General features: G+C 40.6%; 9 protein-coding genes and 1 long non-coding RNA gene across 33 annotated transcripts in view; 7 read left to right on the top strand and 3 right to left on the bottom strand.

Annotated features, from left to right (window-relative positions):
* NUP50 (nucleoporin 50) overlaps window positions 1-3696 on the top strand; it is a 15937-nt gene extending 12241 nt beyond the window's left edge. For both annotated transcript variants that reach the window (XM_014880309.2, XM_088164873.1), the window contains exon 8: window positions 1-3696. This exon is cut by the window's left edge and continues 197 nt beyond it. In XM_014880309.2, coding sequence (XP_014735795.1) covers window positions 1-6 — 6 coding nt within the window. In that variant the 3' untranslated portion in view covers window positions 7-3696.
* A 5153-nt stretch (window positions 3697-8849) lies between these two features.
* Window positions 8850-61366, bottom strand: KIAA0930 (KIAA0930 ortholog). 2 transcript variants are annotated; one of them, XM_088164874.1, is made up of 10 exons: window positions 61057-61366; window positions 39706-39854; window positions 27806-27910; window positions 26539-26616; window positions 22424-22525; window positions 21852-21992; window positions 19653-19847; window positions 17360-17522; window positions 15256-15411; window positions 8850-13587 (listed from the first exon to the last, which is right to left on the bottom strand). In XM_088164874.1, exons 1-10 carry the CDS (start codon window positions 61178-61180, stop codon window positions 13547-13549), a joined length of 1254 nt encoding a protein of 417 aa, XP_088021000.1. In that variant the 5' UTR covers window positions 61181-61366; the 3' UTR covers window positions 8850-13546. The 2 variants fall into 2 exon arrangements, with proteins under 2 accessions (XP_088021000.1, XP_014735809.1); XM_014880323.2 differs by having other exon boundaries at window positions 27806-27913; window positions 61057-61365.
* A 50305-nt stretch (window positions 61367-111671) lies between these two features.
* On the top strand, window positions 111672-123327 carry SIRAL2 (SIR2 antiphage like 2). 9 transcript variants are annotated; one of them, XM_014880343.2, is made up of 8 exons: window positions 111672-111697; window positions 114716-114771; window positions 115987-116239; window positions 117199-117420; window positions 118034-118162; window positions 118944-119229; window positions 121651-121683; window positions 123091-123327. In XM_014880343.2, the coding sequence occupies exons 2-8, from the start codon at window positions 114725-114727 to the stop codon at window positions 123192-123194; spliced, it is 1074 nt and encodes a 357-aa protein (XP_014735829.2). In that variant the 5' UTR covers window positions 111672-111697; window positions 114716-114724; the 3' UTR covers window positions 123195-123327. The 9 variants fall into 9 exon arrangements, with proteins under 9 accessions (XP_014735829.2, XP_088020998.1, XP_088020994.1 ...); XM_088164872.1 differs by lacking the exon at window positions 123091-123327 and adding an exon at window positions 122718-123047; XM_088164868.1 differs by lacking the exon at window positions 123091-123327 and adding an exon at window positions 122690-123047.
* A 1657-nt stretch (window positions 123328-124984) lies between these two features.
* SMC1B (structural maintenance of chromosomes 1B) lies at window positions 124985-154688 on the bottom strand. 3 transcript variants are annotated; one of them, XM_014880365.2, is made up of 25 exons: window positions 154444-154688; window positions 153235-153423; window positions 152593-152705; window positions 151652-151855; window positions 151029-151267; window positions 150286-150544; window positions 149183-149323; window positions 147330-147412; window positions 146636-146843; window positions 144248-144433; window positions 141696-141875; window positions 140798-140944; window positions 140081-140218; window positions 139483-139599; window positions 137230-137336; window positions 136345-136486; window positions 135421-135566; window positions 134343-134496; window positions 132871-132969; window positions 131824-131980; window positions 130978-131132; window positions 129518-129669; window positions 129069-129138; window positions 126422-126532; window positions 124985-126182 (listed from the first exon to the last, which is right to left on the bottom strand). In XM_014880365.2, the coding sequence occupies exons 1-25, from the start codon at window positions 154550-154552 to the stop codon at window positions 126072-126074; spliced, it is 3717 nt and encodes a 1238-aa protein (XP_014735851.2). In that variant the 5' UTR covers window positions 154553-154688; the 3' UTR covers window positions 124985-126071. The 3 variants fall into 3 exon arrangements, with proteins under 3 accessions (XP_014735851.2, XP_088020990.1, XP_088020991.1); XM_088164864.1 differs by lacking the exons at window positions 149183-149323; window positions 154444-154688 and having other exon boundaries at window positions 153235-153555; XM_088164865.1 differs by lacking the exons at window positions 124985-126182; window positions 126422-126532; window positions 129069-129138; window positions 130978-131132; window positions 154444-154688 and having other exon boundaries at window positions 129512-129669; window positions 153235-153556.
* An 80-nt stretch (window positions 154689-154768) lies between these two features.
* RIBC2 (RIB43A domain with coiled-coils 2) lies at window positions 154769-170859 on the top strand. Its single transcript, XM_088164863.1, has 7 exons — window positions 154769-155232; window positions 158664-158745; window positions 160078-160422; window positions 160996-161114; window positions 165693-165920; window positions 167285-167451; window positions 168567-170859. The coding sequence occupies exons 1-7, from the start codon at window positions 155116-155118 to the stop codon at window positions 168646-168648; spliced, it is 1140 nt and encodes a 379-aa protein (XP_088020989.1). The 5' UTR covers window positions 154769-155115; the 3' UTR covers window positions 168649-170859.
* Window positions 170860-203496: 32637 nt separating this feature from the next.
* On the top strand, window positions 203497-279229 carry FBLN1 (fibulin 1). 5 transcript variants are annotated; one of them, XM_014880379.2, is made up of 17 exons: window positions 203704-204177; window positions 217506-217605; window positions 224338-224473; window positions 231511-231682; window positions 233838-233897; window positions 235626-235727; window positions 236545-236682; window positions 238845-238982; window positions 240437-240580; window positions 241391-241519; window positions 242021-242146; window positions 242979-243098; window positions 243917-244048; window positions 244592-244715; window positions 257555-257697; window positions 259545-259676; window positions 278052-279229. In XM_014880379.2, the coding sequence occupies exons 1-17, from the start codon at window positions 204102-204104 to the stop codon at window positions 278189-278191; spliced, it is 2112 nt and encodes a 703-aa protein (XP_014735865.1). In that variant the 5' UTR covers window positions 203704-204101; the 3' UTR covers window positions 278192-279229. The 5 variants fall into 5 exon arrangements, with proteins under 5 accessions (XP_014735893.1, XP_014735865.1, XP_014735884.1 ...); XM_014880398.2 differs by lacking the exon at window positions 203704-204177 and adding an exon at window positions 204876-205005 and having other exon boundaries at window positions 278052-278334; XM_088164861.1 differs by lacking the exon at window positions 203704-204177 and adding an exon at window positions 206019-206043 and having other exon boundaries at window positions 278052-278334.
* A 28685-nt stretch (window positions 279230-307914) lies between these two features.
* On the top strand, window positions 307915-400222 carry ATXN10 (ataxin 10). 2 transcript variants are annotated; one of them, XM_088164860.1, is made up of 11 exons: window positions 307915-308026; window positions 314104-314295; window positions 315725-315807; window positions 335298-335394; window positions 336280-336444; window positions 346733-346813; window positions 352714-352879; window positions 356546-356654; window positions 357763-357932; window positions 383557-383620; window positions 399420-400222. In XM_088164860.1, the coding sequence occupies exons 1-11, from the start codon at window positions 307944-307946 to the stop codon at window positions 399605-399607; spliced, it is 1398 nt and encodes a 465-aa protein (XP_088020986.1). In that variant the 5' UTR covers window positions 307915-307943; the 3' UTR covers window positions 399608-400222. The 2 variants fall into 2 exon arrangements, with proteins under 2 accessions (XP_088020986.1, XP_088020985.1); XM_088164859.1 differs by lacking the exon at window positions 307915-308026 and adding an exon at window positions 310814-310951.
* A 10969-nt stretch (window positions 400223-411191) lies between these two features.
* On the top strand, window positions 411192-471612 carry LOC148223562 (uncharacterized). Of its 6 annotated transcripts, none has more exons than XR_015803767.1 (8): window positions 411192-417734; window positions 418192-418345; window positions 419406-419521; window positions 420830-421059; window positions 421567-421724; window positions 460023-460136; window positions 466288-466414; window positions 467948-471612. XR_015803767.1 is itself a non-coding variant. In XM_088164857.1 (8 exons), the coding sequence occupies exons 1-4, from the start codon at window positions 415825-415827 to the stop codon at window positions 419488-419490; spliced, it is 441 nt and encodes a 146-aa protein (XP_088020983.1). In that variant the 5' UTR covers window positions 411196-415824; the 3' UTR covers window positions 419491-419521; window positions 420830-421059; window positions 421567-421724; window positions 460023-460136; window positions 466288-471612. The 6 variants fall into 6 exon arrangements, 2 of the variants coding, with proteins under 2 accessions (XP_088020983.1, XP_088020984.1); XM_088164857.1 differs by having other exon boundaries at window positions 411196-415932; window positions 417641-417734; window positions 466288-471612; XR_015803768.1 differs by lacking the exon at window positions 466288-466414 and having other exon boundaries at window positions 411193-417734.
* A 9088-nt stretch (window positions 471613-480700) lies between these two features.
* On the bottom strand, window positions 480701-568514 carry WNT7B (Wnt family member 7B). 2 transcript variants are annotated; one of them, XM_014880428.2, is made up of 4 exons: window positions 568093-568514; window positions 522860-523086; window positions 496071-496342; window positions 480701-484058 (listed from the first exon to the last, which is right to left on the bottom strand). In XM_014880428.2, exons 1-4 carry the CDS (start codon window positions 568173-568175, stop codon window positions 483579-483581), a joined length of 1062 nt encoding a protein of 353 aa, XP_014735914.1. In that variant the 5' UTR covers window positions 568176-568514; the 3' UTR covers window positions 480701-483578. The 2 variants fall into 2 exon arrangements, with proteins under 2 accessions (XP_014735914.1, XP_088020982.1); XM_088164856.1 differs by lacking the exon at window positions 568093-568514 and adding an exon at window positions 567849-567916.
* On the top strand, window positions 567890-570763 carry LOC148223561 (uncharacterized). The gene is made up of 2 exons (XR_015803766.1): window positions 567890-568094; window positions 568699-570763. It is a non-coding gene; the product is annotated as an uncharacterized LOC148223561 (long non-coding RNA).
* The last annotated feature ends 5953 nt before the right edge of the window (window positions 570764-576716 follow it).

Below are 576716 nucleotides of genomic sequence, written 5' to 3'. Positions count from 1 at the left end.
GCTTAAATAAGTTGCAGTCCATAATTTGTGGAATTATTGCCAAACTGCTGCTGCTCTTTTTTTCTTCCCTAACTTCACTTGAACATTTCTTTACTCTGATATTAAGAACTGTTATAGGAATTTTGGAAAAATGATGTGAGGAAAAGCTAAACTAGCTAATAAAAGCTTTAATAGAACACAAGTGTTGGACTGTGCTCCCTCATTTTCAGTACCTAAATGCAGGACCTCTTCTGGATAAAGCACATGGATGTAAATCCAAGCATATGTTTTTAGCACCGGTCAACCAAATGGACAGAAATCTGAGTACAAAATCATGGTACCAGAGCTTCCTCACAGACTGTAATACAATGCAACCGCCTCCTGTTTTGGGAAGGGAGTCTGTTCAAGTTTACCTGTTGCAACTGTTTCAAGACCACAGATTTTTAATTGGTCTGTTGTATTCTGGTGAGACTTGACTTTTTAGACTCGGTGACATGACTGCACCCCACCAGTGATGAACTCCATTGTGCTGGGTCTGTACCCTTGCAGACTCAATGTGCTTTCAGGACTCAGAGACTGCAGATATTTAAAAGAGAATTTGCTTGCGTAGTCTTCTTGACAGTAGTGGTTCCTTCAGAGGAACTATCAGTTCTGTTCTTACTGTAGCAACAAGCAAATAATGTGCAATATAGTACAAGCAGACAACTGGAAGACAGTTTTATCTTGGACATGCTGGCATCCCCTGGCTTCTGGCAGGTCAGAGGCAAAGGGTTGCACTTCCACAAGGTCCTTCCGAGGTGTTTGTCCCTAGTTCCGAAACCCAGTCGAGGCAGAGCTGGACGTGCTGCATTGGTCCTGCTTCTGGTACTCTGCTGAAGAGAGCTCTTCCCACCAACAAACTTCAGGACTTGTAAAGACCTTTCTGTTGCCTGTGGCCCTTGCCAGGAGACACATGCACAAGGGTGCGTGTCAGTATGTATTTTTCCATGTGATAAAAATGCTATGCTGCACTGCATTAAGTAAAAGCAGCAGAGTGCAGCTTTGGCAGAAGCTTTCTGTTGCATGTGGGGAGCATGGGGTAATTTGTAAACATAGTTTTCAGCTGTAATAACATTAACCTGGTGGCAATAACTTGGGGATCAGAACATTCATTCTGGTCTTGGTTTCGCTCTCAACTTTGTCAGACTGTGTTTGGTGGTTTAATCCTTTTCTTTTCTTCAAATGTTCGTTGGAAAATCCTTCCCTAGTAACTTTTTCTACTTTGCTTCCAACTCTGGGACTTCTCCAAGAGCTTGATGTTAATATGAAACTTGAACTGCTCTCAGATGTGTCACACTGACCAGCTCTGGCAAGATGGAACAAACATGCTGTTTTGCCTCTGGCTAATGTGACACAGAGGAAAAACCCCTTTCCTAATGAAAGTCAGTGTGACACAATTCATATAGGGGACCTGTAAATCCAGCACAGTGGCATCCTATGGGCAGGGAACAAGGAATAACACCATTTGATGAGGTGCAGCACATCTCACCTGCACCCCTGCTCTAGGGGGGAGCAAATGGCTGTCTCTAGGCCTAATTCACTGCACAATTCAGGTTATGGCCTTTCTTTCCCCTCTTCATTAAAAGGAGGAAAATCTTGATTTTATCTAAAGCCCTGTTGACCAAAGTTCCAAAACAAAGGCCTTTGCTCACATTTCAGCCATGCTTAATGTACAAGAATTGCATTTTTAACACTGGAGGTGTGAAGGGAGCTTAGATGCCATTTGAGGTATTTGAAAAATAAACTGGTGCCTTTTGGGGTTTGTTTTTGCATCTGGCTAAGTACTTAAAACATTAAAAGTCAGTGACATTTCTTTCCTCAAAATAAGATGTTTTTTTAAAAAAAAATCTTGCTGCTACCTAAATTGGAGGCCCAAAGCTGACAGATGTGTCTAAATGTGTATGAATGAAAAGCAGAATGCTGCCTAACAGTTTAGTCCAGGCTGTGGTCTAAGGGCTCAGTTAATTTTGCATTGTCTTTTTGACTGTAGTGTCTTAACCCTGTCTCTGTACAGAAAGGTTTATAGACCGAGCTCTGCTTGTACATCCCATAAAGAACAGCTCTGTCTATAAAAGCTTGGCCTTGTCTTTGCTTACTTCCAAAAGCTCATGGATTTGGAACTGTTCCTTCATCCTTAGAAACGTGGACCAACAAAATGAACTTAATGCTTTTTTCCTTATGCTTTGCCTCTGAAGAGGGGCAGTTGTGGGGTTTTGCACATATGGATGTGGCCCAATTCTGACAGTACATCTCTGGCTTGTTTCCAAGCAGAGGGCACAGAGTGAATGGAAAAATAAGTAGAAGAATAATAAATTGTGCTGGAAAGAATTAAACCTTACCCTAGCCATTGTAGCAAGTAACACCTGAATTCTTCTGTGCGTGTACTTAATCAGTAGAGCCAGGGGAAGATAATAAAATGGGATGTCACCTTCATTAGAATGTCAAATATATGCATAAACATGCGATTTTGAACATTTTCCATGGAGAAAATTGTCTCTAGAAGAACAGGGAAGAACTTCCCTGCACAGCACATTTTAATCAGTATCAATTCATGGTGACCATACCATTATGTGGACTATGAAGCAGGAAAAGTTAGTCACACAGACAAACTTGGTGCTCAGGTATAAAGCACAGCCCTTTTCCAGCACTGTTAGAAATTTTTGATGATGCTTCAGTTTCTATTTAAGAAATACTAAAGTACAGAAATGCTGTAAAAGGCCAGAGATTGTTAAATAGAAATAAAGGCCTTAAATGAAAAAGCAAATTTAATGGAGGGCACAGACATCAGTGTACTGCTGCCTTCAAACAAACTGGCACATGCTATCCAAGGAAAGAATTTTGACCAGAATTCCAACTCAAGGAGGTATTCCTGTGTCTTGGTGATGTATTTAACAGCTGAATATCAGACACCTGATCTTGATCTGAAAGATGCAGGTTTCTGCCCCAATTTGCATTAATGCCTTCGTTGTTCCAGCTGTATGTAGATGTTGGAGTGTCTTATCCATTCCTTCTCCTCTAATTTTGAAGTTTCAGCTGGAAAATAAACATCTCTACTTCTTTTAATTCTCAGAATAATTTCTAAGGGAGATTATTTCAGTTGGCTTGAATTTTATTTTAAAATACTAAATTGCAGTATGCAAGGTTTAGTTTTTTGGGAGGTTCCTTTGGTTTTGGTTTTTTTTTTTTGGTAATGTATTCAAAGTTATCTATTTGGGAGGGCAGCACTGTGTTCCTCTTAAGGCCTTTTGGTTGATGGATGTGAAAATTTATATTAAATTTATAGTTCAAATGAACATACTGTAGAAAATAAACCAATCAGGAGGTTTGCTTTGCCATTAAAACTGAAGTTCAGCTCCCTTTGCAGCACTGTAACATTTAAACTGTCGTTAAAGACTTCCTTTCTGATGCCTTAACTTATTTGCATTTGATAAAATTTTGTAGCTGGTGCCTGTGTGCAGAAATTGACTGACATTAAACAATTTAAAGTGGCATGAGCTAGTCTAAATCCAATGAAGATGCTGAATGTGATGAATTGTTAGTAGATTTCAAAATGCTCTGAATTTTCAGTGGATACTTAAGTTTTACATAATGTGTATGTTAATGTTTTCATTAGTTCTGATACACTGCGGACATGTACAAAAATCCATGGAAAATGTGAATAAATGAATGGAAGATTCATTTGTCTTGTGTGAATCACTTTCATTTTGAGTGTATAGCATCACATTAATAAAATGAATTGTACAACCAGTTGCTTGCAGGTGAACTCCTGCCTGGAAAATTCTGCTAGTAAAAGAGGGAATGTCCTGCCCTGCCCATTCCTGACTTGGAAATCTGGGGCTAGTTCAGCAAAATGCTTCCTCCTTGTAAGGTCAGTGAGCTGAGCCAGCTTAGAGCAAGGAGCTGGTGGAGGACACCTTGGAGGACAGAGGGAACAGCTCTGGTCACATGCTGGTAGAAAGACTGGTAGAGAGACTGACCTCTAAATGCTCCACATGAATATTAAAGGATGTAGAAGCCACAAATCTAGGTTTACCTGATGACCCTTGCTGAACTTACTTTAGATCTTGCCCAGAGGCACTAACCTAAAGTCAGGCCAAAGTGATTCTTCATTGTTTCTGACAGTTTGCAAACACAAGAAAAAAACCCCAAAACCCGCACTGAGTAAAATTGCCACAGACTTGTCATGCCAAGTATAATTCAACTTCATGCACTTGGGATGCGTGTTGACATTATTCCAGGTTTTGGACACTTCTTTCTTCCGTCTACTTAAAAAGAGTGTCATCACTGTTTAGAGTGTCCCAAGCTTTTGGCAGCCATAAAGAAAAAGCAAAGTAACAGCTCTCAAGGGCAGAATTAGCTTTCTTTTCAGCTGGGGTAATCTAGAACATCTGATGCCTGATGCTTTGCTAATCACCAAAGATTTTATCACTTGGATAAGAGGAAGGGGCAAAAACAACCATGCAGAAGACATCAAGTCTAAGACTAAGAAAATGCAACACTCCAAGAATGGAATGTTAATCAAAATCGGACTCTTTCCTGATCCAGCAGGCAAATGCTCTTGCAGGTCAGAGCAACCACAGCATGCAGCATTTGGAGCCATTCATGTGAAGAGTACAGCAAGAGTTTAAGGTGTGCTGGTTTGGGCGGGGATTACTTAATTATTCAGGAGATGATGGCTGCAAGGCATGCCTCTGCACAAACTACAGTATATTACTGTGAGCATATGAAGCTGAATGAGTTGCATGAAATACAGCAGTTGCACCAAGGAACCAAAGGCTGTACAAGAAGAATAAGAAGCAGCAGCAGAATTTACACTGTTTGAAGTAGTCAATATACTTATTCCAGTTTCTGTTAGGTTTGTGTAGTGCTCATTTTATCAGGCAGCACACTTGTTTAGAAATTCTTACTTGCATATGTGCATCCTGCATGTGGATATTTATTTTGATTGCAATCAAAATGGATTATAATCATAATAAATACCCATAATAATCAGTTTAGTGGGTATTACTGTTAGGGACATCATAACCTTTTTTGAGAGAGAAAGCAATTCATAATCTCTGGAAGTCTGCAGAGGTTTCAAAGATACAAACAATTTTCTTGTTCAGGTAGTACCACTGAGGAAAAAGTGTGACTTTAGTTTACTACCTTATAGCATGGATGACATAATACACTACAAACTTCTTTGTCTGAACTATGGTTGAGCCCTACCCGGACTGGTGGGCACTTGGGGGCATTCTTCTCACCTGCAAATAGCAATTTTGTTGATGCCAATTCAATGAAAGCTTGCAGATGGTTCATTGTAAAAAGAAATTTCCAACACTAGTGGTTTACATACCAAACCTTCTTTCTTTGGCATTTCATTAAATCTGTGTTTCCTTTACAGTGAAGTCAGAAATGACACCTATGCTGATCTCCTGTGCTGGGCAGGGTAACCACAGACACCCATAGCAGGAAGCATGGCACTCCCACCTCCTTCTGAGAAGCAAACTTGAACAATAATAACTTTTCTTGCTCCTTGATGATCCATCTAGCACTCTATTTCTCTAAAGGAAAACTTAGTCTGACACTTGCAGTGATGAAAGAGTAGGTTCTGGCAACTCTCTTGGCCTTCAAGGAGCAAAAGAAAGCATCTAGACTCAGTGAAGGCTTAAGGCATTCACTATTTCCAGCAGGGTTTAAATGAACACAATGATTGCGTCAGAATTAAAGGCTGAGTGTGGGACTTCAGAAAGTCTGTAGACTTGTAAACTTGCTGAATCTCCATAGCAATATTGCTCCAGCAGGAAAAGCAGAACTGCAATCATAACCACACTTTAACGTCTGGGGGAGATGGGAGGTAGATGAGCACATGAGCACATGTGAGTCAGCACACATTGTGAAATACTCATGAATCAACAGAATCACCTGTAATGCTGGCATAAACAGGTAACAGGGTGTTGAGAAGGACAAGAATTTAACAGAGGAGTTTTGCAGATATACAGAAGGTTCTATAGGAATGATAGCAAGATTTGATATAGAAGAATTGCTGAGCCAGTCTTACTGGGTAACTAGAAGGCAAAGAGTGAGTGAGTTGGAAGGCGCTTTTATGGCTTAGAGCAAAGGATAAATCCACCTCAAACCAAAGATGTTTTTACCAAACAAAAGGATTTTCACAGGCAAACAAGAAAGCCAATACTGCAAGTAGAGAAAAGATCCCAGAAATTTCCACTGCAGAACAAGTCCTGAAGTTTAACATGTAACTACTGACTCTAATGACTGGCTAGTCACTAACATAACATGGTAATTTGAGCAGTTTGGATAGGTTATATGTAAAAGTATTGTGTATGATGTTGATTGGTAGCATGTATTACGATGCTCTGTAATGAAAAGTATATAATGCATTGTAACCAGAACTAGAGGGGCTTCAGGACACACAGCTTGCCTATAGCCAGCAGCTCTGGGCTCACCACGACCCTCAACTGCTGTAACCTCATCTATGCAATAAACTGCATTTTAAGGGCTGGCTGAAGCCTGTCTCTCTGTCAGGCTCTTACAACAGGGAAAACATTAGTGCTGCTGTAACTAACGTTTTAAGACAAAGCTTTTTTTGCAGTGTAGGTGCTCTCCACTGAGCTGTGCAGAAGACTTGGTATTTCAGAAAATTAATCAGCCAGCTCCATTCATTTCAACAAGGGTTTAAAACTGTTTATTCTCATTTTCCTTTAAACAGTTTCTTTGAAGTGAATTCAGGAACATGCAGTTTAACTATCTGCACAGCTATTATTCAAACATTTATGTAATTACCTCAAGTTCATCCATGGAGCAGCTCCAGCAGAATGCTCACACTGCCCAGGAGCAGCAGCAGCCCCATCTGCTTTGCTGAACAGGCACGTCCTTGCTCTCTCTCACCCCTCACACTCGTATGTTCCAACCAGGAGGTTTTGCCTAGAGATCCTTCCTTCTGTGCAGGTGCCATGAGGTACACACTGTGTGAAGGTCCAAGGACAGCTGTGTGGCAGGTCAGCTTTATCTTCTGCAGTGGAAGAGCACGTGCCTCACATACGTAAATCCTGTTTGTGCACACAAACCCTTCTGTCTTGTCTGAACAAGAGTGGATCATCTATCTTGGTTTTCATGCCATCACCTCAACCAACATTAACCCTGCTAGAAAAAGCCAACTAGCTTGTCTTGGACAAGAGTTTCCTGGCATAACCAAGCATAAATTACTTATTTCCAACAATGAAATCCCTAGATCTCATACTTACCTCTGTGAGGAACCAAGCTGGGGACAGTATGAATTAACTCATATTTTCCTTGATGTATTTTAATGTTTCCTTAATTGAGGAGCATCAGCTTCTCCCAGATTCTCACTGACACTGTTAATGGAAAATCAAACCCATATTCTTCCTTCATTTTACTCATTTGCTTCCTGCAAAGTTTCATTACAAGTTTCAGGAACAACACACTTCTGAAAATAGTACACAAGTAACTGTTTGCTAACATAGATACCTAGTTTTTTTTTAATCTCCAAAGTGTGATTTTACTATGAATAATCAGACCTTGATTATAAACTTGTGTGCCAAGTAATATTAGGGTAATTCTTGGGAAGATCTCTCCAGGTGGGCCCAGGCAGGACACAACACTCCAGGACAAAAGAACAGGAGTTAACTTGGCCGCCCAAAGCCTTTTTCCTGTCCAAACTCTTGAATGACTAACCAAGCAGGGGAGGTTTATTACCACCACTCAGTGAGGTTTATTACCACCTCACCACAGTGAGGTTCTACTGCTCTTTACCTTTTGTACTGATTTAAATAATGCTTGTCCATTATGGCTGCTTCTGAAACCTTTCAATTTAAAAGCATTCAAGGGAAAAAAAAAATCACAGTCTGTTTCAAAGCCATATTTCAGTATTTCCAGCCAGCTAAGATTCCTGCTCAGTTGCATGAGCAGTCACAAAACAACACTGCCAATAATCTGCTCAAATATCCATGTAAAGAACTGAAACATCCTGTTCTTCTTAAGCTCTCTGTTTTAATTCTCCCTAATATCCCACGTCTCCAAGTTATCGCACATGGCTTAGGATAGATGTTGCTACCTACCACATGGATTCAAAAAATATCCTGGGATTCTTTGAAATGAAATCATCAGCACATCAACTCGTGGACACAGTTGGTAACATTTGTTCAAGGAGTGTTTAACTAATTTAGACAGAAAAATCCCCTTCAGGTTTCTTCTATTGTGAAATGTTAGTCACAAAAATCAAGTGGAGAGGGAGGATTCAGAGCCTTGCATGTTTCTAAATCAAGGCAGATCTCTGCCAGTGCACACAATTCAAGGCAGTGTAAGCAGTGCAGATCTAAACACAATCTCATTTTTGTGACAATGCACAAACCTGCATTGAAGTTCTTCCTGAATTAATCAGGAAGAAACCATTACAGCCATCAGTCCTCACTATTATACACTGCACAAACATAAATATTCATGACTATATAATCAAGTTTACAGCAAACCACAGATCAGTTTAGAAGGGCTGTTCTAAAGGCAAGAACAAAATCCTTTTGTACACAAATTCAGGACTACAATGACTTTTACCTTCTTCCCCCTTATCCAATGTCAAGTTGTGAGGGACTGATCACTCAGAGGTTCTGTAGCAGAAGCAGAAGTTGGGCTTTGCTCCAAGTGCAATCAGAATGAAGAGCAACGAGGCCACTCTGCCACGTGAGCATCCATCTGGCAATGCCTACATGAGTGCCATGGATCACTATTCCACCACTGGTGCCTGCTACCAGAAAGGAATACATCCACACTCCACCACCACCAGGCACAGCAGAGATAAAACACCACTAACAGAGTTCATGGTCATTAAAGAGGTCTGTTTATTTGCTGCAGGGTCCAACACTTTCTTCACTGCTGCCATAAGCACAGTCGACTTTTTGGTGCACAACATTCTCCTTGCTCTTTGTTCAAATGGCTCAGTACAGTGCCAGCACAATTTTCAACCCATCACCTTTTAAGCAACACCAATGATCGATGAGACAAATAAAACCCAAACCATGCAACATGTGTTAGGCTGATAAAATTAGGCTGAGAATATTTATATATTTACACAGAGAACGTTCAACATTGCAACCTGCTTGCAGACTTGTATTATCTTGACCAAGTATCCAAACATCTACATTCTGTTGTAAAATAGTCTTGTTTAAGGTTTTGTGTAAAAGCTACTTACATCACAATGCCTTTAACTGGATTCTACTGTACCTATTTTTGACACTGAATTTCTACACACCAGCACCACACACTTGCAGTCATACCTTGCAGAATGTGTAAGGCATTTGCAGACATCTGATTGCTGTGATCACAGGAAATCCACTTTCCAGAGCTTTCAGCCATGACCTTTGGAAACCATGAGAGTTTTTCAAATACAAAGGGTGAATTTATATGAGAGACACTGTTCATCCAAGAACTATAAACTTGTCATTTCTTGACACTGCTACATACAACATAGATAGAATTTAGGACTAATAAATTATTTTCCTAAATAAAAATTTGTTCTTAAACCCCACTGGGTAACAACAGGGCTTAGGCACTTCTGAAGATTTTATCTTACATCTGTCTTTAATATGGAAGCTTCAGACTACAAAATACAGGACAAGCAATCATCTTGAAGAGGAAAAATTAATGACTGGCAAGAAGCAGGTCAATAGTCTAAGAGTGTAGTCTATTTCCCTGGTTTCCACATCCATACAGAACTTCAGTGACCAGATGGGATTCTGTACATGAGGGTCTGCTGGAAGAAATCAAGGACTTCACTGTCTAAATAATACTTTGGGAAAAATATATTACTGTGAAAAGCCACCTGTGCAAACCATTCTCTTTCCTGGAAAGCACAGCATGCCCAGAAATAGAAAACTATTAAAATATTAACAGCAATCCAGACCCCAACATGCCCAAGCCTTGTAAACAATGAAGACCAGGAGAATAAAAAGAGAAAAAACAGGGACCAACACAAACAGGATTAGCCAAGACTGCTGAAAGAGTCAAAGAGTTTCTAAAAGCATCTTGTTTTAAAAGGAGATGTAGAATCTGCCTTGTCCTGGCAATAAGAGAACATAATTTCACATACATGGTGGTCTCTAAGGCAGATCAACAATCAGCTAGCACAAAATAATTGATTTAAGAGCTTTCTTTAAAAAAACCCCAAAACCACCAACAACAGAACTTTTTATACTGGTTAAACCAATAGCAGTGAAAAACTTGTTTTGGGTGAAAAGATTCACATCCTTGTATTTGACATCTATCAATATACAACATCTAATGAAGAGTTTGAGTGGTAAGCCTTGATGTCCAGAGGGAGTGAATGGGCAGAAGGATGGAAGGAATTAACTGAGCAATGAGGTATGGCAGAATTCCAAAAAGAAAGAAAGCTGTTCTGCAGTTTCCCAAATTTGTTAACTGAGCTGCATCTTCAAACATCAGCATAATTAATGAAACCCACTGTGCTCCAACCATTAAGACAATGACAGCTGAAAAGCCTTCATGGCACTGCAGGACACACCAGCTCCATTTGCAGCAATTGCTTCCATAGCCAACAGGGGCTGAATCCAGTTTACTGCTTAGGAGCTACAGAATTAAACCTCCTCCAAATTAACAGGGTGGGTGAGAGGTTCTTACTAACATTCACTTTTCTTTTTAGATGTAGTGCAATAGAATGCTAAGGGTCCAGCTGTGCCATCCTGACCCAAACAAAACTTTTTGATTAAAAGTAGAACAAAATGTGGAATTTGATAAAAAAGAGTGGGAACCACTGGCTATACATAAGAAGTCCAAGATAGTTGTTTAAAGAAGGAATAACTGAGAATCTGGCACATTTTTGCTTCCAAAAAAGCACTATTGACATTCAGTAGACTTTTTGACCTCTATTTTCCATGGATGTCCATGAGGGCATACTTGTAGTCCTTTTCTACTAGAAAAGGTGAGTCTTCAATGTACCTATAGTATATCCCACTAGCAAGATACACGAAATAAATTTACTTTTTTTTCAGGACATTACAGCCCTTCAAACACTAGACATCAAAATCCAACCACACACATGTAACAAAGCAGATGATACCTCCTGAAACACAGATGTAGGATCTAAACTGTACCTTCCATAGCACGGCTTTTAAACTAATGCACTCGCTTAGAATCATTCCTCATTTGCTTTGAAATCTTACACAGCAAGATTTTCTCAGTCTTTCAAATCACACAAAGTTAAGTCACCTAAACATAATACACAACACCAAGGGAGCATTACAAATTCCTGTCCACTGAGAAGTGTTCAGGCACCTACCACTGAGGGTCCTATCTGGATACGCTTCATTTTTACATTGTTCCTCTGGCTGTCTGACTGAAAAGTATCAATTGTCACGATTAGTACAAATGTGAACCCTCTCTCCCTTCCCTCTGCAATGAACATTTGAAGGAAATCCAAGCACTGATTTGCCCAGTCCAGCAGTATGAAAGTGCAGAGTAAGGAGCACATTGAGAGGCTTGTTTTCTAGCTGAGGAGTGGTTTAACTCTCAGCAAAGAGAGAATATTTGTACCGACTGATGCCAGGCACACTACCTGTGGGATCTCAGGTACCCACTCAGGCTGCCTGGCAAGTTCCTTGAGAGGGCACTTCAGCTGCTGAGTGAGGACTCTACCTGTCCCCAGGCTCAGGGAGAAAGCCTGGGGCAACCAGGTTAGATGATGGAAACATCTTCACATCCACACAGAGCACAGGCAACATTCCAAGGTTGCAGCATGAAAAGTGGCTGTGCTGGTAATGACAAAGGGAACATTTTTCTAACACCTTGCAACACATTTAAAGCCAAGTAAAAACTGGTCAGCTGTTCCTGTCATACACTCATGCTGCCAATATAAGAAAGGCTGCCATGCTGTGATAAGATGACAGCTTCCAGGCCTGGCCTCAAATACAGACAGACCTCCTTACCATGCTGGAGTCATCAGGTTGCCCTGAAGGGCAAATTTGGTCTGCCTTTATGCTGAAGTGGAGCTATTTCCATGGAATCTAGCCTGAGGAAAAAAAAGCAGAAAGTCCTATTTGAGAGGTTAAGTCATTAGATGCTACTGTGAAAGTAACAACAAAGCACTTGGGAAAGACCAGGTATGAGGGAGACAAAGGGCCAGGCTCAGAGCACATGCCACAGCATCAGGTTTAGGTGCTCAGAGTCTGAAAAGTGACAAAAATGGCATCTTCGCTCTCCCTTTGTGCATGCACTGGAGTCTCATGTGCCCCAAGGGACACGCCACCCCTCCCACTAAATAGACCCAAGCATGTACTGGCTCTCATCAAAATAGTCAGCCAGAGCACAGTAACTTCAGCATTCAATCATTTTGTTTCCAAATGTCAAGGACAGCAGTTTTGCTGTTTAGAGAGAGCTGAACTTCATGTGTAAACATAAGGCTGTTTTCCTGAGAGCTCCTGACACACCATTTTCAGACCTAGCACTATGCAATTTTTAGTCACTTTTCAGAACAGAATTACGTTTCCATCTTTTGTATTTCAAGAAAGCTCTCTGTGCTTCAGCATGTAACAACCAATGATAGTTTGGCTGCAAGCTGCCTGATCATAAAGCAGTTCCCATGCCCTCCTTAGCTACAAAGGGTACCACAATGACGACTACAAACTCTCAAGTCCAGTGCATGCAGGAGGATGAGTTACTGGTAAGGTTTTAGGCCTTTGGAGACTGATTACAATCTCCTGTTTTTTCACTTTAGACTCAAACTAGTATTGACTCAGCTGAGAGAAAGATAAGCAGCATTAGTACTGGAGATGAACCTCAGCTTTACTATAGCAGCACATTTTAGCCTTCTTTTCACTGGCTCATTTTCTCAGCCAGTTCTTGAGGATGAAAATGTTGCTGTTCTTTGGTAGATACGGAAATCTGTCAGCAGAGTTCACCTGTCCTAACACTGACACATGAAAAATGGGAACATTTTCAGCCTCTTTTAAGCTCTGACCTGACCTGCTGCACATACCTAAACAGCAATGTATATTTTTCCTTTTCTTCCCTTATCAGGCAGCTGCTCTCTCCCACACACACACACACACACACACACTCTCTCACACGGCCGATCAGACGAGGAGAGGGTATGGCCAGAGTCTATGGAGTGATGTCCAATAGCACATCATTATGAAATTCTTAGAATGTTTCTCCCAAAGAATATAAAGTTTAGCACATTCTGTACATATTGTTGGCTTCTTAGTTAGAAAGTAAACACAGTAGCAAACTGTCCATAAAGTGTTGACTCAGTTTAAATGCAGCCCCTTCTCATTTTATCTTGCTGAAAGTCCTCTTCCAGTCAAAACACTCCAGTGATGTGGGCATTCGGCATGTGACAGCAGAGGAAGGAAGAAAGAGGCACTTTGATCGGCTGGTATTCCTGGACTTCCCTTTTTCCTGCGGAGGTCTATGTTCCTGACACTAGATGGTAGTGTTAGCACGGAAAACCGCTGTGGATAGGCACTTGGCAACAAGGCTCCAAGGCAGTGCCCGCTCTCTGCTATGTCATCAGGATTGGTTTCTGCCGCACTTCCAGGATATCTAGGCATGGGAGAGAAACAAAGAGACACAGCCAACTTTAGAGGCTCCTGAAAGCAAGCACAGCACCAGAAAACATGAAGAACTGGAGACATAAGCATGGATTGTGGCATAGCCCACCAGGAATCTAAAACATGATGAGTACATGGCTTCACCTGTTAAAATGTGAGTTAATCAGGATGCACCTGGGAGGAACTGAAAGATGACAAACTGCAAATATATCCCATCATAGGGAGAGGCCAGCTGATCTACTATCATTTGTACTAGGATGAAGCAACATATGTTAGACAGGGAAGCACAGTATTTTCCAGGGAAACAAGTGTAAGTGCCATTAACAAGAGGTGCCAAGGGGTTTCCCATTCTTGAAGGGACAAATGCAACATCATCCCCAAGTCCCTTAAGGAGACTTCTGTGGGTACAAATGATTCAACTCTTTCATTCATTCTAGAGCCCAAATCCTACATTTCTGCACTCAAAAAGCTGACATAAAAGAATATTCATCTTTTTGGCTCCTCAATTCCATATTGTCCAAGTGGGACAGAATATGAACCTTAAAACTTATGTTGTAATCATGGACACCTTTCTAAATATAGGCAGTGAAACCAACATGGCAGGGCACTAGACAGAAATATCTGCAAACTGGGCTGTGATGTCCTTTTCAAGGCTACACAAAGAACAAGGAACATGGGAAAATGAGCACACAATAAAAAGGCTGATCAAACACAACTGCACAAAGAGGATGACATGAGCAAAAATTGATGCCCAGCTCCAGAGGGCTCAAGCCACACCTGTAAAGAATTAAACATAGTGGAGGGAGTCCAGTGAAGGGCCATAGAGATGACTAAGGACTGGATCATCTGACATATATGGAGAAGGTGAGAGAAGTGTGATTATCCAACATGGACAGAAGGGTCAGAGTGAAGTCTTATCAATAAACTCAAGGTATTTAAAAAAGTACTTTGATCACTATCACTGGGATTTTAATATCTTAGTACATGCTTCTTGAACTACCCAGAGAAATGAGCACCTTTCCCACTTCACTCTGTCCCACATGTAATGCTCCTGCTACTTGGAAAGCTGCCATTGGCACAAATACATTGATTACAACGAGGCCTTGGAAACAGGGCCTACACAACATGTCAAGCTAAAACAAATGTGGGTAGGGAAAAACTGCAGATGAAAATTCTGTCTTACAGCCCAGACATTTCATGCCCTCTTTCTGTGTATCTCAATATATACCCCAATTCCTGCAACCGTATGTTCAACAAATTAAGTCTCAGAAAAGATGTTCAAGCTCAAAGCCAGTAATTGAGCATGGAGGCTTTTGTGCCACCCTCTTGAGCAGATATTAAATGCCAGCAGAAACAATACATCTTCTGTGAATTCCAAAATGCCTGTGGTGAGAGAGAGTAAGCTTGTTAACTCCAGCTAACTTGTTGTAAGACTACCAACACAATGATCATAAGGAATAATTACGTGTTTTGCTGAAACATTGTTCAAAATCCATCCTTAATTACAAATGACTGATTTTTTTTATCAGAATCTATAATTTCTTCTAAATTGAAATAAATTCCTATTTACAACAGCATTTCACAGAAATACTTGTCTCTCTGTCTTAACAGCAGAATCCCTCAGCATAGTCGGCTATGCACAACACATGTCAAAATTCACCTGTTAAAATTCGATGCAATGGCAAAGTGATGTATGTTAAGTGTGCATAGAGTAGAAAGTTTTCATCTGTTCTGTTCAGCTTCAGCCACGAGCCCACCAGGGAGCGTCCTGTTCCAGACAGGGACCGCGACCGGAGATTTGTCGCGTTGTGCAGATCTGTAAAGGCAGGGAGAGACAGCAAGCCTCAAGGAATTGTACTTTACTGGAACATCTCTGAAACTCAAAAAAAAAGAGGAGAGCCTCCTATTCATTGTTTAGAGACAAATCACATGCAGGACACTATCATAACTGGTTTTAAAAACCAGACAGATCTTGCTTAGCACAGAGTTCACCATTTACACTGAAGCTAATAAATGGTAGCAGGAGCAGCTGAAAGCAACAGACAAACAGGGCTTGGGTTACCACACTGCACCTGCAGAACACCAACTCAGCCTTCCCTCATACATGAAATCATAGAATAGCCCTGAAATTAAGTACTTACTCATGCAGAAATTCACCAGAGTAACAAAACAGAAATTGTTTATTTTGAAGAAAATTGCCATCTAGTAGATATAGGGAGATTCAACATTAATACCTCAGTTTCCTGCACACCTCCACGCACACTCTGAGCCACACCTAGGACTCTTCAGCTGAGACACTGTTCTCAGAATTAGTTTAGATGTCCCCAAGTAACTTTTAAAACAAAAAGATAGTGAGTCCCCTATAGGCCAGAGGAGTTTTTCATAGGTGAAGGTCTCTCCCACAACCACGTGCTGCATTTTTGGAGTGCTTTAAAATCCTTCCTCTATTGTCCTGTAAAATTCAGCCCTGTCCCACAGTGCTAAAATCAGATGTTGAAGTCAACATATCGATTCTGAGCCAGAGTGATCCAAGCTCTGGAACTGAAAGCAGATCCTGATCCAAAGAGGAAAATACGTGGTGGCAGCTACTCTAGAAAGATGCATAACACTGTGGGAGGAAAAAAAAAACCCGTGAAAATCTTTCCCTTCCTCCCTACACAAGTGTATAGCCTAGCTGTCTATTACCTCTTCCCATGCAGGACCACTATGCCAGGAACAGTGTGGTGATCAGGGCAGAAGGAGCAGACTCTGGAAGCTGCAATAAGCACAACTCTACTGGTGTACCATGCTTGCACACAGCAAAGCCACTGAATTGGGCCTTGATGGGCTGCTCCTATTCATCACAGGTCTGCCTGCACTGGGGCAACTCTGCAGCAGCACTGGCTGTACCAAGGACAGTGCTGATCTTTAAACAATCCACATCTTTTCCTCTGCCCACAAAGCCAAAATGCAGCCAAATCCCTGCTCCTATCTCTGCATCATCTCTGCATCTGGCTTTTTCATGCCAAAATAAGAGAGTTTCACCACTGCAGCTCCTGAGGAGCACTGGTAAGATACTCAGGTTTCTGAAATTTGTAAAAAAAAGAATAGCAATTACTGTTCCTTGTAGAAAACTCATCTTTGAATAAATTAAGTTTCCTAGCGTAAGCTGTTAAAGTTTTTCAGATGAGGAACAATACGGGCAAACCACATACAAACCATTTCTTGGTATTTTATATGAATGCTACAAAATATCTGAAAACCCTAGAATTTATTTATTTCCATAAATATATTAGAAGGAAAAGGATATGAAAATGAAAAGAATGTCCATCATTACCATTAAATACTCTAGGATCAGACCCCCCAAGAGCAGGCAGAGAAATACCTTGAACTCTGTTCTATCCTGGGCAACCTCTAGGTAGCCTCTCTAGGCATCAGTATCAAATCAGAATTCAAAGAATTTGTTGCTGAGTTGCCCTACCCACTATACCTGGAGAAGTGTCCCCAGAGATTGTGACATCTGGGAAAGGGGGAGGATCGCAGCTGCTCCAGTTTCTCTCAAATGGGTCCATATAAAAAAATAAGTTTTAACATATTCAGGATCTGTGGGCTCCAGCCTTCCAAGAGATGCCTGTGAAAAATCTCATTTTCAGAGAGGCACTGGCTGTATGTGGAGCTCGTTTTTTCCACCCTGCAAACCTTCTTAAAAACCCACACTGGGATCCCTTTCCACAGCTCTGTGCCCTCTCCAGACAAGTCTGTTTAGCTGTCAATACTCCTCTCACCTCCACCATCATCATCTCTGAAGAACTCCTCACTGTCGTTCGCTGAATGGGATTTTTTCATCTCAGCAATTCGATTTCGGGGCACTTTTCTCTTGAGGGATGGGGAGAAGAAGGATGGGCGGTTGTTACGTTCTGGGGTTGGTGGTGTGCTGAAAGAAGTAACCTGAAAGGGAAATAAAAGAAATGCTGGAGAAACTCTTGGTTTTCCCTCCATGTGCCACAAGGCAATCACATGTGTAAAAATCAGAATGATGACTGGTATCTAGCTCTGTTTTATCAAAGTGGCTAGAGATTTTAAACTGAACAATCACCTCAAGATGCTCAAGGGGAAAATATTTTGATATTTTACAACCCTCAACTGTTACATGAATAACGAAAAACTTCTCAGATGATCACTTTTAACAAGGATTTACAGTCATAACAGCACAAAATTAGTAATTTAGGCACCAAGAATGTCAATCTTATTTTTGCATGTTGAAATGCAAGAGACTTAATATGCTAAGAATGTACTGCATTGAACACACTCAAAATGTGCACCTTCATTTCTTTGATATGTGCAAGGCAGCAGCTTCCCTGTTGGGAAGGCTGTCCCATGAGAGCCCTGTGTAAGGTCAATGTCCCTGGGGAGGAGGGTCACAAATTCCTGAGCCCAGCACACCGAGGCAGAAGTGAAGTCAATGTTATCTTTTATGTGTGTTATGTTTCAATACTGGAAGGAGAAAATGAAGCTGTGGTGCCTCAGAAGATTTGGTTAGTCCAAGTGATGACAAATACAGGGATGGAATTATCTGTGGTAAAATTCAGGTTAGGGACAAAACTATGGAGACATCCTTCCTTCAGAGTAACAGTTGCCATTGAGTAAACTACAATTAAATCCAAGTACACCTGTTTTGGAGAGAACTGAAACACAGTGCTGATGTACTGGCTTTGATGGCAGTATTTTAATAGCTTCATTTCAAAGGGAAGAAAACAGGGATAACTACTTTGCTAATGGATGCGATCTGGTCCTTGTCTCTTCACACAGTCAATTTAACAACCCCACAACTCTCCCTGAGCTGGCACATGACACTGCTTGTATCTGTCCAAAGAAATGCAGAGGGAGGTGACATGGAGTGATGATGGCAGCCAAGCCAGGTTGAGTGCAGAAACACTCCATGTTGTCCCTCTATCACTAAAAAATAAATAAAGGCATTGTAACACCCAACTGATACTTTTCCCAGCACACTTCATTTCTAATTTGTGCTTGTCTCCGTTTTTAATTTGGGAGTAATTTCATGTCACACTGTGGGGAGAGGAACCAGAAACAGGCATATCAGCGTTAAAACCATTAGCAAAAAGCAGTGGTAACACATTATCAAATCTAATTTGACATTTTCCAGGTGACACTGGAAACCCTGGAGACAAAATATCATGTTGTCCCTCCACACATGATTTCTTCAGGCTATGTTTCTGTAGTAGAGAGCAAGAACATCCAGTTAATGAGCTCTGTGCTGGTAGCTCATGTTGCCTTTTACCAAGTAAGAAACAAAAACTACACTGTTTGCATGGAGACCTCCAGAAGCCGTTCTGCAGGTCTTTAAATGATACAGGTTAGCTGCCCTACACAGAAAATCATGCTAGACTCCATCAGGTACTGACCCAGCCCAGGTCTGTTGCAGGTATTTTGAAGACATGTTGCCTAATCCCCATTAACCAGGTAAAATGTCTTCATGGAAAATAAGGCTCAGGATTGAATAAAGGCCAAATCAGCATCTGTGGTCTGATTCTATTGGCATTTTACTGCACTTGCATTAAAATTAAGCATATGTATGAATACCATACTGCATCTGGTTCCATGATCTTTGCTTTAGCATTACACAGGCTTCGTGCTGGCAGTATTCCTCAGTGGCAAAACCTAAAAGCACCACTTACTGTGAGGTTTAGCAAGCAACCTATGCAATACAGAAATTCCACATTTCTAGGTAAATCCCATTTTGCACAGAAGTGGAATCTACTTTTTTTTTTACAGAAAACAGGCAGAATCATTGGTTTCCCTAGCATCAAGATTGCTGTTGTTTCAACAAAATACTCCTCCAGAAGTATGAATCATCCGTCATCTCCATATCCAGCATTTGCTCGGGGGAAACTGACTTTAAGAATCCATCTCACATACTGAGTACAACCAAATTACACATAGGCAAACCTAAGTACAGAACCTAGATGGGAGTTAACCCCAGCTTCAGGCTGCCTCCTAGCTTTGGAACAAAACATGTTCATGCTTCACCTTAAGAGAGTATTTCTGTCTGCTACTTACTCTTTCATGCACTGGGGAGTCTGGATTTGAATCTTCTTCTGTCCCATATGGTGAAGTGTCACCAGTGGAAACTCTGCTCACTGCCATCTCTGCATGTCCTTTTCCCTGTGGTCCTTTCATTCGGACAAATTCCATGTTGTTGTATTTATAAAAGCCAAAAGACATTCTCTGAGCCATCTTAGCTGCAACACTCACCTACAATGCATCAAGATAGGAGAGAAAAACATGTAACAACAGCTCTACAACTTGAAAATAACATTCTCTGAAAGCATTAAAGTCAGAACCATAGTGGATAATGATTCCTAAGAAACATTTTAAGCCACAATCTGTAGTAATCTCACAGAGACAAAAAAACAGGTTCTGAGAAGAACCAACTCCTTCAGCCATCCAAAAAGCAGTTAGCAGGGGCACACTGAGAGGAACTGAAGGTTTTTATCCAGGCCCACACACTGTGGCACATGAGAGCACAGGCAGGCACGCACACAACTCAATGTGCTCGGGCACTCATTTGAGTCCAAAAAGCAATAGACATACACACACAAGATGCCTCAAGCCAGCAAAGCACACCCCACAATGTCACTACTTTGTGCCAAGTCATTTCTGACATTTTTATGTCCACATTGTCAAGGCCAAAATATAAGGAACCAGCCCCTTGCATAACTAACCTGCACTGCATGGCTCACCAAGACACCCTGACACCTTTAAATCCCCTCAACAGACACAGGAGCTCAATTTCCACTCAGCACAACTGAACTGAAAATTGAACTGAGAACTGAAAAAAGGAACAGACCAATATGAAAACAGTCAAGGTTTTGCTAAGTGAAAATAATGTCTTGAGTTTTCAGCTTGTATCCGTAAGTTTAAGTGATTTATTGCAATTTTCATCAGTTTATGAAAAGGCCAAGATGCTCATCAACTTCTATTGTACTAAGAATTACAGGATGCTAGAATAATTTAGGTTAGAAACAACCTTTATGATCATTAAGTCCAATCATTAACCAAAGACTGTCAAGCCCACCACTAAATCATGTCCTTAAGTGTCACATCTAAGCATCTGTTAAATATCTCAAGGTCTGAGGATTCCACCACTTCCCTGGGCAGCCTGTTCCAGTGCTTGACAACTCTTCCAGTAAAGGAATTTTTCCCAGTATTCAATCTAAACCTTTCCTGAAATCAAGTAATCTTCAAAAAACATAGAGATTACTCCTGTTCTGTAAAAAGAATGGTAAAATTTCGAGTTTTGCCTCTGGCCATAATGAAATATTTGAAGAATTAACAATTTTACTTCATCTAAAATAATGTCAAGTAGCTGTGTGGTCAATCATGACATTCCCAGGCTCTGAGGTGACTCTACCACATCAAATCTTATCTTTCCACTGCAGGGCTTTCTTTTTATGTTGTCTTCAGTGATTCTGCATTCCACTTATTTTAATAACCCAGCTTCTGATGGTGTAAGGCCACAAGATGATGGTGGGAAACAACTTTTGCATCATGTTCTCTCAGAAACCTGCTGGAAGAGTGGAATGGCTGGCATTTAAAACAGGGAGAAGGGAAATTATTCAGGACCTCCCCTGACAAGGGTAGAAATTTAGAGACACAGTAGATATTGTAATAATTTCTTCTGTTTGTTTCTAAAAATCTCTCAGGATTGTCTTCATAAAAAATCATTTGAGAAGTTTATTGAGTCTTGATTTCAGCACTAAGTACTGAATTTGAACGTGCTGGTATTTCATGTTTCTGTAGAAAGCAAAGAAAGCTACTCTCAGTGACAGTGAGACTAAAAGGGTCTTTTAAAAACAGCCATGAGTGCAAAATACAATGAAGAAAAATACACTTTATCACAAGGTAGTTATCAGGCGTTTAAAATCTCCCATGAAATCATACCTTCTCTGAATAAAGTAATCTCTATGACTTTTAAAGAAAACAAGGGGCTCCAAGAACTGTTGTTCCTGTGTCACGCTCTTGACTACGTATCCCTACCTTCCCTCCTTCTGGCAAACAGCAGAGGAATATAATATAGCCCGGTCTGAATACCCTCAGTTATCTGAGCCAGAAACAGTAGCTTTCAGCTAACTTTCAAAGCCAAAATAGACAGACTATGATGCAGCTGATCTAACAGGACAAAAAGCCTCAGCTGCAAAGGAAATCGAGTCAGAGCACCATTTCTTCAAAGGACATTGTCTTTCAGAAGCTCCTTACCCTGTTGTCATAGACCTTCTTGAGTGCTTCATAGCGGATGGACCCCTGGAAAATCACCCCTTGGAAGGTGTTGCTTTTATCACTGGCCACTAGCTCCACACACACCATTTCTCCTTCCCCCACAGTCATGTCACTGAAAACCTGCCAAAGATGCAAGATGAAACACTTTGATGCAAAGTTGTTCAAATCAAAATACATTCAGGTTCCCATGGCTGTTTTTATACCCCAAGGAAGTTTCAATATAAACTGAAAGGGAGCAGAATGTTCCACCCCAGCCTTTCAAAAAAACAGACTACAGGCAGTGCACACTGCAAATCACTTGTTGAGATGAGCAGCTCTCACATCAGCCTGTCATGCTCTAGCCAGTCATTGACACTGATACCAAAATCCAGCTTTAAGGTCAGATTTCAAACATTAAAGAGAGAAGAAGTTTAAATAAAAATAAAATAAGATCTAGCAGAAGATAACCCTCAACTGGCCAAGAACATCTGCTCAAAAGGTACAAGAAAACAGCTAATCAGAACATAAGACTAGAATAGGACAAAACTTTGCTGATGCAACAAGGAACTCACCTCCTCAAAACTGTCAATCATGAAGAATATATTGGGGTAGCTGATCTTTGACTCTTCTCCTTTACTGTCCATCGGGTGTTTGCTTGGAGACGCAAACACTTGCTGAGAAAAATGCAGAAACAGATACTTCTCAGTTAAATGTGCTTGGGAACAGACACACCAAACACAAGGCAAGTAATTACAGAACACCTCAGGCTGGCACTGCTCACTTACACCACAGATGCTGGACATCCTGCAAGCACAGCTGAGCTGGTTTCTGACTAAAGCCAGATTTGCAATAGTGGCACTTGAGAAATACTTGGTTTTCACATTCAAGTACATGCAAATAATCAAAAACTCATTGCTTCACAGTAAATGTCCCTGTCTGTACCTGACCTCTCACCATACTACAGTACACCATCGTACTTCTTCATCACCACTTTCAGGTGCCTTTAAGTTGCTTCAATGCACCACAAAGTAAAATGCCACAGTGCAAGTTACCATGAAGCATCTGACCCAACAACTTTACTTTTATTTGTTGTTGTTTATTCAGTACCACACTAAAATCAACCTCCCTCAGTAAGGGTAGCGTTGCTGTCCTGGGGTGATTCATAATGTTAATTAATTCCATATCTATCTGCACCCAAAAACTGCTACTGTATCTTTACAACCCTACAGCCACAGACCTTGTGTGTGTGGGGTGCTGTTGTGGGCATGTTTGACATCAGTGCAGAGGCAGTTTCCAGGCTCTTGGCTGTGTAATATTCACTCCATAGGCTACTTGGTCTTTGTTCAGGCCAAGACTTTCCTTCCTGTTTTTCATTCTCTCTTCATTTTGTTTCTTTTTATCCTTGGCAAGGGAGACTGCAGTTAGCGATATTGGGCTGTCTGGGGGCAAATTCCAAATTTCACAGATGCCCACCTGCAGCAGTCCAAGCCCATCCAGGAGAGAAGACTATGGAGAGTCTCTCTCTTTTGCAGCAGCTCTGGGTTTGCAACTGTAGCTACTTGCAGAAATTGCATGTTGCAATTAGAAACTGTTTCAAAGTGAACTTTGCAAGCTCTGCCAATGGCCAGAAAAAACACCAGTGAAGTGAGTTCCTGTGTCCGGCAGTGCCCAGAGCCCGCTCCTTTCCCCCAGCCCACAAAGGGCAGGAGGCAGCGGCTGCAGCAGCGCAGACCCCACACAGGCCGGCGAGTTTCCATCTGCCTCTGGAAGCGCTCTCTGGGCTCCTGCCTTCCTGCTAGGGGTTGCCACACTCTTGTCACTTTGTTCCTGGGGACACACGGTCACCTGGCAGGTGCCATTTGGAAAGGAAAGTGTGACGCCATCCTCCCTTTGCCCTTGGCCACAGGGCTGCCTCCTGCAGGCGCCATTTTGGGAACGGGTGCTTCTGGCAGCCAGGGTTTCTCTTTGCTCCCATGGGGTTTTGAGTTGTAACAGGTTGGTATCTAGTAGTTATTTACTTTTTTCCCCTGACTGTTGGTGTCTGTTTGATAACAAAATGTTGGGGTTTTTTTCACGTAAATCTACTCGTATTTCATGCCTTATTGGGAGAAAGGGATTGGTTGGAACCAAGGGGGAGGTTACTCACTTGAGAGTGCCCACCTCTTTAGACTGTCTCAAACTGTTGGAAATGATACCGAGTTAAAAATTTTTTTATATAACTTTAATCAGGGGTTTTGTTCGCCTTTGCCCCAGGGGGAAGGGAATTGAAGTTTCTTTTCAGGGTACTGTTTTGTCACTCGAGGCCTGATGAGCTTGACATCTCAACGATGGAACGATTTTCTCTGCACAACCCAGGCAATGTGTGGGTGAAATTATTTCTGTTACACATCCTGGCCAGAATAAAGTAATGCTTTGATTCTCTAACACTAAAAACATTTTTGAAGAGTTTTTGCTTTTCCCACAGTTTCAGTGACAAAACCAAGACAATGGCTCACAGGAAGACAAGCACTTGGTTTCTCATCCTCATCTTATGCTTCTGTTTCTTTTCCTATCACTTCCTCTTGTACATTTCTCCCTCCCAAGCAGTTCCTGAACTCCTTCAGTGACTTTGTTTAAATAGCTAAAGGCTTTAAACTTTATCATTCCAAAAAGATTAATGAGCACGTAAGGAGGGAGAAGTAATTTATACCAAGCAGCTTTCTTTGCTTCCACATTTGTTTACAAACAAAGCCTTGAATTAAAGAAACCTGTCAAATCTTAGCCCACTGTGAACATGCTGAAAGCTATGGATCTGATCAGGCTGTCAAGCTCGTGACATTCTTGCTACAAATCATTCAACATAAAACATAATTAAGAATAGGATATTAGATATTCATGAGAGGGTTGCTTTTCCTTACTTGTACTTATGCAGCCTTTATGCACATTGAATAGAATTAAAAAGAAACGTTGCTGCAAGACCAGGAACATCATTAGAAAGCAGACTCCTCAAAAATACTACTTGCACTAATGCCTGAAACAAGGACCTTTTCCAGGCATCTTCACTCTCACACCAGCCAATGAATGACAAAACACCCTCCCAAATTCATCTCCAGTTGGGCACACCTGAGGAAAATACAGTTTGTGGAGATCTAATTGACAAGCCAGCAGTTTGCAAAATAAAGTCAGCCTTTTTCATACTGGCTTCATGCAGTAGGCACCCACTTGTGTGAACAGAGCAGATTTGTCATAGGTCTTGACTAGGACAGCAAATCTTAGGCCATCAACATCTGGCTGCACATGGGCAGGAGAAGATACATTTTCTAAAGCAAGAACCATTGGAGCAGAAATGCAGATCCAAACCAGCTGGACTTTCCTAATTTAAAACCAACAGCCTCAATAGTGGATGTGACAATGAAATGCCCAACTGCAAACATGCTTTCAGAGAATATGGAGTTGCCTTTGCTCTCTCTATAGATCAATGTGATGATGCTGAAATGTTACTGGGATGTACTGCTAAGTTTAATGTGGGAAAGGGAAGACAACAATTTATAAGCAGTCCCACAGTAGGAGCCTCTAGAAAGGAGGAACAAGAACTTCCTCTTCATTCTAAATACTGCTCACATGCAGTAAGGGCATATCCCTCATCTTCTCCTTCCTAACTTTCAAATCTGCAAATAGTATTCAGATTTTTCTCAAAAACGTTTGCAGAAGTTAACTTGCGATGAAATTTGGACTAGCCAGAGAAAAAAGTGATGAGAAATAACATGCTTAAATCAACAGTGCAATGTGGCATCTCAACAGCACCTAAAGAAAAAATTATGTGCTTAATCAATGTAAATCACAGACACAAAAATCAGCACTGCTAGTTCTGTTTGTAGGCAAAGCAAAAGTTCTTTCAAAGTGGTTAAGCATGATTAAAAACTAAAGAGCACTGGTTTATTTAAGTGAAGCCACCCAAGCAGCTGCATGAACTAAAGGAATGGAAACACCTGGGAGAAACAATCATTTAAATGCAACAGGAGCCTTTTAAAAGAAGAATTTCTGCTAACTAGCAGAAGTTGTTCTAAGATCTACATTACAAATTGAAATTGAGTGGAGAACCCTCAGGTTTCTTGTTCCTATCCACTTTATGCTTGTTATTCAGTCTCTTCCACTATGCTAAACCCTGGATTAACTACACAAAAAAGATAAAAGCCTATGGTGTGGAGATTAAATGAATGAGCAGTTTAAGAGACTAAGAGTCTTGTAAAATAATATAAATTGTTAATCAAATATAAATTGTTAATCAGTAAATTGTCTGCCACTTAGTAGCTCTACACTAGAAACTTACCCTGAAGGCTCCTCATAATCCTGATCTCATACAATTCCAGGTTTAGTCTCAGACGGGGGAACAGTTGGGCATCATATTCCTTCCTCCCCCTGGCACCCTCCCTCTCTCCCCTGCCTGAATATCCAGCAGGCAAAGATATACACCCTGAAGCATGCAGGGGTCTTCACAATTCTTTGAGAGGGGATATAAAGGACATTTAGATCTCACATCTAGATAACTGGCAAGAAATGTCACTATACAAAGACATGAGATGCTTCAAGAGGATGAATCCATCAGACAACAGCCTAAGAACCACTGCCCCAGTTTTGGAGCAGCTTTTAGGATTAGGTAATACTGGATACCAGCCTGTGATCCAAAGGAATAAAAGAGGAAGCTCACCTGAGATTTCTTTTTGTGAATATGAATATCTCCTCCATCAGAGCGTGTGCACACAGCACAGGTCACCACATAATCGAGCTGCAACAGGGCACCAGACAGAGAAATTAATATTTAGAGTTGGGAAAATAAAACATTCATGTGCATGAGGCAGAACACATTCTGTCTCTTTTTTTTTTTTTTTTTTTCTGTCTGTCTAAAAAGTAAGATATTTTGGTGTTGCCATTTTCTTTACTCTCTTTACTATACTGAACTGCCTACAATTTTTAAGCCCGTGTTTGTTCATTAACTCAGTGACACCAAAACCTCTTGCACAGCTGCTTGTTGAGGTGCACAACCAATAGGTAAGGAAAGTCCTGCCAATATTGTTTAACGCGAGCCTAATTGCAGTTAGGGGAATAAGCAGCATACACACATCTACACCCACCCCTAAGCACACTTTAGGATAGAAATGGAAAAGATTTCCTCCCGTTGAACAGGGAAAAAGAGACACTAATGAACACCAGGGACATGTCAGAAAACACTAGCACAGCCTTCCAAACAACCTGAAAAAACTTAAAAGGAGCAAGTGCAATAGCTCTGGACAGCAATACCCAGCTGTAATAGTATCTCTCAATTCTAACTGTGGCAAATGTATCCTGGTTTTATTAAGCATCAAATAGAGGCAAAAACTGCTCTCTGCAGAGAAGTTCTGCAAAGAGACTTCTGGGAGGAAGGAGAGAGAATGAAAACAATTTATTTTCCAGGATGTGTGCCTGAGCCAACAGTTTCCCATTCTGAGATCATAACGAGCAAATCTTTTAAGGGATCTCAAATGATTACAGTAATATTCAGCTATCCTAAGCCATAATGTAACACACACAATAACCAAACAACCTATAAGTCAATTAAAGAAATAATTAGTTCTGGCTTCATGCTCCTACCACCAAATGTTTTATTAGAGTTCTGTTGTGAAGAGCAGTAAACCCTCAGTATAATTTATGACACTGCATTTACACTCTTCTCTCTTAGCTGCACCAGTGAAATCTAATGGAAATACTGCCTGTCTCATTCATTCTCAAAAACCATTAAACTAGATGAAGACTTCTTTTTGCAAAACCTTGTTAGAGAGCACAAAATTCAGCCTAGCTTCTCTGCATACAGTTAAAGTTTTTTGTAGAAAGCTATTAGGACTCTACTGAAAAATAATAAAAATCTCAGTTTACGTTCATTTAGATTCTGAAAGGTGAAACTGCATAAATAGTGAAAATTAGATAAGCATCACTGTTACCTTCTGCAGGATGAGGTTCAAGTAGACACTCTCTTCCCAGTCAATGTCGGGGTCTCCCAGGCCAGGAAGCTTCTTCGAATCTCTCCGGTAAACTTCAACTTCAACCTGCTAAGGAAAATACCACATCTCTTTGAAAATTATTACTTAGAGGTACCCATTTCCAAACATAAAACTGGTATCCGAAGCTGCACATCATGTAGCTTCCTAGTTTTCTGTCAGGACCAGATTTTGCTGACGATGCAAGGCTTTGTGTGGAAATTAACTGGAGAAACATGGGATGTGTAGGAAAACAAGCAAGAAAGGCAGGAGAATCTCTCTGTGCAGAAGAATCTCAGTTTTGGACAGGAGCTTCATTTATTTCTTGTAACAGGTACGTTTCAGCAAAAATGAAATTAATAAAATCAGGGATGCACACACACATGTATTTCTCTTAACACAATCCCTCAGAATCAAGGATGTCACTACACTAATGCTCAGCCCATACTGTCCAGCCCACAGCTATTGCTTCTTTTCCATTGGCATGGGAGTCTCTGGGAAGACAAAATCCTATAATCAAATAACAGAATATGCCAACTTGGAAGAGAGGCACAAAGATCATCCAGTCCAACTCTTGGCCCTGTACAGGACCATACCCAAGAGTCACATCATGTGTCCCTTAGGGATGGTCCTGTGCCCTCCACAGAGGATATTTTGGAAACTCCTTTGTACTAGACTTGCATGGCCAGGTTTTGGTAGCAAGGGAGCTACAGAGGTGGCTCCTGTGAGCAGCTGCCAGAAGCTTCCCTTATGCGCAGCAGAGCCAATGCCAGGCAGCTCCAGGATGGAAGCACTTCTGGCCAAAGCTGAGCCTGTCTGGTGAGAGTGGCAGCACCTCAGCAATAACAGGTTTTAAGAAGGGGCAGGTAGATGCCTGAGAGAGGCTGTGACCCTGTGGAGAATCCACAGTGGAGCAGGTTCCTGGCAGTATCTGAGAGAGAAGAGCCCAGAGTGGAGCAGGATTGCTGGCAGGACTTGTGACCCTCTGGGGGACCCAGACTGGAACCACCTGTGTCTGAAGAACTGAGCCTGTGGAAGGGATCCACACTGAAGGACTCTCCCATGGGAGGGTCCCCACTCTAGATCAGTGAAAGAGTGGGATGAGCCCTCACACTTAAAAAACTTCTTTTCATACTAAGTACTTTAAATAGTGTAACATGAGAGGACATTAACAGAGCAAACTGGTATTACCACTGCAGAGAATAATCTCCATTTCCAGACAACACCTCCCTTGGGTAGCCAATACTTTGTAGCTCCACAGACACTTACGCAAGCACCTCATCACATAGCTGGGATTTCTGTGTGCCATCCTATTCCCTCACTCCAGCAACTCAACTCACAGCAGCAGGAAACCAGATCCCTTTGGTACCAGTACCTATGGACTGACACAACATAAGCCTGGCACAAGACAGCAGCTGGAGCTGTTTGGCTTTCCTGTTCCATCTAAGCAGTTTCCCATAAAGCAGCTATGAAGTTGTTTCAGAGTTTGCAGGCACAGACACACATCCCCATCTATCCCCTCTCTGAGCAGCAATATTGGTTCTCCAGGAAAGCATCGGAAGAGCCTCCCTGGGCAGCTGGATACTCAGTTGTTTCCGTACCAGTCTCCTATGTAACTAATACAGATCATGCTTCACACAGCACAAGCTATTTAGTTATAAATTTGAGCTTCTAAGATTACATTTTTATCAGCATAAACACTCTGGAAATTTTTTTTCTTAGGGGAAAGAAAAATGTCTTAAAAGAAAAATATTGCAAAAAATATGCAAGATACAACAAAGAAGTGGTGCTAAATGTTAAACATCAGCCACCAAGCCACAGCAGGACAAAAAAAAAAAAGCATTTACATTAACATTGCAGTTACAGTTAACTTCTAATTACACATTTCTAAGCTGGGCAGAACATTAAACTCCCTTTTCTATCTGTATCCTTTCAGCACACACATTTCAAGTAACTTGAACCACTTTATACAGCACCAAAGGTACTACTATAGTAGAGTAACCACTCTATGGATGTGAAGGACAGAGAATTTGTGACTAAAGCAGCTTTTTATTCAAATCACCTGGTTAGACAGCAAGAACAAACTTTGGGGCATAAGTAGTCATCTTTGGCTCCTTCTGCAACAAAACTTAATCTGTTTTTCCCCAATGTACATAAAGACATCCATTGTCACCCCAAACCTCAGCTATCCAATACCCTTATAATGCAGTATCTCCAATGGATTCTCAAAACATGTGATGGCTAACAGCTGGCCTGAAAGCCTCACAAGCACAGGTAACCCTGACCTTAATTTGACCAGCCTATACCTGTAATGGAAAGGAAACATCTTTGGGAAGAGGGTACTGAGAGGAGGAGGGACTTGGCTGCAGAGGACAGATACCAGTCAATCTCTGACAAGGCAGCTATTGGTCAGTGAGCACCAAGATTCCAGCCAATTTTTAACCATATAAAAGCAAGTGGTGAACAATAAGGTTTTGCTATGGCCACATGAATGTTGGAGTGTCGTGTCCATCTCAACTGCGACACACATGGATTTCTGCAGCATCTCCACAGCTAATGTCACCAAGGCTGTCACTGATAGAATGTGCTTCAGAGGTGCTTCAAGCTATAATAAGTTACTGGAATGCTTAGAAGTGTCCTAAAAAAGGGTCTGATAACCTCAGATAGCAGTGTACCTCCATTAGAACACAAATGATGTTTCTTTACTTTCAAGGTAGCTCCTGAGCACTTCAAATCCAAGTAGGCTTGCTCCTAATGAAGTGAACTAAAATCATGAAATGCATATACACACACAACTTTCAAAATATTATTTTAGATAAAGGTGTGGAGACCCTAAGGTTTGAATCAACCTCACAAATGTTCTAAGCTAATTTTAATACACTAGTAATGGGGAAAGGATCGGCTATATGGATTTCTGCAATGAAAAAAATAGAAAAAAAAATTAGTAAGCCACGTGACCCTGGTTTAATGCAGAGCACTCATCCTAGGTTGAACATTTCATGGTGTTTTTACCAGCAGATGCCTAGTTTACGATTAGCAGAAGGTAGATTCAGTCTGAGCAAAAGCCAGCCAGCTTTGGATGGGTTTGTGTGCAGTGATTCCTGCTCATCTGGCTCTTGAGGAGAAGGTGCAGGTAATTCATTAAAAAAAAGAATACACTGTACGTAAGAGTGCCTGAAACGAGCAGCAATGCAGGTCTGCATGACAAACACTGCAATATTTGCAATGTCCCTCTCTAGTTACAGCACTTCCTTCAGCTTCAGCAAGGTTGGTTATACAGACAGTGACCTGCCAAGTCACCAAAACATGTCAAAATTTTCCCTGCAGCACAAAGCTTTTTTGGCAAAATCCCCCACCTCCAGACATGGAGACACCAGTCACTCCTGGCTTCCCTCTCTATACACATCAACAGCATGATGCAATTCAGGAAAAAAAAGACTATCTCATGAGCTGCCTGCACCCTTTGGCACAGGAAAAGGGGGTTTTCTCAGACCAAGAAACCACCACAAACAGAATGGGGGTTGTTGGTCTAACATCCCAGGACTTGTGCTTCCTGTGTTTTACCAAGCTGGGAAGCCCCAGACGTGCAGAGCCATGTTCAGTACCCAGCACTGCTGGAGAACAGATACTCAACAGGACACAGGCTGAGCTGGCCAGTTGGCCATGGAAACCCATCTGCTCATGCATCTGTTCACCAGTGACATCCCTGTCTCTGCTAAATGGGAAGGAAATCAAAGGAGCCTGCTATTTTCTGGAGCATGCAGAGAAGCGCTGTGGGAAGGATGCACTCCCAGTCCTGTCACACAGAGAAGCTGATGTTACAAGCCTTCACTAGAATATTTATATCCAAGATAATATTTAGAAGGGGACAACTGTATTCAACAATGCAACAATGTCCTAAAATGAAAACAAAAGATTTTTTCAGATGTTATATGGAGAAGCTTTCTTAGGATTATGGCTACTGAAATTTTCACTGGTGGTAACAGCAGAAGACAGTGTAAAGAATGCCCTCCAAGACAAAATTCCTATTCCCCTTTTCTGGATACTATCAATTATTCAGAAGTTGCACCTGATCCTCCCGGAACACGCTCTGGAGCCCACATAAAGGCAGTATAATGCCCAGTAGCTATGGCAACTCAACACCCACCATAGCTATAAAGCTGAAACAAAGCCCACTGCAATAAAGCAACTGCAAACTGTGCAAGAAGCAAAGTTCAGCAACAGACAAACACCCACTTTGAAAAATTCTCTTCTGTGTCAATTACTTGAATTCTGTGCCCACAACCCCTTTGTACAACCAAATGATCACAAACGCTGGGAACTTTTCCTTGTGCTACTGTCTCGGTTTAGGGAAAGGTTTAGGAGAAGACTCTGGAATGAGCACTTCCTCTAACAAAAAGGGGTTCCAACAATCCCTTTCTGCCAATGAGAGACTAACACTAGTGGATGAAGGGGAAAAAACCCATCTGTTTATTGACAAACAGAGTACCAACACAGCACGGGAAAAATGGTGACTAAATGGCAGATACTGAACCTGATGGTACTCAGCCTGGGGCTCTCAGAGGGAGCTGCACCCACACACTGGATCCCTTACTGTCTCCACTCAACAAATGCAGTTGCAGTCTCAGCTTGAAACAACAAAGTCAGCTCACATGTAGCCTTTATTCCTCTTGATAGTCAGTCCTGCAAAGCTGCTCCCAATATTCACATGGGTTTTAGTGCTGCTATAATTCCTCTAGTTCCTTACAACCTAATCTTTCTCCTGTCATTTATGGATCTGTTTGCAGGTAGTGGTGTAATGACCTAAGGCTGCCCTGGAGTTAACAATTTAGTTTACCTTACAAGGAGAAGTGCTCTGATTTGTCAAGTCCAGCCTCTGAAATTTAGGGTTAATTACACTGCTCATTATCCTAACTCTTTCAGAGAAGATGAGGTATCACTGCAAACATCTCCCAACTTTGATTTGTTGGCACCCTCTCCTCCCAGCCAAGTGTCCTTTTGGGGGAAGAACAGACACTGGTCTATAAGTAGCTCTGAACTGAATGGTGAAGTTTAAAAGTCAGATCCCACTTAGCTCTTAATGAGAGCAAGAGTAAAAGGCATGCAGGGCAAAGCAGCAAGAAAAAAGCAGCTTCCTCCATCTTCAAAGACAGAAAACTCTCCTGTAACCTTTGCCCTTCATCACTAGAACAAAAAACTGCTTGCCCTCCTCATCTGAGGGCACACACCAATCAACCTTTATAGATCCTGCAACTGCCTTAAGATTGTGTTTTCTCACTGAATTCTCACTTTCTTCTCATTGTTACATAAGTTTATATCTCAGTATTAAAGAAATCACCTAAAAGGTAATTATAGCTCTTGCAAAAGTACTCCATCACAAGGAATACCTACTGAATGTGTTCTGTTTTCTTCTTTTCAAGAAACACATGACATTCCTTCTGATTGGCAAGTCACAACCACAGAAAACAAACGATTTAACAAGCCTACACATCTGCTTTCAATATCTGCCCGTTGTATATGAAAAAGTTTCTGTAGTGTTAAGAATGAGTAAATTATACAACTGAGAAATGCTAACAGGACTCACAGAATTAAAAGTTGACTTCAACCAACCATAATTTAAATTACTTAGATGAAAGGGACCCCAAAAATCTAGTTCTGCCTTTTTAACTTCAGAAATAGCAGAAGAGATATAAAAGCTGAAAAATTAAAGTGCAAGTTGTTCAAATTACTGGAGCAGTCTGAATGCTTGAAGATGCTCATGAAACAAATGAGGGGAAAGCAAAAAATGTGCAAACCATGTCACATAGGTGTGGAAACTGTTTATCCCTAGCCTGGCTGTGGCACCAGGACAGTGGTTAACAATGGCCAAGTAAGACAGGGCTGGGAGTTCAAATATGCTGAGCAGTATCAGCAAGGCAAGAATGACTTGTTTTTAGGATCCTGACAAAATCATCTTTGCTCCTGCCTCACGCTTTTACTATGTGAATCCCACCAACTTTCATTCTTCAAATGCTCCATGGATCTGCTAAATCAGCTTTGCAAAATAAAACTAAGAGATATATGTGTGACCATTTAAGTGTTATCAAACATGGACCCAGACCACAGAGTAACTTGTATTTTCAGATGCTGAAACAAGTTGCTCACTGTTGCCTTATTCCTGTATTGTTAGTTTCCAGCCTTTCTGAAGCTCCTAGAGAAGCACAAATTCCTAAAGCAACACACAGTGTGTGCCTTCTGCATTATCCAGTCAGCAGGATTCAGGAAGATATGTTACACTCGTAGGCAGCAGACACAGCCATGGGAGAAAGAACATTACAGAATGGTAATAAATCAGTGTATTTCAAACCATCTCTGTTGAATACAGAACTGCATAAACTGTGTTAGTGACCAGAAGACAAGGTGGGTGAAAAATGTCTAATGTCTGCCCCAGGGTTAAGTTCTAGTTACCAATGTTACTATAAACGTGATGATGTTATTCCAGAGCTCCAATTCAATTGCATATTAATTTCAGCATTGAACCCAGATGTTCCCATACCTCTAATAAGCAAGTTGACCAGCCTGCAACCCACAGTTCAAATCCACTAAGTGCTCTGATGAACCAGTGGCTTCATCAGGCTTTTGGGGAGCTCCAAGCAGACACTTTTAGCTTTCCCAGGATGCAAGCCCAGCCTAGCAGTGCTCTTCTGTCCCTCCACTCCCCAGTGACTCAGACAGATATGTATTTCTGATACTGAATTATTCAGCACAATTAATCAGATAGGAAAACTGAGTCTGGGCTTCTTCCCTTCCCAGTGAAGTCACTCTGCAGCAGAGAACAGAGCATCTTCTTGGCTGCCACGTTTCAGTGCCATTCATATTAAAACCACATCTGATTCTGGCTTTCTTGTCACCCTATTTGACTGCTTAAGAAGAGTTCTTCAGAGACTGGAAGCGATATAAAGCGATTCATTAAAGATGCCCCTGCAGCCCACACCCCTTCCTGACTCTGGAATTTTGTGACTGTGATACTATCAAAGTATTTCAGCTGAACACTTGCTTTGTCTCAGACAGGAATTTACTCTGGAAATAGGGCAGAAGATGGGAGCATTACCATCCTGACTGGTGTTAGCCTGCCACGTGTGTCACAAGCATAGCACAGGTCATAGACAGCTTGGATCATTCTGTGTGGAAAAGATGTTCCTGTCACACTCATCATAGTATTTTCTTCCCTCAGCTTTTTTTTCCAAGCAATCTCCCACAGCACACAGAGGAAGTGGCCTTGATGACCTTAAAGGTCTCTTCCAACCTGCATGATTTTATAAATACATCACGAACAGAGGCTCTCAGCAGCTCGTTTATGCTCACACATTTAGACAATCAAAGTAGCATGAGAAAGCACAGGGATTTCCGGCATGGGGAACTGCAAAAGAAAGGTCTTTACACCAAAGATGTTGAGCTCCTTACAAAAAAATCAGAGCATCAATCTGATAACACCAGGGTTCCTCTCTCATGTTTCAAAATGAAAGCATTGTGTGGACGCTGAACTGCAGGACCAATTGTTCCTGCTCACTGCAACACCTCTACAAGCTCAGCAGAATGGAAGAGCTGAGGCACAACAGTCGATTCTGTACCCACTTGGATGTGTTGCAATAATTGTTCCCACATACTACCCATGAACAAGGAGAAAATTTATTCAGCAAAAGAGATGCAATTTTTGGCCATTTGTTTTCTCTTCAGCATTTGGGTGGTCACATGGGACTGTCACAAAGTATAGCATAGAGCTCTTCTGGAGAAGAGCTGTTTGCTTGCAGTGCTGAAAAAAACGCAATGATGGAACAGAGCCAGCAATGAAAGATTCTTAAAACTTGTGTTTTTATTAATGCTGAGTTCAGGTTGTTGAATCTTCCAGGCAGCCAGACGGTGACAGTGAATTACGGATTCAGCTAGGAAAATCCTGTGATTTTCTGTGCAAATCATGTGCCTGAAGTAATTTAGGTTTGGAAACTGACTGGTCACACCACAAGCAGTATTTGTTGAGTCACAGACCCAGATGCACATGAACATGTAAACCACGGCTCTGTTCAGTTCTGTCTCTGAAGCTGCAGTCACAACATCAGTAGCTTAAGCTTTTTGGAGACTTAACAGTCCTAATGACTATCCCGTGCATTTGGCAGCAACTCTACTCCTCCACATTCACAGGATGCTGAGGAAAATAGGAATTACTCCAATATCCAGGCAAGTTCAGAACATATGTTCAGGGTATCTTACCTTTATCTTTTTTATTGCTTTGCCTTATAGATATGGCACCTTTTCAGGTGACAAGGCACAATGAAAGGCAGAATACAACCTGCTGGTCTATTACTGAAGTTTTATCTTTGTTTCCCAGCTATGTTACACTATATACTTGCATCTTCTAGATTCACAGGAGAAAGTAAAGCTGCTCTCTACAGAAAGATCAGAGATACTCAATCTTGACCTAACAGCATTTTAAAATCATAATCCTAAGTCTAACCATGTTAACCTTTCAAACTTGCAATGTCCATGACTCTTTGGAAGTGAGGATCAGGGCTTACATTTTCCAGTAGGTCACATCAGCTGGCATGAGAGACAGCAGCAAAGCAGTTTTTGAGTCTTGACTTAATAAAGACTGACAACTCAAAGGGAGTCCACTTTACAAAACCCTGCTAAATTCCTTTACCTTGGGAAAAGCTACACTCCACAGTGCCTTGGTCTGCAAAGGAGCTGACACAGGGGGTCTGTGGTTTTGCTTAAAGACCAAGAGAAGATGTAGCTTCAAAACTCGGTAAGAAAAACTGCAAGAGTTATTGTGACATGCCAAGGAAAGACAGAATTAAATGTACTACTCTGGGATCCAAGAGTCTGTGTAGTGGATATAGCCTAGAACTCAGTATGGCAGTTCTGCCCTGACATTCACATATTAGAAGCTTAATTGCTGTTTCACCCATCTATGCTCAGTTTAGAAATTGGTGGGAAGGAAAAGAGAAGCAAATGGAAAGTCACTTAAACCAGGCAGAGTGCAAAGCAGATAATTCAAAAGGCCTTTTAAAATAAAATTTATGATGGTAGAGAAGTTTACCACCAGCACCTACTAGACACACCAAATGGTACAGTTTATTACTTCAAGCTGTTGTGACTAAGCTGTATCCAAAGTCCTTCTCATTCACTCTTAAAACTAAGCAAAACCTCTAATCTCGATCTGATCAGGTTTTTTCTGCTCATCCTCTGTTACACTTCAATTTAAAATCAAATGCTATTGCCAACACTCTTCCAGCTCCAGTAAGCACAGAAAAACCCAAACCCACAAGCAGGAACTACTTTTAATCACACAGGACAGACACCAAAGCCTGGGAACCACTGGATTCATTGAGATTTGTTTCCCACTGACACATACCATCACGCCAGGGCATGGAAATGACACAAACAAACACCACCATTGTCAGTATTCACACATACAGTCTCTCCCCACTCAACCCCTTTTGTCATTGTCATCAGTACGATGACTGCTATCCTCAAAGCTGCACAGATCTTATTTTCATGGACATAAACTAATGTTCTGAGCTGACAAGGGACAACGAGTCACCTCTGCCAGCATTCTTCAAACAAAACCTGCAGCAGCCAGAGAAGCACGGAGCACATATACAGTAGTGTTTGTGGAAGAACCACAATGAACTTGCTTCCCTGTACATCCAGACTACAAAGTCATCCTCAATGTGGTCCATGAAGAAATCATCACCAGACCATTTGTCTCAGCCTGGCATAAAGCAGGAGCCAACAGCTCCTGTACAGCTCCAGTTCCAGTCCTAAATGTCCCTAAACAACTCTGAACTCTCCCCTTCTTCTGCCTTTTTTCAGTCTATCCCTGGAAATCTAAATGAGAGCACAGCTTGGTGGGTGGCAGAGAGGCTTGCACTTCTATCCAGCTTCTACAGATACCAGTCTCCATCTCCCTCCCCTTTAAGAGTATGACTTTGGCATTTTGGCATCATTTTTCAAGGAAGAATGTCCAAAACTACGAAGTAAATTAAAAACCCGTGTAGTCATAATTCAAAGTGTAGGAGTAGTTGTTTGGTGTCTCACTGCACTGGACAGACTCAAAAATCAGATAAAAGAGGAGTTGGAACTACAAAGCAGTCAAGTGAAATCAAATAGGAGGACAGCTGAACAAGTACCAATGAATCACTGACCATGAAGTTTCACAAAGCAATTGAAGTACCTCAAAGTCACAGGAAAGGTTCAATTCTCAGAAGCCATGCAAAATACAGCCAGCCACAGGAGAGTTACAAAATACTGCATGTGCTATAAGGCCCACTCCCTATCCCAGCTCTTACTGCACACGATTCATTAAAGCTGATTTTGTAGTAACCACCACTTATGCAACCTCCTCACAAAGAGAAATTATTTATGGTGCTTTTAGAAAGCCTAAACAATGCTCTGAGAGCAAATACAAGGGTTTATGTCACTGTTACCTATCCACAAGTGGTTGAAACACTTTAAACTAATGAATCAGTTAAACAAATTGATCACGGGTCTGTGAATGGATTTAAGCAACTGGATTGTCTCTGAGATTCACTTTCCTTGTTGAGAAGAACAAGAGGTTAAACAACCCATGCTTTTACCAGGCTGAACAAAGCCATAATATCATTTGATGTGAAACAGGGATGCTTTTATTGTCACTTAAACAACAATCAAGATGGAAGTTTCCCCCACAGGTCTGAAAGCTCCAAATACACTAGCTGAAGACTAAACCACTCATCTGATAAAGAAAGAACCATATTTTGCCATCTTCTTCTTAGTGGTTGTCATGATAGAAGTTGGAGGACCAGGGAGAACACAGAAGATAATTCTGTCCATTTTCTGTATCTTCATCAAAAGCATAGGAAAACCTTCTGGAATCTTTTTCTCAAGGGAGCCGACAACTATGGCTCTTAACACCCCCATATTTGAACCCAGAGAACTCTTGTATAGCTGATTAGAAACACTTCCACATCCACCATCCACAAATACCTGAGATTAACAACAGTGTCAATTATTTACATGTGTCAAGAAATCAATCCCTGTCTTTTCCTCCTCCATTTATCTTCTTGCAGCCACCAACCTTAATTCCCAATAAAAACATTCTACCTCTTGCTTCTGTTTCCCCCATCTAAGATGAAAACTGCCAAGGAATGCTAAGAAATTTCTCAGATCTCTAATGGGGAAATACTCGTGCAGCAGCACTAGGATACCTGACTATGTTTGCAAGGAACAATAGTTCCTTATGAGGGGCATATTGTCTTAAATGTAGACTATGAGAATACAGTACTTTCTCCACTGTTTGTCATTGCTGTACCCCAGCTCCAGGAGGCTGCTTGTATTCTGCTACTGAGTACACCCAACAGATGTTCATTCCTGATACTCTGGTTATCTCAGCCAGTTTTCTTCTGGAAATACCAGTGTGACCATCTTCCTTCTCCTTTTTTTCTCCCTTCCTACAGACTTATAAGTTTATAAAGTATCATCACTGAAAAACGAAACAAAAATCAGCTTTCCAAAAAGGCAGGCAAGCTTTCGGATTTTCTCAAGTCTGTGATAGTGCACCTCATTTACACTGCTGCTGATGTTGCAGAATCACAGAATTGTTAGGGTTGGAAGAGACCTCTGGAGATCATCCAGTCCACCCCCCCTGCCAAGGCAAGGTCCCCTGGTGCTCACAACCTTAACCATGGTATTTCCTTATGGATCGATTTTGTATGACATCTTGTGGTGAGCAGAGCTGGAAATTCCTTATCCTTGATTTGCAATTCTTCAGATGTGTCAGGTACTCCCCAACACCAAATCCCACGTTACCTGAAGCTTCCCTGAAGTTAAAATACATCATTACTCACCTTTTTACCCTCTGTACTCTCCCCACTGACATAGGACAGTTTCCGACGGACGTAGAAGAGCATATCATCCTGCCGGGGGGCCCACTTCTCCATGAAATACGTCGAAAACATCCAAGTCCAGAACACAATACGGTCATCTTTGAAACACCCTAAGAGGCATAAAAGAAAGGAGAGATAAGAGCTGTGAATGAGGATGCCACTTTTGCTTGTGTTTAACACAACACCCGAACTGCAGCTCTAAAGTTCTTTTATGGTGCACAGACCAGCTGTCGCTTTGCCTGAGCCCACAGCTTATCTTGGGCCACTGTCAAGCACATCCCAGCAACCAATCTGCCCCTCTGCCCCACAAGCACAGGTCAGGCCTAGGAGCAGACCCTGGCTCTGCCTGTGCTATGGAGAAGTGCAGAGTCAACACACTGGGGGAGAACACATCAAAGCCACACTCGAGCACTTTCAAAGACATGGTGACAGTACGTGCTCCAGTTAATGACCCGAAGCCACAAGGTGCCAACAGGTTTCTTATGGGGTCTTGGGGATTACAGCCAATCCTTCAGGAACTAACAGCTGATGCCTTCCTTAAACCAAGAACAAGAACAAGAATGTACCAGTGTAGGGGTGACTGTAATGCACCCTCTCTCTGATTACACAACAAAATCCAAGGAAATGATGAGTTCACAAGCTTGAATCCCAATTACACAATAAAAAATGGGAGGGGAAAGGCAAAAATGGGAAGAGGAAGATGCCACAAAGTCTCATTCAAGGAGACAAATGACATCAGCATTAGCAATAGCACTGCAGCTGGCCTCTCCCCAAGAAAAGGAGGCACAGTAGAGGTGACATTTTGTGTAACTCTTCAAAGCACTTAGCTGTAATAAAACAGCAAAGGGTGCTGCACCTTATGTATTGCTAAAGATAAGAAGAGAACACAGTACTGTGCCTGGTGATAGGGGAGATGATTACTACTCCATGGAGTGATTGCTTCCCCTCCCCAAAGCCCTACTGAGAGGTAATTGCCTATTACAATCAAACTGTTTTAAACATGTGAGGAGAGAAACACTAAAAAAATACAAATAATTATATTGCTGACAAATAACAAAACCTAAAATAGATAGTGGGGATAATGGATTACTATTATGTACCAGACAGCAAGACAGGTGGAGGTGTATGTACACACATGCAACTGCCAACCTCTCCTCCAGAACATCTACCCTTTACAGGACATCCTCAGCACATTTTCCTACTTCACTCCATGTGCAGCATTTGCCAGACAAATCTTTCTTCCAATCTTGAATTACTCGGGTGGGAAGGAGATGAGATTTTCAAACTTTTAGGAGACAGGTGTGTGACTGAAAGAAAAATAGTAAGTGTCTCCAAACTAAATAAAAAAGTAATATTGAAACCACAATAAAAATCCACTGATGGACCATCCACAGGATGCATTAACCAACATCAAGTAGGACAGTATTTGAAAATATGTGTATAGCTGATTAAAAATAAAAAAAGGAAAGGCTAAGGGAGAACAGAAAAAGGCTGAGGTAGTTAGTTCCTAGGGCAGGTTAATTCCAGGCCACACTGCAATTACTTTATTTGCATGACTGCAGCAAAGTAGTTTCAATTACTTAAAGCAGGATGGAACATAATGTGTAATCCTGAATAAAATCTGCACTAAATACTTGAGTACTTAAGGACTATCCTTTTTTTTTTTCCAGTGGACAAATGGAATCAAGCATTGGAGAGATCAGATATCATTTTCATAATGGATCCTCAGGGCACAGAATAACAGGATTGTGTGCAGCAAACAGTTACACCTGAGAGCATATCATGCAAGAGTGGATTCCAGTGTGTTCAGACTCACAAAACCAGTCTGAAAAAGGACAGGATTGTCATTGGTCTGTATATTCATACAGGAAGAACATAAAGAAAAGAAAAAAAACTATTCAGGTTTAAGGACAAACCTTGCTGATACAAGGACAAATGGCTCTAAACTACCCACTGACACATTTGCAGGCTGGAAATTCAAAGCTGATTCCTAAGCATTCAAGCTACAAAGTTCAGGAGCAGCTCCCTCAGTTGGGATAGCAAAGGCAAAAATCCCTGCAGCTAAGACAGAGCTCAACTTGGTTAAGAAAGTTCCTGTGGTACCCGTGACAGCCGAGGACACCATGACCCAGTCCCACCTCTATATTTAGCAAAGAGCAGAAAATGGCTTACATTCATCGTGATTAACTAATAGTCTCAAAGACACTTATTAAATCTCATGGGGTTAGAGTACCTGAATTCCCAGCCTCAATTAGATAGGGAGAGAAAAGAGGGAAAGAGGATTGCCCTGAGTTCCTCTGAAGTTCTAAGAAAGACAAAGGAAAAACTAAAAAAGAATGTACATTCTGTAAGAACCATCTCTGAAAGTGCTCTAGTGTTCAGAAATACATTGCTTTGGTTTGCTCCATAGATAAGGAAACAAAATAACTCTAGGCAAGGCACTCCTAGATTTATAATGCAAAATCAAATTATCTAAATCCAGCATTATAAAAAAGGGTTTACTAATCACTTCTGGATTCTTCCAGTACACATAGAACTCTGAGAAACTGTCCATGAGCTGCTGACACCATCAGGTGTGTTTTAGTCTATAAACCACAAGAATTACTATGCTCACCTAAGTATTTAGGGGTGATTATAGCATATATATTTAGCATATATACATATATATAGCATATACATTTCTGGGTGGTCATACCTGCAAGAGAACAACAGATCTGGGTAGGATACCAGGACTTTGTGTGTGCTTTTACCCTTGCTGGGGAACACAAGGACAAACTGATTCCATGGATTCAACCTTAGTCTAAACAGAAAACCTGGGAACCAAAGTGCTGCAGCGCTGAACCTACTTCAGCACTGCAGCACAATGCAGGGGAAAAAAAACAACCTGGAAACCCTTAGAGCCCGTTGGATCACTGTCAATTCCAACCCCACCTGCAGCTGATGAGATGTAAAACTCTTCTCCAAGCTTCAGAGATGCTTGCAGATCCCGCTGTAATTAAAACCAGCCTAAGGATGCTGTGACTGTTGTGACTGCAGTGGCTAAAGGACTCAGCTTGAAGCCAAAAAGAGCCAAACCACAGCAAAACAGCTGCTTTTATTCAATCTAGTAGAAGTAGAGAGGATGTGCAACAGCACAAAAGAAGAAATAGCCTTTAAAATCTACTATTAAATTGTACTAACTCGCAAAGGAAACAACAACATTTTTATTTGCAACCAGAACTTCTTAAAACTTTAAAAGGGAGAAAATCTATTACAATTTAAAGCCAGAAACTGTCAGATCCAGTATGTCCACTCAAGAATGCCTTCCACTGTTAGATCCCCGCATTATAGTAATTTTGGTCATTTCACTGGAAGCCTTCTAGCTTTGCCAAGAAGAAAATTTGGAACATCTATAGCTCAGAGCATGTAGCAAGTCAGCTTTCTGAAAACACTCTTCCCCTAGCAAATCCTGCTTCAAAAAGAATAAAATGGAATTAAGAGTTCAGACTATAAATCTTAATAAACCTAAAGTTGGTTATATAATTATGATATCTTTGTCATGAACAAATCCTAACTACAACAATTACTGTAATTATTAATTTACATGTATTTTATCCTCATTAGAAGTAAAATTTATGCCAACTGCTTTATAATAAATGTCTTTCTTCTCATCTATTAGGTTTTTATACTGCATATTCATATCAGGCAACTGACTCCTTATCCACATAGGAAATAATGAATTTTTTTTAATGCTTTCCAAAAAATCATTGGATAAGGGGAAGTGTCAGGTTATTATTTTGCTTCAAAAGAATAGAAGAAAAGACTTCACATTTAGTGAATTATCATTTTTTCAGCATGTACCACTCTGAACTTAGAGGAACAATAATTTCAGCTAGACAAGGTTTCTTCCTATGCTTTTATCCCTTTAGTCTGTCAAGAGACACTCCTCACTGTGAAACATTTTAAGAACTCATTTCATCCAACACTGCCACAGTGATCATCTGTAAAATAACCATCCTTAGATGTTTAGGGGTTAATTAAACACTAATGAAGATCTTTACAACCCCAGCATGGTGACGAAATGAGAGTTCTAAGCAATTCACACTGTACTTAATTTTTGAGTTTAGCCAACCATTTTGCAAGGACAATATAAGAAGTGCTTCAGATATATTAAAGCTACGTTTGATGTTATAAGGTTGTAATTATGCATAAAATCAGAATGGGTGTTCCCTCTCTAGAGATAGCTGCCAGCTAACCAGATCATCAGAAATCTAAAGCTCAAGCTTCTTCCCATGACTACATACAGGGAAACCACTTAATCCCTTCAGCTTGACCTTATAAAAACAGGACTCCAGTGAACTTCCAGAAGCGATAGTTGGAAGGCAGGTGACACAGAAGGAATAACTTCTACTGGCAGAATTTTGGCTAAAAAAGGAAGGCATCATGGTAACAGCAGCAACAGGGGCAAGACAGATGTCAAAGACACAACCCACCTCCTTACCCTAAAGTAGAGTTAACTCAGGATGTGTGGCTTACACATATCTATCAATCTAAGATGATGAAGGCTCAATATTATCCCAGTTAGAAAAACCTGAGATCTCTAGCTTGTATGTTTATTCAGAAAACAGCTGGAGATAAGCCAAGAAATCCATAAAAGGGTGTGGAACCCTTCCTCTCCAGCTTCAGAGACTGAAGAAGCCCAATAAGGTGAGCAGAAAGGAGAGCAGCAGAAAGCACCACTACAGAGAAGCAGTGACGAACCTAAAGGGTTTCTGATGCTGCTCCACCTAGCAGCAGGAAAAAACCCAAACTGACTGAAAAAGAAGAAACACTGTCAACAAGAACAGGTATTGGTTGTCTTTTCTTTAGCTTTAGAAAGTGATTTTCAACATGGACACAACCTCCACTTCCCTCCATTTCCTTCTTCCTGAGATAAGAAGCCCTGGCAGGTCCCTCCAGCCTCCCAAAGCTCCACTGAATAAGCATCTCATTTCAGATCCAAGCCCCCACCTGCCACCACAGATGGGCCAGTGCTCTGCCTCACCACACAGGAATGACACAGTGCCATATGATGCCACTCACAGCTTTTCCAGCTCCATCGCTGGCTCCTCCCAGCACCTGGCAGAGCCTCCGATGGGGGAAACATCCCAGTGCTCTGGAAAAAACTCCACAAGGGCCACAGGAGCCCCCTCAGCTTGCTGGAACAGCCCCTGGCTGCTGCTCTTTGGTGTTCCTTCATTCCTCCTCTAGCAGCCAGTTCTCTACTCCCACTGCCCCCCAGACAGGACCCAGCTACTGAAAGCTGCCCCTTGGCAACACCCTGAACCCCAGGGGATACCCCAGAAAGTGCTGTTCAATGTGACAGGGGCTGAATTGCCACCAGTAGGACCAGATCTTCTCAAGACTCATTTTTACAAGCATCTCCCTTCAAATCCAGGCTGGGCTTGGTCCCACTATTGCTTCTTAGCAGCCCTGCCTGATTATCCCATCTGTCAGGATAAGGCAATATTGTCGACCCATCACAGAGACAGATAACTTTAATAAATAAGTACCTTCAAAATATTTCATTTCTACTTAATGAGAAACATGCTATTCTTTGTCAAAAATGCTCTCAGACACGTAGATTATGATTCTAAAGTAGCATAAGCAGAGATGAGCCTAAGAGCAACCGTGGAAACATAGGAAAGATACCAAGGACCTATTTAGACACTGATTATCAGTGTAAATATCATCAAGAGTCTGGAACTACCTGACAGGACACCACAGAACTGCAGTTTAACCTCTTCCAAACCATCTCCCTGCTAGCACTTTGATCTGCCTCAGTTAATTAAACAGTGACACAAAGAGCTTATTTTTCTTGTCTCTTATGAGCTCCTTGAGATTAACACTGGGGTATTATTCTGCAGCACAATGTCTTACATTGGGTTCAATGATCAAAGTTATATATCCAGTAACTCCACAGAGTTATTAAAAGATCAGCATAGAAATACCACAAAGTAGCTAAATTCAGATACTCAAAAACTGCACAGTACAACATTAAAGAATATTTCAAATTCTCCCTGTATTATACTTCACAGTGAAACACTATCAGGCATTCCTGAGGAGAAAATCCCTTAAAGAACACTTTCCTTTTAATTCCAAGGAATACAAAAACATCATGTAAGAACAGTGAGTCAAGCCCAAAGGTTGTTTTCCCCGGTACTGTGTGCTGAGCAGCGGGCCCTGGAGATGGACAGGGAGGAGCAGAAGATGATGCAGGAGTGCATTACCTTTCTCTTCAGCACCCTACAGCCCCCAGAGTTTCTGTGCCAGAGACCAGTGAACCTGGCAGCTCCTGCTGGATGGCCATTCTAGTCACCTGTTCATTATCTCCTTGGACACACCCAGACTTTCACAAGCTACAATTGTTTGTGACCATGAATCCCACAGCTTTTACCATACAGGAGGTGGTTTTGAATGGTTTGGGAGATTTATAGGGGTTTGGGGGTCTCCTTTCCTACCAATTTCCAACTTTAAGCAGTGGTTTTATTCACAGAATGGCAAGTGAACAATTACTGCCTACACATTGTATTCACACCATCTACTTCACAAGTATCTTGTGGCACACAGGATCTGAAGCATCTCTTTGCCAGGCTGACAAATCCTACCCTACCAGATAAGTATCCCCTGTACAAAAGTCATCCCTATAGCACCTCTATGGCCTTTCTCTGAACCTTTTCAAGTCTACAATATTAAAGATGAGCAAATGCCATGGAAACTTTCTGTGGCAAAACACCGATTTCAATCCCTTCCCTCAGGGCCTCTAACATCTGACATCCTCTTCTGACTGCACTGAACACAGCAACAATTACAGCTCCCAAACTAGGTAATATCAGCTTGCTCTGTGAAGATGATGTTTGCTAATCAGCTTAACCCAGGGACAGAGTTTCTAATGCAACAAGTTTTGGGGAACAAACATGCCTTTCCACAAAACTATTTCTTCTTTTTCCCTGCTCTTCATATCTCATTGCAGAACTGTAGGACAACTAAAAGGAAGAGCCCTTATGCACAGGCAGAACAACAGTGCAGATTTCAAATGTGCTTGTGCACAAGTGGACACATTACCAGGCTTAGAAGAGGGTACATTAGAGCTTCTGCAGGCAACACTTCAAACACAACCAGGTGTGAAACTGCACAGCTTTGCACTAAGAAAATCCATCCCAGAGCTCTTCACTTTCAATGCATCTTTATCAACAATACCTTACACAGGAAAGCTCAATATTTAATATGCTTTAATTTTCCAATATTAAATTTATAAAATCCACCTGCATCAGCAACGGAAAGAATTCCACCCACCTGAGGAACACCCTTGACACTGAAGAGCAATCAACCAATACAGGTTTCTCAGTTGCCTCCCTTGCTCCTAACATCTTGTACAGCCATTTCTGAATCCAAACAATTCTTTTCTGCTATTTCCTGTACTACTGAATTTCCCTCAAGAGAGAAGGAACTCACAGAAGTAAACGTGAGTGTGGCTTTAGGCACATCTGCAAAGCACAATGAAAGGAGAACAATACACAACACAAAGGGGTTCTGTTAAGGACCAAATTGCTTTTTCTATGGTGAATTGTGCACCTCCTTAATATAGAAAACAGCTAAAGGTCAGTAGAACAACTCCCACAGAGAGCTGTTACCTTATGAGAGAAGGTACACCACAGTTCAACTACCAGAGTTAACAAGCATTCTCTTTTAGCTTTGGGGTTTTGTTGTGGTTTTGGGGTTTTTCTCTTCCTATTTTCTCACCAAACTTCTTACCAAAGATTTTCTGCCCAGTACTCATCTCACCATTCTAGATATCAATAACATATCTTATCTACATCCTCAACTGCTTTCTAAAGTACTTGTGGTCGCTCCAGAAAACTTCAGTTTCTGGGACACTTTTAATTCCACCTTCTGAGCTTCACCTATAACCTGTCACTTGGATTACATTTACGATGTTCGTTTTCCCTTTGTTTTCTCTCATGCAGAGGAACACAGAATGACCTTGCAGAAGTCCAGCACAATTTCATGCGTCATTTAAGTTGAAGACACATGAAGAGAACAACTCAGCTGATGCTGCAACTCCTGCTAAGGTTTACACAACAGCCATGCAGTGTCATATACTACAGTACTGGAATGCACTTGATGCTGGCTGCCAAAATGCAAGGGACGCACAGATTGTTGTGTAGTATTTTGAAAGTCCACTAAAAGTGACAGAGAAAGGTATAACTGAACATGACTGAGGTTAAACACTGGCCACAAAGGTTGGCTGGGGTTTCAGAGCTTCCTCAAATTCGGACCCTTTGATTTCTCACATCCTGGAAAAAACCAGTGTTGCTTATTTGTCACTTAATTTCATGCAGGTAGTAAAAATATTGAAGGAAAAAGAAGTGCTCACTTGCACAAAACCATCAAGAAGTCTCAGTGTGTGGACTCTGGGCATTGCAGTTTTCTCCTTTATTCTCCTTGGATGGTTTCTGTGTTACCCAGAAATGGGAGGTAGGAGAGAGATTACTTTCTTTCATCCACATTTGTTTCAATTCTCCATTTCCATTTTTACCTGCACTTCTTTCACAGCAGGAAGGTGCTTCATAGCATCATTGCTGAGAAGACAAACACCATCTCGTTTAGAAAAAAAGTTTGTAAAATGTATTCCTAAAGTTCACACATCTTCCTGCAGGTTTCTTCTTTACTATTATATCACATGCTGAAGAAACCAACACCCAACATTGAATCAAAGCCCACATAGTTTAAAAACATAAACTACTGTGCACCATCTACAGATTTCCACTTTGAAAAAGTAAAATTCAAATGGAACTATAATAACATGGTTATTATGTTCCAGAGAGAGTAACCTTCGAAGAAAAATTCAGAGAAAAATCAGATATGATAGATCCATATGAAACACCAAATAAAGACAGCATTTTACAGGCATCTGTCAGTTTACTTTGAATACTAATCCTAGCAAGGGTCATTACAATTGAAAGGATATGGTTACCTGCTACTGAACTGCAGTGCACAGAAATAATAAATCCATTTTCATCCAACAGTTGTCAGCTACTTTGCTGTACTTCAGCCTCACAAACCACGTGGTAGTGCAGTTCCCTGGAAACAGCACCCAAACTCTCAAACCATGTGCAATTCCCCAAAGGACTGCAGCATCACTTCCACAGATTTTATTTATTCATTAGGGAAGCACCAGAGGAATCACCTTGTTATGCCTTTCATAAGAAACTGCTGCAGAAAAGCTGCTGTGTTTCAGGGTTGGCCTAACTGGGGATTTAGTGCAGATGTAAACATTCTCCTTTAACAGAGGCAGCCCCACTTGTGGTGCAGACACTTTAAATCCAGTGAAAGAGGGACAAATGGTTACACATTTCCTACTGCTGCTTCCAGGACTACCCAGCAACCACCCCAAACTGTCCAAGACCTAGATCCAACCTGGAAAGATCACTTGGCAACTTACAAAGCATGCTGGCACTGCTGGAGTGCAGAAACTTGTCTAGAACAGTATAAATGTGTGTTTTCACTGCTAAAATACATGCTATTTTTGTTCTCTGCCAAAGCAATCCCTCCAGTCAAAGACTGCAACTTCTGTAGATTTACGACATCCAAGGTCCCTATTTTCACACTTAATAAATACCAAACCCCTATCTGAGAGGCTACTGTGGTAGATCAGGTAAAACGAGCAAATTGTATTTTAGAAGTAGTCCAGCCTTACAAAACTACCAAGACTGTGGTTACTACTGATAATTTCATGTATGTACCTCCTTCAGTACCTTATCTTTGCCCAGGCTGCTAATTAGCAACTTGCTGTCAAGGCAGAAGGAAGGTGTAGTTATCACAAGAGCAGTCTGCAGGGAAGCAGAGTTATTTCCTACCCATACTTACTATCACAGGCTGGTATTTTCCAACTTCAGTTTCTTTCCTGGTTAGAAACATCTTTCTGAGTTAGCACTTGGCAACTTGAGAGTGGAAGCCATAATTCTCACTTACCTTCTACACCACAAACCCACTCACTTTTAGAAGCTGACAACCAACACTTTCACCTAATCTTGCAGCCAAGATTTAAAAAAAAAAAAACTTGTTTGACACTGCCATCTCTCAGCTGGGTGCCCAACCTGGCATGCACACATAAGACAACCAGTCTAAAGAAAGATGTATTTCTTAACAACAACAAAAAAAAGCCCTTTAAAAATCCCACTTAGGGTTGTTCAGGGTTGAGTTATCCAACAAACTGAGTGTCTTTGCCAGTGCCTAGATATATTTCAGCCAATTAGGCAGCACTCCTTTTAGCATTGACATTACTGTTAATGCAGGTTTCTAAGACAACAAATGCAGCTATTTAGCTAGAAATAAAAGTGAACTGCCTGCCCACTCACCTACATCCCAGTGAAATCTCCTCTTATGGCAAATACAGGCCATACTCTTTAAACAAATCACAGTCACACATGGAAGAAAAATGTTTCCTCTAAGACCACTTAACTGTGACACCATCAAATTGTGAAAGAAGCACGCCCAGGCAGTCCTGCACACAGTGCAGGGTTGGAGACCATCAATTTCCTCATCAGCACCCCAGGTTTTCCTGCTGCAAGCACCTCATACATGGGAGGAAAGGGATAGTTTCTTGACAGTCCCAAGCAAGGCACAAGAATTTAATGTAGTCCACAAGTGAACAACTGGAAACAAAAAAAACCAAAACTGGCTCTTTGTGGAAATGGTCATTATGGAGAGGATTCTAGTACCAGACATGACAAACTGCCTTCAGTCAGACAGGAACCCAAAAAACTGCCCTAAAGCCAGCACCCTACTCCTTAAGGGAGAACAACTACTAGTAGCAAAGTTGCTGTTCTGTTTCAAAAACAGAGGTTTAGTCTTCCATTAACATTTTAGCTACTGAAAACATGCCATCCCTTTCTATTGGTAACCAGCATCACTGTTCCACTTTCTCCTCTAAAGGAGAGACTTGCACAGCTACAAATCCCTACAGACCTGGAAGGCTTGCACATGGGTGTATTACAGCAACCTGCCAAGGGAACAGAATACTGGTCTAAAGGGTTAAGAGACTTTGAAGCTTTTTGCCTCCAACCTACAACATGACTATTGTTTGGCACTTCAGCTCTGCTTTTTTTGCCCTCCTTCCCTCTCTGAGTCTCTCCCACCTACATCACCCTCAACAGGTACTCTCTCCAGCTTAAAGAGTTACAAAAAATGGTTTACAAACAACCAGAGAAAGTCACAACCTTTATCTACTGAGAAATCACTTCTTCTATCTCATGACAGTTATAAGGTATCAAGTGGGAACATGTGAGCTGAAAAAGAAAGGTCTTCCTTAGAAAATTCCTAAGCACATACACCACAAGGCAATGTCTTTTACTGCCTTTGCCCTCCACTGGGTTTTAAAACATCCTCCCTTGAGATTTTGATCATATAGTTTACTGCCTTTTGATGTTGTAACTACAGTTTAGAAATAACGAATATCAATCTTAATATTCTTCTATTCAATCATTAAAGCACTGAAGCATAGATCCTGTGTTTGAAGAGACACAGTAAGGCTTTAGATACAGCCACAGTAACTCCAACTTCCCCCTATCCTTTTGCTTTTTATAAATTTTAGGAAATGCCCTCAACCTCAGGTTTCATAGACAGTGACAAGCATTACATTTTTACTTGCTGCATTCTTCACAGTATTTTGCTGAAGAAACATTTGTGATTCCTTTCAAAGTTTGTTACCAGAAAAGGAGACAGAGGGAAGACATGTCTACACTTGATTTTTCTCTTTTGCCCCATTCAGGACAATACAGGGTGAAAAATTCGAACCTGGAATTTTCTTCATTTCTGGCAGTTGTTAAAAAAAAATTTGGAAAGGAACTCAGAATTCAAGTTTTACCACAAAAAAATCACAGACAACTCTGTGTTTGTTTTTTGTTAATAAAGCAGAATTTATGTTATTTACAGGCCAGGTAATGCTCCTGGCCATGTCACAGAAAGGAAGAGAAGACAGCACAGCTTCCAGAAACACAACACTAGCCTGTTCTGAGTGCAACTCTGACACTGCTGGCGCCAGCTACAGCAGCCTCAGAGCAAAACACTAGTCAGCTTCAACACAGCAAGTCCAAATTTTTAGTCCCTTTATTTTGGAGATACCTAGAAATGTTAATTTTGAACTAAATTCAAGACAAGGAAATTGTAAAAGTGGCAAACAGCTTACTTGAGATCTTACACTTTGCCTGCCTTTCTACTTTTCCTTTTGAGATTCACAACCACATTTTCCCTACTGGCTTCTAGGAGCAACTAGATGCAGTCAAGCATAGAGCAAGTGCAAAAGGATCATTCTTTCATTCAAAAATACTTCTGTTTTGTCACAGGACTGTATTAAATATCCACACATATGACTACTTAGATATCTATCACCAAATTAGTTAGTCTGAGAGTTGTTGAACAGAAGAAAGTGAAAAATCTCATAAGAATTATTCTGGCTCCTGTAACATTTTTAAAGCACCTAATACATTCCTTTAAATCTTTGTTCATTTGTTAATTGAAAGAAAAGAAAAGCCATAGATGAAGAACAATCCAGAATGAAACTGAAGAGCCACAGCAAAGAACTCAGCATAACGTAATCGATGCTTTTAATTTCAAAGATTGAAGAGGATGAAATCAGTTCCCCTTTAATCATGTAAAACATGGGGTACTAACAATTCAAACAATGCTTTGAGTAGAGTTCAGTCCCCTTCTTATGAAAAACAAGGCTCATCTGTTGAGACCTTCATTATTTAGACAGAATTAAACTACTCATTAGAAACAAACAAAAAAAAGGTATTTCAACATTCCTACAAAGTATATAAAAAACTGGATCATCATTATTCAAAAAGACACATGGGTTTAGAGAGTTTATCCCCAAGTTGTACTGCCATGAACTTGCTGCTTTCCTTCTGAAAGGATGAGATCAGGCAATCACTAAGGAGTGACCCCCATGAGGCAAAAAACTCATCTCCTCAAGGCTGATTATTTCACTCATACTGAACACCCTGTGTATTATTACAGAGTACTGAGTTTTATGGAAATTTATAAAGCAAACCTCTCGGTGTCCTTTAGGGCAGGTAAGTCAACATATTCCTGTCTTAGATTGCAATACAAGATGTGACGAAAAGTATGTATTCTATCACCATCTGTTAAAAACCAGGTGGGGCAGTGTTCTTTATCTTTTCCTCAACCCATCCTTCCTCCAGGGAGATATCTTCTGTTAATAGACCATTGGATCCCACTGAATGACTGATAAAATTACATCATCCCTTTGAGAGATGCTCCAGCCAGGGGGAGGAGCCAAACATTTCCTACCTAGATAAAAACTGAGATTTGGAACACCGAAGCAGCCATTTTTCCACTGGATTCCAGAGGAAAACTGCACCCTTCTACAGGGGCACTGCTTCAACAGAACCACAGCTGCCACTGCAGGAGGACTGTAGCCACCATTTAATGGGACTGCTACCAACACCCTGACTGACAGGGTGTCAGGTTGTATTCTGACTCTGTCAGTGTTTTGGGTTTGTTCTTTGTAATACTGTATTTCTATTTTAATTCTCCTAGTAAAGAACTGTTATTCCTATTCCCATATCTTTGCCTGAGAGCCCCTTAATTTCAAACTTAGAATAATTTGGAGGGAGGACATTTACATTCTCTATTTCAAAGAGAGGCTCCTGCCTTTCTTAGCAGACACCTATCTTTCAAACCAGGACAATCCCTTATTAGAAATGTAACACTGCTAGACATTCAAGATCTCCTGTATCTGCTCTCCAACAACACAGAGGAATAAATTTCCAGTTAAATCCTTTGCAGCCCTTAGCAGAATGTTATAAACCCATTTCAAATCACTTCCCTCATCTTGTTGGTGTTTTGGCATCTCCAGGCAATTAAATCAAGCTCTTCATAGTGCAAAGACAGCTCAAGCTTCACTGGCATTTTAATCCATTTCTCAAGTTCCTGCTGATCACACAAAGCCCTGCAAGGTAGCACCAAGAACTCCCAATACACTTCTGCCTTTTATCCAAGTTTGGCAGTTAAGGCATGCAGAGTTTGGAGCTACAACTACCTATGTTACTTCCAGATACAGATAATCAGAAGTAACCCATCTTCCACCTCCATGTGCTGAAAGGAAACCCCACCTAAGGGCTCACCCATATTCCTACAGAAGACCAGCATGATGCAGTACCAACAGACTGATAAAGTGGGAGCAACACCTAACACAATATTCCTGACACTTGAAATCACTCTGGGTGTGGTGACACGGCAATTCCTGACGTGGGGCCTTTGCACAGCAGCTTATGAATGGCTGGGTCATTATTGAGCCTGAAAGATTTTCAACACAAACAGCAAAACCAGGGGCAGTCTCAGCCTGACTCACTGATCACATCTTGCCTTAAAAAGGAGGGACAAAAAGCCCAATGATGTAATTTTCCAGAGGGAAACATGGCAAAGTTCAAGAGATCAGGTCACCTCAAATGCACTTCTGCACATCCAGTACAGTGTTGTACCTGGAAACAACTCAGAATGATTCAAATGTGAAGGACTGATGATTGCCTGCCATCTGCTCTGCTTTTTGACATAAGAAAGAAAATTATGCAAAAAATATTCTGAACCACCAAAAACAGCCTCAATACCAGCACCAGTAGCTGTTTCCTCACTGCTGTAGCAGGACAGATATGGCTCCAAAATGAACTGCTCTTCACATCACAACACACTACCTGCCTGCAAAATAATATATTCACCTCAAGGGATTAAACTTGTGCCCCCTAAAGAAGTATGTCTAGGGAACCCCAGAGTAGGAAGACAAAGAATATTAATGTTTTCAGGGTTCAATTTCTGCACAGTACTAGTGCACTGTCTATACTAGAGAACAGGCAAACCAAAACGACAAAATCTTCAGTTTTAAAGCCTTGAAATTGCAGGAAACACTATAAATCTTCTCTATAAATCTTCACAAATATAATTTATGCCTTAAACAGTAAGAATTCAGGAGAAAAAAAATTACTTAGGACTGTTGGTGCATCTGATTAGCTTCAGCCAACAGAACTACTGCTGCAGTGTGCCCAGGTGACCACAACTCCACAGCAGCAGCATGATGATGTATCTACTGTTCCTGTATCCTGACTGCATTTTATTTCCTACATAGAGAAAGGTAATCAAAACCCTCTTTACACTCACACACCCAAAAAAAAAACACAAACCAACCTTGATTCCCTGAAATTCATCCTGTTTAACCCAAGGGACTGCAGACAGACCAAAAACAGGTGTTCTCATATACATTTGTTAGAAAGCAGCTTCACTACTCAGTGGGATTCTGACACCATGAATTGATTTTGTGCAGACTTTCTCTTTCTGCCTTATCGTTCCTTCCTGGTAATACTCACAACTTCAGTGAGCTGCTACCTGATCCTACTGAGCCAGTTTACAAGGATAAGTAGATGCAACAATCATTACTAGCTATTTAACTGCAGGGTTTTGGTTTTCCAGAAATGGAGCTGGATATAAGACACTGTGTATTTCAGCTACTGAGAAGTCTGCATCCTCTGAGCTTTTCCTGTTGATCAGCACCCTGAACATCAACAGTTAGAGGGGAGACCAACACACTCCATTCTTCAGGAAATTTCAGTTTTCATTCCTTGGAAAGGCTCCAAACAGATAGAATGTTAGATATTTAAAAGATCCATTCTGAACCTTATAGGTAAGATGTATCTTAATCCCTAAGACATCTTAAATTCCAAAACAGAATTCAGACTTCCAAATGGATTTAGGACTTAGTACCCTACTAAAGATTTAGAGCACACTACTTGAACAAGAAAACTAAACAGCTAAGGTTACTAGAGCTACATATTACATACATAAGAGATGGGTGTTCTCAAATACCCTGACTGTTCCCATTATCAGGTTTATGGATTCATAATTCTGCCCAGAGGGACACTAACTAAAAAAAAAAAAAAAAAAAAAAGGTTGGGGGGAGTATCCAGCAACTTCTGCTAGCATCCAAAAATGAACAGCAGCATACAGGTCATGCCTTAGAAATTGAACTGCTCATTTTGGAAGGGCAGCAATGTTCTGGAAGGTATTCTGTGGGGATTTTTTTTGGGAGGTGATGGTGTTGGTTTTTTCGTAGTTTTTAAAAAAATCTTGCCTCTACTTCAGCATCTCCAGTCTGACTTTGATAATTTCAGCATGCACACTCTCAAGCAGGACATGAAAAATCCCATAAGGTTTCATCTCTATTAAAAGGAAAGAACAAACTAATAACCCAACTGATAAAAAAAAGATGTGAAAGCTGTAATAAAAGAGAGCCTGTTATATTATCGATGTGACATGGAATATCTGCCACTCTCCAGACAGACACAAACCTTCAACAGCCACATGACAAATCCCTGAATACACCAGTGAGTGATGGAAAGCCTGACAGGCCATTAGTGACATCAGCATGAACAAGGTTCTAAGTAACAATCAAAACAGAATTTTAAATGAATCACCTTTAAAAGGCAAAAGAAATCAAACAAACAAACAAAAAAACAACTAAACAAAAGAAGAACCTCACAGAAAAAGGTATTAACCCTGGAGGGCTGCAGCCCTAGAGTTTAGCCCTGATTGCCAGATCCTACTGGGACACTCCCACACTTGACTGTAGAAGTGACAGGATGTGATCCCAGGACACAAAACCCTTGGACAGGCAGAAGCAACTTCCCATTCCCTGGACAAAGCCACTGGATCGAAGAGTTTGCTCCACCTGTGGTTTGTCCCACACCACCCCATCTAGGAGCTCAACTATAGATCAAATGTCTACATGGATTTGATTGCAGAAATGTCTCCTAGACATTTTTCAATGCCAGACCAGGAAAAAAAAAGTTTTAAAATTATCTTTCACACTGGAATTTCTTTGCTATTTGCTCATCTTTATCCAGCTACAAATCTGAGGTTCAGCACCTCAGGGTATTTACCTGAGGGTAAACTGGTTAAATCATTTTGACTTCAAAGTATCTACTTTTACTCTGATTTAAATAATCTGTTTTGATCTTGCATTGTATTTGCACTTTCTAGAACTTTTCCTGAAAAGAAATACAGATTCCTCCAGGTTCGAATGTTGTGGGGGGTATTTTTGTTTTTGCCTGATTATGAAACTACTCTATAAACACTATTTTATCTTACTACTTGAAAGTTTCTTACATTAGTATCTTATTTTTCTCTTCAGTATTTGACTATACATTTTTTAGTGAACATTTCATATTCATTAGCTGCAAAACACTTTATAAACAGGGCAAAAGAAATGGCGTAAATAAGATAAAAATAATTTTTAAAATGTATTTTTAAACTGAAATCAAATTGTTTTACCTTAAACAAACTCATTATAGGCCACATTACCCATAGTTGGTGAATTTGGTTGTATACATCCCTCAAGTTTCTGTTAGGACAGACGTGATTTTCATACGTTCTTGTTATTGACAGATCAAAAGAAGTAGTTTCTCACCTTTGACTCCCCAACTCCCTGAACTAACTCCAAGAAGAACCATGAATGAAGAATGTTTTGTGTCTGCTGGAAAGTGACTCCTGTCAAACCAGTTCTGTGCTGCAGTAAATGCTCTGAGACACTTCCACCTACTCTGTGGATACACTTCCTTCAAAGTTACAGATGCAAATATATCCTTCTTGAATATTATAATTTAATTTAAAGTTACCATACTAGGAAAAAGGTAAGGCCTGAATCTAGTACTTTGAAGTCCAAATTAATTCTCCTTTTACTTTTTCATTTTAACGTCTTCTGTTTTCCAAAAAATTTCTTCTCCCATTCTTCATCCCTTTGCCCACATCATGCTTCCATCACAGAGAACAGCATTTACTGTGTGCCACCTCCCCTTCCCTTCTCTCAGGAAGGCTAAAGAATTCTTTCCAGGTCTTATTCATCAAGGCAATGTGGCCCATGAATCATGCTACAGTCTTTTCTCACATGATGAGCCTCGAGGTTTGTGCACTGCTGCACAAACAAGTCCAGGCAACCCTCTGGCTTTGAGGATGAACATTCCTGCTTCTGTTGCCTCCTCTCCTCAACAGCTGTTCAAGCCCCAGAACACCCCCAGGACCACCAGGAAAGCAAGCACGAGAAACTCTTCATGACAGGTAAGACCACTGGGCCTCTCTGCTGGTACCTGGCACAGGTTCCTGTTACACAACTCAGTTTTCAGCTGCCTGCTAAAGCCCCACGTGCTGCACTCCACAGGGCACTCACCTTCTTTTCAGGATCTCTATGACTTCTCCCTTTTTCACCCACTCCATTCATGTCTCCATTACAGTTCAAGAGATTCTTCAGACCTACCTATTTATTTTTTCTTACTCATTCTAAGTTCCAGCAGGAATAAAGTCACACTCCACCCAAACCCACTCTACTACTCTAAAAGCAGGGCAAATCGTCACTGAAAGACAGAAAGACAAGGAAATTAAGTATCTGAAAATTTTACACAGTACTATCAGGAACCAGCAGAAATAAAACATTCCCCAGTTCAGGGCTTTGGCCAAAAGGTAACTTCAGAGCCTTACGTGCAGCCTGGCTGAGGAGACACACAGCACATCTGCAATTCCCTCAGGAGAAGAAATATTTTGTCACAGAAATGTTGCAACTAACAGCATTTCAGAGTGCTTAGTACACAACACCAGAGCAGTACTGTCCAACTGGGTGACATGAATATCCAGCCAAGAATTCTTGGAGAGACATCACCCTTCCCAGCTAGGTAAATAATGGCATGAGTCATTATTTTGAAGTGCTACATTTTGTACATTACACAAACAGGACATTACAGAAAATCCCACCACACCAGGGGATTTACAGTTTCGAACAGAGCTGTCCAAATGCTTATGTGACATTCCTGAAAAAAGCAATTCCTCTCACCAAAACTCAGCATCAGCAAAAATACCAATTTCCTCTTCCTGGGGATCACTTCTAGGAAGTACACAAAAGGAGAGAAGATGGCCAAGTTATGACCCAGTGAGTCCTATTTTATTGTTGATGGATAAGCAGCACTCAGGGAAAAGCCACTGTTGGGAGTCTTTGCCAGCTGATTTGGAGGGAACTGAAAACAACAGGTTTCACCTGCTGATACAGCTCAAAAGGATATGGCCACTACAAAAAAAGCCACCACAAATATAAAAGCAGCTGTGGGTGTGCAGGTCCTGAAGCCTCACAGGTGATGTGCCACTCAGGCACAAAAGGCAGACAAAATCTCTCTGTTAACCACCTGAACCCAGACAGGACTGTGATTGCTTTCATGACTTCTGAACTTGAGGAAAATCTTTTACATCTGCTGTGCTGCCAGAGCCCAGCATACTCCAGAACAGCCCAGGCCATTCCAACTGTGTTGCATGCCTTGCAACAGCACTCACCAGTACAGAGCAGACACGCATAAGTTTAAGCCACAGAATTACACCTTGGGTTCATCTACAGTTTCTACTGAGCACCACTCCAAAAGCTCAGTGTTTTTCCTAAGGGAGGTACTTAAACAATTTACTGACCCAGCAACAAATCACAGCATAGGGGAAAGAACTCTCCTTAACAGGGAATGGCAATATTATGGATCAGGGAACATGCAGTACACTGCAAAATGTATGTCTCCACACAGGGACAGACATACATGGGCAAGTCTCCACAGCACCAGCAGCTCCTCAGTGCCACTAGCTAAGCAGCTCTCCTCAGGCTTACATTTCAAGTCCTCACCTGGTAGAAAGGAGGTACACTGTCCTATTCCTGGTGTGACTATCCCAAAGCCACTCAGCAGAACTTCCCATGATGGGCTATTGTGGATGTGTGCTCAAACACAAGCAGAGAAGAAGTATCTGCATGGTCTTACCAGCTACCACACTTTTTCCCTTTCCCAATTTCAGCAAAAGAAAGTGATGGTGAGATTTCTCTTCTTGGCAGTCTTTATTGCACATTCAAACATGAGATGGCTAAAAAAGACCTGACAGAAGCTTTCCACTGAATGCAATCTCATAGGCATTTAAATTTTGTGGGCTTTTCCCCTTTTTGTTTACAATTTCTTTGCCACAATATTTTACTTGCTTTATTAGGCCCTGTAACGTTTCAACACTACATTACAGCCCAGAGAGCCAATTTCATTAGAAAAAGGCATAAAGAACCAAAAATCATTTCTCTTTGTTGATACAAGACTTCACTCTGTGGCAAAGCAAAGGAAAGAACAGACAGCCCACTCCTTCCCAAAAGGACCACAGCAAGCACTGGCAGACAAACTGATGCATAAAAGCAGAGAAAAAGAGATTCCCCATTTCAATCCAAACCTCATAGCCTGTAAAACCTGAATAAGAACTTATTCTGGGCTTTTAACAAAGACTCAAAAATGGAGACTTTTGGGGCCTTATAAATGACCTGAGAAAGGAGGAGTCATTAATAAAGGCACCATGGAAGAAACAAGTGTTGTACATCATTTCTCATCATTTGAAGCACTGTCCCTGCAACTTCTGGATATTCACCCCTTTAGAACACGGGTCCAGTCCTGGATATACAAAAGCTTTGAAGAAGGTAGACAGAAATTTTGGATGTGAAAAACAATTTCCACAATCTCTACTGCTGCATGTAAAAACTGAGTAATTTCTATTCATTAGTCCGGCCAGAAGAGTTTCCTGATGTGAACAATTTTGGTTGAGAAGCTGCCATACCTTTCTGTTGCCTAAAGTCGACTGAATTTCAACCTGAAACTTCTGTTTTACAGTGCATAAGCTTTGCCAAAAGCTAAATAAAGACGTGCCATGTGAAATCTACATCAACCGAGATGAAAATAAACAGGACACGAAGCTTAGGAAAACCTCCACGGTTTAAAAAATTAACTGACCTGCAAGAGCCTCAACATCCTGAGCTTACTAGAGCATGGCAAGCGGCGTGAAGTCATTTAAACGGAGAAGGGAGGTGTCAGGCTCAGGATCTCTAGAGAGCGTCTGAGAGCCGCCCAAGAGCGAGCATTGGCAAGAGGCACCAAAAATCGGCTCGGTTTCCATCCCACAGCACACGACACGTAGTTCACACTTCAGAAACGCAGCACGGGCAGGTGTGCGCGGTGCCGTCTGAGCATTTTTCTCCAAGGGCGTTTCAGACAATGGAGCAGGGGACGAGCCCGGGGGGCTGGGGCAGGCAGGAGGGCCCGTCCCCGTGTGGGCGGCACACAACAGGTGTTGTTGTTGTTGTTGTTGTTGTCGAGGGCGAACCGGGCTCGGTGCCGGGCCGGGGCCGCGGCTGCCGGGGCTGACCCGCGCCCTCCCCGCCCGCCCCGCCCGACTCACCGAGGCCGCTGATGTCGTGCCGGAGCCCGGCGCGGCTCCGCTCCTCCGCTATCGCCCGCAGCATGTGCCGCAGGGAGCGGTCGGGCTCGCCGTCCGCCTCCCCGTCCCTCCGGGCACAGGCCATGCTGCCGCCGCCGCCGCCGATGAGCTCATGTCAGGCCGCCGCGGAGGCGGCACCCGGCGCTCCCGACACAGGAATGACCAGGAGCCCTCCTGGTCCCGCTGCCCCCTCGGGACGTTTCCCGGGCGTCGCCGCCGGCCCCTCCCCGGGACACCGCGATCGCCGCCGCCGACGCTGCCCGGCCGCGCTCCGCCGCTTCCTGCTACTGCGGCCGCCGGGCGGGACCGGCAGGGCCGGGACCCGCCCGGACCCGCCCACGGGGCGGATCTGCCGCCCACCGTCATCCCGGGAACCCATCCTGCATCCCAGGAACCCATCCTGCATCCCTGACATCGACCGTCATCCCAGGCAACCTATCCTGCATCCCTGACAATCCATCCTGCATCCTTGCTGTCTAATGACTGTTTCTGGTCAGGCTTTCTGGACACCTTCTTCGCTATCCTTCCTTCTCGCTGTGTCCCACAGATCTGTCTACTGTCACTGCAGGCTGATCTCTCCTGCCCACCCCACTGATGTCATAGACCACCTGCTGTTCCTTCTTGCTCTCCTGTTCCCATGTGTCCCCTAGGGGACAAAACTCAGCCTAAAGCATCTGCTGAAGTCTCTACCAAGATCTGTCACCTCTTCCTTTTCGTTAGCACCTCCTGTTGTGAAAATCGGGAATTGGTGATCTCAGGGAATATTGTTCTACAGAGACTGGATCCCACGTCCTCCTGCTGCTGATGGGGGTTGTCCATAGCAGATTCCAACAATGGCCAAAACTTCCTCAGAAATTTGTGATTTTCTAAGCCACAGTTGGAAAGCAATACCACCACCTGCTCAGTTCTCCTGCAAACAATTCGCTCAACATTTTTTTTAAAAATAATATTTCTTTAGCCTCTCCTTAGTTCCTAAAAATACTGGTTTAGGTTTAGGCAAACTATTCTTCTCTCTGAAGCCCCATTTGAAATTTGGCAGGCCTTGCAAGTGTTGCTGGGGAAAAGCAAAAGGGTCAGAGGACTTCAAACATGAGTTGACAGCATTTGAGAGTTGGGCTTTTTGCTACAGCATAACAAAGATTTTCAAATACTGCATCTCCTTCCTCCACAATGGCAAACATTTACCCCATGTTGCCAATTTCAGATTCCTGTCAGCTTTTGACACCAATAAATTAACAATCAGACACCTACTGAATGCAATTTACAGTCATGCACTCATTTCCCATGACACCAATATAGATAAGCATTTTCTGTGGAAGACCCTTCTGCTGAATTGGACAGAGGAGAGAAATTTGTAGTTGATGTAGTATTTTGCTAGTAAAATATCTAGTTCTTTCATAAAGGAATAGGAGACAGGGACAAACAATCTCAGGACTTAAGCACCTCTTCCCTTGTTAAATCTGACAGTTCTTTTTCTTGGAAAGAATGAAGTTTGCAATCACATGTCGGCCCTGTAAATGTATCCAAGAGTTATTTATCCCATGGGGAAGAGCAGCAGAAGACTGTCCTGTACTGTTACTCTCCAAGTTGTTTCTGACATTGTCAGGAGGAACAACTCTCTCTGCTGCCAGAGGAGCAACAATCTCACTTCCCTCACATCATGCTGTACTCGCTATGGATTGGATGTAAGGATTGGATGTAAGGATTGGATGTAAGGATTGGATGCCTTTCCCCTGCAGATTGCTTCTGGATCCCAACAGCTCTGTCATGCTGGGACACACAGGAACACTTGTGTCACCAGCCAGTAGCCAACCTTGCAGCAGTTTCACCGGGAGTTCAGACTCTCTACTGTGCCCTGAACAATATCCATAGAGTTCCAGCCACTCTGCTTTAAAAATACAGTCAAGGAAACCTGCTGCTGCTCTGTCCAGCTTTTTATAAAGTGAAAAGGTATTCCTGCTCCTTCTTAGCTCCTCACCCTACCTTCTACTTTCTCTGGCTTCTAGCAAAACACACCCATGGACAAAAAATACAGCTGTTTTCCTTCTTGTAGGCTTCTTTAGCCAAACATACCTCCTAGTAGATCACAGCACTTGATCAGTAAACACAGGAATAAAGTTTGTTTTCTTAAAAGTACTATTGATTAAGTACCCTTAAGATCAGTTAGAATCCTAGAATGCTAATTGATTTTGGTTTTTAAAGATCCCATGGTACATTGTAAAACAAGAAACCACTTGTCTAGCCAAAGTCTTTACAGAGAGGGGGCTTTGTATCTAATTTTTATATATTGGTCCTAAAGGTCTTTTTCACTTAACACCATGTTATCACTATAATGGGTACCAAGAGCACTATCTGACCATGCATGCTCTCACTCAACTCAATTACTCACAAAATTCTCTGTCTTACAAAGGAGTAATGGGTGTTATGGCCCTGAAGGCTCTAAAAAGCTTTAATGGCCCTGCTCACCCTCACCTGGGACCTCCTACCCTCCCCTGGCTGGGATTTCTATTTTAGCTCAGCCCTGAAGCCCCCTGGGTTGGAATGGTGTTCTTTGAGTGTGGCTCAGCTCTGGCTGTTGTTCCTCTGGCCCTTGAGCTGCAGGGTGCTGGCTCAGCTCAGCCTCCAGACCCTTCAGGCACCTTTGGACCTGGACTCTGGTTTACCCACTTCCCTCTCTGAGGTTCTGTTATGCTGAGCTGTGGACCACAAAGGCCCTGCCAACCTGGGAGTGTCTTTCCAGGGAGCTTTTAAGCTTCACAGTGCCCTGACAATAGATTCCTGTGCTTTCTTGTATAATAATGCACTTCATATCCTGATGTAAAAATATGCATATTGATCAACAAGATGGATAGGCTTTGGGGCAGGAGCTGAATTCATCTTTGTACCTTAGGATGTGTGTTCTATACAGCAGAAGGGTGAATACAAAGGCCTTAGGCTTATTAAAAATATCTAACTGTTTTAACGTTGTGGAGTGTGCCTTTTGCACCAGTCAATAACAGTCACATTTGCTTCGTGAAAGTCATGCAAGTTATTCGTATGAGGCTATATTTTTCTCACTATATTTATTTTAGTAGTAGCTAATTGTGATAGCCTGCAGTGTGTGCTAATAAGACCACATGGGGAGTGAACATCTAATGGTGAAAATGAGTTTGCAAGCTAGCAAGTACGAAATTATTGAATGCATTTGAGTGTCTGTCTAATGGCTGAGTCCTAGATTAGACATACCTGACAGTCCTGACCCTGGCAAACCTATGTGGCTACTTAACCTGTCAGACACCTCCATTACTTGAGCACTTCAAGCTCTTTATGTGCATAAACTATTGCAAAGGAACAGACTTTGTAACTCTGAAGCTTTGGAAGTTCTATTTAACCCATTATATACAGGCAAAGTACCCCCATTTTTCTCATGTATTCCTTTCCAAATAATAAGAAATTAAGATTAATAACAGCTATATGTAGCAAATAAATGTTATATCTAGCTTGAAGTCACAGGGTGTGAAATGCAGATTTTTTGAGGAAGAGATTAAGCAATTTAAAAATTCGAATCCCCTTTTAGTCTCAAATTGTTATATTGCCATCTTTAGTCTGCTGTTCTGCTGAGGGCTTGCCTATGGGTCAGTGGCCATCCAGGCAGTTTATATGCAAAAAGGAATTCTGCAGTCTTTACTTAATTGCCTCCCTAACTGCACCAAAGCATTCTGGTTTAGGACATGGCAGTTTGGAGCCCCTCAATATAAACTGTGCTAAATTGGCCAGCTTGAAGGATAACTCAAAGTTACTTCTAGAACTCCCTTGCATTCAGCACAGGCTTGATTTTGGACCCAAGATTAAACATACTGAAAGTTTTATGTACAGAATGTTACAAGATCTTTTTTCTGCTAAAATAATTCTATTAATAGTTAGAGCTCTGAATGCACAGCAGAATACTTAATTTGAAGTTAGAAGTGTCATATATGTTTAGTTTTCTTTTGTTCTTTCCCCTTTCTTTGTGCCAGACTTGTTACCCCTGCTCCTACTTTCATCTGTTAATTGCCATGGGTTGTATTGAATGGAAGCCAGAAATGCTCAACTTCGCACAGCAGGAGTAGAAACACATCTGAACTTGTATGTAGAGCTTTCAGCCCTCTCCTCTTTAGCCAAAATCACTGAGCTTCTACATCTGAGCCTTTTATCCCAGGTTGTTCCTGTGCTGTTCCTGAGAGGATAATTATCTCAATAGGAGTGATATATGAACCCTAGCCTTTGTGATAACAGACTTCTGAGATTCATAAGCCACTTACACAGAATCTATGTCTCACTGGTTTTTTTGAGCTATACTTGTATTCATCACTTATGAACCCACCCCAAACTCTTCACCAGCTCAGCAAGTCTGAAATCCATGTAGGACCTATTTTTTCCCATAGCTAAGCTCTTGGATAGGAGGAAATGGGGTAGTCCCTTGACAAAGGCAAGGAAAGAAGCAGGAGAGAAGCCCCTGCGAGGCTGGGTACAGCTTTTCATTCAGGGCATGGGATTCTGCTGAAAAAACTGAACTGGCTGGAATCCACTCAGAGAGCAGAGGTAATCAAAACTTTGCACAGGACAAGTATCTGCTGACAAGTCTGTCCCAGGGAGTGACACAGCATTGCTTTCCATGGGAATCTTATTTGATGCCAGTATATTGCTAAATTCCTTGACATGTTACTTACCTGTGTCTCACCTTTCTGTGCCTGTGCTCCTGAGCCTCTGTGTGTTATGGGCTTTGAGTTCATAGGTAGCAGTTGCTATAATAAAGAGGTGGTGACCTCTTGGACACAGGATTCCAGAACTGAGAACGTGTAAGTCTGCCTAAGTATCACCTGTGTCCATTGAGAGGACAAATCTGGTGTTAGAGAATTGGGTGGAAAGGCTGCAGGGGCTCAGTGATGCAAGCCAGGGCTGGGAGGTGACCTGGTGTCACACCGAGCATGGACAGTGCATGTTTGCCATCCACTTCAGGTGGTGCTCAAGGCTTGTGCAAAACCTGTTTGTAACCACAAAGAACAGGCTTCAGCCTGCCTTAAAGAGAAAACTAAATCCCAGCAGGCAGAAACAGAGTGTATAAAAAAACACTTCTCCAGAGAAATGATCAAATAATGCGAAGTTTATAAAGAATGCAGTGATTAAGTCCTTAATTCTTTTGTGAAAAGATATATGATTACTTTCTAAAAATAAACTGACTTTCCAGAATTAATTTCTGAATAATTATGTTGTAATTTGGAAATGAGGGTTTTTTTAACTCCTGAATTAGTGTGTACACCTCTAGAAGTATAGGGGCAAAATAAATTCTGAGTAAAAGTAACAATTCTATGAATGCAACTAGTAATGATGTAGTCTCTTTTTTTTCTTTTTAGAAATGTCTAAACAATAGAAATATCTAGATATTTTAAAAATATCCAACCAAAAGGGTGTTTGAAAAGTTAACAATTTTGGTAATAGTGTGATTTTATTTTAGTAGTTTTAATTCTATATTAATTAACTATATTGTATAGTTATGCTGGTATTTCAGTATTAGTGAGCATCAGTTAATATTTTTAATAACAGACAAGATACAAAAGATCTGTGAGCAGAGAGCAAAAGAAATTTCACTTTCCAGAAGATCTACTTTTATAAAGTGGTTTGCTCTAATAAATGACTCAGGCAGCAGCTCCAGATAAAGAACTTGGTGTGGCAGGTTTTTTTGGATTCAGATTTACTTAAGCAAACATTCAGTAGGTCAACTATACTCAAGACAATTCAGGTAATCCTTGGAGCTCTGAGCGACCTGGGCTAGTGGAAGGTGTCCCTGCCCATGGCAGGGGATTGGAACTAGATGAGCTTTAAGGTCCTTCCAAATAAAACCAATCTGTGATTCTGTGATCTTCAACAATTTACCCCTAACATTTTTCTCTGCAGATTGCCTGGCTGCACTCAGCTCTGGCATGCTCTCTCATATAATAAAAATACTTTCTCACCTTTGCAAAAGGTTTTGGTGCTCATACCAATATATATAATAAATACATGAATTAGAAATTAGAGAAATCAAGTTTCCAATTAGACAAATGCTTTCTCACATTAAAAAAAAAATTCAGGACAACTTTGAGTGGAATTTGGCCTTATTGACTAAATCATGTAAAAGGAAGTGGTCAATGAGCGTCAGTACAGTCAAAAAATCATCTTGAAGGGTTTTTTGTAATTAACTCAATATTTTTTCTGCTTGTGTAGAATAAAGACAGTAAATGTATCTTACAAAGACATCAACTCATTTGCTTGTGCAAGAAGCTCAATCTCTACTTTTGTAAGAGAAGTTGTGTTCAAGCTGTAAAACAAACAAAAGAAGTTGAAGGCTTAAAGTACTATTTATGTTTAAATAAAAGTATATGAAATGTTGCCTTTTTCTTTCAAGCCAAACCACAATAATCTCATCAGAGGTGGGGAGAAAGAAAACCTGTGAAACAGGAATTTTATGGTTCTCTAAATTTTACAGTGTATTGGTTTGGAGGATCTGAGTTGTGATGACATGCATTTTCCTGCACACTGGCTGAGGTATTGAGCCCAGACAGTTGTCTCCATGAGATCTTCCTTTTTCACCTGTGGTGAACCGAGTAAACACAACTACTAGGGTAGCTTAAATTGTGAAAATTGTCTGAATTATTTTGTGGTTTGTAAAGCATTTATTAGTGCCCAAAGTGATTGTTACACTTTCAACAAATGTGTTTATAAATCATGTGATCTGCTATCCTTGCAAAGAAGATAGAAATTATATCTGCATGTATTAAAGAGGAAATTTATGATCACTTCAAATGATCCCTTTTCATATCCAGTTGAATTACGAACAATTACCTGCTGAGTTTCAGACCATATACCTTGACAGACATACATTGCACATTTTGTGTATTATACAGTATTTTACGTACAGCAATGCCTGGAAAACATGTCTTGTAATTGAATCAACTGTGCCTCTGACAATGAACTGAGCAAGTTCACCCTGAAAAGATAAAACATAAGAAATACATAAATCTGACTTAAATCCTGGTAAGGCCCGGATATTTCCAGAAGTCCTGGAAGGGTATTGTGTGTTTTCCTCTGTTGTGACAGTGTCTCCTGTTAAAGACAATTTATTTGTTTGTAAATCTTAACTGGGTTTGTGGCATCCTTTAACAATGCCTAAAAAATTCCTCGAATGGTACTTTAGAGGGACTAAACCTGTTAGAACTAAAAGTTTCTGTACTGCTTGTAGACAACCTTACTCTGTGCTGTAAGGCATTTGTGTCTCACCAGGAGGAAAAAGTCAGACATTTGAAGGCTTGAGGTGCCCAGTGCTCCCCCTGTTAGTGGCAGGTCGTTCCCTGGCCAGCTGCACACTCCCACATTGTCCTGGGGAATGTTGATCACACTGGTGCAGGCAGAACAGGATGAGATGGAGTCTTAAGGCACTCAGTTTCTGGCTGTCCCCAGAACTTCCTCAGCCAAATATTTTAGACTATAGATTATAGATTATAGACGGTGCTCCCCAGATCAGTGTAAAAGGCAGAGACATCTGTTAGATTTCAGGAGCTTATTTTGTGCTTATTTCAGACAGAAGGCCATGAGATTTCCTTTCCTCAAGCAATTCAATGAAAAAGAACCAGCTAAGGAGCTTCAGGAGGTGGGATCTGTCTTTCCACTGAAGAAAAGCTGTTCTTAGCATATTTAAAATAAATAAGCTGAAGAACATCAATTTGAATTTCACACTTCTAATGGCTTATAGAACACCGAGGATTACTTGATTCCGTGAATTTAGGCAGAAACTTTTCGCTCTTGAAGCATGAATTTGGTTGCTAAGGCCAAAAGAAAGGCTGTATTGCAAACATCTCTTCCTCCTTCACAGCTGTCTCTCAATCCACCCGAAGTGTGGTTGTCAGGAGAATCCTTTCTCTAGTCAGTGTTGCACGTCAGGAGAGCCAAGGAGTGCCGTGCCTGCTCTGAGCTGAAATGCACACACACCTAGTCCTACCTGCTTACAGAGACTGCTGAAGCTTTATGCACATCAGATGCCAAATTCTCAGAATTATTTCCTGCATGTCACCAGTTCTTTGTGGAAACATTAAGGGAGAAAAGCAATCTCCTGTCAGGAAGACCTAAGGTCTCTACGTGCAAGCACCAAGTCCCTGCAGAGCAGGGTTTCACACGCTCTATCTCTGAGCCAGGCACAATCAAGTAAATGGGAAGGCTTGGGAAGTAATTAGTGAGTGCTTCCCTATCTGTCCATGGATGCTTGGCTGTGTGTTAGCCCTGACAAGTGTTTCCATCAGGAGTGTCATGGACAGCTTCCAGAGTTTCTCTTGATGAGCTAGTTTGATGTCATGCTTTGTTCCAAAGGCTTGCTTGTACTGCGTCTTCAGGGGAAATACACCTGTAAGGCTTTACAGAGGGTAGAAAGGGACAATTCCACTTGTGAAGACCACATTATTTTGTTGGGCAGTATGAAAAAAATAAGAGTAATATTTTAAAATCAAACTAAAGGAAAAATGCTATGCATTTAGCTTTGAATCCCACAGTATCCCACACACACAATATCTAGAGGCTCTAAATTATGCTAGGTCTAATTACTGTGCATGGACAAAAGAAGAGAGTCTTTGTCTCAAAGAGATTAAATGCACTAGTTATTGCTTATGAACAAAGCTTTAGAAATTATATGTCAGAAGTCTTTCAAAAATCTCATATGGCAGCAGTCAGATAAAGAAATTGTTATAACAAAAGCACTGTTAACTGTCAGGTCTTTTCTTTAACTTGGATGTCACCCGACATTTCATCATCATAAAAATCTGCTATCTATAAAGCTGGTTGTGAGCCTCATTCCTTATTTTGTATTTTTTTTTTTCATTTTTCCCATCCTCCCACCTTTCTGGCAAACCTAGATGAATCCTGCAATCCACAAGGAAAAGGAACCCTGTTTACTCAGCAGCTCAGGCTGCTGACCTTTGAAATGTTTTTACCATATTTTTGCAAGTAAACCAAGTATACCTGAGACTGGCCTGGAACTGTGGCAATGCCTGGGGTTGTTTTGACCCAAGGGCAGGACCCAACACTTGGCCCTGTTGACCCTCAGTCCATTTGCCTCAGTCCATGGATCCAGCCTGTCCAGGTCTCTCTGCAGAGCCTTCCTGCCCTCCAGCAGATCTACACTCCCACCTAACTTGGTGTCATCCACAAATTTATAAAGGATGCAGTTGATCCAGGCATCCAGATCATCAATAAAATATTAAATTAATCTGGCCCTAATACTGATCCCTGCAGATTTCTATACTTCTAATAATATATCTGTATCTTAATTTAAGAGGACAAATCAGTGACAGAAAATAATCTGGCTTCTCAGCAGTAGAGTAGAACTTGGCTCCTTCCATTGCCAATAAGAATGTGAAATGGAACTGCACTATTTCAAGGATATAAAAAATAGCTTTACCTTGCATTAGGTCCTTATGATCTGATCAAAGTACAAGTGACACTAACAATATTTGGCAACTCCATCCAAATGTTTCACTCCATTTCTAGAGCCAAGAACAGATCACATTAAAGATGCTTCCAAAGCAGTTGATAGAAGTGCTGTGAGCTATTTATCATTCATTAATATCCATGGCTGTAATGAGGAAGACTTCAGAAGTGGAAAAAATGAGCACAGCACTTGTGATGGTAATGGCACTGAAATGTCTTAGGTATTCAGGAGCAATCCATGATACATGACTGGTCAGATTTCCTGGGTTGGCCCACTCCTTAGCACTTAATATTTGAGAGAAGAGAAAGTACTGATAATTCCAGCCTGGTTATATGCAAGTAGCAGTGTGACAATGGAATTAATTTTTTTGTGCCACCTGTAGTATCTACTATAGTTAAGAAATCAAACCAATCATAGAACTACTTTAAAAGGCAACATTAAATAACAGAGAATTTCATGTGGCTCCTGAGCATCTGAAGTTCTGTAGATAGAAATGGTCATCAAATCAACTTGGCCAAAGTAAATGATGGACCTTTAACAGATTTTCCGGTGTCATCAATTACATGCTTCAGTGTTTAAAATGCAAGATTGGACATGACATATCAAAAATCCTGAAAGTTCAAGTGATAGACATTGTTGACTTTACAAATACGGAATCAGAGAATTCAGTTGATTTGAACCTGTTAACAGGGTGAGAGTAATTGGGAAAAAAGTGGCAGAAATCTCTTTGATGAGCAGTGACTTGTTTTCACCTCCTACAGGAAAAAATAGCAGTGATTAGAGTTCACCTTGTTCTAGTCAAAGAAAAGTAAAACAGTCCCTTTTGTGTCACTTGCCACCCAAAGGTGATAGAGCCTGTTATGCACAACCCTTACATGCAAACACACTTTAGAGCTGTTTAAGGACACTGGTTTCTTGATTTCCCCATGAAAAGGGCCAGAGGACATATGCAATAGTACAACATGCCTCCTGAAGGTGAGCAAAAATCCTCCTGTGCTTCTGAATTCAAATGTTTGGTTTGTATCAACAGAAGAAACTTACCATGAAATACTTGTCTTAAACTCTGAAGGTCTGAAGTTTTGACTCTGGTTCCTTGTTTTAATTTCTGATTCTAAGTAGAATCATAAAAGGTTGCCCAAAGCTCTATAAGGAGGAAAGCAAACTTCATTGGTCAAGATGGTTCAACACCCAGGAGAAACATCCAAAATTCTGAATCTGGGCTATGACAGTTTAGAGCTTATTGTCCCCTTAATTTTTCTATATATAAAGACTTATGGGATTTCTGTGCCTGTTCAGCATCTCCTGTGGAAAAATGAAGTGAAGAAGAAGTAAGAATGAGGTAGGACAATCAACTTCCTAAACTTAGATAAAAAATCAAGTCTCTGACTTATTGTGCCTTGCACATGAAGTTCCCTCCACTAGAGAGCCCCGTGGCATTTTTTGGCCAGGTTGTTTTAAATAATTCAATGACCACAGATAGGTCGGGGTTCAAAAATAATGCTTTTCAAACTATTTCTTTTGGAAAAATTATGCAAATTATCGTGTTAGCTGTGGTTGCTGAACTCTGAAAAGTGTTGGTCGTTGCTTAATGGTCTTCAGCATGGTTAAATTTTTGGCTGACTGAGAATTCCATTGATTCATAGACATAAGACCCTTTTTGTACGTAAGTAAATAATCTGTGTTCAAATATATAAAGTGATTATTTTCATTTCCTCAGTGAGATGGTACAGTAAACATATTTTTTCTTAGTCTCTATGCTGTAATATACTCAAGTGTTTCAACAGAATTATGAAATAAATCACAGAATTGCTAATAGCTGCCATTAGGTGATCTTATGTGAAGATTATAGCAAATCTAACCAAATAAAATTGATATTATGGCTACTTGGGAGATAGAAATTTCCTGTATGTTGAGAGACAAATGTATACTAGTTTGTGGTTTCCAAAAAAGTGAAATAAATCACAGTAGAATTTTTCATCTCTGTGCGTGTTTTTTGTTAAGGAAGGCTGTCAGAAAACAGCAACAAACAAAAATGGCTGCAATATTTATACTGCACTGGTCAAGTAACTGCATAAGAACAGTGCTGGATCTGGCTTAATAATTCTAGCTCTAAGAATTCCCTATGTCTACAATGTATCATAGTAAACTGGTTCAGATTAGATGGTACTACAGGAAACTCTATCTGTGCAAATTCAGCTGAACTTATTCTTGACTGGAAGCTGCTCTGCATGTGTTTCACTGGAAAATGTAGCTCAGCCTGAGCAACTGAGAACTGCTCAGACCTGGACAGTATTTATTTTGCTGAAGAGAACGATGGCTCTGCACATTTTGTCATATTAGCTGATTATAAATCCAGAATTTACATCACCAAGAACTGAGATCAGGACTTGGCCAAAGTTATTATATGGGTAAGTACATTTTAAAAGGACAATTTTAATGTTTTTCTATTCTGTAAAAATAAAAGCAAGCTGAAGTTAACGTGCTGTCTTGGTATTTATGCTGAAATGAGAATTCCAGCTCTTCCACTCTCCTCACCATCCAGCTTCCAGATGTGGCTGCCTTCCAGGGATGTCTCAGCATTGGCCTCTCATCTTTGCAGGGTATTCCAAGCCCAGCCTGTGGGCAGCACAGGAAGTGCTTCTTCCTGCTCTGATATTCCAGTTATGATAAGCAGCCAGAGCAGCAGAGTGCAGGCACAGTGCACTCCAAGCATGGCTGGAAAGGAATTACAGCACATGGCTCTGCAGCAGTTCAGCTACCACGGGCCTCCCACAATTAAGGCAGAAAACCAGCCGTGCTGGGCTTTGGGTCTGTGCTGTTCTTTCTGTGTGTGCAACAAAATGAACCTAAACAAAAGAGCCAGAGCTTTTAATTTTAGAGGTGTTGCACTTCTTCCGTGGTGAGACCCTCTTGTTATTGACATTTGTTTTAAGTCAATATCTTAACTGGACAGCAAAAAATGCAACACCACCATGTCTTTGAACTTATTTCTTCAAAGTTTTCATGTATCTGTAGAGTGACTGGCTTTTAGGAAAAGATTGAAAAATTCTTCTAAACATTCAGACATACACATGCACACTCATCCCTTTTTATTATCCAGTTGTTTTAGGACTGTGTAGAGAAAACTAACTTGAAAGAATATCTCTAGTTGAGAAACTAGCAAATATCTGCCAGGAGAAAAACTCAGCTGAAACAAGTCTGGACTTTTTGTGTTTGGACAAATGACAAAAAATATAATAGATGTGAAAAAATATATAGATCTTGCTTTATTATGCATCTATTCCAGATGAGTGTAAATTTTTTGGTGAGATTTTCTGTGCCTAAGCCTTTCAACAATCAAATGAGTAAAGGTTTTGAAGGCTGCATTCCCAGCTGCGATGTATTGGCTATGTACCAATGGAGCTGTGCAAGCCTAAAGTGCTTAGGATATGGCCATGTGTTAGTAAATACCATAAATCTTTAATATAACTACCTTGTATAGATATATTAGATAGCCATACACTATCTGCTTTTCATGGCATGCAGTGTATTTGGATTTTGGCTGTTAATGAAGGTGGAGTGATATTTCACAGCTGAATTTCTAAGAGGCTTATGAAATCTGAAAGCACAGCTATAGAACAACACATCATTTCTGAAATGAAATTCGCATTCTATTGTAATCAAATGTGTCATATGGTGGTTCTCTGATCTATGGCATTCCTAGCAGGACCCACTGCACTGTAATTCTGCTGCAGAGGTTTGTCTGTACAACAGTAAAACTCAGCAAACACATTAATAAATCAAAATAACATCGACTGTGGAGTCCACATCCGTACATACACACAGAGGTTTCAAAAAACAGCTGAGCTCATTTCTCTTAGCCACTTCCTTGCTTTACATTTTCCCTAAAAGATGATGCAGGACTTGTCACTTCCCAGTTAGAGAAGTGTTGTGTCTAATTCTGCTTTCCCACAGGCTGCTGCATTCTGTGTGGGAAGCTGTCTGCTCCATGCTGGCCATGCTGCAGAGAGTCCAGGACAGCCAGGTCTCCAGGGCAGCTTGTCCCACCAGTTATTCATTCACAGGGCACAGCTGAATGGGCACAGGAATGGGGCAGGTAAGCAGGGAGCAGTTTGGGTCTGAAATGTCTGGTGACTAAGGAGATTCCTTCTGGTCTGTGCCAGGTCCCAGCAGCCCAGCACGTATCCTTGTGCTGTGCTTTCCTCTTGTTACAGTCCTGGTTCATTAATGACCAAGCAAAATGCTTCCTTATAGCTGTCACCCTGCGTGGCTCTTTGTGGCTCAGGGAACCTGTGACTGAAAGAGATGGGGTCCAGACCTGACACCTTAACACCACAGCACTGCTGCATCTGCTCACCCCTTCACTCCATGAGTAAAAACTTGCAGATCTTCAACACACCTCACTCCTCACTCTGCTTCAGTCCTGCTTACACCAAGTGTTAAAATCCTCTTTGAACCCTGTCCTTTGAACTGCCATGAGGAGCAAAAGGCTCCAGTGAACAGACTGCTGACCTGAACTCTGGCCAACACTGAAGGAACATGGTCAAATAATTTCACCCTCTGTGAGTTTCTCCTCTGCTAGACAAAGCTACAGTGTATGAAACCAAAGACAAACTTCAAAACATATCCACTCCTTGCATGAAACTACTAAGCCTTTTCTAAACTAGGAAACACAAGAAGAGCTGATAGTAGCATGACTTATGTAAGCAATGCAAGGTACAGAGCAGCCAGAACAAAGTGATGTCACTCAGCTTGCACAATGTGTGGTTAAATGTAGGCACTGCACTGATTTATGGATGTACCTGCTGGACTCTAAATGTAGAGTATGTTCTTGGGGGTTTTTATTGGGGCAAACCATGGCTGCAAACATCTTCTTGTGATCTTCTCATCACTCCTGCAGGAATCTTGGTTCTGGCCTCTGCCTGGCCATGTTCAACCCACTAATGATTCAGACTGCATGTCTGTCTATGTGTGCAGGAGTTGGTGTGTGTGCTTGCATGGGGGCAAGGTCTATTTTATGGACAATATACTCCCTTTGTCTTAAGTGCCTGTATGATACTGCACAGTGTTAGGACAGGATGATTTTTTTATGTGGGATTTATTGCTTTATCCTTATAAATATTAATTGCACTATCACTGCATCAGATTGTTCCTGTCTAGATGAGATTCAAAGTGCTGTAATGATTTCTCATCATATCTAGTGGAAAGTGAAGGATCTGGTTCTCACTTTCACAGCCGTAAAGATGGAGTTAAATGACTGGAGAAATAATAACATAAAACCAGTCAAATCCCTCAGTTCTTGCCAAGAAATAAAAGTAGTGTCTAAGAGTCATATTTCAAGATAAGAGCTGGCTGGGTATGTGCTCTTTTTTTATTTGGAAAGAAATTCCCAGATAGTGCTGTTTTTATGCAGCTTGAGAAATGTGCTCAGCCTGCTGCTGTGCAGCTTTTGGATGATTTCAGTTTCTATAAAAAGGAGGTGATCTCATCCTCACTACTTAAAGATGCATCACCCTGTCTTTTCCCCTTGGCCCAGCACAACGGGGAATTTGAATTTATGAAGCCTAAAGTGACTATTAAAGGATTGACCTGACTGGCAATGGCATTAATGTTAACCCTTTCACTTCCAGCCTGTCCAGACTTGTGTCCTGGCACTGACAGCAGCTGGGAATTGAGATCCATGCAGGGCACGTGTGGTGCAGCAGAGACACTGCATTACCTCTGAGCTCAGCAATCTCTCGTGTGTGGCAATCCCTGGGGCAGGCAGTGTGTGCATGCTCAGCTCTAGGAAAAGAGGTGGGGATAGACCACCTCATGCCTTCCCTGGTTAGACTGTGAGAGAACTGGTAGTCCCACAGAAGGGAGAAATGCTGTATTAGAGGCATTTATCAGCCTATGTATCAATAGCAAAGTAGAGTTGGAACCCTGAAGTTATATTCTGGCATGCCCACTAGGATGTGATTTTCAAAACCACATATTTAAGTCTGCAAGAAATGCTTCAGGTCAAGCTATTCATTTAAAAGTTCTTTGGGCTTCAGAAACTTCTTGGTGCTAAATTTGATTTGAGGAGTTCAGAATTAAACTCAAAGCGTTTGCCCTGACATTCTTTTCTTTTGCACAAGTGTATGCAAGGCAGATTGGTGATGATCTGTTTCACTTTAGTTACGTGCTTGCATTTTCACGACATAACAGTGGTTTTTTGCATGGTCATTTTGTAAACCTCTTCTAATCCCAAAGAAATTTTTTAAAAAGGAGGGACACATATTGTGCTGAGAAAAAAAATTGTGCAGAATGGTGCATTTGATGTATAGACCTTTGTGTATTCTACAAAGGTTTCTCATGAAGCCAAAGCCTAAGAGAAGGTGGACTGCAATGCAGAAAGGGCCAACAGTGCTGTACTTACAGCATTTCATAGCTCAATATTCAGCTTTCTATCTTACCATTGCTTTGTTCCTGCCTACCACTGACAGTACACACCTCAAAATGCAATCCAGCCCTGTATTTATATTTCAATCCCTTCTATTGCATTTCTTCTTAAGAAACTCCTTAACTTCATCCAGTAGTTTTAAAATAAGCTATAACAGATGATAAATTGTCATGAACACAACAGCTGTCCTAAACAACAGAAAGGTTTCAAAATCCTTCCAGTGCTTTATAGAATGGTATTACAGAATTGTTTGGGTAGGAAGGAACCTTAAAGATTATATAGTTTCAAACCCCTGTCATGGCAGGGGGCAGGGACAGTCTTTCTTTCTTTCTTTCTTTCTTTCTTTCTTTCTTTCTTTCTTTCTTTCTTTCTTTCTTTCTTTCTTTCTGCTTTTTTGTTTATTTGGTGTGGCTTTTTGTTTGTTTTTTTTGGGGGGGAATGTTTGTTTTTTAAGCATGAATCTTTGAGACTGATTCTAATCAATGCAGTTTAGGCATCTCAATTTACCTCAGCCAGCACTATGCTTGGAAAGGTCGCTCTATATCAAAAATAATTTTCTCCTGCCTTTAAGCTCAGGCTCAGATCTTGCTGCCAGGTGCAGCACTTCTCATTAGGGAGTATCTCTGCTTATGTATTACATCAGAAGAGAAACCTGACATGGAAGAGTGATTTCAAAAGAAATAATTTTATACCATGATCAGTAGATGCTGATGTTCCAATTTTATTCAGAGAGGGAAGAGAGAAGCTGTGGATCACTTTTGCAGAAGGCCTCTTTCCCCTTAGATTTCTTATTTCTCATTCCTCACAGGGTTCAGAAGCTTTCCAAGACTCCCTAAATGATGGGATTTCACGTAGTAGAGAAATAAACAGAGCAATTAAAGGTACTCAAATAATAATTACAAATAAAAATACTTCACATGTGAAAAATGTCTTTCAACAAAATATTATATAATGTAGCTAAATGTTTCCTTTCACTGCAAATAAAGGTATGTTTATGGCAAACAAACTCATTACTTGACCTTTCTTTTAGGCCTGAAATTTAGATTTTTTTAACTTTTCCTACAAGCACTGAAATCTAAACAAAAAGTGGATTCTAAACAAAAAGTGGACCCTCCACCAATTACCTCACTCCCCACATGTGAGGTAGTTTGTTTTGGTGGATGCTGGCAAAAAAAAATTACAAAGAAACAAACTTTGAAGCAGCAAACTTTGTTCAATTTGGAAAACAGAATATATAAAAAGAAGTGAAAGAACCAACGAATAGTCAAATTTCAATTTCCAAGAGAATGCCCACATAAGAATTCCGTATATTACTGAAATCTCACTTGTTGAATGTTATTTTGTCTAGAGACATTTTGACCTATGAAGAACTGGGACTTCTCCTTTTATGCTAAAGGCAAAACCTCTCTTCAGAGCATTTGGCGTTTATGGATTGTTGAAAACCTGGATGAAGAAATCCTGAGACAGGATGCCTCTTAAAATTGGCATCCCATTTTACTGTGGAAATGAAATGCTGTGCTGCCCAAAATGACAGTAAACCAACAGGTACACAATAGAAGCTCCCCCCACCATTTATCATGTGATTTGTAAAACAGAATAAATAAACAAATAAAAGATTTGTAAAAAAAGAATAAATCTATTGCTCAAAAGACTTATTAAAAGAAAAGATAAATATAAGAGGAATGGGTTTCCTGAGTGGGTTATCCCTCTACCCCTCAAAGCAGTCATTCTCAGGTCAGCTTAAGAGATCTCTGAGATGCCTGAAGCAGGACCTCAGGAGAGATCCTCTGAAAATAAGGGATTTTTGTGGTCAATCTAGAAGCTTCATTGACATTCAAGAAAAATTGGAAATCTGGAATATAAATGGAAATGGGAAGGTAGCCTCGGGCACTACCAAAGCCTAAAGCTATGCATACTCCAAGTCCATGGTTCTTGCTTTTATTTCCATTTTAAATGAAATTGTTACTCTGTTTGACTAAAACAAGTTCTTTGAGGGTTTTTTTGCCTTTTAAAATTAATTCCACAGAGCCTGAAAAGTAAGGATGTTATCAATTTCTTTGGAGGTACATATTCGAAGCCAAAGCAGTGCTGCAGATAAAGCAGATGGGTGTTAGGGAAATGGGGATTTCTCTTCTCCAAAACTGAAATGCCAGTGTGAACCAGGTATTGTCAAGTGCCAGGGGGCAGAAGCCATCCCAATGAATTAGGAGAAAGACAATCAACCACTTCAGAAAATCTCAGCTTATTTGATGCAGCTTGCAATTGACCCTGAATCAGCAATGCTATTAGGTGCAGTATTTGCCATGAGGAAAAGAAAAAAAATAGGTTATTTTCCCCTGTTTTTCACAGCTTTTGCTCCTTTATCACAAAGTAAGAATGACGCTGATGATGCATTTTTGAAAGTTGTTATGAGCTTGTAAGTCAGAATTCCTATCTGAGACTACTGAAGATCAATAAGCTGAAGCAAAAGACTCCAATATAGAGCTATTAAAATGACACTTTAGTGACTGCAGTATTCTCTAATTGCAGAATCTCTAGAATACATTATGTTACATTGCCTGAATAACAATTTTTAAAAATAATTGTGAGTCACATCCTAAAATTATTAATCTATAATAGGTCTGTTCAATTGTCAGTTGAACAGAAAGCATGAAATGACATAAAGGGCACCTGAATTTAAAGAGAAAGAGCTGTTTAGTACCCATGAGAAGCACAGTTTTAAGCTGTTGTGAGCTCTCACTTATATTAATTGAAAATGAAGCTCCCCTACACGTCCAGGAATTAGTTCTTAGCCTTCTAGTGCTTATCTAAAGCAATCCATTATAAAAATGCCATTTTCAAATATTCACTTTGTTTTGATTTTATGAAAGTAGACTATAGTCAGAAATTTGACAAATAAAGTAATACATTAATTACAGCAGTAAGTCCAATGTCTCTCTGTTTAACATCCCATTAATACTCGGGATGGGAGGAAGAGTGAACCCTTGGTAGGTTTGCAGATGACACCAAGCTGATGTCAGGAGTGGCTGATGCACCAGAGTCTCATTCTGCCTTCCAGAGGGACCTCGACAGGCTGGAGAAATGGGCCAACAGGAACCTCAACAAGTTCAACAAAAAATGCAAAGTTCTGCCCCGGGGCAAAAAGCAGCTGAGAGGAAGAAGGAGACCTTGCAGACAAAGACCCCCTGTGAGCACCAGGCTGAACATGTGCCTGCAGGGTGCACTTGCTGCAAAGAAGGCCAAAGAAGGAACTTTCTGGACTGCATTGGAGAGAATAAAGCCAGCAGGTAGAGGGAGGTGATCCTTGATCCTGCCCCTTGCTCTGTGCTGGTGTGTCCACTCCTGGAGTGCTGTTCCAGTCCAGGCTCCTCAGTACAGGAGAGACATGAACGAAATGGACAGAGCTCAATGAAGGGACCAGAGGCCCTCAAGGTGTGGAAAGGCTGAGAGCTGAGACTGTTCACCCTGGAAAAGAGATGGTTTGGGGGGAATTACACCAACGTGTTTAAATCCCTGAAGGGAGAGTGAAAACACGATGGAAGCAGGCTCTTCTCAGCAGTGCCCAGTGCCCAGCAGAGGCCAGGGGCACACACTGAAACACAAGAGGGTCCCTCTGAACATCGAGAAATGTTTTTTGTTGTGTGGGTGACTGAGCAACGGGCACAGTTTGCCCAGAGGAGCTGTGGAGTCTCCATCCTCGGAGACACTAAGAAAACCAATGGGTACAGTCCTGGGTAACCATTCCAGGTGACCTGTCTTGAGCCCAGGGACTGGATAAGATGATTTCCAGAGGACCCGACCACTTCAACCGTTTTCTGAGCCTGGGTTAGTGTTGAACATAAAGCTTTAAAATGTATACTTTTTCATTTCCAGCTGACAGTGATTAATTAGTTCCATGGATCCCACAGAGCTGATTCCCTCTTCATGAACTGGCTGACTTCATCTTGGATAGCAAGCAGGATTAGAGGAAGCCATTCTGAGTTTGTATTCCAGGGAGAAGCAAGGGGTAAATCCTTCTTGAAAGATTAAATCAAGTCTTTTGCTTACTTTCTACCACCACAAAACTGAAGTCTACACTCATCACACAGTGATGTTGACCTAGAAAAAATACTAGTCCACATTCCTTATGTGTTAAAATCAGAAGAAGTGGGGAGTACCATGAGTCTGACACTTAAATGTGAGGCCCAAAGCTGTCCTTAATCGAGCTCTCCTGTTACCCATGCTGATTGCATGGAGGAGCCCAAGTATGTTTAGCTCCTACTGGGGGTTTAATCTCTCCTTCACATGGTCTCAACAGTTGTGTTTGTAAGTTCATGGAAGTATCAAGGAACAGCCAGCATCTTGATTTTAATTATGTTGCACACTTACCTATGGCAGTGTGTATAGAATGCATTATTAATCAAGTAAATAATTATTTGCTCACCAAATTAAAGGACGTTCCTGAGGTAATCAGGTGCAAAATTCCCTTGCTGTCCAGGTCCTCCTCTAGCCTGTTCTCAGTTATATTTAGCTCAGATTACGTAATCAAGGGAAGAATCTTGTGATGGAATGTGTTTCTCAAGCCTGTAAATATATTATTTCACTGTGATGAAATACAAGTTCATCATTCAGGACACAATGTACATATCCTAAGTGTTGCCCAGGGATTAAGAGGATTTATGAGCAGATAGAGCTCTGACTGGATACTGCCTTTATTATGCCTGCAAGTCCAAGCAGTGATAAGCTGCAAGTGTTTAAGCTGGGGAAAGCTCTTGCTCTGTTGCCTAATTAAACCTCTCCTGGTGTCACCTTTATTACTCTTGATGATATCTTGCAGACAATTTGAACTGCAAATTGGTGAGTTCTGCCTAGATTTTGGTAATTGTCAATTATAAGCTTTTTGGTTCATATTGGAGAAGGTGTTTTATAATCCTGTTGGTAGGATGGTCATGGTATCATCAGCAAAATCCAAATCATGCTTGCTGTTGTTAAGCTATCTGGTACTGTATAAGCCAACTAATAAATACTTTCTCATATAATTCTCATTATCCCTTCTCATAATGAAGCAGGCAGTGACATAAAGGTGAAACAAGACTTTTTCATTTGACACTCAGCTCTGTTAAACTGTTCATTGAAGCTATGTTTACTTAAAGTATAAAACTATGCCTTGCTAGAAGAATTTTCATGTATTTTAGTTTTCTTGGATTTCAAAATGACATTGATACTAAAGCCTGTCAAAAGCTTTCTTTAAATATGTGGAGTTTGGTGGCTTTTGCTATTCCATTTTCTCTGATGGCTATTAAAGTAAAAATCTGGTGGGGCCCTGGTTTTCTGGAAAGAACCATATCTTGATGTTTCTTTACTTTCGTTTTAGTTCATTAATTCTTGTCAAGTCAGTCCTGTCTTTGGAGAAGACTGAAGGGACCCCAAAGCCTTCATAGCTTGTGCATATGCTTAGGTCATCCTTGGCATTTTGAATGAAGTGCTGCTTTCAGTTTGATGAGAAAGTTTCCTGTCTCATAAGATTTTCAACATTTTGGTGATTTTACTGATAACCTCATCAATTCCAGCTTTTTGTGACTTTTTTTTAGAGCTTTTTATCTTTGCCTGAAACTACAGTGGTTTTACATTGTATAAAGCTTTTTCACAGCTCTGCTTGTGATGAGAAATTATTTGGGCTTTGGCTACAACTGCTGACTGACAGCATCATTGGTTTTCCATGCTGCTTGCTATTGTTCCATTTCTTAAGCATGATTTATCCATAGGCTTTTTTTTCCTATTTATAATTTTTTTTGTGTTTATTTGTAACAGGTCATCCAGTTGATATAAACTTGTCACCCAGAATTTTGCTTGTCTTAATTAAGTGATTTACATTGTGGCTTTCAGAAGCCTTTTAGGTTTCTATGATAGTGTTGACTCACATATTTGCTTGTTTTTCCCAATTTTCCCCCCAGTATATGTTACACAGGGGTTTTACTGCTTCTTTTCCCAGAAAACATTTTTGAGACTTGAGTATTCAGCTTGCACCTCTTTTTCCATAGAAATTTCTCTGCCTTCACTCATCAAACTTCAGACTTGTTTTTCCAGAAAAAGGTTGCAATTGTTAAGGCTTCCTCAGTATGAACACAACAAAGATACCAGGCTAACAATCTATCAACTGGACTGATCTAACCATCTCCAAAGTTACCCTTTGGTTCAACTTTATACTCCTTTCATTATGCTTCTTTGTTAACATTTTTGCCCTCTGTAAAATGTTTGAGCTTTGAGGATTTATGTTTTTTTTTTAATTTAATCTCAAAATTACCATATATAAATGAGTTCTGCTTTCCCATCAACCCCTGTATATGCTCAAACATTCCTGGAGATCTTCTGTAGTGAAACTTCAGTGAAGTTCTCTGGATTAATTACAGCTGTCTGTTTTCAGGGCGCTGACTTTAATATGAAGCAATTGGCTGTTCACCTTCACAGCTGCTTGTTCAGTCCTGAGAAATGACAAGCACAGGGACAGGAGCATCATGGAGAGTGGGAACACCTCTCCAAGTTCCAGCACTGGCACAGGCCAGCCTGGAATGTTTGTAAGTAAAGAGCAGTATGAGGAGATGAGTGGTAAGGGGAGATGATCCTCTAGGCAGCACTGACAGTCAGGATCTGAAGACAGCTCTAGCCCTGAGCACTGACCTTGCCACTGCACAGTTTTTTTGGTCTGTGCCATGGCCAGTGTTCTATGAAAACCTCATCAGTTGGTAGCTGCCTTCTGCATTGGGAACACTTGGCTCTGAGTACCATAATTAATGCTAGTCCTACTGAGTCTTGCTTGACTTAAAATATACAATTTTATTGTCACCTGCCCATGGCTTTTATGAGCCCCTTAACACTCATGGTAATTTCCTCCAACAGCCTTGGAACAACATTCCTACCATTTCTGCCACCTCATAACTTTGTACAGCTTTTGCACCTCATAACTTTCACCTTGCACTCAGCTTTCTATTGGCCTCACACCTACTTTAGTTTGGTTTTAAACTGAAGGATTCTTAACAATGAATTCCCCAGTAGCTTTTGCAGTCTTTCCAAGCTTGCCAAAGAGAAATCCCATTATTTCAGCAAGATGCTTGCCACAGTGACTATCTTATTGTGCTCCTGATTCTTTGTTCCTACTGGCATAGTCTGTGAGCTCATGACTGAACTGGACACCCAGTGCATTTGAGCTTCCTAGTCTCAGATAATCTGGTTTGTATGACTTTGACCAAGCCAACCTTCCTGCTATTACAGAAAAGGGTAAGCACTCTCACTGGGACTGTGCATACTTCAAAGAAGGAATAGAGTGTGTGGAGAAGCAGGACTCCTCTCCCAGAAGGAAATGAGAAGGGGTTTGGGCTGGGGTAGAGTTAAATTTCCTCCCAGCAGCTGGTAGTGGCAGTGTTTTGGATTTGTGCTGGAACAGTGCTGATAACACAGGGATGTTTTAGTTACTGCTGAGCAGGGCATGCACAGAGCCAGGGACTTTTCTGCTCCTCTCCCACCCCACCAGGGAGGGCCTGGGGGCCACAAGGAACTGGGAGTGGACATGGGTGGGACAGCTTTTCCCAGCTGGCCACAGGGACATCCCCGACCATAAGGTGTCATGGTCAGCATACAGAACTGGGGGGAGATGGAGGGAGATATTTGGAGTGATGATGTTTGTTTTCCCAAGTCACAGCTGTGTATCATGGAGCCCAGCTCAGGATGGCTGAACACCTGCCTGCCCACTGAAAGTGGAGAATAAACCCCCTGATTGGCTTTGCTTGTGTGCAAGGCTTGTGCTTTTCAAACTCTCTTTATCTCAAAGCACCAGATTTCTCACTTTGACCCTTCCAATTCCCTCCTCCATCCCACTAGAGGTGGGTGAGCAAGTGGCAGCACGGGTGAGCTGGTGACTGGGGTTAAACCATGACAGAAGGTTACAGCCCTTTTCTAGTGCTCTGTCCTATCTGCTTAAAGACATGAATATAAATTAAACTTATCATTTCTTTTTTTATTATTTTATTTCTTATTAGCAGAGACAGTTTGGGAAAACTTAAAGATACATGTTAAACTCAAAATGTCAGACCCAGATCGCTGAAAGTTACTGGAAGTATTAAATGCATTTGTCAGGGTTAGCCCACCTCCAGCTATGCCCCATTTTCCCTTCCTAGAGTCAATGATATACTCTACAGCACCAAACTTCCAACAAAATACAAAATTTTCCATATTTCCTCTAGAAAATAGATACATGTAATTCATACAGCAAGTTCATCCAAGTTCCTTATCCAATATGAAAATTAGAGCTGCTCATGAAGATACCTTGGGAAATGTTTTGGAGAAAAATGACTTGCCCATAGCCCTGAACACAGATGATCAAAGCAGCTCTGTAACTTGTCAACAGAAAAGGACTTTAAAAATCCACCATACAAACACTTCTCTACAAACAACAATTATATAGGAAATGTTCAGCAGCCTTTGTGTAGGCCAGATACAATTCCCACCTCATCTGCTGCCTGCTGCTGGAGAGCCCAGGATGTGAGGAGAAGGCATCAGAGGACAAGGGGGTAGCACAGGACTGTCCTTCCTCAGGAAAGGTCTTTTTACATTGACAATTGTATTGCTTCAGAAAGGAAAAAGGAGGCAGCAAGGCTTAGAAGACCATGTAATGCCCTCCTGCTTCTCCTTCTTGGCATCAACAAGGCTGATCTCACAAAGTTCAGGAGCAGTAGTTCAGAAACAAAGTTCAGAAAAAATGTAGAATTACAGTGCACTGAAAAACTACAAGAACAGGCTGTTTATGGGAGCTGTTGAAACATGTGGAATGTGCTCACCTGTTCTAGAAGCTGTTAGAGCTATTTTAATAGGTACTCTGATTCCCACAGTGCATCTTTATGAAGTGCATAAAACAATGAGCTGCTTTATAGCTTTACAAGTGCTTGAGATGAGACTATCCCCAAAAAGTAACATGTTTATGGGCCTATTCTCTCAGGCCTTGTCAGAGAAACTTGCTGGTAAATGGCTGTAGGCAAAGTCAGGAGCAAGATTCTGCTCAGGAAAATGCTTTCCAGGAAAGGGTGTGCAGTGCAAGCAAAGTGAAACCTCCTTACAAGCCAAACTTATCATTGCTCTTGACATTGCAGTGTGAGAATTAAGTGAGGAGGGCAGTGACTGTGGCAGAAACACCTCCCTGCAACGACAGAGCACTTCATCACCCACTTCAGAGAGCAGAGGACAAGAACAGCTTGGCAAGGCACACACACAGAACAACTACCAAATGCTGACTCAGGCATGCAAACAAGGCAAAAAAAACCCTCCCTGAATTATTTCAGAGAAGCTGACAGAAAACGGCTGTTTTGAACAACAGCTCAGCCATCCAGCTGTGCCAGAAATATGTGTCTCCATAACAAGACATGAAAGGGCTGGGATGTTCCATTACTGAGATTCCAATTAGCTAAAATGGGGACAAAATTGGTTAATACTTAAGCTGATTCAATCAACAGTCTCTAAATTTAAAAGCCAGACTAGTAATCATTTCAAGCATGTTCTCAGCCATGCAGTTGTGACAGACTGAGGATGAGCCAATTCAGAAGATGCATCCAGTGAAGCTGATCAAGAGCTGGTTGACATACATAATTTGATTTCTATTTTTGCTTCCCTCTTTTCTGTCAATCACTTGTGTTGAGAATTCATAGTGATTTACCCATCAATGCCAAGACTAACTACAATTAACACACATAAAGATATTTCTTGCATACCGAGAGCAAAATCTTTTTATTTGCATTTTTCTAGAAATCTAGGCATGTGACCTCTCTGCTAGTTTTTGTAGCTACCTCACTGTGGTTATGAACTCACTTAGCTGGAATTGTCCACTCAGTTCACACCATGACTCACCTTAGTTATTTAGTCTGGCTTTACTGGAAGAACAGGCTGAAAGAACTGGGAAAAGCCCATAGAAAAAAATTACAAAAAACCTGTCAACCGTAAGACCTTCTCTCTAAACCAGCTAGTTAATGATTGCTTTGTATCTTTCACCTCTCAGCAGCCACTGCAGTTTCACTGTGCAGCTTGCAGCCATGAGGGGGAGAAAAAAATAAAATTTGTAGCCTGACAAAACAGTCCCTTCATATCTAAAATATTAGAAATCTCCCTTTTCAAAATATCCCTTAGCTGCTTACTGCAGGTTTTTGTACATGAGAATTTGTACACAGGAATATCTCTGAGCTCTTCCTGCGGTTGGCATTTGTTTAACTTTTAAATTGTTTAACTTTTAAACTGACTGATGTTTTATAGAAATGCACTGAATCTTCTGAATACACCATTACCATTGAGAAATATTTCATGTTTATTGGTATCCAGCCCCATTAAGCTTTGAGAAGTCATTAGAGATGTGACGTTTTAGTTTGTTGTTCAATTCCTCAACAATTATTCTTTCCTCACCTGAAATCATGGCATACTGTGACACATGCCTACCTATTCTAGAAGCTATTAGAGCTATTTTAAGAGCCATTAAGAGCTATTTTTGAGACATGCAAAATACCAGCTATTATGTTTTGACCGATATTTTCAATTATGCCCTCATTTACATATTCATTCTGAAGGTTGAAACCCATGAGTAATATCCCTGTCGTATTGCACAATATAATCAAACACAAACCAAGTACCTTTCATTCTTTATTATCTGATTGTTCTCCAGTACATCTTCCTAAATTCTCTTTAAACTACAAAGTGACAAGTACAACCTGGAAGATGAACTTTCTCTCTGTCTGACAGAATACAATTCCCAAGGGCATATCACTTAGCAAAAGCTATTTACTGGGTTTTTTTTCATTAATTATATTTTCCTTCTGTATCAAAATAGGACAAAAGATCCCATTTTTAAGAGCTATCCAGAGCAGTGCAGAGCAGAGGATATTTTGCTGGAGGGCTGCAATTCCAGGATTTGACTCTTCTACTGATTTCATTTTGTCTTAGGTTGCAATACAGGATGTGGCCAAAAGTATGTATTCTATCACCATCTGTTGAAACCAGGTGGGGCAGTGATCCTTATCTCTGTGGGAGATACTCTCTGCTAAAGGGCCATCTGTTAAAAACCACGTGGGGCAGTGTTCTTTGTCTTTTCCACAACCCATCCTTCCTCCAGGAAGATATTGCCTGTTAATGGGCCACCGAGTCCCACTGAATGACTGATAAAATTACATCATCCCTTTGAGAGATGCTCCAGCCACGAGGAGAAGCCAAACATTTCCCATCTAGATAAACTCTGAGATTTGGAACACCAAAGCAGCCATTTTTCCACTGGATTCCAGAGGAAAACTGCACCCTTCTACAGGGGCACTGCTTCAACAGAACCACAGCTGTCACTGCAGGAGAACTGCAGCCACCATTTAATGGGACTGCTACCAACACCCTGACTGACGGGGTGTCAGGTTGTATTCTGACTCTGTCAGTGTTTTGGGTTTGTTCTTTGTAATACTGTATTTCTATTTTAATTTTCCTAGTAAAGAACTGTTATTCCTATTCCCATATCTTTGCCTGAGAGCTCCTTAATTTCAAAATTATAATAATTTGGAGGGAGGGAGTTTACATTCTTCATTAAAAAAAAAAGAGGCTTCTGCCTTTCTTAGCTGGCATCTATCTTTCAAACCAAGACACCTTTGTTTTTCTTTTTAGGTCTTACTGAGACACTTTCTTCTGCCACTTTCTTTCTGCAATCTCAGTTCATTTGTGCATTAAAAGAGTTTCTTAGTCTGGGAAGATATGATAATTAAAGTAGGTTCTTGGAAAGTGAAGGGAAATGACCTTTACATATACAGGATGATAGGAGAGCACAACCAGGACTACACAAAACCACCGTGTAAAATCTGACTGTTCTATTTCTTCTTCAACCTTCCAAGCAATCCTATGGCACTCACAAATAGATGATTTAATTTTATATCAGAAATCTACCAAGCTTGACTTGCATTAATAGATTTTGTTTGTCATGGGGAAAAATCTGAACACTGTATTCACTTCTGTAAGTTTCTTCTGTGCTTTGCTATTAAAAGAATTCTCCATGTCAGAAATGGGACTACAAATTTTCAGAAATAATTGAACAACTTTTTTGCATTTTCCTGAAATATTCTTGATCATTTTATTAGGTGAAATTACAGTAAAAAGTGTATTTTGTCCTAACCCAGATGCTTCACATTATCACGTGACTTCTGGGAGAAACAGCTTGGTAAGTGTCAGGGCTGAGTAAGAATATGTGAAAACAAAGGACTAAAAATAAAGCAGAAGATGAAGAAAACTAGGAGGGGAAAAAATAGAAAACATTCACAAATAAGAAGAAAATACTCAGTCTTTTTCAACACAAAGAAATAAAATGGGAAGTAATACAATAATGATCACGAATTCACCATGATCTGCAAGTCAACCATATTACAAACAAATCTGAGCTGTAAAACTTGATATAGTTGTATCAACTAAAACTACAGCTGCTTAGATTACAGAAGATGAATATATGTGAAATTTTTCTGATATGCAAAGTACTCATGTCCATAATTACACATGCAGGAGCAACCAAGGTGTTCAGGTCTCTTTGCAAAACCAATACAGCCATGATGAATTTCCTCTGACATTGCCTGTTATGGAAACGGCTTGAGCTGCTGCTGGATGCAGGATGGACTGCTCCAGCAAGCTCCAGAGAAAGCATTCAACATTACTGTGAAGCTGAATCTGAATGAACTACTAGTCTTCCTCAAACTATGTTATGTCTAGTCATTCCTATTGGAAATAAATTCCCAATTTAATGAATACCTAATTCAAAATCAAAAGTCTTCCATTGCCATTACTCCTAGTCCATGCTTTACATATTTTCTAGATTAAATCAGTACAGATTCCCTTCCTCAGTATTATTCAACAGTGGGATTCTTTTGATTGACTTTTTTTCTTTTGATGCTTTGACTGCTCAGAGACATGACTGTCACAGCAGGTACTTGGGCTTCACTTTGTATCTCATGTAGTCATCCACCTTCTCCAGATAAAGATGGTGAGTTATATGGCAAGCTCCAACTTGCTAACAACCCATTACATACATTAACAAATGTTCATTTCTAGGCCATCACAGCCCTGGGACACAGTATAACCCTCCCGTCCTCTTCAGCCCTTTACAGGCTCCACAGCCTTCCCTTCCCTTCCCTTCCCTTCCCTTCCCTTCCCTTCCCTTCCAGACCCAGCAGCCCCCATGGTACTCACAGACTCCTCTATCGACCCCTTAATGAAGGGATGGGACCACAGTCGAGATAAAAACGATTTATTACTCAGATAAACATCAGCCTCAAAGGCCATGAGATTCTAGAGGAACAAAAGATGGCCATAGCTCAAAGTAGTCACAAGTTTCTTCATTACAAGGCAATATATAGCATTCTAATCCAATGGAAAGTTGTCACAAAGTTTTTTTTTGTTTTTCTAACCTATCACATTTACTTAATTCTGCCACACCGTGTATACTTTAATCCAATGGGCTACTATTACACATACACACATATGCTTCTATTATAACATATAAACTCTTAGCTTATTCTATACAATTACATTACTACACTATAAAACATTTCACCATCTTACCCAGTACAGTTTCTTACTTAAGGCATATTCTTACTTACAACTATAGAAACAAAAGTTTATAATTTTCCTGCTTAATGTCTGTGTACTTTTATTTTTACATCAATCCAATCTTCTTCCAAGGCTGCAAATTAAACCCTTCAGTGGAAGTTTGTATTTTTCCATTTCCTACACTCCTCCATAGCCCCCACAGCCCATACTGCCCCTATGACCCTTGCATACATTGTCACGGGGGGAGAGGGAGCTCCAAACAAAGCTTATTCAAAAAGCCCTCCTGTTGAGTCACAAGGTGAACAAAAAGACCCCCTTGCTTTATAAACTCCTTCTCAGAAAGAGAAGACCAGGATCCAGTCCTAGCCCCAGAATTTGTAAATGGTTTAAGTTTTAGAATTTTGTTCCACACGTTTTAATGATATCAAGTCAGATGCATTTATATAAAAGTTAATTATTTATTATGCTAAATATTAGACAATAAAAATTAGACAAAAAGAACTCAAGATAAATTACTATACAGTATAAAAGCTAAAACTACTATTATGGTATAATATAAGATAGTGCACTATATCAAAGCAATATTAAAGCAATTAAAGCTAGCAAAAAGAAACAACTATTAGAGATTGATGTAATTCACCCATTCCAATGAGCTGTGGGCAAATCTCTTTCTCTTGACCTCGAGGTATATCCTTGGTGGCTGTCCCCAAAGCCAAAGGCAGTCATCCTCAAAGAAGGAATATATTTGAAGAACCTACCCTATGGAAAGTGGGCAGGGGTTTGAGAGTGCAAAGGGGTTTATATATAAATATATAAATATTTAAATATATAAATATATAAATATATAAATATACATGTACATATATAAATATAAACATATTAGCAATGGCAGCAATATTATAAGAACAGGGTATAACATTAAATTCAGAATTCCTGCTAGGAACCAAGTAAATCAGGATGTTCCCCACCCCATGAATCTGAAAGGCCTTATTACAATGGTGTAGATTTACCCAGGGAAAGGGGAAATGTCAGAGGGTACCATGAGAAAGTGTCATTCAGTAAAAACTGGACTACATAATATTCTGATTATATATAATAATATATATGATTATTTCCTCAGGGGATAGCCTCATATAGCCTCAGGGGGATCAAAGATAGAACAAAATTCCTATATTATTCCTGTCAGGTGTTGGAGACTGAAATGTTATGGGCTGTAGCTTAAACGTTTTTATGAAGGACTTCTGCCTGTTACAGCAAAACTGTATCACAAAAGCTGCACAGAAGAACGAGCCCCTGAATGGGGCTCCTGACTGAGGCCCTGGACTGCAAGTTGATCTGGGATGAAATTCTCAGGTCTGGACTGGGAAAGAAGAATATTTCCACAGCAGGATGAAGCCCAGCACCCTTGGGGTGGAGCCTCAGCCCCAGGTTTATCAGCTGCCAGAGCCTGTCCCAGAGCACTGCAGCATGATGCAAAATGATCCAAAGGACCCAGAGCCCTGCAAGAGTCAAACTTGCCCTCCCCAGGGAGGCACCTGGGCATTCTCACCTGCCCAAATGTATATTTATCCATTGGATTCCAGACTTTTTGGCCGGGGACCCTCACCACCTAGAAGACCAGATGGAGGGAAGCAACAAGACTTTGGGACGCACAGAGTGATGATGTTTTCTACTTAATCTGTCTCTGTCACTCTCCCTTCCCCACTCTCCCCCCGACCCCCACCTTTTCCTATTTCTTTCTTTCATTTTTTATCTTTCTTTCTCTTTGCTTCTTTTAGTGTAAAAAAATATAATCTTTTTCTATCACCATTTACTCTTGTTTGATTTCAATCCTGTTTTGGGGAATATTCTGAACCTCACGATTTGTGATCCACAGACAGCTCACTTGCTCCTCTATGGTTAAAGCGTATTGTAACAGTTGGGACCAAATACTTTATTAAACCCTTTATTTGTTTCCCAAACATGAAATGTTCTCTTCTGTTCTGTCAGTTTAACTTATGCCTTGCCTTCTTTGCCTACAACCAGAGAAAACTCTCCAGCTGCCTCCTCAGCTCCTCTGCCATCCCTTCTTCTGCACAATCATGCTTTACACGTCGTTTGTTATTACCACATCCCCTTCCTTCCCTCGGCACAGTAACAGATCTGATTTCATAATCATATGAAATCCTGTGTGAGCTCCAAAATTAAGCTCAGGGAGGAACCTTTTCCATCTGCTTTAGCAAACATAACGAAAGCACAAACATCCCAAAACCTTGCTTGCATCAGCATAAAATTTATATACATACTGAGAAGACATTAAAATGTAATAATCATTATTAACACAACTTTAAGTTATTTAACATCGTAACAATACCCACGAAGATTCCTAACACCATGTAGACAAACGTAAGTTAGAATACCCAGCCAACCCTCTGAGACCTTTGCAGTTTTGGAAAAATAATTTTTGTTTTAGAAAAAATAACATTTCATTTACATAAATATGAAATAGCATTTCCTTTACAAGAAATGTGGTGGTAGTAAATAAAAGCGTTATTTCTATCAATTTTATTAAAGATGTAATTACTATTACTTAGACTTTTCCACCAAAACAATTTTAAGGCTTATCAAGGATCAGTGGTTAAATAAAATAATATTAGGAACAGCTATTAATTTCTGAAGCAGGGTGTTCTTGCCATAGTCACAGACCTTTGAGATTGTATAAACACAGAAGACTAACATATCTACAAAGCTCACCTCTAACTTAGCAAGAGCCTTACTATGAGTTGCAAAAGAAGTGTAAGTTGGAAGTGTTTCAGGCCAGGTTGGACAGGGTTTGGAGCAACCTGATCCAGCAGTGTCCCTGCCCATGGCAGTAGGTGGGCTGGATGAGATTTACAGTCCTTTCAACCCAAACCATTCTGGGCTTCTATACCACAGAAAATTTTCCATCACCTTCTACTAAATATTACACTAGAAATGTTGTTGGAGCTGTTGGAGCTGTCAGTGTCCTGACCAGAAGCAGAAGATGGTACCAGGAGCTGAAATGGTAAATGTTCTTTGCTACCTTGGTTTAAACTCACAAAAACTGGAATGGTCAGGGCCTGAGGACGTCCTTCTGCTTCCTAGTTTTCCTAGTGGAGACTTCTACCACTTTCTATATTAGGTTCCTGTATACAGTTCCTGTATTGTGGATAAGTTTTAGTGTTCAGGTAGCTTGTGTTTTCCCTACGAATTTAATTCCATCACCAGTATTAACACACTAAGACCAATTTTCAGTATTACAACATAGGTTACCACAGTACTGCATTGGTGAAATTTAAAGAAGTGGGATCTGAAATGACCTATGGTTCTTATGACATAATACAGCAAAGATAAGTACTTAAATTCTCAAACCTCGCTTTAGACCTGCATCAGAGTCACTTTTATAATGCTTTTTTAAAAAAAATCTGTTTTTTAAAAGTTCACAAATTGGTAGATGAACTTATTTTCTCCTTGGGAACTGATCCTATTAGATAGTAGTGGGATGAGATTGTTTTTAATATCTGCTTTCCCCAGTTACACAGCAGTTCTTCCTGCATGACACACTGCTTCAGCATTTGAAACAGAAAACAATAACTGCCTTTATGATTGCTGTTTTCAGATCTAATTTCAGTTTATCATTAAATCTTCTGATTTATCTCCACTTGTTCACATTGCTCTTTCTTTATGTTCTTAAAAACCCACAATAATTAGTTTTGATTCTACCACATATAGTCTCAATTTTCAATTCCTTTTTTATTTTCTTTTTCCATCCAAGAGGGGATAATGTGTAGGCGTGATGGTAAGATTTGACATTCGTGGCCACCCTAAAAATGTTCTTCAGATTACACATTAAAACTGACCCCCCATTTTAGCTTGTATGACTTAGAGAAATAGGTAAAATACCATTGCAAATATCAAATGGTATTATATCACCATTCAATTTTTATATCCCACTTTCCATATAAAACTGCTAAAGAACCAAGGTACCAGAATAGCCATCATTATAAAAAGAGATATATATTTTTTCAAATGTGTTGGTAGTGTTTCAGTTTGATGTTTTAGTTATCAACATGACCTGTAAAACTGATAGAAATGTAAAAATTCTATTTTGAAACCTGTGATATCAGACTGAAATATTTTTCCAGGTGGCTGCAATCATGTATAATGTATAAAAAATTATTATTTCCCACTACCGAGATTCTTTAATGGAAATGTCAGATAGCAAAAAATATAAACTTTAGTACTTGTATGTGCTTGGCCATCATATTAATAATATCTAATTTCCTTTTATAAAATTCCACTGACAAAAGCAGAAGACTGTAATGATGCAACATAATAATTGCAAAAAAGTCCAGTACTCATTAAAGAGCATGTTGAATATCATCCAAGCCCATAGGACACAGATGCAACTATTAGAGCTAGTTATATATGCTTATTTTAAAATAATAAAATGATGACAGCAAAATAGAGCCTTCCACCGTGGAAGGACATGCTCAGTATCTCCACCATAACCCACAAGGTTTAGATTTTCTTTGTGCAAGAAATGCCTAAAGGATCTAAGGGAATGTGAAGTGAACGTGTAAAATTAATGTTCCTCCATGAACGCTTCTCTCCCAACCATTCAATTTGCACAAATAATACTATATAACCCACCCAACATCTGATTCGTTTAAAAACTTTTTGCAGTCCTTTGATGCTGCATATAATGAATTTGCAGAATATCAGTGCAGTTAGTCACATTTGTGTTTTCAGGCTACTTGGAATGCAAAAGATCTGTGTAAATATATCCTCCAGCTGCACCTTATGTGAAAAGAGAAAAACATGAGAAGGAAGATAAGAAACTTTGCTTTGATGATTTCTCATCAGAAGTTTTGCTTACTTAACGGTCCTGTCTCATCACCCTCCTGGTCTTACTGGTGATGTGGGATGCAGAATGCTGACTCAGGTGCATGTGCCCCAGATTCTCATGGTGTTCCTTACCCCCTTTTTGCTCACATGTCATTGCCTGTTTTGCTTCCATCCCAGAGCTTCCAGTGCTGCTCAGCACCTCTCTCGCAGTGTGACAAAAATGCTGAAGCAATACGAAGTACAAGAATTCACAGCATAGCAAGTCTGTGCTAAGCCAGCAGGCTGAGCAAGGCAGAGCCAGCACCACACCTCATCCTTGCTGCTCTGGTGCCCTCTGCTGAAGTAGCCATTTCCTTGGCTTCTGAGTCCACCTGGGCAGGGACAAGCGCCTCTGCCAAGTGCCATATGCTGCCACCTCTTTATCTTGATTTATTTCCATTTCTATTCTGTCTCAACAGAAAAGCAGAGTAGAACCCTTAATTTCCTTTCCTTTCTGTGGTGGTTCTTAGGCTTTGTTCTCTTTGAAATTTGTTCTTTTCCTTTGTAACATTTCTGTATCACATTTTACAGCAGGTTTATATTGAGTTTCAGAAGATTACATGTGATTTGAGATAATAACAATTATGAGAACTAGATTTTGTAAGAACTGCTACGTGTGTGTGTATGCGTGTATAAAAGCATTAATCACTCAAATTAGCAATGTAATTTTTGTTACTTTCTGGAAGATTTCCTCATGTGCTGTAAGAATGGGGGAAAACAAGAGACAGGAAAGGCAATACAATCAGCACAGCTTTTCTACAGTAAGTCAGTACTTTTGTTTAGCTGTACATAAACAGCCTTACCCTCACTTGGCAGGGATACCTAAACTGTAAAGGTTGTAAATACAACTTCTCAGGTTCCCATAACAAGCAAGAACAGGAACTGTCTGGTCTCCTGTTCCAACCATTAGACCTTGTGCATCCTTCACACTCATGCAAGTTACAGTAATTACTTTAGGACTAAACTGCCTTCTAAGTAATTTTTCCAATGGAATTTACCAGGTAAAGCACTATTACTACATGTAAAAGGTGGGATTGTTCTATGTCTCTGTAGTCACAGCACATTTTTCCACTAAAAGATGATGATTTCTTGGAGTTGTCCCATAAGGACACCAAGTTTGATACTGGCTTGGTTTTAGAATGCCTGATGAAAGACTTCTCCAGTGCATCTTCCAACAAACAGAACTGTCAATTCCCACAGGAAAATCAAGGATCAACCTTACCTAGTCTTAACACATGAATAACTGCATAAAACAAGTTTAGGTGTTTTTATATTAGTGTGGATTTCTAGCAGCAGCTGCTTGTTCAGAACTCAATCCTAGCAGTTTTTGAAGTATCTTATTCAGATAATTGTAGAGGCACTTGTTTGATACTTCATCCCTTAGTGGCTTTTCAGAAGAGAGCTGTAAACAAAAGTCAATTTTATAATGTATACATATATATATATACATATGTGGCTGAAACTTATATTACTAAACAGTTCACAAAAGATTATTTTCAGTGACAACTTATCAAATTTCTTTAGGTGGACTGAGACTATTTTTTGGAGATCATAGTTGTATGGTAATTTCCAATAATTTTTTACCAGATTCTACATATGTCTTCATTGACAGGCACATTCTCACACACATAACCCCCTACCTTTTTGACAAGAATTTCCTCTTCTACTTTTAAAATTCTTTTCAGCATAATATTTTCAGTTTCCTCTCTCTCTCATTATTGTACTGCTAAAAAGTTACTACACATCATTCCAGAAGTTCAATTTCAGCAGGAAACACTGAAATTTATGATTTGTAAATGTATATTACAATTTGTTCTTGTTGTGCATGTTCTTCTGGTTTTGGCAAATTTTCATGAAGAGTGACATCATTAATCCTAAAATTTAGGGATCTTTTTTTAAATTTGACATTTCAACTACTAATTATATTTTTTAACTTGCTTAAGAAGAACACAAGTTTTGCAAAAAAAGATGTTATCTTTTATTGTTAATTTTCTCAAGCTTGCTTGAAGGCTTTAATAATCTGAAATGCCATATGATGCTGCCTACCCTTCTTTGAATGCAGCAGGTGATGGAGGCAGTATTTACAGAAAAACAGAAAGGAAAATCCCTAAAAGGAATCAGTAAGTTGAGTGAAAAATAGTAACTGCTGCTGGAATTAGCTCTTATTACCAGGCAGAAAGAGATAGTGTTTGTGGCCGGGCTAGTTAATTTTTTTTTAATGTTATTTTTCTACATAAGCTACTGACATAATTGCTAAATAAACAAAAGTGAAAGGATTAGAACATCCAGTGAGTGCATATGGAACTTACATTGTGTACACATTTTTAAGATATTAAATTAATTTAATTTTAGCAAGAGTGTCATCAGTTTCTCAGAGATGAATAGATATTTTTTACATGCTCATTGAGGCACATGGAAGGCTGTGGCACGGGCACAAATTTTGGCCTTTTAACAAACTTCACTTATGTTGAGAAGCACACTTTCTGTCCTGTTAGGGAAGTTTCTTATTCTAACACATAAGGCCACAGTGTCTCCACTTTGTTTGTCTCCAGGGCTTTTGGTGTTCTGGTGGCTTTGCTGGCCAGATGAAATGAAAAATATGAGCCAGAAAACCAGTTATTAATCTTCCTCGTGTCATCCTCAGTCTTTGTATTTTGAGTACAGTTGGACTTCAGCAATTTGATATCAGAAGGTTGTTTATGTGGCAATTTATCACTGTCTCTCCCAGGCAGCAATTTTTATTCATGTTTCCATTAACACACTTTGCTCTGCAAAAAAAAAAACAAAACAAAAAACCCCAATGACAACAGCAACGACAACAACCACAACCAACCAAACAAAAACCAGTGTTCTCTATTTTCAGACACAACCACCACCACCTTCTATCAGCTTTAGATGTTCTGCAGTTGTTTGGAGTTTACTGCAGTGATAAGACCTTATACGTGATTTCTGAGGGGAATGCAAAGCACCAGTTCTTGTTTCTGTAAGAAATGTACCTCAATGGAGTCAGGCCAATTTATATTAAATAATGATGTGGCCCTGATTTCTTAAGCAGAAAGTAATTTTTCCCCATCCTGATGTTTCCACTGCTTGTCCTTTCAGGTTTGCACAAAATTAATTGTAACCAGATGATAAAGTAGGTTCAAAGTTCTCATTTTTCTGAGCCTTTCTATTTCCATATGGACACATGAAAGATCTCTAAGGTAAGGAGATCAGTGAGTCAGGATACTCCAGCCCATACACAGCTGGGACCTCCACACTCAGCACACAAATGTTCCTGTGCTGAGAGAATGGAGGATGGAGCTTATTTCCATCACACCAGTTCCTTTGGAACAGAGTGGTTTGCAAAGCTCTTCTGCACTGTCATAATGAGTACACACAAAGGGACTTCATTAGGAAAGGAGGAAAAAATACTCTGAAAATAATTCCTGCAGCCTCATGATACAACTACAGTGCAATAGTGTGTGAGAGTTATTCACCACTAAAGAAAAAGTTCTGTTGCTCAGATTGGCAGACACTGCCCTGTGACACCATTACCAATGCCAGCCACCAGGACAAGCCCTTCTGAAGTCTATAGCAGCTGACTGATAACCTCTCTGAATAAACCTGCTGTTTCAGTGCCACTCTCAAATGGTCAAATGTTCTCCCCTCAAGAGCAGCACGAGAACTGCTTCCCTTGCCATTGGCCTCTTCAGGACAGCTGGCACAGGAGACTGAGCAGAGGTGGCTGTAGTTCCCATCAGGGAGCCATGCCTCAGGAATGCTGACTGGACAGAAGAGAAAATTTTTCCACTGTTTGACATAACACCTTGGCCTCATCCACAATATTATAATGCTGCAACTCTGTCCTTCACCACTTTTAGCTGTCCCTGCTTTCCACCACTCTCCCAATCCTTGATTGCCTGTTTTGTGCACTTTTTAAAAATATCTCTGCTTTCCCTTCCATATTAATGGATACTTTTTAGGAAATTAGTTCACAAAGGCATTACTCCTCTTCCACTGAATTCCTCAAGGCACACACCCACCAGGATATCTGCAGGAACTTACAAGCTAATAATATCTTGGAAATGAAAGAATAAAATATAAGGAATATTTCTCCATTGCTCTTCAGAGACTGAGGTTTGAAAGTTCCAGTTTTGAACTGCCCCAACAAAAACTTTAGAAACTGTTGTAGTTTAGAAAATGAGGCACCCTCTTTGAATGTGATTAAAAGAACTTGTGGATGATGCAAAGGTTAGGAGGAATTCTATTATAAGAACTTTCAGTTAAATGAATTAGAACACGGCTATGCAAAAAACTATTGAGGATCTTCCAAATACTTTAAGATGGATTCTGTGCTCACCTCTGGGATTAATTACCTCTTGATTGACAGATGTCATCACCATGCTTTTAAATCTCTATATTAAACATTTTAAGGTGTTTAATATGCACAACCAACATGGAGCTGGGCTTGCAAGGACTGCCCATTTTAGCCCATGCAGTTTACTGGAGAGATGGACTACAGCAGGGTATGGACAGCTCTGTTAATTATGTCTGAACAAGAGAATGCAAAGAAGGGTTGGACTTAGGTCTTGGAAAGTTCCACACATTTCACAGTTTTTTGTGACTTCAGGCCTTATCTTTCTTGGAGCAATAAATCCAAACTGACTCTAGAGGCTTCTATAAATTACCACAGAATTGCCTACAAGGCAACACAGAGCAAGAAAATTGCCCTTGTTGCTTAACTGAAGATACAGGAATTCACATTGATCTCTGCTCTTGCACTTTCTTCAGGAACACTGTAATTACACTGAGGTTACGTTTGTTCACATCCTTTAAATCCAGACCAGATCCCTTGATTTCTGTGGGGTTTATGTGGATTTACACAAATGTAAGTAAGGATGAGATCTGGTCCTAATTTAGGACACGTCTGCCAGCACAGATCATGCTGAGTTTATTGCTACATTAACTTTCTGTCTTTCTTTGTGATTCTTCTGAACATGATGCAAACCAACAATTTTAAAATCTTAAAGGTGATGTTATCCCTCTTTGCTGTGGCTGGTGAATTCAGCCAGAGAACAAGATGGTCTGGTACTCAACTAAAATATGATGGCATCAAAAAATATCCACATAAAAAATAATGGCTAAAATTTTCACTCTGAAAGGTGATTTACTTTCTGTGTGGAGAAGCTCTATTGACATACTCTCAGCTGCTGGAAAATCAATCCCCTAAGTACTAGTTTGCATGACTGTAGCCCATGGAGCAGATTATCACACCCTTCATCTATTCAAGACAGCAAGGTGGTCATGTCGAGTTTTGTCTGAGTGATAAATTCTGAATTTGTTTGATGGCTAAGAATCTAAAAAAAAAAAAAAAAATAAAATTCAGCCTTGAAATAAAAAATTTTGTTGTGACTGTGGGCCTTAAGCTGCTGGTTCTTAAAATGGGTATTTTTTCCCCTGCTCAGCTGCAATTTGCATCCCCTTTTTATGTTTTAATGTTGTTTGCTAGAATAGCCTGATCCTCCCTTTTGAATCAGAGCTTTCAGGGGGAAGAGGAGAAAGTTGGGTTTTTGTTGTTGCTGTTAGGGTTTTTTTATAAATATGTTTTTTGGTAACTTTCTTTTTTAAATCAAAGCCTGAAGCCTCAAACTGCAGCCCCTCAGCTTGCTACAGTTCCACTCTTACTGCAGTTGCTCTAGAAAAACTTTTTTATGTTTGACAACTCACTGCATCCAAATAAATCTTATCATCTACTTGTATGTGGTAAAGGAACCAGGCGAGTGTCTTGCCTCTCTGGAAGGTAACTACGTGATGTGACCTTTGCATGAAAGCCTTCACAAATGCACGGGAGTGGAGTTAAATGGGAAAAAAGAGAAAAATCTTAACTGTAAGATAGACAGAACTGAGCCTCTGGTCTTGGTTTTCTTTAGGGTGTTATTATAAAATATAACACAAATATTTTAATATTGCTGACTATTGATACACTGTGCTAGCAGGTAGGTGTGGAGCAGCACTATCAATGTTTGCCTGACTCTTGCTCATGAAACCAAGTGCTCCACGTTCTACCTTGTCTGTGTCTAAATGTGTAAAAGCCTGAATTCCTCTAAGTAAACCTGCTGAGAGATATTGGGTAGCTGCTGCTGTTTGCTTCATAGAGTAGCCAGCCCTTGCAAGGACTAATTGATTTATTTGTTTTTCCCGATGAAGGCAAGTCAAGCTAGACCTGTGCCTGCTGCATGGCTTCATTCATAAAACGAGTTTCATAACTCTTGGCAGTGACATCACTGGCAAGTGAGTAAGAGCTGCCTTCCCTGTTCCCACATTCTGGCACTGTTCAAATGCCACCTAGAGCTACTCTGTGAGCTGACAGAAATTAAGACCTTTCTTATTTCACACCTTCTCCCCGGAATGTTGTATGCAGCCTCCTTTCTTGGAGGGGCACAGAGACTTTGAGGGGGCAGAGATGATATTGTTCTGTCTGTTGGCCAATCTTAAAATGTTCACTGCTGGTTGTTGCCACTTTGGATCAAGTGGAAAGAGTAAACCCTGGCTGGTTGGAAGCCATAAGCACAGACACCATCCCATACAGCCAACACAGACAGTTGTGAATGTGTGGTACTCTGGGATACATCCTGTGTATCACATCTTTATTTGTCTAAGCCAGGCTGCAACTGTATTAGAATTACATACAAAAGTCTGCTGATAAGTAGTTATAGCTGCAAATATGGTTTGTGCTAGAAATTGCATCAACCACCTCATCTGCAAATCCTGTGGTGAAAACTTCTTATGCAAATGAGTGAATCTACATCAAATGGAATACCTAGATAAATATCTTCTGCTGCTTTTTAAGGAAAGCAGATGCAAACTTGTAACCCGGCAGAATGGGAGAAATTTTGGTTGGATTTGTCTCTGGTCTCTGTCCTTTGTTTGGTCTGCAGAGAAGCACGTTGGCTCACCCTTAGATGCCTCCTGGAGCAGGAGGACGGAAAAAAATGAAGAAAACTAAATTTTCTTAACAACTTATATTCAGCTTAATTGTTAAGAAAATGCAGCAGCACACTAAAAAGATAGGGTATGAGAAAATTCTGGAAAAGTACTGTGACTTTTGGCTCCATCCTTGTTAATGTTACTGTCACACTTGACTTACCTAGTCAAGTTAAAAAAAAAAAGACTAACACTACTCCAAAATCCTCCCTACTGCTGATTTACCAGAGCCAGGCTAAGAGCTCCTGAAGTGGATAGTGAGAGAGCACAAGACCTAGCTGTAAGAAGTATTAAAATTTGGGGAAGTAAGCTTAAAGAAAAAGCATGGTTTGGGTAGTATCTGTGTTTGCATGCCATTGGCTCACATTAAAGACAGGGGTGTCAGAACTTCAGTAACTTGAGCTCTGACCCTGAAGTTATATTTTTAAGCTGTGCCAGAAACTTCTCCCTTTTAAAACAAATTTAATCTTGCATTGGATCAGAGCTAAAAACATCTCACAACCAACCAGTTGCAGGAACTCTCCTCCAGGAGTACAGCAGAATGCTTTCAAACAGAAACTGTTCCCAGTGTACCACAGCTTTGGAAAAACCATTCCTCCACTGCTGACAGCACCGAACAGCTGAAGGAGGCTATCAAGAAAAAAATCCCAAAAATCTCCCAGTTATAGAGCTTGGGACTGGAGCCTTGGCTGTGCAGTGGAGCAGGTTTGAGAGTTGCATCTAACTTTCCAAAGGATGCAGTCATGCCTTGCTAGAAGCTGTGAGTGCCTTCAGATGCCACTGGAAGTGCTGGTGCTCCTGGCTGGCCAGAAATGGAGACCCACATGGGTCACACTGTGATCCTGGGAGCTCCAGGTGCAGAGGCCAAAGGGCTGCTGTGCCAAGAGATTAATTGTGACTGCAGGAGCTCTGCCTTGGCTACAGGATTAAGTTTGAAATGGCAGGACTTGCTGGTTGTTCACTGGAGCCATAGATGGGGGAGGAGGGCAGGAGGAGGAGCAGCCTTTGCCACCATTCCTCCTCCTCTATCAGATTCTCTTTGGGAAAGAGGAATCTGGGGAGGATTGCTGCTAAAAACTATTGCTCTGAGCTACACTGAGATCCTTTACAGTTTCTGAGGGATAATTGTAAAGAGCTTCACCAACACATTTACAGGAAGGGGGAGGATCACTACACAGCCAAACTGGTAGCTGATTTTTGGTTTGTCTTGGGAGAGCTTAGGAGTAAAAGTGAAAGATGCCAATTAAGTACATGGTGAATAGAAAGGCCTAAACTTATTTTAAGAGCCTTATTAAGCAGATCTGTGCTGCAGCAAGTGCAAGAAGCTCCATGGTGACAGACAGCAGCAGCAGAGTGCTTGACAGCACCTTCCAGCAAGCAAGTGGGCCAGCTTGGACTTTACAAGGCTGCTCTGTTCCATGTATGTAATTTGGGCATTGTCTCCCAGACATGCAGATGCAGGAGATGTCAGCAAAATTTCTGATATCCTGAAACAATACCTCTTCAGAGTGGGGAATGATGGGACTTGGTTGCATGACCCAAACTTTCTAGATGTCTGTAACCCACCTCTTGCATCAGATGCAACATTACAGGTATAATTGCTATTTCTTAAAAGTTGATTTCTGCTCTCAAAACAGGAAAGCAGGAAGTAGCAGTGAGTGTGTAATGTTCCTTTGTAAAGGTAAAATGTGAGTTACCTGCCCGTAGCTGAAATGCTCCATTACAGGTGTAGCTATGAAGGTGTCTGGCTTTGGTCTAGCAAGCTGCTTTATGGTGCCCCAGCAGTGCTGAGCTCTCTTAGGTAAAATTCATTGGCCAGTAGGAAAATTCATATGTGAACTGCTAGATCTGTTTCTATGCTGGCACAGGTAATCCAGTGACAGCATCCAAGGCAGGTCCCACTCAGAGGGAGGTGCTGGCACAGCCACTGCCATCCAGGAGAACTGAAAGGGTCTCATTCAGGACTGTTGTTTATAGGGTCCCAAGACTGTTGACTTTGGTCACCAGTAAGGTTTCACCCTGGCTGTAACCCAATAATTGGTAATTACTGTGCTTCTATTCCCAGAGTGCAGGAACAATGGTGCCACTCCACTTGAGTCAGATAAATGGTTTACCAGGGCTACAAAAGGATAATTGCTTATCCTTTGTTTCTCACCTTTCTTGGGCAGCTGATTGTTCCTACCTCTACCATGCCAGAGATGCTGGTATGGGCAGGGAGTGCCTCACTGCTGGACTGGTTTGCTCACAGGAGTCTTCACTCCTCAGATGATTCAGTCAAGGTTTATCAGAAGCCTCTGAGACCCTAGAGCAGGCTCAAGGATGAGAAGGGTGTGTGTGCATGCACCCCCAGACCGTCACAAGTATCTGTGTATTTAGAGCAAATTAACTTCTCTCATATTGCCAGTTCCTTTCTTCACTTAGGTGACAAAGGTTCTTGAATTGCCTCTAAAGTCTTCTGCCCTAAAAACACAGAGTGGAATTTCTTCTGTTTGTCTTGCATAAACCTTACCTTACACTTGCAGCAGTGCTAAAAGAATGCTATGGCTGCCAAGTCAAGTTAATTAAGAGCATAAATCCATATTACAGATATTTTTGCAATATTCGTTTAGCATGTTATAGGTGTTATACTACTGTCTTGAATTACAGTCACAAATTATTTCTTCTTCATGCTTCCCTGTCTGCTGATCAATCCAATCTGTGTGTCAGATAACACTGCTTCCAATAAGGAATGAAAAAAAATTAGTCTTGAAGTTCAGGCTATCCATCCCTCCTTGGGAGGCAGATTTGGTCTCTTCGCTTATCCTGGAGTTCTGGTGCTACTCTGGACAAAAGATTTTTTTTTTTTTTTTTTTTTTTTGGGGATTAGCAGTACTTTGTTCTTTGCTATCTGGATTCAAAGTCTGAGGATTCAGCTCTGATTTGGAGAAACAATTAAGATAGCTACTGCTGTAGTCAGTGAGAAGTACCTTGAGTATTTAGGGTACTATAATATGCAAAGTAGTAGTACAAAACAGACTCTACTAAATAGGAAATCAAATGAAGAAATATTATTTTAATTTCTATATGAATAATTTCCTCATCTCACAGGAAGTTTAAAATAAATGGCTTAATAGATTTCATTGCAAATAAATAAGTAGCTTCATCTCCAATGGTTTAGAGAATATGCACTATGTTAAGCACAAAAATGGTACATTTCACAATAATGAGAAATTTTTTTGAAGCATGCACCATCCATCCTAAAAGACTAAAAGACAAAGCAGTAGGACTGGGGAAAGAAATATGTGTTGCTGTAAAGTCATACCATAGTGCAAATCCATGGTGAAACAAATCAGGGATGAACAGATAATGCTGACTTTTATATTTCCTGTCTTCTTAGTATCTGAGCCGGCACCTCAGAGTACTGTTCTTGTAAAACCTTTTGCAATGGATTTATTTAAATTTGCTTACATTAACATAGAAATCTTGGAGTAGATTTCTCCAAGACAGTCTGTATTCTTCAGCCTCTAGTTAAACCACTTATTCTCACTCGCATTCAGTAACTTATAATAAATTACCTTTTTTATATTAATCTTGAGTATATTTACATAAATTCTCTCATTCAGATGCATTTAAATCAAATAGTATGCTGTATTAAATAGATAATCAAATAGACTGCTGCATTAAACTCAGTTCTTTGTTGTTTAACAATACAGCTAAAATATAGAACTGGACTCGTAAAAAGGGATTCTTTCTAAACCTGCACAAGAATTCTTCTGACTCTGGCTTCCTGTGGTATGCAGTGCTTGCACAGCTAACAGGCGAGGACAAACTGAGTGAAAAGGAACAATTAGCCACAAAGAGACTGAAAATTGGGAAATTCCTGTTAGTCAAACCTTTTTACTTAAATCCTACCTTTGCACAAAAATCAGGACTTACACTTGGGTGAAACCACCTATAGGTATCTGAATCTCCTCCAAAGGAAATTTTTCACCCAGAACACAGTGCGTAGTGGTTTGTTTTTTTACTTGGTTTCATCTCTGCTGCTATGAGTCACTGTAAGGGATGTAGCAGGAGGAGGCAGCAATGTATTAGAAAGCTGACTTTTAAAAAGCCACCCACAAACTAACTGGCATTTTCTATAATCAAGATTGCATTAGTAGAATAAATCTAATTTTACTTTTATTGTTTCTTGTCAGGAATGGAGAATTCTGGAGAGAGCCACATTGCAATATGAGTCAATATCGGAGGTGATAACTTGCTCCATATATCCAGTAAAACTGGAGATTAGAGAGTCTTTTATGCTTTATCTAGTTAAAAAGACTTAGAGGTAGTTAATGAAATAACAGACTAAAAATTTCTTACAGAAATTACTTATTGTCATATATTCCAGAAAAACATTAAAACTCAAAAATATCCTTACAGATATTTTCTTTCTTTTGTAGAATGCAGGACTTTCATATTATAACTTTTCTGAGCTTTTCTGGGTTACACAGTGTTCAAGTATTTAAAGCTGAGGTCTGAAGACATTGCTGTGATAATTTTGCCTGAAATCTTCTTTCAGTGATACAGGATCTAGGTAGCTCTGAATGAAGGCACAGATTTTTAAATGTAAAACAGAAAGCAGGTGTCCAATTATCTCTGGGCAGGAATCTGTAATATTTAATGGAATTACAGCATATGTTATAGCAAACCACTTTGTTACAACATGCATTAAAAGAGATTGTAACTGAGATCTCACACCAAAAATCAGGTACAATACATAATCTGGTTCTCAGCTCGTGGTGGTGTTAATCCAAGCAAGCATGATGTAAATAGGGTACAATGTTTCATTTCTCTTTAGGCATGCTAGGGAGCATAGGGCACAGCAGTTGCTGGATAGAGAACTTTCCTTCTGAAGTAAAATTTCTTTTGGATTACATCCCTGGGCTCCAGGGCTACAATAACAGCTTCCCTTGTAGGCTGGATGCTGATTTCACAGGAATTACAAAGACAGCTACACCCCAGAGCTGGACTTTGCAGAACTATTTAGGCTACAGGAGAGATCATATTACCAACCATGTCAAAGCAAAGGTCTGTTTCCTGGAAAACTGATGAGTCTTGGCCATTCAATATCTTTATTCTGCAGTTGCACAGTGACATCAGCACACTGAGTCAGACAGCCAGACTGACTGACCATCACTCTTTAGGGTCACAGGCTCCTGTCCTCAGGGCTTCCTTGTGCTGCATTTTCAGAGAACTCCAAGATCTTAACCTCTGTCTCAGCACTGCATTCTGCACCCATGTGCTGCTTCCCATCCATATAGGCTCTCAGTTTGCTGATCTGCAGCTCTGCTTTAAGCTTGTTAAATTCATGTCTGGGCAGAAGAAGTAGCCATTGCACCAAAAAAACCACCAAGCAGGGAAAAACACACGTTTTTATTTAATACCATAGCTGATCTGTTCTAACAGAGCAGAGTAACACCTCTACTTTTGCTCCTCATTTATACAGATATTATTTATGAAATTATTTTGGCCAAAATTTTAGATCTCTGATTTTTGACAATCAGAAAAGAGCTTTTTGCCAGTTCACCAACAAGCTCATATGATAATATTCCCAAGGCTTATTTCCCTGACCTAGTTAAGTTCTTTAACAATAGCAACTTTTTTCAAGCAGAATTTGAGTATTTGCAACTTCCTGTCTGGCTTTCACTCTCCTCGTTCTTTACAGTAGTATGTTTGGTTTAAATCCGCTCCTTCCAGGCTTTATTTTACTTCTTTTTACCTTTTCTCTCGCTCTTTTTTTTTTTTTTTTTTTTTTTTTTTTTTTTTTTTTTTTGTGTGTGTGTGTGTGTGTGTGACTGTCTTATTTTTGGTTTGGTTTTGCTCCCTTTTTCCATTGCAGTTCTGCCTCTCCGCAGTGGTTTTCCTCCCTTTCCCACTGCTGCACACATTGCTGCTGTTCAGAACAGATAAGAACCTTGTGACAGAGCTTCTTTGTTGTTTTGTTGTTGGTGGTGGTTTTTTTGGTCAGAAAAATGCACAATACAAACGCTTTAATCTAAGGACATTCCCATTTAGTTGCACTCCTTAGTTCTTCAAAGCAAACTTGTGTATTCAGACTTTCTTAGAAACAAGATCAAACTAAAGTCAAGGTCAGAAAGAGGGCAGTTAACAGAGTTCATTTCCCCTTTTAATTTGTACTTTTTTTTGCATGTGACTGTACTGAAATGATCACATTTTTAATGTTGCTAATAGAAGGCAGGTGTGAGAGAGGCAGGTGCAAAGTAATGCAAAACCTGATGGTAATTACACCCTGTTAGGTAAGAGTTGACTGTAGGGAGACCTTGTTTGGTGCAGATGTGTTAAATGCTTGGCAGCTTTAAAAATATATCTGCAGTTACATCCAGAGTTATTTTACAGATCATGTCACTCTGCAGGGCATACACACAAATAGGGCTGCAAGTCAACGGTTATCTTTGAAAATTAACCTTTACATCCAGTTATGGGTAAGCTCTAAGTAAAACTGACACTGTTTGAAATCATACTTTGAATTTCTGAAAGTATCTTTCTTCTTCACGGTATTTTATAAACTATTCTGTTTACCAAGATGACAAACTAGTAAAATACAGCCAGCTCCAAGTTAGAAAAGAGTAATCCCCTAATGGAGAGGAACTGGCAGTTCCATTGTGCAAGGCATTTTATCTTGATCAACAGGGGCAGATTGGCTTCTTGCTATGGAAAAAAATAAGGCACAGGTTAGTTTAACGATACCTTTTAGCAAGCTCAATAAGCTTTCATTATGAGTTTTGCCTGGTTTCTTTCAAACCAGCAGGTTCTGGCATAATATAGGCTTGGATTTACTTTATCATAACTTCTCAAAGAGCAAGATGTCAAACATGTAATGTTACATCTCAGCTCATAGAACCACAGCTGAATAATCAGATGCATTGCTTCTTGCAGCCAAAACCAACCAGCTGCATTTCTCAGCCTGATTACATCCTTTCAAGTGTTATTTCCAAAGCTGGCAAACCCCCAAATAAGCATCTGACTTAATGTGTTGTTTAGTACACTTGGACAAACAGATTTACTATGAGAGATAAATCTGAGGTTGAATCAAGTGTTGAACTGATGTAGTTATTGCTTTTAAGTGTGTTTTACCTCTCAGCTGTCCTCGATTGCCTTTCTTTGTTGCTTCTTGAAAGAAACTCCTTCATTTTTCAAAGTTTATGGGTTTCAACTCAGTTCAAAATTATTTTTTCACTGTTACTTTTGCTCCTGAACTTCCTGCTAGTTTTCTCATAATGGTGTTGGCCTGTCACTGTCATATTTAATTATTCACATTATAAAATAATAACATGGAAATTTAATGGATAATAACACATTGTTCCTTCTTATTGTACATTTGGAAAAGTATCTAAGCCTCCTTTTGATTTTACTTTATGTAGTTACTTTTGTACTGTGTTTGGTTGGAAAGTATTGGTATTTTTTGTCCTTAGTAACTTCCTAACTCCTTGCAGGGGAATCCAGAGTTTATGAAATGTACTGTTGTTGTAACTACACTTGGGGTTTTAAAATAATAGGGTAGTTTAAGGATATGAAAGGAGCATGGCTTACAGGAAAATATAGTAATACCAGATTAATTGATTCAGACTGAAAAATGGAAATGCTTTCAAAGGCCTTTCTTCACAAAAATTTCCTCTCACATTTCTTTTTAAATAAATGTGAAATAAAGAATATTAGGCTTTGTAAATCTACAGGATGGGCCAGACATTGAGTCACAAGCTCAGACAAATATTTAGCAAGTCTTTGTAATTCCCATCTACAGCTGAAAAAATATTCTAAGATACACAACAAATTCTTTAGTAATACATTCCAGCGTTAGTACAATAGTGTCAAATAACATTCCAAACTGGATTTCATACATAGTTGATGGGTTTAGAGAGAAGAATATCACCTAGTTCTTTTAAAACACAGTGTCTTTGACCTTCAGGTTTACAGAACCCTCAATATCAGCATGTTGAAATTCCTTGCTGCCTTACTGGCAGCAGTGAAGGGTGGAAGCAAAGAGCTGGAAACACTGTAAGAGTTTCTCCAACTCAATCACGTGTCAGTTTTCAGGTGAGGCTACTTGCATTCTTCCTTCTCCTTCCCTGTTCTCATTGATTCTACCTTGTCCTAGGAACACAATTCTCCAAGTATTTGTCAAACCTTTCCAGAGGTTGCAATACAGTACCATAAGAATAATAACAAAACAAGAAGTGGTGTCTAGGGAACATAACAGAGACAGTTCACAAGGACACAGTGTTCTTACACAGGCTGAAAAGTCAGTGATTTCACAGTGGTCAATACAACTGATCTTGCCAAAACACTGGATATGGAGTAAAAGCTGTGCTTATGTGTCATCTTCAAACCTGGGTATAATTACCAAAATTCTTCCTAAAACTATTACATAATATCAATACAACTCTGGCATTTCATGAACATAACAGAATGGTCAAATCTATCACATGCAAAACCTGTGAGTCCTGACTGTACCCAAAACCAATGGAAATGGCTGACTAGAGAAACAAGGGAAAGAGGGAAGCTTATGCCAAGAAGTACTTCAGGTCTTCAAAAGTCTATAAAATGGTATCATGAGTAGAATCACAGACTGGTTTGGATTGGAAGGGACGTTAAAGCTCATCTTGTTCCCCCTCTGCCATGGGCAGGCATACTTTCCACTATCCCAGGTTACTCCAAGCCCTGTCTTTGGACACTGCCAGGGATGGGGCAGCCACAGCTTCTCTGGGCAACCTGTGCCAGGGCCTTATCAGCCTCATAGCAGAGAATTCCTTCTGCATATAGTTTTGAAACTCCAGTTATGGAATTAAAACCGGAGATTTATGCATTTGCAACGCAGTTTTGCAACTGGAATTTGGGGGCGGCAGGTCTGTAACATTAACAGCCTCCTTTGGCACAATTACAGCCCTCACCCACACCCGACTGCCAGGATTAAAGCAAGGTGCTTCAAAAGGAGGTGGGACCTGGAAGTTTTTTACACTCTGGCTTTAAGATATTAAAAAAAAAAAAAAAAAAAAAAAAAAAAAAAAAAAAAAAAGAGGAGAGAAGGATTGGAAGGGGAGGAGGCGCTGTGGGTGTTGGCGATGTGACTCGCTGAGGAGAGCCGGCTGAGAGCAGGCCGGGCTGTCCTGCTCTCCTCGCAGGTGACGTGCCCAGGTGGCCCGTGTGTCACCTGCTGTCATTTGCTGTCACAGCATCCGCCTCACGATGCCTCGGCCACCCCCGCCAGCCCCGCCGTGCCGTCAGTAGAGCCGTCCAAGGTAACGCGGCCGTCTAGTCCTTCTTTTTTTCTTTTGTTTTGTTTTGCATTCTCCTCACCGCAGTGTTTTTCATCTCCAACGCCTCTATCACCAGTAGGTTTTTGGAGTACTAACTGCTTAATGTGCGGGGTACCCAGCGCGCTTTCTCCTGTAACTGAGAGCTGCCTGCTGGATTTCACACAGAGCCGCAGCTGGGTACTCTCGCCTCTCAGGGGTGTTTTTAGGGAGTCGCGGCCGGTCCCACATCCGTTCCCGGACCAGAACCTAGGGGACAGACCCGTTCACCTCCCCGCCGACACCCCTGGAGGGTTTGGGAGTAGATTATAATTGGACTCTGCATTTCGGAGCCGCCCGGAACCTTGGCGGCGGGGCGGCTGTTTCCCGGGGGAGGGAAGGCTGCGCGCGGAGCCTGTCCGGCTCGCTCCCGGAAGCCGGCAGGGAATTGGGGCCGGCAGGAGCAGCGGTGCCGCCCGGCCCCTGCTCCCGGCCTGCTTTTTCTCGGAGAGAATGGGCGGGCTCGGCACGGGCCGTTCCTGTTCCCGCAGCTTCCCTTGCGTTGAACGTTTTAGGCTGTTTTCAGATCTAAAAGTGCCCGGAAACACTCGCTTGATCGAGTCAGCCCGGTGCGCTGGAGTTTCAGTCGGTGAACAGAGCTCGTATTGCACTGATACAAACGGAGTGTGTCGGGCAGGAAAGATGTGAGATTAGAAGTTGTTCCGACTTGGGAGTAAGAAGCCAGCTGCCATCCCCGCTGTCAGGCATCTCTGGATCATAATGGGCTCCTACTTCCAGCCTGCCATGAGGAAACCTTGTGGAAAAGCAGCTGCCATGTCCGGAGCAGCTCCCACTACTCGGACCACCGGGAGATTTGATCTCCATTGCTTTGGTGCCTAGAGAGGCTGACCTGGAACAGAGACTAGACAGAGTTAAGAGGAATAAAATAGGTATTTATTGAAAGGCCTTAAAAGCATACGCCTTGGGCAGTACAAGATCCTGGCCGGGGCTACACCCAGGATGGATCCGAGATGGATCCCGATCCGGAGTTGGTTCATCTACATATTGAGGTTAATTGTCCAAACACAGCCCCAGGTTATGAAGTCTCAGCCCCCTGGCTTGCCCCCTTTCCCTCACCATTGTTTCTGCTTTTTGGTTACTGGGTGTCCTTCACTCTGTAGTTGGGAAGGGATTGTTGTGTATAACTACCCTGGGAAGAGAACTTACCAACACCTGATACGAAGTTTCAGAGTTACATACCAGGCACCGGAGAATTTGAAAAATGTGAAAGCTAAAACCCAAGGCATCAGTTTATGGCAGCTATTTCTCTGTGAGGACTGGGGGAACATTGCTCCCACTTCCTTGCACAGCCAGGCCTTCCAGAAAGCAGCTTCAGGAGCTAAACGGGAACAGCGAGGTCTGAAATGCTGATATTGACAGCAGCCTGTGGTGAAATGCTTTTATGACATTTGGGGAGTTATAATTAATAAAGCTTTCTTGAATGGGGTTATAAAATAAGAACTATCTTTTCCACAAAAGTAAGTTGCCCTTTCTTCCTGTGTTGTTTTTGTGTTGTGCTCTCATAATGTTCTCATGTATGAAGGAGTCTTGTGGCACCTGGGGGCATGTTTTATGGTGATGATGGTGATGCTGGGGTGGTGGCCTTGATGATCTGGAAGGTTTCTGCCTTGATGGTTCTGTGTGATTTTGAAGTGCTTTGCCCTAGAGGATTATTATCCTGATTTTTGGATGTGCTAATGATCACAGTGGGGCACCTCCATAGGATACTGTGGGTCAGGGAAGGGAGTACAGAAAAAATGAATATTGCAACAAGGAAATATTTTTCCACCTTAAAAGATACCCTGAGTGCATTTGCTGAAGACATCTGTGTGGTTTTTTTGTTGTTGTTGTTGTTTGTTGTTTGGGGTTTTTTGTTGTTTTTGATTTTGTTTTGGTTTTTTGGCTTGGATTTATTTGTTTGTTTTGGGGGGTTGTTTTGGCTTTTTTTTGTTGTTGTTGTTGGGTTGGAATTGATTAGTTGAAGGGTTTTTGTGAGTTTTTAAATTTTGGGATTTTTGTGTGGGAGGGTTGGGGTGGTTTGCTTTTTTTGGTTTTGTTTGTTTGTTTTGTTGTTGGGTTTTTTTTGTTGTTGTTTGTTTTTTGGGTTTTTTTTTTGGGGGGGGGTATTTTTTGTTAGTCAAATAATCTCAAATTTGGAACCTCTTGCTTCCATATTAGCTTTCAGCATATGAATGCAAGAGCTGGCAACTACTTTAGGAGCCCTAAGGTCTGGCACAATGTTTATTTGAGGGGTTAGGGACTGCAGTTTGCCATCACCACCACCAAAAACTGTGTCTCAAAGCCAAACAAAAAATACATCCTCATTAAAAAAAGACATGTAATGAAACTTGGGGATTTCTAAGTAATGATCCCATAGCCATTTCTCCTGCCAAGACAGAATCTTTCTTGCACTTCAGATATAAGACATAATAGATGATACAGAAATAAGGGTTTTTTTTTCTCAGCAAGTATTTTAAATAAAACCTGTCATACCCTGCAGTCTGGTCATGTAGCCAGGTGGCTCTCAGAGGACTTCTTGTGAGTAGGATGTCATGTGGAAGTCTGGTTTCCACAAACTGGATTGAATAAACTGGTGAAAAAAATAATGAAGGAACTCATAATTGACTTGAAATGACTTGCAGTCTTAGTGGGTATGATAAATTTTATCTTGAATTTAGACAGAAGTATTTTTTAGCTGCATGAACAGCTACATCTCTGTTTGTTATCTCAGTCCTATGGCATTTGGAAGCTTAACTGGAGCTGTGCTGGGTTTGCACACTTGTCCTTTGGCAGATTTGTTTCCATCAGTGCCTTGCTTCACTGGGATGTGACACGTGGAGCCTTGATATTAAAATAGTTGGTAGGAATAAAGAGAAAAAAGTCAGCAGTGATCCATCTCATTTTGGTTTTGGCTTTTTCTAAGGTAGAAGCATTAAGAATTATTTTGCTTTTTGTTTTATTCAGGTCTCAGAGATGGATTCACCAGAAGGGGCCACAATTAGAAGTGAGCAGAAATTCAGGTAACTTGTATTAGAGTTGATACAAAGCTGTCTCTTAATGCAAATCTGAAACCACAGTGGGAATAAACTATTGAATATTGAATACAAGAACAACATCATGCCTGAAAACTTGAAATTATCCAAGAAGCTAGTTTCTTCTCTGACCAAGTACTTCATGCTCACTCAAGTTGTTTATGAGGAATAAATAATGAGAGGAAGCAATTTGGGCTAAATGTAGCAGGAAGGCGTGGAGTCATCAAACACACTTCATTTGTAGGCACTAGCTAGCAACCATACCTACATGTTTATTGCTTTGCCTGAGGCCATTTCAAGTTGAACATTATAGTTTGACCTAGACAGTTTCAGGTGATTGTGAAATAAGAGGTGTTAATAATCTTTATTACCATGTTACCAGGAACTGAAAATCTGTAAAGGTAGGTTGGAAACTCAGGGGTTTCTGTACTATTGAAATCCTTGTTTGTACAGAAGTGATTTTGCTGTATGGTTTATATGCATTTTCACTTCTTTGCTGAGTAATCATGAAAGACAGGTTTTCCTCACAGTTCCCTGTGCTGGTTTGTGCAGAGACTATGGATGTCACACTAACACACCTCTGAGGGGATCTGTGGGTAGTAATCTCTAAATAGTGAGTTGGATGAACCCTTGATCTGAAGCAGCATGACTGCTATGTTCACATATTCTGCAGTGATCATCAATGAGAATAAAATATTTCACTTTTTCTGAGAAAAAACCCAAAAGTTTGTTTTCTTGGAATATTGTGACTTGCCCCTTTGAAATAGTTCTACTTCCTTTCTATCACAGGTTTTAGTTCAGTCACTGGACGTTCTTTTGCCTACTTCTTTCAGTATTTCATTGGAAATGGTGTTTGGCTTGCCCAGCGGCCTGGAAATTGGCAATTGTCAATTTGGTCCACAGAGATAGTAGTGATTTGAAGTTGTTAGCATTTTTTTGGCTGGCATTGACCATTCACATTTATCTGTCTGAAATGGCAAAAAGGCTTCAAGGTTATTGTTGGTTTATGGGAGGCCGTGAGCTTCTTGAGGCTGCCCATCTCATTCCTTATGTAGGAATGGAGAACTCTGTTCCTGCTGGTTGGTTGGTGTTTTGCAGAAGCTTTAATGGCTCAGGTGAAGTTCTGGAGTCAGTCCCTGAGCTCTTCAGGCAAGCCAGGAAATGCGCCGTGAACAATGAACGCTTTTGTTTTCTGTGTTCAAGAAAATTCTTAAAAAGCCTTGTAAGAAAGCAGCCTCGGGACCTTCTCCTGGTAATTGGGACGGGGGTGAGTGCTGCAGTAGCCCCAGGAATCCCTGCACTCTGTTCCTGGAGAAGCTGCATTGAGGCTGTCCTTGGAGCAGCTGAGCAGCTGGAGGTGCTGCACCCGGGGGATGTCGCTGAATTCCGTAAGAAAGTTAGCAAAGAGAGAGACCTGCTTGTGGTTGCACATGATCTCATCAGGAAGATGTCTCCAGTGAGTATGTTTATAACCTCTGTTAATTTCTACATCTAGTATGTACTTTTGTTCTGTTATAAGGAAGCACTGCTTCCAAAAGTTGAATATTTTCTAGTGAAAATGGAAATTTTGTGAGTAATCATACAGCACATTGTACATTTTGGGGAGGCTAAAAAATCCCTGTGTTTTAGTGTAAGTTACCATTCATCAGAATTAATGCAAGCAGGAGTCCTGACTATTAAATATTTGCTGTAATTTTTTGAGAAGTGAAAGAGAAATTTCTAGATATGTGGCTATAACTGGAGAGACCCTGGAAGTACAGGTAGCCCTTGAGCCTACTGATGACCTTGGGCCACACATTGCGAATAACTGGTGCAGTTCACACTTCCCTGAGGACAGCCCATGCACGCCCAGTCTCAGTCATCTGAGTTTCCAGAGGTTTTCAAACTGTGTTAAGACCTTTTCCAAGTCTTCCTTCTAGCTGAAATAATCTGTGTGACAGACATAATGTAGGCTGGGGTGAGCCTCTCAACAGCCCCAGTGCCCAGTGTGACATGCATGTGTTCATAGCAGATTTAATCATTAATAAAGTTTTCTCAACCAGGAATGAAAAACAACTCTCCCCCCTCCCCCTCCTCCCTTTAATAATATATCCCAGGGATATCCAGGAGATACTGAATAGCTGAATACTGATAAAATACTGGTATGTCTCAATCCAGGGTAAGCTAATTTTAGTGTTGTTATATTGTACTTATATTACAAGCTCTCATGAGAAACCCAGACTGTTGTTTGGAGCTACACTAAGAGAGGCAAGAGCTCTGGAACAAATTGAGATTTGTTTTGGGTGGTTTTGGTTGTTGTGCTGTTCAAGTCCTCTTCTACAGGAATGCTTTGGCATTAAGTAGCCAGATGGTGTGGGTTCCTGTGGGAGGCAGCTGTACAGAGCCTGATGGACTGTTCCTCTCCTCTTTCCTCAGCGTACCGGGGACACAAAGCCCAACTTCTTCCAGGATTGCTTAATGGAGGTGTTCGATAATTTAGAACAACACATTCAGAACCCTGTGGTTCTGCAATCCATCCTGAGGCTCATGGAGAGAGGCACAATGGTTCTGACTACAAACTATGACAATTTGCTTGAAATATTTGGTCAGCAACAGGGTAAACCTATGGAATCTTTAGACCTTAAAGATAAGGATAAGGTACGATGACAGCAGTAAAATTATTAGATTTAATATATGACAAGTCAGCACATAAGCTGCACTGAAAGATGTCTTCCTGTTTAAAGAGTCAAGACTAAAAGTTGTTCATTGTTAAAGCATGTCTATAAGCTACAGCAGATGCCCAGATGTTTCTTTTACATATATCTTTATTCTGAATAGTCTGGTAACAGTTACCAAGGAGAATTTCATGTGACACATTTGTTAAGCAGTTCCCTGCCATTTACTGGGAAAAACCCACAAATTGTTTAACTTAAGTAAAGTCATTGTTAAAATTCCAAATAGAATTTCATCTGGCTGGCAGTTAATTTGCTGTTCATACCTTTTCTGTCAGTGCTCCTGGAACTTGCTTCTTAGTTGACTGGCTGTTTAACCCAAAAAGCCAGAGACAGGTGCAATATCAGCCATCGCATTTTTGTTATGATTAAAGTGAGCTGTGTAATTAGGAATTGCAATCTCTTGCTGTAGGAAAGTGCAAAAGGACTTGTTTCTGCTTTAAGTGGTTTGTAAGTCAGTTCAGCTGTATAGTTTTGCAGATTCATGGTGACTGTGGCATGTTATAACTAAAGAATGTATCTCACATGATGTGCTTTAGGTTCTTCAGTGGGCAAGGGGCCACGTGAAATATGGAGTTCTTCATATTCACGGCTTATATACAGATCCCTGTGGAATGGTGCTTGATCCCTCGGGATATAAAGATGTTACTCAAGATCCTGAAGTCATGGTTTGTGTGATTTTTAAAATTTTCACTATGTTTTGCCAAACAGTTTTCTCGTAATCACTGCAGACAAGATACGAAAGGCTGTGTGGGATCCTATCAATGAAATACTTGGAGACCACAGGAATTATTCAGAAAGGTGGCTCTGTTGCAAGGGCAGTCTGTGCCCTTGGGTACTGTGGCTGTGTAAATCACAACCAAACCCCTCAGCTGGATGTCAGAGTTTGTATCTATCCTTGAAAAGAACAGGAGCCTTAAAATACTGGACACCAGGACAAGGATTCATCATCTTACGATTGCTAGGTTTCTTAGGGGTTTAAACTGGTACCAGCTCTGGATCCTGGACTTAACTTTGTCTTAGCTGTCACAGGACGTGAAACGTTTGGTCAAGAATATTCATTTTCCTTATTTAGAGACTGACCTAACAGGATCACAATATTCTGTCATTCTAATTTCTTTCAATGTAAATTCCCTTGCTGGCAACACTTACATGCCTGTTTAAATTCCATGGAATGGCTTGGGTTGGAAGGGTCCTTAAAGATCATCTTGTTCCAACAAAATTGTATTTGCATGATAATTTTGCCTTTTGTGTGTGTGTATGTATGTGTAGGAACAATGGTTATGAAATGTCAGTTTGGCCTGGTCTTAAAACATTTGCTTTTTTTCAGGTCACTAGTGAGGTTCTGCTCTGCTAATCCTTTTTTGGATGATGTATTTTAAAAGTTCTGACCTTGGCTTTTGTCTGCTGAAGTAAATGTGGCCCTTCTTTGTTTCTGTTCCTTCACAGGAGGTTCTTCAGAACTTGTACCGAACCAAGTCTTTTTTGTTTTTGGGTTGTGGAGAGACTCTGCGTGACCAGATATTCCAAGCTCTTTTTCTTTACACAGTAAAGAACAAAGTGGATCTAGAACATTACATGTTGGTGCTTAAAGAAAACGAAGACCACTTTTTTAAGCTCCAAGCAGATATGCTGCTTCATGGAATAAAAGTGGTGTCCTATGGGGACTGCTTCCAACAATTCCCAGAGTATGTCCAGGATCTGACTGCTCAAATCTGCAAACAGAGAAGTCCAGGTAACGTGGCCTCTTCAACAGCACAATCTGGAGCAAGTCCTGGGCAGTTTGCCCTGCCTGAACACTGCAGCTAATCTGAGGCACTGACCTTGTGTGCAGCTTTGTTGCTTGTGAGGGACATTCAGAGTTGGAACATATGGCCAACTGTAACTAGATTTTTTTTTTTAAAATCTGTGTATTTTGGAGGTCTGTGGATTCTTGCAAATTTCATCCTGAATTCCAGATTTGTCTCTTTGTTAGTATTTGGTAAAATGTTTACTTAACATATATTTATAATGTGAACTACTTCAGCTTATTGAGTATTACATTATCAGAAATCTGACTTGTCAGGAAGAGACTAAGAATTGAAGGGATTAACTGATAGGATAAGCTGGTTGAGCCACAATATCTGACTGAGCATAGAATGGGAAATTAAATCAGTGCATGGCTTATTACACTAAGAGTTATGAAGAGAATGATGAGAAACAGCTGTATGTCTAAGGAAGGAGATTTCTTTAATGTTTTCCAAACAAGGACAGCTCCGTTTTGGTTTATCCAGAGAACAGAGGAAAATAACTAAACGACCTTAGGAAGCACTGCTATTTGACAGCTCTTCTATTTATAATTTCAGTGAAACTGTTTTTTCCAAAATTATTTCCAGGTGGTGCATAGCAGGAACCTTTTCCTGAAAAGTGCATGCCCTAATTAATATCCTGTTTTTTGTGACTTGATGAATATTCCAATTAGACTGCATTAGTTTTTCTTTATATGAAGGCTAGAAAAAAATACTTTCACGCAATTGAGATTTGAGGAAGTTTGTCTGCAGTCTGATTTGCATCAGACTTGCAGGAGGAGGGACTCAGATTTGAAAATCTCATGATCTTATTTACAAGTCAAGATGCCAAGTAAAACCATTTTCAGGTGCGCAGAACTGCTCTGTGTATCAACAATCTGTCAGGGTTTGGTTTTTTGTGCCTATTTACAAACTCTCTTCTAAAATGTAGCAGGGAGAGTTTGTTAAGAGGGTTATATTAAAGAAATGAGAAATGCAAAACCAAAATAAACCTGATGCACACTGGGGACTACAGGCCCCTGGACACTCACTGGAAAAGGAACACAGCAAACTGCAAGCAGTCCAGGAGTCCTGGAATGCCTTGAGGACCTCTTCCTAGGAGAGGTGATGGAGAGCCCAGCAGAGGAGAGGCTCAGCTAGACGTGAGTTCAGGGTTGGTAGTAGCCTGGGCTGGAGTAATCATGTCCTGGTGTAATTTTTAATTTGCTAACCATGATGAAGTTGCTTAGCCATATTAGTTGAAAAATTGTGTCCACTGACTGGAAAAGAGGAAACATAATTTCCATTTTTAAAAAGGGAAAAAAGGAAGACTTGGGGGATGTGAGTAAAAAATGGGCTGGATGGTCACAGTCAGGGCTGTTGTCAGTGTGGATGGAAACTGATGGAAGCTGTGTCCTCCAGGAGTCTGTATTAGGATCAGGACCATGTAATGGCTTTGATGGGTATGTAGACAGTGAGCTCAAGTGTATCCTCAGCAGGTAACAGCAAGATGAGAGCTGTGGTTGTAGGGGAGGGATCACAGAGAGAGACCTGGATAGGCCGGAGAGGTAGGGCTGTGCAGTCACCAAGTTCAGCAAGGCCATGGTTCTGCAGCTGGGCCACGGCAATTACAAACACAAATCCAGGCTGGGGATGAGCAGATGGAGCAAGCCTGGGAAGTGGGGGGACTTGGGGTTGCTGGTGGCTGAGAGCTGGACAGGCCCTATCCCAGAAACTCCCCTGTGCTGGGCCGAGAGTCCAGTGTGGGCAGCTGGGAAGGGGGGATTCTGCTCCTCTGCCCTGCTCAGGTGAGACCTCACCTGCAGAGCTGCACATCAGAAGGACATGGAGCTGCTGGAAGTGGGTCCAGAGGTGGGCAATAAAGATTATCAGGGGCTGGAGTACCTCAGCTTTGGAAACAGGCTGTGAGAACTGTGGGTGTTCAGCCTGGAAAAAAAGAAGGCTCTAGGAAGACCTTAACAGCATTCTTACAGTGCTTAAAGGGGCTCCCGGAGAGCTGGAGAGGGACTTTTGGAAAAGGGCACATAGCTTCAAACTGCGAGGGCATAGATTCAGGTTAGATATAAAGAGGATGTGTTTGTGTGATCAGAATGGTGGGACCCTGGCACAGATTGCCTAGAGAAGCTGTGGCTGCCCCATCCCTGGAAGTGTCCAAGGCCAGGCTGGATGGGGCTTAGAGCAACCCGGGATAGTGGAAGTTGTCCCTGCCCATGGCAGGATGGGTGGAACTGGATGAGCTTTAACATCTCTTCCAACCCAGACTATTCTGAGATTCTAAACACAAGCTTGCTGTTTTGGGATGGTGCATAAAAGTATAAAAACTTCCTGGATACTCATGTGTGTTGCTGATGTCTCTTACACTTCTCTAGATGCTGATCGGGTGGACAGCACAACGCTGTTGGGTAAGTAACATTTTTATTTTCACAGGAAGTTCCATAATCCTACCAACACCAGAAAAATACCCCTCTTATTTCCAAAGTAATGAAGTAATTAGTGTCCAGAACTCTGATTTAGCTCTGGAAGTTTGCTGAAAGCTTTTTTTTACTCTCTGGTTTTCTTTCTGCCTCGTGGCAGGTAACTGATGGCCTTTTCAGGTCTATCAAATGACAAATGACAATATTAACTCAGAGTACTCTGGTGAACGTTAGTAACTTTTCATATACATTTCCTGGAGTTTTTACATGCTAACATTACCAAGATATTTGGCTTAGATTTCCAAATACAGGTTTCTGTTCCAAAAGCCCTACTTAATAAGGGGGTCAGGAAGAGTGAATCTCAAGGGTGTGGTACTGAAGATGATTTTTCAGCTGAGCTGTTCAGGTTGCTTTGTGCTATTTTGCAAATAACCCAAGTAATAATACATTCTGATTGATGGAAAAAATACAGCAAACCAACTTTAAAAGATTCCACTCCTGAGAGATCTGTGCTGCTGCAGCCAACATCAGAATTGTAGAGAAATACCATCTGGTACTGCATGTAAGTGTCTTTGGCAGTGCAGGAGGTAAACCCCCTGCTCTTTCCCAATAAAAAAGTACACAGGCTCCAAGACACTTGTGTGCAGGTGTAAAGTCTGAGATTAGTTTTGTAATTCCAAGGGGATTTTAAATTTACCTTTCTCTCAACTGAGTTCATAAATCCCATTTTCAATAAAGTACAACTGCGTGGAAGAAAAATCAAAACCTTGAATACAATTTATTCCAGTACTTCTTAACATCCCTCTTAACAGTCTTTCTTGTTAGCACCATCTTTAGGTAGTTTTAGCACCTGTTTAGTTGTAGTTCAGAATACAGACAAAGAGGATTACTGTGCTTAATACCTCACAAAATCTAAGTTAATGTTCTGGTTCTGAAGGAATTTTTATTCCATTCATGTTACTCTCTATTTACGCTGTTTATGTACTTCCAACAGCAGCTTACACCAAGGATTTTTGTTGCAGACTTCTGGAATGGTTCAGTTTGGGACCACTGGAGCAATCTATTTCAACCCTCCAGCTCAAGCTGGGCTGTCTGAATAACAGATCCAGACTCACGTGTGAGCCCCACAGCTGTTAAATTAGCTTTGGCAAAAGGCAGCTGAAGCCTGAGCAGAGTCCCTGTTGTTTGTGTCAGTACCAGAGATCAGTTTTGGGGGAGAGCTTGAGTCCAGACCTTTAGCATGGTTAATGGTACATGTACTTCAGAATCCAAATATGAGAACCTCAGGGGACCAGGACTGGGTTTATTTTGCTAGCTGGTGCTTATAATAAAAAATACGCTAAGCACATGGATGTAGTAATATTAATGTGTTTTCTTTCCCCTCTCTCACCCCAGGAACTTCATGTGTGGATTGTGCTAAAAGGAAGTTAGGAGAAAGCAGCACTGATTCTCCTAAGAGAGTCAAGCAGCCAGATAATGATATACCCCCTCTTGAATGAAAAAGCCCCAAGCACTCCAAGCTTTTTAACAGTAGGTGTTTTACATCTGCTGCATGGAAAGTTTTGAGCTGGTATTTCCATGATTTTAAGTGGAATAAAACTGTACATACTAGCTTTCTCTTTTCTAAAGCCATAACTGTGTCACGTGTGTAAACCTTGAGAGTCAAATGAGTCACTCCTCTGGTACTGCCAGAGCACTTGGGCAGGACCTGGAGGGTCAGACAGAAGCAGATGCAACTTCTCTTTGCGGTTATGTGAAGCCACTTGGACCAAATTCTTCCCCAGCTGAAGCCACACAACGTTTGAATCTGTCAAAAGTGCCTCTTGGCACACCTGCCTTTGAAATACAGGAGTTTCAGTTCTCCCATTAGCTGAACTGCAGGTGGGTTTCTGGATTCGCCAGGGGTCTTGCAGGCTTTAGTCTCTGAACCCCAAGTCCTGCAGAACAGTGTTGTTCCACATTTATGGAACCCACAGGATGATGACCCACCTGCTTTCCAATTTTGACAAGAGGATTTGTTTTTTCTTTTGTCTGGTAAGGCACAAGGTCACCTGGGGAGGAAAGGCTGGAAGAGTGCTGCATCTGCAGGAACAGACTACAGGGCAGGCACTCTCTGACCTCTCTGCAGTGGGTTCTTGTGGAAATGTTTTAAATATTGCTACACCACACACTGTGCTGCCTGCTGCCTTGGACAGCAGGTAACAGTCTTGCAGTGGAACAGAACTCAGTCAGTATCAAAGGATCCATCTGCAGGAAATTCCTAGTGTGTAAGTTTGCCTTTGGCTGAACTGCTCCAAGGGTGAAGGTGAGGCCCAGAACTACCTGGTACTTCCTCCACCTGCATTATCTTGGCAGCAAGACAGAATTCCCACTGCAGCTGCCAGCACTGGTACATACCTGTAGTTTTTCCAGCTGGCTCTCACCTCAGTGTCTGCAGGAGAGCACGTCCAGGGCTGTTATTTGTGCTGATGCCAGCACAGGTACCTGGCAAGGCTGAAGGATTTTTCCTGTCAGCTTTCCCTGTGGCTCTTTCCTAAGGACTTTTGTTATACCTTCTGAGAGCAGGTCACATTGTACTGGGGTGTTACAGGGAGGGCAAGGGGTGGGTCTGGCAGGTGACCTTTCTCTCGCAACTGTGGCTTGGCAGGTCTTTACTCCCTTGTCAAACAACCAATTCCTGCAGTTGCCTGGGACAAAAAGCTTCAGTGAGGTGCACTGTTAGGATCCTGCTGTGCTCCCACAGGCCTTCAGGCAGACCCCAGCAACCCTGTTCCTCTTAGAGGGTCTATTTATACCAACATCACTTCTGAAAATTGTCTTTTAGCATCACATATAGCATCATCTATGAGATTACCCTCTAACATAAGCTTTTGCAGGCAGCATAAATGGGCTGCTTGGGAAAGTGATTAGTCAGGCTCTTTGGATCCTGATGATCAGCTCAGAACACTTCACCTGTTGCTTCAAGCTGAAGCAAAATCCATCACTTGCATTGGGGTATTTATGACCCTGGTTACTACCACTCTTTAAACCCTAAAGGCATGCAACTCCTTATTTGTGTGCTTGAAGTCACATGACAATAGGAAATCCCATCCCTCCCCTTGGTAAGGATCTGTTTACATCCACCCAGCATTGGTGATTCTTCCCTTGTAGGTACTGTTGCACTGTAGCTTGTCGACAGCCTCCTCTCTTGAGGGCCGTCTATTGTACCCTCAGAAGGAGAAGAATGAGGGGTTATTTTATCTCCAGACACCTCTGGTACTGGATTCTGAATTAAGGCACTGATGCTGACTCATGCCTCAGAGCAAATTTATTCAGTAAAGTGTAGCAATAACACAAGTATTTGATAAACATCTGTATTCCTGTGAAACATGTTGCACTCCTGCTCAGACACTTCCTCCCTGAGGCAGGATCCCCACAGACCCAGCACAAGCCAGGGCTCACAGCACATGCCAAGGCAGGTATGTGTAAGCAACCCACAGGACAAAAGGAACCTGCTCTGTGAACACAAGATGTAATTGTTATGAACAACCACAAACCAAGGGAAGCTCTTTAGCACACACGGAGCAGAACATAAGCCAGATAAAGTGATTCCAGCTTTCAGTTTTCTTTACCCAACTTCATTAACTTCAGATGAAAAGTTCATTAACTTTCATCTGCTTAGATGAAAAACAGCCAGCGAAGTAACTTCAGTGTACTGGGACAGCTGCATAATGACATTAAATTTTTCTATATTTCAATATATATTTCCTTTGCCTCCATAGCATCTGACTCATTCTTTCCACTTCTGTATGAGGTGAAACAGCTCAGAGGTGAAAATTTTCAAGGTTACATCACAGCTCTAGAGCTGCATTGCAAGTTTTTGTACAGTTAACTAATACTTGTAAGGTTGCGTTGAAGACTGAAGTCTTTCTGGTTGTCACAGAAGTCACTCAAGATAATGAACATATTTCAGTACCTTACTCTTTTAGAAAACAAAAATAATCCTATCTGAAGGCAAACAGATGCAGCTACAACACAAAAACACAAAAGGTCCTGACTGGAGCAGTGAGCCCCTGAACAGCTTGCTGGCACTATGGACTTTTGCTAAGAAAAGCAAGAGGCTTGTTCTTTGGGATACTGTACTTACAGAAATGAACCTGTATCCCTTCTTACAGCCAAAATATCTGGAATGGAAGCTTTGGGTACCAGTGTGCACACCTCAGAAATAGCCTCTGTAACAAAACTGCATCAATATTTGCAATATTTTGCAAAACTGCTTCACTTGAAAAGTGAACATTTCCCTGACAACCTTTAATAGCCACATTCAAACTCAGGTTTGTAACTGTCAGCTGTGAATCCTTTTCCTGTTGTCACCTGGCCCTGACACGATCCATGTGCTATTCAAAGAGAGAACCACGGCTGGGCCTCTCTGCTGAGTCCTGCTCTTCCTCCTCTGGGTACTCAGTAAGATCCAGGGTCAGGATTTGGCTGAACATAATATCGTTGTGCTGAGAAGAAGGAGGATCACACCATGTAACACACTTCTGGTATTTGAAATAAACGTAACTATTAGATGCAATCATGAGCTTGAGTTCCCCAAAGGATGTTCCCTGGAGCCAGTGCCTGCACAGCAGGACACAGCCAGCCACCAACTGTGTGTGCATGATTCACTGGAGCAACACTTCAGGTGTGACCCAGCACTTCCCAACAAACCCATGTGCATTATTTAACCATAATTAATTGTTACCTCAGGACACACTCCCAGCAATGCATCTGCCTTGCAATAAAACTCTTCCTTCAGGGAAATAACTATCATTTGGAACTGTTCATGTGCCTGTTCTCTAATGAAACTCGAGACCTTTGGAAAGAAACCAAGTATTTCAGTTAGTTCTGGCAACCTGAAACAATCCTGTGATTAGGGAATGGTGAGGGAAGAACTGAACTGTGCTAGCTGCAGAATTCCATCACGAAATAAGATTGCTAAAATGAAAAATAAACGAGTTCTAAAAGCCAGGTATTTTGCATGGTTTTAAGACAACCCCTCAGGCGTGCTAATTTTGAAATCATTTAAGAAAATAATGGTTCATTCCGATGAATAAAGCTACAAAAAGACACCAGTGCCAATGAACAACAATTTTATATAACTAGAGAAGAAAGTGGAAATTTGTATATAAGTTTCTTTTAAAAATCTGAAAGGTTTGCTACTGGCTGTATAATAACTTAAATTAGTTCACTGCAGACAGCAGCAAGTTTTTCAATGATAATGCAACTTAAAGGTACAAAATTTAAGTTATTAACTAGTGAGCATTGCAATGTCCCCCAATATAAATTAAATGCTGCATAAAGGAAAACCAGTACATTTTTAATGAGCCCTCTGCCTGCACAGCTCTATCTACATGACATGGAAATTAATTTTTTAATGGAAGATCCCTTAGTAAGTAACAGAAAGAACTGTTGTTACCAAGTTACAAACTTGTATTTGTTCTGTTATTTGTTCTAATAATTTAAGAGTATAGTTCCAATTAATGAGAGATCTGCTTTAATACATCAAAGAATGGAAAGAAACAGATTAATTTATTAGGATAAAAAATGGATACCAGTGAGTACCAGCAACAATCTTTACAGATCACTTTTGCTCACTTGCAGTACTTAATTTTAGCTCTGTTTGAATTGAGAAATCCAGGTGCATAGAGGCAAAATCACCTGTTTCCAGTATTTTGACAAGAATGGTGCTTAGCACATCCTTAGGCCTGAAGGGGACCTCTCTTCTGCCAGGCAGAATGAGCCTCCTCAGAGAGGCAAAGTGCCTAGTGCATGCTACCATCAGCTCTGTTAATGCATCATAGGTAGCCTGTAAGGAAAGCTGAAATCCCAGAAATCCTCACCTTCATGTACACATTCATGTACAGGATTGGGGCATGTCTAACTGCAACAGGAACTTATTTGGAATAGTAAAATCATCCAGGTAACAACCAGGCAAGAGCATGATCTGTGTCCCTGTTCAGCTCCAGATAGAGCCAGGAAACACACCAACCAGCCACCACAACAGCTTCCATGAAAAGCAGAAATGTGAAGTTCAGCACTAAATGGTGTAACAGCAAAGGAAAGCCTGGAGTCAGCCTGCACTGCTCCAAGTCATCAGCCTTAAGACATCTGAGTCCAGAAAGAGTAACACAGAAAACACAACACTGGTATTTAACCAGAATACATCATCTTAGAGTGGTCCCAAGTGAAACTCATCAGCAGAGCAGTATCTGACAGAAGCTCAGCTCACAGAGGTGCTGTGTGATGTGTAATCTTGTTTTTCATCATGTCACTGAGAGCCAAACCCTAAAGCTTCCTTAGGGATCTTCATTATAGCCCCACTACATCCCATCTGATGCTGCTGAAACATACTGCACAAAGTTAAAACGACCTCAGGATCTGGGTAACCCTTGTGAACTTGTATCCCAAGGATTATTTAGGGAATTGAGGCTCAGGAATCTCCAAGAAGGAACTGAATTCTGTCTGGCAGGCACAAGTGGTAGAGCTTCCCAGCTATCTGTTCCAGAGGTACCCTCCAAGCAAGCTCTGGGGTACTTGGCACATCATAGTTAATGCCATCAGGGGAAAAACCAAAATGTTTGGTGTTGAAACACCTACTTTTGTTTGTTAGGCTCTACCAAGACTGACATTAGCAGTAATGCTAGTAGAAATACTGTTCTGAAAAAAAATGCTTCCACAGAAGAAAATCCAGGCATATGTGGAGAGCCTGAGGATTGCTCCCTACAAACAATCCCTCTGTTGTGAGTCTCCCCCTCCCAGAGGCTGCCATGCACAGCTTCAATCTCTGCTGTTTGTGCTCCAGCCTCAGTTCTTGTTACATTGAACAGTTATTGGCAAAAAGGGAAAGATAATGGGAAGGTGTTTTAATCAAGAAAAGTCATGTGACTAAAATGACTAGAGCAACAGCTTAATTGGTGCTAATGCAAAAATAGTTACTAAGCCAATTACATGAAACACTCCAGTGACAGAATGACTTGGCTTCCACATGCAGACACACTTCTTGGAGCCAAGGGAACTCCAAGGCCTTACCAATTCCAAGCAGCACAGTCCCCAGGTGCCCTCCAGGTCAGACTGTGCCACATGGGGTTACACAACACACCTGCACACCTTCACACTCCTCACTATCTCCTCTCACCTTCACAATTCAGAGACCAATCAAACACACTTGAATTAAGGCATTTAAATTTCTCCCATATCTCACAGACTGATTACTTCAGCCCTAATCCAATCTAATCTAAAACAGATTCAGTCAGGCTAATCAATCCATCTCTATATCCCAACACCCTGCAATGGAAGTAGCCACCCTTCTGCAAAAGGTACCAGATATTGTCAGTAAAAGAACAACTTACTTTATCAATGTTTGTGTTGTCCAGTGCAGCATCTATCTCATCCAAAATGAAAAAAGGAGCTGGACGAAAGCTGTAGAAAACAAGATAGTATTTTGCATTGATATACTAAAATGTTAATCCACGCTCTAATTACTTACTCCATAAATGAAGTTGATAGCATTTTGCAATATTAGTCTTATTATAATTAAAGAATTAGGTATCATTTAACATTTAATATTAAATAATATACAAGAAATTAGTTAACAGTTAATATTTTAATTAACATGAAATTCTACATTGAATACATAAAGTAATGACAGATAAAGAACAAGGACTTCAGCAGTGCTTAATTTAGCAGAATTTTTTTTTAACATGTGTAAGTGTAACACCATCTCTTTTCTGCTACCTACTTGGAAAATACCCTAATATTTCTTTTTTCCCCCTGGATCATCCTAGAACAGTTCTTTTACCTCTGTATGGCAAACACAAGAGCCAGGGCTGCCACTGTTTTTTCCCCTCCTGACAAACTGTCCATTGGCATAAAGCGCTTGCCCGGAGCCATGCAGTGAAAGCTAATGCCTTCCAGATAGGGCTCCTCAGGATTTTCAAGACCAAGGAATGCCTGGAAACAAATATATTTAATTGCTAATAGCGAGATTTATCAAATTATTTAGATGGGTATTTTTTAGGTTCAAATACTGCCTGAGCTAGTGAGGAAACCAGTGAGTTTGCTTCACTTTTAGAAAACCTGTTCATCCATTCTGAGAGCAGCAATATCCAGTTCCCAGAGAATATGGTGCCACATATTTGTTATTTCCAAACTTCCAACTACTGAACAAACTTGATTTTATCACCTTTTATGTAACTGCTTTGATTTTTTTAATTATTAAAATGTTAGACTTCAGAAACAGATTTCTTCTTTTTTGGCCTGGAAGACAATGTATTTGCAAAATTGCCTTTTTTTGGTGAAAGGTTAGCTTTACAGAACCTAGCTTTGAGCTGGACAAAGACTGCTTGTATTAAATTCTTTTTCTGTACTTTGTATCCTGGCTCCCACGGACAAAATTTAAAAGCATTATTTTAAAGGAACCACATTTTTTCCAACCACTGAAGTATGATGGGCAAGATCTTTCTTACATGGTTTATTTTCCTCATGAATAGAAGGGAAAATAAAATAATACAGACTCTTTCCCCTCCACACAAGGAAAGGCAGGTAAGAGTAATTTCCTCAGTTCACCCTCATTTCAAATGTCTCCACTCAGATTACAGACATCATGGGAGAAAACCAAACCAACACACAACATGCTGAAGGAAAACACAAAATCTTAAGACAGATGTCTTTAACCATTCCACAGTCTATGGAATTGGACATAATCAAAGCATTTGGGAGTTCCCTCTTGACTTTTGGTATTAATACAGGAACAATAACAAAGATAATTGTGAGACAATTGTTCTACATGTTTCTTAAAAGTTGCAAACCTATTACGTCTGTTTATATTGTGTAAGTATTTAAGTGGGGTAGAAGGTGCTTCAAGACCTTGTACAAAACACTAGCATTTATTTATGATTTTCAGTTGTATTAATGATTACTATTTGTATAACTTGATGTGTAAACCAATGTTATTTTTAAATGAACTACTCAATTACATTTCACACTTGGTTCTGATAATTTACAAATCTGCTAAAACCAAAGAGTAAAACTAAGCCAAGCTGAATAGTTCCCAATTCTGCTCGAAGATTACCTCTGTCTAATGTCAAGCATACTTAGGCTTATTGCCTATTCCTTCCCTGACCCTAAATTTCTGTAGTCTTTACTGTAGTTTTCTTCTTAAAGACTGAGACTGTCATTGGAAACCACAAGTACAACTTTATTCTAGGTTACAAAGCATCCAGTAAGGCCTTTAAGGCAAAGCCCCTGAGCATGACACACCTGAGCACTACTGTTCCTGCAAAGCCTCTTGTAGATCTTGTCAATGGCTATGGAAGCATGCTCAAAGCACCGAATAAACAGCTCATATCTCCTTTTTTTCACCTCTTCAAATTCCTGCTTGCATATTCTGGCCTCCTTTCTGCTGGTCTCAAAAGCTATGCAAAAAAATAAAAAAAATCACAGGAATTGAATTAAGGAGTCTTTGAGCAAATTCACAGAACAAACATATACTGGGTTCCATGAGCAGCGTCCAAGAAAATCTTATTGCAGAAAAAGGAATGTACCAATCAAGTGTGAGTTTCCTTCCAGATTTCAAATGGAGGACTCACAAACCAACAAAGTTGTGATGTTTTCAATCTGCTCTGTGGCACATTTGTCTAGAGCAAGGAACGATATTCATCTCCTAATTCCTTCTAGGAGCCAGGCAGCCCTAAGCTGCACCAGCACTGATCTGGTACAGCTCCAGAACCCCTTAAGTTTCTTACACTGTTATTATCTTCAAAACTCTCTGAAGATACTAATAATTTTGCAGAAATTATGATGTCTGAGTTTTGGACAACATACACAGTTCCTTCAGTTACCTAAGAAAAATTTAAGCAATTTTAACATTAAAGTCAGTACTTCTCAGAAATCAAGTAAAAACTTTTAAGATGCCATGTGGGGAACAAATGTCTTCCCAATCATTCAAGAAACTACTGCACACTCAAGTGTATGTTAATGAATTGCTTACATGTAATTAAAAAGATAACTGAGGATAAACACTTGAGCACAAAACCAACCCCAATAAGAGGAATTTCAATTAGGGTGGAATCACCAAAGTGACTGACATGAAAGGCTCAGTGTTACCATCTATCGATTCTTGAAACTTGTCCCGAGCTATCTGTAACTTCTCTCCTGCTCTCAGGTTTGGAGCAGCTGTCTTCATTAATGTGACCTCTTTAGATTTGATTTCCTGCTGCATTTCCGTCACATGATCCTCTATATCTTTATCAGATTCTAGTTCCTAGAAAAAAACAAAAACCAGAGCAATCTAATTTGCTTTTAGGCCAAGACATTTCAATAAATACAGCAAGTGCTCATGGTTCCTGAAACAATTACGCCACTCATTAATAGCTTTAACTTTAAATACAACTGCAAATTCCACCCAGGTCTTAGTTCTTGCAATGAATCTACCAGGCCCTCATTCTTCTTCCCCAACACTTTTAAAAACAGGGAGCCTATTATTTTCCCTTGATTCCCTTTTTAAAATACAGCATACGAGCAGGATTAGTGCTTCAACTCCTTGATTTTTAAAGAATAAGTTCTCAGTGAATTCTTTGAGATAAGTTCTACTGATGACAGATTCATCCTTTGCTCTGTGCTTAGCCTCTGACATTTAGCCATTTTCCTCAAGATTAAAAAGGAAAAAAATATTACAAAACCTGCTGAGAAAATGTGACTTAATGGGCTGTTAGACAGGGAAGGATGGAAAGTCTCAGTCTCTGCAAATACCACAAACAGAAGGTAAACAACCCCCATAGCCATCCTTGGGTTCTGGAGTTTTCAGCCTTAACATACAAAGCTGGATCTTCAAGGCAGAAAGTATAGGAGGAAGGAAAAAAAATCAAGGTTATATTAAGTCTCTCAATTCCGTTTTTGTGGTTCAGGTAAGCAGAAGCTAAAGCCAGTTATATGGGAAACGGACCTATCTAGAAATCCCACACATCAATACTATGTCACGAGTACAAAACCAGAGCACACATACAGACACACCTCAGCATAGCAGTGGTTTTACCAAGTGTCACTTAAAGACCAGGGTGAAGAACAAAATAAACAACAAATAAAATATAAAGTATTTCACAAAAATAAAAATCAAACACTCCATCTCCAATAATTTCTGACAGAAAACATTACCTTTAGATTGACTTCTAGGGTGCTGTAGTCTATCTGAATTCCCTCTTCCCTTTCATAGATCCCTGATAGAGTCTGGGTGCCTTCTATTTCAGTTCCTAGCTATAAGATGAAGGACATTCCAGTTCAGAAAAATAATAGTTAACTTTGAAACTGTAAAACCAATTCATAAAAAGGTTTTAAAATTAAGAGACAGTGGTAACATGGTACGAGGTTAAGCTTAATCCATGGCCCAAAGGGAGTGAACAGTTAAGGTCTCATGAGCCTAATTAACACACACACACCTGTTAAATGAAGATAAAAACATCTGCAAAACTCAGCTTGAAGCTACATTAAAAGCAGCAGCAATCTGTTTATTACAGATTTACAACACTTTACATACTGTACATGTCCTGAGTGGAAAGATGTACACTCCCTGATACCTCAATCCCTTCCAAGGGAAGGCTGAAGTGTGTAAGCTGAGGCATTTCTTCCACTCTTAACTCAAAAGAATAGAGGAGCCTCAGTTCTGTATGGCATAAGCAGAGCATCTTCTACTCCCTGCAACCTGAATTTCAGTTCACTTTCCCTCAAATGAAACATGGGCTCTCATTATGAGACCTCTTTTCCACCAAAATTTTTTCTCTGAACCAAATCTTGCTGGTCTTTTCAGGGAGGTTAATTAGGAATCCCCATTGTTATGCCTTCTGCTTCCCTCCTTGGTTTTCCCTCTTCCTTACTCAGAAACAGTGAGAGCAGAGTTCCTACATCCTCTGATCATTAGTAGTACTTGTTCTTTCCCTTCACAGACTGCCCACCCCACCTCACTGCCTGCAATTTGTCTGCTGCCCAGTTCTCACCTATCCTCCAGCAAAAATACTTTTCTAAGGAATGGGTTCAACAAGACTCCTTCCAAATTCACACACTTGTTTTAAGTTATTCAAACCCCACAGCTCATTTCTTTTCTAACAGTGCAGAAAGCTTATTTCTTCTCACAAAAGGTATGTTGAAAAAGAGGAAAGATGGAGACAAATACTAAGGGGCAGTCATCAGACAGAAGCAATCTTTCTGTTTTAGCCTATCCCTGATTTCTGTGAATATCTACATCTACTGAACACAAAAGGATGATTCTATATACAGCATTGTGGATAACAGACCAAATACAATCTCAACCCTCGCATGTGCCATATTTATTTAGATTTCTGAACTGTATCCCTCTTACTTATCTTCATATCCATTTTCTTGTACCGTAAGATTTTATATATTTCACAAGAGTATGTTTCAAGCACAAAAATACTTGCAAACAATATTTCTGTCTACAAAAATAAAAATAAATCCTTCTTTTGAATCAAAGAGACCTGATCACACAAATAGAGTGTATTGGTTTGAACATTACTATATAAGAGAAACAGTCCTGTAAGGAAAGAAAAAGGATCTTTAAATTCATGAGTAAGTGTTCCTCCATGATATCTATCTTCTGTAAACACTTTAAGTACCTCTACTTCACTGATGTCATCCAGTGATCCAAACAGTAACTGGATTTTCAGGTCCTGCACCTTGCATTCAAGCAGCAGATTATGTCTCTTTAATCTCTTCTCTTCCAGAGAGGTTTCTAGAGCTGTAGCTTCCCTCTGCAACTTTGTGGCTTCTCTACATGCATAAAACGCACAAAACAACTCAAGAGTGGAAACATCACTGCTAATAACATCCACAGAAATACAACATGATAAATGCAGCATAGAAAACAGATTCCAAGCACCAAGACGGCTGTTTCCTCTGCAAAACACCATCAAACGTAAAGGAAAATGGAACTGTACTTCTGCCATCCCGTCCATTCTCCCGAATTACTCCAGAGGGAGCCTCAGTCTCAGTACATTGCCAAGTTCACTTCAAAGCACGTTCAAATACCCATCTTTCCTATTAACAGCCTATCTCTGTTCTGTTCAACTCTAGTGAACATGTATGGAAATTTGATCTCTTAACATGTAATCAAGTATATTTATCATTACTCTCCTTGAAATAGCTTGATTCTTTGCTAACAATTTCTCTGAGAGCATCAAGTTACCACCAGCATAAACTGTCCACAAAGGAGCTGATTTAATACAACAGTACAACAAAATAATGACTAAAGTTAGTATTAGTTTAAGGTATCCAACGCATGAAAAGTCTGGAAAAATGACAATGAAATCGGAAAATAAAATTGTTCCCATTAATCGGGCCCACTGTACAACTCAAACTAAACTGTGAAACTACGAGGGAACTTCACATGCCCCTAATCAAGCTGTAAGCTACTACATACTCACCAAAAGGGATGAGAGATCTGTGGTCAGAGACCACAGTGAGACCTAAGACTAGGTAGAAAATAAAATATTTCTATAAGGTTTATGGCATGGGTCTCTTGAAATACTCTCCTTCACACTGTCAAACTAAGGCACACTGTAGATGCAAATCACTATGTCTCTAATAAATCTTTCACAAGAAAACAAAACAAGAGAAATCCAAACATGTGATGAGTAAATCCCTTCTAAATATTATCCCTTTAATCATCTTCCCAGGAGTAGAAGTAGGAATTACCTATTAAGAGTTAACATCGTCTTTCTGAACTCTTCAAGTTCATTTTGGCTTTTTGTAAGCTCAGATTTATGAGCACTTAATCTATCCTTAAGGTGTTGCTGCTCCTCCAAAAGTTCATTCACTTTTTTTAGAAGCTTTTCCTCATCCTGCATAGAAATATTTAAATTTTTAACCTCGCACCAAGAATCTAGATCTGGAACATCTACTATACAGAAAGGAGTTAAAAGTTTAAACCTGTTACATTCAAATGTGATACAGCACAAGATCTGAAAGGCACTGGGGAGGGAGGGTTTTCCCCACTTTGTGGCACTTTAATACATTTCATTTCTTAGTTTGAAGCACAGATTTTTTCCTTCCCTTTTCTGTGAACAAGCACAAGTTTGTTTCTTTAACAAGAACCATCAGCACAATACAGGATAAAGAACACAGTGAAGGACGAATCTATACATATTACTTCAACTAAAAATCTAACTTGGTTTCATAGCATTATTTTAAATGTATTAGCAGCTGTAAAGTGGCTTAAAGATGTAAAGCACCAGAGCTGCTTGCTCTTACTCATAAAATCTTCTGCTGAATCTGAGCCACATGCTGCTGGCTTTATCTATAGTTGTATGTTGCCTTTTCATATCAACAGAACACATTAACTGAACAAAATATAAACTAATATTGTACAGATAGTAATCCAAAATTTAATTCTTAGTAAGTTTATTTTTAATAATAAATAAGTATTCAAATACAGCAGTTTATTCCACAGTTAAAACGTAATATGCATCTGCATTTTTCTAAGCAATTACAAAGTCAACACTGAATTGACCCCTTGAAAAATTAATCCACAGCATCATCTACATTCATTCAAAACTGAACTGAGAGGAAAGGAAAGATTGCACTGAATTACAGAGATAGTGAGATTGATCTTATTATTACCTTCTGCAACTTGATAATCTCGGCTTCATCTTTATTAACTGTCTCCCTCAACTTGCTGACTGAGTTAGTTAATTTCTGTAGATGATCCCGATTATACTCCAGCTGAATGTTCAGTCGTGTTCTCTGATTTTCAAACTCTAGTCTAGTCAAAGTACAGGATTTAAAAACAGTTCTTACAAAGCAGGCTATTGACTGTGACTGGACTCTATGTGAACACAAAAATCTGCATTACTTGATTCTACTACATCACATCCTGCAGATATATGGGAATTCACAAAGATATAGCAATTTTGGTTAAACAAATACAATATAGAATATAGCCACATTAATATGAAAAGTGACACTTGAACTTCAACCATCAGTTCATTTTAACATTCTCCTTCTAAGATACAAATCTGTGGTGAAGTGACATGTGCCTGTGAAAGAAACACTAGCTGAGGTTACCTGTGAAAAACTCAAGAACCTGTTTTCCTTGTAAGAGTATGTTCTTATACCAAACACCTGCACCTTACACTCAGTTCTTAAGATTTTTCACACACGAGTGACCCTTTGCTATTCTCAGTCTGGGATAGTGCCATTTTTCAATGTGGATATTAGAAAATTATTCTTTAGTTTTTTACAATTGTGCTACCAAAATAGTAAATGTTACCTTTCAAGTTTGTTGCAAGCTGCCACTGACTCTATCTAACAAATCCAAACTATAGCAGTGATCTAACTAATCCCTGTCTAACTAATAGCAGTGGCCTAACTAATGCTTACAGTGACAAGGAGAACCTTCTACATTTTCCTAGGACTTTGTGTTATTTCCTGTGATGGAGTTTCTCAAGTACTAGTGTGCACAACCTAATACCAACCACTGGTTTACATTTTAGTGACATATACCACCTTCTCTTATCAATCTCCTCTTGTTGTCTCACATGTTCTTGTTCATACACACGAATATTTTCTATACCAATTTCTTCACAGAATTCTCGGAAAACAACATCTTCGACCTTTGAAAACAGAAAAATGGAACAAAAAATGATTACACTATTTTGCAACTCACAGATGTGAAATATTCAATCACTTCATGCTACAGACTAGATTTTTAAGGTACTTCAAGAAAGCAGTTAACAACTATAGAGAAGTAATTTGTACTTAAAATTTTCAAATAATACTTTCAGTCCAAATACCAGACATAAGGCATATGTGCCTGTCATCTACCAAGTGTGACTCCAATCTAAGCTCTTCTTGATAGCACCTGGTCATTCTGGAGACAGAAGTCACCACAGTGTAACCAGCCTCCCTGGTTTTACCTGTTGTTCCCAGACAGCTGAAGAAGAGAAAGCTGGACAGGACACTAATCAGATACACCAGATTTCTTGGGGCTGTAGTTCAGTTCTTTAATTTGAATCCTTTCAAGAGATCCATAAATATTATCTACTGTGTGCTGTTTATAGGAAAGTCATAGCAAAAACTCTGCCGTGGAATATCTCATTTCTTAATTATACAGTAGATATGAACAAAAGCATCAATCAAAACCAATTCTAAAATTTTAAAGAAAAATTTAAGCAGGCAAGGTAGCAAATACTGTATCAAACCAAGTTATACTATCCAAGTTACACTACTCTTGGTTCCAAATGGTAGCCTCTATGTTTTTGTTTTTTCAGAACTAGCAAAAGAAAAGTTCCTGTATCTGGAATTCTGACATAGTTAATCATCAATGACTTTCTTAGTGTTTGCAGATGACAGACATCTGCACTCCCTCATGCCTGCACCCCAAGCAAGACAGAGAACAGGCAGCAATTTTGGCTTGTTCTTACATGTAGAATTCCAGTCATGGATTAATCCCAGACTGACTGATGAGAATTGGGTCAGAAGCCAGGAACTAAATTACAGATGTACAATACAGCCTGAGTTACTGCAGACAGTGGTGAGGAATCTCTCCTTCTCCAACAATACACATTTACACCAGCATCTAAGCCCTGGGCTGTGAATTTTCCAGATAAAACTACAGTACCATTTTACCACAACTTACGCCAGATTTCTTTGTTTGACAAGAGTAGGAACAAAAGCAGCTTCAAGACACAGGTAGAGATGAGGAGCCTATTTTCCCAAAGGTCAGTTACTGCCTACTCTAGCAGAACACAGCAGGAAACCCCTCTTGGCATCACATTAGGCTTTACTAACATTCCCTTCACTGAATACCTTTAGTCTCTTCCTGACAACCCTGCTCTGAAATTTGTCCACTGTCTGTTTGAATTGTTCTGGGGATCACTGGAAGATTAGTAAATGACAGAGAAACTGAGGGATGAGATGGCAGAAGTGTCTGCACAAAAAACAGCTGAGAAACCTAAGTGGTGGATCACGAGTCATGGAAAACTTTTCCTCCTGCTGCTAAGAAGCAGACCAGAGCAGTTTCTAAAGACAAAAGTTGTGTAGTACCATAACAGATAATGAATTTGGACAGGTGGGGATAGAACAAGATCTCCATGTTCTACATCACCTACACCTCAAAAGAGAGGATGAGCAAAGAACACTCAGTTATATCACAGGCTAGCTTCATCTTCCACAAACTGGACTTGAATACAGGTATACAATAATCTTCAAAAAACCACAAAAGACCAACAAAATACCAAAACAAGCCCCAAAATCCGCAATGTGCAAAAAGAACCTTCTTTCCACCCAGCAGAGAAAAAACCAAACAACAAAATCACAAGAAGAAAACCCCTACAGAAAGAAACAAACTCCCCAAAAAAGTGAAATAGGAATTTGCTAACAAACATCATGCACACCTCAGCCACTCTTCCAAGGTAATCTGAGCAAAAAAGAAAGCTGTATATATTAGACAAAGCTTCATCTGTTTGAGACATAGATGGATTTGGTTGGTTGGATTTGTGTTTAGCACTTGACAGTCACAGAACTTTGACTCTAAGGAAACTGATTTGCAAAGCTATGACTCCTATACACTAACATTCACTGTTCACAGCTATCTTGGTAAGAAAGGTAGAGGATGTGGGGAGATTGCTGGAAAAATGTACAAGCCTTGTTGACAATGCAGTTTCAAAGTTAAAAGCTGTCTAGGTCTAAACATCAGGAAAACTTAAGTTTCTGTAGCCTAACAGCATGAGCTTTCAAAGGTCTGACAAAAGGCATTACCTCATTAATTTTTTTCTGAAATGCTTCTATTTTTTGTTTTCTTTGTACTACTCCTTCATTCAGCATATCATGCTGAGCCTCAATATTTACCAGTTCACTTTCCAGTTTTGATTTTTCCTAGACAGAAAGGAAAAAGATAGTAATTTTTCTTAACAGGATGATCAACTTTCCAGAAATTGAGACAACTCTATTCCAGGTTAACTGCTTTTTCTGATTAAAAATACTAAATATTTTCTTGTCAAATGGCACTTAGCCACTTTTATTGTCAATCTGCATATAACAATTACAGTTTTAACAAGTGGAAAAGCAAACTAAAAAAGCACATAAAGTGCACTTTGACTTACAGATTTCTGAAGGTTACTAAATGATAAACCAAGAAACCAGAAAACCAAGTTTTAAAACCACAATAAAAAGAGCCTCATGTAATGTACTCTACAACCTTGTTTTTTATATTTTATCAATTCCTCAGTTTTAACTGCTGTATGTAAAACTTTAACTGAATTATAAACACTATGTAAGGAACTAGCATTATTCGATCAGTAACTGCTAAAACAATACAATAATTAAACATGAAAATGATAAAGAATTAATACTATACCATGAAGAGATTAGCAAGATGTTTCTTTTTAATAATGTCTAATTCACTTTGTGAATATTTAAGTCGCGTCTGAGTTCCTTGGCACTGAGCACGCAATTGCTTCAAGTCAGCCTCCTTCCGCCTGATCTTCATTAAGTCCTGGGAAAGTGTTATGGTGGGAGAAAAAGCTTTTTAAACAAAAGGTGAGCTACTTGAAAATTATTTGTGTTTCAGATTTTAACGCTAGCCTCAGTGACAGGCCTCATACAAGGTAAAGGCTGATAGCACAGGACATATTCCATATTAATATTGTAACAGATTTATTTCTCCCAAGAAAGTAGGTGTTCACAAATTACATTACAACTCCATCCCTCTTAAAAAAAAACCAACACTAAAGGTATGACAAATCATTTTAGACTGCCAGATTTTGGTTCATGCTAACATTCCCGTGTTGGTACAATCATATTGTCATTTTCACTACAAGTCTTCAGGTACTCTTAACTTCTTCCAGAAGAAAGCTTGGACCAAGTGTTGTCCTGTATTTCTACCTGCAAACTGAGAACCACAGCTCAGAACTGAGATGCAGAGTTCATTACTAACTAGAAGAGGATGAACAGCTTTTATGTCCTGTCTGCATCTTCTAGAAGCTTTGCAAATTATATTTTTAGAAAATCACCTTCCTAGAACTAAGTTAGACACAGTATGACTTCTGCAGTTAAGTGCTTTTAAGAGACCTACCTTTAACTCATTAATCAAGCTATCTCTTCTTTCTTTCATTTTACTTATTTCTTTCTCATCCCAACATCTAGCTTTAAATCTTAAATCGCTTGATCCTCCAGAAATCACTCCAGATTTCAAAAATAAAGTTCCATCAAGAGCCACTGTCTGGAAGAAAATAAATTATATCCAAATAAATCTGAAAAAAAACCCAGCCAAAATACCCCATGCACTAGCATCCAAGATATGGTACTTAAACAAGCAACAAGCACATTTGAGTTGGACTCAAATTTTTCTTTTCTCTTCCAAGCCTGCTACTACGAGACATTTGAAGTAAAGAGAAACTGTTGAACTTCAAGTAAAAATGACTTCACATTCACCTTCAACTTAAAACTGTCTTAGTAAAAATTTTAGAAAGTTTATTATTAGTTTATTTTAGAAAGAATAAGTTTTAGAAAGAATAAAATACTGTCTGCAGCAAGAGACCAGAGTAAGAAGGAAGAACTGCAGGAAGTGACACAGAAGCTTCCAGTCCTTAACATAATCTCCTGGCAGATATTTTAAAGAATTTTGAAAGCATTTCTTCAAAGAAATTCTTGCAAGATAAAGTCTTTATTTTTAAATCAGACAGCTTTAGAAGCAGGATTATCCATCCCTCCTACTCATCACAAGGACCATACAGAGAACCATATTTGGACACTTAACTATCCTTTCATTTGCCTTTTCCCAGGACACTGCTTCAACTTACTATCAGAGGAAAACACAGCCATGTGAAATATATAGTCATTTTTTTCTGTGGGATTATACAGCACAGTACCAACTCTGTGTTTATCTGCAATACTCCATATTTACAGAATTGTTTAATGGCAAACACAACTGTTGCAATGAAAACTGTATGCAACAAACTTCAGCTTCTTACTTTCAACCTCACTGGTCCATCAAATGCAATGTGTTTTGCTTCCTTAACTGTTTCACAGATCAAGGCATTCCCACTCACAAACTGAATCACTTTTTTCAGTGGAGCAAATTGCGTTTGTACAACATCCACCATCATTTTAGCTCCTCTTATCTCCCTTAGCTTCTCATTAATTGGTTTAACCTGTAAAGTAAACAAGCAGTGTTTAGAATCCATGTTGTTACAGCAAAGCATGTCCAAATCTATATAGTCTGGGGACAGGATGTACAGATCAACACAACAGGGAGTTCAATCACTGCAAGACTAGAAACAGATCTGGGGTTTATGTTCTCTGTACACCACTGTCCTTCAATCTGTGTAACTTATTGCATTACTATTTATGATGCATTAAGATACTATTATATAACCTGTGCATCCCATCGAAGGACACCAGTGCATGGAGAATAAAAAAGAGAGTTCAAGATATGTGTGCAGTTGCAGGGCTAGCACCTTGCCCAGAGAAGCTGTGGCTTCCCCATACCTTCAAGTGTTCAAGGCCATGGGGTAGGAGCAACCTGGTCTAGTAGAAGGTGTCCCTGCCCATGGCAAGGGTGGAACTAGACGAGCTTTAAGATCCATTCTAAACCAAACCAGTCTGTGATTCTATGATTTTTGGGGTCAAGGAGACATGGTCACATAGTTCCTATAGCTGGAGCAGTGCCATGGAGGGTTACAGGCTTTTTGGGAAGGACAGATGGGGTGAGGACGAGGAGGTGAAGCTGCCCTTTACGTGAGAGAACAGTTGGAATGCATGGAGGATTTCCTGGGGAAAGAAGATGAGCCATTTGGGAGCTCACAGGTAAGGACTGAAAGGCCTGGTAAAGGTGATTGCAATAGGTGCCTGCTACAGGCTGCCTGATCAGGAAGGACAAATGGATGAGGCTTTCAACAGACAACTAAAAGGACAAGAAGAAAGGGCATAAGCAATCCATGTCATTCCTGAGAAGCACTGATGATCAGTTCCTCACCCAAGTGACAGAGATGCCGGAAGGTGACAACATGAGGTGTGCTAGACCTCATACTCCAAAGGGAGAGGCTTGTAGGGGATGGGAAAGTCAAAAGCAGCCCTGGCTACAGTAAGCATGATACAGAAGAGGTCAGCATGGCAAAAGGTAAACTCACAGCCCTGGACTTTGGTCTCTTTATGGAACAAGACTCCCAAATGAAAGCAGGCCCAAGAATCCTGTCCAGTGTTCAAGGATCAGCTCCTCCAGTCTTAAGAAAAAATGCCATGAGGATAAACAATGAGCTCCTGGCAAAACTCAGATGCAAAAGGAAACAAAAGGTGAAAGCAGGAACAGGTAGTCTAAAAGGAATGCAGAAGCACTGTCCAAGCACGCAGGTATGAGGCTAAAAAACCCAAAACTCAGCTGAAACCAAGGCTGATGATGGACATTGAAGAAACAGCATATGTAAATATACTTTTGGCACTGTAAATTTTGATAAAAGCGAAACTAAGGAAGATGTGAGCTTGCTACTGAATGCGGCAGGGGCCTTGGTAACACAGCATATAGAACAGACTGAGGTACTGAATTCTTTTCACCTCAGTCTTTACTTACAAGACTGGCTCTCAGAATCCAGGTAGGAGCCCAAGGGGGAGTCTAGAACAAGGAATACATATTCTTGCAAGGAGAGGATCAGGTCAGGCAAACTTAAGCAAACTGGATGCATATAAATGTGCAGGCCCTGGTGTGATGCAACCAGTAGAGCTGAAGGATGTTATTACAAGGTCACTTTCAATGCACCTTTGAATGATCATGGTAGCTGAAAGAGGTGCCTAAGGATTAGGGGAAAACAAGTGTCACTCCTGTGCTCAAGAAGGGACAAGGAAGAGGACCCAAGGAACTACAGGATCGTCAACCTCATGTTGATCATGGAAAAGGTGACAGAGCAACTTACCCTACAAACCAGCTCCAGGTATATGAACACAAAGTCTTGAAGAAGTAGTCAGCATGGATTCACCAAGTCAGTCGTGCATGATCAACAAGCCTGACACAACAGAAATGACTGGCCTGGCAGACCAAGGGAGAACAGTGAATATTATCTACCTAGACTTCAGAGAGGCTTTTAACACTGCCTCCCCTAAGATCATCATGGAGAAGCTGATGAAATAGGGTTTGGATGAACAGTGAGGTTCACTAAACAATGTCAGAACAGACAAGCCCACTGGGTGGTGACTGGTAGCACAGCTGGAGGCCAGTACGGTAGCCATGTCAATACTGGGATTGATCCTGTTTAACGTCTTCATTATCTGGATGACGGGGAAGAACATACCCTCAGCACTTGCTGATCACAAAAAACTGGGAGGAATGGCTGATATGCCAGATGATCATACTGCCATCCAGAGGGACCTCAGCTGGCTGGCAAAGTGGGCCAACAGGAGCCTCACAAAATTCACTTCCCAAATCCTGGGCCTTAACACTTAAGCTGACTTTAGTTAATACTTAACTGAATCAGTATCAAGACTTGTAAGTGTATTAGCTTCCCGATGACAGGAGAAAGAAAAACATACTTACATCAAGGTAATCCAAAGCAAGGAAAGTTTCAGGTTCAGCTCGTTCTTGTTTTAGAAACTGAATGCAATCTCTTGCTGTTTTTTCAGTGGCAACAACAATAGCAGTCATGTATTTGCTGAATACCTTGGTAACAGCAAGCTGGTATTTTTTATGAATAGGATGACACAGGTCAAGCAGTCTTCCAAACTGAAGATTAAAATACAGAGAGATATTAATATTTTAGATATCAAAATTGTTTTTGCATACAAGATCTATTTTTCCTCTTACTGCTTCAGTATCACCAGCTGCACTCTCACAACAGCTGCACATCAGAAAAACCAGAAATCATAGCAGTCATCAATGCAACTTATAAAGTATGCCTTCAGAATCTGAAAGGATCTCATTTTTTCCTCTAAGGTTACAGGTACAAATAAATGTTTTACTGAGAATCTCTCATACACTTCTAGAAGCATGACAGAGTGACAAAGTGAGCTAAGCATGCTTTCTGAAGAAAGTAACACCAAGTAAGATCTTAAAATGACAGTAAAATCTTAGATAAACAGACCTGTTACCTGAAAAATGGCAGCAAGAGGTACCATTCCAGTTTCAACCGAAAAATGAAGAAGCATGAAATGAATAAAAACTACTTTTCTTGTATTGTATAGTCCAAATAATCAAGCCTCTTTTGCCATGTGTTGAAATAACACCACCACAGAGAAAATTAGTTTTTTGTTCTACATGCTCCCTAAAGATTTTTATTTCTTTTCTTTCTTATAGACAGAGTTGAACTTTTTCTGAATGATCAAACCTATTGATGCACATTTTGAACGTTATTACCTGTGAATTCATGCAAAAACAATTTTCCTGCCTCTTGACATGTAGCTACTCATCTCTTCTTGCACATCTACAGTTTTATTCCTATCAAAATTAGCACTTGCAGTGTTCATCCACTATTATAAGCATGTTTTAACAGAAAAGAAGCAGTCAGATAGATGTAGGAACTTAACATTTAGAAGCTGTCTGCCATTTTTGCCCATGAAATCCAGAAGACTGACACAAAGATTTCCTTCAGTTCTGCCAGCAGACCAGAAGACAAAATGTGTCTTGACCTTTCTATCCTAAAACTGTGATTTAGGTTGTGTTCATTCATCTGGAAGTAGTACATCCAAGCATTAAGAAGCAGTTTAGAAACAAGTTTGTTGCCTCAGTATGCTGGTGTCAGGAAAACTACTGCAGAAACAAGAGTAACTGAAGCAGGCAGCACTAAGCCTTCCTGTAACAGCATAGTTTATGTAATGGATGGGACTTCTCATTTGTGTTAGAAGCCATCCCATCTCTAAGTACTCTCAAATTTGCACTTCCTACAGGAAAACCACAAAATATTCCTCAACACCAACCTTCCCTAAGCCAATAAGGCATCACCATCTGATCCAGTTCCTTTCAAACAGGGATATAAAACAAGAAGTGAGCAAAAGGAGATAAGCCAATCAAGTCTTTGATTTTTTTGCACCATCTTGCTAACTTGGAGGAAAAAAATTCTGAAAAGCAGCTGAAAAGCAAATTTTTTACTCTCTGGAGAAAACAACAGGATCAGATGCTTGCCATATTCCGAGGTTTTTGCAAAAGACCAAGAATTTAAAAAACAACTGAAAACATTTTACTTTTAGTGTTCTAAAGGCAATACTTGAAAGCTGAGTAAACATTAAAAAACATTAAAAAAAGATTTCCACCTTGTACATCTCAAATGACTACGTATATCAAAAGGGACTGATTACCCTGAGTCATACTCAGAGACCAACTACTTAATTGATTATATTTATTTAAAATTTCTTATCTGAAATGGATTTCAGTGTTGGAGTCTATCTTTTTGATGCCACTAAAAAGATATAAAGATGCTTTATAAACCAGTTAATATCTGCTGACAATTCAGAATCAATAGGCAAAACTCTTAATGGCATTACTCAAGTGTAATTTAAGGAAAATATGTAAAATATCCTAACTTATAATCAAAGACAGACTATTTGATAATATAAAAATTGTCTTTCAGAAGCAGTATTCCAGAATAAATGGTCTCATGTCTAACCTTCTCATTAATTTGTTCAAAGTAACAAAATTAAAAAGGAGGACAGAAGAAAACAAAACCAAATAAGGAAAGAAAATTAATTAAGCACCACTAAATCACACAAGAGATCCAAATTACTATTTGATGTGAGCAGCAATCCCTTTATTTTTGGAACCTGTGAAAAAATAATGACAGTATATATTACAATTCTTCAGTAATACTATTTCATCAAGTACACTCAAGCAAGAACAAAATTTAAAAGGCTATTCCAAGATTGTCCAATTTACTCCAGCTGCTTGCTTAGTCTAACTCTAAAATAAAGCATGTAAATGATGCCATTCCATTACCACAGAATCCGGATACAGCCTTTTTAGACTTTCCAGGATCTCTGCTCTCATCTGCTCACGCCTTCCTTCATGGTAATCAATTTTGGCATTCTGCAGTTCATCAACTATTTTGTTCAAGTCTCTGTTCACTTCAGACATTTGAATTGTTGCATTCTCAATTTCCTTAGCCAGCACTTCCTCCTGCTGTTTTTTTTCTGTTAATGATCCCCTTTGAACAGCAGCAAAAATAAAAAGCAACTCACAATTTTATTTATACACACATTCGGTATAAATTAAGGTCATTCTGCAGTCACTTAACTTCACAAGTAGTAAATATCAGACAGAAGACAAGACCCAGGAGGCAAGAACCAAGCTGTGCTAATACACAGTGTAAATATTAATGCTTTCTAGAGCAGCACAAGTCCAAAACTGTCCTATTTCCTTGCTGAGAATTTGTCCAATAATAGCCCCACATCCACAGTAACATAACTTGTGAGAAATTAAAATTATAGAACTGATTCAAACAAGATATGGATTAGTCATCATACTTCTTATTTTATTTTGACAGCTAAAGTGACTGAAATATTAAGTAAAATTAGTAAGAATTCTAGTTCTTAGTAAAATTTCAAAGAAAATAATTAGAAGGAAATAGAAACCTGCTATTAAAATGATTAATACCCAAGAAATACAGTTAGCTTTTAATTTTTACACATACATGCATATTTTAGTATATTCTTCCAACTTCTCTATGCGTTTTTCATGCTCTTCTACCTGCTCCACAGTCTGTTTTATGGATTCCTATGCAGTCACAAATAGAATATGTTAAAAATAAACAACAGTGAAGTGACAGTTTTAAGATATACAGCTCTACATTCAGAACAAGCACTGAGATAGATCTTTTCGTCTTTATTGCTACTTCATGGTGAAGTAACAGCATCTCTTTTGCAACAGTAGGTGCCAAGCTGCACCTGAACAAAGAATACAGGGAAATTATCTAACTAAGGCCATTATTGGATTTTCCATGTTCAGCTACAGTTTAGGGAAAGCCTCTTCAGCTTAGAGAATCAGGACACCAACAAATAAAAACCTTTAAACAAAGAGCCAGGAAATTATAGGTCTTGAAACAGAAGAGATGTTATTCTTGGCCCTACATCAATAGCTTTTTCCAAAGAAGTTGACATAGTTCCCAAAATGACACAAAAAACTGTAGTAAAAAAAACCCCACCAATGGTAAAACAAGCATTTTCAATCACTCAAATTTATTAAAAACACATTAACTGAGGCAAGTGGAGAAGAAAAAATAATACTGCTACCTACACAGTTTATTAAGCCTCAATTTAACTCCTGAACTCCTTGTGACCTTTTAAATAGTTCTAGGGATGGAGAGTTAACCTCTTCTTGCACCCACTAGAATGTCTGCATATTCATATTTCACACACTCTTAAGTATTTCTAATTCCCTTCTCAACAACATAATGGGACTTGCTCAGTTTAAGAAGCACAGGCAACAGAATTTATTTCACTTCTACATACTAACTACATTTTCCTGGTAACTAGTAATTCATAAAGAAATAGTATTTTATGAGGGAAAAAATAGGTAATACTAGCTTAGCTATTACAGTACGGATAATTTCATATCCTCATACATGGAATAAAATAGACTTTTCCATAGAAGCAATTTATATGTTCAAGATTGATGTGTTTGGAACTCTATTGCTCGTAGAATCTCAGATGATGCATTTTTAAGCTTTCTGAACAGCAGCCTCCCTCAACCTTGACTCTGTAACTAAATGCTGAAGAAACACAAGCTACCTCTCTAACTTCTTAGGAGGTGACAAACAAGCAAGTTAGCAGAGTCTGAAAAAAAACCAACAAAAAAAAACAACCAGGAAAACCAACACCTAAGAGGACAAGGTTTCCATCAAAACAGAAATCATCAGCTGAGCTTCTGCCTTTTTTACTTCTAACAGAAGCAAACATCAGGCATGGTAACCAAGCCAGAGTGAAAAATGTATATGTTTTATTGTTACACGTTTGAATCTGCAATGATAAAAGATATCAGAATCAGAATTACTGCAACTGTATTCACACAAAATGCTGCCTCTGAAGTGCAAGAGAAGAGTGGACACTGAGGTTTTTCCAACTACAACACATTCTTACACACAACTGAGCTAAAAACCATCTCAGCAAAAAGGCAGCTGTGATCAAAACACCTCTGCAGGGTGTGAGTGTCATACACACATACAATGGCAGTGGAACACCTCAGAAAGACTACACCTACAAAACCAGAAACTGATGACAGTTAAGCCAATGTTCTGAGTAACTGTAAAATATCAAGAGCCAAAGCTTTCAAAGCCAAATCTTCAGTGTGGGCAAATGATTTCTGAACAAATTTAGACGCCATTTTGCTAAACCTGCTGCAACATGGAAACTGAGTTAACACCGTGCAAAATATTTTGAGGAACTCATTACATCAAAGCACTGAACGCATTTATATTGGCAGTTGTACCGGACAAAATGGCAGAGACATTTTTCTCCTAAAAACCTAATTTTAGTTTGATACAGATACCTCAATTTCGTTTTTCTTCCTGCGATTAAGTTTCAGCCTTTCTTGATCTCCCTTATCCTCCCAACGCAGTTTTTCCAGCTGCTGGGCTAGTGTAGCTACTTTCTTTCTCGCCACTTCCTTTAGCTCTTTGTACCGCTCTAACTGGACAAAAAGAAATTTAAAAAAATTCACTCCCTCCTTGGAAAGTGAGAAGACTCATGTTGTTACAGCCTTAAGTAACTTTACCCACCTACATTTTATGAAAACTACTCAATTCTCCAGAAGACTCTTCTAGTTACTGACTGCATTATAACAAGCTATTTTTTTTTAGAGAAAGATTCAATCAAAAGCTTACACCTAATAGTTCTCACCTACAGTAATTTTTTAGCCTTTTTTATTACTCTCATTGTTCAAGGAAGCTCATAGTACTTCCCATTCAATCTGAAGGTTAACACTAGGTTTTTGCATAGCCCAAAAGTAGTGCAATATTTTCAGCATTCTCATGTTATTAAAAATTTTCATATAGTAAGTGAAATTAAGTATTTTAAACACATCTGCTAAGTGATGACTAACTGACCAAATGCCTCTAAAGTGCAGTGCAGAAAGATCCACAAAGGTAGTAACCCTGCAGGTCCTTCTTAATTGATCAGAAACTATTTTAAGGAGCAGACAGTGGAAAGAGTTATCATGTAGTTTTACAGCCATTCGTGGCAATATGGTTGCAAACCCAGCTTCTTCTGAAGTGAATTTACTATTAAGGGATGTAGCCCTTTCCTTCTCAAAGAAGCTACCCCAGTTTCAGACTCAGACACACAGCAGATGATATTTATACTACCAGATCTGGTTTTCTTTTTTGTCTTCATTGATTTTCCCTTATTGATACCTCAGATGAAAAGCCAATTCTCAAAAATCACTCACCCTGAGACCCTGACAAATGTTTTCTGTCCTACCCTCCCACAATGTACCATGTGTCTAAATAAAACATAGACTTTTGGTTTTGTTTGAATTTAAGGGTAAAAAGATCACTAAGAATCACAGGTCATTGTTGAAATAACGGTTTCCATATAATCAGCAGTATTTTTGGACTTCTCTAGTAAACAGTACTTTGGGGCCTGTTGGTTCACCTGACTGTCTCCCAGCTCAATATCTGCTGCTCTCTGCCTTCTCTCTTCTTCAGTTTTCTCCTCAAATGCTCTCCATGCCTTCTCAATTTCATTCAATTCTATCTCTAGTTCTTTTATGTTCTGCTTTTCCTTATCACACAATTTCTCCTTGTCCCTTAGAGACTTTTTAGACATTTCTACTTTCTTTATTTGGTAGGATGTGTTTTCCTTTGCTTTTATATAGAGGGGTCTCTTCTGAACCAGTGATGCTTCCAGAGTCCTAAAAAACAAAACCAGAAACAAACCCAAAACAACCAACCCCAACAAGAAATAGCCAAAACAACAAAGTCACAAGAAAAAGTGAGAGAGGGAAGATAGAAAAGACATCCCCCTCTCCCCTCCACTGACCACATATGCAAACAATCAGTTTTGAAACGGTAAGGTTGAGACCTACACTGTGGGTATGCCCGCAGAGGATTTTTTTTAGATATCCACTCAAAATAGTAATTTAAGAAGCGAAACTAAAATGTAATAGCAAGCAAGTATTTATACAATGAAGTATGTATCTAGGCACAGTAGAGGAGGTAAAAACCACCTCTGGATTTTAGTTCAGTGAACTGCTAGGAACTGACTTCCATAGCACTGGGCTATCACCCAAATTTTTACCAAGAAATGCCAAGCCTGATGCAAAGCCACCTGCCAAGCAACTCCCAGTGCAGATAACACTTTATTCAACTATCACAGACTCTGATTGGAAAACCTACTTCATTTCTTTTTCCATATGCTGTTGGTCTCTGTTTAGTATCCCAAACATTCTTTTCTTGGCTTTAAAAGATTCTTCTGCTGTAGAAAGAGACTCCTTCTTGATATAAGCCTCCATATTCTTTTCATCCAAACTGTTTTTCAGAAAGTCAATTTGTTTTTCATTGTGATAAAGCTGAAAAAGCTGCAGCTGTATCCTTTCTTCATCCAGTTCCTTGATTAGCATCTGGTAATGCTCTGCCTACCAACATTAAAATTTAATTTATAAAAACTATTTTCCATCATTAGCTATCTAATTTCAAGGCCAAAGTCATGTAGGATGACATACAAGTAGCTGTAATTCCAGTAATGGTCACTAATCATAAAATTCATATATTTAAGTCAATACGTAATTAATTATACTGGCAAGCCTATACTTACTTTCATTTAGATTACACGTATTTATCCACCTTTTCAAACGATACTAAATTATTATATAGTATACTGAAAAAACTACCAGATTAAAACCAATAGAAATTTGTGGGTTTTTGTTGGTTTGTTGTGCTTTTTTAAACACTATTGAAGTTCACAAGAGATGCCAAATCTGGCAACTTAACATGAAAAAAACTGAATAATTTGAAGTTACCTCCTCTTTTTCCATCTTTGCTTGTTTGCGTTCTGCTGCAACACCCTTTTTCTTGTTATAATTAAACTGTGCATTCTCTTCTGCTTGCTGCATTTTCTTCTTTTTTTGTTCATAGTCTTCAGCATATTCCCATGAACTACTAATTTGTTCAAAAAGTTGAGTTCTCTCCTTCGGCTTCTTCATTGCAATTGATTCTACTGTTCCCTAAAGCAATATTGAAAAGAAATAAATTATACAGCACTGTAGCTCATTCTGATGCCTTATGAATTTAAGAGCATGTAGTACAGATTGACCTCTGTATATATTTACAGTGAGCACAGTTGGTGAAAATGCATCTAGATTCAAATCCAAGGAAAAATTTAGTTCCAAAATGAGGATCACTTAGCCACTCAGGTTTCTATAAATGTTTCTGCAAGAGGGAAAAATCCATTCTTCCTTAGGAATTTTTGTGAGCAACTCTAAGGAAAATGATTTTGTGAAATTTGTATCATTCATCAAAAGCTTAAGGCCTATGTCATTAAATTCTTGGAAACTAATACCTGAATAGAATTTTCAACTCCTCAATCTTTACAAAAAAATCCTTTACATTTTCATAGGTCTTTACTAACAGGAGTGTTTTAGGATGAAATTACTTTTTCCTAGCACTCCTACAATTAAATACACTATGCATTTATACAGACCCGTACTTTTTTATATATAGTGAATAACAGAAGCACTCAACTTCTTCCAGATTAACTTCTTTCTTACTAGCATATGAATGTACATACCAACCCCATTAAGTGTATTTTGTAGTCTGATAGTTCGTGGCAAGGTCAGGAAAAAAATCAGTTGCCTTTTAGTTGGCTAAGGGTGCTCTCATTTGTAGACAATACTCAACTGTGTACTCTATGAAATAACCTAAGAACCTTTTGTTTTCTTTTGAAAGTACCTTAAATGCTCACCTGAAAAATAAGGCAATTCCTGGCCTTGACAAGAATGCCTATTTTTTCAAGCTCAGATATGTATGCAGATCGGCTGACAGACCTGTCATTGAAAAGATACTCAGAACAACTACCTAAGAGAGGAAAGGGAAAAAAAATTACTGCTGAAAATGGCTACAACAAAAAAATTGTCAGAAAAGAATTAAACTAGTGGAATAATTTAACTGAGCAATTTTCTCAAAGAAGAACATAGATTACAATTACTCATGTAATACTTTCAGTAACTTATTTTTTTGTGTTTGAAAACTCTAGTTTCTAATTTTAGTACTTTCTAGAGGAACTGACACACTTAAGGTGCTCACGCCTGGAGCAAGGCGTCAGACCTCATTTCCTAGAGAAAATCATCATCTACAGATCCCAAGGAAATACGTAGAGACAGATATTGAGCAAAGAACAAGCAATAACTTGTGTAATTCTAAAACTAATTAACCCAATTTTTTTTTTTCATTTATATCACTACCAAAATGCTATCTGAAAGACTGCACTAATCTGCCCGACTATGAACTAATATGGGCATCTGAAATTCCAAGTTGGGTAGTTTTGGTCTCCATTTCTTTACACATCAGACAATAGATAGTACATGCAACAGAATCTACTTCCTACCACGGATAACTCTTGAAAATGTTTTTTCTTCCCCATCTTCCTCACAATATACTATCTTCACACTAGCTGTAGAAGAAACAGGTTTTCCAACATGTGCTCCATGAATAAGTTCTCGAACACTTTTAACTCGCAAATTTGATGTCTTTTCACACATCACAAAACTAACAGCATCCATTATGTTCGATTTTCCTTAAAAAGTAAAAAAAAAGAAAAAAAACCAAGAAATTTTGACATTACATAAATGGAAGCATTTTATTAAAAATTAAAGAATCTGGAGCATTGGCGAATTCTTTAAAAATCTTATTTCTAATTATGTATTTTTTATTATTTTAGGAAGATGTTCTTCCCTGTAAGGGTGGTGAGATAGTGGCACTTAGAAAAAGTATCATAATTCTGAAACTTTACAATACAGGAGAATGGGGATAGGACAAAAAAGAGTATGGGAACAGTGCTCAATATATTCAACTTACATTCATAGATCTTACTTCAATCAGGTAAGTGAGGAAACTACAGAGTCTAAAAATCCGAATTATAAATTAAATCATTAACAGACTGGGGAAAATAAAGCAAAATATTAAACTCATCCTTGTTGCTCTGTTCAGAACATCCCGCACCTCCTATCACTTTGACAAACAGACATAAAACCCCCTTTGTTGAATGGAGCTTTCTGAAGCAGAGATCAAATTTTAAGGAGCTCCAGCAGCTCGGGATCACGACGAGGGCTGCACCTCCAAAGCCCCGCTGTGCGAGCCCGACGTCCCAGGAGCCGCCATTCCGCACCGCCGCCCTCCCCTTCCCTGAGGCAGCGTAGCAAAACCCAGACTGCCATCAAGAAGCAGGGTTCCACTGGCACAGTCCATAGTATTAAAATAAAACCATCTTTATGTGATCTCTGCAAGCTGGGGTGGCCAAGACAAGGTGTGCTGTTCGCAAACTAGGCTTTCTGCGTAAGCTGGAAAGCACCAAATAAACTCGAAATTAAAATTCCATTAACTCCCTCTCCCCCTCCAGCCTGTTCCTGCCCTTCTATATGGTAAAAACGTACATTTTCAGCTAAGAATTACAGAGCAGGTGCCTCCAAGGCTTCATTGGCGCTGCCACCCCTTCAGATGCACATGGAATTTTCAGCAGGTCCGTGAGGCTAGATCCCACCAAACTGAGCCCTCAATGTCGACACCTCACGGAGCAGTTGCCCCCCGCCCACACTACCTGATCCATTGGGCCCGATGATGCAGTTGAACCTCATGAAGGGGCCGATAACCTGCTGTCCCCTCCATGACTTAAAGTCCTTCATCACCAAGAGCTTCAGGTAACCCATCCCCGCGGAGAGCAGGAGCTCCTGAGCTCCGCGCCTCAACCCCCTCAAAAAGTCGACGACGATACTTCACCAGTACATTCACTGACAGAAAGACAGCCCAAACCGACACCTCCGTCCCACAATTTTATCGCCTCAAAATGACGGGCAACCCCGCCCCGCCCTGCCCTGCCCTCACAGCCTGCGCGCCTCGTGCAGCGGCCCCGCCCCGCCGTGCATCGCGACGGGCCGCGGTGTGTCCCGGCTGGCCACTGCCGCTCCCGTTCCCATCGCCACGGGCCGCGGTCTGTCCCGGCTGGCCACTGCCGCTCCCATCGCCACAGGCCGCGGTCTGTCCCGGCTGGCCACTGCCGCTCCCGTTCCCATCGCCACGGGCCGCGGTGTGTCCCGGCTGGCCCCCCCTAGCTCCTGTTCCCATCGCGACGGGCCGCCTTGTGTCCCGGCTTGCTACTGCCGCTCCCGTTCCCATCGCCACGGGCCGCGGTGTGTTCCGGCTGGACGCTGCCCCTACTCCCGGCCGCTGCTCTCACTCCAGCCCCGCCGTCCCGCTGTTCGCTCCTGGCGCCATGAGCGGGCTGGGGCCGCAGCGGGACCTGGAGGAGGCCGCCGCCCTGGAGCGCCGGCGGCGGCGGGAGCTGCTGCGGCGGGACCGCATCTTCAACGCACGGATCCGCACCATAGGGGTGAGGGCGGGCAGGAAGGGAGGGAAGGCGCCGTGCCCCGCGCCGCTCCCCGGAGTTCTGAGGAGAACGGCTGAACGCGGGGGTAAACCCCAGTTACAGTGGGGCAGGGAAGGAAGGGGCGGCTGAGCCGGCCTGGGCGGGCCGAGAGCGGTACACCAGGGAGCCCTCCTCAGGTGTGTGCGTGAGGGGGAACAAGCAGGAAGGGAGGGTCCAGATGCAACTTTTAGAGTCGCGCTTAAAGTTACTGATGAAAGAAATCACGGAGTATTTAGGGTTGGAAGGGACCTCTGGAGATCATCCACTCCAACCCCGCCCCCCCTCCCCGCCACGGCAGGGTCACCCAGAGCAAGTGACACAGGGACGTGTCCAGGTGGGTTTGGAATATCTTCAGGGGGAAAGACTCCGTGACCTCCCTGGGCAGCTGTTTGGTGCACTGCCACTCTCCATGGAAAGAGGCTCTTCCTCCTGCTGAGGCAAAACTTGCTGTGTTTTACTTTATGGCCATTGCTTCTCGTGTGTACCTATGCCCCGCTGCTTTGGATTCAAGGGCAAGGTGTCATTGTCCCCTAACAGCACAGAGATCAAGCCCTGTGTTGCATCTCTGTGTAGGAGTACTTTGAGGGAAGCCAAGAGCTTCCAGAGTCAGCTCATGTAATGTGGCTGAAACAATTGTTTTTTACCTCTGTGCTCTGTGATACTGTCCTTGTCTGCTTGGACCTCGCTAGAATTGATGCTGTGAGAGATTTACTGCTGTAAGTGTCCTGCAATTAATCTGCATTTTGCATCAGACAAAATAGGACAGATCCATTCTTGTTAACTTATATGTAATTAATTGTTGTGTCTGATTTTTCTTGGTGTGGATGTGTAAATGTGAACACCCTTCAGGGTAGTGGATTTTCTCCAGAGTTTACTATGCAGTTTGCATCCTGAATGTCAGGGAATAATGTGCTCTATACCTATTTGACTTTGGATGCAATAGTATATTGAATCTCCCTGTGATATTTCCAAAGGCCCACATTAGGATTTTATGAGCATGCACAGAGGGAAGAGTGCTGTGAGGTGGTTTTATTGAACTGGTAGAATTGCAAGAGATGTCAATTGGATCCTCTTTTCTTAGGTACAGAAACATAACCCAATGGAAAAATATCTTCACCTTATCTCTAACAGGGCCTTGAATTTTTTCTTGTCACTCTTATGCAAGAATCATTGTGGGTGCAGAGCAATTAGCAGTTCCCACTCACTGAACATGACAAGTGTGTCCACTTGGTACAGCATCCTGACACATAACAATATCCTTAAGTGCCCAACAACATACTTAAGTGGAAGGAGCTAATAACATTTTTTAGCAATTATGGGATGGGTTAAGATACTTGAAATTTCTTAATCAGAAACACGTATTTTCTCTATAAACTTGCTTTTCTAGAGCCTTAAAAATGAAGTGAAAACCATAAATTCTCAGTTAATGAAATATCAGACAACTAATATATCCTGGTGTGTTTTATTGAGCTATACTGTAGTACACCATCCGAAGGTTTTACCCAAATACTTCTGTAGATTTGCCTTGTTTTGTAGAACTGACTCAGGCAGTTTTGATAGATCTGTTATGTTAGACAAACATCTAAAATGAAGGAGAGCTCATCTGGAGAATTTTGATTAACAGTTTATTTTGATTTAACATCATTCAATGTACCTGAACAATTATGCTGACAGAAGGGACTGTCTTATGCTTTGAAGTTAGGCCAGGTCTGAACCGTGAAGAGCCAGGAAATCCATACAGGGATATTCTATATCAGTATTTCCATGTTGTTTTAAGAGTCTTTGCTTCTGTTCTCTGACCAGTTTACCTGAGTGGCAGTCGCTGAGAAAATTTAAAAATCAGGACAGTATTGACTTAGAAAACAGAAATCCTAAAGCAGGATTTGAATGTTTTAAAAACATGGAGGTAATATACTGGAAAGCAGAATGGTAACCCAGATTTTTTTTTTCCTTGATTATTTCTAGTTTTATTATTACTTTGACTTCTGCATCTGTTTTGTCATCTGAGTAATGAAAATGTAGGATAATACCCTCTTCAGTTACAGATTGAAGATTTTATCCTCAGTAAATCATGATTTTTCTAAAGAGTTCAGATGAGTAATCCAAATGAAATATTACTTTCAATTTACATGTAAACTTTATGCATAAATAGAACCAGTTTAGAATTAGCTGCCTCGAACTATTCATAGATTTCTTATTTAAGCACTGCAAAGTGAAACCTGTAGTTTTATGTGACTGGGAATGTCTGGTTTTGGTTTTTGTGTCGAGTGGAAGTGTTTTGAAGAGGACAGAGCCAAGAGTGTAACACAAGTCGATTCACTGACCTACCTCTATTATTGCCACAATACTAAGGACTTGTATTGAATTTCTCTTAGCAGTATTTCCTGTAGTTTTATTGTCGGCTTGGCTTTCCTAATGAGATCTCTGAAAGAGTTGATGTTTAGTGCCCACAACACCATTGTTTTTGGAGGATAGAATTCTTGATGGTTTCACCCTTACTTACAAACTTACCTCCTTGCCTGATTGCTATTGTCAGTTGTCCATTACAGCACTAACCATGTGTATTTTCAGCCACGATCTGTTTCTGTTTTCATCTGAATAGGTTTTAGACAAAGACTATTAAAATTGTTTACCAGATTCTTCAAGATTTGTCATTGCATTTTTTGACAAAATTTTTTAAGACATGAAGTGACTTGATAGTAAAAAAATAGAAAATAGGTAAAATCCACGTTTCTGCCTATTAATTTGCCACCATCTGCCAACAAATATGGGGTCACATTCTTTTGCCTAAAATGGAGGTGTGTGCTCCCACTTGTTGATGTGCCCTATATTGTCCTTTGCTCAAGTCCCACTTGACATGGATGTGGATGTTCTGTACCATATCTGTCAGCTCATCACAGATCATTCACCTTATAGAGGATTTTGGAAACCATGTGAATCTCTCTGCTAAGATGTTTCCATTCCATTCTTATAGTGAACCCTTTGTATTTTTTTCAAATATTGATTATTACAACTTCTTGCCATCTTTACTGTTAAAATACTTAGCTGCCTTATAAATGAAAGCAGAACAATAAAATAAAATTGCCAGCTGTAATGGGGAAAACATAGTATGTGTAACGCAGCTGAAAATATTTATAGCTCTATGTATCATGTAAATGTGGTGTTTTCATCTGATTAGGTGCAAGAGCATACCTATCATTATTAAAACAAAGCAAACAAACAAGAATGTTTCTGGATTTTGTTTCACCTACATTTAGTAATGTGTATGTATTCTGTTGCTAGTGGGGTTATATCAACTGTGTGCAACTGTGAGTCAGTGTAGCCTGACAATAGCTGTTTTAATTGTTCAAACGCAGTATCTCCTAAAGAACTGTTTTTTATTTTCATTTTAATAGATTGATAAAGATGCATTGGATGCACAGGTCAAGGAGAGGAAAATTCAAGAAGCAGCTGAAAAAGCAGAACATGAAAGATTTGGTATATTCCTAGATACTGTGATATTTCTGTGAATAGTTAAATGTTTTAAACCATTTCCTGCTTTCTTTTATCCCTTCATATATTCTCTAAATCCAGTCATCCAGTTTATGTCCTATTTATATTCATATATCTACACTGCACAGTATGTATTCTCCTTGCTATCTTAAGATTTATATTGACATGATTAAACTGGGATACATTGCCTAATAGGCCAGAATTTTCAGTGTTTTCTTTTAAAAGGTATTGATGAATAGCATAATTTAAAAACCTGAATATGCAGCAGAATTTTTAAAAAAAATTACTTACCACTGTCCTTTTCAGTATAGTGGTGGCTAATCTGTTTTAGTTGCTTTCTTGTAGAGTGAGCTCATCTTGTGTCTAGCCATTCTTCCACAGAATGTATAGATTCTGTACAATCCTCTCTAGATTGTTGTTGCTGGAAGAATGAGTCATGTATAGTAAGGCAATAAGAGGAGCCATTGCTGAGTCAGAACTCACAGCCACAAAAATATTTCATGCTGTGCCCTGACCTCAAACCCTTGGTGGTATTCTGTGCTTGGCATGCTTTCCTGTGCTATCAGGTGAAAAGGTCCCACAGCTTGAGCTCTCTGTGTGCCTCAGGAGGAGCTAAAATGGAGCTGCCAGCTTCCATGCTGTGCTGCTTCTACAGCTGCTTGTGACTTTCCTGGCCAGAAAATACACCTGTCAGGGTCTGACTCTTGGGAAACTACCAGCAGCAATGTGGAGTCTGGCAAAAGTTTTGTTGTTTGTTTTTTCTTAAAAATGCTGTAGTTTATTTAGTTTCACTTAAGTGGGCAGGAACTCTTAAGCTGTTCAAAACTTATTGCCAGCCAATGATTTTAGTGCTATGGTTAGAAAAATCATTGGAACTGTGGAAGATCTATCTATATTCCTTTCAGTTGCAGCCCAATTTTGATTTTCTTCCTGACAAGCAACAATATATTTCAGCTGTAGCTGTAAACTAATAGTATATAGGAACAACTGGTTTACTGTACATTTCTTGTCTTCCTGCAGGTTTTCACCAAACTAAACCTCATATTTCTAGTACTTATGATTTGTTTCATATGCATATATTTCATCATAATATTAATAAAAGAATTTACACCTAAAAAGCTGAAAATATCTCATAAGTAAATATTACTAATATTCGAGTGTTTTCTGGGCTGGTACTTATGGATCAAATACTCTCCTAAGGCATAACAGTTTGAAGACTTTTATTCTGTTTATTCATCTTGAAAATTTTATTTTCACCTTATGTGTGCACTCCAATGCTCTAAGAGTTGTGGTTTCGTTCTGTTCGTATTTGTCTAGCTCATTATATGAAGAAAAACGACAAGCTCTTGTGTCTGTTGGAAGAACGACAGAAAAATGAAACCAAAGACTTGAACAGGGCTCTCGTTGAATTTCAGAAGAATTTTCAGAAACCGGAAACAAGACGTGAATTTGACCTGAATGATCCACAAGCCCTAAAGAAAGACAGACCTGCTCGAGTTTCAGACGATGATCCTCGGTGTACTATATCTGGCATGCAGAAGTTTATGGGTGAAGACTTAAACTATGATCAGAGGATGAAGTTTCAAAAGGAGCAGTTAAGGGAGTGGTCTCTTCAGCAACAGAAAGACTGGAAAAATGCATTAGCTGACCAAAAACTGGCAGGTAACAAAAAAGATAATGTAGTTTTAATCTTCTTTTACTGAAGTTGTGATGTATCTGATGAAAATATGGTATACCCTATTGTATATTTAATTTCTAGAAATACTAGAGCAGTTTTTACTTTATAAGCTCTAATGTATTCACTATTTCTCTTAGGAAATCTCTATTTCATAACATGTGATTGTGACACTACCCAGGTTTCATTTCTGGTTTATGCCACCAGTTGGTCATCAGGCCAAACTGTCCAATCCATACTGTCCTAGAGCAGAAAAAATGATACTGATTTTTCTTTCCCAGCTTGTCATGAAACATTATTTTCTGCAGTACTTAACATACTTCTTTCATTTTAACACAAACTGTTTAGACAAAATAGGTATCATATTAAACAGGCAGGTAAGATAGGTAATAGATCCATGAGTCACCTGAAATCCCAAGATGGACAGCTTTGAGGGTAGGATTTGGAAATAAATATTCAGCCTACTGTATCTGTAGCTCCCCCTGCCTCTTCCCCTGATTAATTCATATGGCACATCATGTTCATGAATATTGACTAAATTTCATTTGAATCTAATTTAGATGATCTTTATGACAAGTTCAGGGTCGAACTTGACCGAAAGATTATGGAGGAGCAAAAAAAAGAAGAGGAAAGCAGGCGTGCAGTTTGTACGGCTACTAAAGATTTCAATAGAATCCAGGTAAATTAACATTAAGTTGGTTTGTTGTTTTTAGAAAACGTGGGGACAGAGAAGGAAAATAAGATGCACAAAATCAGAATGAATAGTTATGTTGTCACAGGAGTTTCTTAGCAGCTGACTTCTAAGGCTGTTTCAGCTTGTAACAAGATAAATGTTATGCACTTTGCCAAGTAAACAATGGATCCAAGGATCTAGATGTCCTCTATCTAGTTATCCTATGCCAAAATTGTCCCTCCTGGTTCTCAGCTTGCTGGCTGGTGTGCAGAAACAGCTCCACAGCAATTCGGGGGCTTTGAACTGGTAAACTGGGGTACAGCAAAAGCCTCCCTTGCTTCTTTCTCAGTTTATGTCAGTCCTCCCATACTCTTACTGTCTCTGTCTGCTTTTCTTTGCACTTGTGTGGAAACATTGCTAACAGTTGCTTTTTGTCCATATTGTTTACATTAATTCCCGACAACCACTGTTTTTGGCACTTTGGCTGCTTCATGGGTGTTTGTGTACCACGTCTCTTAGTTGTTTACTGACCTGGCTTTGGAACCTGTCTTAGTACCATTATCTGTTATGCTCTAGTTCTTTGTTTTACTGCAAAGAGTTTTTTTCTTTTCAGCTTCTACATACAACTCAAAGGGCTACATGGATGTGATTAGCTTGGTTAAACTTACTTGTTTATAATATGTAAACTATATTTGTTGTGACTTAGCTTTAAATGTATTTAGTCACATCAAAATAAACCACATAAGAATTACCTACATTAAGTATGGTCCTTTTTGGTTTAGTTGTATGAGCATGCAAGTCTCTAATGTTGCTTGAGCCTTTGTGGGGGACATTTGTCATATAATTTTGTTTATAGACAGCCCGAGTTGTAATGTAAAATGTAAAAGTACAGGAGCAAGCCATCTCCATGTACTGAAAGCAAAGCCAGTGGTGAAGATCAGCCTGGCTGAACAGACAGCTTTGGCTGGAACTCAGGGAGAAAAAGAGGGTTTATTAAATTTGGAAGAAGGAGCAGGCAGCTCAGGAGGACTGCAATAATGTGAGGTTATGCAGGGAGAAGATAAGAAGAGGCCAAAGCCCAGCTAGAACTTTAGAACCTTAGGCTACTGCTGTTAAAGACAATGAAAAATGTTTCTAAAAATACATCAGCAGCAAAAGAAAGGCAAAGAGAATCTCTATCCTATGTTTGGGGGCAATAAAGTGACAGAGTATAACGAAAAGACTGAGGTATGTATCTTCTCTGCTTTGGTCTTCAGCCCCCTGAGCTGGAAGGCAGGGGCAGGGACCTGAATGAAGCTCCCATATTCCAGGAGAGAATGCTCAGAGAACTTCTTTGCAACTTAGACCCACAGAAGTCCATGGGGCTGGATGGGATCCACCCAAGGGTACTGAGGGAGCTGGTGGCAGTGCTCATGGAGCCACTTTCCATCATTTCCCAGCTTGCTGGCTCACCAGGGAGGTCCCAGGTGAAGGGAAGTATGGCACTGCTGTAAGAAGGGCTGGAAGGAAGATCCTGACCTCGATGTCAGGAAAGGTCATGGAGAAGATCCTCTTGAGTGCCACCATGAACACATGCAGGACAACCAGGGCATCAGCCCAGCCAGCCAGGGTTTGTGACAGGCAGATCCTGCTTGACCCACCTGATCTCCTGGGACAGAGTGACCCCCTCAATGGATGTGTCTGACTGGACTTTAGGAAAGCCTTTGACACTTTTCCACAGCATTTTCCTCATTGCTTGGACAGGGACACACACTGTTCAGTGGGTAAAAGACTGGCTGGATGTCTGGGCTCAGAGAGTGGTGGGGAATGGAGCTGGGGCCAGAACCAATGGTGTTCCCAAGGCTCAGAATGGGGTCAGCTTGGGATCAACAATGACCTGGACAAGGGGATCGAAGCACTTTGTAGATGGCACCAAGTCTTCTGGAAGGTAGGAAGGCTCTGCAGAGGGATCTGGACAGGCTGGAATAATGGGCCTGGGCCAGTGGTCTGAGTTTCAACAAGGCCAAGTTCTGGATTTTGCACTTGGGTCACAGCAATCCCCTACAGCTCCAAGATGGGGACGGTGGCTGGGAAGTGCCTGACATGAAAGGCCCTGGGGTGCTGGTGACAGTGGCTGAACATGAGCCAGCTGTGCCCAGGTAGACAAGAGGCCAGTGGCACCTGGCCTGCATCAGAAATAGTAAAGCCAGCAGGACTTTGACTGAACAAGATAAACCTGTTGTGTTTCCAGAGTTTAAAATCTTTCTTGTCATTAATCATGGCATAGTAGTGTGACATGCATGGCTATGCATTGAGCTGGCAGTTTCCTCCTGTAAGATTCTCAGGCAGCTTGGAAATCTTATGTTCTCCCTCTCAAAGAGAAATCTGAGTTACAGTGTCGAAGTGCCTTGATCTGTTGCTAGATTGCAGTGGAGTGACATTAAGAAAGTGATCTAAATAATAATTGCACATTTTAAGCTTCAAGGCCAGCAATTATGTGAGATCCATTCCAAATTATTTTCTGTTAAATGTGATTTACTCTGGAGCTTTTTTGAAAGTACAAATAATTGCTTCATAGTATTAATAAGAGGAAAGTACATAGCCAGATGTTCTGGTTCAGTGTTCCAAAAATATTGGATGATTGAATATCTTTGGGCATTTGGGTCTTAAAAATTGTCATGTCATAGTTCCTTTCAGGTATTTATTTACTCTTTTTTGAGAAAAAAAATTCAGGAAAATACATTTTGAATTTTAAAAATTTCTTTAACCTGGTAAAAGTCATACTCATATCTGAGATGGAAAAGTGGCTTTTAATTGCTGCTGTATTCCATGTTGTGATGACAGTGATTCCTAGATCTGAAGTTGATGTTTGTCACATGAATCTTGATTTGCCTGAGGTTTTCCATTTGTGTAAAAGTAGGCATTTATTTTTTTGCTCTGTAGTTGATGTTCCTGTTGGGTATAGACGTCTCTAAATATGAGGTTTTCAGCATTGTCTAAGTTGAATTATGGCTTAGCTAATGGATAATTTAAAAAAATTAATTAATCTTTTATTACTTTCTTTGTGCATCAGATACTTCTGTTATTTTAATGGAAACCACAAGGCTGTTTCCAGCCAAGGAATTTATTAATCTAGGATATACTACATAGTTGTTGTTTCTTCTGCCCCATCACTGTGGTGGTTTTCCATGTTTCCTTGGAGCAAACACAAGTCACTCACTGGCAGTCTTCTGGCCTGATGTTTGGGACAACCACTGTTATCCAGACTCAAAGTCTGTAACTACAAATGTCGAGATAATTCCAGTTTAGCAGTCTCCTCTGGTAGCATAGATCACCCTGCTTGCTCAATTACGATTCTTTTCCTTAACATGTGCAGAGGAACAAGTTCTCACACGTCTGTAGTCATGTCATTCTCAGTTGTTTTTATCTTCTAGTTATTCTGCCTACTCATGTTCAGCTTTCCTTTATATGGCACAGAAGACTTCACCTGCTTTTTCTTAATGGAAAACCTTTCTGTTTTCATTTGTCCTGATCCGTTTCATCTGTCCTGATTTGCCAATGTGTGTGTGCCAACCATTGAGCTACTGATCAGCAAGGAAAGTATGTGCTGTTCTACATAAGTGAATATGCTCAAGGCAGTGATTATTTTTAACAGCACATCTTGGTCAAAGTGGAGACAGAATCACCTACTGATCTGTAACAGTCAAAATAGGCAGATAAAGAGAGACAGGTCTGGCAGCCTGTGCTCTGTGTGCCCTTGTAAGCAGGAAGTTTCCTGTCCTCTGTTCACTGGAAGTTGGAATCAGGCATTTTTCCAGATAGATTAGTTTATGCATTACAGAAGAATGAGACAGTATTAGAATAGGAAAATGCATAGCATTATCATTCTACTTCAGATTAGTTTACATAGTCTAATTGTTCTTTGAAAGGTAATTATGTTCAGTATAATATCATTATATTTTGTTTCTGGAGTATTGTAAGAGGAAAATTTCCTGTGAATAGGAGACTGTGCCTTGTAGTGAACATTAGGAGCAATGATTTCCATAGAAAATGCATACTGTGATCTCCAGTATTTCAGATACATTCACGTAATATGATTCAAATTAGCATTTTGTATCAGCAAAGAGAATCAAGGCTGCATCTTCAGACTTTAATTGTACATCTCTTGTCTGTCTGTTTTGAGGGTTTACCCATGCTCTTCACCTAGATTCAGCATGTAATATATAAATCAAGGCTCATGATTCCAGATTGTAAATTTTATTGTAAATTTCTTCCATATTATGTCTGTCTGCCAAATATATACTGGTTATTTACTTGGGGATAAATGTGGAATTATTTTTTATTTAATTCTGTGTTTTCTTATAAAACAAAGGTCTTTTTTCCCCAGTTACTTGCTATATGTGAATGACAACATTAAAGAATTGTTTGATATTAGGCTTTTGATCTTGGCCAATAAGACAACTATCACAGTATTTGTATGTGATGTTTTTGACAACTATATGCAGGTTGGAAAGGCATCTGTTATGATGTGTTAACATTTTTTCACCCCTTAGTTCATATTTCTGTTGGAAAAAAACATCACCTCTCTCTTTCCATTGAATTTAGGCTGCTGAACTAGATCGTAAAAATGAATTGGAAAAGGCTCAGAAAATGAAAGATGACATGGATGAAATTACCTGCCTCCTTCGAGGAGACTTCCTTTCTGAAAACCCTAACCAAGCAATCGGTCCCTGGGGTAAACATAATGTGCTCGTGAATAGATGGAAGGGAATGAATCAGGAGCAGCTCATGGCAATTCGTGAATTTCAAAAGGAGCAAGCTGTGGAGAAACTGGTATTTAAGCTCACATGCGTTTCATGTATTTTATGTTTTCTTGCTTGTAATAATACTATAGACAATATTTGTAGAGGAAAAATACTATTCTTTGCCCTGGACATGCCAGTATGAGACTGTTTTCCATTGATCTACACTTTACCCAAACTTTAATCAGTCTAACTGCACACAGTACATCTGAAGCACCTGGGAGATGTCATGGAGTAGGCTGGAGCCCTGCACTTGGACTGGGAGGAAGGTTGCCGAGGACCCCAGGGCCGAGGGGATCTTAGGGCATGGTCCACGATGGTCCAGCTGAGCAGCTAAGTCCTGCCCAGCCCAAGACCCAGGCTTCATGGTGCAGTTCAGGACCTGAGAGTGCACAAGCTGCCTGCAAGGAGTGGGCTGCTCCATAGGGGAAGAAGATCCAGGAGCTGAAGGTGAAAGCAGGGCAGGCTAAAGCAGTATTCTCATGCTTAAGGGTATCCAAGGTAAATTGAGCAAGTCCAGTGACCTTGCTCATACATATTTCAGAGGCCTAAAAGTACATGAATGTAAGAATGTAATGGAGTTTCATTTCTACTGTCCCACACAACTATGAGCCGTGCTGTAAAGTAGAATTTCAATGGTAATCGTTGCTGCTCTAGAGGAATATAGAAGCAGGCAGTCAAAATGAAGACAGACTAGAAGTCTCCTATGAAGTCAAGAGTGTCCAGGCTTAGATATTGTGAAGTAGGAAGTGACTTGCCTCCCTCACTGCAGAGGCTGCATTTATGACAGCTAAAGAATAGTATTAGATTTTGTCTTTTAGTCCTCACAATACTGTAGGTTATACTATATCTCACCTAGTACTGTTATTAAAGCTGAAGGTAGAATTGTCATTTTCCTGCCTCTCTTATTATTCTGAAATGAACTCATTCAAGTCATTAGGCTGGCTGAAAATGAGTACAACCAAGAAAAGTAAGTTTTTTGTAGGCCTGATTCTTTTGATTCTGTTCAATGGGCTGTCAGAGGAAAAAGCCAGTTTCTACTCACATGGTGTTTGTGGCTCCCCTATTATACTGAATTAGCCATCTTATAATCCATACTGATGTCTGTGCACTTCTTGCCTCAACAAGTTTCAACTCTTGCTAACAAGAATAATAAAAAAAAAAATCTGTCTTGCTACTCTGGGTTTTTACAGAGAGAAAAAAATAGCTCTTTCATTGGCCGAATCTTGCTTCTGCCTCGTTTAGAAATCCTTGCTCCATAGTCCCCATTTCAAATGCTACCCCTAGTGTTCAATAAAGGCAAACAAGTTTGCTTGGATGAACTTACCCATGAGACTTTATATACAGTTCCATCTTTGAAAGAGAGAAAATGAAGCCTTTTTCTCACTCCTGTAGAGAGAAAGAGAGCAGGAACGCCAAAGAGATGCTGAATGGGACAGACAGCGTCTACAGGCTGCAAGAGCCCAGCTGCTTTGGGAGCGGCGCCAGCAGCGGCAGAATCAGGAACAGCGCCGAGGTTTAGATGTCATGAACGCAGTGCTCTCTCAGGAGCAAAAAGCAAAGTAAGTACCAAACCAGCGTTGTTCAAATAAAAAAACCTCTTTATCGTTATTAACCCAATAGCTTGGCTTTCAAAGAGCTTTTTTCACTTGTTCTGTTTGTAACTTTTTTAATACACTTGTTACAAGTTCATGCTTTTAAAAAATCAACGATTTGCCTGAAGTGTGTTTTCCAGTATTGTTTAATCAATCTTCAAAGAGTAGGTTTTGAGTGTTACTGACTGACTTGAATGAATTAGGATCTGGAATTCTTAAAATCGTTCCACTGACAACAGACTGTTTATATAGATGGCGAAATAGTGTATAAATATAATTAGCTATGCAGAAAATTTGTCAGGTGAAAACCAGTACATATTTCTTTAATTTATCTTAGTTTTCTGAAGCAAAAAAGGATGAACTACCAGTAGAACTTCCAGTTTATGATAGCTCAGGGTTAGGAACACAAACAGCATTTCCATTATGTATGACAGAACTAGGTGATTCTTTAACTAACCACTGGATATGTCTTGATGGGCAGTTCTTGTGTCTGCTCTTATGGGAAAGGAGGAAGATAATACATGCAGGAAAAGAAAAACAAATGTAATGGTTTGGTGTTCTATTTTTCCAGTTCCTTTTTTTTTTCCTTTTTTTTTAGCAGGAGGGCATAAATACAGAATCACAGAATAGTCAGAGTTGGAAGGGACCTCAAATTAGAAGGGTCATCAAGTCTGGCTCTTAAATGAATGGCCTGTATAGAGATTGAACCTGTGACCTTGGCATTATTAGCACCATGCCCTGACCAACTGAGCCACTCTCAGGTTCATACACACCTCCTGCAAATGAATTTCCAATACATGATGCCTTCTTCTTATGAAAACAATGGAATTGTGTTAATTCAGACTTTTTTACTGTTGAGATTTTTGGAGAGATATTTCAGGAAGAAAAAGCTAAGTTTGTTATATTGAGATGTGGCATTTATTTTGCAGAACAAGTTCTAGTTACATTAAATTCCATTTCTAATAATATATGAACATTTATGGGTGTTAATACATTACATATTTTTTAGGTTTCTCAAGCTACTTCTGAATAATAGCAAGAAAATACTTACTAATGGCTTTAAAAAATGTATTTATTTCTAGGAACATTTACCTTAAAGAGGAAGAATATTCAAATATTCCAACAGACGAGTTTTATGCACAGTTTAATACTACCACCCGGTGATGATCTGGATAAATCAACCTGAATTATACAGAAGTATGTAGACACATTAAAATTTTCAGTTGAGCAATTCCATGTTTTATTGTTTTTATCTGTTCCCTGCCATGTTCAAACACTCAAACTAAAGGACAGTCTTCTAGGCCAGATCTGTTCTAAGAAAAGAAAAACATTTGTAATAGTTTTAAACATGATTGTTGTTCTGAAAGGACTAGTTGATTCAGTAGTAGGTTGTTTGACTCTTGTGTCTCAGGCTTAGCTGTAATATTTACATTATTCATTCCTATACTAATCAATTTCTGGAAAGAAATCCGAATTTTTAACTACAGTGCTGCTTTATGCAGCTTGTCCAGATGGGAATGCTGCCTCCCACAGACCACAAGTGATGCACTTCTCTGGGAGGGAAGAAGGTGACCTAGGCAGAAAATTTTGGGTTGATTTGTTTGTGGTTTATTTTTGTTTTTTTTTTTATTTTGGATTTTCTTAAAGCAAAAAAAACCAAAAACCAAAAAAAAGCCAGCCAGACACAAAGGCAAGAAAAAAGGAAGAAGTAAGTGGTCAAGCTGGTCAGAAACTTTTGCTTTTATTACTTGCTTTTATTTTGTGAACAGTGGGAATAGGGAGATAAGAGTTCAATAGTCATCGAGGTGATTAGTGCACTGAGGCATGGCACTGAAACAGAATGTGTGTTAGTGTGGAAAAGCAGGGGGAAAAGTATTCCTAGATATCCTAGATACACCCTCACACTTTGGAAATAATGGAGGAGGTTTCAGGTGATGTGATGCTGAAGAAGAGTTGGGACAGATGTGATGGAATAGGGGTGAAAAAGCAGGTATGCACCAAACAAAGCTTGTGTAGGGTAATTCAGGGAACCTGTGTACTTCCTGTCTTCATGGTGGCAGTATTGGCTTAGCAATTAAAGAGCCAGTCACTGACATTTGAAACATGGGCAAGCACAACACAGAGGAAGAAAATATGGAGAAGCAATGTAGGAAACTAAGTGCATAAGGGAAATGGATGGTGGAGCTAACAAGGAAATGAAATCCAGAAGAAAAAGAGCTGACATGGAAAGGGCTGCAAAAAGGGTTAGAATACTTACCCTAGGAGTCAGAAGGGCTGAAAGAGGAGAAAAAGTAAATCAGATGAGAGATTCAGCTAAGAATCCAAGAACTCTAATATTGTGAACCTTTAATAAAAATAGAGCCCATTTGTGAGAATAGATCTCAAACTGTAACTTGCCAGCATATGGAACATAAATTTGAGCTTAAAAATATCCTGATGATGTCGGCTTGGAGTCCACTGATTGTTCTTTGTCTCAGCAATAATGGTAATGTTGAATGAACTTTGTGGTGAAATAGGTTGAAGATGCCTCCACCAAACAAAGGAGGAAAGATGCTTAAAAAAACCCAAGGGCGGAGGTAAACTCAAATGGTTATTCTTATCTCTGTGAGAATAATGAAGAATGCATGGCTCTTGAGATATGTAGGAAGATTTTAAAATGTTTGAAGGGAGCATTTCTTGAAAGGGAACTGTTCAAACAGATTTGTTTGCTCAGCTGAAGTAGTGCCCTCTGGGATCACACTGATAAAATCTTGCTGCCTGATTCAAAATGCTGATTAAAGAGGAGTTTGGAAAAGAGCCACCATGATAATGCCTTAAGATAGAGAGGTGAAAGAAAATCAAGAATATTCAAATGATTAAAGAAGTGCCTTTCAACATTATTATCTTGAGCAAAAAGATATGTCCCAATTTTAGTACACTGATACAATTGGAATTAATTGTAGTACAGATAGAGGCTAAGTAGAAAAGCAGTGTGGCTGAAATACAGGAACTGAGAAAAGCTGGAAAATGAAGTTGAGAGGAGATCACACTTGCACTGTTAATAATGAGCTGGTCTACAAAGAAGTAAGAAGGAATGATATTCAAGAGATTCCAATGAGATACCATTTGGAAATCCATTTGTCATCAAATGGCTGGATCTCTTTGGAGTGTTACCTAACACTGTATTAAATTGACAACCTCAGGAGTACAGGTACGTGTCTTAGAACAGACAGGCCATCAAATGGGATGGGTGGATTAATATGCCATCTCTAGTAATTCTCACATCACTGAAGTTGAGTTTGACCTGTGCTGAATATCTCAGACTGACTTTTTCTTTTTTACCTAGAATTGTAGTTATCTGACAGAAAAAATAAATAAAGCATATGCTGAAAAGTTCATGAAGTTGTCTTCATTTTTCCAACTTGTGTGACTAGATCCTTGCAGACTTTACAACAGCTCTACAGTTTAACTAAATGATGCTGGACCTCATGAGGTGATGTTTTGAGTTTCCTTCAGAAAGGACTATGTGTTTAAAGCCTTTTTGCATTACCTATTTATTTGCTTGGAAGCATTTTATATAAAGTCACAGAAGGATAGGTTTCTCAGTGGTACTCTGATTAAGCCTTTAGATGGAAATTCAGGTAAGACTGACGGGTCAGTAATTGGGTAGGATTAGGCATCACTGTATTTCCTACAAAACTTTCAGCATCATCAATCTTATTTGCAAAAACAGCCACATTCTATTCTACCTATTGCTTCAGAATATAAAAACTGAAATTTATTTTGGGTGTTAAAAATGAAGCACAATCAAGTTGTAGATAACATGCTTAATGTAAAGGGGAAAGGTCTGATTCACTGTTATATTTTATATTAACTTTTATCTTGCACTGAAACAAGCCATGTTTTCAGTAGGTATTATAACCTGAGCAGGTGATGATAAAGAATTTAAGTACAGGAGCTCCTCAAGTCTGTATGGCTGTGTAACAAATAAGCTGTGAGTGGTATCTTCACCTTTTGAAACATCACTCTCTTAACTTTCACTGATGAGTTTTGAAATAAGTAGAGCAGATAAATTAAAAAGAGCCTTAGTTGATTGTAGGTGCTGTTTGAAAATGTTGGTTTCCATTGCTGAGGTAATCTATTTTTGTGATATTTGTAGATATTTCACAGCAGTGAAAAAGACAGTGTCTTCTGTGTGATTATATGATCAGCTAGCTGAATGAGTACAAATCACAGCTGCTGTGAAGAGAGATAGGAACCACCTCTTCCTAAAATAACTTACATATATTTTCCACTTCTTAAGAAAGACTTTTTAAAACTGTGAGTATGGCATAAGAAGTTTCTAACATTTATCAATTCTTACAATGGTCCTTCATAATAAGAACAATTAATTAGATTAAATGGTCTTCATGGAGTTTCACTGAAATAATTTGGGTAAGATGCATGTGCTAAGACATTATTTCAGAGAGGAAAATTATGATCAGTACCTATCATCTTTAAATTTGTGGCTTATATTCACAGAGTTTTCCACACTTCTTTGGATCAACAATTTGGGAAAAAGTAGGTATTTAAAGTTTAAAAAAGAAGTTGCAGTAGTTAAGTCCAGTATTCTACTTTCTCTTGGGACTATTTACTCTAATATTTATAATATTTCTCTATTTTTACTCTGGAGCAATAGTCTGACCGAAGGAAATCTTTTGTTAGTGTACAAGATTTTCATGACAATTAGCATTTTTTTATATGCTTGTAGAAATTGGACTGGGATTTTTTTTTGTTCATTGACACATGAACTAGCTAATTATATATGAAAATGAGATGTGTTTTTTTGTGTCTCTCATTGATAGTGATGTAATGCAAAGTGCAGTTAAATCTTGGAAATGGTAGTAATTGGCGTGAGTAAATGAGTTTGAATTCTGGGTATGGTTCTCCTTCTTCCATTTCTTTCCCTAAAGAGGGAGTAAGAAATTTGTCAGAATAAATATCCAGCTAAGCCATCATCTTCTCCAGGATGGGGGAATACTCCTTTCCAGCAAACTGTCTCAGGGACTTCCAGAGCTGTAATGGGTGGTTGCTATTGCAATCATTAACCATGATAAAAACCCTTTGCTTTTTGAACCCAGGTAAATGTACTAGCCAAGATGTATTTCTGCAGACTCACATTCTCTTTGTTTGTTTTTTGAACCTGACATCTTTGAGCTTCACTTGCTTCTTGTTAATCTTTTTATTAAAATGTTTTTTAAAAGTGAATAGCTTATTCCTCATATTTTTAAAGTTGTTTTAGACTGCTGTGACATCACCATTTAATCTTCCGTTTTTGGAGGCTGAAGAATCCTAAGCTAGTTCAGTTTTTCTTCTGTAGAAATTATCACCAAGGTTTCTCAGTCCTTTTTACTGACTTCTGAACTTTTAAAAATTTGACTATATAACCTTTTTGAGATTAGGGGATCAGAAGATTGTGTAATAATGGTATTTTCTGGTTTATTCTGTATTTTCCATATTGCAAAGATACTTATTTCTATGAATCCTGACAGTGGGCATTTTGGCCATTGTTTACCACTGAGAGGCATTTTCATAGAACTCTGTAGTATCTCAAAATATCTCAAATATATATTTTTCTTCAGTTGGATCAACTAGTTCATGTTCTGCAAAATATATACTTAAAATTAGGAATAGGGGGGTCGTTCTTGGTCTGTGTCACTTTTGAGTTTTCCTGTATCAAGCTTCAACTAATTTTATCTCTTCATCATCTTTTTGCTACACAGGTAGTTTAATAGGGTCAGGAAAGCTGATCACAACATTTACTTCCTTCTTTAGGATGTTGAATAGCATTTTACCCAGGCCTCGTGGGACTTAAAAATTCCCTCCAAAGGGAAGTTTCAGAGGGAATTTTCATTCTGTGCAACCTGTTACTATTTTGCTATGCTGTCCTGAAATGTCTAATCAACACAGTGGCTTGAAACACTACCAGTGAGTTCCACATAATACAGTGCTCTGGTTTGGAAACATCCCTACTCTCCACTGTGAATATACAAAAATTCTCTTCAGCTGTTTGTAATGACCTTATTTTTTCTGCTACCTTAAGAAATTTTGTCTCCTACATGCTACTTTTTAAGATCACCTGCTTATGAGGTATTCAGAAATGCATATACATTTGATACCTTTACTTTAGAGATCCTTAAACTTTATTTTTGGGCTATGCTGTTTTACATCCAACTTGCCACAGTTTGATTTCCCCTCTGCTTCTGGCATGGACCTTTGGAGGGGTTGATGGCTTCCTTGAAAAGGTTTATTCTGCTACCTAATGGTACTTGGGGAAGATTTTCCCTCTAAGGTTTGGATGTTTAATTTTGCTTACTTATATTTTTTAGTAGTTTTTTTACTTAGCTAGGAATTTTCACGTTTTCTGGCCAATGAATTTAAAAAATCACTATGTTAAGAATATTTTTCCAAGTTTTACTTTGATTTATGGGTGAGAGAGGCAAACGAAAGAAAGGAAGAAACAGTTCCCTCTTACCCTTGTGCCAGTAGGCAGTTTATTTTCTTCTGAAAAAGTATGAATTCTTCAGTTTTATCACTTAATTAAAAGTTTGAAGGATAATAGGTCTGCTGTTTACTTAGCTGTTTTACAAGAAGAGATGGCTGAGTTTCTAAGGTGTGATAATCTAATGCCGTCTTTCACTTCTAAAGCTCAGAAAGGCCTGCTAAGAGTCTGGCAGACGTTAGTGAGCTTTGAATCAGAAGTGAGCAGGCACAAGTTCAGCTCTTTTCTGCTAAAACCTCAGAAATCACTGCAATTAACTTCACAATAACTAATGAATGTCAGCTTTGTAGTAAAATGTAATATTTCAACTGCAGTTAACATTGTTTGCATGGTACAAGAAAGATGTTTTAAGTGTGTTTTCAACTTAACCAAACGCTGAGAAACAAAGAAAATTTTCAGTTAAAAATAAATAAACCAGTGGAACTTCATAAATCAAAAAGGAGTGATCAGACCTTATAAAATAGTTTCTTAATGTTATTCTGGCTCAGGTTTGACCCTTCACTACTTCTTTTCATCTGTTTCCTTAAGTAAAATAAGTATCTGAATTGGAATAATCAGAATTAAACCTATTATATTACTGAATTTTATATTCGGTTGGGCAGATGACATTCCATTTGTAGTCATTAACTTCTATGCAAATAAAAATACTTGCTGAAAGAGTAAAATGTTTATGTGTAAAGTTTTTATAACTAATGGTTTTGAAGGATTTCACCAAGTAAATTGCTGCTGTTAAGCTGGCAAGTTGCACAAGCAAGTAGTGGAGAGTCAGGTTGAAAATAGCCATTACAAATACTGGAATTGATTACAGACTCAGAAAAAGTGCTAATTTCCTTTTTCTCTTCTGTTTCATATCTCTTTGAGGATCCTGATGTTTCCCTTTTCAAGTCAATTCTTTTTAGAACGTTTTCTCCAAACCAGTTTTTAGTTCCTCATTTTAAACCGAAGATACTGTTTTGTATCAAATGCAATTCAGATGATATTAACCTCAAAACTACTCGATGTAGGCAGATACATTACATAATGTAACATATATAATGTAATTTACAAATGAGCAAGGAAAATTATTCATGGGCAAATGGGCATATAGATTTCAAAATAAGAAAAACAGTTTCTGAATGGATAAACTACGTTTCACTAATTTCCTGGGTTTTCTGCAAGGGCAAAGTTAATTTTTATTTGCAGCTATTACTGAAATGTTACTGGTATTTTCAACTTATCTAGTACAGTAATGCTAAAAAACAAATAAAAGCACATAATGAAGGAAGCTAGTTCAGTCCTAGGTTTCCTACTGTAATTGTTTTTTGTTATTTGCTTCCCATACTCTTCCACATGTATTTCCTGAGGATACTGTGTGTGTTCCCAGCCCTGTAATACCAAATGAATGTATGAATTAGGGAGGAAATTAATGTTAATTCTATTCCAGTGAATTTTATGTGTGATTTCTGTCATACTTCGTTGCAATTATTAATGAGGTTAAATGCTTTTCAGATGACAGCACGTGAAACCAGGGAAAATTGGATATCTAGTAGACATTCTGCTCAATTAAAGGCTGATGATACATTGGGAGTATGAGGAATACTTCAGGTGATCATTTAATCAGGATAGATACTGATTTTTGAAGACAGAGTTTTATCTAAATATGATTTTTAAATAAGTTCGACTTAGCTTACTGGTTTTAGTTAATTTTATTAAATTGATTATCATTACTCTTCTGTTGCCACAGATATGTCTGTATGTATATATAGTCTCCATTTTCACATGAATCTTCAAACACTTCTCTAGGATTTCAGCATACTTTCTATTGGTTTAAATACTTTTCCAAATATACTGTCCTTTTCTAGATGTATTACAAGAGTTATGAAATGAGGACATTACCATTAGAATGTTTCTTGCTATTGATGCTCTAACCCAGGAATGTAGTACTGCTTAGGAGAATTGTAGTGAACTCTCACCCTGAGAAATCTAATGCTTGTGGCTTCTCATTAGCAATCCTGATTCTTCGCAGAAGAAACCACAAAAATCTTGTCCATAGAGGAAACCACAGAAAATAAGCAGCAGCCTCTAGATGTCATAGTAGAAATTGCACAACTGCTGTTCAAACAGCAAAAAGTACTTGCTCTGAGTTTCCTAGAACATAGGGATAAGGGTAATTAAAAAAAAAAAAAAAATACAGGATCTTACTAAACGATGCCATTTTGCAATAATACAACAGAGTGGAAATACTGAGGATCCAGATGCATCACTGTCGTACCAACTTGAAGAGAACAGTGTTCCAGTGTGTGCTATGGCTTTTCTAATAGAATATTTGCTATTGCAGTGGTGGTTAAAATTCACTAAAAAACACAGTGCTGTAAATACTGTGAATATTTGATACAGCATATAAATGAAAATTATTTACCTTTGAGCTTTATTAGGTTTTTCAGTGAACTATCCATCAATATAATTTAGGAGTTAATTCAGGTTTCTTGTTTTAAAATGGTAGGAAGCAAGTGAGGATTGAAAAATCCTCAGAGCATATACAGGAAAAATTAACAAAAAGAAGCAGCCACCTACATAAAGATGTTACTATTTAAAAAACCAAAATATTTCATTGGTAATATTAAGATAATAGTTGCTAGTTTAATGCTGTCACTGGCAATTCAGTAATGAGATATTTAAACACGAATGTCTTGAAACCCAATGGCACTGCTCTGAAATCAGAATGAGTGGAGAAATTAGTGAAAAATAGATGAAAAACAGTACAACTGCTCAACAGTTTAATAGTATGGTATATGAGAAAACTCAGTTAAAAGGACATACAATAATTGGGGTTTGCTGAGTAGCAAAGTGGGTAAAATAGTCAGTCTCAAGCAAACCTTCTAACTGCAAGGTATATGCAGAAGGATCCACAGTCATTCCCTGGGTTCATGCTTCTGCTGGAATAACAGCCAGTGTGAAACAATTACAAGTTTGAGTTGTGAATTCTTGGAAGATGCAGGTCTGCATCTGCCTGTAGTTAGCTAACTCCAGCTCAGAGACCCAAGTACTAAGCCTAGACTCAGAATAACTGAAATTGCAGTGGGTCTATGTGTTTCGCCTCTCACAATAGACATGAGCATGTAATGTGTAAGTATAGATGTATGCACATACATAGAAATGAAAGTGCAATTTTCAAAACAATCTCTTCAGCTCCTGCTGGCTTAAAAAAAAAGAAAGATAAAATAGTAGTTTTTTGGAGGGATGGCCAGGGCCAGATTTCATTCCAACAGAGATCATAAGCTTATTTCTACAAAGAAAATGTTTTTCCCTGGAAGCTTAAAGGACTGAAGAATGAGAAGTTCTGCCAAGGCTACCCAAGTGTTATCCAGCTGGTGTAGAGCTGGGAAATAGCTTATTGCTTTGATGAACTGCATTAAAACATGGTCCACAGGCTCTTTGCTTTTCTATTTTTGAGACCTTAGTAGGATATGTTAACAGTTCTTCCAGAAGTGAGAGCATGAGTCATGTATGGCACAAACAAGTGAGCTCTGGTGGGTGTGTACCTTTGTATGCTTAAAAGGTTCACAACCTGTGTAAATACAACCCCTGAGTGGAACCAAAATGTCATCCCTTATCTCTCCCTGTTGGTTTTTTCTATGGTAAGCTATTGTTAGCATCCCCTAGGGAATAGAGCTATAGTTTTTCTGTAAGGTGATGGGATGGAATTTCACTGATACAAAGGTTAGTGGCAAGTTTTGTTTTAGTCAAGGGAAAGTAAATTTCATGCTGGTTAAGTGAATCATCTGTGTTTTCAGATATCTAATCAAGAAACAGAATGGAAAAACAACAAAAAAAGAAAAATAATTAAATTACATATGAATGAAAAGACAGAAACACCAAAGCATGGCTGTATAAAAATCTGAGTAAATTACGGCTGTAATATTTCGTGCTTCCAATTTTTGCATTTTTGAGCCTCTTAACAGGTAATTTATGAACAAAATAGAGCAGAGGCCACTGAGGTTTTGGTCAGGATTATGGACACTGTTGGCTGCAGCCATGATTTGAAAGTTCAGGTGTGTACAGCTATGTGACCACTCTGCCAGAACATGGGAATCTGCATGTACTGAGCTCAGGAAAATGGAAGATGACAGTTTCTGTAAAGCCTCTTCCAGTGTGAAATAAGTCTGCCCTTCTTATTCTGTAGTTTACAATGTGTGTTGATGCATTAGTATTCTGCAAGGAGGCCGTGGTTTGCCATATACCTGTTACAATATTTTCCTTGCATGTTTCTGATTTAGTTGTTTTATAGTATGACAAGAAATTGCACATTCTGCACAGGCTTCTTTAATGCAAAAGGACACTTGGGAGACTTAGTCCTCTTACAGTCTGGATACCTTTTTGAAACATGGAACAGAAAAGTTTGAGTTTCTTCCTGCATGATTATAATCAAGGTGTAGGTTGCATAGAGATGGAAGAATCTCAGGCTACCAGATGGGTATGTATTTCTAGTTACATTCCATGTTGAAAAAAGTGAAGCACAAAAAGGAAATATTTTAGAAAAAGGGAGACTCACTGCAATGTTCTCCTGGCTTGGGATTTTCTTTCCTCCTTTCCTTATAAAACTCAGATTGTTAATTGTATGCACCGAAGAAGAAAATGATTTTGCATCCTCAATGAAGACGAAAGCCCCTGCTGTATTAAATCTGGAATATAGCATCAGTTTTCAATTTGACCTGTATATAAATAAACCAGAGAACTCTGACATAATACAGTTTCTGAGGAAATGCATCAGGGTGAAGCAGAAAAAAGCCTTCTGTTAGACATAAGTAAGGCTGAAAAGATTTTAAAGAAATAGTACACATTTTTCTCTTCTGGAAATGTGACTTCTGCTAAAGAAAGTACATTCTTACTTTCTGTCAGATAAAACCCATATGCCCTGAAGTTACAAATTGTAGCTCAACATACCAAAGGCTTGGGGAAATGAAAGGCCTCAACCTCCTCCTTCAGGGCCTTCCTAAGTGCTAGAAAACTGTTTTATTGTCATATTTCAGTACAAAAGGTCAACTTATTAGAAAAAGTTAATGAACAATAAATGAGTATAACAAGTTTGACCAGCACAACAAATTGCTTCTATTTATTCTAGTAGTATTTTTTAATAAGATGAACTCTTAAAGATACCTGTGTAACATTGTCCCAGGGCCTACAGACCTGCCTTACTATGAATTTAAATGTTTATTCAGTTCTGCTGTGTGTATTAATTTATGTTTGAGTTTACTGGAAAATTTTGTCGTTTATAACTTGCTGCTGTAGGATTGGATTGTTGATGTTCTAATAAAGGTAAATGTCAAGAGAAAGTACTTGAGTAATGCCAGCATCTCTAATAAAGGAAATCACTTTGTACAGTAGGTCTCTAGCACATGAGACTTACTGTATTCTAATGTTATGATGCATTTGTAGAAAAGCCTTAATTCATAAATGACGTAGTGGTATTTTACCTTTAATTTCTCAATATCCCTCCTGTGTCACCTGACAGAGCACAAACTGTGCTTTGTTCAGACCTGCAGCTGTGCTGCCTGACAAGCTCAAAGCCGCATGGAATGGAAATACTGGACTGCTGTGTCCCTTCCCTTTGTTCTTTCTACCTTCTCCAAGCTCAACTTGTGAAACTAATAGAAATTTCTATTTGAAAACTTTACCTTCTTTTATTTGGGTTGAAACTGGTAAGGGATTCAATGTGTGAAGCAGGAATGCAAGATAGGATGTATGGGTTCTGTCAATGTGCAAGTCCTATAACCGTAGGAAAAAAGCAAGTTACAGGGATCTGTGAACAAAGTGCAAATATCAAACCATCCCTAGCCCAGGTCTCTGAAAATTCAAGACACGTTAGGAAGTGCTTTTTTATAATAGCAGCACGTAGAACACTACCTTAAACTTAGTGGAAGACAATGGCTGCTAAAAATAATAATGACACATGCTAAATAGAAATTGTAGCCACTGAAGAGAAAGAGCTAAGACAAGTGCTGACCGATGGGGTTTATATCCAATTTGTCACAACCCCAAACCCCGAACTGATTAAGGAATGACATAACGTGGTAACATGATCCAATACCTTAGGCTTGGCTGTGATTGTCCTCTGCCAAAGAATTCTGAAGTAAGAAATGAGGCAGCTTGGAGATGAGAAAAAAAAAAAAAAAAAGAGTTTGTATCTCAGAAAGAATCAGTTTGTGCAATAGTTCAGAACACTGGAGACCATGATTGCATATCCTTGGTCTGCCACATGTCATGTCTGACCAGGAGAATTCTAAGCTTTCTCCAGTTTAATTTCTAGTCTGCAAAATGAGAATAATTCAATAAAAAATAGTATAAACAAATATATGGATTAGATCTATTTTCTACACTCACTTTGAATTTGAAGCAACTATTTCACAGCACTAGAGTCAAATGATAAAGTTAAGTAATGGCATTAAATTATAAAGACAGATAAAGCAGAAGAACTGACTAGAACAAAATAAATATACCAAAAATTTGATGTCACTAGGCAGAGACATTAAAATACATAAGACAAACTGATAGGTAAAAGAGACATCAAGTTCTACTGGGCAGCTGGTAGGCCTGAATATCTCAACAAGTACCCACATACATCCAGCCATTACACAGCTCATATTATTTTTACTTACTGGTTTTGTAGTTCTCATGGGCATCGTCAGGTTTTAAGTGACTTTTTTTTAAACTTGCTTCTGTGCCACATGATAACAGCAACTGCTCCTGAAATGCAGCCAACCTCAAGAGTAGAGCAATTGGATTTGTGCAGAGTTGCAATCCAAATTAGGTCTGGTTTGGGTTAGCTCAGGTGTCTCCAGCCACTTGAGCTTTGCACAAATACTACAGCTGAGAACATAGTGGATGGGCTGTCTTATTAAGTCACTGATAAGGGAAGAGAAAACAATGAAAATGGAAGTCAATATGCTTACCATTGTAGAAGGAAATGTTTGAAAGCAACACATAATTAAGGAAATAGAATCTTTGAGAGGATTTAATGAAATGGAACAGTTTCCTTATATGCTTATTGGGAATCTATTGAACCACTTTGGGCATGTTGTGAAAATTAGGGTGTAAACAGTAATGTTCAGGGCTTAAACAAATTATTAAGAACCACTGTGTGATAAATCACTACAGCAGGTTAGGAAAAGGCATGATTTCATTCAAGGCAATGGAACTGTACTCGAAGATAAAGTGTACCTCAGTGCTCCACTGGCTCAGAAGCTCATAGTTCAGTGGTGGAATTCAGCTATGGGCAGGTTCTTTGGAAGGTGTCTATTATGCCTTTCTCTTACTTCCCTCTAATGCATAAGTTCCTATCAAAGGTGGGATATTACGATAGATGGACAACTCGTCTGATGCAATAGGTTGTTCATGTTCTTATATTTTGCTGTGAAGAGCAATTTTTCAACATTTTGTTTTTCTTTCTCTGAAATGTGTTGAGGAAAAAGGAATTTTAAATCCGATCTTCTGTTGGTCTGTTTGACCTCTCTGAAAACAAAGACTTGTTCCCACTGGGAAATGTCAATTACTAGACATGTGTATCCTAGGAACAGACACTTTAAAAAATGTTATATAGTATCCAGGTTTTTTAAGTAGCCAGGAAAATCATTTCATTCTTCAGCAGTGATGTCACTGAGCTTGTAGTCCAAATGGTGTTCTCATTCCTGGCAAGGAACATTAAACAAAGAATGTATGGTTTTCAAATGCTACTCAGATTCAGTAAAAAGCATTTATGCAAACAGAAGATGTTGTTGTGTCTAGAAACTATTGTTTATCTTTAGAATGGAGCCATGTTAATAGTTTTAATATGCTAAAATGTGAGGTCCTAGATGCATAGAATAATCAAATTCTGTTCATCTGCCTAAAAGCACTGTCATCCTGTGACCTGAATTAGGACTGTGCTGAGGCCTCAGGCCCTGGATAATCTATGCACAGACTAAATATCATAGAAGGTTTTTTTCATTCTTACTTTCTTTGGAAAGTATAGTTGTCTTTATCAATATTAGCTGTGGGGTTTTTTTTAATGTCTAGAGAAAATGTATGTATAATACATATAATCATCATCATGCTGCGTGCTGGATCAATATACAAATTTACTGATGTCTTTTTTTTTTCCTGGAATCTTGAAGGAGATTTACATTGAAGAGACATTGTGAGTTTTGGTTCGAAGTGGTTTATGTCCACATGCAAAAGTATTAAAGTCAGCAGTGGGATCTCAGTACTTTTGGTATCCTGTGTTTTCTTATCAAGTGCTTACGATTCAGTCAAAGGATACGATGGTACTGAGTGTGAACATGTAGAGTTATCTTCATGTGACAGAAAATAAACAGACTGAAACTTTGGGTTGAGAGTATTATCCCTAAATAATAGGTAAGAATACACAAATAGATATTAAATGAAATGAGCAATATATTCTTGTGATGATTTACTTGACTGCCAATGCGAATTTTCAGTTTTAGCTTTTCTGAGGTTTTTTCTAAACATTTATATTTCATTATAGGACAGTGGATGGTGCCATTTTTGCATGGGGCTGTGATTTTGTACTTGGAAATCATTCCCAGGAGAATGATAGAGCACTCTAACAGATTGCCCAGAGTAGATGAGTCTTGATTCTCAGAGATACTCAAGATTCATCTGGACACTGTCCTGGGTGACCACCTCTAAGTGGCTCTCTTTGGCTGAGGGAGTTCACATGATTTCCAGAGGTTGCTTCCAAATGTGATCATTCTGTAATTTCGTAATTTCATTTCTTGCCTCTAAAAACATGGAGGGAATATATTTTTTCTTCATTTAAAATATTCCTCTTTGTGTCTAGGTCTTTTATCTTAATATCACCGTGACATTCAGAGGAACAGAGGAGGAACAACTGTCAGCTATGTACCAGACATTTCTAAAGCACAACCTCAGGGCCATTTGGATAACTGTGTAATTTAGCAAGGCAAGTGAGACTTTTTAAGTCACTTCGGAAGTTAAATACAAGTAAAATAGATTGTTAGTTTCCATAGGTTGGTTTCTCCTTGCTTTAATTTTTTTCCCATATTATTAAATTAGTCTCAAAAGGTCTTGGACAGAGAAATGAGAAAGAAAAAACATAAAATAATGAAAAGGAAGAAAAGGAAAAAAAAGAAGTAAAATGAAAGAAATATTAATTTAATACTGTGGTATTAAAAGTAATGCTGTCCATTGAGAACAAAAAACTCTAATGAAGTACAATTCTTCTATGTAAAATCAGGACGTTTTAATCCCTTCTGGGAATAGTTTAAGGGTTCCAAAAATCTTGTGACATTGTCAAAATTTACTCAGTAGTATTATTCTGGACAGAATTAATCAATCTACCTTCATAATGAGTCAACCCATATACAAATACATATATACAAAGTGTAGGTTTTCCAAAAAAATTTTTGGAAATTACACATTCTTAGTTTCAGGGGAGCAGAACCAATATCTTTCTATCTTTTAAACAGGAAAAAGCACTGTGCTGTTTTGAAGGCAAACCAGCAGGAGGAATTAACTCCACATAGATACATTGTGAGAGATTCTAAGTGAGAACTAAAGTTTAATAGGAAAAATTGCAATAAAGGCAACAGTACAGAAACACTGGCTTAAACTGACAATGTCAGAATACAACCTGGCACCCTGTTGGTCAGGGTGGTGGGAGCAGTCCAACTGGAGTGATGGATGTGGTCCTTTTGAGGCAATGATTCTGTAGAAAGGTCTGGTCCTTCTCACCAGTGGTGGTTGTTGAGAGCTCTTGTCTTTTGGGCACACAGTGGTTGTATTTTGATGTCCCAAGTCCCGGATTATACACAGGAACCTTCGGTACCACCCCCACGGCAGGGCATTTCACAGTAGGATAATGTAATTCTGAGAGGCATTCTGGGGATCCTTGATGGCCTGTTAGCAGAGATGGCTCCCCTTTAGGCTGAGTGTGCATTGGGCAGCTGTTGCAACGATTGACCAGTAACAGCTCATCAGAAGGTGATGTAGGTGGTGATAGAATACACACCTTGCATTGTAACCCAAGACAAGCATTCCAAGATGCATAAATAGTACCAACAGACTGCAACTGAAGCAGTCCTATGAGACAGAGAAGGAAAGGGAGACAGGGAAGGTGGTTTTTTTTGTCCTCTCCTGCTGTAAGATATTGTTCTTGTCCAGCTGAATATTCCAAATTATTTTAGAATATGAAGAGCAAATCTATCACCCTGTGGATCCCCACCTTCTTGAGAATATGGAAATTTACAATTTGAGACAGCCATGAAGATGTGTATGCACAACTTTCTGTTTAAAACTGTGAAAAGAAAAAAAAACATTTTCTTCCATCTTTTCAACTTGTGCTTTTGTACTCAGTGACAGACTCCAAGATCTAGTTGCATATTTTCAGTTGTTATAATAGGCCTCTTACACAAAAATGTCAATTTGCCCATGTTGCATTCCAGTCCACAGACTCTTCCCAGTGATTAGGAAATAATAAACTTTCCTAGAGCATGACACATAATCTTTTTATCATCTATAATGCAATCCTTCTCATATAAATCTGAATCTTCTGTTTCTGAGAATCTGAGGCAATTGTGGATGATCATTTTGGGGTTTGCTATGCCAGTTCCTAATTTAGCACTAATATTTTTTGGGAAAAGTGCAAAATAACCAGGAGTGATGCTTGTTTCTTATGTATTTATATCTCAAATTTGGAGTCTTGGTTTTGCCCAAGGTTATTCTTTCTCTCACCAGCTCCCTGTCATGTAATAATTTTCTGTCATCTCATCTGACCTGAGATCAGATAAGGCCATTCAATGTGCCTGTTGTATTTGGCCCAGTCTGTGAAAATAATGTACGAGAGAGAGATGTGTGAAAGCACTAGGAGCAATTTTATTTCATTCTAAAAAGTATTTTAGACAATCTAGCTTCCTTTTTGTCTCTGTTTTTTTTTTTTTTTTTTAGCCTTTAATGTTTGCCCTAGAAGAAGACTTTTGATCTACAAAGATTTATACCAGTTTAACTAGAAATCACTCAGTGGAGTTAAATGTAAAAGAAAGTTGCAGTAATGCAGTTGGAGTAACACAGAGCAGGAATGGGTAATTTTGACATGCCAGAGTAAAAACTGGTGTGCAAATGTGACTGAGCAGTCACCTGAACAGAGCAATGTCTGACACATTCCCTTGACACTGGCTCCCTGGGATGGAACAAAATGCAGGAGCATTACTGTGGGAAGCAATGGCCATTCTTTGCTAAGAGCTAAGAACCCTTTGGTAAAGGTTTTCTATTGTGCAGAGAACCGTCCTTATCTGATGGTGAGGGGAGGCGTTTGTACTTGGAGTTACAGTATTTGGGTAGACAAAGGAGGGATTTCTAATGGGATTCTTCACTTATAGAAGTTTCTTCTTAGGAGGATTGTTGTCTTTTGGAAAATTCTTTCATCCTGCATTGTATGGCGCACTGAAGAGGCGGGTAAACTAAATTTCAAACTTGCACTGGAGGGAAATAACCCTCTGTTGTCAGAGACCACTAAGTGTTCCTAATGCAGTAATTTAGTAGAAGCATAACAGAATTGTGGCTTGGGCTTTTGCTCACAAGGATATTAAAATAAAGGATTCTTTTTCCATACTCGGTTCTCCCATCTGGGTATGAAATGTTATGGGGAACTGAATATCTACTTGCTATACATAGAGCATATAGATTGGGTGGAGAACAGACACTGACGTGGCTATTTGATTTATTTGAATAATATTGAATGGGTGTTAGGGTTTGCTAATATTTTAGACAAAAAGTATTTTTTGATAAAGATGTTTTTTGTTTGAGATACGCTACAAACAAATCAAGTCTTTAACTCACTGCAGTCTCAAATGATTACAGCAAATTTTAAGTTAAAAAAACAAAAACAAAAACCAAACACACCTTATTTCTTCTATGCCATGGTACTCAACTGTATTATTATTTTAACTACTAAAGGCCAAAGAGTTCTTCACTCATGTGCACAGCTTTTACTGACAAAGCCCCAGCAATTGCTCCTAAAATACTCTGATTTTCAGCCTGTTGCTTTTCATCCTGACTTGCATCCGTGCCGACTGGACTTACAGTATGGATGCTGTAATTGGAACATGCTCCTTGCTGTCTTGAGTAGTTTTCAAAGCAGTATTTTCCAAGTGTTTGTGACACTTACCATATGGTTTCCAACTTCAGTGCTGGCCAAAGCCTGGCTGTCAACAACAGACATGAACAGCACAGCTTCAGAAACTCACGTTCTTTATTCCTTGTGTCTTGCATCAGTTCCCTTTTGCAAAAAATACGCACTGAACTACTCTTCATTAAAAGAGAAATTGAAATCAAGTGTTCTATACATGTAAAACTGCTGCTCACACGAAGGACAATGGCCTGCATCTTCTCTACCAGCACTGTTTGTCCTTTTACACCCCTTGAATTTACTTTACAGTTCCATTGATGAATGACTTAGAGTTGATACTGATAAATGAATGAAAAACTGAAGATACTAAGAGAGGGTAAGCGGCACAGCTATTATTGCAAACAAGATAACTTAGTTCTGTGAATACTGCTATCTTTCTGTTAGCCTGTGCTTCATCCGTGTGTTTACCTCTCACTGTAGTTTTCTGTCCTAAATTTTAATCAGGGCTATTTTGGCTCATGTGTACTTTTGGCCTCTAAACGGAATTATTTCCCATTTTGTCCTATATGGTGGAGTTTTAAATATATTTAGGTGCTAATTCATGTTGAATGCAGAAAGAATTAAACACCTTTATAAATATAGCAACTCAATATAAATAATAATTAGAAATTTGTCCAATATATTTGGAATATCATGATCCAGACAGTATTTTTTTACTCATTGATTTTGCACCATAGGGAGCTTTCATGGGTGGGCATAGGAGACTGGATGTCCTTTAGATAGTAGAAAAAGTGTATCCATTTGGGTCCTGCTTTCAGGTGACTATGAGCCAGTGTTGTATGGAGAGGATACAGGGTAATGTAGCTGGCTGTGGAACACTGGCTTTGAGTATCACTTTGAAAAGGTAACTGTAATGAATGCCATTATTTTAAAATCAGATTCTTTCATAGAGAAGGAAAATATTCACAGTTAAATTCTCTGTTTTTCTTTGAAGTTTTTTGCAAGTACTTTTTTTTTATCTGGCTAGAAAGGATTCAAATAATGATACGTGTTTTCTTGCTAGACAACTTTGTTTTCCATGTTTTTAGGTTTTCCTAATGAATTAATTAGTCCTTTTTCTTCTGTGAATTAAAGAAAAAGAATGAATCATTTGACTTTACATTTTTGGTAAAACCTGTGATTTTGGCTTACAGAATGGTACATTCCAGTAAAAGTAAAAGCCAAGCAGTCAAGTTTACCACTGATGTAAATAGAATCATTAAGATTGGAAAAGGTCTCCAAGATCATCAAGTCCAAATCAAGGCAGCTTCATAGAATCATGGAATTGTAGAATGTTAAGGGGTTGAAATGCACCTTAAAGATCATATAGTCCCAACCTTCTCTACCATGTGCAAGGACACTTTACACTAGACCAGGTTCCTAAAGGATTTATCCAGTCTGGCTTTGAATGCTTCCAGGGATGGGGCAGCCACAACTTCCCTGAACAACTACCTTTCTTTCTTTGCAGTATTGCCCCACATTTGTAAAACAGTACCTGTTTGGGTTTGGAAATACTAATTTTTTCCTGTTTATGTGATCTGTTCCATGCAGCATTCAGTTATAAATTCATAATGAACATTAAAATGGGGAAACTTAACTCAATATGATCTCCGTAAGAGAATCAAGAGACTTTTGCCTTATGGACCTCTGGGTGTTCTTTCAGAGGATCAGTACAGTTGTGGACCATGTTGTTATTTCAAGACATAGTCCATGCAGATATGCAGTGCATTTAAAGAGGTCTGTCACTGAGAGCTTTTAAGAAAATTAGCACAGACCGAAAAGGAAGGTCCTTGCTTAGCTAAACAGTCACCTAAAATATTGACTAAGGAGGATAAGTCTAAATATCATTTTTACAATGAACAGTCAATTGCAAATTTCAGGAGTGATCTGTGCTAAGATCTACTCTCCTTAATGTACTCATAAATTGCCTAAAAGCGGCTATGGACATTGAGATTAAAAGTTTGGAGGATACTAAGTAATTCAGGATAGAGAGAAGAAAAGAAGATGAAAGTTTCTATATAAGAACTATGTAAGTTCTATATATATATAATTTAATGACCAGGCAATAAAATGGCAGCTGAAATTCAGAGCAGATAAATGTGAAATCAAACACATGGCAAAAACAACTCTGGAGTCACATAAAACTGAACCAGCTGTTCCCTCTCAAGAGCAAGATTCTGAGGTTATGATCTTTAGTTTCATAAAACATTGATTAATTGCTCAGTGACAGTCATAAAACCAAATCAACTGTTAGGCATTTTCAGGACTGAAAACAAAACAGAGAACACCATTATGCCACCATGTACCTTTATAGTTCAATCATGGTTTTTTGGATATTGAGCGAGTTCTGATCTCTTGATCTCAAAAAGGAATATATTAAAACTTGAAAATATTCAGAGTAGGCAAAAAAGGTAACAAAAGTATGGAGTTTTTCTAGAGGGGATGGATTACTAGGCTAGCCATTTTTAACTCAGAAAAGGGTGATTTAGAGGGCTGATAAGAAATGCACAGGATCCTGGCTTTCACAGGGATAGTTGATGCAGGTCAGCTGTTCAATGTCTCTTTTCATAGAAAAACTAAGGACTATCAAATGAAGCTGACTTTAGAACAAATACAATATGGCAGTTCTTAATGCAGAGGGTAGCAGCCCCATGGAACTGCTCACCAGGAGGCATTGCAGATGCTCATATTTATGTGGATTTTAGGGGGAAGTGGACAAACACTAAGAAGAGGAATCCACTTAAGATTGCTAAACAGAAAAAAATCCACTAAGCTTAGGAAATCATGTGACCTGCATCTAATTGGAAACTGAGTGACTTCTGAAGGAAAGTCTGGTTTTTCTCTGTTGCTCTTCACTGAGCACCCACTTACTGCTACTGCTAGAAAAAAAGATACCAGTCTAAATGGCCCCTTGGCTTGAATTCCTGTTCCTAAGAAGTGCAAACAGTGTTTATTTCTTAGAAACAATGAGGACCGAAATCGCACAGTTTAAGACCAAAATCACCTATTTGGGGCATGTGGTGGCTGTATTATTAGACTATTTAGATATCCAAGCAAGAATTTAGAGCTGATATTTTCATAAAATACCTAGGGACTAAACGACTTCCAAAATTACTTAAAGGAACTTAATGGCTTCCAAATTTGACCAAATTGCAGTCTGATTTAGACACTTCATTGTATTTGTTGTCTTTGAAAACTGGGGCATAAAAAATTATACAGAAAATATCAGAGAGTACTGATCACAGTAAAAATTACATTGACTTTGGCACTTTAATTAGGGATTTATGTCTTCTGTTATTTTTTAAGGTTATTGATCTGCCATACATATTTTCAATATAGCATGAGTAGAAACTCATGTTTCTGTTTTAGAAGCCTGGTATGAGAAAAAGGAGTTCAAAACTAGTTGATGTAAATTGTGATTTTCCAGGAAACATGGTTGCTCTATAAATGTATTATGTTGTTCAATAGTGCTTTCTTCATTTGCTGAGTCATTGAGGCTGCTGTAACACTCCATAGTAGAAAACCCTTTAGAAGGGTTATTTCTGAAAAACCAACTGGGGCTTGGGATTTTTTTGTTTCAGCTAAAGCTCAACAAAAAATTATGTTGTTCCTTAAGGCATATATTTCTTCAAACTACCCAGTTTAAGATCTAGAAGAATATTGCTGTACAAGATTATAATAATGCTTTCAAATATTTCATCTGAGAATTTATGTATGAATGGTCATTCCCAAAGCATATGTGTTAGATTAACATTCAGTCCTCCACAGCCACAATGCAGTTTCCTTTAACGGATTCCAGGGATTTAAGAAAAGCATATTTTACAATATTAACTTCAGCCTAGTTCTATTAACAGCAATTAATCCTCTTTTTTGTTCAACTTCATGAGATTTATGCAAGTTTACGAGTTTGAAAATAATATTGTTATATTAGCATAAAGATACTAATGAAGGGATAAATGGGGAAATCACTCTTCACTGTCTATTCAATGAAAATTCCCTGTCTATTCAGATGCTAGCATTCTGTCCATCGTTAACATACATGCTTGATTCACAATTAAATGAGGCTTATACCTGGCACCCTAGGATGTTGAATTCACTAGACTCCTGCTGACTAGTTATGAAATTAATGTATTTTTATATATGTTCAAGTATATATTATATCTAGCAATATAGTACAGCATTTCTGACTGTTGCACTAAGACTTTCACTTATGTTACTTGTTATTTACAGTATATATTGACCCATAATAATAATAATAACAATAATAATACTCTGTAAGGTTAGCAAAGCACTTTAGTTCTTAATGTCAGATAAACGTGTAATGAAATAATATCACGTTGTATGCAACAGCCTATTTCTTGGTCTGCCTATCTAGTAAATAATAAAGTGCAAGCATTCAAAATTTTTAAATTGGAATAAGAGTACTTTTGAAGCTTGGAGTAAAGGGGAGAACATTCACTAAGAATTTTGTTTCCAACATCAGTGCATCTAAGACTCAAGTCTAAATTACAGGTAGCATAGATCATAATTTTGTTATTTTAGTTTTTTCTCATGCTTTAATTATAATAAACAAGGTTAGTAGCCATTTTGCAGGATGGTGTTCAGATTTTTTTGGTATTCTAGAGTATTAGTTGAATCCACAGACAGACTGCATCACTTCCTGTGTATTGGGCATGCATTCATTCATTCATTCATTTATTCATTCATTCATTCATTCAAACAAGTTTTCTTGTTCAGTTAAGAGCACTATTCAGATGCTTTGGAGCTGCACTTGTGTTTAAATTCCTGCTGCAGAGGAGATTTGTTTCCTGAAGTAACATATGCTGCTTTTGACATAACCTAACCATTTCTGTCGTGCCAACAGATGAGATGTGTTTGGATTCAGGCAAATTGCCAAAGGGTCTCCTATATTACCTTTCTTGTTCTGTTTAAAAGTTGCCCTGAATACATCAGAGGGGCAAGGCAAATCTGTTTAAAATTTAGATTCTAAGGGGGCTATAAAAGGCTGGTTTAGGAGCAATGAAAATTTTAGTCTAGAGAAGAAATTGCATTCCCCTGTTTTCTTTGCCCCACAGGAGAGATTGAAGACCTGTGCCTGTGTGTATGTCTTTTAATATGAGCTGAATGTAGTCTGAGAATTATATTTCTGATCAGCATAGCAGATTTATTTTCCCTGTTGCTCACTGGGAAGCCAGACTGGCTGTTTAGAAGGAGACACAATTGGTACAAACAAAAACATTTATTTTGAGATGTTTTGGTCTGTTTCTTCTTCGCTTTGTAGTTCAGGAAGTTTGCGAGAATAGTAAGAATGTGATGGTGATTTTCATTCGTACTGTAATCTCAGTTTTAATTCCCATAATGAATTTAATGTACAACTCATAACTAATTATAATTACTACTAATGCTTTGAGCACTCTGGATGCTGCAAAGCCAGACTTAGCGCTTCTCCCTAAATATTGAAGAGGAGACTTTCTCCTCTTGAGAGGGTACTTGGGGCACTTCCTTTGAGGCCCTGAAATATCCTCTCAGGAAGCTTGGTAAAAACTTAATGTCCTTACTTGCATGTTCTGCACAATTGTTCCAAGAAGATTGCAGTTTGCTTTTCTCCATTTCACATACATTGTTAAGCCTTCTGAGCACTTCTGTTTGGAGACTTTATATGAATCCAATACAGAAACCAGGAATTAAATGAACAGAAAAATTACAGAATAGTTTTAAAACAACACAAAGATGACTCCATGTTAAAATTCAAGTGCAGCTTCTGATTGCACTAAGTGAAAAATTTACATTGATTTTTTTATAAGCGAAAAACTCAATTTTTTGGTGAAAGTTAATTTTAAGTGCCATCTCCCCTTCTTCTGAGCTGATGCTTCCAAAGGGATATACCTTCTATAAAGACCAGTGGCTGCCTGGCTCCCACAATACAATGCAGCATGCCAAAGACCTCTCTAACAGGAAAGGGAGTCAGAGGCTCTGGTGTTACCTGTCAGAATCATTTTCACAAGCTGTAGATCTAGTGACAAAAAGCCATCTTGAAAGGTAAAATGGGATCTAAAATGGGATTTAAAACCTTTCTTTTCAAAACCAATGTATTTTAACTGCATGATTCAAACCTGGCTCTTAAGACCATGAAATTAGGAGTAAGAAGAACTTGCACGTTAATAAATGACATGTTAAAATAATAATCATATGGTTAGTTAGGATATGCATGCATATTAACTGCCTGCTAGCTTTCATTTTATTTGAAGGGCAGAGTATGTCTAAAGTCATGTCCACAACAGAAAATGTTTCACATAGCTTGGATTGGATCCTATTTCCTATGAGGTAAGGAGAATTTTACAGTAGATTTCAATGGACCCAAATTCTTATATACTCATTTGAGACAATGTAAAGAAAATGAAAGAAAACCCCCACTCTTTTCTGTCTTACTCACAATTAGCATCAGGGCTAATGACATGAAATGCAGGGAAGTGGATAATAAAGCTTACAAAATACAGTCATTTGGAGCATGACAGAATGTATGTGCAATTACATTGTTTCATTGTATTGTAGTGAAAAAGCCTTATAAATTTGAAGTAAACATTTCTAATGCAGCACAAGTGTCAATATCTTAGTTAAATAATTGGCCAGTAGTGAGTTCTGTCTGGCAGTTTCAACCAGTTGCAATGCGTTGAGGGTTGTTAGTTCACTTCAGTGATCTCTGGACTAAGTTTGCATGTCAATGTGCAGAACTGTCTCGAGTATTTGTAATTTGATCATTTTAGTTTTTAAAGACTAGATTTCAAATTAAGTATTTGTATTTTAACACACTGTTTTAACCCTGTGGGTAGGAAGTGTTTCTGTTTATTCATTTAGTGCAACTGTAATGTGGTTAGCTCAGTCTTTCTACCCTTGAAAATAATGGCTACGTTCCTGCTGATTCCAGCAGCAAAGGGAAATCTACATCATAACTAACTGCAATTCCCTTTGCTCCTCCTTCCCTCTCCAAATATTGTGCTTATTAGAGAAAATTAATTTTGAAATGGTCTTTAATTAGTGATCTGCTGAAAGACATTTAACTTCTTAAATTTAGTTCTAAAATGTCAGATGCTAAGAAACAAAAGACATTGATTAATGTACTTCTCTTTTCAATTTGTGCTTATGCTGAATCACTGGCTAGAAGGCAGATATTTACATGGTACTTGGTATGTTACAAACACTAAGAGCTTTTAGAGAGACCTATATTAATGTAATTTCCCTGCTTAAATGTGTCCTCTGTGCTTTGCGTGGAACCCGTTAAAGCTTATTATCATACAATGAAATGAAACAGCCCAGTGAAACAGACTGTTGTCAGATCCCACATGATGAATTGTAACTTCAGGCATCTCTGTGTAAATCTCTCTGCTAACCTGTTCCCAATTAGTGACATCTGGGACCAGATTTTCTTATATTTGAAGCAGAGGCTGTAAGAAGTTTTTAGTCTGAAAAAAACTCCCAGAATAAAAAAAGGAGATGGGAAACGTAATAACAGAAAGAACTTTAAATCCAAGTCCTACATATGATTTTACAAGCAATATCAGATATTTTTAAATATTACATGTTAGTGTAGTGCATTATACCATGAGGTGTTAAAGGTCTGACTTTACAGTGATTGGTGTTATTCCAAGTCTAAATTTCAAACTTTTAAAGGTTTTTTTTTTTTATTTTTAATAAAGAGATTAACTACAATACCTTTGAGGACGCACTGAAAACTTCCTGCCTTACATATAGAAATTCGTAGGATGCTGCACCTCCTTTTTTTTCCCCAGGAGCTGGCAATCCTCTTATGTTGCAAATTGTCACAATTTTGATGAAGAGCAGAGCCATGAGGATTTACATGAGCCATGAGACTGAGAACGTTAACAAATAGATTTTGGTGCTTCCATTGCATTTTTGGTTATGATTTCACTTTTGTGCCATGGATGAGATTTTAGACTCTGTATCTGTTCAGTCTTTCCCTGAAATTATGGTTGGAATGGGGAAGTCTGAAGGCAAAACCATGTAACTTGCTGAAGTGTACAAAAGGTCTTTTAAACAATAATTTTTCATTTTGAGAGACACTGAACATTAACCTCCTGAGCTTTTCAGCTGAAATTTGGGATATGTTGAAACAAGAAGCAGGCCAGCATAGCAATGTATGCATAGAGACATAAATAAACAAAAAAGGAAAGAAACACATGCTCAAACTTGGCACTTTTGTGGTGTTTTGCTAGTAATTATGGGTGCTTTTCATAGGCATTTGGGTCAAAAGAGAAGGTGGTTGTGTTTGTCCCAGAAAGCATTAAGTCTCATTTCCATCCTGGCAGTACTCTTAAGAGCAAACTTGTCCTTCTAGCAGGAAAGATCTCTAGTTAATCTTTCATCTCAAAAGCCATCAATCTGATGCGAAGCTATTAGCAACTCTGACAGCTTAAAGCTCCAGTATTTTTTCTGGTCTCTAAGGTAAATATTAAATATATTGTATGAGGAGGAGCCGTAGGAAGGAGGGAACAGATGAATTCTTTAAGCTTTTATTAATATTTCATAGAGCATTACTACTGCTAGTTGCTGTTTATATAAAGGCAATATCTAGGGGTCTGGTTTTACAAATGTCACTCCACAGTACTAGATCATCTGGGAGTGACCAGCTAATGTCCACATAAGTAAATAAAGGAGTGATTCCCCTATGTAGAACCATGCCTGGAAGAGATGACTTTCAGCTAAAACACAATGAACAACAGTCTGGGGGTTGTGCAATGTGTTAATGTGTTTGTCTGTATTCTCTTGAAAGTCCCTACTCCTGTGTCTTCACTCATGAAGAAAATGAATGTGGGATACACCTGCCTGAGATATAAACACACTCTTTTGTGTGTTCTCCATAAAAGTAAGTTCTGGAAAAAAATTGAATGCCAAGACCTCTCGTTGTTTAAAAAGAACAGTCACTGCCTCCTTCACAGAATAAATAAACTCAGAATATAAGGGCGAAAATTTTCTTTTTCTTTTGAGAATCTGCATATGATTGACGTATGAAAGCAGTGCTGACATTACTTCATTATCTTCCTCAATGCTGAGTTGAAGAGAAATCAGGCAGTTAAAACTCCAGCATGATTTTTTTTACTAGAAACAGAACAGCAAACCAGAAGCGAATTTACAGACATTTCTAGTAAGGATGGCTTTACTAAGAAAGGAAACAGCTCACTGTGACAGGCAGAGAAGTGAAAAGGACCTCAGATTCTGTGAGCTGTCAGAAAATACAGAAGGAGGCATGAACAGCATGTGTGTGAAAAAGATTCTTTTGACCCATGATGGAGTCTGGCAAATGCTGGCTTCAGAAATCATACTGAAAAACTACAGTTCTCGGCATACATTTTGGAAAATGAAAAACATGAGTGGACTTTTTTTTAGGATATTTATATAACCCAGTTCAATAAAGAATTTAAGGGGATATATAAATTAAGGTGTGTGAGTAGTCCCAGTGAAGTTAGTAAGCCTGTTAAATAATGATGAAGTGTTTGGCTGTATTGAAATCAGGCTATATACCATCCCATGGGAACAAGTCCTACAACACTCCAACAGAAATATTACCAGTTTCTTCAGTGGCAGTTCCTTGCAAAGGTAAAGCTATTCTTAGCTTTTCTGCTTCAGAGCAAACAGTCCAATTTCTTCCAGCTATGATCAGAACAGTACTTGAACATCTACTGTGAAACTTTACAGAGTTCAAAAGAAAAGCAGCTAGAAAGACTTTGCAAGGGGACACAGAGAGTTAGTCAATGACCACTAATATGGATCTGCATTTTGTGTTTAGCAGAGGACTCTAAATAGGGACCATCCTCAGTGTAACTTATAGAGAGAACTCTCCACAGTTGGATTTTTAGGGGTTTGTTGCACTATCACAATTTTGCTGAATTTTCTGTTCCACATTAAGTTCAGTTCCTTGTGGGTTTTCCTATTCATAAAGTCATCTTTGTATTTTGATGGGAACAAAAAACCTGAATGATATGGTGTAGTAAATGGTCTGGAATAGACATATATTTGAATCTTAGAATGGTCTGTGTTGGAAGGGAACTTACAGCCCATCCCATTTCATCCCCTGCTATGGGCAGAGACACCTTCCACTATCCCAGGTTGCTCCAAGCTTCGTCCAACTTGGTCTTGAGTACTTTCAGGGATGGGGCAGCCAGAGATTCTCTGGGGACCATGTGCCAGGGCCTCACACCCTCACAGCAGAGAATGTCTTACTAATATCCAATCTAAACCTGCCCTCTGTCAGTTTGAAACCATTTCCCTTTGTCCTGTCACTCCAGGCCCTTGTAAATAGTCTCTCTCCATCTTTCTTCTAGGCTCCAGGTATGGAAGGGGCAATTATGTCACCCCAGAGCCTTCTCCTTTCCAGGCTGAACAATCCCAATTCACTTAGCCTTTCCTCATAGGCTGTAAATCACCCTTAATTCTGATAGTTTCAGAATATATAAAACAATATACTTTTATTTCAACAAATTGTGTATATTTTAGTGCATTTTTAATGAAATGTCAAAATTGGAGGCAGAATGTTCCATAAGAGTTCATTTAATAAGCATTAATTTCTTTTTGGAAATAATAATAATAAATTTTTAAATTTCTGTAAAACTGTCAGTGAAACCAATGGAATATGGAAGTCAACATAGGTGTTTTCATTTATAAAATGAGAAGGTTTGTTTTACTCCAGGGTAAAAGTTTGGGGATAATTTATTATGCTAGTTTTGTCTTGGGGATTTGGCAAATTCTCAAGAATAACAGCTTTCGTAATTGTACAAAGCCAGTTCAACTTGTAAGCGGTCTGGATTGAGGTCTTAGCAGAGGCAGGCCAACTTCCTAGGAAATCTGGATTTTCCTTGTAGGGAAGAGTTAATAGCAGTCAGTATTGGCCCACTGAAGTCAGTGGGAATTTTGCCAATGATTTCATTAGAGCCAAGCTTTCACTTGTCTTTAGCAGAACTGTTAAATACAGTATATTGCATAAACTGAGATGAATAAAGGCATTTCTTTTTCTGGATTCATGTAAGTGATTCTGCAAATGCTTTTCATACAGCCTCTCTGCTGCAGGAGAGGTAAGACACTGTACATCCCCCAAATACACCTATTTGAAAGAGCTCTGTTTTCTGACTTGCAATACCACTCTTACTGACATGCACAAGTTAGATCTTCATGATGCAAGCCTGTATGTTTGGAATATTTCAGAAGTAGAGTACAAATTACAGAATAACTGTCCAGCAAATGTCTATATCTGCTATTCAGCTGGAAATGTGCCTGTCTGTACATTTCTAAGTTTGGAGAAAATATGAGAGCTATTCTGAACGCTAATGTTACTGCAATATAGACTATATAGGATGCTGCTTTGAAACAAGGGAAATAGAAGTTAAAATTGGCCCAAATTACTTCATACCACATTCTTGGGAAGCTAATGGCTTAAAGTTGCTAGTTTCTAATTCTTATACAACTTGTTTCATTTTATGGAGCTCAAAACATTTTACAAATCAGGTTATCCCTACAACAACAACATGAGCTACGAAGAGGTCCAGTATTTGGCCAAAAGATATATCAGAAACCAGAGAGAATGAGCTAGAAACAGAATGTCTGTTAAAGTCTGCTCAAACTTGCTGTTTAGCAGGCCACATTTCTCCTGTATAATTAATCCCTAAATATTTAGAACTTTCAGGGCATGGAGGGTCATTTTTATGAGCAGCTTGGATGGTTTTTCTACCTCCTTTTGGTGTAAGTTGCTGCTGTCTGTCTGTATGCCACATCCTATACGTTCACTTGGGGGCTGTTCTTCCCTCTTGCAGGAATATCTCATTGACCCAATCCCAAACGCTATGACCATATGAGAGAAGAATTGTGAGGTCAAAGTCAAAAGAAATAAAGACTGTGAGGAAAGGGTGGTCTGGAAAAGAAAGGGTTAGTTCTTCCAAATTCTTTTAGTTGGAACCTAAACTTTGTTTCTTCCTCTGCTTCCAGAGCTCACCCAGGAGTTAAGAAAGGAATGACAGAGTAGTCCCTGACAGACAGAAAAGTTCAATGTAATCCAAAACTTAGAGTATACTATAGCTCTCCAAAGACTCTGAGCCAGCCTCCTCATCCACATAGGCTGTGGCTAATGATGGAGTACCTACAAATGAAACTGGCTGCCCTGAGAGCTACAGGGCACATGCAGCATGGAACATGAAGTTCATTCAATATTTGCATTTTGCAGCTGTACATAGATCTTATGATCCATCCACCCTTCCAATTAAAACCCAGTGTGTACAAATTTCACGCATACAAGGTATCAACCAGTTTCTGTGGAATTGTGCCAGAAAATATGGTAAGTTTATAATATTTTTATTCTAAACAGTTTGCTACACTACAATAACCTTTAAATTAATGTTTATTAAGGTACCCTCTCATAGCCACTGCTCAGAATTGTGGCAGCATTTTGTAAACGCAAGCCACACTCCCTGTAAATAGCATTATTAACATGTTTTTGTAGAATCAGGCCACCAAGAATGATCGCAGGTTCCTGGGACAAAGATATTAAGCTCAGGGCTGTGAAGTCTAAGTGTTGTGGTACATGAGTAAATAAAGTTTGAGAATCTCTGATAAGGAAACTGAGACTGAAGAAAAAAACAGACTGTCTGTGAAACTATGGAAGAAGGAGGAAATGAGTATACATGAATTTGTTGCAGAATTATCAGTGTTCATACTCGTTCCACTGACTGCCTGCTTACATTATACTGTTTTAAGTCACGGTTTCTACTGGTAAGATAATAGTTTTCTGGCTGGCTGGGACTGTTTGCAGATGGGCAGGATGGGTTCTGGTTTATTAAAACTATGCAAAAAGACTTGTAAATAATACAGAAAATTCATAAAATAATGAAGAAACAGCACTGAATGATGCAAGTCTTCAGTGACCATGAGGAAACATAGAAAACTACTCCTGGTTTGCAGCTAGTAGGTACAACTGACTCTGGGATTTTATTTATTCGAGACTGAAATGTCTTATATTCACTTGTATATTTTCTGGTGCCCAAAGATCACTGGGTCACATACTTGGGTATTACTTCTGTTTGACAAGGGATGGAGTTCAGATTTACCAGGGTTATCGAGAGGGGAAATGACTTTTACCAGAATAGCTGTTTACTTTTTTGATGGATTTCCCCCACTCTTTATAATGAGATTTTATTTAGACTGCAGCTAAAATAGCAACTGTTCCCTGCTATTGTTGGATTTGTGGAGGCTCCAAGCAGAGTTTAAAGCAAATGCCACTGTCCCCTCCTGCCTGTTTGTGCATGACTCACACTATTCTCCAGCTTATCCAAAGGATCCCAGCCTTCCTAGGGCTCAGGTCATGGAAAACACCTTGCAGATCCATGCATCAGGCTAGTTCAGTGTGTGGGGACATGAGAAACTTTAGAAGGGGAAAGGAAATTTATAGAAAGTGAGAGATCTGAGCGACTAGGAGGATACATCTCTAGAAGGAGAGGCAGGAAATGTCCCATGAATGTCAGATTGAGTTATTCCTGAATTTTACAAATAATGCCACAAGGGAAATGACATGGATCATCAAAGCATTCCTTTATGCCCAAGAAAACTCCCCTCTTGTCTTAGAAGCAGTCCCCATACTTATAAATGAACAGACGGTGTGTTCTGAGCGTCCAAGATAGCTATATCTATTTCCCTAAATCAGACAGGAGAGAGAAGAAAATGTGTAACATTTCATACAGGCAACATATAAAAAACGGATACAAACTCCAAAATAGGGAAAACCTTAACATGCTTAGAAGCAATGTTGTTGAAAACGACTCAGGGTTATTAGTCCCAGTCTGGAATATTTAACTGGAAAGAGGGAAAAGAGGTTTTCTCTTTGACAAGGAAAGCTCTTTAAGATAAGCCACGCCTCTTCTGACAGTCTTTAAGCATTTGAAACATAGAGCCCAGGTAGATTCCCTTGTTTGGATACAAGCATCTGTATTTCTTGTATATATAAATGGCATAGTGGCTTGGACTGGCATCCATGTAATTATGGATAGGCATATATATAGTATGACTTAGTTATGTATTTCTATGTATATGTAATACAATCTATATGAAAACAGTCTAAATTTAGGATTGTTATGAATGACATAGTAATTATTCTAGAAGGAATTCCAGCTCTACCTGTAGCTGTAAGATGCTATAACAGGCCTGGTGGTGGTGTCTGAGTGGTTCTTGGAGGTGCAGTTTTGGACTTGTAGGGCAACAGAGGAAGCTCACAGTCCTTCCGTTTCCTTTTGTTTACTTAGGCTGGGAGCCATTTGGTATGGATGTTCTGTAGTTTGGGATTTGAGGATGGGGATGTGCCTGCATCCTGTTTTATTCCAAATCAATCCCTGACAATGATATGGAAAGTGCATATAAAGTGTCCCCAAGTGATACTACCCTAAGGGGCTTTGGTGATCAGTGGTGATGCACAAAGTGACAACTTCAACATGAATACAAGCCCAGAGAGCTATTAAAAACTAAACTACATTGATTTAGACTCAAAATAAGCAAGCAATTGTTATTTGTAATGGCAGTAGCTGTTTCAAAAAGGATTACTGTGCATCCATCTCTGAAAACTTAGCTAAGTTTCTTTTTCTTTTCCTGCTGCAGGCAGGAAAGAAGCTGAATGTCAGTTGTACCATGATCATACCATAGACCACTCATAAGCTGAGTGGTCATTTCTACTCCAAGAGCCATGGGTTTACCTACTGTAGAGTTTGAGGTCTTATATTGACAGTGGGAGATGGTGAGATCCACATGAATGCTCTTAATCCTTGTGTGTCTGTACCAATCAATGATGTATTCTTCCTATTAAGCAGGAAAAGAGGCCTTTTTATGCATCTTCAATGTAGCACATAACAAGAGCCAATATGTAGCTTAATTTTTTGCCACAGGGCCCAAGGAGTTTCCCTTTACAGTTAGAAATCTACAGTTAGATTCAATTTCTAGGTGAGTCTATTAACTTCCTCACAACATTCTTCCTGAAAACAGGAAAGACAGTGCAATTTGATTGCCCTCTTTTCTGCTCAACTTCTGGGACAGATAGGTGGAGTGGTCAAAAAATTGGGCTTTGGGAGCTGCAGTAAAAGAAATGAGCTGAGAGGCACAACAGCTGGGACTCGGGTCAGCTTTGTTCACTAGAGGTTGATGCCCTTACAGATACTCAGTCAGGCCATCTCAAGAACTCCTAAGTAGCCAAATGGGAGCTGTGAACCTGCTGCCATAGATGGCTGGATTTGATAAAGTAATTCTAAATTCTTTGTCGATCTGCTTGCATGCATCTGCTCTGAACAGGACCCTTAGAAATGACTTGTGCAGTGATTTGTTACGCTGTCATTACTCATTATTCTGAGCTTCTGCAAATTATTTTTATTTTTCTGAAGTAGAAACAAAATCCTCATTAAAGAATTTGTTTGTTTTAGAGCTACACAAAAGATTACGTACTTTTACAAACAGATATAAGAAAAAAATGTGGTTATGCAAAATGTTCCCTCTCATAAGCCCTTGCTTTCCATTGACTCCCAGGACCTCTGGATTGAGCCTGAAGTGCATGGCTCAGCTCATTACAAGGCTTGGGGTCAGTAATTGGAATCACATGTACTCGAGGCCTCTCAATCTGACTGTAGGTGAGAGTGCCAATTTATAGTAGAAATGTGTATTAAGCAAAGAAACCCCCACCCCAAACCAAGGAAAAACCTATTGTCAGATCTGCAGATGACCACAGCCATGATGTTTTCTAGAAATACTTCTTAAGCTTTTATTTAAATTTACCTCATTTCTGGTATAGTTTGTGGTGGCAAATGAAACAGGAAAAAGGAATTCTTACTCTGGAGTAAAAATGTCCACACATGGTGTTAATCAGGGTAGCTCCATGTGTGGACAGGCTGTTGTGTATGACTTTACACTGTTTCAGGCACACTGGATGAAGTTCTTTCTATCCACCTTTAATCAATTAGGGGAGGTTTTAATGTAGAGTGAAATAAGGCAATATTGAAGTGAACCCAGCATTTCTATAGAGGGGATTCCTCTGGTTCAGTAAACTGGTATGGATTTTAGACAAGGTGTGATCTTTGTTAGGTGTTTCTCCCAGCTGTTTGATACATGAAAAATAGTAGCTTGTGGGTTGGAATGAAACACTGGCGAGGTCCCACTGTAACTGATGTAAAATCTTTTAAACCGAGTTAGGGCAATTAAAGAAGAGAGAGAAATATACATGCTCATGTAGAAAATCCCACAATTAAAATCCCCTCCAAATAAAATCAGCCATCCATCCTTTTTCCCCTTCTCCAGTTGCCCCTTCCCAATAATATAGAGAGGAGAAAACCAACCAAAAAAAAAAAAAAAAAAGAAGAAACAACAGTTAAGGGAAGATGATGTGGGTATTTTGAGTGGATGGAGGTCAGTTCTTGGATAACTCTTCTGCAGTATATGTGGGAGGCAGCACCAGAAGGGCATTGGAACCAGGTTCAAAAGGAACAAAAGGAAATGGCCCTTCACACAGTCACTGGTAAATCCATGAAACTGGTTGCCAAAGGGTATTTTGGATGATAAAGTTTTACAAGAACTCATGGGGAGACATGAGAAATACCTGGAACAGAAATTCACTGAGGGCTAGTAAGTACACATAGACCACATTTCACTGAGGAAATGCCCAAACTCAAAGGAGCTGAAGGCTGGGAGAGTAGTTGGGAAAATGATCACGTTTGTTTTTCTTATTCATGCTTTTCCACCACTTTATGACTGTGGCTCAGGACAGGCTGTTGACATAGTTGGACTCTTGGCCTTATGGCTGTATTTATGTTCTTGTGTTAGAAAAGTACAAATAACTTGGTGTGGAAGAAAATACACATTCAACTCCTACTGCCTTAAATACATTTTCCATTTGGACATTTCAAGGAGAGATACTCAAAAGTTGCATTATTGAGTAGTTACAGGAGGAATAGCCCAATCAGAGTCCACGTGGCACAACCTCCAAGTAAACACACAATGACTTCCAGCTCTTTGTTTGTGTAAAACTGAGGGCAAAGTATACAGAGATGTTGAACTCTCTGTGTGTTTCCATCCCCATTTGTCTGCAAATATTATCCCTCTCATTATCTTAAAGATCTCAGCAACAGCATTGCCAACTGGGTCCTTTGACCATTATCAGTGTTTGTGTTCCTGTTTAAATAAGATAAGGAGGTTAAAAAAAAAAAAAAAAAAAGAAGAAGAAGAAAGAAGGGAGGAGAGACAGCAGAGCTGCCTCTTTTGGGTTGCAATTCTCATCCTGACTTCTTAAGAGGAGGGGGAGGGAAGAAGGGATTTTTATTTTCCCCACTGAATTTCATTGAAAGGTTCTAGAATGCCTCTCCTTTTTAAAATCTTATTTTATTGACAAAAACTGTATTGGGGTAAAATCCACTGAAAGACCTAGAAGGGGGGTTGAATATCTCCCCTTTAGAGGTTAAACCTCTGCTAGGTGGTTTCTTTTGTTTTGTTTTGCTTTGCCTTGCTCTTTGTTTGTGGCTTTCTCTTGCTTGGAACCGAGAGAAGTCGCTGCACTTCTCCTTCACAGAATCAGTCACGCCGGCCCGAGGTTCACGCTGAGGATCTGCAGTTTTCCGAGCTCAAGGGAGTCACTTTTAGGGCGTGTGGGGGCGGCGGGGTATCAGAAGCAACAGGGTTCGTGCCTCCGAGCTGCAGTGACGGCTCTGTTCTGCCGAGCACTTGCAGGCTGTATAATTAAGCGGGCAGGCACTGAATTAAATCTTTGTAAAGCCCACCGAGTGGGGGGTTCCTGCAAGCTCTTTTCCAACCGGTCTCAGGCGGCTGGGATAACACCAGCAGCAGCAGCGAGCGAAAAGGGGGAGCCCACTGGACGCCGCAGGAGAGCCGAGACCCGCTCGGAGCGAGCGCTCCCCGCTGATGGACAACCTCGGCGGGGCCCGGCCGCTGCGGCTGCTCCTGCTCCTGGCGCTGCTGCCTCCGCTCCGGGGACAAGGTAAGTGCGGCAGCGGCTCCAGCGCCCCGGGCCGCCCGGCTCTGCCCCGGCGGGACCCGCTGCGGGATGCGGGCTGCGGGCTCCGCACCGTGTCCCCAGCGCTGCCGTGCCGGGGATGGGGCCCCCCGTGGGGCCCCCTTCTTCCCCGTGTCCCTGGACGTTCCGGGCAGGCTTAAAAGCGCCGCTGCCACGTCCAAGTGAGCAGAAAGGCGTGGTGTGCACCGGCCCCGCCGCTGCCCCCGCCGGTGCCGCTGCCCCCCGGGCAGGTTCGGTACGAGGCTCTGCCGCCGAGCTGTGCCGCGGGGAAAGGGGGAGTCGGTTCGTCCGACGGACACCCCCGGCCGGCATCCAGCGCAGCTCGGGGAATATCGCAGGAATCGCGACATGTCGGGGCGGCCACCGCACGGTGCCCCTCGTCCGCAGCCAAGTGATGGGTCCGAAAGCGGCGGGCAGCAGAGGTGTCAGCTCTGACCTGCCGGACACACAACTACACCCGAAAAACACGGGAAACTGCACCAGCAGTTAATTGGAATCCCAGAGGAGCGGGAGGAATAGCGAAGCAAAGGATGCGGGCTTTTTGGAGACAAAATGTGGAGCATTTATGAATGATATCGTGTGATGTGGTTGCTTTGAAAGCAGGGATTTGGATCCAGGCCATGACTCTTTTTCTGCATTGCACACTTTTTTCCTTATCTCTTAGTACTGTCTGAAGAGAGGATGTGAACTTGATTTAATTCATTGTAGCAATCTCATGCAAATCTTAATTTGTAGGAGATGACAATGAAAATATTTGTCCTATGGTGATAATGAATTTATCACAGCTAACAGGTAAGTGACTTTTCCATTAGAGTAACCCCAAGGGGTCCATTGAAGTTTCATTACACTCCAGGCAAGTGCTTGGAAACACATGGTCTCTGGCCTAGGCAGACAAAAGCCAGTGAAGTAAATTGTTACTATCACAGTGTCTCGAGTCTTGGATTTTCATACAGCAGAGCACTTGTCACAGATATCTATCAATATATTTGCTTTTGATAAAGAGACTGTAGTAGTGCTCTCTTTAAAGGGGGATGGAATAAGATGGTCAGAAGAGCAGCATTCACCTCCAGACTCAAAATAACTCCTACTTCGTCTTATACAACAGAGTACATCAGCAAAACTGTGGCTTTGATGTGTCACAGTGAGAACATATAGTAATTTTAAGCATTCAACATTATTGTAGAGCATGAAAAATTTCACTTTGTAATAACCTCTTCACGTTTAATCTTAGTTTGTGGTTTACTCTTTAGAAAACTGGGAAGTCATTAGATCTATTACTTCAGTTTTTTAAAGTTTTTTTAGCACAAAAATTGGTAGTAAAATGTATATCAGGTTTTTATTCCCAGATTAGAATCCATAGTGTAATTTGACTGAGAATTTCTATTTCTTAAAACTTAACAGTACAATGGATAAAATTAGATTTAAATGTCTGAAGGCAGGTGAGGATCCTTACTTAGGAGATCAGCATTTAAAGAGTAGGCTTCACTTGGGTGAAATAATTATTGAATAGTAATCTGTGTTTTGGAGGTAGATGGAGTGATTACGTGGTGAGGTCATGCTGTTGAAGTCTGTGAGCCTGTGCTCCCCTGCAGGTCTGGAACAAGGGGCCTTGGAGCAAAGAGGAGTTCATAGGTGCTTTAGTGATACAATCGCCAAATTACTAGGACAGCATATTTATGAAATTTTTCTTCTAAACTTGTTACCACCAGTTTTCTTAATTGCTTTTCCTTACTAATCAGTCATCAAATCATCAGTAGCTCTTAAAGTCTTCATTCTGAAGAAACTGAAGGGACTGCCTTCAGGACAACTGCCCAGTGCACATGAATATAGGTATGTACATCATTCTTGGCAAGAGCAAGGATCTTAAAACCTTAAAACATTTTATGATGCAACTTCATTTTACTGTAAACATTGCATTATTTAACATGTATCAAATACCATATACTGAGGAAGATGAATTACATCACCATAGCCAGTCAGTGTATTAATAGTTCATCCTGTAGCTCTCTCTTTGGCACATCTTGGTACTACAGGCAGAATTTTAACTCACTAAACATCTGGAAACATGTCTATTCAGGGGAAGCTTACTGTTGTAATAAAAAAAAGTTCCACTGACTTTGTGGAATGAGTTTTATTTTAAGATTATGATTTTTACATGTGCTTTTATAACAGTACATTTATAAGAAGTATATGGGTGGAAGTAGGACACATGAAAGGCTAAATCTGTACTTTCTTGCGTGCTATCATAGATAAAATCTGCCCCCAAAAAATCACATACTACCAGTTCTAAAACATGATGCTACCTCTAAATCAGCTTTTAGTTGAGTTTTATTTTAAGAGGTCATTTTCAGAAATGACATTTTATGGCAATCAGGAGAAGAGCAAGATGTTAAAGCTCTTTGTTTTTCATCTGTGTAATTGAAAGCAGACGTGTTAGTGAAATCCAAGAGAAACCCCCATAAACCAGCTTATCAAGTTTCTGCAATATATTTATATTGTTCTGTTAGGTTTCAGGCATTATCTGAGAATAAGTCAATGCATTTTTGAAAGTTATTTATTTGTCGTCCTACTTTAGCCCATTCTGCAAGTTTCATATCAACCTTACATGTGTTTTCAATAAATAGTTGTGTTAAGACCAACTTGTTTTACAATACTTCTCTTACTATTTTCTGAAATGAAAGATGGGCTTTAGCCCTCTGGGACTTGACTGAAATAGTTAACTGGGACCGTGAAAGATTTTGTGTTTGGTTTTTTATGTTATGGATACTTCTAAAGAAGTAGGTAGTAAAATGAACTCAGTAAGCAGAGAATCTGGGTTTACTTCATGTAGTAAAATATCTGTAGAGAATAAAAAGGGATGAAACAGAGAAGGTCAAGAAAGAGAGAGCTGAAATCCAAATAAAACAACTTCAGGGCACAGGCAAGAATTTTAATAGTAACATAGAGTGGGTTAGTAGGAAAGAGATAAATGAGGAAAAGCTTTTGTGAAAATGTAGGAGAAAGTGATGGTTGACTGTTACAGGAAGCAAAGAAAATAAATAAAGTTAAGAAATAACAAAGTAAGCAGGTAATTTTAGCCAAAATAGGCAGAAGCTTTTGTAAACACTCTGGAAATGTTAGGCACTCATGTTTTTGTATAGATTCGATGGAAGGAGATAGGCCAGGGGTGAGATTTTAATAGTTAAGTCATCACACAATTAAATTGGGAGGTTGGATAGCATTGCTCCAAGATAAGATGTAGAAGTGGAAGCAGAAAGTTGAGAAGATTGCAGGCCATGAAAGAATAGAAAATTTGTCTGCAAAGAAATCCAATGAAAGAGTTGTCAGGAGCAAGAGAGAAAACACAAGAAGAAGCTGTAACAAGCAAAAAGTCTAAAAAGTAAAGGAAAAGTCAGTACAGGTGAGTGAGGAGTTCTAGAAAAATGGTTAGAATTCCTGGCCATAATATTTTATAAATAAAAATTAGCTTAGAAAGGTTCAGAATAATGTCAAGTAAGTGGAGACGGAGTAGACAAGGACCTGGGTGATGTACAGTGACAGATTGTACAGTGGGGGGAAAATTGTGACAGTCACCTGCGTGCTTATCAGACTTGGCAAGGTTACCTGTCCTCTGGTAAGACACAGGACAGTCCAGAATAAGTTGTGTTGAAAGTCTTCTCTGATCAACAGGATGCAGCATGTCTTTAGCATCTCCCATGCTTGTGCTCTTCTCAATATACCAATAAATCTTTGGCTAAGGCAGTTCATGAAGTTTCTTCTGTTCATGTTTTAAAGCAAGCAACATTTGTATTTTCCCCCAGCACTAAGGAGTATTTTGTCTCTGATTTGTAGCTATTAGAACCTATCTCAGACTTGAAAATTTTGAGAAATTGCCTTTTGGATTTGAAGTATGTGCTACTGTATCTTTGGAAGAAAATAAATTTCAAGATTCTCCGGAATTTTCATTCATACTCTTTTCAGTTAATCAAATTACTGTTACATTTCCATTCAAAGAAAGCTGATGTAGTTTTGGGTCCTGAGTACATAGATACAGGAAGTGCATTGTTTTCTGGGTGGTATTTGTGGTAGCACCACAAATGAGCAATGCTGCACCAATAAATGGTTTGGTTTTGACTCTAGTCAAAATCTGGATTGAGACTTTAATTTTAGTAATAAAGAAAGCAATACCAGAAAATATCTCTTTTTTTCCATGCTGAAGCGTGCAGATGTAGAAATATTTTGTATGGTATATTCCAGCTTTTTAGGGTGTTTCCAAGGATTTATGAAGCTTTGGAAGGATATAATGTGCAAATGCTACTCGCAGTAGATCCATTGATACTGCCACCTTCCAGCTTTGCTCTTGTCACTGACTAAATTTCAGGTACTGAGTACTTTTAATATAAATGCTTAGTCAGAGAATCTGGGAGAGCAAGATACTGATTTGTGGCTTGGTATAGATAATTTCAAATTGAGGAAAATCTCATGTAAGAGTTCTAGTAATGTTTTCCCTGAAACGAAACCTTCTCTAAAACATTGCTATATATATGCAAAAAAAGGATCTGTATTTTCTTCCTGCTCTGTAAAGTCTGTGGTTCCTTCCATACTTGAACCTTGACCCATTGTGCTATAAATTTTACCCCATCTGCTTAGTGTTTCCTGACTATTCTTGAATATGACAATACTAAAATATCAGAATCTTTCCTCATTGTCCATCTTTTTTTTGTATTCAGCAATAAACATACTGTCTACAGGGTAGATACATTTTACTGTAGCAGTATATAAAAACATAGTTATTATTGTTAATTTTCTAGACAGATGAAAATACAGAAATCCGAATGTGAAAATATTTTTCCTGTAATCATTTTACAGAAATAGCAATAGAAATAAAAATCATTTTACAGCAATAGAAATGCTTGAGCATACATGTTCAATATTTTGAGATGTGCTGCTCTGTCACATTCTCATATCCTTCTTATTTAAGTAGCTTTATTTTGGATGTATACATGTACTTGGACTCAATTCAAAGCTCTTTAAGGTCTACCTGAAGACTGTCATTTACTGCAATACATTTTGGGTCACGGCCTTTATGCAAATGAACAAGACTAGCAATAGGTTAATTTTAATACCTTAAATAAAACTTTCTAATCATACAGTTTTTCATTATTTAAAATGAGAAATCAAGAAATCAAGAGAAGATTAAAATTTGCTCTTAAACGAGAAAGCCATATGTGGCACTTTTCCTATCAATATCCTGTGAAGTTATTTCATTATTGCATTATTTTCTCACAGGGGGAAGAGCGGAGGGCAAAGTTTAACATGCGTTTGTCAGGCAGAGCAGTTTCAGTTCTTCCAATTATGAGTCTTTTTTTGTATGTCCTTCCATGTCATGGTCAGTCTGGATTCTTTAGTCCACCTATGTCCATCAGAGTTGTGAATGGACCATCTTTTTTCACGTTCTTGTGAGTATGTAAAGCCTGGGACAGAGCCTAAGCTGTTTACACAGTGCTGATTCATGTGACTACAAGTTTCTCTCAATACTTTCATGCCATCCAGGAGTTTTCAGAACAGTCTTTATTCTTCTATTCTTAATGTCTTTTGCCTCCTCATGGAAGCCCAAAAAAATAACCTATCCAGAAAGATGAAAAAATTGATGTTAATTTTTTCCCAGAAAAGGCATCATCAGGGAGCAGCTGTCTTCAGGTACACAGAAGATTGGGTATATAAGAGGTAGCAACAAAAGAATGAATTGAAATGAGATTTTGGAGTGAACAGTGAAGTAACATATTATTAAAAAATTTCTGTTGTTGCTGAATGTATGAGATCTTGGAGCATAAGTGCACGTTGCCTAGAAAGTTTAGGAATCAGCCTCACTTGATATTGATTTTGAGCAACTACGTAGAACTCTGCCCACAACTGACCGAATTTCATCAGGTCTCCCTGAAAGTAGCGAGTAAGGCAAGATAACCTCCAGAGGCCTTCTGTATCTTCACCTTTTCTGAGATATATATATATATATATTTAAGATGCTTCATTCCTACAATAGATGCAGTTGTCTTTTCTAATTTTTAGTAACTAATTGCCTACTTTTAAAAAGATATTCTTTTGAGACCTGAGACATAATAAAAACTCTGCAGTAAAGCATGTGCTTTCCCCACTAAAGACATAATGGATGTTGCAGCATAGCATTGCCTCCATCAGGCCTGTCCTCATTGCCAGCTATTGCCTTGGAAGGTTTTAAGAACTTGTTTTATAAACTACACACAAATATCTTATAAAATGAGGTTTGGCTGCATCTGAAAAATCCCCTAGTTGTGTGATGGCCATTACTGGTGCTACCAGAGTCACATTCCCCATAAATGAGTGTTCTCCAGACCTAAAAAAATTTCCAGTAAAATGTTGGCCGTTTTCAAACCAACCACAAAACACACTAACATACCAGGCATTTCCTTTAGGGTGCTGCTGCTTTAGTTACTGTGCTAACTGGGTTTCTTCAGTGATTTCAGCTGTACTGAAATAATCACCCTCAGATGAGAATCCATCTGAAAGTAAAGGTTCAAACCCTTTAAACATTTTTAGAGAGGATGTTATATTTTTTAGCTGCAAGTGAACTGTGATTGTCTATCAGTCTGTAAAGCTCCAGTATGAGTCCTCACACTTAGAGGAGAGAAACCCAAAATCATAGATCCTCTTTGAGGGACTAGATCAGGACAGGAAAGGGATAGTTGGTGAGGAACATAGCCTTACATCCTACAACATGTCCATTGGGGAATTCCTCCTGGCCCCTGCTGCTGTGGGTGTTAGGAGAAAGGGTGTCCTGGCTCCATGTTTCATGCTTTTATTATGAAGTTCAGACTGTCACAGTCTTTAAGGGAGTCTGTAAGAACAACTGAGTAGAATGACTGAGAATATCTTACTGTCCAAAGATGACTAGTGCCACAGTCTGTTCACTGTACCCCATCAGCGTTATTGGTGTATTTGATGAACAGTCTGGAGGTGATCCAGCACTTATCTGCAGAAAAAGAAAAGCTTCTTTTCACTTTGCTTCTTTCTTTTCATACAAAATGGAAGAGGGGCATCTTCATTCCAACTCCATCTTGAAGAGATCCATCACAGACATTGTCTCAGATGAAGAATGGTAACGCTCTCTTGCATTGCTCCCTTACTTCCAGTTCAAGCTATTTGTTTCAGGGAATCATGGGGCCAGATTTTCTGTTGTACATATTTCCCTTTCATGGTTTCAGGTCTCATTCACCCTTCCCCCTACTCTATGTGCCCAATCTTTAGTTTTACACACAATATGAAGATGCAGCAAAGCTGTATTTGTCACGTTAGTCTATTACCAGTTGGACCTTTGAAGTCAGCTGGCTCCCCTCTTGTTTAAACATGTCTCCAGGTCTATTCAATACCTTAAGTGGCCAGCCAGAGTGTGTTTGCATTGCCAGAGACAGCATTTCCACAGTTTGTTGTAAAAAGAGCTAAAAAATCAAGCGTACAAATCCCAGCTGCCAGCACTTAACTGCTGTCCCCACTACAAAAGCAGCTGACTTTGTCCACCTGGTAGCAGCCAGGTGTCATTGTTCAGGAGGAATTAATTTGGTGTAGCAGATCACTTTGTTTGCCCCGAATGTTGAGCAAAGGGAAGCCTTGGTTAAAGGAATATGCTGTTGCTGAAGTTTTGTGAGAATGCAGATGTAAAGGGAGATTGGAAGACAAAGAATGTGACTCTCAGTATTATGGCTGGCCTGTCTGTTATTCTGAGGATCAAATTCTGTAAGGAGATTTGGATTTTTTTTCCAGCTGGCATTTAGATGGATGAGCATCACTAGTAAGAGAGTTTTCTGGACAGGACAAGAGAGGCTTTATCAGAAAGGTACACAGTGACTGTTGAAAGTTGTTTTCTTACTGGAAACCTAAACCAGCATGTGCCTGTTGTAATCACGAGTTCCAGAAAATATGCTGATATACTGTTACTGAAACATGTTGGATTAGTGCTGACCTCTCACAGTCTATCTGTTGCCTGTATCCTCATATGCTGAAAAGTGATGATCATGTTTTCTTTTCTCACATTCCATACTGCTGAGCCTCTTACAGAGTAAATTGAGGGAAGAGAAAGATCTGCACCACATTTTGTAAGCATAATCAATTAATGTGCTTAAAGGATTATAAACATCTTAATAAGTAGGTGTGATTTTGAGCCCTTGACCTCACTCAAGGGGACTCACTTCCAAATCCATACCCAACTACAGCTGGTTATGTGGACTGGCAAATTGAGGAGTTTGAGTGTCATGTCATTGACTGCCCTGAAGAACAGGCAATCCTAACTGGCACTGGCTTGGTAAGCCCACCTGGGCTCAGGTGTCCCTTCGGTTTGGTTTCACCATCAGGTTAATAACTGTTCCATATACCAGTGGTGAGTAATGAACAGCTATCCAGTCCTGGACTGTAGATAGGCCTTTCCATTAGAGGCAATTGTGCAGAATAACTACTGCTGTAGATTGTTACCTAGAAAACTCTCCCTTTTTGATCTAGCTGGAATGCTACTGCTGTGAAATTTATCCAGTTCTCTTCATTTATGCTTATCGTTTGCACAAGAAGCAATTCAGGGGTTCTCATTCCAGGAATCATGCTTTTGGGTAACATTCTTCAGCTTATCTTTCTTTTGCAGAAAATATTCACTGCAGCAGCTGAATAAACAATTATTACATCATAGAAGTCTAAGGTTATGCAGATATTAACCTCATTTCTTGCTTTGAACTCTCACAAGTTATGGCAATCCTGTTAAAACTAGCAAACTACCTTTTTTTTGAAAACAACCTTTACTTGTACACACCACGTCTGTGTAAACGTAGTTCAGAACTAGCACATGAATGCATCAGGCACACATAATGTTTGAATATTTTGTACCTTAATCGTGCCCTATCTGATAGATTTTCTTCATATTTTGTAAAATTAGAGAATTTAGCTCCAGCTGTGTTTCTGCTGTCTCCTTCCCAAGATTCCTGAGATGTCTCTTAAAATCCAACAAACACCAGGTATCCATTAGCACAGGCATCCTTGCTGTTACCATACTAAGAGAGCTCAAGTTCTTTTGGATCCCCTGCTGCACATACTTTTGTACAGGAGCAAAGTAGTGATAAAGCTGCATTGGATTTTATCCAAAATAAACCTGGGATTTTCTGAACAAATCAGTTAGCATGCAAAATTACTTATCTGATGAAAAGGAAGTTAACATGCTCCCCTATTAACAGAGCTCTGGTTTGTCCTCATATTTTTCTGTCTTGTGATACCAGAAAGCTGAACCAGCGTTCCTCAATTTTACAAAATGGATCTGACACTGTATTCTTGCATGTTACAACTTTCCTGTAGGGTTTCTCCCTCCAAATAAAAGGGCACATTTAATCTGAGCACAGATGATGTCATCAGCATTTCCCATAAGGGCTTTGTCTTTAGGATGCCTGAGATTTCTCTGGCTGATTTGCGTGAAACATTGTGCACTTGGAAAATTGTTGAAGGAGCACCAGGTTCAGTGGAGCAGTACTGTTATTCCTTTTTGGTCCTTGTTGGCACTGCAGCTCTGAGGTGTGCCAGGAGCCCATCAGCTGAAGTAAGAGACGTGGTTACAGTCAAGAAAAAAACCACATTATTTTCAGTGAGATTGCTTGAGATGTCAATAATCAGAGTGGTTTCTACCTTCTGCTTGCCACTGCCTGATTCTTTGCCCACCCTGCAGTACCAGCTCATAGTTAGGAGAGGTTGCAAAGAGGCCACAGCCCCTCTGTGCTGTTGGTCCCCTGAAGAGAGTGTAAGAAGGCACAAATGGCCTCAGTATGAACTTTTTACTCAAGGATTTCCAACTGTGAGCCACATGAATGTGCACATGTGTATAGTTGAATCAGCAACAAAACTGCAGCTGGGAGGTGGTTAAGTCTGTCCTGTATCTAAATACTCATTAGCTACTCCTCATGCCCAAATAGAATCACTTCCAGTGCAATCAGAAGTTGACACCCAATATGTGAGGCACATACTTTGAGATTTTGAAAGAGTAAGGATTTGCCCATGAATTACCGATTTTAAACCAAACTGCAAAGCCAAGAGAAAATGTTTTTCACTGTTTAATTGTTACGTTTTAGAAGAATAGCCTTGAGGGTGGAGTGCTTTTTTTACTGCTTGTTTTTCACTTCCCTCTATTCTCAGGAGATGTTTGGCAGGATCTTTAGAGGATATGAATTGTGATGTCACCAAAACAATGGGCCTGGACCACAGTTCTCCTTCAACAAACTCTCCGTGATCCTTCTTTGTCTGGATCTGGATGCACTCCTTCAGACAAGCTTGCTTAGCTTGGTCTGCTTTGAATTCTTGGGTTATTTGGTTAGAGTAGAGGTGTGTTGCCAGGGCTTGGAGGGAAGAGTTGGTTTCGAGAGCCAGGGATTGTCCTTCTGAGGAGGAACTTGGCTAAAGGCTCATTTATACAAAGCCCTGCAAAAACCTGCAGCCAGCTCTGCATTTCAGTTAAATGTGTATCATTTTTCAACACACTTAAGATTGACTGCAGACAGCAGCACTAAAAATAAGGTTATTTGTAATCCTTTGTATGAAATTTGATGCATATGATGTTTGTCAGCCAGAGGGCCCCAGACAAGGTCTCTATTCCCAAAGAAGAGCTTAGATGCAAATGCATGGATTTCAGGCAGAGTGTTATTTACTAGACTGGTTTAATCTGAAGCATTATAAATCACACTTAGCTTTCAGTCACTAGCATGAATTCTGCACACACTGAGAGATTCAAGAGAAACATTGCCTTGACTTAGTAATGACAGAATTTTTACCATTATTTTGGGTAAGACTAGAAGAATGACCTCGGTCATAGAATACAGAGCACTGTTATAAACTAACACTTAAATGTAATTCTGCTTGTAATTATAATGATTTTCTTACTAAAACATGTTTGGTTTACTAGATCCCATAATTCTGATTGTTGTTTACTGTAATAATACTGTAATACTGCAATATTTTGTTGACAGGAAGCATGTCCTTTCACATGTTTTACTTATCTATGCCTAAAATGGTCTGTTTCCCCCAGTTTCTTCACATTTAGCAGGACTTTGATTCCCCTGGTCATTCTCCTAACCTTTCTTTACACATTTTTCACTTTGATGCAATCTTTCCTAAGCAGGGAAAGTCAGAATTCTGTGCAATACAGAGCTTTGCACTGTAGAATTGATAACTGCCTTAAGAGTACCTACCTCAAAATGACTGATGCATCCTAAAGTCTCACTTAACTCTTTCATTTTTGCTTTGAATCACAATCACTAGTTGGGAATATAGGTTGTTCCCTGCAAAAAACCCCCTGAATTACTGGAATTACTTTCTCAATGTGCTTTCATCTTCTTTTGCCTTCCCCATATGTGAATATCTGCCAGCTGAGCAGATACAAACTCTATCTGATGTATGTCAAAGTAAGAATAATCATGAACAGTTTAAATATTTCAATTTTTTTTAATAATTGCAACTAGTTAGAAGGTGGGTATGTAGACAGATGGAAGGCTCCTACATCAGGAGTGCCTGAGAATGATGGCTTTGTAACTGCTGTAGCCAGAGGAGACAGATGCTTGTCCTTTCAAAACTCTGCAGAAAGTAATTTGGGAAGATGTAGTCTTGTGTATAATGTGGGACCAAAACTAACAATGAGACAATCATGTGTGCTCCCTGTTCTGCCATCAGCTTGATATGTAATTTAGGCAAGTCATTTCATCCTTCTGTACTTCATCTTCTCTACAAAAAACAAGTACATGAGATTTGCCTTCCAGATGTAAGGGTCATACTTATTTTTCATTAAGTAATCAGTCACAGGATCATTTAGGTTGGAAGAGACTTCTTGAAATTCTCCAGAGTTTAGGCACTCTCACAGTAAGGAGATGTTGTCTTGTGTTCAGATGGAACTTCGTGTGGTATAACTTGTGTCAAGTGTCTCTTGCCCTGTCAGTGAACACTATGGAGAGGAGTCTGGCTCCCTCTTCATCCCTTCCTCTCACATATTTATAAAAACCCCATCAGATCCCCCCCTAAACCTTCTTTTCTCTGGACTGAACAGTCCCAGCTCTTCTTGTCTCTCCTCATGTGAAAGATGCTTCAGTGCATGGATCATCTTGGATTCTGTGATTCTGTAAGAGGTTGACCAGCTTGTAGTTTCCCAGATCTTCTCTCTTGTCCTTCTTGAAGTCAGGGAGACACTTATTCTGTTTCTCCTTCAGGAACTCATTCACCATGAGTTCCAAGATCATCATATGTAGCCTGGCAATATCATCACCCAGCTCCCTCAGCACTTGTGGGTGAAACTTGTCAGGGCCATCAGTCAAAAAAACTTAGGAAACAGAGAAATCATTAGAAACCTGTTCCTCTGGATAACCAGATAGGGGTTTTTACATAGTTTACATATTTGTTACACAAGGAGCTGTTCAGTGTTCAGACTACAAGATAATTAATAGAAAAGTGTGACTCATGTTTTATTCCAAGTTCTGATATGCCTGCTGTGCACTGAACTTTTGCACTTGGAATATGAAGCAAACCTGTAGTGCTTTTCAGTTCATTAACTGTATTCAGTTTTATTAAATTAGAAGCTTGCAAAAATATACTCTACACAAATAATTGTCTTCAGCGTGATTTCCCCTTAGTTTCAGTGTTGATATAAGTTGGTAACAGGATTAATTTTTTTTTCGTATGTTAAGTGATCAAAATACCATGTACCTTTTTGTTCCTCCCTACAGTACTTTTGCATTTACAGACATAGTTATGAATAAAAAATTGAAAACAGATTAACTGGATGATAATCTCAGGAAAAAAATTGTTCTGCAAATTTTCTTGTAATGAGATTAATCTATTTTTCATATCAGGTATTTGATTTATCCTGTATGCTTCAGGATTTTATAAGGTTCTTTATTCCTGCTGCTGCATTTGATAATAAAGGAGTGCAATCCCAAAGATCCTGTTATTTGGCAGGACTATCTGAACTGGTTTCTGCCAGTGTATCAGTCCCTAGGCTGTGTCTTTGTCTTTTGGAAGGTTAGGAGAAAATGCAGTTTGCTTCACCAAGGAAAGAAAACCTCCAGCACTCGGCTTTATTGCAAGGTGCTGATAGTTGCTTTGTCTGGCCATGGCTGCTTTTTGTATGGGTGCTGTGTTCTGTGTGTAAGTCAGGGAGGGAAAAACTTATTTGCTTGTGTTTGGTTGGGGTTTTTTTAATTGGCAGATGCAATACCATTTATTAAGGTTGTATTAAATATATTGTGTTTTTCTCTCTTTCCTAATTTCTGCAGATCTGTCAGTGGAAGAATGCTGTGACAAGGGTGTTGAATGGGCAAATGAAAACAGAATATGTGCTTCTCTGCCGTTAATATCCGAGTCTAGAGAATGCAGGTACATAGTTACATATTATATATTAATACACAGTTTATACTCTAATGTGAAACCACAGGAATGGCAGGTATTAAAGCTAACTTACAAGATGAAGCACCCAACTCTTATATCTCAGCTTTCCTGAGCACCTTCTTTTCATCCATCAAGTCCTTTTAATTTTTGCTATCAGACTAATATAATTCACCCAGCCCTAACCCGTGTGGCATATACTGTCTCTTACTCAGAGGTTTTCCCACTGTATTCTGCTCATGAAGCTTGGGCTCTGCCTGCAGTCAGGACATCTCAGTGTGGCTGCACTAATGTCACCAAGCTGGCTGTGAATCTGGCCACATTTCTGGGCAAATGTTTACAAAAACACAGCAGATCCTGCAGCTGACTAATCCATGGTTTGAGTAAGTACACATGTGTGTCTGTGTGTGAGGCAGCCTTCTGTGGTGCTACACAGCTGATTGTCCTGCAGCCCTTAGCTGACTTTAGCTTTCAGTTCCCCCACAGAGTGATTCAAGGAGATTCCTGGTTAGTCCATCTTAGGAAAGGAGCCTGCAAGAAAGATGGAGACAGACTATTCACAAGGGCTTCACACTGACAGAGTAGGTTTAGATTAGATGTTAGAAAGAAATTGCTCCCTGTGAGGGTGGTGGGGCCCTGGCACAGGTTTCCCAGAGAAGCTGTGGCTGCCCCATCCCTGGAAGTGTCCATGGCCAGGTTGGATGGAGCTTGGAGCAGCCTGGGATAGTGAAAAGCGTCCCTGCCCATGGCAGGATGGGTGGATGAGATGAGCTTTAAGGTCCCTTCCAACCCAAACCATTCCACGTTTCTGTGATTCTATGAAATGTATTTGACTGTAGAAAATAGAACCCTTCAGTTAGTATACAGATTTCTTAATTCTACCAAGAATTGATAGGATATTTCTGTTTGGTAATCTACTAAATGAAATTATGAAGGCAGATGTTTAGTTAAGATTTTGACTCTGCTGCATCTCTTACGTTATTGTGGCATTTGTACTTTTTACATCAATGATAGTTTGCATTATTTTTGCTGTTACATGCACTTGTTGCATTTAATTAGTGGAGCTAACAACTGGTAGTTCGAGAGGCAGCTTCATAGAGAAATTTGTATTTAAAACACTTACTTTGCTCCCCTCTAATCAAATGGATTGCAAAGTGATTTAACCTTGGTAATTGTAGAAGTGGTGGGTTGATCTTTATTACAAAAATAATGTATCTTCCAGGGAAGTCTATCTGTGTTTTCTGACTTTTGCATTTTTACTGGCATTGAAAGCAGTCCCTTACACAGAAGAATTGACAGATAGGAAATAAATGCCAATTTAGGAAATACTTGAAGAGTCATAAGAATTACAGACAAAACAGAGGCCGGAAAAACAGGAAACCAGGTTTATTGAATATCTTGATGATTTAATCATCATTTGATTAAATGTGAGTTGAAATTCTGCTGTAAATAATTTATTCTTCAAAAGATTTTCCTTCTAGAGACTCACTAGGACTTTATAGGAACTGGAAAAAAAAGCTCACTAATGATTCATCTAGCTTTTGTACATAACTGAGATGTAGTTAAGAAAATTACACTAATAAAATAAAAGGCATGTATTCTGTGAGAGGTACGAGCACTTCTTGACAAAACCCTTAGTTGAAATACTCAGTTCAGTTGCATTTATTTGTGACTGCAGGCTCTCCCTGAAGCTTGGTTTCACTATAAAAATGACTAAGTAAAATTAGCACCTTGGAGCACTTTTTTAATCATCAATTTTTTTTTATTCCAAATATGATTGCAAACTGGCATATGTCAGAGGTACAGAAAAATCACTTTAGGATGCCATTTCAGACACAAAGGTCAGGGCCAAATTCAACTCCTGATTGCTGTAACTGGAGCCAGAATGTGCACTGAGGGAGCACAATTCTTTTTGCAGGCACATGAGGGTAACGACACTGATGTTCTACATTTTATTCCTGCTACACAAAGACAGGAACAGACCTGAGTTCATTGCCCTTGCTGAGGTCTAGGCAGGTGAGAATAGAGGATTGAGAAATAGGATGCCTTATTGGTCACAGGTTTTCAAAATAACTTGGTTCCTACTTAGATTCCTGCATGAAGTGGGAGCTGCTGGGGGCCACATGTCAGCATTCCTGTGGTTTTTAAACCCCAGCTGGGATCCCCTGACCATGTAGTGCTGTGCAGTGTTGACCTTCTGACTTGAGTGCTCTGGAGAAGTGGTGGGGTAGAAGGCCATGTCCCTTGATGCCAGGGGGAGTTGTTTTCCCTGTGTATTTCAGCTTCAGTTTGCAAGATTAGCAGGTGAATATAAGGGGAAAACACATTATGAAGTGAGCAGGTTTGATAAAGTTCCTGAAATAAAAGGGATTTTTTGCAGTTACTGTACAAAGACTGTGCAACACAGAAGAGAGAGGATGTGAGTGCTTTCTCCAGTATGTTTTACAAGAATTTCCATGCTGCTTTTGAATCATCTGTTTAGAACAGTAATAACTTAGTGGTGTCTCAGATTCAGTCTCTCCCTCAAAGGAAGCCCACCACTAGAGTCTGTTGTTTGTGTGAGGAGCCAGCTGCCTTATTGAGTTAGAATTGCATTCCCCTTAGCCATTTCCCAACCATTTAAAACACATCCATAGTAATCACAGAATCATGGAATGGTTTGGCTTGGAAGGGACCTTAGAGATCATCCAGTTTTCCACCCTCCTGCCATGGGCAGGGACACCTTCCACTATCCCTGGTTGCTCCAAGCCCCATCCAACCTGGCCTTGGACACTTCCAGGGATGGGGCAGCCACAGCTTCTCTGGGCACCTGTGCCAGGGCCCCACCACCCTCACAGAGAACAATTTCTTCCATAGTAAAGAAATAATAGGTTTCCAGTCCTGTCATTCTCATATCTACCATGCATCCCAGAAACAAGGTGACAGTTCTGGGTCACAGCATATTTGTAGTATTCTTCTCCCAAAGTCCCTTGTGGTTCCTGAGGGACTTGCCAGCAGTCTCAGTGTCACTTTCTGAGTGTGGTGTGGTTCAAACTACAGACATACTTACTTTTTTGTCCTGCATAAGGTGAGTCAGACCCTCTGTGAAGTTCACAAGTTCCAAAGGTCCCTCTGGCTGCTCTTAACTGCCTGGTGATTAAGCTGAAACAAGGCTCTGGGCCCAATGTCTGCAATCTCTTACTGTGGTTTCTTGCCCCTCACATGATTTTATCTCATTGCATTATCTCTCTGGACAATGTCAGTGTTTATCTCTGTGTCTTTGTGGCTCAGTAAATACAAGTGTAGGATTTTAATGAGTAATATCTCTGGCTGTCATCGCAGTGGGTCTTTTCCCATTCATTCATTTTCTTGTGGTGTGGTTAAACTCACAACAGCTGGAAAGAGCTGCCATTTAATTTTGGAACTCAACCTGTCCAATAAGTCTTCTTCCTTTCTAAGTGGAGAGTTTCCCCTGCACAGAGCTCTTAGCAAGTGAACTTAATTCCCATGCCAGAAACAGTCTATCTCCATATGGTATTTGCATGCCTTAACAATGTGTAGCCTTTCGGGAATTACATCAGGAATAACATTATTCATTAGTGTTGCAAGAATGCAGACTGAAGAATCTAAGGCTGGAAGACCTAGCTTGTTTTTGCAAAATCATTCTTTTTAATTTTGATATTTTGTTCAAGACCTTCCACTGTACACATGAATAGCACTAGCATAGCTTGAAGGAAGTAGAATGAGAGAGACAAAGGGTAATAAAAGTAGATTGACATGACATTGTTTTCAGCAAAAAGTTAAATTTTAATGCTTTTATGAAAAGAAGTGAAATAAAAAATAGGTGATTATGAAATCTGTGCTGGTTTAGGAGTGCATCCTCTAGACAGGAGAATAATAAATGTGAAAATATTGTGGATGTAAGTGGATGTGCAGATTTTAATTTGGAAATTAACTCAATTCATTCAATTAATGAAAATCAGCCACATTGGTTAATTTTTAACAGAACGTAAAAGTGAGAATATAAACCATGATTTCTTAACTTGATTTATAATCAAATTATCTAGTAGTGAAATAACTTTTAGATCAACATCTGAAACAATGAATAAGGATTTTTTAAATGTCTTGGTGATTTTTATTCACTCGTGAGCCATGAATAACACTCATCCTTCAGAAATGCATTCTTTTACCTGAAACATCCTGAATGAATATCAGTTATGAGGCCTCATGCTCCTAAAGATTCAATATTTAGTGTTATACAATATCTGCCATATTGTGAATACCTGTTTATTTTCAGAAAAATTCTATTGCTCTCTTTTAACTGAAAGTCAGAATAAGGCAGATAAAGAAAAACCAGATTTTAAAAGTATTACTCCTAATTTTAAAAACCCCAGACTTACAGAAAGGTACTATTTTACTTTCTCTATTTTTAGAGACTAATATTGTAATGGTCCACAGACTGTTAATGGTACACCTGGAAGGTTTTACACCAAGAGACAAATCGAAATGTCCTGTTAGCCAGGAAAGACAGCTCCTTCACCTTGCTGGGGAGTGGAGAGTGAGCATGCACTAGCTGTAAGCCTTGTGACTTAGGAAAGACAAGGAGAGACACTGCTCATCTCAACTCCTTGGAGCCTGCCAAGCTGGATGTGGTGAGTGCAGAGGGAGAAGGAAGACCAACACTGTGCAGCACTTTTCTCTGCCATCTTCCAAGGACTTCTGCCTCTGTTATTGCCACACTAGTGTTTAGAGTCTCAAGCAATATTTGCTACCAGTGCAACTTGGCCGTAGGATTTGGGCAATGAAGTGTGATTTTATTGTTGTTGTTGTTCTCAGAATGAACAAATGGTATTTTAATCTAGTATCCAATTGATGTTTAATTCCTTATTACAGTTGGGGTGGACCACATGACTTATGAATACTGCTGTGGGAAACACTTTAAGAAACTTTCTTGTTTTGGTTGAAATTGCTTGTTTTTCAGAGATTTCAAAGAGTTGGCTTATGTTTGAAAAAACAAGGAAACACCAGGAATCAAACAAATCTACTGAAAGACTGCTGTTGTTTGTTTATTTGTTTTCTTGTCTGTGGCTAACGTATCTAGCTCCTCAAGAGAATCTGAAGGGGTAAAGACACTGGAAAGTCTCAGCTCCCACACTCTTGGGCTTGGAGCTCAGTTTTTAGAGGCTTCCAAAGCCCTGAAAGTCAGACCACCCCAGAGCTGGGCAGGGAATGGAAATTCTGCTTCAGAGGGAATTTCAGCAACAAAAAAGCTACATATTCTTCCAAACTGGAACTAAATCAGATATCAAAAACTTCAAATATCCTGCCAAATAAAGTTACTGTCCTGGGCTTAACTTCTTGCTATGATTTTAGAGTCTATTTTTGAATATTTTGTTCATGAATTTATCCTGGATTTTGTTCCTATGCATTGAAATATCATGGGTGTTTTTGTCTGAGTGAGAACTGCACAGTCAGACCATTACTAATCACAGAACTGTAGAATTATAGAGTGGTTTGGGTTGGAAGTGACCCATGTAAAACCTTAAAAATAGTAATTGGAATCTTCAGGAATCTATCTTGACAACCTGGCCTCACCCTCATGCATAGAGATGCAGAGTCTGACCCACATGTCCCCTGCTTTTAGTAGCCTGGCCTTAGAGCTGAGGGAGTCCCTCATGCTGCCTGGCAGCTGAGAGGTCATCCTCTGGTCCTGGAGAGCAGGAAAGCTCCTCCAGAGGGGATACATGCTAAACCACTTAGCTCAGGTGATGGTGGGAAAAGCCTCTAGTTCAGTAGTTCCACTAACTCACTCCTCTTCCTGATATTATCAAAATTTACAGCAGTAGAATAGAGGATTTTTAGGAGTACAGGATATTTTTTTCTCAGTTTCCCAGTGTCTGTGACAGAAGGTAGTGGTGGAAGAGCTTTACCCACAAAACTACCCAGCAAAGCAGAGTTACACATAAAAGCAGAGTGGAGAAAAGTCTTCACTGGGATTTGTATGACAGTAACAATTGGACTAGAGGAGTTTAAAAAAATCGTTCAGATTTTTTTCCCCAAAGGAGCGATTTTCCATTCTTTTCACTGACGTTGAGATAAAATAGAATGATTTAATGAACGGTGTAATGAAATTAAGTTTCCTGCACAATTTAATCCTGTCTTCCCTCCATATCTCCCTGCCCTGTAATACTTTTATTTCCCTTGTCTTTCTTTTCCCCTTGCTTGCAATACATTCTGCTGTTTCTCACTGTGACCTCCCCTGGTATCTTAATTTCTCTCCATTATCTCCAGGTGTCCCACAGAACAATGCTCTGATCTTCCTTCCACATTCCATACCTGTTGATTTAGGGCAGCAGCTATGAGGGTAGACTGGGATTGCAGGCTCTCACAAGATCCAGGGTTTGACTTTTCCCTTCCATCGTCTCCTCAGTCACCAATTGTCACAAAACATGCCAGAATGCAGCCCTGAAAACCCTGAGCCCTGAGGCAGGTGTGGTTGAATTAACCCATTTGCTAAAAAAAGTTGTTAGGGGACAGACTGCGAGGTAAATCAGCAATGAAACTGTGTTAAACATGTCACACAGGCAACCTGCCTCCCGCCACAGAATATCTTTATGTTGTAATAGTGTTCCCACAGAGACCCCTTTCCACATAACTGGTACCAGTACTAATTGTCAAATCGTGCATCATCTGTTCTTGACCCACGAGTGACACTGTTCTCCCTTTGTTCCATGCTGTGGGCAGCATGACCCAGGAGCAGTGCTGCCGCAGCCAGCTGGAGAAGCAATCCTGTTCTGATGGCGTTGAATTTGCCAACGTGCGTGAGGAGTGTGACTCACACATTGCCAAAAATTCCACCTGTGAAGCCGAATACTTCAAGGTGAGACATCAGAGGTACTCCTTTTGTCTCTAAGAAGTGGAACTGAGGTTATTTAGGGTTGACTCTGAAGGTCATTAGACTTGGTTTGTTGCACATGAACAGTTTTTTCCCTGCCGGCACTTCATGTCTCTGTTAAGGTTTTTTGCTTTGTCCTCTCTTTGAGAAATGGAACCCTGTTCAGCAAAGCAAACTGTCACATTGCATTTTAGCTGAGGTAGAGGGGAGAATGCAAAAGGGTGGAAAATCTTTAATGGGTAATTGGCCAAGAAATTACTTTTGTGTGAAGAGAGGCCATCAGTGCTGTAGTGACAGATGGGTGAGAAACTCAGACACATTTCAGACTTCAGCTTTCACTAAAGCATCACGACCTAAGGTCAGACTCACTGGTTTTCAATATTGGTGGTCCAAAGGGGTAGGACTGAAATTAATCCTCTCAGGGTACTTATAATTCCAGCTTGTGTAAGTGTTCTAAGTTAACATGACTTTGATTTACAACTGGATGGAGAGATCTGTAAGCCTGTGATACCAGTATTTGATATTAGAATAAAAATGCCTGTTGTTGGCATCTGCAATTAATCTGTGCCCTGCCCTCCACCTTTATTACTATCTTTGTCTCTCACTGCCTGGAAGGGAGCATAGTCATACCTTACTTCAGGTATTTTTGGAAGAAAGTTCCACCAGCAAGATCATGACCTTGACCATGAACCATGAACAGCTTTGGTTATGGATTTCTTTCCATGGTGATGAAAACAGATGAGAGTGATTTTAGTTCTTCCCACTGCTTCAAGACACTGAATGGTTCATTTAGTTAAAATTTAAAAATCCACTGGGCAGAGGATGACAGACAGTGTCTGACTGACAAGTTTCATATTCTAGAAAATGCTGGCTTGATCTGCCACTGTCAGTGGGATGTCACTGATTCCAGGGCTGGGAAGTAATCCAGGTTCTCACTGGGAGCAGAAGAAAGGTGACACATGCTAATGAGGCTGATATTGTTGGATTCTCCTGAGTCTGTCCACACGTGCAGTATTACCTTGTCCCATGGTGCACTGTGTCTCCCAGAGGGGCCGTGCATCACTTGTTGATGATGTCCAGGGAATGCCCTGGTCTTGGCACAGGAATTCCTGTGGGCAGCCTTTACTGCTGGGAAGCATGTCCCCCTCAATCTGAATGTGGCACAAAATAATATTTCACCCTCTGTGTCAATATTTTGAAGGGCTCTGAGCAGATGAACAAGGACTGATGGTGAGGACTCTGCAGATCCTAGTGCTTGTTACCAAAGACAGGATTTTAGCAGCAGTACTATTTTAACCACATGCCATGGAGCAACTCTGAACCAGATTGAAACTGTTCAAGGAAACCCACTTACCCAACAAGTGCCTGATTTTTCCCTATATAGGCTTGTCAGCATGAGGAAGAAGACTTAATGCTGTTTTTGTAAATGGCCAGACTTCTTTAAAGATGGCAGATTTTGATAGTGACAGTTTTATTATTAAACAAGTCGGACTGGGCCTTGATCTCTGGCCCTGAGAAGAAATGGCTCAGCACAGCTGTCATGTAGCTGCTGTCCTTCCCCTGCAACACAGAGCAGGAGGGCTGTGTTGGCCTCAGAACACACTTTAGCCTTGTCTGATGGAGTGTTAGTTGCCATTAGAGCTTGCTGATATTTCAACATTACAGGTGATTGTGGGGTAATGCCCTGAGCCCACATTCTGTCCCTGTTTAATTTACTGATATAAACATAGTCTGAGTTCATTAATCTTTGTGAGTCACTGTCTTTCCACTCCCTGACAGGAACATCCTACACCTAGCAACTTCACTGAGGTAGGAGTATCTTCGAAGGTGATCTCTTTTCAGTGGTGGACATAGGTGACTTATCAGTGAACAATTCATAATTTTTTTCTGTTGACTACATTTTGAATTTGATCACCTTGAGACATACAATGTCTGAAAGTTGTGCCTTGCTGTGGTAAACAAACTTGAATCTCATTTTGCCTAAGTTGGTCCAATTTTTTTAGCTTAGGTCATGCCTTTTGGATCTTGTCTCCTTCAAGGAAGTAGAAAGAATGATTAGTGGATTAATTACAGCCCTTTGCAGCAAATGAGGCAGCTAATCTTTCCTTTGAATCCAAATCTTGGGATTGGAAAGAAGATAAAAAGACCATATTTTGAAAACATTTGCCTTTGCCTTTACACATAAAGGCAATAGGCATAGGAAATGATGGGCAGAATTTTCTCCTCTGGTTGTTTGAAAGCATTGTTTTTCTAGCCTTGGAAAAAAAATGCAAAATGAATGATTAATCTTTAAAATCTTCATCAAAATAAAGCAATCAATTTCCAGATGTGATGCTGGTACATGAGATGTTGAAATTATTTTTGGAAGTTTGTACCACAACAGCCCTGCAGAAAGGAGTGCAGCTTCTAGAAATTTAACCACGTTTAAGGTGCTTGAACATTTCCCCCAAAATTTGTCGTAGGTACTTTTCAAGGGTTGAGACACATCCTTATCTCAAAAGTTTTGTCATGAGTACTTCGGTTGTGTGCAGTAGGTGAGCACAAAAGTTTTATTGCTTTGGAATGTTGAAAATATTTTAAATTTTTGTTTAGCTTTTTAAAAGTTCTGGAAAATTCTTCTGAGTTATTAGTGGGATTTTGGTGAGCACCTAATGGATTTCAGCAAGGGAGAGACCTCTTGTGGACAGATACCAAAAGCAATGTTACTACAGGATTCACACCAAAACTGGTGACTTAAATCCAAACATAAATAATAAGAAATATTGTAAAACTATTGTAAACTTTACATAGACAAGGGAACCTTATTCATCTAAGGAACTTCAGGTGCTTCCTAGTCACACGAAAAATAAACCTTCAAATTTCTTGCATATAACTTTATTCCTTTCTGTGAGAAGGCAGTCAAGGGAACATGGAACTACAAGTAGGACACAGCTGTCTACCATCTATCCAAACATGAGGAGCAAGGCATGGCTTTGAAGCTGCATGGGATTTTACCAATACCAGAGGGAAAAAAGGTTGATATTATTATTGGGGTGACTTAAGGAGCAGAGTCCTACAGGCAGTGAAAGGGTATAACAATTCATAGTTAGATTGTACCATCCATGAAATCAGTGATGGTTCTAGCAAATAAATAAATGGTCATCACAACTTGCTTCCAGGCAACTGGCCCTTGGAAAATGGCTGCAAACACCTCAAGAATGCAACTAATATGAAGGTTAGACTGCACTCCTGATTAAAGGATCAAAGGCTTCCAGAAAAGGCCAACAGCCAGGAAAATTGGTGTAAAAAAGGAAACATTGCAATTATACCAGGATCATGCTAGTGGTAGTTCCATGCTACTTTGTGTCTTGGAATTCCAGAGTGCACCATGAACATGAGTTAAAGTCTCCTCATCTCTGCTATGCTGCTCCCTTTCTACAGTGGGAGAAACTGAAAGTAAAGGTGACTTTCCAAGTTCACAGGTGAAATATGTGGAACCGTGTCCAGGTCTACAGGGTCCTGTGTGCTCTTCATCAGCTTCTCCATCTTCTTTCGTGAGTCAGTCATGAAATGTTGGCTTTTGAGATTGCCAGTGTAGAAGCTGTGAGGGTCAGTAAGAAAACTCAGTTATGATAAACACCAGTTGTTTTGGTTAGACTCTAGCCAAACCCCAGGCACTCACAAAAGTCGCTCACTCACCCTCCCCTGCCACAGCAGAGCAGAGGAGAGAAAAATTTAATGAAGAGTTCATGAGTTGAGATAAGGACCTGGAGAAAACACTCCGAGGAAAAACAGGCTTGACTTAGAGATACAAAGAGAGTTTATTACTAACAGAATCAGAGGAGGATAATGAGAAGTAAAATAAGCCCTTAAAAACCCCTCTTCTTCCCCAGCCCCTCCCTCCTTCCCACCGACAGCACGGGGACAGGGCGTGGGGGTTTTGGTCAGTTCATCACCGAGATTTTCTTGCACTGCTCAGGGACAGGAGTCCTTCCCCTGTGAGACCATGGGGTCCCTTCCACAGGAGACAATTCTCCATGAACTTCTCCAGCGTGATTCCACTCTCATGAGCAGCAGTGCTCCCAAAACTGCTGCAACGTGAATCCCTCCCATGGGCAAACAATCCTCCCAAAACTGCTGCAGTGTGGGTCTCCCTTCCCACGGGGTGCAGTCCAACAAGGACAGGCTGCTCCAGCCTGGAAGCAGAGCCCTCTCTCCACTGGGTCCCACTGGATCACAGCCTCCTCCAGCATCCACACCTGCTCTGGTGTGGGCACCTCTGCCACGGCTGTGGGGGGATCTCTGCATCCCCCATGGATCCCATGGGCTGTGGGGGGATCTCTGCATCCCCCATGGATCCCCACGGGCTGTGGGGGGATCTCTGCATCCCCCATGGATCCCCACGGGCTGTGGGGGGATCTCTGCATCCCCCGTGGATCCCATGGGCTGTGGGGGGATCTCTGCATCCCCCATGGATCCCATGGGCTGTGGGGGGATCTCTGCATCCCCCGTGGATCCCACGGGCTGTGGGGGGATCTCTGCATCCCCCGTGGATCCCATGGGCTGCAGGGCACAGCTGCTTCCCCATGGTCTCACCACAGCCTGCAGAGCAATCTCAGCTCTGGCCCCTGGAGCACCTCCTGCCCCTCCTCTGCACTGACCTTGGTGTCCCCAGGTTGTTTCCTTCACATGTTCTCACCTCCTTCTCTTCTCTATCTGGAGTTAAAGCTGCCCCATTGATTTTCTTTTAAAATCTGTTACCACAGAGGCATTACCATCATCTCTAACTGGCCCAGCCTTGGCCAGCAGCATGTCCATCCTCAGAGCCATCAGGGATTGGCTTTGCCAGACACGGTGGAAGCTCCCAGCAGCTTCTCACAGAAGCCACCCCTGTGGCCACCCTGCTGCCAAAAGCCAGGCCAAGCCAAACCAACACACCAGTTAAGAAAGCACTTGACATTTTCCTTCTCTGCATCATTTTGGCTGAGGTATAAAAACATAAATATTTCTCTTTATCAATATGTTAAATCAAGATGCATCGTGCACAGTTAGAATAAAGATAGGTTGAAACAAATGGTTCAGGGCACACAATTATGTTAATGGAAGATACAGTGTCTCACAGATATTGCAAGATTTAGCAAGTTCTGTACTGGAAGTTGCACATGAGCTGGAGATAGAGATTTTTCAAGTGGTGGTGCAACCTAAAATAAATAAGAAACATAAGGCTATTCAACACTTTGAAGAGGGGAAAATTAATGATCACTCTTAAAAAAAAGATAATCAAGAGAAACCCTGTAACTCCCAATATGAACATCCTGTGACAAGATGAAGAAGCAGACTGAGTCTTCCAGCAGAAGCCAATGAGGATACCAGAATTACATAATGTCGAAATTTGTCAAGGCATCAGCCTATTCAATAACTTAAATAAGATTTGGTTATCAAAAATATGCAGGTTTAAGTCAAGTAATGAATCTTTAGCTCACTTTCATTATTTATCTTCTAATTTATGCTTGGGAAAATTGAAAGTTAGCAAATTTATTGTCACATTTAAGAATTTTGAGAAGAAAGCCTAAGGGAATTGCTTGATATGTCAGAATAAATATTGAGAAATGTTGCAATCATCAAGGGTTTATTTCTGAAGTAATAAAAAAAGCCAGAAAAGATGGAATTATCCCAGACATAATAGGATGATCAGCATCTACCACTGGATGGAAGCAGTTGGAGAAACTAGTAAAAAAAAGTAGGTAGTAGGAGCCATCTCACCAAGCAAGAGAAAATAAGGGGAAACATGTATCCTAGAGATTGGGAGGGCCTGAAAACAACACCCCAGGAATTAAGGCCAGGAGAGAGGAATTTCAGCCCTACAGCAGTCTGCAGCACAGAAAAGTTTCTGTTGTGTATTTAATGACATCATACAAAATGGAATACTTACATACTTCAGGATGCTGTTATGCATACTTCATGCTGCTCTGGGTTTTAAAAGTGCCTTTCAGTTCAATACAGGGAGAGAAACACGTCATTCCTTACAAGGGAAAAGTTAGAATATAGGCAGGGAAAGACATCTCAAAGTAATGGAAAGCATTTCATAGTTGCCTTCTTTTCAGCAGGTGTGGTGCTTAAAGCACCAAACTATAGAAATTTAGCTGAAAGTGTAGTTATTTCATATTCCATCTGTTCTGTTTAATGGTGCAGGCAATTTTCTTCAAGCAAAATAGAGTCTGGAAGACTAACAAAACTAATTTTAAAAAGCTTAAATCTGCTTTCATGTGACAGTAGCAATTGGCAGACACCAGTTTCAGAGAACCAAACACTTTTGCTGCTTTCTGACAGCAAGGCAGAAAACTGAATAAATCAGCAGCATCTACTCAATTTAAAATACAGGAAGCCTCCACAGGATTAACTTGTCCTGTCCTTGCCTCTGTGGTGTATTTCAGGGCTGCAGTTCAGCAGGTCGTGAAGAGGCAGACCATGTGTTACTCCTGGCAGCCATGTCAGGATGGTGATGCTTTTAAATAATGCCTGAATATGCTTGTCAAAGCAAAATAGCTGCTCTTTATGACCTACTAACACAAACCTTGGATGAGGCATTTGTTCATTCAAGGAGGAAGTTGAGTAAGCAGCTCCAGCCAAACTGAGCCCTGCACTTCATTGAATATATCCCATTCAAATTAAACTGGACACAAATGGGAAGGAAGGGTGTGAAGAATTCTGATTTTGGCTGGTGTTTGAATCCAGGCTGTGCAGGCATGGAGTAATGAAATCCCATATACATGTGGGGAGTGTTGTGGTCCTCCACATCAGCTTGCACACACCTCCACACGTACACAGTTTTTCTGGGAACTGGACCCAGGTTCTATGCTTGGCCAGATGCAGAGCTCGTTGAACTACACAGGTTAAGAAATTTGAGCCCAAGTATACCAATATATATTCTTAAAGGGTTTGCAGAAAATTTTCCATCAGTGCCAAGGTGAGATACTACTGACATCATTGTCAAAGCTCATGTTGCTTTGACTCTGTTAATATTTTCATTTTCTTTTTAACAGACATGCTGTCACTGTTGTTTGCTGGGAAAGACTGCCCAAGTTCAAGGACAGAGTTGTGAACCCAATCCAAAGATAGGATATCAGTGTGGAATTGTCTTCAGAGCTTGCTGTGGGAAAGATCAAGAAGGCATTGATCTGTCCATCCGTGATTATGCTCCTAAAAAAGAGCCAGGTATTTTATTGCATACTTAAAAGAGTGACACAAAATGATACAGGGTGCGAGGAGTGTTTTCACTTTAAATTATTTCTGTTGGAATTCCTCTACTTGGACATCTCATCTAAGTAATTTAATGGTTTGGAGATCACTTTTTTGGCTAGTGATAGCTGAAAGGCTGTTGTTGAAAATAAGAGGTGGAAAGAGGTCGCTTGGTTTCTGGTGTCAGAACTTAAATGTACAAGAGCTTATTTTGGCAACTCATGATCTTATCTTGGAAGCTGAATATAAGCTGTTAGTTTTAATGGCATTTTGCCCACTGATAAATGCTTAATTAAAATGAAAATCAACAAACAATGCTTTGAATTGTGTTGAAAAGCTAGAGGGCCTTTGCCAGTTCAGCAGAATGCAAATGTTCCTATTATGTGAGAGGCAAATGCCCACAAACCAGGGGTATTTGAAATGCCTGGACTGCCTGGGACAACTGAAGATCTCCAGGAAGCATGGAAATAGTTTCCTTTGATATTGCCAAAAGAGAGGGGCACCTAGATGGTAGCAGCTCCTGACCATTATCCATACCTAGTCCACAGAGAAGGATGGATGTGTACAGACTGATCCTTATAGTCCTTCATTTGTTTGGGGTTTTTTTCCCTTTTTTCACTTAGCAGACAGACCTGAAACTGCAGACAAGTTATGCTGTGTGGTGTTGCCCCCCTCACGGGCCGCCAAGTACTGAAAACATATCATCTGTCAGATCACAAGCAACAGATTTTGGGGAACATCATCCTAATCAATCATTTAAACACAAATCCCATTACAAAAGCTTGCATTGGTCTGCTTGAGCCAGAATGTTATCAGGTTTGTTGCAGGTCTTTCAAGCCTGGCTTGTCTCTATGTCTCCCTTATCAGGCAACATCTGGAAATGCCCTCTCAGGCAGTTTCTCTGCGTGTGCTGTTCTCTCAGGAGGGGAATTGCCCCTGTCCATTAGCACTGGCTGAGGTGACTGGACTGGTAGATCCCTCATACTCAGACATCTCTGCTAATAACAGAAATTTGCATACTCAATATACCTGTCTGGTATGAGGAATATGTCACCTATGGGAACTGCGAGCATGGCATAGAGTATTTCCCTGCTTGCCTTTGTGGGCAAGTGACACACACAACAATCATTAGGATGGCTATTGTGGCACACAGAAGAGCCACTATGCATTGCAAAGTATCCACAAGCAGGGACATCAACTCATCATTCCCATCATTCAACTAAGAAACAAGCAGGTGTTTGAATATACATCAAATAACCCTATTGACAATAAAAAATGCCTGTAGAAAGGCAGAGCAAACAACACAAATGGACACTGGTTCGTTGTGAAGGGCAGATGAGGCTCCATTTTGCAATACAGATTTTTGGACTAGAACCTTGTGTTTGTTGTGCCATAGCAGTGCATGAAGGGCATTCTGCTGCAGGGGTAAGGCAAGCTGTCTCTCCAAGTCACATAGAGTGTTGTCCACAGGTTGGACTTGATGGTCTTGGGAATCTTTTCCGACCTAATTAATTTTGTGGTCTCTGGTGTTGTGTCCCCAGAGGGTGGGTTCAGGGTGTGTTTGGCCCCTGTATGTCCTTATGTGGGGAGAACAGACTCCTGGGATACGTACATGTGGCAGGAGCATCACAGATCAAAACTCTCCAATGTATATAAGTACATTTGAAAGAATGCCATAAGTATGTGCCCAAAAACTTAGGTGTGGAGTTCTTTTTGAAATGAAGTCTAAATAAATAACTGAGGTTAATCTGATTTTCATTAAATCTCTGAGTACCCCAAGCTACTATAAAGTCAGTGGAAGCATGCCTCAACAACATGCCTGATGAAAATGAGGTTAAGCTCTGGTTAAAAGTCTGACATTAAGAACCTGTGTTTGAAAATCTCAGTCCATATGCAATCTGTGATCACAGTGTGACTTTCATATTGAATCAGCCAGATGGAAAATGCCCCATGGCCATGAGCACTTGAACATCAAATTTAAGTACGAAATAGCTGTAAAATATGTAAATAATGCTTTTAAATTTTGTTCTGGTTTGTCCAAAACCCTGGTGTGAGTACCATCCCAAGCACAGTATTTTACCTTGAGAAGAAAAGTGCTTTCTCCTCTAATGCTTATCTCTCCTCTTTTTAGTTGAAATTTCAAAGGAGGAACTAGACCAAGAAGATCCTTATCTGCATGATGGCTGCAGAGGTGAGTCAGGTGACTAGTCCTACTAGCCAGCTCTTTTGTGATTGCTTTCAATAAAGTGAAGCCAAACTAGATCTAGAGATTAGCCAAGGCTCTTTGCCTAGGATAGTCATGGGTAAAAAAACATGAGGAAGAGCCTTTCCAAGGAGTAATGGGCCATTATGTGATGCCTAAATTGTTCATAAATACAAGGGAGGCATTGTCTCTCACAGTGGAGTCCATTTTATCCAACTGAAGCTGAGACAATACATTTAATTTCTATTTAAATTCTAGTGGGTAATACCTCAGAAGTGTCACCCTTGAACCTGTGGAGTACTTTGGATTCTTCAGAATATGGTGATCCTATATTTAATATGTGCATCTTTTATTCTTCTCTTGGTGTTTGTATATCAGGGTGTTTGAATATGAAATTAAACTTGTTGCTATTTGAGATGCATCACTTGAAAAAAAGGAAGACAAAAGTGGCTATTGTCCTGTTTACTCATGCTTTTCTGCCTCCTTGGAAATGTGCATTTGGAATATTGCTCTGCTAAGTATTATGATTTATTGCTTGTCACATGTGATTTACATGTCTATAAACCTAAACCAGCAGTGATTCATTGTTTTCTGCCAGCATTTCAGAACTCAGAAATGTATATAGGATTAAATCAATTTAATAGTCTTATTATTATTTCAAATTGAATAATTATTTACTCTGCTCCTAGTTCTACAGCTGTTACACTCTGGAGAGAATGGGAATATCTACCAGGTCATTAGTAATCCAGAGTCAACAGTACCTTTCCTCCTTGTCTCCAGTTGCTAATTGCAGGAGATGACATAGAAATATGTGTTACATATTTTCCTAGCATTATTTCTTCATGTAATCAGTTGTGGTATTTCTCAGTTAATCAACTGCCTTCAGGAGATGGATTAGTATTGCTAATTGCCAATTGGTGGTTCTGTCTACAGTATATTTTCTAATAAACTTGGCATGCCAAAAGTATTTTTAGTTTTCTGAACTTGAACAGGAGAAACTTAAATTTCCTAGGCAATGGAACTTCCAGCAATTTGTTTTGGAGCACCTTCACATTACATGGGGAAATTAATTCTGTTCTTCTAACACTTCCACTACAGGTTTTACTGTGTCAGGGTGGAGCTCACTGTATTAGCAGAGATTCAGAGAGCAGAGGCTGTTCATCTCAGTCACAAAACTGTGGTTCCATCTAATTTTCAGTGAGGCATTAATGGCCCTGTCCTCATTAGAAATTGTTGTACTTAAAAAATTATTTATAACATATTACAGCTGCAATTGCTCACATGGATTGTGCCTGTCTTACACCTTTTGTTTAATGCCTATCTAGCCATTCTAAAAAACAGTTCATGGGCTCTGTTTGTACTAAGGATATCTGCAGCCTTACAACAAATATTTGTTGTTGGAAGTATATAACATTTTTTCTATTTTTAGAATATGCAACTTTTAAAATATTAATTTCTATTTTAACAAGGTCAGAAAGTAGTTTTCTTAATGATGAGCCAAATTTTGTGTAAATTATCTGTAGTATTCTCTTTCTGTTTGTCAGAATAACCCTTCTTGTATTAATTTTAGAGCTTTCAGTGCTTAGCCCTTTCTTTCTTTTGTATGTGTATATTAACTTCTTTTCTAAATAAATCAAATATCCTGTAAATTAAAGGTTTGTTTCAGTTCCTATTAAGAGCCTCTTAATTAATGAGACTTTTTAACATATTCATTAGGTGGTGGTCCCTGCTCTCAGCAGTGCAGAGACACAGGATCCAGTTATGTCTGCTCCTGCTTTGTTGGCTATCAGCTTCAACCAGATGGTATCACCTGTGAAGGTAAAAGAAATAAAGCCATTGTTTCAGTTATAAACATTCTTGTTTTAAATAAATATTCATGATCGGTCAGATTAACACTAACTTAGTGGGGCATATAAAAAGGAAGAGCTTTTACATTTAATACACATGGGTGTTGGATTTTCTTATGCATTCAAATGAAAAATGCATTAAAATGAAAAAAATTCACAAAGGAAACGTCTATCAGTAGCTGTAAAGTAGAAAGTCACAACTTGGCTCAAAGAGCCTCTCAGCCATCTGTTGGTGGGAAGCAGAGCAAAGTGAGGATTTCAGAAAGTATGCCTCATTCATATAGTCACTATAATCCAACCATGAAATCACTGAGGTTAGAAAAATCCCTTAAGATCATCGAGTCTAACATAAACCAAATCCTGCAAACTCCACCAGCAGACCATGTCTACACATCCTAGCTCTAACAGCTTTAGACATGTCCAGCAACATCATCTCCTACTAGACTCGCTCAGATGATGTTTGCTCTTTGCTCTCACTCACTTAACCTTCCTCTTCTTAAGTACAGTGAATCAGCCAGTCCTGGTACCAACAGGGCCCAAATGTCTCTGCTGGCTCACGCCCTGGCAGCAGCTGTATAGTGAGATGTGAGTGTGAGGCCAAATCCACACCTTTGTATTCTGATGCTTAGAGGAATGCCTGGTTGGAAGTGTGCCCACAGCTAACCTTCAACCTCATCTCTTCCCAGCAACATCATACTTCTTATTTACCCTCTCTTACTTATTTTTAAATAATTTTGGTTTTATTTTTTTAATAATTTAATTTTAAATAATTAAATATCTAATTGTAGACATTAATGAATGTATCACTGGGACACACAACTGTGGGATTGGACAAACCTGTGTCAATACATTGGGATCCTTCCGCTGCCAGCGGGACACGAGCTGTGGAACTGGTTATGAACTCACAGATGACAGTCGTTGCAAAGGTATGTCCTGTGCAGAGAAACTAGAATCTTCCAGGCTTAAGTTAAAATCTAAGCACATCACCATGTCATGCTCTTTGGTTTTTGGTAATACACGTGTAACTGAGACACACACACTTCAAGGACAGCAGCTTTCCCACCTGTCACCTTGCAAATAACTAGATCATGCTGGGGGCTGCTGCAAAGACTTCCAGGGGAGATAACTACTTCACACTGGCAGCTTGTGTTGCTTGTTAGGAGCTGCTCTGGGGGCTAAAACAGATGATTGCAAAGGCTCAGAACTCACACTATACACAATACCCTGGAGATTATTTCTGGCTAGCTCCAGCCTGCTCTGTGGAATTGGTTGCTCATTTGTGAGTGGAGTGCCTAAGTCCTGCTCTTGGAGCATTTCTAATGGTTTAGATGAACCTGAATGAATCAAGTTTGCACATTCTGGAGTGTGAAACAAAGTGTGGCAAGTGGAGCAACCAGGTGACTCCGTTTGAAAATGTGAAAGTAGATGCATCTTTAGAAAAAGAAAGTAAGCTTTTACCCTTAGGTGGTTACAAAGGGATTAATTTCTTAATCACAGCATTCCTAGGGATTTAAAAACATAAAGGGGCTAAAACCACTGCTCTTGACTGTCTGTGTTTGAACAGAAAGATAACAGTCTTTCTTACTCAAAAAGTTACTTATTTCAAGTTCCATTTAGCTTAAAGAATGCTGTTATGTGCATCTGTAACTTCACCTGGCGTGCTGCCTTTACAGAGATATAAATTAGCAGCCAACTCCAGCTGGTGTGGAATTGGTTTTCACTATGAAAAGTCTGCTCCCCCTAAGCTTAGAACGGTTTATAAATAAACTAATTTCATTCCACTGAGTAAATTAACTCAACCAAAATTTTAGGTAAGGTTTTACTGTAGAAACAGATCAGTGATGAATAATAGATTGAATAAAATAACTAATGAACAAACTGCAATGCAAAACCTGCAGAACATTAGGCAATGTTTTTGAAAGTATCATGGTGTAACTGTCATCCCTTTGAAGTAACACTTCCATTAGTTTGAATGACATCAGATTTAAGCCCACAAATAGCTTACTAGCAAGTATTAACATATTTCTCTATTGAAAAAAAGGAGTGCAGATAGTAAATTATACCTGTCACTAATGTTAGAAAATTCTTATCTGGGTAAGATATGTTACTAATGTTAATTATTAATGTTATGTTAATAGTGATAAAAATAAATCTAATAATCTTCATGTATGGTTTTTAAATGCCAAGCAATATGACTGAGTTGTGCTACATGTAGAACTCTGCTAAACCCAACTCAGTATTAACCCGACCTAAACTTCAAAAGGTCTCCACACTCATTTTTTAAGTCTCACAAAGCTCTGGGGCTACTGTTGTATCAACTGCATGAATGAGAAAGCTGAGGTATCCTATTGCTGGAGAGTTTCTGTATTTTGATAGCTTTAGGAGATTTTATTCCATTGCCAGGTGGCAAACATTAAATTTCAGTTGCTTTATGTGGACAGGACTACACTCGTGAGTGAAGCCCCATTTGCTGTTGTCTCCTTTAACTGCTTTACATGAACAATAATTTATTCATAAATATTTATTGTCTATTCTGAACTGGAGTAGAATATTAAAGGAAGCAGAAGTCATATTTATGTGCATTTTAAAGCATGATAATGCAGGGATATTGCAACCCTTAATATGGATGGGAATCGAGGCAAGTTAATTCACTTGTGAAAGAAATGAACCATATCTGCATTGGATCTAAAGTTAAAATTAAAATTGCATTTTGGTAATTTAATCTTCCAAACTTCAAAGCTAAGCACGCTGCTGAATCAAGGCTGAGCAGTGCTGAATGTGATGCTTTAGGTACTCTGTAATAGTTTTGAAACATTTGGTTGTGAGAACTAAACTTGTAAAGCATAATATGCACAGACGCACCCCTATATATAATATTAATAATGAAATGGTAAAAAATTCTTAACCTACCTGGTTTTACTGAGATCTTTTTTGAGGTAGTAAATCAGATTGATCCTGGATCACAGAATTCCAGGAAGGTGTGCTGAGGATTAATCTATGTGATGATTTTTAACTATGTTTTATGTTTTAAATGTAATGAAAGAACCTGTCAAATTCCTGCTAACGATTTTTTTTTGTGATGTACCAGATATTGACGAATGTGAGACTGGTACTCATAACTGCCCCCCCGATTTTATCTGTCAGAATACTCCAGGATCTTTCCGTTGCCGACCCAAGCTACAGTGCATGAGTGGGTTTATACAAGATGCACTAGGCAACTGTATTGGTAAGGCATGTTCTTATCTTGGGGAATACTCCAGTGTTGTCTGGCAGAAAAGTTGTAGTTTCACTGGGTGGGTTCTGAGATACCCAAGCTATTCTTCATCTTTGTGTGCATTGCTCTTTCCTTGATCCCACAGGTAAGAGTGACAGATGAAAGCCATTTAAATAAAAGATTTATATGTTAGATCACTATTTTTATTGAGATCATTTCCTAAGGTGGTTAGCTTCTTAAGTCTTTAGGTATTTTATCTGAAACAAAATTTGTAAAAAAATTGTGATATATTTTATCTACCTCTATCAAGAAGATTTTAGCCAAAGCTTTGTATAGAAAGCTGTAACTGTGACATCCTCTGCAACACCCTTTGATATTAGTCTGCTTGGTTTTACAGGCAAGTAGGTCTTTCCAATCCTGTCCCTCGTTACAGCCCATCAAGAATTTACAGTGCATGAGGGAAGTTATAACATACTGTGGAGAGGAGTTTTTCTTTAAAGACTGATTACAAGCTTGTCAGGCCAATTCCTTGTTTCCAAGACTCCCCAAAACCAGAATTATAACCTTCATATAAATGTATTAAAATTACTGGTTTCAAGCAGACTCTATATGGATTTGTCTAAAGTGACCTACAAATCTATCAGTTATTCCCTTGAGCATCATTTTCAAGTCTCAACTCAACTTTTAATTCCCCCATTGGCATAGCAAGTCTTGGACTTGCGGAACTGGCCCAGCAGCAGCAGCTGCCAAGTTGCACTCATTATCAGCCCCTTGTTCTCCTGTAGTGTTGAAATCTGACACTGGAAACAGACAGAAAACAAAACTGCAGCCTTTAAAATGAGGGGGCCAGTCCCTGTGCATAGCAAGCTCTCTGAAGGCACACGCCTGCCACAAGTAATGCCAGGTCCATGGCAGATTCTGATTAACTTGCTGTCATGGACATCAGTAAAGCCACATCAGTTTGCAGCAGCAATATTTATGGCCTGTAAAATGCATTAGCTCGAAATATTTAAGCAGTTTCACAGCCTAACTTTACATGCTGGGAATCTAATGCTGGGAATCAAATGCTGCTCTGTGTGGAGTTAAGGGGATTTTGTCGTTGGATTTGTGACTCTGATCATCCTGTAGAAGCTAAGAGTTCAACCAGAACACACAGACTGAAGCAGAACTGGTTAAGCTGGTGAGCTAAATTGTTGACTGGCTCTTTGTATGTTTAGGAGAGACTTTTAAAAGCTTTGAAACAAATACAAGTTCTACACCAAATTTCCATTGCTTTTCTGTGGTATCTTATACTTTTATACCTCCCCAGTCTTCACTCTGGAAGCACTGTATCAGTGAAGCTAAATGTCATGAATAGTTGTCTCCTCCCACAGGCAGAACTTTTCTCTGAAGGGTTACATAATGAGAGCATCTTACCTTAAATCTCTTGAGACCAGAAGGAGTTACACTGACTTGTGCTCTTGTAGATATCAACGAGTGTCTGAGTACCAGCATGCCGTGCCCAGCTGGACAGATCTGTATTAACACTGATGGCTCCTTTACCTGCCAGAGAATCTCACCCAGCTGTGGCCGAGGTTACCATCTCAATGAAGATGGAACGAGATGCGTAGGTGAGTGACAGCTGGGAAGAAAAAGCAGCTCCAAGAAAAGAACTCACATATGTAATTTATGTTTACCAGTTTCTTGCACTTTGACCAGGTTTTTATCATTCCAACAGTCAGCTCTTGGCCCTGCTCTTTCCCTCATGGCAGTCCCAGCAAGTGAAGAATGACAAGCATCCACCCCTCTGTCCTTCATATGTCCTTCATGAAACCCTATGTTTTGAGGAGTAATGATTATCAGCCCCCATAAATGGCATTGGCTGTGACTGTGTAAATGGAACAATGTTGTGTGGTCCTAAATCTCCTTCATACAGACAGATAACACAAGGTCAACTTAATGTGCCACAGAAGCCATTCAAGTAACATTGAAAGAAATAGTCGCCTTTGGCTGGCTTTTAACTGAGGTGGTTTCTGCAAAATGAGGCATTTTTCTGTTTTCAATGTGTGTGGCTTATCAAAGCACTAGTGATGACTCTGGATCTCAGGCATCTTCTTAGACTCAGTGAAGATCTGATCCACACATACTGAGTATGCATAATAAAACAATTTTGCACCTGAATTCCTCCAAAGACTTCCTGATTACTTCATTGCTTTCCTCCCAAGACCATCAACATTAAGGACACCTTAGAGCTAACCTGCTTTGATACAAATAGTTTGGATTTGTGACTCTGATCTTGTAAAAGCTGAGAGTATGATGACATCTTGTTTTCTGTTTCAAAACACTTTATAACTACCAGGGGACAAAAAAATATATTAACATGTTCCTCTTCTCTCAACTTACATAGTCAGAAACCTACTTAAAATCACTTTTTGTTTTAGATGTGGATGAGTGCTCATCCTCTAGCCAGCCCTGTGGAGAAGGACACATTTGTATCAATGCCCCAGGCAATTACCGCTGTGAGTGCAAAGCTGGCTATACTTTCGATGTCATCAGTAGGACGTGTATTGGTAAGTGGCACCAGCAACCAAAATACATGCAGCCATGGCACTTACAAAATGATCCTGTGTAAAGAATATTACTGCTTTCTGCATACCCTCTGTCATCAGAATGAAAAATTGACTGCTATATTATTTGGCTGACTCTAAATCCGTATTAAAGAACTGTTGATACTTCAAAGGAAGCTGTATTAGTATTGTCAGCATGTTATCTGCTATCCTGTTAAAAGGTAAGGTTGTGAGAGTGTGTGTGATTGTTTTCTGTGATATTTTTATAAGCACCTACAGCAAAAGATTCCTTTGGAAGATCAAAGCAACTTTCTTCTGTATAGATCTAATCCAATTATACTCTGGGGTGGTTCTAAATGAGCATTTTGAGGACTTCTTCTCTCTTTAGTATGGAATTTAAATCTGGAAAATAACAATCAAACTTTTATAGCCACATTCTTGTCCAGACTGGTACGGCAGTGAGGCAGCCAATCCAGAGACCTCTCTGTGTGTTCATCATTGCAGATATCAATGAATGCAGACGCTACCCAGGCCGCCTCTGTGCTCACAAATGTGAGAATACTCCTGGTTCCTACTACTGCACTTGTACCATGGGCTTCAAACTTTCAGCTGATGGTAGATCCTGTGAAGGTACGGCTGTCAGTGCTTTGGTTATGGAGTGTGAGAAACAGCTCATTGCTCTTTCAGCTGTTTTTCATTTTAGCTTGCAAGACTGCCCTGGAATGACATGAGAAATCATCACAGTGCAGTCTCTTTGATTACATGAATGCTGCTGTGCTTAGTCGAGGCCACTATAGCCCACAGCTTGAATATATCCCCTTTAGACTGGACCATTTAACAGGACAAGATGACACAGCCTCAAGCTGCACCAGGTTGGACATCAGGAAGAATTTCTTCACTGTAAGGGTGGTCAGGCATTGGAAAGGGCTTCCCAGGGAGGTGGTGGAGTTCCTTTCCTGGAGGTGTGTCCAAAGAATTTCTGGATGTGGCACTCAGTGCTCTGGTCTAGGTGACAAGGTGGGGCTTGGTCACAGGTTTGACTCAAAGGTCTTGGAGGTATTTTCCAGCCTGAATAGTTCTGTGATTCTGTGATGCAGAGGTGTACGGGTTTGCATTTGCTGCACTTTGAAGGGTGATTCAACTCAATCAGGTTCAAAACCTTCAAAACCAGCCTTGCTGATATGCAGACACAAAAATATAAGTGTTGGCCTAAAGATTCCCTCCCAGTCTCACACCTTGAAGTGCAGTAGGAAATTATAGCACAGTGAAAATTAACCTGTACTGCCAGACCCTGTTAAGGGTAACATACACAAAGCCTCCTCTTTCCAGGTTACTCAGTGATGTGTGCCATCCTTCTTTTTAATTAAAAAAAAAACCTTCCGAACTTTTGTCTTATTACAGTAATAGAAGTGATGAGTATTGCAAGAAATTTGGGGTTCACGTGTATAACTTTGCATTTCAGATTTGAATGAGTGTGAAAGCAACCCCTGTAGCCAAGAGTGTGCCAATGTGTACGGCTCCTACCAGTGCTACTGCCGCCGCGGATTCCAGCTCAGTGACATCGATGGCATTTCGTGTGAAGGTGAGCTCCGTGGTGCTGCAGGGACGGGGTGGGTGGCCATTTCTTATTGTTGCCATAACAAACACGAGAAATTCCATGTAATTTTTTCATATTGAGTCTCTCTGGTATTCCTTGTGAAACTGTATTTAATGAAGGTCGCCCACCCATGTCCTTCTCTTTGCCTATGTGGTGTCATTTTTGCTGTTTACACTGAATTGTAGCTTGGCACAATTTTGTAACTTGACAGAAATTTTTCCTGAGGAGCTACCAGAATTTCTAGTCTTCAAGTGGAGATACAAGCATATTTATATGTTACATATGTAATGTATTATATTACTGGGTAGTATTTTATAGATCCTCTTTTTGGAGCTGGTTCTGAACTAATGTGCTCTCAAATACAAGGAGGGTGTGGGTATGACCTCATGGACAAGATTCTGAGCTTAGACTTAGGTCTACAAGACTTACTAAACAGTGAGACCTTGGCCAGAACACCTACTTTTGACCTCCTTTTTGCAAAAACAGGGATAAAACTATTCCTATCCCTTCCTTTTATAAAGCACTACAATACATGTCACTGTAAAGTGCTTGCTCTCGTCCATTACTTTGTCTCTTGGGCTCTCATATAGCCTTTAATTTTCTTCAGAGTTCCATTTATTCCTGAAAATCTTTGCTATTTAAATGTTGTTGGCTAGAGCCAACACCTATGTGATGATCTTCTTCATTGCCCAGAAATTAGAATCATCAAATTGTGTTTGAAGCTCACAGCAGGAGCACTTTACATGCACACTGGGTTGAATGTCATGAACACATAGTAAATTAGTGGTGTTTTTTTCTTGCAGATATTGATGAATGTGCTTTGCCCACTGGAGGACATATCTGTTCCTTTCGGTGCATTAATACTCCTGGGAGCTTTCAGTGTACTTGTCCCTCTACTGGGTACAGGCTGGCACCCAATGCACGCAACTGCCAAGGTGGGTTCAATAACTGCAGGGAGACCTCACTGCATTGTGGAATTCTGACAATTTCTAGCAGGTTTTGTATTTGAAAAATGCCTTTCCTTCGACATTATAGGTAGCACAGTACACATGAGCTTGACATCTGAAGAAATCAGTCTTTTATAATAAATATACAAGAAGTTTCAGTTACAAAGTAATTCAGTAGAGACTACTTTTTAAAATATTGTTAAATAATTATTTTAAATTCTTACAATGAAGTTTCCAATGGTGAAGTGCTATGAGTTAGTTTAGACATTAAAAGAAAATATACTGCTGTAAACATGTCAGCAAATATTTAAGTCTTGTCCACTTAGTGGCACTGCTGCTCTTCCTTTTCTTCTTGCTGGTTGGTTGGGTTAGTGCTCTTTTTTGTTCTTCTGTCCTCCCCTTGCAATCCTGTAGTAATGCTTAATTGCACCCCATGTTCTGTAGTATCTAATAGCATACTTTCATTGTCTGGCACCTGCAAGAAGTGGAAGAAGCATGTGTTTAATCCACTCCCCTGTTTCCATTTGGCAGATATCGATGAGTGTGTTGCAGAAAGCCACAACTGCTCTTTCAATGAGACCTGCTTTAACATCCAGGGCGGCTTTCGCTGCCTGTCTTTGGAATGTCCTGAGAATTACCGCAAGTCAGGAGACACGTAAGTACCTTCTTTTTCAAGGTCAGACAGTTCGTTTGGTGGCAAGATCTCCTTAATGTCATGCCACTGCTGATTGAACACAGAGCAGTTTCGAGCAAATATGTATTGTGTTGGCAGGCCTACCCTATGTTTTGCACACACAGGTCAGTTTTTTTTCTCCTGCTCCTCTTTCTAAGAAAAAGATACTCCCTTAAAAAAATGCCATGTGTCAGTGGTTTGCACCATAATGATCCCCAGAGCCATAAGCAGATACTCTCTGTCTGGGTCCCTTGCAGGCAGCATGACAAGAGGGCTACATTTGGCTTTGAAATCATTGGCTTTAATTTTGGAATCACACACAGTCTTCCCTTACTTTCACACTTCAGCTAAAGGATTCTTTTTAGCTCCCTCTCTGAATTCTCACCTGTACAGTTGCAAAGCATTGAAAGAATGTCTTATATTTGGTACCATTTAATTGAATCATAGAATATTAAGGGGTCAAAATGGACCCTAAAAATCATCTAGTCCCAACCCGCTCTGCCATGTGCAGGGTCATGTCCCACTAGACCAGTTTGCTCAAGGCCATATCCAACCTGGCCTTGAGCTCTGCCAGGGTTGGGGCACCTGCCCAACAGGTTGTGGCCAACCTGTTGCAATGTCTTACCACCCTCACAATAAAAAATGTCTCCCTTCCTATCTTACATAAATCTCCCTTCTTTTAACTTGTATCCAATTTTCACCTGTGTTAGAAAACCTGGGAATCGTAGCAAGGGTGGTATGTTAGCTGCAGCTCATAATTGTGTCTCTAACCTAGCTCAGAGTTAGCCTCTGCATTCTGGTGTAGAAAATAGGAGACAGCTCTGGGAGGAGGGGCAGCTGGCAGCTCTTCCATACCCATCAAATAGTGCCAGCAGGGAGGAGAAGTTGTTGCAAACTCTCAGTTGTGTAGCTGGAGTTTATGGCTGGTGAAGGTGATGCTTTGCCTCCTGCCCTGTGGCTTTCTGGCCACCCTGTATTCCAGTAATTCTGCCAAAGGCTGCTTCATGGTCCCCCCATGTGCCCTGTACTCAGGTAAGTGTGTGCTCCACCAGCCAGGGAGGAAAGCTGACAAATCACATTTGTTATCAATTTGTTATTGCTTTTCCCAGTCAGTGTTGGTATGGCCACCATCTGTTAGACAGACCTGAGTACTCTGTGCCTCCTCTGTAGAATGAAGCCAACACTGATCTTCATCTCAGGGATTTTGTGGAGATTAGTTAGTTTGCATTAAGACTTAGTCTTTGAAATGTCATATAAGTGGCACAGCAGATGTATTTGATCAGAATGCTGGAGAGGATGTTCATGGTGCAAACCCAACTATTTATAAAATATGCTTGTGTTCTGGGAAGGGTGATAGGAATTAAATTTTAAATTATATTTGTCACATCAGTGACCAAGCAGTGCCTTGTGATGTAGATGTTCTCTTTATTTGTAAGACTGTGGGTTCACTGGTATCTTAATTTAAAAAAAAATGCATTGTGCAATGGGCCACTAGGCAGAATTAGCAGATTTCTACTCTTCTGGACGTTCCTCCATTGCAGAGCTCAATTTATAAAATACACGTTGTACACACATTCCATTTATTTTCTCCCTTATCAGTATTTGACTTCATTGGCCATTTGAGCTTCATGGGATCTTTCAGGAAAGCAGCAGAATGTCTGAATTGTTTTTTCTGTGTCTAGGTTGTTGGGCTCTGTAATGGCTTTCTCTGCCTAACTCTGCCTACTCACAGGGCGAGATCCTTCTGATGTGCTCAGGCTATAATTAGGCTGAGTCAGACACAAATCCTGCAGCTGCTCAGTGAAATTCCAATTATTTTAATTCCTTGAGTTATTATCTAGTTGGATTTATTAGGTTTTCCCCTTTCAACAGCTACAGATAGTTACTAAATGTATTGTTGAGGACATGTTTGCATAAAGCAAAGAGAATGTGAGTTCATTGTGATCACTGACAACGTGCAGTAGGTTCTGCAGGTGCTCTCATACTTAGTCTGGATACAAATGTTATACCAATGTGCTGGAATCAGGGTTTATGGGTGGAATTTCCTGATGCTCACTGGGGAGCAGTTTCATAAGACAGCTCTTTAGCACCCTTTTTACATCCAAACTACTTTACATCTCCTTGACTGAATCAGTTTTGCATATATACCCCAGAAGGGCTGATAGCCAGCATATCTTTGTTATGTTCTGCATGATAATGACATTAAATTGCATTAACCCAGGCTCTAGAATTAAAGTAGTTGGCTTCTTACCACATCAAGTACAGATACCGTTTTTTTCTCTCCTTTTTATTCAAGACACATTCCAGTTTCACCAACTTGGCATATCCTAAGAAAGATAGCATATTTTTCCATTCCCATCAAGCCGGCACCTCAGGAAATTTTTTTATCCTGTTCCCCATTATTTCTTTGGAATTGCTATAATTTAATAGACCTCAGTCCTGTAAATGCAAGTTTCTTTATTCTTATTTTTTCTTAAAATCTTATGTACAGGGAGCAGCACTCAGTGATCCAAAAGCTCCTTTACCCAATACCTGTAAAGCAGAGGTTTTGGCATAGTGGCTGTTGCAGTGGCGATTGCCATCAGGCAAAGAAATTTCAGTATCATCCCAGGCAATGGGCTGAAACCTCAGGATACTATTTAGATACTCTGAGCTCCAGGAAGAAATAGTCTGTGTTATCTTCCCCAAAAACAGCAAAATACCTGCCCTGATCTAAATGGTAACAATTTTATTGAAGGCTTTATCTCTTCTACTTAAATTCTGCTTTTTGTTTTCCATTGATCAGTCTATAGGCTTGGTATTTTTCCAGGATAGATAAGATCTGCTGTTTCTCATAAGAGAACGTAACTTGCTGCACTGCCTTGCCAAACAGTTTTTGTTTTCAAATTGCATAACAATTAACTTCTCTTTATATGGCATTGAAGTCTAACATTTGTAATATTTAAGCCAAGAAAAACAGTAGAAAAGATAAAGAAGCGTTTATGGCAACATGTCAGACGTGTGCTGCATTAAGCCAAATGAGGAACTATCTGTATTTTCTAGACATGTCTGCATGCTATTAAGGTTGCCTGGTGCTTATCATTAGGACATGTTTTTAACTCCTTAAAATTTTGCCAAAATGTAACTGGTGGCTGAAATTTTACATGCCAAGTGTCTGACTCAGGCTCAAGTTTTGGCAAATTTCAGCCAGAGAAGTTCACCCATTTCCAAGAACAAGTGTAGAGAGGAACATGCTGGTTTGTGTATTTTAAAGACATTTTAGTGATTAAAAAAAAAATATTTTAACAGTTTGCTGTCACATTATGGAGCAGAAATCTGAAATTTGCTAGGAAATTGCTTTTGGGATTTTTGCCATCCTTCCCAAAATCCTCTGAAACTTTTGAAATTACAAACTTTGTAAAATTGCATCCAGCCTTCTCTTTTTTTTCAAAAACCTTAGGAAATTAGGGCCTTCATGGGTCCTAAAAACTTAGTCCAGTCCTCTATGCCAAAAGAGGCTCGGATGTACCTGGAATCTTTCTGAGAATTCTTTATTTAACTTTTGCTTCAAGTCCTTGAATGATAAGGATTTCATAACCTCAGCAGCAATCTGTGTTTGGCTATCTGCCTTGCTGCAATTTAATTCTTCCTATCAGTAGAGAGGTCTTTTTCTTCCAGCAACCAAAAATTCGCTTCTGATTTAGTGGTCCTGAGCTTCTTATTGCTCTTCAAAGCAGTCTGAGATATGCAAGTCCAACTCCACAGACTGTCTGAGCCTGCTCCTACATAAATCCACAGGAGAGGAGCCCAGTCTGTCTGTCTGTTGTGGGCCAGGTTCTGCCTGCCTGGACAGCCCCAACTCCATGGATAAGCAAGCTGTTTCTAGCATGGGTGAGAGAGGAGCCAACTCGGTAAGAAGAAAATGCATACTTTGAGATAAGGAAGCTGAATATAGGGAGGGAAGGATCTGAAGGCATGTCAAAGTGAGGAGAATGAGTCTGGGGTAGCAAGTAAAATGGGGTAAAACTAGAAAGGGGGCAACCTCAGGGGTCAGGACCTTATGGTCAGCAGTGATTGATTGCAGGGAACTAGTAACAGGACAAGAGGACATCAGGAAGAATTTCTTCACTGAAAGGATGGTCAGGCATTGGAAGGGGCTGCCCAGGGAAGTGGTGAGGTGCCCATCCCTGGAGGTGTGTCCAAGGCACACCTGGATGTGGCACTCTGTGCTCTGGTCTGAGTGACAAGGTGGGGCTTGGTCACAGGCTGGACTCGATGGTCTTGGAGGTATTTTCCATCCTTAATGATCCTATGATTCTATTCCAGATTTGGATAAGGGCCATCAGAGGAAGTAATAATTTGGGATGGCCACACAAAGATCCTGAGGGAAAGGATCTGTGCTTTGGGCCTAGGGCTGTGAGGTGGAAACTGAGAGAACTAAGTGTCAGCCAGGAGAGAATGGAGCAAAAAGAGGTTTGGCACTGGCTGAGTAGACAGTCCTGATGCCAAATATTTGAGCAAGCAGCAAAGGCCATAGGCTAGGAAAGAGGACAGGAAGAAGAAACTAGATTAGGAAAGACAGAAGAAGAAGGCAAGGATAGGATGTAGAGGCTCAGTGCTGAGGGAAAAGACAATATAGTTCTATCTCCTCTACACCTTGAAATGTCCTAGAGACTTTCCATCTCCAGACAGAGTGCTTGTCCATCCTCACTACTACTCTGCTCTATCTTGTTTTCCTTCCTGAAGTGGGGCTCCAGATTCTCCTCAGGTTAAGACCAGCCATCAGTTGGCTTAATTCCCTGAAAATTCTGGTCTATTTAAGACAAAAACCACCTTCCCTGCACAGCTGATCATTAGCATCAATGTCCATGATGTGGCTGTGGCTCACTTGGACCTTATGGTGTGGTGCAACCTGCTGAAAAGAAGTGCACACCAATGATAGAATGAGCAAGAGCTTTTGTAGTGGAATATGTTCTAGGAGGCCTAGAAGACTATTACAGCTCTGGAAATCTACAGCATAGAATGTATAATGAGGGTATAGTTCACTAATAAAGCTTGGTTAGTTGTTCAGCATGTTGAGTTGGTTTCCCTGTAGGAAGTAAATCATAAAGCCATAAATCTTACTAATAAAAAGTTCATTTTCCTTCAGTCCTCATTCAATGAGGAATTGTTGCATACCACTCAGTTCCTTTGAGCACAATGAAGTGAAAACCTGACTCAGAAATTAATATGAGGAAAGGCACAAAATATTTTTCTCTTGTTTTTCTCTTACAAAATGTTGCATTTATTATCTACAAATGGAATCCCTCTAGTTTTGGCAGTTTTCTTTTATCAGTACATTAAATTCAAACTGTGAGTAATTCTTTGAAACCATTATTTCAGTCGCATAAATAAACATAAAAGAACAGAGTAGAAAGTGAGCTAAAATAACAGGGTTCAAATTGAGGAATAAGCATTTAGCAGCAGTACACACTTACTTTTGTAGCCCATGCATCTGATTTCAGAGTTTTGCAAAGACACATACAACTGCCTCTGGGCTCTGGGCTAGTTTTCTCTGGTAGCACTTTCTGCCTGCTCAGCACTGTCCTCTCCTGCTGGGCCCCTTGGCTCTGCCCCATGGCTCACAGCTTGGGGACAGGACACAGGAGCTCTACAGGCAGCTCACCTGTCCCAAGGAGCCACAGAGCTGGCTGGCACCCTGGCCTTGGGCTGCTCCCTCATTAGCTGCAGCTTGTTGCATTCCCCCACCGTGGGACTTCCTGCTGCCCACTGAAGGTCTGGAGAGTACACTGGGGCTGAAATGCTCTTTGCTTCTTGCCTTTGTGGTGTGTGACCCCAGAATGAACTCTGGTTCTTGAAAGCAATAGTATTTGCTATCTCTCCTTTGTGGTTATTTGATGGAACAATTACTGCACATTAACTGAACCTACAGTGCAGTATGCAGTGTATACCACCAAAACATGAGATAAAAGATGATGAATTTTGAATAATTTTAGCTCCTAGCTGCAGGCACATCTATCTTCACAAATAGCTTTCTGAATCAACAGAACATCCTTTTCCAAGTCTTCGAAAGCTGGAAGCTTTGTTTTTTTGTTCTCTTAAAAAATTCTGGCCATAATTTTAAAATGTATTTCACTCTTAAAAAATAATAAGGGAGAGCATCTTTATGAGAGTGTAAGTGCTCATAAGCATGTACATGCTTCCAAGAAGTTATACTTGAAGAAAATATTTCCAGCTAAGGAATTAACTGTCTCAACTTGCTCCATGATTTCAGCAAAACCAAGTAGCCTCGTGATTTCAACACCACCAAGTCATTCTCCTTAGTGGAGTTATTAATGACGTTTCAGAAAAGAATGCAGAGCTCTCCATACCTGAAAATACTTCAAGAGTATCCACACCTAATTAGCTGGCCATCCTGTGAGGACTTGTGCATGATCTTTAAACACATGAATAAAATTAAAAATGCATTCAAGTCTTCAAAGAATTGCTTCAAAGAACCACTTTTGTTTGCAAGTAGTATTAAAAGAAAACATGCAACACATTAATTGAAGAACTGCGGGTCCTTTTAATTAGTCTTCTTGAAAGTGCTGATTTTGCATATAATGAGAAGTTCTTGGAATTCAGATCACTGTGCATTGGCAACAGAATGGGGCTTGCTTATGAACCACAGTTCTGTTGGTAGCAGATACTGCTGATAGGAGCTCAAACTCATGTTGAAGTAAAGTAATGAAGTGGACACTCAGATTTACTTGAGGTGGGAAGAAACAAACCATGCTTTTATTCTGGAGTATTTCTTGGTAAAGAAAGAAATTGTTTAGGTTCCAAAACTTCAGTCTGTGGACCAAATACTGCTTGGAGTGGAGAGACTCTTGCACATAATTTAATTGATTCACAGTTTCGCACAAGGAAAGTTTGGAGCTAAATGCTCATCCTGATCATGATGAAATTTTACAAAGTCATCATCCAGCTGAGACCGTTGTTTACTTCCACACAGCTGCCTGAAAGGATGTTTGGATACCTATGTGGTGATTTGGGCATATCTTTAATCTGAAATGCAAACTTACCCAGTATGCAATCCTTTACACACTTCTCAAACCCACCAGGTACCATGACATGTCAGATCTTCATTAATGTGCTAGTAAACTATAACACTCTCAAACAGCAGTGACTTGGATGCCCATAGCTGTCTACCGTATTTTCTGGACAAAGTTCACTTCTCTCTGGAACAGAATGCACGAAGATAGCAACTACTAATGTAGAGGTTTGTTGTTCCCTGCCTGCCTGTATGGGTGATCTCTTACTAGTGCTCTGGATTTTTCACTGTGACACAGTGCTAAGGGAATGAAAGAACAGAGGGCAAATTCATCTCTCACCAGAATCATTCCCACAACTTAGGGCTACGTAATAGGGGACTGAATGTGTAAAACACATGCTGGAGACATCATCAGGCCATTGGATCTTGTTTTCAGGGCTTGCCTAGATGGGTGTTAGACTGACTCTGTTTGGTTCTGATAGTACACAGGAATACTGTGCCATATCAGCAGGAAAAGATTTATCTTCAGAGACCAACTCCTTGGACATTCATGGTTTTCAGAATACTTCACTCAGTCTTAAAATACAGCCAGACATCCCAAATAGGACACAGACAAATCCCTAACCACTTAGAATATCTTTCTTTACTGAACATATGTCCAACCAGCAAAAGAATAAAACTTGGAGGGGAAAAAAGTGCCAGTGTTCTCTCTAGGAGAGCTTGGCTGACATAAATGAAAATAAACTCTCACCCCCGCTGAGGTGCCAGACTTGATCCATCTGTGCGTGCAGAGCAAGGGCAACACTTCTGACAATGGCAACGCTTCTCTCAAAGCTCCAACTGCAGGCAAGTTCATCCTTATTGAATTCATACCCCTTTGCAATATGAGTGAGGTGCCAGGCTGAAGAATGGATACAGGATGCAAGTCAGCCTGTCTGTTTCCCACCCCCACCGCCCTTGCTCTCCCTCCCACTCGCTAAATGTGCGCTAATTCCTCTTGTCTTGTGTTCTCACTTTTCTTGCAGTCGCTGTGAGCGCTTGCCTTGTAATGAAAATAAGGAGTGCCAGAGCCTGCCTCTGAGAATAACCTACTATCACCTCTCTTTTCCTACCAACATTCAAGTACCCACCGACATTTTCCGCATGGGTCCTTCCAATGCTGTCCCTGGGGATAAAATTCAGCTGTCCATCATCAGCGGGAACCAGGAGGGGTTTTTCACCACAAAAAAAGTGAACAACCACAGTGGCCTTGTGGTCTTGCAGCGTCAAATCACAGAGCCCAGAGACCTTCTTCTGACAATTCAAATGCGACTTTCCCGCCATGGAACTGTCAACACATTTATTGCCAAAATTTTTATCTTTGTCTCTGCACAGCTTTGATCCCTAACTTACAGTCATCATTGGCTACTCTTTCTCTTCAAAGAGTAGCTTTTTCCCCCCAATTTTAATAAAGTTTTAGTTCATCTGTTGCACGCTGCACTTGCATTTTATTTGCCATCATCATTACAGTTTTCCACTTTCCCCTATATCTGAACATCTTAATTCGTGGAGATTCTTCTGTGTACTCTGCATCATAATACAAAGCAGAAGCTGGTGTCTAAGAGTTCATTACTTAAACGTACTGAGGACTGAAAGCTATTCACTTACTTTACACCAAATGGGAGTCATCTGATCATGCACAGTTTCATATGTTTAAATCTAAATTTTCCAAAGGAAATAGGTACATATTTTGAGATGTCTCAACTGAGACATCTCTAGAAAGATTTCATCACTTATGTAGCAAATAGTGTGCACTTTCTGAAAATCTGTTAAAAGGGCAGAATTTAGACCTTTAGGACCCCTGAGGTGCCCTAGCACATGGGTCAGTATAAATGTGTGCAGCCAGATTCTCAAGCTGTCCTATTCATTGTTGCTCTGTTGTATGCTGTGAGCTAATGCTTATTTCCACCAGGTACAGATCCCAGTTCTAGCTTCTAAGGATGGTACAAAAGCTAACCTCCTTTAAAGTATATTTATTTGAGAGATATTTCATCTTTCTTTCTGTGGAATTTATGCTGAATGGAGCAACTAATGACAGCAGAACAGCAATCAACTTCATAACAGCATTCAGCTAATAGCACAGAGCTCCTTTCTGTTGCACAAGCTATAACCTGAAACATTCCCATCTACAGGAACATTTGAAAAAGATCCTTGATTTGCCTCATAACACTTTTGTCTCTCCAGCTTCCATATTAAAGCTGATACATTTTGACCAGTAAAGACTTTATCCACAACCACCATCACACTAAATCATAAGTGCCCTGAAAAATCAGTCAGATTTCCAATGTCCAAATCTTTCTTCCTTTACTTTGACTTTCAAGAACAATGTAGACAATACAACTAGAATTTCTTTGCAATTCTTTTGTTTTCTGAGCTGGAAGTGGATTTATTTATAACACATAGTCCTTGTGTAGATAAATATTAGAAGTTCAGTTCGAGAGATATGATCCAAAAATTAATGTTCTACATTACCCTGGGCTCAGTTATCTCTGCTTTTCGTTACACAGGCAGAACAGTCATTCCATAGAAGATCAGGGATTAATTCATGAGAATGCACCTATAGAAAAAAAACCTCAGAGTGTAAGTGCTGACAGCACAGCCAGGGTATAAGGGTAGAAACTGGGAACTTTCTCGACCAAGATCATAAGCCTTAATCACCTGAGCCCAAGGAATTACTCCATTAGCTGGAAGCTGCAGGCTCTCAGGCTCATCATCAGCCAACGCCTGGATCAGGGCATGATCACAGCACTCTGCCAGAGTATTACATATTCCCCAAGGCAAAGTTTATCCCAGCTGGCTGACAGGAGTTCAAGTCTCATAAGGAATGCCAGTGTTTAATAAGCCTGTTGACACATCCTTATAAAGCTGCCAGAAGTTGTCAGTGGGGATAGAGTCCCAGGTATAAATACTGAGAGCACAAGCCTGTGCTACTTGAGCTCATGGGGTTGATTACTGCCACAGAAGATGCTTATATGAAAATGCCCTCTGACCACCACTTCCTTATGAGGCTTTGAGGAAGTAGGACACTTATTGAAAAATAAACTTAAGTTTTGCAAACATTAATTTGTATTTATTTGGCAAGAAAAAAAGGGAGTTTGAGAACTTGACCCTCAGTGTTGTAAAATGCCGACACATTCATTGTATTTAGCAAGGAATTCAAGAGCACAAAGCTCATGTTCCCCTGTGTTAGATGCTTGAGTGCTGTAGTGTCACTGGGACTTTCAGGAGCATGTATGTAATTACATAGTGTTATTTATATTTTCCAAATGAAAATGAAACCACAGCTCATGGTCCAAAGAACTTACTGACTGAGTCTAACAGACAATACGAAAAATAATCGCACCAGAACCCTATAAGAAGAAAAAAACTATACTCAGGAAATAATCAGAGCAGCTGAGCTGTTTCTTAACTTTCTTCTCTTTAAATGAAAATGCATAGAGGGAAGACGATCTCCAAAGCTGTAATTTGTGCTAGAGGGAGAAAACTTGAAGGAAACGTAGAAATAAATAAGTTCTCAGCACTGAGGAAGAAACTTTTGCCAGTCACAGTCCCTACTGTAGGAGGGCATGAGCAAAAAGGAAAATATCAGCTAATCAGAAGATGAAATGCAAAGATGATGTGTAAGGATAAAATTATAAAGTATTATGAGAACAGAGCAAATAATTTATAGCAAATATCAGGATTTGAAATAGATGTTAGTTGTCAAGTTACTCCAGTTTGGAGATGTCCAAAAGATGAAGCAATGAGAGATCAAAGTGTTGTCAACTGCCCTTTGGATATGCTGGCATGAGGCAATTAGCAGGGATAGCAAAAGAAAGGAAATCAGAGAGTGAGTATAACGAAAGAATAAATTCCAGTTTAGCAATGTGGAGAGAGCATGCAAAAAATACCCCAAAACAAGTTAGTAGGATTTGTAAGAGGAGAGACAAAAGATACAAAGAAATAGAGTTGACACAGACATTTATCTGTCTCACATGTGGTTATGAGCTGGATGGATCTAGAAACTCAGTTTAGATGAGAACTAATACAAATCGGTTGTGACCATCGAGATCCCCTGATCTGTACCAGTCATGTCAGAAAACTTTATTCTACAGGTGAGAATCATGAGTGCAAGTCTTACTTAGGACTTCATCTTACACTGAATTATGGCTTTATTGGCAAAGTATTTCAGAAATATTTGTATTTGCTTCTGTTCCAGGGAAATACAAATCGAGAGTAAGGCTCCCTTTTATTCCCAGGAAAAAGCAAAAGGAGACCATTAGTGAATGTCTGAGACACTCCCACCACAATGTTTTTTGCATCCGAATTCTGCTATCTAAATACAGCTGTGGTAATTTAGGATGTTCAATGTATTCTAACAGTACTTCATCAGTAATAGTGTCCCAAAACAAGTTATGCAAGCTACTGTTTATAGTGAGGTGTCTGGGCCGTGACAAGACTTCATACACAGATAAAGGTGGGAAGTAAAAGGTCTCTCCTGGCCAGCCTCAAAGCATCAAGTACAGGCTCAGCTGGTGTTTATTAACAGCTCTGTTGCCTCCCTGTGGACTGTGCCAGTTCACAGCTGTTGAAGCAAGAGTTCATTGATGTTGATTTGTATTTTTCACTTATTTAACTTCATACAGTATTGGTGTGTTTGGCTTAATTTTCTTTGGTGAGCAGAGGTGGGAACACGTAATAAGTTACTGATATATTGGTTATAAATAGAGCCATAAAGTCCCTTTGAACAGCTGAAAAAAAGATAGTTTGTAGGTGTGGACTGGGATAACACATTTTGAGAAGAGCAAGAATCATTTGTTTTTAGAGGTATCAAACAAACTAAATCTTCCCCTTTTTTGGTTTCCCTTTAACTCAGTAAATTTTTCTCACTTTTAATCTTTTAATTTCCCCCCTCTGACACTGCAGTATTTTCTTTTTCCACTTAGAAATATATAGAAATGGGCAGGTCAAAGTTGAGATCATTTGTGGGGCTTAGTCACATTTAAAGTCCCAGCACAGCCCTTTCATCTCTTATGAACAGAGTGGGCATTGTGTGAAGTTCTTGAACTGTAAGTGACTTTAAATTCACTCTAGTGGACAAGGGTGAGAAGTCATTTAACTTTTAATAGACTTTCAAGGCCGAATGAGCAGCTGGTTGAGATGGAATATGAAATTACCCTTACCATTTCCCCAAACTCAGAATTCAGCTTTTGAGGTTTTAAATAATGTGGTTAACTTTTTTCCTCCCCTAGCTTCCATTCCTCTCTGTTTTCTCAGTTCTATCAAATGGAAAGGGAGGGTGTGAAAAAAAGACTTAAAAGAGGTTCCTCTGGCCCTTGCACATGGAAAATCATGAAAGTTGGCCCTTTGCAATTTATGCCAGGTTTCTAAAATAGAAATAATTCTGTCTGCTTTATATGACTGAGTAAAAAAGGCTGGTGCAAGTAAAAGCGGATCCACTGAAATGGCTGAGACCAGGCCATTGTTTGGTCCTGTTTGTCCTTGGAAAGGAACATTACATGGCATCTTGGGCACTACAGTTCTTGTTTTCACATGCCTGGCTTGAAGAACTGTGTTTGAGGGGGGTTTGACTGCAACTCTGAGCCAAACCAGTTCTTCAGAGGTCCTGAAGTTCTGATGATCTGCATTTGTCTAAGTTTTTGAGGTTAAGAATCAACACGTATATCAACCACAGTTTCTAGCTCCCTAGATTGCAAAACACAGAGTAATTGCAAAACACAGAGTATTTAATATTCAGTCTATATATGAATCTCTTTTTGGTTTTTCTTAGTGTCAGACTAGAAAAGACAGATACCATCCGTTGCATTAAGTCTTGTCGACCAAATGATGTCAGCTGTCTGCTGGATCCAGTCCACACAATTTCCCACACTGTCATTTCACTGCCCACGTTCAGAGAATTTACAAGACCTGAAGGTAAGTGGTTTGTTCCTTGTTCTGTTTAATAGACTACAGCATATAAAACCTCCACCGGAAATCCTTGCCTAAAGCCAGACTCGCTACCGGTGCAGTAAATGTTTGCACAGCTCCAAATTATAGTTTACTATCCATTTAATTAAAACCTTCAATATCCAGGAGTTTTAATTTTATGGAGGAAAGAAAGCCATTCTGAACTCTAACTCATACTGCTTCAGAGTCTAAGGAAATATTGACTCTGAATTCCCATGTACACATTTACTCACACAATAGCCATATGCCCCATGACATTTTTTCTTCCCTTGTTTGCAGGTTTTGCTTTAGGAACAAGGTACTAAATATATTTCTCTCATCTCTCTATAACCTGTTGTTTGCTACTGACAGGGGACTTGTTCCAATAATAAAAACCTTACATGCAGACAGACATTAATCATAAAATAAATTATATTGAATATATGATGATCAGCTGGTTTTTGACCTATGAACAAAGTGTTGTTTGTTATAGATTAAAGGAAGGGAAATTCCAAGGACTGGGCAGAAAGTTCTTAAGACAAGAATTTCAAAAAGCACCCAAATAAGTGGCTGTCCTCTGCAGTACCTGCAAGTTTTTAAGTCCTGCAGTTTCATACCCACTTTTCACTCACTTTCTTAGTTCACATAAAAACTAAAAACTTACAGATCAAGAGCCAGTTTTTGCTCCTTGCCATTTGCATGGATTTTCTGGCAATGCATCCATCAGTGGGATGACTGCCTGCAGCCCTGCTGCTCTCAGCACTTTACTGAGTGGCACAGACACAGAGAGAAGGGTATGGAGGTAAGAAAGGTTATTTCTGAGGGGTTTCCAAAGGCTCTAAATCCTCATTTCTGATGTACCCAAAGTCTCAGCCTTGCTGTTTCAGAAAGTTGTCCTAAATGAAAGCCAAAGCTGATTCTTTCCCTCTGCACCAGGCAGGAGTGGGGAAAAAGACATCCCAGTCCTTGCCCGGACAGGAACAACTTAACCACGGATGTGGAGCTCCTGTAGGTTCTGTCAGGCCTGTTTCAGGCCTTGGCTGGCCCTGCTTCACAGGGAATGAAGGAATGCCCCATGGCCACTTCTGCTCCCAAACACACCCCTTCAGCTTCACCAGGTGTACTGGCAGCAGAGCTAAGGATTTGGCCCAGGATGCTTCCCAAACCTCATTAGTCCATCCTCGTGTTTTAATAAGAAGAGATGAGACCTAGTGATCTGAGATTACTACTGAAGACCAGAAGACATAAACTGTAATTCAGTGCATGGCCTCAGGTGAATTCTTACAGCTCCAAGTCTAGTTTCATCATCTGTAGAGTGAGGATAATAATGAGAGTAATAATACCTCTATCCCTCACAAGGGACTTGAAAATAGTCTCATTTTATTTTTAAACCTAAACACCTCCTCCAGTACTCCAAAGGACTCTTTAATTTGTAATGGCAATACTTTGTGTAGCTGCCATGGGGAATCAGAGTGGAGAGGTTTATCTGTTTGGTCCCTTCCTCAGCCCAGCCTGTGGATCCTTGGTGCTGTCCTCTTTGGGTACCTGGTGGAAATCTGATTGCCTTCTTAACAGCAATCTTTTTGGATTTTAAAAGTAAAAGTGTTTTGGCTTCAGGGCCTTTGGATGGTGGAAATAGGAGGAGAAAACAAATCTATCCAAATCCTTGCTTTCCTTAGATCTTCTTTTTTACCTTTCCATTTTAAAGGACAAACTGGGAGTGGTAAGGGAGGGGAATGTCTTCCACCAGCTTTGAGGACAAGTCATTTTGGATCAAATTCTGTTGGATCCTTCAAATACTTGTCAGTGCATTCTGTGATACTCTTTATTTGCAGAGATTATTTTTCTTCGTGCCATCACACCTACATATCCGGCCAACCAGGCAGATATCATATTTGACATTACAGAAGGAAATTTAAGAGATTCATTTGATATCATCAAGCGTTACATGGATGGTATGACAGTGGGTGAGTAGTGTTTTCTGCCTACTTTCTTCTTTCAACTATACTGTAGGACAAGGTCAAAGAAATTAATACAAGTAATTAATTCCTATCTTGATTTTCAAGCCACTGTTTATTTCCTATTCTTCAGACCAATATGTGTAATTTGAACTAATATCACAGATAAATTTCTATTCAAAATACCAGAGGTATATTTCAGTATTCTTTAATTTAAGAACTGGCCCTAACTAAAAAATGCAAATGGTTTAGTTTTAAAATGATGAAGGACCTAATGTAAGCAGGAGCAGTTGGCAAATGATGTTAAGGTGGAGGGCAGGAGCAGGTCTCAGCTGATGTGCTGCTCTGCCCAAGGGGACCTGCTCGGGCAGTGGCAGGGGAATCCACTGAAATTCTCATGCCGGGTATTAAAAAGTAGTATTTAATTGCTTTTTATTAATGTTTATTGAAATTGTTTATGAAAATAAAGGACTACTGTTCCCAGTGAACACTTGTGCTTTGGTATGTGAACGTGCAGATTCTGCTCAGGTTCATACATGTGCTTCAGCAGGACTTGTCTGGAGGAAAAGAAAAATCACTGCAGCTTTCATATGGAGGATTGTGAAAAAGCTTTCTTTTACGTGGTCTGAAGGTGGCACTGGTGCATTTCAGAAGCAGGATAGCACAACATCAGCTCTGCAAAGGTTTTATGAACTGTAGATAAAAATCCCAAGTCATTAGGTTTCTATTTCTTTCTTGATCAAACAGAAGTATATATGTGAATGCTGAGAAAAAGGGAGAGTCTGTTAAAAAAGGATGATAAGATTACAGATTTCAGTTATTGGGGCATTTCTTTAGCAGAGTATAAATGTTATCAGATCCCACAGAAGTTACAGTAGTTTGCTTTTCGTGCCATGTGCTTCTTTCTGTCTGAAATAAGAAAGAAGGATGTGTTTGGAAATTCGACTGGCCAAGGTATTTGCCTGAGGGGAGGGTTTCCACTTTGAAGAACAGGACTGTGTGTCCGTGGTATTTTATTTGGTGAACTGGATTATTTGTCTCACATTGTAAAGAGATAAAGGATATTCTTATACACTGAGTTGAGAAGGTATGATACATGCCCAAGTATATTCTCAGCTCTGTGAAAGAATTGGGCAACTCTTTCTTCACCTCAGTTCCCCCTGTGCAACATGGAGATGATAAAACATGCCTACTACTGTCTTAATTAATTCTTGTGTGTAAGAATCTTAATTAATTCCTCTATGTAAAAGTACTTTGAGATTAATGGATGGAAGCTGCAAAGAAAACTGCCTGCAGCAGAATTGGAAAAGGAAAATCAAAACAACCCCCCAGCTGATATTACCTGGAGGGGCAGAGGTTCAGGACAGCACAGTGTCTGTGTGATATTAGGATTGCAAATAATTCTGCCTGCAGCAGTTCTGCTGCTCTCATCATAATATAATTTTTACTATTATTAATAATCAGAATGTTAGGTGTTTCCCTAAAAAGTGCTGGGAAGTTTTCAACACAAATCAGATGGGATCCTAGTCCATGAGAATTCACAAAGTCTCTCTTGGAAAGAAAGGGAAGGGTTTGTATAAAGAAGGAAAACTCCAAAGGGCACAGACAGTATCAGAAAGCTTTAGTGGTTATCCCACTAAGTTACAGGAACCTCAGAACTGTGGAGAATCTAGTAACTCTAGTGAAGCAAATGCCCAACTAAGCCAGTAACAAAAGGGTTTCCAGGAATCTTTCTGCAATTACAATGTTCCAACTTGTTGCAAAAAGCAATTTATGTGCTTCTGGGAGAGCACACCTGGACCATCACGCTGGATGATCACATACGCCACTGGGATCCAGGCAGCACATTTCAAATTTTTTTTATATGTACTTTTAAATGTATTTTTACTGCCTATATGAGAAAGAATAAATTTATTTTGATAATAAATCATAAATGCTCTGGTAAAAGAAAAAAGAAGCATGCTTCATTCTGTTGTACAATTTCAGGACAAATGACCAGAATATCAAATTTATTTTGTCTGCTAATGGAAATTAGATCACCAAATATCTCAAATATATTTTCTTTTTACAAGACTAATTTTCTCTACAGGAGAAAAGATTGAAAATTTTTGACAGTAAGCTTTTTGTTGTTGGTTGGTTTTTCTTAGTTTTTTTTTTTTTTTTTTCCTAAAGAAAAGACACATACTAGCTCAGAGTGTGATGAAATGCATAAGAGCAGGTGGAAAAAAGCAGGAAAATAATTACTAGAATTACTGAAATACCTCAGTGCAATAAATGTTGACTCAATATCAGAGTAGAGGAAGACAGTGAAGGGATTCAGTGAAGGGATTCAGTGAGAAAAGAGGGGGAGAAAGGACAGGCCAATGAAGATGTACTTTCAGGAAGACCCTCATTAGTAACACAGTTTTAGCTAGGCTGTCACTAACAAGGACAGAGATGATGCCTTAAGAAGGACCTGGATGTAACCTGTGCTTCTGTGAATGCAAAAGATGCTCTCAAAAGTGCAACTAGGGGAAAAAAGTGAAAAGGCGCAATTCTTTTGGGAAAGGTTTAAAGAGTGAGAGGAGCTCTTAAAGATGAAGTTACAGAAGAAAACTGGGGGCTTCTACACAGAATTTTGGGCTGAAAGAATTCAGGTTACCACTTTCAGCCATTATCCCTCTAAGCTGACACTGAGACTTAAAGGAGATGTTAAGGAAGCTGAATTATGTGTGAGAGGTGATGGAGAATGGCTGATCAGGCTGGTTTGTGCTTTGTTGATGGAGATATTGCAGCTGAAGTCATTGGAGGAGATGAGTGTGAAGGAGCAGGCCGTGAGGGAGATAAAAGAAGAAAACAGAAGCAGAGGAAAGCACTGCCCCAGGGAATGTTACAAAAAGAAAGAACACAGTCTCCCAAAAGATACGTAGAAGAAACAGGCCCAAAGGTAGGAGAAGAAAGAGGCAAGGACAGTATTGCAAAATCAAAGAAAGAAAACATATCAAACAGGAATCAATGACCAGCGCTGTCAGACATGGAGGAGCCAAAAGAACTAAGAACAAACTCCAAATGTAGCTCTGATGACCTACAGAAAGGATCTTGCAGTGGAAGAGGAGGAATGAAAGCCAGACTCCTGGAGAGGCAGTGTATAGACTTCATGAAATAGGATGAAAAATAATTGTATAAAAAGTTGCTTCCAATATTTTTACTCTATTATATTAAAAGGAGATGCAAATCCCCAATCTTCCCTGGTTCAGGAAGTGATGAAGACTCCTTGTTTCCTGGTGTGGTTACAGGCCAAGGTGGCAATGAGTCTAAATGACACTGTTAACCTAACATCACTTACTAGCATGGGTGGGAGAAAAACAGAAGTGCAGACCTATCCAGGTTTGTGGTTTTTTTAAAGCTTTTATAGACTTTTCACTGCATTCCTCTTTTAACCAGCTGTCAGTGAAAAATGAAGAATGCATTTTCAACCTGTGCAAAAATGTTCTATCAGTGCCTAAGGTATTATCGGTTGCTATAAAACATTCCCCCTTCAGCTATGCATTCATTGTTTGAAACAGTAATCCCACCCTCCCACCTTGTAGTCTGGTAAACTTCAGAAAGGTTTTAAAATTTCCTAATACAGCCAAAAGTAGTTTTGATAGGCTGAAATCATCCATATTGCATTTGGTAATAACCAAAGCCTATATCCTTGCTTATAAAGCAGAATGGTGCTATTCTTCTAGAAAACATCCAGAGACAATACAGCTATAAAAAGTCACTCTAGAATTTCAATGGGGGGTTGTGCTGGTGCTTGAATGCACTTGTATCTACACTGATATGTACTACTGCTCTCCATTGTTATTTGCAAGGCTTACATTGCTGTCTCTGTCTCGAATTTCCAGCCTCTTTTACATTGGTGACAGTTCATGATGTTACCTTTGAACCATTAAAGTGTCTCAACTACAGATAGCACCATGCTGGATGTATCACTAGTCTAATTTCTACTGTGGTATCATGATAGTGTGTTCCAGAGTCTGAGGAGAGACTTGTCAAAAATGATCAAGAAGATGAACAAAACCAGGTACCCTGAGCAAGTGTGTTTGTGAGATCCCATATTAGGTGGGGCAGGAGTAGGACACTGGAGGTTTGTTTGACTTTTGTGACCTCTGTCCTTAGCACAGGGGTAGTAGCTCTGTATCTCAGAAGTAGTTTGGCCATTCACAGTGTGGCAAAGTCTTTTTACAGTCCTCCATGCAAATGTTTGTATGGTCTGACATGAAATTCGGTCATTGGTCTGCAAAAGACTTTGTTCTGAGCTTTGTCCCTGGACCCACTCTCCAGGCAAGTACCTTCACATTTCCCTCTGCTTCTCTCTCCTTCTGTGTTGATCCAGATTCTATCTTTGGGCCGGAGGCTGGCTGGTTCTTACCATGCATTTGTTTTGGTGTTCAGCAAAATGAGTTTCCCAGACTGATGTGGCCTTCAGCAACAGTTCACCTACAGCTGGGTTTCTGTGTGGCAGGGGAGGTGTAGGCAGAGCCAGGGCATCCAGGCAAGTCTGCTGTTTACAGGGGCAAAGAGAGAGAACACTTATTCCCATGTGGATATTCTTTCTAGAAAGTAAGCAGCAATAGAAACATTTTGTTGTGATTATAATGTCACTAGTGTAAAACAACAATGGTGTCTGGCCATACAAAACTGGTGCTGCCCAGTCATTACCAGCAAGCTCATGGAGCAGGACATAATTCAGTAGGTTTTTCAACAGGCTTTTGCAGCTGTACCCTAAAAGAGACAGTTCCTTTCAGTATCTTTGCTCTGGTTTCATCCCTAGGCTTTCCACTATCACAAGAGGACCTCCTCAGAAAAGAATATTTTGTGAGTTTTTCTCTGTGCCAGGTTGCCCTGTTGAAATTAGTAACTGTGCATTTGAGATGAGGGTGCCCAGAAGCCATTTGGTAAATGGGATCCTGGATTTACTGCCTCAACCTGCCCTTTCAGGATGCTGCTGACTGCACTGCTCAGCAGTCAAATAGCTCAACACCCTCCCTTCCCTCCAGAAAAAAAATGAGGATGGAGAGCTCTTCTGGGGGCAAAGGAGAACCTTGAGCAGGAGGCAAATTTTCATTTCATATCTGAGAAATGCTGAAGGTGCTTTTCTGGTGAGAATGATCTCAAGTAGAACAACCTACCTAATGCCAAATTTCACTCTAGCACACTGCAAGTGTCTGATTAATCCAGCTCTCCTTCTTGATCTGTGTCCATATCAACTCTCTGGTGGTACAAGGTACTACAAAATCATTCATACAGACCACCTTTGGTTACAGCTTCCACAAGGCTCAGCAGGCAGATAAATTATACTGCAGGTCTGATGACGCTTTGTGAACTGTGGTATGAAGTATAAAACCTGACAATTTGGGAAAGAAATGGACTGAGTTAGGGACAGCAAAGGGCACCAAAGTCCTTGATTCAAATTGCATAGCATGCATTTTCTAGTGTTCATGTTAAACAGCGGCTGGGATACTGCATAAATAAGCAAATAAAGCCAGATTTGAAATCCAGTACACCAAGAAACATATTACAGCAATTCCTCTGAGATATGTCTGTGTGAATCCAGCTTTCTGAGGTGCTCTGCCCCAGGTCAAAGTAGTCAAAGACATGCTTTTATGATGATCTCCAAGTGTGAAATATATGTGCAATTGATTAATGACTGGACGTCATACTCAGTACTCTGGTTTAGTTGAGATGGTGTTTGGTCAAAGGTTGGACTCAATGGTCTTGAAAATATTGTAAAGTCTTAATAATTCTGTGATTCAGGTGCTTCTGCTGCTGTAGCTGAGTCTGTGTGTTGATAACAATCATCTTATTCCTGCAGCAGCACCTACATACCCTATAAAAATGGAAAAGGAAGATAAGACCCAAGCATATTGTAAATCTTTCACAGTATGATACGCAGATGCCTGGCTCACTTAAAAACAACCTTGCCTTAACTTTTGTTTTTAAAGGGGCCAAATGTGGTGAAGTGAACCCTTATTTCAGCCATTGAGAACTGGTCAGGAATTGACACACATTAAAGCTCAGGAAGCTTTCTTGTCTGAATTCTGCAAACAGGAACAGCAGAGCTGTTGCCTCAATGTGATGACTGAGCACTCTATAGTGGCCTCTGTGTCAAAGCCTCAGAATCTGGTACTCTTTCTTCCATGGTAAATCTAATCACAGAGCCATATCATGCTGTGTACCATAATTGTGGCTCTTTGCCAAGAAATGCTTTTATCACAAGGGTTGCAATAATTCATTGCTCAGGTGTCGTGGACCCAAGTGTGGCTGGATCCGAATAATGCAATTGTGAGACAGGCAGGGTAAACATAGTCACTCTCACATGAAGCCCCCTGTAAATAAGATATTGGGAATAAAGTAGCAAGCAGGAGGCTGATATGCATGATTTTGCTCATTTTGGACATTCATTGCTGAAGTTTGTCCACCTGTTTTTGTAATATGTAAGGCTCTTCTAATGCATAGAGCATCTCACATTCTTAAAAGTGGAACAGGAAAGATTAAAAAATATATTATGGAAAATATTTTTAATGAGGATACTTCAAGTACAGTTATTGCATTTTAGGCATGAGTGATTTCACAGCATTGTCAACATTGAAACCCATTGCAAGGTTTGGCTGGAAGGCAAACCAGACATCTAAAAGCACTTCGAGTTTGCCAAACCAAGATAAGAGCACATCTCTCCGAAGTTATTTAGTATCCTTAATAAAGACCACAGTATTTGTAAACTAGCCAAACCTCAGTAAAATCAAAGATTGTTTTTAATTCTTTCATAATGCCAAGGCTCCATATGATCCAACATTGCAGATAATAGCTTTGAAAATATTCAGCATTTGTTTCTGGCCAAAAAATGTATTAATGCAATGACACCTCTTTATGGCCTCTCTATTTGATGCATTTCAGCAATCAAAGCTTTCTAGAGAAGCCCAAGTGTTCATGAAATTAAACTTCATGGAGTCGTTGAATTTATAATAAATTGAATCCTAAATTTCTGATCTGTTGAATAGTGCAGAAATATCCTTTTTCCATGCTGGAATGTAATTCCTGTACTGTAAGTTAATTTTTTTTTTTTTTTAGTTGAAGCAAAAGGAAAGAGAGAAAAATATTCAGTTTTAGCTAAACTGCCTTGAGCTGCACTGTTGGATAATGGTTGTTGAACTGCTCCAGGGACACACACACACACACACACATATATTATTTTTATATCCCAGGGTAATGTGCCTCTGCAGTCAGCACTGCACCAGCGGGCCTGGGTCATTAGGAGCCCTGTTCATGCCACCAGTGCAGTACTCACTGTGCCAGTACCCAAATCACTGCTGCCTTTCTATCCCCAACAGGAGGAACATGGAGCCTGTGCTCAGTGTTAAGGAGCTTTGTTGGTGCTCCAAAGGGAAATCCCCTTCTCCTGTCCACCTCTGACACCCTGTGCTCAGATGAGTGCTTGTGTGGCAAGCTGTGGTTTTGGTTCTTTCAGGTGTTTAATCAAGGAGGATATAACAGGACCACTACTTTTGATCAGCTTAGACAATCAGTGAAATTACCCTGTCATATAGCTTATAAAAGTGGATTTTATGTGGCCAAACTGACTTCTGAAGTATTTTAAAAGCATTTCATTGCTCAACAGTTGAAAAACAGGCCTTTTTCCTAAATAAAGACCTGGGATGTTCATGTTTGAAAATCTTGTCCCCAGATACTTCAGCAAAGATATGTATAGCCAGCCACATTCCTGTCAAGCAGTTCTCTATCAGCACAGAAACCTTGTTAACATCCAACTCTAACTTCATTCACCAAACTTTTCTTTTGTGAAGTGTTCACCATCAAACTTGAATGAAGGTCTAATTCACAATGTTATGAGGGCAATATACTTCAAAGCAAGAGGAAATCTATTCTGGTACTTGTATTTTGATTAATGAGTTCTCTGAATCCTTTCACTGCAGTTATGTTTGTCAGGTGTGGCATCTTAAGGATTAATGATATCTTCAGAGCTATTTTTCTGTATATGATTTGATGCCTGAAGTGATGATTACCAAGAAATATTTCATTTTACAAAGAGCAGCCACTTATTAATAAAACAGATTATATCAGAAACGATAGAGTTCCACGTAGCAGGAGCCACATTGTTATTGTGACAAATAATTGAGAGAAATATAGATAGCTTTTGCACACACAGGAAAAAAAAAGAAAATTAAAAAGACTATTCAGCTTTTGAGAGATGGAAGAATCTCAAGTATACATTAACTTTCTGAAGTCAGTAGACAGCTATCTGGTGGTCTGGGAAATGCCTGCAGTTTGACAGCTAGATTGTTCCTTTAGGCACAGTCATGAACTGGAGAGGAGGGGAGGAAAATAATGCCTGTGAGGCTGTCTGTGGTGCTAGGAATAGGGCAGGAGAACTGGTGACAAAAGACATGGAGAAAGCCAAAGTATTCAGTGCTTTCTTTCCTCATTCTTTACTGATAAGACTGGCCTTCAGGAGTCTTGGGGGTCTCAGAGCACGAAGAAGATCTGGAGCAGGAAATACTCACCCACAATGGAGGAGGTTCAGGTTTGGGAACATTGGAACTGGACATAACAAAGTCCTCGGGTGCTGGTGGGGTGCTGGGCCACAAGTGCTGGGGGAACTGGCCAATGTCATTGCAAGGCACTCTCAACTATCTTTGAAAGATTGTGGTGATCAAAGGTTCCCATGGAGAAAGGCAAATATCACTGCAATCTTCAGGAAGGCCAGAAAGGATCTAGGAAAGGACAGGCTGGTCAGCCTCACCCAAGTCCCTGGGAAGGTGATGGAGCAAATCCACCTGAAAACCATTTCCAAGCTTCATAAGGACAAGAGGTCACTCAAAGCAGTCAGCAAGGTTTTATGAAAGGGAAATCATGCCTGACCTACCTGTCATCCTTCTACAAAAAGATGGCTGGATTAATGAGGAGAGTGGATATTGCTGATCTTGACTTTAGTAAGGCTTTGTATACCATCTCCCTTAATACCCTGACAGGCCACTCAAGGAAATGTAGGTTGGGTAAGTGGACAGTGAGGTAGATTGGTAAAAGGCTGAACTCCAGGCTTGTAAGGTTGGGATCAGCAGCACAGCTCACTGCCAGTCACCAATGGTGCAGCCAAGGGGTCGATTTTGGGGCCACTTTCTTCATCAAAGGCCTGGCCAATGGGCCAGAGGGCACCTGGACAGGTGTGATGAACCAGAGCTGTGCTGCCAGGCAGAGGGACCCTGACAGGCTGGAGGAACAGGCTGGCAGGAGCCTTGGGAGGCCCAGCAAAGGCAGCTCTCACTCTTCCAGGTGGAATAGGAATTTCTTGATGTGCCACGTTTGAGCATTGCATTTTCAATGGTAGGACACATTAGGGCAATTAGAAGTTGATTCACTTCCCTGGCATAGTGTAGGTCAGTAAGTACTCCAGTAACTATGTTGGCAAAGCAATTTATGCACTGCAAATCATTACTCTGGCACAACCTTTTGTGTAATAAACAAAAGCCTCCAGGAAAATAATTTAATTAAACTTTAATGCAAGGCTTTTTACAGAACAAAAAATTTGCTGAAATAGCCTAAAATACGTATTTTCTGTTTGTGACCAGGATGTGAATTATTATTTTCCATCCCTACTGATGAACTCTGTATATTTGTAATGAATACTGAATAAGAAATTACAAATCTTACCATGACTTCTTTTGAGTTAAAATCTGAAAAGCCAAAAATTTGCTATGTAGTTTTAGCTTCATGCATGTATTTACATGTTCTAGACTGAGAGAGCTTGGTGTTCAAGCCTAACCTCCTATGATTGGATCCAAAGAAGCATTAATTCATTACTGGGTTTATTTTCCTCTTGCTCATTTCTGGAACGATATTATCAAATTTACTTTTTATAATAATCTCTGCCATGATCATTTCCCTAGTCCTTAATTTCCTAATTGCCTGAACATCTCTTCTGAAACTATGACAATACTCTCTAAGTAAACTGATGCAGTAGAGATGTTTATTCTTAATTCTGTAAATCTTGGCCTGCAGTATAAAGCAAAAAGCCTTCAGGAGAAAAGAAAACTTGAAGTTATAGTTCAGGATCTCACATTAACATGAAGAGATTGGCCTAGTATTGCTTAAGTGAAACTCATAAAAAAGCTTTTCCCCTTCAAAAAGTTGTTCACTACACATGACCACCAGTGTGCCAGGGTTTTGGGCTCCTTGTCTTTAACAGCAACACAATGGCTGCAGGTTTCAGGAGGAATAACCTCCTTTGTGATCTCCAAAGATCCATTACTTAGAAAGGGGTAGTTGCTGTTGTGTTGTGGTAGTTAGGACTATTCATTTCTGACAAGGCTGTAAAAAGGACCAGAGTGTTTTATATGGGGAAATAGAGACCCAGGAACAGCCAAATGGAGGACTTCAGAACATAGGTTGAGATTATTGGGAATTTAATATAAAGCCAAATAAATTATTTGAGTTTCAGCTGAGTTTAGGTTCCATCTCCACAGCTCTTGTCACATTTTCTTATACTTGAATTTTTCCCAGTTGATCATTTCATGTTCCAAGTATCCATTTAAAGCATAAGGAAAATAGCTGGAGGAAAAATTGTAAGGGTGGATTTTTTTGTGTCATTGAAATCTCTCATGTAGGTGTCACAAGCAGCTCATCCCAAAAGTTCCATCTGAAAATAGACAGCACTCTCTCACCATGTAATAGCACATTCTCTTGACAATCTTTCCTGTGCTTCTTTTCGAAGGGGGAAATTTTCAATGGGTTCACAATGGTTCAAAAGTGAAAGAGGGGAAATTTAGGCTGGATATACAGAAGAAATTCTTCCCTTTGAGGGTGCTGAGGCCCTGGCACAGGTTTCCCAGAGAAGCTGTGGCTGCCCCGTCCCTGGAAGAGTCCAAGGCTAAGTTGGATGGGGCTTGGAGCAACCTGGGATAGTGGAAGGAATCCCTGCCATGGCAGGGGAAGGAGCTCAGTGGGATTTGAGATCCCTTCCAACCCAACCCAACCCACTCTATGGTTCTGAGATTTGATTTCATGATGGACTTAAGCTTTCACTTACAGTCAGGCCTATCACAGCCCAAGGGTTAGGAAATTTAGGGGGAAAACCAGACATGCTTGATCTCACATAAGATTTTATTTATCTAATGAGGACTAGACATTCATATATTGCCACCAATATTAGTTTCTGAGTTAATTTTAATAGTGCATGGCCACTGCAAACCCCAAAATAGCCTGAAGAGCAGCATGTGCTTATTTTAAAGGAAAAGCAGATGATGAGCTATGGTCAGACTTTGTAGCATCACAGAATCATTAAAGTTGGAAAAGACCTTTAAGCTCATAAAGTCCAACCATCAACCCAGCACCACTGCCACGTTCACCACGAAATTATGGCATTTGTTTGACTGCCTCTGGTATTTCAAATATATATCCCATTCTTAGTATTTTACATAGTTTTTACAGAGTGTTTAATTTAAAATAGATCTTAGAATTAATAAGAATATGTGTCTTATTCTATTTAGGATCTCATGAATAAGTTAACTATAGATTAATGATTCAGAAAAATGGATTTTCTTCTTTTCATCACTTCATCCTTTCTCAGTAGTTCCTTACCACACATGCCACATTTATTCAGTTAACAGTTAGTTTTCAGATGACCACGGATCATACAACTAAACAATGATTTTAAAAAATAGAAAATTATCCTAAATAGTTTGTTTGTTCCCAGATAAAGTTGCTAAATTATTATTTGCCTGTAATGTCAAGGTTGTGGTGTTGCACTGGTGAAAACTAGTGTGACTAGTGTCACAGAAAGGACACTGTGTGCTTGCTGTGAGCACAAAGGGAAAGAAAAAGGTGGTTTTTTACTGTCCTTTGCTATGCAGTGACAGGAAAAAACAATATAGCTAACCCCATGGGGAAAGCAATGGAAGGGGGCAAGAGGAACAAGAGTTCTTGTGCTTGTTACTTAACACAAAGCTTGAAATGTGGTTGAGGGAATTGATTCCAATTTTGATAACTGTGTTTGTTGTATTTCCCTGAGCGTAGCCCACAGGTTATTTGGAAGAACAACTTTTGATTTGGCAGTAGCTGAGACTGTTTATATATACACAAATACATATGCCTGCAAGAGGAGTTTACTGCAGCACATCCCCTCTTCCAGCAGTCACCAGACACAGCCCCACTGATTCCTTGCCTGCTCCACTAACATTTCTCTGCTTCAGTTTTTGGGGGATCCTTTAAAATTTAGGACTTCTGAAGCTCTCTTTTTGGGGAATGGGTGCAATTTATATCTGCTATGTACTCCTAAGGATGATATAGATGTAAATATTTGACTGAACTCAAGAATCAATCTCTGTGGAAAATCCTATGAACTTCACCTCTGAACCATAAAATGCAACACACTGCAACCTCTCTACCAACTCAAACCAGTAGTTTCTTATGGCAGTATGAAAATAAACTGCTTGATTCTGCTTTGCTTTTTACACACTATGGTGATCCCTCTTAGAGAAACTTCCTTTAGAGGAAGTGCAAATGCAGTGTGAGGAACACCACGACCCAGATCCCCTGGGAGTGTAATTGCAGCAGATTTTGTGGCTAGCAGCAAAAAAAGAGGAAGAAAGGTTCTTTTAAACGGGAGCATTTTAAGGAGCTTAGCACAGAAGTCAGAATTAGGAGTCTGGAGGCAAGATGTGAGTGCATGACAAGGCAGGGACTTGTCAGCCAGAATGGGTTAATGTGGTAACAAAACAGCAGCTCTTCTCTTCAGCTGAAAATGGAGCTTCTTAGCAAATCAGCTGCCTAATGCAGAAGTACAAGCAGAAACCAGACACAGAGGTGAATTGCCTGAGGGTCTCACATATTTCAAAGCAGAGAAATGTAATGATATCTTAAAGAGGTATAGACAAGCCAAGGAATACCTGTGGCATCTAGAGAACATCTTATGAGGAGCAGCTGAGGCAGCTGGGGGAGCTGATCCTGGAGAAAAGGAGGTTCAGGGGTGTCCTGGGGTGACTTTATGATGCTGAATTGAACCAGGACAAGGGGGGAAATTCTCACTCTCTACAACTCCCTGACAAGAGGGGGTAGCCAGGCTCTGTTCCCAGGGAGCAAGAGACAGGACCAACAGCCTCAAGTAGTGCAAGAGGAGATTTAGATTGGATGTTAGTGAAAATTCCTTCAATAAAGGGTTGTCAAGCATTTGAACAGGCTGCTCAGGAAAGTGGTTGAGGCACCAACTCTGGAGGGATTTAACCAATATGTGGATGTAGCACTTGGGGACATTGGTTAGTGATGGCCTTGGCAGTACTGAGTTAATGGTTGGACTTGATCTTAGAGGCCTTTTCTAATCAAAACAATTCTATTATTCTTTCTGATTAAAATATTAGAAATGCTGCTGAAAGGCTTAGGAATAGTAACAATATTATCCTTGCTGTCTTATCCCATCTTTTCTGATAAGCAAAGCTTCAGTAGGTCAGTGACAGTTACTGAGATTATTGGTTATTGTCATTGCTCTCACTTAAAAATATGTATTATATATTATTCGGGTTATTGTCCTTACTACACATGGTGGCATGTTTTACCTTATCAAAAATTAAAATACAAAACATGAAATAAGAAACAGAAGGGGACAGGGGCTCAGTGTCTTAATTATAGAGCTTTAGGAGCTGGACCATGGTCAGACTGTTACTGTGACATCCAAAAACTTGCTGCCTCTCACTCCGAGGCTGTTTCCTTTCACAGATCAGCAGGTGGAAAGAATTGCCATAGATTCTGTTTACAATAAGGGTAAAGTGTGCAAGAGAAAGAAATGCTATCACCCTTTTTTAAAAGGACAACAAATCCTGAAGATACCCAAACATATTTGGGACATGTAATGACATCTGTGCTCAGTTAACAAAACAGCAAAACCAAGCACAGGTGAGCTCATGGAAGGCATTCTGCCTGGCCCATGACACATGGCATTTTCTGCAGGCTGAGTCTGTGTTCAGGTCAAAGAGAATGAACAGCACCAGCAACTCATCAGGCTGGAGGGTACCAACACTGGTAGGTGTGCCTGCAGACAAGACAACACAGATGCTTGAGGTTGCCTGATACATTGGATTCAGCAGCAGGGGGAGTCTTCACATTCTTGTCTTTCTCCTTCTCCTTCTCCTTCTCCTTCTCCTTCTCCTTCTCCTTCTCCTTCTCCTTCTCCTTCTCCTTCTCCTTCTCCTTCTCCTTCTCCTTCTCCTTCTCCTTCTCCTTCTCCTCCTTCTAACCTAGCTGACGTCTAATATTGTTGGAAAAGAATTGGTGTGAACTTGCTTAAATGAGCTCAGCTTCTTTGCCAACTGCAGAGCCTGTAGCTCTGGTCCCTGAGAGGAGCACATGGTGGTATGTGAGAGCTCTCTGTTTTGAAGTCATTTCCTGAGCAGCCCCACTGGTGCTCGTGGCATCCTGCAGACAGTGACTCAGAACAGTGGGCACTGCTACAGTGCTCCAGGACCGAGCCCCAGTCTGCAATTATCCCCATGGCAAATCTGAGTGGCTCCATCCAGCTACTTTGGATTTAGACGGGTAAAAAACAGATCAAAAAGCAGCTGCTTAATTTTTACATTTCCTGACTTCTCAGGAAGTTACAGTTAAAAATCGTAACCTTCCTGTTACTATAAGGTATGTTTTTGTACTTAGTGTTCAGCTATAAATGCTGACAGCTGCCAGACCACAAATCTGGACCCATTAGTTTGCCAAAAGGGATAGTGAAACAGCAAGTTTATGCAAATGTTGCAGTGTCTCACAAATCCATGTAACATAAAAACACCCAGAAATATTACATGTGGCTTCTTCAAATGTGTCCTGGGCTAAATGCTTTTGAGATATTGACTGATTTGTTGAGCCACATATGTGAAGTACATGAGCCAGGCCTAGATCTCAAGATTTTTCTTTAGTCTCATTTGTGAGTCAGCCCAAGGCACTGCTGGCCTTGTTTGGGTCTGGCAGAACTATGCTTCCCTTGTAGGTAGGATGTGAAAGGTTAGAGACAGGAGAGAATCAGACATAGGAAGCATCTTTCATGGTTTCCACCTGCATTTGCCCTTGAGTTTGGTGGAGAAAAATACTCAGGTTTTCCATTTTAGCACTTGTCACAAAACAAAAAGGCAAAGCTCTCAAGGAGTGAATCTGCCAAGACCAGCAAACCTCTCAAATAGTTTTGTCCAGAAGAACATTTCAAGGGTGGCTCCTAACTCTTTTTTTTTTTTTTTCATTCTACCCATTCAGAATGAATGCATCCTTACACATATGCTGTAGCACAAAGCCACCTGCCTGTATCATCCTGTATCATCCTCATTAATTTAATGGGAGGGAAGGAAAATAGTCCCTGCAGTGGTGTCATTTCAGGGCCATCTAGAACATTGGCATAACAAACTGTAGAAATAACTATTGTCAGAGTATTGTTTCTTTCTACATTCCCTCAATTTCTTTCTTCAATACAGCTGTCAGCATGCATGACATTCACTTCTCAAGCCATTTTATAGGCTGGATTTTAAAACTGCAGCAAGAGAACTGTGTGAAAAGGCACTGCCACATGGACTGTAGTGTTTGCCCATTGCACCTTTTTTCCTGCCTGTTAGCAGGGGGCATCCCAACAGAAATGAGAACATTACTAATGGCTTTGAATGCTGCATCAGTGATGTGAATGTTTGCCATGCTGTGGCACAGCACAGCAAACACCATTTGCAATCCCATCTCTAGAGTAGAGCAAACTAGTGGAGTAGCCCAGAAAGTGTAGAATGCTATAATAGGATTGCTAAATGAAACCAGCAGCCTTTGCTCTCTAGGGCTTGGTGATGACTGCAGGAGCTGCTCACAGGGTTGGTTAAAGATTGCCAGCACTGAGTGATTTCAATGCTGTGCATTTCCGTGGTTCTCAGTCAGAGCAGTGCCTGCGATAATGTGATGTGTTGTTAGCAAAGTGCTTTAAATGCTACCCTAAAGGGTGGGCAATTTTAGCAAGGCTTTTCTGTTTCAATACATCATCTGCCAAGCCCAGTCATTTTTATAAGATACAGGACAGTAGCCAAGAAAGCTAAAGAAAATAAAATGTAAGTATATATATATATATGCATATAAATTGTAGAGGGCAGGATGCTTTAAAAGTGTATTCATCAAATATGGCAGGCAAAGTGACTGTGGTGAGAAGTTTGCAATTTCACTGCATGCTGAAGATATTAGTTAGTATTTGAACAGGACAGAACTGTAATGTCATCACTGCCTTAGGAAAAGGTGCTGACAGCCTGAATAAGCAAACGCTTATGCCTCCCATCAGATCTCAGGCCAGTGTGTTTGTAGGGAATGGCTGCAGGAGCTCAGCTGGGACTCCATGATGGTACTGGTGTGCTGCCTGCCTGTGAAACATAATCCCCAGCATGCAGGAGGAGTACATCTCAAACCATCCTTCCTTAAACTGTGCATTTCCTTCTGAATCCAACACCCAGTCAGAACAGTCTGTTGTCAGAAGGAGGTGTCTGGGGAGGGGGGTCCCCACCAGACTCCCTCTGCCTGCTGGCTCACCTTGGCTTCACATAATTTTGATATTTGGAGATATCCTTTTCAGATGAGAGCAGTTTGGTAGCCTCCTATAGGTGTAGAATAAGAGATTATCGGTGACCTAGCTTAAAAAAAAAAAAAAAAAATCACAGTTGTACTAATTACTAAAGAAGAGAAATAGCCTTGCCCCTAATGGGTTGCAGCTGTGACTAATAAAGAAAAGTGTGATAAAAGGGGGCTGGGGGGAAGGAAAAGAAAGAAAACTCTTGGTGGAAGAGGACCTGGAGGAGGTAGACTAGTCCTGAGGAAGAAGGAACAATCCAGAGAGACACAAAGTAGAATGAAACAAGGAAGAGAATTGCTGCAGTAAAAGATCTGCTGTGAGGTCAGTCAGGGTCTGATGGAGTCAGAGCCTGCTGTTGGAGCCTGCAGTCACAGCTGAGCTGGGTGAGAGCCTGTGGTCAAAGTCTGCAAACCAATACTTGCAGTCATGGTCCAGCAGGAAATAGCCAGCAGTCACAGTCTGCAGCTGGACCCTGCAATAGGAGCTTGCTGTAGTCAGAGCCAGGATGGCAAAGCTGTAAAGAAGCATAAAGTGGGGCTATTTTCGTGCTGTTGAATGAGAGTCTGTATTTTGGGTCATTTCTAGCCCGAATGAGAGGCCTGCTGCACTGGCTGCCTGCTCTGTAACACCAGGCCTAGAGAATAAACAAGAAGTGAGAATGTGTTTAGGACCTGATCTGGAGCCTTTGGAGTCAATGGCAAAGCTTGAGTTGACTTTGTTCTGTAGGTCTGAAACTGTACCACTCTTCTGTGCAGCCACATTGCATCAAGGCATAGACAACTCCTTGTGACCCAGATGTGCCTCCCTAGGGACCTCTCCCACACCCTGCCTGAGCCCAGGAGCCCAATGTCAGCTTCAGTCCCTGCCAGGCAGTGCTGGAAGAGAGCTGGTCTCTGGCTGTAGCACAGCTGAGGGTTCACTTGTTCTGGACCCTGCCCCATACGTTGTCTCCTCAGTTTGGCTTTGGCCCTGCATCATCCATGAGCCAGGCCAGGATGTGGGGCTCTGGCTGCCCCCTGTCCTGCCCTGCTGCCTGGCTGGGGAGTGGGACAAGCCCTGCCCTTCCACCCTCTGGGGACTCCAGCAGGCTTCATCCTGCTGTGCCTGGCACAGGGGCTCCTCCATGGCAACCCAGCCATGGAGCCCTGGAAGACACAACTTCTCCTTTACTGCTTCCTTTCTTACCCAAACCCCAGTGCTGGAGAAGGAATGCCATTCACATGAGGATGACATAGGAGCAGATGCAGAGATAGCCCCTTTCCTCATTAAACTTTATTCCCGTTGTGTCCAGTGGGGTTGTCCATCCATGACTCAGCACACTAATGATTTACAGATTGGTGCCATCTGATATTCACAGAGGAAGGTAGACAGTTTTTACTGTTGAAATAGGGTTTTCAGCATAATACCAGGAATTACATGGTGTTCCCAGGTGTGCTGATGTACTCCTCTGAGCAATGTGTGTTCTGGGTTACTCAGGGAAATCTCCTTCTGCCCTATGTAAAAGCAGTGCCACAGCATGCTTATTGAATTTGTCTCCAAATAAAAGATTAAAAAAAATTAGTGATTTCAGAATACATAGGGGGGTTTTGCCATTGGCAACATTTGAGTGCTCATTATAGATCTTCAAGATATCTTGACTCAAAAGTTGTATTTTATCCTTCTTTTGCAAGCTATTTACAGACCCAATAGATAAAATACCTTTCCCTGGGCTATACTGAACACCAAGGGTGGTTTAGTTCCCCCAGACTTCCCTTGCTAATCTCAGCAACCTGTTTCTGTCCCAACAGGTGTAGTTCGCCAGGTGAGGCCCATAATTGGACCTTTCCATGCCATCCTGAAGCTGGAGATGAACTATGTCATGGGTGGAGTGGTGTCCCACCGCAACATCGTCAACGTCCACATCTTCGTGTCTGAGTACTGGTTCTGAGGGACACCCAAAGAAAGTGCTCCAGCCTGAAACATTACCACAAGCTATTATGTCATATACTTGTTTTTAAAACCCAATAGTGTTTTTTTGTTTGTTTGTTTGTTTTATTTTTTAAATATTTGGTTTATAGTTTAAGACAAATAACAAGCTATTATGTTGATTAGACATAGGGCGGAGCAAATTAAGTGAGCCTGATGTAGTTGTTTGTATATATACGTAGTGTGTAAAACTGCTCAGCTGCCTGGTGAAATGTAGAACTTTTCTAAATGTTTGGACAGATTTCAATTACTGCTCCTTGGCCAGAAAACCTGAGTGACAGGCTGTAGAACAAACCAGCTGTCAGAGCTCATTGGGATGAGTATATGGTGTCTTTGGATAGAAGTTGGATAAGGATTAATAATTTCACCTCAAATTAACTGCTTAGAAGAGGATTGTCAGAGAGTGATAAATAGTTAGGTTTGGGACCTCTGAATAGGCCCCCAGAATTGCTAATCATTCCTGAAAAATTGAGCCTGGATATTTAAGAAGTGACATTCAGCTGCAGCTACCAGAGGAAGTGCAAAAGGAATTAGAAATACTTAGAGACTAACAAGCTATTGCACATATTAAAAAAATACTCATTTTTTTGGTACTTATTATTCGACTGTAAGATTGTTTAATTCTAATTAAACAAGTACCTCTCATTGAAATTAATCTGATATAGGAACACAGCATATTGTATAAATTCCAATCTCACCAGTACTGAGCAATACATGTGAAACTCAGATTTTATCTCCTGCCTGTTCTAAAACTCCATGCCTTTTTAAAATTGGTAATAAATTAGTATATTAAACTGTACATTTCCTATGCACCAAACCAAGGCATATGTAATAATATAATGAAAATCTCACAAATAAATGAATGTTTAATGTATTTTCTGGACATCAAAATACTGTATCTTTTTTTTATTACAGAACAGAAAAGAAATAACTCCATGTTTCAGTTTACGTTTGTTAAGATATGATGAAATAAACAAGGTCAGATGGGAAATGCTCCAAAGTATGTCATGGTTTCTGATTCCCAGGAAAATTTTATGATACAACTTTTGTAAACAAATTCATCATATACGTATTCCCTACTCAAACTAGACCTCCTTGGTCGTTATTAGCACTAAGCATGGCACAGGCTGCCATGAGAATCTATGGCTGCCCCAACCCTGGCAGTGTCCCAGGCCAGGCTGAATGGGGCTTGGAGCAACTTGGGATAGTGGAAGGTGTCCCTGCCCATGGCAGGGGTTGGAACTGGATGAGCTTTAAGGTCAGTGTGATCCTGCTACCTTTACTTTTTAAATGAGTGTTTGTGCTCTGTGTCTGCTTGGGAGGATGTTATTGCTGCTGAAAATAGCAGGTGCCAGCTGTGGCAGAAAATGAGTGTGGGCTCTGAGGGATGTTTCTGTGAGCACCAGCCCCTAGCAACCCTCTTGCAGAGTTTCAGCAGTTTGCATTTAGTATTTCAGAGGGATGCTGACACACGACTTTTCTATATTCTGTGGTGGTGTTAAGCCACACTGTGTAGGATAATAGTATTGATGTTTGTATTCATGTGCTGGGCAGGTATGAGGATGTTCAGGCCATGCCCTCATTGCCTTTTTCTTACCTGAGCTTGACAGCTCATCTCTCAAGTCTTGCTCTTGACACAAGTGAGATCACTAATGCAGCTGGACAAGGAACCCATCACTGGGGTGTTCTCATCACCTTGGATAGGCTTTCCCAGAGGTTAAACAAAGCACCAGTTCCTTTTGCCATTGGCTGGTGGTGGCTGGCTGTGGTTGATGTGGTTCATTTAACCTTTTTTTTGCTTGTGTATTGTGATACCACTCATAAGAACAGCAGGGAAAATATTAACACAGTGGAAAATCTGCACTCTTATCTGCTTTTTGCACAGTGATCTCAAAATAAGCAAATGATGCTAAGGACAGAGTAACTTCCTTTGGGAGGCTTCAAAATTATTCTGAAGTGATTCTAAGCAGCCATGTGAGACAAGGCTGTTGGAATACAGTAGAACCAAAATAAATAACTGTGCTCCTTAATATAATTAAAAAAAAACCCTGTAAATAACAGTATTCTGCCATTTTTTCTACTGTGGGCAGATCTATCATCTTGATATTGTGTCTTCTCATCTGTTTTCTATAGTAAGGTTTGAGTTTGGGTCCATTGGCTGCCTCTTCACTTTTGAGTTTTAGTATATTCAACATCCAGAGATTAAGGAGCATTTGAAACACTTTCAGGCCCATGAGGTGTCCTGTGTAGGGCCAGGGGCCAGACTTTGATGATCTCTGTGGGTCCCTTCCAGCTCAGGATATTCTATGATTCTATGGTAACTAATTAAATATATTTCTTTTGATTTGTAGAAAAGGCATTCTCTCTGAGAGAAACAACAAAAGAAAATCCTTCTCTTCCCTAAGCTGGCATTTTTGCTGGCTCTTCAAAAGGTATCAGCTTAGATCTCCCAGGGATGCTCACTCCAAGTCAGTCACCTTGAAAAACAGCATTTATTGCTCTCTCTCAGCCAAGGCTGGAGTGAGCACGGTTTTGGTGGAACAGCCAGAGCCTCTCCAGGTTGGCCAGCACGTGCCTAGCCATGAGATAAGGAATGCCGTTTTCCCTGGGGAAAGGGAGAGGGCCCAGAATGTGATTTACATTGCAGGGTCCCGAGTTTGGCTGAAGTTTCCAGCCTGCCTACAGGCAGACCACGCCTCACCTGCCTCTGCACCCTCAGCCCGTGCTGCCAGCCAGGGCTCCCAGGCTCCCCGCAGAGGATGGGCAGGATGCCTTTTCCTCCAGCTCCCCTCTGGTCTCTCCAGAGCAGGGCCCTCTGCTCTGACACAGCAAGGAATGCCAGAGCCCTTCCCACATCACTTCTGCTCTCGAGTGCCTTTGTTCCTGCTGCCTGTGGTGAGAGTGGGAGGTGTGAGGCTGCCTGGAAATTGCTGCTCCAAGACAGAGACATAAAGTACACCCACCAAGTCTCCAAAACATTGGTCTGATGAAAGACCTTTTATTCCTGCTGTGGCTAAGAATGTGCTATCTCTTCTGTAATGAGCTCCGGTTTTTTTTTGCTTTCACCTTATCCTATTTCATTGGGTTTTTTCCCTCTTCCTTTCCTTTATTGAATTCTCCTCTCCCTCTCCATATTTTCATTCTCTGCATCCATCTTCATATTTTTTTCTATCAATGAGTGTTTACATGTAACTGAAGAATTGAACTTAAAAATGATCCAGACTCAGGAGAGAGATCTTGAACAACTGCAGAGAGAAAACCCATCCTGGGGTGACTGCAGACAGACCAAGGCACATTTGTTTTCATACCCAAATATTTCATCATGTTACTCGGAATCACATCCAGATCATGCCAGGAGGGACACTTGCATGGAACAGTTTCTGGCCACTCTCTTTTAAACTTCATTCTTGGAGCACATCTTCTGTGAGGAAAGGCTGAGAGAATTGGAATTGTTCAGCCTGGAAAGAGAAGCTCTGGGGTGACCTAATTGCCCCTTCCAGTACCTGAAGGGAGCCCACAAGAAAGATGGAGAGAGGCTATTTACAAGGGCCTGGAGTGACAGGACAAGGGGGAATGGCTTCACATGAACAGAAAACAGGTTTATATTACCTATTAGGAAAAAAATTCTTCCAGGTGAGGCCCTGGCACAGGTTGTCGAGAGAAACTGTGGCTGCCCTATCCCTGGAAGTGTCCAAGGACAGGTTGGATGGGGCTTGAAGCAACCTGGGATGTGGAAGGGGGTGGGACTGGATGAGGTTTGAGGTCCCTTTCAACCCAAGACATTCTGGGATTCTATGATTCTTACATGGTGTTTGAGAGCCCAGGAGGGCAACGCATAGTTACCCCACAATCACACCTAGCTTAAGTCTGGCTTTGGTATTGCTTGGATGGAAGGGGAGTCACCCCATTTAAATTAATAACCAATAATTAATAACCAATTAATCAAATGGAAGGTGATGCCTTTTTCAACTTAGAAATGAAACTCGAGATAGTTTTAGCATAGGAGGTAATATAAAAGTGCATCTTTATTGGCCCTCCAGGAGCAGCTGTGGAAGAATGTCAACAAAAGTCCACCCTCACAAGGTGGACATTTTTATAGGTTTCAGAAAATTAGCATAATTGATAAAAAATACCAATTAGGAGGACAAATAGTGATGCAATTCCCCCCAAGTCAAGCCCCTTCTCTCCACTCTTCCACTCCCCCCCACTTGGTACTAGCTGTACTTTGTTTATGAAAATGTGTCCCAAAGAGCTGCTTTCAGCCTTGATTCCCAGTAAGAACCAAAATAGGATAGGGGCCTTGTACCCCCGGGGCTTGGAGCTCTGGAATTTGTTTTGTCTTCCTGCCTAGAGAAAGGGCAGGGAAAACTGCTAGGAAAACCAGCTACTAATGCATTATAAGCTACAGAGCTCCAAATATATGTGTAAAGAATACCGAGAACACATTAAAGAAAAGAAGGTAAAAACCAATAGGCATCAAAGGAAAGCAGCTGTGGTGCATCACACATAGGTGATGGCTCTCCTGGCTTGGCCATGCTCACAGAGCAGGCTGATCCCCAATATGCTGGTAAGGTTTTTTGTTTTAGCTGAAGGTTCTCACATGACTGAGATCTGGTGCAGGTCGTACAGTGATGGGGGCAGAGCTGATAAAAGATTTTGGGTTCTTCCACTCAGGCGAAGCCAAAACCAACTTTATGTGAACCTAGCCCACGAGTGACCTTGAACCTGATGAGAACAACCACCCTTGACTCTGGATGTGAGGTAAGTTAAATTACACGTTGCTGGATTGTCCTAATACTGCCAACATTCTGAGCAGGAATTGTAATAACGATAAAAAAGCACTACTGTAATGGATACCATCATAACTCTGTAACTACAGTTTAGGTTTTGAAAATTACAAATATGTGTTTAGCTAAGGTTAGCCAGAAAGTACTAAATGGTGCTTGAACTGTGGCCAGCTGTATAGAAGCTAGAAATTAAAAAAAAAAAAGGGGGGGTTTTCTATTCCAAAGCGGAAAAATTGTATACATTTGTACCTATTCAGCTGGTGACCATTTGTCCAGCTCTACCAGGAAGCACCAGATTTTCTGTGGTATTGAGAGGATGAAGTAGTTTGTAAAACAACTGCCAAAAGCTTGAAGAAAAATGGACTGTCTAGCCTTCAACCTATGCACTTTGCATCTCACAGATTAGGGTTCTCATTTGCAGCCACTAAATCTCATACTTTATTTTTAATCAGACCCCATCAGTTAACAAGTCATAGTAAACTTTGCTTTCTTTTGCATTCATTTTGTCTTGAATTACATGCATTGCTTGATTTTAGTGATGTTTCTTCAACTCATACAAGCAACTTGGTTTTTTCCAACTCATTGTAGAAGAATCTCTGGCTACTGAGCTCTCTAAATGTTTATAATTCTTTTTTTACCTCTCCCCTGAGGAAGATTTACACCTGACCCCTTATTACACTTGCCTCTCCTTAAGTTTCTCAGATGGGGAACAGCTGGGAACATGGAAAGAGTATTTCAGCTGCAGATGCCTGGGTCAGTCAAAGAGAAATGAGATGTTCTGCTCCATAAGCTACTGTGCTGTGCAGCTGCTTTTTCTGTGTCAGAGACCAGAGAAGGTGGTCCTGGGGATGCCATGGGCAGAAAGAGGCAGGAAAGTGTCTGTGTTAGCAAGCTGGGAAGGGAATATTGATGCAGTCTGAGAACACGTGGGCTACCCCAGCTCCTGCCAGGCAAAGGCTACACTGAAATCACCGGGGGCTGAGGCTTGTCTTTGTTTTTGATGACTGGCCAAGCACAGTTATCTGATAGGTGTGGGTGGCTACAAGATTGCTCCCATTGAAGGGCACTGAGAAAATGAGCTCCTTTTTTTTCCCCTAAACCCACAAGATTTCTCAGCTCTGCAGATGCACTGGATGGGGTTACAAAACTGCTAAACTGGAATTCCATGGACATGGGTTTACCTGGGCAGGGGCACAAGGACTCTGACCAAGCACACAGAGTCAGCTGAGGCAGAATCTGGAAATCCCCTCTTCAGTGGTGGTGTATTTGATGCTTGGAATAGAGGCTGCCCCTGTAGGAGCCTTTCTGTTGGGAGAGAATGGGAGAAGGGCAGTTCCATGAGGTCAGCAGAGCTTCTCTGGTGTCTCTGCAGCAAAGCTCAGCCCCCATTCTCTGGACTCTCATCTCTGAAACATGGAGGCAAGGGTTTGGCAAGAGGGACTGGGACCCATCTGGTCCCTCCTCTTTTCCATGGTGGTTGAGTATGACCTGGTGAAATGGAGAGGTCGTGTGTGCTGCTCAGAGCCAGGGATGTCCAGCAGCCTGAGTGCAGCCCTGGGAACCCACGGAGGGGAAGAATGTCCTGGAAAGGCTCCTGAGCCTCTGCTCTCACTCAGCACGGGCTCCTCACTGGGCTCAGCGTGCCCAGCCTGCCTTCCCACCTGCCTGCTGAGGCAGGGCTGGGTGGTTTCTCTGGGGCCAGCCAAGGAGGTCCAGGGGCTGGGGGGATCCAAAATGATCTAAAGCAGAATCATCTGATTACTCTCTGCAGCTGCACTGGGGTCAGGGCATTTTGACTTTCGTTTCATCTTGCAATGCCAATAACATTAACAGCCTAAATTGGTGTCCACTGAAGTTAATGAAGAGTTCCTGATTCATCCATTTCAAAGAGACCTTGGGCAAGTGTTTTACTTCTTCATATTATATCCAGTCCTTCTTTGTATGGAGATTATGTGTATGGTTATCTGAAAAACTCACATTCTGATATTTTGTAAATAGAAGCCAGTCGTACTGTACCATTGGGTGGCAGACACTTTGAGAAAACATGGAAATATTATTAACAGGTTTGTCTTTAATATGTATCTTTAGCTGTATAAAAGTGTTAAGAAAGGTTTTGGAAGTGTTTTAAATTCATAACCCAGAAACTTGACAGAAAGAGTGGAAAGGCTGTCTGGGACCACTGCAAGGTGGCAATAGTTACTGGGGAGGTCAAAAGGGAAAATATCTTCAGCAGAGAGCACAGATCTGCCCCCATGTTACAGGGGGATGCTCACGAGGTGGCTCCTATTGGCTCTTGCTGTGGAATATCCTGAGCTGGGAGGATCCTGAAGGCTTGGTTTGATCCTGCAGAGCCAGTCCAAGGGCTCAGTACCCTGAAGTCCTCCCACCTACACCTCTTGGTCCCGAGGTCCTTCTTTCCTTGAACTGTCAGAAGTGTTTAAAATGACAAATAACTACTCTTGGGGTGGGGGAGGTAGTTTTCTCCCTTGGAGTGGGAGAGAGAAAATGTCATAACAAGAAAAAAAAGATAAAGCATAGCTATAAACAAATTAGCTGTGGCTAATTTACAGTGCTGTGTTGGGGGCTATCAGATACAAAGAAGTTCAACAAATCACCTTCAAACCACAGGGGCCTCACTCAAGGCTGTAAGTCTCACATATGTGAGATTAAAGGAAATCCAAGAATGTAATTAATTACTTGCAGTACGTGAAAGAGTTTACATCAGATTTTTTGAAGGAGTTTGTAGAAGCAGTCTGTTTATCTGCAGCTATGTTCTGCTTATTTAATCTCCTTTGCAATTCTAATGGTATACATGTTTTCCTCCCTGCCCTCTACAGTTGTTTGGCACATGCCAGGCTCTTTGGAGTTTCTTTGGAAAATCTTGTAAGCCACTGGGCTGATGTAAACTGCTCAGTTTTGTAGCTGGTAATTGTTCATGAAACTGAACTCGTGCTCAAATAAGGAGCATTTGGGTAAGTGCAGCCTTGGGTCTGCCTCAGAAATGCAGCACTCTGAAATAACTGAGTAGCATCTGTCTCTGAAGTTACACTGCACGTGTGTCTTGTCCACACAAGTTTTTTTATTCTCTTTGAGTTGTTGTTCATGATCTGAATAGTCTTTCTTGAAGTCCATGGAGCATTGCCATTAGTTTTGATCAGTGAATTTCATTAGTGACTGAATATATTCTGCTAGCTCTCTCCTCACCCTCTGTTTTCTTTTTGATTCTTCTACAATGCTGAATGCATTAGATCCTCTATAACATATCAACCATATTTTTTATTTACCAAAAATGAAACTCTTGAGAGCGGGGAACCCTAGACAGGCCCTATGGATCCAAAGCTGTTTTCCACATGGCCAGATTCCTGAAGATCTGCAGATACCTAGTGACATTGTCATAAGAGTCAAGACAGATTAGCTACCTGTATTTAGATATGTCAATGCTTTTTACTATCTACCCCTTAATCTCCTCAAAATTTGCCTGTATAACAAAAAGAAAGTATGTGCTAAGGTATTTACAGAAAGGCATTTTTAAAATGCCATTCTTCTGTGACTAGAACATGAAAATAAAATATATTGAACTTGCTAGAAAGTACCATTGTGTTTTCTCACTGTCCATCCTTAAATTTAAACCAGAGATTATGGATGTAAAACTTGCAGCAAATTGAGCATGGTATGACCCTTCAGCTGGGACTGAGGAACAGAAATGCCAGTATTTTATAAGAGTCCAAGGCGATATGATTTCAATAAACACAACCAATCTACACAGCAGAGAAAACATTCACTCGTTAAACAGTGGAAGAAAGTCACTGATGAATGAGCTGCATCCTCTTCACCTTGAGCTTGCAGTCAATAAATCTCACTTGAAAAGTGATACTGCCACTTATCCTGTCAGCACCAAGCTGTATCATTCCTAGTGTCACAGGATTTGTCCTGCTGACCTATTATTAGCCATGTGATATCAGCACACATGGCTAGGTTTTATCAGAAGCCAGTGGGTGGAATTGTCCTAGCTGTGGAGCTCATTGATGGAAACAGAAGCACTTTTCTGTGGGAAAGAAAGATGAGAGGGATGGGCCTATGTGATGGCTGGTGTCTGGTCTGACTGCAGCTTGTGGCAGCTCAGACATGCATCCTGATATGGGGCCATAGGTAGTCCCAGATGCATGGCTGCAGAGCGTTATAGGTGTACAGGGAATTGTTACATGTCTCAAGAAGCAGCAGCAGAAGGCTGAGCTTTGTTGTCACACTGCCCTTGATGCTCCCTATGCCCTTGAGCAAGATGTGTAGGCTCTGTCTACACTAGCAAAGCAGTAAAGCATAAAAGAGTCACATCTGGAGACTGAAAAAGTTGAGTATAAGGAGTTGATGTTCACCTGCCACAAACACACAAACTCTCCAGGCTGAGGGGTTTTCCCCAGAAAAGGTCTAGTCTGATCAATAATGCTGAACATTCATGAGGCTGAAGCACAATAGGTGCTCTCTTGATATGCATCTTGCTCTGGTTTCACCCAGGTTGAATCCAGCTGTTACTCTGTGATCCCTCTGCAGTGTCACCCAAGGTACAGTAGCTGAGGACAGCCTGGCAGATGGGCTTCAGGAGTGCACAAGAGTGCAAACTGAAATGCCCACGCAGGTCACCCTGTTACTCCTGATGCCTCAGAAGGAATTCAGAGATTCATTTATGTGTGACCTGCTCAGCAGAGTCCAAACACAGTTATGTTCTTTGTCCAATTCAAAATGAGGACTTCTTATCAAGTGGTGGCTTGAACCTGGGTGGCTTCCCAGGAAATACAGTTTCACCCCTTCTCCATAGACTGGGAAGATCTGGCTCTTTTTTCTTCTTCTGTCTCAAGCTGTAAAACTTGCTGAAGGTGATGACTAGAAGTCCCATCTACAGAAGTGAAGCAAGTAGCACTATTTATTGCACTCTAGGGATTAAGAAGTTATAACAAAACTTTAAAAACAATCATGTCACCTTGTGAGCCTTAGATCATAAAGCCTGGGTAAATTTTTTTAAAAACCTGCCCCGTCCATTTAGAGTTGTTAATTTCTGCAGAAAATGGAGATGAAAGTTAAACCATTTTCTAAATTACCTGAAAGAACACTGTTTTGTTTCGTTATGGTTTTTTATCACAGGTGTATTTGTAAGGATGGAAATTGCTGCACAGATAAAAAGCACTCTGGGCTGCAAAAGAGGAAAAATGTGGTAATTAAAAGCAAAAGGCAAACTCCAAGCTTGTCTTCTCTGCTTTACAGGATGAGCAGAGTGTGAAGCTTCTGCTCAATCTGCCCTGTTACATGAGACTCATTTCAGCACTAGGATTTTGGCAAAAACCTTAAGTGTTTGGACAGAAATTTTCTATATCTCAAGTCAGTTTTTGTTTCTTAGCCTAAACAAGGCTTATGTTCTCAAACTGAAAGTTGTGGCAAATCAGAGTGAGTGTTGACCTGAGCTGATGGGTGCCAGAAGAAGGGAAAGGGTAAACATGCCTCCTGCCATGGAGCAGCAGATGATGTGCTGCCTGTAGCTAAGGAAAAGTCTAAACTTGCACTGTTTCTATATTAAAGTATGCATGGATTTATTTATTTTGGGTCTTTGGTTTTATTTCCTGGCATGCTGAGCAAGTGCTCCCTAGTTCCCAGGTGGAATGACCTTTCTGCCATGCAGGCAACTTCTTCCATCTCCAAGAAAGAGAAGAACAAGAAAGAACTAACAGTCTTGAAAACCAGCAGCCTGAAAATGCTTGGACAAGAGGGATACCTTAGGCCTCAGCAGTTTCTTTTTAAGACTTGAGGTGCACATGTTTTAGGTGAAACCATCAGATCTCACCAAGGCTCTTTGGTATTGAACTATTTTAAGCTTTCATTATCACATGCTTAATTCTCTGCCAAACAGCATGCCCCGAAGTGTCAAACTTACCTTCAAAATATCCACCTCCTGCTATGGGTCCTGAGGGATTCATGGCTCAGGCATCTCTGCAGCCTCTCAGTTCCCTGGGGAACCCAGTTTGCCAGGTGTGCCAGGCCCTTTGCTTCTCAGGCACTAGGCTAGACTCATTATATGCCATCTCTAGAATAAACCAAATATTCTGAAGGGAGCCTGGTCCTAATTGTCATACAACCTTTGAACATAAAGGTGATAAAAAGATAAGAAATTTTAGAATGGAAAATGGAGTTTGAAGGAAAAGTGTCTGCAGATAATGGCATTAAAATGCCGATGAAATTAATTGTGTTCCAAGAAAGAGCATTTATTTGTACAAAATCTCCCAAATCCAAGGTGACTGTGTTCCAAGGTGGCCATGTAAATGTGGCATTCGGGCTGTTCTGCTGCAAGAGTCTGCCTTCAGCTGTATTGCTTGAGAGATCAAAGGTATCCTACTCAGCTGAGCATCACAGAGCTGGGACTGTGCTTACTTTGGGATTATATTTTGAAATGGCAGTAATGAATTTGGAGCAGAGCTGGAGAAGCTGTGTGACTTTACTTGGTTCTAGTTGTGTAACTGGATTTAAATGGCATTGCACAATAGTAGACTTGTACTTGACATCCCAATTTGTCTTCCTTAAAGGGTTTTCCATGCCTTCAGCTGCCTTTTTTTTTTTTACTTGTGGTAAGGGTTAGGATGCCAGTTTGGATGGGTTAGATATGTGTTTTAGCAATATTATGAATACTTTTTCTTTAGCTTTTTTTAATGTTGATACATGAAATATAAATTTTTACAAATTCAACAAAACAAACTGACTTTAAAACCATAATACATGTTCTTTTTTGGCAGCAGATCTGTAAGAAAAGCAGGGTAGTGTGTTTGTTGTTAAGAGCTGCTGGTAAAGGGATGCACATAAAAAGCTGTTTGCTATGCATGGAAGGAAGTTTGATTTGGTCTGGGAGAAATAAGTGCCATCCACTGGGAATTCATCCATCAGCAATTAGCATATCTCCACACATATCTCCCTTCCAAGATATGCCCATTTCTGCTCTTGTGAAATGGAGCTGTGCAGTATGGCAGAACATGGCCAGATGCTCGAAGGAGCCAGCACAAACCAGAGGAATCAATCTGGAGCAGAGCCCTGGGACTGTGGGAGGAATGATGCTGTGGTCCCACTGAGTCTCATTTTGACACTGCAGTGTATTTCCCCATGCATTTATGCAGTGCTTTGTCTTGCCAGCATCTCAGGGCTGACAAATTATGGGCAGAAACAGGAGCCAGACTATCCACCCCAGTCCATTGCAGAGATAATATTCTTGCATTTAAGGAATTTCACCTAATCCCAGGCAGGTAATGGAAACCAGGTCAAGCAGGACAGCAGCTCTGCTCTCCATATTGCAGCAGCTTTCCTTGGTTTCACCCTTGCTGCTCCCAGTCCAAGGAGACATCGAGTCTCTACTTTGTGTGTGTGGCTCCTTGCCTCTGTGTTCCAAGGACAGCCCTTCCCTGGGCTCTGTTTTCCTTTAGCATTTTCCAGGTATCTGCTTGCTCTGCATGCACTGAGACAGAGCACTGGTCTGCCCTACAGGTGCTTGTTGCTGTCCTTGAGCTCCCGAGCTGCCCCTGACAGTGGGATGTGGATGTGAAGAAAAGTGGGGCTTGACAGCAGATGTGAAGCAGGTTCAGGAATCTTAGTCCAATTAAATTCCTCTAATGAAAAATTTAACTTGTATACAAAGCCTAGCTAATGCTACAGTTTTTGCTAAACCAAGATAAGAGAGAATCCTGAAGTCAAAACAATTCAAGGAACGAAGTTTCCCTTTCTCCTCTGAAGAGTTTAACCCACAGGCCAGCAGATTTAGTTGACAGAGGGATTGGAAAATCTGATACATGCAGACAGATGCAGACATGTATAAGATATATAAAGTAGTTACCTGTAGGCATAAGGATTAACATATAAACATACTGAGATTTGTCCTTGCAAATATGGGAATACTAGTACAAACACTGAACTGATGGTTTCTATACATCACATAATGGTTAATTTTTGAACCTTGAAAAAGTGTGGCCCAAACTTACTATTCTGTGGATGAGCACAGAAGCAATCTGTCCCTCTGATGGCACAGGGCTGTCTGGACAGGCTCAGGTGTCTGAAACTGGCTGAGATCTTCTCAAAGCTCTTTTACAGCCTGCCTGGGCTCTGACTGCCCCTCTGGAAAGGTGTGTTTCTTCCACAGCTGCTACATCACCTCTGCCAGGCTGGTGTGGATATCATGGCTAGCCCAAATCACCTACTGCACATCTGTGTTCAGGTGCCTGAACTGCTCCCTTCAGGAACCTTGCTGGAGCCTGTATTTAGAGAGAATTTTGACCATAGTGGATTTTTGCCATTGGGAAGACAAACACACTATGAAAGGAAGAAAAAAATTAGAATGGATTACATAGGGATTGCCTGACTAAAATGCTACCAGCTGTGTGCTGGAGCAGGGAGTTCTGTTACTGCAGGGAGGAAAGGGAGAAAAATGCTCACTTTGTTAGTTGAGAAAACCCAATTTGTAAAGTTCAAATCTGCATTCAGACCAGAGTCTAGGGTTATTTTGATCAAAGGAGTAAATACAGCTTGGTGAGAGACAAAAACAATAGCCAGGCTGGGCTGGCAGGGAGGGAGCCAAAGCTTTCAGCCACCAGCTTCTCATATCTTGGGAGCATTGAGCCTGGATATGGCTGTCTGGGAGTGAATAAGTGCACAAAGCAGCTACATTTGGGGGCACTGAGGCTCTGTTAGGTAGATAAGGCACTAGGAGGAGATTAGATTGCAGTGTGTTGATGGAACATGTGTTTTGGGGAACAGCAGGAGGAACAGAAAGAAAAAGATGATATAATGTGCAGAAGATAAGGTTTTGACAGTATTGTCAATTATTTGAATTTTTGGATTTCCAGAAGAGCTCTTGTCCAACCACTGGTGAACTTCCCTGTTGCTTCCTGCTGGCAAGGAGCTGTGTCCTTGAAGGAGGGGCAAGGAATTTGCATGTGATGGTCACTGCAGCAGAGAAGGGCCAATTCAATGGCCACACTTGATTTAAGGTAGTAAGCCACACCAAAGATAGGGTTTATGATGTTGTAAAAGAAGCATCTGCATTGCTCAGGGTTATTTAAAAACTGTCTTTACTGAACCACTCTTCAATATGAACAACAATATGAACTTAACAGAACAAAGCATTCCTACTCACTTTTAAAATTTATTTTTATATCTCTGCGTGTTCTGCTTTTGTCCTGAAAAAATAAAAATAAGTGGTCCTAACAGCACCAGTCATTTGAAGAAATGAAAATGCTGATAGGATGGAATGGCCCAGCAGCAGAGAGCAATTTGGCACTTAGGGCTGCAAAGGCTACAGAGAACTCCAAGTGCTGCATTCCCAATGAGGATAACACTATTGATTTATTTCATAAATTCACCTGCCCCTCACTGATAGATGGCTGCTTATTTTGGTCCCTGGAAAACAGTTTTGCACAATAACATAGATGCATTGAATGCTCCAAAGGTCAGGCAGCTTGAGCATGGGAAAATATCTGTGAATGAGGCCCAAAAAAACTACTGAAAGAGGTGATTTCTGGCTCAAAGATTAGTCTTCATTTAGAGACTGAGAATTTATTGCTGCCCAAACCAGCATTATCAGCTTTCTGTCAGCAACAATCATCAGGATTTCCTTTCCCAATCAACATGAGCTGTGACCTCATCGTTGCAAAGGTGAAACCCTGACAGGGATTAAAGGCTAATAGAAAGAAATGAGGTAGCAGGGCTGAACAAAGAGGAGCTTGTTACACAGCAATGGCCAACTCAGGCAGAATGTTACAGCTGAAACACGAGCCACCGAACCCAAGGTGAAAAAGAGTATTTTGAAGAGCCTGAGTAATGCTGGGTCTCCCCATCTTTCAGTGGAGAAGGAAGGCAGGCTGCCATCCTTGCCATCAGAAATTTTTGAAGTGGGATTAGAATAGCCTTGTGGTTTGTCAAGTGTTTAATTGCAATTCTGCAGGGACGCAGCCTCAAAGACACTGGAAACCAATTTAACAATCATGCCTATCATTATATACACCAAATTGCTCCTGTGCACATATAATATTCAGTAGTCTGAAACAAGAGGCTGAGTCTAGGGCAAGGTTTAGAACGTGAAAAGTGATGAAAGGCAAATACATGTCTGATATTCATCAAAGCAACTTAATCCATGGTGGAAGAGTGAAAAGAGGTAAAAAGGGGTTTATGTTGTTGATCTGTGAGTTGCTAGTTTTTTCACTCATCCCTCGAGCTCTTGGAACCAACAAGTGAGGCCATTTTTTTGGGGGGGGGTTCTTTTTTCGTAAAGGTGACTCTTGACTGCCACGATATCTTTTCATCTTAAAACCCACCACAGCCTCGGTTCAAGTCCCAGTGCAAGCTATATGTATCATAACTTTCAGTGGACTCTGGATCAGTCACCAACATATATATCCCTGCTTTTTCCAGCACAGGTAGACTCGTACTGTAGTCCAGATCCAAGTCTTTTGGAAGTTTATTGCATCCAGGATGCTTTCTGCATGTTTCAAATGTCTTCAACCCACCAACACAAGATTGCATCTCCTTGTGCTGTGTGCTGGGCTCTTTCAAAAAGGGATGGGATAATTTGACCTCACCTAACAGGGCTGAGGGCACTTGATACCTCATGGCATGAAGTCTCTGGGCTGCATTCTATTCTGAGGCTGCAAGTGGAGGACAAAAAAGCAAATCCATCTCAAACAGACAAGAATACTATTGAATTTGATGTGGACCAGATACTGTCGTATTTGATGTGGTGTACTTTGAGCACCTCTCAATCCAGCACAAAGAATCCAGGTGAATCTTAAGCAGAAAGGGTGAAAGGAAACATTCTTGTAATAAGTACATGCTTACATCAGGTTCCTTGCTGATACTGAGCAGGCTTCAGAAACTATTTGGAATAAAAATATCTCCATCTTAACACATTATAGAGCTTTCTGAGAGGAATCAATGCACCTTTAAAACCTCCAAGGTGCTTCATTCTTTATATTTTAGAGATTAATGTCAGCCACAAATGCAACAAGGTTAAGTCCTTTTCTTGTAAAAAAATCACCATCTCAAGCAGTCTGGCTCATTCCCAGCTCCCAAAAGATGGAGCTGCAGGAACAGCCTTCAGCTGCTTCTGAAATGTTTGTAAGCTTTCTCCAAACCCTGAGGTTGAGCCATGTGGATAATGCCCAGCATTAGGAAGCATTAGGATGCAATGTTCATAGCTGCAGAGGGTAGCCTGGCTGAAATTCAACTAATGATGAAAACCTCTGCAGCAGCTTTTGACACTGACAGCAAAGTCAGTGTCCTTTCTGGGCTGATTTGGGTGGAGTGTGACATGGTTAAAAGTTTTCACTCAACTGCAGTAAGATATTTAATTGTATGAAAGCCTTAGAAATATTAGAATCAGCGATGCTATGGCTTGAGTTCCTTCCATTTAGTACTCTCAGCCTAAAGAAATATGAAGCTGATTGGGGTAGAGGGATAATGAGTCCTGTAGCAAAACCCAAAGCTACTAGCCAGCATTGAAAGGCAAGTGACAGGTTTCAGGTTTGTCAGACAGTTTTCAGAGAGGAGGACACATACATAATGCTGAACTGAAGGGAAAATTTAAGTAGGGACAATGTAATTACCAGGCCAGGAAACTGGGCTAGGATCTTTATTCTTTATGAAAACTGCATGGATTGATGCTTGGCAAACTAATTGCCAATAATAATTTATTAATTTATATGATCTCTTTTGTTTTCATTTTCATTTTTAGTGACTGACCACCTGCAAACAAAGTTAACTTTTCTCTTTTTTTTTCCTCCATCAAGTCTTCAGTGGTGATCAAACAGGATCCATTTCAGTTGCTGCCTTTCTTGCCAAGTTCTTGTTTTGATCAACTTAATTTTGTTCATGTTATTTCTGCTTCATGCAGAAATAGCACTGCCTCTCCAGGCACAAGAAAACTAAAAAGAGTGCAACACTTCAGTCTATTTTAAAGTTGGGTTCAAACATTTTTACCAACACCTGAGAATGGAGGAAGTTTTGCAGATTTTTACAACATGGGAATACTTTAAAGACAAAATCAAAAGTCTCTTATTCTTGTGTCTTTGTAAGGAGCGAACGCTGGAGATTTCACACTGGCCTAAGGCACCTGTATCTCCTTCAGCTCACCAGGCATGCTAACAGTCCTACCAAACCTCTTATCCTACTGAATTAAGATATGTTCCTTTGAGATCTTTTCCTGGTGTGTTTGAACACCTTTTTATTTGTATAATAATCAACTTGAAAGCATGCCAAGGGAAATAGCTGTGCCCTCCACAACAGGACCAATTAAGGGCAGAGATCAGCATTACTCAGCTACAACTATCAGAGCCCTCCTCATTTCCTCCCTTTCTCTGCAAACATACTCTAATCTGGAGTGGGCTAAAACTATTTTTTCCCCCTGCATATATTGAGGACAGACTTGGTGTTTGTATTGGCACAGGGCCTGACATGACATTTGTGAGGATGAACCACGAGCATGTGTACTTCAGCTGGGCTGGGCTAGGGAAATATGTGCTAGAATCAGGAAAAACCTTCTTCCCCTCTCCTTCTGCTTCCAAACCAATAAGGCAAGGGGGAAAACACCCTTCAGGTTTTTCCTTTGCAACCTGCAGCCACAACTTCTTCTCACCTCTCTTGGCATGCACACACGAGATCCCTTCACAGGGCTGGGGACCAGCACGGCTGCACGAGCAATTTTTGTGAGGTGGCTTTTGCACGGATCCAAGGGCAGGAAGATACAAGTGGCCATACATGGATGGCACTTTGGCTTTATTTTCCAATAATTTGTGAGGTAACACTGCTAAACTTTAATGGAAAAATGATAATAGGCCACTAATATTGGCAGTAATTGAGCACATTCCCAGCTAGAACACAGTAGAGAGATCTCTCCAAGGAGTAAGTTATAACTCTGTATCTGAATTTTTGTCTCTGGTGTGCTCCTGGAGTAGCCTTGCTCCTAGCCCCAGCATGTGCTGCAATGAGCAAAACTCCATAGCATTATACAAAGACGTGTTCTGGAGTAAGGTTAATCTGAAATGTACAAAAGAGCCATTTGGTGAGTAGAGCAGGGAATGAATTTTGGGACCCTTTCACTCGATGGTCATCACTTCAGGCCTCACCCAAGCTGGTACCAGCCAAACTCCCCTGAACAGCCTCTCCTGTTCTTGGGTGTCTTTCACAGGGAATTGTGGTTTTCTCACTGCCACTCCAATATCCAGTACAAACAACAACTCCCTGCTTGGTAACTTCCCAGAGACAGACTGTACCAACAGAGCCAGGAATTAATCCCTTTTCAACAAGCACCATCTTATGGCTCTACCCTTGCTGAGGGACATCAGTGCTGGAAACTGAATGTCAGCTGAGCAGGCTATTTCTGTCCCTTTGTATGGGGAAAGCTCCTGGGATACTGCCCTGGTGGCATTTGTGCTGTGCTCATTCTAGGGGCAAACCCAGACATTATTTTCCAGTAAATGCAGATTGATGTAAGAGGAGATGAAATCTGTGTGGGTATATGTGAATCATGTCTGTGGAGTGTAAGGGCTTTTCAAGGACCACTACAGAGCAAACTGTGCCAGGCTGAGTCCCTGTGCAGTGCCAGAGATGCTCGGTGCTGCAGCAATTGGGCTGAGAGGTGGAATGGTCACTGTGCACAGGGGTCATGAAGATGCTTGTCCTTGTTTGAGGCCAATGGCAGCTGCCTGATGCCCTAGTAACTTTTGTTTTCAAAATCATCTACTTTCCACCTGTGCTCAGAAGTGTGTTGTTCATCTCCTGGAGGTAACTCCTACAAAGTATCTTGATTTGCAGTGTGAGTGGAAAAAATACTGTCATTTCAGCTCATTAGAGCCTTTGAGTAATTGATTGTATTATTTCTGCTGCTAAATCAGCAAATTTGGTCTGTATTTTTTAATTACGATATTCCTTGAGACTGTAATGCTGGCACTTAGTATTTTCAGTATTCTGTACTTATATCAGGATTATAAATGTAGTTGTGTGTTGTCATTCCTACCCAGATTACAATACACTCTATTTACTCCTCTTTTATCTAAATGCTGCAAATCTTTTAATGATTATTTTTTCTTTCCTTTTTCAAATTAAAATGCTCATAAACATTTTTATCCTCACTTCAAAACTGGGAAAATTTCAGAGACTAATCTACTCAAGAAGGAAAAAAATTGTTACTGTTTTTGTAAAAAAAATTTGAAAAATGATTTATTTGATCTAAATTCAAAAACGTGCAAAGGTGATATAATCCAAAATTTGGAAAGCTTTCCAAAGAACTGAGTCAGATTTATTAACTTTAACAAACTGCATACAGTGTGATGAGGGGTTTCTGTGATTGAAATGGATAAAACCTCTTTATGTTTAAGGTTAGGAGGAGCTAACTGAGACAGTCACCTCAGCATCTCCTCTAAGTAAATTATTAAGAATGCAAAGGTAGAAAAATCAGGAAACTGCAGTTAATATGTTTCCCTGATAGATTCCTCAGTCATTTATACCTTCTCTTTTTGTTTAATCATTAAATCAGTCAATCTTTTCTGCTTCACATGTATGTAACTTCTATCGCTGTGTAGGGATCTTAGACAACTTTTCTCTCAGAAACCCTGCAGGGATTAACAAGATGTTTTTATAAATCAAAGGGGAAAAATCAAGAAAAGAGATTTTGTTTTTCTATAAGCAGACTGGCTTTACTTCCTTTGGATTTTTTTCCCCTTTATTCTCAATAAGAAAAAATAATCTCCCTACCTGGCTTACTGTAAAATCTTCTTTGCAAGTTTCTTAAATGCAAAAGACAAGTAGGATGGTGGTTTTAAGAGAGATTATTGGACAGAATGTCTAAAGAGGTTGATATACAACTTTAAATAGAAGGTATTTTTAAGAATTTGGTCTTGAGGAAAAATGTTGCTGTCAGCTCAACTCTTTGTTTGCCAGAGGTCAATGAATGATGAGGAAGAGATTACACAGCAAGCAAATAATGTTGAATAACGAGTTTGAAACTCTTCTGAAATTTTAAGCTTGTGTTTGCTCCTTTTGTTTCTTCTGCATTGGTCTGAATAAGTCTTCTTAATAAAAAAATCAACATCTGGAACAAATATCAATTTGTCATGTAGATCATGTGGCTCAACAAATGTTCCTGCTGTTTCTGGCCTTAGCAGAGTGAGTGTGTGGTTGTGCTGTACCTGCTCAAAGGATGTACTCTGTAGGGTTTGGTCCATCCACCCCTTCTTGGGAATGTTTTCCCTTGGATGTAATTCTCCAGAGCTATCCATGACTGGCATCTTTCTGCCCTGTGCTCAGATAGGTGTGGACAGCCCTGTGCTGCCCTGTCCCAGGAGGGACAGAAAGGATGCAGATGCCATTTCTTTGCTTATGAGCTGCCTGTGGTTTCCTTGGGGTCTAGTTTGAGTATGTTCTAGTTCTGAGCTGTCACAGCACAAATTGCAAAATGTATCTTCCTTTCCAGCTCTGACCTGTCTTCCCAAAATCACCTGCCCCAATGCTCTGTGGGAAGGTGGCAATGCCAATTATCACATCCTGCCCTCTCACGCTTCCTGTCCCTTGTTCCTGCAGGTCCCCATCTCCTGCCTTCTGTCAAGGTAAGTGTTGAACCACCCCATGATGGATCAGCATCAGGAACTAATAAAAATAATAGCAAGAATATGATAATGCAAAATCGGAGCAGTTAAATCAAGTCACCAACCTACAAGGATGTGTGGCCACAGAAACACTCAGAGCAGCACAGCATGAGGTGTGGGGCACCAGCAACCAAGAGCAGGCAGGAGGAAGGAGGAGCAGAGAGTCCTGGAGTCAACTTCCAGCTTTCCTTCTGGATCAGCCCTCTCAGTCAGCTTGTTCTTCTACTGGGTCACTGACTGATAGACCTCAAACAATGGAGCAAGGATGGGAAGTGGCCCCCAGGGCAAAGCAGGACTGCTGCTTTCCGAGAGCTGTCAGCTCCAACATCAGTCTGCAGCCATCATGTGCTCCTGGCCCAACTCCCTGAGCCAAATCACCAGCAATCACCACCGGAGCAGGGAGGCCAGACCACTTCAAGGCAGACTGTTGAAGTCATCTTTGTCTTCTGAAAGCACAGTCTCCTACAGGATATTCACTGCTGCTCCCCCCATCCTTGCCTACCTGCCAGGGAATACCACGGGGTAGAAGTAGAGCTGTGAGGTGCATTGGAAACCTCTTCTTGATGTTTGCCATTGCACCAAGAGCTGAAATATATCCCAGTTGATGACACCCCAGTAAAATACCAGAACAGAGCTACATTGCCCTTGTTTAAAGGAATATACAAGAGGACAGCCTGTTGAGAATGAAGGTATCCTCTGAAATAAGGAATTTCTCAGAAAGGCTCTTCCCAGCATAATAACATGTATCGACACTGGAGTAAAGCAACTCAACTTGTTTAAGACTGGGATCTTTGTTAAACAGTGAACACAGGCTGAATGTACTGTTCTGTTTAAATCTCAGCAGTCATTAATGGGATGGGAGAGGGGAGGCAGAAAAGACAAAAACAACCCATTCATGACAAAACCAGTCACTATTTCTTCCTTTACAAACAAAAGGGAAAAAAGGGAGAAGAGCTCTCATGAGAACCTGCATGAATTTCCTTAAGAGAGTGTACTTTAGATGGAGAATAAGTTAAATTCTGTGAGATGTTTGGGTTACCAGGGTAACAACGTTTTGAATGCAAAACCAAATAGATGTATGAGCCCAAAGTAAATAATTAATGTGCATCAGTATATTTGAGATGGGTTGAAGTGACTTATATATTGTAGTCATTCTTTATTTAATATTTCAAAAGTGTTCTTTGATTTAAAAGCAAACACTTAATAGGCCTCTTTTCAGACAATTATGTCCCCTTTTCTACAAAGCACTTTGAAAAGAGACTAGTCATTGATGCCATCTAATAGAATAAACACACAAATTTGATGGAGTCAAACAGAACAAAGGGGCCTTGGTACATCAAGAAACTTAAACATGGGCGTTATTTTAAGGTTGGTAATCATCCCAAGACTACCCTGTTTCTTGAAAACTTGCATTTAGCACCCTGCTCAATTCAAGATTACATGGTCAATCTGCATTTTTTAACTACAAGGAATATTTCTTGGTAACTATTTTTGAACCTAGTCTTTCTATAGTAGATGAAAAGAATGGCTATAGATAGGTTGGGGCTGGATGTTACTGATTTCCAAGCAATTATCTTCTTATTCATACCTATTTTCCTTCTTTAATACAATTAATTCAGTCCAGGAGTCTGGTTCATAGCAGCATGATAAATAACTGCAAAAGTTAGTTAAATTAATTGAAGAGATCTCTTACAGGATCCTAAATTAGCCCTGGCAAGTACTGAACCTCTACTTGTTAACAGTTGCTAGTAACTGTGAATGATTGCTTTCTTCCCCCAAGATCCGACCATTCTTCCCAACATTTCTTCCCATCCTCATTGCTATTCTAGTTTGGGCTTCATAATTAGTAGGAATAAAACACGGTCATTTAACAATGCCACTAAGCTGGAACAAATGGAGTTACTTTGCTTATTGAAGATTGGGGCAAACAACAGAGAATAATATCCTAGAAGAGAAAAAATATGCTGCATGCCTAACGTTATGGAAGGGAATTAAACTCTGACTTGCAGTTAGAAAATTGTTGTAACTACTTTCATTAGTCCAGTAAAGAAACTCAGTTCTTCTTTGAAACAGGAAGTGTAAAATTTGTGTCTATTTATTAAATGCTGGAGCTTTTGCAGTTCACAGCACACTTGAATGATTATAAAAAACAAATTCTTAAGAACTGAAGTAGTGTTTCTTCCAATAATTATTTTTGGAAGCTCCTATTTGCTGGATGTTATTTGTGTCCCGTTTCAAGTGGCGGTGAGTTTAAGCAACTTCTGTTGCAGGGCTGAAGGAGGATATTGGTGAATAAGAACTCGTCTGGCTCCTGCAGCTCTGCTAAAGGTCTGGCCAAGCATACCTTTCTGGGGGAGAGCAGCTGCACGGTTAAAGGTCAGCACAGGAGGAAGGGGAGCTCTGCCGACCTTCCCTGGGAAGCTCCAGCCCGATGATGGTGCCACACCACATCACTGCTGACAGTTCCCTGAGCAGATTCCTTCCATGGGCAATTAGCCTTCACAAAGCATGAATGGACTAGTTTTCTATCAGGAGACTGAATTTTAGCTGACAAATTAGACAGGTTCCCTGAGGCCAGAGTTATGCGGCTTTGCCAGTCTCACTAAAAATGTGATTTATAACAGATTCCTCAGCAGAGGCACTCCTTGCTTCAGGAATGAAGGTGCACACTGTACTCAGACTCTTCATCTAACATGATGATCTTACAAATCTTTGTCTTGTGCAGGAAAAACTGACTGTTACCTGCTGTTGACTTATCAAGTGACTCTTTACCTGTTTATGAATGGATAGTGCTGGAAATACAGTGCATATTTAAAAGTCAGGCAGGCAGAAGTGTGAATAATATTTTAGGAGGTAAGAGTATATTAATTTGGGCAGTTATGTCAGATGAACCTGGATGGAGTTTCTAGCTGTGAAAACAATGCAACAGATTTTGTCTAAGATGTGACTCTGGTTTTGATGGTGCTGGCATAAAACAGAAGCAGAGGAGCAGAGGCTGTGGTGCAAAGAGCTGCACTAATTATATGTAAATATCTCAGCCTGCATGTTCCCAGCACCAGGCAGGTGGCTCCTGATGGCTGGTGGCTGTGACACAGCTAGGGGGCAGGATGAGCCAAGGACAGCTCTTCCATCAGGCAGGGGCAAGCACGGGTAAGAGACAAAAGTAAAGTCTAGCAAACACAAATACCATATTGTGCTTTATCCCCTTTAAACCAGACCACTCTGAAAGGGAGGTTAAAAAAAAAAAAAAAGATATGTTTTCCCAAAGCTAATGGAAGATCCAGAGTTTTGTGCAGTTGCAGAGTCACAAAAATTACGGGCAAGGAGAAAACGAAAGAGAGGAGCTAGATCCCAGATCCAATTCCTGCCAACTGAGGCTCCACCTCTGACTCATCACAAGGTTTTCTCCTTGTTTCCCCCTCTGGTGAAACCAGAATTCGTATTTTGTGAATATTAGCGCTTGTTCAGATCAAAAAGCAGGCTCACCCATCCCTGAGAGTGTCTTGAACATGTCTGTGTTTGCATGGAATTAATAGTTAATATTTTAATTATTAATTTATATTACTTAATACCTGCATGCTGTGTTACTGAGGTGTGAGGCACACTCAGAGACTGGTAAAGCATGACAGGGGGGCTAGCAAAGCCCTGTAGCATAGATCTAGCAAGTGGATGACATGTGGCACACTGATACAGACAAAGGGGGGTGATTTTATTTGGATGAGTTTTGGACTTAAGGAGAACATTGCACAGGTGAACAGATGGACAAATGCCTCCTTCAATATCTCTCCATGTGAAGTGGGAAATTTATAGCTCTGAAGTATTATTACTCCCAGTCATTAAACAATGTGGGAATTTTGAATTTAGAAGCCTGTCATACACATACAAATAACGACTTCTTTAGAGGCCAAATCTTATAATCAGCAGATGCAGAAGGAAACTATCAAACTTAACTTATATTTGTAATAGCTTAAAAAAAAAAGATGTTAGTTTTTAAAAAAATTATCACTTAAGTATACTGACATGACCTCGTGGAAAAAGACATATAAAACAGGAATGGATCAAAGCTTCTGTTCAGATACATAATTAGACAAATGGTTTTGGACAGACTTTACATACTGGTTTAAAAGAAATTTAATTTTCTTTTTTTTTCAGACCTACTGGTATGACAGGAAGGTTTCATCAGATATTTCTTCTGAAATCTTCTGGTGATGTAATTTTAATTGAAATATTTGCTCTTTTTTATAAGGTTTAGATTTCATGTTTCTTTCAATGAATATTAAGCTAGCATAGGAAAATTCTAAGAAAAGAAGTTCTGAGATTTTTGACTAGAACTTCACAAGCTTCATAGTATTATATCAAAATGAATGTTCACAATTTTCAATAGCTTTTTCTTGTAAGTATTGAAGTTTTTCTTATAGCTGCAAAAATTGACAAAGATCTAAAGAAAAAGATTCTGGAGAACTGAAGTTGAGCCCTTTATTTCTCAGTTCTGTCAGTGTAGCAGCTCTCTCTATATAACTGGATATATTTTCTTCTTAGAGACAAATAGATAACATATGTAGTAACTTCTAGTTACCAGTGCACCTTCTCAAATATTATTTCTTACGATGACATTAGACTGGCTTTCATAAATTCTGCAAAACCAAATTTTGTAGGTATTTGTCTCCTAACATGAAGATACCAATCCCAGGCTTACTTCTCTCACCTTGCAAAGCTTATCTGCTGACAAGTGGTGTACATATGAAAAACCTTCTAAAGGCTTAGGTTATTGTGATTCAGAATCCTAAATTATCATGAGTTGGAAGGGACATGTATTCTATGTTTTTAGGGTATGATGAAGATGAGTAGACTAACTCATATTTCACAGATGGAATTTGCAAATTAAATGGACTCTACACCAGTAGTGAATAATACAAACTCTGCATTCAGATGGTTTTAGGCTGAGTTCTGCTGCCCACTTTTTACCTCCACTAGATGTCAGGCTTTTTACAGAGCTGGAGGGGTTTAATCTCCATTCTTAGTATGAAGCTGGTCAGGATCACATCTACAATTCTCCAATTCCAAGCACCAGCAGGAACCCAAAATAGGAGACACTCTGAGTCACTATATGGGTTTTTCTTGTTCTTCATTCTTTTAAACCTTGTTTTTTTCCCTGCAGCAAATTTCTCAGCATTGACAAGGTACACCAATGCTGGTAAATGGGAGCACTGCCAATGCCCTGTGGGCATTTCCCTTTGCTCCTCCATTCATTGGCTTGACACATCTGTTCAGGAAGACTATAGAACTGGTGCATTCCTCGAAAATACTCAAGCACGTGCCTCTTTACTCCCTGACAGCAACCAGGGGGTGGGGAGCTTTTCAGTTATTTCTGCTCCTTAGTAGGGATATTTATTTCTATTTCCTGGGAATGAGATACATTCTGGGAATGAGATACAATTTGAGAGTATTCCCATCTCTCCAACAGCATCTTTGTGAGACATCTGAAGGAGCCAGCTGGCCTTCAAGCTTAGCAGATGAATTAATTTTCCAAGCAACAGAAGGCAGATAGCATTTCCGGGGCTGTACACAGGATTTTATAAGACTTTGCTCAAAGATACTAACCAGTGGCTGCCACCGTCCCCAAAAGGTGAGGTTTCCATGTGGAGCTCTGCATATGTGGAGCAATCCCAGCAGGTTTAATGTGCATGTGGAGAGTGATTCCATATTGTGGAAAAGCAATAAGCCTGCTTGAACTCCCTGTTCTGTGCCACAGAGTGACCCCACGGAAGCACAAAAGCCTGGTGAGCTCAGCACGGAGCACAGAGGAGATTTATGTGCACTGGCTCAATAGCAGTTTTTTGGATGCTCAGCTGTCTGGGCTGCTGAAGTCCAGAAAAGCTGTTGCTGCAATGAAAAGCAGGAAAAGCCAAGATTTTCACATGAGAGATGAAATCTGATGGAATTTGTATGGGAAATCTACATTATATGGCACAACTATTAAATCTAGCTCCCACTCCATGTTCCTTGTGGGAATATTTTCACACTGGCTTCTAGGATTTAAACACTGGATAGTGGAAAAGGTCACAAGAGGAGCCCAGAAACTGCATGCTCTCATCTTCACAGTCCTCCTCAAGAATCCTTCTTTACCACAAAACCTTAAACAAGATTCTTAGAACTTACTTCAGATATGTTGTCTCTATGCAGCATTTCTACAAGCTCATTGCTTACTGCCACATCCCCCACATCCATCATTTTTCCTTCAGCCTTGTGACTGGTGTCAAGGGCAGTCTGCCTTCTGGGGAGAGATGTCCTTCCCTGCTTTGTGTAGGGCCTTGTGCATCCCTGTCTTTTCCTACAGAATTTAAACTGTTGTAAACATTTTTCTCCCCCTGCAGCAGTGTTAAACTCAAAATCACAGAATCATGGTGGTGATTTGAGTGGTTTGAGTTGGAAGGGACCTCAAAGAGCATCTCATTCCACTCCCCTGCCTTGGGCAGAAGCACCTTCCTCTAGAATAGGTTGCTCCAAGCCCTGTCCAACCTGACCTTGAGCACTTCCAGGGATGGGGCATCACCTTGCACTCAAGAAGCAGAAAAATCAGTGACTTTTTAAAGGTTTAGTTTTATCCAAATTTGTATTAACTCTGTAACAGGGACATTCTCTATGCATGAGAATAAATTTCTAAACAGAAGGAGGCCTCTCCCTGGCACCTTGTAGCATGGGAAAAACTGCAGGATGACACAAGTTAACATACACAAAACCTCCTTTAATTCAGCCCCATCCTTTTACAATTCGGCTGCACTTCCTTCTGCACCAGACAAAATTGTGACTCTAAATTCTACATATTATACATCAAAAGGTACATGAATGAGGTGAAATTCATGAACCATGGAATTCCTCAGGCTACCAGGGAACCTTTGGGTACCAGATATCCTAAGTAGCATCTCTTTGATCCAGCTGACCAGAGCAAGGATAGTGTCTTTCCACATGCTTATGCCATTGGCTAATATGATGAGGATAATGCTGATCTCAACAAAAATACTCGATGCAAATGTGGAATAAAACCTTTGTGAAGGGTGGATGACAGTCACAAAATTCCTCATTGCCTCTAGAAACTGGACTGCATCTAACAAATGAGGCAAGAGTCCCTGCAGTGACTTGGAGCCTGACAACTGTGCAGCTGACAGCATTTCATCTCATCTGCTTCTCAGAAGACATCATTTGTTTCCAGGACAAAATGCAAGGGCTTTGAACATCTCCTCTGAGGCCGTGCAGGCTTTTTTTCCAGATGGAGGGATTTCTTTCTTATAAAGAATTAAACTTATTTATGATATTACACAACAAACGAGTGACACGTAAATCTCAACATCAAATAAAACTGGTTTTTTATGGCTTCAGACATATGTGTAACATCTCACCTGAAGCCAAATAAACTCTGTTTAGTAGCTGGCTTCAGATTGCAATAGTTATTCTTGGGGTAGACTGCAGTATCCATTTCATATGGATTCTGTTTTACCTTGGTATTTAAAAAGATGGTGCTACCTCGTCTCAGATCTGCTCTTCCTCATCTTAATATAGGTGTTCAGAATTCCTTGGCAAGACAAAGAATGGCTGTAATTTGCCCAGTGTAAGCAGGAAACTGAGGGCATGATGGCAGGGTGCGCTCCACAGATTTAGCAACAGAGGCTAATGAAAAGCATTTTTCCAAGCGCATTGATCAATTTCACTAGATCCTATTAAATAACAGAACAAAAATAAAAGCTTTTGGTCTACGGCTTCAAAGCTGTGTGGGCTAAGTCATACTTAATATAACACAGCCCAAAAATAAGAGTCAGAAAACTAGTATTTATGCCGGAAATACATAAAATATTTATGCCGCAGGATTTGCTTCTTTACTGTGAAGTAACTTTTTCCAGAGCCCAGGTTTTACCTTCTGATGGAAATTGCCCCCAATAAAAAAGGAGCACAGTCAGTATACACATCGTGGTTAGAACAAATGGCCCTCTCACAACATTTGAGATAGGAGGGATTCAATGCCTTTGACCTGCTTTGCCTCCTGCAGAGCCAGTATTTGCTGGAGTGGGGCAATTGTCTTCCAGAGTCTTAGCTAAGACAGGTCCTTCTGTGTTTCCAGCTTCAAGGACTGTTGCCTCAAGAGTATAGCCTACCTCTTAATTTGATGGAGAATTCTTAAAAGTAAGTTCTACATAATTTTATTTTCTGCTGTAGTTGGCTCTAGGCGGATTGTTTCTCTTCCTGTAGTTCCCTAAAGCTGTGCTAAGACAAATGTTATTTAGATCATAAACTCTCTGGGGGAAAAGCTGCATCTTTAAGGGGTCTGCCTGTTGTTCACAGAATTCAGTAGATCAGATGAGCTTAAGATACAACATCCGTGAGTAATCTGGAAAAAAATACTAAATTTTATAATCTATGTAAGAATTGGCTGGATGTTGAACTCTAAGTGTCTTTCCTCCCTGTGAAGGTGCCCAAAGGAGCTGTGGCTGCTCCTGGATCCCTGGAGGTGCTCCAGGCCAGGCTGGATGGGACTGGGATCAGCCCGGGACAGTGGGAGGTGTCCCTGCCCAAGGCAGAGGCTGGGACTGGATGGGCTTTAAGGTCCCTTCCAACCCAAGCCAGTCTGTGATTTGATGACAATTGTCTAATAAAGTTTTCTATAGTGTTTGGCCACAATTAGTCTTTTTATCCACTGGAAGCTAATTTCCCACCCACCCACATACAGATTAGTTTTCAAACGTGTTTAGAAAATGCTGGGCGGTATTTAAAAAAAATATTAAAAATGTAACGTTTAGTTTAAAAAATATTTTTAAACCCGAAGCAAAGTACTGTTAACTTCACAGTATCACAGGAAGGCTTGGAGAGGGAAGGACCTTAGCAATCCTCTAGTTCGACACCCCTGCCACAGCCTGGGAGATCATTAGGGTATTAAGCATGAAATAATTATTCCCGCAGTTTATGTATTTTTATATTCATTTAACATTTATTTTGTTTAGAGACAAGTATCTCCCAGCGCACACGCGGAGAGTTGCGGGGCACGCAGCAGCAGCGGCGGCGGCGTCACGGGAACCGGCGCCGAGGTGAGCTTCCTACGGGGAAAAGGAGGCGGAGGAAGAGAAAAACAAGGGAGAGGCGAGGGACCGGAGAGGAAAAAGCCACGGAAAGGCAATCCGTCCGTGAGGCAGAGCGGCCATGTCGGGGCGGCGCCGCGCAGCCCGTCCCGCCCGCGGGGCGGCACCGCCGCCATTTCCGCGCGGCGGGGGCGGAGCGGGGCCGGGCCATGGCGGCGGCGGGAGCGCTGCCCGCGGCCCGCCTGGACAGCCTGCGGGCGCTGGCGGCTCTGTTCCGGGAGGCGCAGCCCAGGTAGCGGGGAGCAGGGAGCGGCGGTGCCGGCGGATGTCGGGCAGGACTCGCCTCGGCTCCCGGCGCGGTCCTGCCCCTCGTGGAGTCGGCTGCGGGCCGGAAAAAGGGCGCTCAGTACCCATATAGGGGTGTGGATCAGGTCCCTTCTGGAGAGGTTCTGCACCCCCAGCTTCTCCTGGGGTTGTGCGTGTCGGGGGGGGATCTGTCCCTTCTCCTGTCCTGCCCTGGGGGGTCCGTGAGAAGCTGCAGTGTGCTCAGTCCTTGTGCCTGTAGCACGGAGGAAAGGTGTTTGTCTCTTAGCCGTGGGTGTCATAAAATATCCCGGAGATACAGAGTGGCTTGGGTTGGAGGGACGTTAAAGCTCATCCCATCCCACCCTCGCTATGGGTAAGGGCACCTTCCACTATCCCAGGTTGCTCCAAGCCTCATCATTGGACATGGACATTTCCAGGGATGGAGCAGGCACAGCGTTTCTGGGCAGCCTGTGCCAGGGCCTCCCCAGCCTCACAGGGAAAAATTTCGTCCTAACAGCCGATCTAAACCTACTCCATCAGGATGAAGCCATTTCCCCTTATTCTGTCACTTCAGGCCCATGTAAATAATCTCCATCTTCTTGTAGGCTCCTTTCAGGTACTGGAAAGCATCATTTAGGTCAGCCCAGAGCTGCTCTTCTCCAGGCTGAGCATTCCCAAGTCTCTCAGCCTTGCTTAACAGCAGAGCTGCTCCATCTGTCTAAACAACTCAGTTCCTCCTTTGAATTCTCTCCTAGAGCTGCATGTCCTTCCTGTGCTGGGATCCCAGGGCTGGAGGCAGCTCTGCAGGTGGGGTCTCACCTGAGCAGGGCAGAGGAGCAGAACCCCCTCCCCTGCTGCCCACGCTGGGGGCTCAGCCCAGCACAGGGGGGTTCAGGGTCCCAGTGCACATGGCCAGGGCATGTCCAGTTCTCATCCTCCAGCATCTCCAGGTCCTTCTCCCAGGGCTGCTCCACCTGCTCATCCCAGCCTGGATTGATCTCCGGGGGGTTTTCCTGCCCCAGGTGCTGCATCAGCACTTGGTCTTGTGGAACCTCATGGGATTTCCATGCGCCACTTCTGGGGCTTTGGTGCCTTTCTGGGCAGGCACCTTAGGTGGGATGTAGCTGTGGGAGGAGCAGAAGTGGGTGAGATGTGCCTGTGTGAGGCCCTGCTGGGTGACAGTCTCGTTCCCATGTGGGACCAAAGCTTTGGATGAGGCTGGTGACTGTGGGCCTTAGGGACAGAGGGCGTGCACTGTGTGGAAGCGGGGGCTGCACTGGCTTCATGGGAGGAAGGGTTGGATGCCCTTCGGTAGGTTTAAGATGAGTAAAGACAGAATGGGGCTGCTATGGAACAGTGCCTGTAAGGTCAGGGAGACCTCTGAAATACCACACAGCACTGTTGGCTTTGGCAGAAGCTGGGCTTGCAGAGGTTCAGCTGGGAGACTGGGGTTAGACAAATGGGTTTTGCTCTTCCTGGAAGGAGGGAGAAGGCACAGCACAGTGGGAAGCTGGTGCTCACTCCTATCAGCGGTTGTTTGAAGGTCGTGACAACACCTGAGAACAAAGAAACCAACTTAAGCTTGGTGTAAAATCCTGCTGGTGTTTTGTTTTGATTTTGTTTAAATTCTCAGTATGTTTTTTTTTTTTTCCAAATCCACATTTAAAAGTCAGGGGGTGAGGGGGGTAGATGTGCTCATAAATATTTTTTTGTGATCTGCATGGGTGCAGGAGACCTAGGAGACCTTGTTCTAGTATTCATCTCAGTTTCTCTCGAAAGAAGGGAGGACCTGTATAAATTTTGGGCTTATGGGCTGATGCTTTCTCTGTCTTGCTCCTGAAACCTCTGCCACTGTCTTTGAAATAAGAGTAGATATTCCCCAAAACAGCCAAGCTTTGTGGGTACAGGTGGGCTGAAAGAGAGACACTGTAGTTGCCCTTCCAGAAGGACAAAGATGTAACATTACCTTACTTCCCATAGGATGTGGCAGAATGGATCTAGGAGCAGCTCTGGCAGAAAATTTGCCAGCTCTGGCAAATCCTGTTGTTGGTGCTGTTCAATCACGAGGATACAATCCAATAGATGTTTTGTGTTTGAAGATTTGATATTTAGTGACAACTCTTTTGTTATTACAGGACTGTTCAGTGTTTGTGGAAACAAAATGCATCAAAAATGTGAGTTCTGGTATTCTGTAACTCAGAAGGAAATAAAGGGAGGCAAAAGTGCCCCTACTATGAGACCATGATGTGGAATTTGGGAGACCTGCCTTTGGCTATGTGATTTACTTGAGGCTTCCAGTACTTTTAGGTGATTTCTTTATGCTCTCTTTACTAAGCTACAAAAACAAGAACATGGCTGTATTTTGTTCCTGGGAATATTGTGAGGATAAGTACTTTAAAGGCTTTTTAGGGACTCTGCTTACAGGAATGGAGTTGTGCAAGTACCTAAAACTTAGAGTGGAAATAGAAAATTGTAAATTTGTGGATTTGTTCACGTAGTTCCTAACTAGTTTTGTGGTTTTTTGGACCCTGGGGTTTGGAACACAGTTTCACTACTGTTTTTAACTCTGTGTTCACTGGAGTGGTATCCTGTAGTTTCTGCTTTTAACAATCAAACAGGTCTTACAAGGAGTGACAGTATTCTTCCTTTTGGCATGGGTACAGGAATTCTGACTCTTTGTTTTGACTTAACAAGAAATTGTGCATGTCTTCCTTGTCCAGGAGCTGGGCTGCTGTACCCTTTGCCTCTATTCCCTTTTGTATTTCTTCAGAACTTGATGTGGAGATGAAGGACAGGTAGCAGTAGCAAATTGTGGAGCTGCTATGTTAAGCCGCCAGACCCAGGAAACAGAGTTTGTGGAATATCCACAAAACAGTTCTGGATGGATTTCAAGGCATGTTTACAATGCAAGGTATTATTTTAATCTAAAATCCACTTAGGAAGCTCTTTGGTAGTTCTGTAAATTAAAAATCAGGGAAAAAATATGGAAGGAAAATATTTTCCATTTCAAAAATTCGTTTTTAATATTTATAGCTGCTGCTTTGTATGTGAATATTTGTTTAACTGCTGGAAAATGATTTTTTAAAAAAAACCTGTTAGTAAGCATTGCTGTGGAACAGTTTCCTGAAGTCAGTCTTGGCTGGTTTCTTAATATCAGCTAAATATTTTCTGCTGTTCTTGATAATTTGAGGATTTTTTATTCAGAAGGACAGTTGTCATTAAAATTCCTTTGTAGTACACACTCAAATTGCAGTGCTATTTGAATGCTTAGGTACAAGACTCAATATAAATTTTCTCAGAACAGAATTCTGCTTTATCAAACAACATTTCAGTCAGTCTGTCTTCATTTGGAATACCTTTTGCTTGCTCACTTAGGCTTTGAGATTTGATTTCTGCCTGGAATGGTCTGGCTTGAGCAATCTGGATTTTCTTTCATAGTGTTGAAGAAGTGGATTTGGAGTTCTGTCTCTCCTCTATGATGTAAAAAAATCAACATCTCCTTCCACATTTACAGTGAGGAGAGACACTTCCTTTTGTACCCCACACATGCTCCATTAGGACACACAAGGTTTCCATCTTCGTATTTTACTGAAAATGCCTGCACTCTTAGGTTTGCTTTTTTGTTTTACTTTCAATCTAATTTTAAAAGAAAAATTGTTGCAGCTCAGCATGCTTCTGATCCAGTGTGTGACTAAAAGTTCTGTTCTGCTGCATAGCTCTGCCAGGAGAGTGGAGCTTTTCTAGCACAAGAATAACTGTAAGGTGTCCTTTTACCCATGGAGTCACAAAAATGTGCACAAAAGTTTTCTGGCTTCTTTCATTTCTCTTTTACCGATTTAAATAAATGAATGCTGTACAGTAGTATGTCTTGACTGACCACTGTTTTCTGTATTTTGCAGTTGGGTCAGGAAATGACTGGTTTCATGGAATAATCCAGCAAACAGCATAGGCTGATATGAAGGAAACTACAGTGGGCTGAGTGGTCCCATTTCAGAGTAATGTCAGAGTTTAAGAAATTAGAACTGCTAATAGTTCTACTTAATGTAGAAAACACTCCCTGGCTGGGGGCTACCTTACCAGACCATAGCTCTTCTAACATTTAGAAAAACTTGCCCCTGGTGCATATCCCATGGGGACTGTGGTACATCAGCCACTGAGTCTTCTCTTGGCACATCATGAAGTGGCAGGAGCTGCACTGCTTCTTTTAAGTTGAAGGTTCAAGTTCCATGAATATATTTTCTTCAGTCTTGAAACCAAAACCAAATTCCAAACTTTCTTTCTGGTTATGTAAGCTTCAGTTTGCTTTTATTCTTTGTTTTTTGTGCCACTTTGGTATTTTTCCTTCAGTATTGCACCACTGTAAAATGCAGCTTCTCCCCCATAATTCTCAGTGACGCAGTGGTGGGTTTTTTAATGTTTCACTGTACATGGAGAATGTGTAAATATATTGATCTTGGTCAACTGTGAGGTTGCAGAATAAAAATACATATTTCCTGGAGATCTGAAATGTTGTGGTAATTTAGTGATATTAGTTTATGTTTTTGTATTTCTTACAGCACTGCCCTTTCTTTGTAAGTCTCTTCTACACCTTAACTGACCTCAATATTGGAGGCACTGTACTGTCAGTAAGATGAAGCCTAGCATAAAAGTGTCACAATTGGAGCAACAAATCTGATAAGGGACTTAGAAAATGTGAACTGTGAGTAAAGACTAAGAGAGTTTTGTTTAGTCTAGGAAAGAAAAGGTGGCAGGAGTAGAGGTGGGAAATAATATCTCCAGACGTATCTAAGGGTGTGCTTAGGGACATGGTGGATTGGCAGTGTTTGGTTAATGTTAAACTTGATGATCTTCAAGATCTTTTCCAATCCTGGTGATTCTATGGTTTGATTTATGGACATGGTTACTTACAAAAAACTTTTAATTGTGCAAATGTGTAGGCATTTGAGTGAGAAACAGAATGCAGGTAATACTGTATCACCCAGTAGTTTTTGATCAAGAGGTTTTTTAATTCTCCTTTATGAAGAGTTTTCTATGTGAACATTTTATTTAATGCTACTTTACATTTCCTCTCATCTCACTTTCTTCTGTTTGATCCTGAATATATGACGAGTCTATTTAAAGTTCAAGGAGGCTGCATCTGGATTTCCTTTGCCTGATCCTGGTCAGAAGAATTGGATGAGCAAATTTATTGAATTTCCCTGTAGCAATGCCATAAACACTCTCTGGTGTGGCTTCTTTCCACCAGCATGTGGTATCAGAACTGAGTTAGCAACGTTTGTCATGTGTTGCCCTCATCTCTTTTGTGGACATAAAGTCTGAGCATAGTGTAAATGAATAGCTGCAGTTAGGAAATGTTTATCTCTGTGTGACAGATCATCTGTAGATGTGTGTGTCCATCCTGGGAGCCTGGTGAATCTTCCTGGAGCATCAGCATCAGCTGTCATCCAGTCATATGGATTTCTGCATATGCTTATGGTTTGGTAGTGCTGTTTTCCTTGGTCTGGGCACTCCAGGAAGTGGCCTGGTACCTTCTGTGTTGGGTAGTTGTCTGCTAAGGTGGGACACAGTTGGCTTTTTCCCTTGACTGTGATTCACACACTTCAGAATGGTGCTTGTTCAGCCACCAGCTTTCTCCATGACCTTTGTTCCTCTGAGGAAATCTGATACTTTATTTTTCTGAAACATCTAATGCTAGACATGTAAACTATGTTCATTAACTAAAGCAATTCCTTTTAAATAGCATGCAGTGTCATGTATAAATCTGCCAGCTATATGTATTAGGGAGAATTTTTTTTTCCTTTTTAGTAAAATTCCAAAAAAGCTGTTGAAAAGTCACAAGGAATACTAAAGTAACACAACTCTTCTACAGCCCCTTTACTGTAAAGGCTGATGGGAAGGGTTTTGTTCTTTCTACTTGAAAGACTAAGAGTAGTTAAATATTCTGAATAGCTAAAGATTGCTGCAGAAACATCTTTAGGTTTACAATAAGAAGTGTCAGTGTCATAGGCTTTTTGGTAGGAGTGCATTTATATTTTTTCTTTACCACAAATATATGTGTTTCAGAGAAACAGCAGAAGAAAGTGTATTTCGGGATGTCCTGGAAATCCTGACAAGCACCTCAAGTGCCATTGAGCAGACCTGTAAGGACTCCTGTGGGCTGGCAGATCTGGACACCTGCCTGCTGCTCATAGCAGAATGCTTCAGATGTCTGAGGAATGCCTGTGTTGAGTGTGCCAAGAATCAACATGTCATGAGGTACAGTTATGATCCCTTTTAGCCCATACCCAAGTATGGCCTTCTGATGTTTGTGTGGTTTTATAAAAGAGATTCTTATTTTTCACTGCTGTGTTAGTTGATTTATTAACTGGCATTTCCTGCTTGGTGCAATCACTTGAATTCAAATATGCAAGAGACAAAAATAGCTGACCTATTTGTAAGTCAGTTTGGGGCCCTGCTCAGTAATAGAACAAAGTGTTTGGGTCCATAATACAAGCTGAATTACACAAATGATATAAGCCTGTTGGAAGCCTTACTGTAGAACTATCCTTTTTTTCTCTTTCTTTAATTTTTTTAATGACATAATGAGTAAGTAAATTATCTTAATAATCAGTTACAAGATTAATACGTCTTTTAATGTTCATTTAGATCTGTCCAGCTTTCCTAGCAAAACACAGCATGTAGAACTGTGCATATTAATCTTGATACATATATACAGGCAAGCTGAGCTTAAAGGATATTAAGTCAGTCTGGCTCCTTAAGTTATTTAGCCTCTGTATTATTTGCCTGTGTCTGTTGCAACATTGAGAGATGCTTGTGCTACAACCAGCTGCAGTTACCTGATAGTCTGGATGCTTTTAAAAAACCCAACAAAATAGCAACAAGCACCTTCCAGATGCCCCACAAGAACCCCAAACCAACCAACCAACAAAAGAACCCCCCGAACTTGTTGCAAGTTGGTTATATCAAAGAATTATTGGGGACTAGAGTCTTAAAAATTGGCTTCTTGAGACTTCTCAGATTTGATTTATTGGACTAATTGTAATTTTGACATGGGACCAGGTCTTCGTTTCTGTGCTGGGGCAGAATTCTGTTAATGCCAGAGAAATTGCAATGCAAATCATTCTGAGAGTCTACCTATGATTCCTCCTCACTGGAGAAAGGATAAATGATTACTTGGCCTTCTGTGCTTCTCTCTGAGAGTTGTGTATGTTTCCCTTTGAGCTGGCCCTGTTGTTTTTTGGTAGCTGTCACTAATTGCTTTGTTGGCATTGAAAATCCTCCAAGTTTATTACAGAGTAAGATACCTGACTCTTATTCTGGATGCTTGACCTCCAGACAAAGCGAAGTTTTTACACAAAGTGGTTTAAATTATATGAATAACTTGCTCATGTTTAATATCTGATAGGAAGAATAGCAAAAAGGGAGGAAAAGGTAGTTAGCTCTGAAGGTTCTGTGCCTAAAATTGGTAAAATGCAGGATGATGAAATAAACCTCTTTGATTTGCTTCTGATGGTGGTAATGTGGCTACTGATAGGCAGGCAGTAATGTAGAAGAAACTATTTTTGTTTCAGAGGTCCTGAAGATGCTAAAGATTTCCTGTTAACTTCGGTGAAAAGCCTTTTAATTTTTTGAGTGTATTTCATATCAAGTAAATTATTGTGTTTTTTTCCCAATTTAATAATAGGAACTTGGGTCTCATCTCTACATCTGTCCATTTGATGAAGTTGCTTCATGGAATACAAATCAAAGAAGAATTGTTACTGACTGGTAAGGCTGGGGATTTTGTTCAATGTATAGCCTGCACTATATTTTTTTACACGGGTGGTATGATGTCACTTTACTGATGCATTTGTTGTATAAATAAACTTAATTCTTTCTTGAATTGCAGTTAAGAATTGGCCCTCTCCTAGACTGCTTGAAAAAGATCTCAACCTCAAGTCTAGTTCAGCTGTATTTTCATTGATCTGTTCCTTATAGATTCCTGAAGGAAAGATATGTGGAAACTTCAATATGAAGCAGGATATTTGGTTTTATAAAAGGAAAAGTTCATGTAGTACCTCAATTCAAAATACATTCTGCTGTTTTACTGTCTTTTTATTCGCTGATACTTGAAATAATTTATCTTATTCCAGGAAGCAAGTTTTGGCTATGACTTTTTAAAAATTATTTTTAATTTTCGTTCGAGTACCATGGTTGCTGGCTAGTCAGGATGGTATCTGCCAAGAATTAAGTACTGATTTGAGTAGTGTTCACATTTCCTTAGCAGATGAGTTTTTTCTTTCAATGCAGTAAAGAAAAAATGTGACTTATGTTGTTACCTTTCCTCCCTAGTGGTGGTTATTGCTACTCATTTCACTAGATATTAAGGATTTAATTAATTAATATCCATTTCACTGGATATTAAGGGGTTTCAGTTTTTCTCCTTACAATCTTTTTTCCCGGTGTGTGCAAGTGGAGCTTTATACATTGGACTCCAGTTGTGACTGTCTGTGGTTGCAGACAGTAAAGCATGTTTGTTTTCTTGTGTGTCTGTTATTTCTTTTCACTCCTGTTCCTCAGGTGAGGTTAATTACTGGATTTCTGCTGCTGCTTTTCTGTTGCTCTGTGAAAGCAGGTGAAACAGCTGTCATACAGTAACTTACCCTCAAACAGCTTTATGAAACTGTGAGGAAGCAATGAAGTCCAGACTGGGTTTCCTTTTTCTGCTGTGTTTGGCTCAAAATGAAGCCCTGTGGGCACGTGAGGGTATTGTGCTTAAGCCAGATTAACTCCTAGACTTGTTGCTGGAATCCTGCTGCCAGGGGAGGGTCAGTGATGCCAGCACAGCCCTTCAGCCCCTTCAGTGTGGGAGGAGCTGACCTGTAAGCTCTGTGGGTGGCAAAAAGGGCTTGCTCAGTGGCCCTAAAGAGGAGGAGCTGATGGTGCACAGGAGTGATTTTCAAGCCATGTTACAGGAAGAACTGGGAAAGGTCAAGAGCATCCTGCGCCACAGTTGTGAACTGCTTTGCAGACCGGCAAGATAAAAGGAAAAGTGATGAGAGCCAAAATGTTGCTTCTGTCCAGCCTGTCACTGTCCCTCCTGGGGTCTTGGACAGTAGAGGCCTCAAAAGCCTGTCCTGGGAAAGTGGGTTTCCACCTTCAGCCCATTCAAAGCATCAGGAAGTGTGGTTTAAGAATGCCACTTGCCAGAGGGGCTGCCCAGCACCTGCAGGAGAGGGAGCAGGATGTGCTCATTGTTGGATGCAGGCATGGCCTGAGGTCTTCCCTTTGGCTTCGTGGCTGCTGGCCTGTCCTTGCTGGGCTGTCACATATGTGTGCTGTTCTCTGCTCATGGGTTTGAAGAACGAGAGGGAATGCTATTGAGCAAAAAGCAAAGGGGGATAAAACCCAGTAATTTGATTATCTGCTTCAGACACTTTTTCCTAGCCAGAGGATCGTGTAAAATCTCTGCTTATTTACATTGACTATAAGGGTGGCATTGACAAGACAGTTTTTAACAGGATTTTGGTAGAAGTTGTTTTGTGACTTATTCTACATAGCCATTCAGTAAATGCATCTGAGTTATAACTAATATTTGCTGTATTGACCCAGGATAGGTGGTTCGTTTGATGCTCTAAGTAACACTGATCTCCTTGGGGAACCTCTGCCATGAGCATGGCTCATGTATTTTAGTACAACATCAGAAAAATTGTAGACAAGCAAATGTTGCTATTTCCTTGCTGAGTGATCTGATGAACTATTCTAAGTGGAAGTTAGTGTACTGCCTAGAGCACTGGTTCCTTCTTCGGGGTTTACCTCAGAAGTTGACAGTTACATTTGACTGTGAATTATTAGTTGTACCAAAGCAAATTGCTAAATTGGACGTAGATAGCACTGTTGAAATGAAAGAGACCCATGAAATTAGTAAATGGTACTGTGTTTATTATCTGTAATTCTGTTTCGTGAGTCTCCTCGTGTTTCATATAGGAAATCAGGTCACAGGGCTTGAGTAGGATGTGTATTTTGTTCTTGCTGATAATTAGGTGTTAAGTGGAGCATTTCAGGTTGTTCATTTGGGTGTGTATCATTTCCTGTCTCGAATGGCTGCTTGGATTGGATGATCCCTCTTGGTGCCTGTGTAAATTCTTAAGGTTTTTAAAATACCTGCATGTTGCTTCCCTAGCAATGAAGTACAAGGACGAGGAGGTAAGGCTGTACCGAAGAGTGAACAGCACTAAATGATGTTTCAGATCATGTTCCTATGGAAAATTCCCAGAACAAATCATTGTAGGCTAAATAAACTTGAAGTTCCAACATTACTATATTTACAAAGATGAGATAGAATTTTCTTTCTGCAGACTGAAAAATTCGTTTAACCTGATCTATGACAGGTTTGCACTCTTAATTCACTAGTAGCTGTTAAGACTAGTAAGTGAGTGGTGTGGTAATTTTTGTAACAAAGTTCAGTGTAGTACAATTTCAAATGGATAAAATGAGAAATGAAATAAAAGTTTGTGTTCTTTGGCCACTTCTGTGACCCGTGTGATGGTTAAGGGAGAAGACATGATCAAAGAAAGAAAAAAGGTGATGTTGTACAAAACGGTATGACTAAAAACTGTTGCTAATATTTATTCAAATAAATCCAGACTCCTTTGCATCCTCTCTGCTAGGAGTAATACTTTAAAAATAGTTGCCCAGGGGTTATATACATGGTTAATTGGGTTAACTCCACTGCATGTTTTCACCATACATCTTTTTCTCTTTTTTTGATGCTTTAAAAAACTAGATGAATTCCTCTATGTTTGTAATACTTGTCCCAGCCAGCTATGGAAAAAGTTAATATTTTGAGTACATGATACACCACTAAGGCAATGGGCCAGAATCCTTGAAGGTGAGTTAGGATGTCTGTCCTGAAATAGCTGTTTGAAACTTCAGGTAGGTTGAAAAATAATGAATTCATACATGCAGCATTCAGAGGTTGTCCAGTCCCACGTAAAAGCCAGCTGTCCCTGTAGTAAGAGTCTCCTTTCTTTTTGATGCTTGCATTTAAAAAACATTAACATTTTTTTTCCTTTCTTTCATGGTATTGCTACAGTTAGATGTTTGTCCCCAGTTTTCCTCCTTGCCTACTTCCCATTTACTTTGAGTTGAAGTCCATAGCCTAGTTTTATTTCCCATAATTGCTTACATAGCACATCTGTGGTAATCAAAGACATTCTTAAAATTAATCTTTCTTGCAACTTACCTGTCTTGACCATGTGCAGTTTGTACTACTTGGAGAAGGGAACCTGTTCTGAGGAGTTGCATGAAGAAGCCAACAGTTGGATGACTGCTGTTGGGGTTCACAGGATCACAGATGCTGAGGCTGAAAAGGCCTCCAAAACCATCAGGTCCAGCCTGTGACTGATCCCCACCTTGTCACCCAGACCAGAGCACTGAGTGCCACATCCAGCCATTCCTTGGATAGTTCTCGGGGTGAGGACTCCACCACCTCCCTGGGCTGTCCCTGCCAATGCCTGAGCACCCTTTCAGTGAAGAAATTCCTCCTGATGCCCAGCCTGACACAGTTTGAGGCCATTTCTTCTCATCCTGTCCCTTGTTCCCTGGGAGCAGAGCCCAGTCCTCCCTGGCTGCCCCCTTCTGTCAGGGAGTTGTGGAGAGCCAGAAGGTTCTCCCTGAGCCTCCTTTCCTCCAGGCTGAGCCTCTCCAGCTCTCTCAGCTGTTCCTGGTGTTCCAGACCTTTCCCCAGCTCCCTTCCCTTCTCTGGGTATGCTCCAGTCCTGCAGTGCCCTCCCTGAAGTGACAGGCCCAAAGCTGCCCAGAGGACTCAAAGTGTCTCAGCAGTGCCAGCACAGGGAACAGTCACTGCCCTGGTCCTGCTGCCAAACCGTGGCTGTGACAGCCCAGGTGCCATTGGTGTTCTTTCCCACCTGGGTACACCTGAGCTCATGTTCAGCCACAGCTGACCAGCAACACCAGGTGCTTTCCTGCTGGACACTTTGCAGGGTTGATATTCAATGACGCTAACAAGGGGTTAACAGCTTGTAGTCCTTCTGGGCAGGAGTAAGAATTACCTGTGACAGATAATTCACACCTACTTGTAAATATGCTTCTTGTTCTTACTGCTCCAGCACTCCTTCCTCTTCTGCAAGGGATAGAACTTCTCAGTCAAGGAGAGAAAAATTTGTTTGCTACACTTCTTGGACAGTATCTAAAGACTGGACTTTGCCCCAGTGTTCTTAAAGCTATACATGCTGAAAGTCTGGGAAGCAGATGAATGTGAAAGGAGGTAGTTAATGCTTTAGACTACAGAACTTGAATATTCCTGGTGGGAACACAGACAAGATGATAAATGCTGTCCCCTTTGCCCAGTTCAGAATTAATTTGGATGGAGTTTGAAGATGCAGAAACTGTACCTGCTCCTGCAGAAACACTACATGCAGGAAGGTCTTTTATGTTTCTTGACTGATTTGAGACCACCAGTCTTACAACAAATAGATAATAAGGTACTAAATTTTTTAAATCTGAAGGAAAAAATTCCTTGCAGGATATGGATTTAATGGAATTTCTGAAGTGCCCTCTCCACATCCCTTTTGTTTTAGTTATTTTTTTATTAGACGAGTCTCATCATAGCAACTTTTTTTTTCTGCTGTGGGTACAAAGACGAAGAACACTTGCCAGAGGAGCAGCTGATGAAGCTGCCAGATGAACTTTAACTGAACTTAAAGCAGACCCAGATCTCTTAAGAGCTCAGGAGTAGTTCAGTATGTTTGGGATTGCAGCAGACGTAGGAAATATCCTTGTCAGAAGCCCAAGCAGAAAATCTCCTTCACTTCACATGTGTCTTGGTTTGGTTGTGGAGTTGAGTTAGAGTGGGTTTTTTTGTTTTTGTTTTTTGTGGTTTTTTTGTTTTTTTTTTTAATTTGTTTATTTTTTTTTTTTTCTTCCTTTTTCCTGTGGCAAATCTTAAGCTTTCCAGTGAAATCCAGCAGACCTTTGGGAAAGTACGTTGAGGTTTGTCAAGACGATGGATCTTTAGATTCCAGAATGTGAGAGCTGGATTTAGGATCCCTCTCCAAAATCTGGAAAAAGCCCAAAGGATGGCTTGCTGTCTCCTTGATAAGTTTCAAGCAGGGAACATGCCTGTTTTGCAGCAAGCTCATGTTCTATAGGTGGTGTCCCATCTGATCCTTTCATTGATTCCCACCCCAGCTTGGACAGAAGGAGCTTTAATATTTTTGTTTGTAAACAGATCTTCTCAAACCTTTCACCACTTTAAAATACTGCTGATGCTGAAGAATGCTCTTTGAATTCCAATATAATTGCTTCAATATGATTTATCTGCCAAAATACATTTCTGTCCTCTTGGGTGAAAAGGCATTGAATGCCTTGTAGCTGCCCTGTGTGAGACAACTTGATGTGTGAGTTCTCTGAATGAGCAGAGCTGGGGTCTCAGCTGCAGTGCTTACCTGAGAGGTTCTCCAAGCATCCCACCAGTATTCCTGACATCCAGGCTATTGGTGATACTGACCTTGCTTTAACTGGCACAGGTATTGTTATTGCTGTGCTGTGCTGATGCCAGGCTTCCATAGTTTTTATGGGTTTTAACCACCCAAAAAACTGCATAAAAATGTGTTAATATGAGAATCACATCATGAAATGACTGGGGTTGAAAAAGACCAACAAGAACAACAGGTCCAGCCTGTGACTGATCCCCACCTTGTCACCCAGACCAGAGCACTGAGTTCCATGTCCAGTCATTTCTTGGACACCTCCAGGGATGGGGACTCCACCACCTCCCTGGGCTGTCCTTGCCAGTCCCTGACAGCATTTTCTGTGAGGAAGTTCCTCCTGATGTCTAACCTGGCTCTTCCCTGGCACAGTTTGAGGCCATTTCCTCTCATCCTGTCCCTTGTTCCCTGGGAGCAGAGCCCAACCCTCCCTGGCTGCCTCCCCTGTCGGGGAGTTGTGGAGAGCCAGAAGATCCCCCCATAGCCTCCTTTTCTCCAGCTGTCTAAACTGCTCCTCATTGGACTTGTGCTCCAGACCTTTCCCCAGCTTCATTCCTTTCCCTGAACATGCTCCCAGCACTTCAGTGTTTTAAATTTTTAGGTAAAGACCCAGAACTGGACACAGGATTGGAGGTGCCTCAGCAGTGTACCAGCACAGAGGACAGTCACTGCCCTGGTCCTGCTGCCACACTATTGCTAGTACAGAACTTTTTTGGTACAGAATGTTAGGAGCCTCGGTTCATGTCATAGCACTGCTGAGGATCTCAGCCAAAGCCTGAGTCCAGGTGTGCTGCCTGTTCTCTGCTCATAATTCTACAAAGTCCAGAAACTTCAGTTAAATTGTAGTGGATTGTAGCTTGAATCCATGAACAGGAATTTGACCTTGCTTCCAATTTTGTGCTAAGTGTTCATGTGTAGTTAAATAGCTACAGATACTCTCTTCAGAACAGCATTCCTTTAAAAGCAGTGATGAAAGATGACTCTATGTAAATTTTTTAATACTGTGCTTATTATAGTAACTTGAGCATTTTCTGATAGGACGTTCAGCAGCATGACTATCATATGTCTAACACCTGTTCATGCTTCCTTTTGTAAGGGAGGATGTGTGGGAAAATATGAGATATCTTATTTTAAGATTTTTTCAAGTACTACAAATGCCATGTTCTTACAAGGGAGCTATAAAAAATGTTCCTTTATTTGAGCCTTTTTTCTTCCTCCTCTTTTTCTTTCTCTTTTTCCCTCTCTCTTCCCTCTCTCCCTTTTTCTCTACTTTTTCCTCTTCATTTTTGTCTCTTCTTTTTTCTTTTTCTCTTTTTCCTCTGTCCTCCTTTTTTCTCTCTCCTGTTTTTCTCCTCTCTCCTTTTTCTTTTAGCCTCCTTTTTTCTTTCTACTTTTCTGCCACATTTTTTTTCCTCTCTCCTCTGTTCACCAGGACCATTAATAGTACCATGGGTTCAGCTTCAGTCAGTGTTGTTGAACTACTCCAGCTGTTCTGAACCTGATCAATTCTCATGCATATTTTTCTTTCAGTTAATGAAAATGCAATTGCTCTTGACCTATTGGTGCTTTATGGATTGCTCATGGTCTGGGAAGAAGGTGCCTTGGGAAGTGTTTTTTAATCTATCACTGTGGAAGAGAAGTACTCTGCAGAAGAGATAGCAATGAGTAACCTTTGAATTCAGAACTCTGTATAAATAAATATATCACTCATTCATATACACTTAAATGAAATTTTAAAAAGCATGGGGGGGTGCATATGCTTAAAAAATGAGATGTAAGGGACCTAGACCTATCTATAGCTTCCAGAGATTGTTTCTTGCAAAAGCCAAATGGGAAGGAAGCATTTCATCTTGGATGAAGTAAGAAGACAAATGGTCCCCTGAGATCTACAGGAGAACATCACTTGGGTGATCAAAGAAGAATACTTGATTTCTTTGTAAGCTTTTGAAGGTGAAGACATACTGGGTTTCAAAAGCCACTGAATATAAGCTGTAGATGCTTATGTAGTACTAGAAATCATGTTAACATTTCATTAGGAGAGATCCCCGAAAATAAATGGCAAGAGGAAATAAATTTACAGCAGCTACATTGGATACCTTCACAGTTCTAAAAAGTTGTTAATTCAAAGCACTTTTCAAAGGTTTGCAGAAAAGGAGATATTTAATCAAATGTTTTTGTTTTTTTGAAGAAGAACATGAGTAAAACAAGGTTAAATTGTTAGGTTTGCAAAAGTATTCCTGAAAACAAAAATGGATAAATACCAGTAAAGTGATTTCTACTTTTTCAAGAGGATGTAGGGGAAACAAAACTTTCAGTTCCATCCTCACTCAGTGAAAAAAAACAGGAGATGTTTCTTTGCTCTGACCTTTTCCATTTCTGCAGTCAAGGATTGGCAGTTTGGAATTACAGTGGAAAATCAAGACTGGCTAATTTTGAAGGTACTTAGAAGAGCAGGGGAAGGAAATGCTTTCAGACCTGCCAAAGCACACTGAGTTGGTTTTCCTGTATTCCTTCTTAAATGGGCAGCCATGTCTCCTTAACTGTTGACTGTTTCTTGTCAATATTTATTTATCTCTATATTTATTTTCTTCCCCTAGAAGGCTATGGTCCCCTTAAGAAGACTATTTTGGCAGTAGGAAAATGAGTTAGAAGTAAATACTTGGACTTTTGGGAACATACTGGAGTGGTACCTTTGCAGATCCAGTGAGTAGAAAAATAGAGTAGAAAAATCTGGGCATTAGAGGCTTTATGTACTGGCATCACAGTCTAACTAGTTTTCACTTATTCTTGAAATCATTTGAGATGCCTGGACATTCAGCAGAGTATTTTAAATCAACAGGAAAGAGAAACAGAGTGGTCAGTTATGGAACTTAAATGTTCTTTAATGAATGCCAGTATTGACCAAAGGAGTCACTCTCATCTTTTGTGCTTCCCTTTTGTCTATTGTCCAGTATTTTTCATTCTTCTTATTCTTTTAAAAAACTTCATTTTGCTTTCACTTCTTTTTGTTGTTCTTTAATCATATTGCACTGAATGGTTTAGTTTCCAAATTACTGCTAATGTTTTCTATATAAAAAATAAATACTTTTAAAACATGCTTGGAAAGTGTGATGGAACACCAGTAGTAACTTTTTGCTAGACAGACACCATAGGAGAGCTCATCCAATGCATTTGGAAAACCATTGCCAATTTTTATTGTCTATAAATAGATGTCTGTAGCTGAACAAGTGTCTTCACATAGGCTTGTTTATAGGGATTTGGAGAAGGTGCAGTTTCTGAATTGTGTTCTGGAGACTCTCATAGACAATGACTACTAAATTTAAATCAACAGGATTAAGGAAGGAAAGTTAATCTTTCCTCTTTTCCCACATTAGTGCCCCAAATATTTATCTATGAAGGAAAAGGCATACTGTTTTGTTACAGACCTTGGGGGTGTTTGTGGCCAAATACAGTAAATTATTGTGCTGCAGATTTTTTTGTGCAAGTCGTGTTACATGCTGATTTACATGGAATGAGTGAGTGGTCATAAAGCTTGAATCATTTTACCTGTCATACAGTCATCATGAACTGTTGATAGGTGACATTTCTGAATTTAAGTTCACATTAGCTTTTCTCTTGAGGGAGAAGAAGAGGGAGAAAGCAGAGCCTGAGTGGACCCACAGTCCATGGGATTAATTGCCAAAAAGTAGCATGAAAGAACATGTCTCAGTTGCATGGAAGAAAAGATAATTTAAAAATCTGCACTCCCATTTATTTTTGTATTTGGGGTTTCCTTTTGCTTACAGCTAGCATAATTAAAACTACGTGCATATTACAGCTTAAATAAACCAGCTGCTAACTTAAACAGACTTTTTTTAGACATAGGAATAAAGGACAGCCCTGACCTTAAGAGTTGCAATGTGTGATCTTTGCTTTGTCTGTTAGGATTTTTGTATGGGGGACTGGTGCCAATACTTTGCTGCCACTGTTAAAGTAAAAACTATAATTACATTGTCAAAATAATATTTATAGTATTTTCGGGGAATAATTGTGGGAGTGTGACGAATATATTATACTCATCAAACTTTTATGTAAACATAAGCATGAGTTTTTTATTTGAGTTATTGGTGTTGTTTTTGGCCTTTGTGTTTTTCCAATCTGTAAAAATAATATTGGGATTTTCATGGTCTCTAGCATTTGCAGAGTGTGTGCCCTAACAATCAGTTGATATGCTATCTGGTACTAGTAAACTGCTAGTTGCACATGTATTGGGATTTTGGTTTCATGTTTCCATAGCTTAAGAAAATCCTCTGTTTTTCTGAGTTTTGCTATCCCCTAATTACTATAGTTCAGAGCATTTTACTACTTTACCAAACAGGAAAGTTTTAAGTAATTGGTTTGTTCTCTTGTACCTTTTTTTTTCCTTGTTGTTGTTGTTCCTCCTTTGTGTTTTGCTCTTTTTTTTTTTTCCTTTTTTAAAATGAGTCTGAGTTTCTCTTAAAAGTGAGTGTGAACATCTCCCACAAACATATATGGTTAGAAGCAGTTGTGAGGTTTTCTAGCAATAGGCAGATGTCCCTTGGCTGGTTAAAGATACAGAGAGAACTTGCTGCTGGGCAGTGGGAAGTTACCAGATGCACAGATGCTCCAGTCCTGGCCTGTACTACAGTTGTAACTGTGCAACTGTTCTCTCTCTGCTGTGTTTCGGTGAATATTGCCACAGATTTTTAATTAACTGTCTTCAGAGCACCAACAGCAAGGATTCCAGCTGCCCAACTTCATGTACCCAGATCATTCCAAGCAGATGCAACCTCCTGTGGGCAAGAACGTTCTCTTGGTTCTCGTAGTTTGGCCCAAAATTCATTGAAGGCTGTGGAGAGACTCTGATTTGGTTTGGTCTGGGTTCAGGTGGTTGTTCCAAGGTTTTGTGCTTTGGCCTTTTTGCAGAAACTCCAAAATAGGGAACCAACATTTACACCACTTGCAGCTGTCTGCAGAAGAAAAAGAGCCAAACCTGGACCAAGAGCACTCAAACTGATGAGTTGTCCTGAGTTAGCAAATACAGAATTCTCTTCAGCTCTTGTGCATATGTAGTACTGGCCCTGCCTGCTCTGGTTAACTCTCACCCCATTCACTGGGAGTTCCCACACTTTGGATCTTGTACAGTGCATACAGGCACAGCTCCCTGTGCCCTGCAGTTCTGGGGTATTTGTGCACATTTGTGTGATACAGCAGGAACTGAGATTTTGGGTAAATACCAGTGTTACCAGTGTTTTCAATCTGACTTGTCTGTGTAATGTTGCCTGTGACTTCTGGTATTAGTATGGGAACTTTATGCATGCCTTAATTTCTTTTTTCATTTTTTAACATTTGGAGTGGATTGGGGTTTGAGAAAGTTTACGTCCACTGAAGAAGGGCATTGTAGGATCCATTGTAGGACTAAGGACTCTACTAAATGCAGCACTTTCTTATCTTAATGGCAAAAAGAAAAGGAAGAGGGAGTGGGGTTTCCAACTTCCAGCAGGGCTAGGGTCTTTATTGTTACAGGCAACTGTAGTTGTTGGCTCTTGTGTCTAAATATAGTAAGCTCCAGTTTTCTGTGTTTATCCCTTATTAGTCCCATGGAAGACTCTCCTCTAATTTTAAAACATTTTCCTAATTCTGGTCTAAATGTCCTACTGTTTGAATGCAGTGATTTGTGGTAGTAGGGATTTTTTTATCTACTGGAGGCTTGATTCTCTTTTTGAGTCTTCTGCTTCTGCTGTAGAGGTCTGATTTAGAATCACAGAACGGCCTATGACTCTAAACTGGACATTAGAGATCATCTTGTCCACACCCCCTGCCATGGTTCCACTATGTCAGGAACTCCAAGCCTCATTCAGCCTGGCCTTGGACACTTCCAGGGCTGAGGCAGCCACACCTCCTCTGAGCAGCTTGTGCCAGGGCCTCACCACCTTCATAGGGAAGAGTTTCTCTAATATCCCATCTAACCCTGCCTTCTGTCAGTGGGAAGCCATTCCCTCTTGTCCTGTCAGTCCTGGCCCTTGTAAATAGTCTCTCTCTCTGTTTAAGCTGTGCTGACTGAATTATTTTATTGACTGTGTATATGTGAGTATAGAAGTGTTTTATTGCAGCAACTTGTGGAGACAGAATTTGAACTGCAGACCAGATCCTGCCTAATGAGGTTCTCCTGTCAGGTACTAATGGCATGGCATTGGAAGCTGACTTTGAGATAACAATTAAAAAGCTGGTGCTTTCCTTGCAGTTTGGTACTTGTTGTACTGATGGTTGAAACTGTCCTTCTTGTGATACTCATGGAAAGATGTTTTGATTGCTGTACTGGGAGGCAGAGGCAGTGACTGTCAATGTAAATCATTTTGCTCCTTCTAGGAGAGAGAGTAACCTGAGGAAATATCCCTAATTCAGAACAATTAGTAGGTCAGTGGGCTGCCCTGTGGGCTCCTCTGCTCTCGTTGCTGGTACAGCTTTTAGACAGTGTGTAGAGCTGGTTTGTTTTTTTCCTGCTCCTGCAATTTGGAGGCTTTCTAGTATAGCCTGCCAAGATGTTGCTGATTTATGCCACATGCATAGTGGTTTTATAATGTGGACTGATATCCACTTGGAGCACAAAGGAAATAGGAGTTTGCTGATGTCTATTTAATTAGAATGGTTTCTGGTTACTTTGGTTGAGGCTTGAAATGAACGGTAATGCCTATATTTCTGTGGATCTCTAAATACAGTGTTCTGTAAGTCCTTTCCTTCCTTCCTTGCTCTTAAGTGTCCCCTACCCTATCCCAGCAAATAATGTCAGCAAGATTCAAAATGAGGCAGGTTTCTGTTCTACACAAATATACGTGAATCAAACCTTGCAGAAACATCCCTAGATTTAAGATGGTCACCATGTTTTTTGCAGCTGGGACATTAGTATCTCAAGATAAAGGTGGGAAGAACGGAGCAAACAAACCTTTTAATTGCAGAGAGCTTCCTAAAGACAGAGCATCAGAAATTTAATGCAGGGAGAAGCAGGTTAACTTTTTTCATATTTGCTGAGAGGAAATATCCCTTCTAAAGAGCCTCCCACAGAAGCCTCAAGGGGACTATATTTTTTCCTCCAGGGAGAATGAAGATGGAAGGGGGATAGGAAGAAGCTAGAGGAAGATCTGGGCAGAAGGAACAATGGGAGGCATCTGTTGGGATAAAAATCCAAGTGCTTATAATTATGCAGGAGTTACACATGTCATTCTCTCAACTGTTTGATTATCATTGCTATGGCACAACTTCCATACTCTCCAGTTACAGGAGCCTTGTTCTGGTGGAAAAGAGTGAGTTGTCCAATCATGGCTTTCCAGATACAAAGCTACAAGACTTTTATTTCCCATTCTGCAGCACCCTTTTCTGTTAGCAGCTTTGGGCTTGGAGAGGAATGTGTCTCTCACTTTTTGTTGAGAATTTTAAGGAACATCGCCAAGTTCATGATGTGTAGAGACATCAAGTAAGTTTGTGAGACACATTGAGTTCTTCCTCTTTCATCCTTTGGGCACATATCAAATGTGGTGCAAAAGGGACCATAACATGGCAATGAGAAGAGGTAAGCTTCCTTTACAGGTATTAAACTAAATGATAATGCTCAAAAAAGGCTGATGCTAAACCTGTTGCTGTACATTAATGTAGATATGCAAGTAAAAATAGTAAGTCGAAGTTTGCTTGTCATTCTGTATTCCAAAAGAGCTGTGGTCTGTTTATTTGCCAGGTACAGAATATAAGTGGTACAAGTAAGTGGGGGGAAGTGTGATACTCTTTCCACAGACTTAGATCATTCAGCTCTTTGAGGGCAAATATAAGCACTTCAGTGGAAATTTTGGGTTAAATGAAACAACACACACAGTATGCTATCAAAAGTAATTGGAGAAATTTGTTCATAACCTTGGTTAGTACTTCACGTGTTAATAATTTTTTCTTCTTTTTTTTTTTTCAGACCTGTACAAGGTATCATGTAGGAGGAGTGTGTCCCATAGTCAGACACCACTAATAGTTCATAGTGGGTGGCCAGTCCTTCTTACTTTTCTTGGTTTCCTGGCATGGTTTAAGCCCAGTTTGAGACTCCCCAGTACTTCAAACTTGCTGATTTCACTGCTGCAGGACCTTTAAAGAGACATTGCATTAGATTTAGACTCAGCTTTTGGGCTGGTTCAAGAACATTTACATCCTTATGTGTGCAGGAACCTGATAAAGGTAGTTCCCAGGTCTGCAAGCACTTAAAAGTGTTTTACTTCACATAGGAGAGTGATCTCAGGCATTTGTTTTGGCTGCCTGTGGGGATGTAACAGGAATCCCATTTCGTGTGCCTTTAGATTTTGAGAGATAATTTGTTAAAGAAATGAGCACAAATTTATATTTACTTTCTAAAAATGAAATTATGCAATTAAAACAACAGGAGATAAAGAAAATGGTTCTTGTACTGTGTTTGATAAGCCTTGTTAGTGCTGTATGAATCAGAGTTGGTTTGAACATGATCTTGAGAGTTATGTCAAACTGACTCTTTCCTTCGTAAATGCACAAGTAAGTTTTTTGGTTGTTTTTTTTTTTAATCTCCTATTAGGAGACCTCATTGGAACTTTATTTGCATGAGAGGCTAATTTGATGTGTGGTCTGATGGTTTCTTCCAGCTCCCTTCTAATTTATTTGTAACTCCACATTTTTAATAGTGTGGTAAGAATTTTACATGCCTTTAAGTCAGTTTCTTCTTTTAAGTCAGAACAAAGTGTTTATATTTTGCCTAAACATTTATCTTCCAAGAATACAAGGGTTGTCCAATCGATGCCCATAATGTTCTGTTAAAATTAGAGTTGACGCTTCTGAAGGGAAAGGAAAAAAAATAAGACTGTGACTTTGTTTCAGAGATGGAGGAGGAGCAGAAATTTACTAAACACAACATTCTTGGTATTCCACAGATGGTAAAAACGGGTTACTAGTCTGCACTGCAGCAAGTGTAGTAAGACCAAAGTGGAAATATAAAAGGTAGCTAGACAATAATTTTATTTACAGCAATAAAACACTAAGTACAATTTTAATAACATTAAATGACAGAGCTCATATATGTATTGTATGTTCAATTTCAGTAGTCTAGACAGACTGTTTTCCAAGGAAAATACATTTTCATCAGTATTTGTGGTATGATTCATGGTGGTGAAGAGGCAAATAACTCTTTATGACTGGAAGTTGCTTTAACTTGCAGCCACAAGGAAACAAGTCAATGACCGGATGATAGTGGTGGAAACTCACATTTTATAGTAATAGAGGTCTACACCTTATGCTGAGTTGGAGGTTTTATTTTTCCGAGGCAGTCTATCACAAAGCATTCTGCCATTGTTTACAAACAGCCAGAGCTGCTCTCTGTGACAGCTCCCACCCCACAGTTTAGATTTGCAAAGTTCACAGGCAACTCTAAAAGTATGCAGGCTTTCCAGAGCCTGGGATGTGGTCCCAGGACTTGCTAGGCTTTGTGTCTGCCCCAGTGCAGAAGGGGCACTCCAGCTCTGTTTTTCCTGCATATTACTAGTTAGAGCATTAAGACAGATGCAAATTTGTAAGCCTTATGTTTGCAATCTGACAAGCAATGTTGTACAGTTTTGTATGGGCTTTGGTTGGATCTATTTTGTATCTCTGTTTGTTTTATAACTCCAGTAAAGGCAGAGGCTTGTACTCACAACTATCACTGTGTTATCTGACCCAAATAAAGAGAATGGAAATCTTTGAGGACTTTTTTAAGCCTCTACTGTTGATGTCAAGGTTTTTTGAAATGATTGCTGAGCACGTTTGTAGGCTCCTGTTCTGACCGTGCGGAACAGAAGGAAACAAGGTATTGAGTTTTAAAATACTAATGCTTAAATTCATTGTCCTCAGAACTTCAGGGATTTTAATTTTCATCTAATATACAATATGATTCTTTGTGGGACTGGAGCATCTGTGCCAGGGAAAGGCTGAGGGAGCTGGGGCTGTCCAGGTTGGAGAGGAGCCCCAGCTGAGAGGAGCCCTCAGCCCTGGGTGTCCCTGTGTGCAGGGAGGGCTCCGAGCAGGGCCCAGACTCTGCTCCGGGGGCCCAGCAATGGCACCAGAGCCACGGGCAGGGACTGAGCCCAGGGGGTTCCACCTGCACAGGAGGCACAACTTCTTCCCTGGGCACTGCCTGGGCACTGAACACAGACCAGAGAGGCTGTGGAGTCTCCTCACTGGGGATATTCCAGACCCCTCTGGACACAATCCTGTGCCCTGTGCTCTGGGATGGCCACACTGGAGCAGGGACCAGATGAGCCACTGCAGTCCTTTAGACCTTATAATGTAATTGTTAAATGAGATAATGTTAATATTATAATTAAAAACATGCGCTCAGTTGTTCTGTGATAATAAAGGACTGGAAGAAAGAAAGGGAGCTGTGATCTTGAAGGTACTGAACTACTGGAGTGCATTTAAACCATCCTCATACAGAGCTGTCAAGTGTCAACTGCCTCACCTTTGTCATGGGTGGCCTGGAGCGACTAAATGTTCCGTTTACATGCAGACAAACTTTTAGGTTCCAGAATTCATTAGGTAAAAAGTCGGTGTTTCTGCTTGTACTCTTTGCCCTTTTGTATAAAGAGGTTATTTTTTAGAACCTAGAGAAGTTCCCTAAGCTGTTGCAGACTCATTGTGAAAGCAACATATAATCTGTGTATTTACTAAAGAACACCAGCTTTTACAGGAGCTATTGAAATCTCAGTGAGGGGAAATCTCTTCAGCTCCAGGGTTGATTTGTGTATCAGAAGTTACATCTTAGAACATGCAATTTCACGGTGGTTGACCAGCAGGTTAAAAATACTCCTCTTGACCACACACAGAGTAACCTTTTTTTGAAAGTAAAATTTAGCTATGCTGATAGCCACTGAATTAAGACAATTGTTTTTAGCTTTGTTACAGTCTGTGTATTTTCAGCCTTTTGTCTTTTATATTTTTTTTCTTCTCTTTTTTGTTTTCCTTTTGCCCTCCCCTCTGTCAGAAAGCACATGGTGTATTGATTGGATGGCAGAATGGAAGCCTGTCTTCATCAGCTTCTACATTTTCTTGTTTTTGCTGTAAGGACGTGGAAAGGCCATGGAAGGAAATTGCCTCAAATTGTGCCAGGGGAAGTTCACATTAGGTATCAGGGAAGATTTATTCATGGGAAGGGTGGGCAGGCATTGGAATGGGCTGCCCAGGGAGACAGTGGAGTTACCATTCTGGAGGTATTCACAGAAGGTGTAGATGTGGTAGCTGAGAACATGCTTTAATGGTAAACATGATGGTGCTGTGTTGATGGTTTGACTTTATGATTTTACAGGTCTTTTCCAAGCTTAATAGTTCTAGGGTTCTGTGATTTTATGATGAAGAAGTTCTTACAGAGGAGAAAGCAGTATTTGTATTGTAGATACCCAAGCATACTTCAATCGTATGTTGCAGCAGTCAAGTTCAATAGAGGTAAAACAGAAAAGAAAAACATGGAAATTGAATGCTAAGAAAATATTTCCATAGTTCAAAATGCAATACTTCCATTTTATTGTAGTGTTTGCATTTTTTAACACACACATACCTCATTGTGAATCAATGGCTTTAGCTGAATTTTTGGGGAGTTTCTTTTTTAAAGCATAAATACAATAGTATAGATTTGCAATGCTTCTATCAAAATTCACTGTCCCTTGGTAGCTTGGTGCTAGACTAGTATATTTCATGTGGAGTTATATTTGAAGAGAAGCACTGCATGAGACATTTATATATTCCAAGGCCACCACTTGTGGAGTTCTAGGGGAGATGTTTTGGTTTTTTAAACACAAGCATACAGATACTGTTGTGATGTGTTTCAGAGAGCACGCTGTGATGAGCTACTCTAGGTGTGGTGTGATGACTTCTCACACTGTTTGTGCCTCCTCATCTGTGCCTCTCTGTGTGTGACTGATGGACATGCTGTGTGACCTGGACCCTGAGCTTTGCTCAGCTGCCTTGGGTGCTCATTTCTGTTTGCAGAATCACATCTTCCAAATTGCTAAGAGTCATCATGTGAGATTATATTGTATGGCAAAATGTTGCATTATCAAGACATCCTCTTTCTCTGCATAGTTGTGAATAGGTGTGATAGGCTTTGTCTTATGGAATATCCACTTGCCATATATTGCTTTGTGTTCTCTAATTAAAAGAAAAATTTTAACTCTTACTGGTTAAGAACAAACACTTAGTGATGAAACTGCTTTTTTCCATGGGTGCATCCACAGAATTGTCACCTTTTACTGTATCTTCCTTCTATTAATTATTATTAATGGAGAATTCGTTGCTATTTATTACTGTACTGGTAATGTGTTCATGGCATTTTCTCTTTGTTACAGTAAGAATGGTAACTTTACAAGATCTTGAACTTTCCTTGGTCTGTAGAACTTTCTGGACAAACTAATCTCTAACAACCAAGGTGTGATTGATAGCTGAAAAAAGTCAAGCAAATTTTAGGGAAAAACTGCAGTATAGTCAGCTAACCTTATGTTTCTTTGGGAGAACTTTCTTATTGCTGTATAGGTAAGGAATTCACCAAGGGAAATAATACCCTGTTCATAGGATTTACTGCCTAGTTATTTTTTTTCTAGCAGGGAAGTGTTTCCATAAAAAAAGTGTCTGCTGGTGTGCCCATGCTTGCTGTCCTTCAGAAACTCCTTAGTCAGCACGATGGGAACCAGATGGGTGGGAGAAGCGGAAGCACAATGATGAGCAGAAAATAATAAACCACTGCAGATGTGCAGGGGGAAACAGAGATCTTAAGAGCTACAGGAGAATATAGTTCAAGATGCATTATGGAGAATACATATGTATTTTGGGCTTAAATACATACATACATACATATATATATATGTTGCAAAAAAAAGTTACTTTTTTTCTAAGCCCAAGTGGCCTCTTTTTAGACTTGCTTTCTTGTTCTCAAGAGGACATATGCCCAGACCTGTGTAGGAAATCTGGCTGCCAGCTGGCACAACAGCACAGCACCTTTCCAAGAGACCTAATTTTAGATTTGCAGAACCTGGCAATACTAGCCGCCTCCATATGTATTAAACTGTTGTTTGTACTATCTGTTAAACTGAATTTGAACATTTAATTTCAAGTTTCTTTGCCAATTTGAGAGCTGTTGATAAGCACAAAAAAAGTGTTTTAATTTTGTGAAGTCTATGGGTTCATGCTATTGTGTTTTATGAATTCACGCCTTTTGGTGGCTGCTGTAGAGTATTAACTTGTGTGCTGAAATATCTTCTTGTATTTTAAATCTGTATTGAGAGGAGGCTAAAATGAATCTTTTGGAGTAAGAGCAGAAATGAGCCATATTAAATTTGGTGTCAAAAATGGAGGCAGAGCTGTTTGGAGAGCTGGCTTTCATTTTTCTAGGATAGAAATTCTGGGACAGACAGTATTGAGCACATCATAATAGTCTATGGTGATTTGTCCAGTTAACCAAAATATAATGTGAGGAGCAAGGACCTGTAAATTAGTTCTTGTAATCACTAGTAGCTAGTACGTAATACTCAGATAAGTTTTGGATGTAATTCTGAAGTACTTCATAAAATTATTTCAATTAGAAGAGAAAATGCAAATATTTATGTACAGTAGCAGTGAAATACTGCACCTAAAGCTTCCTGGAGATGGATTCTGCACTGTGTATCTGGAATATTGAAGTATGTAATTTTTGTGAAATTTGTAAGTGTTGCTTTGAATTTTTGTTAATATATTTTCTGGATTTCTTTTCAGCTCTTCGTTGTAGTCTCCAGTTTCTTGGAAACATTGCAGCAGGAAATGGAGATTCCCAGAATAGCATTTGGAAGTGTGCTTTTCCAGATCTCTTCTTGTAAGCATGGATGCGGGTTTTCTTTCTAGTGTCATTTGTGTGGTTGTATTCAAATCTTTTGTACATGATAGTTGTGCCTTTGCTAGCACCATGAAACTGAAAAATAACTTTGGTGAGAATGGGCTGGTTGAGACCATATCCTGTAGATGTTTTTTGTTAGTCAGCCACAGGAGTCAGAACCTTTACAATCCTGCTTGTTCTAAACTAACAGTAAATTGATTTGATTTAACAGAAACTGGAAGAAAACTATTTTGGATGACGAGCTTCCAACATAAGCTTTATTTCAGACATATTTTCAAGTAGTTACACGAATTTCCAAGAACACAGCATTTTTTTTTTCTCATGTTGCTGCTGTGCAGATCTGTCAGTATTGGTGGATCAGATCAATCTATAAAAGTTCCCTAGTCTTCATCTCTTTCCATCCTTCCGTCCCCCTCCTAACCTCACCAGAATATCTTCCTGGGGATTTGATGACATACATGTAAGGAAATATTACATAAACTCTTTTGTGCAGACACATGACAACACTGTTGATGTGTTCAGCCAGATTTTTTGTAGTAAGCTGGTAACAAAGGCACTTTGATTCAATTTGATAATCATTTTCTGTGGGTTTTTGGAGCCCACTTGTCAGCAGTGGGTGTCGGAAGACCTTACAGAACAGCAGTTCCGATTTAGCATTAATTTTGTAAACTTCCTGTGAAGTTTGACCTTCAGCTGTGAGTTGGATATATTTTCCTTGCAGGTGACTTTTATCCTTCTCAGGCAATGACAAACTCATGGTTCTCTAAAAGACAGCAAAGGACAGCTCAGCGAGCTCAGTTGCCACCAGCCTGTTTTTCCAGGGTCTGTTTTAATTCACCCTTAACTCCTTATTTTCTTTTGAAGGACATGCCTGACATACAGTGATGAGAAAATTGTCACCTATTGCTGCATGGTCCTGTTCACCTGCCTGAATTCAGAGCGAGTGAGAGAACTCCTGGATCCGGGGAACTTGACTGTGGCTCTTCACGTCCTGAGAGTCTACAAAGAGCAGCTGGATTCTGAGTGGTCGTATGTATTGTTACTTCTTTTTCCTCACCTCTTAATTAGGTGATTTTTTTATGGTGTAAATCACTGTATTAAAATGTCTGAGCTTGTGACACTGCAAAGTAGTAATTGAAGATCTAATAAGAAATCAGTAGTTTATAATAGAGATAATTTTCATGGTCGTTTCAATGTCTCTTTTGATTTCTGCTAAAATAAGACTCCTTTTTTTGTTGAGGACATAGGAATTTTCAAATCATGGTCTATTTTTCTTTCCTTAATGAAACGGGGTTCTAGAATGCAAACTAATTTATGTGTGCTGGTTTGTGGAAATTTTTTAAAGTTAGCACAGAATAGTCTCACAGACAGGTCATGCTAAGAAGACTTGTATGTCTAATTCTTGTGAGTTCTACATAAAACCTGGGGTTTTTTCTGATTTCCTTTTTTAACATAGGCCTTTTCTACTGCAACCTGCAGTTATTTTTATACCAGAACGGGGAAGACTTTTTTCTGTGAATCTTCTTTTCATACTTTAAGAGCACCTAATCAGTGGTTTTATCCCTTTGAACTTTTGTATTTTTTACTAATGGCCATTCTTCTAAATATTGTTGTCAGTTATGCCTTTGATAAATATGCTGCCATACATAGCAGGGATGCACATTCAGCTAATTGTTACACCGTGTATTCCAAGGGGAAAAAGTTGTTTATATGTTTTTATAGCAGTCTTTCTAAGTTCATGTTTAAATTCAAAATTTAATGAGGAAGAATTGTTGGTGTTTTAGAAATTATATGGAAAGTCTCAACACAGACTTAAGATGATTGAATGAAATTTCAGTAAATGTCATTTTATAGTTTGTACTGAGAAAAATGACCTGAAATTTGTTTGTGGCTAGGCTTTTTTTAATGGCAAGGGCAATTTGCTTAGGACAAAAGTAGTTTTCAAAAAGCCAACTGTAAGTTTAGGGTCAGATGATGAGACTTCTGTTTTAAAAATGACAAACTGAGTCTTTAGTTTTGTCATCTATCAGTAACACACGTGTAAATTGTTGCTTTTCAGATAATTATCCTGATTATCCTTATTTTCTTTTAATGTATTGAAGATACATTGAAATTTGTTCTGACTGATATACCAAAGTCGTTGTGGTAAATGTATGTTTTGAAGGTAAATGCAGAATAAATGCAGCATCAAAATAAATGCTGAGAGATGCATTTCCCTGATCTATCTAGTGTGAAGTAGATTCAGTTGATGTTATGATGAAAATGTCTTACCTCCACTGTAGATGTTTGTGGGTGGGAAGTGGTCTCTTTTCCGGGTAGTCTTGAAAAAAGGGGAAAACTTAACACTGAAAATTTGCAGCTGTAATTTGGCTCTCACTGAAGTACATCTACATCCCAGTAGGATTGCTAAAAGGAATTGACATGGCTGTGGCATTTGCAGTGAGCCAATGTCCTGTTGGAAGGGTTTGAGTCTCTTGTGCCACAACTGGCAAAAGTGTACAGAAACCATTTTATGGTATTATATGGCTGGACTGAAATACAGATTATTCCTGGAGGTTTTGCTCACTGCTTACTCACAAGTGACTGAAATTAAGATGTTCTTACCTAAAGTTAAAGGTAGTGCTTAATTCCTGCCTACCTTCTTGTCTCTGAGCTGGAGCATCTGATTTCGTGTTACAACAAATTAGAAGTGACTGCCATGTGTATGTTTAGTCTTCCTCTTGAATGGGCTTTCTTGTAGGCAATTGCTGCTTTTAGGTAATAGAACTCTTTGTTTGAATAACTAGGTAAGTTTTGGTCATAGGCAGAACTTCTGTTCATTATTTTATTTATGTTTATTATTTTATTGTGCACTGAAATTTATGAAATTAATGTTCCTCTAAGACAGTATCCAGTTCATTCTGCAAGTAAACAGCTGTGGTGCTCAAATTATTTTTTCAGATGCTGCCATGAATTGTTAGGACAGAGAGCGGATATCCAGGATAAATATTTGGATTTAAGGCCATTGGCTGAAATGTAGCCTCTCTCATGGAGTCCTCATTACTCCATTCAGCTAGCACATATTGGGTTCTCTATTCCTTACCCATCACAGGAATGCAAGCACACCTTTCAGGTCTTTATTTGGATGAGCTGACAGTTCTTTCTCTGTTAATAATCCTATATTCATGTCTAGAATCCAGTTTCCCATCTTCAAGTTGGAAAAATCCTTAGGAAAAGTTCAGGAGGAACCTCTTTCCAAGTGGGATGCCTTTTGTCTCTTCCACAGCAATTTTGTAGGCAGCTTCTGTCCAAGGAAATCTGAGATTGTTCTGAGCAGTTCCTCGGAGCTTTTTTAGAGGCAGCAATTGGTAGCAGAACTTTTGCTGTTCTTCTTCTATCTGCCATAAACTCCTCTCCCACTTAGAGAGAGCAGAGGAAGGGTCTTTAAAGGCTGGATGTAGCTTTTTGGAATTTTTCTGTCACTTTTGCCTACTTCTTGAGTCACAAGACGTTTGGTAGAAGGCTAAGATTTTGGGTCAGGAAAGAGGGAATATCTGAGGTGTTGGCTCTCCTTCCTGAGAGGGGTGAGTCATGGGAAATAAGATCTCAGTTCAGCAACTTCTGATTCTAATCAGTGATGGAAAGCCAAGTCATTCACTTCCTAAGCAGGTTTTGAAACAGAGAAGAGCTGTTTTGCATATCAGCATAGCGGAATTTCTAGACTAAGCACTGATGCAATTTTAAAATGTGTTTGTAGATTGACAGCATAAGAGTTGCCTTAGGATGTGAAAGAATGAGAGGTAACAGTGTTGTGATGCACATCTAAGTGTGTTTCTTGAGTGATACCATTTCTGTTAAGTATTTTTGTGGTGTGCTGTAGGTTTAGAAATAGTTAATAAAGGAGAAAGTCAGTTTTATAAGGAATGCCCTGGTCAAATTTTGTGTTCAGTTCTGTGATGATGTTCCTCCAGATAAGATGGTCTGAAGGCTCATTTCATTAAGCTTGTGGGTTGCTTGTCAGCCTCAGAAATGCTTCTATCTCTGAAATCTGTAAAGCTGGAGAATGTAATACACACATTTAATAAATATTCTAATGATTAAAGAACTGATGCATCCTTCTCTTTCTCTTTTAAAAGCTTGATCTTCTCAACAGCTCCAGGATTATTTACATGTTGCTATTTGCTATTTTTAATGTTAGATGCTGAATGGCATATTAAAATAATATTAACTAACATATATTAAAAAATGCATTTTTACATTCTGTTCTGTACAGCTCTTGAACTTGTGTCAGGCTAGCAGTCCTGTAATCTTGAATGCTGGGAGCTCATCTGAGGTTGCTGCTGCTGGTCTGACTCTCAAGAGCAGTGATCTTCCCGTTTTAGGGACAGGTTTGCTCTGCTCAAGATCACGGTTGTGGATTAACATTCCCTCTAAAATGCTTCCTTGCACAAACTCTTTAAGCCTCTCAGTTCAGTTGTTTCCACCTTCTTGTGATCTTTTATTTCTCATTTCTTTTAGTATTACTTTTTTCTTTTTGATCTGTTGCTAAACATCAGCAGATCTGTCTCCTAAACTCTTACTTGTTTTTCTGCATCTTTAGGATGTGCTTCTTCCACCTCTCTCTTCCATCTTATATTTCTGTTCAAAGAGATGAGCATGGTTTTCAAGCCCTTATGTGACAGTAATTAATTTTCTATGTATCTCCCATCTTTCCAAAGTATCTCTAATGATACACAAATTTAATTCTGAACTGTTGGTGTACTGAGTTGAACATAAAGAATTGTAGGATAGTTTGAGTTGGAAGAGGCATTAAAGCTCATCCAGTTCCAACTCCCTGCTGATCAGGACAGTAGAATCGAACAGCATTTTACTCACTTGATAAGGATAGCAGAGCAGAACAACATTTTTCTCTAATCAAATAAGGGAACAATGTAGCCTTGGAGAAGCAGACAGAACAGAATTCTTGCAAAATGCCAGCAGAATGCCAGCTCTGCTCTGCAAGGCTGACAAAGTGGAAGTTAGGCGAAACAATGGTATTGCACTTATTCAAAAGTAGGGGTCAAGGAGCAGCCACATAAAAAGGACACTAGATGTTGAAAGGGAGACTCCCAAAGAACCATATAAGGACTTCCAATAAGGAGTGAAGCTATGTCAAACAAAGTCAAGGAAATTGCTCATGATTATGTAATCAGAGTGTGTGATAAAAAATTCTGTTCACCTGATGCCGAGTGCTGCCATAAAGAATACCTGCTCTCTAATACTCCAGCTGTGTTAGAAAGTTTCTGTTGGGCTAATTTCAGTATCAATGGCATGGGCAGGGACACCTTCCACTATCCCAGGTTGCTCCAAGCTTGTCCAGCCTGGCCTTGGACACTGCCAGGGATGGGGCAGTCACTTCCCTGTGCAACCTGTGCCAGGGCCTCACCACCCTCATAGGAGGAATTTTTTCCCTATATCTAATCTAAACCCACTCTCTGTCAGTTTATATCCATTCCCTCTTGTCATATCACTACAGTTCCTGTTGAAAAGTCCCTCTCCAGCTTCCCTGTAACCCTTTCAGATACTGGAAAGTGCTGTAAGGTCTCCACACAACCTTCTTTTGTCCAGGCTGAACAGCCCCAACTCTGTCATCCTGTCTCAATACAGGAAGTGCTTCAGTCCCTTTATCAGCTTCATGGCCTCCTCTGGACTTGCTCCAACAGTTTAAATGTGTTAATGCATAAGTATTTTAAACACATAAGCAAACCTGCTCCATAAGCTGATTCTTGTCTTTCTACCAAAGGCTGCTGTCAGGAAATTGGACATATCCATCCTTTAGGAAACAAAGCTGGAATATAACTGTTCAATAACTGAAATGTATTTTCTACTCTATTCTGTGTGAATACTACCAAGGCCTGAAGAGCCCTCTGTTACAAACTCCCTTGCAATTCCAAAGAAATGTTCTATCTTGTTTTTTTCAGTAATAGCTTTTCCTAAACACATGCAGAGAGCCTTTGGCTCTGGAAAATTGTGGAGCCTTTCAAAAGTTGTTTCTCTGTGTTTCCACATACATCTGCATCTGCTCCCTCTGGGTTTGTGTTAATCAGGAGCAAAGTATGTCATACAGTGTAGAAGGTACAGTATTCCGAAGAGAAACCAACAGAGAATGCCACACGAGATCTATTTTAGAATGTGAACCTGGAAAAATATGTTTTTTAAAATAATTAGGAAAAAGTAGTACAAAAATTACATTATAATTTATTCTAACCAAGATCAATGTGTGTTCTAAAAGCTGTTTATTTTAGAAATACCTTGGTGGCTCCATTAGAGATGAGAGCATAGCTTGTGTCATCAGTTTTTCCAAGTGTGTGCATGGGGCAGTTCAGCTAATATGGACAGGAAAAACAGGTTGTATTTTTGATTCCTAAAGAGCAAAGAATAAAAATGCTCCATTTTAAAATAAGAGACATAATGTGTCTTTTGGCTTTCAGAAAAATGATATCAGGAGTGTGGTCAGCTGTTTAACATTGAAATAAGTTTTGCTGAACATCCACTCTCTTTTTGAAACCACAGCTAAATGATTACTGTAAAGATTAGGATGTGGGGCTACCCCTCCCCAGTTTTTTGCTTTTGGGGTTTTTGTCCTGGCTTATGGAAAGATGTGTGGACAGAAACTGGTACTCCTGTGGCAAGGAGTCTTGCCTATGGGCACAGATTTAAAGGTGAGGATAGAACTCTTCAGTATTGCTCTTTTGCTTAATTCATGTGTGTGTTTGTGGTGAAGAAATTTCATTGGGCTGGCAACTTTCTTCTGTCACACAGTTTAGGATGTCCTCCACCCCCTTCTTCAGCTCTCCAGAAAGTCATTCTTTTTTTAATTCCAGGGAAGTTGGAGTTATGATGCAGGTTCCAAGTTCAGCTGTGGTTTTAAATAGTACTGACACTTGGAAAAGTTTCCTTAATTTTAGAGATCTGAGTAGCTTCTAACTTTCTATTTGCAGTAGCAGTGAATTGGCACAGATTTCCTCAATCTTTCAAAGCTCAGCTTCATACATTTAATTATCTTGTCACCTCTTTCTTCATTCGTATAATGTGGAGGGGGGGAGCAGGAAGTGCTATTAGCCATTGCTAATCATCTTCCATTTTTTTCTTGCTAGCTCTTCAGAAAAAAATTATTTCAATTTTACATATAATTTAGATTTAATCTCTCTTTAGTGCCTTTCACATGTAGCTGTCAAATTGAGTGGGAGTGTCTTCTGAATCAGAGAAGTACTGCACATAATTTGAATTTAGTCTTCTAGACCTCAGAGTTTATTTGGTGGGGGCTATCATGGCCAGTAGGGAGGAAGCTTTCATTGTGGGAATGCCTTTGGAAGATAGAATGATGTTCACTGTAGTGTTGGTTCAGCACAGGAGAGGAGTATTGTGATGTTTGATACTAGGACCAAGCCTTAAATATGAGAATGTGTTTCTTTATTCTCCATCTGAGCGAGAAGTGCTGGTGTGGGAATGGGATAAATGACCTCGTTTCTATTAATTTTATGACAGCACATGTTCCATTTGTTATTAAATAGCTTTATACTTGTAATTGTTTATTTAAATAATTTTGGTAGGGTGTTCTATTTTTGTGGAAGGATTAAATATACTTGTGCTTCTAAAATATGTTCTGATTCCAAATAATTCCTCAGGAGGCATATTGCTTTTTTAGCATCTAAAAAGGCTGGTTCATAAGAGTTTGAAAGTTGGCTGAAAGTAGCTGAATTTTCTTTCTTACTTTTCTTGAAAATGTGGATGATTTATTACTTTTGTTTGTTAAATTACAGTGAAAAGATAGCTATTTAGTTCTTACTAAATATTTTGGATAGAGTGGCATTATTATAGGGTGATAAAAAATGCCTTTGGTTTTGAGATTGAAAAAGAAGGTTGCTGATCAAGTAGAGAATTGCCATGTCTTGTTCTTTGTACTTGGAAAACATATGTGGGATTGTCTTCATCTTTTTCTGAGACTGAGGAAACTCTTCCCTAAATTTACTAATGGGATAAAATCAACTTAATATGGAGCATGACATTTGATGATAAAGTTGATTGCTTACACCCAGCCTTAATTGGAGCAAGCTTAGTGGCTATCTGAAATATACTGAGTGCAAATACGAGTAGCTCATAGCACTTTGTCTTGGCTGCTTCTGAACTTCAGTTTGGTACAATACAGCCCTTGTGCTGTTATAAAGTCTTTGAACATCTCCTCCTGTATTTATCTACTATGGAAGCACTTGATTTTTTTTGGATTTTAGCCAAACAGTTTTTAAAGGGTCGAGAAAGTTGGCATATATAACACTGTTCATTTGTTACTGTGTTAGGCTTGCATAAAAGCTTTAATTTTCACCATTTCCTTCACTAAATTACAGTGGTCTTCAGTTTATTCCAGTGGTTCTGCTGTTGGCCCCCAAAGAGAGTTTAAGTCTCCTACCAAAGCCTTTTGAAATGCCATGTTCAGTCAGTAACCCAAAACTGAATATCTTTTTATATTTCAGAATTGTGGATGATGTTACTTTTCCTCTTCTTTTCCTGTGCCACAAATGAGAAACAGGAGAGCTGAGAGGACTAAAGATAGTATATTGAATTTGCTGCATCCTTGTTTAGCTACCTCCAAAATTTCTGGGCATGGTGAAGGAGTTGGAAGTGCTTTACTCCACTCTTAATTCTTCTGTTTTCTCTCGGTGATGCTCGTGCTCTGTTCTTCATGATACAGTAGTGCAGAAAGCAGATAAGGTAAAAGGGACACTTAAATACAGAAGCAGATAATTTGTAGAATCACAGACTAGTTTGGGTTGGAATGGACCTTAAAGCCAATCTCCTTCCACATCTGGAAGGGACACCTTCCAATATCCCAGGTTGCTCCAAGCCCTGTTCAGCCTGGCCTTGGACACTTCTAGGGATGGGGCAGCCACAGCTTTTTGTTTTCTGAAGTGTTGTGTCACATCATGAAACCAGAAGGTAAGAATTAGAAATTTTAGTCTAAAATACTCCAAGCTTCTCAAGCAGTAGAGGTCTAGTCCACAGAATGTGCAGAATGTGTGTGAGGAAATACAGGAGCACAGATCCAAGTAGCAGCTGAACTATGGCCTTCCACTTTGCAGTAGTGATCAGGCATATGAACCTAGTAGCAGCAGATCTTTTTCTGTGGTAATTATTGAGCGTGTTTTAATTACCAGACAAATCGTCAAGATTTCCTTAACATACTGTTTAACATGAAAATTAAGCTTTAAATTAAATAACCCCAATTGCAAAATGGAAAAACCAGGCTTCAGGCTGTCTCTTCAAATGTAGTTTTTACTCTACTGCATTGTCAGCTGAAATTTGTACATTCTTAGGCCAAGTTTTGTGTTCTGCACAGCACTGATCTGTGCTATTTTCTTCTCCAGCTCCACACAATAGTTTGTGGTTCTACTTAAATCCATGGAAAATGAAGCTGGTTGTGACGATTCTGAAGGTTTAACTGGGGATGGCTGTGTGTTGTTAGTTGAGGAACAGTGGAAGAGCTGCCCTTGACTTGGGTGCTACAGCTGAGTCTGCACTGCTCAGTTGGATGCGTTTGTGCTGCAGACTTTGGGCGAGTCTTTGCGTTTTTTGAAATTACTCTTCGATCAGTGCTACACTTCTCAGCATGCCAGTTTTAAGTTGGTGAATCCTTACACCTCTGCATATTTTTTTTCATGAATGAATGTGCAAATATCAGTAAAAAGAAGTGCAGTAGAAAATAGTTCTTCACCCCCCCTTCTTAAAAATGTCAAGTTTTCAGTAACTGAACCAGATGCTGGCTAAGTCCAGAGTTATGATTAGAAATATAATAGCTATTAATCTTTTGGACCTCTTATTCTCTGATTTGCCCAACTGGCATTGAGTACTTGTCCAAAAAATACTTTGTTGCAGCTGGAAGCCTTCATTGTGATCTTCTTATTAGCTGTGTAATAGGTTATGGCTATGCAAAATAAAGGCTGTCAGCAGAGGGAAAACTAAGGAAGAGGTGGAGACAGTATGGTTTTAATATTATTTTAGCAGTTCTTTCTCTGTAGCTTCATCAGCTCAGAGGATACTCTCAGATTTAACTTGCAATTATTGTAGCCTAGACATGCTTCCTTAAAAATGTATCGTCTAGTTTGTGTGTACCTATGCAGCATAAATATCACTGCTAGTGCTCCTGGGGATGTGATTTGAAGAGCTAAGTACTTTTACTTCCTTTGTTTCTTTTCCCATAATGCTAGTAGTATGAGTCTGGGTTGAAATTAAATGACTGTCACCTGCTATGGACTGCTGTGGATAGTGATTGGGAAAGCAAACAGTGTAAATACTGGCATTAATTAACACAAGGCCAAGGCTGAACATATTTTCCAGAGACAGTATTAAGAAGAACGAATGAGCCATTTGCCAGTTTTGGATAGATTATTTTTAAAAGAGACTCTTTTTTGAGGCAGGTTGGTATCATAGATCCCTTGCAACATTTTGGTGAAGAGAAAGAGGGAACCAGTGGCCAGTTTGTCAACTTTTGGTCATTTGTTGTTCTTTTTGTATTCCAGACAGAAACCTCAAATATGGTGTGAGAAAGGGAAGGCAAAAAGGAAAGGAAGAATAAAGCTTGAACATTTATTACAGAATATGCTTCACTGTATTTTGACTGAAAAGATCCTTGTGTTAAAGTTGGGGATGTCTTGTGCAGAGCCAGGAACTCGATGATCTTTGTGAGTCCCTTTCAGAATGTGAGGCTCTGCGATTCTATATTTACCTACCTTGTAAAGCAAAGACTTAGGATTGGTTCTCAGCTTAGGTTTCTACTACACAAGGAGGGTATGTTTGTGAAGTTAAGAAATGTACTTTGCTGTCTTGCATCTGACAAAGAAGTTCCCATTTGCTTTGATGCTTTGTCAAATCACATTTTTTAAAGAAAAATCCATATATTATTTGGGCACTGTTTTGACTGTTTGGGCTTACAGACAGTGTTGTGATGAATAGAATAATAATTTTCAGTAATATTGAACTTCGGCTTTTTGTTTGGATGCATCAATCATTGGATAAGTGCTTCATTGTTTGAATTGTGGTGTAACTGGCTTAAGACTCCAGCCAGTTTTCCTTCAAACATGTGAGTAAAAGTGTGCTGAACTGATGAGAAATGGTCATCACCATGTTAGGGAAAAAAACTACTGGAAAACATGGAATTATTTTGTGCCAATTTGTATCTATTGGCAAATAGGACCAAAAGCACAACACACATTCATCTACAAGTAAAACTTGCCAGCAGCATTTGGAATAAATATGGGTACTGCTTTTACAGCATCAGTAAGACTTTCTTTTTCTTTTCCTTTAGGTTCCTGATTGTTACAGAACATTTGCTGAAATGTCCAGAGCTGGTAAAAGCCCTCTATGCCAAACTGAGCAATCAAGAAAGGTAACCCCAAAACCAATGTGGCTTATAGTATTTAGCATTCCATATAGAGTATCCTGTTCACATGATTGAAAAACTGTGTGGTTTCATAGTTGGCACAAAATCTCTAAATACATGTTTCTATGTCAGTAATGGTTTTAAATTGGTTGGTTAACATTACAGCTTAGCCACAACTGGCAGTGATTTATGTAGGGTTGCAGAATCCAGGTTGGCGCCATTACTTGGTAAAGAAATACTTCACACACAAAAAAGGACAAGATTTCATGCCTGGCTCTTGATTTCATAAGAGCACCACACCCTGCAGAGTTTTACAGCTCGATTAGAAATGTCCTCAGCTCTTCATACTTCTGATGTTATGTCAAGAAATTAAGAGGAAGCCTTTAAGAAAGATGGAAGTGCATCTCATACTGGTTAGCAAAACCTACAAAACATCGATGAGCAGATGCCTGTGATTAAGTAATATTTAATATTTCCACTGTTGAAAAGCTTCAACAGACCTTCACCTTTGAAGCTTCAAGTGTTTGAGTAAATGTGTGCTGAATTGATGGGAAATGGCTACTGCTATAATGGAAAAATGTTCATTGCTTTAATAGAGAATTGAGGAAGATTAAAAAAGGTATTTTGTTAAGACAATCAAATTTGGGAAACACTGCTAGAATTCTACAGCTCCTCCAACTGCTTGAAGATTTTGTGGTCTCATTTATGTGTTTAATGTGCCTACATTCATTGTTCCACATCCACCCAGGGAAGCTGCACGTTCTTCTCTAGCTTTTGCAAGTGAAAGAGCACTAAATAAAGCAGTGCCTTTGCATTTTTTTCTGTTTTGTCTTGTTTCCAGCGTTACCACAGGTGAGGGTTCAGGCACTAATTGGAGATTATAAGAAAACTGGATATCAGAGCAAGGATATCAGCGAAAGAAAGAATATGCAATAGGTTTGAACTGTAAATAAAATATCATTATTGTATAGGGATGGGAATGGTAAGGAGGGGAATACTGTTTTCCTCCATAATTCAGGATGGCCAAGTGGGAACAAATCTGAGCTATGTGCTTAATGTACTGGGAAGTAGGTGCTGTATAAATGTTTTAAGTGAATATAATGAATGGAAGTTTGCACATTTTCATAATGCCTTTGAGGATAGCCAGGGCTGGGTTAGGGTGTTCAGTTGTACTTAAAGCAGGAGGTGTAGCCAGTTTCTGGGAAGGTTTCAGCATACTACAGATGCTCATCAGATTCCTCACCTCAAAGGCTTTTGGTGTAGGCATGACATAGATGATCACAGGTGGGATCACTAGTTAGAGAGTAAATGCTGAATTTATTATCAATCCCAAGAGTTCTGCCAGTCAACTCCATTAAGTTTTTCAAAGACATGATCACAATACAGTGTGTTATGAATTGGACACCGGTTAATTTACTGACAAACATACGGAAGTGCTGGAAATAATCATTTTGCATCTGAGCTATAGACGAATACCCTGCCTTGGCATCTTCCTAGGTAGTGTTAGTGTATTTAAGAATGCATTCTTTTGAGGTACATGAAGAGACAAATCTAATTCAGATAAAAACATTTTGACTCTCATGAACTGGAGAAAAAAGTAGCCATAAACCCCAAGCACAGGGAATTCATTTTTTCAGAATGAGATGAGAAGTCTTCACCACGAGCATTGTAATGTTGGGTGTCCAGTGAGGCTGACCAAGTCTTATAAATGAGGAATGGACAGTTGTGGTATTGAGGTGTCTGGGGAAGGCAGCTGGAACTCGTGAATGTATGGTAGCCCTCAGTTACAGTATCCTCTGTCATGCACATTAAATACAGGTAGTTTAAATGTATTTGCTGAAATGAAATTAGCTGTGCTGAGGAAGTTTGTGAATATGCCCGTTAGTGGTGACTCCCAAAGCTGGCAGTTTCCTGGGGTGCCCAGAGCATATGTGGCTACGTAACTGCAGTTATTTGCACTATTCAAAGTATTTCCTGCAGTTGAAATCCAGTGCATTTGTGTTACCATGGCCATAGTGCCTGCCTCAAAGCAGTACTTGTACAACTGGATCAGCAATTTGAATTTTCAATTAAAATAAAATTCCTGACTTCTGGACAACTTTCTCTTTCATTTCCTAACAAATTTAATGTGTTGTGTATCTGAGTGTCCAAATGGCCTGAAATAAATCCTGTGTTAATGCAATCAGGTTTTTAATAGTATTCTGGGCTGGAGAAGTGCATTGTGTTGTGACAATGCTTACTGGTTCTCTGGAAGGGGTTATTGTAGAAGGTATGGCCATTGAGCTAAAAGAGTGTGGATTCTTGGATTCTTTGCTAGATTTGAGATTTTCCTGCATGTGTGTGCAGATATGTAGCAGAACTGTTTAGAAAAAGCCTGGTTTGCATTCATCCAAGTTAGCCTTGAGCATGGACACTGTAAGTTCATGCCTTGCTTGTCTTAATTACATTATAAAATCTTCAAAAGTGAGCACATCTGTTGTCCTTCCTAAGAAGGGGTTTTGCTTTTATTAACAGCATGAAAACATGCAGCTGAATAGCTTCAGGTGTTTTTAAGATGCTCATCTCTAGGTTTGATTTTAGTGTTGTCAGGTGAAGTGTCCTGAGTGAAGGATGCAGCTGCTGATGGAATTGCCTGCCAGGAAATGGGCACTCAAGTAAGCAGCACCACTTCTTGCTAAAGCTCAGCTACAAGGCTGCCATTGTTAGTGCTTGGGATGGTTTTGTTCCTGGCAATGCTCACGGACATAGAGTAGCTGAAGGTAGCACTGAACTACAGTTACTCACAAATTTACTAGTTTTCATTGAATATGATGCTTGCAAGTATCATCTGAAGAGGAAGGATATGAAAGTCTTGAGGGAGGGCCTAATTTGTCTCATGGAACCATTGCTGTCAGGGAAGTGTTTCAGGAAGGAGAAGCCTAAGTCACAGAGGAAGAATGTCCCAAGTGTCTGGCCCTTGCTAAGAGATTATAAACAAAACACATTTGATGCAAACATTGTTTGATGCTAAGAAAATATAATTTTACACTGCTAGTTTTAGACTTAGTGAGGCATTTATTGTGTAGTAATTTATTGTGTAGTAATGAGCTTCCAGATTTAAATTGCATTTGAATTCTGTGGTTTATTTTCAAGCTATAGGAGACAGAAGTTTGTTTTACTGATGACTGCAAATACCTTATCCTGGCTGTTCTAAGTTTATGCCAATTTAGTCAGCTTCAGAAAGAACTGGTTTTAATTTGGCTGGGGAAAAAAAACTCCAAGAGATTTGCAAAAGATCTTCCTCAGTGGTGCATAAAGAAAAGGAAGATGACATAGCATGATTATTTCTAAACAAAAGTATAATTGTAAATATAATACACAGAATTAGAGTTGAGATACTGAACTGAGTGTTACAAAAATTCCACTGGTACTAGCAGTTGTCGTATTTGTTGTATTTAGCTGCAGGCAAACAAGTAGGAAGAAATGCTGCCATTTGAATGATTGAACAGTTGTGAGATCATTTTAAAAAAATGGGCAAATTGCATTGTCTGGGAGAACTAACTTGGAGAAATTAGGGTGAGTCTTGAAAGAAAACTGAGAGAAACAATAGAAAAAAGGAATGTAAGGGAACTTGCACCAGAACAAAGCACTTTGCTCTCAAGAAACTATTGGCTGAATAAAACTTACTTGAAACTTGAAAAAAAACTTACTTGAAATTCAGGGAAGGATGGGCATGTCCTGAATGACTGTGCCTGGAAGAAAACTCAGGAAAATAGTTCGACTTGAATGCCTAAAGAGACCAGAAAACTTGAAAAGGCATTACATTCAGGTGGTGTTTTAACGAAGGACTGCAGTTGTTGAAAAAGGCATCCATTCGTACTGCAAGGGGAAGAGTAGTGCAAAAAATATTCCCTATTGGCAACCATTTATGTAATGGGGTTTATGGAAGTGTGGTGACTCTCCAGCTTATTTACAAAAAGATTGCTTATCAGTTTTAAACATTTATTATTTGGGTTATTGGTGCAAGAAGCACTGACTATAATCCAGAAGATAGTGTTTGTTTTGGGTTTGCCTGGCCTGGTTTTTGGTAGCAGGGGGGCTACAGGGGTGGCTTCTGTGAGAAGCTGCTGGAAGCTTCCACCGTGTCTGGCAAAGCCAATCCCTGGCAGCTCCAAAGACTGATGTGCTTCAGGACAAGGCTGGGACAGCTAGAAATGGTGGTAACACCTCTGGGATAATGTATTTCAGAAAAAAGAAAAAAAGTTTGCACAACTGTAATTGCAGCCAGAGAAGAGCAGGGTGAGAATATGTGAGAGGAACAACTCTGCAGACACCAAGGTCAGTGAAGAAGGAGGGGGAGGAGATGTTCCAGGCACTGGAGCTGGGATTCCTCTGCAGCCCGTGGTGCAGACCATGGTGAGGCAGCTGTGCCCTGCAGCCCATGGAGATCCATGGGGGATGCAGAAATCCACCTGCAGCCTGTGGAGACCCGTGCCAGAGCAGGGGGATGCCTGAGAGGAGACTGGAAGGAGGAGCCCACACTGGAGCAGGTGTCCCTGAAAGACTGTACCCATGGCAGGGTGACCCACGCTGCAGCAGTTTGATGGGAGTGCTGCCTGTGGGATGGACTCACACTGCAGCAGTTGGAAGGGGACTTTCACCCACAGGAGGGGCTCTACACTGCAGCAGTTTGCAGGGATCTGTTGCCTGTGAGATGGACTCAGGTTGGAGAAGTTCCCACGGGAGGGACCCCAGGGTGCAGCAGCATTTGACCCTTTGTCAAATCTGCCGACAGCACTTCAGTGCTGCCATGCTGGAAAAGCTTTCTGTTCTCCTTCAGATAATAGTTTAATGCAGCTGTATTCATGTATTAATGTACTAGCAAGGACTAAGTAGCTGTTTTGTGATTAATAGAGGTGGGTTCTTGGAGGTCAATAAAGCAGTGACCAAGCTTTTTCCACAGAAGAAGACATTTCTCTTCTTCTTCTAACAACCTGCTTGGTAAATTTAAAAGAAAAAGCATTTGAACTATTCCACATGTTTAAATGTCAGTCTTTCCATCTGAATGTCAAAGATTTCACTGAAAGAAAAGCCTGAACTGGCTTTTGAATTCATTCAATAAGAGTGTTCTTTCAGTTTGAGAGAATGACAGCTTCACCAGTCCCTGTACGCTGGACTGGGGCAGGGACCTGTAGGAGGGCCTCTGCCGTGTCCAAGTCCTACTTCCACAAAATGCTTCCAGTTTGCCCTGGCAACATGAAAGGACATTGGAAATAAAATTACATTAAAGCTGTTAAAAAACCATCTCAAGTAGATTTCATAGAGCAGCTTCATTATGTATCTAGTTACTTGCCAGCTTAATATATTGAACTTGGATTTGCTTAGTCCATCTAGTAACAATTATAAAATGACTATAAAGAACAGAGTGTGCATATCAATTTTTATTTTCTCTGTTTGGGCTGAGAATTGGTTTGGGCTTGTGGAGGAGAGTTACTGAAGGACTGTGGGCAAGGCAAGGGCTGTCAAAACGTGTATTTTTCAAACAGAATCTGTCAACTAGTCTTTCCTTATTTTACTATGCTTAACAGCTTTTAAGAGCTGGTTTGCTGGAAATTTTAGATATTGGGAATATGCAATCTCAGTAATATTTTGTTAGGATGTAAGAAATTATAAATTGAAATAGACTTGAGAAAAATACTGACTTTCCAGCCAGATTGTATTAATTGAATTATGAATTAAATTAATTCTGTACAGAAAAAAACTCAGCAGACAGAAACTGATTGCCATTCATGAGGTTTGTTAATTTTTAAACATCCTCTCTGTTACTAGTGTAATAATTATTTTCATCATTTTTAACTACTGCTTATTCTACTGATAATTCTATGTGGCTCAGTGAATCTGAGTAACAAATTGTTTTCTGTCTCCAGAATTACTCTGTTAGAACTGATGATGGTGAAAGTAAGTGACAAGAACTCAGTTACCAGTGAAGAAATGAATGTGTTTGTCAGACATGCTGACTTCCTTGCAGATTGTTTCCAAGAGAAGTGTGGAGCTGTGCTCAAGTTAACTGCTGCAGCAGACGTGGAAGATGAGGTATGACTGATAACCATTTAAGTACTAGAATTTGAGGTGATAAATCCTCATTGCCACTGATGCCCTGGGGGGGCATACATAACAATATCTTTTCCAGTTTCTGTTGGGAAAAAGGTGGCAGAGCCCACAGTAGAGTCTGTAGGACAGCAGCCAACTTTCACTTTTAATTTGAGGATGGCAAAGGATATGGTACTTTGAAGTAAGCCCCATTGTTAAATATTTCAAAATCTAAAAGATGTTCAAGTTGTCAAATATTTGGGTATTTTATTGTCTTACTAAGGATCACTTCTATAATTTATTTGAGTTGTGAATTGTAATTCCTTCAAATTTAGAAGGGTGTGTAGTGACAGGAAAAGGGGGAATGGCGTCACACTGACAGAGAGTAAAGATAGATGAGATGTTAGGAATAAATCCACCCCTGTGAGGGTGGTGAGGCCCTTGCACAGGTGCCCAGAGAAGCTGTGGCTGCCCCATCCCTGCAAGTGTCCAAGGCCAGGTTGGATGGGGCTTGGAGCAACCTGGGATAGTGGAAGGTGTCCCTGCCCAAGGCAGGGGGTGGGACAGGATGGGCTTTAAGGTCTCTTCCAACTCAGACCATGACCTGAGATGAGCTCAGTTGGTCAGAGCATGGTGCTGGTAACATCAAGGTTGTGAGTTTGATCCCCACGTGGGCCATTCACCTAAGAGCTGGACTTGATCCTTGTGGCTACCTTTCAGCTCAGAGTATGTTGTGATTCTATGATGATCCTATGATTCAAATATGAACCAAAATGAAAATACTTATTCTGTTCATAGATGGGAAGCAGTAATACTTGTGTGATCAGAATAATTTTATTGTTAATACAAAACTACTGTGCAATAGTTTCACTTCTGGAAGCTCTAGAGAAGAAGTGTCATAAATAATTTATTATCAAAGTAAAAAAAACATTTATCTTAAATGCTTTTATATGATAATATTAAAAAGTGTTTTACTTGCTTGGGTTTTTTTGTTTGAATAGGCACAGGAATTTTAAAAGTAGGTTGAGATGTGTTGTGAAAAAATACCATAAATCACTTTGTGGGGAGGTGGTAGTTGCATGTGTTAAAAAAACCAAAACACAAACCAACAAGCACACAATCTCTTCTTATCTGTCCAAGAAACACAGTCTCCCTCACTGCCCTAACTGTTTAGTCTAAGTTATGTGATAACTTAATTGACTACTTCTGGAAAAGGTACTAACTTGGCAGTGAGAGGACATACATTGAGACAATTCCCTCTTTACTTTTTTTCCCCTGCCTTCCTTATATGTTTTTTATCCTTTGTGGTTTCATTCCAAACCACTTTCTGTGGTTTCAGTTCATGGAAAAAAAACCTATTTGTTTGTATCCACCAGAAGGAGGTCTCTGTCCAACCAGAAGGTGCTAGGACAGCAATATTGTGACTATTACTGCATAACTTACCCTCTTGACACAGAGTTCTTATTCTTCTCTCATATAAACAAGATGTATGATAAGTTGAGTATCGCTTTTTGATGGGAAAATGGAGCTCACTGAATGAACAGAAAATATAAGTACTAATAAGTGAATAAATAGAGGGCAATATGTATGCATGCATATCTGTGTATACATTTGTTCACAACCTATGCTTGCCATGGGAAAAGAGAAATGCCAGTCTAAATTCATAAAATTGTTTCTTTTCTTACAAGAAATTATAAAGAATTGCACCAATTTCTCATCATTTGTATAAGTATTTTTAGATTTTGTGTAGCAGTTGTATTTAACTGCAAAAAAATGTAATTGTGCATGTAGAGTCTGTCATTAAAAAGGCTTTAGGCAGCATCTGTGATACTCAGCTTGGCTTTGCCTGGCCTTTTCTGTGGCCCACAAGCCAAGTGCCCTGCTCAGGCCATGTCTGTAGTAGTAAGCTGCCTTAGACTCCAGAATTCTGAGGCCACGTTTGAAAACTTTTGGGAACAGTCCTTGGACTGGCCTGACTCCCAGAATGTTGTCTGGGTGTCCCATCCACTGTTTAATTTGTTATATGTAGACACTGCTTTGTTTTCTTAAGGAACATCAGGTCTTGTAGCTTGCATCTTAAACCCATGAGAAGCTAATCATATGCTTTTGCAGTGCTTAAACCAATGTTTAAAATAGCTTTTCCATTTGAAGCCTGACTTGAGCATGCACTAACTTTCAACCATACTTGCAAAATAAAACCCTTCCCTGGACTTAGTTCATCTCTTTATAAGGAACATCTTTTCTGCATCTCGCTCTAAATGTGCTTATTTTAAAAGTCTTCAGTTATTTCCTTATTTACTTTTCAGATTATATCCATATCACCATGTCTGTCAGAGTTCAAACTATTTTGGGTTTTGAAACCTCAAAAGGAAGTATTTTCCTTTACTGCCTTTCTTTTGTACAGGTGGAGGGCAAAAAAAAAAAACCGATTTGGAAAGTCAGCAGAAGGGAAGAAACAATTTTTTGAACTTAGCAAGTTTCAAATGTACATTGAAAAAAATTTGGGGGTTCTTTTGTATTTTAAGTAATCTAGTCCTCTTAAAAATTGTAAAAAGCTGGTTACTGTCTCTGAAATACAGTTGGGGTATTATTACTTTGTAACAGGATAATGGCCAATGTATTTGTGCTGATGAAAGCAGTTTATTGAATACTTTAGGGCAAGACTTGCATTTTCCTACACCTGTATGGGTCAAAAAATGAAAATACAGCTTTAGTACCTGGACCCTATAGCAATTCGGTGTTTTCAAGGACCATTGAATGAATATAATTTTACTGCTTAATTACTGAACACTATTGTTGATGATTTGAATAACATTGTGTTGATTATATGGATCCAAAATATTATACTGTCGGTAAGTAAATCCTTTTTTTTTTCCTGGACCAGACAAGGCAGGAATAATTACTGTGACCAATGTCTCAGCCTTTTCATGGCTACTTGCAGTTTATGTAACACACCTGGAGTGGGATCATCTTGCAGTCACAGCCTGGCTCTTGAGCAATATGTGGTGTTCCAAATTCTGTCATGTGCTCTTAAGGTATTTTCTGTAAGTGCTGGATTGTCATTATAAGCAGGATCAACATATTCCATGTGAAAAAATAGTTCTGTGGCTGAATAAGTAATATGCAAATGAAATTGTGTCTCATACCTAACCAAAATGCTGCATCTCTGATCACAATCCTATTTACCCAAGAATAATGTAAATTCTCACAGCCAGAGTTTGTTTGACCACAGAACTTTACAGAATTCCTGCGGATAACAAATTGGTGTCTTGCAGGCGGTGTTTGTGTCTTTAAAGTGGAGCGCTCCGACTGAATAAACTCAAAGAAAACATTTATACAGAAATAATTTTCTCAGCTAGTAATTTTCTGTATTTCTGCTTTTGGAAGCTACTGTGTTTTTGTTAAAATTTTATCCCTTATGGCTCTGTTTTGGTTTCCCCATGATTTTTCAGGCAGATATAACACTAACTGTAGAAAAGAAATTGCAATCTAATACGTTATTGTTATTTTAGAAAGTTGCCCTAATTTATATAAATTTATTCTTGGCAGTTTGAAAGGCCTGCACAGAACCTGAGGAGCTGAGAGTTCCTGTCTCCTATTTACATTTCTGGGTTTATGCTTTTGTGTTAGCCTTCATAAGCCATTTCAGAAATGCAGTTTTCATTCCAGGAAGCACTGGTGACAATTCGTCTTCTCGATGTTCTTTGTGAAATGACCTCAAACAACAGCCAGTTGGAACATCTGCAGGCATTCCCTGGTTTGCTTGAAACAGCTGTAGGTGAGTGAACATCCACAAGCCTTAACTGTTGGTGCTCTGTGAATGAAAACATGTTTTTCCCAACTGGTGGTAATTATAGTTCTGACCTTTGAGTAAGATAAATAAATAGGAGATGGAGTTAATCTGCATTTTCAAATATTTGATTTGTTCCTGGAAAATTTCTGCTTCTCCACTTTCTCTGTTGGCCTGTGTTGCCCAACAGAGCTTCAATTGAAGAAGCAGCAATGTTCTTTCCTATGGAAAGTGGTGCAAGGGACAGCTGCTTCCTATGTTCTGTCACTGGCAGCATGCGTAGAAGAGTTTCTTCTAGAATTAGAAAAAGGACTTTCCCTCCATGCCTGTTCCCTTCTGTTTCCCAAAGTTTTGAAATTTAAGCGCAGTTTGAATGTTATTATCAAATCCAGTGCCTTTTAAAGGTCAGCTTTAAAGAAGCTAAGAAACAGCAAGAGAAGGGAAGGACTGTATGCAAAGAAAATGTGTCAAGATGTTCCAGAGATGCTCAAGGGAGGAAGGAGGGGTGTTACATACCATGACCTCTTTTATATATATATATATATATTTTCTTTTTTTTTGCATCTTAGCCCTTTGAGACTGAGGTATGTTACCATACCTCAGAAAATTGTAAAAGAAAATTGTAAAAGTGTATTTTTAAGACAGTGTATTAGGTGTATTTTTTAAGTGCCAGAACAGACCAAAGAAGAGAGGAAAGTGATTCTGTGTTTAGTATGTATTGCTGTGACAAATTCAAACTTCAGGAAGTTTTCCAAAAATCTTGGTTTTAGCAATATATTTATGATGCCAGAATTCTCAACAGCCTACAAATTCTGACTCTTTAGGTAGAGATCAATAGCAGCTGCCTTCAGCCTTAATGTGTGAACTGTGTAAGAGTGTAAAATTACACAAAAATGCCTGCTGACCTTGGGCTGGTCTTACATGGATGTTTATATTACCCTAAATCACACAATGAGGTAAACTTTCAAAGTTCTCTGACATGATTTTGAATATCAGAAATTATGTTGCTTAGCATTGAACTCAATAATTAATAATAAAGCTCTGTGCCAAGAGAGACTAATTTTCTAATGGTAATGTATTAAAATGTTTTATCTAGATACCCTGAGATTAACTCACCTTGCTGGGAAACAGGCTGTAAATATTTTCACTGCCACACATGCCATGACAGGGCAGGAAGAAATTTCACATCCAGCCGTGGGTTTCAAATCTCATCTCATTCGTTTGATTGGAAATCTGTGTTACAAGAATAAGGAAAACCAAGACAAGGTGAGCTTATACATTTTCTGGTGGAACTCTGATGTGTAAACAGATGCCTGACTACAAGGTAGCTGAAATGTATTGTTAGTCTAGAAATTGATTTGTAAATTTTAGAATTGATTGTATAAAGCAGGCTTTTTGGTTTGTTTTTTTTTTTAGTGTCTGTGAATTGCTATTACAATTATGCTGACTTTTTAACCACAATGTAATATTTACCTGCCTACCTTTTGTTTCAGCCCTGTAGAATGCCAGCCAGTGCCTAATTCCTTAGTGGCTTCCTTGCAAAGTCTCAAACTAAATTTCCACTTCACTTTGAAGGGAAATGGATGTCCATTATTGCATGAACATAATTTTAAATCTTTGAATTAGTCTAATGCTTCTTCTTCCTTTTTCATGTCACTTTAAAAATGCAGGTCTTCCTTTATCAAATCACTTGAAACCCTTTATCTTATAATTCCTATATAGAAAAGCAGTTTTGTTTCCACAGTGGGGAAAAAGAGGAAACAGCAACAAACTTTAAATATTAAACTATTTTTTGAGTAATAAAAGATGTGGCTTCCCTCCAGGACTTGTTAGACTATCTTGGTTTCAGCAAGAAATAGATTTACAAAGTGTCTTTCTCTGACAAATTCTAGTAATGTGATCCTCTGGATGGGTAATGTGGGAATGCTTATGCATATGGAGGAGAATATGAAATGTGAGGTTGTGTGGAGACCTCTTATCAGACTACAGGGAAGTCAGGGAGGAGCTCTTTATCAGGAACCATAGTGACAGGGACAGGTCAAAGGGGAACGGCTTCAAACTGACAGTGAGTAGGTTTAGATGAGAAATTAGGAAGAAATTCTTGGCTGTGAGGATGGTGAGGCCCTAACACACGTTGTCCTAAGAAGTGAATTCTCCATCCCTGGAAATGTCCAAGGCCAGACTGGATGGGGCTTGGAGCAACCTGGTCTAGTGAAAGATGTCTCTGCAGGGGGCTTGGAATATCATCATCATCATCTCTAAGGTCTGTGCCAACCAAGGCAATTCTCTGATTCTATTCTATGAATCTGTAATATAACCTTAGTGCTTGATGTTGGTTTGCCTGACTTTTCTGGAGACAAAAGCAGTCCCTCAATACCTGGGGTTTGAATAATGTCTTGGGCCCAGCTCACCATGGAACAGAGTTGGATCACTGCAATCAGGAGCTCTTTCCTGAGTCAAGTGACACACAGGCTACTTGCCCTCTTGGGTGTGGGTCCTGCAGTGTGTGTCTCCAAGTTCAGTGGAGCAGGTCGACTGCACGGAGTGTTGGTAACAGAGCTGAAGCTGCAGACCGTCAGGAGAGGATTGATAATTGCTCTGCAAAGGCTGCTTTTCCACCTCTCTGTTCATGGTCTTCACCTGCTATACAACAATCAAGGGATTAGTGTACTGGTTTGTTGGTAGTGGGGAAAAATCTTGTAATGCTGTGGAACAGAGAAATACCCTACGAGTGCTTTATTGCTTCTTCGCTTTCTGTTTAAAATCAGTCTTTGCTTTTAGAATGTGTTCTTTAGCTTGTACTCTGTTAGCATTAGGAATGCATTCTTTACATCCTTTCTTCCTCCTAGTTTAGTTCCACTGTTGTGATAGGTTCTTAAGATGTTAGGGAGTAGGCAGGCCTGTAAGCAGTTACTGGCATTGGTCTTGCCAGGCTTGCTGCCCACTTGCGTATTCTGCAAGGCTGGATGGGTTGGTATTCTTAAGATAAAACATTCCCTTTGGACTGACCCATGTTGGGTCCCTTCATGTTCTGAGCTGCACTAGCTCTTGGAGAGGAGAGAACAACAAATAAAAGTGCTGTACTTGGGACACTGTGGGGTGAGCTTGTTCCGTGTTGGACCTGCCAAGCGCCTGCAACAGATGTGCAGTTCCATCCTTTATTCCTTTTGTGTAGCAAGAAGAGCTGTCACAAGTTACTGTCATACATGTGGGGCAGTCCCCTGGCTTGTGTTGTGTTATGTCTGCTTCACAAAGATGCACTGTATGTTTTTATTAAATACACTGGAAGGAAGGAGGTGGGTTCTCAGGCTGAGCAAGGGTTGGAGGTCTTGACTGGTAGGGGTGATGACTGAAGCTATCAGATGGAAAAAGTGAAAATTCTTCCATACTCACATTACCTTGTTAGACTTGCCTTCTAAGCACCTCACGTTTTTCATCCAGATAGAATTGATACTGGTTTATTGGGGGAAGGCTTTAGATACTTATTTTCTACTCTCAGAGCTGTGACATGATGGATTCAGGTCCTTCTGCTGCTTTAGTATAGAACTGTTCAATAAAGAGTAAAACTTACAAAAGAACCCTAATGAATGAATTACAGAGGGTATAGTTCTTTATTGTAGAAATGAAACTAATAAAAAATAGGTCATAGCAGTTAACCTGCACCCTTGTTTCTGTGTTCCTTTATAAGAATCATATACATGGAAGGGAAGATGACTGATCTCTGCCTTATTTTTACACCTAGCACTGCTCTGCACTAGCTTATTTCCTGTCCCTAAAGCTGCCAAGGACATTTTAGGTGCTATGGATGCCGATGAAATGAATCATAGCATTCTAATCTTAAAATCTGTTTCTTTGGTAAAGCTGCTCAGTTGTTCATAGGGAGAAAAAATTAAATATGTAGTTGCCTTTGGTACTGGCACCTTACCTAGGTAGAGTCACTCTAATGAGATGAACAATTTTTTCATGGGCTCGTATTTATTTGAGGTGGCAGCAGTGCTTTCTCTAATGCTATAATGCTGTTTTTTATCAATGGAGAGATGAAAAAAGGAAGTTTTCTGGGAGAAAAAGGAAAAGAAAAAGCTTCTACTGTTAAAATTATTCTTAATAAAAGTAGCAAGTAAAACATCTGGATACTATTTAGTGTGTTTAAATTAACTTAGATTTGTATATATATGTATATCTCTAAGCCAAATTGTTTAATATGAGACTGGCTTCCTAATTTGAAGACTGTTCTGCCTGAAAATATGAACAAGATTTGACTTGTTTGGAATTCAGTTTTCAAATCCTTTTTTTCATGGGGCAAGGTGTACAACGAATCCACTTATTTAGCAGAACTTGCCAACATCCACAGATCAAACTGTGACCACCCAGCTCCTCCACTTCATCCTCTTGCTGTAGTGATTATAAAATAGAAAAACTCACATTAAGGACACATGCTTTATTTTTGCAGAATCACAGAATAGTTTGAGTTGCAAGGGATCTCAAAGACCATCATGTTTCACCCCCTGCCAGGGGCAGGGGGGCCTTCCACTATCCCAGCTTGCTCCAAACCCTGTCCAGCCTGGCCTTGAACACTTCCAAGGATGGAGCACCCACAGCTTCTCTAGGCAACCTGTGCCAGGGTCCCCCCACCCTCACAGAGAAGAATTTCTTCATAATACCTAACCTAAACTTACCCTCTTTCAGTTTGAAGCCATTCTCCTTGACCTTTCGCTACACTAAGTTATTTAGCAAATGATTCTTTCTCAGCTAAGGTTTTTAGAAAAACTTCATGAACTTCTTCTTCTTCAGGATTAATGTAACTTTTTAAAAATAATTACATTCTGGCATAGGAACATTTGAAATTACTTGCAGTGAAGATCATCCCACATTTAACTGCACATGCTGTTGAGAGGTGGTAGGGGAAGAACTAAACCTCTTGGATTAAGTAGAAACTTGCATCATTGTGATTATTATATTTTCCTAATGTTAAACACAAGCCTAAAATGGAAGAAAGATTCTTGGTTTACAGTTAAATAAAAGAAGGAGCCTTTTGAAGCTGTATACTCTGAAGTGGAGCTCCTGCACACCTACCAAAAAGTCTGCGTGGTTCCACTGGTTGGGTGGGGCTGTTCTCATGTATGTTCTCTGTATGTTTTAATGCTTTGCTAGGTAAGGACAAAACATTCAGGGTGTTGCAGGACTGAGCTCTGTAACTGGTAAGTTTTGTCTGGGTATAGCACTGTGAAATTTAGCAGGAAAGCTGAAAATGGACCTTCTAACAGAAATCCTTTTAAAAGCTGGGGTTTTGCTGTAGAGGTGGGGGCTCTACCTAACATACAGAAATACACGAAGTAGCAAAGTGCCTCAAGAGTGTCTTTCAGAGTATCTGTTGATACATATAAGGGAACTGTCTCAAATCCTGGTCCCATGTTGTTATGATGTTAGTCTTCACCTCTGTTGCAATCATGAATCCTCAATGAAATGCTAAGATTTCCATCAAGGCATAGAGACTGGTAAACGAAAGAGAATCAGGCTCTCTCTTAAGAGAGGCAGAACAATATGAGTAATAAAGGGTTGGTGTGAGGTTTTTGCCTTGAGGTCAGAGATGAATGCATAGTGTGCAGTATTGTTTATAAGCAATGGATTATTTTTGTAACAATGTGACTCATTTGTCCTTAGAGAATAATACAAAACTTTATTTTGTTGTGCTGACCCTTTAGCAGCAAAAAGTTAATGTTCCCTCTTGCCCTGCTTCTGTTTCCTCTTCTGCCCCTCCAGTTGTTGACAGCTGATACAGTTGGTCCATTGTGACTTGTCCAGTTTGGCCAATTTCACTTGAAACCTTGACCATACAAAGCATGGGAAGTTAAAAAATAAATCAAGCTGGCTCTGTATACATTTCCAAACAGTTGGTACCAACTTGTAGGCTTCCTGGCTTCCTCTTGGCTCTGGATGTTGGTGGGTTTTTTTGAACCCTCTATGGTGTTGAACCTTATCATCATAGTGGTACAGCACAGGGCCCCAGCCCTTTCTAAAAGAAAGCTTGGTACACTAACAAACAGCTGTTTCCAGCTGTTTCAGCACTTACTTATGTGTTGAAACTGCATTTGTAGCATTTCTATTTAATGTGCCTGTTGAAGGTGTAAAATACTCATTTTCCCAGACAAAAATCTAAGAATAAGGTAACTGACCTTTATATGGAAGAGTTCTCAAGAGATTTCTGCAACTCCTTTCCTGGGCCAGCAGGCTGAGTAGTAATCATACCTATGGCAACTGCTTCAGACATGAATTAAGCTTGGTATTTGCCAAAGGGTTTTATGCTATTGCTCTTTCCTTTCTTCAGCTTGGTTTCAAATGATTCTGGAAGGCACGGGCTATTAAAATTCTAGTTGGTTATTTAGAGATGTTCAGAGATGCTTTATCGTTATCTGTATCATATTCAATTTTGTGAAGAGCACTATATCAACTAAAACCATTTCTTACTAGTTTACTAGCTGGTGCAGAACTGAATTTGTTTGGAGTACGCAATTTTAGAAAAACTTACTTAGGTAACACCTTCTGATGTAGTGAATTTTTTTTGGAAGAAGTTCAAAAGATCTAATGTACCCTGTATTGCAGGAAGGGGGTTATCTGTGGTTCCTGGGGTTTGCCAGTGGTATAGATTGCTGGAAGCAGGAACCCCATATAGTGGAAGAACATTTACCTTTCTGAATGTTCTTTCTCTGGCTCAGATCTGCGCTGTTAATCCAAGTTCTTCCTGCTTTTACTGGTATCAGATACAAGTGACATATTTTCCAGTGCTACAACAAGAAGTGTCATCAGTTTTCTATGTTGTTTTTCATTGTTCTAACCTCAATGTGAACTGAATTTCCCCATCTTCTCTGAACTGCCATCTTGCTTACAATCTCTTCAGGGTGTTTTGTTTATTGGGTTTTGGTTTTTTTTTAAAACTGCACCAGACTTCACAATGGGCTGATGTTACAGTGCTGTGAGTGTTGAATATGATCCTTCTTGGATATACAACTTCTTCCTCTTTCCACTTATAAGAGGCTCTGCTGAGAGGCACAGGCTTCGTTCATCTTTTCATCTGTGTCCTGAGAAGTGACTAAGTTTTGGTTACTGTGAGATATTAAAGTTTCTCAGCTTGTATTTTTATGACAATCCTGAAGTTTATAGGAACCAGCAGAAAAAAAATTATTTTCTTTAAGTATTGAGATTTGGTTATCACTGCTTATAATGTAGCTCATTTCACATTTTGAAATAAAATAGTGTCATGGAGGAAATAATGAAGCATGACATGTGAAAGACTACTTTTTTTGGTAAATTTACTGCAGTAATTTCGTTTTAGTGGCACATTGTGCTGCATTCAGGGTGAGGAGAGCACCAAGGAGACTTTGTGTGTAAGGGGGTGGTGTTAGAGCCCTTCCCTGTGATCAGCAAGCTGGATTTTAAGCACAAACCACTGATTCCTGATGCTAACTTTTCCAGCAAAATCAGAGAAGCATTGAGCTAGACAGAAGCTCACAATGTGCTACCAGTTTCAGTTTCACCACAGTGGGGTTCAGTTATTGACTGCAGAGATGTGATGCCATGCAGGCTTCAGCCCAGCTTTGCCATGTCCAAAAGCATCTGTCAACTTTCAGTTCTCTCTGCCTGTGTGCCTCTGAACCAGTCTGAATTCTCTTACCAGCCCTGAAAATTAGAACCATAGAATAGAATCTCCTGAGGTAGAAGGGACCCACAAATATCATCCAGTTCAACTCCTGGCTCTGCACAGACACCCCAGCAATCCCACCCTGTGCATCCCTGAGAGCATTGTCCAAACACACCTGGAGCTCTGGCAGCCTTGGGGCTGTGACTGCTGTCCTGGGGAGCCTGTTCAGTGCCCCACACCCTCTAGGGGAAAGATATTTTCCTAATACCCAACCTAAACCTCTGCTGACACAGCTCCAGTCATTAATTAATTGTTTTCTAAAACTCTTGTTGAAAGGTGTGAGGCCATATCAGAGCACCTGGTCTTCAGACAGAGACCAAACATTTGGTTTTATTAGGGTTTTTTTTCCCATTTCTCCTGTTTTCCTTCATGTCTTTCAGAGGAGCCAGAAAGTGCAGTGACAGTCATCTGCAGATTTGAATTTCTGCCATTGGGTGATGCTATTTGTTCTAAATTGTAGCCCTGCAGGATTCTGCTTCTTGCTCTTCAGCATGGCAGTGCTTGAGCCAAGTTTAGTCATGCCTATGCCCGAAGGAACCAAAGAACTGGTCTCATTTTTAAAGAGTCAGAGGATGACATTGCCCAAGTCCATGTAAGCAAAGGTTCTGCCCATTCAGCTCTTACTTGCAGAACTCCATTCACTTATCTTTTCTGCTTGAAATGTGGGCTCTGTAAAGAGCCCCAATGTTATAAGAGGGTTGCAATAATAAGTGATGATCACTTCTGCATGATTTTATCAACTAATTTAATCTGCCTGCTATCCTCATCCAATGATTAGAAGAAACCTACTTAGCTTTTTATGTAAGAAGTGGTAGAACAGGTGACAGGAGAAGAATTTGCAGCCTTTAAGGAGATTTTAGAAAAGTGTCTTCAGTTCCTCTGCATTGTTTGAAGACTTTATAAATATTCAGGATCTTCTGCCTCTGTTGTGAGAGATAACAGACTTAATATTCCTTTTACAGTCTATTGATATCTTTAGCATGCTAATTCACATTAACTGTGCTTGTTTGAAAGCCTTCTATTCTTAAACCACAAAAGCTCAATATTTCAATCAAGAAGTGACAAAGAATTGCCTCATTCATGAGTATTTAAATGTTTAAAACTGAGTCTCCAAGTTCGCCTCATAATTGCAGTCAATCAGATATGTTCAAACTGTTATGGCAGAAGTGGTTTGCTGGAAGGATTTCAAAGGGACATTGACCAAAGATCTCATAAAGACCCTGGAAAAACAATTGGGTTTAAGTTCCTTGAATGGAGCATGGCCTATATTTAGATATTGTAGCAGTAGGAGCAGGATCAAAGTATGTCAAGTCATCTCTATGCTGAAAGTCAGAGCACCAAGATATTGAATTAATCCTCTGCTGTGTATGAAATGTAGAATGAGCTAGATTTGCAAAAGCCAAGATGATGGCTTGATTGTATGTATTAAGATTTAGTTAATTAAAGACTGCTAGCAAGATTCCTTCCATCTTGCCCCGAAGCATTTCCAGTGGGTAACACCAGAAGACTGATTGCTTCCATCACATATGCTGACACTAAACTCTTCTCTAATGAAAGAGAATCCTGTGCCACCAGTGTGATTTTCCTTCTTGCTCCGAAGGGTGTCATTCAGTGGGGCAAGAGGAAGCACTTACTGATAGTCACTGTAAATTCAGGTCCCCATAGGCTTAGCCTGAGGGAGACTAAGGGAGCAGACAACGGGTTGGCACATCTGTTTATCCACCTTCCAGGACTGATAGAGGCTCTCATGGACTGCTTGGAAAAAGAAAATGATCATACATAGTATGCCCAAACAATCCCTGTCTACAAGACTGACTCCCTAAATTTCAGGTACATCCTCACAGGCTGGAATTCCAAAATGCCCGTTTTGTCACCACTGATTGAGGATTCAGTGAAAACAAATGTCTGTGTTTGTATTGGGTCTGACTGAGGTAAATTCTCAGCCCTTCCAGTGCTGTGATTTGCATTAGTAGATGCACAGATGTTGATAACACAGCAGTTTTTTGGCTACTGCTGAGCAGCACTGTCCTCTGACATTCCTTGCCCCACCAAAGGGGATGGGAGTGGGCAAGGTCCTGGGAAGGGGCACAGCCAGGCCAGATGACCCAAGTTAGCCAAAGGGATATTCCATACCATCAGCTCAGATATATAAAGCTAAGGGAGAGAGGAGGAAGGGGGGGCATTCGTGTTTCCTCAATGTTTACCTCCTGGAGGAATCCTTACGAGTGCTGAAGCCCTGCTTCCCAGCAAGTGTCTGAACATCGCTGCTAATGAAAAGTAGAGATAAACTAAAGAAGGCAAAAAAAAAAAAGTTAATGTCCGTGCAGAATCTTGCTTTTTTTTCTTTCACTGTAATGAAACTGCCAAGGTCAACCCAGTACAGTGTGCTAGTTCCAAGTGGGTCAAATGGGTGTAGGAACTGTCGGCAGTTGTGATACACAAGTAACAAATGGTTTTGACCCAAGTCATTCTTCAGAAGACAAAGCAGAATTAAAGTTCAGTACAATAATTATTATGGGGTCATTCTGGCTGGTTATCCCAAATGTCCTCTGAGATGGATCTGATGAGGGACAGAAGAAAGATTTTATTTGCACTTGCTTTTCTTCAAAACTGTGTTCTTGTCTTACTGTTCTCATTTATGAAACGGAGTATTTCTCCTAACTGAAGAATGGGGAAATTGATAATTAATAGAAGTTAGATATTTTGGTATTTACTTACTGTATAATTAAATATATATATATTTATATATAGGCATGTGTCTATGATTTTTATATAGATATGTTCATCTGTGTAGATATGTAGTAAATATATAATATAATAGATACATAATATAAAAGTACCAGTACCTGAAGGGAGCTGACAAGAAGAATGGAGAGAGGCTATTTACCAGGGCCTGGAGAGACAGGAGAAGGGGGAATAGCTTCACACTGAGAGAGAGCAGGGTTAGATGGGATATTGGGAAGGAATTCTTCCCTGTGAGGATGGTGAGACTCTGGCACAGGCTGCCCAGAGAAGCTGTGGCTGACCCAGCCATGGAAGTGCTCCAGGCCAGATTAGATGGGGCTTGGAGCAACCTGGGATGGTGGAAGGTGTCAGGTAGTGTGGACAAGATGATCTTTAAAAGTCACTTCCACCCCACATCAGTCTGTGATTTAATGTACATGCATACGTATATAAAAACATACACACACGCATATGAACTCCTCAGTTACATGAATTTACTACTCTAGGAAGGCTTCTCTGGATAAAATTGAGAAGATTTGTATTACTTTTTGTTAAAACTAATTGTATTACACATCTTTGATTTACTTCCCTTTGATGATCTTCCCACAAGCAGAGTTCAAATCATATTACACAAATATACTGTGAAAGAGATTTTCAAATATGAGCCTAATTGCTCTCTTGATTAAGAATCATAACTCTTGTTCAATTCCTGGGAGAAAAGTTGCACTGTTGAATAAAAAAAAAAAAAAAAACCATAAATATTTTCTATGTACCTTGGTGGATCATATTTTCATTACTGGCAAGATGATATTTTTTGTCATCTCTTAATGAACTTTGTTTAAAAATGAGTTCTGGCACGGTCTTACTGGTGCAAAAAGTAAGAAAGGAAAATGACACTGATACTGGAAAAGATGACAAAATTGTATGAGCATACATGGTATGAATTTACAGAAGTTGAAAAGTCTTCCTTTGCAAGCCAGCAGTACTTTGAAAAGTACAGGCAAAAGAATGCACATGTCTTGTGTGGGTACCCGAGGATGTGATTTAGGTCACCATATGAGCCCTTGGAATGACAATCCCCTGATGACAGTTTCCTGTGGAACAGGACATCCAACTCGGGGGATCTGTGTGCAGTACGAATGGGTTTAACCAAGGCTGGTGATACAGTATTCTGATTTCAGTTTCATTATGCATTCTGCTTATCTAACTGAAAAAATACAATTTTTTTGCTTTTAGCAAAAAATTTAGGTAGTTTACTGCCTCTAAAGTAACAATAGCCAGTTTGCTTCATTTCAATCTAATAATTTTTGAGGTTTTATGTGCAGTATTTCAGTTTGCTTTAATATTTTTACTTTATTGCAATCTGACTGATATTTGAAGTGAAATATTGAATCTGGCGAGGTTGGACAGGGCTTGGAGCAGTCTGGTCTAGTGGAAGATGTCCCTGCCCATGGCAGGGAATGGATTGAGATGAGCTTTCAAGTCCCTTCCAACCCAAACCATTCCGTGATTCTGTGATGAGGATTAGCTTCATTTTGTAAAGATATAATTTTTTGTGTTCTTCATAAACTAGAATAAGTAATGAATATAAGTGTCTCTTCTCTTTTTTATCTGCATTTTTTAGCATTACATTTAGCATTGCTTTGACATTAATCTTACCTACGACAAAATAAGAAGGATTTAGATTTTGGTCTGGCAATTACTGTTCTAAAGCACAATTATGAAGCTCAGTGGATTCATATTGAAGCTGGCAACACATGATGAATTTTAATAAGGGGAAATTATAACATTTAGCTTCAAATAATTTTTTTCCTGTCTTTTTAGAAAATGAGGGTTGCTACCCATGGAGCTATTCAGGGCTTGAAATTTTCTATAGGAGTGTTCCCATAGGAGAGCTTCCAACTTCTCTAAAAATCTCTTCATCCTTGAGTCCAGCAAATGTGTGATTGAGCATTTGGCTTTGGAAATATTGAAGGGCTTTATTTGGAAATATTGAAGGGCTTTATTATAGGCAATTATTCAGTATTGTAGCTAAAAATGATGATAATAATAAATGAAAGCAGTGATTTACCTACAAACAAAAATGCAAACAGTTCTGTGTAATTAGTCATAAATTGGTAGGTTCCCTCTAACCTGCATCTAACTTTTGTTCCCTGCTGCTTGAATATCACTCCCTCAGTATTTTCCAGCCAAGTCTGTTTAGTTGTCTCATCTCTGTTTCTTCCCCACAGCTCCAGGCATAAAAATCAGAGACAGTTTGAGAGGACACTAACTACTGCCAGTTCTTCTGGAACCTACAATCCAGATGGATTATTTGGTGGTTGGGAGTGTCGCCTCTTAGGTCCAGTTCTTGAATTATACAGATTCATGAGCACGTTACCATTCAATTCACTTTTTAAAAAGTGCTTTTAGAATTTGTAGTTGCTGAGAAAAAATAGCTTATAGTTCCCCTACAATAGATCAACCTGGTGGCAGCTGATTGAGGTTCTGATTCAAGGCTTTTTCTTCTCTCACCTTCTGACCCACCATTACTGTCAACTTGTTCCTGCAGGCATTTCTATAAAAGTGTTGACCTGCTCCTTTGAAAATCAACTTCAAATGAAAGTGTTTATTATTAAACTGCTATAGAAATTTTCTTTCTTTTTAAAAATAGTAAAACATAGGGACTTACAGAATTAAAAGTTTCTTGAAAACGTTTCAAATTTTTATGATCGCATTATGATACAAATTTCATGTATGGAAATATACCCTGAAGCTCTGTTCATATGAGATTTTTTTCTTGTCAATGGACTTGCTAGGAAGAGTTGGCTGTGCTTGCATAGGCTTCCTTTAAATAATTTTTAATAACATGGTGTATATATACTTAATGTAGAGTAATGAAATGGTTTTGAAACAAAAACTCTTTCTATTTTTCAGTTAAAATCTGCAGTTTTGACTTTATAGGCTGTCATCAAATTAATCATCTGTTGCAAGAAAAGAAATAGCAATATAAATAAAGCAAAACAGAACATTCAAAATTATATAAACAGTTGGCTTAGTGCTTGAGTATATATATGTATATACATGCCTTGTTTAGTGTAATAATATTTTCAGGTAAATTAACTCTATGAAAGGATACATTTATTATGGAGTTTTTAAAACAATTTGAACAACTTTGCAAATTTTGTTACGGATACAGGAGTTCAGCTAGAAATGGGGAATCTTACTTTCATAGTACCTGCAGTTGTTATTAGCAGACTACAAGACATTTAGAGACACAAATACTCAGAAAACCCTCTGGTAGTTGTAATTTAGAGGTAAATTAAGAAAAGACTGTGCAATCTCCTTGTGTACAGCTTCATGTATCATCTCGCTCAGTAGCCTGAGGCCTTAGCCAGCTTTCAGCATGAAATTTAGTGCTAGAGCATGCATTCCTGAGTTATTGTATATCATGCATACCATATATGTGGCTTTTATAGACATATAAATCACAACATCAGGAGTCTTGTTTTCGAAATGTAAAGTTGATCTTAATCTCAACAAGGTGGCTAAATTTATCATAACAGAATCTGATCCTGTGCAAAGGTTATGCTTGGTGAATCATTAAAAGGAAATGTGTATTCTTAGAATTTCAGGTAAATGCAGAAAATTATTGCTCAGCTTTCTGTAAGTCTGGATTGTCAGCAAAGAAACAGTGTCAATGTCACACAAGAGCTGGGCCATTCTCTGGTGGGTACATCAAGTGTGTGAGGGACCATCCTTGAGGGCAAGCTGCACAGTTTGGCATGGCTCACAAGCACATCCCAGCATTTTCCTTTTCTTCCCCTCAATCTTCCCCCACCAAAATCAAATCACAGGACTGCCATTCCTTTCCTTGGGAAGAGCCCATGGCCTGCACTGTGTGTACTCAGCAGTTCCTCAGTGTTGCCCAGAGAAGTGGAGGTTGTCAGGAGCCAGCAGCTCCAGGGACCATCTGAAAAATGCAGCAAGGAGCAGCACCCACAAGGCAGTGCCAAATCCCAGCATCCCAGCTCTGTGTCTGCTCATGCACTCAGAAGCTCTGCTGAAATGAGCTCTATTGATCCAAGTTTATTACAGCCTTCAGACTTGATTAGTTTTGTTCACTTCAGATGAGGTTGATTAATCTTGTCCTTCCTTCCACCCTGCATTCTACATCTCCTGTAATGGTCATTGTATTTATTTTGATTACACAGGGAGGATTAGACCTTAGGTCCCATTGGCTTGGGCTATGGAGACCTACACCTCAAAACGTTCTGTGTGGGTAAACCTTTGGCAGATCATTTGCTCACCTCTTGAATCACCACATGTGGTTTTGAAGCTACAATGTGTCTTGCTTCTGTATTAACCTCATGACATTCTCTGGTTCCCAGCCTAGTCTGTAGTTTGTTTCCCTTGAAAATAGTTTTCGGAATACAAACAGCTCTGAAATCACAGGAGAGGTTTGTTAAGAAGTGCATTTATCTGCTTGTTTGGGGGGGCAGGCGTTCAGAATCAGCAATAGCATTTTAGAATGCAGTTGGACATTCTGTAAGTCCTGTGAGGAGTGGCTCAGGGAGCTGCGGGCTCAGCCTGGAGGAAAGGAGGCTATGGGGGCATCTTCTGGCTCTCCACAACTCCCTGACAGGAGAGGGCAGCCAGGTGGGGGTCAGGCTCTGCTCCCAGGGAATAAGGGACAGGACAAGAGGAAATGGCCTCAAGGGGAGGTTCAGGTTGGCCATCAGGAGTAATTTCTTCATGGAAAGGCTGGACAGGCATTGGAAGGGGCTGCCCAGGGAGGTGGTGGAGTCATCACCCCTGGAGGTGTTCAGTGAGATGGCACGCAGTGCTCTGGTCTGTGTGACAGGGTGGGGATCAGTCACAGGTTGGATCTGTTGATCTTGGAGGTCTTTTTCAATGTTAGTGATTCTGTGGATCTGAGCTGTATTATGGTGCAAGTGGACCATGTCATTTGATAACTGATGTCTTCAGTGGTCATGGGGGTGCACTGTAAGATGCAAGGATTTATTCTGCTTTTATTTATTGCTATGGTTGTAGATAACTACTGAAAGGGGGCAAATACTAAAGAGTTACACTGCTGTAACCTAGAGTATCATTCAGGTTGTTTTCTGAATTCTTTTGTGGTTTGGCAGCTTGGGACTTTTCAAAACTGGAAAGTCTGGCAATCCAGAACACCTTAGTTAGTATATCTCTATTTCTCATCAAAGAAAGAGATTATAGAGCACACAGCTGATGAGAAACCGACTAAAATTTGATTTTAAAAGGATAAATCAAATCTGGAAAATGACATTTGTGGAAATAGTCACCTTTTTTTCCCAGGATACCATCAAGTGAGAATGGAAGCATCATATTAATGAATGTGAACTTGAATAAATGTATTTAAACATTTTTTCTTTTGAAGAGTGTTTCTTTTCTGCCACAACTTCCCTTGTTTTAATACTACCAAATCTTTTAAATAAATCACTGAAAGTCTTCTGTTTTCTTTGTTTCGTTTCAGCATATGAGAAAACATTTAGTCTGTCTGGGATACTCTGATTTCAAGAGAGTATCTTCTTCAGGCAAAGTTCTTAATCATGAGGGGGTTTTATTTGAAAGTGTGTGACTCAGTAAAATTGTTGCTGAAGTAGTCTGTGACATTGTTTCAATTATGCAGAAGTAAATTTCATCTGAATCATAGAATAATCCTGAGTTTGGAAGGGAGCCACAAAGGGTCCTCAAGGTCAACTTCTGGATCTGGCTTGTAAACAATTAAAATAGAACCAAAAATGTACTCTCTTCATTTTATAATCACTTAATTCACAGTAATTTCTTGTTTTTGACAGTGTTTACTTTCCTTTGTACAAAAACACAATATCAAAAAGAGGAATTAAGAATCCCAGCACCCTCAGTAGGTCTGCTGTTGCTACCTGTGAAGTTACCAGGGTAGGCTGGAGTCACTCTTCCAGGAAATATGGGCAGGAATTGATTGCTGAGTGTGTAAAGCTTGAGAGGGAGGACTGAAAGGATCTTGCTGTTGGATCATATTTAAAAGAGGACCTGTTCCTCATTAGGGAGTTAAGCTGAATACTTCAACCTTCTCTTACCATTCCTCCTGAATGTCCCAGTGAAGATGTGATTTATTCGTGCATTGAACAAATACAAATTGTACTGAATTTGCTTATAAAATGACATGGGGAAGAATTGAAAGGGCTTTACAAGATGTATTTACACCAGGATTGATGTTTTTTATGGGCTTATAAAATAAAAAGATAGCTAATGAATTACTTTTACAAAGTTAAAAAAGTGTAGTTGCTTTGCTTTTGTATTTGAGAGGACATGCCATCAGTTCTGTTTTGGATGAAGAATACTTTGTGACTTGAAGGTGTCATAAAATACAGGGAAAAAGACTTGAATCGGTCTCAGCAGAATAGTGTATGTCTAAAGCTTCTTCCAGCTCAAGAATCAATTTGCACTTGCATTGGCCTCCTTTGAAACCATCCCCAGCAAGCTCTCCAGTAAAGTGAGACAATATCTGTTAGTCCTGACAGAAAACTGTTTTTGTAATTGTGAGATTTGGAGTGGTGAGTTTTTGTTGGTGTTTTTTTTTTCCTTTCAAAAGGACCATACTTCCATTATTTGCATGTTTCTCAGAAAACATCACATTTCATGTAAAATAGAGTGTGAGGTGGGCATTGCTCAGTGTGACATATTATTTATTTCAGTATTAGCAACGGGGTTGTATGGCTGGCTCAGGCTTCTGAGGGCTTCCTTGACTGGGTCTGATTTAAAACACAAGCAGCAAACACCATTAAACTGTCTGCTCACTGTTGTAGCCAGCTGAGTCCTGCAGCCTCCCATTTACTGTTTCTGCAGTTTTTTAAAAAGGCATTTTACAGCCCTTTCCAGAAATACTTGGTTTTACTATGCTTTAACCTAGTGAAAATTTAATTATCATCAAGGATAGTTTTGTACTTATTATGTAACAGAGTGCATGTCCTTAACACATGTACTAGAAAATTAATGGTTTGTTCTTTGACCCATCAGTAAAATCTTGGAAGCTCTGCATACAAGGGAATGTGGAAGCAGAGAATCATGAATGCCTTTAATAAATGTCTCTGTGCTATTTCCAGTCTGCTACCAACTTTCTCTTTCACTTCTTTTCTCACCCCCCCGCCCCGTCTTGGCTGTGAAGTTTAGGATGATATACTCAATAACTTACTCTTTACAGCTCCTTAAAAAAATTTAGCAGTGCTAGAGTCACTTCACAATTACAATAGGAAACTCTGAGGAATTACAGGAAACTGCCACCACTTTGCTTTTAGTCTTGAGTCTGTCAGTGCACTCTGAAGTGATGTGATTCAGTGTGCTGAATGTAGCTGCAGAATTTAACTATGAAACATAGAAATCACTGGCATAAATCATTGCAAGTTTTGAGATCATACTACATTTTTTCACACACGTTAATGTCATTACTTGAGGGTTTGCTGCAGATGGAATTATATGTCTGACATTGATTTTTAGTTTTTTTTAAATCCTTGTTTCAAAGTGAAACTAAGTGAGAATGTTAAGATGCAACAAAAGTCATTAAAGCGTGGAAGATCTGATTGGCATTTGCTGAATTCAGAAATTTCCAAGTAAGAATTGTAATCCTGGATATTGGGAGTGGAAGCAATTTCAGAATATAGTTGTGATGTGTGAGCTTGATGACATGTGGCCTCTGAGGATGGTGCATTCATCAAAACAGGGTATGATTTTGGATTTTTTTTCCTCCTTTTCCATCCCACCCACTTTAAGTTGAAAGCAGCTGGCAGTTTTCAAGGGTTTCAGCTGGACTGTGTGTCAGGGAGCAGTTGAAATGCTGTGAGAAGGAAGGCAAGGCAGATGTGCCAGTTATTGGGCAGAAATGAAGTAAGTACCAAAGCTGGCCTGAGTATAGAGCAAAGTAACAGTCACAAGGCTGTGGTGCCCATTTTTGTCTGGAAGAGTGTGTGATCACTGTTGTAGGACACTAATGAGGAAATCTTCAACAGGAGCATTCAGTGGTAATCTATTATTTTTCTGTCAATGTCAATAATTTTCAAAATCAGGATATTTTCTGGAATTCTATTCCAGAAGAAAATTTATTCCGATGTAATATAAAATGTGAAACTAGAGGGAACAAAACTTCAAACAAACAATCAAACAACCAAAATATCCCCAAAAAATAACACACAACTCAAAAAACAAAGTCTCTCATTTTTATTGAGATATTCATAAAATGCTTTCTAAAGCTCAACATGGAAGACAAAAATACTGTAGTCACCAAAACAGTGGCAGTTTGTCCGAATGACTTGGAACTTTGTGTTAAAATGATGATTTAAAAGGCTGAAAAGTCATGTGATTTGTTGTTTGACCTTTATCCGTGTATTTTTTCAGAACTTCAAAGTGTCAAGTCTTCAGTTTTCACTTTGCTTTAGAACTAAATAACATTTTGAAGTTTTGATGGTCTTGTAGAAGTTGTCTCTAGTCACATAACTAATTCTTACACTTAATTTCCTTTAAGTTTCTTTTTGTTCTGATGAAAGAAGACGAGAATTAAGAGTTACTTTTATAGCAGTGATTGGATTACTGGGTTTAGTGGACTGAGAATAGGAGAGTGTATGACTGGAAGTAAATGTGTGCTGTGGTGTTGATGCAAATTTGTACAAATTCAACTGATTTGAAGGGCAGTGTTGAGTACTGGATGATATTTAGCACCATTGTTCTCTTCTACTGCTGCTGCCAGGATAGGCAAAGGCCACACTGGGTGAGTATTGTGTGTTTCAAGCAAAATGAGTCTGTGTTGGACTTCACTTTATCCACATGAAGTCGCAGATCTAAACCATCCCAGAGCAAACTTCTGAGCCTGCTTCTCATGGCAGCATCTGTTTGTTGTGGCTTCTGGTTCAGGAACTGTACGTAAGAGAATGAGGAAAGCTGCATTGTTTAAAAAGCAAATGTTCCAGTTGTTTTACTGTCTCTTGTGGGAACCTATTCTGAATTCTCAAGTGTTTGTATTATCATTACAATGGCTGGAAACTCCTGTGTTTTGCTCTTGGAAAGACTGGTTGAAAAAATGATTCAGCAGCTGAGTTAGCTTATTACCCTTTCCTCATAGCTGGACACTGCATCTGCTTATTTTGGCTCAGGCCTGATGGTGTGTTTGGAACCTTCATCTTCCTTTCGTCTTCAGTAAGGCCAAAACCCTCTTTTTCTAAACTCGTTCTCTGAGGAGAGGTTTAGGACATCACAAAGACTCCACATTCAAATTCTAAGATTTTTTTTATTATTATTATTATTATTTTTTTACCTCCAAGAAAGAGGCAAGGATCTCCACTTTTGGGAGAGTTGAAATAAACCTCCTGTCTCTTCTGGGAAATAATGCTGAAAGAGAGTGAGTATCTTTGAAATTAATGTATCAGGAGGAACAGGTTTAGTTTCCATGGTTTCTGAGTTTCAGACTTTAAAATGTTAAATACATGCTTACCTAGGTGGTGTTGAGGTGGAAGAGTGTTCTTGGTTGAAGTGGACATGAGCACAGTCACTGATGCTGCTGCAAGGAGCTCTCATCCTGGAGAAGGGAGCCTCTGTCCACAAGTATTTCAGCAGATCTGCAGAATGTGGTGAACTCCTATAATAGATTTGATGGCTGCAAGGCACAGCTGCCTGTATTTTAAACCAAAGTGCCTGTAGTCTGCCTGAGACTTTGGATCCAGTAGCACTGCAGGCCTAAAGTATTCTTCTGTCTTTAGAAGTAGAATATCCTCTGTATATCTCCTGTCACTTCTGCTGCTTGGAAAAACAAATGAGAAAGTCCAAAACCATTTTTTTCAGAAACATTTTTCAGTATCATCATGGTGCAGCGGAGCCTGTTTGGGAACCTAACAGCTGCTGTGTTCCTACTCTTATTAAGCTCTTCTGTTACCCACATTGAGTGCTGTATTCTGCCCTAATTAGCTACTAGTTGAGGAGGTTTTGGAGGAAAATGGACTCTGTTAGTCAGCCTGTTTGGTGTCAGGGTCTGAAGGACATATTGCTCACTACATAAGTCATTATGCAGTCTTGTGTGGTACATTCAGAGGGAGTAAAGCTTAAAAATATCTTTAATGGTGGGCCAAAGACTGGCAACCAATGCCCAGTGTATATTTCATTGGATTACTTTTCTTTGGCATAATTTGGTATTTTAATGTGATTTTCTGTCTAAGGAAGTCATGCAGACTTAGAGACAGAAGGGATTGAGAAGGTTGGAACCAGTCACCTGTCGAGAGCAGGACCAGGTAGGGTGTTCAGGCTAAGGTTTGTCAGGTCATTTGCAGAGACTTGAAATATTGGGTCTGTTCCAGGAGTCTGAGACTTGTGTGTCAGTGTATTGCAATGCTGCATTGGCCATTACTGTTAAAAATATTGAATGGATGTGTAATGTGAATGGTCTGTTCTTTAGGCTCACTTCATCTTGTCCTCCTGCATTTGGATAATAAAACATAATATTTTCCTAATTAAAGGTTGCTGTGTTCACCAACAAGCTTCTGCTGTAGGTTAACCATGTTGCTTATGCTCTTTTTAAAAAAAATTCATCAATTATCAGGTTTAGGCCTCATTTGTATTCCTTTTTTATTTTCTTCACAGCCAGTTCAGATATTTCTTCAGTATATTGAATGGTACAAAATTCTTACTTTTTACTCTAGAAAACATGAAGTTGTTTCCTTCTGTACAGCTGGGGAATCCTTTTTATTTGATCTAAGGCATTAATTCAAAGTTATAGGGGTTTATAATAAGAAATTCATATGAATGGTCTGGCATCCAAAATACAAATTACTTCAAGATTTCTCTGTCATGCGAAGTCAGTGAATGTGCAGGATTATTCCACTAATGGTTAAGAATCATATTTTTTCTAAAACTGCTTCCAAATTTTACATCCTTTAGTAAATTTCTGACGACTATTTCCAACTTTATAACCAAGAAAAGGTCAGAGTAGAAAGAATCCAGTCTTCAAAAATATGAGGAAAATAATTGACTTGTGCTTCTTTCCATAGTCTTAGCTTTTTCATTTTTGCTGGAGTGAGACAAAAATGTCTTAGACTCACACAGTTGTTGGGAAGGGGATCTCCTGCCTAAAGTTGAATTCAGAGTAGGTTGCTCAGTGATTTTCTAGAAAAGTCTTGAAGTCCTCTAAGATGGAGAGTCCACAGTGGCTGCTCCATATCCTCATAGTAAAATATCTTTCCTTGTATCCAGCCAGAACCTTCTTTAGTTGCACTTTTTAATCTCCATATTTTCTCTATTTAAGCTACTTTGAACCTGAGTCAGGAGAGCAGCTCAGTCTTGGTGACTGGTTTGTGGGGATGTAGGAAGGCTGCCAGCAGGTTCTCCTGAAGCCTCCTCCTCTCCAGGCTCAAACCCTCAGTTCCCTCAGTGTCTCTGCACTGAGGTTGTCTCACGAGTGTCAAGGGAGTGGAATTGCTTCCCTGGATCTGTTGGCTCCACTCCCACGGATGTGGCTTAGGATGCTGTTGATGCATGTGCAATGGTTGTTAATATCTTGATGATTCAGCTCTTGAGAAGTATGTTGCAATTTAATCATTTCAGTAATCTAGGGCACTACGAGAAGTCATGAAATATAGTCATCAAGTATGTTCTGCTTAATACATTTGCTAGGATTCCTGTGGTGATGCCAGCCCAGCTGTGTTAATCTTCCCTTTCTCTCTGACTTCACGTCCTCCAGGTTTTAATTACCTTAGCCAGTCTAATTTGTCAGAGAAATATGTGGGTCAGGTTTGCTGTTATGCTCCTACTTTCAGCCACATGAGAATCAGCAAACAGGGTAGATGAGAAACCCAAAGTGCTCCAGAGAGGGGAAGTCATGTTGTGGCTGCTGAAGCCCTGATGCACTGCAGACCAGGGCTGGCGTTTGGCAGCCGAGCAGCACAGCCCTACCTAAGGCACCAGGCACTGCTACTTGAGTGGGTTTGGGCACTTACAGCTGTGTGACAGAACTGGAAGCATTACAAAGAGTGAAGGGAAGGAGCCAAGTTCATAAAAATGTGAAGTTTCCCAGTCTGATTGCTCCCAGAAACCTTTTAAGTTCCATAATGGAAGTTAAAATTTAATACTATGGAGCTAAACATGATTGAAGACAGACTTTTTGTCTGGTAGGAAACTGGTGATCTGTAATGAATGTTGTCTTTAGAGGTTTTCCTTATAAATGGCTCCTACTTGTTCCTGGTTTTGGACTCATTTCTAGAACATGTTTCCCACCCCCAACCACTTTTTAACCTAGAAATTTGTCTTTCTGTTTTTCATGTGATTGTAAATAATGTGTAAAAAGAAGAGTAAGTGTCAGCATTACTCACTGTTACTAGTCCACTTCAGTTTGAGAGAACATACTCTTTTTGCCCACCTGGAGTTTGGTGACACACAACTTCTAAGAACTAGAAGTTTTTCTAGGACTGAAACAAACACCTTTCTCATTCCTCATAGATTAAAGGCTGAAAATTGGTCACATTCTGATGGAAGAGTATTTTATATTCAGTTGTTGTTATATAAAGGCGCAACTGTTCTTTTCTGCATAATAGTACTCTTATTCTAATGCCCAAAATGTTAATGATTCTTTGAAGAGATTTTTTTTTATGGACTCTTTTTTATTTTTTCCATTTTTGTCTGTACGGTTGCTGGACCTGGAGATTGTAGTTGCATTTTATTAGATGCAGGCAGATTTAACAACAAGCACCGTCATGCTCAAAGAATTTGCATTCTTACCTCTGAGCTTGGCTCCGTTGCTGCTAGAGGGAAAGATTCAATAAGTAGTCTCAATTAATTTATACTTTTCCTGGGCTCTGGTGTGAATGATTGTGTTAATGGTAATTATTTCTGTGTACTTTGTAAGAAAGTACTGGGAGATTGTCAGGAGCAGTTCTGTTTAGGCACATATCCTTCACTGTGCAACTGATATTGTTTATATATTTGTCAATAAATGTGACTTCTGTAAGATAGCATAAAGATGTCAAATTTTGTCCATATTTTTTCATTGGTTATTAAGAGAAAAAGTATAGCTTTTTCCTCGGGGCTGACGTCCCAAATCATCTGAATTAAAGAAAGACTGTATCATTCCTTGGCCATTAAAGACTGTATCATTCCTTGGCCATGGAAGCAGTAGGCAAATACAGCCTTGGGCTAGTTCTTCCCATAAGCTTTGTTTTCTATTTATATAGCACCTTTGCTTACTTGAGCTTCTTTTTAGAGCCTGATTTAAATAATTAAGATAGATTATTAAATTACAGATACAGAGAAAAAAACTAGCAGTCATTGTCACTGGGAAAGGCATTTTCAGTGTAATACATTTAAATTTCTCTTACTGACATGATACAAATCTTGACTATAATTCAGAAGCAAGTACAGTAAACAAATGACAGCACTACAAAGCTGTGTTGTGAAAGTAGGCTTTTTAACTGGCAGATATGTATATCTGCCTTGGAATGCTGGATATTCTGTGTTTCTTCTATTTTAGAATACTATTTCATCATAACATGACATCATAACATTAGGGCAAGATATTCATTACTGACTTGACCAATCATTGGCACAGAGCTAGATTCTTTAAATTCTAAACTTGTCTTAAATAACCTTGCAGCTTCATTTTCTGTTTCAATGTACTTCAGAATACAGTATTATTCCGAACTACTCTGTTCTTGATAATAAAATAACTTTGTGGCTTTGTTGCAGTCCAGTGCAGTTCCCTGTTACTGGCCAGCTATGTTGTCAGTAATGTAAATGGAGAATAGATTTAGTGATCTTTTGCAACACAGGCCAGCGTGAGCAGTTCTGTTCACCAGACACCACAACTGTCCTATTCTTTAGTTTCTGTCTATAATTTCTTCCAAAATCTGGACAGATTACAGCCAGTTTCACACCAGCCACAAATATTCTCTTTCACACCATATTTAAAGTAAGATTTGGGTTTTGTGCAATATTGACTCCTTCTCCAAGGTCTGCAGAAGGTCCCTTCTAAAGCTTCACTCCCTTGTTCTACACTGGGCACTTCACAGACAGTTCTCTTCCAAGCAAAACTCTGAGACCAATAACTAGTTGGAAAAGTTCCCAAATCAGTTTCTGTTGGGCAATGTAGTTCCAATGGATCTATGTAAGATCTGTGTAAGATTTAGGATGATTTCTCAATGTTTGCAAGATGTGCTGTTTTGGGAGGTTTGAAGGATATGAGAGCAACACAATTTGAGAGACTGAGCAATGCAAGTGGGACACTGGGTGAGACAGTGGCTCTTCCCTCTGACTGCCTGTGGCACTCTTGTTGCAGAGGTGGCTCTGCTATGTGCAGAGCAGTTGCTGGACTGAGCACGAATTGTAGGTTGCCATAAAATGCTTTTTCAGTGGACCACTGGGGGTTCAGGAGCAGCTGGCATGGACTGGAACTTTTCTAATAGTGATTGCTCAGGATTTGACCTCTTCGTCTCAAGAGTCACTTGGAGTATATGGATTTGTCTTGGGTAGATACATTGTAAGCTTTTTTTTCTTGCTCCATTTCCCTATGTAGTAAGTCACAGGTGACCTTCTAAAGCTGGCATTGTGGTGACAAAATCTGTGCCTAAGTCAAGCAAATTGTATGTACAGTTGAATTGTATGATGTTAAGAAACTCAAAGCAGGGAGGTGCCAGGCAGTGGTAGTTAGCAGCTTGTTTTTTCATGAAGATATCACCAAGGCTGTGGTTTGCTGCTGCTGTTCCCACGTAACTTCGAAGGAATCTTATCATATTCTCGCAGTAACTTTTTGAAGTGTCAGTGGATCCTAATTAAAATTGTACTTCCCCAAAATACTTACTCTGTTAACCAGACATCTTGTTTGAATTAAGCTGGAGCATATTATTGCATGGTTTGTTTGTGTTGACAGCACTTGATCCCCATTAATTTCTACTGTTCAACACTTCACTGATGGGAAATAAGAGGTAGCATTGTAGGCACATCAGAGTTTGGCTACAGCCAGAACATCAAAGAACCAGCATTTCCCAAGCATGTGCAAGTGCTGTGTTACCTAAAGGTCACTGCTTGTTCAAGCTTTGAAGTATGATACTATAGTGGCCTTTGGAGAAAACACAAACATTCTGTGGAAAGAATGGATATTTTTAAACTTGTATTATTAACTGTACTTCATGTAGGTAAAGTTAGGCATGTTATCACAGATGTGTGAGGTGGGTTTAAAGACCTAGGAGTGCTCTTTGCTTCTTGTAAGTGTAAGCATTGCCTGTCTGTGTGTCTGTCACTGCTGCTTTCTCATGTAGCTTGAGACTCTGCAGTAACATCGTCTGAAAAGGAACTTGTAAGAGGCATATGCTCATCTTTGTCTCTGAATTCAGTTTTATTCATCCATAGGCTGTTTAAGATTTCACATCTAAATCTACTCGACTTGCGTCTCTTACCACAAAACTTGTACTTCAGAAAGCTGATGATCCTGCAGTGTAAACTTTGGGATTTATTTTTTTCTTTGGTATGTAAAAATGCATCTTGTTTGGGGCAAAAGAGATGGAAGAGGGAGCACCATCATCAAGCCATGTCCTAAATTGGCATTATATTAAATTGCTTTAACTGGCAGTTCTTGGTTTGAAGTTAAATTTTAAGAGATTAAAGAACCTAGATTTGGACAGGTATAACTTGGCTATCATAGAATGGTTGAGGTTGGAAGGGATATGTGAAGCTATAAATATGCATGTGTGATGTTACAGTGTACATTAGGAGTCTGCATAAATTTCTTATGGAACACACTTTCTGTAAGATAATAATGCTCCATGTTTATTGTTAAGATCAGCTTGTCCCAAGTACTTGGTAAAGGATGTGTGTATGAGTCTATTAGGATTATATGTTGTTATTTCACATACACACACACACAAATGTAGTAGTGCAATTTGTGAACCCCCATGTGTATGTGTGCATAAGGAACTAAAGACACCAGATCTCATCTTTTCTCATTTGCTAGTAGCCTAAGGAATTTTCTCAAAGGAAAAGCATCCACAGCTCTTACTGGATATGAAGAACTTGTGCTGGGCACATGCAAGTAACACATTGTGACTGAAGGTACAGGAGATGGGTCTCATGCAAACTTGTATGTGTGTGTGTAGGTGTATTTTGCAACTTCTTTTTTTCCTTATTTTTTGCTCTATAGTTTTTGATGGCTCTTCCTTCTGGAAGCAAGCAGGAGCTGTAAGTGAGCATAGCTTATCTGGCTCAGTGTGAGAACCCGAAAATACCTCAGTCAGACACTAAATGAAGGGAGAATGTGAAATCAGTGCCCACTTGTGTTGCTGTTTTGTGATAGCCATGCTGAAAACACCAGGTTTACTCTGCAATTCATGTTTGCATGTCTAATATTTTAGATGAAACAAACATCCCTGTTATGTTTTTACATTATTTCTTGCATGAAACTTCGTTAGTATTGTTGAGACATCTGTTAAATTAAACTTTTGTTTTATTTAGGTATATGAGTTGGATGGCATTTCCTTGATTCTGGACAATTGCAGCATTGATGACAACAATCCTTGTATCCTTTATAAAATAATTCTGTTTATTGAATGTGACTCATGAGAAAAGGTATGGGGGATTTCATGGATTTATGCCAGCATTGCTTTCACAGGGTATCTAAATGTAACTGGCCTCATGAGCTTCTAGGTTATATTTAAATGGTTCAGAAGTGAGCAAGGGCACAAATATGCTTCCATGAACTGGATTCTAAGTAAGTTAACTATGGTTATATTCTATTTCCTAAACTAATAAATATTACTGGTTTGCAAGTGCCTATTCAAAGAGCTGTGACAGAAGTCCGAGTTCAGATTCTGGTCATTGTATCAGATTTTAGAGCTTTTGCTTCTACTGAAATCTGTTCTGGAAACGGAAATAAGTACCTCATCCATTCTCTACACTTGTTAAATTAGATTGGGGAGCTTTTTGTAAGCACAGAGACAAGGCTAGCAAGCTATTATGAAGGTGTGTATAGTTGAGAAAATCAATGATGCAAATTACTGAGATATTGGGGAGATTTTAGTATAAATGGCATTGTGCTTCATATTAGAAATTTCTTTTCCTGGAACTTAAGAGCAGGAACTTTTAAAAATAGATTGCTATTAGAGGGAAATAATCTTATATTGAAGAGAAGCAGTTATTAAGTAGAGATATCCATCTCTTCAAGTAATACAAGTGCGTTCAGTGACTAAGCTGTGATTTTCTGTCATCTAATCATTAGCTCCTTGTAACTTTCTGATAATTGCCTCTGGAAATCAAATGCCTTTCCTGTACAAACTCATGTCAGCTTTTTTATATGGAACACAGGAAATAGGTTTTCGAATTATTATAAAAGAAAAAGCACACGTGCAACAAACAAACAAAAAGAGCAGCGAAAATGTTTCATATTCTCTCTCAATTGTGTCCTGCAGAACATCATCTACATATAAATATATCCTAAAATAATGAAATAATGTAGATGATAGCACAATGTTAACAAGCTGGGTGGAGGAATAAGGGGTGGTAAGTATCCTGAGTTACTCCGTTTTATACTTTCTGTCCAGAAGTTTTACACCTTCAGTATTCCTGTGGTTTGAGACATGAGAGTGTGCCTCTTGACAATGCACTGAGTGGCAGAATTGTATTTCTATAGTCCAGATCTGGTAATGAGCACTGCTGGCTGTGGTAGGATGAACAGGGAAATTTACCTTTCCCTAAGTGGAAAAGCAGCCCTGAGAAAACCTATAAGGAGTTTTTGTCCCAAGTGACCTTCTTTGCTGGAAAGCACAGCTGTGCAACCACTTCTAGGCTAATCCTTCATTTTAGCTGTAGTAGAAGAGGATAAAGTTTGAGACTCTCAAAGGGTAGACTTGCAATTTATGATCTTGAATGAAAGGAAAATAAAATACCATGAGAATCTTTACTGTGTTTTGAACCAAGTGGAACTTCTTGCACCTTTTGATACAGGCTGACATTTTATGGCTATACCATAAACTTCTTACTAGAGGATAAAACTTTGTTTACTTGGTTTTTAAAAACATAATAAAACCTCTTAATGTGAGCTTTCACCAGTGATCCATAGTATTCAGTATCAGGGGATATGGAATAGTGAGTAGCACGTGGGCACAGGGAAGACTTGCCTGCTGTGACAGAGTTTGCTGCATCAAATTCTGCTGGAGTGCAGCTCCTGCCTATGGCTCTGTTTATTATTTTGACCTCTTTCTATTCCAGGTGCTCTTGTGCTACATGAAGGTAATGCTTCCCTGCTTCTCTCCCACCTCTAACATTCCTCATCTGCTGCCTTCCCAGCAGGTCATACACTGGGAAGCAGAGGAGAAGTTTGCAGTTTAGATCTGTCTCTACTTTCATCTGCTCTGCAGCATGTTCTGTTACTGCTGGACACCACAAAACAGGTCCTTAGTAGCATGTAGGGGACTGAATCCATTGCATAATGTTTCTCTGAAGAGATTTGACTGTTTCTTTGTGCTCTCTGTGTGCTCCAGTCCTGCCTGGCACAAATCCCAGAATGGGTAAGGCTGGAAGAGACTACAGTAGCTCATCTGCAGTTTTCCAAGGTGGGGTGGAAAGCTGCAAGAAGAAGCTCAGCACAGCTCTTCCTTCAGGAAGTCATATCCAGAAAGTTCATTTTACATTCTTGTTCCTAGTGCCTGTTTCTGTGGTTTCAGGCTGTGTTACTTGGATTTCTCCTTGGATAAAGCTGACTGGAAAAAGTTTCACCCAAAATCCTTTCATATAATAGCTTCTTAGATTTCTTAGTAAGTCTTGGTAGATGCAATGGATTTTTGTTGAATCTGTTTTGGAATCACCCAAGCTCTACAGTTGTCATTGTGTTTTCTCTGTTTTACTAGAAAAGTTCTGCCTCCAAATTACACGTACAAAATTTCTCACCAAAAAACGTAATTTTTGCAATAAAAGCTATAGGATATTTTTCCAGATGGAAAAAATATAATTTCCCTAAAGCGTGCAATTTATCAGGAGAAGCTGGACTTCCATGTTAGATGTTAAAGGAGCTCTTTATTACCTTTGAGAGAAAACATTCTTTGATAAATCTTTTTATTTGTAGCATATGGAAGTACACTAAAAGAGGAAATGGGTCTTCTCTTATCCTAAATTAAATTCCTTTGTAAACCTGTCATTACCTTAAAATTGCATCCTTTGAGATCCTGAACAGCTCTGTAATGTGAATAGAAATAGCAGGGAGTTTGTAGCTTATGAAGTTCAACTGACATATTTACATTGCTTTAATTAATTGTTTCAATTCATCTTTTGGTCCCCAGTTTGGGAGAACTGTTGTGTAATTATATCTCAGACTTGTAACGTCTACATTTATTCTAGCAAACAATTTTTTTTTTTTTGCTTCAGGATATTTAATGAGTAAAAACAAACAAACCACCACTGTCATAGTTACAGACATGAAGATTATTATGGACAGTTAAAAACAAATTTACTGTACCTCTGTAGTTATTTGAATTGGTATTTAAATTTTCCAGCTACTACAACTTTGCATGTAAATTCAACAGAGAGATGCTGAGGGGTGCCAGATTTTCTGTGGCTCTTAGGCTTTCAGCACAGGACAAAAGATAAACAGAGTGAGACTGGGGAGATGCCGTTCATTAAGAGTTAAACTTCAAAGGAAGCTTAATACCACTTTTTCTATACCTGGTAAATCTTCCATGGATATGCTGTGTCCTAATCATAGCTGTCCTTCTGTTTCAAAGGGAAACAGAGTGTTTCAAAATGCAAGCAGAGTTATTTGCCTTTAGATTAAGGAGAGATTCTTGTATGAGCTAATCTTTTAGTTTTGAAAATTCAGTTTCTTGTTCTGCTTCTGAAAAGTGGGAACATTGTGCTTTACCTTTGTAACCTGTGCTGAAAAACAAATAAATTCAACCTGCTAAAGGACAGCAGAGTGAGTTAGAGATGCCTATCTGGGTAATACCAGTAAAAAATTTACTCCAAATCCTGCTTTTCAGGTTACTTGTGTTGAAAAGGTGTTCTAAATTCAAATATCTTTTATTTTGCTCTCTTGAATCATCATCTTCCTCCTCTCTGACTGGCTCTATCATCAGACAAGAGCCCTTCCTTTTGTTCTTGCCTTTTACCTCATCCTAAGCTCTTCCTGCTCCTTCCAGCTTCATTTGTGCCCTTTCACAGGTTCCATTTCCTTAAGGTAAATATGAGGAGGGAGGTCAGCCCATTCTAATCAAAATACTTTTGACCCTAATCACTCAAAAAAGGTGCTTATGAGAGGCTTTAAATAAACTGACTTGTTTATTATTGAAGACTTTTCAGTTTACCTTAAATAAGCTGTTCAGTTTTTCACTGCTTCCTTCGTGTTCATGAGTAACAGACACAGATGTGCCTTTTTTTTTCTTTTCAGTGGCTGTCCATAGAAATATTAATTACTATTTTTGGGAAAAAAATATTATCCAGGGTACTGCAATATAATAGCTGTTAGTTGGTGGTAAAACTTGAAAGTCAGAAGTGACCTGTAGTTTTGAAGATGGAACATTGTTGTTTTCTCAGGCTGCTTGCCAAATTGAGATTCTTAAAGAAGGTGTCTCAATAAATTGATTTTATGAGTGTCTGGATTTAATCAGAATGACTTTAGTAAGTATCTATTTTACATAAACTGTCAATTAACACAGCTTTCTGTTAGCCAAGAAATCAACTGTACATGAAGAAAATATATCCTGCTGTGAGGATATATGTTTATATATATATGTGCACATATATACATATATATGTCATATATGTGAGTAAACACCTAGCAAGTTGTGTTTTAGGAGTAAGAATTTTCTGCATTTGTGAAAGGAAATGCTGTGGTTGATATGAATATCCATACACAGATCCCATAGTTTGAATAATGGATGAAAATGTAGAAAGAGTAAGTTAATTTTCAGATATTCCTTCCAAAGCTGCTTCTATTATATTCAGTCATCTGAGAGGTAGATTGAAAATACTTTTGACTTCATGGCAGCAGCAAGTATAATTGTGGTTCATGAATCTGGCTAAAGCTGGAGGAAATCAAGTTGCTATGGTCTACAACAATGGCAGTTTGTTATTGCAAGATGCCAGCAAGGACTTGTGGGGGAGCTGACAGACATTTCTATCTAAGTTCCAGACTGCAACCTTAAACAGGCCACATGCTGTAAAACAGCCTCACCACTGAATGGGAGCCAGTAGAAAGCAAAAATAGGAGAGTGAGTTGACTTTTTGGAGTGAGCCATCACAGAGTTGAATGTTTTCATGCGTGTGTGGCTATCCCATGTGTGTTGCCAAGAAAATTCAGCCCAATGTCACTTCAGCAATGATTGCCTTTTTTTTGGAAAGCTCATTTCAGGCACTGACAGTGCATTAAGTAGTTTGATGTGAGCTATTTGATTCTGTAGTTTCATAAGCATAAACAAAATCACATTATTATACGATCACTGTAAAGGATCCACAGAACTGATGAGAATTGTAATGGTCTCCTCCTGCCCAGTCAAGTTCTGCCCACTTGGACAGAACCTGGCCCTCCCAACCCAGGCCATGCTGTGATTCTATGGAATTACCCTTTTCCTCCTCACAGGGACACTTGCTTTGCTGCACAAGTAAGTTTAAATGCCATCTAGGCTAAGGGGGAGTGTATTCTTTGGTAGAGGGCCTCATTTCTGCATTGTTGTTGGTTGCTCTGTGTCATCTAGGGATGACACAGAGCACTGCAGACATCTTCTATCAACATCTTCTTTAACAAGCAGTGGTTGGGGTCAGCAGTAGAAGAATGGGACTTGTCAGCACAGATTAAGAACATAAATCAGTTGGCCTGAGCCCTTCATTCATAGAGCCAAAGGCAAAATAAAATAACAGCTGTGTGGAAGCCAACTCTACCTGTTCTCACGGGCACAGCTTGCCCAGAGAAGCTGTGGCTGCCCCATCCCTGAAAGTGTCCAAGGCCAGGTTGGATGGGGCAGCCTGGGATAGTGGAAGGTGTCCCTGCCCATGGAATTAGATGAGTTTAGAACTAGAATTGGAACTAGTTTGGAACTCAATGAACTATGAGGTCTCTTTCAACCCAAACGAGTCTGTGATTCTATTTCATGATTCCTCCATAGATGGAAACTCAGAAGTTGCTGTGTTGCCATGCTCCAGTTCCGACTAATTCAATTCCTGTGTGCTCAGAATTGTTTTTAAAGAGTAGAGAGAGTGGAGGATTCCTGATTTGTGACATATGCACAAACCTGAGCTCTGTCTGAATGTAACTGTAAGGTACAGAGAAGAACTGATCAGATGAGAAGCTGGAACAGGTACAAGTGTGGTTATTCATTGTGCAAGAACAGTCTGAGAGGAGCTTATTGCTTTCACCTTATTCAAGAGACGAAATCCTGCCCTGTTCTGCAAGTTGCTGTGAATTCTTTGTAGCTTTATTTTGTTAGTGGCTAAGGGAGACAAGGGGCCTGTATGGGTTTAGAAGGGAATCCCTCAATGTTGTATCAGGGTGGGTTTTTAACAGGCTAGTTTCTGAAGTGATTCCCAAGAGGCTTCAGCCAAACAGCTATTTTCAAACACCACTTTTGGTTGTAGTTGGGAAAGTCTCCTGCCTGCCAGTGCCTACTGCTGTCACTATCTATCGAGGGTATTTCTTACACTCTTGAAAAAAACATTTCCAAATTATCCAGACTTTTCTTACATCAGCGTTAATTGGCCAAAGAGATCTCAATTCCACTCCAAGTAGATTTTTCAGTATGTTGCCTGAAGTGTCCTGAGTGGGATTATTACAAAACTCCAAAGGGGGAGGAGCTGAGTACTGCTCCCTGTTGGAAAGGGCACAGGAGTAACCTAATCTTGTTTTAAATCTCGCTTAATCTTGGCTGCACATCCGAAGAGTTGGGATAACACAACTTCTATGTTATTGTCATAAACTCATTTATCTTTTCTGGATGATGCAAACTCTTCTGGGCAAAAATAAAGCTAAAGGTGGAGAACCAAGGAAAAAGCATACCACATTAAGTATACATGATAGATCTAAATTCTGACACAAAGACTGCAGTTCTCAACTATTTATTGCCAGAAAATGTTTATTTTAGAATGGAAATAAAAATATGAAGTTTTCATGTGAGGTGTTCTACATTACTAATTCTGTCTTCCACACTGTTCCCCAGGAAAACTTTTCTGTCAAATGCAGCATTCTCCTTATATGAAAAATCCTTTAGACCACAGAAAGAATGCAGTGTGCAGTACACTAACCTTTTTTATCCTCCAGAAGTGACCACAGATCACGCTTTGTGTTTTATCATTTAACAAAGTTACAAATTCTAATGGTATGTTTTGGTTGCTGATTGTATAATTCCTAAAATTCTTTTTTTTAGAGCATCTGTAGGATGATTAAAATACTGAAAATACTTAAAATAGTTTTAAAATACTGAACTTCAGAGTTGGGTGATGGTAGTGGTGGTGTCAATAATGAGTTCTTTGAGAGTTTATAAAATATTAACACAGATTTGCAGAGATGTGAATATGAATCTATTCTTCAGTATCTCATTTCTACTGAGCTATCACCATTAAGAAACATATGATGTACAGGGTCCCTCTTAAAGCTGGAGGAAATCTAAGAGAGCTATACAGGATGCAGTAAGGCTCTTTCAAATGTTACATTCTAATATTTCTAATCCCTTGTGAGGCGTAATCTCTGTAGGCACCAATTCATGCATGTAAAAGTGAGGAATTTAAGTTAATAACTCTATTTCTAAACCAAATATTGTCATATTTGTCCTCTTTTCTAATCCTCTTGGTGGATTTAAATCCATGACAGACTTGAATTCTTGAAAGAAAGCAGATCTTTAGTTATCAGGAGCACTCGAAAAAAAAGAAAAAAAAGAAAATATATAGTATTTCACTGCTTTTATAGCTCAAACAGCTTCCTTGATTTTTCTGTAGACTTACTTTTGAAAAATTCCCCTCTGGGCTGAGACGGAGCACTAGAAATTTGAGAGCCAAAGATTTTTGGTTTTTTTAAGTAAAGCTAGGAGTGGTTCAGAAATATTGTTGAGAATGGAATGCCTTCTACAACCACCTTATCATATTTCAGTCTGTCTTCTTGACATTTTTTCTTGTGCATGCCTCCAAAGAATATTTGGATGTCATCTGGCCAATGCTTTGAATAATATCTTTATTCTGACATTTTTCTGTTGCCCCATTTTCAATCACTGTAATTAAAACAGTTTTGTCTTCAGCTGGTGAATGTGTTCTCCTGTGTAGCTCCTTCCTGAGCCTTAAATTGCTTGCTCTCACTTCCTCAGATCTTTGGTTAAACTTTATTCTTTCGATTTGCAAATGGTTTCTAAAAACTTACCTTTCTTTCCTCACTCAGGATTTATTTGCAGTCCTTTCCACTTGCCTTGTGGATTTGTTCCTTTCTCTTGGAGTGTGGAGATTTCCTCAAGGAGATGCAGCCATTCCCTGAAATTGTAGATAGAATTGTGGCTAATGGCTCTTTTGCTAAACAAATACGTGGTTATAATTTAGTTGCATCTTTCAGAACACCCATTTATTCAATGGTTGTTATTTTTGGATGCACACTGGGCATCGTTTGGTGTCTGTGACCATGGAACTGGAGTTTCATTTACCTTCAGTGTTTTGATTATTTGTCATAAAGTGACATTTGAAATAACCATATGCAGCAGGGGGGAAGGTATGCCACATAAGTTACTCAGAGACCCTGAATCAATAAAATACACATGTACTGTGCTGAAAGATAAGGTAGCATAAAATCCTTGTTGGATTTATATAAATGGATGAATCTCTAACATTTCTAAACAGAGAAAGAGCTTCAGTGCAAATTGTGTCAGCTCAACTCATCATCTGGCTTAGAGGGAATTATAATTAGCTTGACCACATCTCAGGCATGAATTAGATTGGCTTTTTAAGTGTAGTGCCAAATTTCTGAAAGCTGTTTGACTGCTGTAATTGCCATTTTAAAGCATTTTAGAAAATGTGTTTATTTCTATATGTATGCACATGAATAGACATTAATATATTTCTGTGTAAAGGTGGAGCCTTTTTCTTTCCATGTCCTGGGAAATTTAAAAGGACTACAGCCTGTCTTATGATCAGTTTGTGAACACAGTTACCATCTTTCTGTGCTTCCTTGCTTCACATCTCAGTGTTTGTGGTAGGTGTTAATTGTAATTTGAGACATGAGTTTCAACTGCATTAAATGTTGTGGTTTTTTTCTGTATTTGTGAAGGGGAGATAAGGTAAGACATTTTTAACAGTAAGGTAACAGCAGTTGGAGATTCTTAACATATCAGCCTGCTAACTCTGGTACCTCTTACAGATAGTTAATAGATTTAGGTATGAACTCTTAAAATGGAATTACTGTAAAAGAAGGGACAGAAAGAACTGAATATTCTAACTGTGAAGTGCTAGCTTGAGATATCGATCAAGACTGTGATTCTTTCTGTTTTAAAACCAGATGATCTGTAGCTGCTCATAAATTATGGGTTTCTATTAAAAATGTAAGTCATAATTTTTAAAAATTGGCAGCTTAAGCAGCAAAAAATGAATGTGTCATATTCTTGGTTTTAAGCTAGTATTACAAGTCTGAGGAAAGGAAAAAGGAAAACAAGCTGGAGGTTATGGCTTAATTTTTTTTTAAAGTTCTGTAAGTTTTGGCATAAGAGACATTATATTAAAAATAGCCTGACAGAGCTAAACGTGTCCTATGACTTTAGTAGCTCTGAAGTGCTAGGCCCAAATTTTTTGTTTAAGTTCATAGTATGCTAAGATGTTCTGGCACTTAGTTTTAAGTCCCTCAGAACATGAAAAGCTGCACATAGAATATAGATTAAATGTTTAGTTGGCAGGCATTAAAGACTAATAGCAATCTGGATGCATAATACTGCTCAGAACTGTTAACCCAGAAATACCAGTTGTCTAGGGAGAAAAATTCCTATATGACTCTAGGTAATTAATGTCTTGTTAAATTTCAAATTTCTGAAGTAGTGAACCCCATTTAAGGAATATAGGGTGCCATTTAGCTATGTGAGGATGTAGTTTAAAAAAGGGAAGCCTTGGAACTCAAATGAGCCTCATAATCTGCCCTGGCTGTCAGTATGTTGGTGCCTGTCCTTCAGAAAGGATGCTGAAAATCATGAATTGAGGAAAGAGATACAAAAATCATGGAAACCTTGGAATATCTCCCTTGGTTTCTTTCTTTAGTTCATGCAAAAAATACTTTACCAAATGCTGGTTATGATCTTGGAATTGTTTTTTTTAATCTATGCTGAAAAGCCATGTTTGGAAACAATTCTAAACAAATCTAAGCCAGAAATAAATCACAGGCCGTAATGAGTGAGATTATTTAGGGACACAGTGAAATCTTCCCGTTCAGCACTGAAAGTTTTTCAGAGAAAAGACATGAAAAGATCTTGTGCATGAAACAGGCTTGATTTCAAGAGAAGCTGACATTTGGTCATCTGTGTTTGTGCAGAAGAGTTGGGCAAAAGAGATTTAATAGTCCATCCTGCTCTTCAAAGTATATTTGTTGGCCACAGATACTTATATGGATGAATTGTCGCTGAAAGTCATCCATGAGGTTTAACATGTTTGTGTGCTGGTTATACAAAAGGTGTAAGTCCTGTTTTAAAGAAGCCTGTGTCCCACAAGGCACACTTTAAGAAATGGATTCATCACTGCAGATCGTGGGTAGACTGCTCACATCTGGAGTGAGATAAATGCAAGTAGCCAGAAGGATGATGTTTGTCTGCAAGGAGGGCACTACTGCCATGGGAGGATAGTGAGGGCTTCGGAACTGGAAAAAGTATTTAATGTACAATTATTTTGTGTTGTGGATGTTCCCTGTTGCCTGTAGGCTGTGAATTACAGAGAATATTGCCCTAGTATTGAAGCTGTTTTGTTGCCTTTAAACCAAATGGTTTTGTCCATTTGTCTCTTCTGAGATAGTATAGTTTAAAATCTCTGTCAAAGCCGTGCTGTGCAGGGCGGAATTCAACCTGCAAACCCCAGTTCAAGCTTTTGGGGATAGGCTTTCTGTCTTTATTTTATTATTTTGTGGAAGCAGCTCCCTTTAGGGAGGGCTGCAGGTGAGGAGTGGAAGGGCTGGCTGCAAGCTCCTCATGCCACACGTGCTGTCCAGTGAGGCTCTGCTGCCACGCTGTGGTGGAGATGGATCCTTGTTTGGTACCGGATGGTCCAACCCTCTGCCTGATCCCTTGGACCAGGTGAGAGTTGCCTGCAGCAGAAACATCTGCTTTCACATCCCCAGTGTTACAGACCTTATCCCTGCAAAGTGTGATCAGGAATAAATGCCTCTGCCAGCATCCAGTGGTGCCTCTGTGTTTTGGAGGCTTGTAGACTGGATGGGTTGTGCTGTGTCAGCTCTGTAAGAGCAAAGTCCAGCAGAGCAGGCAGGAAGGGACATTCCCAGCTTATACAGTACTGCCCATTTCTAGCTTTTAAACCCAGAATGTGGTCACTGCAGTCATAGGTGATAAGAACAGCTGTGAAATAAGTGAAAATACAGGCAACTGAAATATTCTAGACTTTTTTTCTCCTGTCTTCTAGGCAAAATATTTTAAGTTTGTATAGGATGAATTCCTGATGTTTTCTGGTGCTAGTAATGCAATGCCAAGTATAAACAGAGTCTAAAGCATTAATCCTAAAAATATAAATTAGCTTCTTGAAAATAAGTAAATTAAGATGAAACTTTTAATTCGTTCATTTTCTGTTATTAATTTTTGGTAATGTCTTAATCACAGGTTGAAGTCACATAAAAATACAGAGGAATTGTAAGGAATTGCTCTGACTTTATACAGCTTCTAGAACTTCATTAAACTACTAAAACCCCCAACAGAAAGAAACTTGTAGAGCTTTGTAAGCAGCTTAGCTGGTGGTGAGGGGCCAAAGTCCCGACTGTCTGATGTGGTCCCTCACAGCTCCAAACTCCGAGGAACACCTGTGTGGTTGTATAGAGACCTCCTTTAGTGGTGGGAGGAATTATCTTCAAGGTGCTGTGAAACAAAAGTGCTTGAAAGGACTGAAAGACTGTAAAGAAAAATGATTTATGTCTTTTCAGTGCCATCCGGTCAGTGGAAAGTGGAAGTGACTCTAAGTGATGCTTCAGTATTTCATTCCAGTCTGCAGATGTTCTAGTGATAATTGGATTACTTGTTGAAGGCCAGAAAGAAATATAATTATTGTACAATACAAATATTGTCTTTTCATTATCTTTGCGTTTTAGTCCTACAGACCTGTTTCAGCATAGCTCTTAGAAAAAATGAGTGGCTTTAAGAAATGGATTGCATAAACAACCCATTTGACAAGGGTTCCAATCTGACAAGGGTTCCAACTTAATAAAGCTCTGTATTTCTTCCTGTATTTGATTAGAATGTAGTTGCTATTCAAATAATAAAAATTTTGATTTAAATGAGGTAATGGGATTGGGTAAGATAACCCTCTTTTGAATAAGACCTACTTACTCATAAGGAAGAAAGTTCATAAGTAATAATTTAGTTATAGAGAACTGACTGTAGTGCAGGAAACAGTCTAATTTAAAAAAAGAGAAGTCCCTACACTCTGTAATAAATCAAACTCTCCAATAAGAATGTTATATTTAGAGATCCTTCAGTATTAATAACTATGACTTAGGAAAACAGATGTGCGTATTTCATTCTCCTTGTCATCTCTTCAGTATCTTGTATTAGTTAATGATAATAATTGGCTTCTAAAACTTGCCTTTTTCAAGAAACATACAACATACTTCCAAGATTACTTGTGCATTGCCTTTTATCTACTTCATCAGCTTCTAACCTCATTAATAATTTTTTCTGTTCTCCGTCATCCATAGAATCCAAATTGCTTTATAGAACAATTCATTGGGGTCCTGGTGGCTGCAGTGGGCTTGTCAATAATGTTAAGTTCCAATTGGACTAAGAATGAGAAGGTGGAATGCTCTCTCTGAGAAATGGTCTGTATGTCCTCTCCAGCAGTATTGGTTAGTGGTTCCTGGCAGGACATCGTTGTATTTTCACACCCCATTAAGCTTACAAACCAGTCACTGTGCTCTTGCATTGACTCCAGCAACCTCTTACAGCAGAATCCAAGTGAAAAGAACTGGGAGAATTGTGAAAAGTTCCCTTTGCAGTCAGTGGCAGAACTTAAACAGGATTTAGTGGCATACATTTCCATGGCTTACAGATAGTAACATTTTTTCATCCTTAAGGGACAGTTTTCTTCACCTTTTTTCCCTTCTCTTTGTGTTCCCCTCTCCCCATAATAAAAGTTATGACCCAGAAGACGATTTTAAATTTTAAATTGTGGAATGAGGATGTTGTTTAAGGATGGAAGACAGGGCAAGTTGATTCAGTTTTGTTATTTGTATATGTCAAAATAGCATGGGAATCACAAAGTATACAGTACTGAAGGCTTTTGGAAAAGTGTTGCTATAAATGCATTGAAATGTTTGTTTTCAGTCCCTAAGCACAGATAGTCTAGTCATGAGGCTTTTGCAAAATAAAATTATTTGTTTTCTTCCTTTTGAATGCCATCTTCCCTGTGACAGAATACCATAATCTTCACGATTCTATAATATTAATTTATTTGAGAGTTTAATATGCCCAGTTGGAAAATTCTAGACGAGTCTGTGCAATCAGATCGACTGTGCTTGCTGTGTTGCTTCTCTTTGGTGCAGTTTCACAACAAACAGGCTCACGCTCGTATTTGTAGTAACTATGGCAACTTTAGAAGCTCTCTTTCTAAAGCTGAGCATACAATAAAGTGCCTAAAGTGTAGGTAGGATTAGAGACTCTCGAATATGTTTAATTTTCTCTCTGTGTCTCTGTCTTTGGAGAGGAGCGAGAGGGTAATGTGAGTATTAGCTGGGGACTGGCTTTAATCTCTGCAGACACTCAAGTCTGCCAGGGTCTGCTCCCAGCTGTCCAAAGGCCTCATCCTTCCCCAGCATTCGAACAAGGGGATCATGAATATTCATGGTGTGGTCACAATGGAAAACCTCCACACAGAAAGGGGTTTCTGAAGGAGTGAAAATGTTATTGAAACCATTTTGCAGCTTCAGCTACAGTAGTCAGTAATGATAAATGCCACAATGGTGATAGAGTTCATAAGATAATGGGAATGTCTTAGATATTATGTAAGCATGAATGGATCTGGTAATAGGAAAAGAGCATTTGCCATGGGGTTTAGCAGCGAGTTTGTGTTCAAGGACATAAAGACTATACTAGCAGGATCATTCTCAAGGCTAATACACACAAAAGTTTTGACAGTACGTTTTTTGTCTGTGTGGCATTTTTATGTGATTGAGAGCTGTCACTCTCTGAAAATTGCTGTTAATATTGTAGAAAATATGCTTTTATGCAAGTGCCGTATTTTATGCAGAAGCCATATTTTAGGAACACAAAAAGAAAAGTCTGTTTCTCATCCCAGGAGCCAAGCCAGGAGGGTGGTAGGATGTTTTTTATAGTCCACTGGGAGAACTTCATGTTACTTTTTGGCACTCGTGACATTCCCTAAATCAGACCTGGAAAAGAGCTGCTGGGTGTCAGCCTTGGTTTATCTCCAGTCACCAGCTTGCATGCTTTGCTGGTCTGAAATCTGTTCTCACCATTGGTGCTAATGAGTGAGAGTCTGCACATATATGATTTTATTACTTCAGCATCTTACTGTTTTATATACTCAAGTGTAATCTTCAGTTTAAAAACCAAGTTTATGCAACTTAAATGTAGCTTGGCACTTGTCTTTTTACTTAATTCTAGTAGTGATGTACTGACAGAAGAGAATATATTGATATTCTCTGTTGTATTCACCTGTTAAGGCTTTGATGTGATGCATAATTTGTTTTGATCTTAATTTCTCTCCTCTGTCATTACCTCACGCTGGAATTTTTTTGAATTAAGAAAATGTGCAGCATGTTTCCTGACAAAGTCTTAAGAGGTCTATCAGGAAAAAAAAAAAGAGGCGCCATAGTAGTTAACACTTTATTATTTTTGATTTTCAATTCTGGACTTCCTGAATTTGAAAATAAATATAAACTGCTACACAAAGGCTGTTTTACTGACACATGCCAATGTAGGGCTGTTCCCTTCTGTTTGTGTCCAAGTTACTCTTCATCTAAACCCTTCTCTCTGTTGAGGTTGTGTAAGATTATTTAAGTCCAGTTCCTCTCTTCTGTTGTTTTGTCTGAAGTTCCCCTCTGTCTGAGTTTTCCCCTCCTGTCACCCCCTGGCAAATGCCCACAAGAACATTTATCTCTGTGCTTAGATGCTCTCCAACCCAAAAGACGTCAAGGAGATGAGTAAATTATGCATATTCTTCTACTGGATGTGAAGCTACATGTAGTAAATAATTGGTGCCCTGCAGGCAAACCACTCATGTGATTCAGAAAGGCTTGGCTCCTGTATGGGTAACTTGGGAAAGATTATATCATAACAACTTTTCAGCTGCAGAATTGGGACCAACATCTCTGACACTTCATAAAATGAACACTGTAGTTTGCTTGGAAGATGCCTGGCTGATAATCCTGGGAATTTAAATCCTTTGTCTGCATCCCTGACATGTGCCTCAATCCTGGCCTCCAGGGACCACCTTGGGAGGTGAATGAGTTGCAGCTTGTGCCCATTTAAACATCAGCAGGAGCTCCCTGCCAGTGATCATAGTGTCTGGTCTCCTGGCAAGTGTGTAAAAGCACCCAGGCATAAAGGACTGAGTTTAGGTATTATAAGATGCTCAAGAAGTTTAAGTGTCTTCGACATTATTTGTGCTATTTTCAGATATTAACCTGGTTGTCTTTTTCTAGATGTCTTCAACTTTTGCAGTGAAAATAATAGTAACCTTTCCTGTGCATGTTGTACAGCTTATTTTATTTGCCCGTGCTTGGAAGTGTAATGTCGAAATATTCAAATCATAAAGAACTGACATATTTTTTACTTAAATTCACTAGGAAGATCATTGGAACATTTCAATTGACTGTAATTTTGGTTTAAAACAGTATGTCTTTTAATTCCTGCAGTTCATTTGGTTGGGGTTTTTCGTTTGCCTGGGGTTTTTTTGACTCAACATAAACCCTAGTAAATTTGCCTGAAGTTTAGGGGCATACATCTTTTAAAATTAAATTGCCTCATATGCAAGTATTTGCAGGTTCGGTGTCAGCACTTGTAAACGTCTTACTTTTTCAAAACCTAGATTTCTACTAGTTTTCTGACTTTAAGGGATTGGGGGAGGGCTGGGGGAGGTGGATGCAGTAATAAATCAAAACAAACAATGTTTCATCTTTGAATAAATACATAATCCTTAACTCTGCCCAACAGTTGTGAGCCAGTGGGCAATTTATGCGATCCGGAATCTCACTGAACAGAACGAGCGGAACCAGGCACTGATTGCACAGATGGAGCAGAAGGGGCTGGCAGACAGCTCTGCCCTCGAGAGGATGGGCTTGGAGATACAGCAGCGAGATGACAAGTTAATTCTGCGGTCAGTCAGGAAAAAGCCCTCCTGAGCAAAAATATTAGCAGTAGTCAAATCACTAAAAATGTATTTCTCTTATAAAATATTTTCCCTTTCTCAGCAGCCAGTTTTTTTCAGATCTGTTGAAATTGTTGTGTTTGTTCTTAGAAAAACTGCCAGATGATGCCTCTTCCTCCCTTTGCTGTAAACAAAAGGTCACCTGTGTATTTTCTATGTACCTGGATAAATCAGCTTGTGAAACAAGGTCCTTCTTGTCAGTTGGTTGGAATTTCATTACTTCTTTTTTCATCAGTAGAAGAATGTCATACGTGCAGTATCGACTTGTTATAATTTCCTTTGTTGAACCTGGAGATAACTGTCATTTTAAAAACTACAGAAAGAAAGAGCTCTTTTGCAGGTTGCCTTCTTCATGTAAAAGGTCTGTGCTGAGTCAGGGCTAAACAAGCAAAGTTAGTAATTTTCAATCATGGGACCTAAATATCTCTATTTATATAAGCATCAAAGTTGGATGTACTTAAATATTTAGTGAATTAAATACAACGTGCCTTTTGTCTATATAAGTATTAGTAAACTCTCTTTTCTACCTTGATACCTATCAGTCTTCATGACAAGTATATTAAAACCAAAGCTGAAGCTGTTGTGGCAACAGATGCTGCATTCCTTTGCACTGGGGCATGTCTCTGTTTTGGAGACTTGGGTGTTTGTTTGAATTTTATTTGTTCCTTTGGAGAGTAAGTCAGCCCACTTTCCTTTTATTTTGCACTTCTCATGGGTTTTCTGAACTTTGGCAGACTGCTGAAGAGGTAGTTTCTCACTGTGATTAATTCTAGCAGTTTCTTTTCACCCCTCTGCCTTTCCAAAACATTGACAAAACTCATTTCCAGTTAATTAATTCAAGAGAGGCAGAAGAATAGAAGGCCCTGCCTCTTCATTTTGGGTACCCTCCTATATTGTTGTTGGACCCTGCCACTGTGGAATGTGGCATGAATGAGATGGGGGAGAAGGGGGGTGAAGCTGGGGGGCAGGGGGAGGAGGGCACAGTTAACTCTGTGTGTGCCATAGCTTTGCCCTGGAAGCCAAAAAATGTTATCGTCCCTGCACAAGCAAAACAGGAATTATAGCTTAATACTGCTGGTACTTCTGTATGGTTACTGTAGTTGGATTATCTTCAGCCACATCTAACTCAGAGGTCTCAGAAAAATTAGCATGTTCATGTTCTTGTTGACATTTAATCCCATTCTTAAATAGAAAGGCAAGTTCATGTCCTTAAACTCCACATTATGTGTAACAGACATTCATCCATGTGCATGAGCTTTTGCTCCTTCAGTTGAATTTTTGGTTTAAAAATGGAAAAAAGTACACATTGCTTTGAACTCTGAGAAACACATTGTACTGCTTAAATCTGATGGTGAGTAGAGCTGGACTAAGGACATTTCAAGTTAACAGAAGGATGTTGATGTCTGCCATGCCAACCTGATGGGACTATGGAATTGACCCAGTGGGATTTTACACACCTGTTGATTTTAAAGTTAAGGATACAAAACTCCTGTCTACAGCTGTTTATTAAATAAATTATGTCTGAAAAGGGATAAGAGCAATAATGACAAAGACTCTAACTCCTATTGCTTTTATTGACTTTTTAAATAAGTAGAGGAGAAGAGTGTTCTTTGCTTTAGCAAAGAGTAAATATGAATATAAGCAAATTGATTTGTTTGTTTTTAAAAAATAATTTGACAGGAATATTTTGTTGGGTGTTAAAAATTGTGTTGAAGTGCTGTTATATGCAGGTAGGTACCTTTGCTGACTGAATGGAAATGTGATTGTGGTTCTTCTTGAGCACATGGCTTCTCAATGATTTCCTTAAGTCTTAATTATTGTGTTTAGCCCAGAATTCATTTAGCATTTTCATTACTGTCACATAAGATTTAGAGCTGGGTTTGTCAGGGTTTTGATCTTTATCTCCATAACACAATGGAAGATTCATACTTCTAGCACTTAAATGGAAAAAAAAAGAACTCTACTCTTACAAAAAAGGGAAAAAAGGGGTTATTTGGAAGGCTGCATCATTCAGCTTTAAAAAGGAAGACCTAACTTTTGCTAACAAAGGATCATCAAATGTGATAGTATCTGAAATAAAGTGAAGTTGTTCTTAATGTGGTAATTAGAAAAATTCACTCTTATTTTAGTGCCCTACTTAGGAAACTCATGTTAGATGATTTAACAAAGTGATTTTAAAAAATTATATTATTCTGAACAGAAAATGGACTGTCTGGGCTTTCTCTGTAAGGAAAAAAATGCAAAGAATTTCCTTTTATTTAGGGTGATAAAGAGTTAAAATCCTGCTCACAAAGCAAATCCAGAGAGAACTTTAGTTGTGGAAAAAGCAGTGGGAGTCCCTTTTTCTTTTTAAGCAATGGGGAATAGACAGGTTGGGTTTATTTTAACTTGATGGTTGTATACCCACCAATGGAATACACACGAACCCATAAATATAAGCCAAATAATAACAAACACCAAAAAAAATAAAAAGAGTCTTGTATGTTTTAGTACATAATGGAGTAATAGTTGTGTTTTCTAAAAGGGAAACATCGGGCTTTCATAGTGGAGAACATGCTGATTACTGTATTGTGAGTGGCTGGCTTTTGATTTTCCAGGATGGATTAATTCTCGGAAGACAACAGCTTCCCTGTCCTCCCCCAGTGGAGTCCTGGTCTCCAATAGACTCGTTTTATATGCTTGGGGATTAATACAGCACAGCAATCAGTCATAAAAAGCAAGCTTTAGTGAGTTTGTAAAGGGGCAGAACAGGCAAATCAAGTCTTGTGACCATCTTATTGCTTTCGAGTGCTTTCAAACAATAGTGATCAGATTTTTTTTTTTTTTTTAAGGTCCATTTGTTATTAAAAGAGAATAGGGAGTTGGTTTTTCATCATAAGTGGAGAGATTCTGGAAGAGCTTTCTGGCAAGTTGTGAGAACTAATCTGAAATGTTTGCAAAGCTCTGAATATGCTTCTAATAATTTAAGTTATTTTTGCCTTAAGTGCTTGTAAAATACATTTTTAAATACAACCCCCCCCCAAAAAGTCATATGCAGTTAATGCCATTGTCACAACCTTTATTTAACAGTCACTCTGTATTTTGAGGTTGGTGTGAGCGTTCATGTAGTGAGAATCAAAAAAAAGTCCACTTGATTTGCAAATGGGAAACTGCTAAAAATGTGAGGCTCTGCCCAAAATAATCCTCAGATTTTGTACCAAGCCTGAGCTGTGTCGTTGGGTAGTATTGACTTTGAAATCCCTGTCTTCTTGGTGTAGACTTCTTTATATTAAATGGGGGGGATTTATGGAGTAATGCAGAAGAATGCGTTTTAGGAAGAAATTGTTCCCTGTGAGGGTGGTGGGGCCCTGGTACAGGGTGCCAGAGCTGTGGCTGCCCCATCCCTGGAAGTGTTCCAGGCCAGGCTGGATGGGGCTCTGAGTAACCTGGGATAGTGGAAGGTGTCCCTGCCCATGGCAGGGGGCACTTGGAACTGAATGATCTTTAAGGTCCCTTGCAATGCAAACCATTCTGTGATTCCCTGGACTTCCCACTTCCTTCTTAATATCCCTGTGTGTCCCCCTTGCCAAGAGCGCACGGCCGGCTCCCTGCGGTGCTGTCCAGGGTCCTGACGAGCTGCCCCCATTCTGCCAACCGGCCTTTCCATGGCGAGAGCCGCTTCCCGTCTCTTGCAGCTTGGCCAAGGCATAACTATTCCAGTGGGCTGGGGGGGTTTCGTGCTGCTTTAGGCTGAATGGGTTTCTCTTAGTGGAAGAGAAAGGGATCTTTCTCTTCCATTAGTTTCTGATAACATCCAGCAATTTATGAGGGTGAGAAACTGACATTGATTTTTGAATAGGTCTTTAGGTATCCTTAGAACAACTTTTTGTTGGAAGCTTTAGCTATTCCCTATATAAATGAGGGTAGTAACCCTCTGGCATAACCCAGCCTGAACTTGACCACATTGTAAGTTCTAGAAGACTTTAGTTTATACACTGGAAGTAGAGACATGGCGGCTGAGCTACTAAATTTACTTGAATTGATGTTCCAGTCATGGATCCAGTGTCTGTACAGGACATTTCCCTCAGCTGTTGCCCCTCGCTAGGGTGGTGCTGGCAAAAGAAGGCAAGAACTGAGAGAGTCTCTGCAGTTCTCTCAGACCTGCCTGGTAGTGTCCATCTAACACAGAATTAGGAACTGCCTAGACTGGAGAAGGCAGAAGCAGATAAAAATGGATCACGGGTGAGAGAGGGAGGAGTTTAGGTCCCAGGGAGAACTCCTGAGAGATGGAAAACACGTTGTCAGTCAAATGAGAGAGTATTGTTAGTTTGCATCTTCCCTCCTGCTGTCTGGACACTCGCTGAAATTTGCTGTCCATATAGTATCTTTTTAGGAAGAACTTCCCCTCTCCAGACTGACAAAAGAGTTCTCTTCTTTCACCCCAAATTTCATTTGGATAGGATTGGCACTGTATTGCTTTTAATTGCCTTATGGAATCATGAAATCATTAAAGTTGTAAAAGAGCTCCAAGATTATCAAGTCTGTATTGGAATCAAGGATACTCTGCAATTTTGCTCAGCATTTTCTGCAGCCTTACAGCTTACTCTAAAAGTAGGATATAATTCAGAGAATACCTAAATAGTTAAAATACTTAAATAGTAAAGAGAACAGATACAATCAAATCAGATAATTCTAGTTTTGCATGGATTTTCATGGGAAAGGAAAACACAGCTGGAGGTAAAGACCAAGGGAAGCCCCCAGCATTTAAAATTAACCTGGTTTTTGCTGCATGGCATCTCAGTTCAAAAGTGGAGCTGATGCTGCACTGGTGATGACATGGAGATGTCACAGAAGTTCCTGAACAAGACACACTGTTAAGTTGCACTTGGTTTTGTTTAAATTTAAAATGGCTTCCATAACATATTTATGCTAAACTTCAAAGTTTCCTTTCATTTCTGAATACAAGTAAATATTAATGTAGAAACATAATTGCACAAAGGGTTTTGTGTTTGATTTTTTAATTTTGTCATTCAGGAAGTATTTCAACTTGTTTGTCCACGTGTTGAATTTTTACACAATGCCTTTAGTTCTGTAATAATTCGATAGTTCTGAAAATCTTCACGCTTTAGCCTACATTCATAGCCAATATTTTTTATAAGACAAACAGTCCAGTCAGTAATGTGGGTTTTTTTGTGGGGTTGATCTTAAAACATTTTTTCTCCTGAAGTTTTAAAAATGTGATCAAAGTAAGCACAAAATGCATATGGGAAAAAAATCTCAATAAAGCTCCGAAGTGGTAGTGCATTAGTCATTGAGAGGTATCTTGCCATTGTGGTGTTAACTCCAAAACATAAGCAGAACAAATGGTGGTGACGATCACTCTTCTACTGCAGACCTTGTTTTCAGAAATATATGTTTATGTAGTATTCATAGCACAGTAATAAGGAAAAAAAATTAAGATAAATTAAGTAATCCATACCAATCATCAGTCTGGGTGGAGAGGGAATTTTCAGTGTTGTGCTGGGCAGTTTTGGTTTTGAAATTGTGTTTACTGGAAGCTATTATAACCATAGAATGGTTTGAACTGGAAAAGATCTCTTAAGACCATTGAGTCCAGCCATTCCCCTAGCACTGCCAAGGCCACCACTAGCCCATGTCTGCAAGTGCCACATCCACATGGCTGTTAAACCCCTTCAGGGATGGTACAGTGAACAAGTAAGGAATGTTTCTCCATTGCCTCTCTGAATATTAAGTTTTGAAAGTTAGTTTTGAACAGCCTCTTACAAAAATTTTAGAACCTGGTTTATTTTAGAAAATGAGGCACTCTGTTTGAAGGCCATTAAAATGGCTTGTAATAAACTTCTGGTACATCAGGTGAGTAAGTAATAAAGTTTTGATATATGAGAAAAGCAAGCAATAAACTTTTTGATACATTAAGGGAACTTCTCCTGGATACCAATGAGCAGCCAATGAACTTTAAGGGAGCTGAGATGGATTTCTCCACAGACCTGCTGTTTCTCTAAGGTAAATATGATGTTGCCACTCTATAAGCAAGTGCCCAACCTTCTGCAGGTTGCAGAATTTACAAAGTGTTGGAGTGTTTGCTGTCTGTGCTGTTCTGTGCTGTCCTGGCTGCTCCTATGAGGCTGCTTGTGTCCCACCCTGCTGGTCCTGCTGCCGTGGCTCTGCTCTGCTGCTGACTCACTGGCAGCTCTTGGAGGGACTTCATGGGGTTGATTTTCCCCCTTGCACTCTAGGAGCCAGCACTGGACTCATAGAGGTGGTAACCCATTTCCTGTGCTTCTAGTAATTGTTCTTGGCATTTTCCTGCTTTGCTATTTTATGTCTTTCTTTTCTTCTTTTTGAAAAAAAAAAAAAAAAAAGCTGAATGATTGCTTTGGATTCCAGCATTTAAGCTCATTCAGGTTTTAATCTTGTTTTCCACTGTGCTGAGAACCTAATCCCTTTTAATGCCTTAAGTTTTAGCTTTCATATTTTTTTAGATTCTGTACTGCCTTAGTGTGTGATTCTGAGCTTCATATAAAGTCTGTATTCTCTTCACAGGGTAGTTGGACTAAACAATCCTTTTCCAGCCTGAGAACCAAGCACACTGTTACAGCCTCAGGCCCAAAGAGCATAAAAAACAGCGAATTGAGGAGCACAAACTAAGATGATGGGACTTCATAACCTGAAACTGTAATTGGACAATTAACACCAATATGTAAATGGCCCAAAACTTATAAAAGTGTGAAAACTCATGACACGCTGTCCATCTTGGGTGGAGCCGTGGCCGGGCTCTTGTGCTGCCTAAGGTGTATCCTTTGAAGGCCTTTTTAATAAATACCTACTTTATTCCTTTAACTTTGTCTAGCGTCTGTTCCAGGTCAGCCTCTTTAGGCATCACTTTCTGCAATTTTAGATTGGGGCAAAATTCACCTGTCCTCTCCTTAAGCAGATCAGAACAGGTAGGGTTTCACTACTGCCCTGGGCAGTCTGTCCCAGGGTTGGATGGCCCTTTCCAGGAGGAATTTTCATAAATAGCCACGCTAAATCTCCTTGACACAGCTTGAGGTAATTTCCCCATGTCCTTGTTATTCAGGAGAACATACCAATCCCAATCTGACTGCACCCTCCTGTTAGCGAGTTGTAGAGAGCCAGAAGTTTTTCCCTGAGCCTCCTTTTTTCCAGGCTGAGCTGTCCCCAGCTCCCTCAGCCCCTCCTGGTGTTCCAGCCCCTTTGCCAGCTCCTCTCCCTTCTCTGGCCACACTCCAGCCCCTCAATGTCATTCTTGCACTGAAGGGCCCAGAACAGCTTCCCAGATTCACCATGCCTCAGCAGGACCAGCAGAGTGAACTGTTCAGTGACTGCTTATAAAAGCATTCAGCTTTCATGATGAACCCTATGTTTATTGCTTGTTTTAAATGTATTTAAACAACTTTGGCTAGGAATCAGTTTAACACTGAGCATTTGCATGTTCTATGTTGGCACTTTTCTCACAGAACAGGTCATGGAAATACTGTACATGGGCTTTTTTGAGGGCAGAGTTGGGGGAGAAGAATCAGTTTGCTGCTTCAGATTACCTCTGTATTAATTGTGGAGGAAGTTAACTACATTTGCTACACAGCTATTCACCTGTTAATGTTAAATGTAAGAATTAAAGTGGAGGAAGGGAAGAGCATGCTGAAAGTATATGCAAGGCTGAGAAAAGCAAAAGAATGTTATAAAAAAAGGTGTTATAGAATCATAGAATAGTTTGGGTTGGAAGGGACCTTAAAGCTCATCTCATTCCACCTCCATGCCATGGACAGGGACACCTTTCATTATCTCAGAGTGCTCCAAGCCCTGCCCAGCTTGGCCTTGAACACTTCCAGAGACAGGACAGCCACAGCTTCTCTGGGAAACCTGTGCCAGGGCCTGACCACTCTCACAGGGAAGAATTTCCTCCTAATAGCTGATCTAACCCTCCTGTCTTTCAGTTTGAAGCCATTCCTCCTTGTCTTGTCACACCATGTTCTTATAAACAGTCTCTCTCCATGCAAGTCCAAGTTGAGAATGTCTTAACAAAAAAAGTTGAAGCAAGCCTTGCAGATCAAGGTACTGTGCCAGGGGAGAAGTTAAGTTTTTACTTCAGCAATGATTTTAAAAGAGAAAAAAGGCAAATTCTGAAATTGTTGATAAACCATTTACAAAACCATTTTCCCAGACATGGGATGTAGAGTGGCTGGTATTTCTGTTCCTTACCCCCTTTATTCTGCACCGTGCATTTCTTTTCTTATGCACATCACAGGCTGTGCCTACTTTTGATTGGAAGTGAGGCTGATTTACGTAAACAAGGGGAGAAAAAAGGCAGTGTTACATGTGCAATAAATGGGGAAACATTGATAAGGCAATAATGAATTAAAACGCCCAGCTATTTTCTGAGGGTAAAAAGTATCCTTCGTGACTAATACCTATGAGGAGCCCCACCCTTAATGCTAAGTCTTTTAAACTGGGCCAAAAGGCTCGAGCACATCATTTCTGCCCCTCACCAAGGGTAAAGTGAGTGCATAACACTGCAACAAATCACCAAGGGATTTTACTAATGGTGTCATTAAAATTACAGCATATCCCTTGTCACTGTAAACATTTGTGTGTCATCTAACTGTTAGTTTCACTCTCTTCTCCTTGCCTTCTAAACTCTTCCTTAGTGGAATAGTTTATTACTACATTTAGACAGACCTTGGCCCCTCCTATCAATTGCTCTCTAGGCTGACATTAAATTTTGGTTTAGAAACAGGTTTTTTAGCTACATATTTTATAAAGTGATGCAATTCCAGTCTTTGCCCCAAGCCCATGTTCAGTGATACCAAGATGTGTCTGGAAGAGTTTCCTCCTCAGTTCTGTGTATTTCTCATTGCCAGGACTTTTTTCTAAATTGCAGCCATCTGTTGTGAGTCTGCACTCCATGGGTTAAAGTTTATTTTTATATTAAGACAAGCTTTCATTATGTTTTCCCTCTTTCCCCCTTTCTCCCACCACCCCCCCCCCCCCCCCCCCCCAATTTGGAACTTTAGGCTTTCTAGTTAAGCTTTTATGGTGGCCACAAACAGGTGCGTGCTTTACAGAGGGTCTCATTCTGCAGCTCCCACTGGCATCCCTGGCCTCCTGAACTCCCTTTTGCTACCTCCTTCCCCCTCAATAATTTTTTATGAATGATAGCTTTTCAGCACCCTGGGAACAGCTTGTTGGGAAAAATGCTCCTTGTGGGGTGCAGTCAAATCCTACACATTTCTCCAAGGGTTTTTTATGAAAGGACTGGTTCTGTGTTGCAGGTATGACTCCCCCTCCCTGCTGGCTCCCCCACCTCCTGCTTCTATGATTCACTCTGATAAATTTGCTTCCTAATAATGCCAGTAGACTCTCGCCACAGGTGCTTCTCAATTAAAATCCACTTTGTTTAAAAACTGAAGGCTTGTTTAACTGAGCCCCTGGGGAGAGTTGTCAGATCCCAGGATAGGTGACACAAATAGATTGGTGACCCTCTGGAGCTGCATTGAAAATACCATATCCTGGGGTACCAGAGGGCAGCGTCACTCTGAAAACAAATCCGCACGTTTGAGAAACCCTGGCTGGAATCCCTGGGACTCGTCGTTTTCAGTGTGGGGCCTTTTTAATCCATCTTTTAGCATTTTGTTTTGTTCCTGCTACCCTTCTCACACCCCCTTCCCCCCAAGTACTTTCACTTTCTTTCTAGTACTGATTTAGCTATTTAGAAAATACAAAGGTAAAAGGAACATTTATTTTTTTACCAAGAACAGTCTCTCTTTTGTATTCTAAAGATATTTGCAAGAAATTAATTGGAATAGCAAAGCAGGGTGTGAAACAAATATTTGGAAAAAAGAGAAAAAGCAACTTGAAAGTGAGTGACACTTTTTCTTTTTTGTTGTTTAATTTCTTTTTACAGAGAAAGGAAAATGTCCTTTTGAGTGATCCAATCTTTTCCCTGCCTTCTTAGACATGTATTTTTAGCATTTTGAACACATGTAATGTTCTCAGATATTGCTTAGCAGAGCACTTTGAAATAACTATAGAGGGTGGATGGGATGACTCAGGGGACTGGTAATTGAATGCGGAGCCTTTTCACCTCGAAGTCCCCAGTTTGAATGGAACCCAAGTTGAGAGCGACCTCGTGGTTACCCTCAGATGGGTGTTTAGTGGCCTGTCTGAAGTGAGTTGGTGGTCTCAGTCCAGCTCTTGGCAAACAGCTGCCACATCACAGCAACCACGGCTGCAGTTAGTGCCAATTATCAGCCGGGCTGGCAGTGCTGGCAGCGAGGGGAAGGATGGAATTAGCATGTGCTGCTCCTGCTGTCAGAGGTGGTCCCTGCTGCTCTTGGAGCCCTTCAGCAGCAGCAGCAGCAGCTGGGTTTGGTGCTGTTGGCCTTGTGGGATGTGTGTTCCTGCACTCTGGGGAGATGGCAGCTTGTCCTGCTCCCAAGTGCTGAGCCGGTCCCCGTCTGGGTTTGGTTTTGCTTTGCCCTCTGCAAGTTATCAGTCCCTGGGTTCAAGGGCATCTTCATGCATGGGGATTGGACTTTCCCACACACTCTTGTCAGTCAGATTTGTCTCCTGACATCTCTGCTAACCATGCCAAAAATGAGATTCTTCACATTTGTGAGTCCAGAGAACGGAATGGAACTGGGGAAAGGGCCTGGAGTACCAGGAACAGCTGAGAGAGCTGGAGAGGCTCAGCCTGGAGGAAAGGAGGCTCAGGGAGAACCTTCTGGCTCTCCACAACTCCCTGACAGGAGGGGGCAGCCAGGGGACTTGGGCTCTGCTCCCAGGGAACAAGGGACAGGTCAAAAGGAAATGGCCCCAAGCTGTGCCAGGGGAGGTTCAGGCTGGACATCAGGAGGAATTTCTTCACTGAAAGGGTGCTCAGGCATTGGCAAGGATGGCCCAGGGAGGTGGTGGAGTCCCCATCCCTGGAGGTGTCCAAGGAATGCCTGGACATGGCACTCAGTGCTCTGGTCTGGGTGACAAGGTGGGCATCAGTCACAGGCTGGACTCAGTGACCTTGGAGGTCTTTTCCAACCTGAATGGATCTGTGAGTCTGTGATTTCAATCCATTTGTTTGATAACAGTAGTCACACTTCTGGTAACTCTCAGCTCCCAGAGTTTCTAGACAACCCCATTATTTTGCAATCCTCTTTCTGAAGTGGTTTTACATTTTATCTCTGAAGAAGTTTTTTTTTCTCTGAAGCTAAACTAAAATGTAGCCATTTTGAAAGTGTGAGGACAAAATAGATAATTCTTACCCTTTAAAATCCTTTGTAGCTGAAAAAAAATCTTGCTGGGAGTTTTAGAGTATAACCCTCACAGAGATTCTGAATGGTGCTTTAATGGATTCCAAAGCCCCCAGATGATCCCTCTGCTGGCAGTAAGATTTTGAGTTGATGCACAAATATCTGTGGCAATCTGTTTGCAAAATCATGAAAATTTTCACATGTAAAAGAAAAGTTGAAATAAATATGGTTTACAGTATTTCGAACTATAAGACAGTTCTTTCCAAAAACTCATTTTTCACACTCTCAAGTTTCATTCAAGGGAACAATGGTAACACAATTCTAATAAAAATATACTGAGTTTTTCCCCAAGTACTAAACTAAGTCCCTTAGAAACCCATTTTTTATTTTTTTGCCCCTAACTCTTAATGTTAACTGTAGTTTCTGTAAAAATAAATGTTTCCTTAAGGTATTGGCAGCCCAAATAGAGATGCTTAAACAGAATGTAACAAGAGTGAACTTATGGGGATATTTTACTTCTAATTTGAGACAAATGACAGAAGTGAATAGCACAAATAGAAACGATGTAGATTTTTAAGATTTTGATTCCTGGTATTGGTAAAACAGTAAGAAGGATTTTGTATAATAGGAGATCTAAATATTGCCTGTTGAGGAGGACAGGGATGCAACTTTTGGAATCTGTAGTTTAGGTTGAGGTAACATCCTGGTTCACACATCCAAATAACTTGTTGATTTCCTCATTTCTGGTCACTCACTGATCAGTGATTTGGTCAGGCTTCACTGGGAGGGGATGGATTTGGGCGATCTTTGCAGAATATGATTTATTTTTATCCAGCAGGAAGATACAAGGAAGCAGGTGGAAGAGAGCTGCTGGAGATGAAGAGAAGCCTGGCTCAGGGTTTTCTCTTGTCTTTTGGACAGCTCAGGAAATTAACTCTTGGAAGTGTCTACAAAAATAATCCCATGCTTGGTGTCTTGAGCAGTCCTGGAAAGAGGCAAAAATAATTGCTGCTTGCAAGTTGAGATTAGTGGGTAAAGCCAAGAAGGTGTTGTAAGTGATTGCCCTGAGTTGTGTCCCTCACTGGGAGCTGACGGTGGCAGAGTATTCCCCCTTCAAAGCTCAGGCAGGAAGGAGGGCTGTGCATAACACTGCCCTGAAAACGTGTCTTGGAGCACGTGTTCATAGTGCAAGTGCTGTAAGTCTGGAGGAGATGAAGTCTTCTAAATAATGATGCTTTTATAGAGGAGGTGATGCCTTCTTCTCACAAAGGAAGGACATGGAAAAAACTGAAGTGGAAACAGTTGGCAGGGTCACTCTGTCTTGTCTCAAGAATGCCAGGAAGGAGGCCTCCAAACAAACCCAAGCCCTGGGAGTGAGGCTATCACCATTTCTTCCTGCTAAAATCAAATTCTTGTTCAAGGGATTTCCAAATAAGGATGAGGAAGTGAGCACTGCAACCGCAAGATGACAGTGCAAGGCTGTTTAAACCAAGAACCCTTTTTCTTTCTAATTAAAATAATCCATGTCCAGCCATGAATAAAAGTGCCTCTGTAACCTGCCATGCTCCGAAATAGACTGACAGAAACATACACAAATCCTCCTGGAAAAATAAATTATGAGAAAAGCTTTAGCCGGAAACTCTAGAGTAAGAATGATTAGCAAGTTGCACTGTTGACTTAACGTGATTTTAATCGTGGGCTAGTTGTTCATCTCAAGGCTGAAAATGCCACGATGAGTCTCTTGTGCAAGCACAAGGCACTTAGAAATCACATGACAAAAGTAGCATTTGCATAATGGTAACAGTAGAAACAAACAAAAAAAAGAGAACAAGGGGCAGAATTTCCTGGCTAGTATGAATTAGCCTGAAATCAGTGGAGCTTTACTAATCCATAGCTTTGAAACCCTCCCCTTCAGTTTCCCAGTGTTACAGCAGCAACGAGCCATGGAATAGTTGTTGAGATGCTTCACTGAAGTAAAAATCAAACCACTGTGCTACTGAGGGAAAGAAGGAAAGAACAATTTTAGCATGTAAGATTGTGGCAGTGCTGTCAGGGCGGGACCAGCCTGGAGTTTGCCAGTACTTGAGCCCACTTACACTTTGTATAAACTTCTAAATATTCGGGAAACCTTTCAGTGATGTTTTGATTTCAAAAGCTATCTGGCAGCCCAAGTGTCCATACCCAACAATTAAACCAATAAATTCAGAGGCCAGTCTTTAAAGTTCAGAGCTTCAAATGCTCCCACTAGTGCATTATTCATGGGCTTGGTTTTTTCCTTTGATATCTCTCTATGGTGTGATCTATATAGCAGAAAAGAACCCACATCTGTCTGTTTACACCACCCTGGAAATTCCTGTGGGCAACCAAAAAAGTCAACCACAAATAACTGCTGGGTTACCAACAAACATAGTATCTGGAGAGCCTCCACCCACCTGCCATCAGGCAGACTTCTAAATCTCATTTGGAATGGGAAAAGTCAGATCAGGGTGGGAGGGAGAAGTAGAGGGAGAGCTGGGTGAAAAAACTAGATTGAAAGACTAACCTGAAATTTGCAGAACTAGGATTTTTGAGGTTGTTTTTTTTTTAACATGGAGTAGGTCACATCTGGGCCTTGAGCTGAGCATCATGGCATGGCACAGTGGATGTCCTTCAGTCAGATCCTTTGACTCATTGTGGGTTGGGGACTGACCCATTTGTGCTAAAAGGGTACAGGTTCTTCTGAACTGTGTCTCGAGGAAGGGTGAACAGAAAACATCCTGTAAACCATTTGGAAAATTAATGAAAGGCTCTCCAATAGCATACTGGAAAAGGTTGTGAATTCCTGTTTTGCTTGAGCCACTGGGTCATTCTCACTTTAGCTGCAGGATCTCTTTACATTGTTGTGAGTCTTATTGGAGAGAACTACAATTTCCATTGGCTTGAAAAGCTTCCCAAGGCTTCCAGTGAGGACTTCCTTACCAAGGCTTTCACTCACCAGGTGTCTTCATGTACCTGAATTAAAGCATTTGGGTTGTTCTCAAAATCAATGGAAATAGTTACATGCTTAAAAGTAGGCATCCACAAAGTTGGATCTCATCCTATGACACTTTAATTCTTGAGAAGTATGGAAAAGACTCTGATTTATTAAGCTGATCCTACACAATGCTACTTGATTTGCAGTGTTCAGAGAGCTTTAATTGTTATTTGCCTCCCACTAATATTCAATTACTCAGATGTTTCACTTTAACTTTATTTATGACTAAAAAAATAAAGCCATGGTGGAGATGGTATGAGAATTTCATTGTCCATAAATAGCTTTTCAGTCAGGTGTTAAATCTATTTCTGAGGCTTTAATTCTTGGTGAGGTAATTTCTCCCCAGTGAAGATCATCTCATATGCTGGAGTATACCACACTGATGTTGACTTGCCTGCTTAGAAGTTTGTTAATCTTACAGCTTTTATTTCCTGAATCTGGGGAACAGTGTTTCCCCTTCCAGTTGTGTTCAGTTTTCTGAGAAAGGGGTCCCTTTTTGACTTGTCCCAACTTTCTCCCTTGTTCTGTTTATCCTTTCTGTAGAAGATGGCCACAATTCCTCCATTTCGTGCAAATTAGAGGTAGTGCTAGGGTCCCTGGCAAGTTCCCAATACAGGTCTCAGATGACTTAAATGCTTCCCATGGGTACATTGACACATTATTAAGCAATTACATTCTCTTGTGGCAGTCATCTGTGGAATAAGTAAACTGCCTCTCTGAGCCCCACAGTGATATCATGCACCATAAATGCATGCTTGGCCTCCATTGTGTCAACAATCCCTCACGTTCTCAAAGGCAGAAATGCGAGTATAATTCTCAAACTACACTGACTAATAAACAGGTTAGTTTTATTACTTGTTTCTACCATGAAGGGCAAGATTAAATTTAATTTATAAGGCTACCATAAAAAGGAGAAGGCATATGGGTAAGCATAAAATGATTATTTGTTTATTCACTGTAAATTTATTAATTTGGGGTTTGGTGAGCAAAAAGGGAGGCCAGCAGAAGAGTGACTTGCATTTCGATTTTTTTTTTTTCTTCTGGCTAGGGGAAGAAAGGATCTTCTAGGTCATGAAGATAATTTTCTCATCAATAACTTCGGCAAGACTGTGATATACATTACTGATCATTCCCAGATCTGCGTGGACAAGCAGAATATTTATGCAACAAGATGTCAAGTAACACTCTCCTGAAAATTAGGAGATCTTTGATTGCACTGTGTAGTATAAAGTTAACGGTGTAATGAGTGTTTTTTTTCTCCTCCCTTTAAAAAACTTGTGCCTAAATGTTTTGTAAAACTTTGAAAACTCCCAAGGACAGAGTGTAACTGAAAAGGTGACATGACTGCTTGTGTACTCATTAATAGCATATGCTAGCTATCATTAATGAGATAGCCTGTGCTTTGGTGCTTTCTTCAGCCTTGGTGTCATTCAGTGATGTGTGGCTGAGGCTGGTCACTCAGCCCAGCACATGGGGAGTGTGGGGTCCCAGCACACACAGCTGGGGCATGTCCAGCTCTCACCCACCAGCACCCCCGAGTCCTTCACCAAGGGCTGCTATGGATGACAGTCCTCAGCTGAGTTTTATGGCCACCAGGTGTGTTGAGACCTCTGAAAGAGACAAGTCCAGCACTCCTGCCTGAATCACCCTGAAGGTGGATGTGGCAGCACAGGGTGTCCTACACGAGGCCAGTCAGGTTGTTTCCCGTGGATCTTTGTTGTGGCTGGGGACAGAGCACAGATCCCAGTGTGCTTTTCAGGGTTGTACAGTATTATTCAGTCTGGTTGAATGACTACCCTCTGCTTTGTCATCAGAGAATATTTATGACCATCGAAGGAAGGCTGAGTTCCTGGAGACGGGATAACGCATGGCTTTCTGCTGCCAGACAGAGAGTTCCTTTCCGTGGTCACACCAATGTTTTTTCATACTCCCACGGACACCACAACTTTTTTGGATAAGGAAGAAGATGATGGAACACAGATGAGGGAAAGAAATGGCCTCAGAGAACTTGGATACGTGGGGGTATTTTTACCCTTTGGGGTTTTTTCTTCCTGAATTTCAATGAGTGACTTATTGGAAACTTCTTTGGGTTTGAAGTGTTTTTTTTCTTGTTCCACACACGAAACTGTTTTGGGTTGTTTTGTTTGTCTTTGTTTATAATGCAGCTGAGATAGGGTGACTTGATATTTTTAAAATAGAAAACTGATGCCTTCTGAGGGAATAGGGGGAAGAGAGGAGGACTTTACTAGCTGGAAACATGGGTCATACCAAGGACAACTTGTTACTGTGAAGGTTATGCTGGACATGGGGGGCAGGATTTGGCAAAAGCTGGTATAGAGGCAAGAGTAGTGCTGCTTTTTCATGGGTGCCAAATCCACTGCTGGTTCCCCAAATGCCAGATCCCAAGAGTGCCTGTGCCGCAGCCACATATGTCATTTTAAAGTAAATCTCTTTCTTTTAAAGAAAATTCTAGATTAAACTTTTCCAACCCATGGCATTAGAAACTACCAGGCACTGAATGTCAAGCAGGTGCCTTCAATTTCACTCACTGACATCCTGCTATCCCCTATCACTCCATGAGCATAAACCTAAAACAAAAAAATACTGTCTTATTGGTGAGGTAAATGAATGGGATTACAGATCCAGTTTTTGAGTTGCTAAAATGCAGGACCCTCACAGAAAATGCTCAGCATTATGTCCCTTCTCGTTTTGATCATTGCCAAAGCCTAAAAGGCACTGGGAGTTTAGGAGCATCTTCTGGAGCCTGTTACATGCTGGAGGCTGCCCAGCACACCCTGAAGTGACAGCAGGTTTTCAGAGGAAGAAATTGTCAGCGAGTTGTCCAATGTGTTGTGGAACAGGAGTATAATGTGTCAATGACAGAGTGTCTTCCAGGGATTACCAGTCAAACAAACAGCATGAGTCTCCACAAGAGGCCTCTCCACTCAATGCCTATTGGGAAAAGCACAGTGCTGGTTTTCATGTTGTGAATTAAATTAATGAATAGTATAAGGTATTCTGCTTTTTCAAAACCATCACCCTTGGGATAACTTAACAGTTTGAAATTATTATTTCCTTGTCATTTCTATGTCTATATTAAAAATAGTGTGCACATGCCAATATGGCAAATACTCAGTGTAGGGTAAGTCTCTTTGATGGTAATCCTCTTTCCCTTCTCTGCTGTCACTGCTATTCCAAAGCTTCTGGAGTTTGCCATGGGAACTATTCCAACTGGAGACAGGAATTAGAAATTAATGAAATAAATTCTGTTGTTCTGAACTTTCTGAATAACAGGTTTGCACTGGTGCTGATGGGTTCAAACACAAATTTGGATATGCTTTGCTGGCTCCTGCAGGTGGACTGAGAGAGAGGGAGAAGGTGGCTTTGGTTTTACATATCTGTTATCACCTAATTTTGATTTTGTTGTTCTGAGGTACTTGAGGTTTCATATATTTTGAGAAGTTTAGCAAAGGTACACTTTGTGCAGATGCACTTCAAACTTCAGCAGATGAGCACCAGGAAATAATGTTGGACAGGGCACGGTTACAGTCATCCTTTCCACCACTTCCTCTCAGACTGATATAAACAGATACTTGTTTTTATGTCCTTTCCCTTGGGAAAGGGAGAGCTCTGAGCTCAAGTGATCAATATGTGGCTTTTCCGTGGTTACTTGGGAAACTTCATCCCTGAAATCTTTTTTAATCACAAGTTATCTTGCATTCTTTGACAGGATACAGCTTTTTGTTTTTCATCTACTGTAAATTATAGAATCTGGCTAATAGGAACAAATCTGGATGAGTTGGTTTATGCAACAGTAAAAACAGGTATGTGTGTTTGTGAAAACTAAGGAGTTTTAAAAAGGGAAATAATTGATGTTTTTAATATAGTGATTAATTTTAGATTTTAAATGTTCTTTAGACTTCCATATTCATTTACTGCTCCTTGCAAACATTTTTCTTGTTTTATTTTTTCCTTCAGCATTTTTAGCCTGTTTATGGAAGCTGGATTTGATGGCTTCTGGCACACCATGATTTCACTTAGGAAGGCCCTGAGTGAGGCAGTCCTGTGTGAACATGAGGTGCAGTGCCTATTTTGTGATGATCAGTGCCAAGATATGCTGGTGTGCAATTCCTAGATTGTATTTCTGATTGTGTTGCAGCTCTGGACAAATCACATCTGGGAGGTTTTGGAGGGCACACATCTGGTGTTTATTTCCCACTGACACACAGTAACATGAGTGGTTAACAGCCAGTTGTATTTTTCTAAATCCCTTCCATACAGGCTTTCAGTTTCCATGTTCTCTGTTATCCCAAATAAAAGGTGAAGGCTTTGGGGTTATCTTCTCTGGGACTGAAGCTCTGCAAAAATACACTTGTAAAGGTCCTGCCAAGAGCAGCAGCAGCTCATTCCTACAGCTGGAGCTGCTGGGCACCAGGTGAGCCTCCCAGACTGGGTGTGAAAGGGGTTCCTGACCCACAGCTTCCCTCTAGACACTCATGGATGGGTGACACTTTGCACACCATGCTGCCAGATTTGCAGGTTTCACAAATAAATTGTGAAGCAGATTGTTTAGAGGGCTGGGAGGAGCTGGGAGTTCTGTGGGGTTGTGTTCATAGGATGGAAGAGAGATGGGATGACAGTGCTGTGTGCCTGGGAGCTGTGCTGGGAGATGCTCCTAGACCTTCCCCCAGGACTTGTGAGGCCAAACATGGGGGTTGTTGGAGGTGAGAGCTGCTGTTTTCTGCTGGTATTGAGTGCAATTTTCACAAAGGCAGGTGAAGGCAAACACTATTACAGGTACAAAATAATAGCTCTAGTCAAAAGGCACAATAGCCTTGTGGTGCACACAATGGAGAGGAATTGGGAGTTCTTGGATCAGTTTTTGACTGCCACAGACCTCCTGTGTTACTTTCAGGCAGTCACTTAATCTCTGCATCCACCATCTGTGAAGCAGCCAGGCTTGGAACAGTTTGTGTCTCTGGAAGCATGTATCTAATTCAGCTGTTATTATCAAAGTTAAATATTAAAGAACTGTTGTGTTATCATAGGATAAAACCATTCCACACGTTTTCACTGTGAACTTTGTTCTTTTGCTATTACATTGTTTTTCAGGGAAAACAATGTTTTCACTGCATGAAAGTAAGCTAGGCAGAAATTCATGATGTGTCTTGTGCGAGCTAGACTTGTAGATTTGATGTCTGACACTAGAACAAGAGGTGCATGTTAAATGCTACTAGGAAGACTTCATTGATTGTTCAATAAAATGAAGCACGAGTCTGGGTATTAGAAGGAAACAAATAATATAAGACTTTGTAGAGATCAGCCTTCCAAAGCTGTTTGGAAAGTTCCATAACTTGTTTCTTACTGTAGGCACTCCTCATCCCCTTGGTGACAAGGCATGCTGCTCTGAATTTGTTGTTCAAACTTCCATTAATATTCTTTGTCAGATAAGGAAATAACTTAGATAAGATCAATTTTCAAACATGTTTCTTCAGGAAGGAACTAAAGAGCAGTCCTGAAAAATATCTACTGGAATGGAAATTTTCTGATCTTCGGGAAAATAAAGGAACTGCTGTGTGAGAGGAAAAATGTCAATACACTTGGAGGACAGGTGAGTTTGTTTGCCAGACTATGAAACCTTCAAGTCTGTCTTTGAAAGTGCATGGTCAGTTTATGAGGAGGTGCTTTCAGTTCTAGGAAGCACTGGTAAATGTCAAAGCAATGTGCATTCTTCAATAATGGAACACGGGAGCTTCCTGGGACAACTGGCAACTTGTCCATGTGGGGGAGATGATGAATGGAAACTTTTGAGAAGTTCAGGTTGGGCTTAATTGTGTTTTTCAGTATTCATTGATTCTATGCAAGGTGGTAATTACCTACCTGAAGTCTGGAGTAGTGTAACTCCCCAGCAGACATTTACAGCACTGTCCCATACACCCAAATTGGCAGGGATTTGGGACACGTGGGGCCATCCATGTGCTGTTCAAAACCAGCAGTTCCCCCATTCTCTCCCTGCAGTTTCTAGCTGATGAGAAATTTTACAGCATAAAGGCAGCTTCTGAGGGCTGGAACCCTGAGAGCCACATCTTTTTTCATCCCTCCAGCCCTAAGCAGAGTGTAATAATGACCCAAGGGTTTTTACAGAATTTCAGATATTTCACCTGTGTTGTGTCTGCATTGTCACATGCACTGATTTGTCATCCCTGAAACATTTCTACTGCCCTGTTAAGCATCTTGTCTCAACTATCTCAATTGGCTCTCTAGAATTTTTTTGGGATTAAGTATTAATTAGAAAAAAAGAATCACGTTGGTTTGTTTTTTTTCCATTGTGTATTTAAAATGATTCACAGACTATTTCGGATTGGTTGTGGACAACTTCAGAACAATGTTTTGAACAACTTTTGCTCCAAGATCTGTAAGGCAGACCACTTTCCAAAAGCTCTCAAAAGTGTGCCTGGAGCCTCCAAATCAGGAAAGCATTCAGTTGGAAAACATTTTACCTTTAGTGGAAAAATAATCACCCATATTCTTTGGATGGCTCTCTGTAATGCAGTAACTGTTACAAACCTCGAAACCAGAGAGCTACTCCAGCTCCTGAAGCAGCTGCATCTCTGCCTATTTGTGCTCTTGGATGGTTTGATGCAGCTGTCAGAGAGCAGAGCTTTGCTCTGAGGCACCTCCATATCCCTGCCTCGTCTGCTGGGGCAGGTGGGGCTGGGGATGTCTCTAACCTAGCCTGAGTTAGTCGTGTTCTTTACTGAAGTAGCATCTTCAACAACATCTGCTGTGTTCCTTCTGCTGGCAGAGGTTGTAGTTTGTGTTACTGGGGTTAAATCAGCACATCTGGCTATGGCTTGTATCATTCTGTGTAAACTTGAGTATTTGGAGTCTAAAATGCTTGGGATGTCTTTTCTTTCAGTGAAATTGTCAGGAAGAAAATACTGTTTAAAAGGAGGCATAACTTGAATTTGAGGCTTCAGCTGAGGTGTGCTGCACTGCAGGTTTCCATGTGGAGTTGCACAGCTGTGGACTTTCAGCCACACAGAGCCCTGCAACAAGAGGCACTGAGACCTCTCCTGCAGGAATCCCATTCCAGGAGAAGCTTGGTTTGTGCAGGAACCTCCCAAAGAAGCAGCAAAGGCACTGCTTGTAAGGATCTGCTAGACTTTATATGGCAGTAGTGTAATAGGCTTTGGAAATACGTATTACAATGGATCATATGTGATCTAGCAGATCCTTTCTACCTGTTCTCCCTTTTACATGTGCTGAATCTTAAATACCACATGACACTTAATCCACACTATCAGGCAGAAAGCTTCATTTTAAATTACTCATTTGAAGATCAAACAATTTTTGTGCCTGATAGTGTCTCCTGTGAAAGGTCACGGAATAATTTAATTAAAAAGCTAAAGCAAAGCACTAATAATACCTGATATCTCACCAAACCCACAGTCGTCTCCCCTGCAGCTGTTGGATTTGCAAAAAAAAAAAATTAAAGCCATAGAATAACGGATTAAGGATGCTTTCCAGCCTGAAAGTTTTAGGTAATACACTACCAAAATATGATTCTTAATAGGAATATCTTGAGGAGCATCATAATTTAGAAACTTAGCCAGCAAGCATTAGACTAATCTATTTTTGTTGTTATCGTTGCAGGCTGGCAGCACTTCTCTCCAGATGTACCATTTGGCACATTAAGCAATTCTTTTCTTAGAAGGGGAACCTATGGTTTTGCCATGTAATGCAAAACACCAATGGAATCACTACATAAGCAAAATGCCAGTAATGGTACAGTGGTCCAGCCACAAACACTGGTATGTTAATTTTGTTTTATTTTTCCTAGTGTGTCATCTGTAGTACTGTATTTTGTATCAGGACCATGGCTGGACTGTTTAGTATCAGATTTTAAAGTGTGTTTTCAGCAAGAGATTTAAGCTAGGAAACTAATGGTTGGGAGGTTTTTTCCTACTTAATATGGATGTAACTATAATTTTAGCTTGATTTCTGAGACCAGGCCAAATTTTCCCCTCAATTATAGCTGTTCTGTCATTCAGCTGTATGCATCCACTTTTGATAATGGTACTGAAATACATTGGAAAGCAAGTAGTTTACACTAAGGCTGTGGCTTATATATGCCATGGCTTCCTGAGACTAGCTAAGACTAAGACTAGACAGCTGAAAAAGTTTTTTCAATTCATTTGCAAGAAGATTAGTTAAATTACAGCATGTGCATTTTCTTTGTGGAAAGCAGTGCCTGGCTTTTCCATCTTCTGTGCTACCTTTGTTCTCTAATGGATCATCCATCCCCAGTCCTTGCAAAGGCAGCAGCAGGGCCCTCTCAGCTGGGGCTCCTCTCGAGGCTGAGCAGCCCCAGCTCCCTCAGCCTTTCCTCATAAGAGAGATGCTCCAGGCCCTAAATCATCCCTGTTACCCTCCACTGGACCTGCTCCAGGGGCTCCAGGTCTTTCCTGTCCTGAGGAGCCCTGAGCTGTCCTGGCTGTGCTTGAAGTAATAAGTTCCCCAGCTGCTTCTTGTAAGGGCCTGAGAACTGGGAAGGTTTCTACAGATAATAATTTAGAGACTTGGGATGGTAAGAAAGGATTTTTCACCTTGCACAAATGATAACAACATTGTTGTAATTCCCTTGTCTTGCAGGTGAAGGACAGAGAAAGGATGTTCCTGACATCCCTCTGTCCACTGACTCTTTATGTGTGTTACAGAGTTTCTTCCCATCAACAGACCCACCCTTTCCCCTGTCTGAAGCTTCCTATGGGATGAGCAGCAGGACAACTGCTTTCCTCCTAGCCTTGTGGCCAAGGGAGGCAGAGGAGACTGGCCAGGCAAATGGCACGTGTTTCCTGGGCAGGGCTGGTCTTTGCACCTGGGAAAGGCTGTCAGCTTGGGGAGAGAGCTGTGACACTGCCCTGCCTGACCCCCAGCTTGGGTTCTTGGCATTTTTCTGTTTGTTACAACAATATCCTGTAATTCAAGCTTTGTGTAAATGTGGTCATACTCTGCTCAGCAGAGTTTCAGTAGACAGCAGGTTTCTTACTAGTTAATATGACAGGTGTTTAGTTTTTTCCTGCCACTTACCAGAAACCTCACCTTTATTCCTCCCATGTTAAATGAGTCAATTCTGGCTTTTGCCTGTCCATGCAGTCAGAAAATGATACTTTCTGATTATTCTCCCTCTGCCAAAAAGCAATGGAAAAGCAACAGTAAAAAAAAAAAAAGAGTCATTTCTCCCCAAGTTTCTATTTAAATGGGGTTGTATGGCCTTTCAGTTTGATTAACTCTGTAATTAATAATGACCAGGTGAGGCAGGAAGTTATTTTTCTTTGGGTTTTTTTCTGTCCCATGAATGCTGGGAAAGAATGCAAGGAAGGCACTTAATTGTGAGAACACTTTCCTTCTCCTATTGGTACAATTCCTAAAATCTGGCCGTGTTTTAAACCCCTGTGAAGAGCAAAATTTCATTATTTCTCCACTAGAGGATTTCTGCAAAGAAGCTAATCCTTGGTCCTGCTCGGCCACAGGAGGGAAAAGGACAGTGTTAATGCTGTGCCCTGTTTAGTTTTTTTCTATTTTCTTTTTTTTTTTCTTTCTCTTTGAAGCAAACGACCCAGAGCAGAACATGGTTGTGAAGGTTTGCAGTTACCCTTGGAGCTGAAGTGGAGAGAGCCATTGCAGTTGTGCTGTGAGCTTGACCATGTGGATCGAGCATTGAGGGGAAAGGGGATGCAAATTCAAGATAAACTACTATTTAAAAAGTTACTAGCTAGATGTTTCAATGTGTATTTAGTCTTTTCCCACTCCTATTTGTATTGCAGGAAGTGATCTTCTGCTACGTGTGGGGTGCCTGGGCTGGGGGCACTGAGGTAGACTAAGAGATTACCATGAGACTTTTTCTTCTTTAAGGCAAATATGTTGAAGTTTGAATTGGTGTGTAAATGTAACTCGCAGCACTGGCACTGCTTTGCTCAGCAGTGAGTTATGATTAGGAGTCCACGAAAGAAATGTGGATTAGGCAATCAACCTGTGTAAGGCTTTTCCCTGTGGCACACCATGTTTGCTCTTCATGTTTGCTGTATTTTCATAAAACAGCATTTTCGTATGTATTTTCATAACTCCTCATGTTTGCTGTATTTTCATAATAACTGAACTTAACATATTCTCCATTCCAAAGTTCATTCCATTTCTTAGTACTTTTCGGTTAGAGGTGGCTTTTCACACCTGGCTGTCATCCAAATTGCATGTTGAAGGCATTTTTGAGGAAACTTGAAGTTTTAGAGTGTTAATAAAGTGCTGCCTGCTAAAATAAAGTCAGATTGGTTCAATGTTAATGTAAAAGAGTAGGTAAAAGGTAAACACTGAAATGTCAAAACAAATACAGATAATTTTAAAATATCACCCTGTGCTCAAGGTATGTTGGTGAAATGTCATGATTTATTTTATTATTTTTCACTTAAAAATCATGCACTGCCATGTGCTGAGTATGCCATGCTGCCCATCTACTGCTGCTGTTCATGTGTTAGAGGATTCTTCTGTAGTTACACAAAATCTTCCTCGAACCTGCATCTCAAGAATGCCTACAGTTTTGTCTACAGCTTGTTGCAGGTACTTTTACAAAGCTGCTTTTTGTCTCTATGTGCCTTTTGTCTTTTTATTGTCTGCCTGAATCTCTATCTTCTCTTGACCTCTTTGTCTGGGAGTTCTCTGAGGCAAGAGCCTCATACAGCACCTAGATCCTTACCCCTAATAATGCTCATTCTCTATACATCCAACAGCACATATTTTTTCCTAAAAGAAGAGGGAGTCCTTTCCTTAAGAGAGGAGTTAAGTTGATATTTTATGAGATCAGTCCTTTAGCTTAGTTATTTTCTTGGTATGTTATTAGAGCTTTGGCATCAAAGCAGTGCTCCCTTTACATGATCTTTCACCTAGAAAGGAGTGTCAAGCTCATTGGTAGGACACATCTGCAGGCTGTCCCCTTTTCCTCACACCTGTACACATGTCTTTGTCCAAAAACCTTGAGTTTCTTGCACCATGTGCAAATGCAGTTGTTGTGGGCTTGTTCTCCTGACTTCTGTGGCAGTATGATAGGCCATGTTGTGGAGACTGAGAGGAGAATGATTCTGGTGCTGATTCCTGACCCACTGAGATCCAGTGGGTACATTTCCATTTGATTGACATGATCCACTGACAGGTATTATGGTGGAATGCCATTGCTTTCCAGGAAACAGGAGGAAGGAGAAGAGAAAGACTTGGAGGAGTGGTTGGACTCAAGGGTCATAAGGGTTTTTTCCAACATAAATGGTTCTCTGTAGTGAAACCTTGAAAGGCTTTCCATGTATTAGCAAAGAAACTGGGTTCCAATACCACCAAGACAACCTTTACCACTTTTTTCAAGATGTCTCAAAGCACTTGTAAAATTCAACTTCACATCAGTTTTAATGTGCTTTTATACTATAGACTTCACTTTAAGTCAAAAGCAACTCCTGGGTGAAGTTGGATTTGATGTAAAGAATAGCATTATGTCATCACATAGGAAGGTGCTGCTTAGCCACCAAAATATATTTAAAATACTTTTCTGAGTAGATTTGTTGCTAATTATACTATATGAATTTAAGAGTGGAAACTTGGTTTCTCCATCATCATGGCTTATATATCTAACATTTTGTACTGAGCTTTGGAGTGCAGCTAAAGTGCAGCTCTCCCTGGAAATCTGTTTTTGATCTTAACCCCATTTTCTAGTTAAACATTTCAAATGAAATACACTGAGCAAGAAAAAGAGGACTACTTTGTTTGGTGTATTCTATAGACAGAAGATTGCCTGAGGACTTCCTTATTGACTGTACCTTATCTTGCTGTGTATCCAGTAATAGATCAAGCTGGAGTGTAGGTACCTCAAGTTCTGTTTAATTTTCCTTTTAGTTTAGTTTTCCTTTTTTTTTTTTTTTCATCTCAAACTACATGGATTAGAGCTATAAAGATGTTGGTCTAAGTCACAAGAGTTTTGGAGACCGGAAATACTTGATTTCAGTAGTTGAATTTAAAGTTATCTGAAGGTAAATATCTCTTATCTAGACGGTGTGTAAATTGTGTATTCATCTGATTTCCTTTCCTTACTGGTTATCATTTTCCTTTGGTGAGTGGTTCGTTTGGCTTCCTAAGCAGAACTAGACAAACTCCTAAATCACTCTGTGCTTTCAGTGAGCTGTGTCACCTTTCTTTTTTATTTTCTTTAATCATTCTTTTCATGCTTCCGGAACAATTGAGCTGAAGTATTGTGAAAGATTTCCTGTCATCTTCTGTGTGCCTGTCTCAAACTTCATGCCTTAAAATTCAGTGTGTTTGATATTCAGCTACATCTCTCTAATACTGCATGCATGGGAGGGTTGGGATTTCTAACATGACTGCAAACATTACCTTTCCAATGGTACGTTGTGTTGGATTAAAAGGTGCAAACACTGGAATTGTGAATACTGGAGTTACGTGCCCTTACCAGTCTGGGGACCTGTAACCTGCTGCTGGAAATTCTTGTTCAGGTTTCCAAAGATAATACCTTGCTGGAATTCTCTGATAAATGACTATCGTACGTTGCAAATTGTGTAGAGCCCAAAGCTGACAAAATTCCAATGATAGTCCCAGTTTTCAAAAAGGATGTGTGTGATGGATACTGTAATTGCATGGGCTTGTTTGCAAGTACCAAAGGTGGATATTTGTTCTAATACCAAGTAATTATAGGAATGAATGCCATTAATATATTAGTTAATTCAATGCTTTCTACTCTGAGAAGTAATTTTGAAAAAAAATCACCTTTCCTCCATACCGTTATCTCTTCATAACACACCATTATCAGCAAATACCTGATAATATATCCCTATATGCTTGCTGTTGCTAAAGAAATTAATATTTATACTTTTATGTAATGCTGAAAGCATTGCCAGAGTGTATGGCTGTCTCAGTTTTTGAATATGTCTTGGCATTTTTAACTATTATGCTACTGTGGATGCAAATGCTGCCTTTAACTTAGCATTGCTCTGCCTTATGGGAAACAGGGAGTTTCCCTATTTGAGTTGAAAGCAGGGTTTGATTCCTGGAATTTTTGTTCCCACTGGTGCCATGTAGGCAAAATGAAAACCAGCTTGACTCCTGTCAGTGTCCAGGCGAACTTTTCTCAGCTTGGCAAAACAGGTACTGTGTTGCACAACAGATTGGTATGAGGAAGGATTGATGCACTAAAGTCCCTAGGTTGACTGTATACTTTATGGTCATACAATTAAAAATGATTTAAAAAAAAAAAAAAGAATATTCTCCCAGAAGAACTAACTGGATCTTCTCACAATCCCTACCTGGTCTCTGCATGTGCATACCTGATGGTTCTGCATTTATCTCAGCAAGTTCTGCATGGGAACACTTGTTTCATCACAACTCGTAATGTCCTTACAGAGCTATTAAATTAAGAGGCTGGCATGTCCTCCTTTGAATACACAAGTGAGAGATGGAGGAAGGAGGTGGAAGTTTGGTACCATCCACATACATCTCAAATAATTTAAAAGCAAAAGTTGTAGGGATTATAGCAGCAGAGAATGTAGGTACAGTCTTGAAGTCACGTGAAAATGCCACTGTTTTATAGATCTCTCTTAAAACTCTGACCATGCTGATATATTAATTTACCAGCTGAGAAGCTTTGAAAAACCTCAATTTCCATGTCAGCTAAATAAAAAAATGGGGTTTGTCCTCTGGTTCTATGGCCTTTTGTACCATTTTTTATACATGATGTTAGGGATGGTCTCCACTGCTGCATGACCTTCCTGAGTAGGAATATTGATACACTTCCAGTTAGGCTGAGGTGGTGATTCACTCTTTGGTGGCATTTGTGCAGTCTCCCCTGCCAAAGTTGTGCAGCTGCTTTGTATTTCATCTCAGGAGTAGCGTTTCCTTGAAACCAGTCTTCAGGAATCCAGTGTATAACTTGGAGAGGGGGAGGGCATCCTCAATTTCATTAAAATTACATCCAGGACTTCTGTGGAGGAAAAGGCTTGGAGAAAGGGAAGAAGCCAGCATGCTATTAATGAAAACATTAGATTCCTTGCAGAACACCACTTCCCTTGCAAGGCAAACCCCAAAAAGAGGAAGAAGTCATTCTTGGGTTTCTGATTTCTGTGGCCCTTTGAGCTGATTTGCAGCAGTGAGAAAAGGTGCCAATATATTTGTATTGTTTGGCAGAGAAAAGATTACCTTGTAACTCATCTTGTCTGGCTATGGCCTGGCACTGGATCATGACCAGGTTGATGGCAGCCTGACAGTTTTAAAAGGATATGTTGGCATTTTATGAAAAGGGAAGTTATTACACTTGAAAGGAAGTAAAAACAAAACCAGAAAACCTACACTTGTCAGTTTTATGGCAGAAAGGCTGTAAAAATTCTGGCATGTTACTTCAGCCAATCCCTGCAACAAATTAGTGAACTAAATTGATTACAAAATCAAAGATGGATTTACATAAGCATTTGTGTTTTAGTTACCCTGCTCTTACAGTGTGTCAGACACTCAAAAGAGTCAACCCCATGCCCCTTGCAGTTAAAATTAGTTTACAGCCTAAATTTAGATGTGTAGCAGCAAGAAGGGAGCATGGAAAGAAAAGAAGAGCATGGGAAGGGATGAGACCTCCTGGGTCACTGGCTCCAGTCCTTCCCAGTCTCAGGAAACCACATTGTGTTATCCTCTTTCAGACTGTGTTATGTTCTTCTGACATACTGTTAAATTATACAAAAGATGGGGAGTTAAATTTACAGATTTGTCCCCGTTCAGTGTAGTTTTTGTTTGTCTCTATTAATTGCAGGATTGGACGCACACTGAGGCTTATCACAAGTTTCTGCTGGTGGGCTCTGTTTACAGCAGGAGATTTGCCAGAGAGTTGGGGACTGTGGAGACAAATACAGCAGCATTAGTGAGCAAAGTATGAAGAATAAGGAGGATTCAGGCTAGCTCTTCCAGCAACCAGGAGGAACATGAACTTGGAAAATAATGTTTCCAAGCGTTATCACTTCTCTTTCTGTTCCCAAGCTGCTGTCAGAGTAGTGTAGCATTATCACTTTGCCCTGGGAAAGCCTAAAGGTGAGCCAAGGAGGTTTGGGTGCTGTGGACAGGCTGAACTGATGCCCTGAGGAGCCACATACTGTGCCACCTGGGTGGCATTCCATTCCCATGCTAGCTCAAGTATTCCTATGTTGTGCACTACAGGTTCCTGGAAACTCCTCCTCATGCCATCCTTCAAAGCCCTTCATCGAGTATCTTCATGCTCATGGGGGAGTTCAGTATAAGAGTATAAGTGAGGGCTACAAAGAAGGCTTGCATGGCGAGTGCATGGCCTCAAAAGCAGTTTTGAATTATTTTGCTTTGTCAGTCAGAACTGTAAACTGCAACTGTATGACTTCAGCTCCAGAGAGGGCTGCCTGGAGTTCCTAGCATTAGAGCATGTTTTTAGTCAGGCAACATAGCCAAAGAAAACGATGAAACCAGACTTCTTCTTGTGGTCAGAAAGAAACAAACAATTTGTTTTGATTGAAGGCTCGGTGCTGTGGAGAGGCCTAGAGTTCTGAGCAGCTGCACAGGAATTAGAAGGATATGGGCTGGTGGTTGCCAGCAAAACTCACCTCTGTCACAGCCGAACCTGGAGCACAATGAGAGGCTGGAGAGCTGAGAGCAAGGCTTGGAGCTGAGACACAGAGAGTTGTCACTGAGCCTGAGAGCTGAGAGCAAGGCTTGGAGCTCAGAGACACAGAGAGAGTTGTCACTGAGCCTGAGAGCAAGGCTTGGAGCTGAGACACAGAGTTGTCCCTTCTGGCAAGAAGGTGGTCTTGGCCAAAGTGATCTGCTTTTCTTAATTCTGATCAAGATTTTTAAATACTGTATGCAATTGCCTGAGTAGATGCAAATAAGCTGGGAGTAATTTTCTACAGGATTTCTGCCTCCTGTCTTAGGAAGGAGCATTCTGATGGTGGGAGCTTTGGGTCAGTAACATCTGCTGTTCCACCTGCCTGTGGCCAGAGAATCTATCACTTATGGTTCCATCCCTACAGTGCCTGTATCTTCTGGGCAATGCCTTGTGTTGTGAGGCTGGCAGCTTTTTTTTTTCTTCAGTTCAATGCAATTCTTGCCCCATCACAGTTATTCAACCCAAGTAGGTCCAATGTTTCCTGTTCAGATGAAAGTGAACAAATTTGAATACATTTTCTTTGGATGCTGAAAACAGAGTCAGTTGGGTTTGGGGTTGAACTCAATATAAGAAGAATGTTTTTGGTATGCTCAGATTCCTTAAAGGATTTTAGACCTAAAGACTCCTCCTAGTATGTAACTCCCAAACAGGTTTTTCCATGAGTTAAGAATAAAACCTCCCTTTTCTGAGGTTTCAGAAAGGCTTCAGTCTTGTGCAAGTATAGGGGAAAGCCTAAATATTACTTAATAATTATTAGTTATACTTACATTACTTAATTATTACCTATATTGCTAATTTAGTGGTTTTTTACTGAAAAATGTTTTGTCTAGACAGTGTGTTTGAGAAAGATATGCTCAGATTTAGAGCCCAAATTTCACCTTGAGGACATTAGATGCTTATATTCAGACTTTGCCTTTTATTCTGGGTTTGTTGGGGAAGGATCCCTAATTCCTGTTTTACAGATGGGAAATTCAAAATGTTTCTTAACCACTCAGGGGTATTGTTAAGATAAATATTTGAGAAGGAAAAAATAGCATGGTCATACATAGTCACAACTGACATGTGGTGAGCACCCCAATGTCAACTGTCAAAATCTCTAGTTCATGAAAGCAAAGGTGAGTAGAAGAATCAGAGCTGCCATTTAAAAATGAGATTTGCATAAAGCTGTATTGAAACTGCATCTTGGGAATTTGTGCAAAAGGAATTTCTGCAGAGCTTGTTGTAAGGAATCTTGTGAGAAAATGTGCTAATTTTTGATTTGAAGCCCTTGAGAAGAATTAAACCACGAACAAATGAAGTTTAGAGTCTGAGTTTACTTTCAGAGCTCTACCATCCACCAGCTATCTGTCTGTAAGTCAGTCAGGCAGCTGTCTGTCTGTCCCTGTAAATCTGTGTGGTGAAATATGGCAAAGGCCAGCAGGAGCTGTGGATGAGGATGGGAATTGCCTGGCAGGGCTGCCCTGCTGCTCTAGAATCCCATCAAGCTGTTCAAATAAAGATGAGCTGGGACAATGTCACAGCTGGCCAAGATGAGCATGGGAAAGGAAAATATGGTGACAGGAGATGCAGAAGTGACTCGGTGTGCTGGCATTCCTTTCTTTTCAGGGCAAAGATGTGTGAAAGGGCTTGTCACTGACAGAAAGACCCTCTCACATTCTATTGTGGTGAAACTTTCGTCCTCCAAATAATACCATGAGTTGTATGTTTCAAGATGTAATTTGTGTACACATATTCTCACACCACGGGAATTCAGCATCATCTCCTCACCCCACAGCCTTGGCAACTCAGAAATCTGCTGGTTTATTTGGGCAAAGGGTTGGGGTTTTGCTTATTTTTCAGTTTTTAATGCATGTGTCTGGTAAATTGCTTTTCCTTGTAGTGTTAAATTATATGCAGGCTGAGATCCTTCTATTGTGCTTGATTAACTGAAACTCATTGATAAATCTTTAAAAGGAGGTTTTCTAATTTCCATAGAGTGACTGCACTAGGGGATTAGGAATCTCATCTTGCACCTCTAAGCGTCTAAGCTCAAACTTTCAGGCTAGTGTAAGCAAAGCTAATTCCCAGGAAAAAATGAAACAGAGGAAGAAAATAATAGTATTTCTACTGAAAAAAATGCAATATACAATGGGGGAGTTTATCCATCTGTATTCAACATGAAACCCTGTGTTGATTAGGGGCTTTGTGAAAAGTTGATTTTCCAGTTCAGCAAAACTTATAGAAAAAACATTTGCTTCAGGTCAACTGCATCTAGTTGCCCTCCCTCTCACTCATTAAAATGAAAAGCAAGTGTTCTCACTTCATTCAGCCTTGAGTGACCTTTTTGATCTAAAGCAGAGCTTCTCCCAGAGCTTGGTCCTGGTCACTAGACTCAGGAGGATTCCTAATTTCTGTGGTTACGATGGCACTTGAGGTCACACATAGCTAGGCCCCAAAACAAGGAATGCATTCCAAGGTCCCAGCCCCTGATGGATGTCTAACCAATGGAGTGTCATGGCTTGCAGAATAAGTTTTCATCAGTCCCTTGAGAGGAGCAGCTTTACTTTGGATGAGATTGGCCACAGACAAAGGGATGTTGATCTGTAGCTGATAGAAAGGGAAAGTGTCCCTGTGCTGGCACTGCTGACACTCTGCAAATCCCATGGGCAGTTCTGGGCTCCCCACTACAAGAAAGACCTTGAAGGGCTGGAGCATGTCCAGAGAAGGGAATGGAGCTGGGTAAGGGTCTGGAGTACCAGGAGTAGCTGAGGGAACTGGGAAAGGGGCTCAGGTGAAGAAAAGGAGGCTCAGGGGGGATCTTCTGGCTCTGCACAAATCACTAACAGGAGGGGGCAGCCAGATTGGGATTGGTCTGTTCTCCCAAATAAAAGGAGACAGGACATGGGGAAAAGGCCTTAAAGTGTCAGAGGAGGTTCAGTTGGCCATTAAGGAAAATTTCTTCATAGAAAGGGTTTTCAAGTATTGGAAAAGGCTGACTAGAGAATGGTGAAGTCATTATCCCTGGACATATTTAAAAGTCAATGATATGGCACCCGGGGTCATGCTTTAGTGGTGGCTTGGCAGTGTTAGGTTAACAATTGGTCTTGATGTTTTTAGAGATCTTCTCCAGCCTAAATGGTTTTGTGATTTATAGAACAGAACATTGCCAAGTAGCACTGAGATGCTACATTAGCTTCTGAATTGGTAGGAAGCATCAGTTGACTGGATTGACTGTTGGTGGAATAACTTTTCCAGATGGCTGTAAATTGACAGTTTAATCACAGTGTTAAGGAGGGTTTATTTTTTCAGTAATAACTTTGGTTAATTTTATTATGTGTTTCACTCTTCAGCCCAGCAATATTCAATGCTAGAAGAGTGGCTTCAAAAATAGAAGGGAGAATGGTCAGTGTATAAAGGAGTGTGTCCAGCCTTAGGAATACTGTCCTGCAGTGTCAGATCTTACAGAGCAGGCCAACTAACATTTTTATGGTCCTTTTTGAAAAACCTGCCTTCTGCAAGTTTGGAAAAGAGAGCTCTGCTCATCTTCATGGTGAAGCAGTGCTGCTGAGGTGGTCTTGTCACATGCAGATCCTTTGCCCTCGATGCTTTGGGGTTTGATATTGTGCCTGAGAAGGTATGAGATCATACCCTGACCTCATACCATCTGTTTAACAGATGGGTGTGTATGGCAAGGCTAACAGTTAAAAACCTGGCTCCACTTAGGTCAGTGGTATCAAGATTTTACCCACGATTGGAGGGGGAGGAGGAAAAAAGTGTCCAAAGATAGGTCTCCTAAATCACTGCTGGGAAAGCCTGTAGGCTTTGGAGCCTTGTTTATTTACCCTTCTGTCGTTTGGCTGATAGTTATTTGTGCTTGGCCCTTGGACAGAGTATTTGATCTTTATGTCTATGTCTGTATGTTTGTTGGTGCAGACTATTAATACATGTAACTGTTGAAAGATATGGAAGAAGTGCAAATCTTATTTCTAATGAAACTGTGAAAATTATAAACTTAGCTGGTATTGATCAGAATCCTGTTTGTCCATACTGTAATGAATGTAGCACAAGTATCAATCATGTTTACCAATTAGTCTAGGTGTTCTGTTTGCTGCACCAGACCAGATGATTAGGTTGTTTTCTTACTAGCTGAATTGCCCTCTTTTTTTTTCTTTATTTTCCTCTCTTTTAACACCCAACAACACATGATTTGTGAAATCCATCCCTGGATTTCTTTAACCCACAGAATACAATTGTTCTACCCTCACTGTAATGTTTGTGGACTGGAACATGGTTGGGTGGGGCACTATTCAGTTTCCAGCCTAAAATCCAGCAATGGCTCCTAAAATACAGTCCTTGACAGATTAAACCCAGCTGTTGCACAGGTGCACTGAGGCTGTGCAGCAAGGAAGTTTACCCACTTATAAACTTCTGCCTGTGTGCGTCATTAAACCAAGATATTTTTGGATCTCAACTATATATTTTTTGTTTTTTTGATTAGGCAAGACAAGTGGTCTTCATTAAAGCCACAGGCAGCAGAATGGTTTCATCTAAATTCTCCCCTGTAATTGCAGAAAGACAAACACAAGTCTCATAATGCTCCGATTCTTCCCCATCCAGCTCATTCAGCCGTTCTTTTCATTGGGAGTAAAGACTACAAAACCTTAATTGTTTGTCTAATCTGACACTCCAGCACCCAGTCTGCACTGAAATAGTGTATGTGGAGTATGCATTTTATAGATTTCTCTCATTGATGCTGAAAGAGCTATGATATCCCATTAGGAATATGGTAAAGGGTCTAGAGAGGCAGTCCTATGTGGAGCAGCTCAGGGAGCTGGAGAGGCTCAGCCAGGAGGAAAGGAGGCTCAGGGAGAACCTTCTGGCTCTCCACAACTCCCTGACAGGAGGGGGCAGCCAGGGGTGTCAGGCTCTTTTCTCAGGGAACAAGGGACAGGACAAAAGGAAATGGCCGCAAGCTGTGCCAGGGGAGGTTCAGGTTGGACATCAGGAGGAATTTCTTCACCAAAAGGATGGTCAGGCATTGGCAAGGATGGCCCAGGAAGGTGGTGGAGTCCCCATCCCTGGAGGAGCCCCAGGAATGCCTGGATGTGGCACTCAATGCTCTGGTCTGACAAGGTGGGGATCAGTCACAGGCTGGACACGGTGTCTTGGAAGTCTTTTCCAACCCGAATGGATCTGTGATTCCATGGAATGGCCCAGGGAATCAATTTAGTAGAAAAGTTGCTTTAAAGAAGTAGGATGGTGTATTTATCTGAGCAAATTCATGTGCAGACCCAGACTTCTCTTGTCTTTGCAGAATTCTGTTGTGTAAATAATGTGCAATGAACAATTGCCCTGCAGGCAGGAAATAGTGACTACAGTGTATAACTTACCCATGCTGGCTGCTGGGGGAGCCCAGGTAGTTGCAATCCCATTTATTCCCACTGATTCCAGCTGCAGGTGTGACTGATAAGCAAGGGGATGGGAAAACCAATTAGTTCCCACATCTTTTTGTTTTATAAAGACAATTCTCCTAATGTGTGCAGCCAGTAATGATGGGGCTAATTGGAATCTTTGCCATAACCCTTCCTGGCTCGAAGACAGTGACTCTGTGCAGTGACTCTTCCTCAGGTGACAGCTACAGTCTGGAGGCAAAAAGCTTAGCACTTCCATAAGGACTAAGAAAGGGAGGTTGCAATTTTATGCAACTGTTTCCATATCACCACTATGTGCTGCTTTTCTGATTGTTGACTTGCTCCTGAACAGAACAGGAGGAAAAAGAAGATGTCTCTGCACAGGAATCCCCTTGAAATTTTGTATTTTACTTTAAATACTTCTCTTGGTGCTTCTCCCAGCCAGAGGTTCAGTCTGCACTCCTGGTTTTTTATCTCAAACCCAAAGCCTCTTGTATCAGTGAGGTCTACAATTTAATTATGTGCTTTGGAAGAAAGCACTTCCTCCATGTTTTTGATCTTATTATCTGATCATTGCATTAGATCTACATTTGTACTGTACTTGGGAGCAGGCTGTTCTTCTAAGTTTGATTTTAATGGTCTCCAAACAGAAGTTTACCATGCTGATTCAATTACTACATGCTGCAGATTGTTGCAGATCCTGAAGCTCAAGAACATTTTACAGTTCCTGAAATATTTCTACTTCCAAGCTTAAAATGGCAGCATAGCAAGGCATTGGCAATAGCATTTCAACCCAAAGTGCATGTAAGTCTTCATCAAGCTGCTATTGTCTGAAATGGAATTTGGTGTAGAAATCCCATCTGGTAATTAATATTGCAGAAAAAGTCACCATGATGAATTTATTGTTTCAAAAGAATAGAGGCTTCTATTACTTTTCATTCAAAAATAAATGCTTTAAATGAGGTTATGAAGCAGGAGCTCACTACTGGGGTCAATCCTCTCCTTGAAGGCTTGAGTCCTGGTTAGGTTAACCTAACTTTAAATTAAACTGATTACATACTAAATATATTAAACTGATACAGCAGTTAATGGGATTGTGATCAGTGGCTTCAAATACATTGAGCTGATGTATCCCTGATGTTTCTGAGGTGGACATTAGCAAACATGGAACTTGAACTGTATAGAACCTTCACTTTTGCTGTGAAGAGGCTTTCAAGAGCCTTTAGTTTTAAGGACATTTCACTTGTTTAGCAAGGTCTGCTTTCTTGTGCTTCCATTTTAAAATAGACTAATTTATATTTTTTAACTCTTGTTACATTTATATTATTATTTCACTGTTTCCATAAATCCATCAATCTTACAACAAATCATTTCTCTAACAGCTGTTTTCTGTGGAGATGATGGTAAAGCATATCCAAACCATTTAATTTGAAGTGCAGTGTCTGAGATTGCTTTCCTTGTCACCATTGCTCAGTATGAGGTTCTCAGCAGATTTTTTTGAATAATAGGTGAAGTTATTGTTTCAAAATGAGTTTCACAAACTCATCAAGTTTGGACAAACAATAAATATGTCCCAGTTTAAGCCAGAAGCTAAGTTATAGTGCTTGTCCTTGGACTTCTTTGTGTCAAGTTCCCAATTCTCCATGCAGCTGTGGCATTCCCCTTCTGTCCTGACTTGTAAAGACTTCGACATTCCAGTCCAGGCTTTCTCTTAAGCAGAACTTCCCTGTTGTGCAGGATTGTATGGTGGTTTTTCACTGTTGACAGAAGTCCACTAGGATGCAAACCACCAAACTCATTCTCACTGTGACCTAAACCAGGATTTAAACTGAAGTCTCTAGAGGTGAAAAACCAGACTACTAACAAGTGATGGGAGAGCCTCACATAGCTTGGTTCAGATAAAAATCGGAATGTTTAGCTTTTCTGAAACCATTCTGGTCCAAAAACCAGCATTTCAGTCCCATGAGAGTAGTTTGCCTTTTCTGATTTATTGCATAATCAGATTGGGACTCCATTTTTGAAACACCAACAAAACCAGCTTTTTTTTCATAATGATTTTTACTAAAACCAGTGAGAAAAGTCATGCAAGAAAACATTAAAATAAAGAAAAAAAAAAACATTAAAAAGGCCTCATGTTTTGCAATCTCAAACACTGGGTTAGTTTTCCAGAAAACAATCTGGAAATGTTTCCTCTTACTTGAAATTTTGTTTTCCTTAGTAGTAAATTCAATGAGAGAACCAGAACTCTGGTCCTTATGCCAGTGGGATCTAGAAGAAGGACTGGGTTTAAATAGACATTAGAAAAAACCCTAACGTAATAATAAGAATCTGAATCACTGGGACCAGACTTCCTAGGAAATGGGTGTAATTTCTGTCACTGAATATAAGAGTGGCTAGATAAAGGTTTTGGAGAACTGAAAAATTTAATGCAATTTAAATTGTTTCAGATGGCTTCCAGGTTGATTATTCTGTAATTACTTGTGTAATTGCAGCAGACAAGTTGCAAAATTCTCAAGTGTATTTATCTTCATGTGAACATATCATACTGAAAAAAAGCCTGTCTCTTAAAGATAATTTACTTTATTTGGAATAGCTTAGCAAAGACTTCTCTGTTAAAATTATGTCAGCCTTTGCTTGCTGGAGCTTCATTTTGGTCTTCCAGAAAACCTTTGCACAAAACACTTGGGAGATGCTAATTGACTAGTAGCTATCTCCTGAAGTTGCTGTTCTGATTTTAACCCCCAAAGAGTGGTTTATTTTGCATAGTGAAACGAATAGAATGTTTCCAATTCCCTTTTTCTTGATACTCAAAATTTCAAATATGTGTGGGAGTGCATGCAGAGGAAGTACTGATGATGTGAGAATTACTAGATATAACTACTGGAAACAGTGGTTCCAGTAGATGAGACCCACTCAGATAATAAAAATGTGAGTCAGCTCTCACTCATGTTCTAACAGAGAAGTCAAATTTTCTCTAACCAACTGTTTTAAAATTTTCTACATAAACACAATGATGCATCAGGATATGTCTAAAAATAGTTCCTCCTCCCGTGGTGGATATATCCACAAACCCTGCACAAAACCACTTGTGCTTCTCAAACACAACTGCTGGGTTGTGAAGCCGTGGGTGAGTGAATGGGCTTGGTTTAAGATGAGTTTCAATAAAACTTTAGTTAAAGATAAAAAAAAAATTATATAATGTCTGTTCTGAAGGGAAGCAATGAGCTGAATGTGCTACCATGGCTCCTCCATTTAACACAGGTTTGTCAAGTCTCACACTGCTCATTGGTGTGATGATCTTCTCTGAGTTTCTCCTATTTTTGCTAATTTCTGAAAGTGCTGTGTTCTTCTTAGCATAGGTGTTTGCTTTCCCAAGAACTATTGAAAATGCCTTCATCTGAGCTGGATAGGTTCATACAAAAATTTAATTCAGAGGAATTGACATATGGCAAAAAAGGTCACTAGAGCTGTTAGTTCTGCTATGGTCAGCTCGAGTGGGAGCTGGCTGAAAGGGCAAGATAATATTTGATTGTGATGTAGAGAAAGTGGTGTTACACTGGAAAACAGGAAACAAGTTCATTATTACATTTCTGCTTTTGCTTTTTAGAAATCAGCTCATAAACCTGTATTGATGTGCTATTGCTCTATTATATTGACCTGCTGCTCTGTAGCTGGGTGAGAGAAGAGGCATTTTGACTGTACCCTCTTTCTGTTGCAGTGTTAGCTGGGGCTGGTTGAAGTGCACACAGGTGATGATGCTGCTATTGGGGACTGTGTGGCCAGGAGTTTCAGGGTTGGCTGTGGATTTGGACACACACATGGGAAAAATAAGGATGGAGAGGATGTGATGGGGCAGCGTTGAGGTTTGTCATCGTGTGGAAACTCTGCTTTCTGTGAATCACTGAAGTCAGTGGCAGGCTTTGTGCTGTCCTCTATAGGAGTTCCTTCTGAGGACTGTCAGGATGTCAAAACAATGGAACCACAGAATGGTTTGGCTTGGAAGAGACCTTAAAGCTCATCCCATCCCACTCCCTGTCATGGGCACAGATGTCTTTCACTATCTCAGGTTGCTCAGAGCCCCATCCAGTCTGGCCTTGGTCATTTCCAGGGATGGAGCAGCCACAGCTTCTCTGGGCAACCTGTGCCAGGGACTCACAGGGGAGATTTTCTTCCTAACAACCAATCAAAGCTTACTCTCTGTCGATGTGAGGCCATTCCCCTTGTCCTGTCATTCCAGGCCTTTGTCAATAGCATCCCTCCATCTTTGTTCCATATTCCCTCCAGGCACTGGAAGGCCACCATGAGGTCACCCCACAGCTTCTCTTCTCCAGGCTGAAAGAACCAAATTTCCTCAGCCTTTCCTCTCAGCAGAGCTGTTCCAGCCCTCTGATCACCTTGGTGACTCCTCTGGACTCACTCCAGCAGCTCCATGTCCTTCCTGTGCTGGGATCCCAGGGCTGGAGGCAGCTCTGCAGGTGGGGTCTCACCTGAGGGTACCAACTGAGTAACATAAACCACTCATTAAATGATAGAGATTGTTTTAAGCCTGACACAAGGGGCTCAGCTGCCATAGTTTCGTGAAAATTCTGTCTCAGAAGAGCTGGTTTTTTTTTTTTTACACCTGCTCAAAACCTGCCTTGTGAGCTCCACAGCGCTGGGCATCAGTCTGCAGCTGCTCCCTCACACACAGACCTGGGTGAAATCCTAAGATATCTGGGCTTTTATAAATCCAGATATCAAAGTTCCATCTTATATTCCTCTTGAGCCATGGAAAACTGTATTCTTAAGAGTGTTTGTTCAATACCCTGCAAAAATGAGTTATTCTGGTCTAAAGGAAGTAATAATAGGCATCAATTTTGGATTTTCAAAACTCTCCTGAAATGGCATAATCCTGCTCCCATTTAAGCCACTGTTGGGATAGAGGTGGGCTAGAGTTAGATGTGAAAAAAAATGCTTTCAGAAATCCCATCCAAAGTACAGAAGAATTAGGAGTGTCAATGTGATGCATTCTTGAAAATAAATAAAAAACAAAGAAATCCATTAGAAGTATGACTTCAACAAATCCTGTCATTTTATGCAAAGAGGTGTTTCACAGATATGTACAGTTCCTAAAACATAGCTTCAGCATTAAAATTTTAAAGATTAACAGTAATCTTTTACAAGTTAAAGAAAAAAAAAAGTTTTGGCTGGGTTTTTCAAAGCAATTCTAAATTTTAAACATAAAATAGTCAGTGTTGCATGGGCTGTGTTTTGCCTTAATCCTCAAGTGCTTAGTCCTGAAATAAATTTTGAGCTAAGTCCCCTGTGACCAGAAATATTCCTTTAAACTCTAGGGACTGAGCCAGCTGTAGTTTCATTTTATGCCAACTAGCCAGATGTATTTTAAAGAAATAAAATCCTATTCTAAGAAAAATAAATTCAGAACTCTTTACCATAAAGTGTAAAAAATAAAGCTAAAAACCAACATAGACTTTATATCCACAACAGCACAGAATAAATATGAAAAAATCTGTGTCACATGGGATCTGAACTGATGTTTGTGCATTGCCTGAGCGAGGACCAGGGCAATTGCCTGGACACACACAGAAAAGAAATTTCTGCAGAGGTTTTATATTGGATAGTAACATCTCCTTTCTTAGCACCAAAGACATTTTTACCAAAATCCTGGGAATTTTTGCAACTTCCACTGCTTGGCTGAGTTTCAAGAAGCTTTGCTTTGACTGAAAAGCTCTAAATAATGAAAGAGAAGCACAGGACTTGACAGGGTCTGATTCTAAATGCAGTGAATCTGACTCTGAGTGGAGAAGCTGCCTTGGCCTGATGTGTGGGTATTGGGATCACACACAAAACTGACTTCTAGTAGTGATTTACAAACAGGGGCTCAGAATTGTTCTGAAGTTACACCCCCAAATGCATGCTGGTGCCCTGGTTTTCTCTCCTTCTCCTCCACCATCCTTTCCTTGCATTCCTTTTTCTGTAGTCCTCTGTTGTGAATATTCCTCCATTCATGACCCCTGCTGCCTTTTTTTCCCTATTGCTGCCATTTAAAATTACACCAGCAGAAAATTACTGCAGGAATGACTTCCATAAAGCATCAAGTAGACTAAAAATCAAGGAATGGTTTCAAAGATGGGTTTGCCGTGTTCCTGTGAATATATCATAGCTATAATGAGGGTTTGGAATACTTTGACATATGCCATAGGGGTAACCTCATCGTTACCCACCCACAGTGACTCTGATCTTGAGTGATCTCATTCCATATCCTCAGCATAGTGCTGGCATGTTCCCTCTGTATGGAGGGGAGAATAGAGAATGACCTTCCTTTGAAATCCTAGATGTATTTACATGAGACCATGCCAAATGCATTAACAAGTGGTGGAGTGGAAGCCCTGAGTGAGTAAACATGGTCAGCCCAAACACATGTAAATATATCTAAAGTTTTGTAGTATATCATGCTTTGATTTACACCACAAACTATAGGAGGAAATTCCAGACCAGTGAGAATCTGCTCTATTCATTTATTTTCAATTGCTATTTTGTCATAGCATTGCATGTCACGCTCTCAGGGAGCTTTTACATCTCTCTCCTCTTTGCAAAGTAGATTTGGTTCTGGTGACAGCCCTGTTTTGTTGTGACTGACATGACATTTCCTTCCACACAGTAGCAGCTCCTGGTGGTGGTTATTTGTGATGTTGCACTCTACTATATCCCTCCTTATCTGCTTAGATAAGAACTCCTGCTTAGAGAAAGAGAAGGCTGCTGCTACTGTGCTTGCAGTAGATATTTGGCCAAGTGCTTCCCTGGTTTTGGACAGGCGTTCCTCCTTGGAGCAGCATGCCTAGGCTTTGAGAGGCACGTTATGATGAGTGAACAGCTATATGAGGAACTTTCAAACTTCAAATCATATCCAAGGAACCTCCAGTAATAAGGGCTTCAGCTTCTACCCACAAGTGGTCCTGTGGGAAAACTGGTCTTTGGCTTTTATTTCCTGAAAGGAAGGATTGTATGGCAGTGTTGGGGCTTCGGGGTCTGTATAATCAAGTCTCGGCGTGATGAATTTGATGTACTGGCATCTGTTCTGTATGCTTTGTAAGGCTTCCAATAAAATATGAATTAAAGAGAAATATGCTTCATATGCCTATATAGGACATATGGCAGTTAAAGCTTTAGATATGGCGTTTTTGTTGAGTTAAGAAGGATGTGTTAGAACACACATAAGTTGCACAGTTCTTACAAAAACAGAAAGGCAGGGAAAATTTAGGAAGCCAGTCAATGTAGATCTGACCTTCAGTGGGGGGGATTTTCTGGAGTGCCAGGTTTTGCTTCAAGCTTAATGCACCTTTGAAAACTGAAGCTCCAGCCTGCATCATGTTACTGCATATAATCCTCCAAAGAGGGCAAGGTGTGAAAACAAGCTAATAAATGTGTAAGGGCTAAAGGAAGAATTTTACAGATCAGAGTCAAGGTTGCCAGCCTTTCCCCACCACAAAACCCCAACATCCCTCTCCAGGAACTCAACCCAGAATATTAGTTTTGGATGACTGCCTTTGCAAGTTAGTACAGTGCAGATGAGGACCCTCCCCCATTATCAACTTCCAGCCCTTCTGTGACTGCAGAAAAGGCAAAAATAAAAGATGAGGCTGCAGTTTGGATGATTTTGGTCTGCAGTGGATTATTCAGCTCTGTCAATATGGCCTGTCTTTCCATTGTGATAATTAGAAACATGATTAGGTAAATCAGTTTTTTCCTGTCTTACTTGTGTTTGATCCCAAAGCAAAACCAAACAGTCACTTTTTCTTCCTTGAGCTTTTTCTTCGGCTCCTTCCCTTGGCTTCTCCTCAGGGCTCGCCTGCCAGAGCTGCAGCCCAGCCCCAAAGTGGGACAGACCAGGGAAGGAGCCCTGGGGAGCCTCCCCATACTGCTCAAGGGTGACATCTCAGCCCAGCCCTCACCCCTGGTCCCACAGCTGTGGGCACTCTTGTGTTACTGCCTGATCCCTGCCTGGGAACAGAGAAAATTTTGGCAAACCCTCTGAGAAGCCCTTTGTTTATGGGTGTAACCCCAAAATTTCAAAGGGTTGTTAGAGTTTTCTGCATATGAGCTCCTCCAGATGTCATTTGTAGGTTTCTGAAGGAGCTACAGACAGAATTGAAAAAGAGAGCCCTCTACCCCTGGAGGTGATCCAAGGGAATATTTGTGGAAGATACTTCACAAGCAATGGGTAGCTTATGAATCCCCTGCCTCAAATTTATGAGATGAATTGAGCAGAAGATGAAATGCTTTTTAACATGATTTGGTTTCAGTCATTCGAGCTGATCATGAGCTACCCACTGTTCAGACTGGCTGCTTGCAAGGGCAAGATATCCCCCTTGAAGAGTTTTTAAGTTCAGTGCACTAGACTGACAGAAAACAGTTTATCATCATCCTGTGCCATCCCCTTGGAGGGGTTTTTCTGGTACCAGCACCATGTGATCTCTTCCACATGGTGCCCGTGTTTCTGCTCTTCCTGAATCCCTCAAGCCTGTGAAATATTTGGGTTTGTTCTGCTTTTCTCCTGGCCAAGAAATGTCCTTTCCTGCATCTCACCTGGGACATAACTCACCATAGCAGCACTAACCCATATTCCACAATTGGAAACAGTCTCCTGGGGACAAAGACCAAAGGCGGCTCCTGCTTCTCAATCTTCTTCAGCATATGGGTGACAGAACCCTTTGAGGGAAAACCTCTGAGAAGGGAAAATGTTTGAGAAGGACCTGAGGCCCCTGCTGGACAAGCTGTCCCTGAGCCAGCAGTGCCACGGGGGAAAAGAGGGCCAGTGGAACCCTGGGGTGCATCAGGAAGAACAGTGCCAGCAGGTCAGTGAGTGATCCTGCCCCTCTGCCCAGCCCTGGGAGGCACATCTGGCCAGCTGTGTCCAGCTCTGGGATCATCAGCACAGGAGGGACAGGGAGCTCCTGGAGCGGGGCCAGCGGAGGCTGCAGAGATGATTCAGGGCCTGGAGCATCTGTGCCAGGGAAAGGCTGAGGGAGCTGGGGCTGTCCAGGCTGGAGAGGAGCCCCAGCTGAGAGGGGCCCTCAGCCCTGGGTGTCCCTGTGTGCAGGGAGGGCTCCGAGCAGGGCCCAGGCTCTGCTCCGGGGGCCCAGCAATGGCACCAGAGCCACGGGCAGGGACTGAGCCCAGGGGGTTCCACCTGCACAGGAGGCACAACTTCTTCCCTGGGCACTGCCTGGGCACTGAACACAGACCAGAGAGGCTGGGGAGTCTCTTCACTGGGGATATTACAGACCCCTCTGGACACAATCCTGTGCCCTCTGCTCTGGGATGGCCCTGCTGGAGCAGGGTGGTGGGACCAGATGAGATCTCTTCCAGCCTTACCCATTCTAAGATTCTGTGTAAAAAGAATAAAAATTTCATTTCTCTTTCAGAGTAAACAGAGAAAGTGCAACTAATTTCTAATAGTGCAGATGTAATTTATGGCAATGCAATTTCTGCCAGCTCTAAGAGCTTTTGTTCCTGGAAACAGACAAGTAAAAAGCTGTGTGAGGTGAAATCCACATGAATGAGATTGGAAGAGAAATAGAAAATGCTTCAGATTGTTTTATATCGAGGCAGAAACCATCTACCTGCTGTATGTTGGGGTAATGTATTCTTGGTTCCTGGTCAGAGGCACCTGGATGCCATCACAGTGCACACTCATTCATCACCTGTTCCTTCCTCTGGACAGCTTTCCTCTCTGCACCTTCTTGCCAGAGGATATGGTAGCAATGACTCCAGGCTGGGCACAGCTCACTATTGCATACATATGACCCCACGAAACCAAAACATACTCTCAAAGAGCTCTTGTACTCCAGGCCTTCCACTTCAGGAAGGATATTCAATTTCAAAGTATATTTACATATTTACTGTAGCACTTCCAAGAGCAGGGGTTTTTCTAAAAGGTTATAGCAACATCTGTTTGCCTTGCTTATGTTCCCTATGCTGTTGAATTTCTGAATTTTACAGAAATCTTCAGTATTTTAAATTGTCTAAAGGTTTGATAGTTTTTGGAGTAAGTGTCTGGAAACTAGTTGGCTGCAGAGTATTCATAGATGAAACTAATAGTACAGCAGTGCAGTTTTAAGGCCACTGCTTCTTAAGTGTGTTGCATTTGCTAAACTTAAGGGAAAAAAGCAAAATCTGACTATATCTGTGGCTCATACTATGCTGTGTGTGATACGTGGCAGCACAAAAATGAGTTTTCTGGTTACTTCATAGCAACGAAGTGGGTGAAAGGTGGGAAAGAATTTCGACAGTCAGGTAGCTTTGTGAATTCTTTGTGGAATCTTCGGTGTTCAGGACTCATGAGTCTAACAATAACAAGATGATTGGATTAAAAATGTGAAATGCAAAGTATAAAACGGGCATGGTTGAACCTTGGACATAAGCACTGGTTACACTTTTTAGCTATTTTTTGCAGCTATCTTGTTTGGCAATACATTTTTCTCTAAAAAGTAGAGAACCGAATTCCTAGTGGCTGTAAAATGTACCAACATCAAATACTGTGAGATGTGTCAGTGCAATTCCATAGAAACAGGTTAATGCCAATTAATTTTGTTTGTTTGACTGTCAGCTATGTAGTCGATGTTCACCTGAATATAGGAAAGCACTTTATAATAATTTATTGGCGTATGCTAAAATAAGAGATAGTATTTTTCTTTGATTAAAGAGTTACAGTAATAAAATCCTCACAAAATATGAGCTGGTTTGAAATCTGTTAATGAAAAGTGAATGCATCGCTCTTACCTCCACCTCAGCTGCTGTTTGTTCTGTTGATAGGTAAGCATGAACTTTGGGAAAGCTCCTGTTATCCTTGCTCCCACACTTTTCTATTTTGTATTTGCCCTGGAAAGTCTGTTTTTCAGCTGGAAGTAGATATGGCACAACAACAGGATATTCTTTTGGGAATTATAGAAGAACAGAGTATAAAAGCTGGACAACTTGGGTCCAACAGTCAAAGGGAAAAAACAGCTAGTGCAACTCTTTTGGGGTTTCACCACCCCTTTTCAGCATTCATAAAACTGCACACAAGTTTTCCAAGTTGGCCTCGAGGGGTCTGTCAGGTGAAGAGAAGCAGGCTTGCAGGGTCCATGAGCTTTGGGAATGCAATTGGTCTGACAGCAAATGCACAGCTCTAAGACTGTTGTGCTTTGATATAGAGGAGCAGAAAGCACGAGGAGTAGAGAAATGTGAATCCTAGTCCCAGTTCTGACTCTAACTACAGATGCCCAGAGGATAGATTAAGACTCTGCTCTTCACTTTGAATGACAATACCTTGGTATAAAAGTATGATCTAGACACATGATTCCTCAAGCTGTCCCAGCTTTAAAAAGCATATGGCTACCAGACCTCATGACTTCTCCTAGTCTGTTCTTCAGGGAAGTGTAAAAATACTTAATTATTTTGTTTGTTTGTTTGAGAAATTCTTTCAGTGAACGTGGGAGATCTTAGAAATTGGAAAAATGCAGAGAATTAAGCTAGGTCCTTCCAAAGATTAACCCATAAATGAAATTGCAAGTATGGCAGTTTTTGTTGGTATGTGCCGGAGTGAAAGGTAGAAGTGGGGAGAAGAACCATGATTTTAGGTTTATTCCTAAAATACTTGTGTTTTCAAGAGGCAATTTAGAGCCAAGGATTATGTTTGCTCTAAGATATATGTTGGAGGACCATACCTACCACACAAAGAGCATCTTCCCAGGTGGGATGGTGTGCCTGGATAGCTGGGGAGTTGGAGCATTAGTAACCAGCACAAAACAGGCCTGTTCTTAGAAGGCAGCTCACCCAGGGCTGTTAATACACTTGTCTGAGGAGAAGGATGATGTTCTCCTCTTACTTGTTCAAGGCATGTCTTTTTGTTCCTTCCTGTACCCTTGAAGGGAGTATAGGTGATCCTGTGTCTTCCAAAGAGCTGCAATTATCTACAACTAAGGTTTGCTGGACTTCTTTTTCTTTGTAATCACCTCTCTCTTCTAAAAGCAATGAAGAGGAGAAGAAATTTCTGGTAATATCTGAATGAAGATCATTTGGTACAGTGAAAGATCTTTATCCCACAGCTGCAATTATCTTAAATAAACAAAACCTTGTGAGTTTGTCCCATAAAAAGGATTTCTGTGATTTTTTGTGTGCTAAACCATCTCATTTGAATTATACCAGGGATTAGCCTGGGAAATGTAACGCAAATGACTGATTTTTTTTTTAATAGATCAAAACGCCTTTTCAGTTTATGAAAGCCTTTTTCCCATAATTGATATTATTCCTTCTATTTCTTTTAAGTCCTTAGAGGATTATGAATGTCAGTATTAGAATAAAAGAAAGATTGCTTTAGATAATTTTATGTGCAGGGCTCTGTTCCAAAGGAACCAAACTCACATGGGGATCTTTGAGAACACGATTAAAGGGACATGATGAAAATAAGGTGGGGGTGAAGAAGACTAGAGGGGGGGGGAAGAGGAAAAATCTCCAAATCAGACTCAGCATAGGTTTCCAGTACAGCTGACAGTCAGTACAGCTGCACTTTTGGCTATTACAATCCATCTGGAATATCTTGATGCAGTGCATCCAGTGCAACATGGATTCAAGATTGTTTTCACTTAATACTGGCGATTCTTTTCCTGATTTCTGTGAAGCTTTCCAGTAATTGAAGTAACATGATCTTGTCCTAGATTCACACAGGACGTGGCTGCAGGAAACCAAAGGCATGGAGACCATGTCCCTCTGGCTGCAATGTGTAACACCACAGTTGTTTTTGGACTCAGGACCAGAAGATGCAGATTTGAAGGACAATTCTTATTGTATAAAGTTATATTGCTCCAGTTCCTATGGGAGAAGGTGTTATCCCACAGAGACGACAGCAAACCTCTCACCTACAGCTCAGACAGAAGAGAGTAGTGGCTCTTTTAAAAGTGAAGAGTTTTCTTCTTTCTATGATGTAAATGTTAATTAATGCTTTTGAGATTAAATGCAATATGGTTTTAAATCATACACCTTGTCAAAAAACTACAGTGAATATGCTTGTAGAAGATCTTTTGCAATTAATTTTAGTAGGCATATGGGAAATGTCCTAAACTTGTACCAGTCAGCTTACAAGTTTTTGTTGGCAGGCAGAGATCAAGATTAACATTTCCAGATTTTTTGTGCATTGGCTCTAGCTACCTTAGATTAACAAGGAAAAAGGTAGGGATGTGAAGGAAATCTAATCAGCCTGATGCAGCTTCCTTACAACTTATAGCCTTCATCATAGATGATGACAAGATGACCCCTAAGGGTAAAATATTGGGGATGTTTATACAGTTTCCACTTTTCATGGGGAAAATTGTCAGGTTGTTATGTCTAGTCCATCCAACACCGTTCAAGACTGAATGACAACAGTAGCACAAAAAAAGCACAGGATTTGAGGCTGTTGACATTAATTCAGGCTTTGGCTGCAAGAGTGTCTTGCACACTCCCCAGTGCCAGAGAGCCTGATGGAGAGTGGCCCAGCTTGTTTTGTGGGAATATTGCTGTCCTGTTCTCATCTCCACTCTCCTGGAGGCCTCAGATGGTCAAGGTGCAGCCAGTGTCAGGTGATGTCACCGAATCATCCAGTCCCTGTGTAGTGCAGTCCCTTGGGGGAGGAGAGGACCAGGCACACAGTGGTTGCTGGACTTCAAAGGAATTCTCCTTTTCCTGGTGGGTGCTGCCCAGTAGGACCATTGGGAGGGGAAGCCTCTGTTTGGGGTCCAGTTAGAAACTGAGAGTATTGGGAGCATCTCAGTTACCATCCTTGTAAAGGTTCTGCTTGCTGGCTCAGTAGTCCTGAAGCTGCAGTTTTGGATGATGGGAAGTGGCTCTGTGCAGGGGTAGCTTTGAGGAAGGATAGATCAGAAAGGAGGACACTGGCTAAAAAGTGATATCGGTGGTCTCCAATCTTGGCTTCGTTATAAATTTATTCTGGAATCACAAAAGTCTTTATCAAGGTGCAGTAGTCAAGTTAGTCCAGGAAATTAACTCCTAAATTAATATAGTCCAGTGGGAGAATTTCCACAGCAAAGCTTTTGCCCACTGCTACTCTATGGGTACTACATGTTTTATTTTCCCTTGAGCTGAAGTGCTTTTCCCTAAATATCCATTGAGCAAATTGTGAGTCAATAATGTTCAGATGATTAAGCCACTTCAAGTGTTGATACCATTAAATCTGTAGAATGCCATTGGGTTTAGACACTGGAAAACTGTCAATCCAGAAAAGCAATGAGTTTTGTTCTACAGACAGGTTAACAATCCAGGCTAACCCTAAAAGTTAGTGTTTCACAGAGTTAATGTAAATATATGAAATATTTTAAAATAGATCTTATGGTGGTGGAACATACACGTGTTAGATGAATGAAAGTTTGGAATCCCACTCCAAAGCAATATGCTGCAATCCAGAAATATGTAGAAACTGAATGAAGTTATGGATCTGTGATGTGGCACCCACCTACTTCTGGTATCATTTAGAGGTCTTGTAACTGTATTTATTAGATCCAGCTTTGTGCCATGTGGATACCTCTTCACTTCTTGATCTTGTGCCATCTGGTTTTACCCAGCTACTCGCTTCCCAGAGTGAGCAAATTATGTGACTGGTGGAGATTTAAACTTGGCAACTTGAGAAATTGCTGCCAAATGATGTGGAATTATAATCCAGTGGATAGGCATTCCATTTGAGCCCACAAATGAAAACCTGTAATTCTAATTTGATATTTAGGAACATGAAAACAAGATCTATGTTTTCCATAAATCTGGGCCTGCACCTGATAGCTCCTGTCAGAAGATGCCTTATACTCCAAATCCTTGAAAACCAGAACCAGTTAACAAAGTGCTCAAATAAGAGTTTAGGAAAGGAGAATTAGGCACCACTTTGGGAATTTCATCTCTGAACAGAAGGAGCTTGGCATAAAACCACGCTGACAATGACTCAGTGCAGTCTTTCCCAAAAGACGTGAAAGATGGCATGGAAGCTGGCCAATGTGAGATCAAAGCAGCCATAGCAAGGCTGCAGAGAAGTCAGCTGCAGATGAAAAGCAGAGATAAAAAGCTTTGCATGTTTTGTCTGAAGTCCTGTGAGCTTGCATTTATGTGGGTGAGTATCACTGATTTTATAATGAGTCACTAGAGCAGTTGAAGGAAATGATTAAATGAAGAGTAATTGTGTGTTGCAACAGAAGTCTGAAGGAAGTAGTGTGTCCCCAGTCTCTTGATGTCTTCAGACAAAGCTCCTTATGGAAGGTGAGCACTGACAAGGCATAAATTACCAACTCAGGTGCAGAGCAGTTCAGGGGTATTTGGCTGTGCATCTCTGCTGACTGCCTGTGGGACTGAGAGGCTGCCAAGTACCCATGGAATTGCTTATTTGGCTCTGAGGGAAGAACTTTGTGTCACTGACCTTGTCCAAATAGCTCTTTTGCGAGTTTTCTGATCATAGAACAAGCTTAGATAGACTGTTACAACCACAAACTGGATGTTTTCTGAAGTTATGTTAAGTTAAAATTCTCCAGGACCGATGCAGGTGGTGGATACTCTCTAAGACTTCCAGCTTTACCCTAGATAAATGAATGGGCTCTGTTGTTTCAGAGGGTTGATTTCGTGCTCATCTGCTTTGCTGTATCTCAGCATAAGTGACTTCCCCTGCAAGTCTGTCAAAAGCCTGACAAAATTCGGAGTATATCACAGTCTGCACTTACCTCATCCCACTGGTAAAATTGGTTCCCATTTTATTCAATCGCTTTATTTCATTTATTTCAAAGTAGTTTTGCAGCAGTTAGACTGGTCTGTACTTCAGTATGTGCATTTCTTCAGTAAGGAGAAATCCTGAAAAATTTACAGGTGTTTCGTGACTGTACCTTTACATGCGAGGAAGACTGGATAAATAAATCTACAGGGTTCTGCGTGAGAGGTTGTTCTCTTTTATGTGCAGCTTTCAATAAATTAGAAATACAATTCACTTGAGGGCTTTTTCATCTTTTCTTGTTGGATGGTGAGATTCATTTTGGCAACTGGAAAAACTTAAATTCAGTGCCACCATGTAGATTTTCAGTTGGACAAAATGATGCCATTGCCTTGTATATTATTATAAAATGACCACATCAAAATATGCAAGTGTCCTGTAATGTCATGATTACAGTGTTAGGTTCATACCAGTTGAAAAATATGACTAATTGAATATTAGAATATTCCTTCAATTATATGTTTGGTTGTCCACATAGATATAGAAAATCTGTTAAAATACTATATCAATTTGTATTATGGCAAGTTTGGAAGGTTCCTGAGAAGGGATGGGGAGGCTGGAAGTGCAGGCTTTAGTATGTGCTGTGGTATCACCTAATCCTGCCATCTCATCAGAGCCTGCTTGTGGGGAAAGCTATGGGAAAGAAAATCCCAAAGAATACCCAGACTGGTGCTGGTGGTCATCAGGGGCAGGGCTGCTTTTCCAACCCAAACCATTCCTTGCTGTGGCATCAAGTGTCATCCTGTGGCAAGAGGAGCCTGTTTTGAGTGATGGGAGAAACAATGGAGCTGGTCATGGCACAGCTTCTATGTCTTTTTGTGAGAACTTACAAAATCATAGAATCATTTAGGTTGGAAAAGACCACTAAAATCTTTAAGTCCAACACATCATTGCCAACTCCACCAGTAGACAAGGCCTGTAAATGTCCCATCTACACATTTACAGGGACAGTGATTCCACCACTTCCTTATTCCAATGATAATCCAGATAATCTTTTCAGTGAAGCAATTTTTCCTGCTATCCAACACAAACATTCCCTGGCACTAATTGAGGCCATTTCCTCTTGTCCTGTCCCTTGTTACCAACCCCTCACGTTGCTACATCCTCCTTCCAGCCTGTCTCTGCAGAGCACCCAGCACTGCCACCCAGTTTGGTGTGGTCTGCAAAGTGATTGAGGGTCATTGTTGAAGATGTCAAAAAGCTGACCCCAGTTCTGAGCCTTTGGGAACACCATTGGTTCTGGCCCCAGCTCCATTCCCCACCACTCTCTGGGCCCAGACATCCAGCCAGTCTTTTACCCACTGAACAGTGTGTGTCCCTGTCCAAGCCATGAGGAAAATGCTGTGGAAAAGTGTCAAAGGCTTTCCTAAAGTCCAGACACATCCATTGATGGGGTCACTCTGTCCCAGGAGATCAGGTGGGTCAAGCAGGATCTGCCTGTCACAAACCCTGGCTGGCTGGGCTGATGCCCTGGTTGTCCTGCATGTGTTCATGGTGGCACTCAAGAGGATCTTCTCCATGACCTTTCCTGACATCGAGGTCAGGATCTTCCTTCCAGCCCTTCTTACAGCAGTGCCACACTTCCCTTCACCTGGGACCTCCCTGGTGAGCCAGCAAGCTGGGAAATGATGGAAAGTGGCTCCATGAGCACTGCCACCAGCTCCCTCAGTACCCTTGGGTGGATCCTATCTGGCCCCATGGACTTGAAATTCTTTTTGAAAGAATATGATTTCTGCTGCCAAATTGCAGCCTCTGTAACTATATTGTGGTTGCCTCCAGTAATCCTGCTATTTCAATTGAATGGACAAATAAATAAATAAATAAATAACGTTCTTTTAAAATGCTAACTGGACAGAATGGCAGGAGACACAGGGGTGTGGCCATTGGGTTTGAAAAAGCATACTTTATTTTTTGATACTTTTGCCTGAAATAGCCTCATATTTTCAGGTGAACTTATGGCCAAGAAAAACACAAGTCAAACCAAAGCCCACAGGAAACTGTAACAACTCTAAGAAAGGCCAGCTAATGAAGGTTGTAGAAAAATCACTGTGAATGATATCATTGACCACTGGCAGTGGGAAAGTCTGAGGACTTGTAGCTGATCATGAGCAGGGATTGGGGAAATGAAATGTTAAAATATTCTGGATTTCTATTTATTTGTCTTCTGTTTTCTAAGAATCCTGGGAAAAACAACTTCGCTATGATTACCACCCATTGCTTTCTGACTTTTAAGCTCCCACAAATGCAATTTATGCCTCTGAGTTGCTACAGATGCAGGATATGAAATCTGTTCCTGGCCTTGCTAAAATTGCTGGGAGTTTTGCCATTCAGCAGGGGACAGATTTCACCATAGATTTCCAGTGCCACAATCTTAGCTTCTGACAGAGTCAAAATGCTGCCACTTTAAAAAGCAGCACATTGCAAAGGAAAGGAGCCCACATGTAACTGTTTGTAGAATTGCTTCCGTGACTTTATTGGCATTGTGTGTGCTGGCACAGTGTGAAAAAAGTGCATGGGATAAGAATTTGGGTGGTTCATTGGAAAACAGCTTTTCTCAGGTTTGATGTGGACCTCTTGCTAGAAAGCAAAAGTGAGGAAGCACAGAAGCAAATTGAGAATGCTCCAGGTGATATTGAGCTGAACTTATTAGATAACAATCATCTTCTGATGCCACAAAAGGGCTTTGTGTTCAAGTATCTTTATGTGACTGGCCCTAATCTTTTGTTAATTCATCTGAATGCCCCGGTTTGTGGGCCGGGGTTGTATTGCTCTCCTCTCCTGTCTTTCAGAGACTTGATTGCATTCGTGTGGTGGACTACATTTTCACACAAAGCTTGTGTCACAGATCACCTTTCCTGCTGCTTCTGAGCACAGACTGTGCTTCTGTAGTATCTGTTGCAATGATTTTAATAGAAATGTGATACTGGGAAAGCAGGAAAGATATTGTATATATGGTTTCCACTGCTCCAGAGTCAAGGAGCAAATGCCATATGATGAGGCAGTTCTCAGCCTGGGGAATGTGGAGTGTGGCTGCACTGCCCTGATGCTTTCCCTGCAGGAGAGGTGGGAGTTGGTTTCTGAGCTGTTCCTGTGCTTTGCTGTCAGGGCACCCTCTGAGCAGCACTGCCTGTTTGGTGCTTTGCTGCTGCTGTGGGGGCTCAGTGCTGTAGCACACAGAAGCCCCAGCCTGCCCCTGCAGTTGCAGATATTCCTACAAAATTGTCCTTTGAGATCATCAAAGCTAAATTTGGAGCAGAGGTGAAGTGAACCAGGGCCAGAAGGGAGTGAACCCAGGACAAATCCATAGCTCTGTGTTCCAGTTTAATGCCTTTTCCACCAAACTCAGTGGGTTGGGGCAACTTTCCAATCTTCAGGCTCTGGCTAACACTGGAATTAACTGGCTGAATTTCAGTCCAAACAAACCGAAGGTGACACAGGCAGGTGTTGGTGTGGTTCATCTCATAGAGATGGTGAGGGAACTGTGTTAAATACCACAGTTTCCACAGTTTTCTCACTATCATTGTTCCCCAGAGTACAAAATACTTCACAATGTTGAATTATCTGTGTTAAAACAGTCTCTCCAATGCAACTGGAGACCACCCAGAACTGATCCTAGATATAACAGCATTCTCTCCAAGGAGATAGGCTGAAATTATTTGGAGTTCACTGCCCATAGGGCATATTCTGGGCTGGATTTATGCACGCAGGCAGTGCTCAGGGGACTTATCTCAGAGCACTCTGTTTCTGGTGTGCTTTGTTTCCATTTGTGTAATGGAACCATTTAAAAAATAAATAGCAGTTTAAAAATAAGTGAGTGATCTTCATAGCTAATGTTTATCTAGGATAACTGGCATCCATGTCCATGCTAAAAAACCTTTGCTGGCTTTATGAATCTGTTTATTTAAGTATCTGTATTTGAAATGAGGCTTATAATATTTGCATGTTGAGTAGCACAGAATTTCTTTTATCAAAAAAGTTTCTTCCCTACATAATTCTATGCTGAAAAGAGAAAGTTGTGCTTTATAACAAAGCTTACTGACATAACAAAGCAAATGAGACCTGTCAGATTCTCAGTAGCACCAGTTGCTCTGGTTTAGTTTTGCTCTGCCTTAGTCTTTTGTCATAGAGTCCAGACATGGTGTTAAATCAAATCAAGAGCCTGAATTGGAATTGTTATTTTGTTCAGCTGTACCTGAAGAAAAGTGTGCAAGGCCATCACCAGAGGACTTTAGAGAGAGTTTTCTGTGGGATTTTTAAATTAAAGACAAATGACATCACACATTGATTCTGAATATGCAGTTTTTATGTTAGGGGAAGGTTAATAGCAAATTAAGAAGATAAGAAGATGTGAGACACTTTTAACACCTATCTGTTTTGTATGTCTGTGTATGGATTGTCCTTCAATTTTACATTAGCCATTTGAAGTATTTGCCATATTGTCCCAAATATTCACTTCCTCAATGGAACTGCTTCCATCCAGGTCCCCTTTTGGGCTGTGTTAAAATGTCCTCATGCTGAAATATACCTGACACTCATTTCAGCTGTGTTAGCTGGTGTCCATGGTGCTAATAGAAAATACAACAACACAAGTGATGTAATTTAATTATCTAAAGCCATTTTGAAAAAGCTTGGATCTTTCTTAACCAGCCCTAGTGTAAGTTACATTGGAGTGAGCTTACTGAGGGGATTTGAAAGACAGTCGCAGGGATCAGACACTGAGAGTTCATACCCGTACCAAAGGAACAGAAGAATTACAATGCTCTGTGGAGCTTTGATTAACTGTCTCCAGAGTAAATACAACCTCTGGAAACAAAAGCTTTCTCTCACACCAGGCCCCAGAATTGGCAACTTTAGCACATTCTCTTTGTTCACCTCCAGGATGGCTGGCAGGTTCAGCCAAAGGAGAGAGACTGTAAATTACAACAAAAAGGGAATTAGAAGATGTTATTTTAATCAGGCTACTGAATGACTTCACTGCCGAGCTAGTGCACGGTGTGCACAGTAATCAGACTTCTGTGGGCCCAGGCTGCAGCTTTCTCTGTGGGGCTGTGCTGGAGGAGGCTCAGAAAGAAATCTTTCAGCACACCCTTACGGTTGAATGATCAGGCAAGTCCTGTATCCCTTCCCTTGTACTTCTATTGTATCTACTTCAGACCACTCTTTGCATAAGCAATAAGGCTGGATTGTTTTAGCTGGCATATCAGGCACCAATTTTGCAAAACATGATCTACTTATGTAGACCTGAGTGCCCACAAAGAGTCCAACACCATTCCAACAGTGATTCAGGGGATCCTTGCTAGGAGCTGCTGTTGAATGATTAACTTTCACCCAAGCCCCCTGCATTATTTTAAACTCTACCCTCGTTCTTATAGAGAAATGCAAAATATTAGAAAGTTCCTTGTGCTGTGCTGTGCTTTACGTTGTCAGAGCTATAATCTCACTGTTAATTACTGTGTTTAGTCTCCCGGACTGCCATAGCTCTCCCATGCAGGCAAGCCGAATGTCCTTGCAGTATTTCAAGTGAGATATTTACTGCCAGTGTTAGCCAAAGAAAGGATTTTTGAATGCTCCCTTATTTTGAATTATTTTCCCTTTTCTTTGTATGCTGCCTCACATGCACTTTCCCCAGGCTCCAAACAGCTCTCAGCAAAAGTGACCTGCCTTTCCCACAGCAAAGTTCAGGAGTTGTCCCCCAGACTCTGTTCCCGAGAGCTGGCATGCTTGAAGCAAAACCAAACTGCAGTACTGGATTTTTCAAGGGAAGACACCTGCCATTACTCAAAAGAAAAGCATGCTTTCCATTGAACATTGCCATCACATAGTTGGCAGCTGCATGAGCAAGAGGGAGCAGGACTAAAAGACTGTGCCATACTTAAAAATGTAGTTGAATTTAAATTGCCAATTATGAATCCATTTAACAGGATCATTTACAGAAGAGCATCAGTGACCTGAGTGTTTCTGTGGAGCTTAGTGGAGTGGATAGCATGAGAAGTAATATATAGAGAATTAATAGAGAAGTTCACTAGTTGAACTTCTCTTATGGGAAGGAGCAGCTGGTGGTGCAAATTTGGAATATTCTTTACTGCAAGGCTGTGTTTTACTATTTCATTATTTACCTGGACAGCCATCTCTTGCAGCATATAGTTTGCTCTTTCTAACGTCATGCTAGAATAAGAAACGCTACAGGAAAAGTAAAATTCTGTTTAAAAGAAAACCCAAACCAGAATTCAAGATTGTTCCTTAAATTTATGACTTTCTGTTCCTTGCATGAGAGAAATTAAAGATCTGGGTTTGTTCCTCTCCCTTAGCCCTGTTGAAAGTAAGTGAGACTTCTGCTCCTGAACTACTTCAGCCTTTTGGAGTGCTGTTCAGTGTCTTTGCCATCTGTTTGTGCTCCCACCTCTCCTCCTTGCTCATGCTGCCAGCTCTGGAGAATTTCTGTATGACAAAATATTATTTATTTTTAAAAAAACAAAACACCAAACCAATGGAAATTGACTGGGTTGAATTGAGTTTATTCCTCTAGCACTTTCGTGTACAAGGTAAGATATTTGAATCAATGTTTTAAAGAAAACCCAAGACATAAGTTAACCTAATTTAAAGCAGAAAACCCAATGTAAGAGTTCATCTAAATAAATGACAAGTATGCATCAATTCCATCAGAGGTTGATGTGAGGTGCACAAGAGATACTAATGGATAGTGGGAGTTGTTATTCACTGGGCTGTGCCTTTGCAAGTGGGAGTTTGGGGTCATAACTTTATGGCTCTAAATCTGGTATCACATTGCTCAGTGGAAAATGTGACAATCTCTGCAAACTGTAAGTGCTCTGTGCCACAAGCCTCAAACTTTCACCACTTGACTTTACACCACCTGTGTGCAATTAGCAGCTTGACATCAGATGGTAACTAGAAAGTTACATTAAAATGGAAAACCTAGGCAACCTGATTTCCTATTTTCACTTTATACAGACAAGAACAGACACTACAAATGTATAGTCCCTTTTGTGCACATATTCTCTCAAACATTTTGCAGGGGCTTTACTCTTTTAACCAAGGATACAGCTGGCTGAATGCAAATGAAACACATTGTTATTAATGCAAATATTTTCAAATTAGAAGCTATCTGTGGTGTATTTTACAGAAACTGCTTCAGTGTCAGCACAGCACAGCACAGCCACATGAAACCCACCTGGCCAACTGTGAGGTTTCTGGTTTCAGAGCCAGCTTCACTGAACCTGGCCCTTGTTGCAGAGTTAATTGGAAATATTTGTCCAGGGAACTTGCCTGGCAGATTTCGTGTGTTGTTTGATTTCCTCATTCTTGGTGTTTAATCTGTCATATCAGAACCCTTGTTTTTCTGCAGCTGGTTGTTACTGTCTAGAGGAGGGGATGGAGCTGGAGGGTGAAGCCAGCAGCCAGGGCAGCTCCTGCTCGTGGATCCCCAGCAGCTGGCGAGCAGGAGGGGGACAGGACTGTGGCCAGGGAATTTGGAGGAGGAGGAGGAGGGCTGAGGGATGGCTGCCTGCTGATAGCAGGTAGGATCATTGGCATTCAGTACAATGCCCTCCTTAGGGTAAAAGTGATAGCAGTAGGATATCTCTGTGCAGGATCACAGGATCACTGGCTGAGTACCCCAGTGTAATTGCCAAGTAATCCTAATTGTGTTTGCTCTTTAATCCAAAATTAATCTGAGCTAAGTCATCTGGACTCTTAAAAGAAAAAGCATTTGTTTCATTGCTGCTCTAACAGGTAAATCTCTTCTTCCTTGCTCTTTTTAAACTTTTGAGCAAAACCTTGACTGTTTTTAAAGTCCTTTTGCCAAGTTTTTTTCTTAAACACCAGTGACAAGAATATGAAAGGAATTAGAAAATTATTATGGGATTAAGACTCATGCACAAGGAGTGTTGATTCCTTGTCCTCCAAAGAGGGCAGTGTCGGTGCTGCAATCAAACCTGGTGTACACGAGTACAAAAGGGGCTCATGTGCCATAATGCATGTGGTAGGTAGGGAAGTAATGCATAGAACAATCTTTGATTAAAAAACCAAACACCTCCCTCCCCCAGACAGTCCAAATGGGAATAGTCAAAAACCTCTTTCAATTTTTAGAACTGAAGAAAATGTATTCTTCACCTCTATTTGCAAAAAAATGTTATCTGTCAGTGGTAAATAGCAAAGTGGGTACACTTCTGAATTTACTGATTTTGTAATATGTTGTTTCTATCTCTTTCTCATCAGCAAAGAGATGCTTTGCTTCATGGATAGATCTTTTTCTAATTCCATAGGAAGATCTCATATGGAGTAAAATTAGATGGGATAAAAAATATTATTTATTTGATACTTTTTTCAGAGTCGTCTTTCCCAACTAATTTTCAGCAAATGGAAATGTCACCATCCATATCCTCTTCCTTCTAACCACAGATATGCCAACAGTTTTAATAACAATGCTGTGTATATGAGGAGGAAACTGTGTCTTTTGAGGAAATTTACATACGGCTCTCTGGATTTCTGTTTGTTACAAAATCTGAGCAAGAAATAATTACTTTAAAACTCTGCTGACTGGACTTTGGGCTCTTTGGAACTCCCAGCTAACTGAGGGCCTATCTTAAACCATGAACTCTAAGCTTAGTGCTTGGAAACCATAAAGTTTATGGCATTGGGAATTTTGCATCTGTGAGGGCTTCAGGATGTGGCTGTGTGCATTACTCTGCACCTTATCCCAGTTCCTGTTTTCTCCTTTTAAAAACCCTGTTTGAAGTTGCTTCTTAATCTCCTCAGTTGTTGACTTGAAAATGCAGGAGACCTCCTAAGCATGAGTCATGCCAGCCCTCAATCAGCAGTATTGTCCAGAAATGCTCTGTTTCCACTCTCATCTCTTCTTACCCTGTAACCAAGAGCAGCGATGATTCATAGTGTAAAAGGACTTGATTTGCATTTGATATGGGTCAACAACTGATTCCAGATCAAGAGACAGCATCAAACAGGAAGTGCAAAAAAGAGAAGGAGACTTTCTTATTTAATGTGGCTGAATCAAAAGCACAGGCATAGATATTCTTGAAAAATCAAAAGACAAATTACACTGGCTTGAAAATCCTCTCATACAGATTCTGCAAATGTTTGAAGAAATCAGTGGGCGTTAAAATATACTATGTTCCAAGCAAATCAAAATCTTGTTTCTCTTTTTGCAAGGAAACCTTTCTACTTTATTGTTTTGTTTTGTTTTTTACAGAAATTTTTGAGCTACGTACTTTGCAGGCAAGCAGAACAAGATGAAAAATATCTCCCTTAAGAAATCCTTCTAGGAATGCACTTAAAGTGTACAAATCTCATCTTTATTTTAGACGTAAGTAATTATGTGCTTACCTGCTATTGATGTCTTTAGGCATTAATCACCCCTTTAACGTTAAATACATTTCGAAATTATTTTCCTCCATTGAGGTCTAAATACACAAAATAGGGGGAAAATCTAGGGAGGGATGAGGACAGAAATGGCTATAATAAATCTTGCAAGTCTAGAAAGTTACTTCAGGGATCTTGAACTGCTAATATTGATCAACTCTGGGTGAGTAATACAGCTGAGCAGGGACAAACTTTGCAGGACAGCTGCACCCCGTAGTCTTGGGGCAATTTCCTGTGAAGCAAATTATTATACACTCTACAAATACTGCCTGTCTCTCAGCCTCTCTTTTGCAGAACTCAGTTTGCCCAGAGGATGACCCATTTCTTTAAACTGCCTTGAAAAAGATGCTGGTGGAGATGGAAACTTTTAGTGAAAGGAATGAGAAGGTTTCCTTTCCCTCTGCCTGTCTCTTGACATCCAGCTTCTGTTGCTTCCCTTTTCCCATCTGCCATCATTATGGTTGTCTACCTGAACTCTAAGTTCTGTGAGGCTCATCTTTAGCTGGTGACCAAAAAAAATCACTTGGTGTTTTCAAAGTAAGCTAACAACAGCTGAAAGGAAGAGTTTAGGAGAAAAGGAGATGGCTCCCAGAGCAAAGTCAGGCTGCTTACATTGGTAGGTATAAACTAAAATAAAGTCTTGGACCTCGCTGAGGACTTTCATTTCTCCATGAAGGGGTGGACAAAATTGATGCAGCAAATTCTTCATAGCCATCCACTGGGCTCTGAGCTGGTGCTCCTTTGGCTGTGGCTCTCCACAATGTTTTGTTCAGTTCTCAGACTGATGCTGGCTAATGCCCTCTCCTTCTACTCTGCTCTGATTCAGGTCTTGGAGCCTCAGGAAGTCTGCTTTCCCTCTTTCTTTTGTGCAGCTTTAAGGTGGGCACTGTTTGTGGGGACTTTCTTAGTAATCTCAGAGAGAAGAGTGAACTTGTTTTACAGGACACAAGTGATTTGTAAGCACATAACTGTGTTTGCTCTCAAATATCTTCAGTGTGTTACTGTGTGCATAAAAAGACTTTCAGTGGTGATATACTGTCACAGCATGCCTTCTGCATCAGTTTGTTTCAATGTATGTATACAAATTTACAAAAATGCCTTAACACTCTCTTTGGTTCTCCAAGGCAAGTAACTTCTATGCAAACAGAGATTTTTTCATGTGTGGTCACAAATTTCATGGTTGAGTACCCTAATGATCATATTTCTGGAAATTAGGAATAACCGTATAATCAGAGAATTTTTAAGATTGGGAAAGACCAAGGTCATTGAGTCCAACCTGTGCCCAAGCCCCACCTTGTCACCCAGACCAGAGCACTGAGTGCCATGTCCAGGCATTCCCTGGACACCTCCAGGGATGGGGACTCCACCACCCCCAAGACCAGCCCCTTCCAATGATTAGAACCCCTTTTGGTGAAGAAAATCTTCCTGATGTTCAACCTAAACTTCCTCTGGCACATCTTGAGTCTCCATCTGCTTGTCCTGCCAACCTAAATGTGAAAATTTATTCATCTATGTACCTACACCTTTATACATTAAATGTGGTGTATAGCTCTTATGTTGTTTAAAATTATAGTTTCTCCCCCACACCTCTAGTTTCTGAATATTCCTATTTTTGGCATTTTCTATTGTATTATTAGGGTTTTATTCTCCCCTGAATTTGCACTGATTCTGAATCAAATATCATATGATTTTAAACCAGTCTTCTTCACTCCTGGTGTTCACAGACCTTGCATGAACTCACTTTTGTATTTCCTGCATTGCAGTATTACACACCAATGGTCTAGAATCTCTGAGCAAAGTGATGTCTGCCACATAAATTTCTCCTTCAAAGTTGTTAAAAGAGTAGGTTTATACTCAGAAGTCAGCTAACCTTAATCACTGGCATTACCTTTTGCAAAGTCTCGTTTTTGCATTGCTGTCTCTTGCACTGACCCATCACATCCCGTCTGAGACAGAGAAAACTTTCTTAAACCTATTTACATGAACAACATGAGACTCTGGTGTTTGTTACAACTCTGTTCTGCTGAACACTCAGACAGAGTGTCTGCTGACGTGGTATCTTTTCTAGGTTTATATTCTGGCTGTAAATCATCCATCTGCAATTGAAATAACTTTTTCTGTTTGTGAAACTCTTTTCTCTACCACTGGCATAAGGAGTTTACAGCCTGCTTTTGGCAAACGAGGAGCTGGAGGGTTGTGCATGCATAAGCCCTGGAAGCTTTTAATTTTCCTGTCCTTATTTGCTGGCATTCACCTTCTGTTAGGTTTCCTGCAGCATTGCCTACAGACTCTGATGATTTCCATAGTCAACAAAATGTTGTTGCAAGACCTCACACAGTGGGTTCAGGTGATGATTCTCTGTAGCAATTACCCCCAGAAACTCAAAGGAAGGGTGCCTTCTTCATAAACTGTTCCTAAGCTAATTATTATGATGAATATGTTTCGTACACACTTTTTGCAGATTAAGGTGTTTTAGATCAGCAGTTACCAGTTATGGCAGTCAAATAGGATAGAATTTTTTTCCAGCCAAATTTATCATTCATGTGTACTTTCTTTCTCTGTAAGTAAAGAAATATTGATAGCCATCTCTAACCCCCCAAGGCCTAGAAGGGCCCCTAGATCAGTCCTGGTTTTCCTATAGAAGTTAATTATTCACTCCTACCTTTACATTGCTGTCTGTTATGTTCCAAGCTCACAGCACCAACTCCCTGTCCGTGATACCATTCTATTGTTTATACTCACAGCAAAATACCATCACTAAACTTCAGTGTATTCCCATGTCTGGATATCATTTCAGGAAATTTTATGGGTGCAGAGCATAGCCCAATATTTACAGTGAAGCACTGTGTTTAGAGGGTCTAAGTTAAAATTTCTGTAATTAACAGACTATAATTTTCTTTCTAAAGAAATTTTTCACCACTCCATTGAACTAATTAGGGCGAGATGACAGGAAGAGGGGGAAAATGCATTTATTAAGAAACCTTCTTCCTGGTTGATATGTGGAGATCTGTACAGGCATTGGCTTGGCCCCTTAGGAGGTAGGTAGAGCATAAAATCACAAAATGGTTTGTGTTGGAAAGGACATTAAAGCTCTTCTGATCCCACTCCCTGTCGTGGATAAGGGCACCTCCCAGGTTGCTCCAAGCTCTGTCCAGTCTGGCTTGGACATTTCCAGGGATGGAGCAGCCACAGCTTCTCTGGACAACCTGTGTCAGGGTCTCACCACCCTTACAGGGGAGAATTTCTTCCTAATATCCAATCTCAATCTACTTTCTTTCAGTGTGAAGCCATGCCCCTTTTTCTGCCACTCCACGCTCTTGTAAAAAGCTCCCCTCTCTCTGTCTTTTAAGCTCAAGGGGTGGGAAAAAGGTTCTGCTTCCTCTTCTGGAGCTGGTAGACAGAAGCCCCATTCTAAAAGTGCATCAGTACTCTCTTCTGGATTCAGAGCAATAAGTCTAATTTCTTCCTTAAGTTTTCATCTAAGTATGCTTCTAAGTATGTGTTGGCACAAGTATATCAGGGAATTTGAATTCTGTTAACTTTATTTTGTGTTCTGTTGATAGCTTTTCTATGCCATTAAAAACATCTGAGAATATATTTTTGAGCTTTTAATGGCTTCTGTCTTCCTACTGTATTCACTTTTTTAACAACCCAATATCTGGCATTTTCACCCCTTGAGTAAACACTCCTTTTCCTGAAAATGTTTTAAAAGAAAACAATTATAAATGTTATTTCTTCTAGATTTTGTTATACTTTCACATGAAGTTCACATCCACATGGTATGGTTTGATTTTACCCTAGTGTCATCAAAGAAAGATTTTATCAATGCTTTCCCTATAAATAGATTTTCTTTTCAAAATTATTTTGGTAACTTCAGCTGACTCGTATCCTGTACACACTCTTAGGGTGTGAGAATAACTTACTGCACCCAAGTCTAACCTATAAAAACATGTAGTTATATATGAAAAGGGTTCCATAACATTTTCTTCTCTTTTATTTCTCATAGTATTGGCATGCACAATCTCTTGCATTTTGTCTTGGTATTTGTCCGAGGCTATGGCTAAAGTTTTGGTTCTGTGATCCACAGAGCTAAATCAAAATCTGATTACACCTTTAATCAGTCACAGTCAAAAAAATATATTAAAAAAAAGCCTTTCCATCTTTTTGTCTCTCCTAGGAAATTTCTATCCCCACAGCTTGATTTTCCCAAAACTGCAGCATTGTGATTTCTGTAATTTAGAATGGCAAGTAGTTTGCTCTTCTCCTCAATAAATCTATTGTTTCTGACCTAGTTCTATGTACTAATAGCTACTTTTGCCTTTTCACTCACTGTCTTCACAAAGAGGAAAATGTTGCTTGACCCTCTTTCAGTTGTGCTGCAGATGTAGTGGAGCAGTGCTGTGGTTGACATGAGCCCTGCACTCATCCCTCTTATCGCCTCAGGTTCTAGAGGCTGCCTCCAAATTTATGGGACCAGATGATGCTCAGTCACCACTCCAGTGAGATTCTTGCATTGCTACTTTTAAGCCATAGGTAGTCTTTTCCAGAATAAGCTGACTGTGAAAAAAAGGAATTAGTGAGAAACTGAGGCAGAGAGGGCTTGCCACAAAGTCAGTGAACATCTAAGGCCAGGATGAAATCAAATGCTCCATGCCTTTTGGATGGCCAGTACTCTTGCAGCATGTGTCCTCTTTTGCCCTAAGCCACAAAAAACATTGCCATCATGCTCTCAGGAGCAATAACATGGGCTTCTTTTTAATCGTGCTCCAGTTGCTCTTGTGCTTGATCTGGAAAGGAAAATACCTGAGGCCAATACTTGGCAAACTCTTTTTGTGTAGCAGCTAAGATTAAATAAATGTACTGCTGAGCTAATAATCTAGAGCAAATTTATATCCAAAGCCATTTCTGAAAATATGAATTCATTTTTTTAGAAATTTTTTTCAAACTAACTTTCCTTGCACAATTTTTCAAAGAAGCTGTTAATTCTCCAGGTTTTGCTGTGAACCATCTTCCTCTCTGAAAAGTCTACAATCATTCACTGAAGGTCCTAGTACTTGAGACGACATTCTGTTCTTTGTCAGACATTGCTGCTTTAACAGGATTATTCACAGTGCATGGATTAAATTTTAATGGTTTTTGGGCATGCATTCTGAAAAATATTTTATTCTAGTATTCAAGCTTTTGGAATTCATCTTTTCCCAATATACTTCGTTGAAGGACAAAAATTAATCACAAGAAGAATTGAGTAAAACTCAATTTAGCATTTCTAACAAGTTATTTACTGTTCTTCTCAAGCACTTCTGCAGTGGAGAAAAGGAGAGGCCTCAGCTAAAAGCCAAAAGCTATGCTTAGCATGTGCTCACAGTCTCTTTGGGTCTTGCCTTTCCATTCTAAAGAAGTTTACAGTAAAGTTTCATATTACTAAAATATCATAAGTTAAACTAATACCTTGAAAAACACCAGGTGAAATAGCACTTTCCCGTGTTCACAGCTGATTTTCCTGTGTTTTGGAGCAATGTAACTCTGAGCCAGTATGTCACAGGACGTGAAGTTCCTGTGAAAGTCAGGCAGGATATATCCTGGAGGATTGCTATGGAAATATGGATCAGAAACATGAAAATGGACACAAAAATCTGCAGCTAGTTTGGTCTATGCAAGACATCCACAGTGAAAACAGAAACTGCATGAGATTTGTTTAGTTTGAGGATTTGTTTGGAAATTCAGAATAAAGACTGTGTTTATCTGCAGTTTTATTGAAGTCCACTAACTTGTCTACTGATTCTGAATTCTTCTTTCTGATAAATCTGGGCTGATTTAGAAACTGGTATCAAAGTCTCACTGAACTTGTGGTTTCGAACAGTTTAAACTGGCCATGCTGTAAAATCGAGGTAGCAACCCATGGTTTTGGCTGGGTTTTGAGTGGCTATTTTGAGTTCAGTAGAGCCCCAAGCTCAAGATGGAAAACCTAGAGGTGCCAAACCTGTCCTGCTCCCTGCCACAGGCCTTTGGCAGGGCTGCAGGAGTCACAGGGGAGCTGGGTCTGCTCCTGCATAGAGGGACTTCAAGTGGAGGAATCTGTCCTTTTTCCCCTGCAGGGGTGCTCTGGTGCTCAGTCACAGAATAAAGTGTGAGTGTGTGTCTGCAAAGGCTGAAAAGCTGGTCTGGGCAGTGAGCACTCAGGCAGAAGAGTAACAGCTGCAAGTTCAAGACTTTTATCCAGTTGTGAGTTGAGAGTGTTTCTACTTGTGTTATTATGTCTACTATTATTAACCTCTTTCTTCAACTCATGCCAAATTTTATCAATAATATGTGTTTTGAGAGACAAACATCTCTTTTTGGAATGGGGCTTGTGTTTCTGTGACCACTTGTTCTGCATCTGTCTTGGGTGATTCAGGAGCAAATTCATCCACTTGTCTCCTCTGAAGTACAAACCACTGTGCTTCTATTATGTGCATGATTTCACATATTAAATTTATTTATTGTGCTGCATTTATTTTAAAACTTTATTCAGTCATGTGCCTCTCTGTGCATTTAAAAGGAGCCACAAATATTTATGAGGCAATTTGAACACTTACCAATTACTTTTGTGGGGTTTGGTACTTTAATAGCTGTAGTTGTATCAGCCTTGGCTGATATTTCCTAATTATTCATATCCTGACGTGTTATCAGCCATCATAGAGCATTACCAGCATCATTTTAAGCTCTCTGCACCTTCTTCAGTCTGGGTTTTATTTGAAAAGCAGACATGCAGTCCCCAGTGAGAATTAAAGTAGAAGCATTAGCTTGCAAAATATATGCCAATGACCTAATGATTCTGACATTTCCACAATACAAGCTTTACAAGAAGGCATGCAGACAGCAAAGTCTGTTTTTCTATCTCATATTTTTTTAATGGCTAAATGTTTGGAGGAAACAAAATGGATTTATTCTGCTCAATCCAGGGTATAATATCAGGACTTATCCGGTTCCGGGCCCCAGGGCTTCAGACAACTAACAAAACACATCTTACTTCTGCTCTGCTAGTTCTCTGTTATGCTTTTCACATGCAGGAAGAAAGAGTAAAAGCATAACCCAATTGAATAAAGCAGCATGGCCTGCTATTCTTTGCTTATGAAGCATCACATGATAGACACCAAATTAAGAAGAACCCCCCACCTGTGGTTAAGTATGTATGCAACTGTCAAGCCGTTTTATCTAATATAGAGGGAATTTTACCATTGCCTTCACTGCCAGAGTACAAGAATATGTTTAAAATGTTAATGGCTTACCAAAGCATGCTTCATTGTTTTTGAATAATCCAGTGATTTTACATAATTTAACTAAAATCAAAGCTGCTCTCTGATCTAGAAATGCTTCTACCTTTCAAATCCTTTGCTCTGATCTATGGAAAGAAGGATAATCTGACGTGGTTCTCCTTATAGAATTTAAGTTGCAATTTGTTTTTTGGCTCTTCAGTCGCTGTTTATGTAAGGATGTATTGGGATAGGGCTGTCTGCCATGATATGGTAAAGAATACAAAACCATCTTTTCTAAAAAAAATAAGATGCTATTTAAACAAGAGGCTAAAGGAAATCTATCCTCTCTGTTGACCTTTCAGACTGTGGTAAGCATAGAACATACAGTGCCAATTTTATGACACAGTCACATCAAATGGATTGTATGTGACATATTTTAACTGTGATTTCAAAGAAGGTTTAGATGTAAGAATCAGGAGGGAAAACCCATTCAAATGTGTTCTTGTTACTTTTTGTGCAGTGACTTCATGGACCAACCACCTAATGACTAAGACATGCCACATGCAAGAACATTCTCTTAACCACAGATTTTTCTGGTTCATTTGCTTGAAGAACTCCAAATTTTTCCTGTCATTTCCTGGGAAATCACAAGCAAATCTGATGGCAGTGTCAAGGACTTAGAGGTGCCTGGCATTTGTTCGGATACTGGGCTGGTCATTTCCTCTTTTTTTTTTTTTTTTTTTCCCTTTCTCTCTTTTGCAGCCTTTATCTACTCAGGCGATGAGCTGGTTACAGGAATTTCTCATACCTACAGAGAGTGGGGTCCTTGCAGCAAAAGGGCTTCAATGTCAGAGGTGGCCTTTGGACATTAAAACCATACAAACTTGTGATGCAGTGCTCAGAAAACAAGCAACGAAAGAATCACCTCGAATTCAGCAGAAGGAGCCATAATGCAGCTGTCATTGCCAAGTTCTGAAATATTCCAAATACCTGTCTGTAGAACAAAGACATGCAAGTTTCACTGGGTGCAGAACACCAGTCCTTGCTGAGCATAGGAATCATTAGCTGCTTTCAGGGATTTAGCCTGGAATTAACATGACTCTTTTTCTTCCAGCATTTCTTCCCTGCAGTTGCTGATTCTCTCTGTGCATGTAAAAGCACTGATAGAGCCGTCATTAATGTACAGCACCTCTTTTCTTCTTAACATTGGCTTCTCTTACTGCAACTGTGGAAGCCTTCTGCCTTTGAAGAACTACTTAAGATGAAATGGTTCTGAAGTGCATTTAAGGGTGTTTACTTTAGGCACTTTATTTTTTTCTTTATTTTTATTTCTATTGGAATTGGCTAATGTTATTCATTAAACTAACAATTTCTCCCCTGCCTGTTCTTAAGTGTGACTTGTGACCTTGCAATCTGTGTATTTTGTCATCACAATGTGTTACCATGGAACTGATTTTGATGTCATGAATAAGGGCATTGTGAGTTTCCACGTTCCCAAGCATATTTGAGACACAGGTTTGGAAACAAAAATGACTTCACCAGTTAAATATTGTTAGATCCTATAGTATATCAAAGGTAAGAACACTTGTGCCCTATATTCCTTTACATAGAAGAATCTAAGGTTAGGAATTTCAAAGCAGGTATATACAAGAATGACACTACAAATAGCATTTCATAAGAATAAATATTTTGTGAGAGTATTGAACTCTAACCCCTTTGTGTTACTGTAGACAAAAATCTTTCATATTGTTCATGGAGCCTCCTCAGACTGTCTAATAGGGATTCTGTGTAAAGAGGAAGAAATGCAGTGTGCTGAACAGCTCTGGGATGCTGCTGGGATTTAACTCCTTCAAGACAATAGTGGCCGAGGAGAATTTTCCACCCGAGATTGCTCACAGGCAGACAGAGGGCAATGCACCATTGCTGCTTTTGAAGCTGAGAGGAGTAGTAAGGATTTTTCAGAAAAGAGCCTCACACAATGCACAAAGGGAAAATACACTTTTGTTGTGCAGCAGAATACATGTATTGCATGCTTTAAATTGAAAAAAGCAAGTTCCCTCAGTGATCTACCTACCCACACGAGGTTAAAAGAGTTCAATGGAATCTCTTGTCAAGCTGTTCCCCAGGGTGTTTAATTCATCACATTTAAAGACTTGATAGCATTCTATTATAATGGAGAAGTTTGAAAAGCCTCAAGTGGGGTTAAAATCCTGGGTTGCAAAAAAAAAAAAATTCTAGTTTAGCAGGAACCACATATACAGTTCTGTTTACTTGATCTCTGGGGTTTTTTCCAGATGAGACTTACCCATCCATTGCATTTTTCTATCTATCTCAGTAGTATTTTGCTCCTTGCACCAGGCAAATATGTCCTCATTAAGTAAAATTTATGCTAATACCATTCTGATTAGCAGCAGTCATTGATATTCACTCTCATTAGCTAAATTGGTTCACTGGAAGACATCCCATCGAGGGGTTTTTTTCTGTTTTAAATGGAATATAAAATGTATGGATTCACAGAGAAGACTGATGATGATAATTATACCCTGTGTTTACTCCAGCCGGTTTTTTATCCTAAAGCCTCCTGAAGTACTTTGCAGCATTTAGATCTGCAAGGAGGGAGAAGACTTTTTTTTTCCCTCTTAGAGAAAAATCTCTGTCAGAAATATAGAAGCCATTCTGTTTTTACTGTTACTAGCACAAACTGCACAAAGGAATCTTCCCTTCTGAGTTTAGGAACACTTTTTGATGAGACAAAATGCAGGACACTTCATAGGAAATCTAGCTGGGGAATAAGATCAATTCATGAGACTTTCTACATGCAGTCTTTTTGGAGTAACCTTGTGATTCTGACTTACCATCTCTAGGAGTTGTGCCAGCTGTGATATTGCAAAATTAGCCTCAGTGTGAAGCTTTCCTCGGAAGTACAAGGATCCTGTCTGTTCATCTTTATAAATCTTGATTGAAGGGAATGATAATTTCAGCTGAGAATTGTATTATATTTTCTTATGTAAAACATACATGATCAGTTCAAGCCGTGGTTTGATGCAGTCTGGTATGTTGTTGTGATGAATTGCCACCTGCTTTTAACTCTCTTAAGGGGCTCTTGTTGGGCAGAAAAGACCAGGTTGGAAGCTGTTATTGCCAAGGTGTGATAATCTTGCCATTAACACTCTTAGGTCCAAGTTTCTTTGTATTACAGCCTCCATTTGAAGTGCTGGAAGGAAAGCAGTGCTCTTAATGCCTTATATTCTTACTCATATTAAAACCCCAGTTGATGCCTCCCTCTATATGCAGGCATATCTGTCCTTTACAAACTCTGCCCCTATAGTTGTCTGATAAAGTTCTGTTTACCTTCAAATATTGACACTGCACATACTCCATTTTCTTACTAAAGAGTAAAAACATTTCTCTGGTCAGTACAACCCTTGACCTTACTAGAAGGATTATAAACAGGGATGTCTCTTCTTGCTAATTTTCTACCTTTTGGATCTGCAATCAGTACAGCTGCTTCATCGAGGCTGCTGAGCAGCAAACAGATGGCAGCAGCCACTGACCATTGGCAATGGAGATGGGAAGCACTGGCCTACAGTGACCTTTGACTGGGCTTGAAATTCCTCAGTTTGCCTTTCAATTCCCATCACTGAATAGTTCATATCACTCCTGTGCAATAATTGCAGTGTTTTCACATGTGCACTTCTGTTTCAAGTCATCTCACTCTAATATTGATATAATCTTTTGTTCTTTAATCAAAACTAGTTCCACATACAAAAGATGCTTTGGAGGGGAGACCCATGTGAAACCACCCAGAGGCAGATAAATTGCCATTCTCTCTCGCTGCACAGAGAAATTGGGTCCTAATGGTATAGCAATTACTTTGTTTCCATGGTAACGTGTGTGAATGCTATAAATAATGTTTGATGTTTATAAACAATTCAGTTTACACTGAATTGTATACACTATTTGTATGCTAATATATGGGATGCACTTATAGTTGTTTCACAGCAGTAGAAGAGCAAACAGAAAGGTGAAAGTTTTGTGAGCACTGCATGTGCCCATGTGATTATTATTTTTTCCCATGTCTATGTCCAAAGGAAAAACTGCATGACCTGAATCTATTTCCTTTCATAATGTATACACTCAATAATGGAAAAAAAATCCTGGAAATTAAAACTTACAGAATTAGCAGATTGTTTTGCTACCCATCATCATTACTGTACTGGGGGCTTTGTCTCAGAAGGTAAAAAATATTTAGGTTATGATTCAGCAAAATGCTTCTGTGCATGCCTATTTTTAAGCTTGTAAAGTGAAAAAATATCTTAGTTTGATGTTTTAAAATTGTTTTCTTTTTTCCACCTTTTTTTACATAACAGCAAAATATTTTCTCTGTTTTAGATTTAGCCATGAATTTTCATTACTTTTTTTCACAAAACCAACAAAGAGCTGCTGGTATTTGTTCAAATAACATAATAAATTCTCTGCAGTAGCAGTTTATTTGCTAGTCACAGATAGTGGTCGGGGGGGAAAATGCAGCTATTACAAGTGTATAAAGGGCTTGCAAGAGTGGTTGCAGAGAAGGCAGATTTTAAGGGGCATGTGCATGTCCACTGGCAGCTGGAAACACAAGGATGAAGGCACAGCTCTGTCACTATCAGCACGTTGGGAGGCACAAGGGAATTCCTGCTGCATGGCTGGGGAAGCAGAGCTCCCTTGTGCAGCTCCTTGGCCACAGGCCAGCACAACTGGAGCTCTGCACCGACCTTGGCGAGCCCTCATTGCTGCCTGCACCTCTGCAAGCAGCGTTTGTACTTGTTTGCCTTGGGACCTGCCATAGGCTTTGGCAGCCAGGCTGGAAGAGGGAAGCAAAGGTGAGTGAACAGATTTATGTTAACACAGCCTGAGTGTTCACAGGGCACAGCACCTGTGGGCAGACACGTAGACAGCGTTGGGTACAGCCCTGAAACAGCAAGAGAGTGCCATTTACCCATTGTTAAGGAGTAAATGAAATACATGGCATTAAATTTGTTCCTTGGCAGTCGTCCCAGCTGAACTGCCGTGCTGGTTAGCCGTGGACATCCCTGTATTTACATTAAAATAGTTGGGGAAATTTCGCCTTTATTCACGCCCTGAATATCAAACTCAGCGTGAGCTGCAGGCAAAGCATCGAGGTGTGCTGAAGGCTGAGTACACCCCTCTGGTTCCTGGTTCCACACGATGGCTCTTTGCTGGTGGCAGGGCAGCAATCCCAGCCCATTCCCCTGAGCAGATGGGGTCCCCTGTGCCTTCGATTTCCTGACACAAGCCACAGCCAAAATGGAATATTTGCTTTGTCATCTGGGCAAGAGTTGTTTGTTTGCCTCATCCACACTCAGTGACTCCTCAACCTGCACTGAAGCTGTGTAGCCACAGGCAGCATGTTTATTTTGCAATATTTGGTTGCTGGTCTGGAAAAGAAAGACACCTGGCTTTGGGGAAAGCACCAAGAAAACAAATATGAGCCAAATAATAAGGTTAAATAATTCAGTAAAGGGCTGTTAGAGTTGTGACAGGGCTGCAGTGTCATTTGGGAGCCTTGAGCACTGACTGATCCTGTCCCTCCCTATTATAAATTACTTCTCCATCACTGGCCTCCAAGTGATCTCCTGAGCTGGTGCCACGAGAAGCAGGAACAACCACACCAAGTTTCCCAGCAGTTTGCCTGTACCTCTCAAAGTCTTGCCTTCTGCCCTCTTCTCCCCCAGAGGATGCAGAAATAGTCATTAACCAAGAAGTGCAGAAATGGAATCTTCCATTTGGAAATACTGAAAATGGCTGAAAATAGTTCCAGCCACAGAGTGCCTGTGGTATGGCTGTTGGTGTGAGTATTCCTGTGTTCCACAAGCAGCTGTGCTGAGGTTATAAACCCCTGCCTTGTCTGTGCCCTGCTGCACCTGCCTTGATCTCCATGTTTGATTTGATCTCTCCAACGTGTCTTCTGCTACACCTGACCTCAGGACTGAGTTTTACCAGGGTTTGCTGAATGAAAGAAAGGGGAAACTACCCAGTCACTGGGCAATATTTCACAAATGACATTTCAGGTCAGGCCAGTTACCTCCTATTCAATCAGTTGTATTTATTTTAAAACTGTTACAGAATATGAGAGCCTGGCTTTGTTTTAACGGTAGGCTTCAGCTATTTAATTTTTGTTTTCTGTATTTTGGGCTTTTTTTTTCTCTATATCTTAATACCTTTAAAAAATATTCTTAACACCTTTTGGCTTCATATATTTCTCTTAGATGAAGATGGTGGTATACTCCAGTATTGTCTGATTTGCATGTCTGAATTTGGAAGAATAACAATAACAAAATATATCTGAGAAACCTTAGAGAGAGGAAAAATACAGGACTGTCTTCTTTTGAAACTGAAATGTGAAACTCCACACTGTCACCCAGTCAGAGTGTTTTAAAAAGTAGGAGGAAATAAAGCTTATCAGCTGCATTGGAATAGAAATGTTCAAAAAGCAAACATGCTTAACTAGGAGTAGGATGATTTCCCCATCACGAATACACACACACATACACACACAAAAGAATCCTGAAAATTGTTCTCTTTCCAAGGAAGCACAAATATTCTTAGTTCCCTTGATTCAAGATAGTCTGGTTGGGCCACCCAACTAATTTCAGTTTGATATTTGGAAATCTTTCTGTATCTTGTTCCTCCTTTTTTTCAAGCTTTTAGATTAAATATATTAAAAATATAAAATTAAAATAATGCAAAAATTAGGACACTGAGGAAGCCTGCCTTAAAAAATGCCCTCACTCCCTAGTCTTCTCTTTATATATTGAATTTGAGAGATGCATCACAACTCTATTTTGGTCTTGATTAACCTGCCTTTTGTCAAAAATAATTCTTTTTGCAAAGTTTGAGAGGCACACCAGACTTAGAAAACATCCTTGTTTAGTTCATAGCATCCTCTAGTCTGGCTTTGCTTGTTGTAGAGTCAGAGCTGAATTCATTGAAAACCATTACCTTGTACAGGTTCCAGGTCAGGAGCTTGAGCAGGCCTGATTGGATTCATTGCTCCTGAAGCTGATGTGTGGAAGGGGAAGCTCAGCTCCCTCCTCTTTCAGCTGGAGACACTGGGAGCAGGCAAACACTTCACTGCTTTGAAGTGCCAGCAGAAAGGCTTTCAGGACAGTGGCCAACACCCTCTGCAAGAGCCTTTTGGATCTGTCTCAGCTTGAGTAGAGACATTTGAACAGGTACCAGGTTGTGAGGGAGTGGAGCCAACTAAAAGAAGCTCAAGTGAACCCACCTAGGGAAAAGAGTTCCACCTAGGGAATGCAAAAGGTTTGAAACAGAAAACTGAGGGTACTGTTTTTAGAGGAAAGCAAATGCAGGTCCCTGGGATAGCATTCATTTAGCTGGGTTTTGAAAAATTTTATTTCTGTTTATTCTCTTTGCTGGTGGGTAGTTAGGGATGGGGAGTTTCAGGAATTACCTAAACCAAAAATTGACCGTCCTGGTGCTTTCACTAAATGTGTTTTATGTATACATGACTTCCTAATGCAGAATCAAAATCTACAAAAATGGTTCAACTACTAGTAGAGGGCATTCAACTCACTAAATCTTAACTTCCACTTCAGGAAAACATCCCCGAAGGGGTGTATAACCTCTTATTATCTGTTCATAAAATCGCAAAGAATAAAAAAGAGTTCTATCTCTCACATTAAAAAGTAATATAATTTGAAAAATATGCACTGATTAAAAATTAACATTTTCCACATGTACCTTTTCATTTTAATACTAAGTTTGCAAGTACAGCCAAAGCATAAAGTGGCATCACCAGGGATTGTTAATGGCTCATTGCTTCCTCTTCCAGGTCTTTGGGACTGAAAGTTGATATTTACAGATACCTCTAAAACAGAGATACCTCTGGATAAGTTAATGGGAGCATTACAAACCCAGGAGTTTCTGGTTTGTGATCCTGAAGACTAGAGAAGCTGAATTTGAATAAGATGCTTGGGAACAAAGAAATTTGGTGTTCTGACCTGATGGCTGTGTCCATTTTCTACATTTTTTTCCTTTTCTAAATTAACTTTATAACTCTTTTGGGTATCTCAGGGATAATTTCTATCTCATGGGAACCTTTCAGCAGAGACTAGATGAACTGTTGCAAAGGGCTCGGAGATGCAGAGTACAACGGGTGTAATTAGCCAAAATTAGTGTGGCTGAAAAAAGTCCAAGATATTCAACTTCTGTAAAAAGACCTTCAACTGGAATAAAAGAACAGAGGCTTATACCAGGAACATTAATGCTTAGGAGTGGCTCTGTTTGACTAAGAAAATGTCATTAGAACCAAGTATTTATGACTAAACACACTTGAATAGAAAACATGCAGAGAAAACTCCTGGTAGTTCATTTGTCAAAAGCTAGCTGAACTGTAGCCCTGTGATAATTATGTACTGGATATCACAGCCAGAGAAGCTGGTAACCATAAACTGACTTCCTCATTCCTTCTCCGTCCTCCAGGAGTGGTTTGGATTAGGTAGTCAGCTGAAATTTCCAAAGCACGTATTTTCTCACCCATCTCCAGGTACTTATTGCTTAGATTCCCCCTAACCCCTTTTTCTTTTATTTCTTTCATGAAAAGTAAAGTTTATTAATGCATTGACTCAGTAAATCTTTGCCCAGTCCCTTTGCATGTGCGCACACGCACAGAGAGTAAAGCAACTTAGGCACTAAAAAAAAAGACAACTGGGCACTGTTGAACACAATCCAACAACTCTCTGGTTCCTTGTCCTGAACAACAGTTATTCTATATCACCTAATATTAGCAAACAAAAGACTTTTTCCCACGCCATTATATATTTACATTACCCTACTCTTCAAGCTTGGCATGTTGGCTTCCTAAGACTATTTGATCCCAGATGCAGCTCAGTGCCAGAATTGCTGGAACAAAATGCAGTGGGTGGACAAACCTGTCCTGCTGCATTGCTTCTGGCCTTTTAAAAACAGAAAGCATTTATCTGACTCATTACTGTAAATGTACTAACAGAGCATACCAGTGATGGTTTTCTGACTGAAAGTGCCTGCATCTGCTCAAAAGGTTAACACGGGTGCAGATCAAGTGCATATCATGACACATTTGTTGGTATCAGCCAGGGGCAAATATTAAGTAGCTTATCTTTTTAAAGAGAGAGATAAGGAGGAAGGGTTGTGAGGTGCTTGCCAATAAACATATATTCATCACAACTGTCGCTCCTGTGCGCTGCAGCAACCACGGCAGGTAGGGCTGGTAACAGCACTGAAAACCAGGACATCTGAATTCATCCCTTACTCTTGGCCTTTCCTGGGGCCTTTGGCAAGGGATTTAGAACTTAATTAGGCTGCCTTCTGTTCCTGACTAGGTGGAGGGAGAGAGGTTTCACACATATCCCCTTTTAGCAATTGCAAAATCATAGAATCACAGAACAGTTTTGACTAGAAAAGGCTTGTAAACAGCATCTAGATCCAATTCCCCTTCTTCTTTCCATTGAGTCCTACTAATTAAAAAATAATCTACAAAGAAAATAAGGAGGTCATATCAGAAGTTATTGGGTGCTGATCATAGAGACCTATGGAAGGCAATGTAGAAAATTTGTATCCCTGTATTTCAGTAGGAGGCCACAAAAGCTACTCTCCTTGAAACAGGAAAATTGAAGAAGCTTGTAGAAATAGTTCTGAATATCTGCAGTGAGTATTTTTCAGATATGCACACACATATGTATTTTTATGTATTTACATGTATCTATATGTGGAAATACTTGGGTAATGTGCATGCATTTTAGGCTTTTTATCTGAGATATAAGATGGAATTTGAAGACTACCTTTTCTCCCTTTCCCTGGGTATGCTAATTCCTTCAAGCATCATAGAATCATAGAATCATTCTGAGCTAGAGGGAACCCACAGGGATCATTGAATCCAACCTCTGACCCTGCACAGACACCCCAACAATCCCACCCTGTGCATCCCTGGGAGCGTTGTCCAAACGCTCCTGGAGCTCTGGCAGCCTTGGGGCTGTGACCATTCCCTGGGGAGCCTGTTCAGTGCCCAAGCAGGGGGAAGAACCTTTCCCTGATATCCAGCCTAACCCTCCTGTTATGTGCATATTTCTATGTCTTAAAAGAATATAATACTTACCTCAGCAAAGTGCTGAGATGATGTTTAGCACTATGGAAAATTCTATGTTATGTCTAGCACTACTGAAAATACATGATTGTTAAATTTCACTGCCCTTTGAACAAGCCTAACCTGGAAGCTGAACTCAGCTGTATGCAATGGCAGGGTGAAATCCTTGGAGGTAATTGGGATGCAGTTGCTGTGACAGCCTTTCAGGGCAGCCTGGATCCACTCTGGTGAAAGAACTGGTGGAGGATTGCCATGAGCAACTATTAGGATTTCCACAGCCAGTATCTTGACACTATTAAATATTCACACCTTGAATAAAAGTTCTCTGGACAGCTTATATGCTTTGTAGGAAACTGCTTCAATCAAATCACTGGATAGTAGTTTGGCTTTAACAATTCTTTTTGAAATTATTTCTGCAGGGAAATAGTCCATGCATTAAATCAGGAGTTGGAGATTGGTCGGAAGAGAGGAGAGGGTGGCAGTAAAAAGCAAAAGCAAAGCAAATTTCACTGATGCAGTAGAGTATCTATTCCACAACATATAAAATAATAAATCTTGCACTTAAAAAAAGCCTAAGGAAAATAGAATTGCTGCCCAAGAGCAACTAAGGCAAAAGGTAGAGGGGAAATGGAAATTAATTTCCATGATACAATTTTTGGTGTTTAGTTTCAGCAGATAAATTATCCAGCGTTGTCTTCCTAGAGTTTTTCTCCCAGTGAGAGGGAGAAGGTCTGTCAGAGCTGACCTAAGGCCCCCCAGAGCAAGATTTCTCTCTCCCTATTGTAGAGGGACTCCAGAGAGGCTGTCACTTCCCTTAGCCTGTCTTTTAGTCTTTTAAGTTGAGTGGTGTGAATAGCCTTCAAAATGCCTTTGGGTTTCCCTTTACCCAAAGATTGAGGCAATGCTCCTTTTCATTCTCAGCCACAGGAATTAAACAATAAGATCAAAATCTTGTAATCTCCTTGGGAATTCCTTTTAGTTGTATGGGATCTAAAATGCAGGGTTTTCCCTAAATTGCTGGGCAAATGAAGGCAGAGGCTAATCATACAGCTGGCTTTCAAAGCAAACATTTCCAGTGTCTGGTGTGGTTGCCAGTTTTTTTGAGATCACCTATGAAACAAATATCTTAATCGTTTTTATTACCTATGCAAGTTTAAATCTCATTAAGCTGGGTTTTTATTGATCTGAGGATCTGTTTGCATCAAGAGGACCTGGAAACAAAGCAAATTTTAATATTGTAATGTTTTGGTCTTTCATAGCACTAGCTTCTGAAAAGGATGATCAAAACAGACTCACACTGGGGTCTCCAAACAGATAACAATTAATAGATCGCTTTTAGTAAAAAGACCACTACTAAAGATTTTGAGTATACAGTTGTACTATTCCTTCTGTCTTCATGCTCTATGGAATACTTTGCAAATAATTACCATGTACAATGTGAACTGCCACTCTTCACTGAACAAATCTTTTAAAGCAAACATATCTGTTCTTTAGGACTGTGCAGGGGGGGAGAGCCCTAAATCTTCATTTTAAAAATGAGATGCAAATTTTAAATTTGCAAATATGCGTTGCAAATGCCAGAAAATGATCCCCTACTATTTCCTAATAGCAGATAAAACATGAAAAAGGAAATGCTTGCCAACCTTTGGGTAGGCTTGTTGAAGTCTGAATGTGTAGACATGCAGACAGGGACGTTGGATTTGAGGGGAAATGAGTTTGTGGGTGAAGTTCAGCCTACAATGCGGTTTGTTTAGCACACAGGAGGTTTCTTACAATATCAGTAACACAAACTGAAATTGCTTACAACTTCCCCTGCCTTTCCAACTTTGATGTTTTGTTTTTTTTCCTTAGGCATAGTTTTTGTTGTGTATATCCCACATCTTGTTGTGGCCATCACTCAGAGAGAAGAATGTTGGGTCTTTACTGTACTATTTACTGTATCGCCTTCGCTGTGGGAACTGTCATTGCAACAAAAGCTCTGAAGGGCTGGAAAGGAAACGTGCAGTCATTCTGTCCAGTTATGAAAATTGCTATGAATGCAAATTAGCTTTATAGAAAGCGTTTTCTGCTGAATGCCAATTTTGCCTTCAATAGTGAAAGCCACACTATAAGGGAAGGTCTTGATTTGTTACCTTCAGTATCACTTCAGGGTTTTAATCTTCAACTAAGAAGGAAATCCATGGAAATATGTTTAAAACTTTAAGTGACCTGTTTACAACATGTTTTAGATTTGTTAAAAGATTTGCAAAGCTTTTGATGAGTTTCATCTATTTTCCAGATGTCATCGTAGAAACAAATGTGATATTACCATGTGCTGTAAAAACTTCCTGCAGCTCTATTAACAAGTTTCCCATGATGTAATTAGAAAGAAGGTGTAGTGTTTTCTTTGGCATCTGTGGGTAAAATACTGTGCATACTTATGCTGCTGTAAACCCAGGCCAACTTAGTTCATTTTAATGAAGTTATTTTGGACTCAGTTCATGTAGAATTTCACTATAGCTCTATCTATATCTGGATATCTTCCCTGAGGGGTAAATACAGCAAAAGTTGTACAGTTTCTTTAGATTTTGTATAGGAACAGACTATTCTCAATATCAAAGATGTTGTAACTATTCCAGCCAAGGTAAATGCTGTAAAATCCTTCAGGTTCAGACTCAGGTGGGGTTTTGAGATGTGTCCATAGCTGCCTTGAATAAGCTGGAGCATGTACAAGTGCCTAAGTCAGGGCCTTCAATCCTCTCCTCTAGGGCTCTTATTCCTCTCTGTTTGCTAATCTCTTATGTGAGGTTCATGGTCTAGCATCATTTTTGAGTTGGATGCCAAATTTCTATCACAAAACATTTATTTTCTTCCACCAAAAAATTAATCTTTTCATTGTAGTCAGCTGAAGTGTCTGGTAGTAGCAATGTTGGTGCTCGTTTCTCTGTAGCACTGGTGTAGGTAGATGGCTTGAGAGTGATACCACACACAGTCATTGCTGTTTTTCCTAAAACACAAAAACTGCTTAGGACTTGGAATCCACCTGTCATTTCTCATGTGGAGAAGCCTGTACACAAATGGTCTTTTCATAAGACCTTGTTACCTTTTTTTTTTCCTAAACAAAGAACAAATAAAAGGAAAAGGAACTGGAAGGGGGAAAAATTAAGTTTTAATGGAAACACATTTCGTTTTTTGTTTTCTGCTTGCCATAAAACATTAACAGAGTAAACAAATTGATCTTTGCTCTTAAGTTCTTTAATAACATAAAGTATTTTGTGTTTTGTCATGGCTAAGGTATGGTTAAACCACATGTTGCTGGTCGTGTTCCAACCTCTATTGTCACAGGTCTTTGACATCAAACTACATTTTTAAAAATAAAAGTTGTGTGTAACCCACTTCTATTCACAGACACCTTTGTTAAAAGTCGTGATTTTGGGGAGTGTTTCAGTATATTAGTTGAAATGGTATTTTCTGACCAAAACTGCTTTTCCATGGGACATATTTCAAAGTCCAAGCATTCCCACTGCCAGCCCCTGCTTTGTGCCATACAGCACCTTTTTGAATGCTGCACCTCCACATGAGCAAAGCTTTTGTAGGATGCTCTGAAACATTACATTCTAGACTGCTCAGCCAGCCATGGGACTGTTACAGTGGTCTTACAGTAGCAGACAGAGCTATTTGAAATAGGGGTGTGGAAAAGAGAAAGTGTCACTTTGGTCCACTTGTCGGAGTGGTTGGTGTTATAATATATAACCTTTTTTCCTTTTTTTCTTTTTTTTTAACGCAGTGTAGTTCGCAATAATTTAAAATACTCTATAGACATTTAAACGATATACAATAATATAACTTAATTGGATTCCTCAATTGTACTTAACAAATACTATTCTAATATATTTACAGTATCTAGTACCATAAGACTGTGCATTACTGTGTCTGGGAGCTTTATTTGCTTCCTGTCAAGAATGTAGTGAAAGTACAGTATTATCACTATTATTCAACAACAATACCCATGAATTCAAGGGACTTTAAATTACATGGAGTGAATCTAGTATTTTGGGGCCCCTGTTGACTTTTGTGAAGTTGCACTCATTCATGCTAAGGCTGGTATTTAGAAATCAACAGCAACATTGAGAAAAATAAGCAATTTCGCATTGCTCTGTAAGGGAGTCATCAGAGGGGTCTGATCTTCAGAGGGTAAGTGCTTGGGGTCAGAAAGGCAGGTCCTCACAAGTGTTCAGATGAAGGTCCCCAAATAATTAGTTACCTTTGATAATACAGGTCCACAAATTACAGAGGTGATTCTGGCTTATTCACACATCCAGCACAGAGCTGATGGTGCTCTAGGTCCACCAGCCCCTTGCCTCAAGAGCACCATGTGGATGGACAAGTGCTTCTGTGTCAGGTGGGCAGGGCTCATGGCTCTGCAGCCCCTCTATATAAGTAATGAAATGAAACAAAAGCTAAAAATGCGGATATGCAGATGTAAGGAAATTTTTAATCCAAGTTTTCAGAAAATTAGGCAGGGACCCTTGGGACAAGCAGAAAATTGTGTCGTTAAATGGGCTGTGCTCTAAGTGGGCATACCTGGGCTTTTGTGGTTAAAACACTAGATTTTACAGCAGTTAAATATCTGAGGCTGTTTTTAAAATCTCTCATAGGGAAAAGGTGTGGGAATTAGGATTGAGTGCTATTAAGAAGTGAGCTTCTTTCCTTTAACATTCATGTGCTTACCAGGGGTATGTTATTGTCAACCTTAAAATAATGATGACACAGACTAACCCAAATTTTGGCTTTCTTATACCCATGAAGCCATGACAGCCCAGAGGCTGCAGCAACCTAGAGGTCAGCTGCTAGAATTTTATTGACTTCTGAGTGCATACTGAGCATAAGTTTTTTAGAAGTCTTGGAAATATTAACTTTCAACCATTAAAGGGAAAACACAATGCCTGGAAGATCCTGCCAGTGCATTCAATGTCAAAGCAAAACCTTTGATATCTGTTGAAGCACCTCTTTGTATCCTAAAACTCCCTATGAGGAGCTGTGAGCAGGTGCTCCACACCTCAGGCCTGAGTCTAAAAAAGTCATTCTTATTCAGGAGGCAAGTGGGAAAAGTCGATATCAAACATTGGTAACCAAAGTTTCATGTGATATTTTCAGTCAGTTCTGGCAATTGCTTAAGGCCTACAGTAATTGAACTCTCTAATAGTGGAGTGATAACAGATCAGTAGCATTGAAGAACTTAGGGAGAACCAAATACAAAAGTCATAAAGTCAGAGTTCCAATAAGTTTACATTTAGTACAGAATTAAGACATAGCTACCCGTTAGTGCTTAGAATTTTTTGATACTATTAAAAACATAAATAATTATTTTAATGTTCATTCAAAGAGTTCCAGTGTCACTGGCAGCTGATGTAATTTTGTGAATGTTTGTTGGGGTCTTTTTCCAAACTGATAGTGGAGTATTTCTGCCATAGATTTTGCTCCCTACCAGTTGTTTTCTCTTTACCTACTTTCATAGAAATTTTGGTTTTTGCAGTGAGAATGCTGTATTCTAGTCAGTGAAGATTTCATTTCCTTAAAAAAGTCTTCATTTGCACAGGGCTAGACAATTTTGATGCTGTAAAACAGAAGAAAGTGTCTTTTTCTTTTCAATGTCATGGGAGCTGCAATGCAATCAGCTTCTCTGATAAGTATAATTTAAAACACTAAGAGAACTCTACAACACCCAGATTGTAGTTAAAAAAAAAAAAAAAAAGAGAGAGAGACAGAGAGAAAGTTTCATGTGGTTGTCAACATCACCTTAATCCTGTTGCCCTTGTTTCCAAAGCAGTTACAACAGCCAGCCAGCCAAAATGCACCATCCTTAGAAGTATAAGTAGTAGGGGAGAGGGAGTGGTTGTTGTGGTGTTGGCTGGGGTTCTTTTCCCCAAGAGGATCAGATGTGCAAAACGATGCTGTCGTTGTTTGTTGTACTCCACTTTCCTCACTCGTGGCAGTTCGCTCTGTTTGTTCGCGCGCGACGCCGTTATTTGCAGGTGAACACCTCTGTCCGCTCACTGCACGTGTTGCACTTCACAAAGCAGCACCAGTGGAATTTGCAATTGCATTGCCACACCTTGGTGTACTGGTGTGTGTTGTACCCTCTTCCACAGCACATCATGTCGCACCCGTCCGCGTTGGGAGACGTGCGGTTGCAGAGCCGTCCCTGGGTGCCGACGCTGCCTGTGGAAGCGTCTTCCTCACAGTAGTTGGGTGACTTTTCAATATACACTAAATCAGTTTCCATGGGTTTCTGGTAGCTCTTAATCTGCTTGATCTTCAGGAAGGTTGGCTGCCTCAGTCTACTGGCTCGTACCACCTCCACTTGCACTGCAGCATTGTATTTCTCTTTCAAAATATATCCAATCTCTCTGAATTTAGGAAGCGTGGTCCAGCAGGTCTTAGTTGTGCAGGAACCTGAAACTCCATGACACTTGCACTCCAATTTCATTCTCTCTTCAAGAACCTATGTGCACAGACATTTGCATATTGTTACTGCAGAAAAACAATATTGCAAGCCTGCCTAAACCTCAGTCTGTTTAGTTCATGTGAATATTCATTACTGCTGGTTGCAATTTTTCAAATGCATGCCTATAAATCTTCTCACCCCCTAGCACAATGCTCATAACACATTTTGTTCCAAGTGTTACCTGGTTGGAAATATAGTGTTTTGTCATGTTTTGGGAAAATATTTCCATTCTTTTTCCAAATATTGGAGAATATTTACTTACATTTTAGAAGATATTTCTTTAGAGCCACAGGGGACTTCAAATTTTTCAAATAATTTCCATTTTGAAAACAGAAAAAAAAATGATTTGGGGGTTAAGTGGCATAAGATTCAAAATACTTAATTGTTTTAAATAATGACCAAAAAGTGCTTAAAAAGAAGAGCATATACTGCATGACTGAATAAGCCTAAATGCAGGGAGCTGGAACTAGATGATCTCTAAGGTCAATTCCAACCCAAACCATTTTATGATTTGATATTCTCTGCATAATTAAAGATTTTGCCTATATACCTATACCACCGGTTGTAAACTTATGGACAATTCCACGCACAGAATGTCCCATCCCCTTTAAAAGCAGCATCATTGCAGTATTTAGTCCAGCCATTAAGCGAATAATCAACTAGAAACAATTTTTTTCCACCAGGGCAATGACAACACAACATTAGAGGGAAAAAAATCCACTGAAGGGTCCTGCTCAAGAGTGAGTCAAAGAGAAATGTATTGCTGTTGTGGAGGAGGTTGAGCCAGAAGGGTTTAATTCAGAGTCAGAAGAGACACAAACTGGTGGGTGCTCAGGCTCATGCTCCACTGTCATCCTGCCGTTTCTGCTGCAGCCAGGCCATGCCACGACTGGCACATCCCTCCTGCCCCAGCCCGGCTGTGCCCGCGGGAAGGCGAGCGATGTCCTCCCGCCCCGTGTGTGCAGCAGAGGGAAGCCAGCCCCACGGAAGCGCCTCTCTGTTTTTCTGCCCTTGTGCTACCACTTAAGCCTGACCATAATTACACCCACAGTCATCATTAGCTTATGAAAATCAAGGCCTAAGAACAAAGCGAGCTGATCTTTCCCCTTCGCAATGGGATGCTAACAAAGAAATATGAGCTACCGAGCTTGTCTGAAAGCATTACTGATGCTGCAGACCATCTCCTGTAGTGGTTTCGCTGCAGATCCCAGAACATGACTGAAATGGGCAAAGGATAAAAGGGCCGAAATCTGAGTACAATGGCATAATGAAGTAGGAGGGAGTAAAAAATGCTTACTGCTTCAGAAACTGGCCTTAAAATAAAAGCTGTACAGATCTGGTTATCCCTGCAAATAGAGGGCACCCTCCTGAGTTGTTTGAGTTTCACTTAAATTGTATGGTTTGTTTTTTCCCAAATTTCTGGGGTTTCAATATTAAAGAGAATATTTGGATTTGATTCTCCCTTACCAACATACGGTAGCAAGTATAAGATAGCTGAGCAACCTACACAAGAATCATAAAATATCCAGAGTTGGAATGGATCCTTCAAGTCCAGCTCAGGACCACTCCAAAATCCCACCCTGTGCATCTCTGTGAGCGTTGTCCAAACACTCCTGGAGCTCTGGCAGCCTTGGGGCTGTGACCATTCCCTGGGGAGCCTGTTCAGTGCCCCACACCCTGGAAGAACCTTTCCCTGATATCCAGTCTGACCCTCCCCTGACCCAGCTCCAGCCATTCCCAGGTGCTGTCCCTGGTCCCAGAGTGCAGAGATTGGAGCTTCCCCTCCCTTGCCCCTCAGAAGGAGCTGCAGCCCTGCTGAGGTCTGACCTCAGTCTGCTCATACCTTAGACCTTCTGGAACTACAGGCTTTATTTACCAGGGTCAAGGTCAAGTTATCCTATCAGAGGCAGTAAAGGTGTTTCCCAGCGAGGTTTACTGAGTTGGGAAAGAAATTCCTATAGCTGCAACTGTTCTAAAAGAAGAAAATCAGCAAGGCTGTGGTGAGCTGGGTTTTTTGTGGACACTGGAATGCACTGTATCACCTTCCTGTCTTCCATGCTGATAGAAAACTTGCCACCTTCTGCTGCAGCAGCAGCAGCATTTCAGTGGCAGTGAGGAGATGGATGCACTGTGAGATACTCTGGGGTCTTTTAGGAGTCTCCAGGGTCTCCTTTGTATCCATTTCCAGTCTATGGAGAAGGTCTTTTTTCTAAAGACTCCCAAATAAGATTTCAATCCTGTTCCACAGATCTGGGTTCAAATAATCTATTGATACTTAGATGTACTTGTAGATACAGATAAACATGCTTAGAAGTTGTGCTTGTTACTGCTGAAAAATGGTTGATTTTGTTGAAACTAACCCATTCCTACAGCTTTCTCAACATGCAGTTGCAGCTGCAAGAACTGCAGCAAAATCCACAACAAGAGGTGGGTGGAGGCAACTATTACACCTCTACCAAAGAGCACTAGGATCTAGGGATTTCCAGGAAAGCATTGCCAATGGGATCTGTCACCCCTGAGCCATACTCCTCCCTGAGCAGTTAATCTTGGTGAAGTGTACACATTTTGTCATGCTCTACATGTGTTTCTGGTGTCTGCATTTTGGTAGAAAAGGCCAAGTCAGTAACTTGCTAAGAGAGTGGGAGAAGGTGAATTTCATGAGGCTCCTGATTCTTCTGTGGGCTCAGCACTGTGGGTACTGTCCCAAGGAGCCTCTGATGTGTTTCCCTGATACACTAGAAAGTGTCATTGCTCCTGAAAGATGGACATCACCCATTTCAGTGTCCTGGGTGACATCTTTGGAAATGTATATTCATATATGGATGCTTATCTGCCTATATAACAATTGTTTGTCTGTGCGTATTTTGTTGAAATTATGATGTTTATATACATTATTACATACATTATGTATATATTATTTATAGACACTGCCTGGCAGCCTGTATAGTACAATCTACAGCAACTTTATCCTAAGTCTTGATTTTTATTTTTTCTTTTTGCTGTTGTCTTTCTGAAGGTCCCGTTTAGTGATTCATTTTGGTGAGCAGAAACCTGATTTCACTGCTGTATTTTTTCGAGATTCCCACTGTTTCTGATGGTGGGAGGACTTGCAAATGCAAGCCATGTAAGCTCAAAAAAGCAGAAGTTTCAAAAAGCATTAATTCATGCTCCTGAAACCAATCTTGCAGGTTTTTCTAATTTTTTTGGAGGCTTCTCTCATGAATGTGGAATGCTTGGGGTTACAACACTGAGCAGAGGCCCAATCATCAGGTAGTTAAATTCCTGAATGCTATAATTTGTGTGCCCACAGTCAGCTGTGGGTATAAAATTGTGCCCAAAAGCTTGGAGGTCAGGGAATACAAGGCCCAAACTAAGCAGATTCTAAGCAACATTTTTTCCCCCTCTTTCCACCCAGATGCTGCAGAGTCCCTTCCTTGCTGACAGGCCAGCATGCTCTGGCCCTCCAGAGGAATGTCTCTCTGCCTGGTACCTTGAGCAGTTTCTACCTGCCAGGGAGGTGCCATGGCTGGATCTGACTTTGTTTGCTCAATGCTCTGAATGAAGAGCAGCCAACATTTTGCTTCCTAAAAGTCTCTCCTGCTCAGTTTACCTCAGCAAAATTCCCATCGGAGCTCTGACCCTGAACCTTAAAGGTACTTATTTACTCAAATCTAAGACACTATGCCAAGCTAGGTGCTTAATTAAAGATTGAAAATCATTAGCTCATATGAGCCACTCTCTCAGCAGTTTCATTTGTCATATGTCAGTGCCTCGTATCTAATCTTGAATGGTTTACAGCAAGATCTACCTCCCAGAGCAATTTCCCATCGTTGGGCTGTGCTGCCTCAGATTAATCATAAGAACATTCCTCAGGTCCCTTTTCCATATACAGGCCCACTCCCACCCCAGTATGATCTTGCCAAGTAAAATTTTCTAACTACTGCTACTTTGTTAAATGAATTGTGAAATATAGCATTAAAGCTTTCTTAATCCCACATCTTTTTATACCTATATAAATCATACATTTAAAATGCAATTTGAGGGCTGTCTGCTGCAGTTAAGTAGAAAAAGACTTGTGAAGACCAAAATAAAACCAAAGGATATGCATGAAAAGAAATTAATTTTTTCAAGTTCCATATCTAAACCCAGCTGCATAACATCAGATACAGTTTCTGTACATAGTAAAAATCCTATTTGGATAAAGTGTGCAAAAACAATAGTTACATATTGTGTGTGTGTGTGTGTGTGTGTGTGTGTGTGTGTGTGTGTATGTGTATTTTGGCTTACCCTTGCTAGGTTTTGCTTTCCTAAATGGAAATGCACATTGTTGGACCAAGTGTTGAATGTAACAAAATCCATATAACTTTTTGACTGAAGTATCAAAAAGAAATAAAGACTTGAAGAGTTTTGCCTCATCATATATGCAAGTGATCGACTTTTGTTTTGGATAATAACTACCAAAAGAGATGGATTCTGGTCACAAGATGTCACCACTTCTTTGATGCTCAAGCAGCTGCACCCACGAGAGCTGGTGGCTTGCTGATGATGTGTGGGCACTGGCTAACCCAACTCTCAGTGCAGCCTGGGGCCCACCACTGCTGACAAAATGCTGATCTCTTGGACCTATTTGGGAATCCAAACTCAGTTTGTTTGGGTTTGGTTTCTTATCTTGGATAGGCAGGGGTGTAACTAAGATTAATAGGGTTTAATGCTACTCTTCTAATACAAATGTCCTGAAATTATTCTTTGTTAATAGCAGATCAAAATTGAGCAGTTCATGAAGTGTCTCCTCGGGTTATGCCCAGCCCTGTGAAGAGGGGGCATGGAGCCAGCAGGAGAGGAATAAGGGTACTTCAACTGCATGATTTTCCTTCTGCTCCTTTGTGAAGCTCTTCCATCAAGCATCACAGTAGTATTTATATTCTGTGGGATGTGGGATGAGGAACTGAGTTACTGTGTTTATTCCTCTTGTCATGCCCATGTTTTCTTATTGTTTATTTTAGTGGTAGCAGATGCTTTGCAGCAGGTCAGTGTCCAGGCACGGCAGGAGGTGAATTTTCCCTGCCACTGGCCAGAGCTGAGCAGGACTGGGGACCATCAGGGGTGGCAGGAGGTATCAATTCACCTCCTCCCGCCCTCCACTTGCCTCCCTAGGTAAGGCACCCTCTTCCATAGTGTCCCCACTTGATGTTTTGAAAAAGCTGAGGAAGGCCCACTGCACTCTACACAAGTTCTCCTCTTGGCTAGCAGGAAAGTTAACCTGGCATTTTGGGACCTGCTGCCCTTTAGATGAATGTCTTTGCTGTTAGGAGGATGAATAATAGCCTAATCCATCAGTGTTTCTTCTCTACTTTCTAGGAGAGAAAATAGCTGTTTGAGCAATAAACTGCTGCAATTGGTTAAAACAATCTGAATATTATTTTTACAGTGAAATGTTGCAAAGGAATTTCCTTCAGAACGGTCCTCCCAATCATTCCAAAAGCAAGTGTGCTTGCAGTGTTCCACTGTCTTTTCTATGGAATTTGTTGAAAACCTTAAAGGTAAAATATCACCTGAAATAGTTAAAAATATTTCACTGGTAGTTTTATTCTGTCAGGCAGAACAGATCTGTCAGGTTTGAAGTCGTGCAGTGATATTTCACTAGATGTTTGATACATGCCTTGCATGCATTACATGGTATGGATGGGCATGCACATTTCTTGAATAAAACTATTTAGCAAGTCCTAAAATATTTGGCTATTCCCCCCTCTAATTTTAAAGAAAATTGTTCAAAAAGTAGGGTAGTACCAGATGTAGCTGCTGGCAGTCTGTGTTAAGGGTGTGTTTCTGGAAGAAAAAATAAGCTAACAAATCCAGCCCAACTGGAAGCAGGAGATCTATCCTCATGAGATTTTGAGCCAAAGCTTTCATATTCAAGACATATGGATAAGTCCTTAGTTATTCATTTAACCCACCCAAGCTGTAACACTAAAATTTTTGAAATTGGATTTATGTAACTGTCTGCAAATAACTTTAAGTGGGAAGATGGAAAGTATGGCAGGAAGCACAATTATCAAAAGCTTTTCTTTCATGAATGGTCTCAAAAGGGATGTGTAGTGAAATAATTTGTCACTTTTAGAGAAAGGAACTTTCAGCAAATGATGGACTCAAGGCTGTAAAACCTGGAAAGTAACATTCTTTGCATCCTTGAAATGACTTAGGAAACAAAGTCACATTTTAAAGAATATTTTAGGCTTATAAGGGCGTAAAATTAGTTGGCTTTCAAGTCTGAAACTGGGATTCAGTCTCCACTGTGACTTCAGAACATTTAATTCAGTCTGTTTCTGGGCATTGCTTCTTATCTTTACATACTTTCAGGTGACAGTGTGGGAAGTCTGCAGCATATTAGGCACTGTGCATCTTGCAGGAATGAGCTGATTAATTATAATGCTTCACATGACATGAAGGGAGCTAACATTATCTCACATAATGTACAGACAATACACATAAAGATGTATAAATATCCATAATTACATGCATTTACACTGCATATATTTATGTCTGTGTATGTAAATATACTATGCTATACTATACTGTAATGCCATATCATATCATATCTTATCATATCATTTTTATATCTTTATAGTGTATATACGTAATGAATGGTAATCAACAAATCACCTCGTTAGCTGTTCTACAGCCAAAGCAAGTGAGCAAAGAAAACCCTTCCCAGTACTACAGGCCTATTGCACCAGAAACTGTGAAAAAGCCATGGCTTGGGTGGAAATATTGTCTCAAGTAAATGAAAAATCTCTTCTGAAGAAAGCCTTAATTATTTGTTTTTTCCTCACACTGTTTTGGTTTCATATGTAAAATAAGCTGTTATCATCTTACAGGCATTCCAAAAGCAAAAAAAAAAACCAACAGGAAAAACCCATTGTTGTTACAAAGGAGTAAATGCTGGGATGGTGTCAGGCTGGGTTGCTGGCAGTCAGTGTGATGGGTGTGTTTCTGGAAGGGCCAGTTTTTTCTCCACATAACCACAGTCACTGTCTATTGTAAGAGCCTAATTGATTGATAAACTGTTAGAAACATTTCTACTTGTTGGTAAAAGCTGCAATCTGCTACCAATTTGTCAGTTTGTTCTTTTAACTCACCCCATAAAAACAAACAGAAACCTCCATTTTTATAAATGAGATTTCCCGTGAGAGACGGTCATTGTTTTGAAGCTTTCAGCAAAAAGTTAAGCTTAATGATGTGTGTTCCCAGATGTTACTCTAAGTTCATTTATCCCAGAATAAAGACACTTATTTCTAAAAATACATGGTAGAAAGCTGTCTCATAAAACAGCATCAAAGCTGACTGGGTTTGTTGGTATTTAATTTTTCATTACTCTGTCAAAGTTCTGCCCACAGATCTCTCCATAACCTTTCAGATTTGCAACAAAACGTTCTTTCAGTAACATTTGTGTTAGACTTACACTAGTCCTCCTCTGGGGGACTGTTTTCATTTACCACACTTGTACTTTCCATCCCGAATCATAGCGGATGTTCAGAAACTGACAGGGAAGTTTGTTCCTCTGCTCTTTCACCCCGTGCGGGGCCACTTTGCCTCCAAGCATAAATCTTCTGCCAGGAGAGTCTTGTGTCACCAGGAATCCCTGAGCACTTTTTTACTCCAATTTACACCAATGGCAAGATTATGATTTTGTACGTGGTGCTATTTATTGCAAATTTATCAGAAACTTTGCAAAATTGCCATTAGCTGAAACAATTCTTAGAAATTCAATGCAGAGCAATTGAGGATGCACTGTGGGGCAATTAGGGGATTTATTCATCCCACAGTCATCAGAAATTCCCTGAGAAGCCTAAATGTCCTTTTTTTTCCCAAGGAGATAATTTATTAGAGGGTTGTATTGAACATCTCAGCCCTAGACTGAAGTAAAAGACCCCCCAAGACTGTTTTTCCCCTCATCTGTTTGCAAAGTTTGTGAAATTATTTTTACAGCATGCTGCTTGTTCCACAAAGAAAAATTCCTCTGGGCTCTGTTTTTAGCAACAGCGAAATACCAGCAGGCCAGCTTTTGAGCATCCCAGCAAAGGCAAAATATTGGAGCCATACTGCTGTACTTACAAACCCCTCTGACGTGTGGGACAAGTGCTGGGAGAGATTGAGAATGAATTTCTGAGATTTCTGAGAGCACATGAGAAAGTCCTTGTGGTGGTATAAGAGAACATTCAAATAATTGTTTGGGTGGAAAAACTGGTGGCCAGAGTCTTGACTAATGATCCTAGCAATGAACCTCTGGCCACCTGGGACGTGTCCAGTGAGGTCATCAAGGGCTTGCCACTGACTTCAGAGCAAGTTGGAAACAATTGTATGTGGGGTTGGGAGCTCTTTGTGCGTCCTTCTTTCCTCATGTTTCTTTCTTAGAAGGCTCTGAGATTCACAAAGAATGCTAAAAGGAAGCACATTTGTTGGCTAAGAGTTGTTCTTCTTTGCTAACTCGATTTGGTATGACTAAAATGAACTGCAAGCCTTACCATTACAGATGTGAATGCAGTGGTTTTTAAATGGTGAAAGTGCTGTGAAATCTCTGTAGGAAGCTACAAAAGCATATACTTCCTTTACTCTCTTTACTATCCATTACCACTCTAAGATTGAAAATACCTTATTTGAAAACATTTGAAAGCAATGAAGGAATTAAAAAATAAACTGAGTTGCCTGTGTTTTCCTTCTTACTTTCTATTCCTATTCATAACATGGATAAAATATCCTTACTTTGGTTCTTTGTAATAGCAGTCATGAACCAGAAGTTTGGCTCTGAAGTGCTTCCAAATTTTAAGACAAGCCACATACAGATCAGCAGGATGGCACTGACAAGACTTTCTCAGAGCAGAACAAGCATTTCCCAGTTGTGTTGTGAGAGTTTTGGAAGGGAAAAGGAGAAAGATGGAAGCTCAGTGTTGCACCCAGGCAAACAGAGGAGCCAGTGAGGGAAGGTGTGCTGCTGGACCTTACTCCAACAAACAAGGAAGGTCTTGCTGGGGAAGGGAAGGTTTGGGGCAGCCATGGCTGTAGTGACCATAAGATCATGGAGTTCAGTGTCCTGTGTGGAGCAAAGGAGCTGCAGCAGCTGGGGCTGTCCAGGCTGGAGAGGAGCCCCAGCTGAGAGGGGCCCTCAGCCCTGGGTGTCCCTGTGTGCAGGGAGGGCTCCGAGCAGGGCCCAGGCTCTGCTCCGGGGGCCCAGCAATGGCACCAGAGCCACGGGCAGGGACTGAGCCCAGGGGGTTCCACCTGCACAGGAGGCACAACTTCTTCCCTGGGCACTGCCTGGGCACTGAACACAGACCAGAGAGGCTGGGGAGCCTCCTTCCCTTGACATAGTCAAAAACCATCTGGACACAATCTTGAGTAACAGGGTCTAGGGGATCCTGCCTGAGCAGACGGGTGGGACCCACCCAACCTTCCCCATCCTGTGATTCTGTGATTGCTGCTGTGACTCTGTGATTTCTGACTTGAGTGTGAATAAAGACCATGTGGGGTATGTAAGAATGACACCCATGCATGAGCAAATCTCCTGGTTTCAGATTTTGTGTCAGGCTCACAGTCCAGTCCAGATTTACCAAGGACCCCCAAAACTGTCAGATTTTAGGTGGATGTAGGTCAGATTTCAAGTCTGCTTTGATTCTCAGAAGGAACTTGTGATTTCACACTGACATAGCAGAAAAATCTGCAATTGCTTTTGTAAGGGTCCAGCCCAGAAACACAGAAAGGATATCCTAAGTTCCAGAGTTTTGTTCTAGCCTTAAATTTCAGTCAGTCTTGAATTCAAAATGTCTAATTTATACAAATAGCAAATTATCCCAGAAGAACCAAAATCACTAAATATTATTTACTGTACAAGTCTGAATATTCAGTCAACGGGAATATATAATACCAACATTATTTCTAAGCATGACCCCCAAAATCATCTTTTATATCAGCACATTCCTCTGGATTTGATGGATTATACTTAAAAACAAAAAACTACACCAAATCCTTTCAGTCATTCTCAGCTTTTGAAAGCAATACAATGATTTAATGAATTAATGAATTAATGACTTAATGAATAGAGTATAAGTAAGTACAGAAAAATGCCAGCAACAAAAAAAGTTCATAAATTCCAAAATACTATTTATATTTTTAAAAATGGAGAAAAATAGATTGTCAGTATTTCAAGCATTTTTATTCCTTTCTTAAAATATGAAAGTATTATAATTTGTCTTTTGCTAGAACATTTGAAAAAAAAATTAGAATTGTTAAACAAAATCTATTTGCATGAATGTTGCTACCAGAAATATCTGTAAAAACATGCACCTCTTTGGTTTGCTAATGTCCCTCTGCCTATGAAATTCTGATGAAAACTAAAATATAATGTGCTTAATAATAATCAGCAATGTGGTCTAGTGGTTCAGGGCTGTATTTAGAATTGGGGTACCCACGATCAGTGCCTGGTTCACATAATGAGTTCTTTGTGTCCTTGGGATTTCACTGTTCTCCATCTCAGTATCTGCTTTTGCTCTTTTGTCTCTCTTTCACGTCTAGACTGTTGACATATTCCAAGCAGAACCTGCATCAGGATCTCCACAGGTGTGGCACAGCACACACCACAGGGGATGCCAGTTTAAGTAGGGATGATAATGCATCCAGCAGTAATAAACTCTCCCTGGCAAGTTTAAGAGTTGACTTCCATTTTCTTTTGCCTCCAAACACAATTCATGATGCTGAGATGAAATTCCCAGCGTAAGTGAAGTGATCAGACATGGATCAGACCTTCCAATGTGATGGCCAACTGCTGAATGAACTTCTTTCATACCCATGGCAGCAATTTTCAGGGAAAAAGTGCCCCTCAAGACTGTTTTTCTGTTTGGCTCTTCAGCCAGCTTCCCTCTGCACATCTGGAGATCTCAGTGTGAACTATCACTGAAGTACCTATCCTGTCCCTATAATTGAGATTATGCCCCTCCTCCACACTGCATTTATGTAGTATTTCCATCCCAGTGAACTCTTGCCCATACAGAACCTTCAGTTTCAGTGCATGGCCAATGCAGCTGGACTAATAAGCAAGATCCAGGCAGAAAGATAATTGCACTGTTTCTGTCACCACCAATTCTACTCTCTCTGCCCAGTGCTCAGTGCAGGACTGAAAGCACACATGGTTTTAGAGAAGGAAAATTCAGTCTTACTCTGGGGACTACAGGAGGAGGATTTTTTTGGATTGATGTATTGGTATATTGGATTTTTCTGCGATGCTGGAGTGGGGGGCTTTTCCTGGGGGAAAACACTTTGAAGGCTATAATCTCTCCTGAGGTAGGTATATATGATGCAGAAAGATTTGTTACACTTTTTAAAGGACAAAATTTAAGAGCTATGAAGATTGTTGGTGAACATAAATCAGCATAGCTCCATGATGTTTATTGTTTCCATGACAAGCAATTCAGTCATGGTCGTAGACATGAAACTGTTTCTTCTTATGCAGATCTTTGTAGCTTTTTAGTTGCAAAGAGACAGTTGTGCATCTGCTAAGAAGTGCATTGTGTATTTCATTAGAGCTGGGGTCAAATAAGTGATTTGTGTTTTGCTGGAATAAAAATCTGTAAGTGCTGTGGAAGTTGAGCAATGCAGACAACTCAGTTCTGTCCCATCACAAGCCCTGACATCCCTTGCTAGATTTTTGGCAAATTGGATGAAAAGCAGTGATTTATCATTATGCCAAACAGATCCAGCAAGGCCCTCCCTTTTACAGAGGGGGCTGGAAAGAAGGCTTAGGAAGCAAAAATTTTTACAGGAGTATCTATAATACATTGCCAGTTCTGAATAAAAAGAAACAGCAAAAAAAAGTTAATAGATGCCATCCGGTGACTTGATGTGGGTGCGGGACAACATCAGGGAGAGGGGGAAGTTTTCAGGGAATGCCTCCTGCCACCAAGCCAGCCTCCCCCCGTCCTCCAGCACACACTTCCCCATCCCTTGTCCTTTCTGGAATACCTTTCTTCCAGCCTCATTGTTGTGCAAGTTCATCAGCCTCCGTGCATTCTTTTTGATTTCTCGGGCATCAACAAACCTCCGGGAGAACTCAATGCCGTATCTGATATCCGCAGAGCAGCCTCCCCACTTCCAGCCCTCCTCCTGGTTGTAGTAGCCCTGTTTCTCTCGGTCACAGCCACAATTGCTGAGGTTGCCCTGGCTGCAGGCGGCCGTGACAGCGTGTGCAACCCCGGCAGCAGTAATGGCATAGGTGAACGCAGCTTCCCTGCTTCCTGTGGAGAGAAGCCAAAAGCTGATGGGTTGGCAGAAAGGCAGCACGTACTCACTAAAGAAAGCACACACATTATCTACAGCAAGGGGGTCAGGCAGCAGTGTGAGGAGAGCATTACTCCTCAGTGTGGATTTCTCATCTTACAGAATTCCACACATATTTAAAATGCTTGGCTCAGCTAGGGCATATTACCCCAGGTATGCAGCCATGTGATAGTCCCAAATAAAGCCCTTCACCAGAGGGGAACTTGGCAATGAATCTGGACAGTGGCGAGGGGACGCCACAGGCTTTGTTTTCACACTGTCTAGTCAGGTTAGCAAGCTGAATTTTATCTGGTTCAGATGAATAAAAAGTGAGTTAATAGCTACCTCTAATCATTGGCACTGCATGGAAAAAGAGAACTGTTCTGACAACAACAACAAAAAAGCCCTAGGACAGAAAGGGGGCTGATTATTAATGTAACTTTATAAATTATCTGGTAGCATCCATTAGTGATGCTGAGTGTAAAGTACTGCAAGAGACCTACAGAGACAAGAACTGGGTAGATTTCATTTTCTTTCAAAGTAGTGGTTAGCCCTTTCCCTTGCAGACTTCTGTGCATTAGTTTTGCTGAAGTGACCCTTTTCCACTCCCACTCTGACTCAAACCTCTGCATTACCACATTGAGCACAAAGGGCATAGAAGTGCTGTGACAGCACTATTTTCTCTCCAAAGTAGGTGAGAAACTGTCATGGACGCACATTATTTTTTAAAAAGTTGCTTTAGAAAAGGAGTTCTGTGTTTTATTTTCGGGTTTTTTTCTGTGATGCTTCCATGTAATAGCTGTTGATAATATGAAGAGAGGTGAATAAAACCCCTTTCTATAGCGATTGGCTGAGATGCCTGGGAAGTGCAAGGAGGCAGAATGATGGGAGGGGAAGATACAGCCCATCCCTGCTCTCCTGTGAGACCACACTCTGTCACTGGCTTCACTGAGGGCTGGATCGTGGTGTTTTGCTGCTCTTATTTATAACAGTTCCCCACAAGTTCCCTTCTCAGTGCTTTCCCCACAAGTTCCCTTCTCAGTGCTCAGTGCTGTGTGTTTCTCTGGTAATAAACAGACAATCCTGTAGTGCTGCAGCCAAAGAATAACTGTAACGAATTTGCAGAAAGTTGCTGAAATGCTTTAATGACCACACACAGAGCTCTAGCATCATTAGTGGATTTGGGAAGGAAAAAAATTGAACAAATTTTCCAGAGGAGGGGAAAAAAAGGGTTTAGAAGCTGGTTTTAATTTTTTAATTTTTGGATTCATAGATCTCATAACTATTCTGGAATTATAACTCCATGGGGGTATTTATGTATAGGGGGGATTTCTATCTCTTATTTTAATAGATAGCTTCCTGGAAGATTACATCATTGCCAGGTATGAGGAAGATCCTACAGGAAACAATCAGAAACTGAGGTTTGGCACCATTCTCTTGCTTCTCCAAAGCAATAAAAAAGAAACTTTGGGTAGGGGCAAAACAAAAGGGTTCTGTGTTCTCCAGCTACCGAGAAGGTTGAACTGACATGTGCATTATTCGAGTCGATGGTGCAGTTGCAGGACTGCCTGTGCTTCCAGACACAGCAGTGTTTTGTTGGGGGTACGATGTGTGCAGTCTGCTTCAGTGCTTCCCAAACCGTGGTCCACAGAACACTGGTGGTCCAGGAGGCCACGGTAAAGGGTTCACAGCTAATCCACAGAGCCGTATTAAACACTATTTTAAATAGTGTTTTCAATTAAAAGGTTGATGATAACGATGCCTGGTGGTCCATAAGAAATTCTGAGGGTTGATAGCAATCCAAAACAGTTATGGAACCACTGTTCTAGTTCCTAGTGTGATCTTCACATGTTGATATTCACTTCTCTCCTCTTTGCTTGCCAGCTGAATTCAAATCTGGGACCCTTGTTTTAAAATGTTTTCTGTTGACTTGCAGCATTTCTTTCTTCTTCTTTTTAAAAAATTATATTTCTAATCTATAAATTGAAATATTGGAAGTATGGGATGTAATAGAAGCTACGTATATAGATACAGTTTGCTTTTCATCAGGAGGGTAAGCAATGTAAAATCAGACCCAGGGAAATTCCGGTCTACATGAAGTACATGTAGAAAGGCTTATTAACAAGAAGAAACTTATTCCTATGAGGGGACATAGCAGCTGTGACCTATAGTTCAATAGATTTACTCAGAGATTTAGTGACAGTTGCTTATACTTTGTGTTTAACCTCAATATATTCCCCATGTCTCCAGAGTACGTGGTAAGACATTTTTTATGGCCACTGTTTCTGTGACTCCTTTGTAAATTTTCACACATTTCTTCCCGTGATCAATTTTATAAAATGAAAGAAAATCACATCTTTATCTTCCTTTCTCTCTCCCTCATTCCCATTCTACCCCTGACTACAATCAACAATAAAGGAAAATATCTTTCCTTTATCCATTTGAGAGCTATAGCAGTGATGGGACTTTCTCAAGGCATGGGATAATATCAAATGGAAACCACACTGACTCTCCTAAGAGATTCCTCTCCTGTTTCAATGCAGCTCTAAAATAAGAAGGTCTCAGAAATTAGCAAGTTGTCCTGCTAAGAATTAAGGTTTTGGGGAATTTTTTTTAACTAGAGGATGTCCTAAAATTTCACTTGTGCTCCTGAACAGTTTGCTAAAGTCTCAGGATCACTGGAGTCTATCAGAAACTGCTGATGGGGGAAGGAGGGGCATCTCTGTGCTCAAATAATGTCTGCTGTACACAAAGCTTTCCATTAGCATGTCATCACTTGGAATCAATTCTAAGCAAGTCTTTGTTAGGCAGATGAAAATATTTAAGTAATGATTGCTGTGATACCTTAATGGAGAGCAAAAATCTCATTTTACAGAATTTTCTGAGATTTCAAAAATATTCTTGTTCTGCAACAAAAGGAGACAAGTCTTTCCAGAAATGTTCATGAAATGAAGATATAAGTAGTAGCAGATTTGGGATTTGACCCAAATTTAGGGCTAGATTTTTCTTTTTCCAGCGAATATCCTGATTATCTAGTTATTTGGCACTGTATACACTTAGTTTCTCAGTCTCAGAAGAAAAATTATTGTCTGACTTCCAAAGTTTTCTGTCATATAGACTAGAATAATTCTGTTGAGATTTTTATTTTGATGAAAAAGACACTGCTTTGGCTTTTATTGCAACACTTGGATTCACCTATTTCTCTGTTAGAAATGCCTGTCTTGGTGTCAAAGATGACAGTTCTGACTTTATACCCAAAACATAGAAGGATATTTTCATGAGTAACATGAACTAATTACCACCTGATCTGATAACTGTCTGATCTAATAACTCCAGAAGGAAATGACTGCCAGTATTAATTAAAATTAAGCCTTTTTTCTTTGCTGAAGGTGCTCAAGACCACTTCTAGCAATCTGCCAGGCCATCAGAGGAGTCTGTGGTTTGCCAGTCTGAGTTACTGCCATTTTCTTGAGTTCATTTGCATTCTAACAGAGGGCTGTACTTTAAAAGTGCTCTAATAGCCAGCAATGCAGGCAGCTGCTGCTCAGGCAGATATTGGATCACTGATTCCTTAGTGCATGTCTTCCAGCAGAGAGGAGCCTTTATCTCTCGTTGGAGTAATGGAGTAGTCTATATTTTAGCCCTCATTTAGATGTCATTTCTGACTAAGTTTTAGACTTCTAACTGAGCACTAAACTTAGTATGGTTTGATGTGGAAATTCTTACAAGTTCCACAATTGCTGTAGTTTACCAGATTCGAGCATGCACAGATTCAGCAGAGTATTTTCAGCCTAGAGCCACAAGCAGATGAGAATCACAGAGGCTAAATGCATATTCAATTATTCAGCTGTGAGCACAGGGTTGAAGATTCAGCTATTCCATAGCTATTTGCAAGACATCTATTTGTTGGAGTAACTAGATGACAATTCTGCTGTTGCACACGTCATCCTGAAATGACTCATGTCAGCAGCAAGATTAATAAGGCTGCTACTGAATGTCAGCTATTAGAACTGTAATTTAACTTGAAATATTAAACTGCAGAGCATACAGTGTTTGTCCAGTAATTTCCTAGATCTTGCATCACCAACGATAGAAAAAAGCACTGCACACTCTTGTTAAACAGCACAAATTCTTCATGCACTTACACAAGACACCAGATTGATTATATGACACAATATAACATAGGTCAATAGGAAAAAGAAATGAACCACAGCAGAACTAAAATTTTTTTGACAAACCTACGCTTTTCAACAAGTCCAGTAAGCTGATGACAGATTGAGTGAAAAGACAATAGATACATCTAGACTAGATGAGTAAACTGAAAAACTCAAACTGACAACAGCACCCTTAGTGGTATTGGATGAAGAGTTTAACAGACAAGTTTATTCCTTTTGTAATTTTGTATTTTATTCAACACACATATTAACAATTTGCAAGGAAAATAATGCAAGCTCTGCTTTTTGGGTTTGATCCAAGGGCAATAGAAATCAGGGGTAACTCTCACTCACAGAATCTGGAGCAGATTCTTTATTTGCATTTTCAGTGTAATTAACTTTGAGCTTCTTGGTTTATAAAAGTAGAGATTAATTTAATTTAATTTCCCTTTAACTTTCTGTACCCAGTGCTAAATGTCAGAACTAAAGGCCACTGAAACCACTTTGTACAGGCAGAAGAGCAGGAAACTCAGGAGTGTTTATACTCTGTCAACCCTGACATAGGCTAATAAGACAGATGTTCCTCACAACAGCTTTTATTCTTCCTATCCTTAAGGATCTTCAGTAGAGGAGGTTTCAGGGTCTATCCCAGCACCTCAGGACCCCAACTGGTATGTATTTCTCTAATATTAACCTGAAACCGTTTTTCTGAGTGCAAACCCACTGCTTCTTTCTCTAGAGCTGCCAAGAGCAGGTTAATCCCTCCTTCTAGCAGCAGCCTTTAAACATGTAAAGACTTCCAGATGTGTTGCATCATCAGTTCTTGCCCAGCACCCCCAGGAGCTCTGCCCCTTGCCCCTGCTCTCCCAGCTGGCTGGTTGGTGTTGCAGTGCTGGAGATGTGACAGGGTGCTCCCTCCAGCTGAGGTCTTGCCTCCTTGGGGCAGAGCAGAAGGAGCCCTTCATATGCCTTGCATGCTGCAGTCCTGCTTATTCCTGCCAGCACTCCTTATTTCACAGCAGCAGGACACTTTTGACTCTTACTCAATTTGCAGCCGTCTTCTGTGCAGCTGCTCTCACACCAGATGTTTCCCATCTTGCATTTATGCAGATGATCATTCCCACGTACAGATCTTTGCCTTTCTGATTTGCCTCCTCTTTCTTTGCTTTAACTCTTTTCTCTTCTTTTCTGAATCACTTATCCATAATCATGTGCAATTTTGACCCCAGCTTCCTCCAGCTTCCTTGTAGTCCTTCCCAACATTATATAATTCACAAATGCAATGATCACAGATTCATCTCTTGGTCAAGTCAAGAGTATAATCCTGACTGGTACCAGCTCCAGCACAGATCACAAGAAACCTAGTCAGCATACCTTTCCATTTTGATAATTACCCTCCAAGTACAATTTCTAGATGGTCTGTACCCAGGTGGCATGTTCTTATTTTTCTTATGAGAATGTCATATAAAGAAATGCCAAAACCTCCCTTTAAGTCCAAGATATATGATATAAACTGCTTCTGCTCTGCCTCTGAGGCCCTGGGTGGCCAAAGAAGGAAATTAGATTGGTTTAATGTGATTTGTTCTTGACAGATCCTGGTTGACTCTTACTCATGTCCTTGTTCTTAGTTATGAGCTTACAAATGGGGGTTTTTCCCATATTTTTTTCATTTACTGAAGTTAAGCTGATTGGTCCTACAATTCCTTTCTTTTGCTTTCTTCTTCTTTTATTTTTTTTTTTTCTTTTTTTAGACAAAGGCAATACATCTGTCTTTTCAAGTCTTCTCAATTAGGGGTCTCCACAAGTTTTCAGCACTTGTGGCTGTAAGGACAACCAGCTCCTGACTCCATTAAATGTTCTGAGATGAGGGACAGCTAACTGGAAAGCAATCAACATGGACAAATACTGCTTGCTAGTGCTCACAGGGTGCTCCTCTGTTGATGGTATTATCTTATAACCATCTGCTCACCATTCACCTGTTTAGTGAAGTCTGAGGCAAGAAGTGCTTGGCCTTCTTGATATTATCCTTGGTTTGCACTCTCCTCAAGGGTCCACTCCACTGAGTAGTGGATCAGCCTTTGTTCTACATCTCCTACTCACTGACAAAGTACTACTAACTCATTGATTTCTGTGTAGCCTTCTGTCAAAAAAGAAAAAAGTAGATTTACCCATCCATGGTTCCTTTGTAGCACCTATGCTCAGAAGTGTTCCTGAACAATAAACTTGGTACTGGCTGAATATCTGTTACTGGCAGGATTTTCTGGTTAAGTCTGATGGAGCCTGCTGATGGTCATGCTCAGTAATGCTCTCTTTACACTTTTCATTCATTTCACTTTTGCTTCTTAAATCCCTTACTTTCTACTACAGTTTAATTAAAATAGTCTTATTTAAGTTTGTTTCATCCATGTAGGTCTGTTTAGTTGAACTATAGCTACAGCAGGGGTGATTACAGCAGCTTCTTCCTAGGCTGTCTGTGGTGTCTATTTTCAATTATACAGAGAAAACTGCAGATCTCAAAGTTGAGCATGTGTAGTGATATGGTTTATTTACAGATTCTTCTTTCATTTGGCATTTTTTATCTCCAGGCTCTGTTATAGCTGGAGGTGCCAGGATCTTGGCCATCAGTTTAGAATTGCTCTGTCAACTGGATTGTTTTCTGTTGCTCATGTGGGTTTGTCAAATCTTCTTTTAGAATGGGCTGTACATGAGCCAGAAATATTTCACACTAGCCTTATTGCAGCTTCTTGCTGTCACTCTTTATATGCTTTTGAAAGCATGTCTATTAAAAAGAGATACTTACTCTCTCTCCCTTTTTCACATTTTTTCAAACATTTTTTGAATGTCATGGTTATTTTCTAAAAGCTTGGCATTACTTTCGACAGTGATTTCTGTAATGAGTCTTCCAAGGATTTACAGGGATTTTTTACTTAATTTACCCCCTAATTTATTCAGTTAAGTCCTGGCAACCTTAAACAATAGTCAGCATTTCTGTTCCAGTGAGCATAATTCTGTTGTGTTTTTGACTGTCTTTTGGCAACATGTGCCTTGGTGAAGTTTTCTGGGAGAGTTTCTGTGAGGTTAGTGAGTTTGCTGTAATCTTTGAAAGGGTATTTAGCAGTGCCCAAAAAAATATGAAATGTTTAGGCTCTCCACTGTAAAACTATATTTGCCATAAGAAATATTTCTTACCAGCTCAGCCCTAAGAAGCAAACTGTATCCCATTCTTACAGAAAATGGTGAGATTGAATTTTGGTCTCAAATCACCTCTACTTGTTTTTGTCAAAGTTAAATCAGAACATGGTGCTGAGCACACATTTAAAGAGTGCACGAGAGCATGGCTTGAGGAGCACAAGGGGGCAGTTCCCAGATGCACTGTGCCTTTGAGAGGAGCCTGTGTGTGTCACAGAAGGCTGTGTTTTCACAATGCTGCTGCTAATACTATCAAAGTAGCATGTGGGAAGCAAGAGCTGGAGCAGAGAGATCGTCTCCTGCTTGTGTTCTCTTCTGGACCTGCTGATGTCCCACTGTGCCACTCAATGATTCCCTGCTGAATGTTTGGTGCCTTCTCTTTCCAGCGATGACAAGAGATTTGATATGTCATAGTATGTGAAAGCTCAGCTGGAGGCATCTTGCAGTGGACTGAGGTTTTAAAAAGTTCTTTGCACCCCTTGCCAGAAAGCATGGAATCCTGAAGGCATCCCAGAGAAACTGAGTTCTAAAGTATACCAATGTCCTTAAATGTGCCAGTGAGGAACCAGATATGTTATACATTCTATTCTATTCTATTCTATTCTATTCTATTCTATTCTATTCTATTCCATTCTATTCTATTCTATTCCAATAATTCAACTGCCTCAACCTGTTAACAGCAGTTCTTATGCAGGATTTGGCAATGCATTACAATCTCTCTTTTAAAGGGCATTTCAGAGAGAAAAAGAAGTCCAGTATTTAGGAAAAAGGGAAGGGAATCTATAACTATGTGGGCAGATATTTTAATCTCTTTTTTAAGTTTCTCTTGATAGTATTCTTGCACTACAATATGGCCTGTTAAAGGTTTCTGAGGTACCTGTGTGGTGCTCAGCAAAGGAAACATTGTCCACTTGGATTTAAGAAGAGGAAAAGATGCTTGCCATATAATAAAAAACAGAAGGAAAAAACAAGCAGAAATGAAACCTCCACCCTGAACCTGAGAAGAAAACAGAGGACAGTACTAACAACCACATTTTTAAAGTACATTTGCTTTCAAGTCAACTTCATGCTCTGTTAATTGAATACAAGAGCAGAGCAGGTGGCTACCACAGCCACTGAGATTTTCATGTGCATGGATTTTAGAGGCTTGAGCTTTCCATGAGTGAATCATTTCAGAATTTCACGCACTTTAGATAGGATCCTATCAGGCTAAGTTATTCTGTGATTTTGTGACTATATTTGACTTTGCTGTGGATCCCATTTCACAAATACTCTGTCGTTTCTTCTATTATACTCATGAATAGTAAAAATCCACTACCATGCAGAATCAGACCTTCTCAGTGGATTTTTTTGCTGGGTCAGTATTTTAATTAACTTAAATCATCTCAGTGGCCGGACATAATTGTACTATGTTGAAGAGCACCTCTATAAAAATAAATCTGCATTTGCATGAAGTCATCTTTTCCTCTATTATCTTATATCATTTGTAACCCAGATAAAAAATCCCCAAGGGCAGTGGCCATGTCCATATTCTTTTGTAAGCCACTCTGCATACCTGTCCTTTGCTGTGGGAACATGTAAAATAACACCTTCTAAAGGGTCCACTGAATGAGGGGTTGTTGTAAGCACCAAGCTCCTGTACCTGGGCATGCCAGAGTGTCTGTGGATGGGTTTCTGAATATTCTGCAGATGAAATTTCAGATCTTGCTTTCTGAAGTGGTTTAGTTAAATCATAAATATTACCTGGATGTTCTGTGCAGAGTCTATGAGTGGGCCAGTGCCACTTTGCCCGAATTATTAAATTACAAATATCTGAGTGATACCTGGACAAAATTGGTGTTAGACACAAATCTGTTTCTGCAAGAGGCAGTCCTTGCCTTAAGGAGACACATCTTTCAGCTGGAGAGGGCAAGAGAAGAGAGATATAATTACCTTCTGTCACAAGGGCACAAGGAGGTTAAGGTATGTATCCAAATGACAAAAGGACTCACAAGAGGACAAGCTGTCCTCTTCTTGGATTCCTTTTTGTGGGGAGATAACAGAGTAATTCAGTTGCAACCTTCTCAAGTGACAACTGAAATACAAATTCAAGCCAGGGAGAATATTCATGGAGCTGCACGGTGGGACAGGAGCCCTTCCAGAGAGGAGCAGCAGTCCTGGGACCGGGAATCCTCTGCTCTGCTCTTCCACTGTTCAATACAGTATTGAACTGGACATCTAGACAGGGGGATCTGACACAGCAGGGCTCAGCATCCCAGTGCCTGCCAGAGAAGGACATGGCTGCTGGAGTCCACTCCTTACATTCACACTCACACACATCCTCACATGTCATACCTGCTCAGCATGGATCCAAATCCTTCCTTTACTTTTAATTTGGAAAAAATAACTGATTAAAAAATAACTAATGTGCAATCCCAGAAGAATTGCTGAGGTTCTATTTGTTCTGTATCAGAGTGATTTCACATCCCCATTTGGAAATGACAAGATTTCTTGACTACTAATGAGATATGGGCAGCTTCAAGCTGGATCTTCTGTTTGCCAGCAGAAACTTTTTTCTTGTACTCACTTTTTATGTTAGCCCACAAATGTTTGAGATAGATAGATGGGTAGATAAATAGACAGACCGATTGACAGACAGACAGATAGACAGATAGATAGATAGATAGATAGATAGATAGATACATACATACATACATACATACATACATACATACATACATACAACTCTAGAAACCTCCTTTTGGAAACATACAAAGCAAGCATAGCCCAGGACATTTAGCAAGTATGAGACACTGCTTTCAGACTAGGTCCTAATGTGTATGGGATACAAAATAATTTACATCTACAGGGCAAGAGCTAATCACCTAGAGCTAACTCTGCAACAGGGTGGCGGCTCTAAAAGCCTGTCTTTTAGATCTTCTTCACATAGCATTTTCCATGTGGCTGGCACAAAAATCCAGCCTCACCAAGCACGGAGAGAATTAGAAACCAAAAAAGTATGGCTCTCAGAAGGTATCAAGCTGCATGGGGAAGCCCCGAAACTGGCAGTAGAAAAGGCAAAGAAAAGGAGAGTCTAAACTTATCCCATCAGAGTTAAGCCAGATTTCCCTGCACAGTGAGTCTTTCCAACTATGCTGGCAGCAATCATCTTAGTGTAATTGCTGGGGGGACGTGGTGGTTTTAGAAAAGGAGAGCCCACCCTTAAAATATTCTGACTGAGGAAAAAAGATTTCTTTACATGAAAAGCCAGGAGATGATTTTGTTGGTTTCACTGATTAGAAAAAAGACATTCTTCTGAACATAATATAACTTCTTCTAGTGTATTTTTCTAGAGCTGTTCTTTTTTTCAGTATAATTTAATTTGGTTCTATCAAGTACAGAATTAAGATGAGTTTATATAAAGTAGTAATTCTACTTAGTCATGACATTTCTAAAGTAAGATTTATGAAGAGTAGCAGTACCTTTTATTAAATTGAATCACATATACTAGTCATCTATGTGACCTAGGAAGGGTCTAATATATATATATATTCATTTAAATTATCTTTCAGACTTCCAATCTAAATCCAGACAAATATGAAATGGAATAACCACTGACCTTTTAGTTCTCACTGCAACAGCAACGCAAGATGAGCATTCTGTGAAATAACTATGAATTAATGACCTCTAGAAATACCTTGCTCTACACAACATTTTGTGGTACGAGCAGTGAATACAGAGGACATACTGCCCAAACTGAGAAATAGTGACAGCCAGACCAGGAGCTCTGAAAAGCATTTCAGGCTGCTGGTCATGGAGAAACAGCTGCTGTGTGCCAAGGACAGCACTTTCCAGGCACAGAGATTGTTATGCTTTCTTGTCTGTTCTTCAAGGTGGCCTCTTTCTTTAAAAAAGTGCATAGACATAGACAGAAGACTTACATTTGACCAAAAGAAGGAAAAATAATTTGTGTCAAATAGTATACCAGAAAGTTGTCTTCCTCTGTAAAACTTCTGCACAGGAACAGAGAGGTTCTTGCTGCATTTGCTGGGAATTGCTGTTGGATTGTCTCCTAGAGAATAATTCTGTATGAAGGTTGTCCTACACATCTGTAGCTAAATTCCTGGCATGGTTTCTTCTGCCTCACAGGATACCTTAGAGGACCAACTCAAATTCCACAAGTAGTCACTTGCAGTGTCACAGGTGACCCATCCTGTAGGTGTGGGGGATTTCATGGGTTTGGTGCATTCTTGGCAAGGCAGAGTTTGGAAGGGGAAGCTACAGCAAGTGCTATGTGGCTGTTTAGGATGTTCTCACTCGCTGAATATTGCCCACGGCAGCAAATGTGCCTCTCTGGCTTTAACCCACCCCTCCAGCCCTTCCCTGGTGGCTGCAGCAGTGGGGCTGGGCTGGTGGGCTGGCAGACCCCCAGCATGATTCTGTGCTCTGCTAATTCTGCTCAGAGGTCGCATCTCCTGGGCTGGGCAGTAACCCTGCAGGTCACTGCAGTCCTCTCCCCAAGCTCAGAGGTTGTGGAGAGCAAATGAGAAAGTTCTGGTGGAAGGGCTGGGTTGAGACTTGCTTTTGAATTTGCTTAAATATTTTCCAAATGCTTTTTCACACTGCTTGTGTGTCTGTATTCACCTTTCTCATACATCTGACTTGCCTTTACATTTTGCTGAGAGGAGAGACAGGGTCAAGTAATGGTGTCCACCCTTCTTGGTGTTTAAAGGGTCCTTGCCTGGTAGTCACATTTGTAACCCCAGGGAGTAAGACACAGCACAAATCACACATATGAAAGAGATTTAAAAGAGTAAAGAGCTCAGAGAAGTTTGGATAAATACACAAAGTTTAGATTCTGATCCAAACCTCTCTGGTTTGCAAAATGAGTTTGGAAGCATCACAAGAGCAAAGTCTTTCATTTTTTTCAGCTCTGGAGTTTCTGGTCCTGACAAGAGTTGGGAAGTGACAAGATTCACATAAACAAGGAAGAATTATCTGAATATTCTCAGGACTCATGACAGATACTGAATCAGTGTTTAATCTGAGCCTGTCCAGCTAACCCCATTAGGTCAGCTTATCTGATCTAGTAGACAAGTGCTTGCTGTTTATTATTTGTGTTGTGTTAAGCTTGTGTCTTGCCATGGACTGAGCAAGCTCACCCTAAAATGGTGATCCAAACCTGCAAGAGATTGACAAATGGCAGATGCCATAACAATCCTGCAAATTATCTGCTGAAAAAACTAAATTTTGTAAGAATTAAAAGATCAAATTTCTAGCCCACAGTAATTTTTTAAGCACTATACCCTAGAAAGGAATGATGAGTTTTAAACAAAGACAAGAAGAAAAATTTCTAGGTTTTTAAGGTGCTCCAGCTTCAGACCAGGATCCAGGCTTTATGAGCAGGAAAGGAAGAACAAGGCCCTTTCTGCTGTACATGAGTATTTCAATAGATAGATTGATATTAATATCAGTCTTCGAGATGCTACTTATGTAAAACTGCTTCTAAAAGCCACTAGCAAGTGTCTCTACTGCAAATCCCCCATTAAAGTGAGATATGGGTCTCACTAAATAATCTTTCCAGCCCCCCACTTTCCAGCAGCTCATTTCCAGATCTGAACTTTGGAGCTGACCCCTGTCTTTGTGATGGGCCAAACCAAAAGCCAGATCTGAACACCGCTGAACTCTGGGAAAGTTCAAATCTATCGTTTGTGGTTCAGGTTGAGCTCTAATTAAAACAGACCAGTTAGAAAGGCAAATGTCTTAAAACCAAAACAAAACAAATGTTTCACGTGAAAAGTTTTGGATCAGGCTATATGGTACCAAGTAGAGTTTTTGTCTATAACATGATGTCATGTTCTTCTGGTTAACACAAACTGACAGCATGCACATGCTGCTGAATGAGATATTCCATGCAGACACTTTGAATCCAGCTTCAAGATGAAGACAGTATTCATGGAAATGCTTTCATGATGTGCAAAACCCCATCATCAATCTTCCTGCCACTCAGCTCTGAGGGTTGGCTGCCATCTTTCAAACTTTCCATGCCCATCCCTTTTAGAACAGTAGTCCAGGGTCTCTCAAAAACCAGTGTTTTGCCTTCTCTGAGTGAAGCTTATGCTTCATTATGTCAGCAGTATGTGGGTATTGCCACTAATCCCTGAAAACAAACAAGAAGGAGGTGCTGCAGAACCTTTGGTTTCATAAGAGGGCAGGGAAAACCCAGCTAAACCTCCTGCTCAGAGCTTCTCTTTATACTATAGTTAATACTACAGTGTAATAATCAACATGGTTGATCAGTGGACAAGGGAAAAGCAAAAGGAAAGGGAAGCTGGTTTCAGCATTACTGAACTGCTGAAATGAAAGAAAATGGAAGACAGCAAGGAGAAAGAGAAAGGGGAAGAGGGAAGAGGTGTTAATGCCCCATCTCTGGTGTCAGGATGTCACAGTGCACCAGTAGCTAGAAAAAGAGGGAACTCAGACAAGATTTACTCAAAGAATCACGGCCCATATACAAAAAGTAACCAGAATTTACTCTCCCTGTGGGCTTTATTCTCTGCCTTTTATGTTACATGTAAGTACTGAACATCAGTTCAGTATTTTCTCTTTGAGAGATTTGAGTGGACAATTAAGGTTTTCAAACTTCCTTCTTCTGCAAACTAAGCTAATAATCCTACTAGGCCTCTTCTACTGGAACTTTTCACTATTTTCTTTTTCAGGCCTGGACTCACTTTTCAGAAGACCAAATTCCTCCATGGTATTTTTCTTTTTCTTTTTCTTTCCTCTTTGAGTAAGAAGACTTTAACAGCAACCAGTTTTATTTGAGGATACATCCCAAATATTTAAGTGGAGGTTAGTCCCCAGTCACTTCAATTCCTCACTGAAATTAATCATCTTTAGTTTCCAGAGAGTGAGGTATAAAGTGACTTTCAAAAGGTCACAAGAAAAGGCACAGCTGGGAGCAGAGAACAAGTCCATTATGTCCTGGTCCATGCTTTCACCATAAAATGATTGTTCTTACATTGAACTAGGAGACACAGGCATGTGAAAAAGGATAGGAAGGGAATGGTACTAATCTTCTCAACGTGATACCTTCGTCTCACCTTAGATAAAGAGAATGAAAAATATTTTATCCATTCTGCATGAATACTTTTCAAGTTAAAGAATATTAAAATGTTTTCACTCGGGAAATTTTCAGTTCATTTTCACTGATGAAGTTGTAACTAAAAGAACAATCTAATTAATCATTCTTAGCAATATACTAAATTCCATTTACAGCATAATTTTAAACACACCATAACAATAGAAAGCAACCTAAGTAAAGGAATGAGACACCATATTTTCTTCTGCATAAGTTTTGTGATGTTCATGAAATAGGATTGCCAAGAACCTAGTTAATACTTTAGAATTTTCCTTAAAGCAAGGAGTAGAATGGAAATAGATACCTGCTCATGTACTACACATGATAATGTATTGAAGTCCAGAAAATCTAGTTGAAAGAACCGCATGACACTTTGTCATTGTGACAAATATGGCAGAAAACAGATGCTTGTCAATTTGTGCTAATCCTTCTCTGAGTATGGAGGACCCAAATTCTTAGGAATGAGAAGCAGTCTAAGAACAAAACCCACTTGACTGTTTAGGAAAGTCCACCACCTTTGCTATGCACTTAATGAAATATCCTGTCTGATTCTGCTTGGGATACTGGCATTAGCAAATTTCCAAACAATAGACATCAAGATTATCCTTCAGAAATGCACTGGCAGGTACCCACCATTGATATCCAGAACTGCCTCAACTTGAAACAGCAATGCACCAGTGCTCTGTGCTGGCCACTTCTGATTTTGGATCCTGTCATTGCCTTTTACTGTTACAAATTTTTCCTACTTCTGGCCCATCCCTTTTTCTTTCTCTCTCCCTTCACTTGCATTTATAGGTCTGCTTCACTTTTCCCCACTTCCTCACATCCCTAGCCAGAGAGTTGAAAGGCTTCCATCACAAAGATTGAAAACATACTCCATATTAAATGTAACAGGATAGCATGACCAGCAGGTCCATCTTTCAAACACATTCAATTTATATCACAACTGAGAATAAAGAGCAGGGGAAGCTACTTGGTGGGTTGCTGGAGGCTGTGGCTTCCATTTTTTGTGGAACATGTCTCTGTCACTTGCTAAATAGGTGCACCATCTGGTGGTAATTGTGGACTCCCACTTCTTAAATTTCCAAAGAGCAGCGGTGGAGCTATGACTGTGGTTGAAGCATTTATTTTTGGTTTTTGCCACTATTTGTTTAAAAGTCCTCAGCTAAGACAACTTTTGCAGGTACTACTGGTGATTGAATACTAAGAATCAGTAGGACTTTAAATAGGGATCAAGTTTCCATGTCTGCTGTGTGGGGCAAGCAGGTGTGACTTTATGAGAGGACCAAATGTTCCCCTGAGAGACTACACACATAGAGATGGAAACATTTCAAACACAAAGAGAAATGAGGTGTTAAGGGAGTCTAAACTCCCGGGATAGGCAACAGGGACCATTGTGCAGTCAAATTAAGATCCAAATCAGCCTCTGGAAGCATTTCTCCCTGTTCTTTGACCATACAAGGAATACAGCCTGACTAGGTTTCTATCTCAGACATCTCAAGCAAATGCCTGGAGCTGTGTGATGTGAAACTGGGCCAAAGGAAAGAAGTGAGGAAGGGGCTCCTCATTTTTCTGCCTTTGTTGTCTGAAACCATTTATTTCAGCAGCAGAGAGAAACCACTCCTACCTCTTGTGCCACTCCCCTCAGGAACTGCAAGGCTGCACTGACCATGTGTGATGTGACTTACAATGGAGATCTCTTCTGAACGAGATGGCTGCAGGCTGAGTCAGACAGAAAATGAGTTTCCACGTTTTGGTGAAGAAATGAGTGAACAGGTAAAAAATAAGTAATGATCCACGAGTAAGCTTTCTTCGTTTTGGCAACCTGAATAAAGCTGTGAAGGCTACAGCAGCTCTGTGCATGTCTGTTGAGCTTCTGTCTAGAGAGAGCAGAGCCTTCTACCAGTGCACCAGTGAGCTGTCTGGGGTGAGAGCAAGCCAAAAACACACCTCAGCAGCTCCAGCCCATTTAACTGACACCAGCTAAGTCTTAGGAATCATCCCTCTCACACAATTCCAGAATTGGAGTTTGAACCTCTGCAGTGGAGAGAGAATTATAGACAGCAACAAATGACACTTGTGGCTAAAAGTGCTCTCCTAGGTGCACTCCAGGTGGATCTGGGATGGGCAGAAGGACCCATCGTCAGCTTGATCTTGCATGCTGGCTTTCACTATGTCCTCTGCAAACCACTTGGTTCTGCCTTTAAAATGAAACACTTTCAAAGCCTCTTTAATAGCACTTTCAATAGAGAGTTTAAAGGTAAGCATATATTGGGTAAAAACAGCATGGCTGGAGTCAGTGTCCAGTTTGAATCCTCAGAGAATTACTACTTTAGAACTACAATGCTAGATGCACTTTTTCAAGCCTCCAAGTAATAGATTATAGAGTTCTCTTACTTGCTTGCTTTATTTCTTTTTTTTAAATTTCCTCTTCTATCAGTAACAATAATATTCTACTTCACAGTATGAACGTCAGTAAGAAATAAACTACAGTCATGCACAATTTAATCCAATGCTAAAAGGTCAGGCATGATACGCACGAAGGAAATTTTGTCAATTAGAAAATGAGGTATTTGTCAGATGTAATATTTTGCAATGCACCAACCACTTTGTTAGGATAAGAAATTGCTCGTGACTGGAGGCACGATGGCAAACTGCATGGATCAGTGATCTAATCCTGAATGCTAAAATATTTGTTTGCAAACCAAAATGTGCAGATAACAGATGCTGTGTTTTTTGTAATGCTTGTACATGCCTCTCTCTGCATTTCAAGCTTTTCAATTTAGAAACAGATAGTTTTCTAAACAGAACCTATCCCTAAGAACAGAGGAGGAAAGGGAGGGATGCTGCTACACATGTAACTCTGAACTCTAATGTTATGTTTAGCCTGTCCTGCTTGCTGTAGAGGTTGGACTAGATGACCAAACCTATCATCTGTAATTCTAGGGAAGAGATTTTGACAACACACTTAACCGCAGTAGTAAGGCTCAGGGAATCTCTAAGGTCATTAGAACCCTAAGTTATTACGAGATCACACACCAGCAGGTGCTGTCCTGCACTCCCTGTCACCCTCCATAAAGAACTTCCTTCCCCTGCAGTGGCAAGATTTGGCAGCACCTGCCTGTTTGCAAAGTTGTTCTGTACTTAAAAACTCAGATGTTGTATGGTTGATTACCACTTAACTAGTTGGTTTTAGCTGAGTCCCTCTATGAAATTCAACTTCACTTTCAACTTCTGCTCATAACCAAAAGCCAGGAGACTTTTTAGTGGTTCTGGTGAAACCAATGGCAAAATTTCCACTGACAGCAATAGGACAAGAACTTGGCCCCAGTTCTTTTGGATTAAGCCCAGCCTCACTTTATTTGACTTTTAATGTCATTTGTCTTCCTGATTTAAGGATGCATTATGTTCTAAGTCATTGACCAATCGGACTGGGATGCTGAAGTAACGAATGGGTCAGCGTGCAATGGAACATTTGTATTCAGCAATTTTATTAAAAAGTGATATTGAAAAAATGACACTAAATGAACATTAATCTCCCTTGGAGGCACTTGGAAGTAAGGAAATGTCAAGCTTAAAGCTGCTATGCAAAGTTAGCCCTGTGTCCAAATTTTGGTACATAGCCTAGAATTTGCATACTATCATTTCCCCAGGACCTCTGACTGACTCATCCCAAGGGAAACTAGAAAAGTAATATGGAAAATGTTACCCTGAATAGCTACAGACAAAGCTAAAAGAGTAAAGGAGGACTTTTGTTCTGGCCAATGCTGAGCAGGAAATGATCATGACACACCCAAGCCCCCATCTTATGTTCCTGTTCCCTTTTCACTGCACCTAAGTACACAAGTAGGATGACCAATGCCCACCCCACCCCCCAAAATATGCTTCTTTTCCAAAATATGCTTTCTCTTCTTTTTCAAAGCCCATCCCCATGTCAGTCCATTGGTTTTTCAGGAGATCTGAGGTTTAAGGTCACAGGAAGACAGTGTACTGTGCTAGATGATGTTTCCTACCAAGCTGTGCAGTGCTCTGAGACCTTACATCCCAAAATACCCACAGAAACATGTGAGAGCAGAGTTCAGGAATCCAGAGACTTGAGTCTTCCAAGTTACAGTTCTTGGCATTAATTTACATCAATGCATGGAACAAATTTAAAATTAAGTGTTCTGACAACAAAAATGGAATTGCTCACAGTCAGGTATGTCAATGTATTTAAATTTGAAAATGTTTACAGAAAAGCACCTGTTCCAAGAAAATCTTCACTTTTATATGAAATGGAGTGAAACAGAAGCCCTTTCCTTATAATGGAAATTCCAGATTTCATTCAGATCAATAACCACCATTCCTCATCCAGCTGCAAGCCACACACAGTTCACCGAGTACTTGTATTATATGAGTGCTGTATTTGGAATAAGGATATCTGCCTTTTAAAGAAAGTCTACTGCCAAATAGGTAAATATTTAAATGGCAAGGAGAACGTTTTAATTTAAGAGAATTTATACTATTCTTCACACACATGACCCTTGAGGGAAGAGAAAACATAACTGAGCTATACTTGAACTAAACAGTAAAACCTTATGAAAAGACAAGGAAGTGGAGAAGATAAATTTAGATATATAAAAATCTGTCTCTTCATGGCTGGAAATTATTATATGTTGCAGAGTATATATGCTTTTATTTCTTTTATAGGGAGACAAAGAAATAAAGATTATAAAATTAATGTAGCAAACTGCCAGTTTTTCTAGTAAAATAAAACAAAATTTATTTCGGTCAAGTCATAATTTACATATGATACTGTCCATTTATGTCTGTCTTTTCCTCTGTGATTTACAATGTATTTTGGAAACATTACTAAGGCCTCTCTGAATAATTTTAAGGTTCTGATATCTAGGAAATTTTTAAAGCACAGAGAAATTATCACCCACAAATGTTCGAATTGATTCATCAAGCTGGGAATCTCCTATCCTGTCAACGTAGGATGTTTCTTTAAAACAACAGTACTTTCTTAGAATAAAAAGATATTTTTCTTTTTCTAAAAGCATCCAACTGACAGGCACTAAGAGTCTGAACCTACCACTCTCACAATAGCCTGTCTTCTCGGTTATAAAAATACAAATTCTTAGCACCTTAGTGGTTTCATAATTTTTTTACTGCTCCTTCACAACCTCAGCTACCGCCAGCTGGGATGGTTTATTTTCTTATTCTGGTTTGGGTTACTGCCTTACTCTGTTACTTGTGATAGTAAAAAGCTTATCCACCCTTCTACAGTAAGAAAGTATGGACCGTTTGAATCAACTCCTCAGTTTCCTCTGAAGATGATAATGCAAACTGAAATGTCCTCTCACATACTTTGCCTTGTAATTGCTACATTATCACACCTTTTCCCCAGTGTTTAGCTTTCAGCTGAGATGAAGTGCACTGAGGAAACTGTTCTGCTAAGGCAGCCTACCTTTGAGGACTTTTCTCACTGCCTGTAGTCAGAGCAGCACACAGGGCTTTGGGGGGAACAGCTCAGCTTTGATCCAGCATGGCCTTTCTACCTCTGGAAGGCAGCTGGTGGGAGAGCCACTGACACACCAGAATCCTTCTGCAGCAATGTATAGCTAATAAGTGAGAACAAATAGATTGGACATTCTCAAGGTTAAAGATGTTTTAGTTTCTCCTTCCAGCAACAACATGCCAATTGTGAAATAAAGGTTCTGTTTGAGGCATTTTAAGAGAAGGCTTTGCAATGACTGTTGCAGGGTGGTAAATCCTTCCTGCAAAATGAGCATGCAGACGAAGTCCACAGATTTTGGGGGTTTACCTCTTTACTACCTACCTCTACCTGCCAGCCACTTACCAAGCTGCTAGGGGTGGATGTTCATCATATACATCTTGTTATTTATTTTTTTTCATCCAGGCTAATAATGAGAAAACGCTCCCTCTCCAAATAACCAAGAAATACACATCTTGTTATGCACCACTGTGCTTCTATTAAGACTTATGCTTGCTTAAGCCACAGATCATTAAATTTGCCATGGTATTCATAGTTTAACTAAATCAAACATGCAAATGCAATGACTCCACATGGCATCTTGGGAAATGGGCATCACCAGTCATTCCAAGTTGGCTACATGAGCAATAAAGACACAGTTTGTATTGGTCCTACATCATCTTCTGGAGCTGCACACATCCTTAGTACAGATTGCAGCTGATTGAATGCATCCTGTGCACCTCTCTCCTGGAATCCCAGACAACCTGCTGTACATCAGCTGAAATATGATGCCATGCCCTGAGAAGCCACCGCTCATTCTAGAAGGCATTTTTACTATATCCTAGCACCAACAGAGAAATTCAGTTCAAACTACTGAAAACAAATTTAGTTCTGCTCAGTTGCTTGAATGCCTAAAGAACATTGTTGTCTGGGCCCATGCTGTACGACAACAACAAAAAACCCCAAATTTTTCCACATTAGGTCCAAAAGCCACTGTGCAATTGAGGTTCCCCATAGCTGACAAATGCCTAAACCAATCATAGCACCTACTGCTATGACAAAGATAATTACTGCCTTTCCGTCGGTGAAGTGTGTACTCTGCTCTGTATCATATTTAAAATAATCTAATTCCAACTCATTTTCCCCCTCCAAATTGTTTCCAGCTGTACAATTCCTTTTTTCCCCCATATTGTTTTTATTGGATATAGTGCAAGTTCGTAAAGATAGATTTTCCCATAATAAATACACAGATGTTAGAATAATAAACATACAGTCAACCTGATATATGAATATTACTAAGCCTTAACAAACATATAACAAACAACATAAATTGATTTTAAAAAAGTGAAAATGAGAACATAAAGTAGCAGAGAAAGAAATGGCAGGAGAAAATAAAGGCAAAAAATGAGCTAGAAATGTACTTACTTTAGCAAACTGTCTGGATTCATTTATGGTTCCCTTTATTGACTTGCTGATAGCATTAAAGCACAACTATGGTTGTAAAGCATTCCTAAGAATGCCGCCTGTCTTCATGTATTGGAAGTTTTTTGCTCACACTGAAAGCCAAGCTTTCCAAGTTGGCCAACTCATACCACACTAGACACTACTGTGCTAGATTAATCTATCTGCCTGGACCCAAATATCCATTTTTGGAGAATAATGAGCCTCCCTACTCCTCCCATTTTTGGTAGGAAGTTTTTATGAACATTTGGCATCTCGGTTAAACCATCATCATAGCCCAGAATAAAAATTACTGGATTCATATGTGGAATCCAAATTTAATTAAGCCTATATATGGCCTGAACCAAGAATAATTTACTGGCTGACACCCCCTCAGCATGTATGATAAGATGCCAACCACTTCTCCATGACGCCATCTTTTAGATCTTTCATGCCCAATTCCCATTATTTTTTCAGGCCTGCAGCTGAAACATGGGATGGAGTGGACTGGCAGTGTTACCTCTTTCCAGTACAAACAGCAAGAAACACGGTAATTATGGGTATCTCTCCTTCAGAAGTTGTCCCCCTCTCTTTCCTGGTCTCCCATTTGGAATTATCAGCCCTCTCCCCAGGTTATGTGTGCATATATACAAGTGCATGCTTGTAGAGAGTTGTGACACTGAAATTTATGTTCTGATTGTGTTTGCCAAAAGTCTTCTTCACCTGGGAGTTAATAAAATCCATGCACAGATTTTGTTTGTCTCTAAAACTGTAGGGTTTTTCTCCTATCCCTCCCCCTTTCTGCCTGGAGTGTGGATCAAAAGTTGAATGAATGGGAAGAAGTAGGAAACTTCTTAAGATGCTCTTCTCCTAAACTCCCCTTGCAAGCAGAGCTGTAACCTCCCTTCAGATGCATCCTTTCAACACACCAGAAAACTACAGATCAAAACAAAGGGCAAGACATTTTAAAAAAATAAATAAATAAAAGCCCAACTTCAGAACTCCCTTGGGTTTGGCCTACTTGTTAATATTTCCCTGTCAGGTGTCCAGTTTAATGATTTGCCAAATCACTGCACTAGTGACACAGCCAAATATTGCTAAATCGTGATCATTTTCCACATCATGAATCTGAGAAAGTAGACAGGAACAGATCACTTTGGATATCTCAACAGATATATTTTTCAAGACACCAAAACAGCTCAGTTTTGCCCTGGATTTAGCACTGGGAAGAGCTGCCTGTTCCTAAGCACTTCAGTTTAAAGGATTCCAGTGAAAAGGGTCAATGCACAGATAATTAGCCAGAATAATCCACTGTCAAAGAACAACAGCAGGTTTCATTTCTGTTATTGATTCAGGCTTCATTCTACAGAGCCTGCACTGCTTACTTTTTTGGGGTGGAGTTCTTTGCTTTCAATGCTATTAATGATTTGCAGCTTTTAGAGGAGTGTAAGTGACAAATTGCTCACCCCCATCATTTGGGGGAATAGAGACCTCGTGCTGGAGCTAGGTCAATCACCTGCTAGGACCAGAGGCTTTGCTCATCCGGATCAGGGTCCTTGCTTTCAAAATGTAGGAAGGGCAATTATCTTTCAACAGTGATTACCAGTAATAACATTTGATATATAATTAATTAGTTTTAAAATTTTTAGGTTTTTTGAATCAATTTGTTTAAGGGGCAATCTTTAAAGAGTTTTAAAGCAAGAAGAATGAGTGGAGAGTACAGAAGATTGTGTGAGAAGCTGGCATGAAAACTAGGGATGAGCACAGGAAGGTGACAAATACAAGTATGTACAAGGACAGCATGAGTGAAGTTAGTGCAGGACTGACCTTCTTTGGGGATGGCATGACTATGGAGGAGTTCCTAGCTATAAATATATCAAAATAAGCTATGCACACACAATGCTTGGCTAATTCATCCCATGCTAGAGCCTTTGTTCATGCTAGTAATTTAGATTTCTCTGTCACTTTTATCTCTGGCTGCTATAAATCTTTCACACCAACACAAATGCCCCATCATTTCTACAATTGTTATTCCATCCTCTGGACTATTTCAATTGTTTTTAAAACAGATTCCATATACTGTATTGGTGATGCAGCCCTCATTCACTGAAGTGCCTCTTTGAATAAACAATTCATCACTGATCCCTCTTAGAGCTTAGCTAATAAACTGAGGACTTCTCCTGGCACAGTAGGATCCCCAGAAATCACAAGGGGGGACAAATGTCCCAGTGTCATGTCTTCTGGCTTGGTGGTGGGTGGAAGACATGCATAGTTAGAGCATAAAGGCACCTGAGAGGTGATTGGTAGCTACAGATGCTCATCTGTTGGAGAAACCTCTGAGAGTTTGCTTTGAATTTTCAAGGGGGAGTGTTGCATCAAAATACAAGTTAGAATAACCATAAATCTGTACTTGTCAGTGTAGTGGTAGAGTCTTGGTCAGTGGCTAAAGAGTAGGTCCTCCCCTCCCCATGCAGCAATAGAGTGATCAATGTTATCATTGCTTACTTTCCCTCCCCACCCTGAGACCTGGATAACTCACCTTCAGTGTTCATCTCCCCAAGGGGTTCTGGGACAAAGTTTTCCTTTGGGGTGAAGTGAAAAACATGCCTGTCTTTTTTTCAGTCTTAGTTATTCCTTCAGTGTGTTCAGGCATAACCGAATGGCTGGTTTAGTGTTTCTGTGTCAGACATAGGTGTGTTTTGTTACACGTGTGAATATTTATGCTTGGAAGTATCCTGTACTTGTAAGTAGTTGGGGTTTTAAATCTTTGTCATTTTTTTACCTTTTTTCCCCTTGCTAGTGTAATAACAATACTTCCTAAACCCCATCCTTTTCCTAGGTACTGACCCCACCATCTCTGGGTGCTACTCCAGTAATAAAAAAAATAAGGACTTGTGGGTTATGGGATCCTTTATAGACCTGCATGGAACTCATCTGGCTCGGCTGGAAGAGGTCATGTAAACCTTCCACAACTGTTAGAGTCTGTGTGGTTTCACACCCAACAAATGTCAAAGCAGAACTCAACTGCAACAGCTAAGTTTCGTCTGTGTTTGGGTTAACCCATAAAAGAACCCACCAAATTCCAAATCAGTCATTTCAGCCTTGCAAGAAACCACCCAGGTTCAGTGAAGAGGTCAAGAATCTGGTAGACACTTTGGCAAATATGGCCTGAACAGTGGCTCAAGAAAACCCTGTTTCTTTCCAACTTTGTATAGTCCGACCAGCCTGATAGCTGGCCCATCCCAATGACAAATAATTTATATTCCTTGTAGTTCTTACTTTGCAAAGAAACATTTGAGAATGAAAGCACAGCTGCATTTAGGCATTTGAACTGCACTCACTTGCAAAGTTTTGGAGGATGAAAGGAGCCTCTTTGGTGAAGAGGATTGTTACCCACAAGCACAGTGGTGAAGATGGTGAGGCAGCTCAAGATTCTCAGCTTGAAGAGGAGAGCAGAAGTGGTGAAAGCCTTTTCACTGGAAAGCTTTGTGATGACACTAACTCTGGTACAACCCTCCAGAGTGGCCCTTCTCAGGCCATAAGGGATCTCACAGAAGGTAAAGACAACTCACTCATCTAAGGGCAGAGCATGCCTGCAAGCTTTGGCAGATGAAAACAGAGCATGAAGTACAGAATTCTTGGCAGATGTATATTTTCTGGCAGCAACATAATTCTGGTTATCAACTGAAAGCAAACAAACATAATACCAGCCAAGGAGGACCACACCATGCTTCTAACAGTCAAGACAAGTAACTAGATTTTTTTTCTGGTTCATTTAAATGTAAAGGTAGAAGTCAAAAGCCAGGTTAATTCCTGAATATGATGCCTTGAGAATTTAATTCAAAGCTCACAGAATATGACACAAGCTCTGCAAATGTCTGCCCAATGCCAATGGATTTATTCCCTTACAACACTTTGCAGCTGAACCACTGTGTCCTTAAAGTGCCCAGACCTCAGACGGACTCTCAGTTTTGGATGTTCTTTCAAAAAATATTTGGTTCCCTTGTTGACCCAAATATACCTCAGTTTTTGGTGTTCATTTCACAAGGGTGTCAGAAAAAAACCCTGAAGCCTTGACCACCACTAACAACCAAAGCACCACGTGAGTCAACATCTCTTTGCACAAATGAAATTAAATGTTCTGCCTTTTTTAATACAGTTTTAATGAGATCTTATGTCTGATCACACTCAGTTGTGTTGGAAGCATAAGACTCACCCAAACCACTGAATCCAAGAGCTACCACCCAAAGAAAAATGGGATACAAAGAAGAATAGGCTACACCCCCACTGACAAGCTGCATGGTATCACTTTGAGTGCCCTTGAGAAAGCTACACAGTACAACCTGTTATCCCAACCCAGAGAAGCAGATAGGAGAGTGGGCAGCCCTTGGGGGAGAGAGAAAAGGTCAAGAATAAGCTAAGGATACCCAGCTGGGTGATGAGGAAAATAGTAACCTCAGTGCTGGAAAAAAATTTACATAATCTCCCCTGTGAAATAATATCAGACATAGGGTAAATGAAAATGTATTGATTTAACTTCTGCCAGCTAACAGCTTGTCAGGCCAAGGCCATATATTATTTTCTTTGAATAGGTTTCCTGCCTCAAATCACTTGCAGTATTTTCTTTGCAGTATGATAGCAACACTAAAATGTATCATTGCCACATATTGGAAGGCCAGTGTTGTATGCACAGTACTTCCATCAATTATTTGGGACTCTCCCATTACTTAAGGTTCTGGGAAGTCTGCAGAGGGATTTTTCTGGACTTCTTTCAGTTCACTTTTGATCGACCATGATATTCACCACAGTTATCATGACAACCTTTAACAAGGCAACAGTTGAAATACTCTTTTCATGGGCTGTGACCTTGGATGGCTGTGCAGGCACTGAGGCCATTGCTGGGTCTGAAGTTGCACAGACACGAGTGACTTCATCTACAGATCACTGGAGATTTCATGTCTCTTGCCAGTTACTTTTCAGTGAGTGGAAACACACAGTTGTTCCGGAATCATCGCTGTTGAACTCTGTTATAAACCTTTGCAGGACCTTAGCAAGAAAGGCAAAAGAAAACCACCCCAAACAGATCCCTACAGCACCGTAGTAGAGACACCCTTACCTACTCGAAGCTCTTGTCCAAAGACTGTTTTCTCTCCCAGCGCCGAGCAGTTCCACCTCCCGTACCGAAACTGGTACTGGCACTCATTGATTCCCATCTGTGCCCCTTCCCCGATCACAATGATGGCATCAGGGCGGCTCTGGCAGATCGCTCGCTGCCGAGGGGCCAGGCCTGGGATTTTGTTGCAGATTATATTAGCTCCTAAAGCCACCACGGATGACAAAGCTCTGAAGAAAAAAGCAGAAAGACACGTTATAACCAAACTGAGGTGAACAGGTGCTGCTCTGTGGCTGGCAAGGCGCTGTGCAAAAGGGGAAGGGTTGGAGGTTGAGTTCCTGTAATTATGCCAATTTGGCACAATGCTTCTGGTCTGGTATAGCAGCCTGGAAATTTTGCAGTAATTCCTGATCTGATTTGTGCCAGAAGAAACAAAGAAACTTAATTTTGGCACTTTTGTTTCCAGTCCTACACAGAGACATCAGCTTATGAGATGTGGAAAGAAAGACTTATTCAAAATCAAAAAATAGTGAAAAGCTATCATCCACAACTCTCTGAAACTCATGTCTACTTTGAATGCAGGTTCAGACTTAGTTTCAGTTACTGCAGCCAGTTCATCCACCCCTCATTTGAAACTGTTAAGCACAATTTAGAAAATGACTTGACACTACCAACACTCTTGCCCATTATTACGCTCAGGGTATTGAATGATTAATGAAGTTCACCAGCATAACTGTGCTTTTAGATCTGGCAAACGTCATGGAGCACATAGGAGTGATCCTTAATGTGTGCCATCCAGACTAGAAACATTTGCAGTTCTTATTCTTCAAGTATATTTTCAGAATTCATCATGAAGTTTTGCATATAACTTGCACCTGCCATACGTTTTCACTTGAGCACGTTTATTTTTCATTTTTCAGCTCACTTTTCAACATCTTCACAGGCTCATTTTTCAGCATCCTTACAGCCTACATTTTACATGATAATATTTTGAAAAGTATAGGACAACATGGGTACACTTTTGGTGATGCCTCTGGTCACATCTACTGAGTACCTGCCAGGCATGTGTAGAGATGCTCCAGGTGGCTCTGGACAAGCAGACTGCCTGCCCTGTGATCCCACTTCCCACCTTGAACACCAGCCTAAGGCTTTCATCTCAGTGTTAAAAATTCCCCACTGGAAATGCTCCCTTGGGGAAATGCTGACTAAACAAAATTAAAGAATTATAGAAGAATTTGCCAACTTCATCACAAGGTAACTGCAAAATTACATAAGTGCCACATTTCAATGAAATCAGAGTGATTAATTTTGCCATTTCAATAAAATGCAGTAAAGCCAGAGCAAGGAGGGCGAAATTGAGACCTCTTCCCCGGACAAAATTAAATACTGCTATTCCTGTGGAATGGGGATGCCATGATGATCCACTCTGCCTTTAATGGGTATTTTGGCATCTTTTCTGAAGTTAACAATCCATGGGAAATTCACCACTTGTGGGTTTTTATTTATGGTGGTGGAGGGGGGTTATGGATATAGAAATAAGGTATCACACAGAGCATGCGTGCCCTGTTGTTCTGCCTATTAAACAGAAGGGAGAACAAAAGGTAGCTTCACTCTGACCCTCTCAGTGTTGGAGCAGGAGTGCTCAGACCTGCAGCTTTATTTTGTGTTCCTCTGGGTGCTGAGCAACAAAGCTGGAGCATCAACTGGAATCAGAGTCCCTGAGATTCATGCAGGTTTTGAGCTAAGGGGTTTTTTCCTGGCAAAAAGTATTTCTCCACTTTAAAATTTAAAAAAAAATTAAAAAAAAATTTAAAAATTAAATAGTTATGTCTTTGAATTAAGACTTTCCAGGAGATGTGATAATCTTTAAAAAGTATTATGTTTGATATAGAGACAAGAGTCTCTTTACAGTGGCTTATGACCTTTATGCTATGGCTTCAAAAGCTAATGAAAATCATGGAGGAAAATATCGATACTTCTTTTTAAAATCAGACGCTTTTCAATATTGAAAAGTAAAAGTGCTATTTTCTTTGAAAGGTCATGGAGCTTTTCTCTCTCTGACTTGATCCATTTTCCACACAAAGGAGGATGGACATTCTGAGAATATTGCAGCAAAACACAAAGGAAAGCATTTTTCCTTAATAGATGATGTGTCAAATTCAGAAACGTACACTCCTTGAAAATACTAAAATGCTATGCCCCATTCTTACCCCATCCCTTCCACCTGGCTTTGCCCAGTTCCCTGGGACAGACCAGGTGCCCAAGCATCCTGCAAGACCTTCCCACTTGGTAACCTATTTCCACTGCTGCTTCAGACACTGACCTTTCCAGGAAAATCTAGCCCTTAGGATATCTGGGGTTGACTCCTAAGAAAGAGACATGCACAAGGCATTCAAAATTCTATTTGATATTTGGCACATGCACAAGACACACAGTTCTGGTCTTGTAGCTGCCTGATGGTCATCAAGTTACTATGCCACCAACTTAGTAGCAGAAATTACATCTAAAAGTTGTTTGTATGTTATATAAATACTTTCCTAAAAATTAAAAAAACAATAAAAACTGTGCAATAACTTCCTGACGTAATTTTTTTAAAACTGGTGGGTTTCCACAGTTTCCACTAACTATTCTCAAGTTAAGTAGCAAAACCTTACGACTTTCAAAACAAAGGAAAGCAAGAATTGGCCACAGCATCTAAACGTATAATTTTCAGTTAAGTTGCTTCCTTCATACACGTCACTGCTGTCTCATAATTAGGTTAAAGAGTATATTCTTTGGTCTCCCATCGTTTTTTGGAGCAGGCCTTGGTCAAAGTATTTTAATACAGTGGGTCACTTTATTCATCCAGAAAATAAGCATGATCATATCTGCTTCAGAAGGTATTGGGAGGGTGTCATAATTATTGTGTGCTTGAAGTGTATTATAACAATTAAACTGCAATTATTGGGGGTGGAAGGGGTCTTAGTTTTTCTGTTATTACTTCCAGAAACTTTCCCCTCTTTGGCCTGGACTTACCAGCATATTCCCTCAGACTTGTTTAGCCTACTTTTAAATTGTTACAGTGCCAAAAGAAATGCTGAATCATGAAACTGAGGTTTTGGAAAACTTTATTTTTATTAAAGAAATGCACCCAACAGCATTTCAAGCTTCCTCTCCTCTATTTCTTGTGGCATCCTTAGTTTGTGCATCCATCACACATTCGGGAGGGTTGTGCTGTGCTCCTGCCCCTTGGCAGGTTGAAGGCTACATTATTTTTTTCAAAGATGGAGATTGTTTCACTCTACAGCTGTCAAAAAGCAGATCCTCCTTGCCACATTTGGCATCTTCTTTCATCTAATCTTTCTTTGTGGTGCAAATTGCCTTGATTCTTATCACCAGAAACTCCTGAATGTGGCATATTGTTAAGATTTCTGATGCAGTTTACAGTAATTGCAACCATCCTGCAATTGTCAGGTCCCACTCATGGGACAGTCTCCACACGGCTCAGTGTTCTGCTGGGTCATCCACATGGGCTGTCCAATTAGACATCATCCACATGGCTTATCCACATAAACAGAGTTAGTGGAATAACGACATATTTCCTAAGGAATTGGCATTAGTGTCTGGCATATGGAGAGCTTTCACATTTCTTCATGCTTATGCCATTAATCCAAGGGAAACACCAGCACTGAAATTGAGCAATATCTATAAACAGTTATGCCCAAATTTAAAAAACAACAAGAAAAAAACCCAAAAAATACAACTGAAAAAACCACAGGAAAAACCCAAACAACCCAACAGCAACAAACAAACAAACCAAAACACACTCAAACAAACAAAAAAACCCCCTCAGATCTGGGCTTGGATAGGACCTTGCAGTTCAAACTTCCATCAAATTAAACCTGATGAACAAGATTTTGGGAGGCTTGGTTTCAGCTTAAGAATTCTGAAACGTCAGGTTTTTTATCCTTTGAGAAAATAACTAGGACTGTGTCACAGCAAGCAGAAATTCATGCCAGTGGGAGACAAGTTTCAGCTTATTTTCTGAAATAATGCTTGCTTACTTATGCAAAGACAGATGAATCCTGTCACAAAAAGAGAAACTTCTCCCTCCAAATGTATTTCCTGTTACAGTTGTATCTCCTCTGTAGGACCTAAGCAACTCCAGCTTCCCTTTTCACAAAGTGAAATTAAAATTATTAGATATTCTAAGAAAGACATAAAAGTAAAGGTCTTTGAAATGCTTCAGAAATTAAACACTAAGGCCGCTTGAGTTTTAAGAACTGCTTGTTGGAAGAGAAATATACTCTTCATTCCTGGTTGTTTGAGTCTCCATTTTATATTTGCAAAAGCAAGCATTCACTTAACTTGAGCTCGAGTAACTTCATTGATTTCAAATGTTATCATGTCCTTGCAACTTCTGCTTAATTTTACATATAAGAAGGTCATCATGTGAACTGCAGTTTACAGAGTCTTTGCATGAGTGGAAAATATATAGAGTAAATTCTAGTGATGGACAGCTATACAAGCACACAAGAAGAAAAAAAATCTAAATTTTACTACTGTTAAAAGAATCTGAATTTTGATAAAATTATGAAACAAAACTGTCTGCTTATAGATGAAGAACAGTAAATAACCAATCTTTGGAGTTGTCCCCAAGCTCCTGGCACAGATGTGCACTGAGATTTCTCCAAGGAACTTCATATACCATTCTGACAGATACATGACAAAAGATGTAAAATAAGAGATTAAACTAACAACTTATTGCTTACAGATGAAACACTTCAGTTGATTTTAACCTTTTGGCTAAAAAAACCCTAAAAATTGCTTTAAAAATTCTCTGACAATCTGTGCTCCCTGAGCAAATGACATTTTATTGGGGCCCAGGACTGGCTTCAAGAACTTCTTCTCCCCCCTCACTTGCATTTCCTGGCTGTACAACAGCACAGTGTGCACTTCCCACCGAGCCAGCCTTACTGCAAAGCCCTTGGATAGGCAACCATAGGATCACTGTGATCCCACCCCAGCTCTGCTTCTTGATATTCACCTGAAACTGCTGTTGGGCAGGGGGTTTGTTTTCAACAGGAATGAAGGGACTTAGCCACATGAACCCCATTAACAGCAGGGGAGTTGTGCAGTTTTTGGCACACTGTACCAAAAACTTGCCCCACCATCTCTGACAAAAAATCTACATAGTGGGTTCTTTGTTAGCAGGAACCACCGAGGTATTTTGTGGTGACACTGCGACACATCTGAAACCGTACACCACTACCAAATGGTTGACTTAATTAAGAATTCCTAAGTAAATATTTTGAGTGCATATCAGTTGCAGAAATTGGCAGGAGTGTCCTGGGCTGTGAATGCCATCTGCATATGTTTAGGTTTTCAGTTTTGTTTTCCACCCTGGCTTTGGGAAATCGCTGTTGGGCACATGTGTTATTGAAGCAGAAATCCAGTCAGACTGAGTGCTACAGCCCTGTGGTGCTCTCCCCTCTGCTGGGGCTCTGGACTTTGGGGCTGCACTCAGCAACGTGTTCATTCCCACCAAATGAAAAGCAGAGGAGTTCACCCAAAAAAGTGCCTGATATCCTATGCAGTGTTCTTGCTGGCATGGTCAGGAATGAAAGTGGTGGGATAGGTGAGTTGAGAGGTGACTCACACAAGGGCTGAGCATGCCTCGGGCTAAATGCCTGCTTGAGAGAGGAGTGGGGGCATGGCCCCCATCCCTCTATGCCATAGTGATGGGGGAACACCAGCAAAGCTTTGGATCACACCCTCCCCTACCTGCCAGCTGGGATGGTGGCTGTGAAGCCAGCAGGGAATCATTAGGCTTGAGCAGAAGGAGGGCAGATATTGCCTGGGATGCCATTCAGAGATCAGCACCAGCAACCAGCACCACCCTCCTGCAAATTCCTACTATTCCCTGAGCAAGAGAAATCTGATTTTGACACATATCTTATTTGCTGTATGACTGGTCCACTGCAATAATTTTTAATAATATTTCAGTGAGGCAACACTCAATATGTAACAGCACGATATCTTTAAGACTGTTATATCTCTAGTTTACCTGTATTCAACTTTTTTACACCAAAGAAAGGCTCATGGAGAACAGAAATGCCTCACAGGCCTCATGTGTCCTATTGTAAAGGCCATACTAGCAAATTTACATTTCCATTTCCTTTGTCCATTCCCTGCCTTCCAGAATGTTTGCACCAAACTACTGCATAATGAGGATTTTCTTTCCTATCTCAAATCACTTTATTCTAGGGGCATCTTGTTACATGGTGGAAAACACGTTCTGGGATATTAACATTTATAAAAATAAAATCAGGTGTTAAAATAGATGAAGTGTGGCAAATAATGATAAATTTGTGTTTCAATAAGTGTTTGGCTTGCTAAACCAGAGAAAACTGATAGGCCAGTGTTGGAAAGCTGCAGGAAGGCAGTAATTCTAGCATTCTCCTGGGAAATTCATGGAAGGCTGGAATACTCCTGCTTTGGTCTTGTCAGTGATGAAGGTGGTGACATACATGGTGCAATTGAACTTACCCGAATAGGCTTAATGAAAAATGGTGTTGATATAAAATGATTTGATTCCTTTTACAAACAGAACTTTATCAGATTTAGAAATCAAACTGAAATACTTTTTTTTTGCACAAGTTTTTGTTTTGTTGGCTTTTTTGTCTCTATAAACACCATTAGCAGGACTTACCAGTCCAGTTCTACAAACATGGACATGACAAAGTCCATTCCTCAATGCCAAGATGCCCTTTAAACACTCACAGCTGGTGTTGATGTCTAGCACTATAATTTGCTTTCCACTCCATTTCTGGTTCCCTTTACCTTTAGAAAGAGCCACACTGACGTATGACAGGCAGGCACAGAGTTGTTTGCTGAGCAGCAACACACCACTGTGGAAAGCAAAGTTACCTTGCAGAATAACTGGGGTGGGATATTGCAGTTCTCCTGGCATGGAATGCAACTTTGACATACCAAAGTGGCTGGAAGAGATAACTCACAGATTTTCTGTGTCTATGCAGAAATAGCTCAGTACCATAGAAAAATTAAAATTTCACACTTCTATATGTGAAGTCCATGGTTTTGTCATCTTTTTCACATAGTAAATAAGAACAAATAAGATTTCTCCAATCACATATGACATATATATAGATATTGGCATTTTCCAAGCTTTATCAATTCCAAGCCTTAATTAAACTTAAGTAAAGTGCATATTTTGGCTCTTACCAAAGTTTAGCAGTCTGTTCTGTTTGGGGAACGGATAAGAGGAAGAAAGAAACAAGTAGTCTTCAGGTAAAGTTGAAGATTTATCAAGACCATACCCTGCTTAATTTGTGAGATCTAATGAAAGCCTATCACAGCCCTACCACAGATGTCCTGCACAGAAGCAGCTGTCTGTTGGTAAGCTCATTCTAAAACCCCAGGTATGCCTTGTGGCTTTAAAATCTTTAAGGTGAACTGTTACTGGAATCTGTCTTAGAATACATGCTTCATTATATTTTTCATTAAACATTTATGAAAGATCTTAAATTTTTGGCTTTGCATGCATAGAGCTTTCATGAATGTGATATAAAAATTGAAAGAGAAAAGCATGTAATTATGGGTCGACAGGAAAGGAAGACTCTTCCTTCTGAAAACGAAGTCAGCTGGCTTTACTGCTGTCGTGGTTCAGGTAGGATCTCGTTGTTAGTCAGGATCTGAGCAACCAATGGGCAAAAAATTCTGAGAATCTACTGGTGAGCCATTATGTTGGAGAATTTAGTGTTTTGTGTTAAAATGTTGATACTCCATTGCAGTGTCTGTTATTCATGAGGATCAAAGTCTGTATGCAGCTCTGAGGTACACCTGAACAGCCATACAAAGTTGTCTCAGATGTTCTTTTGTTATTAAGGTGGAGAGGCCACATTGACCCTTCCCATAATGTGCACTTCAGACAAAATAACCACTGAAGGCTGCTATTTTTGCACGGATATATGACCACAAAACAAGACTTACTGGTCTTGAATTAGCAGTAGAGGAGAAAAGAATTAAATCTTCTTTGTCTGTGACATTGAATTTTTACCCACTGAATACCCCACTATGATGACCCATGATTTATTTATTTTATTCCTTCCCTCACCACTGCTTTCATGGTGGTAAATCTTTCCTAAAGCCATAAAAAAATCAGGATATGGAATTATGTAACATGCACAAGCAAAATTAAAGCAAAATACCCATAGGCTTGGTGCTGCCAGGATAACTTACTGGCTCCTACATCTGGAATGGAGCATTGCTCAAACCAGCAGCAGTATGTGTTGTTCCCATCTGCTCTAAGTACCTCACTTCAGGCAAGACCATTGTCAGGGGAAACAAGGAACAGAATGAGTGTGCAGCAGGTGAGGAAGTGAGTGTGAGGACTGGGGGCATCCTTGGCACCACCCAAGTGGGACCAGGGATATCACTGGTGCCTTGACAGAGTCCCAGTTTGGTTGTGAAGCCTTGAACCCTCATATTTTTACTCCTCACTTACCCACTTTCACCTTTATGTCAAACTACAGTAGATGGGGGACACTCATTCATAGTGAACACACTTGCATTGTTCTCAAGATGTGGGGAAAACTGGAAAAGGAACACAAAGTGTCAGAAGCAGAAACTGTGGACCTTTACAGGTTTGGCTTGAACAGGTAAGAATGGGGAAAACTGGGGGGGGGGGTGTTAAATTTTTTTTAGTATTTCATTTCAGAGTTTATTCCTTCACAGGAGAACTGGAATATCCCACCAGATATGGGTGGTGTGTCTGCATGAGGCTGGGTGGTGGCTGGGTACCTCTGTCTGAGACATGGGTTGAGTGTACAACTACTCTCCATCTCGAGCACCAAGGACAGGAGGGAGGATATGCCTTCCATATCACCTTGGAAAGAAACAGGTGCTGCTCTGCTCCTCAGAATCATGGAAGGGTTTGGGTTGGAAGGGGCCCTAAAGCCCATCCTGTCCCACCCCCTGCCATGGGCAGGGACACCTTCCACTATCCCAGGTTGCTCCAAGCCCCATCCAACCTTGGGCATTTCCAGAGATGGGGCAGCCACAACTCCTCTGGACAACCTGTGCCACAGCCTCATCTTCCACTGGAGCAGGTTGCTCAGATTGGCACAGGCTGATTGCCTGGGTACACGTTCTGCTCTGAGGACACATTTGGCAGCCAGGAGGTTGTGCTAGGGCTGGACAGGCAACTTTAAATGACCTCCCTGGGCTGGCTGCAACTTCAAACAAAAGTGCCCTGAAAGTCCCTTTCAGCCTGCATAGCTCAGCTAAGCTCTTGCAAAGCCTTGATTCAGGAAGGAAAATGCTTTTAGGACCACCTTACTAAATATGAGATCTATCACAGATTTTAAGGTGCTAGATGTGTGGCTGATACCCTTTGTGTTTTCCTGGTCATGTAGTTCTATTTACTTCCATGGAAAATTTGTTGTTTAGTTGTTTAGCTGCAAGTCAGCCCAAGTCAATGTACCAGAATATGTCCCAGTACAAAAACTTCATGCTACACACCAAACCCCAAAATAAATTAAGAAGGTAGAGGTGTTGCACTAAGGAAGTTGCTTAAGAAATGCAGAGTGCAGAAATGCTACCTTTGGTACGTTTTGTATACTTTTAATTAATAGTTGTTGAAAAGAAAAATTTGAAAATGCAACATATTTTTAAGCAAATAGCAAATGGCACTTGGAAATCATTTTTAATAGTCTCTTAGTGTGTTAATTGATTTTGTCTCTCATTTTCTGAGTCTGTTCCCTGATGAGAAAATTATTTGCAGCCTTTCTTGTACCACCACACCAGCTGTAGGAAAAACTGCTTGGCACTTCCATGGAGCATACCTGCATTACCTGCACCCAGCAAAACTCCCACTAGCTACTGCTGATCACACAAATAGAAATTCTGATCCATCAGATAGATAATTTATGGTTAGGTCCTTACATGAATTATCCTACTGAAGTTCTGAGATAGTTTGTCTACTTGAGATTATACATGATGGTTAGACATGGAAATAGGGTTTGATCACCAGTCTGATCAGACCTTCAAATCTGTACCTAAAAGTTGGATATTACTATAAAGCAGCTGTCGCCTGATAAAGTCTCAAGTGTGGAAAAAAGTGGGGAACCCCTCAAAAACTGTGGAATATAAAAGTATATTCCCTATGCAGATTTCCAAGCATTTAAAGCATTATTGTCTGCAGCATGTGGGCTTTCTGTGAACAAAAACTCTCTGTTTTATAATCTGAACTGTCAACACTGGCACTAAATAATGTGACACCAAACAGGGTGTCTGTGAATGTCTAAGGTTTCTTTCAGCTACTTATTTCAAAATTTTAATTCTGAGTGATGTAAGAGGCCTGGTAAACCACACAGTAACTTTTCTAGTTCCCTGGCTTGTTGAGTCTATTCCAGGTGTTCAGAAGGATTAGCAAAAGTCATTTTGAGTTGTTTTTCTAGAGGGAGTTTCTAAATTTGGTATGCAGTCATAAAAATCGTGCATCTGTGTTATTATCCCAGTGGCCCGTGCTGGGTGTGTCCTTGGTGTTTTGCAAATCGCTATAAGCTTGTGAAAGCAGCTGGATGGAATACTTCTCCTTCTAAAATCCTCTCTCAAAAGATCCTGCACACACTGTCAATCATACACACACAGGCATTTACCTGCCTTTTTGTTAGGTGGCATACTGACCCAAATTTAGCTGCTTCTTTGCCTTCAAACTGAAGATGCTGCTGACTATGGGCATCTTGAATTTCTTTTTCATCCAGTTCTCTTTCTGAATCTAATAATTTGAAAAAATCCCTTTATGGCCATGCAATCCAAAGAATGAAGAGATTTAAAGAGGTAAGTGATAAGGATTCTTTGGGATTTACAGCTGAGCCTGCAGAGGTAGCACTAAAACAGCTCGACCTAAGTGAGTCATATGCAATCTATAGGGTCTATAGGCAGCTGGTGGCACACACAGTGTCAGCCAGTGAGCATTCAGAGCAGGTTAAGCCAGGCTTAACAGCTACAGCTGAGTCACAGTCTAGTCTTCACCTTCAGTCAGCCCTGCATCCTCACAGGAATCTCCTTTCACCGCTAACAAATAATTACTCTCATTTTTCTCCTTGATGCTACAATTCTTTTGCCACTGATCTTAACTTTTTACCCTTAGGTAAAACAGGAATCGATAGAGAAGTGCTAGTTTTCTATCTGAACTACATTTATCTGTTCCATAGAAGATAAGCTAACAGCAGCATCACAGACTATTAGGAAGCTGAGAAATTATCAAAGATTCATAGAACTCTATGACTTATTTTGAGCACTATGGCATACTCAGAAGATGAGTTTGTTTTAAAAAGGTTGTGGTCATAGGCAAGGACAGCCATGGACATTCTCTAAGCTGTGGAGTCTGCAGCCTGCCCCCTCAGTTCCCCCAGTGGTTACCCCAATGATGTGACATGCCTTTGTACATGGTGTTGGGCCAAGAGCACGCCTGTCTTTAGGCACTACAGCAGAACTCCTGCACCAAGGGATCTAAAGCACATGCCAAGGCATGTCAGGCTGGCAGCTGTGTGTGGAGAACTGGCCCCTGTGTGCTCACGTGGAAAGGCTCCTGTAGGGAGAGTACGAGGCCATGAATGCTGGAGACTGAATGAGCTGCATTCCCCAGGAGAGCTTGGTGAGAAAGCAATGAAGTGAGCACATCTGTCTCAGTGGTGCTGGGAAGGCACAGGATCCACAGAAGGGAGCAAACTGGACTGTAAGTGACTTCGAGGAGATAGTAGTCCATCCACCTTTCCTGGGCAGGATCAGCTACACCTTTCCCACTCCTGACAGGCACTTCCTACCATCTACAAATCATCCAACCCAAATTTTCCCTAAAAGGGTGTTTGGGCGCTGAACAGGCTCCCCAGGGAATGGTCATGGCTCCAAGGCTGACAGAACTCAAAAAGCATTTGAACACTCAGGCACAGGGTAAGGTTCTTGAGGGTCTCCTGTGCAGGGCCAGGAGCTGGACTTGATAATCCCTGTGGGTCCCTTCCAACTCAGAATATTCCAATTTCAATTCTATGATTCTATGAAATTTCTGCAATCAAAGCTCAGAGCTTCCTCTCTGATACCCAATGGGAGCAGAATATTTTTTCCCCAGAGGCCTTGCACTATCCTTTACATTGTTTATAAATCTTCTGCAGAGCAAAACAGCCCTCATTCAAATTTTCCTCTCATGCGTGAGATCTCTGATCATTTCTATCCCCCTTTTCAATGCTCCCTCCCACTGGTCCAAGCTCTTCTGCACAAGAAGATAAACTACACATCGTGACTGGAATTACATTCCTCTCTTCTCCCCTCAGAGATGCAAAAACAAGATAACTGGTTTTGCCATTCCGTGCTTTTAGCTCCACTTGATAAAACAGAGTTGAGACCTAAAGCGGCTCTTTAGTCCTCATTCTACAGTGAATTACCATTGCTTTTGGCTTCTTCAGTTCCTGCATGGACTGTATTGCCCAAAAGTATTTTGACTCCTTGTGTCTCACCCCCTCATTAGTAGAACAGTAATAGCTCAGCAATTAGTGTCCAGTTATGAGCACTCCATTGACTTCCAGCATCTGACTTCGAGAACATGGGGCAGATGGAGAGGAAGTATGGTTAAAAATGTAGAAAAATAATTTGCTTAGATTGTGCTTAATATTTACATTAGAGGTTTTACTGTCTGAGACAGGTCTAGTAAAAATATCTTCACTAAGTACCTAAAATACACAAAGCTTGTGTTTTAAAACCACTTATTTTAAGAGTCTTAAAAATATTGCATATATTGCCTCCCACTGATACACTGCCTGAATAAATCTACACCAAGCTTTGGTGCAGCATTGAGTGGAATTATAGCATAGGAATCAATTTTCCCAATAAATAGTAGCCAAAGTAGGCTTGACGTGTTTTGATTTCATTGCACTTCTGAGAATCAGAGAAGCTGCTCAGGAGAATGAGAATTTCTCCAACTGGAGATCTGTGAACTAAGAGGATGAGGTGGCATCACTTCCAGCCTTACTAAGTCATTCTCTTGGGTCTCCAAACAAAGCCAGAGAAGTTTTTCTTGTAAGAAACTACATGTGTTGGTGAAAAAGTGTCTTTCAGTTGCAGGCTTAAATACTGGCACACTTTGTTTAATTTCTAGGCCAGTCTGTACATTCAAGGGACCTCAGGAGTTACGATTTACAGTTCGAATCATTAAATGCTTCTGAATTTTCTGCAATTCATGGATTTTCGATAGATTATGGATAATATAAAAGTTTCAATCCAGTAATACTTATAAAATTAAGCCAGTGTTTATATTTTTTTCATTCAGCTTCTAAACATTTCATCCCTAGTAAAAATCAGAGTGCCTGATTTTATTGGATTACCATTGCGTTGTGCTATTAACATGAATCATTAAACTCCAGTTTCTCTACCTCACACATAAAGCATTTGTGCCATATCCTCAAGTTTTCCTAGCATAGCCTTTATGATCCAGGATGAAAGTTTACTGCCATGGCAGAACAAATATGCAGCATGGGAAAGACATTACTATAAAATAAAACTGAGTGGAAGCAGAAAGCCCAAAGTAACTTTGAGAGCTGGGTTTTGGTTTCTTTGGATCTTTAATCCCCAGAATGGCTCCATTTTTTTTTTTTTTTTTTTTTGTCCAAATTGTTCACCCAGGTCTAATGACCATTGAACAATCTGGCAGGCACTACACATGAGATAGGATTAGGAGGTCATGGGTTCAGTCTGTAAGTAGGACCACTCACCCCTCTCACAAATCTACTCAGTTGACAGACAATTCTTTGTGATGAGTTGGCCACCCATTTGGAGGGTCAACAGAATTCTCACTTATTTTGAAAATTTGACCATGAGACACAAACTGCCCTTCTGTGTGGGGAAGCCCACCCCACAGGCAGGGAAAAAAGTCACAGTTCATGCTGTTCAAAATTCATCTTCCCAAGGCTCTTCCTGGGCTGGCCAATGTTTTCCAAGCTGAGTGCTTTTATTCTGTCTTCCAGTGTATTCTAAAAAATACTTACAGAATCTAAAAATCTTTGTTTTAAAGGAAAAACTAGTTGTACCAATGGACATACAACATATGTATTTGTTCAGTTACTTTAATGAAGAGAATGTTTTGCATGCTTTCAGGAAAAAAAGAATTATAAATAATACCTTAATGCTATGTCTTAAAGTATGCTTTAGAACTCTCCTAAGCATCTTGTTTGTTATGCTTCAGAATTTTCTATCACCAGAAAGGAAAAAAAATCCACAGCATTCCTTCTGTCTTACAGAAAGATGAGAGTAAAAAAATCGCCCCTTTGGGGTTTTTTGTTTGGTGTTGGGAAAACTCTAACTTTGTGAAGGATCTGATAACTAACCCATATGGTGCATGATCCTGATAATACAATCCAAACATCACAAACCAACTCCCAAAAGCTAACAAAAAATCAGTGTCTTTGTTGTCGAACAAAACAATGAGATTTCATGCTAACCCAAAATCCAGTTCCTCTGGAGATACCAAATGCCTAATTCACAATGAAAATAGATGGTGATAGATGATGACGCACGTCCTACAGTTTGTTGTTGCCTCTCACAGATGAAACAGAGGGCTTGATCTTTTGTGGTGTTAAAAATCCTCTGGCATTTTCTGGAATCAAATAACTGATGGAAAATCAGATAATTAAACTTGACTGTGTAGAATCCATGTAAGTATTAACTAGATGTTGTATTTTTCCGTTCTTTCTGTTTAAACAGTTTTTCTGCATTTTTTCTGTACAAAAACCATCTTAGCTTTGTTTTGTTTTGGGTTTTTTTGTTGTTTGTTTGTTTGTTTGTGTTGTTTTGGGTTGTTTTTTTTGGGGGGTGGGTGGAGAGCAAGAAACCTGCTGATTACTTAAGTAAAACAGCTTAAATAAAGGGTTGATGCTTTTCAGTTCAGATCTGAATGATTCAACCTTGAAGTTCAGACATATTTAACTCTATGGCCCAAGAGGACAATCCTATGAATATAAAATTTGAGCACACATGTCAGAGGTCTGCAACTGTTTTGGGATTCATTTGGGGACATAAATATTGTATTTTTATGACTTATCTGTATGAAATGCAGACAAAGTATAGATGAATGTGGGTTTAACTCAAAAAGAAAAGGCCTAAAATTTTATGTGTTTCTTAGGGTTCTATCTGGCTGGAGAAGTCAAGTGATGCCAGGATAGATTTTGGCCATAACCTACCAAAGAAAAATTTTGGGTGGCAAAAGAGCCAGACTTATGAAATAGGCTTTCTAGAAATGGTAATGAATGAATCCACACTGCACAGAAGAGATGATCCTCCTTGTTTCACTAATAGAGGAAAATGTGATTCACAGATCCAGAGATTTCAAATGGGAAATTTGACCTTATAATGATTTTTATACCATAGACTATTTTTGAATCATAACTGTCATGATAAGTTCCCTATCCAGTTTGGTTATTTAGCTCAAAACCACCATTGTACTATTTCAATTTGTTTGTCTTTCAGTGAAAGACAAACATTGACAGCCAGTTCCTAGGTAAAGGGATTATTCTCATTTCTGCCAAATATTCAGCAGTGTATCATCATGTATGTCCAAACAACATCACTGCACGAAACTCTAACACAGACAAAAGTTAATCATGAATAAAAATATTTCCCATGCCAAAAAATCACTCACTCAGAAGGAAAATGTAAACCCAAAAGAGAGATCAAATACCTTGTGGTAGAAGGTCCTAACACACTGCAGCCAACTAAAGTCACTTTTACTGACTGAAGTTTGCAGCAAGGCTGAAATGGTAATAAATTCCAGGAATAAAACAGGACAGACCAGAAAAAAATGGAAATACTGGGAGAAAGAAGTCTCATAGAGTGAACCTTCTGCTCCCCACTGTCAGTGTCACCTTGTCCGTGGTGTGGTCCCAGCTGTGACAGCACCAGGAGAAGTTCAGCACAAGAAGGGGGAAGGTGACGTGGTGTGGCCTGAAGCAGCTGCTGGTCCATGCCAGGCACCACTGACTGCACTGCCAGGGCCAAGCTGGGGCTGGGAATGCCACCAGCTGCACTGTGCCAGCATGCCAAGACTGAGCCCAGAAAAGATGGGCACTATGGCAGAGACGATTGAGCTGCTTGACCTCAGATGACTCAGTGTGACAAATACAGGGCTTGCAGAGAAAAATAAAACTCTGCATAGCCAACATTAAAAAAAAGTGATAATTCAGTGTTTGCCTGATGCTTTTTTTCCAGTTATAAAAGTTTCTTGCTCAGCTTTTACAAGATATAACCAGTGTATTCTTTTTTACGCAAGAATGGAAGGAGAGAAAAAAATTCTGGCACACTTCTTTTGGTAAGTTTCTAGAAACTGATATTCTCCCTCCCTTATTTCCCTACCCACATGCAATGACTGCTGTATTCACTGCTGACCTGGAAAAATCTTCTCTGAGGAAGAGAGAGTTCCTGTTCTACAACCAGTAAGTCCTTGAATTCTATGTAGAGACCATCAGTGAGGCAATGACTGATAACAGCTGTAGTGTTCTGGGTTCTGGAAATTATTCCAAGGCTCACATCATTCCAAACTACTAGTTTGATCTGAATCAAAAATGTGAAAATAAAAAGCTGTATTATATTTGGCTATAATAACTTATCTCACTGGCCACCAATTCTTTGCATCTTCATGGGTTTAAAATTCTGCACAAAATACCAAAATTCCACCCACATTCCCCACGCTTCACTAAATTTGGTGAACTCACACAGAAGTAAGCTAATACTTTCAAACTGCTGTTCCTTCAAGTTAGAGGGGGTGGAACTAAATATCCCTGACACTGAAGCATGGTAAACTGGTGGGTAGCTTTTATTTTTGTCTTATTGACAGACTGTGTTCCTAGTGGCTGAGATCCTTGGGTTTGATTGCAAGCTGTTGACTTGCAAGCTTACAGCTGTCCTGGCCTGGATATAGTTATAAGGAAAGCTGTGTAGAAAGCTGCCAAATTGTAACCTGACGCTGACTAAAAAGAAAACATGAAGAAATAGGTCCCTGAGAAGATCTTGTGAGTTACTGAAGCCAGGAATCAAAGCTGGACTACAGCAACTTTAGTACAGCAACTTTATCAAGGAATTAAGTGGAGGAACTCTACTTTTATCTTGGCTATAATATGTTCATTTCCATCATTTCTTCTTAACTGGCATCAGCTAATGGTGGCATCCAAAACATCCAAAGTTTCCTTTGAGAATGGTGAGACACTGTAAAGGCAAACGAAATAATCTTCAAACCTATCCTGTGTGAAATAAAGAAAAGCCTAGACTCTTAAAAAATCAGACAAAAATTCCCAGCAATAGCAATAGATGAGAAGTGGGACTCTAAGATGTGAATACTGAGCCCAGAACTATGCAAAAAGCTGTTTGTTTTGAATTTGAATGTTAATCCAAAACATCCTCTGGTTTGATAAGGTTTTAACGAATTTTAATGAAGAAGCTAACGAAAATTCTCTTAATTGGCTCCCTACCATCTTAACTTAGTGACATCTTCCACATGCAACATCTTTGTCAACCAACCTCTTGCTCAGATCCTTGGTGATTATTGAAACTTAAAGAATCACCCATTCCTTTTTGGAGACAATTACAAGCATTATAGCACAGTGTAAAAGGAAGGGATTGAAAACCCACTCAGGAGCTTGTAGAAATTTGTTAGTTAGAGTTTCCAGCAAATGTACATCTTTACAGGATCAAACCCAAGCAGTTGCTGGGCAGGAGATTCTGTTTTGCTGTTTTTAGTTGTTTACAGCAGTATCTCCCACATTTCAGAAGCTTAGAGCTTCTAAATGACATGGGAAGTCTCCATGACACACACTCAGGGCAATATTTCACAACATTTACATTCCTCATTTCATTTCTAAATGAAAGACCTTAGGACTGTAATGTCAGATCACAGGAATGTTAGGCCAGTTCATCCCATAGGTTAGGATTTGAAATTAAAATCAGACATTGTCCTCTGGAGTCACAGGCTCAAAGAAAATCAGGCAACCTCACTCACATCTTGCACTGCTCTGTTCACAACCAAAACATCAGCTCACATTACAAGCTAAGGCAGGCTGTGGGAAGGATGCATCCAGTAGCTGCAGGATATTGAGTCTTCTGCTCCTGAAGAGCAGCCTAAACTTGCTCTCCTTATTCACCTATTCTTCGAGAAGATCCACAGATGAGAAATGGAGAGCCACTTCTCCAATGGCTCCAATACTGGATCAAAGTAACCAGATCTGGTCCTGCTCTTGGCTCTGATTTGCTGTGTTGGTTTGAGTGAGCCACCTCCTTGTCTTGTGCTGCTTCCCTGCTTCTTTGCAGTCTTACCTTCCTAGATAGAGCCAGAACAGCAACTTGCCTATATTTGCAATCTCTTCCATGCTACAAACTGAGTGCTAGGAATTAATTTATTTGAAAATTAATTGGAAGATATATATCAACTGACTCTCACATAGGTACCACTGGGAACAAACAGGCTGACAGCAAAAAGGAGAGGCATTAAAAATTAGAGTATCGTCAGTTTAAGTGCTTCTCTCTGCCATCAAAACTATCCTTTTCAAACTCCTTCAAATGATTATTTTTGCTGTAGCTGCTGTTATTCATTTGCAGAGAAGAAAGATGTTGGTTTGGAATCTGGTCTTGCCTCTCCAGCTGCTCATAGATTTTTCCTAGCTGAGCTGGTGTTGTTGCCAAAGTAGTAATTCTAAAACAAACCATCCCCCTCAGTCCTGCCAAAAATGTGTCAGTGTTTTCCAGCTCCAGTGAAGGTACATGAGTGTAGGCATAGCAAATCTTAAAGATCTCCTTCAGGTTGCCCAGGAGTACCATCTTAAGGACAATTTTCAAATTCAGCCATGTTAAACAGACACACACTAACTAGCATGTTAGTTACATGCCTAGGATACTTAATGCTAGTTTGTGGATCAACCATCTCCCACTAAAGATGAGAAGGACATCCTGAATATATTAACATAGATGAACCAATTATAAATCCAGCACAAGTTTTGTGACTTTTTAAGTGCTGACTCTGCACTTGGCAATAACACACCTCTTCTCTGCTCCACTGTCCATCCCTGCTGCACATTCCACAGGTCTGAAGGAGCTGAGCTCCTACAACACATTGAAACCATGGTGCCTTGGCTGGTGCAACTACAGGACACCCATGTCTGCACTGCCTCTCTCTCAGGAGACAAGGGGCTGCACAATGCCATGTAACACTTTGTAAGATCACCCAAATCCTCTTTTGACCCCTGAAGAGGTCACAAATTACTCATCTGAGAAACACAGCTTTAAAGCACATGCTGGAATGGATTTTGATTTCTCATGAGCACTTTCCAAGATGAACAGTCCATTACTTCCCATAGCAGATTGCTCTAGTAATTCCAATTGAAACATAAAAATAGGAAGTTTTCTATTTTCTGCCTCCAGTCATTGATTCAGACACACGTATTTGTCACAGAAGAGAAATGACAGCCAAAAAGAAAACTGAAACATCTGCAATACGAAATTCAGTTCTGCCCTATGACTCTGACAGTGGCATCTTAAGATATAGATGCTTTCTCTTTCTTCACTAACCAATCTCACTGCTTTTACCCAGGTTAGTTAAACAGCAAGAGAGCAAGTTTAACCCATCTCTTTCCCTATCTTCGGTTCTGCTCAGCTGCCTTCTCTCTTTGTGTGTTCAAAGGATACTACAATGCTCACTCTACAAGTTTAGCCACAGCCCAGGGGCCTCTCAGAGGGAAAGCTCTCACCTTTCCAGGCCTGCATCATGGCCATGGAGCTAACACTTGAAATAGGGGTGTTAATTACTACTGGTTACAGAAGTGGCCTGGTGGGCCCCATGGGAGAGTTGCTGTGAAGCCACAACATTTATTTTCTCCTCAACCACCCAGCAGCTGTGGTGTGGTGATGTCCCCAACTAATACTGCTCTAGACAGAATTTGGGCTGCTCATTGTGAAGCTGGGAGATCTCTGTTCAATGGACTTTGGTCAACCACTCTTCTATCCAGATACATGCCTCAATATCCTGCTTCTACTATCTACCACCTTTCCTCACTTACCCTGGGAAACACAGCCGAGCTGCTTTGCAGGCTGTAGCTTTTGCAAGGGTTTTTTTCTTTAAAAGAATCCAAAGCAAATCCAGAAATTGCTGAGGCTTATTTTCTTCTTTCAACTAAGACTCAGCTCCACCTTGTTTCAGATACTGGCACACACGTACACACGTACCTATGCTCATACACACCCAGCCATTCACCTTCCTCCCCTGCTCTTGCGGAGTGCAATCAGCCATAGAAATTACAGACTGTTCTAAGGTCTTTATCTAAAAATACACCTTGTTTTAATTAGATCAAGAGTTTAGGAGCTAGAATGGATTTAATCAAGAGCTTGTAAGGAGGGTGCAACCTTTAGCAAACTTACTGAAATTATCATTTAGCAGTTTTCCATCACCCATGTAGCAAAGTTTTCCTTTGCCTTGCGAATGCTTGTGTTTCTTTGGCAATACACAAAGTAGTTCTCTTTTTTTTTGGTCCCTGCAAAGGCATCTAGATATATCTCTTTGTTTACTGAGTTGTTGACACAAAGGAGTCCAGTGTAATAAGCCAAGTTGATGTATCTCTTCACTGTGAGTAGGACTAGCAGGATTAGCCTTCCAAAATGAAAGGGGTGCAATAAGCCAAATACCAATGTCATTAGAGCAATATGATGGATTAATTTGAGCAATGCCCCTAAAATGCCAAATTGTTAAACTCTAGGGTTTAACAGGCTTCAATTAACTTGGTAATTTAAAAGTGAGTGAGCCAATATATTACGATGTATCACTGATAAAGTCTCAGAAAATCAAGTATGAAAAGAACTGTTCCTTAAAATGAAAAAAAAAAAGTTTACATCAGGGTTTTATGTCCTAGTTTATTCTGCCAATCTTTCCACTCAAATCTCTCTAAGCATACATAATATTAAGTGATAGAAAGCAACGCTGCACTAACATTTTCAGGTCATGAGGTCAAGCACTTGCAAGTCAGAAAATGCCAGGACAAGGACTGACAGTGAAACTTGAATTCACCTGTCTTCTGTGCATGCACAGGAATTCAGCCTCCAGTTCTACAGCAACACAAATTTTTTTCCACAGGACCCTCTCATCCACTTGGTGCACAGGGTGGATGCATTTTTTGATGAAGAATTGCTTTGTCTTGCTTCCTCCTTGTTCACTGTGCACACCCGGGCTTTATAAACATTTCAAACTCCATTTTATTGAAGGATTCTGAGCTTGACCTTGCCTTTTGTATAGTGATGATCAATACAACACGTGAGAGAATGACAGAAAAATTATTCCATCATACCCCTTTGAGGACAGGATTCCTCCCACCTTAGAAAATCAGCAAGATTTAGCTCTGAAGTACTCACTGGTCCAAGGAGTTGAATTTGACAACTCTTAGGACTTCAGCCTTCAAATAATTTGTTTTGTCTGATGCTTGTGACTTCTTCTGCAGCTGGGATCCTTCCCTATTTCAGCAAGTCACATTTTGGGAACCTGAATTAAGCAACCAAATACAGGGAATAGCTACTACTCACTTAAATACAAAAAAACCTTTCATATAGCACCCCTCAAATATTTGACTCAGAGGGGCCTTCTGCTCCCCTTGCTCAGCCCATGCCCAGACACAGCCCCTGGAGGAAAGCCTACAGCCCAAAGCCACTTGAAGTAAATGCTCTGAGGCAGAAATGCTGTAGAAACATGTGACTGGACTAGAGATTAGACACTAACATACACTTAGGTAGAAACCACATTCAGGATCCATTGGCTGTTGTCAGAAAAAAAAATAAATAAATAACTGCTAGACTGAAATTTTAATCCAAATGGGAACTTTCAAATACCAAACCTGGACACAACTTGGATACCAGCTGCAATTCTCTGTTCAAAAGCACATTATGAGAGAAATATGAAGGCCAGGGTAGCCTCGCTTTCTGTTGCCTCTTTTCGAGCATCTTCTGAACTCTCTCATCTTACTGAAATTACTGAGGCAGAAATTTCATATCACAGAATAGGAAAAGTCTTGACACCATATCAAATGCATAACAATCCCTCCTATAATTTCAGACTAAAATGCTCTCTCCCACCTCTGGTTTGTATGCATAGCCCTCACATCTGTGGCCCAGTTTCCCATGCTTATATCCATTCTAAGTACTGGTACATGTCACCTGTAAATGGAATCAGTTGAAATGGCTTAGGTGCATTACTGACAATTTCATTTGAAATTCACTGCATCCTCTCCTTCAGAAAATGGGGAAAAAAACTCACTTCTTCATTTTGGGAATGCCCAAAATTTAGGCTTTATTAAATTGTAAAAAGGTTAGAGAAAATTCTGCATTGTACATTGTACATTGCTTTGCTGTCTTAGCTTCAAAGATGCACGTCTATCTTTTTTATTTCACAATGTCTGTTTTGTTATTAAAATTTAAAAGCTGAGTACAAAGATTGTTATAATGCTTATTCACCTCTCAATGCATTTTCTAAAGAAAGAAGATAAATGAATCACTGATAGCCTATTGCACCCCACAGTGCAGGCTTTTGTAAGGAATAATGTTGCAAGTAAAAGGAGTAACCAGTGATCTCTGCATTGACCAAACTCCCAAAAAGAAACTTCAAGAGTTAAAAATGTTTCTGCAGACCGCCTCACATTTAGTGAGGTAGTCCCTGAAAACCAAAGCAAGCAAGACACGTAACACTGTAATGAAGCAGCACTAGAAAAAAACCTAGTCCTGCAATGTTTTATGGGCAAAACCTACTGAGTTATGGAAAGAAAAGCCACTAGAATAAGAAGAGGTTTTCTTGTATTGTTCATGCATTCTAGCACCCATTTAATAAGAGATTACTGGGTAAAACAGCACAACATCTTTCTGGAAAAGCTAATCATCCAATCTTGTTGTCCATGCCACATAATTGCTGCTAATCTGTATTCCATTATGTCATCCTCCACAATACCCCTTTCCTTGCGTTCACAGTCCTGATATCTCCTCTTCCTCCACTCACATCGTCTTCTCTGGTCCTTCTAACCACAGGAAACAGTTTTCCTTTATTACTTTCTGAAAACTGTGGTTGCTAAAACCTCTTCGGTATTTATGATAACCATTAGTATCTATAGGGTTCAATTGACTCACACAGCAGCCCTTTGCTCTTTCATGGTAATTGCCTTCCACCCACACTCTCTACCTTCCCAGATCCGAGCTCCCTTCTCTTTTTCTCTCTCTGTCCCTCCCTGTGACTCACCCTCACTGCCTGGAAGTCCCAAGCACACGCTGGCAGCTTTAGAGATTATGTTCCCTCTGCCCACAGTGCTGCTGAGCCCCTAACCTGTTTGAGAAAACACCTTTGCTCTGCTTCCTTCTCACTTGTATATTGATAAACTGAAACAAAGCTGGAGAAGCTGTTTTGCCTCAGGAACAGGAGTGCGTTAGTGTAAGTGGAAGCTGTTTCAGGGGAGTGTTAGGCTGGATATCAGGGAAAGGTTCTTCCCCCAGAGGGTGTGGGGCACTGAACAGGCTCCCCAGGGAATGGTCACAGCCCCAAGGCTGCCAGAGCTCCAGGCGTGTTTGGACAACGCTCCCAGGGATGCACAGGGTGGGACTGTTGGGTCCCAGAGGTTGGACTCGATGATCCTTGTCTGTTCCTTTCAACTCACAATGATCCACTATCCCACTTTCAAAGAGCTGTAGCCATCTCTCAATGTTGTCACACTCCTCAGTCCACAGCCTAAAGAAGGATGCCGCTGGTGGAGCACCTCAGAACTATTTCAATTTATGAGAGGCTGTTACAGCTCCAATTTAGCAACCCAAAAATACATGCAGCACAAAGACTGCCATTGCTGTATTTCCCCCAGCACTGCTTGGGTTCTTTGTATGTGGTAGATCACTGCACAGAGCGGAGTTTGGTCCTCTGCTTCTTTAGCATCTCATTTGCTCCCTTCTAATTCTCTTTCAGTTCAGCATTCAGGCAACCAGGCTAGGTCTAATTAATTTTAACAGGAATTAAAAACTGATTTTTCACAGAATCATACAACGTCTTGAGTTTTTGTAGATTTCTTCACTGGGTCCTGTTTTCTGTCCATTCACAGTGCCATCAGATGCCACTGAGGGAAGCAATCAGGTGCACCAGGTTCCCTCTACCACCCAGGAAATAGTCAGACACCTCCCAGGATGATTCAGAACAGAGGTGGATTGAATTACCCCATGGACCTGCCTGTGTCTCCATTAACTACAGACGGCACCCAGGGAAACTGGACTCCTAACTTGAGACTCTTTCCTCATTGCCTAAATTTGGCTGTATGAATCCAGCTCTGCATGTTGCTGCAGATAAACATTCAAATAGATTGCAACACGCCACTGCCTTTCACATCTCCTTTTGTTCTTCTCTTTGTTTACCTCTCTCTTATCAAAGAGCAATTGTGGTTTCCACATATTGTAGTTTTCAAAGTAAAAATTCGACACACAAATAATGTATTTCATTTCACTTTGAAAACAACTCTGGATTTTAACACTGAGGCCAATTTTCTGTCACTCCATAGCAAGTCATCTCTGAGGAGCCACTCTGGTATGCTTTGGCTTTAACAGAAGCTGCCAAACATTAGCAGCAATATCTGCCATCCTTCTGGGCCACACAGGAACGTGCAGTGTGTTATCAGCCACTCCTGGGCTTGATCTAAAGCTCATTGAAAACAGCAGGAGTCTTTCCACTGGGTTAAATGGACTGGAAATCCAGTTCTCATAGCAAAATTATTCCTTTGCATGTTCATCAGTACATGACAGACAGGTGGGTTTCGAATGTTTCATGATAAAGGGTCCTGAGCTATGGCCAGATTGAGGTGCCAGCTCCCCACATATCAGAGGCCATACGAGTCTCTTGTGTCCATGCCTTTTAATCCTGATGGGTGTGCACTAATCTTCCTTTGCCAGGCTGGGGATGACTTCTCATACACACAGGGCTTTCACAAGTGAGATAAGTGCCTTTTCCAACACTAAGCTCCCCTCTATCTGCTCCGTCCAGCATTCTGCATTTGAATAACAGAGTGTCAAGTAATCTCAGACTTGCACTCCAATTTATGGCTTAGCTTTTCATTTTCATGCAATTAGAAGAAGTGGTAACATTTATCTGCTTTCAAAGGAGACTTTTCCTTCTTCCTTCCTCCTACTGCAACTCCACACTCTCCCCTTCAATCAGCTGCATCTCAAACTGGAAGGGAACTGGAGTAATTTGACTCACATCGTTAAAGTAAATTATTGTATCAAAAAAAGGTAACCTGAGCCAAAACCCATTTAAGTCTACAAGTCTCTGGGGACTTCAAAGAAATTACTGTTCTCACTGGCAATGAGTATATTAGGAAGCCAGGATTAGTATCCATGCTCATGATTGTTGCCTTAGTGTTCCTGTCTTGTGCAGGACCTTGCCAGTGCATGTTTTCCCCTTTCCTTCCCTGCTAGACCAGGGGATGGGCAGTGGATGATGACCCGATGGGTGCTGGTGAGTGAATCTGCTAGAAGATGGAAGTTTGGGCAGCTCTAGAGCCCAGCTTAAAATAAATAAATAGCAAATGTTAAAATTGCAATGAATGGGAAAGGACAATGCTGGGAGATGGAGAAGACCAGGAGTAAAGGGGCACATGGCATCTTTGAGTATGGATAGGGTGGTAAGGCAGCCCTAGGGGCACCTCTGTGAAAAGAGGCACTGGGATAGGATCTGGGCTATAGCTGTAGCCACGGAATGTGTGCATCTTTGGCTGAGTGTACTGGCAATAGCACAGACATGCAAGGAAATGAATGTTCTTCAGGCCTTCAGAGAAGGTGGCTCCCTTCACTAAGCTTTTTAGCCGTGCTAGGAATGGCTTCAGAGACAGATAATTAAAAGGAAATCTGTCCAGCAGCCAGATTTTCCAAAGAGTTGAAAGCCATATTTCCAGTCTGATTTCCTGAAGAGCTCATATCTCCTTTGGACAGTACGTGACGTTACACATTCAGCACATTCCGTATGCAGATTTGCCACTTCCAGTTTTGCTGATTGCAGGCAGATTCCCTAGAGGTCTGAGCTCCTGTGCTAAAGGCAGCTCTTAAAAAGAGCAAAACAAACTGTAAGCAAAGAGGAAAGGGACAAACAAAACATCCTTGGTCAGGAAAAAAAATGCAACTGAAAAGAGTCTGATGAAGCAGCCACCCACCCAGGGGAGCAGGCTATGACTGAAGCATGCACGTCACTGGTGGCTGCTGATGGCACTCAGCCTCTTGGTGCTGGCCCTGTGGAGCACACCAGGCATGGGCTTTTGACACGCTCTAAACTGTGTATGGAAAGTTTTAAACACTCGTATGCTCCCACTGAGTTCAAACCAGAGTCTTGATACTCCCAGACTTGAGCATTTTGGTGAAATTAGGCCACAAAACACCAGAACTGACCCTAGATAGAAACCCACTAGAGCAGATTGCTTTGTTCAGCAAGACACTGATATCACTTACATTGTGGTGATATCATCTGCTAAGCTGTGGAAATCCTCCTACGGTACTTACCCTGCACCTCTTGTACCCATTAATGCAGGCTCCCTGGAGCCACTTCTGAAGCCCCAAACCTCAGCAGCAGTTATAAAACCACCAGCACATACATAAACATATTTCCCCCCCAGAACCAGTGTTTCCTATGTCAGACACAATAGCCAGCCTTGGATTATCAACAGGCTTCATGTGTAGTACCTCGTAAGTCATTTTGCCTGGAAAACAGTATGCTGCACCCCTGAGGAGCTAGGAATTGTCTTCTGTCTGTTTCTAGGCCTTATAGGATCATATGACTCTACAGCAATCCACAATTTTACATAGCTTATGGACTCAGGTTGCCTAAAAAGCACCCCTGGTTCCATACATTCCCATTCACCCTGTGGTCTAGAGCTTATGAGGTTTTCTATATTTGCAAAAATACAATTGTGTTTTCTCCTGGTTGCAAATAACTATACCAGATAACAAGATGGTCACAGACCTGGATGGGATAAAGTGAGAGGATATGATCATAGAACCATTGAGGTTATATACGACCTCCCAGATCATCAAGTCCAGCCTGTGACCAATTCCTACCCTATCAATCCAGGTGTTCCTTGAATACCTCCAGGGATGGGGACTCCACCACCTCCCTAGGCAGCCAATGTCTACAACCCTTTCCATGAAGAAATTCTTCCTGACTTCCAACCTGAACCTCCCATGGCACACCTTAAGTTGAAGCCCTCTTGTCCTGTCAAACTGAAGTTGAACTTCAGTTTCCATATCTTCACCAAATGACAAGTCATCAGAGCAATGCCAGCCAAAAGGATTTTGCATAACTGGGCCCTTTCACACCTCCACAGTGCCAGTTTTGTGTTACAGACAAGAACCTGAACTGTCAGTATTGGAGACACCTGGCTTTGGAGGGATGTGAGCATGACCAGCAGTAAAAACAATGTTTCATAACTCTCTCAGGTATTTCCAAGATAAACCTTTTTCTGTACAGGGCATCACAGAAGAACACTGAAGGCAGGTACAGAATTACTGTGGGTGTGGCAATCCCATCCCAGCTCCAAACAGGAGCACCCACAGGGTCTCCTTGTGCCATGTGTGTGCCCCCAAGAAAGCCAGCCCTGGAACACACGATGACAGAGGCAGAAAGGCATTGCTGTCAGCAGCTACACACCCTCAGCAACACTTTGCACACACACACTGGCAGGCTCTCCCATAGACACAACCAGGGCCAATACATGAGCTTGTCCTCACTCACTGCTGGAGCTACAGCCCCGTTCTGATCACTGGTGCTTCCTTCAACACACCAGCTACTGCAGCTGACTGCTCCCCTCAGTCTGCAAGGAGCCTGAAACCTTAACTCCAAGAGAAACATGAGCTGGCTATTTCATACCACAAATCTGCTTTTCCTGAAATCTGGCAGAAATGGTAATTCGTTTTTACTTATTAGTTATTATTTATTAATGGTAATTAGTGTTTAATAATTTCACTCCTAGTAATACAACCAAAAGCTTGTAGGCAATGTGCTCATGGATCACTTTGAGTTGAAATAGCATCTAAAAAGGATACAGCATGGAGAAGTTTCCTCAGAGCCATTGCTGATGTGGGGCTTAAGGAAGGAATTCAAGCTCTGAACCCTGGCATACAGCCCTGCTCCACCTCCTGTCTAAAAGGTATCCTAAGCACTCAAACTACCAAAACCCCTTCCTATGGAAACTTCCCAAGTTTCAAAGGTGCCACTTTTCAGATCCTTCTGTCCCAATCCCTACTTCTCTTCTGACAGCCTCTTGCATCAAGGAAACAAGAGGAAAGGATTCATAGTGTAAAATTAAAACTTGGAGCAACACAAAATGCCATGCATCCTATCAGAATATACAAATGCACAAAAAAAGGCTTTTAACAGACAAAAGATCATGCCCAAGCAGATATAATTTAAATGCAATCTTGCTGTGCCATATTTTGCTGGTGCAAGTTGTATGAGAATAGCTCCATTTGCTTTCTCTCTCTTGAAACTCAAACTTGTTTCCAAAGTCTCAGCTCTAATGAGATGTGAGATTTTGAACAGTACTGAAGTTAGACCTTGGAGCTAGTCCAGCTTCAGAGGTGGTGCAATACAGAGGAGGAGAGCAAGCAGACATGAAAACACTAATGAGAATGCATTAGGATTTTGAAAGAAGAGGGGCACATGAGTATCATTCAGGGGTACCCATGTATGAGTCTGACATTACTTTCCCTCTTTTTGCACTCCAGGATTTTCAGCAGCAAAGTCTAGCACTTTTCTGTCTGGTCAAACGTGCCAGCATACTGCCAGACAATTTTTGAGAATTCCCTGCTCCTCAGTGGTTAAATTTTTGTCCTTTGCAATTTCCAGATTTCTGAGAGAACTCCTAGTGACAGTTGTAATAATATTCTGTAAAATGTTGTGGTGGTGATTCTTTGAATGCCTTTGTGGTTTGCTGTCCAGAGTTATAATAACCTATGCTTGCCCAGATATGTGTTCTCGACTTGGAAGCACTGGAGCCAGCATTTACTCTTCTGCCTGGGCAACTGCACGTATGTGCCTGCATATGTTGCTGAACATGGGAGTAAGTCTCTCTCCAGGTATTTGCCAGATGTTTCCTGGTCCCTGGAAAGTGTATTTTGGGTTCACATCTTCGGGAAAGTGAGTGACTTGAGGTTTATTCCAAATAGAAGAATACACCAATGGGAATCGCAGGTGGTTTCTGAGCCTCCTTTGAGTTTTATGTGCTTCTCTATCAGTTATCTCCCTCCTTAATAATTTTATTTTAGAAACAATAATAGAGAGAAGAGAGGAGGGGGAGAAAAATAAAATACAGCTCTCTAACTGTATGGCAAGACTGAAATGGCATAGCTACACTGAGATAAGCCTTGATAAGATATCTTACTTCAGATACCAATCTTCATCTCAATAAGTTTGATTTGAGTTACTGAGAAAGATGAGATACAACAGCCAGATTATGAAAACGCTTACCTGGTCTCAGGTCTACACATATATGCCCTTGGTGAAAACTGCTGAGAGAAACTCAGATGATCAGACTTGGACACACACCAGAACCATACATGTATAGATGAGGAACCAATTTCAACTGAAATGATGCGTGACTTTGAAAAGAGGACTCTAAGAAAGACTAAAAAGAATATCCCAAGACCACTCAGTCTCTCTGAAGTCTTTCTATATTTTATAAATATTTTATATAAATTTTCATCCGTGAAGAAAACAACAGGGAAGAGAGATGTGAAGTATTAATTGTACTGAACTTAGTTTTATATAAAGAAAAATATATCCCAAAAACACTTCACAAAGTAATAAACTAGACCCTTGTAGTGCATGTAGACATGCAGTGCATGGATGCTATAAAAACCAATGTCTCTGTTCTGTGCCAAGCAAAGGCTCCTATATATATTTTAAAAACTGGATCCCAGTCAACTGAAATATTGAAAATAGTTCTAAAGATGGCAAAGGAAAGAGCTGAATTTAATTTGGGAAAAAATCCCTTATGGTTTGGCTGCACACAAACAATGCTATACTCCCTGAAAGCTGGCTTTTGAAATGAATTCATGCTCTAGAGGAAGGCAAAGCTGAGCATCCCCTCAGCAGTGATTGTGGGAGTTCAGCATCACACACCAGTGTCACACCAAAGTGTATTCCCAGTACACTCTGCAGTTGTGGACTCTCAGGCCAAACAGTATTTTTACCCCATGCCCACAAATTCAAACCTGTAAAGACAGCCCTTATTCCACATCTCTTTTGACCATCAGTATTAGAGCATTTCTGAATCTCTAAATTTAAAACTGCACCCATGTAAAGCCCTATGTTTCTTGGATGTTAAATTGCAAAACTGCCTTTAGGACAATTCAAGAGCCTCATCAGAGACCCCAAAATCCTGCAGCCATAGAGCTGAGCACAATTTATGTGGAGCAGCCATGCAGAAAATCTTCTTCCAATACCAAATTCTCTTATTGATGTAAACTGTGCTTTGTCTCTTATCTCTTTTACATTCCCTCTCCTATACTTCTCCCCTCAAAAAAGGGGATCATGCTCTGCTAGCTGAAACCAGCCAGCTGTGACCTGCACTCTGTCCTGTGCTGTCTCTCTCCCTGGCCAGCAATGGTCAGTCATATTCTGCCTGGGGACAAACAAGCCTCAGCAGCACAGCAGGTGTCTCTGGGCTGAGGTTTTCTGAGCCACTCTGCTCACAACTCCTGATCATACTTCCTAATGCCCCACGTTCATTCTGGTTCCAGGATATGCTCCTCTCCAAGCTGTGATCCTCATGCTGAGGGGCAAAAAAGCTGCTGTCAGGTGATTAAATTTTGGACCAGCTGATGGGGTCATGGCTTAGACAACAGGACAGGTTCAGCTAAATGCTGAACCTCCCAAGAACTGGTTCCCTCTCTGGCAGCTATCCTAAAGCCTGTTTCATCCTCCAGATCCATCTTTCCCAGGCTTCGTGGACTTCTTAATTTCTTCCTTTCACTTATTAGTCTGCTTCCAGATGGGTTTTTCCACCCCATCCTTCTCTCCCTTCCCTTCTCCCGGGGGAACATGCAGGGCCTCCCCTGGCTGTCCCTCCCATGCCACCATCACCCCTCATCACCTCTCATCTCAAAACTCCTAGCATGGTAAGCTTGGTCTTCACACAGCCAACAGACTGCAAGGACAAATCTGACTTACTTACATAAACTCATGTGTCCCAAACTGAGATTTCTCTGACGAGGTATATTTTCAGCTCACTTTTCATAGGTTTGGAAGGGAAAAAGTAAAAATGAGAGATGCCACACAGAGCTTGGTTCAGAAAATAGTTGAGCATGTCTTGAAATCCCTTTGTACTCAGGGAACATACAAAGGTGCTGGGCACTGTGTATATCTTGTGTTTTCTGTGTTTGTGACATGGTCTGTATAAATATGGGATGTAACTACAAACTCTCCAAAGCCTGCATACTTCCAGCTCTCCATGAACTTAAGCCTCAGCTGTTACTGAAAGGGAAGCTTCTACTCTGGAAAGAAAAATTACATATAAAGGGCTCTAAATAAACAGAAATTTCTAAAAGAGAAGAGACACACTTATTTAAAAGGAAAAAAAACATTATTTCTATGCATATCTATATGGCTACATATAATCTTTTAAGCACAATTTCTACCCTACTCTTTATCTTCCTCTATTTCTCTTAACAGGGATAACTTTTCACAGCAGATGGATATATAAAAAAAAAATCTTTTCCCTTTCTTTTTAACAAAATAAAAGGAAATCCAAAATGTATGTTTTACAGTCCAAGACTAATAAATCACTGGTAAGATGGCTCTGACACTTCTCCTGTGTGTGAGAGAGCAGGTTCTACCACAGCCTCACAATGCCATCAATAAATACCATCACTTTTTCCTCTATTTATTGCTTCTGCATATCCATAGCTGCAACGGATTTGCTCAGAATTCTCTATCATCTTAACAGTCACTCCTTTGTTATCCCAGCATGTGTCACTTCCATGTGTAATAGAGAAGAAAGACACAGGTGACTCACTGTTCCAAGGAACTAAAGCAATCGAAGTAGTGCCCTCATACTAGATTCAATGCAAATTACCCCCAGAAAAACAAAACCACTTACCCTTCAGGAATTGCATCAGCTCAAGGGAGAGATAGTGGCAACACTAAATCGTTATATATTACCTGAGAAAGGCCAGAATCTTTCATTTGGCATGCTGAAAATATGCTGCTCACCTTCAGTGTTCTCTAGGGCTGTGTGTCTTCTGGGCAAGAGCTACAGGCCCAGGAAGCAATATCATTTATTGCCAACAAAACTACTTCACCTGGCCCTAACTACACTCTCAGGTGTGCTGAAAGGAAGAACTTATGTTTTGGGGGTTAAGCTGGAACTCCATTCCATTTCTGTGCCCTGATGGGCCATGTGATTTGAGCAAAAAGATTTAGTCTCTATCTCTGAGAAATAAATCACCTCCCAGCAACTCGGGGTGCTAGTGGGCATGCACAGAGATTTGTGGTGTGCTCAACAGGGGCCACTGCCAATATAAACAGCTGCTGGAAATGCTACTAGATGCAGAACTAGGTATCTGAAAGAACAAGAGCAATGGAGAATCTGATCTTCAATTTTAACGGCGGTTTTTCTCCTGAGGGATTGTGAGATAAATTTCAAGGTGTAAAATCAATTTTAGATCAAAATATAATGTAAGCTCGGGTGCCAGAGTGTGTAACCACTATCTCAGAGAGCTTATTTCGGATCACACCACATGGGTTTGCCACCTGCCATCTTCCAAAATCCTTCCCATCATCTGAGCCCTCTACAATCAAGTAATGAAAATTATGTATCTTAAAGTGCCAATATGCACATTAAAAATGAGCAGATCAAAGTAGATCTAGGACAAAAAATAATGTTTTCCTTCTTTAAAAAAATTATTTCGGGAAACTGTATGGCTCAGGGGCTTGGTATTGGGATATGGAGCCTTTCATCGCTGATCCAAACATGACCCAAGTCAGTAGTGACCAAAAAATGGTTACTGGTTGGCAGAAGCTTTGTGGCCTAGAGTATTTGAAATGAGTTGATGGTCTTAATCCAGTTCCCAGTGGATGACTCTCCACATCACAGAAACCACCACCACAATTGGCACCCTCTTTGGCAGCCTTGGCAGGTTGGCCAAGGATTAAATAAGTACAGAGACTGAGCCACCCGCTTATGCCTAGCTAGAGGTTGTCCCTCTAGGTCATGGATGAGACACGAGGATGGGGTGGAGTGGGGAAGTTCACACACCCTCTGCTTGTGCTGTGCTGATTTTGTGGGTAAGAAGAGGAATTCATTTTCCAGGGCTGTGATTCAGGCACCCTTCACAAGCAGTTTATTCATATATATCTGTTTAATTTAAAAAGGAGCCAGAAATTGAAAGAATTTCAGGATTTTTTTCTTAAAAAATAAGGCACCCATTTCTGGGGAATTCATCCAAGTCAGGGTAGTTATGCCTGGGCTGCATTTGACCAAACACACACAACCAACCTGTAAAGTGACTCTACTGTATTTTCAGTCAATGCTTTAATTATCTCACAAGATGTCTTAGAGTGTACATAATCTGTGCCAGCTTTTGTCAGAAAGCTAAAGCTGATTTCTAATTAGGTATACAATGGCAACTATCATGTAGAAAAATATCTGATATACCTCAAAAAATCCTATCTGGGCATAACAAAGAAAAGCAGGACTTTGGTTAGTGCTGAAATAGGTTTTCAGTTTTGGAGAGGTAAAATGCACCAGGGTCTCTTTGCAAAAAACAGCACAAAAACCAGCACTCTTTTAACAAAATACTGTGAGCTAAATCCTGAAGTTATTCAGGCGATGTTTGGGTGGAACAAAGTTTAAACTTCAACTTTAAGCAGTACCTAGCTGGCTGTGAGAAGGGCAAGCCTTGCACGTGCTTCCCTGCATGAAGGCACAGAGCCACCCTTCCCTGCTCGCAGGTCAAGCAGGCAACGCTGGAAGAACTTTCCTGTGCAGTGTCAGGAAAGGCTTCCCCAAAGTTGCAGCAAAATTTGGCAGCACTTCAAGCCACTTCTCAACTATCTCATTTCTTGCCTCCTACAGCCCTGCAGCAAACATGGCAAGCAATGACAGCTCTGCCCAAGGAAAGACACAGAGAACAAACTCTGAAATTCACTGGAGGCCTCAGTTTCCTATTCACCTCCCTGATAGCCAGGGCACTTCATTTTCTGTTGGATTTTGCTACGCCAAGTTTTTAATAAGAATGTGTGACTGATTCAATCTCTAGCTTCCTCACCAGAGGTAAGACAGCAAGGCAAGCCAGACTGGGACAGCAAGGCATCTTCAAACTACAAAAAGGAACTGTCATTTGATCTGTCCTGCTGCGTGGCCCCCACATGTTTAAGATTCAAAAGACTTTGCAAAATGGAAATCCCAGGTAGCAAAAGTGGCAAACTCTTAAAAGGATCTTCATCTGTTACACACAAAATGGACCATCTTGTCCAAGGGAGTAATTTCATTATTTGCACCCGAATCAATGCCCAGACTAGTGGATCTTCATGAAGGGAAGGTGCAGATTTGGAAATAAGTGGAGATCAAGGTGGTGAGAAGTAGGATCTCTTCCCTGTTAGTTGGAGGAACACCCTCAGCCTAGCGCATCTCCTGGCCCTGGACGTCCACACATTTCTCCCATGCCAATACATGTTAGGTGTGAAGAACGCCCTAATAGAAGGACTTGACCCAAACTGAATAAATTTCCTAATTTCAGTAAGACAACACTTGAGGGTGTGGTTATGACAGAAAATCACACCCATGGATGGATCAGGAGCACCTGGCTGCACCTCATGACTCCTAATGTCCCAGGGGCACAATTATCTCATCAGGTGCCACCTGCCAATTCTTGTTGCTGAGGAACTGGCTTTGGCACACTGCACAACTGGGGTGGGGAGAGGAGAGGAGCATACAGGGCCAGGCACACATGCTTGTTTTAAGTGCATTCCTTAAAAGTGAGTATTTACACCAAGAGGATACCTTGGCTCTGCTCAGAAGTATGTCTGCATTTGGGGGTTACAAAAGAAGGAGCAAGCTGCTGTTTCTGAATCCTGTCCTGCACCTCCAAACCCTTGGCACAGTTTGCATTTTGTGTTACTAGTTAAAGAATATCCCTGAACTTGCCACTCTCCATCTGCAGCTTTTCCAACCACTCAGTGCAGCCTACAAGCATCCCAAAGAGAGAGACAAGCCTGCAAAACTTCTTGGCTAGCAATTTTCAAAATGCTTTACCCTTTTTCTCCAAAGAGAGGACAAAGCCACAGTGAGATGCAGAATTTACGACTTCCAAAGTGCTCTGACCATGAATACAGCATACTGACGTCCAAATTAACAGAACGTGTCCAGGTGAGGCTATGCCCTTCTCATCTCCCCTGTTGTCTTCCATCCTTAGTTCAAGGTGTGAAGCCTAAACTCGACATAACAATTAGTGGATCATGGCCCAGCAAGAGAAGACAAAACAAACCTCTGCCTCGGCTGTGGAGCTTCTCTGGGACAATGGAGGCCATAAAACACATGACAAAGCCCTGTGCCTAGAGGTAAGTTACTCTCGGTTGAAAGGATCTGTCTGGGGAACAATTTTTTAGAGATTAGCCTAATCCAGAGTCTGATGACCTTTAGGTCATAGTGCAAGAACTTCCTCTTTGATACATCTTTTACAACATAACCAGAGTGACATTAACAACAATAACCTGACCCCATCCCTCCCCTCAGAAGCACCTACCCTGGGCAGAGCTCCCCAGAGACAGAATAGGCAGAGGAACAAAAGACTCCAGGGAGTCTACTAGGGATGTGCCAATCTAATTATTGTGGGCAGTGCCAATGAAAAAAAGCTAACCAAAAACTGTAAAGCTAGTTGGTGTACCCTTTAGGCCATGGGAGTGGAGAAAAAGGAATTCACTGTGAATCAGATGAGGCCATATTTATTTGTGCTTCCACCCTCAGCCGTCTCGATAGCGTCAAAGTCCACTGGGTTTGACGCTACCCTGAGAGATTTAGCAGTAGTCCACAGCAGCAGGGAAGGGATTTAAGTCCCATCCTTTGCTTCTTGCTCACTGTGCTGCAGCGGAGCTGTTCTCCATCCAGCAAAATCATCCTCTTCTTTAAGGCTCAGCACAACAGACCTGATTCAGGAATGTTTCCCTTCCTTTTCACTCCCGTTGAATTTCTCACCCTGAGTCATCAGACTACAATATAACTTTATTGTGGAAAGTTTTGTGGGTACGTTTTGTTTTCTTTTAGCTTCAGAAAAGAAAAGGTACATCCAGAGGGGGGGAAAACAGTGTCTCATGGTTGAGAGGACTCTTTTGACCAAGGAGTCACATGGCTCCCTGGAAAGCAGCCAAAGGAGTCATGAGAGATGTGGCCATTCCCCTCAGCTCTCCCTTAACTATGTCCTGCCTGCTGCCCAGCACGCCAGCGGCCACCTCGTACACCGAGGCCAGGAGCTCTCCGAGGCCAAGACTTGCTCCACACTGCCCACAGTGACTGTCTGGCACTTCCACAGAAGAAGGCACAATCAGAAATGAAGCTCATGACTTTGGTGTGCAGTTCTTTCCCCTGACCTCTCCCCGAGGCCATGCTGGGCACGGTGGTGAAGAGGGCGATGGTGATGCCGTGTTTCAGATGGGAGGCAATCGCTTGTGGTCAGAAGCAGAGTCACTGAAAGTAATGACGCTGCACTTACGCTGCGCTTTCTCTTTCCAAAGTGCTGTGGCAGCTCTCGTTCTCCTGCCCCTCCCCTACCTTCAAGCCTTGCCAGTGCTGTTATTGCCCTATTAAAGCTGTGGGAAACTGAGGCAGGCAGAAGTCACGATACTGCTATTCAGCATCTCAGACACCAGCCCAGTCTTGGACCATTCCTACCTTCACCACAGAGTGAAACCCACCATGGAAAAGTGCAATCTTTAGAGAGACTGGCCCTGGCCATGGTCCAGATCAATTAGAGATGTGCTTCGGCTTTTTCAGATGCTTTCCTGCCTTGCTGCCAAGAAAGTCAGGACTGGTGCTGGTCTTGCATGTCCATACAGCTCTGCAGGGTGCTGCACAGCAACTGCTGCATTCCACCTCAGCAGTGAGGGAAATGATCCTTGCCCAATTCACTTGAATACTGGTAGGATTACTTCACTTACAGTCCCTGAATGAAAGAAATTATTATTAAACAGTAGTCACATTTAATAATTATGTCTCACTTCAACCAGACTAGGAAGGTGCATGTGATATCCAGTCCCAAGTATTGCAGCACTTCAAAATTTTAAATTAGATACAACTCAAAACATTTCCCAGGCCCTGCTTGCATGTAGACAGTGCTTTTTTATCTTTTTGGCTTATGCTTACTTCCAGCTTTGGGCTGCTCTGCAATACTTCACACTCAACAGCAAATTCTGCAAGGCTTTTGATGTGTTTCTCCCCTCAAAAAATGAAATTAGGTTTTGGATTTATGTCTGGTCTTGCTGATTCCAAAGGGCATGATACTTTCCGTGGCCCATGAAACTGATTTTGGGGTTTGTCTGGCATTGCCTTCTATTAATATTGTCTTCACTGTATGTTCTTGTGAACTGTGGCCAGATTCCCCATAAACTGTATAAAATAGCGGCCTGTGTCAGGGCTGCATTCAAATGGATACTGTAAGAACAAGGCTGGTGCTGAATTTCTCTTTGTACTCCTCTTGATTGCACTGGAGTCACTCTATTGACTGCAGCAGAGTTACTCCTGCTTTATTAACTTCTTGAGCTGTGGATATGGCCTCAGAGGAGAGAAGCCTTAGGCCCTTCGTTCTTAAAAGACAAAATGTAAGGGCTTCCCAAAATGCTACACAGTGATGGCTGTCCAGAAGGAAATTATTTCAAATGCCTTTGTTGTGCATTCCAAGTATCTGCTGGTGGACACGCAACTCACTAGCATTACTTTTTGCATCACAAATTTGCCAGTAAAGTCCACAAAGTTCCATCAGCTTTGAAGGTGGTACCACTGCCTAGTAATAGTGTGGCTCTAGTTCAGATAAAACATTTGGGATGCACAGGGACCAGTGGACTTGGTTCCATTACAAGTGAAAATTCTTCTGCCACTTATCAAACACCTGACCGTCACTTCTGCCCTCACTTGCACACTTGCTATACCACTGGATGTCTTTTTTTCTCCTTATTAGGAGCTCAGGGTGAAATCTGACCTTGGACAAAGAGCTGGAACAAAGACTGTCACCATGATGATTAAGTGGGAATTTTTGCATAAACATGAAGTTTATAATTTTTTAAGGGAAATCTGATCCACAAGCATAGGCTGAAACAAAAACAAATGTTCAAAACCGTAACAGCAATACGGGTAGAAACTGTATGTGCTATTAAAATTATTTCCAGAAAAGAAGGATACAGCAACTCTCTGATTTACTCTGTCTTGAGATTTTCTAGAGAAGGTATGATTTGCTGAAAAATAATCAGTAGGTGATAATCGTCTTACTATCAGATCCTAGTGGAAGAAAGATGTTTTTATCATGAGAGCAATTATTTCACCTTAACTATCTTAAGTTCAGGAAAACTGCCCATGCTCTATTAGAACTGAACAAGGCAGCAAACTTTCAGCTCCATCCAGAGAACTGACTTTTAGAAAGAAAGCCCAAGAGGAAAGCATATAAAAAAAACCCTCAGCATGTTATCTAAAGGTTTGTCCTAAAAACATTTTGGCAGTAATGGAAGGGAGAAGTCATAAACATGCATACAGACAGAAAAACCTACTGGACAAATATTTAAGTCTCTGTATCTAGAATTGCTTTCCATTTTTGCCAGTGCAGAATTTGCAACGCTCCTTAGGCGTATATTGTAGCAAATGCAAATACATAGGAATTGTCTTGGCAAGAAGTTAACAGCAAGTCCTATGCAGCTCTCCACAATGGAGAGAAAATATATCCTTCTACATTTGGGGGAGGATTGAAGGGACAGCAAAAGAGGAGAGGGTTCTAACAACCCTTAAAAGACTGAAAGACATTCCCTAGAAGAGAGAAAATATATCCTTCTACATTTGGGGGAGGATTGAAGGGACAGCAAAAGAGGAGAGGGTTCTAACAACCCTTAAAAGACTGAAAGACATTCCCTAGAAGAGAGAAAATATATCCTTCTACATTTGGGGGAGGATTGAAGGGACAGCAAAAGAGGAGAGGGTTCTAACAACCCTTAAAAGACTGAAAGACATTCCCTAGAAACATGCCTTCCTTGGCTTTTCCAGAGTACTCCTGTGCCTACACTCCTGGACTTTCTTATCCTCCTACATAATTCTTGGCTTGTAAACCTGAAGCTTTCGGTGACAAGTTTCTTCAGGTCATTGACAGGGTATTCACACGTGCATGGCACAATTCCAGAACAAAAAAGTCATGGAGATTTTGCATTTCAGTCATGGTTCTCACAGAGAGAGGCCTGTCTCATAGAACCCTTCCATGCAGAGTTTTACTGTAACACTATGCAAGTTACATACCTAGGGTAGGTTGGATAGATGCTCTACAGAAGGGCAGCAGAACATCAAGGGGGAAAGAGCAAAAATCATGAGAAGAACCAAACAGACAGGTGAACCTGTATTGCAAAAATTCATCTGTCAGGTAATTAACAGGTAGACGTGCTTTGCCAGCAGCCATGAAAGGCACTGGTGAGAGTCCAGAGAGGGTGAAACAACATGCATAAGTTGTGGGCTGAAGAAATTGAGCTTGCAACATTAACCAGTTCTGTAACTCATATGTCAGCATATCTGTAGAACTCCTTTGATCTACAGCTGGTCCTAGGTTTTTATTGCTTGGAGTAACTTGGGAGGACTAGAGGGTTAAACTGTATTTTGGGGTTAAGAGGCTCTCTGACTGCCTTTCAGCCCCAATTACACAGCCCCTTGCACTGACAAAGCTATGACACCATTCTACCCTCAGCATGCAATATTCCAGGTACACATGATGTTTTTCCCATTGAAGAAAAGATGTTTGTCAGCCTAACTGTATAATTGCAGGTCATTTTGTTTAGCTCTTTAACACCTTTGAAAGTCTCTTTTCTGAAGGATTAGCCTTTTTGGGTGTTTAATATGCAAACACATCTGTATTCATCCTTACCTAATCATCTGAATATTTCATATTGCTTTATACCCAGTATTTATTCTGCATTAGTAATACAACATATGTAGTAATTCCATGCTGTCATCATTTTTTGCAATTTCAAGGTGTGCTAAACATCTCATTCCTGGAACCCGATTGTTGCAAAGTATTGAGACAGTTACCTTCATCCAAATGCATTTGGATTCAAGGATATTCAGGACTTGAGTGCTTGATCTAGACCTTGGCAGGGAGAGGGGTGCCAGTCACAGATTTACCAGATTTCTTTGGTTTTAGACAGGGAGTTTTATTTTGGGTCTCACAGTGAAAGCTGAACTTTGCCTTCTAGAGCTACCAAGAAATCGTATCACAATCATTCTCTCATCTCTGTGTAGCTGCTTCAATACATGGAAATATCCCATGTCAGGGAGGAAAGCCAAGCATATGGCAGTCCAGCATAAAAATATTCTTTATCTTTCTCTTTTCTGCTGAGCAAAAGCATTGGCTTTAGATGAGCCTGAAAACACTTGATACTATTTGAAGATTCACCCGTCTATAAGAGAGCACATCTTTGAGGGATGGTAAAGTGGAAGGAAGTCTTATTACAAATCCTCTTATAGAGAATCATTATTACACTACTATGTAAAAGAAGAATCTAAGGATCTCAACAGAGCCCTCCTTGGGCATTGTACACTGCATAACTAGAGGCTGAGAGAACAAGCTTGCCCTAAAGTCTCAGTTATAAAATGAACAAGGTGCAAAAGCAGGGAAACAATGGATTTACACTCCAGCTCAGTGAATGAGCCAGAGACAATCCCATTCTCGTAATAGCCAGCTTAACCTCAGAGGTTGATCCTGCCCTAATCTAACCGAGATGGGAAGCGTGGGCCAGCCTGTGTAACTCTGACTGCACCAGCTGAAGTAGGAGCCTCAGTCAGGCTGGTTGGCATTGCTGGTGAAGCTGTGACCACTATCCCCTTGAAGGCTCTGCCTCATAGAGCAGCTGGGTTGTTCTCTCTGTCTCTGCAGCTCCCTCCAGAACTGACAGATAAGAGGCAAACTCCAGGGACTCTCTCCAGCAGTCCTAATCTTTAGGGATTAGGCATGACCACTTTCCTGTCGGCATATGAACGATCTACATTCCTTCCAATCTGCTTCCCACAAGTGTCGAGAAGCCCTGCTGTTAAGGATACAGAATTGTAAGGATGTTGAAGGAGAACAAATGCAAAACATGCAGAGGATCTTTCTTCTCTACATTTCCTAAACAAGGAGTGATATCTACTCACCAATATAAATTATTTGCTGTGTTCTGGTGTTAGAAAATGTATCTGCTTTGAAGATTTGTGCTGCTATTACCACATACACACACACTATCAAGAGTTATTCCAAATCACTTTAAAGCAAATAACTGAAGTAACTGTATCTATGTGCCAGCAGATAATCCCCCAAATAAACTTCTTCAGAATCAGTGTTGCTGGTGAATGCATCCAGCCCTAAATAAGATGAATAGTGAAAGGGGTGCACTAATGGAAAACTGACAAGCACCATCTTCTTTAGGAGCAGCTAAATATATGTATGTATACAGACACATGCACACTCCCACATGCACTGCAAGAAACAGTGCAGTGCCGGTGTTCTGCATAATCCTGGTGTTTAGACATTTATACTAATTACACTGATATTATTTAATGGCAGCTTTATACTTTAAATATTTAATTGGATTACCAAAATATGTCCAGCATTAAAATGCATCAGCTATTGGAACCACAGTCAGTTTTCTTTTTCAGAGAGTCAGACACTAATTTCTTCTGGTTGTAAAAATGTTCACAGTGCCTCAGCAGGCCAAAGGTTACCAGGCAAGCACACTGAAGAAGATGACTTCATCAGATAGCACACTTACAATATAGAAATCAATTTTATAAAGGAGTCCGTTTTAAAACTAATTTTGGATGTAGCTGACTGTAATTTAACTTTCTCCCAGCTATTGAACAAAAAACACGGAGATGTGGTGCCCATTTCATTTAATTTCACCATTGCTGTTTCCCTTCTGAAAACCTAATTTCATCACCATGGGATTTTTGCTTGACAGGTTTTCTCGCAGAATAACAGGGCAGCATCCCATCTCCCCCGGCCTGCATTCCCCGCACCAAGGGAGACTGAGCACGAACACCCCACACTCCATTTGCTTGCCTGCTGAAACTCGCCCCCTCTGTCCCTGAAGGAGCAGCAAAGCCAAGCCAAGGAGTCGTTCCCATAGCCAAAAGATGTTAGAGATCTCGGGGAAAATTAACATAACCATTGACAGTCCCTGAGAGCTCACTAAATAGCAGCTTGGGAAGCATCCTCCCCTCTGGAGAGCGAGGGTAGCAGAAACAGACACGAGCAGATAATGCTCCAACAGGCTCTACTATACTTTAATCTTCAAAAGCTACCATTAGTAAGCCAGAGAAGTATATTTACCCACCAGACAAACACCACAAGTTCAGTAGGCTACTCTCCATTAAGCACTGAAATAACTCCTCTTTCTTTTCACATCCTACGGACAGTGAGGCGAAGCATCGCAGCCCGCCCGGCTCTCCCGCCGCTGCTCCCGCTCTCTGGGAGGGATGGGGGGGACACAGCGGAGATGGAGCAAATGTGGCCGGGGGCTGGGGCTGGGGATGAGGATGGCATGGAGGAGAAGGGCGGGGGTCGCGTCCCGGGCACCCTGTCCCCGGCGGCCCCGTGCGCGCTGCTTTCTTCCCGGGAAAGCAGCCGGCTCCGTCCCTCCGGAGTGATGGATGGAGGGAGGTGCGCATCGCTTTGGGGCTCCGCTTTGTTGGGTTTCACCTCCTGATCCCTTTCGCTTCTGCTCTGCTGGGCTGCAATAGCCACCTCGGCTCCGGCTTCGCGGGTCCAGCTCCGAGTGACCTGCCGCGGAGGGGATGAACTGGGGACGGCCCAGGGAAAGGCGAGAGAGCATTATTTATCCGCCACAACTTCTCATTGTCGCGGGGCAGCGCTCAAAAGATCCCCAAGCAGTTGGCTTTAAATAAAGCAGGCATTGCTTCCCTTGTATTTCCCCTCAGCAGTCGCCTTAGTATTATTATTATACTTCTATAGCTTTTGCTTTCGGACCTTATAATTATGTCACACAGCAAGGGAAACCGCCAGCATCCCAGCATCTGGTGTGCGGTTGCAAACTTTTGTTTTAAGATTTGAACTATTTATAGAAGGAAAACTTTGTAGGATAGTAATTTCCTACGGTTTTGAGAAAAATATGGCTACGCTTATATTAAAAGGGTGTATTTATTTATTTATTACGACTCCTTCCTCCTGTATAAAAAAAAAAAAAAAAAAAAGAAAAAGAAGAAAAAAAAAAAACTACCAGAAAACCCCAACCAACCAAAGATAGCACGGCAAGCTTTTTTACAAGCTATCGGTCACCTACTCAGCAGACATATCCCTCCTGTGAACAAGAAACAGACAGCTCTGGCTGAATTAATCTAACGTGCTTCCATAAAACTAAGCGCTTTTACAAATCGGTGGCCAAGACATGTGCATTTCATTAAGAATTAAGAATGTAGAAATAGGCTTTTAGTTTCTTTTTATGGGTGTGTTTATTCCTACTTTTCTCCCATAGCAGTGGGATATGTTTTTTCCATAGCCCACAGAAAATAGACGGACACACACACAGAGGAACACACGCACACGTGCTTGTTTATGTGCATGTGACCCTGTGTGCGCATGCAGAGAAAAAACCACGAATATATAAAAATCCATCTACAGTTCAGGGATAGGACCTAAAATTCGCATCCGTCGGGGCACAAAAAACTGAGGTCGATTTGGGGTTTGGGACAGCAGGGAAAACCGTCCGGCCCCGGCAGCCGAGATAAATGCGGGGCCGAGGATGCCAAAGCCGGGTTCCCCATCACCGACAGGGGCGAACCCCTCTGCCGCATCCCCGGCAGCCTGGGCAGGCTCCGAACCGCCCCAGAGCTCCCCTGGGCCCGATCCCCGCGTTCCGACACGGACATTCTATCCCCGGGGCTGGGGGATGCTCAAGGGAGGGAGAAGTCTCCCCGATTTTAAAGCGGCTCCCTCCGCCGGGTACCTGCCGCCCCAGCGCCCTCCTTTCCGTACGGCTGCCCCGCGGCGCGGTCAAGTCTCCTCCGGAGTGCAGGAGAACAGAAGCCCTTGACAGCTCCCCGGCAGCCCCTCCGGACCCCGGCTGCAGTCCCGGACGTGCCTGGCTTCCCTCCGGCCGGCGCGGGGACCCCGGCCCACCACCCCCGCCACCCTAGCGCGGCGGCCGGCGGGCACAGAGACCTGCCGGGGGACCTGCAGGAGAACGACGGCGGACACTCTCTCTGCAGCCCTCACGGACTAGTCCAGCCGCTTCTTATCCACCGCAACGACAGATACAGATATAGATATTAAAAAAGAGACCGAAATTCCTCGCAGTCCCACCCACCGACTCTCATTTCCCCCACCCCTACCTCCACCCCCTTCCTCACAAGGAAAAGGTCCTGGAGCCAGCTCTGACTGCGGGACGGGAGATCCCTCCGGAGCGAAAGCAGCCGGCCGGCGAGCGCCTCGGCGGCGGGGGCTCCCCGCGGGCGGCCCGGGCTGGGCGCTCGCCGCCGGCTCCCCGGGATCTCCGCACACACACAGCCTTCCCCCGACGGGCACGAAGCGATGCCCATCTCCGGTTTGGCAGGAGGAGGAGTCGGGGTCGGAGTCCCCAGGGGAGACGCCGGCCGCTCCGCGTCCCGTTGCCCCGCCGCCCTCCTAGGTGCGCCGCCCCCGCTGCGGGCACGCCGGGCCCCGGCCTCGCCGGCGGGGCAGCCCCGGGAGTTACCTGGCGGTGCGTCCCTTCCCCCGGCGGGGTCCGACCAGCAGCGCCAGCACCGCCACCAGCACAGCATCTCCTCCTCCTCCGCCGCCACCACCACCACCATCCTCACCACCACGCACCGCACGGAGCTGCCGCCCGTGCTGGCTTCTCCCGGCTCCCTCTGCTCGCTCTGCGCATTGCCCCTAGGTAGCTGCTAGCGGGGGCATTGCAAACAGTATTTGGAAAAAAAAAAATCTGGATCACTTACAGGTAACTCCCACTGGTAAGGATGAGGAAAATCTGAGGGTAATACACTGAGAGTAACACACTGCGAGATGAAAAAAGGATCATGGCTGAATCCCGTTTACACTCTTGAGTTCGCTTCCTTGGTTATTCCTTTCTGGCCCCCCCTGGTCGTAATTCCCCACCCTTTTTGGTGTCAGCTGTGGCTTGAATCTGAGTTGGAATCCAGTCCCTTGGGCTTGGGGGGGTTTTGTCTGTTTGTTTGTTTGTTTGTTTGTATTGTTGTGTGTAGTATTCCCCTGGTGCTAATGCTGCTCCCTGTGCAGAGTGTGTGCTGCTGCTGTTGCTGCTCTCGCTGCTGCTGCTGCTGCCTCTGGGCTCCTGCCTGTCATGTCTCAGTGGTTGGAAGTTGTTACAGTGGGTTCTCGTGTTGGAATGAGGATGGTTTAAGGGATTTGGATGGCAGAAAGAGCCTCTCTCTCTCTCCCTCTCTCTCTGTAACTCTCCTGAGACCCGGGGCTGCCATTGGGCAGTCAGTCACTGCAATCCGCCTACTTTTTTTTTCTCTCCCTCTCTCTCTCTCTCCCTTTTTTTTTTTTTTTTTTTTTTTTTTTTTTTTTTTTTTTTTTAGGGGGAGGATGACAATGGAAAGACACTGATCTAGCCCGGGCTGCAATGAATCCGTGCTCCCTGGCTGAGCCCTCGCCGTGCGCCTCTCCTCTCGTACAACCGCTCCTTTCGCGCCCCGTGGGGCATTTTTAAGTCCCCCCCAGCGCTCGGTGGGCTGAGAGCTCCGTGCGTCTGCGTCTCCTTAGCTCGTCCTGGGAGAGACTGGACGAGCTGGCAGCTCCCAACTCCAGTCTCGGTAAATTGCTTTATTGTGGCCGGCTGTCCCGGTTCCACCGAGGAGTTCCGCCCTCCCTCCAGCCTCGGCGGGGGTTTGGCTGTCGTTGTGCCCCCGATGTTAAAAATTAGGCTTCGATTTCAGGAGTAACGTCAAGAAAAAGGAACATATATGTAGTCATAGCCTTACTGAGTGAGAAATAAAGACATGCACACTCGTAGCTTCCTGGCGAGATTGGGTTTCGCGTGAGAGCAGGGAAGGGAAAGGACTAGTGTGGAACGGCCGCTGTACGAAGCGAGCGGGGAGCCGCTGCCGGTGGCTCCTGGCTCCCCACACCTCTCGCCACCTCCATAGGAAGAGCTTTCGTCTCCGCTCTTCCCTTTCCTTCTCTCTTTTCCGAGAAGATGCAAGTCCGAAGAGACGTTTCCCGGCAGGTTAGTTGCCTCTCTCCCGCCTTCCCCCTGAGCCGAGCTACTCCTGTCCCTTGGCACCGCCGCGCACCGCGGCAAAGAGATGCTCGACCCTTCCCACTCCGGCGGGCGGGAGCCCTTCAACCCGAGCAGCCCGAGGCGAGCAGGAGATAATCGCTCTTTCTCTGCTTTGTTGGGCGTCTGTCTTTTATCTCGGAACTGCTGAGAGCGATGGTGAACTACGCGCGCTGCGAATACCGGGGCTGGGGGTTGAAAAAGACCCCCGAAAAAGAAATGGCCACCGAAGACACTTAAACCGAAATACAGCTGAAATGGGGAAGAACCAGGCTCCGAAGTGTCCTCGGTCTGTAAATGTTCGTCTCAGGTTAATTACCTAATGACTGAGGAAGATGTCTTGGCTAAGAGATCTACCAAACACCCCGGTAACACTCCTCCAGTTAACCAGTCCCAGAACATGGGTGCAGCTGTCTCAGCGACACAACGAAATATTCCCTCAGATAGAACGGGAATTGCAGAACTGGTGCAAAAACGTTGTATGCCACTCAATATGCGATAAAAATCTTCTCGGGGTTTGGTTGCTTTAACCACTTTCATCTGAAAGTTCAGCACAGACGTTGGGGCAGTCAATGTCCCTTCGAGAAACGCTGATCTCGATTAACAAGAGACGGAAGCTTAAGCCTTTCAACGAGTATTTACATCCCAGAACCGTCTTATTTATAATTATTTAAGATTCTAAAATGGACCTATTTAGACTTCTGTAAGTGTGCATGCAAGTCTATATATAGCGAAAGAGTTAGAGATGTGTGTCTCCTGCAGTGCCCTTTCCCCTGCTAGACATGTGGCTGGGGCAACTCTGCTGAGCGTGAAACCAGGAGAACGAGTAGCCACTTTGAATGCTTTATTTCTAGCATTTACTCCGCTTCGGATAGGTATTTTAAATGTGCGTCTGCTTTTAAAGATGTGCCTGGGGGGGAAAAGGAGGAGCAGAACAAACTGTAAAAATGCAAAGTAAATGTTGGCACTGGAAAACTTCGAACTTGTGCTGGCAAAGTTTGACCCGCTCCACCTGAAACGAAGATGGTTTGCCAATTTCCACTATTTTCAGGTCGAAACTGACTTTATCCACAGATTTGTTGTGTTGGGAAAGAAAAGTCGTATAAAGAAACCAAACCGTGCAGTTTCTTTTCGGGGAGTTGATTTTTATTCTAAAACCACGGGCCGGTTATTACGTCGAAAAATTACTGATGATGAATTATGATGATGAGGAGGATGACGACTATGACGACGATGATGAGAATAACCTTGTAAATTCCATCCAAATGGTTTCTATACGTATTTCAGCCGGGGCAGCGAGAACCACACTCATTTTGTTCATTGAAGACGAACACATTTTCTTCAATAAAATGTCACACTGGAAGAAAGATATTGTCGGTGACGTCTAATATGCGCACTTCAGCATCTGTCTCTCCTTTTTCCACAAACAGCTGTATTTTGGACAAAATGACGCAGAAATGCACTGAAATAGTTGCCGACACTATAGTCGGGCAGGCACTAATGAACTATTTGGGGTTTTGTTGTTGTTGTCAAGGGGGGGGGGGGGTGGGTGGGTTTTTTTCCCTATTATCTATCTATTCCCAGCCGCGGTTCCTCTTTCACCCCAAGCTTGGGGAGAGTCCGCACGTCGGGCAGAAGGGCAAGTTGGAAGCCGGGAAGGCGCATTAGGCGGGCAACACACCGGCTCCTTTCCGGGCGGAACCGTGCATTTCTTGTATCTCACCGAGCTGCAAGTCAGGTGCCGGGGGACAGAAGGCAAGAATGAGTCTCAGAATGAGCGGTGTCTGGCCGATGGGAGAGCAGGGAAGGCGGTGGCGGCAGCACAAAGGCAGGTACCCGTGGAGGGACCGGGGAGCGTATGGTCCCGCCGGCAGGACGGCGCCAGGCAGCCCCGGGCCGCGGCCGCACCTCCCGGCGCTCCGGGCGGGAATCGCGCGGGTCTCCTCTCGGGGCCTCGCCGCGGCTCCTGGCGCTCCACGTGCTGCCCGCCGTCGAGGCTGAGCTCCGGCCGCTGCCTGCCGACAGCCGTAGGGACAGGGCCGACCCGGGCGGACTCTCCGCGGCCGGACAGCCCAGGGGACTGCGAGGGGGGCAGGATTTCGTTGGCCTTTGCTGCAAACGCCGCAAAGCCAAGGCGAAATTTTCCGCAGGGGAGGCGAGTGAGACCGGCTCTCACGTTTCCCCGCCGCAGCATCCCTGGGAGTCCCGAGAGGGCGCGGAGTGCTCCAGCTTTCTCAGAATGGGCCGGAGTCCCCGACGTCCGTAGCCCTTTGCGCCCTCAGCTTGAATGGGCACGAAAGAAGCGTCCCTGCCCCGCCTCCCAAAGGGGTGCTGACACCTTTCGTTGCTCCCTTGGGCAGCGCCAGCTCCCGCCGCTCCCATCCCTCTAACATCATAGTGACCTTCTCCCCGCGGGAAAAGGAGATCTTCTCCGCTCCCTTTGGAGCTGCCCGGCTGTCACCTTTCCTTTCCTCCAGAATAAAGAGGAAAAGGGTAGGGTCTGCCCCCATATCTCGGATCCGGATATTGTCCGCCACTTCATCTTTCCGAAAGACACATCACTCAAGCCCAGAGCTTTCGCTGTGATTTGCGTCTGTGGTACTGCTGTGAACTTTAATTTCTGACGTATTTATTAATTAAACGGTGTCCGAATGCTCTGTGATCTTGGCAGGAAATATTTCTGTTTCAGTCCTGCCTGAGGTCAATATTTGATGTAACCTGTTATCGCGGGGGGCTACATGAACTCAGCAGGGCTGCAGGTGCTTCATGATTCGGTGCCTGGAAATGTCATCGACAGAAATATTAAGGGATGCTTCACCTCACCTCTGTTTCTCCAGCAAACTAGGGGACCGGAAATAGAAACGGGAACAACGGAAGATTCCCGAGAGCAAGGACTACCTGAGCGGGACCCTGCTCTCTTCTCCTAACTGGAGGAGATAGTGGCTTCTTTATGGGACCCTGCCATGTCACCCCATGCAAAACCCCGGGCCGTCCAACAGCTTAAGTATTGCGTTATTTTCTCTCCCCTCGGTGTCATGTTTGCCACCGAAAGTGGAGCTTTTAGCACGTTGTATTAAGACACGAAGTCGTGCTCAGCAGCAAGGAAAAAAAAAACAAACAAAAAAAACAACCTGCCAAGCCTCCTCTCCTTGCCGGGGCTGACACGACGGCTCTCTCCTTCCCGCTGAAAATCAACCGAATGCCCTGGAAGACATTTTATCCACCTTCACCTCCCCCTTTTCAAAGCAAAGAGCTCACCAGAAAAGGCATCATTACACCCAAAGGATATGGTTTCAACAAAATGGTAGTTCCAGTGGCTGATGAAAGAGGAAATAATTGCATCCCACATGCCTAGCCTAGAAGTAGCCCTGGATCCCAGAGCACATTTCTCTCCTATTGTTCAGAGAAAGTGAAGTATCCTCATCGCCTTACAGCATGGTGATGGATCTGATAGGGTTTCCGCAAAGGCTTTTACTGTTCCTGATGTCTGCTCAGTTTCACTTCCAGACTCAGTCCAACAGCATTCTTGTGATTTTTGCTCTGAATTCCCTTCTAAAACAGCCAAAGAGAGATCTGCCTTCCAGACTGCAACATGTGCCCAAATCTTCTGTCCCCTTCTGCCGCAGCGAAAGCAATAGCTGTACCATTGCTCTTATTTTGCAAAGCGTTTTCTTTGAGCTGCCTACCTCTCTGTGAGGGGTGTGCTGTACAAAGTCCTCACAATATTGAAGTAGATTGGGTACCCTGTCATCGCTTCATTCATGGATACACAGCCTCAACAAATTCACTACACATCTAAACTCCCGGCAATTCGAGCCTAGAGGGGGACAGAGCCCATCGGTGCCGACCCTGGCAACGACAAAGGGCGGTGCAGGTACTCGGCCCCGCAAAGGTTAGAGCACTGAAAGGACCTGTCTCCAGCAGGCAGGATTTGGAGCTACCCCAGGGCATGTGTCTCAGCCGGGGCAGGGGCGGACGCGGGCTCCCCACCGGGACTGGTCAGGGGGCAGCGCGGAGGGCGTCTGCCGTGCCCCTTCCTCATCCGCGCATCCCCCGCGGGTCGCCCATGGGGCAGCGCCGAGCTCCGCCGGCCACCGCGGCAGCACCTGCGGCTGCAGGGGCGGGCCCAGAGCCGTGCCAGAAATACCTAAATAAGCAAACACAAAGGGATGCAATCCGGCTGGTGCCCGCCGAGCAACCCGCTGGGAACCCTCCGGGAAGCAGCCCGCGGGTCTCGCCGGCACCCTGCGAATGGTCCGCTCTGCCTTTGCCGCCCGCAGCTGCGGGATCTCCCGATGGGGCATACAGAGCCGGCCGCTCCCTCTCTCATCCCCGAGGAGCCCAGTTTAATTCCTTCCCCTCGCTGTTTACCCTTAATCCTCGGCTCTGGCGCGCTCCCACTTGCAGATCCCCACCCTCGCCCCCTCCTCCCGCCGCTGCCCGCGCTGCTGACAGCGGGGAAGGGGCTGTTCGGGGCATCGTGCGCGGAGCAGCGCCCGCGGCGGCGGGTCCTGGCGGCAGGGCCGAGCCGGGCCGGGCCGGGCCGGGCCGCTCCTCGCTCCTCTTCGCCCTCCCGCTCCACTGCCCCGGCCGGGCTCCAGCCTGCCCGTCGCTTTGGAGAACTGTGCCCGTTCTCCTGCCTTTGAGAGCTGCCCTTTGACTTCCCCGTCCTCTTCCACGTATTGATTTCAAGGTGGGAAGCTAGCATTTTTGGATTGCAACTCACCTTATGTATTCTTGATCATTAAAAAAAAAAAAAAAAAAAAAATCCCGCAGCTATGCAAAGACAGGATCTTTAAAGAGTTTGTAGTTCGACAGGTAAGGACTCGGCTGGGGCTCAGGAATGTGGAAATTCAACTCAAGTCAGCCTACTGCGACGAGCAATATTAATAAGGGCATACAGGCACTGGGGGGAGAGGCAGAGGGAAAGAGGGCGAAACTTGGCAACCAAAATAACCGCGTGCTCTCGATTGCGGTGATCAAACACCGAGGAGCAAACAGCGGGCTCCCCGGGAGCCCCCGCCGCACCCTCCCGGGCCCCGGGCCGGTCCCCGGGCCGGTCCCTTCGCCGGAGCCCGCTTGGCTTCCCGGGAGCACCAGAGCAGAGGTAGCCGGACCAGTTGTCAAGTTAATTTCAACACGTCCGTGTGATGGATAGAAACGCAAATTGTGTCTAGGCCTGCATAAACCAAATCCCTGAGCGCAGGTTCAGAGCAGGGATTCCCCTCCTCCCGCCCCTTTCGCCTAATACCTCAGCTCTGCTCTATTGTCCCAGCAGCAGCGCCTGAGTTAACTCTGTCAGGCTGCCTTTTCTATTTTTTTTCCTCTGAGGGTACTGTAAGCCAGAGATAATATTTAAGTTCGCTTAAGCAGTACAAAATAAAAGGATCCGTCATCACTCACGACCGGCTCCCTGCAGGCTCGGGGCGGGCTGACCGCTCCGCCGCCGGGCATGGCCCGGGACTGGGGGAGACCCACGGCTGTGCTTCGGGGGGCTGCCGGCGCTTGGACACCCGGGGACGGAGACAGAAATAATTACATCTTTTATTTTCCTCTTTTTTTTTTTCCTCTCTGCAGTATTTTGTTCCCAACTCCGCACTAACGTGACCCAAAAGCCAAGGAGATTTGTCGTGCAGAAGGACTTACCCTAATTTGACATAGATGACTCCAAAGCATAGAAACACGTAGAAAATCCACTTCCGAAAGTTTCTGTGCATGATCTAGAAAATGGACTGAGCCATAAAAATTGCACAAAAAGCCGAAGTGATCGTGTCGATTAAATCCCAGTCAAGAGCACTGCTGAAGCTACCCAGGAGCAAAGCCGGCCGAGCTGTAAAAAGTCAACTCCGAGCAGATAGGCAGCTCTTCCCAGAGCCATGGTGACCGAAACCGGCTCCGATATTAAAGCTAAAGAGGAAGGAAAAACGGAAAGGGCTGCTCAAAACAGTAAAACAAAACCCCAAGACAGACAGTCTGAGGGAGAGAATGAGCAAGCACTGATCTTGATCAACTGCCTCATAGAGCCCTGAAGTTCAATCTGTTTTTACTTGTTCTGACTTCCCCAGGTAACACTACGTATCTTGCAATCTATGGCTCCAGGTAGGAGGATCTCTCTTTCTCTTTCTCTCTCTCTCTCTCTCTCTCTCTCTCTCGCTCTCTCTCTCCCTCTCCCCGCTCTTCCCTCCACCCTGCATGTGTCAGGATCTAATACATATCTTATCTGTGTGTGCGTGTGCGAGCTGTGCGTGTGTTTGTGTTTCAAAAGGCATGTCCTTAAGCCGGAGTGTTGGGGAAAACACATGAAACGTATCCAATAAGGGAAATAAAGGACTCGTCCTCTCAAACCGAAGCATTTTTTCATTTCCTCTATATGGTAACGCGGCTGGATTTGCAATGTACGGACTTCACAAAAGAAACTGTTACACTTTTCCATTTTTTTCCTTTTCTTTTTTCTTTTTCTTTCCCTTTTTTTTTCTTTTTTCTTTTTTTTTTTTTCCCCTTTCATTTCTTTCTTTCTTTCTAAACAAACAGAGGAAGGCGTTAATCCCCACTTGCTGGCAGCTCCGTATCCTAAAAGGCAACGTGAGTCCAGACTACTTCTTCGGCCGTTTGACCGTGCTGGACACAAATGTCTGACACCAAATTTGGTATAATTTTCCGCAGTAAGAAAATACGCTTCCTTCTTTGAGAAACAGATACACTTGGCTTTTAACACTAGCTTAGGATATTCAGTTTGATGGTCCTAGAGAGATTAATCAGTGGGACAAAACCTCACTTTGTGTTCAGACACTAACAGTGAAGTAAGGCATCCTTTTCTTTCTGGTTTTTTTTTTCCTTTCCTTTCTTTCTCTCTGTTTTTTTCTGTTTTTCTTCCTCACTGATTTCTGAGCTGCTCCGTTTATTCCTGCATTCTGTGGAATTATCTATTCCAGCCTACTACACAATGTGTGCCTGTCCGGAGGCACAGACCTGCATGCATATGCACGCTTAAATAGCACTCCGATACAAGTCTGTGGGCTGTAGGGAGTTACACAGATACGGAAAAACTCGTGCACCTCTGCCCTCTCCTACACATACATTCATATACGTGTAGCAACAGTCAGCACAGATGGCTCTAGGCATCTCTCAGAGAGAATCGGCTAAACACACACCAGGAAAGGCTGAAAGGAAAGCAGGCAGTGACAAGCAAGCAAAAGAGGCTGAACACAGAACTTAATCGTAAAGTATCTATCCTGACGGAGAAAACAAAGGATTTTTTAAAGGCCAGCCAGGCTGCCGTGGTTGAAGAGGTGCAGTGTGAAATCGCAGGTCATGTTTAGA

This window comes from Sturnus vulgaris, chromosome 5 (genome assembly GCF_052056855.1).
Source record: "Sturnus vulgaris isolate bStuVul1 chromosome 5, bStuVul1.hap1, whole genome shotgun sequence".
Lineage (NCBI taxonomy): Eukaryota > Metazoa > Chordata > Aves > Passeriformes > Sturnidae > Sturnus > Sturnus vulgaris.
This window is presented reverse-complemented; position numbering and strand designations above follow the sequence as displayed.

Bases quoted from the DNA above. Each gene is read 5' to 3' on its own strand.
- ATXN10 (XM_088164859.1), top strand. From the start codon at position 310,863: ATGTTAAGCCGCCAGACCCAGGAAACAGAGTTTGTGGAATATCCACAA. The intron at 314,296-315,724 runs GTACAGTTATGA...ATTTAATAATAG, and splicing joins AAGAATCAACATGTCATGAG to GAACTTGGGTCTCATCTCTA. The intron at 357,933-383,556 runs GTGAGCTTATAC...TGTTTTATTTAG, and splicing joins ATAAGGAAAACCAAGACAAG to GTATATGAGTTGGATGGCAT.
- SIRAL2 (XM_088164866.1), top strand. From the start codon at position 115,757: ATGGCAAAAAGGCTTCAAGGTTATTGTTGGTTTATGGGAGGCCGTGAG. The intron at 117,421-118,033 runs GTACGATGACAG...GATGTGCTTTAG, and splicing joins ACCTTAAAGATAAGGATAAG to GTTCTTCAGTGGGCAAGGGG. The intron at 119,230-121,650 runs GTAACGTGGCCT...ACACTTCTCTAG, and splicing joins CTGCAAACAGAGAAGTCCAG to ATGCTGATCGGGTGGACAGC.
- SMC1B (XM_014880365.2), bottom strand. From the start codon at position 154,552: ATGGGTTACCTGAAGCTCTTGGTGATGAAGGACTTTAAGTCATGGAGG. The intron at 150,545-151,028 runs GTAGGTTTTCCA...TTTGTTTTTTAG, and splicing joins CATATGGAAAAAGAAATGAA to GACTCTGGAAGCATCACTGG. The intron at 131,981-132,870 runs GTAATGTTTTCT...GTTTTTTTCTAG, and splicing joins CCCTAGAAGTCAATCTAAAG to GAACTAGAATCTGATAAAGA.
- LOC148223562 (XM_088164857.1), top strand. From the start codon at position 415,825: ATGTTTTTTCATACTCCCACGGACACCACAACTTTTTTGGATAAGGAA. The intron at 417,735-418,191 runs GTATGTGTGTTT...CCTTCCATACAG, and splicing joins TTATGCAACAGTAAAAACAG to GCTTTCAGTTTCCATGTTCT. The intron at 418,346-419,405 runs GTGAGCCTCCCA...ATGTTTCTTCAG, and splicing joins CTGGAGCTGCTGGGCACCAG to GAAGGAACTAAAGAGCAGTC.
- KIAA0930 (XM_014880323.2), bottom strand. From the start codon at position 61,180: ATGGCCTGTGCCCGGAGGGACGGGGAGGCGGACGGCGAGCCCGACCGC. The intron at 21,993-22,423 runs GTGAGTTCCTTG...CATCTTTGGCAG, and splicing joins TGATTGACAGTTTTGAGGAG to GTTTTCAGTGACATGACTGT. The intron at 13,588-15,255 runs GTGAATTTTGAC...TCCCATGCCTAG, and splicing joins ATTGCATCGAATTTTAACAG to ATATCCTGGAAGTGCGGCAG.
- WNT7B (XM_014880428.2), bottom strand. From the start codon at position 568,175: ATGATCCTTTTTTCATCTCGCAGTGTGTTACTCTCAGTGTATTACCCT. The intron at 496,343-522,859 runs GTAAGGGTGTCT...TTCTCTCCACAG, and splicing joins TGGACAAGAGCTTCGAGTAG to GAAGCAGGGAAGCTGCGTTC. The intron at 484,059-496,070 runs GTATTCCAGAAA...CTGTGCACATAG, and splicing joins ACAATGAGGCTGGAAGAAAG to GTTCTTGAAGAGAGAATGAA.
- FBLN1 (XM_014880379.2), top strand. From the start codon at position 204,102: ATGGACAACCTCGGCGGGGCCCGGCCGCTGCGGCTGCTCCTGCTCCTG. The intron at 233,898-235,625 runs GTGAGTCAGGTG...CATATTCATTAG, and splicing joins TCTGCATGATGGCTGCAGAG to GTGGTGGTCCCTGCTCTCAG. The intron at 244,716-257,554 runs GTAAGTACCTTC...GGTTTTTCTTAG, and splicing joins TACCGCAAGTCAGGAGACAC to TGTCAGACTAGAAAAGACAG.
- RIBC2 (XM_088164863.1), top strand. From the start codon at position 155,116: ATGAGCGGGCTGGGGCCGCAGCGGGACCTGGAGGAGGCCGCCGCCCTG. The intron at 160,423-160,995 runs GTAACAAAAAAG...AATCTAATTTAG, and splicing joins AGCTGACCAAAAACTGGCAG to ATGATCTTTATGACAAGTTC. The intron at 161,115-165,692 runs GTAAATTAACAT...CATTGAATTTAG, and splicing joins AAGATTTCAATAGAATCCAG to GCTGCTGAACTAGATCGTAA.